We start from the raw sequence: 537,897 nt of genomic DNA on the forward strand, positions 1-537,897 counted from the left end.
GGGGATACACACAACCACATTTAACGTTGGGTCTGGTCACAGAAGCTGTGTCTGCCTCCCATGGAGATGTATTTTGACAAAGGCCCCTTTGTCCACTTCAGCTTGGCATCATGAGATTTCATCATGAGGATGCTTCCATGTCCCCTTTTCTTGCTGCTCTTGCCCATTTTAATCTTTTCCATCCTCAGTGCATTCTGCTCCTGTCCTTTCATGTGTCCCCCACAAACCCAAATGCAGGCTGACAAGGTTTCCCACTATTTGACATGCTGAAGGGAAGGGATGCCATGCAGAGGGACCCGGACAGGCTGGAGAGGTGGGACTGTGCAAACCTCATGGAGTCCAACAAGGCCAAGACCAAGGTCCTACCCCTGGGTCAGGGCAATCCCCAGCACAAACACAGGCTGGGGGAGATTGGATGGAGCAGCCTGAGGAAGACTTGGGGGTGTTGGGTGATGAGAAGCTCCCCATGACCTGGCTTCAGTGTGCGCTTGAGCCCAGACCCCCCCCCCCCCCCGTGTGCTGGGCTGCACCCCCAAAGCATGAGCAGCAGCTCAGGGAGGGGATCCTGCCCCTCTGCTTCCATCTGGGGAGACCCCCCTGCAATCCTGGTCCAGCTCTGGGGCAGCAGCACAAGAGGGACGTGGAGCTGTTGGAGCGAGTCCAGAGGAGGCCACGGAGATGCTGTGAGGGCTGGAGCAGCTCTGCTCTGGAGCCAGGCTGAGAGAGCTGGGCTGGGGCAGCCTGGAGAAGAGAAGGCTCCTGAAGGGGAGACCTGAGAGCAGCTCCAGTGCCTGAAGGGGCTGCAGGGAACCTGGAGAGGGGCTTGGGACAAGGGCCTGTAGGGACAGGCCAAGGGGAATGGCTTGAACCTGCCCCAGGGGAGACTGAGATGAGCTCTTAGGCAGAAGCTCTTCCCTGGGAGGGTTCTGAGGCGCTGGCACAGGGTGCCCAGAGAAGCTGTGGCTGCCCCATCCCTGGCAGTGCTCAAGGCCAGGTTGGACACAGGGGCTTTGAGCAAGCTGCTCCAGTGGAAGGGGTCTCTGCCGAGGCTTGAAAGCCCCTTCCAACCTAAACCAGTCTGTGTCTGATTTGCTTGTCTGGCAGAACTTTCACTGGGGGCACTGGGACATCTGCTCTCCGTGCACATCCTCTTCTAAATCTTCCTGTGTTCTCTGAAGGAGTCAAGTTGTGACCTTCCGCAAACCCTTTTCTCCCAGCCCTTATCTTATCCCAGTATCTTATTCCTGACTCTTAGCCTACACCCATATACTTGGTATCCCATCAATCACCTATGTTGCTTTGTGGTTAAGGCGCTGTGCTAACACTGACTCTTATCAAGTCCTTGGTTTATAGAGACAAAATGCTCTTAACCCTAAGCAATGTGGCACTGCCGTTCCTTTTGAAACTGCCCTGTGGTTAACTACCCTGAGAACAAAAACATTGGAACAAGTGGATGAAGGGTAAACAGATGAGCCTCTTAGCCTGAAGCCTCACCCCTGAAGCCACTCCAAAGATAGAGAGAATTTAGCCTTGATCAAACAGAGCTATGAACACACTGCTTACGCTGCATTGGGGTATTGTTTTTGGACAAGTTCCAGCTAGCAGCAATGATGGACAGATCCGATTAGGAGGAGGAGGCGGAGGAGGAGAAGGAGGAGGAGGAAGAGGAGGAGGGAGCATCCGAGAGCCAGCTGGAGGGAGCACTGTTTATGCTCCTCTTTGCTCACTTTGCTCACTTTGCCTCAGAGACATCAAAAAGCCAGGAAAACAAATCACAAGCTGCCGAAGGAGTCCTGGAGAACACAGTAAGCATGGCAACAGCAAGCTGAGTTCTCCATAGAGGGATGTAAATATGCTCTATCTGCACGGATCTACAACACGTGGGCATTTCTGCTACCCCTGTTTTATTCTAGGGACCAGTGATGAGGAGATGGAGGCTCAAAGCTGCTCAGATAAGAGGGATGTTGTATGGTTAAGTAGCTCCACAGCGAAAACCTCTCTCATTGATTAGAAATTAGTTAAGAGATTAAAAAAAATACCAATCCAAAATGTAGAATTTAGAGACAAACTTTCAGCAAGGGAAGAGATTATCAGCTCTATATCGTAATGATTTCTACAAGACACAGGATTGCTGCCTCTATTTGGTGAACAATGGATATAAAAAAATCATGGCTTAAAGAAAATTATTTAGATGTGAGAGAATTGTGAATTGCCCCACATAGGAAAGGAGAGGAAAAAAGATCAGCTGGGCAATGGGATGGTAGATTAAGGCCCCTGAAATATTATGCATATGGGAAGAAAGAGTCTGAAGTATTCCTGGTCTTCATGCATTGTAAATCAACCAAGAGGCCTTGATGCTGCTTTAAAAAGCTCATTAAGAAGCACATGCTCAGCAAAGTGTTCTAACCAGAAAAGCAGTAAGACGTTAGGCTATTTAAATGTAGGTTTTATGTAATGATGAAAATATTATAGTGTCATATATTGCATTAGTGATGATGCCTCCTCATCCTTAACAGTGTGTTCAATCCAGTTTTGTTCCCCTCATGTGGAAAATATAAATCAAGTTCATACAGTGCCAGAAGAAATGCTAAAAACTTGGTAGATTTCCATATGAAAAGAGACTGCTTGGACTACTCCAACTTCAAATAAGTAATTAGTAATGGAAAAAATTGAATTTCATTCACTAACGAATGATATGGGAAAAGCAAAAAGAATGATTTTCCAAAATACTTTGTGTTGTGCTGCTACTGGAATAAGAACAAAGCAATGCTATAAATTCAAGTAACCCTTTTATGTCAAGCACCATTAAAACTCAGATAAAGTACTTTTGACCTGGAAACTCCTTAATACAATACAGTAATTTGTGTCCAAGAATTTAGTGAGATTCCAAAAGTTACCCCCTCTTCCCACAAACACTTGCAAGCAGACAATGCCAATTCTCACCAATCCTTACTCAATTATCAGTCCTCTGGGTGACTCCAAGATAATATCTTAAGTCGGGCTTTCTTTGCCTTGGGTTTTTAGCTTTGCTTTTCTGTTTGCAGGATGCCCACTCGCTTTCAGACACTGAACACACATCTCAACAATGCAGTTTTGGTATTTCAGTTTAAAGCAAGAGGATCGTCCTGGAAAAGCTCACCATGTGATGCCCTGAGTGCCTGTAGGAGGCTGAAGCATGGTGTTCCTACTGACCTTATATCTGCAGCGTGGCTGTAGAGATGAAATCTTGTGTCTCCTCCAGCTTTGACTCCCCGACAAAGGTTCCTAGAGACAGTAAAACAAACTGTGAAACATTTAGAAACCTTTACAGACCTTTCATGCTGCAATATTGTGAGTGGATATGATGTCCATGTATTTATGCATTTTTAGAAATGTAGGGAAGAAGCCATCTTCTGTTACTAATAGGAAAAGAAACTATCATGAAGGATTAAAATGCAAATTAGAGTCTTTGTAGGCAAGCCTGCAGGGCAATACTGGTTAGGAATGTATGGCAGGAAGGACAAGAAGAGCAGAAGGAAAGAAAGGACAGATGCCAACCAGGCTGTACTGCTCTGCCCACCTCTATCTTCAATACGGTAAATGTTTCCCCCTGACCATTACAGAGCTCAGACATTTTGGGCATCACCATCTCTGACCTCTGCTTTCTCCCAGCACAGGAAGCAGCACAAGGAAAAAAAGGGTGTCGAGAAGATGCTGGCCAAATGCCCTGGAGATATCAGGGAGAACAGAACTGTGTCACGCACCGAGCTGGCTGAGCTTGACATCGCACTGCTTCTGGCTGGGCATTACTGGAAACAGATCTTGAACAGGAGGCACTCCCTTTGCCTTTTACTAAAGCAGTGTGGCAACACTAATGCGCCTTGCTTTTAACAGATGAAGTCATGAGTTTAGATCTTATCTGAGCTTGAATACTTTGAACTAAAGGTTCGCACCAAGTGAAACTGAGTTTCACTGCCAGATCTGCAGGGAGTACAGGAAAGGAAACCAATAATCTCAGACGAGAACTGTCCTTGGGGACTTGAAACACTTCTGCCATAAAATCACATTGCATAAAGTTTTCAAAGCTTTAAAAACAACACTGATGAAATGTCTGTGTAACATCTCTACCCTATCTCTATCCATGATACCTTGCAGATTTCAGAAATCAGTTTTGAGTACTTGGCACTACCCAATCAAAGACTGGGGTTTGAAATGTTTAGTGCATTAAGACCGCACCTATGTGGAAACTGAAATGTCTGTTTCCTTGGAAGTTCTGTAATTTCAAACCCAATTTTCCTTGCAGTGTGGAGTGAAATGTCGTATTTAGAAATGAGATGTTTAAAAAGGTTTTAAAAGTCACTTGAAACACTCTGTTGTCATTTTGACAGGCTCCTTTCATATTCTTATTGCAATTTATTACATCAAGTACTAATTTTCATAGCAAAAATTATTTTGAAAGGGAAAATGGAAATGTGAAGTTCTTGTCATTTTAAAATGGAATATTTCAGCTTTATTTGCATGTTTGACTTTGCATTCAGACTATAATGGGCAAAATGCAGCACTATTCTGGTAAAAGCTTAGATTTCAATAAAGCCTCATTTTCTAAAGGGAATATGCATGAGAATGATGGTTTTGACCACCTCAGAGAAGCTTTGAGCTGGGTAGAGCTGAGGAATGAAACATCTCTTTTGCATAGATGAATAGTTTGAGATGCCCTGAGCACTGGGGTGGAGGATTTGAATCTGCTTATATTAGGGCTGGTTTGCACTTGGGTGAATCCTTGCTAGGAGAAAACCTAAAAAGACGGCTTTAATGTTATACATTTCTACTACCAGCTATTCTTTTTTTCTCATTTAGACATCTTGGATGTGATAGAAGGCTGTTTCTTCAAGCTTGCTCTAGTTAGATCAAGTTCTCTTTTTAAGAACGACAACCCATCCTATCACAATTAAACAGGTAGTAAATAGATGTGCATGACAAGAAGATCCTTCGAATTATTGACATTTTTACCTTACTTTAGTCAATGAAAGGTGCTGTCAGTGTTACAGCTTCACTGGACCATGCTGTTTGAAACTCATACCTGTTTGCGTTATGATGGCAAACCAGCCACACAGCTTACTTCTATATATGCTGCACATGTTGACATTGCAGGCTTCAAACCTCACATGAGTTTTGAGTTCATTCCCACAAGTATCTGCCTGCAGCATTCCCTCAAAGGATGCCTTCTGCTCCTGCTGCTAAACAAGCAAGGTCACAGGGAAGGAAAATGACTTGAGTCCTCTCCAGATGAGGTCTCCCAGCACCAAAGCATCTATCAGCAGAGAACCACAGCTCTTCTATGTGCAGCTCCTTGCAGGGGAAGAAATTCATGGCCCAGGTGACAAGTTTGGTGAAGAGGAAGGTAAGCAACTCACCCATGATCTTTTAGCCAGGGAAGTAAGAGGTGAACAGCAGATGCTAAGTGAGAACTCCCAAGCTCCCTCTCCACAGCATGTTTTTGCCACCTGTGTTGTCCTGAAAAAGATATTTTTCCCTTTCGATTCTTCTACATCTGGAAGAAAAAAAGAGAAAGAAAAAAAGTTAATTTTTTAACTTTTCCAGGAATTTGGGTTGATGATTTATATTAACATTACATCACATGCAGGGTCATTTAGGCAGGAATTTCTGTACTGGAGAGAGAGAAGTGGATACCACAGTGATCAGACTGCTCTGGGGATGTCTTCAAGGAGATGCAAGAGCCTAAAGCCAGGCCATAAACTGTATAGAGCATAAACTATGAGGGCAGTGACACAGTGATGTTAATACTGTTACTTCCCCACTGTTTGGAGCATCTCCAGTGAAATCTGGAGCCATTCCTGCTGACGGGGAGCAAAAGGGATGACAGGTTTTCCTCTCCCCTGCTGCAGTGGGTAAGAGCTGGGTGCAGGAAGGGGAATCTGATCTGCCTAGTTTTTTAAGCTGAGGCAGGATGGCTGCACCTTCATTCCAAGCAGCTGCAGCCTCCCTGTGTGCATTGAATAAGCCAGGCACCTGCAAAGCAGCAGGGCCTGCTAGCACACTTCCACTTTAGGTAAAGGTGTGTTAATGGGTCCCTGTACTGCTTTAAAGGAGGTCCCAACAAGGGGAATCCCTCAGGTTCCTATAACGATAAGAAAGCACACCTACCTGGCTGCAGAAAACCCAGATCAGGACACGTTATCAAAAAAGAAAAGACCTTCTAAAGTATGCGATGCTAAAAATGCAGATATACAGGATCCACACATATCCTTGAACACTTGACCTTCACATTAATGCTTCTCACCACACCCCAAATGTATAGGCATCCAGTATAACTTCATGCCACACGTGCTATTCTTTCCCCTGTGCAACGAACCAGAATGCCTCTCCATTTACCTCTTTCTTATGCTGGCATTTGTCCACCCAGCCATCTCCCTTCTTTATTTCCCTCTTAACCATTTAATTACTGAGGAGCGTAAAGCATCATGGCCCAATCCAGATCAGGCCTTGAATTTCAGTGTCTGTAAAACACAAAGGTGCTTTGGTCTGGGTTTCAGTGTGGTCCAGCAGAGAAAGAGGGGACACTTAGAAAACTGAGACACCTAATTGGGGTTATGAGACATGGTATTCAGTGATTGCTCAGGATCTGTCTTCAAGACCTCCACTACTACATGGTACTAACGCATCCAGCTGCATGGTACAGCATACTTTTGCCTGGGGTAAGAGTAGCCCTTTCTGCAAAGAGGGTTTTGAAATGCATCTGTAAAAGAGTTAATCTCACCTGTGGGATTAGGATCTGACAGGATTCCAGGCATTTGTACCATTTTCTTGGTACAAACAAAAGTCCTTTGGACATTTAATCAGTTACAGGATTTAGTCGTATTATTTACAGTCTGAAAGGAGGAAAAAGGACCACCCAGCAGGTCCTTGGGGAGATAATGCAAAGCCCCTCCTCACATTGACCAAACTGCGTCAATGCTAACCTCCCACTGCAGGGGTATGACACCCAGATATACATGGTTTTGATAGTCAGGGGCTCAGAAGCTCAACTGAGCAAATTAACACCATTATGAAATAGTTCTTGGGGCTTCTGCTAAGTTTACATATATTTTCTTGTAAAGGAAGGGTGGGCATGAGTGATGGCAACACATTCTAGATCCTCACTTTCAAATCAAGCAACTCTTCCACCAAGCAATGACTATGATGAAAAGAGCTGGAGCTGTGACCAGTAACACTGGGAGCATCTCCACTGCCCTGTAGCTCACACCCTTGCTTTGTCCCAAGGCAGAGAGAGGTAGGTTGCCCAGTGAGGCTCCTGTGGAGACCTGGTCCAGTCTGTTCTACTCCATTCGAAGTGCAGGCCAGCTGACCCATGGTTCCCCAGTCTGTTCCCAGCTGATGCCATCCCACACTGCCAGGCATGCAATTCCATCATATGGCAAAACACCGCATCAACTGGCCTCCAGTGCATCTCTTGCTCCACAACAAACACAGCAAACATGGAATGGAAGAGAAAACTTTTGTCAATATCCTAAATATTCTTTTTCAAAGATCAACTGAGAATAAAACGTTTACTGTGTATCCCAAATGTGCATGTCCTCAGTTCATTGAATGTGTCTTAAGGAACCTCTGGACAGGTCACATCACAGCTTCACCCTTCCAAGCTGCAGTTCTAAGAACTCAATGAGATTATCTTTGCTCTGCAAATGCAAATTTGATATCCTTTTGTGCTACAGGGGTAGGTACTGTTGAACTAATCCTACCAGAGATTTCTGCAATCTCCCATGTACAGCAGCAATATCATTATTATCCTTTGAATGGCTCAGAGCAAACAAGATCTCAGGAGCCATTTATGGCTGCTGGTGCTGCTAGTTCAAATGAAGTTTCAAATAAAAGGTAAGAAATGGATTTATCTCAATAATTTCTTTTAAACCATGAGCTAGTCAGTCTGTGAATTTACAGTCAAATTATTTTTCTTTTACTAAAACCTTCCTGCATAATAATTTTATTTAAGTGTTTGTCCATATGCAATAAAAATATCAGCCATTAAGTGGCCAGAGAACAGTAACATTGCACACGATGCTGTGGGAAAGGCTTCAGGGTTTTATGATGGGCTGATCCTTGTATGAATTAATACTTCTGATTTACCAAAAAAAAGCAGGAAAGAGTGTTTAAATATTTTAATCAAGGAACAATTTAAAGAAATTAAACCTTCCAACCTTGAACAATATTCCCATTTCTAATTCCTCCTAGGTACTTAGTAGTAAACTTTTGAAAGTTTGGCATTTAGACTGATTGCATAGATATTGAGTGATAAGATTAAATAACTATTTCAATTTTGATCAGACATGTTAGTTAAAAAGTTTCATGGAAATATCTAGAAGCAGAAGTTTTCAAATCACTACTTGGAGCAAGTGTTGCTAATGGCAATTTCAGGGTTGCCATCAGCATCTTGTAGAGTACCAAATTATCAAAATCATTATTTTTGTGTAATTAAATCTGAAATAAAGGCTACAAAGACTCTTAAAGGAAATGTATTTTACACCTTGGTGCCCCGGTAATGTACCGACACATGACACTACCAGTGTCTTCCTACTTAATGTAAGAGCATTGTCTGACTGTTGTCCTACTGTAGTTAATGTAAATCTTTACCATCTTTATCTGAAACTAAACTTCTCAAAGACAAAAATAAGAAGCTTTCTGCCTTAAAACTTCAGTCCTTCCAGTACAACATCAATAGACATGGAAATATGCTTTCGGGAAGCTTTTGCATAATTGTCAGAGGTGTTTGGAAAATATGAGAACCTCAACAATGGAGTTATTTCATTAGGCTTTATGTCAAAATGATCCTCTGTGAACAAACAACTCTGATGATAGTTTTTGTTCTCTGGTCAAACGAATGCAGAAACCTGAGCCACTCTCAGTGAACAGGTCTCACTGCAGCCTTTGCTATTTGAGATACTTCACTGAAAGGTCTTTTCACCTGCCTCCTAAGACACAGCATGAATGTAGACCCAGAGAGTTCCCTAGAGCCATTCTGCTGTCCTTGACAGCATTTCTACAACCTGAGGCAGAACTAAAGGAGCCTTGAAGGTCCATTGCCTTCAGTCATGTTTCCAAGAAGGTCTCTCTGACATACCTCTGCTCCTTAGATCTAAAGGAGTATCTTCCAGATGCCAAACCCAATGTCTTTGTGGGCTTTTGCTGTCACAGTCATGGGGCACGGGGTGATCAGGAATTGGAGTTAAGGATTTTTTCTCCCCAAAGCTCTCACACTGAGGGAACCAAGATATTCTAGTTGGAGATATTAGGTTAGAAAAGAAACCAAAGGGATTTTCAATTTATTTCTTAAAATAGTCTATCCCTACAGGCAAAAGAAATCATCCTATGACAAGCAGAAAAGACAATCCCCAGCCAGCACAAGCCTACTGATCTTTGGCTTGCTTTTCCCAGAGTTGTTCTGCCCTGAAATGAGTTCACCTAAGCCCAGGAACAGCCACAGAACCAGAGCTGAATAAGGAAGCCAGAAAACAAAAGATTCCTAATCCTTCTGTTGCCTCCTCTGCTATTAAATCTCTTAGTAATTGGTCAGTGAATTGGTCACATAACTCCCCTGGCATCAAGGTGGTCACTGGAGCATTAAGGAAAAACCCTCCTCACTCCTGGGACTGTGCCAAATCCTCCACACCTAAGAAAAGCAACGAGCCCTTCTCAAGGGTTGTACTGCAAACACTGCTGCGTTCCCAGCAGAGGCTCTGAAAATGGAATTTACACAGGATTTAGACACTGAAATCCTGTCCTGTTTACTGACAGCCCCTTCTCTGCTGCATCTATTACCCTTCCCTTCGGTGACAGTCCAATGATCAGAGCATTTACCCCCAAGCTAAGAGACGTGGGTTCATTTACTTCGAGAAGAATCAAAGCTGGTTTCCTCCTCTCCGAGGTATCCCAAACTCTGTAAGAGAACTTGGACCTTCTCCCAGGAGAGAAGAGCAGCAGATGCATTACTTGTATCTGCAGGACTGCTGTAACGATCATTCATGGCAGCTCCGTTTGCAATAATTCTATATTTATGTAAGAATTTCACACAGTAGTGAGTTTTTAAATACTTCTCACTGCAGAGCATATAACAGCACTAAATGTACTGGGAAAGGGAAATGAGTACAGTCAGAAGCACGTACGTAAGGGTGTACATCTATCTGTGCAAAGCCATGGCCCAAAGGAATTCAGGGAACATTTTTTGCCTCCTGCTTTGGTCCTTACTGGGTCTAAACATGCTCTGGTAAAATATCCTCATTTATTTGTTCACTTGGCTGATGACACCAGCAAAATTCATTGCAACTTTGGATTCTTTCCCTGCTGCTCAAGCATTTGGAAAGGTCTATGCACCATTTTTGTAGACCTGCATTTCACAGCACTATTGTTGAGTCTCTCCTGAGCTGGCCCTCGGCTAGGGGAAGAAAAGTCTTGAACAATTTGTTAACAGCAGCATGGAGATGGATTATTTCTCATTTATTCCAAAATCTGTAGAAGCAGCTTCTTTCCTGGGGTCTCATGAACCTTAGATCTTAGCCAAAACAAAGGCGTAATGACAAGTTTAAACGGAAGCTTAACGCAAGACAAATACATGAATTTATATTGCAGTTTTATGATAGTTACTTTTTTTTTTCTCCTGAGGGGAAAAACTGGGCCCACATATATTTTTCCTTGTAGAAATTAACTGAAAAATAGTTTTCAGATGACATTTATATTAATAGCAACCAATACATGAACAAATTTCCTTAAAACTACTAAAAAGAGAATTAATCTAATGCTTCCACTCCAGATACAAAGAAAAAAACTTCTAGGTGTATTAAGTCAAAGAATCTAACATGAGAATTGTCTTCCTTTCAGTATTTGTTCTGTTCTTTTTCAGTCAGCCTGACCAATACAGAGCATTGTGTTCTGGCCTTGTCATGACTAATTTCAAAGTAAATACATAAAACTAGCCAAAACAAAGGATGATACAGAACCTGAATGTTTTATCTCCATTGTTTTCCAAGCCTGTGGTCTGCAACAGAAGAAACATAGTCACTGACTCTGGGGGAAGAGATTTGCTTGGACTAATTTCTGTTTCTATGAGTCTAAGAGTAATGTGGTATAAGCCAGATTGCTGTTCAATCAGAGAGGAACAAACATCCTTCGATACAGCTTTTATCCCCTAAGTAAATAGTACTAAGAAACGGCAGAGAAGCCTTTAGTGCATTTCCTGCTTTTTTCTTGCATCATTCCCACATTATGAACACTCTTCTTTGAACTGAATTTATATTTCATTTGCTGAGGTTAAAAAGCCCCACACTTTTGAAATCTGCAAATGCAGAATTAGAGATGAAAATGGTACTAAACAGGTAGATTGACTAATTGGTTTTCTTATACTTTTAAAGCCTGTAATTGATGAACTATTGTATTATAAGACTTGCAAGAGGCAACAATTTCAAAAGAGGCATGGCTAGTAGAATTTCTTTGATGCTGTCTGAGCAGAACCCTTACAGTTGGAGAATGCATTGTTTTCTGTATTCATTCTCAGACTTACACCAGCTGAACTATATGGTCAACACATATACAAGACAAGCCTTAGAATGGCATGAGAAGAACATGGAGAAGCAGCATAAAAAACTGAAACAGATTCCAAGAGGTGGTATAGATAAGGATAAATGGGCCTGCATGGTGGTCTACACTACCTGGTTTTGCTACTTTCATTATCAACAGTTTTTTACTTAAATGCCCCAAATGCACCCTGCAATGTACACTCACTTTGTGAGCCTTTGTTACAGATCATCAGTGCTCAGTATCAACTGAGGGCAGGGCTGATACTCCAACGTGCTTCTCACTCCATTGCAACACATTTATCAGATCCACTTAGAGCTGAACCAGACCTTGAAACAGTCATGTTCGCGTTGAAGGAGTTCTAGTTTTAGCCCACCGAGAGTTAAAAATAGGCAGAGGAACTAGGAAGGGATGCAGAAACCAAAGCCAAACTACAACATGAAGCTTCTGTGCGACTGAGTTCTGTGCATATGTCCCATCCATCGCCAGGCAGGCGGCAGAGCTCTGCGTGGTGCGGAGGTGCGAGTGTGGGCCCAGCACAACCATACGCAGGCTGGCTCTTTGACTTACGGTTCCTCCTAGGAGATGAGAGAAAAGATGGGAAGAACGGTGCAGGGAAGTTCCCACTGTCTGCATTCTGAGATTAGTAGCATTTTGGCCACAAAATCTCCCCTCTCTTTTCAGATGAGAGGTAATGAAAGAGCTGGAAGACTAAAATAATAGGTCAAGTTCACAACCAGCCTTAGTAAAGAATATCTTCTGTCTCAGTAATGCCAGTTTTAAGCTTCTCAAAGCTTAAAGAAATTATATTCTTTGGATTTACAATTAGGTCAAAGATATCAAACCCCAAAAAACCCAAGACAGCAGGGAGTCAGAGTAGAGAAAATACATGTGTTATCTCAGTGAGTGCTATCAGTATGAGAAAGCAAGTCAAAGCTCAGCTAAGAATCGTTATCAAATACTCAAGGATGGGGGGAAATAGATCCATAACCAAAAAGCACAGGGGTATAGAACAAAGCAGGACACTGTCTCAGACATTTGGTAGTGACACAGCTCCATCTGCAATTAAACTCTCAGAACTGAAGCAACAATCCCTTGGTTAACGACCATGATGGAAAGCAGACACTTCCTTTATGAACACAGCCACTGTTGAGCTGGACACACTTGCAATGCCTGCAGACAGAGCAGACCACTTTTGCCATCACAACAGGACAATGAGGTGGTGCTGAGCATTCCCATTCCCACTCAATAGAAGAGCTCAGCTCTGCAGCAAGAACTGGACTTTCATAGGAGGACAAAACACAAATAGATGTTGCAACAGATTATCCTTATGAGCTGGACATTTGTCTTGATGTTTATTAATTCAATTCTGTTAAAGGCAGATGTTAAGGCAGGTAATTCTTGCCTCTGTAGTCCTAAAGCTGCCCTCTTCCAAGTGTATTATCCCTTACGTACAATGATGCTGTTGTGTTTTTGGGTTAATGCTATTATTCCCTTTGCAAAAGCTGTAGAAAACACAAATATTTTAGTCTAAGCATGTTTGTATGGGAAAACACGAAAGAAATCACCTCCAGAAACTCCCTAAGAAGCTAAAAGCCTAACTGAGAGGAGATGGGGCTGTCTTTAGACCTATTCCTAATGACAGCATTACTGTACAAAGGAGATAGCTTGCTGATTCCCTGAATCTCAGAGTACCCCAGCCTTCTTTTAAGCTCTATTGCAGAATAGAACTGAATTTTCTATTGTGTTCTTGTCATGTAATCACTAATCCTGGAATCACTAGTGCATCAGTTCTTACAACCTGGTATTTTATGTTTCATTGCAACAGACTGGAAGGATCCAGCTAATGTAATGATGCCACAGATGAAAGACTGCATTTTGAACTGTGCTGTTATAGCTCATTAGACAAGGTGTTCTTACATTAATTATTCCAGATAATGGCCAAAAAAAAAAGAAAAAAATTAATTTAATATTCTATCCAAAAGATGTCAAGTTTATGGATTCAATCAGGAGAAAAACTGCCAGTGGAACAAAACCTCCAGATGATAGAACTTTTGTTATTAAATGAATAAAAACAGTTAAAGAGTTTAGAATTGAGGAACTGAAGATGGCAACTACAAAACCCCAACCTCCTCCGGCTGTACAATAATAAGGCTGTATTCGATATTGATGTTTTTCAAGTAAACGAACCTTTGCTCTTCCACGTTATATTTTCTCCAAACAAATTTACCAAGACCTACATTCATACCCCAGAATTCTTGAAAAAAACCCCTTCAAACATGAAGCTTATTCCAGGGGGTGGTGTGAAAATCAGCCTGTTCAACGCCAGCATGCTTGTCACCCAATCTGTACCTTGGCAATCTGCCTTTAGGCACTGTGAGAAGAGCCAGGCATAGGTTGATATTTAAAGCTATAATTCATCCCACCATCCCCGTACTATAGGACTGGCATGTTGAGTATAAAGAAGACATCAAATTTCTATCAAATCTGAGCATCTGTTTTGCCATGAGCTAAGGAATCACCATGTTAAAACACTGAAGGAACACCCCCCAACAAATTGTGTCTTCTCTGTAAGTCTAAGTTTCTCACTTTTACTTAATATTATTATTTGTAAAATCATCAGTATGATCCTAATTTAAAATGGATTCCTTTACTAGAGCACCTGAAGGGTGTTTGGATGTGTAATTAAGGAGGCATTGAAGCCTCACTGAAGTAAAACACTGGCATGCTCAAGATGGAGCTTTGGCACAGGGACGCTCACAGAGCAGTGCTTTGCCTCGTCCCCAGCCTACCTGCATCTGCCACTACCCCAGCCATGCATTAGGGGAAACAAGAACCATGCACGGGTTTCAAAAGGGAACATGGGGTTTGCAAAGCTCCTTGAATTTTTAGTCAAGCCTGTAAAAACTGGATGTAAAATGCTACCAGAAGTCCTTATAAAGTTGAGTTAATTGAGCTTTTGTTCCTTGTTGCTTTTTTCTCATGGTAAATGTTTGTCCCTTTCATTCTGAATTGCTCCAACAAAGCCCAAGCACCCTGTGTTTTATTGCTGCGTGGTGACAAGGGCTGAGCTCTCCCTCCACTCCTACTACAAAGGCTTTTGTGTTTTACATGTTGCTAGGAGGGAAGACATGGAAGGACTGTACCTTGTTAGCTTTTCCTTTGCCCCTTTCATGCCCCGAGGTGCTCTGTATGATTTTAGTCTTTACCCTTTGGCAGCCCCTACAAGAAGGGATAGATTCAATGTAGGATTTAATCTGTAGTTAAACAGAAAGGCAGAATGGTGTGGTCAGACAGGAAAGATTTTAAACACTCTCCTATGAAACTAAACCAGTACCAGCTGTAACTAAAAGACCATTGAATTTACACTGCTAATGGGAGCAGAGTCTAGGGCAGTGCAGCAACTTGGCTGCTTCAGCAGCAAATACTTCAGGAAAAAAAGCACACCAAAATCATAAGGGTGCAAGTAAAGAACAGCTTCTCCCCAAACAAGCTGCTTGGTTTGCTGGGAAGGTATCTAGACTTTAATTAATCTTTTATGATTCCTTTCTGTTGGCCCTTATTCCCGTATGCTTTGCTGCTTTAGTTTATGAGGTATAGGATGGCCTCTAGTGGCCCACATGTTGTGCAAGGAGAGACCCTGCTTTGATTGATTCAGCAGGGCACACACACAGTGAGGGTGCAAAGACAAACACAGCCCTTGAGCAGAGACCGTTACCGAGCAATCTCCAGACAGCAACACCTTCCCCATGTCAAACAGTAAATTTAATACTAACTGAGGTGGTTTTCATCCTGGAAACAGACACAAAGTATTTTCCAGATTATGATTTCATACAAGAAACCTGGAGAGGGGCTTTGGCCAAGGGCCTGTAGCAACAGGCCAAGGGGAATGGCTTGAACCTGCCCGAGGGGAGACTGAGATGAGCTCTTAGGCAGAAGCTCTTCCCTGGGAGGGTGCTGAGGCGCTGGCACAGGGCGCCCAGAGAAGCTGTGGCTGCCCCATCCCTGGCAGTGTTCAAGGGCAGGTTGGACACGGGCTTGGAGCAAGCTGCTCCAGTGGAAGGGGTCCCTGCCCGTGGCAGGGGTTGGAACTGGAGGAGCTTTAAGGTCCCTTCCAACCCAAACCAGGCTGGGATTCTATGACTGATCCTATGATTCAGCTCTCTGGGTAGCTGAACTTCACCTGAAGAAACGGCGGAAGGATAGTTCCAGTACATTAGGTTCAGTGCAACAGCACCGGAAACCAGGAGGCAGAGTGGTTCACTCCTGTGAAACCATAATCTCAATTCATCCCTCTGTTGCCAGCATAGAAGCAGAAGAGGCAGGGATGTGCATCTCATCTCTTCTAGTATCGTGGGTTTAGCACATTTCTGCCTGAAGTATAAGAACTGTTCGAGGTTGATTGGAGAATCTCAAAACTACACAGGAGGGATTTTTTAAATTGCCTATTTCCTGAGTAACCTTCAGCCTACCAAACCCTCTTCCCTTCCTTTCCACTTCCTTCCCTTCCCTCCATTGCAAATGCTTTTTTTTTACAAATCCATTTTTGCATGCCCAGACTTAGCTGGGCAATATGGATCCTCAGGGAAGTTTCCAAAGGATGCACAAACGTGACTGCGTTTTTCTAAGTATAAATCAACACGTTGGGTCCACAACCTTCTTATCCAGATAACAACAGTTTCTTCAACTAAGCAGGGCTTTAAGGTGTGTCAGCAGCTCAGCTAACAGAGCAACATGCTTGCATTGCCTGAGCGACTTCCATAACATTTGGAATTTGCTTGCAGAGGTAGCAGAGTTGCGAGGAGCCTGAAGCAATCCCTCCTTTGGACAAGTAGTTTCAAGGCAACAAAATGACTTGGAAGCATTGCTCTATGCAGTATTTCATACAAAATATGCTCATAGTCTTGGCATTGTATTTCAACATATGCGCAACAGGTAGGGTGCACCTTGTGTTAATTATTTCATAGAATGCTCCAGGGAAAATGTTAAGCTTTTATAAGGAAGGGGGAAGTTTTCTTAAAGGGAATTGTGAATGTGTATCTGTATGTCAAATCTACACGTCTATGTCTAACTATATTTAAGCTAGGATTAATAGTAGCAGAGATTATTAAAAGCTTTCCTGGAAAGCATTTGTACCTAATACGTGCATACAGTGCAAAGGTATGAATTCAAGGTAGAACATAACTGAGATGCTTTCTTGTAATTGTGTATTATTCTGCGAATGAAGAAGAGGGAGAAAATGAGTCCAAAATAGGCTTGAGCAGCCTGTGGCATATGCCCTGTGATGAGAGGTTAGGTTTACTGCATGTTGTTAACCTCCTTTAGAGAGGGCAACTATGAAGGCGTTTGAACAAATAGTGACTGATACAGTCATGTACGCACTCAGTCAAAGCTGCACTTTTTACAATTTGAAGTTCTCCTTACTATCTTTCCCTCTGGGTACCAAAAGGAAGAACACCTGAATCCATTTGGTTTGGGTAGCAGTAAGGTCCAAGTTCTAGGAATAATTCTGTGAGAGATTTTTTTTAACCCTTGATGGGATTGTGCCAAATTCCATTATTTGGATAAACAGGGAAAAGCCAGGTCCATCATCGTCACTGACTGTTTTACCCCAGACTGCAAATACCCTGTATCTTAAAGTTCAGCACAAGAAAGACAATGTGTGTGCAATTTCAGCTCACCTAACCCATCCTGAGCCAGTTCAGCACAGTGCAAGCACTAAAAGGGAAAATTGCAATTGAGTCTAAGTGTGCAAACCTAAGTTGTGGTGTAAGAAGAAACTTACAGCAAAGAGGCTTTCAATATCCATTGCATCATCTACAGAGGCTGCTTGTCTGCATCTGTAAAGCTGCTGCAGAAGTGCAGAGAGTTCCTTATTAAAATTGGTACATATCCATTGACCGTTCAAGGCAATCTTAAAGCCAAATACCTCCAAATAAATGTTTTACCAATATCTGACATCTTAAATTGCTAGAATTAGGTGAAATTCAGACTGGGTGGGGGAAAGGAGGGAAGCAAAACTCTTTATATGAATTTTAAAGCATAGAAAGCTAGAATACTGCAATTATTGCAGAGAAACCCTCTGCCTCCTGTTGAGTGCAGGGGAAATGTTCCCTCCAGTATGCTGCCCACTCTACATCCTGGAGGACTGCCTGAGGAAAGAAGGATTTTAGGTTCCTGGCTGGAAAAGCCTTGGCTTTACTACACACAGTAGTTCTGTTTGGAGCAGACAGATCCAGAGCATTGGTTCAGAAAGTGGAAAAGATAACAAAAGAATAAGAAACATGATAAATGGCATGGAAATAAAGGATGTAAAATTAAAACATTATAAAAATCTTATCCTCAGATGCATGTCTTAATTTTTGATAAGTATTGAGACCCATTTACTCCACCAGCAGGTACAAGCAGTGTGGTGCACAGCAGAAATGAACCGACAGCGACAGGGGAAACGATGCAAGAGGCTGAACCCACAGTTCTGGGACTAGTAACAGCTTCAGAGAAGAACCATGGCCTGCGAACAAGCACAAAGACAGCCCTGGAAGACAAAGGTTTGACCAAGCCACCTCTCCTTAGGCAAAGTGCTTCAGATGAAGGGGGCCACCAAACCCCCAACACCACAGCAATGCCCGTGGACCTCTTGACCCACTCCCCAAAGCCCACCATGACACAAACGGCTGCTGTGTCACTGTCCTCCATCTATGAGGGGGAAGGCATGAGCTCACCACAGATTTCTCCCCAGCCGGCCTCAGACAGCTCCTCAAGTGCCACAGCCTTGGGTCTCCACCACACAGCTGATCCTGCTGTGCCTCTGGTTGACAGCAGCAGCACATGGGACCCCTCCACAGCCAGCATTTTGTCTTGGGCAGATGTCATGGTGCCCAGTGTGGGGATCACAAGGGGTTCTGGAGGGAGCCCCTCAGTGCTTGGCCCCATAGCGCTGCCCAGCCTCATTCGCTCCATGAGGACACTGACCTCCATGGCCACCACAGGGACGGATGGCGTGGCATGGCTGGGCACCATCACTGCAGGTAAGAGGCTTTACAGATTTATTGAGTAAGAGTGATCATCTGTTTCTTTTCTGTCATTTAGTAGTTTGAAACCGTTCATTTTGAGTCAGATCATCTTCTTTCGGAGATGCTTTTTTTTTCCCCTGGTGTCATCTGAAATGTGGTAACATTCCTTCAGCTAGGGAGATTTTGGGATGATTTTATGGAAACTTTTCCTGTGTGACACATTAATCCTTAGAAACTCTTTGTGCTGTGGAAATATGTTTGTTTGCTATTACAGATTCAGAGTATTCCCTCTGTGCAGATGTCAAGGAATGCTCCAGTCACTCAGGCTTCAGGGCAGGGGTAGCAACTTGACTGCAGATTCCTACCCTTCAACAGCTGAGGGATCTTGTCTGAGTATGCACTCACAGGAAACATTGCCCAAATTCTCTATTTAATTTGTCCTTTTCCCTTGATAGTCCATCTATGTTGCACCGTGCTCTCTTATGACCCCTAGGCAGTTAACCTGCGTCAGAGGTACTTTCTGGATGTAGGATAAGCTTGGCAAAGGAGGTGTTGAGAGGATCTCTGCTTAAACAGTGCCCTGATCCACAAGTAAATGGAAATAAATTAGTACGGAAATAGGAGAAATCCCTTTCTTCCACAGCCCTTACCTGGTTTGTGTTCAAAATGCAGTTCTTTGTCAATACCACCAGAAGGAAGTATTCAGTTACAAAACAGACTGGTCAAACCTGATTAATCAATCATAGCTTCGTGAGTATTCATTAATACAGAACAGTCAAAGAATGAAATTTATGACAAATTGCTTTTCAAGCTATTTAGAAAAGTACTCAGGATTACCCTCTAAGGTTTGCATTGCTGCACCAGCAGAAGTGCAAGAATTATCCCTCTTTCAGAACTGAAGTCCTCTTAGGAAAGTTCATTCCTGGTTAAAACGGCAGGCTTAAAAAGGAAGTTACCAACAGCCTTTGTGAAGCTGCTGCATTCTTTCCAAGCTAGTCAGGCCTTTCCCTTCACTTTCATTTACATGTGCAGAAATAGGAGTGTACACAACTAGGTGTTGCTACCAGGGAGGTACAAACACTTGAGTTCTGCTTCAAAGGAAATTACCCTGGCTTATGCAAACGATACTAGAGACTTCATGAAAATAACATGGATTTCATGTCATCCCATGTAGCAACCATTGCCTTTATATCACACAGAGTTTCTGATAGCACCTTATTCCATGTGTACATTTTGAAGCAAATTCTATTACCTTTCAGTAGTATCAGGACCGCCTCTTGGCGTACCTGTCTGTGTAGCTCTCCCATCTAGGGTTTTGATACTCAGTGGACTGAAACAATAAGCAGCCTCCACTGGCTATTTGTACTTAAAATTCAAAATGGAAGCAAGGGGGTTATGTCTTTTTGCATACACCTCAGAATTATTCCCCAAACTCCTTTGTTGCAACTTGATTTACCTTCATGGTTTTTGCAACTGCTCTCCAAGTGACTCTACAGCATGCTGGGATTATTCCCCTCCCCTCTGATTTTTTAACTCTTTTCTGCATAGAGATAAGCAAAAGAAAGACCATGCTAATGACAGCGGCTAACCAAGAAGAAATGAATTGTGAATCACAAATTCTTTCTCCCTTACTAACTTGATGAAAGGTCAAGGACTGCTCAACTTACCTAACAGCTTGCACAACCAGGCAGGAACACACACACGTCAGTCCCTCAGACTATGACATAGGTGTTTGCTGTAATTTCAGAAACTTTGGAAGGAACTTTTAATCTCTATGTGTTATCCAGCCAGTGCAAACCAAGCAATTAATAGTGTCCTTATATCATATCAACAAATGAAAACTGCGTTTTACAGAGAAATAATGTTGATGTGAATGAATCCAGGCCTTATAAGAACCATTCAGTTATTCAAGCAGGAAAACTGAATTTACTTCAGCTTTGTTAGAAATATATTAGCCAGTGCTTACTAGTTCTTTACCTGTGAAAAGGACATTTTTCATGTGAATTATCTCAAGCATTCACAAAAAAATTTGGACATTCAAGGCACACCTGCACCCTACAAGTTCTATAGCACAGCAAATATAATGTGATTTTTCAATCCAATCAAAGTATTTCACTAATACTCATACACCAGCTGATTGAAATATAATCGTATGCTAGAGACTTTTGTGGTCATACAGACAAACATCCACCTCTAAACCTAGCACTGTATTGGCAACCAAGCCTCTCCATCAGGAAGCAGGTATTAAAAAGATGTTGGCTCTTTCCCTAAACAAAACACATGGGTTAATGAGAACTGTTAACTAGAATCTAACAGAAAACACACATAAGATTTCTTTTTTTCCATGGGTTCACCCTGAACAAGAAATTTCAGGTTTGGAAGAAGTGTGAGAGGAAAAGGAATCAGGATTCTGGAAAGAGAACAAGAAGAGGAGTTCAGCCATGAGGGAACACAAAGTCAAGCAGAGTCTGTCTACCTGTCTATTTTCATACTCTGTGCCAACTGAAAATCATGATTTCATGGTGCACAAAATGTCAATTTCATTCAATATTGATGATGGTCTAAACTAGTTGAAAAGCATTCCTGGATGTGGCAATCCTTCTTTAAACCTCACTGTTATTTACTACTTCAGTTACCTACTGACAACAGCACATGAATTCACTGCATTTTGCCACTTTATCCACCTCTTTACTTTTGTGCATTCCCTCAAAGATGTTCTCCTGAATCCTTCTGCCCATTCTCTCATTCAACCACAATGGAAGAAATTCCAGGAGACCACTGAGATGAAGCAAAATTGTCCATCTGCAATTACAACAGTGGATATAATCTTGGCTCCTTATGCTAGGAAGTATGTGACCAATGATGTGACAATTAAATTGGGCCTTTCCTAGTATACAGCAATTCACAAAATAGCATCAGGAGATGTTTTCTCATTATCTGTAAAAAAAAAATTGTGATATTGAAATGTAATACTCAACAAACCCGCTGTCTTCCTTTCTGTTACGTGCCCACCCTGACCTTAAATATCTAAGAGATGAATGTGCTTGTGGCCTTCTTAAGGGTGTAGACTAGTCCCCATTCCTGATCATTTCATGCTCAGATTAACACACACTGACCTTTTCAAGCAGCAAGTTTCTTATTTACCTTACCAAAAGGGAAAGTACCATATTCTAATTTTAAAATCCCTGGGCTGTAAGGTACAAGCAGGTGTGTCCCTCACCAAACCCTCAACAAGGTGCTGGCATTATGCAAGGTGCTTTAGTTTAAGAACGTTTCACTTTGACCATCAGACTCATCTTCTTCACCTGGTGCTGAGAGTTATTTCCTTGCTACTGAGAGCTCAGCAGATACTGAAGGGAGTTTGGACTTATCTGGTAAAACTATAATCTTGCAAGAAAAAAAGATGGATTGGACAACAAATTTATTTCGATATAAGCAGAAGCTTATATGTATTATCATAGCAGTATGCTGCTTTTCAGGTGAGTTTCTTTTATTTGCTACTTTAACAGAAAGACTCCTTTCAATATATTCTCTAAAGGTTTACCTATTTTTCTGATGAAATTACTCCCACTACAAAGAATAACCAAAGAGAACGTGTTTTATTTGTATCTGTGTAAGTTCTTCAAACAATACAGTTAATTAAATCTATTCAGATTTTACCTTGTGGTAGAAGTGAAAACTCCTCTGCCATATACTTTTGATTGGCATGATTACATTGCTCATTGCCTTGTCATTTTCTAGCACGCACAATTACTCAATCCTTCATCAGTTAGAAGGAAAAAATAACAGAGAGGAAGACATATGGTGAATATAAATGAGGATATAGCACTTAGCAAAAGACAGAACATAAACTGTCATATTTGTTTTCAGCAACTAAAGTTCATTTCTTATGTTTTATTAAAAGAATGAGTGAGATGTTAATATTTACGTTATAAACTGCTTGTATACAATTCTCAGTTAAGTTTTTAACTCATAAAAACAGGAGAGTCCAAATAACAAATGTTTCGAGGGAAAAAATTGAGCTAAAAATATTTTTTTACCCATGAAAAAAAAAGATAACTGAAAATCAAGAATGACATTTTCCCCGGAAAGAAAATGACTGAGGCTCTAAGTCTGAGGCTGTGGAATGCTCAAGTCACTGAAATGGTATTTCTTATAAAATGAAAATTAGCTTTGTGGATACCTCTGAATTGAAAATCTAGAAGGCATTTAATCATCATTAAATTCAAGATTTTTTTGAAAATTCAAGCATGAATTACTTGATTTCTATACAGAAAAGCAGTTTATGGTAGTAGTTACTCAAAGGAGTATAAATCTAAGTTTCTAAAATAAATACTAGTTTTAAAGTAAAGGCAATTCAGGCTGTTTTAATTCTGAATTAGAGGGGAAATGCAGGAGTTGCTAAATATTGCTTTAAATTATACAGGCTCCAAAACACTTGCATAATATAAAAATTGTATGAATTTAGATTAATTTACTCTCTCCCAGTAGACTTTTGGCTGTTGTCATCTTAGTTGGTGTACAGAAATCATCACAAGGATTTCACAAGTATCCTAGATGGACAACATTTTGCCAGTTGAATGTGAAAGTGTTTGCCTTTTGCCACTACATCATGTCCTTGGTTCTCTAGTTTGCAACTCAGTCTCAGTAGTTTAGTGTGCGCAAAATTACTGCTTACATGTGAATATATCCAGTTACTGTTAGACAAACATGTGCTTCCAGTTTGCTGGCTAGAGGACTTGATTGCGATATAGAGGTTAGCCTCTGTGAATCACTGGACCTCTCTGCCAGAAACTGGATGCATAGCCTGAAAGCAAATCATACATCTCATTGTAAAGACAGCAAACATTGTTCTGTGTCACAGGAACATTGTGAAAATACTGATACCAAGGTACAGACTTAGCAGCTGCAACAAATGAAGATACAAGACAAAATTAATTCATTGTGCTTGGTCCCTTCCTTTGGTTTTCTGAAGAAAACCTCAATAACAAATCTATTAAACATTGCACAAATGGCTTAAACCCCTCAGATAGTACAGAGAAAAGGGCAGAATTTAACCAGTTTTTAATATTGAGTTTTATATATAAACATCACATGGTACAGGGATTCCAGCATCCCATATTTTACAAAAAACAAGGAGTATTCCTGGTATTTACACAGAACTGCATCCTTTCTTATAATAAGGACTGGACTTCACTGACTCTTGCCTCTGAACTTTGGAAGCTTCATTTTGTTGTAAGCATCAACATTATCATGCCTGTAATTTCTAATATTCCTTCCAAGCCCTCTCATGCGCAGAAATGCTAGAGTCTCATTTGAATGACTCTGGAATCTAAAAAGACCATAAAGGTGAAGTAACAGGGAAAGGGCAAGGCATTATTTTTGTGTATAAAGTATAGAGCTGTGCTTTGCTTAGCACTGGATCATAGATTACAAGTCATGATAAGGAGAAGTGTTTATTAGTTTGCTTTTCACAGCATGTTAGTTATGGAATCACAGAATGGTTGAGGTTGGAAAGGGCCACCAGTGGTCAGGTAGCCCAAGCTCCTTGCTCAGGCAGGGTCACCTAGAGCACAATGCTCTATTATGTCCAAAGAGCTCTTGAATATCTCCAGGGAAAGAGACTCCACAGCCTCTCTGGGCAACCTATTCCAATGGTATCAGTCAATCTCACAGTAAAGAAGTTCTTCCTCATGTTCAGGTGGAACTTCCTGTGCTTAAGTTTTTTGCCTTTGCCTCTTGCCCTATTGCCTGGCACCACTGAGAAGAGTCTGGCCCCATCCTCTTGACACCCTGCCTACAGATACTTATACATATAGATCAGATCCACCCTGAGCCCTTTTTTTTCTAGGCTCAACAGGCCCAGCTGCCTCGGGCTTTTTCTCACAGGAGAAGTGCTCCAGACCCTTAATCATTCTAGTAGCCTTTCACTGGACTTGCTCCAGGAGATCCATTTCTCTCTTGTAACAGGGAGCCCAAAACTGGACACCGTACTCCAGATGAGGCCTCTCAAGGGAGGATTACCTCACTTGACCCAGTGTAATGTTCTTCCTAATGCAGCCCATGATACCATTGGCCTTCTTGGATATAAGGGCACACTGCTGGCTCATGGACTACTTGTCCATCAGGACCTCGCAGTTTCCTCTCCACAAGGGAATACAGCCTCTAGACTGGAAGTGGCTCGCAACCAAGCTGCTCCAGGTGGCTGGACAGTAAGCTCAGATCCTGAAGCAGTGCAAGCTGAACATCTCCAGGAAAAAGTCCACACAAACTCTTCTCTTCGGTGGTCCATCTAGCGTAGTGTGACAACAAGGAAATTGTTTGCTACGCAGCTGGAATATGATAATGATTCCTTAAATTTTGAATAGCTTGGTCTGAGTAGCTCTTCCTTTCCCCATCTATTTTGTCTGTGACAGCACTAACAGAGGCAAAACATTAACGCTATTAGTTTCCTAGTGGGTGTCAGTCAAAGGTGTTACCTAGCAAGGCTGGTATGCATCACATACCAACCTTACAGGGCTGATCCTAACTGTGGAGGCATGGGGTGTGATTCCTGTAAAGGATTATGAGTAAAATGAACCCACCTTAGAAAAACTCAATCTGAATAATTTTGAACATTTGCAAATAGCTCAAGGGAAGAGAGTAATTCTTCTAGGCTGACAAAGACACAGGCATTGTGTTGTCAGACAATGAAGTAGATGTCAAAGACTAGCAAAATATTAAGGTGCTGCCAGTTCAGGAAAACTGAAAAAGGTATACAGTATAAAAACATACATGAGAAGCAGCTTGAAAAGTGTTGGACTTCTAAAGAGTTTTCTTATTAGCCTCATTAATGACCTGTTTGGGTATCTATTACAATTCAGAGATCTGTCCTGTAGTGAAATATAGTCAAAACCATAAAATAGCCCAAAGTGCTTAAGAAGGTGTTACAGTAATAAATAACTAGGAAGTATTACATCCTATTTTCCACAAATAACTGAGCACTCGGGAGGACAAAAAGAAATAAAGAACAAACAGGAAAATGATTACTCAATGGAAAAGAAGGAAATAGAGCTTAGGGAATTCACACCTAGCTATATTTGTTGAAAGAAGAAGAACTTTAGAACGAAATAACAAAAATTAAAAATGCCGGGTCTCCTCCTGACACTACAGCTTTTCTCTCTTTGACTCAAGCACAAACCTCTGCTTTAGAGACAACCTCCTCCCTGCTCTCCAGCAGCATGGGAACAACGAGCCCAGCACCTCAAACAACCACTGCAGTCACTCCTAGCACAGGTAGAACATCTTATGCTTTCGCTGTCACCTCCACTACTACACAGATAACAGAATCCCCCACAACCGCAGTCCTTGTAACATCATCCTCCACTGCTCCAGGCACAAGCCCAACTACAGCAACCACATCTCCTCTTCTAAGCACATCCGAGGGGATCATTTCCAAAACTTTGGCAACTTCTACACCCATTTCCTCTTTTCCAGAGACAGCCAGTGCTACCAACACTGGTGCATCCACTCTGGAGGAAAGCACTGTGATCGCCACAACCACCATGCTGGAAACCTCCACCAGTGTTTCCCAGGAAACGTCTCCTCCTGACACTACAGCTTTACTCTCTTCGACTCAAGCACAAACCTCTGCTTTAGAGACAACCTCCTTCCTGCTCTCCAGCAGCATGGGAACAAAGAGCGCAGCACCTGAAACAACCACTGCAGACTCTCCTAGTACAGGTGGAACATCTTCTACTCCCGCTGTCACCTCGACAGCTACACAGATAACAGAATCCCCCACAACCGCAGTCCTTGTAACATCATCCTCCATTGCTCCAGCAACAAGCCCAACTACAGCCACCACATCCCCTCTTCTGAGCACATCCGAGGAGATCATTTCCACAACTTTGGCAACTTCTACACCCATTTCCTCTTTTCCAGCAACCTCCAGTGCTACTGGTGCATCCACTCTAGAGGAAAGCACTGTGATCGCCACAACCACCATGCTGGAAACCTCCACCAGCGTTTCCCAGGAAACGTCTCCGCCTGACGCTACAGCTTTTCTCTCTTCGACTCAAGCACAAACCTCTGCTTTAGAGACAACCTCCTCCCTGCTCTCCAGCAGCATGGGAACAACAAGCCCAGAACCACAAACAACCACTGCAGACACTCCTAGTACAGGTGGAACATCTTCTACTTCCAATGTAGCCTCCACAACTACCCAGATAACAGAATCCCCCACAACCGCAGTCCTTGTAACATCATCCTCCACTGCTCCAGGCACAAGCCCAACTACAGCCACCACATCCCCTCTTCTGAGCACATCCGAGGAGATCATTTCCACAACTTTGGCAACTTCTACACCCATTTCCTCTTTTCCAGAGACAACCAGTGCTACCAACACTGGTGCATCCACTCTGGAGGAAAGCACTGTGATCGCCACAACCACCATGCTGGAAACCTCCACCAGTGTTTCCCAGGAAACGTCTCCGCCTGACACTACAGCTTTACTCTCTTCGACTCAAGCACAAACCTCTGCTTTAGAAACAACCTCCTCCCTGCTCTCAAGCAGCATGGGAACAACGAGCCCAGTACCACAAACAACCACTGCAGCCACTCCTAGTACAGGTGGAACATCTTCTACTTCCAATGTAGCCTCCACAACTACCCAGATAACAGAATCCCCCACAACCGCAGTCCTTGTAACATCATCCTCCACTGCTCCAGGCACAAGCCCAACTACAGCCAGCACATCCCCTCTTCTGAACACATCCGAGGAGATCATTTCCACAACTTTGGCAACTTCTACACCCATTTCCTCTTTTCCAGAGACAACCAGTGCTACCAACACTGGTGCATCCACTCTGGAGGAAAGCACTGTGATCGCCACAACCACCATGCTGGAAACCTCCACCAGTGTTTCCCAGGAAACGTCTCCGCCTGACACTACAGCTTTACTCTCTTCGACTCAAGCACAAACCTCTGCTTTAGAGACAACCTCCTCCCTGCTCTCCAGCAGCATGGGAGCAACGAGCCCAGTACCACAAACAACCACTGCAGCCACTCCTAGTACAGGTGGAATATCTTCTACTTCCAATGTAGCCTCCACAACTACCCAGATAACAGAATCCCCCACAACCGCAGTCCTTGTAACATCATCCTCCACTGCTCCAGGCACAAGCCCAACTACAGCCACCACATCCCCTCTTCTGAGCACATCCGAGGAGATCATTTCCACAACTTTGGCAACTTCTACACCCATTTCCTCTTTTCCAGCAACCTCCAGTGCTACTGGTGCATCCACTCTAGAGGAAAGCACTGTGATGCCACAACCACCATGCTGGAAACCTCCACCAGTGTTTCCCAGGAAACGTCTCCGCCTGACGCTACAGCTTTTCTCTCTTCGACTCAAGCACACACCTCTGCTTTAGAGACAACCTCCTCCCTGCTCTCCAGCAGCATGGGAACAACAAGCCCAGCAGCTCAACCAACCACTGCAGTCACTGCTAGCACAGGTAGAACATCTTCTGCTCCCGCTGTCACCTCGACAGCTACACAGATAACAGAATATCCCACAACCGAAGTCCTTGTAACATCATCCTCCACTGTTCTAGGCACAAGCCCAACTACAGCCACCAAATCCCCTTTTCTGAGCACATCCGAGGAGATCATTTCCACAACTTTGGCAACTTCTACACCCATTTCCTCTTTTCCAGAGACAGCCAGTGCTACCAACACTGGTGCATCCACTCTGGAGGAAAGCACTGTGATCGCCACAACCACCATGCTGGAAACCTCCACCAGTGTTTCCCAGGAAACGTCTCCGCCTGACACTACATCTTTACTCTCTTCGACTCAAGCACAAACCTCTGCTTTAGAAACAACCTCCTCCCTGCTCTCAAGCAGCATGGGAACAACGAGCCCTGTACCAAAAACAACCACTGCAGCCACTCCTAGTACAGGTGGAACATCTTCTACTTCCAATGTAGCCTCCACAACTACCCAGATAAAAGAATCCCCCACAACCGCAGTCCTTGTAGCATCATCCTCCACTGCTCCAGGCACAAGCCCAACTACAGCCACCACATCCCCTCTTCTGAGCACATCCGAGGAGATCATTTCCACAACTTTGGCAACTTCTACACCCATTTCCTCTTTTCCAGCAACCTCCAGTGCTACTGGTGCATCCACTCTAGAGGAAAGCACTGTGATCGCCACAACCACCATGCTGGAAACCTCCACCAGCGTTTCCCAGGAAACGTCTCCGCCTGACGCTACAGCTTTTCTCTCTTCGACTCAAGCACAAACCTCTGCTTTAGAGACAACCTCCTCCCTGCTCTCCAGCAGCATGGGAGCAAAGAGCCCAGTACCACAAACAACCACTGCAGCCACTCCTAGTACAGGTGGAATATCTTCTACTTCCAATGTAGCCTCCACAACTACCCAGATAACAGAATCCCCCACAACCGCAGTCCTTGTAACATCATCCTCCACTGCTCCAGCAACAAGCCCAACTACAGCCAGCACATCCCCTCTTCTGAACACATCTGAGGAGATCATTTCCACAACTTTGGCAACTTCTACACCCATTTCCTCTTTTCCAGAGACAACCAGTGCTACCAACACTGGTGCATCCACTCTAGAGGAAAGCACTGTGATCGCCACAACCACCATGCTGGAAATCTCCACCAGTGTTTCCCAGGAAACGTCTCCGCCTGACACTGCAGCTTTACTCTCTTCGACACAAGCACAAACCTCTGCTATAGAGAAAATGTCCACCCTGCTCTCCAGCAGCATGGGAACAACGAGCCCTGTACCAAAAACAACCACTGCAGCCACTCCTAGTACAGGTGGAACATCTTCTACTTCCAATGTAGCCTCCACAACTACCCAGATAAAAGAATCCCCCACAACCGCAGTCCTTGTAGCATCATCCTCCACTGCTCCAGGCACAAGCCCAACTACAGCCACCACATCCCCTCTTCTGAACACATCCGAGGAGATCATTTCCACAACTTTGGCAACTTCTACACCCATTTCCTCTTTTCCAGCAACCTCCAGTGCTACTGGTGCATCCACTCTGGAGGAAAGCACTGTGATCGCCACAACCACCATGCTGGAAACCTCCACCAGCGTTTCCCAGGAAACGTCTCCGCCTGACGCTACAGCTTTTCTCTCTTCGACTCAAGCACAAACCTCTGCTTTAGAGACAACCTCCTCCCTGCTCTCCAGCAGCATGGGAGCAAAGAGCCCAGTACCACAAACAACCACTGCAGCCACTCCTAGTACAGGTGGAATATCTTCTACTTCCAATGTAGCCTCCACAACTACCCAGATAACAGAATCCCCCACAACCGCAGTCCTTGTAACATCATCCTCCACTGCTCCAGCAACAAGCCCAACTACAGCCACCACATCCCCTCTTCTGAACACATCCGAGGAGATCATTTCCACAACTTTGGCAACTTCTACACCCATTTCCTCTTTTCCAGAGACAACCAGTGCTACCAACACTGGTGCATCCACTCTGGAGGAAAGCACTGTGATCGCCACAACCACCATGCTGGAAACCTCCACCAGTGTTTCCCAGGAAACGTCTCCGCCTGACACTACAGCTTTACTCTCTTCGACTCAAGCACAAACCTCTGCTTTAGAGACAACCTCCTCCCTGCTCTCCAGCAGCATGGGAGCAACGAGCCCAGTACCACAAACAACCACTGCAGCCACTCCTAGTACAGGTGGAACATCTTCTACTTCCAATGTAGCCTCCACAACTACCCAGATAACAGAATCCCCCACAACCGCAGTCCTTGTAACATCATCCTCCACTGCTCCAGGCACAAGCCCAACTACAGCCACCACATCCCCCCTTCTGAGCACATCCGAGGAGATCATTTCCACAGCTTTGGCAACTTCTACACCCATTTCCTCTTTTCCAGCAACCTCCAGTGCTACTGGTGCATCCACTCTAGAGGAAAGCACTGTGATTGCCACAACCACCATGCTGGAAACCTCCACCAGTGTTTCCCAGGAAACGTCTCCGCCTGACGCTACAGCTTTTCTCTCTTCGACTCAAGCACACACCTCTGCTTTAGAGACAACCTCCTCCCTGCTCTCCAGCAGCATGGGAACAACAAGCCCAGCAGCTCAACCAACCACTGCAGTCACTGCTAGCACAGGTAGAACATCTTCTGCTCCCGCTGTCACCTCGACAGCTACACAGATAACAGAATATCCCACAACCGAAGTCCTTGTAACATCATCCTCCACTGTTCTAGGCACAAGCCCAACTACAGCCACCAAATCCCCTTTTCTGAGCACATCCGAGGAGATCATTTCCACAACTTTGGCAACTTCTACACCCATTTCCTCTTTTCCAGAGACAGCCAGTGCTACCAACACTGGTGCATCCACTCTGGAGGAAAGCACTGTGATCGCCACAACCACCATGCTGGAAACCTCCACCAGTGTTTCCCAGGAAACGTCTCCGCCTGACACTACATCTTTACTCTCTTCGACTCAAGCACAAACCTCTGCTTTAGAAACAACCTCCTCCCTGCTCTCAAGCAGCATGGGAACAACGAGCCCTGTACCAAAAACAACCACTGCAGCCACTCCTAGTACAGGTGGAACATCTTCTACTTCCAATGTAGCCTCCACAACTACCCAGATAAAAGAATCCCCCACAACCGCAGTCCTTGTAGCATCATCCTCCACTGCTCCAGGCACAAGCCCAACTACAGCCACCACATCCCCTCTTCTGAGCACATCCGAGGAGATCATTTCCACAACTTTGGCAACTTCTACACCCATTTCCTCTTTTCCAGCAACCTCCAGTGCTACTGGTGCATCCACTCTAGAGGAAAGCACTGTGATCGCCACAACCACCATGCTGGAAACCTCCACCAGCGTTTCCCAGGAAACGTCTCCGCCTGACGCTACAGCTTTTCTCTCTTCGACTCAAGCACAAACCTCTGCTTTAGAGACAACCTCCTCCCTGCTCTCCAGCAGCATGGGAGCAAAGAGCCCAGTACCACAAACAACCACTGCAGCCACTCCTAGTACAGGTGGAATATCTTCTACTTCCAATGTAGCCTCCACAACTACCCAGATAACAGAATCCCCCACAACCGCAGTCCTTGTAACATCATCCTCCACTGCTCCAGCAACAAGCCCAACTACAGCCAGCACATCCCCTCTTCTGAACACATCTGAGGAGATCATTTCCACAACTTTGGCAACTTCTACACCCATTTCCTCTTTTCCAGAGACAACCAGTGCTACCAACACTGGTGCATCCACTCTAGAGGAAAGCACTGTGATCGCCACAACCACCATGCTGGAAATCTCCACCAGTGTTTCCCAGGAAACGTCTCCGCCTGACACTGCAGCTTTACTCTCTTCGACACAAGCACAAACCTCTGCTATAGAGAAAACGACCACCATGCTCTCAAGCAGCATGGGAACAACGAGCCCAGTACAAAAAACAACCACTGCAGCCACTCCTAGTACAGGTGGAACATCTTCTACTTCCAATGTAGCCTCCACAACTACCCAGATAAAAGAATCCCCCACAACCGCAGTCCTTGTAACATCATCCTCCACTGCTCCAGGCACAAGCCCAACTACAGCCACCACATCCCCTCTTCTGAGCACATCCGAGGAGATCATTTCCACAACTTTGGCAACTTCTACACCCATTTCCTCTTTTCCAGAGACAACCAGTGTTACCTACACTGGTGCATCCACTCTGGAGGAAAGCACTGTGATCGCCACAACCACCATGCTGGAAACCTCCACCAGTGTTTCCCAGGAAACGTCTCCGCCTGACACTACAGCTTTACTCTCTTCGACTCAAGCACAAACCTCTGCTTTAGAAACAACCTCCTCCCTGCTCTCCAGCAGCATGGGAACAACGAGCCCTGTACCAAACACAACCACTGCAGCCACTCCTAGTACAGGTGGAACATCTTCTACTTCCAATGTAGCCTCCACAACTACCCAGATAACAGAATCCCCCACAACCGCAGTCCTTGTAACATCATCCTCCACTGCTCCAGCAACAAGCCCAACTACAGCCAGCACATCCCCTCTTCTGAACACATCTGAGGAGATCATTTCCACAACTTTGGCAACTTCTACACCCATTTCCTCTTTTCCAGAGACAACCAGTGCTACCAACACTGGTGCATCCACTCTGGAGGAAAGCACTGTGATCGCCACAACCACCATGCTGGAAATCTCCACCAGTGTTTCCCAGGAAACGTCTCCGCCTGACACTGCAGCTTTACTCTCTTCGACACAAGCACAAACCTCTGCTATAGAGAAAACGTCCACCCTGCTCTCCAGCAGCATGGGAACAACGAGCCCTGTACCAAAAACAACCACTGCAGCCACTCCTAGTACAGGTGGAACATCTTCTACTTCCAATGTAGCCTCCACAACTACCCAGATAAAAGAATCCCCCACAACCGCAGTCCTTGTAACATCATCCTCCACTGCTCCAGGCACAAGCCCAACTACAGCCACCACATCCCCTCTTCTGAGCACATCCGAGGAGATCATTTCCACAACTTTGGCAACTTCTACACCCATTTCCTCTTTTCCAGCAACCTCCAGTGCTACTGGTGCATCCACTCTAGAGGAAAGCACTGTGATCGCCACAACCACCATGCTGGAAACCTCCACCAGCGTTTCCCAGGAAACGTCTCCGCCTGACGCTACAGCTTTTCTCTCTTCGACTCAAGCACAAACCTCTGCTTTAGAGACAACCTCCTCCCTGCTCTCCAGCAGCATGGGAACAACAAGCCCAGCAGCTCAACCAACCACTGCAGTCACTGCTAGCACAGGTAGAACATCTTCTGCTCCCGCTGTCACCTCGACAGCTACACAGATAACAGAATATCCCACAACCGAAGTCCTTGTAACATCATCCTCCACTGTTCTAGGCACAAGCCCAACTACAGCCACCAAATCCCCTTTTCTGAGCACATCCGAGGAGATCATTTCCACAACTTTGGCAACTTCTACACCCATTTCCTCTTTTCCAGAGACAACCAGTGCTACCAACACTGGTGCATCCACTCTGGAGGAAAGCACTGTGATCGCCACAACCACCATGCTGGAAACCTCCACCAGTGTTTCCCAGGAAACGTCTCCGCCTGACACTACAGCTTTACTCTCTTTGACTCAAGCACAAACCTCTGCTTTAGAAACAACCTCCTCCCTGCTCTCCAGCAGCATGGGAACAACGAGCCCAGTACCACAAACAACCACTGCAGCCACTCCTAGTACAGGTGGAACATCTTCTACTTCCAATGTAGCCTCCACAACTACCCAGATAACAGAATCCCCCACAACCGCAGTCCTTGTAACATCATCCTCCACTGCTCCAGCAACAAGCCCAACTACAGCCAGCACATCCCCTCTTCTGAACACATCTGAGGAGATCATTTCCACAACTTTGGCAACTTCTACACCCATTTCCTCTTTTCCAGAGACAACCAGTGCTACCAACACTGGTGCATCCACTCTAGAGGAAAGCACTGTGATCGCCACAACCACCATGCTGGAAACCTCCACCAGTGTTTCCCAGGAAACGTCTCCGCCTGACACTACAGCTTTACTCTCTTCGACTCAAGCACAATCCTCTGCTTTAGAAACAACCTCCTCCCTGCTCTCCAGCAGCATGGGAACAACGAGCCCAGTACCACAAACAACCACTGCAGCCACTCCTAGTACAGGTGGAACATCTACTTCCAATGAAGCCTCCACAACTACCCAGATAACAGAATCCCCCACAACCGCAGTCCTTGTAACATCATCCTCCACTGCTCCAGGCACAAGCCCAACTACAGCCACCACATCCCCTCTTCTGAGCACATCCGAGGAGATCATTTCCACAACTTTGGCAACTTCTACACCCATATCCTCTTTTCCAGCAACCTCCAGTGCTACTGGTGCATCCACTCTGGAGGAAAGCACTGTGATCGCCACAACCACCATGCTGGAAACCTCCACCAGCGTTTCCCAGGAAACGTCTCCGCCTGACGCTACAGCTTTTCTCTCTTCGACTCAAGCACAAACCTCTGCTTTAGAGACAACCTCCTCCCTGCTCTCCAGCAGCATGGGAACAACGAGCGCAGCACCTGAAACAACCACTGCAGCCACTCCTAGTACAGGTGGAACATCTTCTGCTCCCGCTGTCACCTCGACAGCTACACAGATAACAGAATCCCCCACAGCTGCAGTCCTTGTAACATCATCCTCCATTTCTCCAGCAACAAGCCGAACTACAGCCAGCACATCCCCTCTTCTGAACACATCTGAGGAGATCATTTCCACAACTTTGGCAACTTCTACACCCATTTCCTCTTTTCCAGAGACAACCAGTGCTACCAACACTGGTGCATCCACTCTGGAGGAAAGCACTGTGATCGCCCCAGCCACCATGCTGGAAACCTCCACCAGTGTTTCCCAGGAAACGTCTCCTGCTGACACTACAGCTTTACTCTCTTCGACACAAGCACAAACCTCGGCTATAGAGAAAACATCCACCATGCTCTCAAGCAGCATGGGAATAACGAGCCCTGTACCAAGAACAACCACTGCATCCACTCCAAGTACAAGTGGAACATCTTCTACTTCCAATATAGCCTCCACAACTACCCAGATAACAGAATCCCCCACATCCGCAGTCCTTGTAACATCATCCTCCACTGCTCCAGGCACAAGCCCAACTACAACCACCAAATCCCCTTTTCTGAGCACATCCGAGGAGATCATTTCCACAACTTTGGCAACTTCTACACCCATTTCCTCTTTTCCAGAGACAACCAGTGCTACCAACACTGGTGCATCCACTCTAGAGGAAAGCACTGTGATCGCCACAACCACCATGCTGGAAACCTCCACCAGTGTTTCCCAGGAAACGTCTCCTCCTGACACTACAGCTTTACTCTTTTCGACTCAAGCACAATCCTCTGCTTTAGAAACAACCTCCTCCCTGCTCTCCAGCAGCATGGGAACAACGAGCCCAGTACCACAAACAACCACTGCAGCCACTCCTAGTACAGGTGGAACATCTTCTACTTCCAATGTAGCCTCCACAACTACCCAGATAACAGAATCCCCCACAACCGCAGTCCTTGTAACATCATCCTCCACTGCTCCAGGCACAAGCCCAACTACAGCCACCACATCCCCTCTTCTGAACACATCCGAGGAGATCATTTCCACAACTTTGGCAACTTCTACACCCATTTCCTCTTTTCCAGAGACAACCAGTGCTACCAACACTGGTGCATCCACTCTGGAGGAAAGCACTGTGATCGCCACAACCACCATGCTGGAAACCTCCACCAGTGTTTCCCAGGAAACGTCTCCGCCTGACACTACAGCTTTACTCTCTTCGACTCAAGCACAAACCTCTGCTTTAGAAACAACCTCCTCCCTGCTCTCCAGCAGCATGGGAACAACGAGCCCAGTACCACAAACAACCACTGCAGCCACTCCTAGTACAGGTGGAACATCTTCTACTTCCAATGTAGCCTCCACAACTACCCAGATAAAAGAATCCCCCACAACCGCAGTCCTTGTAACATCATCCTCCACTGCTCCAGGCACAAGCCCAACTACAGCCACCACATCCCCTCTTCTGAACACATCCGAGGAGATCATTTCCACAACTTTGGCAACTTCTACACCCATTTCCTCTTTTCCAGCAACCTCCAGTGCTACTGGTGCATCCACTCTAGAGGAAAGCACTGTGATCGCCACAACCACCATGCTGGAAACCTCCACCAGTGTTTCCCAGGAAACGTCTCCGCCTGACGCTACAGCTTTTCTCTCTTCGACTCAAGCACAAACCTCTGCTTTAGAGACAACCTCCTCCCTGCTCTCCAGCAGCATGGGAACAACAAGCCCAGCAGCTCAACCAACCACTGCAGTCACTGCTAGCACAGGTAGAACATCTTCTGCTCCCGCTGTCACCTCGACAGCTACACAGATAACAGAATATCCCACAACCGAAGTCCTTGTAACATCATCCTCCACTGTTCTAGGCACAAGCCCAACTACAGCCACCAAATCCCCTTTTCTGAGCACATCCGAGGAGATCATTTCCACAACTTTGGCAACTTCTACACCCATTTCCTCTTTTCCAGAGACAGCCAGTGCTACCAACACTGGTGCATCCACTCTGGAGGAAAGCACTGTGATCGCCACAACCACCATGCTGGAAACCTCCACCAGTGTTTCCCAGGAAACGTCTCCGCCTGACACTACAGCTTTACTCTCTTCGACTCAAGCACAAACCTCTGCTTTAGAAACAACCTCCTCCCTGCTCTCAAGCAGCATGGGAACAACGAGCCCTGTACCAAAAACAACCACTGCAGCCACTCCTAGTACAGGTGGAACATCTTCTACTTCCAATGTAGCCTCCACAACTACCCAGATAAAAGAATCCCCCACAACCGCAGTCCTTGTAACATCATCCTCCACTGCTCCAGGCACAAGCCCAACTACAGCCACCACATCCCCTCTTCTGAGCACATCCGAGGAGATCATTTCCACAACTTTGGCAACTTCTACACCCATTTCCTCTTTTCCAGCAACCTCCAGTGCTACTGGTGCATCCACTCTAGAGGAAAGCACTGTGATCGCCACAACCACCATGCTGGAAACCTCCACCAGCGTTTCCCAGGAAACGTCTCCGCCTGACACTACAGCTTTTCTCTCTTCGACTCAAGCACAAACCTCTGCTTTAGAGACAACCTCCTCCCTGCTCTCCAGCAGCATGGGAGCAAAGAGCCCAGTACCACAAACAACCACTGCAGCCACTCCTAGTACAGGTGGAACATCTTCTACTTCCAATGTAGCCTCCACAACTACCCAGATAACAGAATCCCCCACAACCGCAGTCCTTGTAACATCATCCTCCACTGCTCCAGCAACAAGCCCAACTACAGCCAGCACATCCCCTCTTCTGAACACATCTGAGGAGATCATTTCCACAACTTTGGCAACTTCTACACCCATTTCCTCTTTTCCAGAGACAACCAGTGCTACCAACACTGGTGCATCCACTCTAGAGGAAAGCACTGTGATCGCCACAACCACCATGCTGGAAATCTCCACCAGTGTTTCCCAGGAAACGTCTCCGCCTGACACTGCAGCTTTACTCTCTTCGACACAAGCACAAACCTCTGCTATAGAGAAAATGTCCACCCTGCTCTCCAGCAGCATGGGACCAACGAGCCCAGTACCAGAAACAACCACTGCAGTCCACTCCTAGTACAGGTGGAACATCTTCTACTTCCAATGAAGCCTCCACAACTACCCAGATAAAAGAATCCCCCACAACCGCAGTCCTTGTAACATCATCCTCCACTGCTCCAGGCACAAGCCCAACTACAGCCACCACATCCCCTCTTCTGAGCACATCCGAGGAGATCATTTCCACAACTTTGGCAACTTCTACACCCATTTCCTCTTTTCCAGCAACCTCCAGTGCTACTGGTGCATCCACTCTGGAGGAAAGCACTGTGATCGCCACAACCACCATGCTGGAAACCTCCACCAGCGTTTCCCAGGAAACGTCTCCGCCTGACACTACAGCTTTTCTCTCTTCGACTCAAGCACAAACCTCTGCTTTAGAGACAACATCTCCCTGCTCTCTAGCTCATGGGAACAACGAGCGCAGCACCTGAAACAACCACTGCAGCCACTCCTAGTACAGGTGGAACATCTTCTGCTCCCGCTGTCACCTCGACAGCTACACAGATAACAGAATCTCCCACAACTGCAGTCCTTGTAACATCATCCTTTATTGCTCCAGGCACAAGCCCAACTACAGCCAGGACATCCCCTCTTCTGAACACATCCAAGGAGACCATTTCCACAACTTTGGCAACTTCTACACCCATTTCCTCTCCAGAGACAACCAGTGCTACCAACACTGGTGCATCCACTCTGGAGGAAAGCACTGTGATTGCCAAAACCACCATGCTGGAAACCTCCACCAGTGTTTCCCAGGAAACGTCTCCTGCTGACACTACAGCTTTACTCTCTTCGACACAAGCACATTCCTCTGCTATAGAGAAAACCTCCTCCCTGCTCTCAAGCAGCATGGGAACAACGAGCCCTGTACCAAAAACAACCACTGCAGCCACTCCTAGTACAGGTGGAACATCTTCTACTTCCAATGTAGCCTCCACAACTACCCAGATAACAGAATCCCCCACAACCGCAGTCCTTGTAACATCATCCTCCACTGCTCCAGCAACAAGCCCAACTACAGCCAGCACATCCCCTCTTCTGAACACATCTGAGGAGATCATTTCCACAACTTTGGCAACTTCTACACCCATTTCCTCTTTTCCAGAGACAACCAGTGCTACCAACACTGGTGCATCCACTCTAGAGGAAAGCACTGTGATCGCCACAACCACCATGCTGGAAATCTCCACCAGTGTTTCCCAGGAAACGTCTCCGCCTGACACTGCAGCTTTACTCTCTTCGACACAAGCACAAACCTCTGCTATAGAGAAAACGTCCACCCTGCTCTCCAGCAGCATGGGAACAACGAGCCCAGTACCACAAACAACCACTGCAGTCTCTCCTAGTACAGGTGGAACATATTCTACTTCCAATGTAGCCTCCACAACGACCCAGATAAAAGAATCCCCCACAACCGCTGTCCTTGTAACATCATCCTCCACTGCTCCAGGCACAAGCCCAACTACAGCCACCACATCCCCTCTTCTGAGCACATCCGAGGAGATCATTTCCACAACTTTGGCAGCTTCTACACCCAGTTCCTCTTTTCCAGCAACCTCCAGTGCTACTGGTGCATCCACTCTGGAGGAAAGCACTGTGATCGCCACAACCACCATGCTGGAAACCTCCACCAGCGTTTCCCAGGAAACGTCTCCGCCTGACACTACAGCTTTTCTCTCTTCGACTCAAGCACAAACCTCTGCTTTAGAGACAACATCATCCCTGCTCTCTAGCATCATGGGAACAACGAGCGCAGCACCTGAAACAACCACTGCAGCCACTCCTAGTACAGGTGGAACATCTTCTGCTCCCGCTGTCACCTCGACAGCTACACAGATAACAGAATCTCCCACAACTGCAGTCCTTGTAACATCATCCTTTATTGCTCCAGGCACAAGCCCAACTACAGCCAGGACATCCCCTCTTCTGAACACATCCAAGGAGACCATTTCCACAACTTTGGCAACTTCTACACCCATTTCCTCTTTTCCAGAGACAACCAGTGCTACCAACACTGGTGCATCCACTCTGGAGGAAAGCACTGTGATTGCCAAAACCACCATGCTGGAAACCTCCACCAGTGTTTCCCAGGAAACGTCTCCTGCTGACACTACAGCTTTACTCTCTTCGACACAAGCACATTCCTCTGCTATAGAGAAAACCTCCTCCCTGCTCTCAAGCAGCATGGGAACAACGAGCCCTGTACCAAAAACAACCACTGCAGCCACTCCTAGTACAGGTGGAACATCTTCTACTTCCAATGTAGCCTCCACAACTACCCAGATAACTGAATCCCCCACAACTGCAGTCCTTGTAACGTCATCCTCCACTGCTCCAGGCACAAGCCCAACTACAGCCACCACATCCCCTCTTCTGAACACATCCGAGGAGATCATTTCCACAACTTTGGCAACTTCTACACCCATTTCCTCTTTTCCAGCAACCTCCAGTGCTACCAACACTGGTGCATCCACTCTGGGGGAAAGCGCTGTGATCGCCACAACCACCATGCTGGAAACCTCCACCAGCGTTTCCCAGGAAACGTCTCCGCCTGACGCTACAGCTTTTCTCTCTTCGACTCAAGCACAAACCTCTGCTTTAGAGACAACCTCCTCCCTGCTCTCCAGCAGCATGGGAACAACAAGCCCAGCAGCTCAACCAACCACTGCAGTCACTCCTAGCACAGGTAGAACATCTTCTGCTCCCGCTGTCACCTCGAGAGCTACACAGATAACAGAATCCCCCACAACCAAAGTCCTTGTAACATCATCCTCCACTGCTCCAGGCACAAGCCCAACTACAGCCACCACATCCCCTCTTCTGAGCACATCCGAGAAGATCATTTCCACAACTTTGGCAACTTCTACACCCATTTCCTCTTTTCCAGCAACCTCCAGTGCTACTGGTGCATCCACTCTAGAGGAAAGCACTGTGATCACCACAACCACCATGCTGGAAACCTCCACCAGCGTTTCCCAGGAAACGTCTCCGCCTGACGCTACAGCTTTTCTCTCTTCGACTCAAGCACAAACCTCTGCTTTAGAGACAACCTCCTCCCTGCTCTCCAGCAGCATGGGAGCAACGAGCCCAGTACCACAAACAACCACTGCAGCAACTCCTAGCACAGGTGGAACATCTTCTACTTCCAATGTAGCCTCCACAACTACCCAGATAAAAGAATCCCCCACAACCGCAGTCCTTGTAACATCATCCTCCACTGCTCCAGGCAGAAGCCCAACTACAGCCACCACATCCCCTCTTCTGAGCACATCCGAGGAGATCATTTCCACAACTTTGGCAACTTCTACACCCATTTCCTCTTTTCCAGCAACCTCCAGTGCTACTGGTGCATCAACTCTGGAGGAAAGCACTGTGATCGCCACAACCACCATGCTGGAAACCTCCACCAGTGTTTCCCAGGAAACGTCTCCTCCTGACACTACAGCTTTTCTCTCTTCGACTCAAGCACAAACCTCTGCTTTAGAGACAACCTCCTCCCTGCTCTCCAGCAGCATGGGAACAATGAGCCCAGCAGCTCAAACAACCACTGCAGTCACTCCTACCACAGGTAGGACATCTTCCACTCCCGCTGTCACCTCGACAGCTACACCGATAAGAGAATCCCTGACCACCACAGTCCTTGTAACATCATCCTCCACTGCTCCAGGCACAAGCCCAACTACAGCCACCACATCCCCTCTTCTGAACACATCCGAGGAGATCATTTCCACAACTTTGGCAACTTCTACACCCATTTCCTCTCTGTCAGCAACCACCACTGCTACCAACACTGGTGCATCCACTCTGGAGGAAAGCACTGTGATCGCCACTACCACCATGCTGGAAACCTCCACCAGTGTTTCCCAGGAAACGTCTGCTCCTGACACTACAGCTTTACTCTCTTCGACTCAAGCACAAACCTCTGCTTTAGAGACAACCTCCTCCCTGCTCTCCAGCAGCATGGGAACAATGAGCCCAGCAGCTCAAACAACCACTGCAGTCAGTCCTACCACAGGTAGGACATCTTCCACTCCCGCTGTCACCTCGACAGCTACACCGATAAGAGAATCCCTGACCACCACAGTCCTTGTAACATCATCCTCCACTGCTCCAGGCACAAGCCCAACTACAGCCACCACATCCCCTCTTCTGAACACATCCGAGGAGATCATTTCCACAACTTTGGCAACTTCTACACCCCGTTCCACCCTGTCAACAACCTCCACTGCTGCCAACACTGGTGCATCTATCCTGGGGCAAAGCACTGTGATCTCCACAACCTCCATGCAGGAACCCTCCACCAGTGTTTCCCAGGAAACGTCTCCTCCTGATACTACAGCTTTACTCTACTCAACTCAAGCACAATCCTCTGCTTTAGAGACAACCTCCTCCCTGCTCTCCAGCAGCATGGGAACAATGAGCCCAGCACCTCAGAAAACCAATTCAGTCACTCCTAGCACAGGTGGAACATCTGCTTTCGCTGTCAGCTCCAGAACTACCCAGATAACAGAATCCCCCACAACCGCAGTCTTTGTAACATCATCCTCCACTGCTCCAGGCCCAAGCGCAACTACAGGCACCATATCCCCTCTTCTGAGCACATCCGAGGAGATCATTTCCACAACTTTGGCCACTTCTACACCCATTTCCTCCTTTCCAACAACCTCCAGTACTACCAGCACTGGTGCATCCACCCTGGAGGAAATCACTGCGATCCTCACGGCCACCATGCTGGAAACCTCCACCATCGTTTCCCAGGAAACGTCTCCTCCTGACACTAGAGCTTTACTCTCTTCAACTCAAGCACAAACCTCTGCTTTAGAGACAACCTCCTCCCTGCTCTCCAGCAGCATGGGAACAACGAGCCCAGTACCACAATCGACCACTGCAGCCACTCCTAGTACAGGTGGAATATCTTCTACTTCCAATGTAGGCTCCACAACTACACAGATAACAGAATCCCCCACAACTGCAGTCCTTGTAACATCATCCTCCACTGCTCCAGGCACAAGTCCAACTACAGCCACCACATCCCCTCTTCTGAGTACATCCAAGGAGATCATTTCTACCTCTTTGGCATTGTCTGCATCTATTTCTTCTTTTCCAACTATCTCCACGCATACCAGCACCGGCACATCCACCCTGGAGGAAAGCACTTTGATTGCCACAACCACCATGCAGGAAACCTCCACTACGGTTTCCCAGGAAACGTCTCCTCCTGACACTACAGCTTTACTCTCTTCCACTCAAGCACAAACCTCTGCTTTAGAGACAACCTCCTCCCTGCCCTCCAGCAGCATGGGAAGAACAGCTGTTAACCTGAGTACGTCTGTGGATAACTTTTCATCATCTTTGTCCACAGCTACACTCACCTCCACCATGGCTACAACCTCCAATTCTATAAGCACGGGGAAGTCAACCCTTCAGAGCTCCAGTGTGGGCACCACTGCGGGCACCACTGCTATGAAGGAAATCTCCACCTTTGCTATCACATCTACATCTCGTTCTGAAATGGTGGTTTCACACTCTTCCACTCAACCATATACATCTGTTCCTGATTCCACCTCCGCACTGCTCTCCTCCACACAAACAGTCATCACAGCTGCTGAAACGTCTGCTGCTCTCACTTCCATCCTCTCTGGACCATCCACTGCTGCGCTTGTGACCGACACAGGTACAACACAGAAGTCTTTCATTACTTTTTCTGATCTTACAAGTACTGTGTTTTCTGAAACACTGGCCAGAGTCACTGTTAGTAGTACTCCAAGAACAAGTAAGTCAAGTCACAGTAATAACTTCTTATAATTGTAAACATATCACACTGAAGCATTCTTAAGTTTCACCATTATCAATCTACCACTAATCCTATATTTCCAACATGTCAGTATATAATATATTTATAGTTATTTTTCTTTTAGAAGTACTCTGCTCCCTTAAGAAAGGATGTTAATTACAGACCCTTATTGTATTTGTATTATTTGGAAAGTACCTCTCATTTCATAGCATGATTTTGACTTCCTGCATTCTATTGGGAAATACTTAATGAATACTGAACATCAAACCAAATTTCTAAGTTGAAAGGAAAGGAAAGACTAAGCAGATAATGTGTCCTCATCGTGAATCTCAAAATTAACCATACACATTCATATAATGGAGACATTTAAAAAAACACACAGAGCAATGCTGTATAAAGACAAAACCACAATATAAAATATATAATTAAAATAGAAAATATCATATCAAACTCTGAACAAAGACCAAATGAAAAGAAATTATTTGGACAGTTTCTATAAAAACAGAAAGAACAGGGTTAAACTTTAGGTGTAATTATGAGAAACCTCTGTGTTTGCCATGAAGGCCTTGACATCCTTGCTCTTGCACCATGTTACTCCCCATCTGTGCTTCTTTCAGCTCTCGGCCAAGCATGGACACCTGCACCCCTCAAGCATTTCACCATCAACTTCACCATCACCAATCTCCCCTACAATTCTGACCTAGCCACTCCGGGATCAGCAAAGTTCAACACTACACGGAGAGTCATGACCACCTTGGTAAGCAGTGCATGCACAGCAATGGCCGTGCCCCTGGTGGCCCAATAAACTTCAATGTACTGTAAAGAAATTGCATTGTCTCAACTGTGAAACCTCTCTCTTTGGCAGCTCGACCGGCTCCTGCAGGGAAGCAGCATTGGCCCCCATTTCCTGGGATGTGAAAAGACAACTTTCAGGTTTGGAGTGTGGCTGAGTGTGCCTTTGCATGTCCCTAAATCTCATGATGGGGCCCATCAATATCTTTCCTCTTCCTGCCTCTATTTAGGAACCCAGATCTGCTCCCTGATGCTCTCCTGCTTTAGAGCAAATTCCCTGATGCTCTTCTGGTTTAGGTCGTATCCTGGCATTTGGTCCTCCCACTTCGGGGAGCGACAGTATTGTCCCAAGAAGTGTAAAGCCCTTCTTTGCTGTTTCCATCCTTAACAGCCCCAAAGAGTTAGCACAGACAGAGTGCAGTGCCTGGCTGCCATGCACACACACAGGTTATGAAGGCAGAGATCTGATTCCCTAGCAAGGATGGATGTGGAAGCCCCAAGGCCTGACCTTGCAGTGAGACAGTGGAGAGGACGGTGCTCACGTCAGTGCTGTGTTTTCCAGGCCCATGACGCAAGGGGATGGCACAAGTGTGGACGCCATCTGCAGCTATAGGAAAGAGCCCTCGGACCCGACCTTGGACAGGGTGGGCCTCTACCACCAAGTGAGCAACAAGACCAGAGGCATCACTCAGCTGGGTCCCTACAGCCTCGACAAGGACAGCCTCTACGTCAATGGTGACCTATGCTCCTCTCTGCAGCCATCCCCAGCCTGTCCCATAACCAGGCTCCAGCCACTGACCCCCTCTCAATCTCTCTCTTTTCCTCAGGTTACAATGAACAGCCCGTCCTGCCTGGTGAGTAACTTGCAGGAGGGTGCTGGCCTCAGAATCCAGGAAGTCCTTCAAAAGTCTCTTCTCCTATGCAGACGCCAACGTAGGGCAGGTCTTGTGATGACTGGGAGAAGCAGGGAGCCAGAAAGATCACCATCAAGACCAGGAAGGAGGGGTGGTGCGCCGGTGACCTCTGCATTTCCCATGCAGAGCTTTGACATCCTTGCTCTTGCATGTTGTCACTTCCTGTCTGTGCTTCTTGCAGCTCCCAGCCAAGCACCAACGACGCCTGCAGCCCTCGAGCATTTCACCATCAACTTCACCATCACCAATCTCCCCTACAATTCTGACCTAGCCACTCTGGGATCAGCAAAGTTCAACACTACACGGAGAGTCATGACCACCTTGGTGAGTGATGCATGCACAGCAATGGTCATGTCCCTGGAAGCCCCATAAACTTGAAGGGCTTGTAAGGAGATGGCGTTGTCTTAACTGTGAAACCTCTCTTTTTGGCAGCTCAACCGGCTCCTGCAGGGAACCAGCATTGGCCCCACTTTCCTTGGATGTGAAACAAAAGCTTTCAGGTTTGGAACACGACTTGGTGTCCTTTTGCCTGTCCCACAATCAGTGGATGGGTCCCATCAAGGTCCTGCTCTGTTTCTGCCTGGAACAACTGGGGAGATTCTTCTCCCAGACACCCTCATGCTTTAGGTCCCACTCTCTGATTCTATCATTTTTTATGTTATACCTGTGCATCTTCCCTTCTTGCCTCAAGGCACTGACAGTAAAGGAACAAGATGAACTAAAGCCCTACCTGTCATTGTGATTCCTCAACAGCTTCAGGACTTTAGCACAGGCAGGGAGCAGTGAATGGCCTCCATGCACACATAGGTTATGAAGGCAGTGATAGAATTTCTAAGCAAAGGCGGCTATGCAAGTCCCAAGTTCTGGCAGATATTGGGTGAGAAGGTGTAGAGGAGGGTATTCACATCAGTGCTGTGTTTTCCAGGCCCGTGACACAAGCTGATGACACAGGAGTAGACGCCGTCTGCATGTACAGGAAGGAGCCCTCAGACTTGACCCTGGACAGGGAGGGCCTCTACCACCAAGTGAGCAACAAGACCAAAGGCATCACTCAGCTGGGTCCCTACAGCCTGGACAAGGACAGCCTCTACATCAATGGTGACCTATGTTCCTCTCTGCAGCCAACCCCAGCCAGTACCATAACCAGGCTGTAGCCACTGACCCTCTCCCAATCTTTCTCTCTTTTTTCCCAGGTTACAATGAACAGCCAGTCCTGCCTGGTGAGTGCCTTGCAGGAGAGGGGTGGAATCAGAAGGCAGCAAGTGCTTCAAAGGGCTCTTATAGGGAAAGGCCAATATAGGGCAGGGGTTGTGATGACTGGGAGAAGCAGGGAGCCAGACAGATCCCCATCGAGACCATTGCTGGGCAGGAGGGGTGGTGCGCAGGTGACATCTGTGTTTCCCTTGCAGAGCTTCGACATGCTTGCTCTTGCACCTTGTCACTCCCTGCCTGTGCTTCTTTCAGTTCCTAGCCGACCACCAACGACACCTGCAGCACTCGAGCATTTCACCATCAACTTCACCATCACTAATCTCCCCTACAATTCTGACCTAGCCACTCCGGGATCAGCAAAGTTCAACACTACACGGAGAGTCATGACCACCTTGGTAAGCAGTGCATGCACAGCAATGGCCGTGCCCCTGGTGGCCCAATAAACTTGAATGTACTGTAAAGAAATTGCATTGTCTCAACTATGAAACCTCTCTCTTTGGCAGCTCGACAGGCTCCTGCAGGGAAGCAGCATTGGCCCCGATTTCCTGGGGTGTGAAAAGACAGCTTTCAGGTTTGGATTGTGGCTGAGTGTGCCTTTGCATGTCCCAAGATCTGATGATGGGGCCCATCAATATCTTTCCTCTTCCTGCCTCTATTTAGGAACCCAGGTCTGCTCCCTGATGCTCTCCTGCTTTAGAGTGCATTCATTCCCTGATGCTCTTCTGATTTAGGTCATATCCTGGCATTAGGTCCTCCCACTTCGGGGAGCTACAGTGTTGTCCCAAGAAGTGTAAAGCCCTTCTTTGCTGTCTCCATCCTTAACAGCCCCAAAGAGTTAGCACAGACAGAGAGCAGTACCTGGTCACCATGCACACATAGGTTATGAAGGCAGAAAAGTGTTTCCCGCGCAAGTATGGCTGTGGAAGCTCCAAGACCTGGCATCAATTGGGTGACTTGGTGCAAAGGAGCTTGCTCACGTTGGTGCTGTGTTTTCCAGGCCCGTGGCACAGGCTGATGGTACAAGTGTGGACGCCGTCTGCAGCTATAGGAAAGAGCCCTCGGACCCGATCTTGGACAGGGTGGGCCTCTACCACCAAGTGAGCAACAAGACCAGAGGCATCACTCAGCTGGGTCCCTACAGCCTCGACAAGGACAGCCTCTACGTCAATGGTGACCTATATTTCTCTCTGCAGCCATCCTCTTCGCGTCCCATAACTAGGCTCCAGGCACTGACCCCCTCTCAATCTCTCTCTCTCTTTTCCCAGGTTACACTGAACAGCCAGTCCTGCCTGGTGAGTGCCTTGAAGTAGAGGGGTGGGATCAGAAGGCAGCAAGTGCTTCAAAGGGCTCTTATAGGGAAAGGCCAATATAGGGCAGGGGTTGTGATGACTGGGAGAAGCAGGGAGCCAGACAGATCCCCATCGAGACCATGACTGGGATGAATGGGTGGTGGGCAGGAGACCTCTGTGTTTGCCATGCAGAGCTTTGACATGCTTGCTCTTGCACCTTGTCACTCCCTGCCTGTGCTTCTTGCAGCTCCCAGCCATGCACCAACGACACCTGCAGCCCTCGAGCATTTCACCATCAACTTCACCATCACCAATCTCCCCTACAATTCTGACCTAGCCACTCCGGGATCAGCAAAGTTCAACAGTACGCAAAGAGTTATGACCACCTTGGTGAGTGGTGAACGCACAGCAATGGCTGTGCCCCTGAAAGCCCCCTAAACTTGAAGGGACTGTAAGGAGATGGCATTGTCTTAACTGTGAAACCTCTCTTTTTGCAGCTCAACCGGCTCCTGCAGGGAAGCACCATTGGCCCCTCTTTCCTTGGATGTGAAAAGTCAACTTTCAGGTTTGGAGTGTGGCTGAGTGTGCCTTTGCATGTCCCAAGATCTGATGATGGGGCCCATCAATATCTTTACCTCTTCCTGCCTCTATTTAGGAACCCAGGTCTGCTCCCTGATGCTCTCCAGCTTTAGAGTGCATTTACCGATGCTCTTCTGGTTTAGGTCATCTCCTGGCATTTGGTCCTCTCACCTAAGAGATGTGACGGTCTTATCCCAAGAAGTGTAAAGCCCTTCTGGGGTGTCTCCATTCTTAACAGCCACAAGGAGATAGCACAGACAGAGAGCAGTGCCATGCACACACAGGTTATGAAGGCAGAGATCTGATTCCCTAGCAAGGATGGATGCGGAAGCCCCAAGGCCTGGCCTTGCAGTGAGACAGTAGAGAGGATGGTGCTCACGTCAGTGCTGTGTTTTCCAGGACCATGACGCAAGGGGATGGCACAAGAGTGGATGCTGTCTGCAGCTATAGGAAAGAGCCCTCGGACCTGATCTTGGACAGGGTGGGCCTCTACCACCAAGTGAGCAACAAGACCAGAGGCATCACTCAGCTGGGTCCCTACAGCCTCGACAAGGACAGCCTCTACGTCAATGGTGACCTATGCTCCTCTCTGCAGCCACCCCAAGCCCGTACCATAACGAGGCTCCAGCCACTGACCCCCTCTCAATCTCTCTCTCTTTTCCTCAGGTTACAATGAACAGCCAGTCCTGCCTGGTGAGTAACTTGCAGGAGGGTGCTGGGTTCAGAAGGCACCTAGTGCACCACAAGGTCCTTCAAGAGGCAGAGGCCAATATAGGACATGGCTTGTGATGACTGGGAGAAGCAGGGAGCCCAACAGATCCCCAACGAGACCATGACTGGGATGAAGGGGTGGTGGGCAGGAGAGTTCTGCATTTACCATGCCGAGCTTTGACATGCTGGCTCGTGCAACGTGTCAAAACATCTGTGCTTCTTGCAGCTCCTAGCCATGCACCAACGACACCTGCAGCCCTCGAGCATTTCACAATCAACTTCACCATCACCAATCTCCCCTACAATTCTGACCTAGCCACTCTGGGATCAGCAAAGTTCAACACTACACGGAGAGTCATGACCACCTTGGTGAGTGATGCATGCACAGCAATGGCCGTGCCCCTCGTAGTCCCATAAATTTGAAGGGGTGCAAGGCGATGACATTCTCTTAACTGTGAAACCTTACTTTTGCACAGCTCAACCGGCTCCTGCAGGGAAGCAGCATTGGCCCCGCTTTCCTGGAATGTGAAAAGACAGCTTTCAGGTTTGAAGTGTGGCTGAGTGTGCCTTTGCATGTCCCAAGATCTGATGATGGGGCCCATCAATATCTTTCCCTCTTCCTGCCTATATTTCGAATTTCAGGTCTGCTCCCTGATGCTCTCCTTCTTTAGAGCACATTCATTCGATGATGTTCTTTTGGTTTAGGTCATATCCTGGCATTTTGACCTCCCACTTCTGTGAGTGACAGTGTTGTCCCATGATATTTAATGCCCTTCTGAGGTGTCTCCATTTTTAACAGCCCCAAGGAGTTAGCACAGACAGATAGCATTGCCTGGCTGCCATGCACACATAGGTTATGAAGGCAGAGATCTGATTCCCTAGCAAGGATCGTTGCGGAAGCCCCAAGTCCTGGCCTTGCAGCGAGACAGTAGAGAGGACGGTGCTCACGTCAGTGCTGTGTTTTCCAGGCCCATGACGCAAGGGGATGGCACAAGAGTGGACGCTGTCTGCAGCTATAGGAAAGAGCCCTCGGACCCAATTTTGGATAGGGTGGGCCTCTACCACCAAGTGAGCAACAAGACCAGAGGCATCACTCAGCTGGGTCCCTACAGCCTCGACAAGGACAGCCTCTACGTCAACGGTGACCTATGCTCCTCTCTGCAGCCATCCCCAGCCTGTACCATAACCAGGCTCCAGCCACTGACCCCCTCTCATTCTCTCTCTCTTTTTTCCCAGGTTACAATGAACAGCCAGTCCTGCCTGGTGAGTAACTTGCAGGAGGGTGCTGGCCTCAGAATCCAGGAAGTCCTTCAAAGGTCTCTTCTCCTATGCAGAGGCCAATGTAGGGCAGGTCTTGTGATGATTGGGAGAAGCAGGGAGCCCGACAGATTGCCATCAAGACCAGGGCCGTGATGAATGGGTGGTGGGCAGGAGACCTCTGTGTTTGCCATGCAGAGCTTTGACATGATGGCTCTGGCACCTTGTCACTCCATGTATGGGCTTCTTGCAGATCCCAGCCAAGCACCAACGACACCTGCCGCCCTCGAGCATTTTACCATCAACTTCACCATCACCAATCTCCCCTACAATTCTGACCTAGCCACTCTGGGATCAGCAAAGTTCAACACTACGCGGAGAGTCATGACCACCTTGGTGAGTGGTTCATGCACAGGAATGGTTATGCCCCTGCTAGCCTCATAAACTTGAAGGGATTTTAAGGAGATGACGTTGTCTTAATTGTGAAACCTCTCTTCTCGGCAGCTTGACCAGCTTCTGCAGGGAACCAGCATTGGCCCCACTTTCCTTGGATGTGAAACAAAAGCTTTCAGGTTTGGAACGTGACTTGGTATCCTTTTGCCTGTCCCACAATCAGTTGATGGGGCCCATCAAGCTCCTGCTCTGTTTCTGCCTGGACTGCCTGGGAAGATTCTTCTCTCAACCACCCTCCTGCTTTAGGCAGCATTCAGTTTCCGCCCTGTCCTAACACTTTCCTATGGACCTTGCCTTCTTGCCTCAGGGCACTGAAAGTAAAGCAGCAAAACCAGCTAAAGCCCTGCCTGACCTTGTAGTACTTCAACAGCTTCAGGTCATTAGTACATGCAGGGAGCAATGAATGGCCTCCATGCACATATAGGTTATGAAGGCAGAGATAGAATTCCCAAGCAAAGAGGGCTGTGCAAGTCCCAAGTTCTGGCAGATATTGGGTGAGAAGGTGTAGAGGAGGGTATTCACGTCAGTGCTGTGTTTTCCAGGCCCGTGACACAGGGGAATGACACAGGAGTGGATGCCGTCTGCACGTACAGGAAGGAGCCCTCAGACTCGACCCTGGACAGGGAGGGCCTCTACCACCAAGTGAGCAACAGGACCAAAGGCATCACTCAGCTGGGTCCCTACAGCCTCGACAAGGACAGCCTCTATGTCAATGGTGAACTATATTTCTCTCTGCAGCCATCCTCTCCCCGTCCCATAACCAGGATCCAGCCACTGACCCCCTCCTAATCTCTCTTTTTTCCCAGGTTACAATGAACAGCCAGTCCTGCCTGGTGAGTAACTTGCAGGAGGGTGCTGGACTCAGAAGGCACCAAGTGCACCATGAGGACTTTCTAAGGCTAGAGGCCAATGTAGGGCAGAGGTTGTGATGACTGGGAGAAGCAGGAGCCAGACAGATCCCCATTGAGGCCGTTGCTGGGCAGGAGGGGTGGTGGGCTGGTGACCTCTGCATTTCCATGCAGAGCTTTGACATGCTTGCTCTCGCACCTTGTCACTCCCTGCTTGTGCTTCTTGCAGCTCCCAGCCATGCACCAACGACACCTGCAGCCCTCGAGCATTTCACCATCAACTTCACCATCACCAATCTCCCCTACAATTCTGACCTAGCCACTCCGGGATCAGCAAAGTTCAACACTACGCGGAGAGTCATGACCACCTTGGTAAGCCGTGCATGCACAGCAATGGCCGTGCCCCTGGTAGCCCCTTTAAAGTTGAATGTTGTGTAACATTGTCTTAACTGTGAAACCTCTCTTTTGCACAGCTCAACCGGCTCCTGCAGGGAAGCAGCATTGGCCCCCATTTCCTGGGATGCGAAACGACAGCTTTCAGGTTTGGAGTGTGGCTGTTTGCCTTTGCATGTCCCTAGGTCTGATGATGGGCCCATCAATATCTTTCCCTCTTCCTGCCTATACTTAGGAACCCAGGTCTGCTCCCTGATGCTCTCCTGCTTTAGAGTGCATTCCCTGATACTCTTCTGGTTTAGTTCATATCCTGGCATTTGGTCCTCTCACCTCAGAGGTGTGACAGTCTTGTCCCAAGAAGTGTAAAGCCCTTCTTTGCTGTCTCCATTCTTAACAGCCCCGAGCAGTTAGCCCAGACAGAGAGCATTGCCTGGCTGCCATGCACACATAGGTTATGAAGGCAGAGATCTGATTCCCAAGCAGTGATGGTTGGAGAAGCCCCAAGGCCTGGACTTGCAGGGAGACAGTAGAGAGGACAGTGCTCACATCAGCGCTGTGTTTTCCAGGCCCATGACACAAGCTGATGGAACAAGAGTGGACGCTGTCTGCAGCTATAGGAAAGAGCCCTCGGACCCGATCTTGGACAGGGTGGGCCTCTACCACCAAGTGAGCAATAAGACCAGAGGCATCACTCAGCTGGGTCCCTACAGCCTTGACAAGGACAGCCTCTACGTCAATGGTGACCTATGTTCCTCTCTGCAGCCACCCCAAGCCCATACCATAACGAGGCTCCAGCCACTGACCCCCTCCCAATCTCTCTCTCTTTTTTCCCAGGTTACAATGAACAGCCCGTCCTGCCTGGTGAGTAACTTGCAGGAGGGTGCTGGGCTCAGAATCCAGGAAGTCCTTCAAAGGTCTCTTCTCCTATGCAGAGACCAATGTAGGGCAGGGTTGTCATGACTGGGAGAAGCAGGAGCCCAACAGATCCCCATCGAGACCATTGCTGGGCAGGAGGGGTGGTGGGCAGGAGAGTTCGGCTTTCACCATGCAGAGCATTGATATGCTTGCTCTTGCACCTTGTCACTCTCTGCCTGTGCTTCTCGCAGCTCCTAGCCGACCACCAACGACACCTGCAGCCCTCGAGCATTTCACCATCAACTTCACCATCACCAATCTCCCCTACAATTCTGACCTAGCCACTCTGGGATCAGCAAAGTTCAACACTACGCGGAGAGTCATGACCACCTTGGTAAGCCGTGCATGCACAGCAATGGCCGTGGCCCTGGAAGCCCCATAAACTTGAATGTACTGTAAGGAGATTACATTGTCTCAACTGTGAAACCTCTCTCTTTGGCAGCTCGACAGGCTCCTGCAGGGAAGCAGCATTGGCCCCGACTTCCTGGGATGTGAAAAGACAGCTTTCAGGTTTGGAGTGTGGCTGAGTGTGCCTTTGCTTGTCCCAAGATCTGATGATGGGGCCCATCAATATCTTTCCTCTTCCTGCCTCTATTTAGGAACCCAGGTCTGCTCCCTGATGCTCTCCTGCTTTAGAGTGCATTCATTCCCTGATGCTCTTCCGGTGTAGGTCATACCCTGGCATTAGGTCCTCCCACTTCAGGGAGCGATAGTGTTGTCCCAAGAAGTGTAAAGCCCTTTGCTGTCTCCATCCCTAACAGCCCCAAAGAGTTAGTACAGACAGAGAGCAGTGCCTGGTCACCACGCACACATAGGTTATGAAGGCAGAAATGTGTTTCCCGAGCAAGGACGGCTGTGGAAGCTCCAAGACCTGGCATCAATTGGGTGACTTGGTGCAAAGGAGCTTGCTCACGTTGGTGCTGTGTTTTCCAGGCCCATGGCACAAGCTGATGGTACAAGTGTGGACGCCGTCTGCAGCTATAGGAAAGAGCCCTCGGACTCGACCTTGGATAGGGTGGGCCTCTACCACCAAGTGAGCAACAAGACCAGAGGCATCACTCAGCTGGGTCCCTACAGCCTCGACAAGGACAGCCTCTACGTCAATGGTGAACTATGCTCCTCTCTGCAGCCATCCCCAGCCCATATTATAACCAGGATCCAGCCATTGACTCCCTCTCAATCTCTCTCTCTTTTCCCAGGTTACAATGAACAGCCAGTCCTGCCTGGTGAGTGCCTTGAAGTAGAGGGGTGGGATCAGAAGGCAGCAAGTGCTTCAAAGGGCTCTTATAGGGAAAGGCCAATATAGGGCAGGGGTTGTGATGACTGGGAGAAGCAGGGAGCCAGACAGATCCCCATTGAGACCAGGGCTGGGATGAATGCGTGGTGGGCAGGAGACCTCTGTGTTTGCCATGCAGAGCTTTGACATGCTTGCTCTTGCACCTTGTCACTCCCTGTCTGTGCTTCTTGCAGCTCCTAGCCATGCACCAACGACACCTGCAGCCCTCGAGCATTTCACCATCAACTTCACCATCACCAATCTCCCCTACAATTCTGACCTAGCCACTCTGGGATCAGCAAAGTTCAACACTACGCGGAGAGTCATGACCACCTTGGTGAGTGGTGAACGCACAGCAATGACCGTGCTTCCTGTAGGGCCCTAAACTTGAAGCGATTGTTAGGAGATGGCATTGTCTTAACTGTGAAACCTCTCTTTTGCACAGCTCGACAGGCTCCTGCAGGGAAGCAGCATTGGCCCCGATTTCCTTAGATGTGAAAAGACAACTTTCAGGTTTGGAGTGTGGCTGAGTGTGCCTTTGCTTGTCCCAAGATCTGATGATGGGGCCCATCAATGTCTTTCCCTCTTCCTGCCTCTATTTAGGAACCCAGATCTGCTCCCTGATGCTCTCCTGCGTTAGAGCAAATTCCCTGTTGCTCTTCTGGTTAGGTCATAACCTGGCATTTGGTCCTCCCACTTCGGGGAGTGACAGTGTTGTCCCAAGAAGTGTAAAGCCCTTCTTTGCTGTCTCCATCCTTAACAGCCCCAGAGAGTTAGCACAGACAGAGAGCAGTACCTGGTCACCATGCACACATAGGTTATGAAGGCAGAAATGTGTTTCCCGAGCAAGTATGGCTGTGGAAGCTCCAAGACCTGGCATCAATTGGGTGACTTGGTGCAAAGGAGCTTGTTCATGTCCGTACTGTGATTTCCAGGCCCGTGGCACAAGCTGATGGCACAAGAGTGGACGCTGTCTGCAGCTATAGGAAAGAGCCCTCGGACCCGACCTTGGACAGGGTGGGCCTCTACCACCAAGTGAGCAACAAGACCAGAGGCATCACTCAGCTGGGTCCCTACAGCCTGGACAAGGACAGCCTCTTTGTCAATGGTGACCTATGTTCCTCTCTGAAGCCATCCCCAGCCCGTACCATAAGCAGGCTCCAGTCACTGACCCTCTCCCAATCTCTCTCTCATTTTTCTCAGGTTACAATGAGCAGCCAGTCCTGCCTGGTGAGTGCCTTCCACGAGGGTTCTGGGCTCAGAAGGCACCAAGTACTTTAAAGGGTTGTTTTCATAGGCAGAGGCCAATATAGGGTATGCCTTGTGATGTTTGCGATAAACAGGGAGCCCAACAGATCCCCATCAAGACTAGGGCTGGGAAGGAGATATGGTGGCCAGGAGACCTCTGTGTTTGCCATGCAGAGCTTTAACATCTTTGCTCTTGCATGTTGTCACTCCCTGTCTGTGCTTCTTGCAGCTCCCAGCCATGCACCAACGACACCTGCAGCCCTCGAGCATTTCACCATCAACTTCACCATCACCAATCTCCCCTACAATTCTGACCTAGCCACTCCGGGATCAGCAAAGTTCAACACTACACGGAGAGTCATGACCACCTTGGTGAGTGGTGAACGCACAGCAATGACCGTGCTTCCTGTCGGGCCGTAAACTTGAAGGGCTTGTAAGGAGATGGCATTGTCTTAACTGTGAAACCTCTCTTTTTGGCAGCTCAACCGGCTCCTGCAGGGAAGCAGCATTGGCCCCGCTTTCCTTGGATGTACAAAGACAGCTTTCAGGTTTGGAGTGTGGCTGAGTTTGCCTTTGCTTGTCCCAAGATCTGATGATGGGGCCCATCAATATCTTTCCCTCTTCCTGCCTCTATTTAGGAACCCAGGTCTGCTCCCTGATGCTGTCCTACTTTAGAGCACATTGCCTGATGCTCTTCTGGTTTAGTACATAGCCAGGAATTTGGTCCTTCCACCTCAGAGGTGTGACAGTCTTGTCCCAGGAAGTGTAAAGGCCTTCTTTGCTGTCTCCATACTTCACAGCCCCAAGGAGTTAGCACAGACAGAGAGCAGTGCCTGGCTGCCATGTACACAGGTTATGAAGGCAGAGATGTGATTCCCTAGCAAGGATGGATTTGGAAGCCACAAAGCCTGGACTGGATTCAAGAGGATAAACTGGAGGGTGCTCACATCAGTGCTGTGTTTTCCAGGCCCATGACGCAAGTTGATGGCACAGGTGTGGACGCTGTCTGCACGTACAAGAAGGATCCCTCAGTCCGGACCTTGGATAGGGTGGGCCTCTACCACCAAGTGAGCAACAAGACCAGAGGCATCACACAGCTGGGTCCCTACAGCCTTGACAAAGACAGCCTCTACGTCAACGGTGACCTTTGTTTCTCTCTGCAGCCATCCTCTGCCCGTCCCATAACCAGGATCCAGCCACTGACCCCCTCTCAATCTCTCTCTCTTTTTTCCCAGGTTACAATGAACAGCCAGTCCTGCCTGGTGAGTAATTTGCAGGAGGGTGCTGAGCTCAAAAGGCACCAAGTGCACCACGAGGAGCTTCAAAGGGTAGAGGCCAATGCAGGGCAGGGGTTGTGGTGACTGGGAGAAGCAGGGAGCCAGACAGATCCCCATCGAGACCATGACTGGGATGAATGGGTGGTGGGCGGGAGAGTTCTGCGTTTGCCATGCAGAGCTTTGACATGCTAGCTCGTGCAACATGTCAAACCATCTGTGCTTCTTGCAGCTCCCAGCCATGCACCAACGACACCTGCAGCCCTCGAGCATTTCACAATCAACTTCACCATCACCAATCTCCCCTACAATTCTGACCTAGCCACTCCGGGATCAGCAAAGTTCAACACTACACGGAGAGTCATGACCACCTTGGTAAGCCCTGCATGCACAGCAATGGCCGTGCCCCTGGTGGCCCAATAAACTTCAATGTACTGTAAGGAAATTACATTGTCTCAACTGTGAAACCTCTCTTTTTGGCAGCTCGACAGGCTCCTGCAGGGAAGCAGCATTGGCCCCGCTTACCTGGGATGTGAAAAGACAGCTTTCAGGTTTGGAGTGTGGCTGAGTGTGCCTTTGCATGTCCCAAGATCTGATGATGGGCCCATCAATATCTTTCCCTCTTCCTGCCTCTATTTAGGAACCCAGGTCTGCTCCCTGATGCTCTCCTACTTTAGAGTGTATTCATTCCCTGATGCTCTTCTGGTGTAGGTCATATCCTGGCATTTGGTCCTCCTACTCTGGGGACTGACAGTGTTTTCCCAAGAAGTGTAAAGCCCTTCTTTGCTGTCTCCATCCTTAACAGCCCCAAAGAGTTAGCACAGACAGAGAGCAATACCTCGTCACCATGCACACATAAGTTATGAAGGCAGAAATGTGTTTCCCGAGCAAGTATGGCTGTGGAAGCTCCAAGGCCTGGCATCGATTGGGTGAGTCAGTGTGCAAAGGAGCTTGCTCACGTTGGTGCTGTGTTTTCCAGGCCCATGGCACAAGCTGATGGTACAAGTGTGGACGCCGTCTGCAGCTATAGGAGAGAGGCCTCGGACCCGATCTTGGACAGGGTGGGCCTCTACCACCAAGTGAGCAACAAGACCAGAGGCATCACTCAGCTGGGTCCCTACAGCCTCGACAAGGACAGCCTCTACGTCAATGGTGACCTATGTTCCTCTCTGCAGCCATCCCCAGCCCATATTATAACCAGGCTCCAGCCACTGACCCCCTCCTAATCTCTCTCTCTTTTTTCCCAGGTTACAATGAACAGCCAGTCCTGCCTGGTGAGTACCTGCAGGAGCGGGCTGGGATCAAAAGGCACCGAGTGCTTTAAAGCATTTTTTTCTAAAGCAGAGGCCAATATGGGGCAGGGGTTGTAATGACTGGGAGAAGCAGGGAGCCCGACATATCCCCATCAAGACTAGAAACAGGAAGGAGAAGTGGTGGGCAGGAGAGCTCTGTGTTTGCTATGCAGAACTTTGACATCCTTGCTCTTGCACCTTGTCACTCCCAGCTTGTGCTTCTTGCAGCTCCCAGCCGTCTGCCAATGACACCTGCAGCCCTCGAGCATTTCACCATCAACTTCACCATCACCAATCTCCCCTACAATTCTGACCTAGCCACTCCGGGATCAACAAAATTCAACACTACGCGGAGAGTCATGACCACCTTGGTGAGTGATGCATGCACAGCAATGGCCGTACTCGTTTCAGCCCCATAAATTTGAACGGGTTTCAAGGCGATGACGTTCTCTAAACACTGAAACCTCTCTTTTGCACAGCTCAACCGGCTCCTGCAGGGAAGCAGCATTGGCCCCGCTTTCCTTGGATGTGAAAAGACAACTTTCAGGTTTGGAGTGTGGCTGTTTGACTTTGCTTGTCCCTAGATCTGATGATGGGGCCCATCAATACCTTTCCCTCTTCCTGCCTCTATTTAGGAGCCCAGGTCTGCTCTCTGATGCGCTCTAGAGCGCATTCATTCCCTGATGCTCTTCTGGTTTAGGTCGTATCCTGGAATTTGGTCCTCTCAGCTGAGAGGTGTGACAGTGTTGCCCCAAGAAGTGTAAAGCCCTTCTTTGCTGTCTCCATCCTTAACAGCCCCAAAGAGTTAGCACAGACAGAGAGCAATACCTCGTCACCATGCACACATAAGTTATGAAGGCAGAAATGTGTTTCCCGAGCAAGTATGGCTGTGGAAGCTCCAAGGCCTGGCATCGATTGGGTGAGTCAGTGTGCAAAGGAGCTTGCTCACGTTGGTGCTGTGTTTTCCAGGCCCATGGCACAAGCTGATGGTACAAGTGTGGACGCCGTCTGCAGCTATAGGAGAGAGGCCTCGGACCCGATCTTGGACAGGGTGGGCCTCTACCACCAAGTGAGCAACAAGACCAGAGGCATCACTCAGCTGGGTCCCTACAGCCTCGACAAGGACAGCCTCTACGTCAATGGTGACCTATGTTCCTCTCTGCAGCCATCCCCAGCCCATATTATAACCAGGCTCCAGCCACTGACCCCCTCCTAATCTCTCTCTCTATTTTCCCAGGTTACAATGAACAGCCAGTCCTGCCTGGTGAGTACCTGCAGGAGCGGGCTGGGATCAAAAGGCACCGAGTGCTTTAAAGCATTTTTTTCTAAAGCAGAGGCCAATATGGGGCAGGGGTTGTGATGACTGGGAGAAGCAGGGAGCCCGACATATCCCCATCAAGACTAGAAACAGGAAGGAGAAGTGGTGGGCAGGAGAGCTCTGTGTTTGCTATGCAGAACTTTGACATCCTTGCTCTTGCACCTTGTCACTCCCAGCTTGTGCTTCTTGCAGCTCCCAGCCGTCTGCCAACGACACCTGCAGCCCTCGAGCATTTCACCATCAACTTCACCATCACCAATCTCCCCTACAATTCTGACCTAGCCACTCTGGGATCAGCAAAATTCAACACTACGCGGAGAGTCATGACCACCTTGGTGAGTGATGCATGCACAGCAATGGCTGTACTCGTTTCAGCCCCATAAATTTGAACGGGTTTCAAGGCGATGACGTTCTCTAAACACTGAAACCTCTCTTTTGCACAGCTCAACCGGCTCCTGCAGGGAAGCAGCATTGGCCCCGCTTTCCTTGGATGTGAAAAGACAACTTTCAGGTTTGGAGTGTGGCTGTTTGACTTTGCTTGTCCCTAGATCTGATGATGGGGCCCATCAATACCTTTCCCTCTTCCTGCCTCTATTTAGGAGCCCAGGTCTGCTCTCTGATGCACTCTAGAGCGCATTCATTCCCTGATGCTCTTCTGGTTTAGGTCGTATCCTGGAATTTGGTCCTCTCAGCTGAGAGGTGTGACAGTGTTGCCCCAAGAAGTGTAAAGCCCTTCTTTGCTGTCTCCATCCTTAACAGCCCCAAGGAGTTAGCACAGACAGAGAGTAGTACCTTGCCACCATGAACACACAGGTTATGAAGGCAGAAATGTGATTCCCAAGCAAGCACGGCTATGGAAGCTCCAAGACCTGTCATCAATTAGGTGATTCGGTGCAAAGGAGCTAACGTCGGTGCTGTGTTTTCCAGGCCCATGGCACAAGCTGATGGTACAAGTGTGGACTCCATCTGCAGCTATAGGAAAGAGCCCTCGGACCCGACCTTGGACACAGTGAACCTCTACCACCAAGTCAGCAACAAGACCAGAGGCATCACTCAGCTGGGTCCCTACAGCCTCGACAAGGACAGCCTCTACGTCAATGGTGAACTATGCTCCTCTCTGCAGCTATCCCCGACCCATATTATAACCAGGATCCAGCCATTGACTGCCTCCCAATCTCTCTCTCTTTTTCCCAGGTTACAATGAACAACCAGACCTGCCTGGTGAGTGCCTTGTAGGAGAGGGGTGGAATCAGAAGGCACCAAGTGCTTCAAAGGGTTCTTTTCGTAGGTAGAGAACAATATAGGGTAGGGCTTGTGACCTCTGGGACAAGTAGAGAGCCCAACAGAACCTCATCAAGATAAGGTCTGGGAGGGAGAAGTGGTGGGCAGGAGACCTCTGTGTTTGCCATGCAGAGCTTTGATATCCTTGCTCTTGCATGTTGTCACTCCCTGTCTGTGCTTCTTGCAGCTCCCAGCCATGCACCAACGACACCTGCAGCCCTCGAGCATTTCACCATCAACTTCACCATCACCAATCTCCCCTACAATTCTGACCTAGCCACTCTGGGCTCAGCAAAGTTCAACACTACGCGGAGAGTCATGACCACCTTGGTGAGTGGTGAATGCACAGCAATGACCGTGCTTCCTGTCGGGCCCTATACTTGAAGGGCTTGTCAGGAGATGGCATTGTCTTAACTGTGAAACCTCTCTTTTGCACAGCTCAACTGGCTCCTGCAGGGAAGCAGCATTGGCCCCCATTTCCTGGGATGTGCAAAGACAACTTTCAGGTTTGGAGTGTGTCTGAGTTTGCCTTTGCTTGTCCCAAGATCTGATGATGGGGCCCATCAATATCTTTCCCTCTTCCTGCCTCTATTTAGGAACCCAGGTCTGCTCCCTGATGCTCTCCTGCTTTAGAGTGCATTCATTCCCTGGTGCTCTTCTGGTTTAGGTCATATCCGGGCATTTTGCCCTCCCACTTCGGGGAGTGACAGTGTTGTCCCAAGAAGTGTAAAGCCCTTCTTTGCTGTCTCCATCCTTAACAGCCCCAAGGAGTTAGCACAGACAGAGAGCAGTGCCTGGTCACCATGCACACATAGGTTATGAAGGCAGAAATGTGATTCCCAAGCAAGCACGGCTGTGGAAGCTCCAAGGCCTGGCATCAATTGGGTGACTTGGTGCAAAGGAGCTTGTTCATGTCCGTGCTGTTTTTTCCAGGCCCGTGGCACAAGCTGATGGTACAAGTGTGGACGCCATCTGCAGCTATAGGAAAGAGCCCTCGGACTCGGCACTGGACAGGGTGGGCCTCTACCACCAAGTGAGGAACAAGACCAGAGGCATCACACAACTGGGTCCCTACAGCCTGGACAAGGACAGCCTCTTTGTCAATGGTGACCTATGTTCCTCTCTGCAGCCTTCCTCTGCCCGTCCCATAACCAGGATCCAGCCACTGACCCCCTCTCAATCTCTCTCTCTTTTTCCCAGGTTACAATGAACAGCCAGTCCTGCCTGGTGAGTGCCTTGCAGGAGGGGGGTGGAATCAGAAGGCACCAAGTGCTTCAAAGGTCTATTTTCGTAGGCAGAGGCCAATATAGGGCAGGGCTAGTGATCTCTGGGACATGCAGGGAGCCCAACAGATCCTCATCAAGACTAGGGCCGGGAACGAGAGGTGGTAGGCAAGAGAGTTCTGCATTTCCCTTGCAGAGCTTTGACATCTTTGCTCTTGCACCTTGTCACTCCTTGCCTGTGCTTCTTGCAGCTCCCAGCCATGCACCAACGACACCTGCAGCCCTCGAGCATTTCACCCTCAACTTCACCATCACCAATCTCCCCTACAATTCTGACCTAGCCACTCTGGGATCAGCAAAGTTCAACACTACACGGAGAGTCATGACCACCTTGGTGAGTGATGCATGCACAGCAATGACCGTGGTCCTGGTAGCCCCCTAAACTTGAAGATATTGTAAGGAAATTGCATTGTCTCAACTGTGAAACCTCTCTTTTTTTGCAGCTCAACCGGCTCCTGCAGGGAAGCAGCATTGGCCCCGCTTTCCTTGGATGTGAAAAGACAGCTTTCAGGTTTGAAGTGTGGCTGAGTGTGCCTTTGCATGTCCCTAGGTCTGATGATGGGGTCTATCAATATCTTTACCTCTTCGTGGCTATATTTAGGAACCCAGGTCTGCTCCCTGATGCTCTCCTGCTTTAGAGTGCATTCATTCCCTGATGCTCTTCTGGTTTAGTTCATACCCTGGAATTTGGTCCTCCCACCTCAGAGGTGTGACAGTCTTGTCCCAAGAAGTGTAAAGGCCTTCTTTGCTGTCTCCATCCTTTACAGCCCCAAGGAGTTAGCACAGACAGAGAGCAGTGCCTGGCTGCCATGTACACAGGTTATGAAGGCAGAGATGTGATTCCCAAGCAGGAATGCCTGTGAAATCCCCAAGGCCTGGTCTTGCAGCGAGGAGTTACAGAGGAGGGTGCTCAGTTTGGTGCTGTGTTTTCCAGGCCCATGACACAAGCAGATGGCACAGCGGTGGACGCCATCTGCACCTACAGAAAGGAGCCCTCAGACCCGACCTTGGACAGGGTGGGCCTCTACCACCAAGTGAGCAACAAGACCAGAGGCATCACTCAGCTGGGTCCCTACAGCCTCGACAAGGACAGCCTCTATATCAATGGTGAACCTAGTTTGTCTTTTCTGTATTTTTCTTTTATGGTTTTGTTGGGTTTGTTTTTGGTTTTTTTTTTGCTTGGGTCAGGGGGTTTGTTTGTTTGCTTAATGTTGTTTTTTTTTGCATTTTGAGGTAATTTCTTGATATATTCAGGTATTAAGGAACTTTCCTTTTTTAAGATTTTGTGCTTTGTGTCCACAGGGTCTTGAATTCTTTTTCTCACAGCTTTTTTTAGGTTATGCCTCATACTGGCACATTATTCCTTATTCTTTTTTATGGTTTTGTATTAAAATAAGAATATTAATGTTGTTGGATTATACTTTATTTTTTTACACTTATTTTAAATATTAACTTTTTCTCCATTTTTTTGTTGTGATTTTTGGGGATTTATTTTTTCCTCTCTTATTTTTTTTATCTTTGATCTTTGCTTTTCAGAATACAATGAAGGACCTGTTTTGCCAGGTAAATCTATTAAATTCTTTATAATGTTCATAGAAACTAGTAGTATCACATGTAATTATCAGTGTCTGTCATACCTTGTCTAATGGTAATAGTGGGTTGTTTGTTCTTTTTTCCCCAAAAGTAATATATTACATCTATGTTAAGTCTCCGGATTGTTTTACCCCTTGACTGTAGAATAAAGATAACATGAAGAAATTCCATTCTGTTATGTACTTTTCCCTGGATTTTGCTTCCAGCCACAGCTGCATCTCCAAGAACTGGGAAGTTCACAGTGAATTTCACCATAACTAATCTCCAGTACTCCAGTGGTCTCAGCAATCCATATTCTGCCAAGTTTAATGCTACAGCAAGAGTCTTGATTGCTCTGGTTAGTGTGATACATTTCTATGTATTTTTTTCTTTGTGATGTTGTGCTCAACTAAATATGATTAACTTCTGACCTCATTCTTTTTCAGTTCAATCAGCTGTTCCAGAAGTGTAGTATTCATTCTGTGTATACAGGCTGCAAAATGATGGCTTTCAGGTAAGCATAATTCAGATTAAGAAAATAGATTTTTCCTTTTCATGGTCTAGTATAATACACAAATGGATCCTAATCCCTTATTTCACTTCTACACCTTTTATCACTTGATTCAAGGAATCCAAGAAATCATTACACTTTTTTTCAACTATGTCTTCATAAATTTACTTGAATGCATATCTTCAGCATCTGAAAGATCAAGTATGCTTTCACAAGGAAAAAAAAAAATACATTTTCTCTTCTTCTTGGCAATATGGTTGAATTAAATAATAATTAAAAAAACCCAGTATGTATCATGACTATTGAATTCTGGAACAGAACACTATCCATCCTTATTTCCCTAGACCTGCACCAAAAACTGAAGGCACCGGAGTAGATGCTATGTGTACCTACAAAACAGATTCTGCTGCTTCCCAGTTTGATCGAGTGACTGTTTACCGTGAAGTGAGCAACAAGACAAATGGCATCACCAACTTAGGAATCTACAGCCTTGACCAGGAAAGCCTGTATATTAATGGTAAAGAGCTGATTTCCATCTGAATGTGGGGATATTCTTTGCCTAATAGTCCATAACTGTCTTGTAGTTAAAGCAGAGTAATGACTAGTGTGCAAATGGAATAGCATTTGCAACACGTATTCTTGGACTCAACCTATGTGCTATGTAGTTCACAATGTGCCATCATTTGCACCTTCTCACACTAAGCACATTTACCTTCAGGGGTGTTGCTTTGTCAGTTGCAGGTTTGTTTTGGTTTTTTTTAATATCTGATAAATTACCAAAACATGCAAAGCAGCATATAAACCTTAAAAGAAGTAAAGGCAACTAATTTCAATATAAATTTGGAGGCTTCCTCCACCATTTACAACAGAGGTTTCTTCAAAATGACACCTCGCTGCACTACCATAAATAGTTGTAGTGACTGCTCAGAAACAGCAAATCTGTTGTCCTTCTGTGGCATCATTCCCTTATACAGATATCCAATTCAATTCACTACTTTTGTCCTTTCTCCTTTCAGATTACCATGAAGCCCATCTCTTGCCTTGTAAGTACTTTGAGTAATTAAAAAGCCACAATGCCCTATGTGTCAATATATAAAATAGAGATGAAAACATGGTACTTAGTTGCCAGCTGGGGTTAAATCATGACATCCAGATATTTTCTCTTTTTGACCTTTGAATGGAACTAGAAGTAAAAATAAGGCACAAACATCTAACAAGAGAGGAATTAACTACTAAGCACCATTGCTATTCATGTCTCATGAAGCATTTGAATTAGACCACAATTAATAGGGGGAAACTGTGTGAGGGCACCTCTTTGCAGAAACACAGAATTGCACTCTTGGAAGGCTGGAGCGTAATTGATGGTGACACGCAGTTCAGTCTTTTCCAATAGCACCACTGCAAGTGAAAAGAATCTGAGGTTGAAAAAGCTAGACATTTTCCAGTGTGATTAAAGGACATCAGGGTTTGCACACACCAGGATAAAAGGGGAGAAGGAGATTACCTCAGCTCCTCATCTGTAGCAGTCAGGTACCTGTTTACAGCCTGCTCATCTAAGACTGGTCTTCTGTAGGAATGTGGGTGAGCTGCATAGCCCTCATCTGCTCTTCAGCTATATGTTCTATGCTGTTGCTGGCATCATTCCATAGTGAGCTCTTCAGTAAGGTACCCAATTCATGCCACCTGATAGGAGCTTCTTTATCCCTGGCTTTAGCAGGTTCATGAGTATTTCTTTACTTGTTGCAAAAAATTTTGTACTTTTCTTGCAGCAGCATCTCCAGCTCCTCCTCCTGCAAGAGAAGGACATTTCACAGTGAACTTCACTGCGACCAATCTCCTCTACACATCAGCATTAGGAAATCCAAATTCCAAAAAATTCATTGCTGCCAAAAAGACTCTGACATACTTGGTGAGTGTCAGCCAGGTTCTTCTTGTGGCTACGTTCTTGCTTTTATTATTTATTCCCTGTGACTTATCAACTGGCTCTTCTTTTTTGGCAGCTTGATCGTGTGCTCAAGAACAGCAGCCTTAGCCCTGTCTATACTGGTTGTACAGTGGTAGTACTAAGGTAGGCACATCCTGGAACTCTTATAGAAGACAAGGGCAAATCAAATTTTAGCTGACAATAGGTTTATGCACAAATCTTTCCTTTACTTATAATTTCTTCCTGATTTTGTTTCCTTCTAGACCAGTAGAGACTGTTAAGTTCTAATGAGTGCCAAGTAGAATTACACTTCATTTGTGATCCCTTGTATTGGGTAGTTATTACATAATTTCCTCTAATTATGCTTGCATTGATTTCACATCAATTTCGTACTATATAAAGAGGGTAATCTGACTAATTCTAAATACATTTCAGTTAGAATTACAATTATGTAAAACAGCAAAATACTAAATTTCCAGAATTTCATAGAATCATAGAATGGTTTGGGTTGGAAAGGACCTTAAGATCATCAAGTTCCAACCCCCCTGCCATGGGCAGGGACAACACACACTAAACTGTGTCACCCAAGACTCCGTTCAGCCTGGCCTTGAACATTGCCAGGGATGGAGCATTTACCACTTCTTTGGGCAACCTATTCCAGTGCCTCACCAGCCTCACAGTAAAGAACTCCTTCCTTATATTTGAGATCATTCATTTAACAACACTGTTTTACAGTATTTTAAAGTGTGTTCCAAAACCACAGTAGTGTGCAAGCAAACTCAAGCAAACGCACAGAAGTATCCTTCAGGCCCATAAACGTGTCATTTTTCAGGTCTGTGAATAACACAGAGGGCACTGCCATGGATGCAGTCTGCACATACAGAGCCAACGCTACCACTACTGAATTTGACCGAATCAAGGTTTATCATGAGCTCAGCAAGATGACAGCCAGCTGCACTGAGCTAGGACCATATAGGCTGGATGCAGCAAGCTTTTATGTTAGTGGTAAGTGTGCGAGCTGATGTCAGGAGGGAATCATGTTCTGACTGCTGATTTAATATTAAGAGGAATAGAGATGCTACATAACTACAGAAGCAATAAAACCTGGAGAAAGAGCAAGTAGAAGGGTTAACCAAAGCAGAGGACCCACTGTCCCTCAAAGCCTTTGCACTTTGTTATTCCTTTCAACTTAGCCAAATACAATATACCATAGTACACCACAGGTCACTCTCAAGAAAATTTAAGGATTGACCTCCCAGGGTACACTATGAAATGTGCTCCTCTGCACAACAGCACTAGAACTGGACACAAGTACACCAAAGTCATACTTACATTGTCGATGTAAAAGTTAAATTGGATTTGGGGAGCAGGTAAATTCCTTCTCAACATCTCTAGGGAAGGGAAAATTCTTTGCGCTGCTAAGAAAAGCAACAGCATGAATGTCCATTTACACCGAGAAAGTCATCAATTTTCCCCAGTAAATGTTTGCACACCATCCTTCAGACAAAAACAATTGAAGTTCTCTATTCTGCTGTGTGCCAGACCTTGCAAGCTGTAAGCCAGTTTCTCAAACTCTGTGTCTTTTCTTTCCCCCACAGGTTATAATGAACTTCAGCCTGGACTGTGTAAGTACCTTTAAATAGCAATTGAAAGGGGAAGAAGATTTTGCTAGTTAGCAATAGCTGGAAAAGAAGGTTGGACTAATGAAGAGCACTACTTATAAAAGCATTAAGAGAATTTTAGAGCCTGTTAGGGAGCTGCAGCTGCTATGACCTAGTCAACTAGACTATATCTAGTCAACTAGAATATCTGAGAGTTTTATTTACAGTGTTTCCTCTAGCAATGATGATGATAAATTGTGTTCTCAAGCAATAATTTGCCTTGCTTGTTACAGCTGTTGATTCAAGTACACCACCTCTGTCACCAGCAATAAGGAATTTCACATTGAATTTCACTATAACCAACCTCCAGTTCACTGCAGATCTGGCAATGCCAAACTCTAAAAAATTCAAGTCAACAGAAAAAGTCATGTATTATTATGTAAGTCTGGCAAAATGATGGCCTGTTTGGGCACAGTTCTCTTAATAACTCTAATCTCTTACTTCTTCATGACATTTTACTTAAATATTATTCATTTTTCTAGGTTGACCCTTTACTCCAAAAAAGCAGCATTGGCCCTGCTTATATTGGCTGCAAAATAATGGCATTCAGGTAAGAGCCACGTCTGGGAAAAGACTGCATTTCCTGCTTCTTAAAAAGGTGCTTTCCATTTTTCAGCATTCAATACATCTGAGGGGTTTTTTAATATACGTGTTTGATCATATACTAAAAGTTAAGATGGACTTCTGAATAATAGCTAAAATATCCTAAACCAGTGCCTCATTTCCTAGGCCAAAGAAGAGCAAGTATGACACGGGAGTAGATGCCACCTGCAGCTACAGAGATGAGCCTTCAGATCCCGAGTTCAACAGAGTGATAGTTTACCATGAGCTGAGCAATATGACAAATGGCATCACCAAGATGGGACACTACAGCCTTAACAGCCGGAGCCTCTACATTGATGGTAATGAGATCACCTCAAGGCATTATTCCATATGTTGACACAGAGTATTTTGAAATGAGAATGAAGGTTAAATGCACCCCTCAAAACCGATAAAGTAGAGGGGAAAAAAAAAAGACCCTGCCCGAATCACTAAGTTAAAACAGTCATGAATTTAGCAACAATTCCTGATCTTCTGTGATAAAACCCCATTTGTTTAGTCCTTCTGAGATATTCTTTGAACATATACCTAATAATTGTCCGTTTGTTTTTTCAGATTACAATGAGCTGCATAGTTTGCCATGTAAGTATATTTAAAAACAGATACATGCTAAAGCTACTCAGAGGCATAAGGTGATTTTGTTTCCCTCAGTTTGGCAATGCTTATAAGATTGCAGAGTGTCTGAAGTTTGCTATCATGTTCATATGTTTTTCTGCTCTAAATTTGACGAAAGATAATGAGTATACTATGTCTTACAAAGATCCTGCTCTTATTTTATCTGTGTAATTTTTGTTCTTACAGTGGCAAAGTCAACAACCACACAAAGCCCAGGACCAATAATAGAGCAATTCACACTGAACTTCACAATAACCAACCTCAGGTTCACAACAGACCTAAGGACACCAAGTTCTGCTAAATTCAGATCTACTGAGAAAATAATGCAACATTATGTAAGCCCAAGTCACATTGTTTTTCCCTGAAATCACCCAGTATTTTGGGTTTCCCACTCTCACAAAGACCTTTCCTTGTCAGATTGATCCCCTGCTTCAGAAGAGCAGCATTGGTCCCTATTTCACTGGCTGCAAAGTAACAGGATTCAGGTAAGCAATATATCTGAAAGATTAACTTGCGACTTGAGAAAATTGATTTCCTTATGTTTGGCTAACACTTTAATAACAGTTCTTTTCCTTTGTCAAGAGCTTGGTATTCTTTGTAATACTGTATCTCAGTGATTTCTGCAGATCGTCTGAGAATCATGGACAGATTAAGAGTTTTGGGATGTTTTGTTTGGTTTTGGTTTGGTTTTGTTCTTCTGATGAAAATCAAACCAACAACAAAAAAAAAGACAAAAAACCTAAAACAAAAAAAAAAAGAACCAAACCAAAACACAAATCCCAGATTTTTTAAATGACTAACACAAGCCTCATGATATTCAATTCCTCAGGTCAATGAGGAATAGGGATAACACAGGAGTAGACACCATCTGCAGCTATGGAAATGGTTCCCAAGTGCCCAAGTTCAACCAAACTAAGGTTTACCAAGAACTAAAGAACATGACAAATGGCATCACCAAATTAGGAATCTATAACCTGGACAACAAGAGCCTCTATATCAATGGTAAGTGCTTGATTTTCTCATTCCTCCAGGCAACAGAGGAGTTTGAGACCACCTCAGGTCTTAGGGATCACTTCAAGGTAAAAAAAGTGACCTTAAGGAATAGGTAGTCTCACTGCATTCTACTGCGTAGCTTAGTTATGTACATAAGGTGAAGTGTATACTTCCAAGAGCATTTTCACATAGGTATTTTTAAAAAATTCAATATTTATATGACATTGAAGAGTTACTTTATTTTAGTCTTGACCTCAGTCATTCACCTGCATATCAACTTATAGCCCAGTTTCTCTCCTTCCAGTATTTAAACAGTGGCACATACATTTTCTCTTTGTAGCCATCACTTTTATAAAAGCACCTTGTTCTGCTTAAGCAGTGGGTTGTTTAATAGATTCACACCCTCAGGGACTGGTTCTGATGATTCATTCCCAAGTCATCCCCTCTTCTCTTGCATCCCCTTAAGTGTATAGTTCTCTTACATAGTGCTTCTTGTTCGTTTCCTTTCCAGGTTACACTGAGCCACTTGAGAGATCATGTAAGTGTTTTGCCAAACTTATTCCAGGGAAAAGTGTCTAAGGAGTGGTACACTCAGAAAATAGGAGGGGAAGGGATTCTTCAGAGTGTCTTGAGCTGGGCTAGGATTTGGAATGTCTTTGAAAGTGAAGCTAACTTTTTTTATACCATGATCATAATCCTTCTCCCCTTTGATTATAGCTCTGAGCATAACCACTGCACTGAGACCAACATCCAGGCTATTCACACTGAATTTCACCTTGACCAACCTGCAGTACACGGCAGATCTGGATGCACCAAGCTCCCCCAAATTCACTTCCACAGCAAAAGTTATCAACTATTATGTGAGTCTGGCTCTGGTTTTGCCATTTTGTGTTATGGTGATGAACTTAATCCGAATGCATTAAACTTGGGACATGCTTTCAAATTCTTAGTTGCACCTTTTGCGTTTGTTTTATTTACAGATTGACCGTCTTTTCAAAAGCAGCAGCATAAGCTCTGTTTACACAGGATGTAAAGTGATGAGATTTAGGTAAGATTCTAGTTGTTTCTAGTCATACAAATTGCACAGGGTGTTCTGTAAACATCAGCAGTGTCCTAAAGAGCATGTCTGACTTTTACTTAGGTCTGGGAGACACAGGGATGACACAGGCATAGACGCTGTCTGCAGCTACAACAACAATGCCAGTCTTGCCACGTTTGACAGAGAAAAGGTTTATCATGAGCTCAGCACCATGACAAATGGCATCACCAGGCTGGGGCACTACAGCCTGGAGAAGAACAGCCTGTACATCAACGGTGATAATCCATGAACAGTATCAAGCTACGGTTTTGGGATTACATGGAGGTCACTCTTCCACTCCACTGGGGCTTGATGTACTTCCCCTATAGTTTGCTGGTGTTCTGTAGGTTTTGACACTGACAAAACCAATACAGCATTATACTGCCATTCTAGAAGCATTTCTGTGCCTTAAATCATACAATTCCTGGAGAATTTAATTGTCATATACCTATATTACTTTTGTGATATGGATGGATCTGATGTAAAAATAAATGCACTCTACCTTTTCTATTTAGATTTCTCCCTCACAGACACAGCTATGGCCAGAAAGCCCATCTTGATTGAAGCTCCAGCCCAATCAGGCTACAGTTTGACCTTTAGAATAGTCAATGAAAACCTAACTAACCCAGACTCTCAGTCTCCAGAATACAAAGCAGCAATGGAAAGCATCAGTAACAAGGTAAGGAGCTGCAGCTCAAATACTATGATGTCTGTACTGGTCAATTTTTACAGAAGCTGCCATAGGTTTATGTCTTAATTAGAAAAATGCATCAATCAACACTTGGGAACAAAAGTTTCTAGACTCTAAAACATGAGATTGGCCTTAGAATTACTTTTGATTTGTTAGGTTACATGTGGTCTTAAAATATTTCTCCAGCCAAATATATGCGCTGCAAAATGCAAGAGGTTTAGGAGATCTGTTACATGCACTCAGCATTTCAATCCCATCTCCTGAAGTGTATACAAATCCCTGCAAGCTCAGAGGACAGCACATATATATAATTTATTGCTCAGAATCCAGCACACTCTCTTCAGCACCGATTGGCCACCATATGAACCTGATAAAGCCCTAATGGAGTAGGTTTTGCTTTTTTAGATGAAGCTGTAACATTCCATACTTCGAGTTCTGAGCCTGTGCTGTCTGTGAAATGTCGATCAAAGTGACAGCTGTCAGTCAGCAGATTGTGCTGTTTAACACTGGCAGCTTGCTTAGATAAGGCAAAAAGGCTTGCCAAGCTGGAAGTCAGACTCCATCACCAGAAGGCATAAACTGAAGTGAAAACCAACTCCCATGAAATCCAACTAGCAAAAAAATTGTGCAAAAATCTGGTGTTTCTCCAAAGTTAGAGGCCCTCCTGCTGTCCTAAAGCATTTACCATAAGGCCCAGAACTCTTTAATCTTTAACATGACATTCTTATTTTAGGTGAATCAGCTGTACCGTCAGAGCAACCTGCAAGACCAGTTCCTGAACTGCAGTATCACAAGGCTGAGGTCTGCAATACAATCTGATCTTGTTTGAAAGGTTGCCACACCCTGGCACCATTCCCCAGTAGTCAAGTGTCATTATCCCCTGCAGAATTCCTCCCTTCCATTCTCATGTTGGAAATGGTTTAGTTTATGCCTTAAGAAGTCATTTCCAGGCTTCCCAGAATGTGTCAGTTTGACTTTTTCCTGACTTGGTATGGGCTGTCATTTTTCTCAGTCTCAGTCAGGATTGCTGTAACTACTGATTGGCATCCTCTTCATGAGGACCCTGCAGCCCCTGTATTCTTCCTTTCAACTTGGATTCTGCTAGCTTTTAAATGTGAGCTTCAGGTACAGCTGTATTGTCCTACTCTACCTACTCAGGTAAAGGCTTTAAAAAGTGCCGATCTTACTGTATGCTTGCAGTATAACCCAAGTTTGCAGAGGGAAGAGGTAGTGGTATTTCATTTGCTGTTCCTGTCAAAGGGAAAAACCTCCAAATAATATGTTTCACATCTCCCAGTAGCACCACATTAGCTTAAAACACTTACAATAGCAGGAACCCTCCAGGAAACCCTTTCCCACATGAAGAAGTTTCATAATCACCAGGATATTTACCTCAGAAACTGTTTTTTTTTCTGTCTACAGGGCTGGATCCATAGTGGTCGACTGCAAGTGCTTCTTCCAGTCAGCACCCAACATCAACAGAGCTGTTGTTGAAAGGGTTTTTCAGGACAGCACTTCGAATGCAACCGGACTATGGCTGGGAAGCAGTTACCAGCTGCAAGGGTTCTCAGTAGACAGTACGTACATCTCAAATCACAGCTGCCCAATTTCCACCTAGATCACCCCCTTTTGGCATAGCATATTCACAATTCCTCAACTTCTGGTCAATCAGAAGCATGTGTGTGGGAATAAATCTGTTACCAAGTTGAGTCACTGGACTCAGGTCAGAGCCCTTTGCCTTAGGCAAGTCCTTCAGTCTGATTCAGTGTAGCCCTTTGGTCCTCAGTGGCTTAAGGTGTTACTCAAATAAGAAAAGGAAGTGGTAACTACTCACCATAACTCAGGCATTTACAGATAAAGACTTTCAGCTCTTTTCAAATGTACAACAGAAATAAATGGCCTACTACATTGATGAAGAACTGATTCAAAGGGTAGACTGGGAATTAGCTGAGATTCCTGTGCAAGTTTTCCTAGCTAGAAGCCCACAGGTCAAATGCTGCATGATACAAAAGCCTCTGTTTCTTTCTGCTAGATTTTACACTAACTTCTCCTCTTAATTTCCAGGCTTGGAACTAGCAATTGAGCCAGCAACTTATGAAACACCCCTCAAGACCAAGGAAGAAAAGTTCAGATTAAGTTTCAGAATCTCCAACCTTCCCTACTCCCCGGAACTGCAGGACTCCAGGTCACAGATGTACCAAGTGAACAAAGAGAAAATTGAGAAAGAGGTAAAACTAACAGCAATTCCTTGGTTTCCATGTCCAAATTGAGTATTAAATTTACTCAATTTTCCCCCATTGTTTTGTTTCTTCCCATCAGCTTGATGTACTCAGAACTAGCAGCCTGCAGGACTACTTTGCTGGCTGTACCCTTGAGAGCTTTGGGTAAGTCCTATTTGAGTCCCGAAAGAGCAGTTAGCGGAAGAGCCATTAGGAGCCACAGCATGGTCTTTATGCCTGGTTACTAACCTGTGTGCTCTGGATGACACAGGGGAAGCATCTTTAGTCCCTCTGTCAGTTCTTTCTTTACCACAAAAGGTTCCTGTCAAAAGAGAGGTGGTTTAGTTTCCATGTTAGCAGATCCATTGTCATGCATAAATGATTCCAAAGTAAAACAAATACATTCATTCTCGTTTAATTTATTTGAATAAGCACATTAGCAAAACAATCAGCAGAACTGACCAGCCTGAAAACGAGCTCTACTTCTGTGTGTCTTCTCCAACACCTCTTTAGAGGAAGAAAAAAAAGCAGAGCTGATGATTCACCCTCTTCAAAATGCCTTACCTGGGATTAAATCAGTGGTTGATTTCACAAGGCTGCAGGAGTCCCTGTCTCATCCAGCATAAACTGCAGAAACTAATCCCATGCTAATAAAGCACTGCTTAGACATCTGCAAACCTGAGCCTGATTCTGAATCCTTCTCCCTGCCTCTATCCTGCTCTATTTTTCTCTTCTCTCACATTGATGACTCTGGCTGTCATCCCCCAGGCCTGTCAGTGGGAAGACTTACACAAGTGTTGCCTCCATCTGCACGCTCACACCCGACCCCTTCTCGAGAGGTTTGCAAAAGCAAGAGGTGTATGAGGAGCTGAAACACCTGACACATGGATTCACCAAGCTGGGCCCCAGCTATGAGCTTGAAGAGCAGAGTTTGGTTGTTGAGGGTGAGAGCTCCTGCAGTTACTCTGTGGGAATGCTTATTAGTTTTGTTTCAAACACCTCTAGAGTGTTCTGTTTCTCATCTGTCCTACCCTTAATTTCCAGGTTACTCTCCAGTCAAGACAGATGAACAGCCTGAAAGATCTGGTAAGTGCTTTTTGGGAATAGTGAATACTTAAACTACAGGAAATTAGCATCACATACCTTGAAATGGAGACTAGACCCATGCAAGAGCCCAGAAGCTTACTCCTGGTTAGGCTGGCAGCAAACAGCAAGCTACCATCAGAGCCAGCCAGCCTGAGGACAGGCAAAAGCAATACAATTTGGGAAGCTGTTTTGAAGGTCTGGCACAAAAGTTTGTTTAGAATTGCAGTATTTACAAGAGATCCAGGTGCAGTGTCACAAGCATAGCCACAGCCCCAGAGCTAACAGTAAACAGGAGAAGGAAACACAAGCTCTCAGTTGGTTTCCCATGCACCACAAACACGCTGACTAAAGTAATTTCAGCTTTTGCTGACAACCTTAGCCCTGTCCCCTTCCCAAAAAGGGTCTATCCAGCAGCTAAGAGAGAATTTTGTCTCTCTGAAACCATCTGAGGGCTCTGACACACACCGAGGTGACATTTAAAGTTGTAGATCCTTTAGGGGGCCTTATAAGGATGCTGGGGAGAGACACTTCATTAGGGACTGTAGCGGTAGGACAAGGGGTAATGGGTTAAAACTTAAACAGGGGAAGTTTAGATTGGATATAAGAAGGAAGTTCTTTAATGTGAGTGTGCTGAGTCACTAGAATGGGTTGCCCAAGAAAGCTGTGAATGCTCCATCCCTGGTGGTGTTCAAGGCCAGGTTGGACAAAGCCTTGCTGGCATGGTTTAGTGTGAGGTGTCCCTGACATGGCAGGGGGGTTGGAACTGGATGATCTTAAGGTCCCTTCCAACCATAACTATTGTATGATTCTATGATTCTATCCTTAGACCCTCACTCCATTTAATCAAAGTTTCTTTATGTCCCACCCAACCTGTCATTGCTGGGGCACATTTCCCTGCAGCCAGGGGAGACCAAACACTCTTTCAGCACTATTGCCTCACCTGTGCACTGTAGAGTACTTCTGAACTTGGCTGGGGCAAGATCTCCCTCTGTGTCCTATGTACAGTTGTGCAAAAAAACCTGATGTGCTCTTATTTTGCCTTTGCAGGGCTACAGTTCTGGGCAATTATCCTCATCTGCATTTCCATCCTGTTTGGCTTCGTTCTCCTCCTCTTGTTATGCTTCCTGGTAAGTGGTTCCTCTGCTGCCCTACCTCTAACGGCTCTGGCAGTGCCCAGCCACCTGGGGAGTTGCAGGAGGGACGTTCAGACACATCCACAGGAAGCCCAATTGGAAGCAGTACCTGACGTGCTCAGTAACAGCAAATGGCATGCCAAATCCTCCTTCCGTTCCTGCCAGCTCTTTCAAGGACTTGTGCACAGGAGGATGAGGAAGGGTATTTATAGTCAGCTAAGTAGATTTCTAGAAGGGAAGCAGTGGATCCCTATGACGAGAGAAAAATATATACTCAAAGTTAAGGCCAACAGCAAGATGACAAGCAGGTTGAATTAGGGGATCTCCTGCATTTCTTAAACCTCTTCCCTATTCAACTGTCTGAAGAATGATCTGGTTAGAGGTGAGGGAGCGTAGACAATGGTTTTAGTAACCTGCAGGGATCACAGCCTGAATTTTGTATTCAGTGCTCTTAACATACAGACTGTAGCAGCCTCGTGGGGCCGTGCTCCAGCTGCAGGGCAGATCCTCTTCTGATCTCTAGTGTTGATTTGGTGGGGAGCAGCATCTTAATAGCACCATTTCAACAGTAGCTTTGTTTGCTTTGCAACAGCTAGGAGAGAACAGCTAACCCTACACAGGACATGGATTACTGCCCTTAGAGGTTCAGGATTAAAAATGACAGCAAGATTTAGGAGAGGAAAAAACTCGGATTCAAAACTGAGGGTTGTGCTAGTGTTTGCCTAGGCAGCTTCAGACAAGTGTCTTAGTCATAGAGTCCCTCCATCACCACCTGGCAACGTGGTCTGGGGGCATCTCATGAAGGGCAAGCTTCAGACTCGCGTTTTACCATTAACATTGTTCTTTTCCCACCAGATTGTCTTTTGCCTAAGAAGAAAGTCACATCTCTACCAGGTTCAACAAGGCATGTACGGCGTGTACTTCCCACATCTGAGCACAAGAAAAGTGCATTGACATGACAGTCGGTCTGTCCTCACAGACCTGCTTGTCCATTGATGAAGGAAAAATATTTATAAGTACTAGAAAAATGTTTCTTTAATAAATTATGTTTAGCATTTTCTCTTGAGGCAATTCTTGCACTATAACCACAACTATTTTCTTACTATGGGAAACTGCCAACAATGCAGAAGTTGAGGAAAACATTTCTTTAAAGCATTGCAGTACTTCATACAAATATTACACAACCAACAGAAAATAAATACTACCAGGAACTGCAGTTTGCAGGGCCCTTCACTGATGTCAGCCTTCTAAAAAAGGCTTAAAAATCAGACTACTTCATAGATTTGGGGGGGGGATTTATTTTGTAAACTTAAAGGCTTCACCTAGATTTCAGCTTTTCTCCAATTTATCTTTTTAAATGTAAATGTTGTAAACCAAGGCCAGGTTGGATGGGGCTTGGAGCAACCTCCTCTAGTGGAAGGTGTCTCTACCCATGGCAGGGAGTTGGAACTGGATGAGTTTTAAGGTCCCTTCCAACCCAAACCATTCCATGATTCTATGATTTCATACATTTAAAATTATGTCAAGAGATTACGTAAAGACATGTTGTTAAATCTGAGTGATACAGTCACCTCTGTCTTTTGAGACTGATACTGATTCCAAGTGAATAAATGCCAGTCATTGCCGTGAAGCTGTAGCTGCTTGTATTTCCCCTGTGGCAACGCTTTTCATCCCAAATCAAAAACTATGTTTACTGAAATCTATGAACTTCTGGTCCTCGGTTGTTAACCCATAGTGCAGTGTCTGATGTTAGTGATGAGGACCTTCTACTGCCCCTCCAGACTACCTGAGCCAGACAGACTTGCCTGAGAATGCCTGTTGCATCCCTCAGTCTCAGAGCACTGGAGATGGTGCTGATCTCTAGGTAATTGTTTCATACTATCATTAGATGAAACTTCTGCTGAAAGTGAAAGCACTAGAGTTAGAATTAATGAAAAAAACATGATTAGTCATTAATCCTTCCACTGCAGGCAATGTTTCCACTCAATCAAACCGGCATTTTGCTTTCAAAGTAAAGCTCCTCAGTGACAGGTTGGACCAGATTGTCACCCAGGTCAGGTTCCTTAGTGCAGAGTGGAGTTACCTACACAGAGGATTAGAAATCTGGTTGCTCAATCAAACAAGGTTTTTTTCAAGCACCTATTATTATGTCAGCAGCACCAGATGAAAAGCTTTCAGACCTACTTGTGAAAGCCAAGTTTCCATGCCACCCAGTGTGCCGTGGCTGCAACAGCCATTGTATGACCAAAAGAACAGTATGGGGATGGCTGGTGCTCATGAGCCTCCTTGTGGGGCTGTTTTCCAAGAGGAAGGAGCTCTGACATGCCACAGTGCCTCTCAGCATCCTGTATGCGATGTCGCAATGCGTTGTGTGTTATGGTTGGACACCTGCCCACGTTTGCTATGGAGCTGCTGCTTCCAAAGGGGCCCTGGCAAAGCTGCTGGGACCCAGCCAGCTCAGCAGTGACGCAGGCAGCTCAGACTCTGGCCCGAGGCAGAGACTGGGGCTGGGCAACAGCAGAGCAAGAAGACAAAGAGGCTCAGCTTGACCTCAGGGATCTGCCCAGGGCCCAGTTTCATCAACGCCTGCCTTCAGCATCCCAATCTGCGGTTGCTTCCTCCCAGCACCACCTTTGGCTTCCCATTGCCCCTCCTCTCCCCTTGCACTGCAGATGCACGCGGGCTGCTCCTCAGCATTTCTGTCCTTGTACTCATCTTCATGCTGGAACTTGATGATCTTAAAGTCCTTTCCAACCCTAACTGCTCTATGTAGCTCAGCCCAGAGTCCCCACTGCTACCAGTGAGGGATCCTGACATCTGGCAGCTCCCAACCATCTCTCTTCCCAGCATGTGACTAGGTGGACTTACCCAGAACTGCCTTGGCAATTGCTGCTTAGTAAGAGACGGTTTTTCAGTCTCCTTTTCAGCTCTTTAAACATTTTGTGCTGGAAACAAGCCTGAGCTGCAGTGAGAAAAGGTTCAGCTGCTTCTCATCATTCACCTCATCAATTCCTGATCTATTTGGCTTTTAATAGAGAGAAAAGTGCTCCATCTGCTTTGGAAACAGTCATCAAAAAACCCTCTGTGCAGCATGGGCACCATTCAACAAGGGCACACATTCAGATAGCTCTTTAACCTCCTGTTCTCAGCATCAGCAGCAGAACTCAACCATTTCCACACCCCCAGCAGAGCACTACCTCCACAGTGGAGTCACAGCCCCACCACCAACCTGGGGCACGGGCTCGGAGGTGATGCTGAAACCCTGCAATAAACCACCTGGTCCTCAGTGCTATCTGTGCTCTGCTGCCTCCCTGCCACCCTCATGGCCCCAGGTGCATGTGGTCACTTCTCCATCCCCACAACCTCTTGAAGTTCCCACAGGATGAGGTGGAAGGAATGTGGGAAGAATATGGGATGCTGCAGGGATGCGGGAGGGATGCCACAGGAATGCTGCAGGCAATCTGCAGGGATGGTGCAGAAACATGGGAGGGCTGCAGGAGGGATGCCACAGGGGTGCTGCAGGGATGCAGGAGGCATCTTGCAGGGCACTTTCCCACAGGTCTCTGACAAGCAAAGGGTGTTTGGCTCTCAAATTGACTCAAAGTGGCCACTTCATTTCCCCTGAAACTTTCCAGAGAAAAGTTCATATCTCACCAGAAACCCAGGCTACGGATGCTGGGCTGCCTGGGAGGAGCAAGCCAACAGCAGCATCGCTGGCCTGGGTCAGCTGCTGGCTGCTGCTTCCCCAAGGATGCACTCAAGTATGGGGCTGTGCCATGTGCCCAGTGCAGCTGCAACCATGGTCCAGTGTCCTGCAGAGCAAAGAGCTGCACCTTTGTTTCCTGTGACCTGAAAGGGGAAACACAAGGGGGTGAGGCACAACCCAGGGCTGCTATTCTGCATCCCTCGTATCAGCTGAAAAATCAAACACCTTGCTTTCAGCCTTTACCTTTTACTCTTAAAGGCTTAACAGAGGGGCAGGACTCTGGTTAACTTTGTGGTGAGCACAGCCCTCTTGAGCAGGTATCGTTGCAGCCCACAAAACAGCTGTCACATCTGCAGTGGTTTTAGCCCAGCAAATCCCCCCATCTTCCCTTTGTTCTCAGCAAAAGGCCAGAGGAGCAGCATCTTTCTCTCCCTGCTCACCCCCAGCGCAGATCAGGGTGATGGAGCTTTTCTGCCTGCTCCATGGTATCTCCTGCAGATAGCTGGGCTCGGCCATCACTGCCACCACCTTGGTCCTGCCAGCACAGAGCGCAGCCACCGAACAGGGAAGAAGTTGCTTTGTGGTTAATAAGACACCTTCTGGTCACCCTTTTACCTTCCCAGAGGTACTTCCTGACACCCATCAACTTTTCCCATGGAGGAGGATGGGTCCTTTCATCGCCTTGTGTGTTGGGAAAGAGACTCCATGGCAGCAGTGATTGCACAGGGGCTTTTGGTGAGGATGTGAGTTAAACAACTGTCAGAGCCATCCCGGACCATGGCCACTTTTCACCCCTGCTCCTGTGTTAAAATCTGCCTTCTGCCTCCCAGTGCTGTGTGGTGGCACAGCCTGTGCGTGTCAATGGCTGATGTTTTGCAGATGTGTAAAGGTACCTGTGACTTTGGGGGGTGCCTGGGAGATTGGCACAGTCCACTAGATGTGAAGGACTGGTGCTGAGCTCCAGGGTATCCGCTGGTTGCGACTGGGGGACAACCTCATCAGGCAGTGATGGACATGGCTTCTTTGTGCCCAAGGGATGGGTGCAGCTCAGGCTGAGCCCTTTTTGGTGATATAAAGCAAATATGACATGAACAAGTCAGCCTCTGGCACATCATGGGCTCAGGGCCTGAAAGGGACAGGTCAACCCTACCTGCTCGGTGCTGGAGCCCTGCGCTCCTCAGTCGCAGCAATGTGCCAGGACTCCGTGTGTGTGATTTAGTAGGACAAGAAATCCCCTCATCTGTCTTTTCAGGAAAGTAAGGGACCAGGAAGAACGGGACAGTTTGATTCTGAGGTTAGGCAAAACACTGTGGTTATTTAGTGGAAAGTCTTTTTCTGCTGCAATCTCATTCTCATGTCATGCTGGTTTTTCTTGCTGTATTAAAGAAATGAAGTGAGCGTAGGAGGTGAGAACTAATGCTACCGCACCAGGAAGGTGATGATGGTCTGACATCTCATAATGATGTTCATCAGACTCTCTGCTCAACAGGGGTGTGAACAAGTACAGTGGAAAAAAAGGGACATAATTGGTCTTTTAAGAAAAAAAACAAACCAAATAGCTGTGAGACAACCTCATCAGCAAATGCTATTTAAGAGCACAGACATTTGCCTCTTCACTCCTGGGGCAAGTGTTAACCTTTAAATGTAACCTTTCCACTCCCTTCCCTTTCACTCATATTTTCTCCTCCATCTGTTCCCCACTTGCCAAAATCACTTGCATCTCCCCACCAAGAGCCCAGAGCTGTCGTGTGCTGCTGCACCGAGAGCTGCCCTGTCCTCACTCACCACCACCCTATACCTGCGCTGCCAGGGGCTTTGAGGCAGGAGTGGTGTTATTTGGCAAACAGCAAAACTTCCCTGTGATTTGTACACACACTTGGCTTGGATGTAAGTCTCACGTCTTGTCATTCCTGGGCCAGGGAGATGGCTAGAGCTGAACCTCCTCATGCAAGCAGAGAGCTGGCCACGAGCATCGACCTGGGTTACACGCAGATGGCTGTCCCGTTGTTATGGGCTCCTGCACACACAGAAGCTGCTTCCCTGCTTGGAAAGGTTTTTCTCAGCTGCAGCAGAGACCCATTGGCAAGGCAGTGCTGGTGCTGAGCCCGGTGGGAGGTTTCTTGAGGGAGAGCAACTCCTGTCCACACCATCACTTTCCATCCTGGCTGCAAAAGCAAGAACAAGAAGAGCAGGAGGAGGGATGTAGGGCCTTGAACAAGAGACACTGGGGGAATGCAGCTTGCTGCTTTCCAGAGAGCATCTCATGAGTGGACTTCACACCTTTTCATGCACCCTTCCGCTCCCTCTGCAGGGTCAGGCAGCTTACACCGGCTCCAGGTTTGGCCTTTGGTCTGTGCCACAGCAGATGAACAACAAACAGGAAGCGTTGCTCATTTCCTATTCATCTTCAGACGAACTATGCCCACAGAAAGTCACCTGCAGATTTAAACCCATCAGGGTCATCTCACAGTAGGTCCTGGGGGCTACGCCCCTCACTCTGAGCACCAAACCCATCACTGAACCCATCCTACATAGTATGGTGAGCTGATCTACCCCCAGCTCTGCTGCCACAGCCAGGCTGCTGCCTGCACCCCGCATCTCTTGCTGCATCCAGAAATGGCTGCAGGCACATGCACAGTGGTGAGAAAAGCTGGTCCAGCAGTGACAGGGAAGGGCAGGAGCAGGGGGGAGGCAATTTCTTCTAGAGAAATAATTTGTAAGCAGCCTTCTTCTATGGGCTGTCCCTTCCAGTTCTGAGGGGAAGAGAGGACAGAGGGAACAAGACAGGAAATCGAACCACTTGTGGTTTCTTTTCATCTGAAAGCATCACTGCATTAAGTTTCACACCTGAAGAGTGGTTGCAGCACTCTGGTTTCCCTTCATGCCAGTGAGTACAGTAGAGCTGCCCACCTCATGCTGCAGCCCAGGGAGTCTGGCCTCAGCAGCTGCCAACATGAAGATCTGCACACTTCTCTTCACTGATCGCAGTAGCAAAGTACAAGAGATGGACAGTCAGGAGGGTTTATCCCTAAGGGTTATCAGTATAAAAGGTGCTGAGCTGGAGAAAAGCACATTTATGGACAGAGGAATTGGAAAGATCCATTCCCCACAGCCTGCTGAACCTGTGCCCTTCATCGCAGCTCACTGTGCTCCTGCTGAACAGCACTTGTCTCCACGGGATGCGTTTATCACTCTGGCTGTCCCTGAGGAGGAAAGTTAGGTGCAGAATCAGTCCCAACAGACAGACAACACATTTTGCAGCTTCTAGAAACAGTTTTATTAGGCACAACATGTGGATACATCTCCACAGTTTAGATGACCCATTGTACAACTCACATTCAGGGCCCTCTTTTCCAAACCAGTTTGACAGATTATTACATCCCATGTCAGGTACTATGGTTTGTCATTTTACACAGTTTTATTACTGATGCAGTTCTTTATTAGCCATAAAATAGTTTCTAGAAAACAACTCTTGACAATTCTCTTACTGTCCAGGACATGAAATTCTAGTGGGAATAGTGCAACACAAAAAGGATCGGGGTAGTTCTGTGAGCAGCAGAACAGCAAAGAGGAGACTCCGAGGGATCTGAGCTTGAACTCCCAGTGTTATCTCTGGTTTCCAGCAGGGCTGAGCAGGCAAATGCAGCTTTCTACAAGTCTATGCATGAAAATGTATTGGGGTAGAGGAGAGCAATTTGTAGCTGCTTATTTTCTTTGAGATTAGGCTGGTTTTGTCCAACATGCCAAAAAAAATGTTTAGAGCTACCAGACAGAAACATCAGAACCACATTAGCCTCCTTTCTTTAGGAAAAAGGACAAAACACAAAAGGATCACTGAGGACAAGAAGTTACAGCTATACCTGGAATACCTCTCTGAAAACTATCTTTGGCTTGTAAAATGAGGTGACTGAGGAACAGCATGAAATAAGCTTTATTGGGGCTACTGCTCACTGAGGCTCGACTGGCTTTCAGCTCAATGAATGAAGCTACAGCTCAAGATGCCTCCTGCCTTACATAGCCCTGAGCTATGTGGTTGGCTGGGTTGATGTTCTCCAGCTGTATCACACCTCCTACACACTTACCATGGCTGCAGTGCAGGCTTTGTCAAAGGCTAAGCAGTCAAAAGGCAGGATGGACAGGGCAAGTATCCCAGCAGATACTTTGTGGTAGGGGCTTGGAACTAAATCATCCTCAAAGTCCCTTCCAACCCAAACCATTCTATGATTCTATGAGTACATACACTATGTGCAGCATGTGCTTAGGTAAAAGGGTGTAAAATGCTTTAAAAGGAGGAAGGAGATGAACCCAAATACATTAGATAAAATCAAAGTCTGGAGATCTGGAAAAGAGCAGCCTCCTTAGACAGATGGAAACCCTTGTCACCACAAATAGCTAAAACCAATGTGAAGATTATGCTAGAAATGTCTTAGCATGGACATTTCTTGAATGCTTGGGGATGGAGCAGAAGCACCATGGGTGAACCAAGTAAGAGCTTGCCCAGCCTGAAAGCAAGTTCCCACTTTGCTGAAGCTTCCCAACACATCTCAGTGTGCAAATTTGGTAGGAGGGATCATTTCCCACAGCCCAGCTGACATGAGTAAAGCCTCGGGAGGGAACCCATCTGGTAGAGTTATAACCATAAAAACATATACATATACCCCTTATATCTGTAAAGGGACACACCTGTAGAACATGTTAGACATCTCCCTTCCTGTCCTGGTCATTGCACACTCCTGTATCTCCTCCTTCTTTCACAGAAGTGAAACCATGCCCCCATGTCCCTCATGGACAGATGGAGATTAATGGTTTCCATCAATAGTTTCTCCTATCAAGCAATTAAGACTTCAAGCACATTTGTGAAGATGAAGGCGACAATGAAGCATACGTAATTAAAATGGCTGCTACCCCAAGCGGTTGTTGTGTTACATGGGTACCACTCCTGCTGTCTTAGCCTCTTTAGCTTGGCTTGTAAGCAGAGCAGCTGTGTGAAAGTCATACTTACACAACAACTGCAGGGTCTGGCAGGTCTCACCCAGCAAGATGGACATCTTGGCCAGCTCCAGTTGTGCTGTAGTGATGCAGCCCAGACCTATAAACTCCCCTACCATTTATGCAAAGCAAAGAAAATTACTTCCCTCTTTTGAAGCATAAGGTATTTTCCTCCCACACCCTCCTTCCAAACCCTTCATGTCTTTGGAAGGTCTTGGCCCCACAGTGGGCCATTCCTCTGCTACCTCAGTGGGAGTCCAGGCCACTCTCCTCCAAGCTGCTGAGGGCTTTGCTCTTAATACGGAGCTTGTGAGGTAGGGCAGTGTAGCTTCGGCCCTTCAGGTGATCTTCTGAAGGGCATGGCTGTAGAGGAAAGGTTTTGGGCACTTGTTGCTCATCATCTTCATCTGAGACAGCGGTGCTGCTTCCTTTGCTCACCTCGGCTAGACTGGGGGACGGGCACAAGAAGCAGGCGCTGCCTGAAAGAGGCAACTGGAAGGTATATTTGTCTGGGCAGTGGTAACTGGGGAATGGAGAGCAGACTGTGGATGTGAAGGATGCATCAAGCCTCATAGGCTCCTGAAGGCCAGGTGTGTCCATGGGAGCTGGCTTGGAGTCACAACCAAGGATGTTACCGGATGGGCCAAAGGTTTTGCAGGAAAGGTCTGCTGGCTCCAGCACCTTTGGCACAAAGCTCTTCGTTGTGAAGAAGCAGGGCTCGCCAGCAAAGGGCTCTGCCTCGAGGTGCGGGGAGGCTGCTCTGTGCCCTCTGAAATAAACTCCCAGGAAATCCTGGAGGGAGTGACTCTGGTAGGTGCTGGTGTCTGGGCTGATGAGCCCAAAACGCAGCTTCAGGGACAGCAGCTCTGTCCTGAGGATGGAGTTCTCCTCGCTGAGAGCAACGAGCTGGCTCTCCATGGCAAAGTCATTGAGGCGCCTCTTCTGCCGGGAGCGCTTGGCAGCCTCGTTGTTCTTGCGCCTCTTCTCCCAGTACATGGTGTCCTTCTTGTCATCCGGCATGAACTCCCGCTTGCGCCGGGAGGGACCGCTCACGCAGCCATGGAGGAGCTTGGCCTTGCTCTGCTGAAGCGCAAGCTCGCCGATGGTGCTCAGCGGGGCCAGGTTTTCCATGGTCGTGAACATAGCCGGGTTCTGCCAGAATCAGAACACAAAACCGTGACCGCTAAAGGTGCTATTAATTAATACCAATGAAAAGTTAATATAGCCATGCGATTGTTTTCTCTCTGTTGCAGTCATACCAGGAACACGGAGCACAGCACCATGCACGCACATAGCCCGAGGACAGGTTCCCTCGACTATTGCTCTCATTTTGGAGGCACGCTTTCAAAATGCTGTCAGCACATTGATGCATTCACACCTCACCAGCGTCTGCAAAGTCCATCACAGGGTACCCAAAAGATGTGTATGACCAAGTTAAAAGGACGTATTTTGTTGACTCGGTGAATGATCACAAGCACTTTGGCTAACTAACTTCAATCAGGGTAATGAAAATTGCTCTGACATAGAACTTGCCACCCACTAATCTCATTGCCCCTGTTATACAGATAGGGAAGAGTCAGGGAGAGCAACTGATTTACCTCAGTCATATATCTTATTAGCAACTGAAGCACAATTACGAAAAGCTGGGCCAGAGGGACCAGCCAGCACTGGGTCTGATAAACCACCACCTCTACAGGATTACCCTAAAATAGTAAAGGTGGTGTCCTGGTTTTGGCTGGGATTGGGTTAATTTTCCTCCTAGTAGCTGGTACAGTGCTGTGTTTTGGCTTTAGTCTGAGAGCAATGCTGGTAACACACCGATGGTTTCGCTGGTGCTCAGTAGCACTTACCCTGATCAAGGACTTCTCAATCTCATGCTCTGCCAGTGAGGAGAGGCACGAGAAGCCAGGAAGAAGCAGAGACAGGACACCTGAACTAGCCAAAGGGGTATTCCATACCACAGCACATCATGACCAGTATAGAAACTGGGGGAGTTACCTGAAAGGGGCAGATCACTGCTCGGGTTGGGGTGGGTATCAGTCGGTGGGTGGTGAGCAACTGAGCTGTGCTTCAAATTTTTCTTGGGTTTTATTCTCTCTTTTTTTATTCCTTATTATTATTAGTGATATATTGTTGTTGTTATTAATATTATAATTATATTTTACTTTATTTCAATTACTAACTGTTCTTATGTCAACCAATAGGATTTTACCCTTTCTTTTTCAGATTCTCATCCTTATCCCACTGTGCAGCAGTGAGGAGGGATGAATGAACAAGTGGCTGCGTGTTACTTATTTGCTTGCTGAGCTTAAACAATGATAGAAGGGCTAATTATTTCACTTTGATTAGCAGCTCATGCACTGAAGCTTCAGTATTTGCCATGTCTCAAGCCCCACAGACCTTGCTTCATGACCATGTGACTGTTGGGACCCACAAAGACCAACACACAAGTAATGGTCAAGATGCCACTTTGCCAGGACTGCAATGAAATCATACCTCACCATGTAGCTAGAATAATAATAGTACCTGTTTATATAACTGGAAAATGCTTTTCTGAGTCACGGGGACATCACCAAGGTTCCTGGCAGGGCTGGTCAGAGGGCTGGGGGAGCAGGTCTGGCTGACATTTTCAGCTGAAAATGTTGTTGTCCTCCCTCACCCAAATGAAAAATTGCCCAAACTCAGAGGCGATAAAATCAACATAACGTCCCAAACCCAAGCATTATTCAGTTTTTAGCCAGAAACGTGAACACTGAGCCTAAAAATGCTAATCTTCTGTAGAAATTAATGGATTAAATAATCTGCTGCTTGCAGATAAAACATCAACTATTTATTTTTATAGATTTAGCATTGGCAGGTTGTCATCATCTGTGATCTCTGCACAATGCAGATCTGCAAAACAGACAAATTTACATCTATTCACTATCCAGGTTTGCTCAGCATGACCAGAGTTTTGTTCTGCTTTAAATCACAAGATCCATGCAAGTATTCCCTGTCCAAATGAGTGTGATTTTTTTTAATTGGAATTTGGAATGCATTTATTTTAATTTAGCCAGAAGCCTTTGAGCTCTCAAACAGAAAGTAAAGATTTTGAGGGCAACTAATGACCAAAACAAAGAGCGCCCTTTAGCATAAGTTTGGGGTAATTCCTCTAGCTTTTGATCAAAATTACTTCTGACCTCAAAGCATCAAAGGGAGAATTTGAATGAGCGTACTTGTGGTTTCTGACAGTGTCAAGAGGCAGAAATACGCTATTGTCTCAGGGTTTAATCACTTACCAGGAATTTGTCAGGTTAGAATTTGACATGACTTTGTCGTTGAATGAGTCAAAGACCAACAGGTGGCTTTTCCAGTGCACAAACTCATCACCCGCACTGGGCAAAGTAGTTTTTCCTCCCTGTCCTCCTCTTGCTCCAGGTGCCTGATCCTATAAGAAGTTTTGAGATTACTGTAACTAGCATTCACTGCCCAATACAGCTGGGAAGCATGGGAAATAAAAGGAACCCAAAATAACCATTTGTGAGACAGAACAAAAAAGTGACAAAGAGCCTGAGCTCTTCCTTCCAGAAAATTCATTTCAGGACATTTGTTTAACCTTTCTCACACTTGCTGGATCGCTCACACTCTAATCCATTGTGCCAAGGTGGGAATTTCCTTCAGATCCCAACTTAAGGCTGCGTGAACTGAAGCAGATGAAGGTAAAATAGAAATGAGGGTTGGGTCCAGGACAAAAGGCAGGAGCCAAACTAGAGGGAGGGTACAGTTACACTTACTTGGAGGTGGGAAGATTAGGAAGGAGGTTGGGTGTGAAGTGGAAGGTAGGATCTAGCCTTTTAAGGGCAAGGAATGAAGATTTAGCTGGGCCAGTGTGTGAAAGCATCAAGGTTTAGGCCACAGAGTCTAACCTTTATCTGTTATTTGTATCTGCAGCCCACAAGGTCACACGTATACCCACATGACGTTTGTCTTGGGACACTTCATGAGTGCAGACTCTGGCACAAGATGACACACAACTTATCCCCAGAAGGGCGAGTGGAACCATTAATATTAGTAACAATAGTAGAACTGTTTTGGGCAAGCGCGTTATGCAACTAATATTTCTGAAGGTGCATTGGTGTCTCTTATTGCTGTGGTTATAAATGTAGATGACAATTACTAATGTCTTGCCAGAACATCAGCCACTTTCTGTGTTATCTGCAACCTGAACAGAAAAGAAAGCCCCAAACATGTTGTAAAATGGTGTTCCTTCATTTTTCGCCTCAGATTTGCACTGTATCTTCTAGTTCTGTTCAGACAGAGCATCTTTAGGAAGTCCTGCTTCCCTAGAGAGAGCAGTCTTAGAACTTTTCCAACTTCTTACATTTCTGAGTATGCAGAAAAACAGTTAAATACATGAAGATATGCAATAAAACTACCCTTATCACTTCTACAATGCATCCGATTAACTGTGAAGGGATACATGTCCTTGTTCAACGCTGATACTTAACCATTTGCACCTCTGTGAAAATGAGGGCACATCTTGAGGTTTTTGAACATGCACTCTATCTAACTGGTTGAAAGATCCTTATTTCTGGTAAAACTGCTTTCCTTCCCCTAACAGAAAACCATATTAGGGCTCAGGTTTCAGAGACAGGGTTCAGACCTATCTCCCCTTCTTTGTCTTATCTCCACTCTGAGCAGCAGATCGGAGCAGACTTTTGTACTTTCCAGCAGTTCATACAAAGCCCTCCAGGAAAAATGTATATCTAACAGGAACTGATTCATTGCAGATCTGTTAGATGATACACACTTTTCTTTAATCAGAACACATTGCATCATCAAACAGCTGATGAATCTCACTTTTCTGTGATCGTAAGTCAAGCCCTCAACTTTCACATTACTCTTTTTGCCAAGGATATAGTAAAATTAGGGTTGATGGTGCAAAGGGCAACCAGAACAGCCACAGATTTAGAACTGTTTCTGTAAACAGAAATGCTAACTCATTATTTCTCAAGAATAAAGAACATACACTGGAATTATCAGGCCATGGATTTCAAAGAAACAAAAGGAAACACATCTTTATACAACATAAAATTGAAAGTTAGTTTGTTGCCTCAGGCTAATGTAGTCATTCAAAATATAAGGCGAAAGATCAGGCCAGGAGGACCTTTAAGCCAATTCAGTCTGATAATTCTTACGTCCTAAAATATTGTGTGAATTTGACTGCTCAATACATTTCCAACCAAAACATATTTGGTTTGCATGGCCTGGTTTTGGTAGTGGGGCCTCCAAGGCTGAGGAGGAGAATTCTTAACCAAACCACAAGAATGAAAAGCTGAGCATACATCTACGGATGTTTTAATTAAATAAGAGATATCAATGTAATTAGATGTGCACAGAGGGACTTGGCTTATCTTCCCTGTGTTAGAGATTTCTTTTCTTTACTCTGAAGTGAAAATGGTTGATTTGCTGCGGTATTCCCATAACACAGAATATCTCAGGGGGGAAGTGACTTCTGAGGATCATTAAGTCAAACTCCCTTCTCATTGCATGACTACCTAAAACTAAACCATATGACATGCACAGATTTCAGCACATACTACATACTCGATTTTCAATGTAATTTTAAACAAACAAAGGGAGGAAAGCTTCCAATTATTCTTCTTAAAGCACATAATTCCATTATGAAATTAACTCCCCTACAAATGATTTTCAGATCGAACTTTTACTGCCAGCTGCCTCATCACACACAATTCATCACCCATACAGGTCAGAGCCAATCCATGGAAATATCACTGCAGTTTACCTGCCTTAATTACAGAATTTAGGATTTAAATAGTTTAAATCAGCACAAATTTGAGCAAAGCTACCCTTGCTTTATGCTAATGATAGTGGAGCTTGATAACTACCCATTTTTTCACTATTACGCTGTATCATCCTAAAGTAATACCAGAGCTCAGCTGTTAATCTCAAGTCGTTCTAGTACATCAGTATCTAACCCACAGGAGTTATTCAGAATGTACACTGATAAAATGAGATAATAAAGAGGCCCCATGGCATGTTTTTACAACAGAAACCTCTGAAAACTTTTACCAGGAGCACTGCACTGCAAGAATCTTAGTAAGTAAGTTCTGATCCTTGCTGCTGCTTCTTGACCTTAGTAATAAGAAAGAAGTTCTATCTGTGTTTTGGTAGTATCTTACTATTTAAGATGACAGGATATTGTTGTAATTACTCATAGTCCTGAGTATTTTACATTCATGCTAAAGCAGTGGTTAAAAGGTCCTACTGAGGGATACGCATTACTCACTTTTTGTACCTCAATGGGAAATCCTAGGGTCTATTGATTAAAGCATGCAAAAAAAGGACTAAGCACAGCAAATGCCCTGGAGTTCAGGCATACAGGTCAAGTACTTCTGTGGCTGCTGCTGAAGGAAAAATCACTCTTGCTGGCGAAGCTTTAAACTCAAATTCAAAGGAAGACTGACTCAGAAACAACAGTGATGTGCCAAAGGCACAATTTTGCCTGGTGTCTATTTTGAAAACACACAAATCATCGTTGGCTCAGAGTGCCAAACATTCCTGCAAGTCTGTCAATGTCTTGCAGTGCCTTTACAGACAGATTTTCAAACTCAAGCATTTCCACCATCAGGCCAGGTTTTCTAAAGTCTGGTTTCCACTGAAGCTTTGCGCTCATTTGGGCACTTGTTCGAAAATCAGGTTCCAAGACCCACTCTAGGGATCCTCTGGAATGGATCACTATCGAAACCTGGCCACAACCACAGATGCTGAATTCCTGAAAATCAAGTTTTTCTCTCAATTTCAGAGTCTAAGGAATATATTGAACTTTCTGGTGTACTAAAATTCTAGGCTCAAAGATACTAAATCACTGTCTCTGCAGCCTAATTACAACAGGTTATTTGTTAAGAGGTTAGCAGAACTAGTTCTGTCTTTCAGTCTTGAGGTATGAGACTTCAAACTGTGTAAACCTACCCAAAATTACCAAACCACCTGCAGTAGAACTGCTGGGTCTTACACCTTGTAAGCTGTATAAGCTTTCCTTGATTCCTTAGTCCCCATGGTCGAAGCCCACATGGCTAAGGCTGCACTGTTCATGGTAACTACCCTCAAAACCAGCTCAGCTATTTCTATCTGGAACAAACTGACCTCTAAATTTAACTGTGGGTCTACAACAGACCATAAGACTGGAAATGGACTACAAAACCCTTAAAACCCCAAAGCTGTTAATGGTTATTTGCAAGTAACAAAGTTTCTGGTCTGCAAATGCCTCAGTGAACGCCGCTGCTGAACAATGAAGTCTTCACCGTGTTGGCTCATTTGGCTTGCCTCTGCACCCACAAAATACTGTGGCTCAGTCTAAGATACTTCATAAAAGTTGGGGTTTTTTCCTCTGGTAAAGAACTTCAAAGAAATCCTTTTTCATCCTCTGCTTTATTTCATAGTTACTGACATTTCAGCAGATTGCACTCAGCAGCGATAGTTTAGTTGAATTCTGAAATACTGTAATTGGAAATTTAAGTGTTTCAGCTGAAAATACAAATCCATGAAGATCTCAGTCTTTTCAGATAATTTTTGTTGATTTTTTATTCTGGGTGCTACAAGATTTTTAGTAGTCTTGTTCCTTCAGTTTCAGCACTTACTTGGTGGACGCTGCTCTAGAAACATATAAAGCATGAGCAACTGAACTGTTCTTTTTCCCCTTGTTGTTGCTTCTCAATGCAGGGTGGCACAGAGATAACTGAGCTATTTCATTCAGATGCAACGATGCTGAGACACATGGGAATTCTCCCAAGCTAACTAACACCAACGAGCTCAACTTGGCAACGCTAACCATGACCAGACTACATTTACTACTGAAGCTGGCTTACTGAGAGCACAGTCATAGTGCACAGATTTGCAGGACCAGACCGTATTATACCAAACCTGTGACACATGTTTTAGAGAAAGGCAATAAATTAGCAGTAAAATAGAAGCCCACATAAAACCATTGTGATACACAGCAGCCTAGATGGCAGGTATGAACCCATTATTTCTTGCACACAGATGTTTTAAGCGTCCGCTCTGGGTCTGCTGTGTGAACAGGAACCAGCAAGATGTGGCTGCATTTACCTTGATGTAACTCAGCAGTAAGTCTTTTCCAGTCACTAGATCTTCACTCACACAACTGATGGCAGAAGAGGAGAACTAGCCCAGGTACTCACACGTCTGGCTCCAGTTGAATGAGCAGATGGATGCTCCTGCACAACGTGCCACTGGCAGTACGTGCAGCCCTGCATCCGCTCTCCACCTCCTTCTGCCCACCCAGAAGGATGGAAAATTCCACTTGGTTCATACTGAATGTGACAAAACCTGCTGTCACAACAGGGTTTTTTTAAGTGAAGATTGATTCAAAAAGATAAGGCTCAGAATTACCTGAAGGTTGCCCCAGATTGTTATAGTGATGCCTCACAGAATCATAGACTGGTTTGGGTTGGACCTTAACATCATCCAGTTCCAACCCCTGCCATGGGCAGGGACACCTCCCACTAGACCGTGTTGCCCATCATGAGGAAGAAGCAATGTGGTCTAGACCCAAAGGTAAGTCCCTTCCTCTTTGTACCACAAGAATATCATTGGAGTCTATGAAATCAATGATACCAAAGTATGTGTTTAAAATTAAGCAGAGACTGTTTTTTCTGAGGCAAGGCCAGAAATACCCTTAAGCAGTGCTGCCATTGATGTTAGCAAGTCAGTGGCTTTCTGTCTTGGAAATTAGAAGTCAAGAACCACCAGGAAAGAACTGAACACATTTCTAACCTTTCCTAGATGTAATCAGGAGCAGTTAGTAAGTCTTGAGGGCACACAAAATCCCTGTTTTAAAACCAGAGCGGAATCATTTACAAGTTACAAAATCTGTTGCTCTGTAGAAGCTGCAACCACTGTCACGAAGCAGTACAAATCCTGATAAAAACGAGGCCAGCTCCTCGTTTTTCAAAATCCACTCGCCAGCAAACACCAGGCATCAGGAAACACAGCCTTCTGCTGTATCTGATATTCCCAATTCCTTTCTTCATCTTTTCCCAGATGTGTTTCAAAATGCCCAACCCAATATATTTTGTTCTGACAGTAAAACTTACAGGACCTGCTTCATTCTTACTCTCCTGCTCATCGTGCAGTCACTTATATCAGGAGCTGCAAATTATTTCTTATTTAGAAAGCTGAGCTAAGCCCTTGCTTGTTGCTAAGCCATCCACACATCTGCAATAGACAAACCAAAGCCAAGCTCTCTCACTTTCTCCCAGTGTTTGCCTGCTCCTAGCTCCAGCACAAGCCCTTCCAGAATGCAGGACTGATCGTAGCATCCCATTTACAAGCATTTTTGCAGAACCTAAATAAAATTCATCGCTTACCCTCTCATTTCTGAATGAGAAACTAATGATCACAAAATAGACATCATTCACACTAAGGGGTGTTAAAATATATAGCAGATCAGGAGTGGAGCATATCAAGGACCACAGATTTCTGTGCATGACACCTTTCTCATCATTTTCTGGCAGGAAGACTCCCATCCTTGTGTTCTTTTGCATAAGTCCTGTCAAAGGATCCGATGCTCTCTAAGAGCTTTCCTTTTTCTTTTTAAAGGAAGTAAGCCATTGCTACTGCCTTGTTTAGGAGACTGTCAGGCCTCCTCCACTCATACGTGTGTGCAAAGGGTAGTCACTACAGAGCATGACCACATCTCTCACTTATTAATTAATATCAGGATCTTTTATCAGAGGTTTCCCTTTCACTCTACTATCACAGGAAATCAATGAAGCTTTTGAAGATTTTTGCAAGGCAGAATCATGCATTGATTGCTTCTGAGTTTCTATAACACACAGAACTGGTGACAACCCACTTGTACTAAAGATGAAACTCCCAATTTCAGTTCCAGATCATAGAGTTCCTCTGTGCTCAAAGCAACAGGGTGCTTATAAGTGCTTTATCAGATTCAAAATACTTCTGGGTAACTAAAGCGAAATGTTAATATAAATTCACACGGTCCAGTCCTAGATTTCTCCAGATTCAAATTGATTACTGCAGTTTCCTTTTTGAATCATCAGAAAAGAAGATAAGGCTTGAAATTAGGATTTGGGGTTTTGCCTGAAACTACATTAGAGTCAAATATGGACTGCCTCCACTAATGCCATACAACTTATTCCAGGTTTCTGCTAAAGCAGCAGAAATCACCAGCTTGATTGCAGCTCTTTAGAGCAGTGAAGACAATGAACTATTCCTTCCATCCCTTAGGTTATTTCTTGCAATATGAGCACTCACAGTATACTTTTACTAGATGGAGGCAGTGGGAATTGCTGCCTAGACTGCTTGACATCCCCCCCAAAAAATGGACACTCTTCTGAAAACACAAATTCTGCTCTTAACTGCATCTCAGCTGACGTACTTCATAGGCTTGGAAAAGGAGGGAACTGTGACCTCTGCACAGATTTCAGTTAGACACATGTCAGATTGCTCATCAAACGGTTTTCACCTGGCAGAACTCTTAGGTCAGATAGATCTCCAGGAGCACGAGACCAGTCCTGGACTCCCTGAAGACCAAAGCTGCTTCATGGTAGCATAGTAAGGGAACACATCAAACCAACACTACACAATAACCTAGCCAGGAAGCAGAGAACAACACTGCAGCCGGGGGAAACTGTGAGACCAGTTACCAGGAATGAGACTGGCTGAACAGCAAAAACTCCCTTGTGCTCTAGAGGTTTGTGTTTCAGTGATAAAGTCAGGGCAGGACTCACAGGGATGAGGTCCTTGGGTCACCTCTTGCAAGTGGACAGATGTTTCAGGGTCACCAAGGCAAAAAGGCCTGAAGCTTAATAAGGCTTTCCTAATACCTGCTGTTCCAAAATCCTCTGCTAGATGAAGTTACCTCATTAGGCAGGTGCCTCAGCTTTTGCTTAGAGAAAAGTGCGTTCTGCTCTTGTGGCTGCAAAGGATTATCAAAACCAAGACAAACAGAAACCTTCCTTTCAACAACAACAGCAAACCAGCGCCGCAAACCAGACAAAACACGCTTCACATTTTGATTTTACCACTCAGCATCACTTGAATGTAACTTGTAAAAACTTGCTGCAAAGAAGACATCTTTTAAAGGCGGAACTGGAAAAAGGAATGATTTTGAGTCTTATTAAAGGACATCTTAAAGGATCCCTGAATTTTAAAAGTGGTCTTTTTAAATGAAGCCCATTACAGTTGGCAATCAGAAATATCAGACCCTGGAGCCATTAGTCTTTTCTGAAATACTGCCTGATGTCTGCAGATCATTGCACTGATGCTGGCATGGAAGTCAGCCTATAGTTATTGCAATAATTATTTCTGATAAGCAGAGATGCTACATATGAGATAATTGGCATGTAGTACAATGATGAACTGCATTTTCCTCCTCCCAACTTATCTTTGAATGCTCCCAAGAAATTTAATGTGTCATAAGCCCCAGCACAGCAAAGTTCAAATTTAGAGCAGTAAAAAGTATGCCATACCTAGAGACTTGAAAAATATAAAGTCTTGTATTCTGTAAGATGCAGTAAGTGCATTTGTTGCTTGTAGAAACAGGAGGTTCCAACCTTTTGTGTGGTCTCTAAGTGCTTGCTTCTTGGTCTGGGATGCCCCAAGAAACATCCTCACAAGTTTTTTTAATCAAAATAGTTACTTACTGTAACACTGTCTTTAAATCAAAAGCAAACTGGCTACTAATTGTTTTCAATATTATACATGGAAGGGATTTGAAAACAATGATCTTGTTTAAGATGTCCATACCTCATATATAAGTAGTTCTGAGGAGCAGCTACTTGAGTGTTTCAGCTACACCGATATGACAAGACCAGCATCCTTTGTTCAACGCTTCATCCTCTCACACCCAACTAGAAGGAATGCAACAAACTGGAATTTCACATTTCACACTGCTCAGGCCTCTCTACTCGTTATGTACTAGATTTTGCATGTGAGGTGCAAAATCTGCTCTCAGGCATCATTAATTTTCAATTGGAGAAGCAAATCTACTGCCTATGTCCAAATTCTGTTACATGGGAATTAGTTATACAGAGCAAAGAAACAGTCTTTTTTTCTGGAAATGTAAAAAATGCACAAAATTTTGTTGCTCTCTTTTGGGCTCATTATACTGTCTGCATGACTCCTGTTCCAATATGTGTACCTGAATTCCCTCTTCAGGTGCAAAGTGCAGCTTGTGCTGGCATGCCCTACTCTTACTATGTGTCTGCTAGTAATAAGATTCTGCAGCTGGAAATGCTTTTTAATGTTGCTTATATAAATAACCAAGTGATGCTGAAGAGCAGATTGAGGTTTGGCAGATTTGCACCATCGAGATAGATACACATCTCTGTCATATGAGGCTCACTAGCTTTTTCAACAAATGTACACTCTTTCATTAATGCAATTTATATCTACAATCTTGACACTTACGCAGAAGGGGAAATTTGGTTCATTCCACAGAATTCAGGGTTGCAGTTTCATTTTCTTTCATGTATCAGCTTTACTCTCTCTACTTTCCTGCATATTACTTGCAATGACTATAAAGAATATGGTGTTTAACATTAGACAAAGCACACAGAAAGGGTCATTGCTCCTCCAGCGATCTGAAAGGGTTAGAATGTACCACGATTTTTGTGTGGTAAGGGGTGCACAGTGTGCCCAGGGGAAATTCAATCACTGAAAGGCAGCAGGACCTCTTTTCAGTAGTTCTCTAGGCCTACTGACAGCACATTCCCAACTTTCCTGCATCTTAATTAAAGGCTAATGAGAAACTCTGAGGATACCACGTCTGGCCAGAGGGGAGGAAATGCTTTGTTTTGGAGGTCACTGACAGCAAGTAGGAAAAGTGGCTTCAAGGTACAGCCTCTGGTTTTATCCTTCCAGACCACGCAGTAGTGTTCAGCCCTGGCTGCAGTTTTCCCTACCATTTTAAAGTGCTTCTAACACCAAAGACTGCCTTGGAAGTGGAAGTTAATGAATGCTCTAAGTTCATGACTGTGACGTTCAGCACCCTCTTCAATTTATATAATTAAGCTATTTAACATGTTATTTTCTTCACTTTAAATTTAATTGTTTTGCTGAAACAAAATAAGGATGGCAGAAAAAGGGGGGTTAAATACACCTTTTCCTCATACAAAAATTTCATGGCAGCTGTCAGCACTACAGCTTGAACTACAGTTCAAAACAAGACCTATTTCACCCTCAGCTTTGCAAATAACACACAACAAACTGACACCTTCATCTAAGGATAATAATGTCTCACCTGCCTTTTTATACAAATCCTGCATACCTTTAGAATAGTTTTGTCTGTCCTTATCAAACTTGCTACAGAAGAGAAAGTCAGAGAGGGGGAGTGGGAGATGACAACGAGCCCTCTCCATCTTTGAAATGAGATGCAGAGAACTTTGTGAACTGAAGAAACCACGTTACAAGCCCAGCAATGCTAGAAACAATCAGTCCCATGGTGTTAATAACTTCTTGCTCTTGGCCTAGGCAGCCATTCACTCCATAATAACAACCGGTATCACTAAGGCCGATTGCCTTTCCTGTTCTCTGCACAAAGCTTTGCTTGGGGAGGTGATGAGACATGCAAAGGGCTGCATCCTTGAGAGTTGGGTCCTTCTGCAAGTGTGGTAGCTGCTGGGGGAAAGTCCTCCCCCAAGGGTGCCACCTTTCTACTGTGGCTTCTCCACAGAGATGGTGCTCATCCCTCCCTTCAGGGCTGCGAACCCAGCACCTGACGTTCACTGTGTTATTATCAAGCTCTAGTGCTGTGCTGGCTGCCATAGAGACACTAGGTGATGCTCTACAACGAACAGAAGTTGGCTCAATAGAGGAAAGAAATTCTTCCTTGGTCTCACAGCTAGGCATGTACAAGTGAACAAATGCTGGTGTTTCTGATATGAAGAGGAGATTGAACCAAAATAAGCTCATAGGAAAGAACAGGAGACAAAATTGTCCAACTTTGACAACTAGGCCAATACAATAGAAACATACAATAGAAACTACAAACATAACCACCTCCACCGCTCCCTCTGAGGATGGGAAGAGAAACTAGAGGGGAAGATACCAGGCACTGCAATATGGTTAGCGTGTGTGCATCCCTGTGTGTGTGTGTGCGTGCACACAGGGGTTGGTGTGTTGGCAGGTGTGGCAGGGAGGAGTGCTGAATGTCAGAAGTTTAGAGAAAGATGAATTCAGTGACAGATGGGAAAGCATAGAGATAACATAGGAAAGAGAGAGGAGGAGGAAAAAGAAAAAAGGAAAAGAGAAAAGAGGAGAACAAAGTAAAAATATGAAAAAAGGGGAAAATATCAAAAAAGGAGAAAGATTAAAAAAGAAGAAAATAGATTTTCAAAGATTAAAAACTAAAAAAATAAAAAATAGAAAAAAGATAAGAAAGAAGAAAGAGAGAGAGAAGAGAGAGAAAAGAGAAGAGAAAATATTTTTTAAAGTATTAAAAAACATAGAAAAAACCAACAACAACAAAAAGGAAAAAAAGATAAAAAAATATGAACAAGAGACAAAAGCAAGTAATTTCCATACCTCAAGCCATCCACTTTTCAGGAACAGTAGCAGCGGTCTAGGGACAAGCACAGAAGTGTTTTTCTGGTAGGGTATTGCTGCCTTCTTTGCCCCACAACCCCCAATACTTAAACTCCCTCCCACCACCCTGGCCAGGACTTACCTTCTGGTTGGGACGCAACACCCAGAGTCATCCAGCACCAGCTCCTCACCCAAGAGCCACCCAGTCAGTGCGAGAGGGCAATGATGAGCTCTTCTTCTACTAACTGCTGCCTTACCTCACTGGCTTGCGGCAGCCCTGCACTGGGATGTGTCAGAGGGGGCCAGCCAGGGCTCTTTTTCTTTTTGTCCTTTTTGGTGTTTTTTTTTTGTTGCTTTTTTGCATACCCGTGTCCCAGGGTCATGCAGTGATCACACAAGAAGCGGTGACACACGGTGGCAGAGCAGGCAGCATCACCGGGGTTCAGGTGGCTCCTGCCACCAACACGGCTGCTTCTGACCTTACCGTTAGCATTTACATCAATGAAAGAGCCTCAGCCACAGCAGTGGCAGCGAGGGGGATGATCTCCCTCCCCAGCTGGAAGCTTAAAAAGCTGTTGTAGGTGTGGAGTCACTCAGGAAGCCAGGCGAGGAGTGAGGGTGGCACAGGGGGGCCCCAGGGGGCAATAGGGGCAGGGAGAGGAGGAGGATGGCTCTATGGGTGCAGCCAGATAAATCTCACTTTAATAAGCAGCAGGGCAAGTCGCTAAGGTACAGATAAATAGCGAGATGAGAGAATAGCTTGGGTTGGAAAGGATGTTAAGATCATCTAATGCAGGGCTGCACCCCCACTGCCTCAAAGCAGAGCCCTTCTCCCTGCCAGGTCCCCAAACCCAGGAGCTACCCACTCCCACCATCTCCCCGATTCCTCCATCCTCTCCCATCTCCAAGGTCTGCCCACCCAGCTCACGGTGACATCGAGCTCTGAAGAAGGCACCCTCCTCAGCTCCAGCCCTACCTTACTTTGCCTTGCCTGCCACCTTAAGCCTCTACAGAGACCTCAGCAAGGTGCCTTCCCTCAGAGCATGGTGGAGCAACAACCATGAACAAGGCAGCCCCAACACCTGGCCCCTTCTTACTGCTTCCTGGCAGGAGGCAAGGGCGGGATTTGCCCTTAAATCCCCATGGGCTGATAAAATTAGCTGTGCTGGGACCTACCCCCCTGTGGTCTGCACTCATCTGCTGCCAGTTCTGTTAGGTGGCCCAGGGGAAGAGAGGCTCCCTTGCTGAGGTGGCTGCATCTCAAGGTATGTGAAAGGTTTCAATACGCCTTGTATAGAACATGTTGGAGCATGAGAACATTGGGGCTGGTCAGCCTGGAGAAGAGAAGCTGCGTGGAGACCTCGGAGCAGCTTCCAGTGTCTGAAGGGGGCTGCAAGGATGCTGGAGAGGGGCTCTGCTTCAGGGACTGCAGCGATAGGACAAGGGGTGATGGGTTCAGACTGGAACAGGGGAAGTTCAGGTTGGAGATAAGGAAGAAGTTCTTCCCTGTGAAGGTGGTGAGGTTCTGTCACAGAGAAGCTGTGGCTGCCCCATCCCTGGCAGTGTTCAAGGCCAGGCTGGAGGAGGATGATCATCGCTTAGAAGACTTCATGGTGTGCATAAGGTACACGCAGCACCTGCCTCGGCAGCCCCAGAATCTCATTTGTGCTCTTGCGTTTCCTTGTAAAACGCACCCATGAAACTGCTTGTACAGGTGTAAAACCTCCCGTGCTCACCCTGAGGGCAGCCGGGGCAAGGAACGTGTTGGGGCAGCTCCGCAATGACCCCCCCCTCGCCGCCTGCTGCCCTGCGTGCGCCTGGCAGGAGCGTGCGCCACCTGGTGGACAGCAAGGGGAAAACACCGAGCTGCGCCGGGGGGAAACAGGCGTGCGCTGAAAGCGCTCATGCTGCTCGGGGCCCCAGTCCCACCCAGCCTGCTCTGATCCCTTGAGAATGAGCATAGGAGGAGTGAGTACGTGACAATGAGTATAGGGGCTGACATTCAATGAGTATAGGAGCATTCAGTGATTCAATAAGAGCTGATATTCCCAGCTTGGAGGGGCACGAATGGGTTGGAGACATGATGGTATGAGCTTTTGAAAGTAGCAGCATGGAGGAGGTGGCCCTGTATGCTGTCAGGGGGAGCTGTTTGTAGCAGCAATTTAATGTGTCTCTTCCCAGGCAAACGTGCCTGGCTGTACACACAGGTCCGTGATGCTCACTCGGACATGTTTGTGTGTGCAGTGCCTTAGCTACAGAAGTCCTCCAAGTCCAGGAGGGGACAGGAATCTTACCAGAACTCCTGTATTTTATGATTGGGTTGGAACCATCATTTCCTTGAGCTTTCAGCAGTCAAATTCCAGCCTCAGTGATGCAGACAGTTTATGTCCAGATATCCAAAACGACTGCAACAAGTTTGGTTGGTTTTTTTCACTGTTTCTGGCAGGATTAATGTGAGCAAGGGAGAAAGCAAATCCTTCGCAGGACAGCGGGCCTGGGAAGAGGTTGAGCTGTAGGGGTCACTCTTTTCCTTATTGCTCCTGAAAGTGGGAGTCTGATTAGTAGTGGTTGCATTTAACTGGAGGTATCTGCAAAAGCAGGGTTTCTACATGTGGCCCTATCCTCTAAGGTTCCCCTTACAGTAAATGGAGAGGAACAGATGTTTTTAGTGTGTGAGTGATCTGATCTGGTTTAGATTATTATCTTGAGAAGAAAAACAATTACACCGTAGCATCTTCCTCTGCATTGGGCGTAAAGGCAGTGTACAGTGAGCAGTCTGGAGGAGAGTTACAGTGCTGCCAGTCACAGTGTCCCTGCTGTGCCAGTCACAGACCACATCAAGCCTTTAGCGAGCAGGCTGTTGGGGAGATGAAGCCCCTCAGCCTGCCCCAGAACAGGAAAAGAAACCCAGGACTCTCAGTGATTGTGAAGAAGTAAATTGTAGGGGCTGAAGATGCAGAAGATGCGTTATTGTTCTCAAAACTCCTTTAGCTCAGACCCTCTAAATCCTGGGGAACCTTCAACACCAGAATAGCGTGCTTTGAGAGTATGCGTTCTTGTGAGGAGACCATGAATCTGATCAAAGATCAGTGATCACCTCCAGTTATCTTTATGTGCTGATGCAATACCATACCAGCATTGCCTCACCTCATTGGTTGTATGCATCAGCCACAAGCGTTCTACTCGAGTGTGAACCAGTTCGGGTGCTGAATGCTCCACTGGGCACTGCTGAGTATGTAAGATGCATCGTGTCACCTCTTTTGAACGCAGAATCCCAGATTATGGAAGGGACCTTAAAGCTCATCCAGCTCCAACCGCTGCCACAGGCAGAGACCCCTTCCACTGGAGCAGCTTGCTCCAAGCCCCTGTGTCCAACCTGGCCTTGAACACTGCCAGGGATGGGGCAGCCACAGCTTCTCTGGGCACTCTGTGCCAGCGCCTCAGCACCCTCATAGAGAAGAACTTATTCTCAATATAAATCAGAACTAAAACAACTATTGCATATTAATCTTACTGTGCTGTTCCCAAAGCTAGATCCCATTCACAAGTGGGTTTTCCTGAAAAAGCCTCTGGCATGGGAATCTTGTGCCCTCGCATCCCTGCTCCCCTCTGTGGGCTGGGATCCCCAGCAGGCTTTGCTCTGTGCTGTGCAATGTGATGTGGTGTGGTGGTTCAGCCAGAACACACCACAGGGACAGGACTGCCAGCCCCTGGGGGCTGTGCCAAAAGGGGGACAAGGGCACGAGGCATCAGCATCCGGACTTAATAATGGTCACTGCATGTGGATGCAGTTCAAGGCAGACGAGAACTGCAAATTAATACTTGAGTTGGGCTTGACAGGCCAAACAATAGTAAGTTTAAGCATGCTGAGAATAATGTGTTTTGCTAATTTTTTTTTTTTTCCACTAGGAAATAATGCTGTAAAGTTTGGGTTTTTTTGTCTGGCAAGATGGACATTTTCCCTCAAAATATTTAATTTTTACAAGAGCTGGGTTTTCTTCTGTAAAGAAATAAGATTCTGATATCAAGTTCCCTACTGCCTCTTGAATTTAGAGTCAAAACACTGCATGTCAAAATGGACTGTTAGTTATGGAAAGAGAGGAATCAAAAGCCTTTATAAGGACGAGCGTAGTGAACAGGGATTAGCCCATTACACCAGGCTGTAAAAGCAAGCAGCGTTTCTCTAGCTGGTTGCCTGCATTTCAGACTTTCAGAGCTTGGGTGATCGCATCCCCTGTTGGGCACTGAGAGCTTTTCCACAGAAATGTGTGTTTCCATCAAGAAGTTTTCCCACAGCAGATATCAATTTTCCAATTAAAATCGAATTTTCAGAGTAGAAATTTTAAAGCATCTCTCATTGCTTCTCCCTCTCCCCAGTGCTTTTCAGCTTGGACGAGCAAAAGCTCGCAGCCAGATTACTTTTCAGCCATGGAGTTTTAAGAACCCCTTCCAAAGGCTGCAAAGCCAAACTTCTCCAAAAGCCAAACCCTTTTCCTGTTTTCTGTTGTCAAAATCATTGCCAGGAGCAGGAAAACTTAGAAACGGCTCTAACTACATAGCCATGGGACCGCTTGCTTTTTGCTGCAAGGACAACATCTGCCCAGCTTCCCCCGGGGGCTCTTTTGTGCCTCCCAGGCATGTGGTCCCTCTCTGTTTCTCTTTCTAACTCAAGGTAGAGCTGAGCACACTTAGTGCTGTTACCAGAAGAGCAGGAAACCTGCAAACGTCACGTTAAGTCTCACCTTTCCTGGTGAGATGCTGTATCTGAACCTCATCTTCAAAACCTCACCTCACCCATGTACCCACACAAGCAACCACAGGGTGTTTCTCCTTTGCATTCAAAGGCTTACATCCCTTTTGGCTTCTTCGCGCTGTTCTCCTGAGCCCCAGTGAACAAATCACTGCTCACTTTCATTCCAGCTGAGCTGGGCTTTACCTGCAAGGACATTTTACTTGACTTCAAGAGGAATTGCTTGCACACTGGTAGCAGAGAGGGAGAGGGAATAGAAAGCGCCACAACAGCATCTTTAGGGGATAGCTGCCTTCAGTGGTCATTTACCCCAGCTACCAAGAAGAATAGACCCTGTCTACAGCTCCTCATGCCATTCTGCCAATCGCTGCAGGGAATTAATAACAAGACACTGCACATTTTAGCCTAATTGAAGTAAAAACCTTCACAGAACAGTAAGCTCTGCAACTTGCTGCCACCGAGAATCCCAGACTGGTTCGGGTTGGAAGGGACCATAAGGCTCATCCAGTTCCACCCCTCTGCCACAGGCAGGGACACCTTCCACTAAACCAGGTTGCCCAAAGTCCCATCCAGCCTGGCTGGAGATAAGAAAACTCAGACAGAACTAGAGAAGGATGGATGGTGATTCAGGTTTGGACTGCAAGGATGGTTAACACTTAACTGGATTCTCACTGCTCTGGTCTTGGAGGCTTTCGGAATTGGGTTGACTTTTGTTTCTATCACTGCAGTCCTGCGCATTCAGGCAAACATTTTGGCAGGATTTATCCCAGGGAAGCAGTTGGCCTGAGGGGCTGGAAAGCTCCTTGGTCCCTTCTGTCACGCCTGAGCATTGTTTAAGAGTTGGCAGCAGCTCCTGGTATTAGAACACTGACATCCCTAGTGTCAGCACTGCCACTCTGGGGCCAGGGTGTGCCAGCACTTCACCGTTCCATTGCTAGGCTAAAGGATGCTATTCAAGCAACTTGAGATGAAATGGGGTCAGCACAAGAGGCCTGTAGTTTTCTGACTGCCTCAGGCAGCAGCTGAGGCAGGGCAGAGGGAGGGTTTTTCACTGGATCCTTCATTCCTCCACGAGTCCCCTTTGCTGCTTCCCAGCAGAGAGGTTTTTGTGGACTCGGTGAGACAAGGATGAAGGTGCTGCAGGAAGCTTGGGAATTACAGGGAGAGGGACTGAAGCTGCTTCACATGGGGGCTGTGTGTCAAACCCAGGCATAGTCAGAACAATTGTGCTCTTCTTCCTCTCTTGGGGCACTCTTCTTCCTCTCTTGGGGCGCTCTTCTTCCATCCCCTCTGTACCTGTCCTCCCCTTCTTGGTTTTTACAGATGCAGACCACACTTCCTGATGAGCAGAAATGTACTTGTTGTAATCTATACTCCAGTAATGACCTGAGGCTGAATGGAGAAGCTACTCCTTTCATGTGCAGGTCTTTACTAAATGGGAATCACATTCTCAGAAACCTACTTACGAGATGTTTAAAGGAACAGATCCTTTAAGAACCTCTTAATGTGGAAGCTGAGGCCTGAAGTTTCATTTACGATTCTACAATTCCCCCCTTGAAGTCAAAGCACAAAATTCTAGCATCCCATCTAAATAAGTTAGCATTTCTGGGCCATTACTGAAGTTTGTATGTGTACATAGGCACACACACTAAACCTCACCTACGCATGCCAGGGCATAAACATGCCTGACAATTTCTGCACAGAGATGTTGTTCTGCAGTATAAATGGGGCAAAAACAGGATGCAGAAAGGAAAAGTGAAGGTTACTTTTTCTGACTGTAAGTCATATTGTCCTCTGGAAAGTGTTCAAAAGGAACATTTACATCCTCCTTCCATTGACTAGGTGGGAAGAATGACCTCCACAAATCCCCATCACTTAATTCCCTCTTCATCTGAACTCTTCTGATTAGATCTATTTTCCTTTGCATTGGTCCTCTACAGTCTGTGACTTGCAAAGGTATTGTGATCCCAGAGACAGATAAAGAACTATGGAAGCTGTGTCCTTTTCTCCATCAGTTTGAGCTCCTGTTTCCAGCTTGTCAAGCTGGCTTTATCTATCCTCTTCTGGGCTCTGACCCCTGCACAAAGGAGAGCAAAACCGGTTGGGTATGGGAAGCAAATGAGGCTCCTTTCAGGAGTGTGCCCTTTGCCTTGCTCTACTGCCAATATACAGAGAAGCAAGGTTGAAAGCATAGTGAAAAGAGCAGGAGTTCTTGGTTAGGGGAAGCTACAATCAAGCAGGGTCATTGATTTAGAAAAGCTACTTAGAAATGAACAAAAATCTCTCCTCTAGGTTTTCTTACAGTCACATTAATGGAGACAAACCAGACGATTTCACACGAAATAGAGGACTAAACATGACAAAGTGGATTTAATATTACCTTTAAAATAAGTTTTCGTTAGTTGACACTTGCCTCAGAATATAATCTGAAGTCTTCACTGTGCCAATGTCTTCACTGCCATCTGCTAAATTCCAGGCCCTCTCTGAGAGTAGATTGTTCTGAGTGGTTTATATCCCCAAAATACTTCTTTATCTTCCCCCTTTCTGTGTCTAAGCCCACATGGCTATTTCTGCTCCTACTTAGTAACTTCTCTGGCCCTCCTCCACCTTTGCTTTATCTTTGCAGCTCCTCCCAGTGTAAGTTTATCTGTGATTTTTCTGAATACGCCAAAGCAGCACCAGGGGTGTTGAACAGGCTGCCCTAAATAGCAAGTCTTAGGCTTCCACACAGCTTCTTTCCCATTGCTGCTTTACATTTGGGAAAATGAATGCTGTGCTAGGTGAACTTCTAGCATGATTCAGGATCTGTCATCCTGTGTGTGGTTTTTAACCCATTTATGGTCCATAAAACTTTTCCCATCCTTGTTTCTCTTCATAGCAGTTAAAGCACAAGCGCACAATACATACTGCATTCCCTTTTCCCACTGATTATATGGTATTAGGGACTGTAGTGGTAGGACGAGGGGCAATGGGTTAAAACTTAAACAGGGGAAGTTTAGATTGGATCTAAGGAGGAAGTTCTTTACAGTGAGGGTGCTGAGGCACTGGAATGGGTTGCCCAGGGAGGTTGTGAATGCTCCATCCCTGGCAGTGTTCAAGGCCAGGTTGGACAAGGCCTTGGGTGAGATGGTTTAGTGTGGGGTGTCCCTGCCCATGGCAGGGGGTTAGAACTGGATGATCTGAAGGTCCTTTCCAACCCTAACTATTCTATGATTCTATGATATGTTTTATCTTTTATTAATCACAGGTGTATTTTTTTCTGTATCAGTACTTTTATTCTGCTTTATTAAAGTCTTCTACTAGTTATTCTACTAGAATTTTGTATTAAAATAGTTGGAGCAAGAAAGTATGTTTTGTGATTCTCTTCTTTTTATTGCCACAAAGGTCTTGAATTCTTTTTTGAAGTTACGGCTTGTTTAGCTGTAAAAAATGATGATGGGAAAGAGCTAGAATCTCCCACATAGGTTCCTGCTGTGCTTCTTAACTGCAATTAAAACCATTAAAATCTTAGAGAAACGTAAGATTTGCTACAGTAGAACATATTGTGTTACACCTGCAAACGAGTGGGACATTGCCATGGAACAACAAAGAGAACTTACAAAGGTGAACAGTGTATGTCTGGAGACAAAAATGGCAGGGAGATAGCTCAGAGCAAAGATGGAAATCCACATCTCCATGCCTCAACAGGATTTCCTATTCACTTGAAGTCCAGGGCTCTTTGTCATTTCAACCCATTTCCCAAAATTCACTCATGGGTGGGCAAAACCCATTTCTTAAGTTTGGCCAGGAAGACATGGTACCCTGATGCTGTAGGTCTGGGGAGGAAGCTGGTTCTCCATCGCCTGTTACACCACATCCCTGGTTACATCACGCCAAAGGATGTGGCAACTGCTACATCTGACATGACTGTGACACCCACGTTATACTCATTTCCCCCGGGAGTTAATGACTTGAGTTGGATGGAAATTTTCCTACAGAAGAGTTTTCCACCTGAAAATGCTGATCAGACTGAATTGAAGTGCTCTGTGGAAAGGTTTCGATTCCGTCAAAGCTTTCGGTGGAAACAAAGCAAGCCTCGGCCAGGATGTCCCATGGGCAGCCTGCCTTGAACCTGCCAGCTCAGCCTTCTGCCTACACTGCCTTGGACTTTCTGGCCTTGTGGCTACAAGATTTCCCAGCTGACTGGCTCATGGAGGCCGAGACACCAGTTAGGTACCAGCTTTCCCAGCTTTCTCCCTGCGTGACCGTCATTCTCTGACTCCCACAGTTGGATGTTCGGTTTTTACAACCTCTTTTGATTCCTTTGTCACGAGTTTTCATCCCACTGAAATTGTCCACGTTTTATTTTTGCTGTTTACAATGCAGAGTTGCTGTTGTTGTAGTGCATGGTTTATGCAGCAGAAGGTGGTATCTGCAGTTGCTGTGTTGGTAACACGATTTCCAGCTCCAGAAGCAAGCTCTGAAAGCAAAGCAGGAGGAGGTGGGTTTTCCCCCCCATTAGTCATGTAGCTGCTGTGCTGCTGAACAAAACTTAAGTGCCTGAATAGCTGAAGAAGTAAAGAGGCCACTATGTCCTGTGATATGTGCAGGTGATAAATAGGCGAGTACTGGTGATAAGATAGGTTGGAGTGAGATAAATCAGCGTTGGCAATAGGATGGAGTCTTACATAGTGTTGATCAGATATGACTACCAATACTTTATCACATCTGACATTATTCCTGTTGTGCTTAGTTAGCAGATGATGTTCCAGCCCTCGCAATGGGGAGAGGGCAAGAATCAGAAGAGCTTTAACGATTCAGGTAAACCAGTGTCTCACCCCCTGTTTGTGTCACCCCCTTTTCCCCTCCATAGCAGCTCCTGACATCTTGTGATAGCTTTGGAACAGCCAGAGCAACATCCACAGCCCAGATGGCTTTCCAAGGGGAGACACCTTACCCTTACTCTTCTGGCATAATCCCAAGGGATTTTGTCCTGCCTATTGGGCTGTGGGTTGAAATTGTCTCCAACTAAACCAGAAGCTCCTCTGGGAATATGACTTCTCTGGTGCTTTCCTTCCCCATTTGAAAAAAATACCAGCAGCCAGGTAACTGGGAATTGAATGGGATAAATCCATTCAAACAAAAAAAAAAAGGGGATTTGTTTGGAAAAGTCCAAACAAAATATTTTGGCAGTGGTTTCAAGTAGAAAGCACACTGAGCCTTCTCTTTTCCAGCAAAACAGATGGTTTCTCTTGGAGGAAAACATGACATAGGGGACCATTTTTTTCCTGTCTGCCTCTGAGTGACTGAATAAACAGGAAGAAGCCACTTTCTCCTCTGATGCCTCTGTTTTCCCCTCTACTGGAAGGGATAATATGCCCATAGTTCTCAAGCATCCAGGACAAGCTAATGGGATTGAGAGAGAAAATGTTTTGGCACATAAATACTTGGAGGCTGTAGCCTAAGCAAGGAGGGGGAACAGCCGTGGGTTTAATCAGACCTAAGCTCTCTGGCTGCTTAAACAGGCTATACCCAGAGGTTAACTTAGGCCTCATACCTGAATGCTCCTCTGCTGTCTTCAGATCAAATCCACCTCCCGTTAAGGTTTTAGATAAGGGCTGTGCCCTGGCCTGGACTGTAGCTGTTAATTTTACCTCTGGGACAAGATACTCAGTGTGGCTTTCAGGTACCAGAAGATGGTGGGAGATAAGCCTTTCTAGCCACTGCCTCTCAGGGCTCTAATCTTCAGTTTCCCCTGCTTCCCCAGCCTTCACAACCACTCTGCTCTCTGCAGCAGTGCAGACCACAGTGCCCTCAACATGGGTAATCCACTGCATCCGGAGCGGAGGTAGACCTCTACAAGCCTTCATAGGTGGGTTTCCATGAAGAAGCTGAATATCTACTGTTGGCTGCAAGAAAGCTCCAGCTCTGCACTTTAGCCAGCCCAAGGGTGACCATGTAGTGACTCTGCAGGGTTATGGAGAGCATCAAGAAGGGAAACCCTGGCTTAGTGGAGAGAAATTAGAAGTTGTTTTTTTTTTTTATCAGCTTGAAGCCATTGCAAACATTTATGACAGTTCAATAGTCTGAGCTGTAGGTATGTTAAAAATATAGAGTTTATTTACAAAATGACTAATTTTCAGGCTTGAAAAGCAAGATGCTTATTTCATCAGCACAGAGGGGCCAGATGGGATCCAGGAGGTGAGTAATGGGCCTAGGGAGGACAAAGCAGTAGCACCATGCAGCTCTGTTCCCCTGCTCCTCCCCATCACTCCTGGGAGCGAACCTACTTCTTGCCCTAAGCCAAGGGGAAAGGGACTTGATGGCTCCCTTGTGTCATACCCCAGGCAAACCTCACCAGAAATTTAGGTGGTTTCCCTGCAAAGAATTGTTTAAGGGATTTGGAAAAATCCAGGTCTGCTGGAGCCAACACAGTTCATCCTTAGTGAGCCTGGTAGGCATTAAGCTCTGAGGTCCTGGGATAGTTTTGGAAGTGAGTGAGAAGGAGCTATAATACTGTCTGTTCTGTCCTGTGCTGGGTCAGGCTGAATGTGTACATCACAGCTGGCTCTTTGGAGACACAAGGCACAACTGAGTGCCCCTGTCTGCTGTGACTGCATCATCTCCCAGGTTCCTAGTTCAGCAACTACTGGAGAAACAAAACCAGCATTTGAGAGATTAAAGCAAAAATTCACAAAGAGCCTTTCCAGGTCCCATGCGGGAAGGGAGCGTGTTGAGGAGCAGGGAAGGAAACTCAAGGAAGAGTTTCTTTTGACTTGTCCTCTGTCTCTGAGCCATTTTCTGTCTTGTTCGCAATACTGTAGTAGTAGGAGCGGATTATGTTTTCCACAGTAATAAATCCTGGACGTTCTTCCCATCTGCAAAGGCAGAAAGGAACAAACAGAGTCAACAGAAAGGACTAAAGTGGACTGAAGCAATGAGAAGATGCCAAGCATAAAAGAACCTGGGGGAGAACAGCAGCCCAGTTGTACAATGGCTTAGGAGGATGAATGGGACTTTTCTGGGTTAGAGAGGGTCAAAGGCACAGGCATTCTGACATCTTCCAGGATTGGTACAGGCAAATGGAGGGGTATGAGAATAAAGAAATAGGTGCATCATTCATCATGGACCAGGGAATGAGATCAAGGCAGGAGACATCATTTGCTTTGTGGTGTTGCCATCTAGACATTGTGTGCTGTTCTTATGCCCAGCAAACAGCTGCACTAAGTGAAAGCCTTACCTGTAGGTCCAGCATTGCTGCATGAGGGTGTACATCTCTGCTGGGCAGTCCGTGGGGCATTCCATGCGCTTCCCTTGCTCTATGAAGCTGATAACCTCTGGACCTTTCATTTTCTAGGATAAGATCGAGTAGGAAATGCTTAATGATTTTGGAGCTGGCAACAGGATTAGAGGGGACAGATTAGAGCAGGGTCCGGGGCAATGCTTTGGGCCCATGCACCACACACCCATACAGTCACTGTTTTCAGCCCAGCACCCAGCAGCAGCGTCTGGTGTTGTGCCCAGCCTGCAGGACCCATCCCAAGCATGGGAAGAGCAGTGGCTGAGCAACTGATTTTTCATCTCTGCAAGTGAGCAGAAGGATCAAAGGGAAGCTCTGCTTTGATTCAAACCCAAATCATTTTGTTTTCTGTTTCTTCTCCCTTAAATGAACACAAAGTTGCAGGATCCAAACAATCTAATTTGTGCTTTCTGTAAAGTGGAAGTAAGCCTGCCTCCTTTCCATTCTGACAGTGGGAAGAGAACCCACACAAGGAAACAGAAATGATAGTTTTAATGCATGTCAGCTTGATATAGAGCGGGAGACTAAACTGTGGCATTCCTCTGCGATGGACCTGGCTCTGACTCACCTTGTATGGTTTCTGCCCGTAGGTGAAGGCCTCCCACATGGTAACACCATAGCTCCACACATCACTCTTGCTGGAGAACTTGTGGTAGAGGACACACTCTGGGGCATACCATTTCAAAGGCCACTTTCCTGCTGTCCTGGCCTGTAGCAAAGCAAAGGGGAATATTTCCACCCTGAGACACAGACTGCTATGAACTGAACCTGAACTCTGCTTTGCTAAATGTTTGTCTCAACCCTGATGAAAATATCCCCTTGCCCTAGGCTGGGAGCTCAAGATCCCAAGCCCTGAATCCCAAACGGAACCCAAGCCCTGCTGTCTTGCTGGCCCTGCTCACCTTTGCTGTTACTTACCTTGTAGTAGCTGTCATTGGCACCAAGAGCCTTGGAGAGTCCAAAGTCACTGATCTTGGCATAGTGCTGGTTAACCAGCAGGACATTTCTGGCTGCCAGGTCCCTGTGGACAAAGTTTTTTTCCTCCAAGTACTTCATCCCCATGGATACTTGGTGCATCAGCTCCACAATATTGCTGACTGTAATCTCGTCTCTGGGGAAGATGAAAGGATGACACAGTAATAAGGGACCTGCCATTGCTCTGTACACCATGGTCCCCTCCAAGATTTCTAGCTTTCTTCTTGCCTATCAGGGCAGGATGAACATGGACATCTCTGCTCCGGAAGCATCAGTCCCAGTTACCTCACATGAAAAGACATCTCTTTGTTCTGTTATCAGCTTCCTACAAAGCTAGGCTCCCCTGGCAGCAAAGAGTTTGATGAGAAGTGCAGACAATCAGCCAGCCACATCTTATTCAGTACTCACTTCTTGGAAGCCAAGAACTTGTTGAGTGGCCCTCCAGAAGCCATCTCCATCACGAGCATCAGGGACTCCGCCTCGCAGACCCCAATCATGCGGACAATGTAGGGGTTGTCCAGCTGATGCATGATCTGGGCTTCCTTCATCATTTCATCTTTCACTGTTTTCTCATTGTTGCTCTTCAGCACCTTTACGGCCACATCGATCTGCTTCCTTCATAGAGCGCAAGAGGAACACACATGGGATGAACTAAACAGCAGCTGGACTCAGGTATCACAGCCAGGAATGTAACCTGCTTCTCACATGATACTGTTTGATCTCTCAACAGCAATCACAGTGGCTTTTTTTTGACAGATCCCTACACAATACTGGAAGGCTAAAGAGAAAAGGACCACCTCGCCCCTGTAGTAGTAGCCCAGTATTTGCCATCTGGAGGTGCATCATCTCACACACAGAGATCTGCACTGCCACTGTCATTTTTCTAGGGGGAAACTCAGGCACACAGTGGGCAAAGGCCATCTTTGTGGACTCATAGACAACACAGATGGCATATCTCCTCAGTCTCACCTCTTTGCCCTGACGTGGACCAAGATGACCTCAGAAGCATGGACTTGCTCCTCTGAGCCCAGAAAATGCCTTCAGAAGTGGCAGTCTTATGCCTGGGAGTGTGCAATCACACTCTTGGGCAATGAGGCTGCCACTGAAAGTCAGTGGAAAGTCATCACTGACATTCCAGGATATCTCATACCTCCACCCCATTATCACCTAGGTCCATCTACCCAGAAACAGGCTAACCCTCCTCCAGCTTCCTCAGCATCCTTCAGGGCAGCACTCACTTTCTCATTTTGTAAACTCCTTTCTTGACGCAGCCAAAGTTTCCTGCCCCCAGTTCCACTTCATCGATCATCAGATGGTCCCTCTTCAGGAAGAGTTTCTTATCCTTCAGTTCCTCGGGGTCACTGTACGGGCTCTCGTAGACACTGGTGTCCATGGGTAGCAGGCGCGACTTTCCTGCACCTTCCCAAGGGATACAGTTGTTTGTAACAGCAAATGATGCACCCTTCCCATGCCTCCTTCCCTCACTGACTGGGACGGTTTTCTCTAGTCTCTTGACCAATTCTTCCCCAAGCTCCAGCACGCAAACCTCCCTCCTGGGCACATCCCTTCCTTTCACACCCCATGGCCTCTCACAGTTACAGCCGCTGAAGGAGCTAGGATGGGGAGAGGTCTCTGACCCACATATCAGACCCTGCAAGACCTGGGTATGTGCATGACTTCACCCCATTGAAACAGAACTGAATACACTTGAGTATTTAGCAGGCAGGATGGAAGATGGGGAATAAGACTGGAATTGTTTCCCTGGGTATGATGGGGAATGGGATAGGGCTTGGTTCACTGGTGCAGTTTGGCAATATTCTTCTCTCAGGACCCTGAAATGACTGGGTACTCCTGGGTGCCTTTATAAGAAAGGAGCTTTGTAACAGCTCTTTGCCCAGAAAGTGGTGTAGATGTGTCAGGTAACCCTGTGGCTCCTGTGACATCCCCAGGTCCTCTCTCCTGTTAAGACAAGAGGGCTTTCAAAGATGCTCACCTACAGGCTCTGGCGTGTATCCGTCTGCATTTAGAGGCCCCAGGTGTCTCTGGAAAATAAATGGGGATAAAGTGCATAAAGAAGCCAGAAACTGCTTCAGTTTGTAATGGGAGAGGAGAGGGACGGGGGCTCTGCGACCCAGCAGTGCCCAGCTGGTGGTTCCATCTAAAAACCCTGGGGTGGGTACAAGAGATTGCAGCGGTATCCGGCTGACTTTTCTCTTCCAATCCTGGCTGGAAGTACCCCAAAGGGACAAGTCTCCTGCAGTAGGATGGCTCATCCAAGTCTCTGCTGCTTGCTTTGTGACAGGAAGCCTGAAGGCAGCCCAGCACACCTACCTGCCCAGAGAGCGGTCCCTGTGAGCAGGGACACCACGTGCCACCATCCCAAAAGCAGACAGTGACAAAGCAGCATGGGACACCTTTGTCCAGCACAGCTTTGAATGCCAGCGCTGCTTGCAGCAGGGTCGCCGTGACATGGGATCCCACCGCAGATTGCGAAAGCTCTCTGGGAATGATGGGTGAATGCTCAGGCCTTTATTTAGCCTCTGCTGGGCCCTGGGATGGGCTCAGGGAGCCCGAAGTGGCTGGTTTCAACATTGAGAGCGGTGGCTGAGTTCAGCCATACCCCGAGGCCAGGACACAAAGACCGGGCCAGTGGCCAGCGGCCAGCAGCAAGGCTGAGTGTTCCCAGCATCCCACCACGTCTTCCTTGCTCCTGCCTGGCAAGGAGGGCAGTGGGGAGAGGGCTCCCCAGGGACAGCCCCACATGTTGCAAGGAGCCCAGTATGAATGGAAACCATTTTCAGCTCTAACGGTAGCTGTGTCCAGCTATTCCTCATCCCCATCCAAGCTGGAAAGGGGACAACGTTGTGGCTGGGCTTAATATATTCCATTTGAGTTACTGAGTTTTAGAGCAGAGTTTGAAGAGCAAGCAGAGGTTGAGCAGCAAGCTTGAAGTGCAATAACGTTAAACCACTGAGGGACCAATAGAACAGACCCTCCCCAAAACTTACGCTCACAGAGGGATGGGTTGGTGGAACTGGTGCTGCAGATGCTGCGAATCAGGAAAGAGAAGTCGTTATTAAGAGTCTGCCTATGTCCTAAGCAGGATCACAGCATCAGTCCTTGAAGGACTGTGTGGCTGCCTCTGTCTCATCCCCCTTTTCCCCTTTTAGCCAACAAAGGTCTAGAAATATGCCTGGATGTGGGTGTTATTCCTAGACCAGCCCTCAGGGGTTGCAGGCCCACTGGAGAACCCTACAGTCTCCAAAGCAGGCTGAGCTGTTCCCCAGAGCCCCCCATCCAAGAGACTGAAGGTCCCATGGTGACATTTGTGACACTTGGAGCAGGACAGTGACCCATGGTTTTGAGTCTTCAGCTGAAGAGACTCACGAGGAGCCAGACTGGCAGGACATGTTTCCTGCTGCCTAAAGAGCACGTCATTCTTTAGAAGCTGCCTTTGTGGCTCCAGAAGTCTCTAACCTATTTGGAGCACTGATTTCCTGACTTTGGGCCACCCTAGGCCGGGCCACTCTTAGCAAACACGACATGAGACTTGCCCAGTTTGCCAGAGGACCTCATCATTCCCTCACTAGCAGAGTGTGAGCAAGGTTGGACATGGTAAAGGACACTTGGGTTGGTGCTGCTCAAACTGGTTCCTCTTGGTGGTAAGCCAAGGCGAGGGATGGCACTGGGAGATGTCAGCTCACCTGGCATGTTGGGGTTGGGGCAGGTTTCCCTCAGGTAGAAAATCAGCCCGTCCGGTTTGAGTTTCAGGTACTCCACCAACTGGGAAAGGAATTGGAGGGAGAAGAGATGGTTGTGAGGAGAAAATCAACTCTTTCTCTGCAGCAACTCATGTGGGAATGATTTCTCTCTGATTTATGGCAGAAGGAATACTTTATTCCTTTCTCTCCTCTATCTATGCACTCCGGTATCTCCTAGTGTTGCATACCTGAATACCTGCCAGAGCTGGGAAGAACTTGGGAAGTTAGATAAGGGCTGATGAAAGACAAGAGGAAAATCTCCAGGAGGAGAGCTGGGTAGGGCATTCTCACTGTAATGCTGTTGTTGTCCCAGCCAGAAAGGTTTTTCAGTTGTCTTGTGCTTGATAAAGCCTGAAAGAAATCCTCTGCTTTCCACAGGACCCCCAGGGTGAGCTCTCTGCATCCTGGCTAGGTTTTCACTGCAGATTTTTAACCTCCTGTTTAAAACTGGGTAGTTTCTTTACCATCAGTTCAAGCACAGTGAGGACTTGACTGGCTGGAGACAGCCAGCCCAGCCCCTGGCCACCGGACCGCAGAGGAGACGAATCTGTCTCTTCCCCTCCTGCCCAGTTCAGATTTCATCTGCAACTGGGAGCTTGGCATGGTTCCGTTGCCATAAAAATGCCCCAAAGCCTTTGTTTTCCATCAAATTCAGAGTGAAAACAGTCCTGGGAATTTGGAAAACCCAGCAAAACAAAGTCACTGTCCCACAGACAGCCCTGCCCAGGAGGAAACATTGGATATCCCTTCCCCGGAGCAGGGGCTGGGCTCCAGGGGTGCGTGTGACTCCCCAGCAGTGCCAAGAGGTGCTGGACCATGTGTTACATTCCCTAAACCCCTGCTCCATCCTCATGAGGACTGCTGGGGCACTACAGCCATCACCACTTCCCAAAGCCCCCGACTCTCAGGGGTGATAGGATGTTAGGATATTAGGATGATTGGATATTAGGAAAACATCCTTCCTCAGAGGGTGCTCAGGCATTGGAACAGGCTGCCCAGGGCAGGGCTGCAGGCACCGTCCCTGCAAGTGTTCACACCCCATGGAGACAAGGCCTCAGTGCCATGGGTCAGTGGTGGCCTTGGCACTGCTGGGAACGGTTGGACTGGATGATCTTAAAGGTCTTTCCCAAGCACATTGGTTCTATGATTCCATGTGTCCCTGGCACTCGGATCTTCAGTCCTGTAAAGACTGTGGCAGCTGGCTCAGGGCTTCTGCCCCCCCCCCTGCTTTTTGCCCTTGGAACATAAAGTGCCAATCAGCACACATCAGTTTTGCTGGTCCAGGAGCAGTGAGGGACGAGTGGGAGGGACAGCCTGGGATGAGCAATCTCATCAGGGCTTGCTGCACGCAGAGATCCAGGGTGCACACTGTGGCTGAATGTGTGATGGTTGCTGATGGGGTGCAAGTATAATGAATACAGCCATCCCAGGTACCCTGGCTTGATGCTAGACATGAAAAGCACTGATCCTCTTGTTTGTTTGGAGAGGCACTGGGCTGGCATAAGGCGTGAAGGCAGTGGTAAAGCCAGCACTGTTTCAGAGCTGCTGTGAGATCCTAGACTTGGATCCACTCGGCTAGGAGTGCATAGAAATGAGGTGATCTGATAGACACCCAGCCCCAGGGAATGTGAGTGTTTTCTGGAAGGGACTACAACCACCCATCTGTGGTCTTAAAGCCTTTAGAGCTCCACATGGCCTGGCCTGGCCCTCGAGACTAACAGGGGAAAAGTGCCTTCCCTTTATTAGGACCAATGGTCAGCATCCCACAGTGCAGTACCTGCCAGAGCGTGTCGAACTTGGTCCCCTCGGGGATGGAGTACTTGCCGGACTTGTCGTGGTCTATCCGATAGTGATACACGGTTTTGCCATAGACAAGGGAGAGGGCATAGGTGCCGTTTTCCTTCCTTTCTCTCAGCCTGGTAGGGAAGAGAACTGTTAAAAACAACCCTAGGTTTTGCCCTACAAATTATCATGGCTGCAGCGGTGGTGGGCACATGATAAGGTGTTCCTGCATCCTGCTGTTGGAATTGCCACATTCCTGACACCCTCTGCAGAGGCTGAGAAGGGACCCTTCACCTTCTGTCTCTTGCCCTTCTCCTCCACCCTGTCCAGTTAATTCTTTCTTTCCCTAACTCATTCAGGAGATAATTTAACTAAGGTCTGTCTCACCTTGGCAGAGATACAGAGCCAATGCTTTCTCCTGTATTTTATTGGCCATGCATTGTCAGTGTTAAACGTCTTCATCCCTGAACTCTGCATCTCATATCATCTGGTGCATTAACACACATAATTCATAGAGCTACCTAAACACGAGAGACAAATGATGCTCCAGATTGGCTCTTCATGGAGATCAAGCACTGTCTTGAGAGATCTGTAACCACAGTCTGACAGTATTCAGCTAAATCTCTTCTCAGGAACCATCATGTGAAACAAGTAACTTGAGGGTAGTGGAGAGGGGGAAATGGTAAAGAGGACAGTTCACAACATCTGCCAGGGTTTTCCATACTCACAAGAACTTCCCATCAGGTTGTGCCCCTGAGTAGAGCCTCCGTTCAGCTTCGTCCCGGGTGATGCTGCCATGGTACCAGGGCATCCTCTCATGGGCTGTGGTGGCAATGAGCTTCTCTACCTGTGGAGCCTGACTTATGATGGCCTGTTCGAGTGCATCCCCCTGGAAAAGAGTGAGAAATGAGGCTTTCTGCCACTCTGCTGCCTTCTTGCGTGGCTTCAGCACAGTTTATTTTGCACCCTTTTGGGTACATGACCCAGGAAACGAGACCTTCCATCTCGTAATGGCCTTAATCATGACTATCATAATAGTGGGTTGAATTCTGTTCTGCTGCAGAGCAGAATTCCTTGCTTATCTAAATTGGTCCCATCCCTTGAATCCACCAAGTCCATTGACTTGCTGCTGAGGGAACAGAGAAGTTATCGCATTTGTACAGAGCATCTTGAGGTCAGGATCTTGGGTGTCTTTCAACCTCACATTCCTGGAAGACCAGGACCTCTTTCTGGTGCTTCAGCCTGGCTGCTCACTGCCCCCAGCCACAACTTGTTAAAGGAGTGGAAATCGTGGGGGACCCTAAATTGAGTTTATTGGCCCCCCATGCTTTACGAACAACTGTAGTTTTTCGTTTGCCAGTAGGTGGCAATGTCCTTTGAGTTATCTGCCAGCATCCACCCTGCAGGCTCCTGGAGAAGCCCTATAGAACACCTCCTTCTGCCAAACACCTTTGGTCTAAACCAGACCAGATTTCGAGATCTATCCAAGAAAGGCTCCATAGGGAGAATGCACAAGCTGTCTTTCTGGGAGAACAGTCTGAGTAGCCACTGTCAAGGTGACAGCAAGGAGAAGGAGATAATTTTGTGGCTGCCAGTGTGACCATTCACAGTTTTGCCTTATACATGCATTGTGTATTCCAGTCTATAATAAAATCCATGAACTTGCCTGTATTTACATCACAGAGAGACATGATGCAGTGCCCAGTACCTCAGTCTCACAGGCAAAACTTCCCCTGACTTTAAAGAGCAAGGAAAGCCTGAGCAAGGATTTAAACCTGGTTTTCTTACATCTTCAGCACAATGTTACGGAGGCACAGACAGCTCATGCGGAGAACATTGGCCTGACTGAAGTGAGCATCCCGTGTGCCCCAGAGGAGCAAATGGCACGTGGGGAAATGCTTGCAAGGTGGGCAGTGAGCTCCAATGTGGCACCACACAGAGGAAGAGTGAAGGTGTGGGAAGATGTCGAGACCTGTCTCTGAGGAAGAAACTGGAAGAGAGAGATTTAAGCCTGCTTTTAGTGCCAGCAGCCTCTGAGGAGAAGAGCCTGGTTTTACCATGCTGTAAGAGGAGGGATGACAGCGGCAAGAGGAGGTCAGAGTGACAAGCGGCAGTAAGCCCCAGGGAGCATCCCCAGTCCCACCCCACCTTTGGCAGCAGCCGGTACCTCGAGTTTCCACGTCTGCCGGACGTATTCCCGCACCATATTATCCCTCATGCTGTCGAAAACACCGGGCTGGGGCTCCACACCACTGGGGCGGTTGCAGGGCTTGCGCAGGGTGCAGCAGAGCCCGTCAGCATCCTTGGAGTAAAACTCACAGAGCTCCTCCGGCCCACAGTGCGCTTTGCCCCCCACGATGGCGTAGGTACCGTTCATCTGGCGCTCGATGGCGTAGTGGTAAAACTGGAGGTTGCAGACCATGGAGAGGACGTAGCCCCCCAGGCTGCGCAGGCACTGCCGCAGCAGGAACAGCCCATCCGACATCCCCGCCAGCTTGAGGTACTCCTCGGCTTCTGCCCTGGCAATGCTGCCGTAGTAAAAGGGCAGGTGAGCTGCAGCATCTGGCATCTCCGTGTGCTCACCGGGACGGCCTGGGCTGGCTCACGTGCTGCTGGTGCTCGGGCTGGAAGAGAGAAGCAGAACTCTTCACCAACACGTCAGTTTGCAGACAGGTTTAGGTGGAATCCAGCCTGGTCTGCCTGCAGGTTCCTCAGCCCGCAGCTGACTCCCTCTAGGGTCGTTTCATCGCATGGTGTAGCAATGGGTGCGTTCATACCCCACAGTGAATCCTGCCCTGACGAAAGTGTAAGTAAAAATCCATCTAACCTCGATTTAAAAATCTTGAGCAACAGAGAATGCACCAAATCCTACAGTGAATGGTTCCAGCAGTTAAATATCTTCACTATTAAATATGTGCTTCTTAATCCATCCAAAGTTTTTAGCTTTGACTTCCTACCATTTTCTCCCCAGCTCTGTTCACAATAAAAGGAAATTCTTTTGCCTCTCTGAATAAATCAGCTTTGCCATGAGGGTCTAAAATGCCAAAATCTTAAATGTAATTTGATTCCAACACAAGATGGGCATTAAGTGTCTAAACCCATTTAGGTACACAATTACACCAAACATAGCAAAAGGACATAAACCTAAACCTGAGTGCTTCTGGGCAGATATTGACCATCAGATGACAGCAACAAGCTGAAACCTTCCTCTAATTGTCTCTTGAATACTTTATGGATGTTTTCCCACAATACCTGACGCTGGCTGCTTTCTGTATTTGGCTGGAGCTCACACGCGGCCACTGTCACTGCAACGGGAGCTTAATCCCACTGTCTCTGCCAAGCTGCAATGTGCAAGTGTTACCAGAGCCCCCTGTTCAGAACAGCATAAACCCCCAAATGAATGTGCTGCTGTAGCATCAGCTCCAGTGGGAACCAGCAAGAAAGAGCACTTTGTGACTGAGTCACTGCAGACCCCCTTTGCCAAAGAGCTATAGGTTTGGTATCAAATCATCTAAAATCCCACCCACAAACACAAGCCAATTTCCAGCAATTAATAGAAACATTATCATATTCATTCGTTCCCTGGAGCCTGATCTTTGATTTTGTCACTGTGTGAATGCTGACACCTAAAAGATCAGAGTGTTTTTCTCCCTCCACATGTCCCATAAATGCATCACCCGCTTTCAGAGTAGAAAAAAAAACACTGTTTCTTTGGCCAGCACACCAGCTATGTGCCTTGTATGCTTCCCAAGGTAACTCTCATTTCTGGACATGATGGGAGAAGTCACTGCCCAACGTGCTGGCCCCACTGCACTACGCCTGAAGTGTCCTCTGCTCCCAGGCAGTGGCTGGAGCTGTGCCTGGGCTGGTGCTCAGCCCTGCTCCATCTACTCTGCCTGCTCCAGCCCACTCAGCAGCATAGTGACAGGGCCGCATCCTGCCAGTCTCTGGGATGGCTGGAGCTGGGAAGGGGTTTGTGTCAGCAGGAACGGGGTAGGGATCAGGAGGAAACCATTCTGCTGTGTGCAGCCACCCTGCTCTGCTCAAGCTACAACAGCAAAGACCCACGGGGGGGCTGGATTTGTGGCAACCAGCCTCTTCTCTACCTATTTGTTGTCTTCATTAAGACCAGAAATGGCCCGGATGAGAACAGGAAGGGAGAGCAGGCTCTGCGGAGGAGGAGGCAGGAAACCACAACAGGAAGCCGTCAGTGGCGTTTGCAGTTGGGTGCGGGACTAGCGTAAACCGTACCCAGTGCAGCACAAATAAGCGTGAGCTGTGAAGCCCCTTTCATCAAACGAAGCAAAGTGGGGTCTTGGCAGACCTGCCAGTCTGGGGCACGGAAAGCAAAGGGAAACACCCCGCAGGCAAACCTTAACTGGAGTCAGTGCTTAGAACCAAGGCAACGTCCTGATTCCTTGAGGTCTCCAGGCATCAAAGCAGCCCAGGCACTGGACAGGTATAATCCCTGGGTTCAGCTCCTGAGACAAGACAACTGCCAGGTCTTCCTAGCCTTAGCCTGGTCCCAGGGGAAGGCAGGTCCCAGGAAGGAAGGATGTGAGAAGTGAGGATTGCAGCTCTTGGTTTTAACTGTAGTCAGGCTCATGAGTCATGTTCACAAGTCCGGGAAGAAGAAGTGCTGAGTGGGCAGTGGAAGGTTGATGTTCTTCATGTGCTACTAATTTCCACTAATTACCTGGGATAAGCAATGACTAGGTACCCAAATGTGCCCCTTCCCTCTTCTGGCAAGTCCAGGAGCAGAGCATCACAGCAAATGGAACATGTCTGGCAATTGTTCAGAGAGGTGAAAATGAGAGGGCAGAAGCCCTTGATGACCACCGAGCTCCCACAGAGTTTCCAGCTGCCTACACAAGGGGTTTTGCTATAAACAGGCTGCTTTTCCTCTCCAAGCACAGGGCTGTGAGTCAAGAGAGACTCATAGAGATATGAGAGTGAACCCAGGGATCAGAGGTTGGTTCAGGTGATGCCACCCATTTCGTACAAGCCTTGTGCCACAAGTGAAACCTGTTAGAAAATTACCCTAATTAGAAAAAACTCCCAAGTCCCCAGGCTTGAAGGAAGGTCACATCCTGCAAGTCTGAGGGCAGATTTGGACAGGATGATTCCTAGCCCCTCGGAAGCTCTTGCTTTAAAAAGGTTTATTCTACCATCCTGGCTCTTCCTATTGCTCATCCACCTGCACAGGGTCTTCTGGGCATAGATAAGCTCCTCTTCCCAACTACAGCACTGCTCCTAACACTACCTCTGCAACCTGAGCAGCCCTGATACAAGCTCAACAGACCCGCACAAACCTCACACAGATTTTGTTTTCTGACACTGTGAAATGCAGATGAAAATGAGAACTGATTTCATGGATTGCTTTTATGAACGTAACAAACCAATGCCTGGAAGAAGCTGTGCAAGGGACTCTCCACCACTCTTAATTTCAAGTAAAAGGACCTGATTGTTCCAGCACCTGCTGAATCTCCTGTCCTTTGGGATGCAGTGACCCAGATCCCGGGTGTTGCTGTTGGCTTCAGGAGCACCACCACCCCCAGGCTGGAAATAGCATTTAGAGAGAATGGCCTTAAGACCAGGGCTCCCGTGGTAATGGCCACAAGTTGGTGTTGACATGAAGATGCACTTTAAAAAGCAACAGCATATAAAAAGTATTCGAATCTGTGCACCACAACACACAGGAAAGGCAAGCAGGAAGCTTTCGAGATGTCGATCAGATCTATATATATCACTGGCCACTTGGTTTTACTTAGATCAGACAAGAGCCATCAGGAGCTGGTTGGATTTTGTCATTTCTCAGAACAGCAGAACCACTTTGTGTAAACCCAGAGCCAGTCCCTGTGAGCAGCAGGGTGCCCTGGTGAAACCGGAGGAGGCACTGGCGTGCTTCAGCATCCTGTTAGGGCCATATTTTCTGTACCATTGTCCTACCAGCAATAATTTCTTGTCTAACACAGCCCTGGCTGGCTGTGCTGTCTCTTTAAAGTGGTGGGGTCAGCCTGGGGTAGAGGAGGGACCTGCCCAGGGGAGACCTGGGAGGATGGGAGCCATGCAATGGGGAATCAGCCTTGGAGAAGCTTTAAGGGGCTCGGGAAGTGGTGGTAGAGCTGCTGCTAAGGTTTGTGTTGGCAATGTGGGGAGGGGGCTCTTTAGCACCAAGGTGTTTAATTGAGGAGGGAGGGGGCTCTTTAACACCTTATCAAGGGTGTTTAACTGGGGAGGGAGGGGAGATAGCGGAGGGTCCGATGTGCGCGGGGAGCTGCGCCTGTGGCATGGGCGAGAGGTGAGGTCAGCCTGAAGGATTGGGCGGGGGTCGCTGTTGCGCATCAGCTCCGTCCTGAGCTCCCAAACGGCCTGCGCTGCCTCTTTGTCTTCCTGCTGGTGTGAACTGGCCTCTTTGAACACCTCCTGGGTAAGGAAGATGCTTCTCGCGGCGCCTTGCCTACACCCGCCTGCAGTTAATGCGCGAGTAAATGCGCTTTCTTAAGGCGCTCTTTACAGCCCCTTCTTTCCAGCCCTTTAGCGGAGCGGGGCTGAGCAGAGGCTGCAGGCAGGATTTAGGGGTGGGAGCAGGGTGAGAGGTGCACAGAGGGGTGGCAGAAAGCACAGTGGGACTCGAGCAGCAGGTACAGAGGGAAGAGCTGCTGTACCTGCAGGGGTGCTGGCCATGTACAGGGGCCTGGCTTCCCCCAGGCTGCACAGGAGCTGCTGCCCCCCATCCCTTCCCCTGGATTCCTTTTGCTTATCTGAGCACTAGGTTTACAGTGAAGAGCCTGGTTGAAGGTGTGAAGGGCTGAGAAATGTCTGTCTGCAGTGTACAAATTCCCTTTCCAGGCCATCCTCCCCAGGAGGAGCTGGCACCGTGCGAGAGGATGAGCTGAAGAGCTCGTTCCTGGAGCTCAGGCACATGGGGTGGTTTTGAGTTATGTAACAAAAGGCTTGAAATCGCTTTGATTCAACTTGAAATGCTTCTTAGTTCAAAGAAAAACCTGAAAAACTGAACTTTGGATTGGCCTGGCTGCATCCTAATTGTTCCTGATGAACGTTTTATTTTATTTATGTGCTCCATGGCAGCTCTTCCCAAGATTTCCTCATGAGCACTCACATTCCTGGCTGTAACTGCTTTCCTACCCTCCCTGCTGACTCTTCATTAAAACCTCAGCTCCTCAAGCATTTATTCACACTTGAACTCCGTGTGAGTGGGAGTTCATGAAAGTGTGAGCCCATTTGTGTCTGTGCTCAGGAACAGTGAGCCTTCTGCCTGCATGGCAAGATAAGCATCTGGGCGAGTATCACTGACTCAGTCCTGCCTGACAGGGTTGTGTTTACTCCACAGAAAAACCTGCTTCATGTCCACTGAGGACCTTGCCTGCTCTTGCTGCCCTTGAAGCAAGCAGGTAAGTCCACTGCCTGTGCATCCCACACCAGGTACAGAGATGCTTCCTATTCCTCCTCCCTCTTTGAAGTGGAACATGGGAACCCCTTGGCCCCAGCGACAGTCCACAGGCCTTTTTGGGTGGAAAAATGTTAACATTGCGCAGCAACACTTGCAAGGGCCACAGAGGGACCTGGTGCTCCTGGGATGCGCTTGGTGTGAAGGCTCCCAACAGTGACAGGACTGCACCAGACACAGGCTTTGAGAAATGCTGGTGGTGGGAAGATCAGTACCCATCTTCCCCTTTCTAAATCCTTGGCCAGAGACCTCATGCCACCCTGTCCCAGTATTACTGGTGATCAAATATAAATAGAGGGCATGGTTCCGCTCAAATGCTTCTGACCTTAACTGTAGTGCATCTATGCTAGAAGCAGCCAGTGCTGACCCAGTGATAGAGGTAATGGGTGACTGGTTTTCTGTGCCTCCTTTCAGCCAGGATGTGACCTAGGCAGGCTGCTTTGGGTCCCCTCAGCTCTGTTAAAACACTTCTAGTTTGAAGGGTTGATACACGAACCCTTCCTGCAGAGCCTCCTGACACTCATACCTGTGCCCAGAGGCTCAGAAGATGCCATGTGCCACCTCTGCTCCCATCTCATGGCTCTCAGATCACACCTCTGTGCTGCTCTGTTTCAACTTGGCCACTCTGAACCCTGCCTGAGCAGACAAGGGTGCTCATCCTTCCCCAGAAAGGGAGAAATGGTGCAATAGAGCATGGAAAATTGATGACATGCTTGTTTGGTGCAGTCAGATGGCAATAAAGGCCTGAGCTCATTCATATCCTGCTGGGGACTTGTTTTCCTTCTGTGGTTATTTGTCAAATGCTAATGAGCGGAAGCAATTTGCTCCTCCAAGCTTCGAGAGCAGGAGACAAGGAGGGGGCTGGGGAGGGGGAAGGCCACCTGCATGGGGGCTGGTGGGTAGAACGGGCTCCCTTTTTTGTTCAAGCTGTTGTTCTAACGGCCGGGATTGCCTGGTTCCCAGAAAGCAGTGTTCTGGGGTTACCCTGCTTCCTCTGGGCTCCTCACTGATGCTCATGAGCGTGCACTGCTGCTGCCCAGGAGACTGGGGCAGGTATTGCTGCAGTGCCATAGCGAGGAAGTCAAAGAGGCAAAGCGCAGTGAGAGTATTGCAGTAGGGTGGTCCAGTGGGTCTCTGGGTCATGCAGATGGTGTGTTACTACCTCAGCATTAACACAGGTAAATTGCTGTATGCACAGACTTGTTTGCTGTTTACATGTGGTCATGCCTGTGGTGTATCTGTCTCTTACTAAAACCTTGCTGTCTGGTTGTCCTGTCCTTGGGGAGTATGGATGGAAAGACAGAACCAAGCACTTGGATCTCTGTGTGCTCCTCAGCACCCAAGGATCGCAGCAAAGAGCAGTGCAAGTGGCTGCTCTTAGTTTGCTTTGCACTGGGTGGTCACTGGCCACAGAGCTGACTCAAGTTCTGCCACCAGCTGGAGGAGTTTGGGCTAAATACTTGGCCCTTCCCTTAAAGAAAAGGGTATTGGTTCTTTATCTAGTGCTTATCTTCCATTGAAAGATCCCTGAGCAAGTGTTTATCCTGGAAGTGTTCACAAACCATGTAGGTGAGGCCCTTGGTGAGATGCTTTAGTGGTAGCCTTGGTAGTGCTGAGGGAATGGTTGGACTTGATGATCTTAAAGGTCTTTCCAACCTGGCTGATTCTATGATTCTGGGTAGGAGCCTCGCAGATCCTGGTAAATCAGAGTGCAAAGAACCATATTTTCCCTAAAATGCTGTAATGAGAAGCACAGAAAATTTAACTGAAGGTGGTTCTTTGTTTGAACTCAAGCTGACGTTAACGTTTCATGAACATCCAGTGATGTAGCCTGGCACAAGTACCCAGACCCCTGCATCCTCCACAGAGCAGAGCTTTGCTTTAGGCTTCAGTGACTGGGTTAGTACAGGAATAGAAACCTGGGTTTTGGTGACTTTGGAGCAAGCCAAGCATCCCAGGTGAGCACTTTCCCTCTAAGGGCAGCTCTGGAATAGGTGGGAGCTGGGGTCCATGAGCACACTGCTGTGTGACAGGGTAAAGCAGTCATTGTGTGGTCCTAAGGCAGCTTGTGCTGATCTGTTGCATGTGGATTTACTTTGGAAGGCTGTGAAAACACCCTGCTGATCCTTTGTAGAGCCACTGAAAACACTCCTGGCTCCAGACCCATTGATCCTGAACAGCTTTTAATTAGGGTCTAAGGTACGTAGTTAAACACAGTACATGCAGTTTCCTGCCTCCTATCCAAGTGCTCCTGGGGTCTGATAACTCAGCTGTGGGTCATGGCATCTAAAGAAATGATGTCAAGATGTTTGTCTTGGGGATGAGTGAGCACAGAGCTTGCCCTTGCCACCAAGGTGGAGCTGGTGTTGACAACTAACCAGAGAAGAGTCAGTGTTCCAGCAGGATGCTGTGGGGTTTGGGGCTAGTAAATGGTTCCATGGAGCACTGACAGAAATCTGCAGTAGCTCATGAATAAGTCAGAGGAGAAGGGCTCTGCTCTTCTGCTTGTTTCTACCTGGCCTCCCTGTAGGACCTTGTGAAGGGCTTTGGCTGAGCTAAACAACTTAGCACACACCATTCGTGGGCCTAGCCATTGACTCCTGCCAGTACAGAGCATGTGGGCAGTGGCCAGCAGCACAAGGATTAACTGAGATATTCACATGAGGAATTGATGCTGAGCCTGGCGCAGTAAAGCTGACATAGAAAGCTTTGAGCCAAAGTAAGCACTGGCTGTGATGCATCTTACTGGACATAAACTCAGTGTCCTGCACTGGTTTGAGTCCTTCTGTTGGTGATAAGTGCGTCCTTTCCATGGAAGGGCTGAAACCTGCTAAGCAGGCTGGATGCTGAGCAATGTGCCTTTCTCACCTCTCCCCCTGCCTGCACCAGGTGGTGAAGTGGCTGACAACTCTATTTCCAGCCACCAAGTGACAGTGGTTTTGTTACATAAACATCTGCATTTATGCTTATCACTATAAGTAATAGCTGAGCTTACATTTTAGCAGTATTTATGTTTTGTGATGCCTGTGATCTGTGGAAGATCACAACCACCATAGGAGCGCACAGGCTGTGCCCTGGAAAGCCCAGGGGGAAGGAAAGACAGGGAGGAGGAAGAGATAGAAGCAAATTGAAGAGATGAGGACTGTTGTGTGTGCAGTTGCAATCAGGTCAGGTGCAGAGCTCCAAAACCTTCTTTGCTTCTGGTGCTCAGGGCTCTCTGGCCACTGGGCTGTGATGCCTTCCTGATGGGATGCTGAGTTTTTGTACTACACTTGGTAGGATGCTGAGTTATCAGTTCTACTGGGGCACGGCAGCTTTTGTGCTGCCCATAACAGGGAGACAGCCTTCTCCAGCACTGCTAGAGGGGATTTGGGCAGGCAGAGCGTAAAGATCCAACTCAGAAGTTGGTTGAGACACAAAGCAAAGCTCTGTGCTTGCAGTAAGCACCATGGGCTCTAATGGTTGTGAGTCACAGGGTTTCTCAGTCTCACTTGGGAAGCCCAGGAGAAGGGAGTTCAGCAGTGGATCCAAACATGACCAAATGGATGTGTTGGGCACTGCTCGCCGCCGGTGCTGCAGCCATAGCACTGGCTTTTAGGAGCAGACTTTTACTGTAAGTAGAGCAGGGGGAAGCTGCTGCCAGGTGTGGAAGAGGCTGGCAGAGCACTGGGTGCACTCTCAGACATGCAGAGATGAGTTTTGTTGGCATGGAGCAGACCAGAATAGTTCCTTCAGTTTAAGAAATAAACACCACCAGTGTGGTTCAGTACCAGTGGCCAGCATAATCCCAGCACCTTGATGCTATTGAGATTACTTATTCCAGTAGGTGAATTGATAGTAGAAGTGTTGGAAACGTCACAGGTTCAGGAGAGAGCAATGAAGGGCCTGACTGGACTGATTAATGAGTACAGCTCTTAGGGATGGAGCACATGCATTAGTTGTTGACCAAGAGTGATGGGAAATTTGAGAGCAAGGTATCTAAGGAGCATGATCCTCTTTCAGAGAGGAAAAGCTGGTTTGAATGTGCCAATAAGATGATACGGGGTAAAGGAGAACGTATTCATCAGTGGAAAGTAAGTCTGGTTATCAAGAAACATTTCCTAATAAGATTTATCAGGATATGGAACAGGAGAAATAGTGGAAGTCCCATTGCTGGTCACTTAACATGAGATCAGAAAATGTACTGTAGGGAACAATCCTCCCTAGCAGGAAGAAACTGGGATGAGCTAACAGGACTTTCCCATATCTAATTTCTGCAATTCCATTAGGGAAAATAATACTTTCAATTTCTTTCTCTGGCCAATGTAATCTCCAGTTTGGCCAATGTTCCGTGGAAAACCGAAAACCACTGAATGCAGAAGCATTTTGCATCCACTGTTGACATTTTTGGTGGTCTTTTGGTGAGCACCAGTGTCTGAAATCAGACTGGAGTCCTCTCCTTGCTTGTGGACCAGGGTTGCATGCAGAAAATACTCTCCAGAGCATTTCTATAATGTGAATCAGTGACCAGCTTACATGGTGACTGAGGTGAAAAAACAGCTCATTCTCCGCAGCCTGGTACATTATTGGCTTCTGTCCTTCCTATGCTGTCAATGGGATGTTGTATTAATCCAAGTCTACCTGTCCTCAATCTGTTCTTACACGGGCAAAATGCACCATCTGCCTTAAGTTTTCCACCAAGGAAAACCAACTTTGAACTAACCTTGTACCCAACCACCCCATTGCAAGCACCCATCCTCTTTTCCCTCTTGGACGCAAGACACTAGAACAAGCAGCAGAGGGTTCACAGGAAACTTTCTGGTCACTCATCTTCTGCTTCACCCTCCTGCAGCCTCCTCCCCTTGCCAGCTGGCCATGTGGGATGCCAATAACCCAGATTCTCCAAGGAGAACATTGTGGTCCATGAGCTTTGTCCTGCAGAGCGCTCTAGGCTGTGGGACTGCATCCAGCCATGGAGGGACAGGCTGGATGTTCCTGGCAGTTGTTGGGGCACTGCTCACACAATTGTAGTTGCTTTCACAGCTCATTGCATAGTGGGTGTGCCTCAGCAGCAACAGTCAGTTGTAAATAGGCTTTTCTTTAGCACTCTTAGCAGAGAGTCCTCTTAGCAGGGCAAGTCCTGCCTTGTGTGGGCCCAGCTGAATTCCCAGGAGTGCCCGGTGCTGTTTAACCCTGCCCTTGGAGCAGGGTTTTGGAGGGATGCAGGCACCACTGGAAACCCTACCCGTGCTTCTGGCAGCTATTGCCACACTTTGCTGTGGCTGTAGGGCTCTTCTCTGTTGTTGGCTCCTGTATCAGAATCATGTTCCCTAGGGCAGTGTTTGCTGGCTTCTTTCCCAGCTCAGCCACAGCACTGGAGTCTGTGCCGAGTACCCGTCTGCACAGTTTGAGTCTGGCAGGACCCTCACTGATATTCCTCTGTCCTGGGTTCAAACTTAAACAGGGGAGAGTTAGGTTAAATACAAGGCAGAAGCTCTTCCCTGTGAGGGTGCTGAGGCGCTGGCACAGGGTGCCCAGAGAAGCTGTGGCTGCCCCATCGCTGGCAGCGTTCAAGGGCAGGTTGGACACAGGGGCTAGGAGCAAGCTGCTCCAGTGGAAGGGGTCCCTGCCGATGGCAGGGGTTGGGACTGGATGGGCTTTAAGGTCCCTTCCTGCCCAAACCAGTCTGGGATTGCATGACAATGGCTACAGGTCCTTGAATTTCAGATGCAGGATGTAGGGAGGATGCTTCTTCCACTGGTTTGTAGAAATGTGCGTAGTCTCACACTCCTCCCTAGAGCTGTATTAACTTAATAAAATAAGGCTCTAGTCGTCATATCATATCTATGCTGGGTACTGCTACCTCTGCTTTCTTAGCTCTGGGCATGAAAGATTATAATCTCGAATAGGTAAGGAGGGGCAAACCGTACGTGTACAATATCACAAGTAATCTCTGGGATCTGCACAAGCATCTGATGGAAAGAAAGTCATGATTTTCACTTTAAAAAAAAAAATTAATAAGATTAAATGAAACCTTGTGAACTTTCCACCTGCAGATCCCAGCAACTTTATAGATCCCAGTGTGATGTGGTCCAGAGCTGCATGCTGGGAGTTTTCTAATGCGATGGAGAAGAGGCAGGTAGGAGCAGGATAGCAGATGGGCAAGGGAAAAAGTGAATAATCTGTTCTTCACTGGACCAACCCATCGCCTGTCCCTGCTAAAGTAATTCTGCATCATCTGAGAGAAGAGCACAAACCCTCCTGCCATCCCTTTCAGTCCAGATTAGCCATGCAGTTGCTAATGACTTCAGTCCTATGAGGGTTTTTTGCATGCTCAGGAGTAGTGTCCAAGTACAAGTACAGGGTTGCTGCGTAGGATCCTTATGTTGTGATGCACCTGCAGAAGGTCCTGTGTGAACTGGCTGCTCAGCTCATGCAGGGTCTGCCCAATGGTATGCAGAAGCGTTTAGCGGCTGTGGCTGCCTTTAACCCCTCTTGCCCACAAAGATCCTGCGCTAGCATTGCATGGGGTGACCACAGCCAGATGTTCCCAGTCCCAAAGCCAGCTCAGGTAGCTGTGAACATAGCGCAGAGGCAGGCACTGAGTAGCAGCAAATCAGGCACCCCAATCCTGCTGGAAGCCAAAGGCTGTTACTGGCTTAAGAGGCTTCTGTGACTTAGGAAACGATGTCTTTGGCTAATCTGCCCTGGTATGAACTGAGAGACGATGGCAATCAGCAGGCAGAAGCAGTTTGAGGTCATGCTTCACAAGGGGCTTCTGAAAATGGTCCACTGGGTGATGAATTTAAGATCTCCGTGCTTCTCTTTGGCACGTGCTACTCACCAAAGTAGCCACGGAGAAGTGGGAGATGGTTCTTGTATGCCAAGGGCGTGTTTAACATCCCAGGGAATATTTTCCCAGGTTTGTAGGAAGGGCCAGAGCAGTGATGGAGCTACACTGGGATTGACTGGAGCCTGAGCACTGCACTGGCAGATCTGGAGCTTTAAGATTATAAACTAGGCAAATAAAGTAGAAACTCAGCCCAGAGCCTAGCATCTGCAGCTCGACAGCAAAGGTTATTGAGCATCAGTTGTTCTGCTTGGAGTTTTAGAAGACAAAAGATGAATCTGAGCTTGAAATCTAATCTGTAAGAAGGAGGGGAATTCTGCAGCATCCGGCTGAACTTCCAGAACTGCATGTGTAAAACACTGTCCTGATGGTTAGTGACAGTCTTGGGGTAGGTCTTCATCAACATGGAAGCACAAACTTTGCCTCATTGCTGTTGTTCAGGATTTCTTTGAGCACTATTTCAAAGCAGAATGAGGCTATATTTGCTGGTGTGTGTTATGAGGATTAAACTTCAGACTGTGCAGGATTACAGGGCGGTCATAGGGAGTTCCTGAAGAGGAAAATGAATACAACTGGAGGCAGGGCAAGCTATAGGCTTGGACTTGACCAGCTCTGCTCTTCTTGCAAAGGCTTATTAGCTCTGAAGGGTAAGGATGTGTTTGTGTGTGACCAGCATGTTTTTGGGCAAAGCGTGTGACTTGCAAGTGGGAGTGGAAGTTTGTGTTCACCATCAGTCATTTCCTATATGAAAAGGTGTGTTCTGAGTGTTGAAATGTTCCACTTACAGGCAGTTTGCTATCTCTATTTCCAAGTATATAACAGAGGCATGGAGAAATAATGGGCTAGATCTGCACAGGGTTTTTGGTTTATTCTAAATAATAATGGCAAAGGCTTTTTTACAGTTATTTGAACAGAATTTAGGGAAGCAGAGTTATCTAAGACCTTAGTTCATGCTTTAGCCATTCTGCCTCCCTTACAGTGGCTATAACTTTGCTGGCTCTGCATGGAGTTTGTAGAAAGCTGCCCCGTGTCCTCCATGGCCTCTGGAATCTGTTCAGGGCTCTCTCCAGCCTGGCTCTGATCTCTGCTCTGCCCATGCAATTCCATGGGGGGCCTTTCCTGGCACCTCTGGGGTTATTACAAGACTAAGGAAGCACATTGAGTGATGAAAACTGTGTTTAAAGCGCATATTCCTGCACCAGTGAGGAAAGGACTATGCAAGTATTATACTTCAGTTCCTAACCTAGTCTGTTTGATGTTGCTCACCTGATGCTACCATATGAGTTAGCAGAGATCCCTGGGAAAGCAAGTGATAAACAAAATGGGGGGGGCTTTAAGTTATTTGATAACAGCTCTCTGTACTTGTGTGTGTTTCTAACACTCTAGATTAATTTTCTCATTGCCCCGTGGTAACAACTGCTCCCTGCATCTTCCTGTTCCCAGTCACATCACTCAACTCAGACCAACACAGCAGTTAGAAATGAAAGAACCATCATCTCAGTGGCATCCTTTGCCATTGGCATCTCAGCTTTTGTGCTGCTTGGGGTTTGAGTGAGTCAAAGCTTGGCTTAACTGACACATCTGTTGTCCTTTCTGACCACACTGGACCTTTCAGACTTGGGCTGCTCAAGCCAAGTTTTACGTAGCCGGTTGAGTGAGCTTGGATCATGTACAGAGCCTGGTGCCTCTGAGGTTTTCTGCTTTCTGTGAAGCCAGTTGCTTCACAGGGCTCTACAGAGATTGTGGCATAATCCTTCCTGTCTGAGAGTTCTGAGGAAACCCTCTTTCTGGTTAAGGTCTTCATGGGAATTAACTTTTAAAGTCATTGAACACGCTCATGTGTATACGTGTGGATTCTAACCACTGCTGTGGCATCATCCATGTTTCTTTAGGAGATCCCATTCCCAGGAACTTCAGCAAGCTTTTCAGAGACTTGGACCCTTTCTCTTCCCCAGAGGAAAAAGGATGATGAAAGGTTGAAAATACAGATATCATAAATACCTCAGAAAGCATAACCATGTAGATCAGTTCGTTCATCCCTTCTCTGGTCCCCTCTCCAGTTCTGCTCATGTGATGGGTTTCCCTTGCGTCCTTGTGGTGTTTATTCCACAGTCTAATAGATCTGCCCATTAGGAAATGTTTTCTGAGGTTTAATCTCAACTTTCCTTCGTTCTGGTTTATTCCATAACCTTGAACTGATGGGACTTGGAACTGTTTTTCACATCAAGTGCAGAGCAAAACAGACGAGATGACAAAGAAATAGAAGGAAGTAAATGTGAGTTTGACAGAGGCCTCTGGTTTGGGGTATATTCGCTGGTGCATTTGTCAGTAGGAAATCCCTGAAGTCCTTCTCAAGTATTTGGAGCATCATTCAGCAGGTGCCAGGTATCCTAAATGTTCCCACATTGCCACTAAAGCCGGTAGGCAGTTTAAAGAGGAACTTCCAGAGGAGACAAGTTTTGATGTTATGTCCGGGGGTTAAAAAGAGAACATCTGGCCTGAATATTGGGCTACAGGCTGTTGTTTCAGCATCTTCTGACCTAAATCCACCCCTGACTTCAAAGAGAAGACAATGGTCCCTAAACTTACACCCGTTTTCTGAACCAATGCAGTAATCAGTAGACAAGGCAGAGCAGCCGCACGGTGAATAAATCTGGGCCTGTTGACACCAACGTTGCACAGGATCTCCCCTCCTGCCACCAAACCCCCAGTGCTCCAGGGTGCGCAGAAAGGTACGAGACAAAGAAGCAGCAGCCGTGGCGTGTTAAGAGCTATTAAAGGTACCAACAGCAAAAAGTGCCTCTTACCTGGCTTGCAGATGGGTGGGATGTCTTGTCAGGGCTTGGCCACAGCGATTTTGAAGACAGAAAGGAAAAAAGAGGGAAAGTTTTCTTTGGCGAGTGAGAAATACGTTGCTTTTTGGAAGATGGGAGGGGACCGGGCCACAGCATCCAGTGCGCTGCCTAGCATTCGCTAACCTCTGTTTGCTGGTTTCTTTGAAATGTGACCTATTTCCTTGCTGCACAGGAAAGGAAAGAAGAGAAAATAAAAGCTGTGTAGCACGGAAGGGTGAAAGAGCTCAGAGAGCTTCTCAGTGCCAGGGCATGGGTCTTCTATGGAAGAAAACAGATCTGAGGAAGGAGGTGAAGAGCTGTCTCTGAGTAGGGCTCCTTTGGAGTTGTGGTTTGTGATGGTCAAGACCTAGGCTCAGCAGCTCAAGAAGCCTCTCCCAGCCTATGTTTCCTGCCCTGCTTTCTGTTTAGTTCTTGTTGTGCTAAAATGGCCATATAACACAACCAGCTGGGCTAGGAACCATCCAAAATCAGTCCCACCAAATGGTGCTTGGTTTTGGCAGGGTTTTCAGCTGCTCCTCAGGGACATGTCTCCCTCTCCAGAAGGGAAAAGCTTCTGTGTTTCATCATTAGCCGTGGCAAACAGCTCACCATCACCTCATTTCCTGAAAGAGATGGGTAGAGGGTCAGTGTTCAGGGCCAGCTCCTGGTGAATGGGAAGAAAGGCTCCAGCACTGTGACTTCTGTCTGCTGAATGCAAAGAGGTGCCCCAATGAGGTGGATGGAGAATCCCAAAGAGACTCATTGCAGGCAGAAGACTCTACTGTAAAAGAAGCTGGGACAAGGATCCTGTTCTTGTCAGTTGAGCTTACTCATGTTCAGGACTGATTGGAATACCACCATGTGGTAATACGGTTAGATATGCAAAATGCAAGTTATCTTTCAGCATTACTCAACTGAATGGCATTTCATTGCCAAATCCCCCTTGAGGACCCCTTTGTTTACACTTGGAGGAGGGGCTGTACACAGACATCCATAGTAAAGATTTTTCCAAGGACAAGGTGAGATCCTGAGATAGAAGGGATGAGTCACTTGGGCAGTTTACAACGATGAAAACGCAGCATCCCAACACAGCCCCTTTGCAGTGATAGCAGAGAGCTCTGTCCTGACCCCTCAGCAAGGCGTCCTTCCCCTAAATCCCCACAAGGTGATGTACAATGATCTTGATAAAGGCTTTTCGATGGCTGTGCTTCCAAAGCTTCAAGCTGGATTTACAGGTTTGGGAGATGCCAACCCCATTTTATGGAACACCTGGGACTGTTGAGGCTGAGTTTTACTGGTGGGCAGTTAGTTTGCACGTGTCTGAACTAGTGGCAAACCGAACCCACTTGGTTACAGCTGGTTTCACTTGCAGGTTCTCAACCTGCAGTGTTTGGGCTACAGACAGAGCAGAGTGATTTGTTTATTACAGCAGTAGCTAAAAGGCTGAATGGGCTGTTGTGTTAGGTGCTGTACAACCATAAAAAGGGTTAGGCTGTGGCCAAGTAGCGAGTCCCAACACGGACTTGGGGCCAGGCTGTGATGTAGAGCCAGAGCTGGGAACTTTGCCCAGGCCGTGCAGTTTAGACATAGCAAAAGAGAGAATATTTTATTTCACGTACAAAATGGTTTTACAAAATTACCCCATCAGGCCTCAGCATCATTCCTTATGTGTTTTAATGGCACCCAGGATAGAGTTTGCTGCCTTTCGAGCCCTAAAATGAGCACTGGCCTTAGTGTTGTGCAAGCTGGTGCTGCAGCTGGGCACACTGGGTGTTTGTGAGCATTGCCCAGCAGCACTGAGAAGCTACAGCACAAAGCCTGCCTGGAATCGTTGCTCTTCGTGCTTCCCCAGGGCTCAGTGCATCATCCCTGCAGGGTTTGTACCAGCCTGGACCTCGCAGGACCCGAGCACGCGGTTTCTGCCACGTGTAGCCACAGGAGGGTGCAGTGTCACCAGGCTGCTGAGCATCGGGGACAGGGTGCTGGTGCTGTGCTCATCCCAGGGGTGAGTGAGGATGCAGGGTTGCCACAGGGAGAGGATTTCAAGTGTCTTCTCATCTCTTCATCCTAGAAAGAGGAAGCAGCTCCTTGGCACTGTTTGATGTTGGAGATGAATTGCAGTGACCGTCAGTTGCCTGTGAAACCCTTTTTTCAGGTAGAGTCCAATACCCTCTGCTTCTTTTTTTTGTGAGTATCCTGTCCCTTTACCTCTCCCTATTTTCGAGGTTTTTGTGCAGGTTTGGGAAGGTGTGCACAGCTCTGCGGTGGCTCCATCACCCCTTCAGAGACAGGTTGAGACTGGAGTAAGACCCAGGCCTGGTACAAGTTTAAGAGGGTCCTCAGAGCAGGACTGGTCTTGGGTACCAGGCTGCAGGGTTGGCCCAAGGCACACGGATTGTGTACCCTTGTATGCCAGGAGTCTCTAACACTGTATTTAGCATCCAGGAGGGACTGGAGACCCTGCACATCGGGGAAAAGCAAGTTTCTTTGGGAAGGGAAAGGGACAGGTAGCAATGAACTGCTCCCTGCTGAGCAGGGAAGGTGGACACCTGCACCTCAGTCCCTCTTCATTATGCCCTGAGTGTGTTTGGAGACAAGCATCAGCAGATGCTTGTATGCATGTATCATCAGCTGCCCCTGGTACGGCTCTGGGCCATGCTTTGAGCAATTAGCTTTTCCCTGGCCAGAAGCAGCAGCATTCAGTTAACCCCCAAATACTTTGTTTAGTTGCTCTTGTATGTGTGTGCTTTGGGGGCTCAGACAATGGCCAGCAGGGCTGGGGGAGGAAGGAAACCGCTCTTTCCACCCAGCCAGGGAATCAGCCAAAACTCCAGCCCAGCAATTCCAGCCCCTTTGAACTCGGTTTTCAAATGGAGAGCCAGGCCTTTCCAGTCTGAACGCCTGTAAGGGAGAGTGGCTCTTGTGTGCGTGTTGGGATGCTCCAAGGGACGGGGGCTGTGAACTCCCACCATTGGCATCTCCTTCTGGGAGCAAAGGATGTTTTCCCTTGTTTTTTCAGGGCTATTAGGATGAGCACATCTACCAGGCAATACCAGATACTTTGAGATCGTCAAAGGCTCAGGAGGTCCCTCCTGGGCATCTCCTGCTCAGGTCACTCTGCTACTTCATCCAGGGAGCAGAGTTCAAAGGGCTTCAATAAGGGTTTACACAGATTTATGAAAGCAAATGAATTATGGCTGTTAAATGCAAAGACAGAGCTTCTGGCTTGGGTTCAGCCGTGCACTTAGTCTCTTGATAGCAGTGGATGTAAGAGGATATACCACAAAAAGCACCACAGCTTCATGCTTTGTTCTTAATCACTTTTCTGAGGCATGCCATGGCCAGCATTGGGGTAGGATGTTGGGCTGGAACAAAAAGCCTTTGTGGCTTTTTCTTTCTCCATTCCCATCTAATGGTCAGATGGTTACAGACCAGTGCTGGGTCAGCCTGGGCGGCACCCAGGACCATTACCAAGAGCCCCGGCTGTCCGGCCTGCCCAAGGGCTGAATGTTGTGGATTTGGCAACGTGCTGACCTGGAAGGGCCAGGGCAGGACACGGAGTCTGGAGGAGCTGCTTGTCCTGCAGACGTGGCACCCGCACCACAGGGCTACAAGCCCCCTGCCCGCCTCACAGAGCCCCTTCTTGCCGTCTGCTCCCGGGCAGAGGGGTCTCATGGTCAAGGAGTTTGGTCTCAGACTCAGCTTACCTCTCACCCAGGAGCTTTTCACTTCTTTACTCTTCATTCAGATCTTTTCAAAGGCTCCTTGAACGCGGTTTTGGGGTCCTTCTGTCCCCAGAGATGGGCTCAAGCTGGAGGACCACTGCCCGGTCCTGCCATCCTTTCCCTGTGTCCTGCCCCAGGGCCCCTCTCTGTATCCAGGGAAAAGTTGGGCAGTGCTTGGCACTGTGGAAAGGCCTGTTTTTATAACATTTGCTGAATTTCCAGGTAATTCTCTCTTTAGCAAGGCTTCAGCTTTCTAATCTCAAAAGATGACTTCAGAAGGGAGAAGGAAATGAGCTCTTGCCCTTTACTGTTGCTTATTGTTTTATGTGTCCTGAGAGGGCTTTGTGTTGAAACAAGGAGCATTTTAATGTATTTGCAATGTTTATTCTTTACTTTGTATTGTCCTCTGTGGGACACTCCATGGTGGCAGCAGAACAAGAGAAATTATGGCAGGGCCGGAGCCAGCAGGGCACAAATGATGTAACTGGGGAGGGAAGGGAGTTCTTAAAACATGAGCAAGTTAATGAGGGCTTTTTTAACCTTAAAGCCAATACCTAACCCCACTGGAGGGCACAGAGGCTTTTGGTAAGGCCATTTCATCAGACAGGCACTGGTGTCTTACAAGCAGTTTGAAAGCTACTGTTAAAAGGAAGGATGGGAGCTGTTGGAGGAGGGGGAACACCCAAACCCTGGCTTGTTTTATGTGCTTTGTGTGCTGTGTGCCACCATCAGTGACCTCTTTGCCTTATCGCTTTCATGTTGGGGTGTCGGATCGGCCTGTGAGCCGGGAACGATCCCTGCCTGCTCCTATGGAGTAAGGCTAAGCCGATTAGTTTTATAGTGCTGCAGGCAAGACCTGCCTTCTGCACTGATGTCAGCAGCCAGGGCGGGACTTTTACAGCCCTCTGGCTTTGGGGATTTTTTTTTCCCCCTTTTTTTTTTTTTTTGGGATAATCCTGGCAAAATTCCTGAGCAAAGTTTTTTTCCCCTTTTTTTTTTTTTTCTTTATTTGAGCAGCCCCTCTCCATGCTGCCTGTGAGCTGCTCTCTTATTACTGCTCACTTCCTGAAAGGAGACTTCTTAGCAAAGGCTCTTGCTCCAGCGCTGCCTGGGTCTGACAGAAGAAGGTTATTGAGGAAGGCGACATAAACCCTCAGCCTGGAAACTTTCTGACACGCGCAGGACCGAGGGGGAGAGAGGAGCTTTTGGCTGCTGCTGCGAAAAAGAAGAAGAAAAAAGCTCAAAGAATTCAAAAGGGGGGAAAGAAGAAAGAAGGGAAAACACTCAAAAAGGTAAAACACTCTTAAAAATGATTCTTTCCAGAGAAGCCTCTTTGAGGTTGGAGTGGGGTGGTCTGGGGCGGAGGGAGCGCGAATGGTCTTTGAAATCAGAACCGTCTCCCTGGAGAAGGAATGAGCCCGAAGAGCATTGCACGCTGGAAAAACATTTATGAGAATGAAAACCATGTTCACCCTTCTCCAACATTCAGAGTTTCCATAAAAACGCAGGGTTGTGTTTCAAAGCGTCTGCAGGCAGCAGGAGTCAGGCATCCGCGCTCGCGGCTCCCTCGCCTCCCCCTGTCCCCACGCCACTCCGCTCGCTTGATTGCGTTAAGCCATCCGATCGTGTTTGCTGCTCTCAAATGCGATCCTCTGCTCCAGAGCTGCCGCGGGCAAAGCTCTCAATTACAGACAGCAACAGCTCTAATCCCTGCGGCAGAATGAGACGTTCCTCGCTGTCTTCATTCCCGGGAATACACACATCCTGCGCTCCCTCTTTTGCTGTCTCTCTCCATCTTCAGGAGCTGCCAATGCCTCTTCCCCTCCTGTACAATGTGGTCAGAGGATTAGAAACTGTCTGCCCTGAAATAGTTGCAATGTCATTAACTTCGGGGGCATCACCAGGCGTTTGGCCCCGTTGCACCAGTCGGGTATTTCTTTGCTTTGATTATGTTTTAAAGGGTTTTTTTCTTTTTTTCAGAAGATCAATCCCTCAGAACATGTTATTTTAAACATCAAAGTAAATATTAGTGATGGGGAGATGCCAGAAGATTATCTCATTAGAGCTGAAGGAGCTGTGCTATAAATAGAAAGGAGTTTATAAAATAACCTTGGCAAATAGCTTCCAGAGGGGAAGAATCAACCAAGGAGGAAGCGTTGGGCCGTGCTGGTCGGAGCTGCGCTCCAGGGCAGGTACCTGGGGCTGTTTCTGGTCAAGCATATGCAGGGATGTAACCTCGGGGGGGGGGGTTGTTTTCCTGTTTCAGTGCATGCCAAGACCCATGTTGGCTGGAGAGAGCCACACCAGAGATCTGTTTCTTATTGTGGCCGTTAATGTTGCTGTTAGCAGAGCTCACGTGGTGACAGTGTGCAATCTAGTGCATGATGGGTGAGAGCAAGAAGTATTTGAAGTCTTTGTTCGTTTCTGGTCCTCCCTGCCCCGTGCTGTAGATGGTAGAAGGGGAAATGCTCTGCTGGGGGCCCAGGCAATTCCCCAGCCAATGCAGGGGTGATCCCTCTGCTTTGCTTGCCAGAGCCTTGCCTGGGCTAGCCTGGAATGTCTCCATCAGCGAGGCTTCCTCCAGTTCTTGGGAGGTTGTTCCAGTGTCACAGGGTTTCTCCACATATGGAGCACACCGAGTGCTCCAGTTGCTCCATCCTCAGCTTCCCGTTGTTCCTGCTTCGCCCCGCAGCCGCTCCCTCTCCTTCCCTTCTCCTCCTTAGATCCCTAAACCCCTCCAGCGCTCATTGGTGCGTCTCCATTTGCATTCCCCAAGCAGCTGCTTGTTGGGTGGAATGGGAAAGGTCCTGTCATCTCCCGTAAATCATGCTTTTCCCAGATAAGGCTCAGGGGCTGAACTGTTTCCTTTGGCAGAGGAAGACCCCAATAAGCTGGGACTGGGTGAGCAGTCGATGGGGTATGAAGTGCAGCCCTAAGGGAAGGTATTGCCTGCTCAACATAGTGTCTGCTCCTTAGGGGAGAGGCCTTTTGAACACCAACATGCAAACCTGTAACATAAGAGTCTGTTATCACTGATGGCTCAAGGCCACCCAGAGGCTGTTACAGGGAGGAGTAAGTGTGCTTATCATCACATGAAGCCCTGGTCCAGAGACAGCATGGGCTCAGCTGCCCAGAGGAGCAGCTCCATGGAGGGCTTTTCAGCACAGGTTGCATCAGGCCCACCCAGGGGATGGTTCTGTTCAAGCACTTATCTAAAGCTTATCTGAAACCCCCAACTCCAAAACCCACTTTTCTTGCCAAGTTTCCAGCAATTAGTTCATTCGAAGCCAGAAACACCGCAGGATGTGTTTGTCACGTCCTGTCCTGCCTAGATCTCAAGTTAACACAAATGAACTTAAAACAAACAGAATTCGGACCAAATTTGCCAAAGGTTCAGGAACAATCCACTAGTGATTTGGATGAGGTCAGCTCAGATGTGCTGAAGACAAGCAAGTCAAAAAGGTCTTCGCTTGACCCCACCACCATAGGAAATGTTTGCAGGGCGAGTGGTTACAAACATTTCCTGGGAATCAGCAAGCAGGTCGGATCTCATGCCGTGATTGGAGAATGTGAAACATGGAAAACCAGGGGTTGGGATACAGCCTCCTTTTTCAACACAGAAGGAGGTTTTAAAGGGACACCAACAAAGCACATTTTCCAGTCTTGGTTACTGCGAGTGCCTTCAACTGAATCTGCAACCGATTCAAGACCTGGGAGATTCACCACTGAGAAACACTGCCAAAACATTTGAGCTCCATCTGACTTCAGTGGAGTAATGTCAGAGGCACGTGTTGAGCGCAGGGTCTCCACCTGGCTGCTCCATTGCTGCTACCATCTACCTTCTGCTTTCTTCCAGGCTGGGAAAGGAATGCTCGGGGTATGCCGTGTCTGACCGTTCAGCATCTTCATGTATCTGTTTTTCATCCCAACCCACTGGCATTGCTGTTGTTTCCTACTCTTCCATCATAGCTTAATTTTCAGAAGGAAAATGAGTTCAATTATATCTATTCCTGTGCAATTCTGCAAATCTTTCTGGATTCCAACTTTCGTAAATGTTGGTTCCAGCTGAGCTGAACTTCTGGGTGAAATACTGGCTTCCCACTGTGGATTTGTCCTGCTGACCTTAACAGGACTAAGACCTCACCCCAAAGTGGCTCTGGTCAAAGCCACAGTGCAAAAGATGAGCTAAGTCCTGTCGGGGTTAGCAGCTCCTCATTCCCTGGCCATGGATGAAGGCAGCTCCTCCATAGCCAGGCACAAAGAAATGTACTCGGCATCCTTTGGGCTGCAGCTTCCTCGCTGGGAAGCCACACGTGCTGTTTCACCCTGCCGTACGCCATCAAATCCAAACCAGCAGGGCCATATGTTTCCCTGAACAGAGAACCTGCAGGGAGGGCAAAAGGGCCCATAAACTCTCTGCACAGCAGATTTCTCAGAGCTCGCTGAAGGGAGCCAGAGCCTGGATGATCTGCAGATCTGTGAGAGCAGGATGGGATCTGCATCATGCAGCCCAATGGGATCTGCAAGACTTCACCCCACTGCAGAGCTCCCTTGGCAAGTTCCTCTGGGGTAAAATGTGTTGGGGTCTTTGGTGCTCACGCTGCCTTGCACGAAGGGTGCCCCAGGGTGGTTGCATGGTGGGGTCCCCATGCTCTTGCACACGCTTCCTGCTCTGCTGTCACCAAATCACTTCTCTGCTTGCCTTAGTTTTGCCTTGCTGTGAAATGGAGCCGGGAGCACTTGCCTGCTGGCAGGGAGATGCTGGAGGGAGGTGAGGCTGTGGGGATGGTGGCAGGATTTGTGTTACTGTGCTCTCGGTGCCCTGGGAGGCTGGGTGCTTCCTGCACCTCTGCAGCAGGGAGTCCTGGTCCCGATGTGCTGGAAGCACGCAGCCAAGCAGGCAGAGCAGATCAGGATGAGCCACCCCTTTGGCCAGCCAGGGTTCCTCTCCCTTTCTCTGTGTCCCCATGATGCAGCCACTTCCCTGAAAGGACGTGTTTCTGATTTACTGGGAGGACAGCGTGGTCCAAACTGACTTTGCTGCTGTAGGGTCCTGCTCACAGCTCACTGTGCTTCCTCCAAGGCACTTCTGTGTGTAAACCCCTGAGATAATCTGGGGTTTGTGATCCAGATCTCACCTCATGTCAAGGTTAGTGCTGTTCTGAGAGTGGGGTGGGACCAGAGGTCCCCTTGAGTCCCTTTTATCCTCAATTATACTTTGACTCAGCCTGGCAGGACCAAATCAGCAATGGGTGTGGAGCCAGTCAATGCTGTGGATCCCATCCCCTGTGCAGCTCTGTGCTGTTGCTGGATGCAGCATTAAACACTGCTATGCCTGGGGATGCTGTGCTGTGGTGGTGCTAGAAGGAGCTGCTGATCTCTGTGCTCACTGCAGGCCCCATGGTGCTTCTCACAGCCCTTGTGGGTAACAGGAGTCCCCCGAGATGCTCTTCCTGTAAGGCTCAGTGGGGTTCTCTTACAACTCCAGCTTCAGCATAAGACCCTGTGTTGTACCATGGATGCAGGTGGTGTGGCAGGCGATGAGGGCTTTAGTGGGGCTCTGCTCTGCATCATAGCCCTTCCAGTGTAATGATCAGACACGTCTTTGTTGGATGGTCCCAGCATGGATACAGCACTACAGATGAATGGGGTATGGCCCTGCTTGGAGGCCAGGTTGAGGAAGGAGTCAAATTTAGGGTGCCACAGTTGGTGTGGGAGCTGTGGCAGGTCCCTGTAAGCCGTTAACTGTGTAAAACGGGGCACTGCCTGAGCTGGAACAAAAAGCACATCCCTTTGGCAGCCCGGATCCCTGCCGGAGAACACCGGTGGCGGCTCTGCAGGTGAGCGGAGCTCAGTGCTGGCGCAGGACGGTGTTTGTCTTTAGGCAGCCCCGGGGCTGGGCGCCTTGTGTTGCTGTGTTGTGTAAGCACAAAGACTGCTGGAGGGCTGGCGCTGGAGCCAGCTCCCCCGGGATGCAGATGGCAGCGCCTGCTTCCCGCCTGCACCGAGGTGTGAGATGTGAGTGCTCCGGGCCTTTCCCAGCGCCTGGGGCAGTTTCCTGGCATCCAGAGCACTGCAGAGCAATGGGGCTTGCTCTGTGCTGGTGCAGAGACCCAGGAGATGGGGATTCTCTGCTGGCTGCACTGAACCCGGCAGAGAGAAGGGGTAGTCTTATGAAGGCAGAAGGCAGCTAGGCAGACATGGAATACACATTCCAGATACAAACCCAGCCTTTGTGCATGCCATATCCACAGGTATCAGTGGTGTGTGGTGGCACGCAGTGGGCAGCGAACGCAGGTGTGCTGTAGGTAGTATGCACCCTCATACAGATAACCTCTATCCTCATACAGGTAGCGTGTATCCACGTGCACAGCCGTGATCTGCATGCGTGTGGTTGACATGTGCATAGTTCCATGCACTGTGCATGCGTGTGGTTGGCGGGGACGCTGCATGGTAGGAGATGCCCTTTCTGTCAATGACTTCTCGGTTGTCTTTTTGACTCTGCTGGTTTGTGCATGGCTGGAGCCAGCAAGGAGCGTGGTGGCTGGGGGCCAGCAAGTCTGGGTCACGTGGAGCGGCTCCAAACTATTGCATAAGTCCTGTCTGAAAGTGGACCTGCTTGGTGGAGTCATCTCCTTAAAGCAAAAGAAGTCCAAGGCTGGGAGCTGTTGGGTTCTCAGTAGCCACTTTCCATCTGGCTGATGCTGGCTGGTCCAGCAGCTGGATTTGGGCTCAGCCCTGGGGCTCGCAGTGCCCCGTGCAGAACACCCCTCCCTGATGATGAGATGAGCTGGCACTTCTCTCTGGCTTTCCTGTTGAGGACCTCCGAGCATTTTACCACACGTGGGGAAATGCAGTGACCCCCAGATAGGGCCAGATCCTTATGTAACGGACAGATAGGATTTCCAGAAAGCAAAGCAGTCAGGGAGAGGTCAGTGCTCCCAGCTCTCCATTCGCATGCCATGGGTTGCTTTTGCCCCTTTTGCTGGTGAAATGAAAGCTCCTGCTGGAGTCTGGGGAGGAGCAAGGGGGTAATTCGGTCCTTTCCTCACCGTGATTGCACTGAATAGACTTGACTGTAAAACAGTTCTCGTGTTTTAAAAAGAAAAGCTACTCCCACACAGTACTGGAGCGAGCCCAAACCCCTGGGAAGCTTTGCTTGTACAAAGGGATGGAGGGTGTGCCCGGCTGCAGCACAGCAGGGCCCATGTGGAGTGCGGCAGCAAGCAGGGAACACAGAGCCGGGGGTCCGAAGGCAACGAGGGTGTTCTCTGCTCACCCCGGGGCACCAGGCAGGGGGATGGAGACCCAGGACCAGACCCTTCACCTCTGGGGTTCAGACCGGCAGCATCAGTCTGGATTTCCCACGTTGCCTTTGGCTAGGGTTGGATCTTGTTTTAACAGTGCAAAAGCCTCATCTGTCCTCCAGGCAAACACTGAGTTTCACCCTGGAGTCGCTGGAATGGGTGTCTGTAAAGAGCTGCTCTTGGGATGAGATGAAACAGCCCTTACAAGAGAGGGGCTGCAGCGAGTATTGAAGGCCCCCTCGCAGCCAGTGAGTAAGGAAAAGGCAAAAGCCCTTGTCTGTGCTCCAACGTGGGCTTGATAACGGGAGCAGCCAGAGGGATGGCGAGAGGATCCTAAAGGGTTGCTGTAGAGCAGTGTAGGCAGGAACCATCCCATGGCTGGAGGCTGCTGTTTTCTGGTGAACAGTGATAACTACGTGTTTCTAATTCCTTGCTTGCTGTGCCCCCAGAGAGGCCAGGCTTGGAGCAGCAAAGCAGACTCAGTTCAAGCTCTTGTTTTCAGTTCTGCAGACCTGTGGCTTTAACCCGTTTTTTGCGCGCTGCAGCCAATGCTCCTCGCAGTGAGCTGCTGCTGAGTTAAGGCTGATTTGTCTGGGTTTAACCCTTAATGCTACCCCAGAGCTGAGAAATGACTTCCCAGTGGAAGTCCTGGCAGGATGGCTGCAAAGAGGCTTCTGCCATCTGCACCTCAGCGTGTTTTCAGCTTAGCAGTCCAGCGGAATACTTTGTCGGGAATATCAGGATTCAGGTCTCAGGAAGCAGGAGGTGCAGCGTGGCGGGGGAGCAGCGCTGTTTGCTCTGTCCTCAGGAAGGTGCAGGAACCTGCCATGGTGGTGACTGTGCAGGCATGGAGCACCCATCACCCAAGGGGAGCGCATCAGGCCAGCACCCCCCTCTGCACTGGGAATGCAGTGCTCACAGGGAGAGACCTGCCTATTGCCCTACCCTGGTGTGCACAGTCCAGGTGGTGAGAAGGAGGGATGTAGAAGTGGTGAGAAGTGATTTGGGGGAAGTGTCAAGGAGGTCAGAGTGTCAGAATCACAGAGTGGTTTGGGTGGGAAGGGACCTTAAAGCCCATCCGGTGCCAGCCCCCTGCCATGGAGCTCCCAGGGCCTTTGCTTTTAAGATCTTCCAGCCCCTGATAAAGCAATTTCCCCCATGCTTTTGTGAGCTCTCGCAGGGAGGTGGAGATGGAGCTGGTGGTCCAAAGGTGTCTCCTTGCTCTGCAGTCCAGGTACATGATGGTTTTCTGAGTGTTGCCTGAGTGCAGCACCAGGAGCTGAAACCAGGGCAGTCCCTGGAGGCCATGCAGAGGAGTTATGCTTACAGCAGGATTTGGGACATAAATTTCAGCCAAGGGTTTACAGTCAAAACTTGTGGTCCTCCATGAAGCAGCAGCAGCAAGAAGGAGGCTGTTCTCCCAGGAAACATGGTGACTTTAGGCTGAGCATCCATGAGCTACAGGCACTGTGAGGTCTGCAGTGTGGATGTGGTGGGCAGCTGTGAGAACAGGAGGTAGGTAAGAGCCAGCTGTGCAGAGCAGGGGTTCCATGAGGGTGGTGGTGATGCTGCTGCCAAGTGCCTCTCTGTAACACTGGCATGAGCCATAGATCCCAGCACCCTGCAGTGCTCCCCCTATTTAGCAAAGATCGTGATGCTCATGGGGCAAGCTGTGTGCTTGCAGCTCTTCCCCCAGTGATAACTTCAGAACTGGTGGGACACTTTCGTACTGCAGTGGATGAAGAGCAAAACTCCCTTTGTTGTTGTGTGTACAATGGCCATGTAGCTGCGGGGTCTGAAGTGCTGCTCAGCCCATTGGCAGGGTGATGAGGGAGCCAGCACCAATGCTGGCTAAGCTGTGGGCCGTGGCATGGTGATAACCCCAATGTGGTTATGAAGAGCTATGGCCCCTTTTACAGAGGAACAAGAAGTAACCATGGGGGCTGCTGGCTTTCATCCATTCATTAATGCCGTAGCCAACAGCACAGCCCAGAAATGCTGTTGAGGGTGAAGCAGTGAGGCCATGGGATGCTCTGCTCTGCTCCCTCTGCTTTGCTCTCGCTGCTCACAGGCACTGCATGTCAGGAAGGTGTCAGTGGAAGGGCCGGGGGCTGCAGGGGGGATGCTGCAAGTATTTCCTCCCACTGGGGCAAGCTGGAAGCAGAAATCTGTGTTTGTATTTATTTCTCCCTCTCAAAGAAGGGAAAAGGACACCTGAGCTCGTAATTTGCAAAAGTTGGATGAGAAACCTGGAAGCTGCCGGGCCCTGCATCTTTAAAAGCAGTTAAATTCCTTTTCTCTGCACTAGGAGGCACCTTGAACCTTCCTCTTGGCCCCGAGCAGAGCCCATCTGCTTCCTATTACCTTCCCATAAAGCTGCCTCCCCGGCCAAAAAGCCGGGCTTTCAGGGAATTCTGTCTGCAGCCCCGATGTTGAAATTAGTAACAGTTGTCATCTGTTTTTCTTTTTTTCTCTTCTCTTTTTGCTTTATTCCAGCTTGAATCCTAGCCCCCAGCCCCATCTTTTCCCCGTGTTTTTTCTTGGTGCGGGAAGAGGTGACCTCGAAGCCGCCATCGGCTCCGGTGCCACCGGCCCCATTCCCCTCATCCCGCCGCCTCTTCCCGGCCCACGGGTTCACGCGGCGAAAGCCACCTTGGCGCGGGGAGCGGGAGCGTCAGCGGGGCGCCTGCCAAGGACAACGAATTCCTCGGGAAGGAGCAAATCGGAAGCAGCCCAAAGCGAGGGAGGCACGAGACCGGAGAGGTCACCCCACGGCCCGGACCTCCCCGCAGCCCCTCTTCCGTCCCCACCGGCGGCATCCCGGTGTCCCGCTGGCTCCGACGCGGGACGGGGCTCCTTAGGCTTGTCCGGTTGCTGCTGCTCCGAGAGCAAAGTCTGACAAATGAGGTGGTGGAAAAGTTTCTCTGTGTTGAAGCCGCAGAGCCCGTGCTCCTCCGTGGCAGAGAGGAGGGAGCCGGCTCCTTCTCCTGCGGGACATGAGCTCGTTGGGGTCTCGGAAGTGAAGTGCTGCTGGAAGGGGCCGTGTTTTCCTGGAGGCCCTTCCCCCAGCCTGGCTTATGGGAATTCCGCAGCTGTAATTCCTGCTCCTGCCCCCAGGCTGGGGGCTCCGGGGTCCTGGCGCCTGCAGCTCCCCCCCTGGCCCCTGTTCCGGGGGATGCTGAGGAGCCAGGACCGAAGGGGAAGGGCAGAGGGGACACGGGGGCACCGCTCACGGCTGCTGCAGCTCAGGGGCGCGGAGAGGCAGAGGAAGGACAGGGAATAACGACAGCCTTGAGGAAGCAGGTTCGACAGCTGGAAAACAAGAGAAATCAGTCGTGTGAAGCCCAGGAGGGAATACACTTCAGCTGAGCAGCTTTCTGTCCACAGACCTTGGAGCCGTGACAGGATTTAAAAGCTGGAATCTCAAGCTTTAATAGATGCTGAAAAATGCTGACTTAGGGCCGCAGCATTCCCGGCTTTTGCTTTGCCTTCTCCCTTTTCCAGTTCACTTCCCACAACCCAGCAGGGAGCAGGCACAGAGCAGCCTGCAGCATCCCCAGCACTTGGCCGTGCGTTGCCATAGCCCTGCCTTTGCCCTCTCGATGCTGCATCTGGTGGGTGATGCTCCAAAGGATGCTGCCACCAGGTGAACATGGTCTCATGGACCAACCCTCGGCATCCTTCTGTTGTGGTGGAAGAAGGCAGAATTCCTGCCCATCCCTCTTGTCTCCACTGCCTGCTTCCCTTTACCTGTTGTGGGTGACTGGAGCAGCCCAAGATGAGCTATAGACAGCTTTTCACCCATCAGGCAGTTTATCCTCACAGTCTTTGAGGCCACTATCATGGGTGCTGTGTCTGTGCTTTGCGCAAAAATTACCTGGCAAGTGGCACCAGAAGTGACTGGGGAGACCAGCCCCAGGCCTCACTGGGTCTTTGGCCGTTTTTAGTTGTAAATAAGCAGTTAAAAATCTTAACATTTAAAATGCAGAGCTCCAGATTGTGATTTAAGGGTGCGTGGTTGGTCCTCTCAGCATCTTTACATTTTACAAAAGGACTTTGGACAAGGGCCTGTAGGGACAGGCCAAGGGGAATGGCTTTAACCTGCCAGAGGGGAAACTGAGGTGAGCTCTTAGGCAGAAGCTCTTCCCTGGGAGGGTGCTGAGGCGCTGGCACAGGGTGCCCAGAGAAGCTGTGGCTGCCCCATCCCTGGCAGTGTTCAAGGGCAGGTTGGACACAGGGGCTTGGAGCAAGCTGCTCCGGTGGAAGGGGTCCCTGCCCGTGGCAGGGGTTGGAGCTGGATGGGCTTTAAGGTCCCTTCCAACCCAAAGCATTCCATGGTTCAGTGATTCTTCTTTTACCTCACCTATGTAGTCTCATGCTGGAATGGGTGTTATTCCAAACCCCCGCAGCACAAATAACATTAACTGCATAATATAGATGGGAAAACAGAAGTTGAAGTAAACTGCAGACTCCCAATAGGACACGAGGCGACCAGAGAAGGAACCATGCTCTCCTGCCCTGTGTTCTAGCCAGTAGTCTTTGCTATTTAAAACACAGAAGAGCAGAGAGAAGCAAGGGTTAACAGCGTTATTCCAAGTGCTTCCTTACTGGGACGAGGACCACACACATGCCATAGCTATTGACACCTTTGCAAAGAGCATTGTCCTCCTGTCTCCGGCCGAGCAGCTCAGGAGCTTCTGTCCCGCTGTTCCTCACCCTGTTCTGGACCATCTGTGAGTTGTAGCTGTGTCTCTGGCCTGATGTCAGGCTTTGGTATCTGTGGCCTTTGCAAGAACACTTGCATTTTGCTGCCGAGCTGCTCTGGAGCAGAGCATCACTGCTCAGATATTTGGGATTCTCTGGGTGGTGGTTAGGTATGCGCCGTATTCATTGCAGACGTCATCGAGTCGCTGGATGGAAACAAAACCCACGGGCTTTATGCAGCTCTCCAGCGCTATGTGAATTTTGTGTAATTGCCTCAGACTGGGTGGAAGTTATCTGGGAGCCAAAAATCTTTCACTGAAGCAATTAGCGAATCATTTTAAATCACAAATACAATTGGGATCTCACGATCCATTTGTGGATAGGGCTGAGGGTAAGGGTGAGTTCACTGAATGGGTCCTTTGTTTTCAACCACTTTCTTAGGTTTAGCCAACGCATTCTGAGAGCAAGTGCTCTTCTTTCAGGGCAGTGACAGTCATTAAAGTGTATTTTGAAGCCAGGGGAACTGGAGGAGAGAGGATCTCTAGATTGCTGCTCGCTACCACCCTGCTAATGCTTTTCTTTCATGCTCTCCTTTAAGAGATCAGGTAACTGAGACCACCTCACTCTTTGGTTTGCACTTCCTCGGGGGTGTTGACAAAGGATGCCCATCTATTCGATGCTGTTTTCCTCAGGAATAAGGTGTATACCAGCCCTTTAGTGCCGCTGCCAGAGCAGTGCAGGGGCTGTGCTGGGAGCAGGGTTCTCCCCGGGGAAGCACCCGGGTGTGCAGTGTCCCTGTAGCAGGATACCGTGACGTTCCAGTGCTGCGAACTGTTAATAGCAGTTGCGTTCACTTCCCTCTTTCTCTCCCCTTTCTTTCTTTCTTTCCATCTCACTCTTCCCTTCTCCAAGACCTAAGGCTTTCCTCATTCCCTCTGCTCACCATTTTCTTCTTTGTGTCTTTCTCCTCCATCCTTTGTTGCTCCTCTGCCCGTTTCCTGCTCACTCATCCCCACTCTCTGCTTCACAGGGGCAATGCCACCGAGAACCTGGGGCTCACACTAGCCCATGCTGACCCCGCACAGCACACGGCAAAGACACCGTTGGCTTCGCTGCTTTGGGAGAGCACGGAGCGGCCGAGGATGCCTGCGGAGGGACCGAGGACTCCTGTCTCTACATAAGCAGTGGCCGAGGGAGAGACATGTTGGGACAGCGCCCTTTCAGCTGGCACAATACTCCCTGCACTGAGACAAGCATCGCTAACCATGGCAATAGCTTGGAGGCTTCTCACGTGGACTGTCATCTTCACTGCGGCTCTGCGCAACTTTCCCGGTGACACGTTCCAGTCACAAGGTAGGAATTGCATGGGAATGGGAGCTGGAGCCACTCACCTCTGCTGGCAGGAGCCCTAAAGCCGGCCCCGGGGAGGTACTGGGGTAATGTTGTGCTGAGGACGAGGTGGAGACACCTCGAGCTCTGCTCTGCTCCCTGCACTGCAGCAGAGCTCCTGCTGCTGAATGTGCAGGTGTTTTCCCTTGTCCTGGAGGAAGGGATGTGTTTTGCTCTCGGATGTTGTGCTGAGTTCCGAGCAATAAGGTCTGTGCAAGATGAGAGCCACGTACAGGCTTAGCAATAGAGGAAGCTCCTCTTCCACTCGGGTGGAGCGGCGCATCCTCGGATGAATAGAGGCTTTGTTCCGAGGAGGGCCTGAGTCCTCTGCACGTGCAGGGATGGAGGTGGCTGATGGAGCATTACAGATACTCCAGCTGAGTCTGGTCAGACGTGTGCTGCTGGAGGAGGTTTAGTTTGCACACACCTTCCTGGAGGCGCTACCATTAGTAAATGCTCAAACCTGCTCAGGTGTAAGCACTTTGTACCTGTCCTATATGACTCTGCTTCTGATGGCCTTGTGTTTAAATACAGAGCCCTATATGCAAGTGATTGCAAGGAAAGCAGAATGTGGGTCTCTTATACATAGATTTGTGCCTTTGTAGATGATTTTATTCCAGGTTAGGAAGGGACTGGAAGGTGAGAACTGCCTTGTGCCCAGCCTGGAGTACAAATACAGCACGGGCAGGTAACACAGTGTAGTTAAATTGCTTAATACTAGTTTGCTTTCGTGACCTTTTCTTCAGAGGCAGTATGAGCACTGCCATCAGGCACCAGGGGTTAGAAGAAAGAGCTCTGAAGTTAGACATTTATCTGTGCAAGGTGTTAAAGCCTCAGCAGTGTGCTTACACAGCCGTAGTTGTGACAGAGTACATGTGCCCAGACTAATTGCAGCGGGGCCAAGGTCAGCAGCGTAGCAGGCTCCTGCTTAGTGCAACGCCATCAGGCTGTAGTTACTATGGCTGTGGGTTGTCTTGTGAAGCAGAACTGGAAAGAGGAACAAAGGCAACCAAAAGCCATGCAGTGTCCTGGGTCTGAGCTGCGTCTCCTTGCTAAAGGTGGGATGCTGCCCAGCTCATGCTGGCTGAAACAAGAGGCATTCCGACCCAGAGCTGCATGCTGTGCCGGCGCTGTGCAGCATGCAAGGTTATACAGGCAGATTTCCTTGAATCTGAAACAAGCCCTGGTTTTGGTCCTTTTTGCCAAAGCCTCTGGCAGTGCCTAGGGTGGCTGTTCTGGGCCTCCCATGCCCGTCAGATCACACCTCCCTCCATGTGCCCTGCGTTCGCCATGCAGCGATGCTCTGATGAGGACACCGCTGCCAGATCACCTCCACCCTGCAGCTCGGATCCTCCCTCATGAGTCCCCGTGCTGTTTGTGAATGCACCTTGCTCTAAGCCCCAGGGCTCATCACATTTACAGGTCATGTCTTTGTGCTCTCCCAGAGGCAGTCTGGGGGATGAATCTCAGCCCACGGTGTTGCTGGGATCATGGTGCTTTGGCAGCATCAGGCTGGGGATTGCAGCCTGTCCCCTCCCCAGTCCCTGTCCAGTCCCAAGGGTCACGCTGCCCCATGGGCCCCTCTTGCTGTCAGAGCACTTTTTTAGGCTCCCTGCATGCGGAACGGCTGGCGTCAGGCTGTTGATGTTACTCAACACTTCACCACGCTGCTGAGATAGCAAGTGCCTAATCCTCACAACACCCTTTCAAGAGGGTCAGACACTTATCTCCTCTTAGCAGTTGGAGGCACGGAGGGTAAAGGCTGGTGTTTTCAACAAGGCACTGATTTGGACCAAGTGCCTTGCTCCAGTTAGCAGTGGAGCAGGTTTCACATGCCCCATGTGCACAACTCCAGATCAGTGTATTTGTTTTATGCAGGAAAAAGATTAAGGTATCACAGTCATAAGCTGTAATTATCTTGGTGGGAAATAGCATCCCAGTGTTGAAGGCCTCTTCAGGCCAGCGGAGATGTAATGAGATTCAGATGTAACGTGTACACTCAGGCTGCAGGCTTTAACAGTGCAGGGAACAGCAGCTGAACGTGCTGCTGAATGGGCTTTGAGCAAAAAGAAGTTTTGTGCTTGCACCTTAGTTTAATTCTAGTGACTGACAGATGAGACGTTTCCCCATTTCATAGGGCATCAGGATGAGGCTGATCCCCCTGTTCCCGATTCACATGTAAGCCAATGGACCCTCGGAGGATGTAGTGATGTTGCCATAATGCCAGGGCAGCCTGAAGCCGTGCAATCCCATAGTGCTTTCCACGGCCATCCCTTAGGAACTGTGTCTGGACTGCAGCTGAGGCTCCTCTTTGCTCTGGTGAGAAGACCGGAGCAAACATCTGCTTCCTTTTCATCTTTAAATGAGTAATGAGTAAATGAGTAAATGTAAATGAGAGGCAGTGGTGAGGATACGAGGAGAGAACAAAATCCCTCCCCCTCCAACTTTCACCTTCCCTCTCTTCTTTTTGTTCAGCTTGCTCCTCTGTGTCCCCTGTGCCCTTTCTGTTCCTGTACCAGCCCTGTCCCTATAGACGCGTGCTCCCTTTCCACCAGAACCAGGCAGCTCGGTACTTCTCCCCGCACCCCATTCCCTCCCGCTTCCCAGCTTTCTCCCTTGCCCTCTCCGGGGACATTTGTGGTCCAAGCGTGCTCAGTCCCACACAGCCACGGGCAGGTTTTCCTGGAGAAAGGCTTTTTATAGCATCTCTTCCACAGCAGTGTGACAGCGCTCTGGGAACACCAGGCTGCTTATCACCAGTGCAGACCCTCCTGATACGGTGGGTGCAGTACTGCGCATTTCAGGCCAAGAGCTATTAATACAGCATGAAGTGGCTGAGGGGTCACAGGGCACATGGTGGCTTTTCTGAACCGAAGGAAGGCAGGCAGGCCAAAGAGTGCTGCTCTTGCTGTTGGGAGCTCCTGTAATACAGGGAGCATGACCAAGGGAGGGATGAGCAAATGAGGGAATTAGGGAACATCTGTGATGTTGGGTGGGGTGCAGGGGGTTAGGGAGTAAAAGATCCTAATATCCTAGCACCTAATCTAATCTTTCACGTGTTTAGAGGAGGGGAAGGAGCTGGCTGTAACACTGGATGAGGACACTGGCTTCTTCCTTGTGTTGAAAGTCTCTCTTCATTATTGTGTCTGTTTGTGGCATCCCCACTTTAAAGAATCACTTCCTAAAACATTCATGTAATGCAAGGAACTGCTTTTTGATCTTTCTTCCTCTGCCTCAGTTTCCATCCCTGAGAGGATGCACAGTGATGCTACAACAAAAACAGGGTCTCACACCCAACCCCATCCCTCAGGCTTTAATCTCCTGGATGTACCCCATGGGTCAGGAGCCGGGGCTGCAGCCCTGCCCCAAGCCCTTTGTAACCACTGCATGCACAAACCTCCTTCCCATTCACTGTTTTGCAAGACTGCAGAGAGGGAAGAAGACAAACAAGACGCTTCCGATAGCAAATATTTCCAAGCCTGAGGTCATTGCTTAGATGCAGTCACTCTTGTTTGCCCGGCTGCATCACACGCGAGGCGCTGAGATGCAGGAGAAGCTGGAGCACAGGAAGTTAAAAGGCTAATAATTATTTCTGGCTTGTGGAGACAAGGGATGGGTGCCAGAAGTGCTTATGGTTTGGAAGGATGGGAGCTAACCCCTAAACCCAGCTGGTGGGAAGGACTGTCCCATTACCGGTGGCCAAGGAAACCGCTCTGTCAGGCTCCCACGTTGGAAAACGCACTAGGGGAAAAGGAAACTTTCCAGTGCTGCCATGTGGTAAGAGTGTAATTTGGAGTCCAAGTTTGTGATGGCTGGGAAGGCTTTGAAGATGGGTGCTGTGTGGAGCCAGGCGAAATGCAGCCACCCTGGAGCAGCCTGGCCTCTCCTGTTTGCTTAGGAAACAACTACAAATAGGATGCGGAAAGCACAGTAAGAATCTTCCAGAGTCAAAAGAGGACAAATCCTCTCCTGCTCCATGAGCAAACCTCCAGTGACGAGGGGCTCAGGAGAACACACTGAGATCAGAGGAGCTAGCCTGCCCAGTGCCTGATTTTATGCATCTTCTGCTGAAGCCCATGGTACTGAGGGCTGTCAGAGACATCTAGACCTCCGCTCAGCTCCAGTCTGGCAGTCCCTGTGACATTTTGCTTGGAAAATGAGACATTTCTGTCGAGTGCCAATTTCTTTGACAGCCAAAAGTGTTGCTTTAGCTTGTGAGGGCAGGCAGACATTTTCAACAGGGACCTTGTCAGAGCACATTTCCTAAGTGGGACGAGACAGGCTCAAATACTCAAGTGCCCCAAGAGAAGGTGCTAAGCCAGGCTGATACAATAAAGAACACCATCCTGGTGAGCTGGGCAGGGATGATGGTGTCATAGATAGAGACCTGGCTGGGGAGTCAGGATGTCTGAGTTCTTTTCTCACTGCCTTTTCAGCTGGGGAATTCTGGTTACCCTCTTTCTTACTTTGGTTGCAAGGCTGGCATTGCAAGGACATTGCCTTTGTGCCTCTTGGGAGGATGCTCAGTACCTAATGCCCTAATGCAGCTGTGATTGGGAAGGCTGTGCTGTTATGCAGGTTATCAAAGCAGAGATAGCAGGTCCATGTGGCAGCTGTAGATGTGCTGAAGAACACCACCATTCCTTAGCAAGACTGTCTTCTCCTGAGCTATTTTTGCCCCAAGGCTCATTCTAGCTTGTTTTGAAGAGACCTTATTGCTAGCTTTGTTACTGAAAGGATCCAGGTTAAAATAACCCTCCTACTGTGACTGCACAACCTCGAGTCCCTCTGCCCAGTGGAGATGGAGAGATGAGGGACAGTTCAGGATCAGAGCCAGGATTCGGACTGAGTGGTCCCTTGGACCGGTCCATTTCTCTCCATCACCTGCAGAGGAGAAAATAATGCTCCATAGGCTCAAGGCCTATTGGTAGGACAGGGAAAGGCTTAAGGCCTTTGGGAATACCCCAAGGATCCAGCAGTCTGGACAGAGCATAAGGAAGAAGTTGTTCCCTGTGAGGGTGCTGAGGTGCTGGCACAGGGTGCCCAGAGAAGCTGTGGCTGCCCCATCCCTGGCAGTGTTCAAGGCCAGGTTGGACACAGGGTCTTGGAGCAAGCTGCTCCAGTGGAAGGGGTCCCTGCCTGTGGCAGGGGTTGGAGCTGGATGGGCTTTAAAGTCCCTTCCAACCCAAACCAGTCTGGGATTCTATGACCCTCTGTGTCAGGACTCCATCCCACTGCTTTGTGGTGCTTGCGGCTCAGTTGTGCTGCAGTCACTGTGTTTTACTCTGCCTCCCTCTGCAGATTGCCATTCCTGCTCTGTTTGCTTTCCCTCCCCAGAGGAGTTCCTCTCCAGCCTGGATCACTATGAAATTGCCTTCCCCATCCAAGTGGACCAAAACGGGGACTTCCTCACCTTTGACGTGAGAAGCCAGTTGAAGCAACGCCCTCGGCGCAGCCTGGGCTCCTTGCCCTACGAGCCATCTGAGCAGCAGGTCTTCTACAAAGTCTCTGCCCACCGAACCCAGTTCCTCCTCAACCTGACCCTGCACTCCAACCTGCTGGCTGAGCATTTCACTGTGGAATACTGGAAGCGAGATGGTGTGGACTGGCAGCATGATTTCCATGAAGACTGCCACTACGCAGGACACTTGCAGGATCAGTACCTGAACTCAAAGGTCGCCATCAGCAACTGCAATGGACTGGTGAGTCTGGATTTTGCCCAGTCAAGGGCACTGGTAACAACTAGAGATGCCCATAAAGCAGAGCTGATGGTAGCCTCTTTGGTCATCGCTATTGAAGTGCAAGCCTGGTTTGGGTTCCATGGTGGTGGGAAAGGCATGGGGCTGGTGTCAAGCTAGAATGTGGCATCAAAAGTCAGCTGAGAGTGAAGAAGGCCACAACCCTGTAGGAGCTCCTGATCTGTATTTCGTTTGTAGTCCAGTTTCTGCCAAAGTCAGTGGGCATTTTTCCATTTATTTTAATTGGAATGTCTTAACATCTTTTAATCTGCGTGTCTGAACAGACTGGACATCATGGTTTTAAATATCAAGAAAACTTAATGGTAGACATTAGTGGTAGGGATAGCTGAGCTGTAGGTTGCTTAGAGAGTATGTGACTCCTACATCATGGGAGATCTTTAAGAATAGGTCAGATGAATGCCTCTCAGAAATACTCCAGGTATGAGCAATTCCAGCACTGGGAATACACTAAGGATTTCCATCCTTATTTTTCTGTGATTTTTCTGGCTCCCAAGGCTCATTTCATGACCTGCCAGATGGAGGGATGGAGCAAACATACCCTTTTAGTGAATCCCAGGGATGATGGCTCCCTTGGAGGGGTAACGGGTACAAAAAGACTCTGTAGGCCAGATTCATATTTATGCTACAGCCCCACCTCACAGCAGTATTCTGGCAGTGTGGAAGAGCTTCCAAATGGGAATGAATTCACATTTGATTTATTGCTAAATCGCAGTGCCAGAACAGTGCTGTGGGTTATTAACAGAAATGAGAATCTGACTCATTATATCGTGGAGTCTAATGTTTCTATCTCACAGCCAAAAGTCAGAGCTGCATAAACTCTTGGTTCCCTGGTTAGCTCTTTGTTCAGATATGGAAACTCTGAAGTCCCACACTTGTTGGTGTTCACAACAGCACTGAAGGGGGAGCTGGATGCTGCTGGCTCGGAAGGGATCTGGCGTTAGCCTGCCTTCCCACTTCAGAAAGCAGCAAGTCCAGGGCAAGCAATGGCCCAGCAGCACTTGTGCTGGGATAATTCAGTCCACAGGCTGTGCTTAGCTCTGGACGGGGCTTGGAGCAAGCTGCTCTAGTGGAAGGTGACCCTGCCCGTGGCGGGGGTTGGAACTGGATGAGCTTTAAGGTCCCTTCCAACCCAAACCAGGCTGGGATTCTACCTCCCATGGAGGGTGCACCATGCTGTGCTTCAGGCTGAGCAGGGGGAAAGTCACCCAGGTTTAAGGTGTTGGAAGCAAAGGACAAAGTGGTCCGTTTTCCAAAACACCCGTTACTGTGAGCAGCCAGCGGGGCCACTTTAGGACAGAAATGCCACTTTCTTACCTCTTATGTCAGAGCTCATCAAAGGACAGTTCAAAGGGTTTTCAACCCTTAGTGACCATGTGTTCACCTGAAAAGCCCTCCTGAAGGTCAGCATGAGCATTAAAGCTTGGAGCAAGCCACATGGCCCTGCTGCTGAGGCTGATGCTGAGCTGCTCGTGTGTATATATGAGGACATAGAAGAGCTGAATTGCAGTATGCGGCCACGCTTTTGACTGTGGTCATAAGCTAATAGCACAAACCATCCTTGCTCTGCAGATGACCTGGGTGAATCACAGACAGGATATCCAGTTTAGCTCCCCCACAAACCACAGGGATCCCTCCAAGGGCTTCTCGCCGCCCCCTTTCAACAGGCTTGTGTCACGTCCAGCGCCTGGACCTCGGAGCTCGCTCTTTGGGGTCAGTGATGGGGCAGTTTTCAGGCTGCTGTGATGGCCGAGCTCCGCTGCTGAAGGATGCGAGGCCGGCACTGGAGCCTCCTGCCTCTTGCGCTCTGCAGATGCTCTGGGTTTAAGCGCAAGCGGCCCTTTTCTAGCAGGACATGGGTTTGGGGCAGGACGCGCTCTCCCCTCCCGCTGCTCTGCCCCAAGGCGGTGGTGACCTCCTTCTCCCCATCCCACAAAGCCGGCAGCCAGCTGGCTTCTCCGGCCGACACTCGGCTTTCCGCCACAGCCCTCGCCAGGCTAACCTCACAGTACCTCGCTTGTGCTGGAGGAGGTGGAGCCCAGCCAAGAGCAACAGAGCCCGGTGCAGGAGGAAATCCCCCGGCACTCTGGAGATGGGGACTTCGCTGTGCGCACACTGCCCCGATTCAGCTCCCATGGCAGGGAGGGACAGGACGAGAGACCTATGGCGGTGGCAGCATCCACCCCGGAGGGGCTCTCCCGCATGAGCACCCAGCAATGATGCTGTCATGCAGGTGGTGTCTTCCGTGCGAGGATGTCAAGATGTTTTAGAGACCTGCTTCCCCACTCCCTGTCCTGGCAGACAGGCCTCCTGTCCCCCTTGCATAGAGGAGAGATGGAAAAGTGCTGTGACATCTAAAGGACGGCACTACTGCAGAGCTGATGGCAGGACGTGGGTGTTGCTGCACCTAGAGCTATGCTTGTGCACAGGTAATGTGGGTCTCAGGCTTTTGGGATACTGCTTGAGAGATGTCAGGCGTGTTTCTGTGCCTCGGTTGCTGGTTGGTGAAGTTCAGCTGGTAGCACCCCCACATTTCTTGGAGTTAGGTGAGATCCAGTGCCAGGAGTTCTTAAAGCAATGGAGCTTCTACTTGTACCCTGTTGGGCTGCCAAAAACTCTTCAGGTTGCTCAGACTTTTTAGGCAGAAGGAAAACTTGCCATGAGGATGGGACCAGCCGCAGAGGAGAGATTCTGCAGGCACCCGGTGGGTTTGGCTGCTCATCCCACTGGGATGCCCGGTCATCACTGTGGGTCCATTTGCAGGGAGCAAAGTCTGGGCTTGCAGCTGAGATTCATTCAGTTGAATAATAAAATCAGGAGAACAAGAAACAAATGGGGCAAACCCAAGATCATCTGCCTGACGTGGTGTGAAAAGGGCAGTGCCTATAGGGCAACAAACCAGGTTTAGGCTGTAGAGAAAGACTGTGACCTTAGTGGGTTGCTCACTGCTAAACAGACTTCAGGTTTTCCAGATTCAGTGTTTCTCAACAGCCTCTGCAGTGCTGTGCCTGAGTTTCCCAGCTGGTGGTAATGATCCTGAGCTACTTCCAAGGCTCTTTGGTGAGGTTGAACAGTACAGAAGGGAGATCCCACTGCTGAGTTGTGCTGTTATGCGAAGGGATTTAGGATCCCACAGACAGCTCTTGATTGGACTGAGGGGGTGGAATAGGAAACGACTCATTCATAATTTTGCAAGGAAGGGCTCTGATTTCCAGAAGACCTCAGTGAACAAAGATGTCCCAGGGCATCCACGAGCATCTGGCTCCGTTTCCTCTGGTCTGTAGCTTCACGTAGTTCAGTGTTCGTGCGTAAATGAAGGATTCCATCACATTCTCCAAAGTAATCGTCAGTCCCCAGAAGCTCAGTGGTTAATCAACAGAAAGCTCCTTCCAAGAAGCAATATCTCACCCAGTTCTCTCTCTACCTCTTTCAGTGCCTTTTGTCTCTTTCCTTCTGCAGCATGGGGTGATCGTCGCAGATGAGGAGGAGTATTTCATTGAGCCATTGAGCCCGGGAGCCAACGTCAGCACAGGGAGTGAGGGCAAGGGCAGCCCCCACGTCGTGTACAAACGGTCGTCTCTGCAGTACCCACACATGGATGCGGCCTGTGGCGTGCTAGGTACCCATCAACCCATCCTCGATCCATCCCAGTGCAGTCCTGGTAGAGCAGGCTTTGAAGGTCCACACTATGGCAAAGAACCAAATTTATCTCCTGCATTCAAGACCGTTTTCTCTATTTGCTTTTACTCGTGTTAAGCATTTCTGGTGGCCTGGTCTTTGGTAAGCTCTTGTGCTCTCTTCACAGCAGGGCTTTTAAATTTGTAAGTAGAGCATGGAATAGAAGAGAAAAAACTGCCTCTTATTGTTCTTAAGAAAAATCTTTCCAGATTTGGCCAATTGACAAGGTATTGAGAAATCCGAGCTTCCACATGCTCAGCAGAGACTTCTCTTTGGGTTTCAGTCTCTGAAGATTGTGTCCATGTTGAGATAACATCTGCTGCTGTTAGAGACCAGGTGGAAAGATGCCTTGTAGGGTGGGATGTGGGAGCTGGTTAGTCACAGTGGGCTCTGGGGGACGTTTATAGAGGGTGGCAATTGCACATTTACCCCCTTTCTATGCTTTTACAGGCCCATGAATTCCTAAAGGACTCACCCAGGGCTGCCCTGGCCTCTCCCTATTGCTTGTGTCCTCATCCTTGCTAGCAGGGTCCCAGAGCTTGGCTGAAATTGCCAGCCCTTATGAATGTGCAGGGTTTCTCCATCTACCCAAAATGTTGCACGCACGCAGGATGCTGCTCCCTCAGTTTACAGAGGCTCCCCTGGCTCTGTAAGGATGAGAGGAGATGCCATCCCTGCAGAGGGGCCAGCTCGCATGTTATGGATTAGAGTTTGTGGATGCAGGAGCAAGGCTGTTCCCCGTTGCTCCTGGAGGTTTTGTGTCACTTCAGGCTGTTCATCCAGCGACACTCACCTAGATGGGGAGTCCCTGCTGGAAGGGATGGAACGTGTGGAGACACCAGGGCACTGCCAGACTGCTCTGAGCAGGCTCTGAGTGTCCCCAGACCTGGGGGACAACCTGTGCTTCCCTGCCCCCTCTCCTCCTCTCCCAGCTCCCAAAGTCACAATGGACAAAGTGCCAACAGGCTCCCCTTCTGCTGACCCTTTCCCACGTTCCACGGCTTCCAGACAAAAGTTAGCCTGTTCCTAATTGCTTCTTGGAAAGCAAAGGCCGTGCAGTGAGAGCCATGGGCCAAATGCAGTTCAGAACAACCACAATGCAACTGGTCCCATCAAAGCTGCCCAGTTCCATTGCCCCGAAGGCCGGACCTGTGCTGACCTGCCCAGCATAGCTGGCCCCTGAGCACCCTGTGAGCTCCCTCTGAGCAGCTGTAGGGGCTGGAGCTGGTAGGTTGTGGGGCTGCCTGTGATCTGCCCATCTTCCCGGGATTGCTGGATGATTGATGTTCCAGCATCAGGGCAGAGGAGGGGGATTCAGCCGGCTCTCCTGATGGAGCAGGAGAGTGGTTGTAATCAGCTGTAATCAGCTCTCCTGCCCTGTGCCAGTCTCCAGGCCATGGGTTTGGGGCTGATGGCCCTGCTGTGGGCATCCCTACGGTCAGGTCAGTAGCACTTGAAGCCTGGAGCAAAGTCCTACAAACCTGCTGCTGCTGCTTTGGAGGCTGCAGCCATTGCTGTGGAGGAAGAGCCAAGTCCTAAATTCAAGCCCTGGCAGGAAAAGGAAAGAGGAAATGATCTGCAATGGCTTTATTTTCAGATTATGTCTGTGTAGTTTCTAAACCTACACTGCTCTTGCCTGCGACAGAGGGGAGGGCAGGGCCTTGTAGCATGCACTGAAGTGCATGGGGCTGCTGCAGAAGGATGGGTGCACACCTCTGCATGCAGTGCCTGGGCAGGAGGGCAGGCAGGAGGCAGGTAGGATGCAGGGAGGACACTGGCAGGATGCAGGCAGGGCAGGAGCACAGCCCTGGGCTGCAGTAGGAAGAGATCAGCAGATCCAGCCCACGGCAGTGGGGGCATTTGCTGGGTTCACACATGTATAAAGAGCCTTGCAACGACCTTTCCTTCCCTGAAACCAAGCTGCCAGAGGGCAACAGAAACATCTCCTTCCCTTTGCAGATGAGAAGCCCTGGAAAGGGAGGCACTGGTGGCTGCGGACGCTGAAGCCCTCCCCGCTGAAGCCCTCGGGCAACCACAGCCAGCGCGGCCAACTGCCCCTGAAGAGATCCGTGAGCACGGAGCGCTACGTGGAGACCCTGGTGGTGGCTGACAAGATGATGGTGGGGTACCACGGGCGGCGGGACATCGAGCAGTACATCCTGGCCATCATGAATATTGTAAGTGTTATAACCACATCATGAGCTTTGGGGACACACACACACACCCCCAGCAGCAGAGAGCAAGCAGGAGCAGCTCCTGTTCATCGCCCTGGATGTCTGAGTTTGGCAAAGGGTGCAAGGAGCCAAGTGGGATGGGAACGCATTGGGTGACTCAGATCTGTCTCAGTATGGCAATGGCTTCTCCCCACTTCCAGAGCAAGATGTTTGGGTCAAAAAGTGATTCTCTGGAGCCTGCAGGGACTCTCTGGTGTATAGGGGAGCACTGTAGGAGAGGTAAACTGGCCTGTCTGACCATGCTACAGATCTGGACCGGGAGAACAAAGCCCTTTCTTTGAACTGCATCTCTCATCTCCAATTAGCATTGCAAATAGGGCCAGGCAAGCAGGGAAACACATGGGAAAGCATAAGGATAGTGAGCTCTCACGCTTGGGGGCTGAGCAGTGTGAGGGGTAGGGAGAAATACCCTCGTTCTTCCACAGCACACTGCCCATGTCTCTGGGTTACTGCAGAGGAGCTTCCTCTGCAGCATCAGATCTGGGTCATTGCTGGCGGCAGGATACCAGGCTGGATGCATAGAGAGCCTGAATTGGCCATGCTGAATCCTCCTGTGAGGTGAGATAGGTTTGGAAGTTATCCATCACGCTGCTGAAAGCCCCTCTGTGCTGGTTCTTTGTCCTGTCCTCTGCAGGCTCTCTTTTCATGGTTGGCTCTGTTTGCATTTCTGAAGCAGATGCCAGGTTTTCAGACAATGTTGTGTGTAACTGTTTCATCTGCTGTGAAACACCCATCGTGCGGCAGCAGATCTCTGAGGGATGCTGTGTCATTCGCTGCCCGTGGGCGGTCACCAAAGCTTCATCCTGTGGCTGGGTAATGCCAGGACCATGGAGCTTCCCCACCTGAGCTCCAGGCCAGGAGAAGCTGCTGTGGGATGTTGGCTTCACTGCTTGAATCAGACAGAAGGAGACACCGAGGTCTGAACGTGGGTTGGGAGGCTTTGCAGTCCAAGTGGTAACGTGGAGTCCCATACCTGTATCTGCTCTCTAAACCACTGTGTTCAGACCCTGCAGCCCGTGCTGATGAAGCCACCCTGGTTCTCTCCATGCCAGCTCACCGGGGAGCTCATTTTTAAGACTCGTCTTTTCTTGTTTCTTGGAGGTCAGGTTGCCAAACTTTTCCAGGACTCGAGTCTGGGCAATATTGTCAATATCCTGGTGACCCGGCTGATTCTCCTCACCGAGGATCAGGTAAGGTGGGCTCTGCTGAGCCACTTCTGTCGCACATCTGCACTTCCTCTGTGGGTCTGCTGGGTGCACCGCAGAGAATCCCAGCCTGGTTTGGGTTGGAAGGGACCTTAAAGCTCATCCAGTTCCAATCCCCCGCCATGGGCCAACACCTTCCACTAGAGCAGCTTGCTCAAGGCCCTGTCCAAACTGGCCTCTCAACCCTCTCAATAGCAGCTGGGGACTGCATCCAGGCCATGGGCTAAGAGCACCTTTAGAACTCTGAACACTGTTTCTATGCCAAGGTGGTTTTAAGGAGGTTTAAGTAGCTTTAATCCTCCCAAAGTCTTGCTTTCCTGTGGCCTCCATGAAAACATGGGGGCATCTGAATGGGTGTCAGTGCTCTGCTGGCATGGGAATAGGCAGTGCTTTTGCATCAGAGCTTTCCTGGGAACACACTGTCATATTGCTTCCATTTCAGCCCACACTAGAGATTAATCACCACGCTGGGAAATCCTTAGACAGCTTCTGCAAGTGGCAGAAATCCATTGTGAACAGGAATGGCAATGGGAATGCTATCCCCGAGAATGGCATAGCCAACCATGACACCGCAGTGCTGATCACCAGGTAAGGCTGAGCCCGCCCTGGCAGTGCTGTCAATGGGGGGGTGTTCTCTGTACAGCTGTCCTTTATCCCTGTCCAAGTGGTTCATCCAAAGCTTCCTCCCCATGCAATCCCCCACAAGCTGCTTGGCCGCTGCTGTCCCTCAGCCCTGTTGTCCCTTATTGCAGCTCAGATCATTCTCATCCTCCAGTGTCTTCTCCCAGTCTTTGGTATGCTCTCAAGGAGCTTAGTTTGCAGCCATGGGGATCTGTGTACCCAAGTGAATGGCATCATGTGTACAACGCTGTTGGGCATGTGTGGGAACCGCCCCGGAGTCATGGAGCATCAGGCATCCTACTGAAATGGAAAGCCCCATCTGCTCTGCTGTGAAAGATGGAAAAGAGGATACAAATGGGATCTGAGCATCATGACAGTGACAGAGGGCCTCCAGCCAGTAGGGGGTTTGGTTCACCTCGTTTTAGGTGCCTGCGTATAGGGCTGAACTCTCTTCTTGGTAGCTGATAGACATCCTTGAAGCAGTGATTTCATCTTGACTCCCTGAGGTCCTGCCCTGCCTGTCTCTGTGCTTCTGTAACAACAGTCTGGATCAGCAGCTGAATTAGACCTTCAGAGCTGGGTGAAGGGGGCTGAACATGCAGGACACATAATCCCTGTCAGAATAGGTGGGTGCTTGAGCCTGGAGCAGCAGAGGGTACAGGAGGGATGTCTGGAAGGACATACGGATGGTTGGAAGGAAGGAATAGAACAGAATGCTTTGGGTTGGAAGATCATCCAGTTCCTACCCCTTCCTATAGGCAGCCACAGCTTCTCCGGGCACCCTGTGCCAGCACCTCAGCACCCTCCCAGGGAAGAGCTTCTGCCTCAGAGCTCATCTCAGTCTCCCCTGGGGCAGGTTCAAGCCATTCCCCTTGGCCTGTCCCTACAGACCCTTGTCCCAAGCCCCTCTCCAGGATTCCTGCAGCCCCTTCAGGCACTGGAGCTGCTCTCAGGTCTCCCCTTCAGGAGCCTTCTCTTCTCCAGGCTGCCCCAGCCCAGCTCTCTCAGCCTGGCTCCAGAGCAGAGCTGCTCCAGCATCTCCATGGCCTCCTCTGGACTCGCTCCAGCAGCTTCAAGTCCCTTTGTGCTGAGGTCTCATGAAAGCAGAAGATGCAGAGAAGACAACAGGGACAGTGGAAGGAACAGAGGCGTGCGAGGACAGAGGATGACAAAGGGAGAGCTGGAAGGACAGAGGGGATGAGGGCAGCTCTCTGGTGCTGCCAGCTGCATCCCGGACGCCAGCTCCCCGCTGCCTGCCCAGACCCCGCTCAAGCAGAGGGGCAGGAGCCTGGGGAGAAGCCAAAGGCAAACCCAGGATTTGTTTGTGCATTTTTTTCCTCCCTCCCTCTTGTGGAGTGGACGAAAGTCATCAAATGGAAGTGGTGGAGATGGGGGCCTCCAAGCGGGAGCCAGTTTTCCTGGCTCTGTTTTCCTGCTCCAGTTCCCGGTGGTGGCCAGAGCCATGGGCATCGTGGTGCATCCCCCATGAGCGAGCGAAAGGCCCCTCAGCCCCAGGTTTTCACCCTCCCGGGGTTGCAGCATCTGCTTTTCCTTCCCTCCCACCACACGTGTGGGACACAAACGCCAGCTCCTCTTCTGCCTCTCAGATGTCTGAGCTAACCCGAAGTGACTCACTGGCCACACCAGGCTTGGACAGCACCAACGCATCCGGCCCATCTCTATAAATTCCCTGTGTCCCAATAAGATCTTGCTGAGCTGCGGGGTTTTTCTCTTGCAGGGACATGTCAAACCAGCGCCTCCAAAGGCTTTCACAGCATTCATCACAACAAAGCAACAAATGGTTTTCACTGGTTTCCTGCTGGGGGTGAGAGGTTTGGACACTTCCAGAGAATGGCAGGGGACAAAGGGACAGGAGCCATCACCAGGAGCACGTTATGCTTAACTCATCGTGTGCCATCAGGATGCTTCCTCCCTGTTCTCATCCCCATGGGGCCGCTGGGATGAGGGGTGCTCGATGGTCCTGCTCACCACGCGGGTGTCCCCCAAACCCACTCCCTGCTCAGCATCCTTCATGCTCTGAGCCCAGCTCACACACACTGGTTTAGATGCATGTCAGGAGTAAGGAGCAACCCCAAGCAGCTCTGGGGCATCCACTGGTCCCCTTCTACCTACCCACCCTATGTGGATTTCAGTGTTAGCCTTTCAGCCTGGGTTTTGCAAAGACCCAAGTGTTTGGGGAGTCTCACCTTCTGGAGAAGGTATTTGAACAGAGGAAGGTTCACCTCTGCAGTTAAATGATGATATTCACCCTAAGGCTCAAGCTGCTCTCTTCTGGAGCTGCTGCTGCATCCCATTGTGAGGGATATGGAGGAATTTTTACTTTTGCTGTCCATGGTTTAGCTTTTCCTTGTGAGTGGCTAATGATGTACAAACAGATGATTCCTTGATGCAATGGCTGGGAGCCGAGGCCAGGAATCAAGGCAAGGATCACCTTGAATTAACCCATATTGAATTTTTTGGAAAATTCTTGGTAAAGAACTAAACTGAAAAGAAAACAATATCAAAAAGACTTTGAATGAAGCCACGGTGAGTTTGGAATTGGGGCACCTTTTCCAGCTGAAATGTCTTATGTTTTAAATGAAGAATCAGAAGGATATATATGATGGACACAATTTGCTGCAAGGGACCTCAGGTCCTTTTCCCCCCTGTTCTGCTGAGGCAGAGCCCTGGGGCAGAGAATTGGCAGCTCGCAGGGGTGCAGTGGGTGCTGGTGAGCAGAGCTGGACCAGCCTTCCCAACCCAAAGAGCTTCAAGGCTGGGATGGCATCGTCCCTGCTCATTTACCACATCTCATCGAAATCCAGTCTCTGCCCCTGCTCAGCACTGCCCCAGAGGGAAGGGACTGGAGTCGGCGTTAAACATCCGCAGCGAGTCTCAGCCTGGGAAAAGTGAGTGTTGGCCGATACGGATCAGAGGCATCTTACCCCTTGCAGTCAGTACTTTCTATTCCAGAAGTGTTGCATGAGCCATGGGCTGGTTTGAAGTGTTTTGGAGGTGAACACACCACTAAAACGGAGATAGCTATCCCGGAGCCACTGGAATCCTTAGTGTTCTTATTGCTGCTTTCTCTCCTTTGCAGGTATGACATTTGCATCTACAAGAACAAGCCATGCGGCACGCTGGGTAGGTAGGATTTTGCTGCCCCTTTGGAAGCACTTCCCACCAGTGCACACGTCTTTGGGAGCATGATGAGGCCAGGCTGGGCTGTCCCCCTTTCCTACTGAGCAAGCTGAGGGAAGCATTTGCCCAACGCTACTGCAAGCACTGGAAGCAGAGCCAGGAACAGGCCAGTGGTTTCCAGCCCTCTCCACTGCAGCCTCCTTGCTTCTGTAAACACTAAAAGCAGCAACCCAGAGGATGGATGGGCTCCGGAATGCTTCTCCATTATATCCCTGGGTCAGGTCCAGCCTGATGATTAAAAACCTCTTGCATCTAGGGCTGGTCGATAGCCTAGTGGAGGATTCCTGGCTTAGCAGAGAGAAATCAGACTTTTTTGTGATGACTATAAAGGGAGTTCTTTATTTAAACTGTGAGACGCAGACAGAGCCTGCAGCTCTCTCTGGCTGTACCTCCTAATTTGTCTTGCTCTGGTCTAGACGAAGCAGGCAGGGAGGGATTACTGCTCTGAATCACTGCAATGACAGAGGAGAAGTTGGTAGATCTCTGCCCCGATGTGGCTGCAGACAGGGTGCCTGGGAGGGAGGTTGAGGCTGGAGGTGCTGTGATGGCTCAAGTCTTTCCTTTAACAGATGTTGCTCCTTCCCTAGCCCGGTGCAGCAGGCACAGCCAGCAGTGGTGGGGCAATGTATGGGCAGAGGGTTGGGAGAATCTGCTGCCACGATTCAAGGGGGCTTTCTGCATGATCCAGCCATCCAGGTGGAGTCAGGCTGGATTCCTGGTCATGGGAATGACACCTGGTGGGGGTCAGCCAGAGCCAAGCACACATGGTCAGGCTGGATCCTGATTTAGTTGTCCAGGCTGCCCTGGCTGAGTTTGGATGCCCAAGTACTGGTGCAGCTGATCTCGGGTTCCCCCACCAGTATGCCGGTGTTGTGACAAGGACTGCTCCCTGCACACGGCCTGGGGGTTGGCTATGAAATTCACAGGATTTTGACCCATTATTTCATTTCCAAACCTGCCATTGCTAACTCCGTTGACAGTGCTGACGTGTGCCCACAGCCTATAGGAGCCATGGGTCCATCCCGAAGCCCAGTGCAACCAGTGGGAAGAAACTTGTTGTTGAGAGTAGGCTATGCTCAGTGTTAGTGAGCACGAAGCACATTATTTAGTTCCCAGATAGCACCCATGTCCCCTCCAGATGATTTGTGCTGACCCTATGTGACAGCTGTCTCTGTTCCCCAGGCTTGGCCCCCGTTGGTGGGATGTGTGAACGAGAACGAAGCTGCAGCATCAATGAGGACATTGGCCTGGCCACAGCTTTCACCATTGCCCATGAGATTGGCCACACGTGAGTGCTGTGCTACAGGAATCCCTGGGAGTCACAGGGAAGGGTCCCTGTTGGTTTGTTCCTGCCAACAGGAGCTGGAAAAATCTTTCCTATGGATAATCCAGCTGTGTTAACGCAGCTGATCATCTCTCTGCTGCCTTGATGGTGCTTTCAGGTTTGGCATGAATCACGATGGGGTCGGCAACAGCTGTGGCTCCCGTGGGCAAGAAACAGCCAAGCTCATGGCTGCTCACATCACCATGAAGACCAACCCGTTTGTATGGTCCACATGCAGCAGGGATTACATCACCAGCTTCCTGGAGTAAGGAATCCACCCCACCTTGCCCTTCCTTCTTCCCTGTAGCCAGTACACACCTCCAGCCTCTCACTAGTGAGGAGTGGGTAAAGCCCCCAAAGCACAGCCCATGCACCGTCTGTCTTGTCTGCCAGCACCTCATCCTATCCCAAGCAGCATGGGATTTCCTTCTTTCCTTTAGAGACTTCTCCATGCTTTGCTTGCCTGCGGGAGACACCAACCCCATTTACCTTGCCGCTGTGAGACCTTTATTTAGGTTCCCCATTTCCAGACATTTCACAGGTAAATCAATAGCTTCTGGAGGCATTGGGATGTTTTGGAAGTGCAGGCAGGAATTGCAGAGGAGAGTTGGTGTGATGGGGAAGGAGGATCTGGAGACAGGACTGGGTCTGCACAGTGTAGGCAGCCACTGAGGAGGAGTTTTCAGGTGTGATTGAGCTCCACAGGAGAAAGGTTTTGGTTGTGTTATCCAAACCACCTTTAGGGTTCAGGAGAAGGGATTTAGGCTCCTATGTCCCAAAGTTCTGCTGTTACCACCTTGCCTGAGTCATGTTCTCTGCAACCTGAAAGCGCTTCTCATCCAGGGTTCAGGCAGTTCAGGTTTCTCTCACCAAACGAGCAGTCGGGATTTATTCTGCTGAGGTTTTGGGTAGGACGCAGGCACTACCTAATAGGATTGGGTGATGATTAAAAGAAGCAAGTATGTGGGGTCACTGTGGAGGAGAGTCCCCAGGGAACAAATACCAGCCCTCTACCAGCAATGCTGCTGTTGTAACAGCCCCCGAGGAGCTGCCACCTACCCCGTGGTCCCACAGAGCTTGTCCCAAACCGCGTGGCTCGTCCCCAAACATCTGCAGCTCACGTCTGGCAGCAGCAGAACCTGCCCCCCTTAGCTCCTGACCCCTGGACGTGCACCGCAGCGAGGCACGTTGCATGGACAGCACTGGGAAAGCTGCCTCGTCCTCAGGTGACCCTGAAGCCTTGGCAGGGCTGGTGGAGTTTCATGCTCGGGTCAGCCCTCTCCACAGTTTGTGCTGGCCACCCCTGCCTGAGCACGGCCCCGGGAGCCTCTGCTGGGATGAGGAGTGCAAGACCCCGGGACTGGGGGAGTGGTGACAGGGGCCTTGATTTAGGGAGAGCTCAGAGAGCAGCGGGGAAGGAGGAGGGAAACGCGTGCGCCTGCAGAGCTTGGATGCTCCTACAAAGCTCTGGCGTGCGGAAGGACAGGCTTGGAGAGCAGGGGCTGCCTGAGCTCCGTACCTCTGGCTGCTCTCTGCTGGGGCTCTGCAGCCATGGGGTGGGAGGGCAGACCCTGTGCATCCCTGCTGCCGCGTGAGCACGCGTTGGGACAGCCAGGGCCTGGCGAGAGCCTGCAAAAGCCTCAGATTAAAGCATCCAGAGTTACCTTGGAACCGGCCTGTGCTTCCCAGCCTGAGGGAACAACAGAAAGACTCCAGAGCACTTTCCCAGCCGTGGTTTTACCCGGTTAAGCAGCCCCGTGCGGAGCAGGGAGCGCCTGCTGCTGGTCCTCCACCGCGATGCTCTCCTACAAGACTTCCTGAGCTCTGATTCTCCTCTCTTGTTTCCAGCTCCGGGATGGGATTATGCCTGAACAACGCTCCTCCCAAGCAAGACTTTATCTACCCAACGGTGGCTCCAGGACAAGCCTATGATGCAGACGAGCAGTGCCGTTTCCAGTACGGAGTTAAATCTCGCCAGTGTAAATACGGGGTAGAGAGCCTTCCTGCTTTACTATCGGTTCCCAGGGGGTGGAGGACGGGGGTACAAGGGCAAAGGGCCCCGTGGGCCGTTCCTCTGCTGCCCACATCGCTTTGCTGTCCTGCTTCAAAGGAAGAGCACTGGCATGTTCCCTGTGAGCTTTTTGCCTTGCTTCCCTTGGGAGAGGCTGGAGGAGGTTGTTTCCCCCCAACAAGGGTTGACCCCAGCTCTGTTTCAGTCAGATTAGTCCCACCTTGGCTGCTGCTGGTCCCCAGGGGTTGCAGCTGGAAGGCAGGCTGCAGTCCCTTCATCCAGACTCCCCTCTCAGCAGGGCTTTGCACACAGATGTGTTTTTCCTCCTCCTCACTAGAAGTCATTCTGCTGCTCACACAAACTTAGGAGGAGAAATGTCTTTCTTCCAGGTGAGGTGGGTCGATGGGCAGCTCAGACATGTCTACAACACACCTAAGCCACTCCTGCCATCATGCTGCCATTCCCATATCTTTGAATCCAAGAAACTACTGAAAGGGAAGGTTGTTTTGGGAGAAAAGAGTCTTCTTGGATCTTAGCCTGGCGTTTTGCTGTTCTTAATGTACTGGGCATTGCCAACCAGCTGGGCATAGTGATATGGGGAGATGCATGAGGAGCTCTGTTGTCTGATGGACATGCATGTATGTGTACCCACGTCAGTCAGGCCCTGTGAAGGAGGAAACATCTCATACCAGGGTTTAGTTTCTCTTGCAACCATGTAAATGCCAGCCCAGTGCTGCCATTGCATTGACCAGATGTGAACACTCTGAACGTTCATCTCTTTAGTGCAGTTAATCCCTGAACCACCTCCTGGTGGTCTCCCCAGCTCATCTTGGTTGACAAAGGGCACAGTTTGGCTCTCCCTGGTCCAGTGCTGTCTTTTAGCATGGCCGAAGGGCCCAGAGCCCGCTGGGCATGGGGATGTCCAGAGCAGCAGCAAACTGGGTCTGAATAACATGGTCGTGGTAGCTGACGTCAGGTGCTCCTGCCTGCAGCCCCTGCTCCTCCTCAGCTGAGCCAGAGGCTGTGGAACAGAAACTTGCCACGTTTACATGCCTGCTTCCCAGCTAATTTTTAACTCGGGCAGGCTCTTCCTGTATATACACAAGGATGACAAAAGCACAAGGTGTCCTTGTGATGACCCTTCGTGCTTGTCTGCGGGAAGCCCAAAGGGTGGAAGGGCTCAAGGGCACGCAGATAGATCTGGGTGAATGTGCAAGTCCACCCATCCTGTGCCCGTATAAACAAACTCCAGGGGCATGGCACAAACAGGGCAGCATCCCAGAGTAGATGATTAATAGACACAGCGAGGACAGAGCAAACAGATGTCACTGATTGAAGCTGGGAAGTCCTTTCCCTTGGTGACACAAAGCGACTACACAGGAACTCCTGCATCCCAATTGACTGGTTTGGGTTGGAAAGGGCCTTAAAGCTCACCCAGTTCCAAAACCCTGCCACAGGCAGGGACATCTTCCACTAGAGCAGCTTGCTCCAAGCCCCGGTGTCCAACCTGGCCTTGAGCACTGCCAGGGATGGGGCACAGCTCAGGAGACCAAGTGCAGGAGGGTGTTGAAGTGTTTGCATGTGTTGAAGTCCAGCCTGGTTGATTCAGTGGCAGAGAAGGTTCACAGCACCTGGACTTTCTGCTTTAGCAGCTGTGACTATGGCAGAGTCTCTGCCATGGACCTAACTTCTGGGTAGCTTCTGGAAACAGAGGAAATGGTCAAGGGAAGCTTTTTGTTTGCTGGTGCTCTGAGGCTGAAGCTCAGGATCTGGGACTCAAGAAGCCTCCTGGAAAGAAGCGTAGAGTCCTCAGCCCAGCATCACTCAGTGGACCTGGCTGCACCAAGCAGAAACAGAGAGAAGTGCCCACTTCTGGAGCTCCTTGAGGGCTAGCTCAGGATCTGACATTATTGTGATTGTCCTGAAGACAGCTCTGAATCTTCCAGAGGCCTCTTCCCTTTAGCACTGTTCTGCTGCCTGGAGATTGCCAGTACTAAGGTAGTCACACTGTGACCTGCCGTGCATTCCTGTAGCAGGAGATGGCAGATGTGCCATGCTGATGCTCCCGGGGAGCCCCAGCTTCCCACAGAGGCAGATCCAGATCCGTGTGGCAGATCTGGAGCCACGTGGCGAAGGGATGCTCGTGGCAGGTGGTAGGAATGGGTCCTTGAGCTCAGCATCCACCGCGCAGTGCCACAAAAGAGAACATCCCTCAGCCCTGGGGAGAGGGCTCAGGTGGAGCACAGCAGGATTAGCTGGGGCCTCGCTGGGGTGCCCAAGGAGATGTGTCCTCTGTGGCACAAAGCCCAGGTTGGTGGGGGCTGTCTGGGGTGCCAGCTCTGGCATCTGAATGCTGCGGAACCCCCAAATCCCAAGAGGTTGGAGGTCTCCCAGCCCAGGCTTAGTCCAGAGAAGGGGAATGAGCTGTCAGTGGCCTTGGGGTGACTGCAGCTGACAACACCTCACAAGACTTGATCTCATTTACCCCCCACCATGCTGGAACTGCTCCTGTCCCTGTGTCCCAGCCCAGCACCAGTGTGCTGCTGCCCCGGCCTCACAGCCCCCAGCACCAGTGAATCCTGATCTCAGCTTTGTTTCTTTGTCTCTTTCTTCCTCCCTCCCACTCTTTCCCCCAATTTCTCTCTCTTTCCAGGAAGTCTGCAGTGAGTTATGGTGTCTGAGCAAAAGCAACCGCTGCATAACCAACAGCATCCCTGCTGCTGAGGGGACCATATGCCAAACCAACACCATTGAAAAGGGGGTAAGGAAGCCTGGGGCACCTTAGTGAGATGACAGTGAGTGGCTGAATCGCTCTTCCAGTGATAACAGGGATTATTGTTTGCATTGGTGAGCACAGAGTTGATTTAAGAGCACCCACCAGCCTGTCCTTCCCTGCATCCCAGAGCCTGGAGCCACCCCACCATCCCCATTGGCACGGAGAGAGGCAGGGATGTGCCTGCAGAGCATGGGATCCTGCCTTTGGAAAGGCACTGGTGTGCTGGGAGGTGGCTCTAGGAGTGTCCTGGGAGGCCATGGATCATTTTCCCTGCTGGTTGTGCTCAGAAGGAGCCAGGAGAGGCCGTGCCAGCAGCTCCAGGCTGGGTTATCAGCTCCTGGAAGGAGCACACAGCGGTTCCTTCCTTCCTGGGATTATCTCAGTCCCCGAGGCGTGGTGTCCGGCACAGTGCCCGGAGAACGGCAGCCAGGCTGGCACTGTCCCACTCCTTGCATCACTGGTGGCTCCACGGGGTGCAGGATGCTTTCCAGCTCCAAGGGAAATAGTTCATAGGCAAGTTTCTCTGAGCATCTTTAAGGCAGAACAGTGACACAACCATGATTTTATTGCAATCAAAACTTGATGTTAACCTGGGCCCTTTGCAGAGCAGCATGTTTTAATTCACTACCCACAACTTCAGCTCCCAGTACACGTACAAAACTCACTCCATGCTGGGAGGGAGGAGATGTCCGTACTCCCGAGGGATCCTGGCCCTGCTGCCCAGGTCCAAGTCCCATGGGACTTGCTGCCACGTACTATTGCAGGCAGCAAATTGTGTGCTCTTACTTGTCTGTTAACAACCTGTGGCACCCCGGTGCCTGGGACCCCTTCAGAGCAGAAGTGGGGATGTGACCCCCTTTGCCATGGCTCCCTGCCGCACAGGATGGTGCCCAGGGGCGTTGGAGAGGGGGCGCTGGTCCCAGCATCCCTGTGAACCCCAAGTCTGCGGCACGTGCAAATGGTGACAGTGTGCCTCGGAGGAGAGGGTGCCTGCAGAGAGACAAATGCGCCCTGCAATGGGGTTCAACCCTGATCCCAGCCCTGAACTGGCTGCTGCGTCTGGTGGAGGCTGTGGGAGGAGATGACTGCGCTCAGGGGGAGTTAAGGCTCTGTCTTCCTCCAGTGGTGCTACAAGAGGGAGTGCGTGCCTTTCGGCACCCGGCCGGAGGGCGTGGATGGTGCCTGGGGAGCCTGGTCCTCCTGGGGGGAGTGCAGCAGGACATGCGGTGGAGGTGTCTCGTCATCCGTTCGCCACTGTGACAGCCCCCGGTAGGTGTGCGTGCGTGTGGCCATGGCTGCCGGGTCAGTGGCAGAGGCAGCAGGCAGGTTCCTGCTTCCCCAGCAGTTCGTTGCTCTTGCTTTGCTGTTGGTCTGCAGCCGCAGGGTTGTACAACTCCAGTGTGCGCTTGCAGCTGAGCCCGTGAGGTCTGCTCAGGACCTGCACTTCGGCAACAGCCCCTCCGTGCAGGATGCGTCCTTGCAGAGGGGCAGGGCTGGGCAAAGGCAGGGTGCTCCAGCAAACTCAAAGAGCTGCTGCCACAAAACCAGCTCCGTTCCCTAAGCTTCCGTCTCATTCCCGGTTTGCCAGGCCCACGATCGGGGGAAAGTACTGCCTGGGGGAGAGGAAGCGGTACCGGTCCTGCAACACCGATGTGAGTACTGCCAGGTTCGAGTTGAGAGGGAGCAGGGCTTTGCTGGTGGGGCAGGATGAGCCCTTTCCACATGGATGCGGGGCATTATGGAACCCGTGGGAGGAGGCAGCCGATGGGGTGAGCCGCGCGGTGCCGGCAGCAACCCCGCAGTGGGGAAATCCAAGCAGGACCATGCACGCCTTCGCCAGGCTCAGAGGGAGGCTGGGTCAGGATGTACCTGCAGGGCTGCGGCATTGAGAAGGGGCCCAAAGAGATACCAAGGGAAAGGAGAGATCAGAGGCTTCCAGCACTGACATGACAGCGATTGCTCTCGCAGTGCAGGCGTGGTCAGGTGAGAGCAGCTCACAAAACCCAGTGTAGTGCCCTGCTCCCAGGGCTGAGGGTGAAACCGTAATGGGAGCAAGGAAATAACTGCTGCAGGGAAGCTCAATGCAGCTTTGAGCCTGGGAAACAACAGCTTTAACATCCACAGACCGGTGGTGAAGAAAAGAGATGGCTTCCCACTGCTTATCCTGGGTTTTGCACCCGGCTTTCAAAGGAGCCTTGGGTGACGTGGTCTAATGTGAGGTGTCCTTGCCCATGGCAAGGGGGTTGGAACTAAATGATCTTAAGGTCCTTTCCAAGCCTAACTATTCTGATTCTGACCGCTCACAAGAGTGCGGAAAGTGCTCGTGCCGTTAGTCTTTATACAGTGTCTTTGCATGAGGGATGCTCCTGCCGTACTGTATCAGCGTCCAGCTGTCAGGGTTGGTGTCCACCTCCTCGAAGGGCTGGTGCTACCCGCAGCCCCTGCCCTCTCAGGGGCTCACGCAGGGCACTGATGGCCGGTTGTGTGGCTGCAGGACTGCCCGCCGGGCTCCCAGGACTTCCGAGAGCTCCAGTGTGCCGAGTTCGACAACGTCCCCTTCCGAGGGAAGTACTACACCTGGAAGACGTACCGCGGAGGTGAGTGCCGCGCCGTGCTCTCCTCCACCCTCTGCAGGGACAGGTCTCGTGCTCCGGGTGGGCTGGTGGGCAGTCACCCCCTCTGCCAGCCCAGTCACCCCCTCTGTGTGCCTGGGTGTGCTGCTTCCCCCTCACACAACTATGGCTCGATGAGCATCCCTCCGCATGGCTGGCCCTGCTGCTTGCCCGTAACCATCTTGCTGTGCCCCATGGCCTGGGTCACTTAGCTCTTGTACAGTTCCCTGCCAGAAACAATTCCAGCAGCACCAGAGCTGTTCAGCTGCTTGGATAGAATCATAGAATCAGCAAGGTGGCAGTGGGGGTTGGAACTGAAGGATCTTTAAGGTCCCTTCCAGCCCAAACCATTCTATGATTCTAAGGTTGGAAAAGACCTTCAAGAGCATCCAGTCCAACCATTCCCAGCACTGCCAAAGCTACCACTAACCCCTGGCACTGAGGCCTCGTCTCCACGGTGTGTGAGCACTTGCAGGGACGGTGACTGCAGGCCTGCCCTGGGCAGCCTGTTCCAGTGCCTGAGCACCCTCTGGGGAAGGAATTGTTCCTAATATCCTCAGGTCTGTTTCCTTAAATGCAGAGGGAGCAGAGGGAGACAGACAAGAGAAGGGAGCTGTTAGTGTCTGGTACCCAATGGGGAGAAGAAGGCAGAAGGGATGGGAAGTGATGGATGCTCCAAAGAGCAGCGCTCCCTTCTTCCTGAGGTCAGCCCTCCTGTGTCCTGCAGAAGTGTCTAGCGAGGAGAAGGGGCAGGAGGAGGCCTCTGTGACAGAACTCTCTTCATAATGAGAAAGAGCAGTGCATCTCCTTCGTGTAGTTAATGAACTTGACTGGGGAAATCCTTCTCAGCTGTGTAAATAAGCTCGGCTCCCAGCGGGGCTCCTGCAGCTGGAGCAGATGTGCTGAGGCTGCAGGGGATGGATCAATAGAAATGTAATAAAAGTGCAAAGCAGTCACACACACAGAGCCCAATGGATGCCAAGGTGGAATACAACCCCCAGGCTGGAGCTGCCCTTGCTTAGACCTCTCTCTTCCCCAAGCGTGTCTCAGTGCTTTGAGGCCAGGGAACAGTTGCCCGGTTGAGCATTGACGTGGCTCTGACATGGATTTTTGCTTTGCCTTTCGAAAAGCACCTTCCTCCCTCTGCTTCAGCTTTCTCTTCCATGAAATAAGATGATGAAACCTGTCTGCTTCCCAGGGGGCTGTGAGCATTGACACAGCTGTGTCTCGAAGGGATTTGGCAGCTCTCTGGCTCAGCTTTGCAGCTTGGCGGTGGGTATTGGTCAGGAGGAGCTGTGTTGCTCAGCAGTTCTGGTTTGGTTATTCAGCATCAAAGGGTATCACTGTCCTGTGCAGTGATCCAGGCAGGGAAACTGAGGCACACTCACACAAGTAGAGAGGTGCTGGAGGCTGCAGCTCCTCGGCCTGGCCAAGGGAATGCTCTGGAGAAATCCCAGCACCACCAGCCAGGATTAGCAGGGTCAGCTCTTCATGGCATGGGCTCTCTACACTGGACCCAGTTGGGAATGTGGAGGTGGGAAGGTGTCAGCACTGCTCCCCTCCACTTATGAGCTTCTTTGTCCAAGCCTGGGCACTCAGTCAGGGTTAGGGACACCCGGTTGCAGCCGTTCAATACATAAAGGGGGCTTATGGGAAAGATGGAGAGACTTTTTACCAAGGCCTTTAGCAGCAGGGCAAGGGTTGACAATGCTGAGAGCAAAGAGGGTGGGTTTAGAGTGGACATAAGGAAGAAACAGTGAGGGTACTTGAGGCCCTGGTACAGGGTGCCCACAGAAGCTGTGGCTGCCCCATCCCTGGCACAAGCAGCTCCCCAGAATCCATCCCTGTTGTGTTCTAACCCTCCAGCTGGTGGCACACCTGCTCTTCAGGTTCCTTTGGGGCACATGTCTGTGCTTTGGGAGTCATTCACCATCCTGGCTCTCTGCTGAGCCTCTTACCCTGCTCAGCTCAGCCGCTGCCTTCAGCACAGCACCTTTGAGCCCCCCTTGCAGGAAGGTGCTCATGTATGTCATTTGCCCATCAGATGCTGGCCCCACACCACACCACACCAGGGAACTGGCCTGGGCATGGAGCACCCCCAGCCTGAAGGCAAGGAGTACCCCACTAGCCTGGATGGGGGGGGACACTGATCCTGCAAGGAGTTTGGGAAGGGAAGGAGCCACCCACTGAAAGTCTGACACCAGCTGCCAGGTCACCGGCAAGTCTACAGCTACCTGAGAGGAGGATGGAGCCAGGAGGGGCTGGGCTCTGCTCCCAAGGAACAAGGGATGGGACAAGAGGAAACGGCCTCAAGCTGCCCCAGGGCAGGTTTAGATGGAGCTGAGGAACAATTCCTGCCCCAGAGGGTGCTCAGGCATTGGAACAGGCTGCCCAGGGCTGCAGGCACCGTCCATGCAAGTGCTCACACCCCATGGAGAAAAGGCCTCAGTGCCATGGGGCAGGGGTGGCCTTGGCAGTGCTGGGAATGGTTGGACTTGATGCTCTTGAAGGTCTTTCCCAACCCGGTTCACTCTGTGATCCTAAGTCGAGGTGGGTTTTGCATGGGGCTTGTAGGTCGTGTTTTGCTGGTGGTGTTTTATAATGGACACGGCCCCAGCCCGAAGCGCTGAGCTCAGCAGGCAGCAGATACCTCGTGGAATGCAGCTTGAGCTGTTTGTTTAGTTTGCTCTATTCAATTAGTTATTCATTTTGCTCTTGGCAGGTGCCAGAGCCAAGGGAGAGCGGAGCAGCTCGTGGGGCTGGGAGAGGGCTGGGAAGGAGCAGGGGCTTGCAGCAAACAGGAGATTGCTCCTCATAAATCATTGTGTGCTTTAAGTCCTCTATGGGACAGGGCAGGCAGGAGAAACAAACCAGCCTCTGAGGCCCTGTGCAGCCAGCTGAAAATCAGTCTGTGCTGCTCTGCTCCTGGCCATTTCCCTTTCCTTCTTTCCCCTTCCCTTCCCTAATGGAAGCAGGGCTGGGAGAGAGCAGAAGCGGGCTGTTAGCTGCCCACCAGCAAGGCATTTGAGGTGCGCCTGGCTTTGCCTTGTAGTGGAGACAAGGAAGAGAACAGGGAGCGCACTTGGATAGCTCAGCAAGCCCATCTCAGAGCCCTGCAATGAAAGCCCAGAGGGTGGCTGGCTGGAGCTGGGGCCGGGGCTGTTCTCAGGGTCATGCCTGCACTGTCCCCCTTGGTGGCCCTGAAGAGCCCAGGGTGCTGCACTTGGTGCTGGCTCTCCAGAAGGAGGTTTGATATCCAACTCCTTCTTTGGGGGCTTGCCCAGGCATCCAGCTCCACAGCATGCCTCCAGGCTGCCGAATTCCCCTCTCCCGTCTCCTCCTGTTCTTCCTGCTTTGCTCTTTCTTCTTTTGGTGCTCGCAGGCACATCGGGGCCGTCCCTCCCTCCATCTGCCCCTTCCACGCGCTCTGTTGAGTCACAAGCCTTGCAGACGTCTGTTGCTCCCAATTTAGGTGCTGCCCAGCTCTGGCACACCGCTCACAACTGCTGCTGGTGCCTGCAGGAGTGAGCTGCCACGGCTGAGGCGTGAGACCCTCTGCCAGGGTCATGCAGACCCTTGGGTCTCCAAGGGATGCTCAGGAAAGGCAGCAAATGCCATGATCTGCACCAGCATTTGATGAAATCCAATGACAGGAGGCAGGAGACTGCTCTGCTCAGGTGTCTCCTTCCATAACCAGTCCCACGTCCTGCTCCCAGGCACCATAAGCCAATATCCAGATCAACAACCTCTGTTCCTTGTACGGTACTTTGGCAAGGGCTGTTGGGAAGCAGGTATTTTAGCTATAACTTGAGCATCCTTCTTCTTTGTCCTCATGCTGCTGTCATCACCTTTGCTGTGAGTGACTCAGTGAAGCACCAGCCTGGAACAGAAGGAAGTGGTTGCTCTGGTCTAGTAGCTCAAAAACCTTGGAGAAGTTGCCTAAGAGCTGCTGCCTCCGTTTCCCTGTCTGTAAAATGGGCACAAGGGTGTCAACAGCCCTTGTAAAGTGCCAGGGGGGTCAGGAGTGGCCAGCACCACATAAAACCAAGTCAGTTTGTTTCCTTCCCGTGTTCCCCAGGCTGTGCAGAAGGATCAGGTTCAAGGATCTTGGTGCTGATCAATAAGGAGGGTTCCTGCATCCCTCTGTGGGTCCCTCCACTCAGCAGGGCCTCCCTCCTGGGCACCTGGAGCTGTGCAGTGCACCAGGCGCAGGATGGAGACCTGGAGAAGCCCAAGGATAAGGCAGCCCTCATCCAGCTCTGCCTCCCCTCATCTTTCCTCTCTGCCCTTGGGGGCACCCTTTGAACCTCTGCTTCTTTCCCAGGGGGTGTTAAAGCCTGTTCCCTCAACTGCCTGGCCGAGGGCTTCAACTTCTACACGGAGCGAGCGGCGGCCGTGGTGGACGGGACCCCGTGCCGGCAGGACTCCAACGACATCTGCGTCAATGGGGAGTGCAAGGTGCTGGGCCACGCTCGGCATGGGGATGCAAAGGCAGACCCTGGGGCAGGGGAGTGCTGCCCTCCCCCTGCCTGCACAGCCCTGGGCACCCCTCTGCCCCAGCACCCGGTTCACCCATGGGAGCAGGAGCACGTCCACCTCTGCGCTTGAGCCCATCCCTTCTCCATGCACCGGGTGTCACGCTGCCCTGTATTAATGATGGGTCCCTGCATTTACAGCCCGTGTAGACCCAGGCACTTGATATTTCCCTTGAAATGGGATCTGGAAGGCTATAAAAGTTTAATTATAAGGAAGCGCTGTGGGAGTGGTGAATGTTGCCCAGCAGGCAAGCAGACAGGCTCCCTCCCTGGCTCTGTCTGTCTCCCTTCCTGTGTCTCTGGGATCTTTCGGCCTCTATGGGGCTGAATCTACTGTGGAAATAAAGGGGGATTGCGCCAGAGGCAGCCACAGCCGTGCTGGTGACGCATCCTAACCCATGTGCTGTGGCAATGGGGCAGAGCTGGAGGCTTCCCATGGGCTCACTACCACAATGCTGGTGCTGCGTGGACACGGCTCTCCTTGGGCAGCTCCATCAGCTCAACGCAGGCACCCTCACCTGTGCCTTATCCCACAGCCATGGGTCTCCTGCTTGTTCCCCCACCCCAGCCTTGGAGAGAGACCCCCTGGGCTGTCCCTGGAGAGTGGGAACAGAAAGATGGGCTTGGGCAGAGGGGATGCTCCTGTACCTGGTGTACGGTGCACTGGAGGGGATTGAGATGGAGCCCAGGGATGGGCTCCCTGGGATGCTGCAGGCCAGCTCTGGGGAGGACAAGCCCCCCCACCACCACCATAATGGCTAATTCCTTGCTGCTCCTCCCTCCAGCACGTGGGCTGCGACCGTGTCCTGGGCTCTGACTCAAAGGAGGACAAGTGTCGGGTGTGTGGTGGCGACGGCAGCTCCTGTGAGACCATCGAGGGTGTCTTCAACCAGTCCCTGCCGGAGGGAGGTAGGGAGCAAGCAGTCGGTGTCACTCACCCTTGAGTCCCTCCTCAGCTTCCCCCGCTCCTGGGGACGTGCGGGACAGGGCACAGGGGCAACACCCCAAAGGATAGGACCAGGCTGCAAGCAGGGAGCAAATCACCAACCGAGCCGTGGCACCCAGGTTCCTAACACAGAGCACCAGGTTCCTTCCCTCCTCCCCAGCTCGCGCTGTCCTCAAGCCAGGCTGTGGAGATGCCCACGGAGATCCCAGCCCCACAGCACCTCCCCAGCAAGGCCGGTCCCATCACAACAGCTTGCACTGCAAAGCGAGAAAGCCACTGTCCTGGTGGGCCATGGTGCTTTTTGTTTTCAGCTGCAGTAGGTGGCTGAACAAACCCCTTTGCACTGCCAGCACCTCGGTTTAACCCATGGGTCACAGGGGGGCTTCACCCTCTCATCCATCCAGGGCAGGGTTGGCTCCGGGCTCGGAGGCTGAGCATCACTGCTCACTGGGCTGTCTCACAGGTTACGAGGAGGTGATCCAGATTCCCAAAGGCTCTGTCCACATCGACATCCGGGAGCTGAACCTCTCCATCAACTACCTAGGTGAGCTGGGGCTGGGGGATGCTGAAATCCCAGCCGGACATCCCTTGGTCCTGCCATTTGCCTGTGCTTAATAAGGGGTGGGAAAGGCCCAGCAAGGGAAAATTCCCATTGCAGCAGGGGATGGGGCTGCGGGTCCCAGCTTGGGGTTTGGGACAGAGGAAGGCAGCAGGACCTGCTTGCAGGGCACCATGTCCCAGCATGTCCCAGGCCCTCGCAGTCTTGCTGTGGCCGTGGCTCCATCCTGCACTTGATGTCCAGCAGCGTAACCCTGAGCAAACCCCACACCCCGTGTTCCTGGTGCTGGCTGTGGCTCCCTGGCACCCCCCCTCCGCCAGCATGTTGGGCTGGGGATTGAAAATAGACCTGCTCACATTTTCCTTGGGCTTAACTTTCCAGCCGGACTCTGGCTCGTTTTCACAACGGGCTCTTTTCTTTCCCCACGTCTTCCCTTTGCATCCTCCAGGTGATGGGCAGTGCTCGCGGAGGGGTGGGCAGGGTGCTCACTGCTGGCTTGATGCCGGGTGCCTCCGCAGCAGCTCTTCAGGAGCAGGAGCCTGCCTGGATGTGGGAGGTCACAGCGGGGCTCTCCTGGCGGCATCCCTCCAGGCCAGCTCCCTTTGCTGTGTTTGGAGATGCCCACATCCCTCCCTGCCCAGTCCATGCCTACTGGGGACTCCTTATGTCCATCCACACTGGATCTGGGTGCACTGGAGGCACAGCCCGAGCTCGTAGCACTGCCACCTCTGGGATCTATCCCTGCGCACCAGTGGGAGCAGAGGGAGCATCCTCCATCCTCACCGCTGCGAAGCCTCCTCCCCGCCCCACAGCATCACGGCAGCGGGGTCGTTGCCAGCAGGCAGGGCAGGAGTGACACAGAGCCGGTGTGGACAGCAGCGGGTGTGGGTGGCAGGGAGCAAAACCGGGAGAGCGTCCGAATGCGAGCGGGAAGCCGGAACGCGCCGATCCCCCTCTAGCGACTCGCTTGGGCAAGCGCAGGCGGGCTCCTGGGGACCGGGCTCCTGGGGACCGGGCTCTGCGGCAGCCCCGGCTGCACACGGGCATTGGGTTCATGATGGGCGGCCGTGTGTCCCCATCACCACCCCGGGCAGCTGACTGAGCCCCCCATAACATCACCCTTCCACAAGGATGGACAAGCTGAGACAAGGTGATGGGGACATGAGTCCCACTCCTGCAAGTGACTTCCTGGGCGACCCTGATCCGGGCACATCCTTTATTTGCCTCACCTATTCCCTCCGTGTAAAATGGGGCTGATGATATTCACCCTCTGCTGCAGCAGTGCCCTGGGCCTGATTAAGCTGGGTAGGTTCAGTCCTTCTGCCAACCCTTGCTCCCCTTGTCCTCGCAGCACTGAGAGGGGAGAACGGCGACTATTACATCAATGGGAAGCTCTCCATCGACCCACCACGGCGCTTTGACATCGCAGGCACAACATTCCACTACAGGAGATCCCCAGATGAGCCTGAGTCCCTGGAGGCCTTGGGACCCACCAACGTCACCCTCTTTGTCATGGTTGGTAACGTGGTTCCCTCGTACCCCCACCTGGTATGGGCCTTGCTATGACTACATGGGATTGGAGCTAATCAATGTGCTTCCTATTTGGAGTAAAGGGACACAGAAATCAGAGGTAAATAGGGCTAACTTCTCAGGTCTCCCTGAGAAAGCCAGGCTTTGGAATGATACAGTCTTCAAGTGCATGGGAAGTTGTTCTCTGGTCAGGTCACCATCACTGGTGGCTGCTGTGTCAATGCTGGAAAGGGAAGGAGGGGAAATTTCAGCTGCACTGGATTTTAGAGAGGGTGCTGAGGTTGTGGGACACTATCAGGATGCTCATAATCATGCTGGGCTTCGGTGGCACTGATGCCTTGGTGATGACTTTCTCTACAGGTCCTCGTACGGACAGAGCTGCAGGGGATCCGGTACAAGTTCAACGCGCCCATCGGCAGGGATGCCTCCAACCAGTATTCCTGGCACTACACCCCATGGACAAAATGCTCAGTGCTGTGTGCTGGGGGTGAGGTTTGACCCCGTGTCAGCTTGGGGGGGCTTGGGTGCAGTGACGAGTGGCTGCTCTGTCACACTGCCCCTATGGGAGCAGAGCGCTGCAGCCTGCCTCATCTCTGGCCTCAGGACCCTCCTCTCTTTTCCCCTTACCTCTTTGTCTTGACAGGCAGCCAGATCCAGTCTGTGGTGTGCAGGAAGCTTTCCGATGGCTCAACTGTCTCCAACCACTTCTGTAGCCCTGAAGCCAAAATGCCCGAGCGGCAGCGGCTGTGCAATGTGGAACCGTGCCCTCCAGTGTGAGTACCACGGCTTGGAGGGATGCTGGGGGGAAAAGCCAGTGTTGGAGGAGAGTGAAATTCCCCCCTTGCTGCTATCCTCAAGTCAGAGTCCCCAGCAGTGATACTGGCTGGAGCAGCTCTGTTGGGGAGGGGGAGGGCAGTTTTCTCCTCTGTGCCCCATCACGGGCACAATACCTGCACATCCCAACTGCGTCACTGCAGGGAAGGGGCAGTGGACATACAAGGAGCAGAAACCTGTGTCCGTCTCGGTGCTCTGTGCACGAGGGTACCCCCTGCACGAGGCTACACCGTGCCTTGCTGGGTGAAAGATGCCCTGAGCGCATGGTGTGATGGCTGTGGATGGTCTCTGTGGGTGAGCTCCTCCCTGTGCTGCTGGGCTACTTGCAGGAAGGAGCCCTCCCCATCTGGTCCTTTGGTGCAAAGCAGATGCTCTGTGCGCTCCTTCCGAAGTTGTCCCAGCCCCAGCTTGGCCGGTTCTTGCCCCTCTCTTTGAAGGGGAAAGGGAGATGTGAGAACCGTGGTTCACCCAGAGCTGCCCGGGAGGCTGGAGGAGGAGCAGGGCTGTGTACAGGAGTACGGGGACAAGCATGTCCCCAGTGTGCCCCTCACAAGGTTCTCTGTTGTACCCGTCCCCAGCTGGGTGATTGGGAACTGGTCTGAATGCAGCCGAAGCTGCAACGAGGGCGTCCGCACACGCAGCGTCTTCTGCAAGCGTAAGATCTCTGCCGCTGAGGAGAAGACCTTGGATGATGCTTCCTGCACCCATGCACGGCCAAAGATGCTGGAGCCTTGCAATAACCAGACGTGCCCTCCAGAGTGGGTTGCCCTGGACTGGTCTGAGGTGAGTGCAGAGTGTCAGCCCTCACCTCGCTGGTGCCGCTGGTCCTTCGGAAGACAGCATCAGTCACTAGGTCAGAGCATTGGTGACAGCTGCAGCAGGGAGAGTGCAGTGTGGGAAACCATCTTGTAGGTCAGGAGAGAGGCAAGGTGGGAGCACTGGGAGGGAAGGCCAGTGCAGTGCTGCCTCTCTTGGCTCTTTGCTGCATGTGCTGTTGAAGCAAGTCCAGAGGAGACCATGGAGATGCTGCGAGGGCTGGAGCAGCTCTGCTCTGGAGCCAGGCTGAGAGAGCTGGGCTGGGGCAGCCTGGAGAAGAGAAGGCTCCTGAAGGGGAGACCTGAGAGCAGCTCCAGTGCCTGAAGGGGCTGCAGGAAACCTGGAGAGGGGCTTGGGACAAGGGATGTAGGGACAGGCCAAGGGGAATGGCTTGAACCTGCCAGAGGGGAGACTGAGATGAGCTCTTAGGCAGAAGCTCTTCCCTGTGAGGGTGCTGAGGCGCTGGCACAGGGTGCCCAGAGAAGCTGTGGCTGCCCCATCCCTGGCAGTGTTCAAGGCCAGGTTGGACACAGGGGCTTGGAGCAAGCTGCTCCAGTGGAAGGGGTCCCTGCCCGTGGCAGGGGTTGGAGCTGGAGGAGCTTTAAGGTCCCTTCCAACCCAACCCAGGCTGGGACCCGATGGTTCTGCGATCCTGACCCCGTGTGTCCTCTCCTTGCAGTGCACCCCAAGCTGCGGGCCCGGTTTCCGCCACCGCATCGTCCTCTGCAAGAGCGGTGACCACAGCACAACTCTGCCCCCGTCCCAGTGCCACGAAGGCTCCAAGCCCCCGAGCAGCATGAGGTGCAACCTGCGGCGCTGCCCGCCTCCGCGCTGGGTCACCGGCGAGTGGGGAGAGGTAGGGACAAGCCTTCCATGGGGCTCTGCCTCCCCAGCCATTCCCATCCTAGTGCTCATGAGGCTTTTATCCCATCAGAACCCAGTGCGGCCACCACAGCTGTCCGGGGGCCAGCAGACTCCATGGTGGTGTTCTTTGCTCCTCCTTAGCTCAGGAAGGCCACTGTGATGGTGACCCAAGTGCCACCCATCAAGAGTCTCCCTGGGAGACTCCCAGGCCTGGCAGGGGACCCACAGAAATCATTGGGGGGACCCCACAGGTATCTGGGGGGCAGCAGGGCAATGAGGATGGGAGCGATGGGCTGCAGAGGTGAGGCTGCTGCTGCTCCAGCCCAGCCCGGTGGCACTGACAGTGCCCCCTTCCCCTAACACCCCTCAAACCTGGGGGTGGCATCAGGGTGCAGGTGGTTTAGGGCTGGAGGGATTGATCCTTGCTGAGTCCTGGAGGATAGAGCCAAGCTTTTCGGGACGCGGGGCCACTGCTCCGCTGTGCTGGTGTGGGAAGGGATGGCTGCATCCAGCACCCTTTGCACCTCTAAGACCTGGCAGTGCTCTCTCCCCCCGGGCTAGCAGAGCCGTGGTGGCTGCTGCAGCTCCGTGCTGTGCTGTTCCCCGCAGTGCTCTGCACAGTGTGGCCTTGGCCAGCAAAGAAGATCCGTCCAGTGCCTGGCTCATACTGGGCAGCCGTCCAGCGACTGCGTGGAGACCCTGCAGCCTCCCGGCATGCAGCAGTGTGAGACCAAGTGTGAATCGGGACCTACAGACAACCCTGAAGGTGAGGGACATGGGGCTGGCCTCGGGGGTGACGTGGTCAAGGACATGGGAGTCAACACAGCCCACGATGGGCTCTTGGTGCTGGGGGCTGTGGGTACGGCTCTCCATGGGGAGACCTGACGCTATCCCTTCTGGTCCCTGGCCAAACTGGCATGCTGTGACCCTGCTTAATGGAGTGGCTGCACCTTGGCAAGGGGAGGTGTTCAGTAGTGGGGTCCTTCAGCTTGTGCCTTCCTGGCAAAAAGCCCCCAGGAACCGGGCTTTGGGGTGCAAAACCTTGCTTAGCACTGGGTATGTCTCCCCCGGCGGCTCCTCACCCCCAAGGCAGTTGTAACCCTTCTTCCCTCTGTCACCCATCCAGAATGCAAGGATGTGAACAAGGTGGCCTACTGCCCGCTCGTCCTGAAGTTCAAGTTCTGCAGCCGGACCTACTTCCGACAGATGTGCTGTAAAACGTGCCAGGGGCACTAGGGAGCCAGCGTGACCCCCGTGGGATAACTGGAAGGCAAAAGCTCTGCCAAAGGGCCACCAAGCCGTGCCCTTCCTTCTCCGTCCCGGCAACCTCCCCTGGGCCCAACACAGACGCTGCTCGTGCTTCCAGCGGGAGCCGGCGTCACCCAAACCCGTCCCCCAAAGACACGCACCCTTGGCCCCTGAGCTTCCCAAGGGCAGGCTCCCAGTTAAATCACACCAGTGCGACAGGAGCCGGCCGATGGGCGCTGGGAGAAGCTGGGCGCAGCGCAGCAGCGAGGACGTTACTTGAACTTCTGACTTGTTATTTATTAGTAGCAGACCCAGGTCCTGCAGCCAGCCAAGAGGCACCGCTCACCCCGCTCCTGCCTCGTCCTGCTCCGTGCCCGTGTCCCCACGGCGTCTGGTCTGCAGCGGAGCATCCCCGGGGAGGGCGCTGCCTGTCCCTTGGGCATCCCAGGGCAGACAAGGAGGAGGTTTGAGGTGCCGCAGGTGACGAGCGTGGCTTGTGGCTGCTGGGTGATGGATGAAGATGAGCTGCGGTGGGGAATGGGGTTGGAGCGCTTTGGTTGCCTTGGTTTGCCTCCTGTCACCTTGGGGCATGCAGGAGGGGACAGAGAGCAGTGAGCAGAGTGGTGACAGGAGGGGCAGGGTTATTCAGATGTCCCCCTTTAAAGCCCTTGTCTCTATTATGACCATTTTGTATTGCAGAAACGCCTCTGAGCATGAGCTGAGGTGAGGGCCAAGGCGTGCTTGGGGTTGCAGTCACTTAATGGCATTGAGGACACTCTGGCCTGCGGGAAGCGAAGCAAAGGAGGATGCAGGACAAGAACTGTCTTGGTCACAGTGTCCCCATTGCTGAGCCGTGACTCAGGACCAGTCTGCCTGGTCCTGGCAGGTCTCTGCCCTGTGAACGCCGCAGCCTCCGTGGCTGCTTTGCCTCCAGAGGTGCTTTACTTCCAAAGGTGCTTTGCCTCCAAAAGGTGCTTTGCCTCTAAAGGCAGCCTCGCCACATGCTGCTGTGGCCTTGGGGTGCTGGTCCCAGTGCCACCAGCTCCTCTGCCCTCAGGAGACCTCCAGTGATGGGAAAAGAGCAGGCTTGCAATTCCTTCAGGTCATCTCCTGGCCTGTGTCTTCTCCATGGGCCACCACAGCCTGTGGAGGACCCCTGAGTTTCAAACTGACAAAACATATACTTTTTGTTATCATTATTATTATTCTCAGGCCTTTCTGCATCACAAAGAGGGGGAAGGCTCATCCAAAGCCATGTTCTGTTCCCCTGGGGCGTCATCCATCCGCTGTGGGGAGGTGGACAACCCTTCTTCCCCAGGGCAAACCTCTCCAGCCGCCCAGTCCCCATGTGTTATCTACCATCTGTATCTTCACCCGCTCGTCAGCCTCTCTGGTGCTCAGCAAAACCCTGTTTGGCTGCCGAGCGGGCCTTCATTTGTCTTCCTTCCTGGTGCCATGCTCCGTTCTGACGTCTGGGGAGGGGAGGGGGTGTTTTCACCTTTTTATATAGATATATATATAATGAAAAATGTTTAACATACTAACTCTGAGGAGGAGCGACGTAACGGCATGATTTATAATAAAGGAGTAGCTACGATCCCGGGCGCAGCTTCTGGTCCCAGTCTTGTTTCTCGAGTGCTGAGCCTGGGCACTGGGCAGCCCCACATCACGATGCTCCTTATGCTGATGGAGGGGTTCGGGCATCAGAGGAGGGTTTTCCCTGCATCTCAAGTGACCGGAGCAGGTAGGAGAGGTGGAGATTGGCCCAGAGCTGCTGTGTGGCACATAGGAACAGGCTTCTGCTTGGCAGAGCTCTCATGGGTTGCCTGTGTGCTCCTGGAGTGCATAATACCCCTATTGGTAATGCTGGTTTGGGCCTTTAGGGCTGGGTTGTTTGAAGAACTGCATGTCTGAAACACCACTGATGCTTCCCTGCATCCCTTGGGAATCCCAAAGGTTTGTGCCATGTCTCGTGGCTCTGGAGAACCAGAGAACAGAATTTAACAGGGTCTGTAGCAATAGGACAAAGGGGAATGGCTTGAACCTGCCAGAGGGGAGACTGAGATGAGCTCTTAGGCAGAAGCTCTTCCCTGTGAGGGTGCTGAGGCGCTGGCACAGGGTGCCCAGAGAAGCTGTGGCTGCCCCATCCCTGGCAGTGTTCAAGGCCAGGTTGGACACAGGGGCTTGGAGCAAGCTGCTCCAGTGGAAGGGGTCCCTGCCTGTGGCAGGGATTGGAGCTGGGTGAACTTTAAGGTCCCTTCCAACCCAGTCTGGGATTCTAGAATTCATTTTGGCAGCTGTTTTCCTTTGAAAATCTGCCCTTTGCTGTTAGACAGGAAAGGAAACCAAAGACTCGTTTACTCCCCCTTTTTTGTGGTACTGACACTTGAATAACTGCTTCCTCTGTGAGGTTCAAGCCTCACAGCCTCCAAGCGGAGCATCCACCAGCGCTGCCTGGCTGCCCCTGGAGGGGGGGCACACCAAAGTGCCACCTCGGAAGGGGGTGGAGGTTGTCATAGAATCACGGACTCATGGAATGGTTTGGGCTGGGAGGGACCTTCAAGGCTCATGCAGTCCCAAACCCTGCAATGAGCAGGGACACCTTCCACTGGATCAGGTCGCCCAGAGCCACATCCAGCCTGGCCTGGAATGTCTCCAGGGATGGTGACCTCTCTGTGCAGCCTGTGCCAGTGTTTTACCACCCTCGCCATAAACAATTTCTTCCTCACATCCTGAATCCCCTTTTAGTTTAAAACCATCACCCCTCATCCTGTCCCTACAGGCCCTTGTCCCAAGCCCCTCTCCAGGTTCCCTGCAACCCCTTCAGGCACTGGAGCTGCTCTCAGGTCTCCCCTTCAGGAGCCTTCTCTTCTCCAGGCTGCCCCAGCCCAGCTCTCTCAGCCTGGCTGCAGAGCAGAGCTGCTCCAGCCCTCGCAGCATCTCTATGGCCCTAATGGGGGGGGGGGGGGGGGGCAGAGGTTTTAAACCTCTGAGCATCCCTGCTGGACACAATACAGCACTCCCCCCCCGCAGCACAGAGCCACCCTCATCCTCCCCACCCCCTGCATCAAATGAGGAAGTGGGAGGAGGAAAAAGAAAATCAAATGAGTTGCAGTTTGTAGCTGCAGCAGAAACACAGAAGCAAAGTGTGTCGGGGTGGCCATCGGACCCCGGTGACAGCAGCCCCCAGCACCCCGGCCCTGGGGGCACGGCTCACAGGCACCATGGTGAGTGCAAGCCCTCGCTGGGCATCCCCCACGCTGTCTCCCTCGGGCACCCTTGGGGATGTCACCCTCCCTTCCTGCCACCTCTGTGCTGCCCATCCCTCCTGCTCCCATTGTGGTCCTTCGAGCTGGGGAGGGGATGGTGCTGCCCGGGCTTGGGGACATGGAGCTAGGGCTGGGTGAGGCTCTGGCACAGGGCACGGTGCTGGGCAGCAGCTGGGGATGGTGCTGGGTGCTGATGGCAGGGCCGGTGCCTGCAGGATGGAGGACACCGGGCAGCGAGGCTGGGCTGACACAAAGTGGGTTTGATTTTGCTGTCCCAGTGTGGTACCCACAGGAGAACCTTTGTGTTCCTCTTGGCCCAACTTCCCCCCAGTGCTTCTGGTTTCAGCGCTCACGGTGCAGGCAGAGTGCAGGGGGGCGATGGGGGCAGCCAGCTCACGCCAGGAAGGACCCTCTGGGTACCACTGGCCTTGCACATGCAGGGACCAGGGGCTGTGAGTAGGACATGGGGCTCCTGAAAGAGCAGCGGGCAGAGCTAGAAGGTGATCTGGAGGCAGAAGGGGAAGATGAAAGGACACGGTGCTGGGACATCTTGTCTAGGTCATGCCTTGGTTGGACCAGATGATCCCTGCCATCCCTTCCACTGGGATTCTGTGAAAGCTTTCAAAATCAGAGTGATGCTCAGGTGTGGAGTAAGGGTCTGCACAGTGTGCCCATGGCCGTGTCCTTCAGCCCTGCTCCCTTTGTGAACCCAGAGGTTTCTGCCCAGCCAGGATGGGGACGTGGCCATGCTCAGAGAGAGCTTTCTTTCACCCACAGCTGTGGTTGCCACCTCTGAGAGGCTGCTCAGATGCTGTCCCGCACAAGGTGCAAACACTGCCCACCCCCTACAACCACCCAAGACCTGAAGGTGCTTTGTGGCTTGGTGAAGGGCTGCACAATCACAGCCCCATCCCCTGACAGGGCCCAGCTCGGGGGCCAGCCCCATCCCCAGACCCTGGTGTCTCTGTGTACTGAGGGTTGTGACACCGATGCAGCATCCTGAGCTGCTCTTCTCAAGGCTTCCGGTGGTTTTTAAGGTGTTGGCTGTATCTGGGCTTGGGCTATCATCAAGAGACCAAAGATGCCACCTTGGGATGCATCCGCTCCCCACGTGGGGCTCATGGGGTGTTTCTGATGGCTCAGACCTAAGCTTTGAAGGAAAAAACAGATGATGTTTTGCAATTGCTGCTGCAGGGCTGCTCCCCTTCCTGTCCTGAGCCACTGGCAGTGGCTGTGATGGTGACAGTCCCCATCCTCAGCTGGGGATCCTGATGGGGATCATGTACCCATCATGCATGGGACCAGTGGCAAAGCAAAGTCCCTTGTGTAACGTGGCTGCAAACTGTACCTGAAAGCACAGATGAAGGGTTGAGCAAAGCTGCTCCCTGCGTGGATTGAGGCTGAAATGGCTTCATGGAGGTGTCTGGGGACACCCCCAGAGCGGTGGCTGTTGAGCTGCTGCTCCCTGGCTCATCCCTCGCTTTAGCCTAGGACAGAGAAGGGGAAGTGAGGAACTGCCCCAAACTTCTGAAGGCAAATCCAGTCGGTTCCCCTGCTCCCCACAGGGATGCTGCCCCCATCCTGCGAGGGCTCACTGGGTGCTGGGCTTGGAGGGATGAGCAGGGTTTTGAGGGAGCATCATTCCTCTGCATCCCCCCCACAACAGGAGCAGGATGAGCCCTGACCCCACAAAACCCCCTGTGCAACCTCTCCAGGCCTGCCAAGGAAAGCCAGGGTGATGCTGGGCAGAAACAGCCCTGGCCCTGCAGACATCAGCCTTCATTTAAAGTGATCTGCAGTGGGGCTGCATCAGGTGCCCCAGCAGAGCCAGAAAAGCACCTACCCTGTGCTGGGAGGAAGAGGAGGTGTCACGAAGGGCAGTGGCAGCTCCGAGCAGCCATTTGACTGCAGGAGGAGAAGCTCCAGGCGTCAGCTCAAAAGCCCCAGGCTGCAATACAGGAGATGCTCAAATTTGCCTGAATTTGGTGCCGTAACCAGCGGTGGGATCCCCATGGGGTGCCTGTGCCAGACATCTCGGGGTCATGGCGACAGGGGATGGGGAACTGAGGTGTGGGGCTCCCTGCGGGCTCTTCCTGAGCCGCTCCTCTCCTCCTGAAGCACAAGGTTTGGGCCAGGTTGGTTTGAAGCTGGGCAGCTCCTGGGGTCACCAACAGCTCCTGCGGGACAGCGTGGTGATGTGGGGCGGGTGCTGAGCCCCCCTGCACTTTCCTGGGTGGTTTTTCTAAGGGTTTATTAGGATGGAGGGTGGAAGAGGAGGGGAAGGCAAAAAACAGGCCTATAAGCACCAAACACGAGGAAGAGAAGAAGCTCCCCACATGGTTTCAGGCTCCCTGAGTTGACCCAGGTCCATGCATCCCAAGGGAAGGTGGTGGGACAATGAAGCCAAAAGCCCCTCTGCAGGCTACGAGGCTTGAGCTGCGCTTGGGGTTTTGGGGGGCATGGATGGCATTTTGGGTTGCAAAACCCAGCAGGGAGGGAGGTACCGAGGGGAGCAGAACGATGCTGCCGAGCTCTGCAGTGCTCCATGGTGGTCCCATCGCGATGGTGCACTGAGGGTGCAAAAGCATCATGGTTGGAGGCCAGAAATCTTGAAGCAAAAGGGGAAGAGAAGAAAAGGGAAATGGAAAGAGCAAGAGGTCTGGGGCGACGGCGGGGAGGAGAAGTGAAATCGGTGCCAGGAGCGCTGGGGTGAAAGCGGAACCATGGGGGGCACGGGCAGGTCCAGATGGGGCATCCCCTCCTGGGCACTGCAGCCGTGTTCAGCAGGCTCCTCTGCAGCGTGCAGGACAAGGGGCCCTTCAGTCATTTTCCCTTTGCATGGCAAAATCTTCCCCTCCCCTCCCAGCCCAGGGCTGTGCTCAGCCCCACAAGGGCTCAAATCACAGCGCAGTTTTCCTGCTGTCCCATGGCCCCCAAGGGCAGAGCTGGGGGGCAGCTGGGCAGGGAGCAGAGCGTGATGGGGACACAGTCTCTCCTCTGCCCTGGTGCAAAGGGTGCAGAGGATGTGAGGACGCATTCACCACGCTATTTTTGCCCTTCCTCTGGGTTATTTCTGCTGTCCCGTTGACCCATCAGCAGTTGCTTGTTAGCCCTTTGTCACCCCCATTACAGCAGGGTGACGTTGCAAACACCCCCTCAGTGCCCCAGTCTGCTCCTGAGGGATTTACAGGTTCCCTTTTGCACCACCCGGAGGTGCCTGGGGGAGCTGGGGCTGGACCCGGCTCTGGAGCCCCATTCCCAGCAGCGGTGGCCCCGGTGCAGCCGCTGTGACCCCCTTCCCGCAGGGCAGCAAGGAGCGCTTCCACTGGCAGAGCCACAACGTGAAGCAGAGCGGCGTGGACGACATGGTGCTGCTCTCCAAGATCTCCGAGGAGGCCATCGTGGAGAACCTCAAGAAGCGTTTTATGGACGATTACATCTTCGTATCCTTCCCAGGCCAGTGGGACAGGGAGCAGCAGGGATACGCTCCAAGGCTTTGCCAGGGCATGGGATTACCCCGGTGTATCCTATCCCACACTGTGCTGGGGCAAGATTGGGATCAGCTGGGGGAACGCCACCATTCCCAAGCTGAGCTGCACTCGGCAGAGACACTGCAACCGTGATCCCCACCCTGCTTTGCCCTGGGACCCTCTTTGGTCCTTCCTTTGTGGCCACAGGGCCTTAAGCAAGAGCATGGAGCAAAAACCCTCTGGAGACCTTCCTGCCTCTGCCAAGGGCACTTGTGGCCATCATCTCTGTTGCTGTCACCCAGCCCTGCTGATGCCCACAGCACATCCCGGCTGCTCTGCACCCACCACAAACCCCAGCACACCCTGGATGGGTTGGGAGCATCCTTGTAGACACAGGGTGAAGGTGCCAACCCTCACTCTCCACCAGTGTCAGGCCATAGGGGACACCATCAAGCTCCCACCTTGCCCAGTGTTGCCCCACTGAGCCATTCCCCAGCCCAGAGGCTTTGGCAGTCGCTGGGTCCCATCCTGGAGCTGACAATGCTGAGCCCCACGCACGATGCTCTTTGGTCCATGGCGCAGATGGGGAGGTGTCAGAACCACAGACTCATGTTTGGGTTGGAAGAGGTCGCAACCCCACGTTGTGATCCGAGGCGCTGAGCCTTTGCCTTGCTCATCCCGTGCTGCTTGGGGCTGCAGCCCCTGCTCCGATAGGGAAGAGGACGAGATCCTGCTGCAGGGAGCAGGGCACAGCGGGGCTGAGCTACACCGCTGCGAGCAGCTGTGGTTTCCCTAAAGATGTGGCCAAGTCCTTACAAGGTGATGCTGTCCCATCCTGTGCTGACGCAGCCCCTTGAGCTGCACTGGGGCTTTCACTGTGCCTCAGGGCTGGCTTTGGGGTCAGTGCAGCCTCTTTCTTCCTTTTTCTCTGTGCTGCTGCGTGCAGGGAGCCCTGACTCAACGCCGGTGCTTCTGCATCCCCCATCTCTTCCTGCCTTTTGGCTGCTCTTCCCTGCCCCGCTGTCAGCTGGGATGAAAACAGGACATGGAGGGCTCGGGGCAACCCCACTGGCACCCTCTGTCCCCAGCCTCAGCCTCCCCCTCCTGCTGCTGCGTCATTTCCAGGAGCGATTCCCAGCTTTTCCATTCCCCTGCCCACACCCCAGCGACTGGGGGAAGCTGCAGGCCAGGGGAAAGCAGGAGCCATCAGCTTCTTTCTTCTCCGTGCCTCAGTTTCCCTGGGTGGAAAATGGAGGCAGCCTCCAGCTGCAAAAGCCACAGATGGAGCACGAGCAGAGGGGGAACTGCGGGATGTCGCAGGATGCTGGAACTGCCGCTTATGGGGCTGATCCTCAGCCAGACACCATGGAGCTGAGGGGATGCTCCTGCTGCATCCTGTGCCCATCATACTGCAGGGGACACCCAGGGCCCTGTGGCCAGGAGAACCCCGAGTCATGGCAGCCTGCACCCCAGCTGAAAGCCCTCGTGTGGTATTCCTGGGGCATCTTCCAGGATGAGGAACCCCATCAGCACCTTCCTGCTTTCGGTGCCGCTGCCTCCAGGGCAGGAAGGGGGGACATGGGAAAGGATGTAGAGACCTTAACCTGCCTCCCAGACCTACATCGGGCCGGTGCTCATCTCCGTCAACCCCTTCAAGCAGATGCCGTACTTCACAGAGCGGGAGGTGGAGCTGTACCAGGGCGCGGTGAGGCGGCTCCGTGCCATGGGGGGGGTTCATTGGGTTTAATTTGGTGCCCCATAAGCGTCCCTGTGGGTGGCAAGGGAGTAATTCCCCATCCCTGCTGTGTGCCACTGCCCTGTGCAGTGCATGGGCAGAGCTGAGGAGCTGATGGTTCTGTGCCGCTGTCCTTGTGTCCCCCTTTTAGGCTCAGTATGAAAATCCCCCCCACATCTATGCCCTGACGGACAACATGTACCGCAACATGCTCATCGATGGCGAGAACCAGTGCGTCATCATCAGGTAGGGGATGTGTGGGGCACAACCAGGGACGCTGTGGGTGTCCGTGCCTGTGGCAGGGGGTTGGGACTGGATGAGCTTTAACATCCCTTCAAGACAAACCAATCTGGGATTCCATGGCCATGAACACCAGCCAGGGCTGTGACCGGGTTGTCCCAGGCAGGGACCAAGCCTTGTGCAATGCTCCTTTCCGGCTGAGTGTTGCAAGGGAAATATCAGGATGTGGGGCAAGGCAAGAGACTTCCCCTTGAGGCTTCCAAGTCCCGCTTCTCCCCTCCAAAATCCAGCAACAAGAAATCCCACATCTCCCCCAGGAGCAGCTCCTCACCCAGCCTTGCTCCGGCCCTGCTTGTATCCCAGAGCACCCGGGCAGCCCCATCCCCAGCACTGGCACTGCCACACGCTCAGAGTATGGGGCAGGAGGAAGGACACAGCCCCTGTCACCACCATCACCCGCCCAGCCCTGCTCCAGCACCCCTGCCCCAGGCACCCCAGGATGGGCTCATTCACGTCTCCTCTGCTTTGCCATTGACACAGTGGAGAAAGCGGGGCTGGCAAGACAGTGGCAGCGAAATACATCATGGGCTACATCTCCAAAGTGTCCGGGGGTGGTGAGAAAGTGCAGGTAACTCTGCCCAACCCACAGTGTCCTGCATCCCCTCACCTCCCGACTGCTCCCCACCATCCGATGGTGGCACATGGAGCAGCCCCGGCTCAGTCCTCTGCCCCTCAGCATGTGAAGGACATCATCCTGCAGTCCAACCCGCTGCTGGAAGCCTTTGGAAACGCCAAAACCGTCCGGAACAACAACTCCAGCCGCTTTGTAAGTCACCAGGGCAGGGGCAGTGCCACGGCCAGCATCCATCCCAGCAATGCTCTGGGAGAAGGAGGAATGAAGCTGGAGCTGGGGGGGATTGGCCATGGCTCTGAGCAGGAGCTGTGCTGGGCAGGGGAAGTACTTTGAGATCCAGTTCAGCCGGGGCGGAGAGCCCGACGGGGGGAAGATCTCCAACTTCCTGCTGGAGAAGTCCCGGGTGGTGAGCCAGAACGAGTGCGAGAGGAATTTCCACATCTACTACCAGGTACGGGGCTCACGGAGCAGCCGGGATGCAGCAGAGCCAGGGGCTGGGTAACTGCAACTCCCATTTCCCACTCAGCTCATTGAAGGGGCATCCCAAGAGCAGCGGCAGAACCTGGGTATCATGAGCCCGGATTATTACTACTACCTGAGCCAGTCGGACACGTACCAGGTGGAGGGCACGGACGACCGCAGCGACTTCCATGAGACCATGGTGAGGGGCCGGGATGGGGAGACCCCAAAGCTGCCCGCGACTGGGCAGGGGCTGATGGGGTCCCCATGTCCCCAGAACGCCATGCAGGTCATCGGCATCCGTGGTGAGGACCAGCAGCTGGTGCTGCAGATCGTGGCCGGGATCCTCCACCTGGGAAACATCAGCTTTCGGGAGGAAGGCAACTATGCTAGGGTGGAAAACGCTGACTGTGAGTAGCCAACTGCTCCTGGGGGCAATGGGGATGCTCACAGAGACCCTTGGCAAAGAATTGCAAACTCTTCATAGCATAAAGCCCCTGGCAGAGGAGAGAGGCACCATCAGCATCTTCCCCACGTTAGACATGGGGAAACTGAGGCAGTGAGCAAATAGCACACCAGAGCTTAATTAATAAGGGGAAGGAGTAGCTTGCTGTGATTTAGCACAGGGACGACCACGACCCACATCCCTGGTAGCCGCATCACTGGTGTCCTTTGCACTCGGATGGGGCCGAGGGGTCCAGCAGTGGCTGCGGCAGCGTGCCAGGGTTATATGGGGAACAGGCAGCCCTGAGTCCCCTCCCCACCCTGCCCAGCCCTGGCCTTCCCTGCCTACCTGCTGGGGATCGACCAGAACCGCCTCAACGAGAAGGTCACCAGCAGGAAAATGGACAGCAAGTGGGGCGGCCGCTCCGAGTCCATCACCGTCACCCTCAACGTGGAGCAGGCGGCTTACACCCGGGATGCCCTGGCCAAGGGGCTCTACGCACGTGTCTTTGACTTCCTCGTGGAGGTGCGTGGTGCCAGCAGGATGGGCACGGAGGGATGCTCAGCACCCGCTTCTGTGTGCGACCGGCCCCAGTGAAGGTGGCTCGTTCTGTCTCTCCCTGCAGTCCATCAACCGCGCTATGCAGAAGCCGTATGAGGAGTACAGCATCGGGGTGCTGGACATCTATGGCTTTGAAATATTCCAGGTATGCGCTGCTTTGCTGCAGGAGCCCAGCTGGGGAATGGCCTTCCCTGGTTCCGCAGCAAGGAGAGCGGCTGGAGCAGGGGGCTGGTAGCAGTCGATGGCCACAGGAAGCAGCATCCAAAAGGCTCTGCTGTCTGAGGTCCCCCAAGCGTGGTGATAGGAGCAGAAGCCAACTCAGCCCCATCTTATTTCATCTTTAATCCCTTCGCAGAAAAATGGCTTTGAGCAATTCTGCATTAACTTTGTGAACGAGAAGCTGCAGCAGATCTTCATAGAGCTGACCCTGAAGGCAGAGCAGGTACCGGGGGCTGCATTAGCACCCCAATTTCTGCACCCCACCACTGTCATGGTCCTAGCACCATGGGCGGAGCAGGGAACTGCAGCTTATCCCATGGGTCGGGGGCCACCCGGCTCTCCCAGGAGGAGTACGTGCAGGAGGGGATCAAGTGGACCCAGATCCAGTACTTCAACAACAAGGTGGTGTGTGACCTGATAGAGAACAAGCTGGTGAGTGCGGTCCCCTCCTCCCACAGAGGTTTTCTCATGGATCTGAGGCACCAGGGAATGTGGTGCTGGATGGGCTGGGTCCTGAGGATGAGTGGCAGAAGCTGGTCCTGCCAGGAGCATCCTTGGGAGACCAGCAGCTCTGCATCCTTAACCTAAGCTGCTGTTCAGTGTGAAGCAGCATTAAACACTGCGGGGCACTTGAGCACAGCTCGATGCAGGACTGGGCCCTGCCTGCAGCCTCTGGACACCCATGGCTTCATTCTCCCTCTCCCAGAACCCCCCTGGGATCATGAGTGTCCTGGATGACGTCTGTGCCACCATGCACGCCACCGGCGAGGGCGCGGACCAGACCCTGCTGCAGAAGCTGCAGGCAGCCGTAGGCACCCATGAGCACTTCAACAGCTGGAGCTCAGGCTTCATCATCCACCACTATGCTGGCAAGGTACAGGCCCCACACCTCACACCCCATTCACATCCCACAGTCCCGGCGTGGGGCTGAGCTCCCCTCCTGCTCCCAGGTCTCCTACGACGTGAACAGCTTCTGTGAGCGCAACCGGGATGTGCTCTTCACCGACTTGATCGAGCTCATGCAGAGCAGTGAATTGTGAGTCCTGGCAGTGCTGTGCTCCTGGGGACCACCCCAAAAGGGCTGGGGCAGAGGGCAGCATCCTCAACATCCAGACCATAAAGCTTTGCTGGAACCAAAGCTTGGGGTGCTCAGCATCCTGCATGGCTCTGTGGGTACCAGTGGCGTTCACAGAATCATAGAATCACGGACTGGTTTGGGTCGGAAAGGACCTTAAGATCATCTAGTTCCAACCCTCTATCTAGTTCCAGCTCCCCATGGAGCACAGCAGCACCAGTGGCTGCAGGGCTGGGCAGAAGGATGCTCGTGCACTGGTACCCATCCCACCCAGCCAACGAGCACGCAGTGGGAATGGGCTCAGCCAGGTGCAGGATTACCCAGAGGTGGAGCTGGTTCCAGCTCAGCTCATGCTGGACCCATGCTGAGCTTGAGGAGCCTGGCGGCTCTCACCTGGGGCCTGTCACCTCCTGCCTTGCAGTGGTTTCATTCGGATGCTATTCCCAGAAAAGCTTGACTCTGATAAAAAGGGACGACCGACCACAGCGGGCTCCAAAATCAAGGTATGCCCCAGAGGCTGCAGGGCAGTAGCTGCTTCTGGGACAGCACCAGGGTGACGGGCTCCCACCAATGCCTTTAATGGTCCAGAGGTCAATCCTTGCAACAGAAACAGGCTAATGACCTGGTGAACACGCTCATGAAGTGCACACCACACTACATCCGCTGCATCAAGCCCAACGAGACCAAGAAACCCCGGGACTGGGAGGAAAGCAGGTAACAGAGCCCCTCATGGTGTATCAGGGAGCTCAGGGAAAGGGACCCAGCCACGGAGATGTGGCCAAGAACAGGTTTCCCTCAAAACCTGCACCCCCGAGATGGTCGCTCTGTGCTGCCCACAGACCCAGGGGAGCACAAGGTGGGTGCTGAGGAGCATGTGGGGACACACAGACCCCTCCACATGCAACACCCAGAGGCTCCATCCAAGCCCCACGATGCTCTCGCACGTGCACAGCCACGGGTATCCCTGTGCAAAGCAGTGGCCCAAGCAGGTTCCCGTTGCCACCCCTGCCACCCCATTCCAAACCCATTCCCCCCGGCTCCACAGGGTGAAGCACCAAGTCGAGTACCTGGGGCTGAAGGAGAACATCCGGGTGCGCCGGGCAGGATTCGCCTACCGCCGCCTCTTCCACAAGTTCCTGCAGCGGTGAGCGCCCAGCGGGATGCGGGTGGCACGTCCTGCCCGTCCCTGCAACCCAGCCGGGACCCACATCCCTTCTCCCCACAGCTACGCCATCCTGACCCCCGAGACGTGGCCGTCCTGGCGCGGGGACGAGCGGCAAGGGGTGCAGCACTTGCTGCGCTCCGTCAACATGGACCCGGACCAGTACCAGATGGGTCGGAGCAAGGTGTTTGTCAAGAACCCCGAGTCGGTAGGTGACCCTGCATCCCTTGGGAACGCTGCACAGAGCTGAGCATCGCTTTGAGCAACGCTGGGGAGGGTTTGGGTGCTGATGTGCAGGGGAAGTGATGCTGCTGGGGCCGTGCTCAGCACCCCGTGGTCCCTCCCAGCTCTTCCTCCTCGAAGAGATGCGGGAGAGGAAATTCGATGGCTTCGCCAGGGTGATCCAGAAGGCCTGGCGCCGGCACGTTGCCATCCGGAAGTACGAGCAGATGCGAGAGGAGGGTAAGGCCGGGCAAAGACGGGGACCAGACCCTGCCTTCACTCTGCATTTCGTTGCCTGCAAAGGGATGGAGAGGAGTAGCTGGGAGTCAGTGTTTGCAGAGTAAACGCCAGTGGTCACCACCCAATCCCACTGTGGGAGCGTTCCCACCCTCCCAAGCGTGCAGTGAAAAATCAAGGGGAAAACCCAGAAAGCAGTGGGGTCCCTCCCTGCCTCACACAGCACGAGGGCTTTTGAAGGCACTGAATGGGTTTCAAGCTCAAGCGCTTGCATTCCTCCTATGGCACAAAATGAGCCCCATTTCTTGCTGCCACGATCCATGTGGCAGCTCCCACAGCGCCTACAGGCAGTTTGGGAGGGCAGGCACTGGCCGAGCAGGCAGACAGGGGCTGAGGGCTGAGCCCTGTCTGACCAGCATCACCTCGGGGCTCCCCACAGCCTCCAACATCCTCTACAACTTCAAAGAGCGGAGGAGGAACAGCATCAACAGGAACTTCGTGGGTGATTACCTGGGCATGGAGGAGCGGCCGGAGCTGCGCCAGTTCCTGGCCAAGCGGGAGCGGGTGGACTTTGCCGACTCCATCACTAAGTACGACCGGAGGTTCAAGGTACACGGACCCACCAGGGGCATGGGACAGGCCAGGCTGTGGCTTGTGGTGCCTGGCCAAGGTGGGATGTGTGTGTGGGACTTGTGCCCCCGTGCAGACACCTTCTCACCCCCTGCTTCTGCCCTTTCCCAGCCCATCAAGAGGGACTTCATCCTCACCCCAAAGTACTTCTACCTGATCGGGAGGGAGAAGGTGAAGAAAGGTGCCGAGAAGGGGCAGATCAAGGAGGTGCTCAAGAAGAAGGTGGAGCTGCAGGCAGTGAGTGGTGTCTCGCTGAGGTGCGTCCCTTAGCATGGGGTCTGCGTGGGAGGTCCACAGAATCATAGAAACACGGAATGGTTTGGGTTGGAAAGGACTTTAAGGTCTTTCAGTTCCGACCCGGTTGCCCAAGGCTGGGTCCAGCCTGGCCTTGAACACTGCCAGGGATGGAACACTCACCACTTCTTTGGGCACCCTGTGCCAGCGCCTCACCACCCTCATAGGGAAGAACTTCTTCCTTACATCTCACCTATAACTTCCTTGTATCTAACCATGTGCTCAGGCTTCACCCATCAGCTCCACCATCCTCCCCATGCCCCGGTGCCCACAGCCAGGCCCCAACCCCTTGCCCATGGAGCCATAGGGATGATGCTCCCACAGAGTGCTTTGCATTCGGGGCTTTGGAGCCTAGGAAGGTTTCCAGCACAAATCACCAGCCTTGCCCCCCCCGCTGACACCCCACACCGGGGTTGCTCCCCCAGCACCAGGCAGGATGATTTCTTCATCCTGCACGAGAACGATGCCGACAATTTCTTGGAGTCCATCTTCAAGACGGAGCTGATCAGCCTGCTGTGCAAGCGCTACGAGGAGCTCACCCGCAGCAAGCTGCGCCTCTCCTTCAAGGACACGTAAGGATGGAGGCCGGGAGAGGTGGCAAAGCAGGACAGGGTCCTGTCACCGTGCTCTCACGGCCTCTCCGTCCCCCAGACTACAGTTTCGGGTGAAGAAGGAGGGCTGGGGAGGTGGCGGCACCCGCAACATCACCTTCGTCAGAGGACAGGGCGATGTGGCCACCCTCAAAGCTGGAGGCAAAACCCTGACGGTCAGCATCGGGGATGGGCTCCCCAGGAATGCCAGTGAGTGCCAGGGTGTCTGGGTGATGGTGGGAGAAAGGGAGGGTACCAGAGCACTGCTGGAGGCCTGGGAACACCGGGATGAGCCATCACGTGCCCCAGCCCTGGGGGTTTGTGGCTCACCCAGGAGGGACCCGCTTCTGCTCGGGCGGATGGGGCAGCATGGGGAGAAAGGCAGCTGGGTACAAAGGGTGGGGGCAGCCCGGTGTCACCTAACGGGGGGCTCGCATCCCCCCAGAGCCCACGAGGAAGGCAGCGAAACAGAGCAGAGGTGGCAGCAGGTGCCCAGCACCCTCCAGAAGCGCCCCCCCAGCACCCAGAGGTGAGCAGGGCAGTGCTGGAGGTACCGGAGCGGGGCCATCCCTGGGTCCAGCCAGCGCTGCGCTCCCGGGGGTGCAGGCTGAGCATGGGCCCCTGTGATGCACCATCCCGGGGGGGGGGTTCTCCCAGGTGCCTGCAGGAATGGGGCACCCCAATTCCCACGCGGAGGTGGCCGGGCTCAGCAGGACACATGCAAGGCAGCCCAGAAGCAGGCGCGGGGGCCACCGGCTGCAGTGTTACCCCCTCGGAATGCTGGCCACCAGCCGAAGACACGGCCCCCATCTGAGTACAACATGGATTTCCTCAATGTGCCTGACCAGGGGGTGGCCGGGTAGGTCCTGTACCAGCACGTGCATCCTCCTTCCTGCTCCATCCCACTGCTGCCAGCCCCAGGAGATGTTCGTTCCCCTCTGGCTTCCCACCCAACAGCCCACCCAGGTCCCGGCAAGCTGGTTTTGCTGCACCAACCATGCTCATGCACACCCCAGTTCTCCCAGTCACTGCACTGGGAGGACCAAGCTGAGCCACAGGCAGGCACCGAGCAGCGGGTTGGGTTGGTGGGGGGGAGCAGGGTGGGAAGGAAGGATGGGGCCTGCCTGCCCTCGTGATGTGAACGTGGTTCCTCCTGGCCCCACAGCATGCAGCGCCGGCGCAGCCTGAGCCAGCGGCCACCTCCAGCCAGGCGTCCCAAGCCGCAGCCCAAGGCGGCCGTGCCACGCTGCCGGGCGCTCTACCAGTACATTGGGCAGGACATGGATGAGCTCAGCTTCAACGTGGGGGACATCATCGACATCCTCCTGGAAGGTGCCACCAAACCCCTGCCCTGCCCAGCTTATAAATCATGGGATGGTTTGGGTTCAATGGACCTTAAAGCTCATCCAGTCCCAACCCCCTGCCATGGGCAGGGACCCCTTCCACCAGAGCAGCTTGCTCCAAGCCCCTGTGTCCAACCTGCCCTTGAACACTGCCAGGGATGGGGCAGCCACAGCTTCTCTGGGCACCCTGTGCCAGCGCCTCAGCACCCTCACAGGGAAGAGCTTCTGCCTTATCTCCAACCTGAACTTCCCCTGTTCCAGTCTGAACCCATCACCCCCTGTCCTATCACCACAGTCCCTGATGCAGAGCCCCTCTCCAGCATCCTTGTAGCCCCCTTCAGACCCTGGAAGCTGCTCTGAGGTCTCCATGCAGCTTCTCTTCTCCAGGCTGAACAGCCCCAGTGTTCTCAGCCTGGCTCCATCAGGAAGGTGCCCCAGCCCCTGAGCATCCTCAAGGCCTCCTCTGCACTTGCTCCAACGGTTCCATGTCCTTGTGCTGAGGACACCAGCACTGCACACAGCGCTGCAAGCAGGGTCTCAAGAGTTTTCCTCTCCGTGCCCCATGGCAGCACCTTGCCTGACCCAGCTCTTCTTTTCCCCATTCCCAGATATCTCCGGCTGGTGGAAGGGCCGGCTGGACGGCAAGGAAGGGCTTTTCCCTGGGAACTACGTGCAGAAGATCTGAGCCGAGCGCAGTGGCCACATGGAGGCAGGGAGGGGGTCACCGTCCTCACACCCCACCTCTGCCAGGGCTTTGCCAAAGGGGCCAGTGGTGGCTCTGTGGTGGTCCTCCATGGACACAGGCCTTGAGCTGTGGTGGCTGCCGGGATGTGCCGATGCCAGCCATGGAATGCTGTAGATGGCAGCCTCCCTGCAGCAAGGACCGGCTCTTTGCTGCTTGTTCGTACCCTAGGACTGGAGCTGCTCCAGTGATTCCAGGGTCTAAATAGGATTGTCGTTAATAATTATGGTAAATACTCAGAAACTGAGCCCCTGCAGTTTGTATTTCACCCTGGTGCCAGCCCGTGGCTCCCTCTGGCCCCCTGACAAGAGCTCTGCACCCACGTGTCCCAAAGTGGAACATGTGTTGAACCCTCCAGAAGATGCTGAATACAGAACCCAGTCCCACCAGGATCCCGGCTCCACATCCCAGCATGACTCTGGACCATCCGGCACGGCTGGGAACTGCCAGGGCAAAGCAGCACAACAGGGAGCAGCAGGACTGGGACACCATCACCATTCCGATTTCTCATAGGAAAAGCTGTGAGAACCAGGTAGCTAAAGCCCATGGAGCTGTAGCAGCTTTGTCTGATGATGGTCACAAGGCTGAGCATCATGAGGAGGGGTGTTTCATCCGTCGGGGGCCAGGGTCAATACGTGGGGTGGAAACTGGGCTGCTCCAAAGGGCTCCGGGTGCTCAGAGGGGCTCCGAGGGGGGTCCTGGCGGGCTCCAAGGCGTTCTTAGGGGCCACAATAGGCTTGGGGATCCCAGGAGTCCAGGATGCTCCAAGGATCTTGGGTGCTCAGAGAGCCCTGGGATGCTTTAACGGGTCCAGGGTGCCAAGGAGAGCTCCAAAAGGCTTTAAGGTGCTTCCCAAGGGGTGCTCAGAGAACCCCTTGGCTGCACAGGCTCTGTGGTTCAGGAGACCCCCAAAGCAGGGGCACAGACGGGGCTTAAGGGGGGTCTTGGATGGGGGCTGAGTCTGAGCCAGGGTTGTTCCAGGCAGTCTGCAGCAGGGAGAGGGATGAACGGGGCCCAAACGTCGGGGCTCATCCTGCCTGTGCCCCGCACCCCGGCCGAGCCCTGCGCTGGAGGAAGTGACGACAGCCTCAGCCCCACATCCTGCCCTCCTCTTCCTCCCTCCCGCAGCCCCCAGCGTAGGGGCTACCCCTGCCCCAGACAGGGACTGCAGAGGGGTGCAGGGGACCCTGCTTCCTCCAGGGTGGGGATGGCACAAGGCAGGAGGCTGCGGGGATGTGGAGTCCCCCATGGCCCCACGCTGCAACCCACGGCTTGGCCTCCCCACCATGGGGTTTACAGCGCCTGTGCTCTTTGGGGGCACTTTTCCTGCAAATCCCAGGTTTTCGGGAGTCCTTGCACTGTAGAGCTTGCATGGGGCAGTGGGAAGCAGAGACTGAATTGATTTTAATTAAAAAGGGGGGAAAAAAGGCTTTGGAAAACCCATTGATTTCAATAGCTCCTCCCTGCACCCTTCAGCCTTTCCCTGGGGCTGGGGGGCAGCACCCGGCTGTGGGTGCTGTCTGTGTGGGGTGCTCCCACTCAGCTCAGGCACCCACTGGGCTGCTCCAAAGGGCTCCGGGTGCTCCGAGGGGGGTCTCTGGGAGACTCCAAGGGGCTACAATAGGCTTGGTGGTCCCCGGAGTTCAGGGTGCTTCAAAGAACTTGGGTGCTCAAAGGGCGCTGGGGTGCTCTTAAGGGGTCCAAGGTGGTCTGAGAGCGTTTCAAAAGGCTTGGAGGGATGCTCTAAGGGGTCTGGGGCTTCCCAAGGGATTCAGGGTGCTCTGAGGACGCTCCAGGGACCTGGGATGCTCCGAGCCCGCAGGGATGCTCCGGCCGCCCGCAGGCACCGGGGTGCGGAGGGGGGGGGGTGCAAACGCACCCCGTTAAGGCAGGCGGGGGTCCAGGGGCGGGGCCAAGCCCCCCCGCTGCCCCCGCCCCCCCTTCCGCACCGCTCCTTCCTCCCCCCCCTCCTCCTCCTCCTCCTCCTCCTCCCCCCCCCGCTCTCGCGACAGCTCCGCTCAGAAAATGGCCCCGCGGCCGCGCCGCCGCTGATGCGCGCTCCCGGCCCCGGTACGTGCGGGCGGGAGGCACCGGGAAGGGGCGGGACCGGCCCCGGGAAGGGAGCAATGGAACGGGGGGGACCGGCCCCGGGAGGGGGGTACGGAAATGGGGGCGGGGGGGGGAACCGGTACCGGCGGCTGTACGGGAGAACGGGGCGGGGGGGGGGGTACGGGAACGGGAACGGGGTTGTCCGGCACCGGGGTGTAACGGGCCCGTTACCGGGCTCTGCAGGGAGCTGGACGTGCACCAGGGGCTGCCGGGGGCTGGCTCCGGGTAAAGCCGTTTTGCCCGGGGGAGATGTGGGGGGGACATCGGCATAGGGCTGCTGTGCACGGTTGGGGGGGGTCTGTGTTACAGGGGTGCCTTGCCATGGGGGTGCGAGCCATGGCCGTGTTGCTGCCCACAGGAGTAGCCATGGGTGTATAACCATAGGGACCCGCTAGGTGCAGAAACCACTTGCCATGGGGGTGCCACCCATGGGGGGCTGCTAGCTAAGGGGGGGGTCTCTCCTATGGGGCTGATAGCACAGGGACAGCTAGCCACGGGAGGTGTTGGCCCCCGGGTCTTTGCAGGCATGTGTGGTCTGTGGGAGCACCGAGACCCGCTTCACCACCTCGAGCATCCTCGGGCTGCTCCCACCGGGGTCTCCCCACGGTCTCTCCATCTCCTTGCACACGTGGGAGCTGCTTTGTTGCTGTCAGGGGCTTGGGGATGCTGCTGCTCATCTGCTGCGGGGCCGAAGGGGCTCCTGAGCCTTGGCCGTGGCGTGAACTTGACGGTGGTCAGGGCTGCTGCTCCAGGAGCAGCGTTGGCCGGGCTCAGGCGGAAGGTCTGTCCTCCGCAGATGGCTCCTGAAGGGGAGCAGGGGTTTTTCTGGCTGAAGAGCCCAGTGGATCAGCTGGCTGTGGGCAGGCTGGTGAAGGCGGGCACCAGGATGGTGCAGGGATGGGGGGAAATGGCTCTCCCGTGTTCACACGCTGCCCGGGTCACTGACGGCTTGGAGCAAGCTCAGGGGATGGCAGGGGGGCTCTGCAGGAAAGGCTGAAAGATGCTTTCAAAGGAACCACTGATGGGCCTTGGATGAGCTCCCTCCATGTCCGCTGTGGGGACATGGCACAGGGAAGCCCTTGGATGCCCACGCTGCCTCCAGCAGCAGGTGTGGTGAGGTTCCAGGCTGGGCTCCGTGGGCCTCTCTGGGCAGATTTTCTGAGTTGGAGAGCAGGGAGCGTGCCCTCGGGGTGAGGTGCAAGGCAGAACATCAAGGCAGCGGCTTTGCTCCAGCCCAGGTTGGGATTAGGGTACCTTGCTTGTGGTGGGCATCAGGGGCAGAGATGCCCGGAGCATCATCCCCCCCAACACCAGCTCCGGTGTTAAGGCCACAGGAGAATTCAGGACGTGGGTTTAATTTAGGGCCCGTTTGCACCCTGTGTGCGGCGGCCGGAGCACAGCACCGGCAGCATCCGTGCTGCTGTCAGCCTCCGCGTCCTCCCTCCGCGCTCCCCGGCTGAGCGATCACATGAGCCCCTTGTTCAGAGCCTTTGTTTCTCATCTCCTGCGCCGAGGAGCTGCCTTTTGGGAAGCTTCTGCAACCCCAGGCCAGAAACCACGCCGAGATGCTCCAGTAGGATTATTTGTCCCGTTTATCCATCCCGGGGTGTGTGTGTGTGTAAAAGGCTCCTGTGCTTGGTGATCTGTATAACCCCCTGGTTCGTTTGTGGGAGATGAGCTGTATTCATTATTAACTGAGTCAGCAGCAGAGGCTGCTCTGGGTGAACAGTAGCTGCAAACCCTCCTCGTTGCCGTCAGCTTCCCAGAAGGATTTTTCCAGGGTTCCTGTTCACCGCAGGGGCTGCAATGAGGGAGTTTGGTGCCGGCAGGTTTTCAGGGAGACTGAACCTGCAGCAGGAAAACCCTGGGAATACTGACGCCGACTTCAGGTTTGGGTTTGCAGGGCAGGGTTTGCATTGGCATTGGGGGATTCACATCTCACCGGTGACAGTTCAGCAGCAGAATGGTGTCAGGGTGGCAGAACGGACGGTCCTGGGGAACTAAAGGTGTTACAGTGCCCTGCAGGAGGTGATCAGTGACAGCAAAGTGACACAGGCACCACCAGCTCCCCAAAACCAGGGCCTGGGCTGAGTATAACGGGATGCTGTGGGGCTGCCACCCTGTCCACTGCCAAAGGCACACCCTTATTGAGCAGCTTTGCTCCAGCTGGATGTTGATGGGGCCACAAGGCATGTGTCAGGCATGTACAGGCGTGTGCTGGCTGCAGCAAGGGGTGCCTGTATCCATCCCACCTGCCCTCACTGACCTGTCCAGTTGTATCTCCCTCCCCAAGAGGCCTTCTCCCAGCTTTTCCATAGGGAAAAATCAGCTCAAAATGCATCTCTTGGGTACCCCTGGGAAACGGCAAGTGGCAGCAGGCAGCCAGGAGGGAGAGGAGGGAAGGTTTGACCCAGGAGCGCTGGGAGGTCCCTGCAGAGGAAGCAGAAAGGTGCCCGTGATCCAGCTGAGCTCTTGGTGGGGTGGGTACCAGCATCCTGCTGCCTTCAGCCTCATCTGGAAGCCATTGGAGACCATCGCTCCCGGGGTCCGTCCGCAAGTCCTGGGACAAGCACTGAGGACTGAGCCGGAATGAGCGTTTCCAGCAGGGAAGAGGGAACCTGGGGGAGGTTCACTATAGCCTCAAGGACTCATGAAATGCTTCAGCAGCACCCAAGGCTGGAAGCTACGGTGATGGTCACCAAAACGTGATGGCGCTGCATGGACGCTGCACAAGGGGCTGAGCAGACAGATGTAGCCCTGCCTCGATCCTTTGAATGCTTTCTCCATCAAAGGAAGATTCCCAAGATGGTTTTGCCCCCCCAAACCTGCTTTATCTCTGATAAAACAAAGCTCCCTCAAAGCCTCTCTGAACTTTATGTGCCCAAACCACTTTGTGCAGATGGAGCAACCCAACCCCTCCAGCCAGGGCTGAATTTCCCCTCCTGGGACGCAACCAGCCTGGCCCTGGCCCAAATCCCCCCACTCTGTGGCTGATCCCCCTTCCAGCCTCAGTCCCAGGTTGCATCCCGCAGCGGCAGCAGAAGCTGAGACAAAAAAAAACCCAGTGCAACCCCTGAACAAAGCCACAAGCCTGGGGGCAGCCTGAGGTATAATCCCGCACGGATTCCATGCTCCATGCTCTGATTTATTGCTGGTGGGTTGCAGTTCTGAACTCTGTGTGCCAGGGTAAAACCCATCTCCTGCAACCCACCGGGATCCTGGCTGGAGTGGAAAAATGCCTCTGGAATAGATGCAAACGGGCAGGTCAGCAAGGCCAGGAGGGATGGGGTGGATGCAGATGCACCTCCTTGTACCCACAAGGCTGATCCCCAAGGAGATTCCCCAGGGACATTTGGTTTGGGAGTCATTGAGCTCTTGGGGAAATATTAACCCTCTACCCAAGTGCAGATGTGGGAGTTGCAGCCCCTCTGCAGCCCCAGCACTGCTGTGATGGGCGTGTAGGGACAGAGCAAGGGGAATGGCTTGAACCTGCCAGAGGGGAGACTGAGATGAGCTCTTAGGCAGAAGCTCTTCCCTGGGAGGGTGCTGAGGCGCTGGCACAGGGTGCCCAGAGAAGCTGTGGCTGCCCCATCCCTGGCAGTGTTCAAGGCCAGGTTGGACACAGGGGCTTGGAGCAAGCTCCTCCAGTGGAAGGGGTCCCTGCCTGTGGCAGGGGTTGGAGCTGGATGGGCTTTAAGGTCCCTTCCAACCCAAACCATTCTATTATTCAAATTATTATTGCTATTATTAACTTTGACATTAAGACACTATTGAGGACGCTCCTGAAGTGAGGGACTTTTCAGATGCTTTATACTAGGACTTAGTGTTTGCCTTCTGCATGTCAGAGCCTGGCGCCTGGTGAAGCCAGTTTAATCTGGGGGACCGCCTGATGTAGGCTGTGTGAAGGAGCCATCCCCACGTGCCCATCAGCATCCGGCTTCACTGCCAGTGCTCCCAGTCGTGCAATGGGACCTGCTGCTCCTCTTGGCTGGAAAACCCTTTGAAACCATGGGTAGGGTGGATGGGGGGATTACCCTGGAAGTGTTGCCTTTGGTGGCGGGTCCTCCCTAGCAGAGAACACAGCAAAGCCCCTCAGAAGCCAGGATCTCCTGCCCTGGGGGTCCCCCGGTGGGAGGCTCCCGTGGGACATAAAGGAGGAGGCAGTCAACATCATGCCAGGCTTTAACCTCTCGCCCTTGCACTCGGTGCAGCATCGCCAGGAGAAGACTCCATCCGCACGTGCATCACCCTGTGCCCACCCCTGGCCAGGCCATGAAGACGGAGAAGGAAGAGGCTGTGCCCACCTTCTCCCTGCGGGGTAAATACACTGGAGAGGGGGCAGGTGAGTCCCTTGTGCCTGCTGAGAGGGGCTGGGGCAGGAGGAAGGGGAGGAACTTTTGCTCCTGTTGCTGTGAGGTCCCTTTGGCCCAACCCCAGAGGTGGACTGGGGAGCACCCTGAGGCTGGGCATGGCAGTACACATGTCACCACCCAGTGTGTTGGAGACACCAGCAGCCTTTGCCTTCATACCAGCAGCTTTTTCTAGGGCAAAGAGCATCCTGTCTCCAACCACCCTGGAGGGCTCCAGCCCCTTCCAAGCCAGATCCCCCGCAACTGCATGCACCCCTCTTTGTAAAGGGTAGGAATCACAGAATCATTAGAGTTGGAAGGGACCTTAAAGCTCATCCAACTCCAACCCCTGCCACGGGCAGGGACCCCTTCCACTGGAGCAGCTTGCTTCAAGCCCTGTGTCCAACCTTGAACACCGCCAGGGATGGGGCAGCCACAGCTTCTCTGGGCACCCTCTGCCAGCGCCTCAGCACCCTCACACGGAAGAACTTCTGCCTTATCTCCAACCTGAACTTCCCCTGTGTCAGTCTGAACCCATCACCCCTTGTCCTGTCCCTGATGCAGAGCCCCTCTCCAGCATCCTTGCAGCCCCCTTCAGACACTGGAAGCTGCTCTGAGGTCTCCACGCAGCTTCTCCTCTCCAGGCTGAACATCCCCAATGTTCTCAGCCTGGCTCCATGCAGCCCCCAGCCTGTGCTGGTTCCTGAGGCTCTTCCTCCCCAGGGGCACTTCCTCCCCTCGCCCTTGTTGAGCCTCAGGAGGTTTCTCCCCAGCCCGTGGAGGTCCCCGTGCCCAGCGGCACCGGCCCGGGCTGCGCGCGGTCCCTGACAGCCTCTCCCCGCAGGCAGCAGCGAGGCGCCGGGGAGCGTGGGGACCCCAGCGCAGGAGCTGCGGCCGCTGAAGCGCAGACCTGTCCCAGGTGAGCCCCATGCCTGCCCCATGGGGATGGCAGCAGCGGGGTCAGGGGTGAATGAGGCCAACGCATCTGTGTCCTTGCAGGGAAGCACTACCAGTGCTCGAGCTACGGCTGCAGACTGGCCTTCCCCAGCATGCAGGAGCTGATGGACCACCACAAGGTCCACTACAGACCCACGCAGTCGCTTGAGGGTAAGGCTGGGACACCCGGCATCGCTCCAGGGTGAGCTTTCTTTTGGCTGGGAGGTGGCAAAGTGGGGCTTGAAGCTGAGGTGGAGCCTGGACCTCCAGGAGATGCTGTGCAGCATCAGATAGGAGGTGCCGGAGACCCACTGTGGGGCTGGGGCAGCACAGCTGCATTGTTGCTGAGTCTCTGCCCTATTTCTTTGCCCAGGTAAAACGTTCCAGTGCCCCACGCTGGGCTGCACAGAGACCTTCCCCAGCATGCAGGACCTCATGGCCCACATGAAGGTGCACTACAAGCCAAACCGTTACTTCAAGTGAGTCCCGCTGGTCCCCATCCCATCAGAGAATCATGGAATGGTTTGGGTTGGAAAGGACCTTAAGATCATCCAGTTCCACCCCCCTGTCATGGGCAGGGACACCTCGCACTACACCATACTGCCCAAGGCTCTGTCCAGACTGGCCTTGAACAGTGCCAGAGGTGGAGCATTTGCCACTTCCCTGGGCACCCTGTGCCAGTGCCTCACCACCCTCATAGTAAAGAACTTCTTCCTTATCTCCAACCTTAACTTCCCCTGTTTTAAATTAAACCCATTTCCCCTTGTCCTATTGCTACAGGCCCTGATAAGCAGACCTGCCATCTCCCTGCAGACCCCTCCCATAGCATGTCCTATGTGTGGGCACCCAGCAGCTCCCAAACAGCCCCAGGCACACAAGATCCTACATTTGCAGACCCTGGGGCTAGGGCTGGGGGGTGATGTGGAGGGGAACACTGTCACTGATGCTCTCAGGGTGACGTGGAGGGGACGCTGTCAGTGATGCTCTCGGGGTGATGTGGAGGGGAACACTGTCACTGATGCTCTCAGGGTGACGTGGAGGGGACGCTGTCAGTGATGCTCTCAGGGTGATGTGGAGGGGAACACTGTCACTGATGCTCTCAGGGTGACGTGGAGGGGACGCTGTCAGTGATGCTCTCGGGGTGATGTGGAGGGGACGCTGTCAGTGATGCTCTCGGGGTGATGTGGAGGGGACGCTGTCAGTGATGCTCTCGGGGTGATGTGGAGGGGTCCCCATCCCTGACACTGACCGCTGGCCCTGCAGGTGTGAGAACTGCCTGCTGCGCTTCCGGACACACCGCTCGCTCTTCAAGCACCTTCACGTCTGCTCTGACAGCGCCAGCAGCCCCACGCCACCCCCCAAAGCCGACAAGCCCATCCCGCCCGCTACCTCTGCCCTGGAGAAGGACCCCCCGGCCAAGCCACCCGAGGGGCTTCCCAAGCTCCCGAGCGTTATCCGGCCGCTGGAGAAAGAAGCCATCGTGCCCGGTGCGGACACTGCCCCGGTGCCCAGCAGCCTCCCCGAGCTGCCGGGCTCACTGGAGGCGCTGCCGCTGGTGTCGCCGGCCCCGCACCCCTTCCCGCTGCTGGAGCCCGGCCTTTTCGGGCCATCGTCCTTGACTCGGTTCTCGGGGCCACCCCCGTCCTCGGTGCCGGGGCCGTTCCTGTCCTACGTGCCCCCTTCGCCCTACAGCTTGCCCCAGCCCGCGGCGCAGCATCGCCTCCGGCCCTACGTGCCGGGCCACGGCCCCCCCGTCTCCAACGCCGTCTGGAAGAAAAGCCAAGGTGAGCGCGTGGCGCCGTCCGGGCAAAGCTTCTTCTGCTCCCACCTTCACCAGCAGCTCCCGGAGGAGAACCCAGCATCGGCCAGCCCAGGATCCCCCTCCCAGCCCCGCGTGGGGCCGCTCTGCGCCCCCCCAGCCCCATCCCACCTCCGGTGCCCTCCGCATCCCGTCCACAGGGATGCTCTATTGGACAAAGCGCCAGCAAACACCAAAATCGAGCCTCCAAATTTTGCCAGCCCCGCTGCTCCCCGGCGTGCTGGGGGTGCGAGGCAGGGGGCCGGGCCAGGCCTGCCCCCCCACGTGTCCCCCCTGAGGGAGGGGAAGCCCTAATGCTTGTCTTGCCCCTCGATTCCCTCCGCAGGTGTGAGTGTCAGCCCACTCCTCCCATGCTTTGGCTCAGGAGTGACTCCAGGTTAGTTTGGCACCTACTGGTTGGGGGCTGCTTTCTGTCACTCGGGGGGGCGGCGGGCGGTGGTGGGGGCTGCAGGGGATGGGAGAGGCCCCATGGGGCACCGTGATGCTCCCCAGAGAGTAGAGGGGAGCACAGGGGGAGGGCAGGCTCCTTCCATTGTGGGAGCCACATGGAGAGGGGATGCTGCCCAGGTAGGCTCGGAGTCAGGGGGGGTCACTGGCTGTGTGCCCCCAGGAAGCACCCAGCCTGGTTCTGAGGGCAGAAGCAGCGGGAGAAGGAGCTGCTGGAGCTGCTTGGGCTCAAGTCCTCCCCAGTCCCCCCAGCTCCAAGGCAGGGTTGGAAACTGCTGTCCTTAGCTCCATGCGGAGAGGCGACGGGCAAAGGGATGTCAGGGCCGGGGGGGGCACAGCCTCGCTCCCTGCTCCCAGATTTTGGCGTTCTTCCACTGGGAAGGGAACCTCCAGTGGATGTGGGGCTCGGAGTGTGGGGTCTCCTGCCCCCATTGCACCGGCTGATGCGAGCCCCGTGACACCCATCACGAGCCATGGCACCGAGCACCCTGCACCCAGCGCTGCGCTTGGCACGGCTCCCATGGCACCCGGGGCTTGGGGCTGGGGAGGCGGGAGGGGGGGCGAGCGCTGTGCTTCCCTCCTCGCCCGTCCTTGCAGGGCACTCCTCCAACAGCCGCATCGTGTGGGAGCACACGCGGGGCCGCTACACCTGCATGCAGTGCCCCTACTCCAGCGCCTCGCGTGAGGAGATGACCCTGCACATCGAGGACCACCGCAAGAACCCCCCGGCGCCCGGCCGCATGGACACCGAGATGGGTACGGCACCATGGCGGGGGGGCGGCAGTGGGGAGGGATCCTGGCTGCTGGGATACCGGTGCGGAGGAAGGGGATGCTGATGGGGAGCGGGCTCAGCGTGCCCTGCACGGTGTGCACCCCGTGCCTCCGGTGGGGAAGGGACAGAGCTGCTGGGGTGAGCATCGGGCTCCAGCCCCTGGTTCCTCGCCCTGTGGTGATGCCCCGGGGGGTGTCCGTGTGTCCTCCCCGTGCCCCTACATCAGGGTGGGAGGGGTTTGGCCGCGGTGCTGACTGCTCTTAAGTGCCATGGGTTAGTGGTGGCCTTAGTGCTGGGGAACGGTTGGGCTTGATGCTCTTAAAGGTCTTTTCCAACCACGCGGATTCTGTGATTTGCTTCGTTCCAGATTTCGGGGTGGGTCTCTCCTCCTTCCACACCAAGCTGACGCCGGAGATGGAGAACTCCCTGTACTCGCAGCTCTGATGCCCCTGGCTCCCGTGGGACTGCTCCTGCACCTCTCCATCCCTCCCTGCAGCCAGGCAGGGGGGCACCGCACAGCCCCCTGCCACCAACTGGGACAGGGACCCCTTCCTGGGTACCGGGAGCATCCCCAGCTCGGGGCGGCGGAGGGGACGATGGACGATTCATTTCTACCCTCCCTTTGCTCTTTGGAAACTCTCAAGCACTTGGAACCCCACGTCTCCCTCCCCTCAAGGCTCCGTTGTTCAGCCCCAGGGGCTCGGGGGGAGCCTGGTTGGGTTGCTCAGGAGTTCGTGGACTTCTCTGGAATGAGGTCTTGGAATAATAAATAGGAATTGTACAGGAGCAGTGGCCGGGAGCGCCTCTGTCAGTGCCAGCGGTGGCAATGGGGGCAATGGGGAAGCGGTGCCACCCTTAAGGTTGTCCCCACCTGAAGAAGGGATAGGTGCGTATGTGAGAAGCAGAGATGGAGCCTTTGCTTCCAACCCCTCGGAGGTGTGAGGAGCCCATGGGGAACACGGTGGCTGCTGCACCCCAACAGCTCATCCATGGCCTGGTCCCCATCCCTGGGAGCTGTGCAACCTCCTGCACCCCACGAGGGAGCCGGGCAGTGAGTCCTGGCCCCACTTTGCTGTGCTGGTGCTGAGCCCGGCCCTGCAAGGGGAGAGGGTTGAGCCAGGCAGGGTGCTGCGGAATGGGGCCCAGTGCTGCCTATGGCAAACACGGGATGGGAGCACCAGCACCACTGCTCAACACCCATTGCTCAGCATCTGCTGTTCTGTGCCCACTGCTCTGCACCCAGTGTTCATCCCTGGCTGCTGCCCATGGGGCTGCCCCTTTCCCAGCCACACTCCCCTCAGCACACAGATCCCATGGGATCGGAGGCTTCCCCTTCCCACCTGCACCCACCCTGGGGTGCACCTCGCAGGGGGCACAGGGTGAGCCCCGGTCCCTGCAGCGCTGCCCTGGGACGGGGGCTGAGGAGGGGTCTGGGTGCAGCCTTCATCCTGCTGTGACCCCTGCACAGGGGCGAGCAGCACCCCTCGGCTCACTCCTGCCTGCACCCCAGTGCTGGGCCTCCTTCCCCAGCCCCAGGGGACACAAGAGCAAGGATGGAGAGAAACCAGGGGACACAGAGCCCAGGCTGGACGGACAGAGTGGGGCAGATGCATGGGGCTGCAGCAGGGCAGCCCCCCAGTCCCCACTGCCCCACATCTGGGTGCGGAGGGGACAGAGGCTGTGTTTGAAATAGGGGGGGGACTGCAGGAGAACCCTGAGCCTCCCAGCTCTGGTCCACACACGGCCTGGATCTGCCCCCTGCCCCAGTGCAGAACAGACCCCCCCTCACAGGGGACACATGCACTGAATGAGATGCTGGTGCTGAAGCCCCCAGCTGCTGAGACCTCATGCAGTGAGCTCCATACAGAGCAGGGCACAGAGCCCCAGGGCATCCTGCACCATCCTTGGGCAACCTGGTCTAGTGTGAGGTGTTCCAGGCTTGGAACTGGATGAGCTTAAGCTCCTTCCCAACCCGTTCTATGAGTCTATTTGGAGTCTCGGCTCCCAGAAGAAACTCAAAAGCAGAGGAGGCCAAGACAAGGCTCGTTGCGATGGGTTTGTAAAAACTGAAGTCTTTATTAAAAGTTTTATCCAAATTTTGGTAACAAAAGATACAAAAGGGGCTGGAGATCCTTATTCCTGGGACTAATCTGACCAATCGCAACCTGACAGTCACTAGGCTAATATAAAATCCATACAATCTGCTAAAAATGCAGGGAAAAAAAAATTAATGAGAAGTAACTGCTGCTCTGAAATTTCCTTTTTTTTTCTTTTTTCCTTAAAAAAATTCCTTTAACATTTATAAGTTACTCAGTTTGCATTTTACAGGACTAATTCTGCTCCGAATGGTTACAGCTACTGTACAACACGAGACGACAGCAAGACCAGACCAAAGCAACAGGAACTGGGATGTGCTGCAACGCACTCCACTCCTCTGCAGGAACCGCTGCCGAGCCTCCCCTCTGGGTGCCTGCAGGTTGCCCACCGGGAATGCCACAAAGTGCCAGTGCATCCATGAGGAGCAGCTCAGCGGCACCCAGTTACCATCCCTTGGGTGCCACGGGGCCGGGGAAGCTCATGGATGGGGACACCTCCAGGCAGAGGAAGGGTGGGCAAAGGGTGAGGAACCCTCCGTAGTGGAGCTACACGTGGCTCATCCCTGCTTCCTCCTTGCAGCCATCACGGGGTGCGGGGACACGTTGCTCTGCGGCACCGTCAGAGCACCAACACGAGTGGGAGAGAGCTGGGTTCTGATCAATGCACTTCTCTTCATGCTAAGAAAGAAAAGAGGAGGAGGAAGAGGAGGATGCGTAGACCAGGCTAGCGCTGAGGCAAGTGTCCAGAGCTGGTACTGGCTAGCAGAAGGACCCTGAGAATATCGAGGCTAACACGGTCTCCCGGGGAACGCCGAGTTAGGTGCATCACAGTGATACTGGTTGAACGTGTTCTGTACAGTGCGAAATGGAGGTTGACACAAGTGCAGTATCCCTTCACCAGCTATTTCCTATCTCTTCCTAAAGGCAGAGGCTGCTAAGGGGTGACAAGAGGCCTCATCACACAGCAATGACACGGAAATGAGGCTTATTTGGACATCCAAGTGGAAGTTATTGGGTGGCCACTGGGAAAAAGATTCCAGTTTATAAGAAACCAATAGGAAAGCAAGTGCAGGGCTACTGCAAGGTGCATCGTCAGAGGTACCAGGTCTTGCAAGCAGCCACCCCCCCTCTCCCAAGACCCCAAGCACCCCCCGTCCCCAGCACTAAAGCATCTTCAAGCATCTCCAGAGATCACATCATCACCACTATTTCTGACCAGAGAGACCTCAGGGAGCGTTGGAGTCCATTGAACCAGATCTGCACCCACTGCTCGAGGTGGCTCAAGCGTCTTCAGAAAGCTGCTCTGAGGGCATGTGGATAAGCAAATGCCTTGTTGCTGTCGGGCAGGGTGGGAGCTGGAGCTCTGGGTCCAGTGTGGCAAAGCTGATTTCAGACACAAAAGATACCCGAGGAGGAGGAAATACATTTTTCTGGGTTTTTTTTTTTGTATGTGTTTTCTTTCTTTTTTTGTGTGTGTGTTTTTTTTGGTGGGGTTTTGGGGGTTTTTTGGGTTTTTTTTTTGTTTCTGCAAACTGCTGCACAAACCACAGAACGGAGAAAGCCTTTGGTCATGGGTACCTGTGAGAAGTGAGCCTTGGGTGGAAGATTCCCCTGAATGCCTACAGGATTCTACATCTTAAAAAAATATATTGTGGACGCTGCAGCCATACAAAGGGGGAGGAGCGGGAGATGGGGATTTACAGTCTCACATAGACACAACGGGGAGGTTAAGACAAGCACAGTCAGAGTCTGTAAAACTGATTGGGTTGCTGGGATCAGTCATCCTCGTCGTCCTCTTCATCTTCTGGATCTTCCTCTCCTTCATCCTCTAGATTTCGTTTTCTCTTTTCCCCTCGTGGCAGGTCTGCAAAGAGAGGCCAAGCGTGAAGCTCAGTTCAGTCTTGTGTAAACAGCATTTGAACTGGGGCTTCGAGCTGCTGGTGAACAAGCACAGGCTAGGACTGGCACCATTCCAGAGCAGAGATCCACCCTGACCAGCTCCTCGTGGCACCCAGGAAAGCCAAGACTGGCACGAGGCATTAACTGTGTCCTATTGCCCTCCAAACACCCCATGTTTCAATGGGCTTTGCTTTGGTGAGCACCTCCAGAAATGTCTTTGCAGAATTCAGTCCCTTCGGACCAGGCTCATACAAGGTGATGTGAAGTCACACCAGGCACTGTATCCTGTCAAACATTCATTCAGGTCTCCACAGATCATTATAGCCAGAGGAGTCTGCACTCGAGTCAAGAAGGGTCTACCCTGCCCTGCAGCTGAAGGGAGAGGAACGTGTGTCTCCAAGAGCATCTCCTCACACACAGTGCCACCATGAGCTTCTGTGACAGAAGTACTCCTCCAGCACAAGACTACCAGGTCAAGCAACTGAAAACTGGGTTTCTAGTTGATTTGCCTCTTTAGTATTTAGCACTTACCCAGCGTGGCTGGTATTAGGAGGCACTGAAACCTGCGCCCCCATCACCACTGTATGACCCTTTGGTTATAACCACTATCCAACAGGCAGCTTAGGCAGAAGCAGTGGCTTTAGTGGTGCCCATAGCCAAAAAGCTGCACTTTTTATCAGGGAAGATCTGCAGGCAACAACAGCACGGCACTGCAGCCTGGGAAGCTCTACAGAACCAGCGGATGTGAGAATGCTGAGGCAGCTTTGCAAGCACTTAAGTTTGTTAGGATTCAACTCACCATCATCGGCTTCATCTTCTTCATCATCCTCACCATCTTCCTCCTCATCTTCCTCCTGGAGTCAAAACAAGAAGCTTTGTTGCAAGAATCACAGTCCCACCAGCAAGGTGTAATTCCACAGCACCATCTTCCTTCTGCTCTGCTCCAGCCCTGCTCGAGCCTCAGGGGGTCAGGTACAAGACAAGCAGTGAGGAGCTATCGGTGCCTGACCAGCTTCCAGCACCCCTACAAAGGGGCTGTACAGCTCTGTCCCTGGAGGCCATGGAAGTACCTGGCTGAGCAACAAACGGGTCTGACCTGACACACTCTGTACACGACGAGCCAAAAGGGCTATGGGAAAAGGGAGCACGCAGCAGCACTCCCAGATCCACCCACAGGCACCCAAAGTGCCTGGTCAGATGGGTCAGGTTAAGGGACAAACACAGTCAAACACAAACCAAAGACAGAAAGCCTCACCTCATCATCTACTCCATCCTCCTCCTCTTCACCTTCCAGATCATCATCTTCATCTTCTTCATCATCGATGACTTCTTCATCCAAATCATCTTCCTCATCAGCATCCTCCTCTTCCTCACCCTCACCTTCTAACAAAAGGAGAGGAAGTAAGTGTTATGGCTCCCAAACACTCCCACCCCCAACCCGAGTGCTACGTGAGCAGCGGGCAGGAAATCACAGCAAGAATGCACGAGGAGTGCCAGCAACAAGCCCTGTCAGCCTGCAGCAAGTCTCACATCTTCCCCAGCCTGCCCAAGGAGGGAGGGGGGTTACCCAGACAGCCCCCACTTTAGTGGCAAGTTAGAATCACCATTTATTTAGCAACGTAACCATGGCTAAATGGGGTTGTTACCCCAGCAAGGAAACCAAGAGAAAACCCTCACCTTCCCCATTCTCATACTCATCTTCCAGTGCATCCCCATCTGCTTCGGGGTCTGAGTCAGGGGCTTCCTGGTCATCAGCATCATACCCATCTAGGTAGGTGAGCTGGGGCAGGAGGGTGAACACGCTCTCCCGGTAGTTGATGAGCATCGTCACCTCACAGTTGAAGAGGTCCAGACTATGGAGGTTTGGCAACTTTTTCTGCAAAGACCAATTCATTCCATTATTGATGGGTTGACACCGCTTGAAGATCAGGCAGCCACCATGGGACAGCTGGTTTGCTACCCACATCTAGTACAGAAGTGCCTCTGCACGCTTAATTTGCACCATGTGCTGCTCAGATGGAGAGGAGTTACTGCTCTTGCTAACTGTGGGCAAAGAAGACTTCTTCTCAGCTCCTCTGTCCTAGTTTCCCCACCTTGGAGACAGCTCCCTGTGAAACCACATTCAAATCATACTCTCTTCTGAACAGGGTGGGCAACAAGCCCAGCTCCCCAGCAGGAGGAATCACTGAGCTGAACTCATCCTGCCCAAAACATGAGGCAAACCCAAAAGGACCATGCAGAAAGTGTCTATGAGCCTTGCAGCACAGCCACAGCAGCTCCCCTGCTCCGGTCCTCACACTGTGCAGCAGGTCAAGCAAAGGAGGACTAAAATGGCTTCAAGCTTCTTCTGGAGGGACCAAAGGCAACAATGAGACCTTTCAGCTGCAGAGTCAGGATCACAAGGCAAGAGCCTTCTCTGGGGCAGCGCAGAGGCAATGGGAACCCAAGCAGCTCATCTCCATGACACCTCAGGTGCCACCTACCTCCAACTGCACCCAACCCATTAAAGGTCCTTTCTCACATGGACACTGAGCACCGCATCCACAGTTTTACTCATCAAGCCCAATTTCATGCTTCTTTTAGCAACTGCCTGCTGGTTTTGCAGACAGAGGAACCATTAACTATTAGGCCAGCCTCAAATGGGACCCACTCATCTGTTCCCATGAGAACCACAAAGTGCTGCCAAGATGCTGGACTTCTGCACAGATACTCCCCAAAGGAAACAACATCTTCCCTCAGATCCCAGCACAGCCTTTCACTCACCAAGGGCTCCAGGGTATTGATGTCTTTGATCTTGTTGCCACTTAGATTCAAGTGTGTCAGGTTAGGAGTTCTCTCTGCTAGAACTTCAAGGCCACCAGAAATCCTGTTATCACTCAGCTCCAGCTGCCAGGAGGGAATATCACATAGTCACAAAGGGCTTCAGTTTGCAGCAAGGGGAACGCAACTGCCCTGAGAACCGGACTACAATGAGCACTCAAGCTCCAGACCCTCTCCCTTGAACTGCAGCTCTATGGTGTGGTCTGAGTGTTCACCTGAAGCCCCTTGGCCACAGCACCCCCAGCCACCTCCGTGCTGCACAACACAGGGGCACATGCTCTGAAATCCCAAATATTTATGGTCTTTTGAACATAATCATTTGCTATTTGGGGAACAGGGTGCCCAGAGAAGCTGTGGCTGCCCCATCCCTGGCAGTGTTCAAGGCCGGGTTGGACACAGGGGCTTTGGTGGAAGGTGTCCCTGCCCGTGGCAGCGGGTTGGAACTGAATGAGCTTTAAGGTCCCTTCCAACCCAAACCATTCCATGATTCTATATCACTGAAGCTCCTGACAGTAGCGCAACAGCAAAAGCAACAGAGAAAGGATGCCAAACATAAAATGAGCTCAAAAGCATTTTGTTGCTAAAAAACCACCTCTGTCGCTCGCTCCAAGCGTAAGCTACAGAGGAAAGAGCAAAATCAAATGGCTTTTTTTCTGGGAAATACAGGAAAAACACCCAGGGACAGGAGAGCTGAAGCATCAGAGCAAGGACTGCTGGGGATGGGAGCACGGGGCTGGCTCACCTTCCGGAGCTTGTTGAGTTTGGGGAGGTTGGAGACGGACAGCAGGTTGATGTTGATCATGCTGAGGAACTCCAGGTTCTCAAAGTCTGAGGAGAGCCCCACGATCTTCCCATCGTCCGAACGGCAGTTATCAAGGACCAGCTCCTTCACCTGCCAACGCAGACACCAGCAGCGGTGAGCACACACGGCCAAGCCTCGCCTCCAGCCTGTCCCACACCTCCAAGCAGCAGCTCCTCCTTACCCACATCAAGGGACACACGAGGTCTTAAAGCTAAAGGACTTGTGTGAGGGCACAAGGGGTGAATCCCTCGTGGTGGTCAGGACTTCACCCTTTAAGCGTGAGCCACACAACGTGCATCCACTGCCCCAACCAAGAACCTTCTCCATCAAGAAGCATGAGGGGGTCCAACCATGAGCTTGCAGCAAAACGTTTCACACACAAAGCATCAAAAAGCTCTCAGGGTCAACATTTAAAGCTTCACCAACAGGAGACCAAACGGGGTCATCTGATTTTGGTCCTTTAACTTCTCCCCATGCCTTGGGGTGCTGGAAAGGCTGCCTCCAGAGGCTTTGTTTCCCTGTGAGGGTCCATGCAGAGGTGACACAGCTGCCCAGGCAGCTCTCTGAAGCAGATGATGATGCTCAGGCTCACGATGCAGCACCACCGATGGCATCAGTTTGCCCAGCGTAGGCTACGCACACAGAAGCCATCACTAGCTGGGAACCCAGCACAGAAACCACCCCTCCTGTAGCATCAGGACCAGCACAATCTGCTCCCCGCCAAGCACCAGCAGGGTAAACCCACCCAGCACCCCCTTCTCCCCCACCTAAGCTCAAGCCCCAGCTCTCAAAGGCCCCTTCCAAAACTCACTTTCACCCCACATGTTCTCCACAGCAAGATGCAAACTCAGCCTTGGCCAGAAGGCTCGTGATGCTCTCCAAATCCCTCCTTCGCAGCACTCCCATTTTACCTCTCTTGCTCACACCAGCCAACTATCAGGGAGTCATTTTAACATCCCTTTGCATTTAACACCCCTTCTGGGGGCTCCGGGGCCATCCCTGCAGCACCAGCTCCCACTGAATCAACGCTTGAAGACTCTGGAAGCGGCAGCACCGGTCCGGAGCTCCGCAGCGGAGCCCGTTTTGCCCCCAGCACCCAGGCAAGCCTCCAACCAACCCGGTGGGTGCGAAGGAGGCCGAGGCCAAGGCTCCGCTGCTGTCGGACTGCTGGGGGGAGCCTGCACGCTACCAGGTTATGGGGTTCCCCCGGCCAGGAGCAGCTTTAACCCAGCGCAGGCCGTGTCCCGGGGCGCTGCACCAGGGCAGCATCACCCAACAGCAACGCTCCGGCCCCAGCGCACGCTCGCACCCCGCTCACCCCCAAACCGGAGCCCTCACAGGGACCCTCCGCCGCCTCGGTTCATTTCGGGCCCGAAAACCCCTTTTTCCACCCATAAACCGGCTTCAACCTTTACCGAAGCCTCCACTCCCAGGCGCCCCACGCCACGGCGCGCAGGGTGACAGCCACCGGCTATCGCGGCTGCCCGGCGCCGGCCCGGCACCGATAAGGCCCGAGGGCGAACCGGAACGCCCGGGGAGGGAGCGGCGGCCTGGGCCTGGCGCGGAGCGGAGCGGGCGGGACCCCAAGGCGAGGTCCCCCCCTCAGCGCCCCGGGGAGGCCGCGCTCAGCCCCGCGCTGACAGCCGGGGAGGGCCCGAGCAGGCCCCGCGGAGCCCCGACGGGGCAGGCCCGGGCGGCCGCTAAACATGGCCGAGCCGCCATGGCTGCGCGGGCCCGCACCGGCCTTGCTCGGCTGCTCCGGGGCGGCGGAACCCGGCCTGGCCCGGCACCAACCGCTCACCGGGAGGGACGGGACCGGACGGGACCCGACGGGACGGGACCGGCCGCCGGCGCCCGGGCCCCGCCGCGCACGTGCACGCCGCCATGCCGGGGGACGGGGGGGGGTGAGGAGGAGGAGGAGGAAGAGGAGGAGGAAGGGGACTCTCAGCCCCCGAAGCGGCACCCCCAGCACCGCGCTCCCGGTGCGGGACCCCCGCGGGGCGCTCCCCGTTACCGTTACCCCCCCCCCCCCCAACACCAACACGTGCAGACCGGTGCTCCCCCCCCCCGCCCCACCGGTACCTCGCCCGGTTTCTTGTTGCGCAGCTCCAGCGTCAGCCGCTTCTTCATCTCCATCCTCGAGCCGAGCCGAGCCGAGCCGAGCCGAGCCGAGCCCCCCGCGCGCCGCTCCCGCCGCCCCGCCCCGCTCCGCTCCCGCGCGCGCCGCCGCCGCCGCCGCCGCCTTGGCCGAGGGACGGCGCCAACGGCAACAAAGGCGGCGGCCGCCGCGCCCCCTGCCGGCCGCGCCCAGCGCTGCGCAGCGCCCCCTGCCGGCCCCGCCCCGCAGCGCCCCCTGCCGGCCCCGCCCCGCAGCGCTCGGCAGCGGGGGGCCAAGGTGGGGGGGGGGAACGGCCCGAGCCGCGTGTTCCCTTCTCCGGCACCGTATTCCTGTCCCCAGGAACCGTGTGCCCACTCCCAGCGCCATGTTCCCATTCCCAGCACCATTTGCCCTTTCCCAGCGCCGTGTTCCCTTTCCCAGCACCATTTGCCCATTCCCAGTGCCATGTGCCCATTCCCAGCACCATTTGCCCATTCCCAGCACCATTTGCCCACTCCCAGCGCCATGTTCCCATTCCCAGCACCATGTTCCCATTCCCAGCGCCATGTTCCCATTCTCAGCGCCGTGTTCCCATTCCCAGCGCCGTGTTCCCATTCCCAGCGCCGTGTTCCCACTCCCAGCGCCGTGTTCCCATTCCCAGCGCCGTGTTCCCATTCCCAGCGCCATTTGCCCATTCCCAGCGCCCTGTTCCCATTCCCAGCACCGTGTGCCCATTCCCAGCGCCATGTTCCCATTCCCAGTGCTGTGTGCCCATTCCCAGCGCCATGTTCCCATTCCCAGCACCATGTTCCCATTCCCAGCACCATGTTCCCATTTCCAGTGCCATTTGCCCATTCCCAGTGCTACCGTCCCATCGCCAGGCACCACATTCTTATCCTCACGTGCGATGTTCCCATCCCCAGCGCCAAATTCCCATCCTCAGGCACCACATTCCCATTCCCAGGTGCCACGTTCCCATTCCCAAGCTCCATCCTCAGGAGCCATGTTCCCTACTCCAGTGCCATGTTCCCACCCCAGCACCACGTTCTCATCCTCAGCATCACATCCCCATCTCGGTTCCTATCCCCAGCTCCATGTTCCTGTCCCCAGCTCCATGTTCCTGTCCCGAGCACCACGTTCCCATCCCCAGCCTCCTGTTTTGGCCACTGCTGAGGCTGTGCCTGCCAGCGGTGCCGGGACCGGGGCAGCTGATAAAGCCAGGGTGGGTGTTGGTCAGGCTTTCTGCTGCAGGAAGGATGAGATAACAGCCACCGTGGGGGTTACCGTGGTGTTTTTCCCTTCTCTCATCTGATGGGCAGCCCACGGCTGTGCTCGGGGTACAAACATGGCGAGCCGGGAATCCTGCAGCCCATGGGATCCATGGCTGTGGGACCGCCAGGCCCAGGCAGTGCCATCGCACCCAGCCACGCTTCGGCAGAGCCATGGAGCTGGTGGGACTCTCTGCACACAGCTCGGGGAGGTCCAAGCACTGCCACCATTCCCAGGACCCCGCGCAGGAGCAGGATTCCTGCAGGATGTGGGCACTGCTGCCAATGGCTCCGTTAAAATCAGCTTCAAAAACACCCAGAGAAATCTCTCTGATCAAGGACCAAGCCTCCAAGTAAACAGGAACACGAGGGCTCGCAGGACCAGCCTCAGAGTCCCCCATTGTCCCCTTTGGCAGGAGGCCACTGGCTTGCCTTGTATGGGAGGAAATGGCTTTCTGGTACGTTGCAGATGATTTTTGCCAGTTGGCTCTAACAGGAGCCTGATTTTATTAGGAGCAGCAAAATGAAATGGGGACATTCAGCAGAGGGGTTTAAGCTCCAAAGGGGCCAAACCCAGTCAGTTCATTTTGAAGAGCAAATAAGGGACATCTCCATAAGGAAATCCCTTCAGTGCTGGTGCATTCCTGCATCTTTGTGATCTCCCTTCTTCTGATGGCGGCTCTATTTGAGCTCCCGCTGCTCTGCCATGGGGTGAGCAGTCCATGGGGCACCACACCAGTCACCCCTCTCCTCCGCGTGCCCCTAAGCACCGAGGCTGGGTGGAAGGGGGCAGATGCTGTGGAGGATGAGATGTGTGGTGGTGGCACCGAAGGAGCAGCCCATGGTTGGGATGGGTCCAGCTGCAAGCCTTAGAGCATCCTCTTATTGGCCTGGCTGGGTTAATCCCATCCTCACGGGTGAAGTAGTAAGGGAGGTATGGGATCATCACATTATTTAGGTTGGAAAAGACCTTTAAGATCACTTAAGTCCAACCATAACATCGTTGTGTCCAACCGTATTATCACTGAGCCCAGTACAAGATCACTGAGCTCAACCATAACCGGGTCCCTTCTCCGCACGGTGAACCCAGGTCTTTTTGGCTTCACCGAGACCTACTCGGGAGGGACAATCGGGTCCTGGCACCCCAAGGGTCCCTCATCTTCCCCGCAGGCCAGAGCAGCAGCTTGAGGGGCTGCCCTGAGCAGGCAGCTGGGAGCTGGGCTTGCAGGTCCCCCCTTTGCTGATCTGCATTTGTTTTAAGGTCTCTTTCATGTACTCTTTGAGGCTCGTTTCCTGTTCTTTGTAGAAAACAATGCTTCCCCCCCCTCTCCGCCCATCCTAGGGCGGCTTTATCTCCCGTCCGTCCCGTGGGCTGCAAAGCTCCCTCGGGAGCTGAGCTCTCTGTTTGTCCTCAAACACAAAACCCTGCTCTGCTTTTAAGCGAATCGCTTTTAAAGCTGCGCCTGGGTACTCGGTGTCTGGTGGATGCATTCAAACGGCTCCCAGAGTTTCGATGTTCAGGCAGATTAACACGAAGCCGGTCATTTGCTGCGTTAAGTGACAGCAACGGGAAGACTGGGCTGTAAATGCTGACACGGGTTGAAATTCAGGTCTGGAGCTTTTCGCCCAGGCTGGAGCACAGATGCTGGGGATAACGTGTTATCTGTCTGTTATACAACACAACACGAGCTGCTTGTGCGCTGCGTGGCTTTAACTACTTCGTTCCTAGCGCAGAGCATCCCGAGAGTGAATCCTGTGCAATAAACGGGCCATTACTGCTCTCTGCACCGCAAGGACCTTCTCATCACTTCGCACTTCCCTGTCCTCAAAACACGGAGTTCCCCCCCCCTGCAGTTCTGCATCCAGCTCTGGGGCAACAGCACAAGAGGGACCTGGAGCTGTTGGAATGAGGACAGAGGATGCGATGGAGATGTTGCGAGGGCTGGAGCAGCTCTGCGCTGGAGCCAGGCTGAGAGAGCTGGGCTGGGGCAGCCTGGAGAAGAGAAGGCTCCTGAAGGGGAGACCTGAGAGCAGCTCCAGTGCCTGAAGGGGCTGCAGGAGCCCTGGAGAGGGGCTTGGGACAAGGGCCTGTAGGGACAGACCAAGGCTTTAACCTGCCAGAGGGGAGACTGAGATGAGCTCTTAGGCAGAAGCTCTTCCCTGTGCGGAAGGCACCAGCAAGCCAGTCTGGGATTCTAGGATTCTGTGGCTGAACTGTTTCAATAAGACAACTTGCTCCAGAGACCTTCAGTGAAGTGTGGAGATGTCCAGTGATGGATATGATCAGGCGAATTCACTGAAGATTTACAAGTCCATAAGGCATCTACTGGGAGACCAAAAAATCCAGTGTCCACATGCACCCCAGTAACCGCCCCAAAGGAGCAGGCAAATCAGGTTAATGGAGTCATGGAATCCCAGACTGGTTTGAGCTGGAAGCCACCTTAAAGCTCCTCCAGCTCCAACCCCTGCCACGGGCAGGGACACCTTCCACTAGAGCAGCTTGCTCCAAGCCCCTGTGTCCAACCTGGCCTTGAACACTGCCAGGGATGGGGCAGCCACAGCTTCTCTGGGCACCCTGTGCCAGCGCCTCAGCACCCTCCCAGGGAAGAGCTTCTGCCTGAGAGCTCATCTCAACCAAACCCTCAGGTCCCATGTGCCGGCCCCGGCACCCCCCGACCACCACCTCCCTGCAGCGCTGCGCTGGTGACGCCAGAGGGCAGCATCGTCCCGCCGGGCCCGGGGGTACCGGGGTGGAGGAGCGGGGCTGGAGCCCCGAGGCTGCTGCAAGGTGATGGGGTGATGCTGCTGCTCCCGGCCGGCTCTGCGGCCCTTGTCTTCCTCCAGGCAGCTTCTTCTATTTAGAGACAAGACGGAGGTGCCCAGACGGACTGGATACCACCAGCCTCCGTCCAGGTACCTGGGAGAATGGCCTGGAACAGCAGCTCCAGTTGTTTGGGGGCTCCCAGCAAGCAGCAGGGAGATGGAGGCACTTCCAGAGCCATCCCTGTGTTTTCTGCTCTCCTGAGCACTGTATATACGGATTAGTACCTAAGCAGAGCAAGGCACGAGGCTGGCACTCCAGTTCACACACAGTATTCCCTCAGTGTAAGATGAACTCACAATCCTCTCGTATTCCCACTGTTTCTCCTTTATCCATGATTCTCTTAAAGCTGCAGAGGGGACACTGGCCTCTCCCTCCAGCTTTCTGCACTACAACAGCCTTGCAAGCTGTTGCTTTGCACCTTAACAGCTCATCAGCCAGTCAGGGACTGAGAAGGAAATTTCAACCAACCTCCCTGGAATTTCCCTGTCGCATCCCATCCCTCACAACAGCCTGTGCCCGGTCTGAAACCCCCAGGCAGGAGGCAGGCTCCTTTGCACCCTGAAAATGGAGTTCATAATCCCAGTGTGGGAGCTCCTCAGGATGGCTCCTCTCTGCCCTGCCGTAATTAGCTGTGGGTAGTGGCATCTTTATGCAGCATAACCAGATAACAACACCCAGCTCCTATCTCAAAGCAGATCTAGAGGCATCTTCCAGATCCCTGTTCGACCTTGCCGATAGGGAAGCTGAGCCGTGTAGTGGGAAAGGTGTTTATCCACCACCACCCTGGTGAAAGCCAGTGCCCTTCAGCCCAGCTTCTCCCAGCAAACACCCTCAGCATCATTTCCATTGCAATCAGTGCCTTGGGAACAAAGGGTTGAATGGGTCCGGCTATAGGGAGAGCAGAAGGAGGCAGCAGGGTTGTACCTGGGGTGTGTTTGTGCTCATATTCTGGTTACTTGCAGGAGTAACATCACAACAAGAGCATCCCGGGATAAACTGGGGCTCCTCCTCATCCCCCCCCCCACCATGCCAGAGCACGAGGGGGCCGCTGTGCTCCTCTCAGTGCCTGCAGGGAGATTTCAGGCCAGGAAAGCAGGATTGGGGAAACTCCATTCTTTGGGAAACGGTCCCACAGGTGTCACAGGGAGAGGCGCGCTGCAGGTGGGATGGCTCCATCTCCCAGTTCCCATCCCAGTTTCCAGTCTCAACAAGGGAGCTGCGCTGGGGAGATAAGCAAGGACTTACCCTGGAGGCTGTGTTCCCAGAGCAGCCTCCTCCATCACCAGCCCTTGTGCAACCCTCTCGCCCTCCTGCAAGGGTGTGGGCAGGAATCCTCGCAGGGGTGGGCTTGGGAAAGAGCTTGGCACTGGGAAAGCTCCCTCCTGCATCACGCACCATCCCTGCCACTGCATCGTGCACCATCCCTACCGCTGCATCGTGCATCATCCCTGCCACTGCATCGTGCACCATCCCTACCGCTGCATCGTGCACCATCCCTACCGCTGCATCGTGCATCATCCCTGCCACTGCATCGTGCACCATCCCTACCGCTGCATCGTGCACCATCCCTACCGCTGCATCGAGCACCATCCCTGCCACTGCATCGTGCATCATCCCTGCCACTGCATCGTGCACCATCCCTACCGCTGCATCGAGCACCATCCCTACCGCTGCATCGTGCACCATCCCTACCGCTGCATCGTGCACCATCCCTGCCACTGCATCGTGCACCATCCCTACCGCTGCATCGAGCACCATCCCTACCGCTGCATCGTGCACCATCCCTGCCACTACATCGTGCACCATCCCTGCCACTGCATCATGCACCATCCCTAGCACTGCATCGTGCACCATCCCTAGCACTGCATCGTGCACCATCCCTACCACTGCATCGTGCACCATCCCTACCGCTGCATCGTGCACCATCCCTACCGCTGCATCGTGCACCATCCCTACCGCTGCATCGTGCACCATCCCTACCGCTGCATCGTGCACCATCCCTACCACTGCATCCTCCCCTTGCACGTGCCTTTGGAGCTGGGATGGAGCCCCAGGACAGGTCAGAGGCAGGCAGGGTTGATCCCACACCTCGGAGCTATTTCACAGCCAAACTCAGTCCTGATGCAAGCAGGAAGCCAAGTGAATTGCACCAGCCTGGGGCTATTTTGGGCCCTTGGGATTTCTCTCCCTGTTGCCCGCAGACTCCTGAGCCCTCAGGACCAGTTGGGTTTCTTATTTAGAGATGGGGTTTAGTCCCTCTAGGAAAAGGAAAGCTGGATATGTAAGAAGTGAACAATACAGTGAAGAAACAGGGAGTTATTCAGTGAATAAAGGAAAAGGTCTATGCTGGAAAGGGCCAGTGGGGGAAGGAATGGATCTTCCATGGAAGGCATGTTCCCAACCAGCTTCTTCCTAGATTTTGGCCTACTGGTTGCCCATCAAGTTGCACCAGGGGAGGTTTAGATTGGATGTTAGCAATGATTTCTTCTCCAGAAGGAAGGGCTGTCAAGCACTGGAACAGGCTGCCCAGGGAAGTGGTGGAGACACCAGCCCTGGAGGTACTTACAAGACATGGAGGTGTGGTGCTCAGGGACACGGGTTAGTGGTGGACTTGGCAGCACCAGGTTAATGTCTGGACTTGATGATCTTAAAGATCTTTAAGCAAAGGGCATCAGGAGCTTCCTATGGAGTGTGCAGAGAGGACAAGACGTCTTCAGGGATGCATCCAGCTCTGTTAAGGCCACCAAGATCAGGATCTGCAGGAGAGTGGCATGCTCTTGACATGAACGTGTTTCACTGTGCAGGCATGGGCACACAGGCAGGGGCTGGTACATGGCTCACAGGAGGACACGAGCATTGCTTGTATCTGTCGGGGCTGAGTTTGAATCACAAAGGATGCTCTCTGCTAGGAAGGGATCTCCATTTCTTCTTGTAGGCAGACAGAGGTTTCAAAGCATCTGGGATGGGATGTGCTCCTCTGAATAGAGATAGGAAACTAAGCAAGGCACAGGGATGTGCGCTGGGAATGACCCATATGGGATGAGGAGGTTGCAGGGAAACGCAGTGAAGGGTCTGGCGGATGGGAGCAGGGAATATGATTTCTCACTCCAGAACTGACCCACATGGAGGGCACGAATGCAGCCAGCATGCAGCAGATAGGCAAAAGGAGGTACTTTTTCATCCAGCACCTATTTAAGCTGAATGTCACTTCCACAGGATATGACCTCAAAAAAATCACCTTTAAAAGCTTGAGATAAACATAGACAGGATTGCTGTGTTCTGACTGGTTAAACATGATGGTCCAGGACCTCTGGCTAAGGAAGTATTAAGTCACTGACCACTAGAAGATAGGGCAGAGTTATTTCCTGCTTGGCTTCTTTCTTATACCCCTTCCAACAGACCAACTCTGCCACTGGTGAAGAAACCTCTGGTTCCCAAGGCCTGTTGCAGGCTCTGCTCTTAAGTCTCTCACAGAACATGCCCAAACCATTGCTGTCTCCTGCCAGAGCTTTGCACCACTCTGTGAAAGGATTGCCACCTTAGATAAAGCCATCTCCCTGCGTGCAGAGCACTGCCAAGCTCCTGACAGCCGGATGCAAAGCTGCAGGCTCAGCCCAAGCGAGAAGGGACTTTATCTCCTTCCATTTACACGTCTCTTCAGAGTCCACAGTCCTGCAAGCAAGGAAGGCTGAGAAGCTGCTGGATGCAGGGCTTTGGTTTGGCAAGAGCTGCCTCCCTGCTCTGGGTCTGCTCAGCCAGCAATCTGATGGGACTCCAGGCAGCCCTCGCTGTGTTTGAGAGCCCTGGCTGGGCTGGTTCAGCACTGCCAAGAACAAGGGGAGTTTTCTCTCTCCTGACTTAGGTACTTCCTATTTTCATCTACAAGAAGGGTGCCCAGAGAAGCTGTGGCTGCCCCATCCCTGGCAGTGTTCAAGGCCAGGTTGGACACAGGGGCTTGGAGCAAGCTGCTCCAGTGGAAGGGGTCCCTGCCCATGGCAGGGGTTGGAGCTGGAGGAGCTTTAAGGTCCCTTCCAACCCAAACCAGGCTGGGATTCTATGTCTCTGCTTAGCCCTGTGTATCCAGCAGGCAACTCCTGCTGAGTTATCAAATCCCTGTGGCACAACACAACCGCACTGCGAAGCGCATGTGACAGATGACAGCGTTGTGAGAACTTCCTCTAATTATTGCTCTTATTGCTGTTACTATTAGCAATTAAGGCATTCGATTTAAACCTGTCTGCATTTCCAAACAAGCCCAGGGTGGTCAGACTGACAGAGACTGCTGGGTTAGCTGGTATGGCATCCTGCCTGGAGTAAAGATAATAGAGCGGTTGCTCAATGGTGATGGATTGATGGGGAATTCCTCCTGGACCTTGAGACCTCAGACCCTGGAGCCTGACAAGGCTTGAGCTCTGCTCCTGATCTGCACAAGCACCAGGGCTGTGATGTTGTAAAGAGGGGGTATTTCAGGCATTTGAGACTTCAAAGCCACACCTGGCGTGGGGAGCAGTCCGCCTTTGCTGTTGCTCGCGATGCGTTTTGGTTGCCTGGAGCTCCTGCCCTACCTGGTGAAGAAACAGAGATATTTACAGCTCTGCAGAGGTGAAGGAGAGTGGGTACATTGCTCCCGGTAGGCTTTACAGCAGCAATGGAGACAAATGCTTTCATTTGGCTGTGTAAAGCACATCCAGTTTTAGCACGTCTCCTGCTGCTGTTATTATTTCTTCCAGACCGCAATTTGCTAAACAGCCTCCAAACCAAGCAGAGGACACGATTCCTGCCCTGTGGAGTCATGAGTGACAGGGATTATCAAAGCGTTCAGCATTAGCAAGGCTCCCAGGTCACCTGCCTGTGTTTTTATGTGTGGAAGAATGAAATTGCAGCCCTGGAGCTAAAGGCATGTACCAAAAGCAAAAGAGCTGGCAGCAGAATGGAGCCTGTCCAGGCTGCTCCAGGGCCTTCCTGTGCCCAGGCAGAGCAATGGGGAGGCAGAATTCCCTGGGTACCCTTCCCGACTCACCCTCGCTGTGAGAATGGGGCGAAGTCATCCCATTTCCTTCCACCGCAGGGCTCTGACTCACACGTGCTGAGCCAACAGCAGCAGGGATGCAGGATGCCAGCACTCCCACCTCACCCTCCCTGCCCCAGCTCTTGGTTTCTGCCCCTCTGCCAACAGTCACAGCCCCACACCAGCCAAGGCAATAAACAGACACGTGCCTCTGAGCCACAGCTTCTCCACCTGGGCTTCTCAGAAACATACCCCGTGTCATCAGCATCCATCCGAGGTGCCACAGGACAAGGCAGGGAGGACCAGCCTCAAGTTCAGCAACTGGATCCTCTCAAACACGCCCTGCAGATTCCCCATGTCCCTGTTTTGGTGGCACCAGCAGCAGAACTGCTTCCTCACCACAGCTTATAAAGGTTATAACACACTTGCAGTTGGGCCCCAAGGATGCAGGCTCAGTTTCTGAGACAGCCCCTGCCCCTCTCACTGCCCCTCTCAGCAATCTCAGTGCAATACCCCCAGACCCCACTGCCTGCCCAAGGGAGGGCAGACAGGCAGAGGAGCTGGGAAGAGGCTCTCCAGATTGAAGCATGTCCCATATCACAAAGCCTGGGTCATTGCCCGGGATGTGGGATCTTGCAAGATGGTATCAGTTCCAGGGAGCGAGGAGGGAGCAGCTAAGGGGACGGGATGAGGTTTGGGTCGGAAGGGACCTTAAAACTCATCCAGCTCCACCCCCTGCCATGGGCAGGGACCCCTTCCACTGGAGCAGCTTGCTCCAAGCCCCTGTGTCCAACCTGCCCTTGAACACTGCCAGGGATGGGGCAGCCACAGCTTCTCTGGGCACCCTGTGCCAGCGCCTCAGCACCCTCACAGGGAAGAACTTGTGCCTAAGAGCTCATCTCAGTCTCCACCAGCCCCTGAGGGACACCACTCATCACTGATCTCCACAAAGAGAAGAGGAGACACATTTGCCTGAGCTGAGATGTCACATATTAGGAGAAAGGTGGAGAGGAAGCAGCAAGTCTTTGCAAGAAGTTGAGAACTTGGGTGGAGCTTTAGGAGAAAGAAGACACACACAGAGATCTCTCTGTATAAGTCCCACACGAGGCCCAGAAAGCTTCACCCCTGTGCTTCCTGGGCTCCCCATCTCCCAGCCGACTTCCATGTCAGCATCCTGAGCATCCCAGGCCTTCTGACCACAGGCAGGAGATTGTAGCCATTAGGATGAGCTGGGAAGGAGGACTCACCAGGAAATCAGCCTCTCTTTGTGGCCTCCTTATTGATGAATCAGGGAAGATGTGGATCTGTGACATCCTTCCCAGTTTTATTCATTGTGTGGTACAGGATGTCCCAGTGCTGCTTGGGTGCTTTGCTCATGCCAAGGATGCCATAGGTTTTGGCGTGGGAAAACTTGTTCTTTTCAAGGATGTTCATAGGGGCCAGCATCTGTCTTAGTTTCAAATCCAACTCTGCCACCTTCCCTGCCTGACACTGTGCCTCACCTGCCTGCCTTCGCATTGGGATGGGCAAGTCACCACTTGCTTCCCACTGAGATTCCCTGGGGAACTGAACAGCTTCTTTCACCATGTGAGCTCCATCTCCTACTCACACAGTCCATCCAGGACTTCTAAGTGAGTAAGAAGCAGATTCCCCCCAGACTCCCACAACTGTTGCTAGCAGGGGGTAAGAGCATCTCGCTGGGGATTGCCTTTGGTCTTCTGATTCAAGCTGCACTGTCTGTCCTAGCAAGACACCCAGCCTTGACTTAGTTGCATGCAACAGAGGCTCCACCGTGCTGTAACAGAAGCTGCTTCAGTGGTTCATTACCCTCTCATGCCACATCGCCATGGATCTGGGAGGCTTTTGTAAGCCCTGGCACCTTTGGGAGGTGTTGCACAGCTCGGGGCTCCCAGGCACGCTCCTCTTCATGGAAGTAACACAATAAATGGTTCAAATTCCCAAAGAGCCAGTCCCTGGAGCAGATCCGGTATCACAGCAATGTGATCCCTACTCTTCAGGGACATCTTGGATCTTGGTCTGACCCTGCCTTGCGATGATGCTCAATGTGTTGTCTCCCTTGTTTCAACAGGAACAACTGATGAAATAATAAGCTGTTACGTTTCAGAAAGCACCATATTTCGTCTTTTCCCAACTCTAAATTTAGGGGAAAAGGATTGATTTGGGGGAAATGTTTTACTGCTGCCAATTTTCTTGACATCCTGAATGGGATTCAGGAGGAAAATGCTTGTAAAGCAGTCACCCAAAAGTGTCCTATTCATGCAACGCTTGAACTCAGTAGCAAACTAAACTCACTAGAAGAGGTGTGACTTGAGAATAAAATCCTTTTGGATAATAAGAGGGGAACTGGGGCGAAGCTGAAGAGCGGCTTCAATCGAAACCCCGAGAAACGGAGGCAGCAGCATCTTGCCCCGTGCTTTTTGGTAAAAATAGGGGTTTAGCCAGCTCTGCGAGGGCTGTACGGATCAGTCCCTCCCCTGGGAAAAACAGGGTTGGGATTGGGGTGTGTGCGCGTGCGCCGGGAACCTGCCTAGGGGCACACGGATGATTTCAGGCTGCATTGCTACCCGCTCTTCCAGCTCACGCTTCCCTGCCCTCCCTCTCTGCCCCTGCCCATTTGGGTGCACAGATATAAACCCTCCAGCCAATATGTTTCCTTTGGGGGACCGGCAGGTTTGCCTGGAGGGTGCGCATGGCTCTTGTCTCATCCCAAGGCTTTCCTTAGGGACGGAGCGAGGGTATATTCCGGTGGCTGCTCCGGGTGAGCTCACACCGTGGGCACTCCTTCAGTGCTAGAGCGGCAGGGCAGGTTGCTGCTCCAGCTTTGCTAGAGACCTTGGAGCTCCCGACGCTTTGCCTCACCGTGTGGAAGCAGTGCTGGTCCACCCCAAGGGAACACAGGTAAGCCAGGCTGGGAAGAGAGGTGAGCAGCAAGCCAGCAGCCGCTGGGCACTCTGGTTGCTGCTTTGGTTTGTCTGTTCCTTTTTACTTCTTCTGTCTCAAATTCCTCTATCCTTCACCATCTCTTGGCTGACACCTGCTCAGCCAGGAGATGGGATCTACCAGCTTCACTCGGATTCTTCTTTTCCCCTATGCAACCGCTTCCATCGCTGTAAAATCTTAACGCAGAGCACTAGGGATCAGGAGAGTCACTGTGGTGTGGATGAGCATGTGGAAACCCAAGATCATGAAGAGTCAAACCTCAAACCAATCTGCCTGCCATCTATTTTATTGTCTTCTTTCCGTATCTGTGATCTCCCCTGCTCTGGGGAACCAGCCAGCCTGGATTAAAGAGAGGGCACCATTAACTTGCAATTGTAAAAGAACAGGGGAGGTTTATCCACAAGTCAGTTTATCTGGTTGGGGCAGGAGGTTACAGAAGAGCTTGCTTGTATTAGCGTTACACTCCCGTGTGTTCTCCCTTTGAACTTCTTCTTCTTGGGAAGAGAAGCAGAGGAAGCTGTGGTAGCTTCACATCATTGCACAGCTATGGCAACCGCTGAACTTGGTGGTGTGACTCAGCTGACACCAGTGCAAACAGGGACTTGACTGCTGCTCCTCAAGAACGTCTCAACTGATGAGTGGTTTTAAGATTAACCTCCCTTCCCTGCATTAGACTCAAAGCCAAAATGATTTTCAAGGAGCAGAAAGTTCTGTTTCCCACCAGAGCCTCGGGAGCTCAGAGATGCTATTGGAGTGGCTCGTGTCACCCTGCTACCCGCTCATTCTGCATGGGTGGGCTCAGCACAGTCCAGGCAGGGACTTAACCCCTCAGCTCCAGGGAGTTTCTGTGGCTCTTGTGTACCAAATACGCAGCTGTTAGGGTTTGGATGGTGCTTCCGAAGGTGCAACCCATCTATCAGCTTCTAAAACAGCTCCAAAGTCTCAAGGATCTGAAACAAAATATGCCAAACAGGAAACTTGACCAGAACTTCTACTAGAAGAGAGCTTAGAAATGATGCTTACACTGAGGGTAGGAAAGTCTTTAGCATGGGGAAGAAAACCAGGCAAAAGTTTAGATTATTATAGAATCCCACTTGGAGCTGCAGCTTCTGCCACTATCAGGGGCCAGGCAGGGGGACCTGGCACTGGACACCCCATTTGAGGTGTGAAGCTCTGATGCTTTCACTGGAAAACCAGGGTGGATCTTGCATGGGAGTGCATTCAACAGGAAATCACTGCCACTGAAGAGACACCTTCCAACGCTCTGTGCCCCCAGGACTCCGGTAATACCCAGGGTCTGTGCTGGTGCTCCAGGGCTTGAGCTTTCCTGCCCTCAGGAAGATGCTGAGAAACGACTAAGGAGAACAGAGCCAATGAGAAATGAACCCTATAGAGTTGTCCACTCCCAAAAGGTAGTTCACAGCCTACAAAGTACAGGGAAGTCCTCTTGGAAGGAAGACCTGAGTCATACAGAAAGTGAAGAGAAGGGAGAAGACAGGGTGACAAGGACAGGGCTGAAACGGGGAAGCATCTCATGGCCACAAAAGCTCCTGATAAGTGCTGTTAGTGCCGTGGATGGGGCTGTGGTGACCACTCACCGGCTCAGAGCTCAAGAACATTTCCTAGAGTGGTTTGCATTGTGGGGCCAGAGCAGGACATTGTCTGCAGTGCGATGGGTGTTGGGAAGAGGATGAGTCTTCCGTAGCAGGGTAAGATGCTGTGCTTGAGCAAGTCTGGCTTGAAGCGAGCGTGTGTGCAAGAGGCAGCGCGTGCCTCCACGTTCCCTTTGGGTTCAAACTAACAAAACTAACCTGCTCCTCTCTCTTCTGCAAAGGTGGCCCAATGATGCCGAGCATATTCTCCTACCAGAGTGCTGAAGTCGACTGGTGTGAAGGCAACTTTGAGCGCTCGCAGATCATTGCCGAGTACTACAACACCGTGAGTGCGGGCGCATGCCAAAGGCAGGCTGGGGCGCGGGCACCCACGAGCTGCTTCTGGGAGATGAGATGGGATGGGACAACCTTGTTTTCTTCCCTCTGCTCGCTGCTTTGGACTTCCTGGTGTTGGAGGCTGCCAGTATGGGGAAGGTTTTCTGAGCTTCAGGTCAATCATGGGACTTTTCTTGCTCACAACAGCCAGTTGCTCCCAAAATGAGCTGGGGTCAGGGATGCTTGTGGCATGTGTAGGGCTGAAAATCCCAGTGAGAACACTCTGGCAGTGCTCCTTAGCCCAGATTTGTGAGATCCTGTTATACCAGTCCTGCAGCTCTCCTGCCAACTGGGGTAAATCCCACGCAGGGCTCAGATATTCCAGCTAAATGTACAGGAGTGGCAAAATGAGAGACAGCTCTTGCATGAACCGTGTCAGGCAGGTTGGGAATCCGGAACTCAAGACCAAGGAAAGCTGATGCATGAGCTGATTTCACCTCCTATAATCCTTTATAATTCAGGCTCCATCCAGTGCCAGTGCCTTGAATAAAGCTTTCTGGCTTAAGCATGGCTGGAAGCATCTGCATCTGTCTGCAGAGGACTCGGTGGATAACCAGTCTCTGCAAGCATGTCCTCCTACCTCAGTGCAATTACAGGCTAGCAGGGGTGTGAGGCATGTGGATTTACAACCTTCCAAAGGCCTTGTTTACAACTTTTAGCAATTACTGTCTAACACTAGAAGGTCTTGTTCTCATGGAAATGTCTCTTCCTCTTTTCTTTAAAGCATTTCCTGCTTTTAATAAATTGCCTATAATAACAATAATTCCTTTACCCGCATCCCGCAGCTCCCCAGCTCTAATTGCGCAGTCAGGCTCTCACAGGAGGGATGCTCGGGCTGTATATAGTCACTTCTCTTTGAGACAGCTAACAACTAAAGATCTGCCAGTGCAGCCCAAATCCTGCATCCCCCCAGCATCCCGCTGAACGTGTTGTGCTGCTGCCCGGTCCAACTGCATCCCTGCTGGATGGGCTCAGAGGTGCAAAGCAAGGAGGTACAGAAAGCCTTTATGCTCGCACCAGCATTTCCTGTGTAGCTGGAGGTGCAAAGGCCGCTGTGTTTTGGGGTGCCACTGGCAGCATTGGAGAGGGGCTGATTCCCACACAGAGCAGGAAGTCTGGAAGTTTTGGTTTGAATCAGAGTTCATTGTGGGAGATAAACGTGCCTCATCTCCTCCCTTAGTACATAGGCAGCATACTTCAAATGTGTCTTTGGAGCTGAGACACCAGTTTCATAAGGAACCTGATTTACACAGAGTGGTCAGGATCCTGAGCACACCAAGAAGCATCTCAGGAGCTCTCCATAATGCACGTAACTTGTAGGCATCAGTTGGTGTGGCCAGATGCATAACTACCTTTCTTAGGGCCTGCAGCCCTCTCATTCCCATAAAGCATTAACTCATAGCTGCCTAGGTCGTTTTGTGGCCCAGGTTTCTATATTATACAGCTGAAAATCCTACCCAGGTGCCTACTGTGGACTGAGGTCCCTGCTAGCCACAGCCATCTCCCATGTTTCCATACCACACCATCTTCGAGGCAGTGGGCTTGTCAGGGGGGCTTTTGAGTTGGTAGGACTCAGTCACAGCTTTCCTTCAGGAGAGGAAAACTTCCCCAATGCATGTTACCATACAAACTAGTGCAATATCCAGGAACACAGAGACACTGGGACAGAGCAAACCCTGCAGGATGTTTTACAGGAATTAAACTAGCTCTTGTTCCTCTCTATATATGAGCACAGGACACCTCTTTCCCAGCAGAGAAAGAGCTTGTTTTGGTCTCTGCACTTACCTCCTTCTTGCCGGGCTGCTTTAACCAGTCCATGCTGCTCAGCAGAGCGCTCTTCTGCAGCTTCTGTCGTAACATGCAATTTCTGTGTAGAGAAAGCAGCAGCAGGGGAACTGTCTTCATGCTCTGGGCTCTCTCACAGGATTAGGCTCCTTGTGATGTGCCCTAAAGAGGGGAAGCACAGAAACTGGACCAAACTGAGATCCCCAGCTACCCTTGCTGCCAGCAGCATGTTGCAGATCCAGGGCTCTATCTCAGATATGATCCTCCCAGCATAGATTTCCTCTTCTCTCTTCATTTGTTTCCTATATTCAGATTGCTTCCTCCCTGTGGCAAGCTTTATGGGCCTTATCTCACTGGCCTGCCCTGAGATAATTATATCAATATTGACTTCAGCATCAGTTAACCAGAGCTTTAGACTGGCTGGGAATCCAGCCAGCTCCTACCCAAGACTCCTGCACCACTAAATCAGCAGGGTTTCCTAACGGAGCATCCTCTGCAACATCTTCTTCTTCCCAGGGCTCAAGCAGGGCAGCTTTGTGCTGCTGAGATTTGCTCTGTGCCAGCCGCAGTCTCTCTTAGGTCTGCTTGGGTTGGATGATTTTTATTAGACATAAGCACTGAGGGTATGAGCAAAGAATGTAAACAGTGTCTTTAAGTACCTAATAATACACAGTGGCTCATGACTGGGTGCAGTTCAGCAACAAAGCACTAACTATTTATAGTGACTCAGTGACCCAGAAATGTATTGTCTTCTGGCTGCCCGTAGGAGAACCGTATTGTGCTCCACGAGGGTCATCAGTCTGGGAACTGTCTTTCTACCCTCATTTCTTTCTGAAATGACTGATCCAGGGTGCTGGTAATGACACCCGAATCCTCAGCATCGCTCTCAGTCTGCCTAGGAAGCCACGTGCAGGAGTATGGTAGCTCCTTGCCTGGCACTCTGCAGACACTACACAACTGCTGCTTCCTGCCCAAAGCACCAGCATGACACGCAGCTTCATCTTCTGCTACGCAGGTCTGGCTATTAGGAACTTGCTATACAGGTCTGGAGAGCCTCTGAGGTATTCACTTTGGCCCTGTGGGCTCTTCTGCCAGCTGAAGCTGGTTGGCTGGCCTGTAAGTGAATGAATGCACTGCAGTGAGTCTTGCAGAAATCTCCTTTCACTGCAGAAAATGCCTGTCTTGTGGCAGGACCAGCACATGCCTTGGCTGCTGTTGCACTGCTGCCATGCTCACAGCGCCAGGCAGAGCCCTGCAAACCAGCAGCTCCTCTCCCAGTCCTTACTGGAGGCTTGTTCTCACCCTGGCATGGGTAGAGATGCAAACAGGTTATCTGCAGGTCTCTCCCTCCAGCTTAGGCTGCAAAGTGCTGAGTTGCAGAAACCCCGGGGCCTTTCCAATGATTCTACTAAATGCAGCAGGATAGGAGGCATGTCACTGATCCCAGGCTCCCTTTTCTCCTAGTGAAAGAAGCAAATGCCAGTAGAGGCAGGCTCGGCTTAGGGATCTGGAGCAATAAATCACGCTTGTTAGGAAGTGGGACATCACTGTGAGCTCACACTGTGGAAAACCACAGAGCTGGGTGACTCTCACAGGTCAGATCGCACCTTGGCTCCATCACCACTCTCTTATCCCCCTGGCATCCCAGGCAGAGGGAGCCAGTGCCTCCTGGCTGGTATGATCAGGTATAAGAAGAAGCTGTGCTGGGGGACTCAGAGTGAGCAGAGACCCTGCAAAAACTTCCTAAAGGGAGAACAAGGAGCAACCCCCTCCCAACCACATTTGACTGGGAAGGTATACGACAGCACTTAAATCAAGGCTTGGATTCGATGAGGGATGAAGGCTTTGTGTCCTCCACAGATGTGGTTTTGCAGGGCTCTCGCCTATGCTCTGAGTTTGGCTGCTCTCCAAGGAACCACTTCATCTTTTTGACCCTATTGGTGCAATTCCCCTGATCATCCCTCCCCTCTGATATCTGATCTTGCACATCTCGTACTGAATTAATGAAGTGATAACATTGCTGTCATGTAATTAATGTCCCTGTTGCAATGCCTGCTGCAGCAGGGATCCAGAGCTCTCAATACGCAACCTCAGACTGCCGCATTTCCTCACGCTGATGTGCATGCTGGCACTTGCACACTGCTGCCTCTTCTGCAGGCCTTTGTTCTCTTCCTGCTATCCCTGCTTGTTCTCCAAAGGCCTCTTTAACCATTTCCCAGGAAAAGAAGTGTTTGCAGCACAGTTGTTACTTTAGCACATCGTTTGGTTTCTCCATCATTTCTGAATGGGTTGAACTCAAGTGTGCAAGGGGGAGCAGCACTTCCCTTTTCATAGCTGGAATGGGAATAGGCCTGGATTTGCCTCTAAGAACTTATGGAAAACCAATGGATTTAGCTTGAGAATTGCTGTTAATGGGAGCATCAGCTTGTTTCAAGAAAGCCTTAGTGAAATTCAAGATTAATCACCAGGTGTTAAAGGGAATAGAGACCTTACATTAAGCATTTTTCCCTCTGGAATATGAGAGGGAGTGTTTCATATACACAACAACACCCCAGTGACTTGCAGCCCTGTTACCAGGAACTTGGATCCCACGGGACATCATAACCCAAGCGTCAGTTTTGCAGTGTACCTGGTGCATGCAAGGGCTGCTGAGGGGTGAGACTCCAGCTGGGAATGTCAGGCTCGGGGTCTGGGTCAGCATCTAGCTGGAAGATGAAAGGAAAAGGCTTGTCAGGGTGACATAAAAGCCACCTTGATGGCTTGCCACCAAGCAGATGGCTCTGCCCTGCTGTCTGGCAGGCAAATAGTAGCACCACAGCCCCAGCCCTTCATAAGCAAGACCAGTTTCCCTTGAGGAGGCTGTGCTTCCCTGTGATATCCCTCCACTGAGTTTGCAAAACCAGGTGAAAAAGTCAGGGTCAGACCCCATCAAGGGTGAGGATGTTTCAAACCGCATTCCCTCCTCAGCTGCAGAGCCTGATCTGATCCAGCAGACAGCTCCTGGCTTCGGGCACTCTCTGCTCCTCCCCAGCTCCCACATTCTGCCCATCAGCATCTGCTGCTCCCCAGAGCAGCAGTGCCCAGTGCCATCCCCTCCTCCCCAGGCATATCCACGTCTGTCAGCAAAACCCTTTTGCAGAGCTGGAAGTCAGGGCACAATAACTTCACTGCAGGGATGTTTCAAGGAGGTTTATGACTTCATGTAATGACTAGTGTTCAGCATACCTCCCCCCTCCAGGCCAGATGGCTTTGCACATCACACTACAGGCCATCACCTCAGTCCTGCCACTTCCCACCTATGATGTGCTGCTTGTCCTGCTGCTCTCCATCGGCAGGGAATGGTGGACTTCCTGACTGGAAACTCATCCTCACACCCACCCAGCCCCTCGCAGGCTGAGAGGGTCAGGAGCAATCCAGGGGACTTCTGGCAGGTGTGGGTTGAGAGGAGAGGGAGATGGCTGCAAACAGAAGAGCTTTGGGAGCTTGCTTGAGGACACTGGGCAGCTAAAGCTAAACCATCAGCCAAAAGAGGTGCCTGCACGGGGAGCACAGATGTCTGCAGCCATTCCTGTCACAGCAAGAGCTGTCCTTCCAGTTCCAGCCTGGCTTCTTGAGAAACGCCTCTGCTCTCTCCCTGTGCCAAGAGTGATACCTGCTTCCATGCAATGCTTTCCACTAGTATCCTATTCACACATGGAGATCCCGAGGCACGGGGTGGGATGGAACTTGCCCAAGAGCATGCAATAAGCTGAATGTGCCTCTTGTTTTTCAGATCAGCAATGTAAGCTTCTTCATCCTTTCTCCTGTCCTGCTCTACCTGAACCGGCAGTACCGTCAGCAGCGTGCCTTGCCCTTGTATTTCGTCTCTGGCCTGCTCTTGTGTGTAGGTGGGTGCCAAGGTTGTGAGAAGACCAGACAGGTTGCCAGAGTACCTGACTGTTCATTCATGACACCTCTGGAGGCTGGTTCTTAGTGGCCAAAGGACAGGGGCGAGATGGAGTAGGGAACCGAACTGCTTGAAGCCCTGCAGCTCGTGGGTCCTGCTGTGGGTGCACAGCTTCCAGCACAGTAAACCCCCGTGGCGCTGTGTGCACTGACTCACTCAGGCCTCCATTAACACCAAGGTCCATGCCCTGCTCTTCAGGAAAGGTGTGTCTTTAGGAATGGCCCCCAAGAGCTTCCCAGGCCAGACAGGCTCACGCGAGGATGGAGCTTTGCTGACACAAGCTGTCCTTTGCTCTTGCAGGAGTCTTCTCCACGTACTTTCACATGACCCTGAGCTACGTGGGACAACTCTTGGATGAGCTCTCCATCCTCTGGACGCTGGCTGTGTCATATGCCATTTGGTACCCGAGGGTTTACTTCCCCAGGTGCATCAAGAGCAGGTATGACTCTGAGGGATGAAGGCTTGCAGGCTCTGAGGGATAGAGCATTGACATTGATGCCTGTGACCCACAGCCAGCTCCCCTGCAAGGGGTCAGCACTGAGGCTACCGCAGTTGCTTTGGGATCAGACCCTCCATCACGCAGCGGTGGATGTGCTGACAGGGGGAGAGTAAGAAACCCTCCCCTGGGGAAGGGCTGTGCTGAGCTCCTGTTGACTGGAGCTGTTCGTCTTTGCGAAGCTGCAGAGGAAGCTTTGCATGGAGAATTTCAACATTCATTAGGAATTTCTGAGCACTTCCAGTCAGTGCTGTCCAACTGTTACAGCACCCCTGCCATCCACAGAGAGCTTTCCCTGAGGGCTGAAGGGGTTTCCCATAGGACAAGCTGGTGCAAGTTAACACCCCACGTGTCACAGGTTGTTTGCAGGAGGGCTGGCTAGGCAAGGGGAGCCCAGCAGGAAGGATGGGGACACTGGGTGAGCACAGATCAGCAGGACACAACCCAGCCTTGCAAAGACGTGCTCCAGCCTGCTCTTCCCATGCCAAAGAGGAGGTCACCAGGAGTTCACGGTGGAGACATGGTTGGGGGAGAAGGGAAGGAACTTGGGAAGGGATTTGCATGTGAAAGGCCCCTCTGAGTCCTATTGTTGCTCAGCCAGCCCAGTTCTGCATGTTTCCAGCTCAGGCCCCTGCCCAGCACTGCTGGGGCTCCTACCTCACTGCCCGTCCCTGGGCGAAGCTCCCGGTGCCTTGGCCTCTCAATGGTTATCTCTGGCATCACCATGGAAGTGCACAAGTTACCTTCAGGGCCATGTTGCCCACTCTGTCATGGACTAACTGGGGCGGTTTGGGCAAAGCACAGCTACAGACAACTCAGCCTTCCTGCCAGGACTACCGCAGAGGCTGGGGTCAGCCATGTGCAAACAGATTGGAGGTGCTGGAGAAGGTTTCCTCTCTCAGGCTATAAGCAGGACCTCTCGTGTCCTTATCCTTCCACACTGGGAAGCCTGGGGACACTGACACTCCATCCCAACTTCCCCACTCTCTTTAGGAAGCATTTCTTCTGGTTGAGTGGCATCACCACCGTGATCAGTACCTTCATGTCCTTCATCAAACCAGCCTTCAATGCCTATGCACTCAACTGCATCGCCTTCCACCTGCTGTACCTGACACGGCGTGAGCTGAAAAAGTAAGGAGTGGGCTGGGGTAGGTTATCTGCAGGCCCATCACATCTCCTGCCAGGCTCACATGAGGCAGTGACTCTGTGCACAGTGCTGAATCCAGCCCAAGATTTCATCACATGCTCAAGCATCAAGCACATGTGCTATCAGCAAAGAACTGGGGCAGCCTGGGTGGGACCAGGACAAGGCACAAGTGGGGCTGTGGGCAGTGGGATACCAGAAAGCCATCTGGTCTGGGTACTACACAGAATGGGGACAGTCTATGGGATGAGTGCATCTTCTCCCCAGCTGCCATCTCTGCAGCTTTTTCCCCTTTGTGGAGCATTTGGGAAGCAGTGGGGTTGCTAGAACCTGCCAGGATGAGGAGGAAGATAGGAGTGGCATCTCCCAGCATCATCCTCACCCACAGAAAGTCAGAATCCCTCTCAACAGAGCCACGCTTCTTGTGGTCTGATGAATATTCTCCCAGACAAACTCCCTGGGGTTTGCCCTGACACATCAGCATGTGCAGGCAGGAACCAGTCCTCTTTAAGACTCTCTTTCCTTCCACCATGATACTCTGCTTCCCCTCCCTCCCTGTGTCTTCCAGGTGCAATGACAAAAGGGTTCACCAGATGGCCAAGGTCATGGTCATGTGGTGGGTACTGGCCATCGGCAGCTGGATCAGCGACCGGTGGCTCTGTGGGCTCTGGCAGGCCATCAACTTCCCCTACTTCCACAGCTTCTGGTAAGGGCTCCAGTGCAGAGGCAAGAACCCCAGGCCAAACATTTCATGGGCTGAAGGGCCATTGCTAAGGGGAAAGAGCAGCAGGGATGAGATACTGGATCAGAGAGCAGCCTCTGCCCAACCTTCTCCCCCTTTCCTTTGTCACTACTGATGCTGCTCCTCACCCTGGCCCCAGCCCAAGGATTTGGTCCTAATTACTGCTTGCCATCCCTTTCCTCCTCCACACCAGCCAAACGGGGTTTTGCAAGTGTAATTGTTCTGCAAGTCCCTCCAGGTAAACAGCTTGCATCTGCTCCCTGGAAGCTGCATGAGGTGCAGTGTTCTTGGAGTTATTTTAATAGCCAAACTGAAAGACACTGATTTGTTTGGGCAAGACACTTCAGCGCCTGGCCAAGTGTGGCTCTAAGTGCTGCACACAGTGTATGTTCTCAGATTCATCCTCACAGAGCATTGGGATGACAGGGGCAGATACCTAGCACTGGTGGTACCCACAAGCAAGGTGGGATGGGTGCTTTGGGTTGGGGCTTAAGTCCCCTGTATCACCCATTCACTCTGCACAAGGACCCGCCCCCACCAAAGCTCAAAGAGCTCTTCTAGGACCCACTTTCCCTGCAGCCTACATGCATCACAGGGCTGGGGCCTTTACCTGCCATTGCCATACCCCTTGGCTCTAGCCTCATGGTGCCAATGCCAGCCACACCCTGGTGCAAGGTACAGGAGGAGCAGATGAAGTTGCCACCACCCAACAAATATCTTTCTTGTTTCCTTTCCAGGCATGTGCTGATAGCCATGTCCCTCCTATACTGCTGCCCGCTGGTCATCTATTTTGACGTCAACTACGAGATGCCAAAGTTCAAGCCAAAGATAGGATATTGGCCCAGCGACTCTTCGCCTGTCGTGGTGCCTTACATTATCCTGGAGGAAGCCCACAAGCAGTGCTAGAGCTTGTGGCATCCCTCAGGCATTCCTCGGGCATGGGGTGAGTGATGCACACATGTGCATCTGCATGGGGAACACCTCGGCTCTGTGCCTGCTCCTCGGCCAAGGGCAATGTGGCTAACGATGGGGCAGGGAGCTGCTGAGACCTCGTGGTGCCAGGCGTGGAGCAGGAGGGGAGCCCATGGATGCCTTGGAAGACTCTGCCCAGGCTGGCTCCAGGGAACCAGAGATCTCCTCCTCCAACAGATCCCCACTGAGAAGGGGAGGGAGATGGTGCTTCTGTGTCTTCTGCATTAGTCAAGCGGTGGCACCCTTTGCTGACAAGGGCAGAGTGGAGAACACAGAAGCCAAACTGGTGACAGCTGGGTTTGTTGGGGCTGCTCTCATTATTATTATTAATTCTATTTATTGATGTATGTGGTCTTGCTCAGGAGAGCTGTGCATTAAAGCTATGGACACGGACTTGCACGGAGCCCCTTTCTTCCCCCTGACTGCACCACATCCCCTGTTAGCAGCCAGTCCTCCCCAAAACAGGGTGGACAAAGCTCTCTCTGACCCACGCAGAGACATTCATAGAGAAATCCTCCTGTGTGACAGCCCAAAAGAAGCTCTGCTGGCCCAGGTCCTGCGGTGTTCTACCCCGTCTTCCACCTGCAGTGTTCCTACCCAGCTCTGCTCCAATGGCCATGTGCAACCTGGAGCCTCCTCTGCTTGCTGAAAGGCTGGTGGCAGAGACACACTCTTGCTCTCCAGGCCTTGCTGCATGACATGTCATGGGGCTGGGTCCTCTGAAGTGGCTGGCAGAGTGGCTGTGGTTTCCTCCCTGCGATGCAGCCAGAACAAGGTAACATCACTCCAGGGCCCACAGGCTTTTTGGGTCCCCGTGAGTAAAGTTACTGTGTTCAGTTTTGGTCCTCACTATACAGAAAAGGACGTGGATAGCCTGGAAAGGGTCCACAGAAGGGCCATAAAGATGATCCAAGGGCTGGGAAGCCATGAGAGGAAAGGCTGAAAGAGCTGGGACTGTTCAGCCTGGAGAAAAAAAAGGCTGAAACCTTCTCACCATGTTTGGTATTTAAAGGGTGGTTACAAAAAAGATGGAGGCTCCCTTTTTACAAGGAGTCCCACGTTAAAGATGAGGGGTGACAGGCACAAGTTACTCCTGGGGAGATTGCCCACAAGAGAAAAGCTTTCCACCATGAGAATAATGAGCCACTGGAATAATCTCCCCAGGGAAGTGGTGGATTCCCCAACACCGGACACTGTTAAGATTCAGCTGGACAGGGTGCTGGGACATCCAGGTTTAGTCATGGAAAGCTTGGACCAGATGATCCTCGAGGTCTCTTCCAACCTGGTATTCTATGATTCTATGAGTAAAGTAAAACCAGAAGCACTCTGGGCTTAACCTCTGAGGCACAAGATGCTGTGCAGGTGCCACACAGCACCCATGCAGTGGCCCTGCTGCCTCGTGGGTCCCTCTGCAATGGTCCCCAGAGCCACTAGATGGCAAATTTGGCTCATGAACCCCATCTTGGGGAAAGGGATGCCTTGTGCAAGGACTGAACCCCCAGGTCCCTCTGCTTTCTCCAGCCTCCAGCACCGGGGTCCGACACCTTTACTCCAGCATGGCCACTGATGAGACACCTCAGAAGGTGCAGGAAAAGGGGGAACTCGGACCTCCAGCCTTTTTCTGCCACTGCCACCCATGCTGGTGCCCATCTCTCCACCTCTTTGTCTGCCCTGCGCGCTGTCACTCTTGCCTCTCCCCTCATCACCCCGTCTTCCTTTCGCTGTTTCACTCCCTCTCGCTCTCCCCCCTCCTCACCCCTTCCCCAGCCCATCACATTCTTCTACAGCCTATTAATAACTTCTGGGCAATTGCACCGGGTCCCCGCTGGGCTCAGCCCCTCGCTCGGCTCCGTCCCGCACAGCCACTGAGCGCGCCGGCAGCAAGTTCAAAAGTGCAGAGGGGCTTTCACAGCCCCTCTCCCCGTCAGGGGGTGGAGGAGGCCGCTCGCAAAGAAAGGCTGCGTTGCCAGGGAGCCTGGCACAGGAAAAGGGGGTCACCTTCACCTCCGACAGCACCGCTGGCGATGGACAGGAGCCAGCAGCCCCGCCGGATGGGGATGCTGAGAGAGTCACGCAGGGATGGCGGATGAGGCATGGGCGAGAAGGGCTAATTGGCTGCCTCTGGCCATGGAACTGGTGGGATGCTCGGTACAGAAAGCCCAGCAGCACAATCCCCTGTGCACTATGGTAATAAGGGAGGTGTCCCCGGCGCCGCCGCCTTGAGAACAATGTTGCTGCTGTTGAGTGACTGTAACAGGCCCCGATGACAGCCGGGGCCGTGTTAAAAATGCCTATTCAAGCAGATCAAGACATTGAGAGGCCTCGTGGGGATTTGAAACCCTCAGGGATTTCTGGATGAAGCCAGAAGCTGAATCCCAGCCCTGGGAACCTGGGGTGGGGGGGTGGGGGGGAGTGGGAAAGAAAGAAAAAAAGAAAGAAAAGAAAGAAAAGAAAAAAGAAAGAGAAAAGAAACCCACAAAGCAGCTTTAAAAGGACTGCAGTGCCCGAGGCAGGGCCTCCTGCTCCAAGCAGGGCTCTAGCCTGAAAACGCGAAGCAGCCCTCACACCAGCATGTGGCTGCGGTGTGGGTGCCCCCAGCACTGCAAAGATGTTATCCAAGGCTGGGGTTGAACCTCCAAAAGGTCCCTGAGCTTCTGGGGATGCTCTGTCCTTCCTGCCAGGGAGCCACAGCTCCAGCACTGCAGAGCTGACAAACACCCCCCAAAACCCAGTGGTGCTGTCATAGAGTCACAGAATGATTTGGGTTGGAAGGGCCCTTAAAGCTTACCCAGTTCCATGGGCAGGGACACCTTCCACTAGACCAGGTTGCTCCAAGCCCCATCCAACCTGTCCTGGATGTCCTGCCAAAGGGACGAGTCGAGGCATTTTGCCTTGAGCTGAGAGGGCTCCTGCAGGGATGACCAGCGCATTGGATGGGTAAAGCTGGGAGCCCTCAGGGGATGAAAGGCAACACTGGCCCCTTCTCGACCCCTCCAGACCATGAGGAGCTCTGACAGTACCTTCTGCACCGGGCCCCTTGGCCTATGGGTGCCTCTCCTCTGCGGGGGTAACTGCTGGCTGGCTCGCTCAGCAGAGCGACACAGGAGAACAGGCAGGGCAGGATAAAGCAGCAAACCCGTGTGCTCTGGGATCTGAGCTAGGACTGGTCAGCGTGAAACCTTTCCTTATTTTTGCCAGATGAACCCGGATTGTTTCCCTGATTTGGTTCCCCCTGTGGCTGCCTAAACCACAAAAAAAAAAGAGGCAAGAGAACGAGGAAGAGGATAGAGGCTGCTCCTTTCAACTGATGCCAGATTAAAGAGGTTGTGAAACAACGGCATCAGTTGAGTCTATTTGGTGCCATTGCAACACAAATGAAATAACACTGTTGATAACACACCAGTCCTGCAGCATCAAGGATTAACACTTACCTGTTCTGCTGTGCCGAGTTGCCTCCTGCTGTTACAGATTTACATTGCAGGGCTTGGCTCGCAGGCTGGAAACTTTTCAAGGCGGAGTGATTTATCTGGAAAAGACATTGCATATTCATGGACCTGCATAAATAATGCAAAAGTAATTAATAATAACCCAGTCCCTGCTCTTAACAATGCCAGGAGAAGAAATTGCTTCACTGGAGTGTCTCTTATGCCTTTTGCAAAAGGCCTTTAGTCGTTAACTGTCTCAAAGAGAAAGAAGATAATAGTTTTGAAACACGGAATGGATGTTGCTAGGTCCTGGGATCTTATTGCCAGCCTGGCAATCTTTATGATTGATTGAAAGAACCCTCTGCTGGAGTCATGTTAAACCAATGCCGATTCAGCTTTTGATTTTAGTTCTAATCTCCCAAGCCTGCAGTCAAAAGTCTGAATGCAAATGGTTCAGAAACCCAGGAAGGAAACAGATAAGCTCCAAGAATTACTATCTCTAAATGCCTTGTCCTTTCAACTCGAAGTGTTGGTTTTGAGGCTTGATGCAGGATTTCCAGCTCAGGGGCTGGTATTTTTGTTACACCAACCTCACAACTGCTAGGAAAGAGGTCTCTTGTTCGTTTTCCCTGCATTACCTACATCCTTGCTATCCACTCTTCATATCAGGCCAAATTAAGACATTAGGACATAAACAGATGCCAGGATTTTCCAGATACTGGTGCTTGCTCTGGACAGATGAAACGCATCAGGTCCTGATCAGCTGCGAGTTGTACTTCAGTGGATACACTGTCACTGTGATTGCAGCAGTCAGGCTCTTGAGGTCCCCTGCCTGTGTCGTTCTGTATTAGCTCACACGGTGGCTGCACACACAGTCAGGGCCGGTTTTGAGCCATGGGCATAGAGGAGATGGGGGTAAAAGTTGCTTCTCGGCAAGGAGAAGCACAGCCATTAAATGGCCAAATAAACAAGGTGACAAAAAAAAGAGCTTTTAATCAAAAGCTCAAATGATCTCTATTTCTCTAAACCCCCCCACGATTCGGTTCCACTGAGTAGGACATTCTCATTGCTGTTCTCAGAGGAAAACCAAGCAGCTCCTATTTGTCTGACAAAGAGGTTGAAATAACTTCAATTCTCTAGTAATGGCTGCTATCAAAATACCTAAAATGGAAGGATTAATTTTTCTGTGCCTTCCCATTACAGCTCAAAATGTGGTTCCAATTAGGACTGCTCTCTACTTTTTATTATTCATTTTCTATGAACATTCAGTCACTCGGGTCCCAGGTCACGAGCTCGCTTAAGCACATGGGATTTTATAACCACGTTTAAACTTAAAACTGAATCGGGTTGGTCTGCAATGGCACACTTGGTTTCAGCCTTGCAAATATCTCACAAAAGGCAAAGATTTAGCTCAACTGCTCAAGTATTCACCAAAAGCAACACTCAGTTGTGCATTGAGTTAGAAAACTCACAGTCTGCAATCGATGCTGCTTTTATTTTGATAGGCCTTCCATAGGAGCCCAGCTGTCTCAGTTCACTACAATGTTTAAGCATATGTTTAATTTTAAGAATAGGAATAATTCCATTGATATCAATGGCATTTGCTTACACTTAGGAATATATTTTGCTGGGCTGGAGCCACGAGTAGTGCCATGTAATGCCAATAAAGTGCAAACTGCAATATTTTCCTAAGTGCTTTATGAAACCCATTTAAAAAGTAATCAATGAAGAATTGTTGCATGGAAATGGACAGATTAATATACGTGAGATTTTGCTGCTTTCTATCCTAATACTGCCAGGAATTAACATCCACTGGAGTAATGCCAAGTGAAATCAAAAGCAAATCTGTGAAATGGAGCAAAGATGGCAACAAGTTGAATTTATTGAGCAGGAATCATCCTACTTCAAGACTGAATTGTGTACTATTGAATAACATCTACCGTCCTTACCAAAAGACACACATATGGATTAAAAGCCACTAGAACTCAAGTTCAAGTTGGGTTCAAACTTAAACAGAGGAGATTTAGGTTGGATATAAGGAAGAAATTCTTTACTGTGAGAATGGTGAGGCACTGGATCAGGCTGCCTAAGAAAGCAGTGAGTGCTGCATCCCTGGCAGTGTTCAAGGCCAGGTTGGACAGAGCCTTTATGCCACAAAACCAAGCTCCAAAGCGTGTGAGAAGTTCCACACTGCTAAGATGTGACTCTGCTGCAATCAGGTGCACTATTGTCTCACAGGGAGTGATAGCAGCGATAATGATTTAGGTTTCAGTGGGATAAGTTTCAGCATGGATAGGGCCAGCCAAAGTCCCTGAGTCACAGGCAAATCTGCATAGCCCATACATGGGGGATTATCTGAACTGCTATCGTACCTGGGTTACCAAGATCAGGGGTGGTTTGCATACATTTACATATGTGGCAACCCCACCTCCAGTTGCTGTGTAGACAGGTGAAAGCTCATTTTGTAACATTCCAACAGAACAGTTTAGTTTTGATGGAATATGTCAAGAGAGCAGCTGACCCCAAATGCACAAAAATCAGCAAAGGCCTGTAGGGACAGGCCAAGGGGAATGGCTTGAACCTGCCAGAGGGGAGACTGAGATGAGCTCTTAGGCAGAAGCTCTTCCCTGTGAGGGTGCTGAGGCGCTGGCACAGGGTGCCCAGAGAAGCTGTGGCTGCCCCATCCCTGGCAGTGTTCAAGGCCAGGTTGGACACAGGGGCTTGGAGCAAGCTGCTCTAGTGGAAGGTGTCCCTGCCCGTGGCAGGGGTTGGAGCTGGATGAGCTTTAAGGTGCCTTCCAACCCAAACCACTCTGGGATTCTATGATATCTGACAGTATATTTATCCTCTATTTCTACTTGCTTTTGGACTCTTCAGTCCAGAAAACAATTCCAAACAGGATTTTTTTGGTGCTGGTCAGACTCGCCTCCTGATCTCCTGTCGTGTCCTATATGTCAGGCTATTTTTATCCTCATCTGATATTTTTCAGTGGCCTAAAGTTGTCCTGTCTAGGGCGGCATTCACCAGACAGAAGGTGGCCTCTGTCTGAGCATGAAGATGAACAACTTTCAGTGACTCTGACACCAATCTAAAGGAGCCCCATGTGAAGCAGACACAAATTTCAGCAGTGAATCGCCTTCCCTCCTATTGTACAGTGATTGTTTGCTCCAGCGAGCACATAAGATGCCTGGGCCCATCTTCTCCAGCCTGCACTTGTGCCAGCAGCTCGTATTCAGTGTGGGACAAATCCAGCTTGTGCAATGCTCTTCGTGGCAGGTCCAGCCTGCCTTGGCACGACACAGACCGTTACATCACTTGGCCAACCCTGACCTCTGTCTATAGAGTACAAGAGAAAGGTACCGTCACCAGACAGCTGCTCAATAGCCAGGCGAAATGAATTGATAGGTGCCGATTCAGCCTGCAGTGGACCAGTAGCTACATTATAATGGCAACCTCACCTTTGGTGTTAATGAGGCCCCTTCATTAAGAGCCTTGAGCAGAGGGGTCGGGGGCTGAATAGAGACAGCCTTCGTTCTCACCCGGAAAGCTGGTCCTCCTCATTCAGAATTGAAGCACGTTGGCAGGGCAGTTTGAGGACGCTTGTGCTGCCCATGTTGCATCTGCAAGGGACATGACGTATTTGTGACTATTCATCTGGCTCTTTTCACCAGCACTAAATACACAGAAAGAATAAAATAAATTTGCATTGTGTTCCCACATACGAAGAGAATTTTCCCTCTTCCTTCTGGTTTGGAGGGTTATTGCACATTAAAAGCCTTTTGCATTTTTCAGTAGCTATAATACGCTATAATTTCAATTTTCCTCAGGCACAAAAGAACTTAGTTAAGCTAAACTGTATTAGTGTGGGGCTTTTTTTTCTACCAAGTCCTTCATTAATAAGGGAACTAAAGAATTTCTGAGCTGTCTGTAATTTTTCCCAGATGCAGCTAGTAGTTGCTAGGAGTATCTTTTTGGCAATCGGAGTCTTTGGCTATTAACAATCTGGACTTTCGCTATACTGCCCTGGTGTTAAATATGTGCTGTGAATACCGTAGTGTGGAGGGTGGGCTGGAGAAGGAGGGGAAGGCAGAAAATGGGCAAAATGACATAATTTTTAGAAGAATGAATATTTTTAGGATGAAGAGCTGATTCGAAGGAACACGCTTCCCTGCAAGGATCCCAATTAGCAAACCAGGAGCTTTGCTGCACCAGAGCATTGCTGCAGAACACACTCACTCCTCAATCACAGCTTCTCTCTCCATCACAATCTCGGTTCTCTCCCAAGCCCAGCATTGAGTCTCTGCCATGAACTGAAGACAACGAAGGCTCCTGCTGTCATACACATGCTTCATGGGAGTCGGTGAAGACCACAGTAATCATTGTGCAGGTAGCAAGAGAAAGTGGTGATGGACATCCAGGAGAGATCTTGGGGTCCTTCTATTCTGTCATATTGCACATTGACGAAGAGTGGAGGCACTTGTTTCATCAGATAAATTGCCTCAAAACAAGGTTTGTGTGTTAATCTTTAAGTCTGCAGGACTATTATCTTGGGGTTCCCAACACAAGAAGGACATGGAGATGTTGGAGCGAGCCCAGAGGAGGCCACGGAGATGCTGCGAGGGCTGGAGCAGCTCTGCTCTGGAGCCAGGCTGAGAGAGCTGGGCTGGGTCAGCCTGGAGAAGAGAAGGCTCCTGAAGGGGAGACCTGAGAGCAGCTCCAGTGCCTAAAGGGGCTCCAGGAAAGCTGGAGAGGGGCACACTGAGTCAGTCGTTGGCACATTCCCCTACTGTGGGCCAAGCCAGATTAAACACATGCCTTTGAGTCCAAGACAAGGATCTTTGACGCAAGACTCTGGAAAGAGAAATAAAAACCCTCACAACAAAAATTAGGGAGAGCTGTCATGTTTCATTTGCATATTTGAATATGCAAATAAGAGCTGGTTCTTATCCATTGGCACTGGCCCTACTGTAGATGGCAGCAACACGGCGGATCTCTGCCAGCATAGAGTGCCACAAAGACAGGCACTAATTGGATTTGCAGACGCTCTTTGCAAACCCCCGAAGTTGCTGGAATAGGTATAAAGAAGCCGGAGCTCAGCCCCCGCTGCCTGGGGTGCGAAGGACTCAGCTGACAGCTCCTCAGCTTGAGGTGGCCCTGCAAAATCAGACCTTTGGAGGAGCCTGGGTGGCTGCTGGCTCCCCCAGCACTACCTGAACCCCCCAAGACACTCCTCAGCGCTGGGCAAGGTTCTGCTCTTCGCTGTGATTTGTCTTGGGGCAGGGGGGGGAGGTTGATCAGTTACTGGGCTGGAAACCATTCAGAACTGGGAGTTGCTTGTGGAGCAAAGGCTGTTCAAAGGAATTTCACTCCTCCAGTGTTTTCTAGGTTGAATGTAAAGAGCTACCTGAGCACATCTTCAATTACCCCAACTGGCACTACTTGTCCCAGCACAGAGCACTGGGGCGCTGGGTCGGAGCAGGCATCAGTATAACAATGCCCTTATGTCAAATGTCTTCTTTGGCACAGTTTTAGTGCCCACATATTGGACTGTGCACCTGAGGTGCCACAGAAGCCGAGGCACCTGCCTCTGGGTTTCCAATTCCTGACTTGGAAGTGTCCAAGTTCTTGCTTGCATCCCACCTCAGCTGGAGGAGCAACTTGTGTCGGAACCAGCAGAGGTAACTATGGATGCTGGAGTGGAAGGGCAGTCTGGGTGAGCACCAAAACAACCGTCGGCACCAGGCTGGGCAAAACTAAAGGCATAGAAAAAGTGCTGCTGATAGGAATTAAATTAAACCCCCAAATCTAATGATGTTTCAGCCCATGTTTAGGAAAGGGAGAAATTCAGGGTCTTGTGTGTTTGAGCAACATCTCCTGCACAAGGAGAAGATTCAATGGAGCAAGAGCGGAGTCAAATCTGGGAAAGACAGACCTTCCCAGGCCTGGGAGCATTTAACCACCAAGGGCTGTGATAAGAGTGAATGGGTAGGACTGGGAGGTAGAAAATAGAAGATTTAGACCTAAGAGTGGCTTGTGTGGGAATAACGTCCACAATTAAAGATCTCAATGAGAAAGAGGCCCTGGCTCAAGGGAGAAGAAAAGAAACTGTCTGAGGAGATGGCTCTTGGGACCGCATCAGACAGAAACACGGAAAATTAAACCTGGAGCACTTAAAAGAACCCCAAAACAGGCTCTTATTTTTTTTGCTGCTGTTGTTGTTGTTAACTGAAGCGGTGAAGCGTTTTGCTTTCCTAGCATCCTCTCTCAGGTTGATGAGGTAAACCGGCTCTTTAGAACGACTGGGCAACCGGTTAATCCTCGCCTGTGGCGATCAGCCCGCGGCACACAGGGCGCTAGCGGCTCACCCGCGGCTTTCTGACAGGGATCAACAAACTATTCCAAACAGGAACGGTCCACGAAGGGAAGAATTCCTCCTCGCGTCGCTTTCAAAGGAAAACCCCCTCAGGAACAGCGGCAAAACGGCCCTCGGAAGGACGGTGCCACCGTCGTTTAAGGCTCCCAAACTTGTCCTGCAGAGCTCTAAGCGAGGATAAAACAAACCCCACTTTTCAGATGCAAATTCCCCCGCTCGGAGCCGCCGGCGGGGCCGAGAACCGCGGCACAGAGCGGGCGGGTGTTAACGAGGCCTCCGCCGGCAGCTACTCTCTGGCCGGGCCGGTGGCCTCCGGGCCTGGCCAGCGGCTGACGGCTACCGCGGCACTGAAGGAATGCCCGGGGCCATTTGCATTGCAAATAGCCCCGCTCCAGCCCAGCCACCGCGATATGGGTCCATGGCGGAGAACGCCGAGCTCCGCCGCGGCGGGGATGGCGGCGGCTGGAGGGCAGCGGGGGACGGGCCCAAGAGCGGCCTGGGGGGATGAGAGGGAACGTGAGAGAAACGGAGGGAAAGGGAGGGACAAAGAGGAGAAATGGGAGAAACTAGGGGAAAGGATGGAGACTGGGGGGGAGAAGGATAGAGACCGGGGGAGGAAAGGATACAGACTGATGGGGAAAAGGATAGAGACTGGGGGGGAAAGGGATAGAGACCAGGGGGGGGAAAAGGATGGAGACTGGGGGGGAAAGGATACAGACTGGCCGTGAGGGGCCGCGACCGAGGAGGCGGCGGCGGCCGAGGCGGCGGGGAGGGGGGTGGGGGGGGACGGACGGAGGAGCGGCCTCGCTCGGAGACGAGGTTGGAGACGGGGGAAAGAGACCCCCCTCCGCCGACCGGCCAGCGTAGATCGCCGCGGCGGGAGCGAGCGAGCGAGCGGGGCCCGCGGTGCTGCGCCCAGCCATGGACAATCAGGTGAGGGAGCGGCCCCGCCGTGCCGCTGCCAGCGGGAGGCCCCTCGGCGCCGCCCCTACCCCCGGGTGGGGGGGGAGTCGGGGGGGGGGCACGAATGGGGAGGGGCCGGGCTCACCATGCACCGGGGAGGGAACCCCAGTCGTCAGGGGGGAATGGAGGGGTGATTCCCCCGGTGGTGCTGGGGGGCATCGCCCCGCTTTGGGGAGGCACCCCCGTCCTCACACCCCATCCTCACACCCCCTTATAGAGGGGGGGGTTGTTCAGCCCTCGCCCCTTCCTGGGCGGCCGCGCTGCAGCCTCGCCCGCGGCGGGGGGTGGCAGCAGCATTTCCCGCAAATTCCTGCCCGGGCTTCTTTAACGGGAGGGGTGGTGCCGGCCTCGGGTCGTCTTCCCCCCCCCCCCCCCGCACACACACACCGCGGTGCAAAGTGTTAATGCCACCGGCGGAGTCCTCGCCGCCCTGCGGGGAGCCGCCCGGTAGCTGGCGGGTGGCCGCGGTGCCGCAGCGGGCGGGGATGGAGGCTGGAAGTTTACCTGAGGTGATGCCGAGCGGGCGGGCTCCGGTCCTTTTGTGTGCGGGAGCAGGTTACCTGCGAGCGGGGCGCGGGAGGGGAGCCCCGGCGGCCGCGGCATCAGCCCCTCGGCAGGGCGATGGGGGGAGCTGGTTACGGCTTTCAGGCAATTAGCACATCAAACAAAAAACCGGCGCAGCCTTCCGAGTGTTTGTTGCGAAGTTGAGGAGCAGACGCCTTTGTATTATTACAAATTGTTTGAATAGGAGCCTGATTTCCCTTTGTTGAGAGACACGCTTGGAAAAGAAAACCTCCATTTTCAGCGGAGCAGCTTTGGGTGTTTGTTATGTTGAGAGATCTTCTTTTCAAATGTGTTTCAACTTCTGGCTTAATTCATTGCGATTGTTAATGGGACCGATATGTGAGGAGTGTGGCGAGTACAACTTTCACTCTCAGTTAAACACTTCTCTTTTATCTTTAATTTTGTTCCCTTCCACACAGCCCCATCTGTTTCTCAGCTAAAATTTCTCAGCCGTTTCAGCTAGAAAGGCAGATTTTGTAGCCTGACAGTCATTTGCACCTCTCTGGAGAGGGGTAGTAACTGGCAACGGTAGCAGGATTTAAAGGGTAATTATGGAATCGATAACATGAAGCTGCAGAACAGCCTGGCTCCGTTATGTGAACGCTTGCGTGAACGCTGTGGGAAGTATCCCAGATAAAACAGGCCTGCAAGCCCCCTCCTCCGTGAGCTTAGGATTTAGGCAGGCTGTCTTCACATAATGCTCTTCCACCAGAGGAGAGGTTGCTGTGCTTGGAGGGAAACACACCTTGCCTCTTTTCTCATTCCTTAATACACCATGAGAGACCAGACGGCCTCATACCTTCATTTTTAGGCGAGATGGGGAGCCAGCGTAGATAAGCCCTAAAGCAGAGAATGAGGAAAAATGGCCTTCCAAGAGAACTTGCAGAGGAAGGTAACCTAAAGAAATGTGGTGGTAACACCAGTGAAGCAATTAGATGAGCTTGTCCCTGAGACTTAGAATTGATGTGTTGGATGGCAGCTGAAGGTATTTTGCTATAAATATAACTGCCTGAAAGAGCGCGTTAAGGCTTATGGTTGAAATTAGAACTGGACTGCAATTTGGGAGGTCGAGCTTTGATGCCTGGTAGTCTGTAGACCTCCTGTGTGATCTTTTTACAAAGGAAAGAATACGGCAATTGAGGCGCTTTTTCAGAAGGTATTAACCATGCTCTGAAAAATCACATTTCCAGCCAGTGTCAGGTGGGAGATGCAAAAGAATTTCTGAGCGTTAATTGTAGCCATACTCCTTGTTGCAGTTCCTCAATGGGAAAATGAGGGTAATACTTATCCTAAATGGCTGTGTAGAGCTCGAGAAGCTTTCTCTTTCCCTCTGCATTGTCTAACATCATGCCCTTGGCTTGGCTCAGTGTCCACCTGTAATGTAGGTAATGACAAATAACATTGTCTCTCCCACTGGTAATTTGAACTGCTGGAAAGAACAAAACACTTATTTTCAAGTCTTAGGTGAAGAAGGAGGGGAAGGACTAAAAACTACCAGCTTTTTTTTATAAGCTTCCAGTTGCTGAAGCTGGATTTTGCTGAGTTTAGTTTGCAATCACTGAGCTCCTGGTTTACTTTGTACAACATGTTCCTAAGTGTTCGGATACCTTTGGTGTTATTCCCTGTCTCTGCAAATCTTGCCCTAAGATTTGCTTGCTTTAACTTGTGTCTGAATCACGTTTGCCTTTCCTCTGTTACATATGTTTAATCCGTTTGCTTTCTTCTGACTGTGCAGTCTGCAGTAATACAGGGATCTTCACAATTAATTTAATCTGGGTTTTAAGACATTTAATGTGATTCTTGTGCTTTGAATGAGACACTGAATACACCTTCTCTGTTATTCAGTGATTAGAGGAGGATTTGTGAGCCCAAATCAGAATTAGGTTATTTTAGTGCTGGGTAGTGTGCAGACATGCTACATGGTAGCTTCGTCTTTGAGAGTGTGTTAATAAAATACATTTAAAAGACTAGAAGGAGCATCATAGTTTTATTCTAATGGATTACATATTCTAGAGAATATTATAAACCACCAATTCAGGATCCAATTTTTCATGTTTTAACATTAATTTTCTGTCAGTGCTGTGAATTTTATAAGCTGTGAACATCAAGTTCTGTCTCTGACACTTTCCAGAAATAAAGATTCTGCAATTAGGACTTAGCTGACAATTTCAGTAAGTGAGGCAGATAAACCTATCCCTCTCCTAAAGCTGTTTTCCCTGCAATGCTAATATTAGGAAGAAAATAGGTATGAAATGGTGGTAGGAGCTATTTTTATGATACTGTTTCTGTTGACAGCCCTGTAGTTTTGAGTATGAGATTAATCTCTCCATGCAGGCTGTTGTATTCCTCCCCTGCAGTGATATTGTTGGGGCTCAGCATTATGCAGAACATGTAAAGTATTTCATTTTGCTGATGGTTTTACCTCTGTTCTAAACCAGTGCACGGTTCAAGTAAAACTGGAGCTGGGGCACCGAGCCCAACTGCGGAAGAAGCCCACCACCGAGGGCTTCACTCATGACTGGATGGTGTTTGTCCGTGGCCCAGAGCAGTGCGACATCCAGCACTTTGTGGAACGCGTGGTCTTTCGGCTCCATGAGAGCTTCCCCAAACCCAAACGAGGTGAGTGTGTTTCTGAAAGTGAGTTATTTGGGCTCCTCTGTCTGAAAGAGCATTGTGCAAGTCAAGGTTGTCTCATACTGACACCTCTCTGTAAAATATCCTCTGCGAGAGGAGCAAAATGTGCATTGTGTACTCTTCAGCTGTAACCTTTACTGTCTTTGTTTGAGGAAGGTCAGGGCAAATGGGACCTTTCTTCAGATGAAAGGGCTGCGGGTGAGGTGCTTTCTCTTATTTAAGCATTAGAACATGCAGATTCTCAAGGCACTTAGTGACAGCAGAAGATAATTCATGTTACAGAATGGGAAAGATGTGTTTCATTTATTAATATTAGCTAACAAAAGCTGGAAGTGTGCGACAGGCGAGAGATTCTTAAATATTGGGCTTGTATACATAGAAACTTAGAATTACAGAGTGGTTTGGATTGGAAGGGACCTTAAAGCTCACCCAGTTCCAACCTCCTGCCATGGGCAGGGACACCTTCCACTAGAGCAGCTTGCTTCAAGCCCCATCCAACCTGGCCTTGAACACTGCCAGGGATGGGGCAGCCCCAGCTTCTCTGGGCACCCTGTGCCAGCGCCTCAGCACTTTCCCAGGGAAGAGCTTCTGCCTAAGAGCTCATCTCAGTCTCCCCTCAGGCAGGTTCAAGCCATTCCCCTTGGCCTGTCCTTACAGACCCTTGTCCAAAGTCCCTCTCCAGGTTTCCTGCAGCCCCTTTAGGCACCGGAAGCTGCTCTAAGGTCTCCCCTTAAGGGGCCTTCTCTTCTGCAGGCTGAACCAGCCCGTGTCTCTCAGCCTGGCTCCAGAGCAGAGCTGCTCCAGCCTTCACAGCATCTCCGTGGTCTCCTCTGGCCTTGCTCCAGCAGCAACACATCCCTCTTGTGCTGTTGCCCCAGAGCTGGATCAGGACTGCTGGGGGGTTCTCCCCAGAGCACAGCAGAGGAGGAAAGTCCCCTGCCTGAGCTGCTGCTTGTGCTCTGGTGGTGTAGCCCAAGATACATGCTGGAGCGTGTTGACTTCTGTGTTGCTCTTTAAGTAGCTTTCAGGATTCTTGCAGTTTCTAATTGTAGAAACTGAACAGGCAATCTTCTGCCTGTTCAGGTAGCATTAAACCCAGCAGAAATCAGTGATGCCAAAGGGGTGATGTTCTCTTTTCCAGTGGTATGGATGTGTGCAGGCACCATGCAGTTAGTGTGGTTGGGAAGAGCATACAAACTATAGTGTTAACTTTCTGCTGATCCATTCTTTGCTCTTTCTGACTGTGCAGCAGTGTGAACCTTATTCTTGGCACGGGGCAGCAGAAGCACATGGTTGAGGTGGAAGAGCAGGAATTGCCCTTTTCAGCAACAGCACAGAGTTAGATCTGCTTAAGATTGTCTAACTCCGTCTGCAGTGTTCTGTAGTGTTAGGAGGAGTGCTGGCTGCCCCAGAGAGTTGCTGTACACATCACTTACAGCGTGCAGTCTTTGAAATATTTCACTGGAAGACTGTTTACACAGGATGTCTTAGGGCTTCATACTGTGTTGGTACCTGTGAGAGCCCACAGTGGAAAGGAGCTCAGACGTTTTCAGCTCGTAAGGATGTGAATCTAGGCTGTGTGTTGTTAGTGTATTCTTCAAATGGAGGTAGTAAAACTGATGTATGATCAGCAAATGCAATGCAGAGTTGAAAGCTAATTTATAGAACAAAAGTTAGAAGCTGCTGTGCTGCAATTTTTGTCATCTGCTATAATTACTTTATTACAAACGACTGTCTTGAGATAGTACCTGGTCTTTGCTCAGTCAGTTGCCATATCATTTACCTTTAAAGACAAGTTTTTTCCCCATCTCTCTGCTGTGATTTCTTAAGCTTGCTCCTAGTGCCAGCTTGCTTTTGACCAAAGCGTGTCTGGATTGTACAGAAATGCTATGGCAGATGCACACTATTTCTAGATCTATTTGAATGGTTTCTTCAGATGGTTTGCTCTTACTTGGAGCAGAATCTACTGGGGAAGGTAGGCTTGTGCTGCGAGCAGATTGCCTATGTAGTAGTTTTAACTCCTTTGAATAGAGCAGCAAAGGAACAAAGGCTGCTTGGCTGACAGTCTGAAGTTTCCTGCTGCCATATTGGCACTGTTCTTTGGGGCTTTCCCCCCTAAATGATAGGCTTCTTATATGAAATTCAAGTTAAAGCAAGTCTAGAGATACTAATTATTTTTAGATGCACTCTTTTTTTCACACTAGAATTTTGAGTGCTGCTTCCTAGCACCTTAGTGATGGTAGAAGTGCTTCGAGCTGGGATAATGTAGCTACATCAAAGGGTGATAATTTGTGTGCTTTTCAGGTTTGAGGTAGTGTTTCCTAATCATATTAATTACTTGGGATTCTTTAGAGAAAGTAAAAAGATTTGCACTGAATTCCTCTAATTACTTAATTGACTTTATTTACATATATTGTAGTGCATAAATTACGTGCAAGTGCATCTGGTTCTTGAGGGGGAGAATCTCTCTCTTGGTCTCCTGTTTCTTCTGGCAGATAAATGCTAATAAGTGGTCCCAGAGTCCTTCATGTGGGCTGTCGCTGTGCTGAAATGCGGTGGTAGGTGATGGGAAGGGATCAGTAGCACGAGGAGACAACAGGTAGCAGCAGGACAGGGGGAACTGAGGCAGGAAGCAGCTTAGTTTCTTAGAAGAGATTAACTTTTGTAATGGATGTTTCTGCCGTAAGCGGCACCGTGACCTTAGCAGCAAAGCGTTTAACCTCTCCCTGCTTCCTTGTGTGTGGAATAAATAGCAGTTCCAACCTGCCCTTCAGGTTTGGTGCAGAGGTTGTGAATGCTCCATCCCTGGCAGTGTTCAAGACCAGGTTGGACGAGGCCTTGGGTGATATGATTTAGTGTGAGGTGTCCCTGCCTATGGCAGGGGGGTTGGAACTAGATGATCTTAAGGTCCTTTCCAACCCTAATTATTCTGTGATTCTATGATTCTATGAGGCAGCTTGTGCTGTGGCCGTTAGGTAATTATGGAGATTGAGCATTGCAGGAGAGCATTTCAAGGGAAAAAAAAATTCCGCTTGCGTGGTGTCGTGTTTTTATTAAGAAATATGGCCATAAAGTACATTTTACCTTTCTGTGGTGTTCCAATTCCCACCTTTTGGGTCTTTGCCTTATTTTTTTTTTTATGCAAGATGGCTTTAAGTGGCAGTTTGCATTGTTGTGAACCAGCACAGCAGTGTAATTGTATCTCCCTGCAAAAGGGGGGGAAGACTCTCACCCAGGCTCTGGCATGGAGTGTTTTATGTTTCCTTTCCATGGGAGGAGCTAAGAACAGATTTTCATGTTCCTAACTAAGCCTGTGCCCACCATCTTATTTTGTTGGGATTTTTTTCACAAAAGTCACTGTTTTAATGTATCCTGAGTTGTCAGAGCCACATTTCTCATCTTGCAACTTCTTTTTGGCTCATAGTAAGTTGCATTATATTCAAAGCTAACAGTTGTTTGTTCTCTTTTCAGTGTGCAAGGAGCCCCCTTACAAAGTGGAGGAGTCTGGCTACGCAGGCTTCATTATGCCTATTGAAGTGTACTTCAAAAATAAGGTAGAATCTGATTTCTGGTCTTCTAATTGTTTTGAGCTGTGCCAGAGCCTGAAACTGCCTGACAGAAAGACTCTAAATTATGTGACTGTTTTATGTGTGTGTTTTTTATTAGTCTAATAAATAGAATTTAACTGGGAGTTGGAAGCTCCTGCCAAGCTTCAAAAGAAAGCTTTTGGCAGAAATGGAATTGTATAGAAAGGTAATATCAGGACATTGTGGTGGTCCTAGAGATCCTGAACACCCTGGACCACGTGCAAGAAGCTTCTCTAGCGTGGATAATGCTAAAGCAGTTGAAAATATTTTATGCAAATAAACATAAACCATAGATTTTACAAACATTTGTAAATCCTGTTGGCAGTCAATATATTAAAAAATCAGGGGTTTTATTTGCAGTCTTATGAAATTAACTGTACAGGTATAAAATTTGTATAGGCCCAAGACAAACATTTGCATGTACAGGACAAGTATTTACAGCTATGTTAAAAATATTGTTGTTCTGATTCAGTTCTCTTCCAAAAAGAAAACACTGAATAGTTTAAATCTTAAGATGCATTGCCAACAAGTATATGCAAGTTAAAATTTGGGGTTTATTGCTTGCTTTGAGTCTTGCCACAGAGGTCACACGCTACACGCCTTGGAAAAGGTTATAAAAATATAGATTTGGGTGCTTGTGTTCATATTAACTTGGTTTGGGTTTATTTGTTGTGTTGAACATGAATACTGAATATCTCTGGTTTTGATTAAATATTCTGCTGCTTATCCCAGAGAGGCAACTGAGATAAAGAATTTGCCCATTAAGCCACATCACCACACTGTATGACCTCCCCCCCTGCCCCTCAACCCTCCAAGCACAAGCCATTCCCCTGCTTTTGTTGACAGCAGACCACATAGAACAGCATAATTCTATTTAACTTCCTGGAATCTTTTCCCTTGCAGCTCCCACAAACACATCTATCGTTTCCTTCTCGCCTCACTCCTAGTATAGAATATTCTCCTGGCCATGGTGTTTTGTGAATTATTCACGTTTTAGTTTGGGTTTTGGCAAACCACATTCCTTTACCCCCGGTTTATGAGTCTGAGTAATAAACCAAGTAACACAACTGAACCACAAGAAGACTTGTAAACCTGGGAACGCTTTGCCCTCAGCTTTCTTTTGGGGGGTGTGTGTGAGATAAGCCAAAAGGAGGTGAAGGCAGTTAGGGGGTAGGGATTGGAAGTTGATAGAAGCAGCTTTTTGGCAAACACTGAAAACTATGACTTGAGTGAAAAAAAAAAAAACTTAAAAAGCTTAAAAGTAGTTTGACTTCTGGTGGCTTTTCTGAGGTTTCATATGGAAATCGGGAAACTCTTCATCTGCACTGTGTGTTGGCTTAATTCAGGTTCAAAATCTGCCTTTTCATTCCTGATCAGAAACTGTGAACTTCTCCATGGTGATGTCTTGTAAGGGGAATCTCTGATGGCTGTGGTGGCTGAACTATGTTTTATTTCTACTCTTACCTTTTATTTGCCCTTCCTTTCTTCACTCAGTCTTCTCTCACACTTGCCCTTTCTCTGCAGGAATCCAATGCCTTTGTCTTTCACAGGTCCTCAAATCTTCCTTTCTCATTTCTGCCTCTCCTGTATTTTGTTGTAGGTGCACTTGTTCACATTGACAGTTACCTGATTTGTGTTTCCTTTCTCTGAGCCCCTTGTATTCCTGTGCTCCTCACAGAACATGGAGCCAGCAGCTTTTCTGAATCTCACTCGATTTCGCACCCACCAGGATCATCACTTCTCATTGTTCCCATACACATGTGACTGTGCAGTTGCTCTTTCTAGTCTTAGGGGTAGGATGGCTTGTATAAATAAGGGAAATAGGTGGTCTCTCTTCTTGGTGGAAACAATGGGAGTAGCTGTTCATTTAGGAGAGGGTGGTTTGGTTTTGGCATTTTGGTCTTCAGAAACATGGAAAATGAATAGAATGCAGCAGGTTCAGCTGCAGACTTGTTTTCAAAGCTGCAGATCTTCAAAACACCCTCTTTACCCTCTTTTTGACATGCCTGCATTATGGAGTTCTCTCCCGTTTCTAAGCTGATGGGCAAATTGATTAATTCAGGAGTTTGAGTGCACCTCCCATTATTAACTTGAGGCAAGAGGGGGCTGAGGAAAAACATGATAGAGTCTGTCTTCCAGCATGTCGTTTGAACAGACACATTTCCAGGTTCAACCATGAACTTTAAATACATAATCTGTGCTGAAGTTGCTTGAAATTTCTTTTGCTGCTTAAAAAAAAGTATTTTTTCCGTCCTGATGTCAGCAAATGTTGTGTTCTCTGCACATTTGGAAGCCAAGTGTGGTACTTAGGATTGCTGGAAGCTTAGACGCTGCCTGAGGATGTGAAGAATTTGGCTCCTCTGACCACGACTGCCTGGTGCTAATGCCATCTTGAAATATTAAGAGCTATTAATTCTTTTCAGTAAGTGCAGTCGCAGGAAATGTAAATACTTCTGCAAAGATAGGAGCACAAAGACAAAAGATAAGCAAAGGCTGAGATATTGCGGATATGAAAAAGAATCAGGAGGAAGAGGAATGGCAAAGGCTTTGAATACAGCCTGTGTTTTCCCTTGCATTAAAGAAAGTGACATTAAAGCACCAGATAAATAAAACTCTTTACTACTTTGAGACCATATGTTCGCTCTGATCTCTGTAAACCTGTTGACACTGGTGAGGATCAGCTGTTGTGCATGGAGTATATATTGTTCTGAATTGATTACAGCATTTGGGACTCATCCCTGAGTAACTCTTTTCAAGTAGCTGTTATGTACGGGCTGGTTCTGGGGTCGAGGAGAACATGCTGTGTGGTGGGTGGCTGGGCAGGAGGAGCCGGGGGGTCTTTCTGGCCATATGCTCCCCACATTCTAGCACGTTTTTGTTGATGTGTGTCCTCTCACTTGAAATGAGAGTCCTAAAGGCTTTGGGCTTTGTTTATCAAAGCATTTTAGCTTTGTAAAGGTGAGAAGAGAAAGGATTTAAAGAGGCAGTGAGCTAATCTGTGGAGGCTGATCTTTGCCATGGTTGGCTGGAAGTGTTTTTCCACAGTTTAATCCTTCTTTCTTAGCTGTTTCCTTTCCCTGTTCTGTTACTAGGATGATAAATAGTGGTTGTCAGAGCCCGTGTACGCTTTGCTTTGCCTAAAGAAACATGGGCCTGTTCACTGCAAAGGAACATTTTTACTAAGAGTGGCTTAAGAATGGTTTTAATGAACTTCATCAGGCAACTTTGCATAATACTGCCCATTAACTCTTTGTGTTGGAGTAGTCTCTTGGTGTTGCCGGTTGGGAATAGGAGTCTCCTGGCCCCACTGAAGCTTTCGGTGCTTTTCTGTTCGACAGGGAAGTGTCAGCAGAGTATTAGAGGAGGTGCAAGAGCCTGTTTTTATCCTTTACAGACATAGCTGTGCCTTGTGGGCATGTGTTTGTCCTTCCTGTGCTGTAATTCAGCTCCTCAATAAGTAGGTGTTTTCTCAGTCTTGTCATTTGAATTACAGAACATGTATTTTGAATACTGCTGTGAACCCGGGCAGTTTGCGTGTCTGAGCTCTCTGGAGAGGCACAGTGGTCTGCTAGAACCTAGCCTGCTAGAAGAAATGGCCGAGTCTCAGCAGGTTGGATGTTAAAGCACGGCTGACTAATGGCAGCAGATCATTTGGGATTGTGGGAATGAAAATGTTCCTGTGCTGTTTCGGTGTTTAAATCCTTTGTGCTCCTATAATGAGGGCTGCTGTTAGTGGCTTCTGGTGCTTGAATCAATACAAACTGGGTACAATAAATGCATTGCTGTTCCTCTACTGCTCTTCCTCTTCCCTCTCCCCCACTCAATTGCAGCAGTCTGGAGGCCTTTTTTCATGGCCTCATTGTTGTCTCCAAACACATCTCTTGTTGTGGCATGTGTTGTAATCTGGAGGCTGCAATACAGGTATGACTTTGGTATTCATCCCGTTACGTTTCCTTGCATCCTAATCAGATTAGACCAGTCCCCCCTCCCAACAGAAGCTAAAAGGTCCAGTGTATTTTAATGCTGTTCTGATACAAGGCAGATGATACTGATTGTGCTAAAACCTCTCTAAAAATGCTACCTCCCAGTTCCAGTGCTGGAGGTAAAAGGCTTCCAGTATTTACATAATGAATACCTGGAACGCGGGCTTTTCCTATTAGTGAAAAGGGAGGTAGGTAAAGAAAGCAGAGAAATCTGTTTGCTTCTTCCAGATAGGTTCAAAATAAAAGCATGAATGTTTCACCCCTTCTGCAGCACTTATATCTGTGATACAGAAAATACATAGAAAAGTAGGGGAGAAGGCAAAATTATTTGTGTTTTGAAGTAGGAACTTGGTGGAGATGTTGTAGGTGGGTTGTACAGGGGGTCAGTCAGAACCAACCTGTGCCCTTGGGAAGGTGTTGGCTATGAAGTACTCTAAGGAAGGTGGTTGAAGAGCATCTTTTTGCAAGAGACATTTGATTTTCCCTAACCAGTTGCGGTGTTATCAGGGGAGGGGTCTGCACAGGTTGGAGGAAGGGGGGAATAACTTTAGGCTGTTAGGATTTATTGATAAATATAGGAAGTAGTAAACCGTGTTGTTTTGTCAGTGGAAGCATGATTTGCTCACATTTTTTTGGTCTGTATTGGTTTACCAAACCTGCAGCACTTCCTTTGTGCTGCTTAGGAGCGGGGAATCTCTTTTTTACCTTTTTGTGTCCTAAGCTAGTACACATTTATCAGTTTATCCATTTTTCTGTCGGAGCAGACTCTTCTCAGCATGGCACATCCATAGGCATCTGCAGATGCTGAATAGATCCCAGTGCCTGGTGAGGAAGTGTTGTCAAACATAGCAGCTTCACAGCTGGCCATGCCAGCATCATATCATCTATTTGTGAGAGCTAGTGGTTTCCTAAATGCTTGCCTTTGAACCGTGAGTATATTTGCCTAATTTTCAACCAAAGTCATGAGCTTCAGAGGGGGGGAACGTTCCAAAATGCTTGTACACAGCCCTGTAGGATCTCAAAAAGAGATACAGGTGTTTCATAAGTGCAACATAAGGCTGTTTGCTTCAGAAAATGGCTATTGGGCTCTTCACTTTTAACTGTCCTGTCTGAAAGCAGGTGGTGGACCAGTCAAACAGGTTGTACGAGCCTGCAAAGGGGGTTTCATTTCTACAGGCGGATAAATGGCTCTGTCAGGCTGGATCTATGGCAAAAGGGAAGTAGTGCTGGATGTTGTAGTTATTGAATAACCATGAGCCTGCTTCCTTGGTGTGCTAGGTTTTTGTAGATAATTTTGTTTTATGGCTTTCTAAAAGTGATTTACGAGCTTTATGCGCACGCTACCAGTGAAATGCTTTTGATTTGTGTCAAGTGGCAAAGGGCACACCCTGCCTTCAAAACAGGACAAGGAAATTTTAACAAAAGGCTTCTCAAAATTCCTCCTCTTATGAAAAGTGCCAAAAGAACTTTAACCCATTACTTCAGAACAAAAAGAAAACAGCTTCAGCGTTCCTACCAGTGCAGTGGCCTCGCTGCAGACAGGAAGCTGGAGAACAGTAAAAATAAAGCTTAATGTGCTCAGCTTTGGGGCTAGGAGTTAGAGGGGGGGTGTCACTGGATGGAAGGAAGTTTACAGCGGCTGCAAATCAAAGCATAGCCAGAGCTTTGTGGTCCACACTTGCAGTTTACTTCTCTGGCACCAGGAGATTTAAGGGGCAGATTCAGACTGAGCCTCTGAGGTGACTTGCTGAGAGGTCCTGGACCAGGTTAACCATTTCATGCCCAGAGTCACTACTGAATTTTAATCTGTGTAACTACAGTATCTACCAGTTGGAATGGATGTGATCCATCCTTTCTACAGCCTTTATTGGAAGCGAGGCCCTTTAGAGAAGCTTATGGTCTCAGAGAGCAACAAAATATTCACAGACCTTTTCAGTTTTGGTGTTGACATCAAGGGTTTAGTATCAGAAGATGGAATCAGCTAAGAGTAAAGCTTGGCTTGTGCATATAATTGCTGCTCAAGCAGGAGGATGTAAAGTGCTGTTGCAGTATGAAAACACACTGCCTGGACCTATTGCACCTCCAAGCAGCAGGATGTGCAGATCCCAACATGTTATTTGGAAAGGCTTTGAAGTGCAGTGCTGTGGATTCAGTGTGGCTTTCCACTGAAAGTTAGAGGATGTGTAGGTTCAGGTCAATGGAGAGAGATTTTCCTTGGGTTTCTTTTTTTCTTTTCCTCCTTTCTCCCCCCTTCTTTCCCCCTCCTTGATGGTTGTTTGTAGGGAAGAACCTTTTAGTGAGGACCGGATGGATTAAGCTTTGGAGTGTCTTGAGCTGTAATCATTAGCTGAGCAGTGAAGGCAGTAAAGGAAAGAATGTTTATTTGCAGCTTTTTGCTTTGAGACTTTTGTACTGGTTCTTTTAGGAGTGCTGTAATCTTAACTGTTCTCTTGGGGGGGGCTTCTGATGGCCTGAGGCGATACAAAGGGTATTTTAATGATCATGGTACTTGGCCAGGGCTCAGTTCCCAGGGCGGTTGTGATCTCTGACTTGGAGAAAAATCACATTGAAAAATTGTCTTAATTTCACAAAAAGTGGGAACTTTTCAACAGAGGTGCAATAAATATTTGGGAGGGTTTCTGCTTTTAAATCTTTATTAAAAAAAAAAAGGCATCTCTAAGATAAAAGGGAAAGGAATCTGCTGCCCTTCTCCTGCTCTGCAAGCAAACAGGGAAATGCCGAAGCAGAGCTCTGATAATGGGATGCTATAACAGCTTCTGACTAAAGCCTGCTTCTGCTAATATATCCAAGATCAATTTACTCTGTTGCAAATTAGGAAAACCATTTTAGAAACCATTCTTAGGCCACATTTGGATTTCTGTTCATCCTTCATTTAAGTTTATTAGACTTCGAGGGACCCTCTGCAGCTGCTGTTTGAACTTCAGTGTAAGTGCGCACATGCAGAGCTCACTAATGATTCAATTAATGAGAACGGTCATAGAGAAGGGAAAACGACCAGGCAATGGATTTGGCAAGTATTTTTCTTTATCTTCCCATCATCTCAGTAGACACTGAACCCTTTGAAATATGTGGGAATTCTGCAGGATTTCTCCAAGGGGGTTTGAAGACCCTCATGTTGGTAGCATGTTCTTGCTGGTTAATGTGAGTTGGTGTGTATGTGCCTGTGTTTGGCAGCGAGGAGCCAAGACCTTGGCTCCCAGGTGAGCTCAGGGTACTGATTTTGATGTGAACCAGGTGTGCTTACCACAGTTATTATTAGAGGTATAGTTTGTACAAGAAATGGCTTCTTTAGGGCCTTTAGTATCCACCAAGCAGCCAGCAGGAATCAGTGTGGTCTGAAGCTGTTTGACGCTTCAACCTATTTTCAGCTAATCTAATGGCCTGGGCTGGGAGCCTGCAGGGCCTGTTCCCACACAACAATGCAACTACACCAGGAAATCAAGCTGCTGGATATGAATTCTGGAAAAGACTGCTGAGCAGCTGCTTGATGTTGCGCATTGAATGAGGCATGTGGGATGCATTCATGTAAATACTGAGCGTACTGTAAGGCTCTGCGTGGTTCGCAGGAGAGTCTCGTTTGCCACATACTGAGTTTTCATCTTGAAATGCAGAATACAAGCTAATCCCAGGAAATAGCATCTCGGTGTTTGTAATACACCAGTAATACTCAATATTTGCAATGTTGGGAGGGGGGGGAAAAAGGGAAAAGCTTTCTTCCATTCTGCACTGCGAATGCAGAGTGTTGCTGTGGCAGGTGGAGCAAAACCAGTGAGGCGCAGATGATCGCCAACATGCATACAAACTCCAGTGAAAGTGCCCTTGGAAAGTTCAAAAGCCCAGGATATCTTCCCATTCAGCCCCTGCAATATGCATATTGAAAGGGTTTTACAAAACAAGTCATCCTTTTACTGTTGCTTTTAATCTTTCCTCGGTACCCACAGAGTTCCTGTGAGTTCAGAAGTTGTTCCTTCTCTAAATAAGGGATTATGCTTTTCTTAATATTTATTCTTATAGTTCAGTTGCTTCCCAAAGGAGACAGGACCTGGATTTCGGTGGAAACAGAGCAGTGGATATGGCTCGTGAACTTTCTTTCTTAGGAAGACTGGGATGGTTTTAAACAGACAGCTGTCAGTATCCTTGTCCATGTGTTGCTCTTGCAGTGAAAAGCCATGTCTGAGTTTCTGATGAACAATATGTTAACTTCAGGGACTTAGGGTGCTTGCCAAACTTCTTCCCTTTTCCCAAAGTCTGTCTTGTTTTTAGGAGGAGCCGAAAAAGGTGTGTTTCACATACGACCTGTTCTTAAATTTGGAGGGAAATCCACCTGTGAACCACCTTCGCTGTGAGAAGCTGACTTTCAACAACCCCACCAAGGAGTTCAGACGCAAACTCATTAGGGCTGGAGGGGTAAGTGCCAAAGGGACTGGAGGTCTGAGAGGTTCTGCTAAACTGAAAAGAGGGAGACTGAGATGAGCTCTTAGGCAGAAGGTTTTCCCTGTGAGGGTGCTGAGGCGCTCTCACAGGGTGCCCAGAGAAGCTGTGGCTGCCCCATCCCTGGCAGTGTTCAAGGCCAGGTTGGACACAGGGGCTTGGAGCAAGCTGCTCCAGTGGAAGGGGTCCCTGCCCGTGGCAGGGGTTGGAGCTGGATGAGCTTTAAGGTCCCTTCTAACCCAAACCATTCCATGATGCCATGGAATCATGTAGTGATCTTGTTCTGCTCTGGGGTTTCTCTGTAGCTGCAGCCCATCAAGCGACAGTGTTACTCCTGGTTATATGACTACGGCCCTTGAAGGAGAACTCTAAACCATTGCTGGTGTGATTGGTGGCACTTCATGCTTCAATTGAAATGTGACCATTAATATCAAAGCACTAAAACCTCTCCTGGAAATGGAGATCTGTGGATGTTGCACACTGTCCATCAATTACACAGTTATCTGTGACCTTCCTGAGCTGTATCAGTATAGAAAAGCTCAAGTCTTCCTGTCTATTCCTCACTTGATTTTTTTACCACAGGAAAGCTTAATACTAACTGCTTGCTGATCAGTAAATGCCCTCTAAAGCTGAGGTTGGCTGCCTGTGGCTAACAAAGTAAAAATATAAAGAAAAATGTTTGAATATAGATTAGAAATAGGTGTGGAAGGAAAAAAAATAGCTATGCTCTTGAATGCACAATAAGATACAGATTGCTACAGTGGATGAGCTCTGCTTCCAGGAAAGTAATATTCTAAAGAGATGGTACCTAAATAACTACAAGACCTATGCAAATTAGTACAAGCCACAAAGTGCATGAAGGTTTTAAGCAGGCAGGGGATGACATGACTGTGTTCTGGGACTCCCCCATTTATCACAGAGTCATAGAATGGGTTAAGTTTTGTTCAAGGACTTTATTAAAGTTGCAATTCTGGCAGAATTCTCTTCTGGGGAAAACAAAACCAACATGTTTTGGGCTTGGAAAAGTTTGTTGATAGTAATCAGGAATGGCAAGTATTCCAAGCTGATCTGCCTAGCTCTTTCTCAGTGTGCCAGTGCTTTTCTGTCCTGAGCACAAAGAGGAGGGTGGTTATTTTAGCTGTAGCATGGCTAAAACATCACTTGCTTTCTATGGTTTTCATAGTACTAGGGTTTTCATACTTATTATATTCCTTACACATTGAGGTGTTCCATGTGTGATTCACTTTGGATGCCATTCATCTAGTGGGAATTTTGGACAGGATTATTCTGATAGAGTGTAGGGGAGGTAAGAAGGGAAGTTTCATGAGCTGGGTGCTTGGTGCTCAGATCTTGTCAAGGGGGGAGACCCCAAGGCCTGCTTTTTATTTCTGAATGAGTGAAGTCTTGCTCATTCCTTCAGATTTTTCTTGCTACCCTTTTGCAGGATAAGAGCATTTACAGCAGAACACACAGTTCTTGCCCAGAGCTTTATTGCCTGCTTGTGCTCAGAATATTGGCATTCCCTTTGGGAAAGATACTTGATATTACATGTTGCTTTTCTTTTTTCTGTGATTTTAGTGTTCTGTATTTGAGGAGTTGCCTTGAAACCGAACATTACCTAGACAATATCTTTTTATGGCCTTTAAGTAGGGAAAAAAACATTCAAAAGATGAATAATAGTGTGTTAATTGAGCAAGTGACTTAACATCATCCCGTGTTAATAGTCCATGTGACTTCACTCATACATCATTTTTCTTCTCTTTATTACTAGGTAATGGTGATGCCAGAAGGAGCAGAAACTGTTTCAAGGCCAAGTCCTGATTATCCGATGTTACCCACGATACCACTCTCTGCCTTCTCTGATCCCAAGAAGACCAAACCATCCCATGGGTCAAAAGTGAGTGAAGTGTGCTTTTTGTCCTCCTGAGGTGAAGAAGTCTTTCAGGACTGGCTGCTAAGAGCTTGTTTAGCAGCTGTTTCTGGCTACTTCTAATTCTGAAACCTTCCTTGTACTCCATAGGCCACTAGCTAATGGTCTGGAACTTAGCCTCAGTTAGGAGGCCTTTGTATGATTTGCTAGAGTTCTCGCCAGGGAAAACTCAAAAAGAAAATGAAATGTCCAAGGATGGGAATTTTTGAACCATATCTTCCTTCTGATCTGCTCTAGCAGATAAAGTTGAGTAAAGTCCTCTCCGATCATTCTGACTTGCAGCCCTGATGCTGAGGGTGGATTACGGGATCTTTCACTGTCTTGTCAGGAAAAGCTGTACTCCTAAGTCCTTGCATCTCTTAGGACGAAGGCTGAGTAGAGATTTGACGCTTTGTCTGTCATTAGAACTGCTTAGGGTAGTGGTGCAAAGAACATAAAACAGGCTGCACTTGGTTGCACTAGTGATTTGAAGACTTGATGTTTGCATCCAGCAGTATCTAGATCTTGAGACTTCAGAAGAACCTTAAGTTTTCTTTTTTCCACTTATGATGAAGCTATTTTTATATAATTCTACAGGGAAGAAGCAATCCATCAGCAGTGTTTTCATGTGGATTATATACACTTTATCTGCCTGAACAGTCAGATATTAGTTGCAGTTCATTTTGTAGCGTAATTCAGTTATGATAGCCATTTTGTTCAGGGCTCTAAACACTTCTGGTTCTTCAGTCGTGCTTTCTGATGTTGATGTTATGCAAAGGAATAGAGATGACTCACCTGTCAGTGGCCAACTTAATTTTGGTTGGGAATTAAGCGTTAGAAAACACAAAAGACAGAAGAGAAATCGGAGGCTGTGACACAAGCTCTGGTGAAAATTGCCAGTAGCTGAAGAGACAAGAGGCTCCTGGTTCTCTTCCTCCAGGTTGCCCCCAGAGGTGCAGTTGTGTTTGCATCTCAGCACATCCAGTTCATACACCAGTATCTCCCCACAAGACCCACTTCTACAAGTGTGCATGTCGAGTTCACATGCAATTCACAACGGGAAGTACTCCTGTCCCTTCGTGGGTACCTGTGTCTTAGAATGGGTAGGGGCCTGCCTATTGTCTTAAAGCACTTATTAAAGGTGATAAAATGCTGATATCAGAGACTTTGCGCCTCTGATGGTTGTGAGGACATTAAGTATTTTTGCCAGTTGCAGGGAGATTGATGCAGTGAGCTGGGGGCTGTCAACCTAACTTGTATTTGCTGTGAATGGGATTTAACCTTAAAGTATCTCTTTAGTTGCTGTTTTTTTTTCTCTAAAATATGATGTGAAATACAACTTTGGGTAGCACAGCTAGAGTGAGCTTCCTCTTATCTGGGTTCAGATGTTAACCCTGCAGATTAAATCTGAACTAAACATCTGTAAATGTTTATAGACCTCCTTTTACAGGCCATGGGAAGGAACAGGCTTTTGTGAAGCATGTTTCGTCCTGTCCTAGTGTAGATGTTCAAGTGCCTGCTGTCAGTCTCGCCTTTAGGGAAATCTAGATGTTTAGCTCCGGGGTAGATAAGTACGTTGGGCATCTGCTGAGTGGATGTCTTATGTGAAACAAATGCTTCCATGTGATTTATGAGAATGTGTTTGATGCTGTGCTTTATGATGAGCTTCAGTTTCATACCTGGCTTGCATGTTTCTGTTGCTGAATTTTAGGATGCAAACAAGGAAAGTAGCAAGGCATCCAAGCCACACAAAGTAACCAAGGAGCACAGAGAGAGGCCAAGAAAAGACTCTGAAAGCAAAAACTCCTCCAAAGACCTTGAAAGAGAGCAAAACAAGCCTTTGAAGGACTCCTCGAGAAAACCAACTGAGAACAAACTGCCTAAGGAGGAGAAGGTGCCTCCAAAAGCTGCTTTCAAGGAACCAAAACTGGCCGTGAAGGAGACCAAACTGGAGAACACTTCTCCAAAGGGTGGGCCACAGCCGGAATTAAAGTCTTCCAGCAAGAGGCCCTCTAATGTGGAGTCACCAAAGCCTAGTGCCAAAAAACAGAAAAAGAGTAGCTCCAAAGGGGTAAAGAATATCCTAGGGACGTCTCCCAGAACCTCGTCTTCCTCGTATCCAGAGAAGAAACAAACCAAGGAGAAGATAAATGCCAAAGTGGAAAAGGTAAAACCTGAAAGCGAGGCCAAGGAGATCAAAAAGCCTGTGGAAATGGAGGAGTCGAATTCGGAGGATGAAACTTCATTTAAGTCAGAGGTGAGTAGGGATTTGTCCTCTACCAGAGTTCTTAAGCACACTGCTTCAGTCCCTGCATGAGAAAGCGATTCAAAACTACTCCTTCACATGAGGTAGAGAACCTGACTGGCAAATGCGGAGACTGGGTTGTACCTCAGAGCTCCTCTTTGAAAACCTCCTCAGTGTTAATCATTACTACTACCTGCTTTGCCTCCTGTTTCGGATGTGCAGCTCTGTTTAGCTTTATCTGCAGGCAGAGTTATCTAAAAGTCAGAGTTTAAGGTTATGGCCTCTCGTTCATCCCGTGCGGTGACATTTATAGAGGTCGAGTAAGCACAGATACACTTCTGCCTGCTCATGGTGGTTTTGAACATGATCTTAATTCAGAAGAGGAGGAAATAATTTCAGTTTTGTTTCTGAGAAACAAACCAATATGAAAATATAAATAAACCCCCTACTCCTGACATGGCCCATGAGAAATGTGCGACTGGCTGAAGCTCCGAGTCCAGCCACATGCCATGAAACTGAAGTTGTGCTGTAAAACCTAAACCAATTTATGTTATTGTGCTGCTATTTTTAAAAGCTGTCTAAATATTTTTTCCTTTTTCCAGCTAAGGACATTCCTCATCCTCTGTCTTCTAAAAATCATTTCCCAAAAGAAGGCAAAAAGGAAAAAAGTAGGAGGGGAAAGACACAGCTTAAATCCAAACTGTCACTACTTTTTGCTCGCGTGTTTTGTATTTGTGACACAGCCATCTATCTTCTAATAGGATTCACAGGATAATGGCACAGGAATTTTTGAACTGCTTTCTCCTGACTGCTTTTAGAAAGATTCCTTTAACTTGGATAAATCTTTTAGGGACACTTTGTGCTAGGATTTACTCAGCACCATGATACAGTAAGAATTGATGTCTTTATTTCAGAAAGGAGTTTTTGGCAGAAGAGCTTATTGGGGAAGTGTTAATTGAAGTTACTCTGCAAAGAGGTTTTTTCCAGCTTGATTAAACGTGTGGCTTTTGCCTTAAAGACAGTCAGCAGCTCCTCTCCGCTTTCACCCTTATACCTGGAATGTGTCAGTGTGTAGCAAGCCCGTTGTTTCTGTACCAGATCCATGGCCCTCACTGTGAGCTTGTGCTCTGCTGAGCTATGTCAAGCCCCAGGTGTCTTGTACTTCATTATTTCTTAGGTGTTACCCATCCCCTTGGGAGCTGCCAGGCAGCTGTAAGCTGATAGCAGCATTTAGACTGTTCTGTGAAACCACAAACTGGAGGAGTGGGTCCACAGCGGCTGCTGCAGCCCTGTCCTACCCCCACCAAGCTTTTATGCTTCTGTGTCCTCTCCTGCACCAGCTCTTACTGGATGCTTGACAAGAGGTATTTGAGTGCTGGCCCAGAGGAGGGTAGGAATATTCAGTGTGATGGAGAGGGAACGTGGCAGCTGCCAGTCAGATCGGCTTAGGTTTCTGTGGAACTTGAAGCTTAAGGGTATAACTGCATAATGCATTGGCGTCAGCAGGGAAGACTGAGTTCCTTTTCCACCCTGGGGGGTTCTTTTTGCTCCCAGTGCTGCAGTTTGCTGCTCCAGTGACTGCACTGTACAGCTGGTGGAGGATCTGTGTGGTAAAGCCACATCACTAAAGCGAAGGAGCAGCTGGAGGTGGACCGGAGCCCGGAAACTCTTAAATCAGCTTTGCTGCTGCAGCCAGCGTATTGTGCAACATGCTCTGAGGCTGCAGCTCCACGTTCAAAGTTGACATCTTTGCAGGCTGCTGTTGAAAGGAACAGTCTTGCTCTCATTTGTGCTGCTGGCACGAGAGCTTGTGTGACTTTGCAGTGGGCTGGAGGAGTTTCTCCTTCCATTTCAGCTCCTGCTGGAAGTTAGTTGTCCTTTTTTTTTCCCCCTCCTTCCCCCCATCAAGTCCAGTTCCCTGAGCTGGCCTCATGCTTGGCTGCCTAAATGCTGGTGCTGACAAAAGGGAGAGGCTGAGATGTGAGGATGGGGCTGCTTTTTTCCATTGTCGGCTTGTGCTTTTGTCATAGCCCGGTGACAGTAACTGCAGCCTGAGCAGCAGAGTGTGTCCAGCTGGAATAGCTGGTAGGGTTAATGGCAAAAGGAGAGATGAGGGTCTGTACAGTCATTTTAAGGGAATACCTGCGAGATGATCAGGAGTGGAGGATGTTTGGGTTAAATCTGGGGGTAAGACACAAGAGCTGTTCTCCCTTACCTTGAAAATACAGCTCTACTTTTCATGTTGTAACTTCTCTAAACAGACAGGGCTGCTGCAACGTGTCGATGGATCAGATTTTGGAACTGCTGAATTATTTTCCTTGGCTACTGAGTAATTCCCCTTTGTAATACCCCTTTTTGACATGTTTCCCCAGCTGCTTACAGTGGAATAAATGAAACTCTCCGCAATCTTTACAGTTAGGAAAGGGTAGTATTGGCATGAAAGTCCTGCTGCCACTTCCACTTAATGCCCAAAGCTGCTGATGTGCCTCTGTCTCTCAGTTTATGTTTTTATAGTATTAACACTTTCTGTAGTAAAGTTCACTGCTCAACAGGAATGTGTGATTTTTGTAGCATCAGGATTTGATAGGTGGATACCCAGGAATGGTGCAATGAAATCGAAATGCCACATTTTGAGGGAATTACTTGGAAAAAAGGCAGGGTAATTTTACAGTACTTTGAGAAGCTTCAAACCAGATCCTACTGAGTAACAACAAAACCTTCTTAAGGTTATTGTAATAGGCACTGCTGTTGAGGATGAAATAGTTGCCTGAGCCTTCGCTGCCACCTCGTGGCCCATCAGGCTGAAGCAGTGATTGCTGGATGGTATGTGGGCTTATGTTAAAACCTTATAAAGTGCTAAAGCTTTGTTTTGGATGCTGCTGTTAACTGTAGCTGATGATGTCTTTTCACCCATTCCGACTGCACAGTGTGCTCCTGGCATTGCTGGTGAGCACTGAGCATCCACAGAGTTGGTTCCACTGGAGGTCAGCAGGTTTCTGTTATGTTTGCACACTAAACTGGGACTACCACAGTGGATCCCTCAGATTGGTGTAGAAACAGCTGTTTTGAGGGTATAGTAATGCATTAGAACTCATTTTGGAGCCAAGTGAGCTAGTTAGGATAGGTGTCCTTTGTGTTTTCATGATCAGTACAGGGTGTTCAGAGGGAATGTTGGTGGGTTGTAGCAAACACACTTTTTAAGAGGGCTGTAGTAATTGTTCTAGGCTCTATGCTGGGCACCTTTACATTGGAAAGTGAGCTGTGTTTCCCCATTTGGTGGGACCTGTTGATGCTGCTGAGCTACACTGTGCTGAAGTTTCCATAACTGCTGTTTTTATTCATCTTGTGTTTTGTGTGTTTTCTGTAATTCCAAGGGCTGCATTCAGTGATGTACGATGTAGACCACGTGCTTCAGTCTCACTGTGTTTTGTGTCATGCACTGCTTTTCTGGATTAGAAAGGTTAAGATTCTTTCTCTTTTGTTTCCCTTCTATGGGGGGTTAAGTCTGTCCAGTCCAGCCCTTCCAACTCCAGCTCCAGCTCCGACTCCAGCTCTGACTCTGATTTCGAGCCATCTCAGAACCACAGTCAAGGTATGTTGCAAGAAATCAAGTTTGTTAAACTCTTCCTTGCGTAACCTTAAAAGGCTCATGAGAATTTAAACCATTTTCTTAGCACTTTATGTGTAAGACTAATATGGTTTCTTGTGTGGAACCATGTGTTGAAGCTGTGATGTTTCACCCGGAACAGGCGATAACGTCCTGGCGTAATCATGAACAAGGATTTTTCTTCTTTTGGCAGTTAGTTTATGAGGAGGGTGTCTCTCTGGATTTGGTTCTTTCCCTGTTGACTTTGGCTTCTGCCTCAGTTTATAAATGTGTTGGCTGCTGCTTGATCTATAGTGCCACCAGAATAGTTCTCCTCCAGTCTCTCATATGGTTTATTAAAAATTAGAAATGTGACATGCATCACTTTGCCAATACATTACAAAACCCTCCACTGAGAGTCCCAAGAGATACGCTGTGGTACCAGTAAATGTTCTAACCTTAGCAAATGCTGTGTTGCTGCAAATGCTGTCTCCTGAGTGACTTTTACAATAGCCCCCAAGCACATGAAAAATGCGTCCTTTTGTTCTCATTTCAGAGAGAGGATTTGGGGGAGGTTGGGGTGGCTTCACAGCAGTAGTAAAGTTTGTCAACTTTGTTTTAGTTTTGAGACTGGAATATAGTCTCTTAGCAGTGTTTTTGTGCAAAATGGGAATACCAGTGACACCTTACTGGGAAATCTTGATGTATCTTCATAACAACTAATGCAGTTGAGATCAGCTCAGATGAAGTTCGCTCTGTGTGTCCTCATGAATTGCTTTCTCCCCTCTGATCCCAGGCCCATTGCGCTCCATGGTGGAAGATCTGCAGTCAGAGGAGTCAGATGATGATGACAGCTCCTCCGGAGAAGAGGCAGCAGTCAAAGCAAATCCAGTCAGCCGGGATTCCAGGTGGTAACAACTCAGGAAGAAAAAGATGCTTGTTTGTCTTCTTTCCCCTCCGTGTTTGGTATTTTTGTGTGCCCTCCATTTGGAGGGAGGAATCAAAGTGATGTGTTAAAGTGGGAGAGGAGGAGAGAAGGGGCAGATGTGTGGAGGACTTGGCACGGGGTGGGGACAGAGAGCGGATGAAAACAGCAGGGTGAGGACAGAATTGGATGAGGAGGGATCACTGGGACTCAAAGAGAGGAAGGCCCTGGGAAGGGATCTGTGAGCTGGCAGGTGTTAGCAACTGAGCCCCTTAAAACAGTCACCTAATTGTCATCTTCAGATCTCTGCAGAGCGGGATGGTGTGTGCCACCTTTGATCTGCAGAGCTGAGAGGAGTGGTGTGGAGGCTGTCAGCATGTGAGCTCTGCTCACTGCACAGGGCTGGTACGAAACGGAGACATTCTGGTCTTTGCTGATGGTTGGTTACTTGACTCCTACAGGACTTGGTTTACAGCCATTTCCTGCTTTAGGCAATGGAAATAGTTGAATTTCATCTTTTTCCCCCCAGGAAACACTGTTGTAGACAAAACCCAGAGTGTCAAGCTGGATATTTGAAACCAAATGCTTGTCCCAGGCAGCAACTGCAAATTTCAAGTGATGCTTTCGTTCACCAGCTCCCCCCTCCAAAATCCATTGTTGCACTCTTGTTATCAACTGAACAGGAGAGACTTTGGAGGATGTTTTTAGGTACCAAGCAGCTTGTCAGGCTCACTAGAAGTTAGGATACCTGCTATAATCCAGCTGTAAGGGCACGAGAAGAATGAGAATAAATAGGGGATCTCAAAGGTCACACCAGAAACAGTAAATGTGTTGTTTGCCCGTGGTTTCAGTGGAGGTGTTGGCAGGGTCTGCCCAGGGAATGGAAGATGGCAAAGGTGGTATCAGCTGGGGGAAAAAGGGGTTCTTGGAAATCAGACTGACCATTTATCCTAGAGAATTTGCTATTCTAATAAAGAGAATTTCACTAAACTCTGTGGTTTAGCTGACAGCTGAGTTAGATCCCCACTCCCTGGTGATGCTGATTCTCTGCTGCTTGTCTTTCAGACTGAGCCTTAGTGACAGCGACAGTGATAACAGTGCAGATTCCTGCCTGCCGAGTCGAGAGCCACCTCCTGGTCAGAAACTGCCCCCTGCAAATAATAAGGTACAGCAGCATCCTGGGTTGCCATACAGGGCTGCTTCCCACCACTTTGGGTTCCTGCATTGTGTTCAGTCCGTGGTGGCACCAAATCTATTTCACTCTTTATCAGACCCATAGTTCCTGTCTCTGTAGTGCTGTGTGCCCGAACCATTAACCCACTTGTCAGCACTAATTTTCGTCCCTAATGTTGATTTCTTTTGCCTTTAGGCATCTGGAAGAAAAAGCCCAGAGTCTTGTAACAAGCCAGAGAAGATCCTGAAGAAGGGCACATACGATAAGGTATGTTTGAGGGTTTGTGTCTTGTGGAGCTGTTGGATGCTTGCTCACATTTGTGTGTAGAGAACAGTTTGTGTCAGCTGAGCCTGTTCACGTGGTTCTGTCTGGGCAGGTTGAAAGTTTGAGTATAATGAAAAGCAGTTGTTGAAAAGCCAGGCTTTGGAGAGTGATGCTGCTGAGGTTGTGTATGTTAAATAGATGTACCCCCAGAGTGTTTCCATATGCAAATGTTTGAATTGCTTTAGTGGTTTGCCCGTTGTCTGAACCAGTGGTCTGGCCACTGTTGCAGTGGTGAGGCCTCTTCATTCAAAGTCCGTGTTCATCTGTCTTTGATCTGACAAATGAAAGGTTGTTTGATGCTCTGCTTTGCTGGTTGAGTTGAAACCTTGTTTGTTCAGTGCAATGCCCTTCTTTGTAGCCTCTGAGGGAAGCAGAGCAGTGTGTGTGCTCCCAAAGCATGGCTGAGTGGCAGGCAAATCACCAGCCCACAAGCTGTCCAGAGGCTTCTTCCACTGTGTTCTTTCTCATAAAGAAATCAATCAAATGGGAGCTTAATACTTTTCCTTAGTCTGAACATTGAGATCCTTGCAGTAACCAGGGGATCAGACTGTAGCTCTTGTGTGTGTTAACACTTTGAACAGGGGAACACGGCACAAGTTCATCGCTTAATTTAAGGTGTAAGTTGGGATCCTAAAGATACTTGCACCCGAGTCTCCTGCCAGCCACAAAACCTGATGTTACCCACAGCGTGGGTGGCTTATCTAGGGCAAGGTCTGTAGGTGATAGTGTCTTTTATTAGATTGCTTAATGCACATGGTAGAGGACACCCTTGAGACACACTGAAGAAAGTGCCTGAAACACCATCCGCTTGTCCAGAGGTTTCACAGAAGGCAGTAGCTGTCCCAGCAGCATGGCGTTCAGTGAGGGTGTTTGGTGCTTTTTTCTGTGTCAGTGTGCTGGGGAGGGGGATGGTTCACACATTTTTGGGGGGAGGGAAGCGAGTTTGGGATTACTGTACTTTTTTCCCGTGGTACAATTACTTAAATGAGTTCAGTTTTGCTGATACAGACATGAACAACTCTGAGGCAGCTTTACAGATTAAGGCTCCATCCCCTGTGAGCAATAGTGCACTGGCAGAAACGTGCCTGGTTGGCTGCCTAAATTAAAATAAATAAGAACACCCCAATACCCTTATATGAGAGCAGTTACTGTGCTGAGCTTGTAACCAGCCCTGCAGTTCCCCCTGTGCAAGGAAAACTACCCATGAGTACGGCACACTCAGAGTCTTTCCTTCCCTAAACACAACTCATTGCTCAGCAGGTTGCTGGGAACTGATGCAGGTATTTTCAGGTAATGAGTAATTTATTAGTGCAACCTGCTGAGGAGGAACTTGCACTGAAGTTCACCAGGGTGAACTTCACCTCGCTGAGGTTCTCTGAGCTCAAAGGTTCTAACCACTTCTTAAAGCTGGTTATAAGCATTTGGTTAATGGTGACATTGAATACTCTTTCTGGTGGTCTTCAGACCATCTGTATTTCATAGAATCCCAGCCTGGTTTGGGTTGGAAGAGGCCTTAAAGCTCATCCAGCTCCAACCCCTGCCACAGGCAGGGACCCCTTCCACTGGAGCAGCTTGCTCCAAGCCCCTGTGTCCAACCTGGCCTTGAGCACTGCCAGGGATGGGGCAGCCACAGCTTCTCTGGGCACCCTGTGCGAATGTCCCACCACCCTCAGTGAAGAACTTCTTCCTAATGTCTAATCTGAATCTGCCCTCAGCTTGTGAAGTCTTTATGGGAGTTTATGTGAAACCCTCCAGTACTTGATAAGGATGGAGGAGGCAGTAAAAAATGTGGGAAAAAATTGGGAATAGGAGCATGTATGAAAGGGCCTCGAGTTTTTCTGCTCCTCACTAGAAGAGTCACTTTGGCAGTCACTCAAACATACCACATATGTCACTGTTTCTGTTCCTGCCTCCTTTACAGGCCTACACTGATGAATTAGTGGAGCTTCACAGGCGACTAATGGCACTACGAGAGCGCAATGTGCTACAGCAGGTAGAGATCATTTGTCAGCTCTGGCAGGCTGTTGTACTCTAACCTTTGTGTCCAAGGGTCTCAGCTGGACCCCTGTGATGCTTGACCTTTCACTTGCCTCTCCTTCAGGAGAGGGTCTGCTTCTTATTGAAAGCAAAGATACGTAGAAAAAAACCCACTACATCAGATGTGCATGCCATGGTTTTGTTGGAGAAGATGCGCAAGTGTGGTTTGTGCATCTCTGCCATCCCAGGAGCAGTCCCAAAGCTGGGTTCTCTCTGCCTAATTTAAAAGGGAAGAAGCGTGCCCATGTCCCTTCCTGGACTGAGCTAGTGCAGGAGGCTTGCTTTGCTGGGAGAGGATTCCCTTCATGTTGTGAGACTTTCTCCTCTCTGAGGCTGTTCTAGAGGGGTGAGGGAAAGATGGGGCGGATTGCTCCGTGTCTGCTCTAAGTAATCTTCATAGCTCCCTGTCTACATCCTTGCTTGTCTCCTTTGTGCACAGATTGTAAATCTCATTGAAGAAACCGGGCATTTTAACGTTACCAACACAACCTTTGACTTTGACCTCTTCTCCTTGGATGAGACGACCGTCCGCAAGCTGCAGAGCTACTTGGAAGCGGTAGCGACATGACGCTTGGCCTTGGCAGCAGCTGCTTTTGAAACCAGAGATCCCCTTGATTGGTACCAGGAAACGAACCCATGGAACTAGGCCTTCTTATTCTCCTGATTCACCCGAAGCACTGCCTTAGAGAACAGCCATGCTCTATGAATGCACAGCCAGCTGCACTTTCTTGTAGGCTTCAAACAAGCACCCGTATTGCTGAGTCTGTCCTCCCTGGCTTCCTACGTACGCTTGGGCGCAGATCCTGAGTAGAGCAGAAGATGTGCTGCACTTAACCTCCCGGCGCGACGTTTCTCGTTCTGCTTCAAGCACCTGTGTTTGAAGAGCACGTTTTCAGGCGTCTCTGAGGTCTGAAGAAGTGCGGATGATGTTTTCTTCACCAAATCTAGGGACCATCTGCCTGCGGAGAGCTCCAGCGAGTCCCGTTGCCCGCAGCTCTGCGAGGAAGCGTTGATGCTGTGTAAGTAAGATTGGCTTTTACAAAGCTTAACCCGAGAGCCTGACGCCAGAGGTGGGTCCCGCTGCTCTGCTGCAGAGGAGATGGACAGATCCCAGTTGTGATCACTTACAAGCTCGTTCTGGCGCGGCTCGGTGCAGAGCACTGCTGTAACGTGGCTCCTGATCTCTCCAGGGCATCGTGCCACGGGCAGGACCTTCAGCTTCCTGCAGAGACAGTTCGTGCTCTTTGAAGAGGCCTCTAGAATCTGCTGTCTCCCGCTGGGGTTTGGAGGTGTCTTGTTTTGTTGATCTGAGCTCCTAAAACAAAGTCTCACTCCTTTCAGTCTGCTTTAACTGTAATAGGACTACAAAACTGTAAGCTGTATATTTTATATATATATTATATATATGTATGTACTGTATGTATAAGAAGGGCCTAGTTGGGTCTTATGATCTTAAGGGTGTGTTTTTCTGTTCTCTTTTCTAAAGGCTCTGGCAGGGGAAGGGCGCTTAAGAACCTTTGACTTGTTTGTTAAAATGCCTCTTGTGGACAATTTCTAGTGTGTGGAAGCCCAGCAGCGATCTTGGAAGCGTTCAGTGCTTCGGAAGGGGCTCACCTCTCGTCTCCTCACTTGTCAGTGTTGATGCTAACTTTGCCAAAAGACGTGATTGGTTTTGTTCTTATGTTCTCAAAGAGGAATCTCCTACAGTGGCCCCTATAGTAGTGGCTGTACTTTGGGAAAACCAAAACAAGGGAGAGTTTTATCTTTGGACACAGCTGGAAAACGCTGACGTAGGAAATGGGTGAAGTTGGGTTTGTTTCCTCCTCCCTCTCCCGCCCTGCTGCCTGTTCAAGAACCAGTAAACACTAATCCCAGCCCTCTCCTATGTTTCTAGTTAAACTAGTGTTGGCTTCCAAGTGTTGTCTAGGTGGGTGTGTGGAAAGTCCTGGAGCTCTCATTGAACCTCTGCTGCATTCCTGCTCCCAAAACTCAGTATTTTCTTGAAGAATTGCTCAGTTTTCCCCATCAGTGTCAAAGCTGTTGCCAAATGTGAGCTGGGCTGCGGGTGTGAGGAGGAGCGCGGCGTTCCCAAGCATCCCTCTGCTCTGAGGGGTCCCCCCAGCTCTGTGACAGCCCCACTTGGGAGCTGGGGGGGGGGGGGGGGGCTGGCTGCATCATGCCGGGGTCTGCTGTGTCCCTTCTCCACTCTAAAATCCAGTCCCTTGTTTTGGGTTCCCCCTTTCTTTATCATGGAAATGTTGCAACTAATCAACTGAAGTGGCAATATGATGATAAGCTTGTTTGAGTTGGGTCATGTTGACCCGATTCCCATTAATTTTGTCCTTGTACCATCTTTCATGTGTTGTGTGTGTGTGTGTGTGTATATATATATATGCATATATATATATATATATATATATAAAAGAATCAAGCTCATGCCAGGCGCAAACCCTGTCACGACAGTGATCTCAGCTGTTTCCTTTCCTGATGGACAATGCCAAGCCTGGAGCGAGCCCCTGCGTGCCAGCTGGGAAGGCAGGAGGAGGAGCTGCGGTCCCGGCTCGGTGGCACCGGGACGCGCCGCGGTGCAGGACGGCAGAGGGTCCCCGCTCACCAGGGGCTGTGTTCGGTGCCATGGGGATGTGTGAACCGCTCCCATAGGGTCTGTGGTGTGGAGGAGGCGAGCCCTCGGCGGTCGCTATGGACCCAGCAGGGCCTCCTGCCCGCTGCCCCTGGGGAAGGGGACAGCGGCATCACCCCTGTCCCCGAGGTGCAGCGGTGGTGGCCGGCCTGAGCCTGAGCTCCCGAGGTCTTTCCCTTGCTCTCTGTGCCCAGGGACCGTGCCCTGTGGCTCCTGGCAGCACTTCTGGGCCTCTCGGTGGCCTCTGGGGTTACCCGTGCGGGTGTGGAGGTGCTCCCAGCCCGTCCATGAACACGCATGGGAGGGTGTTCCTGAACGGGGCTGGAAGCGCCCGGGGCTCCTGCTCTGGCATCGTCCTGCCCTGGAAGCGACTTTAGTTGTGAAGTCCGATGAGCGGCGATAGGAATCCTGTTTGGTTTTTATAAGAAGTATTTTACACATGGATTTTTTTAGACTGTTTATAATCTCCTTGAAAACCTGAAATAGGTTTGTTCCCCCCCCCCCCCCCCCCAGCAATAGTTCTTTTCCATTGTGTGCACATGCTGATTTGTTACTAAAAAGGTTTCTTGCAAGTACTTAGTTGTTCTACAGAGTTGTTGTTTTTTGGGGTATGTGGTAGCGTCGGGGACCACAGGAGGAAATGACTCTGCAGCCAAGGATCGGTCACATTCGGGCCTCATCTTGTGTCCCCTTCTAGTTGGGTCTGAGCGAGTTCCCTGTGTAGGTTCTCTGTAGGCTGGCTGGCCGCTGTTCTGAACATGCCGTGTACAGGTATTTGTGGATAAAGTGTTTGTTCTTGTGTCACTCTTGAGAGCATGGATGGAGTATTGTACTATAGGAAGGAGGTGGCGGTGCTGCCCTCAGCATTGCTTCAGGTCTTCGAGGATGTTGTAGTAGCGTTGTTAAAATGGGGAAAAAAAAAAAAAAGGCAAAAAAAAAGAAAAAAGAGGAAAAAAAAAAAAAGGACAAAAATAGCCAAAATTGACTTGTAGCCATAATGGTTTTCCAAGGAAAATGAACTCTGTTACTTCCCGGTGCCCTTCGTCTCGGTACTGACGGCACGAGCTGGTGCCGGTTGGCTGAAGGCTTTCAGAGGAGTGTGAGTGGTGGTGGAGCTGAGGTCAGGATGCGGCTCTTCAGCTCTCCCTTGGTGTTGAAGGGGCAGAAGAGGGGGTCAGGGCATGTTCCTGGTGTCTTGCTGTGTCTTGAGCCGCGAAGCTTTGCTTACTGACGTGATGGATTGCAGCGGTGCCCATGGATCCATGGAAGTGCAATCAGTGCTTTGGCCACCAGTTCTTCCGTTGCTGCTCGCGGTGGTAGCATCAGGACCAGCCCAAGCGATGGATGCAACGATCCCGAAGCGGTTTTCGGCCCATCTTGAACGGATTTGATGGCAGGAGAGGTTTAAACTTCCCTTTTGGAGCTTGCCACCAGCAGAGAGCCAGGTCGCTGGTTCCGTGTTACTTCTAAAGCCTGGGATCAGTGGGGTCCTGGTGTGCTGGGGCATGGAATAGCCATCAAAACCTGCCGAGACGAGTTTGCACTCCTAAAGCAAATGTAAGTACTTCACCTTCTAGATGACTTTTAATTGTATTTCTGCCTAGAGCCGAGGTATTAAATACCTTGTCACTTGAGGACAGTCAAGGTTGCATTGGGAACGGGAATTCTTCACTCGGCTGTAAGAAATGCAGCTGGCCCAAGACTAACTTCAAGATTAAAAAGAAAATCATGTTTGTAATAACGGTCCAGGATTGTTCGTCCTGAATTTTAAACTTTTTGTTAAATTTGTGGAACTATGGAGGAATTTTCTAGAAAAAGTGAAATAAAGTAAGATGGAAAAGTAAAACTTGGGGTGGTTTTGGTTTGTTGGGTTGCTTCTCCATGGGCAGCAATGATGGAGTTACATAGGAATCCCAGCCTGGTTTGGGTTGGAAATGACCTTGAAGCTCATCCAGTTCCAACCCCTGCCATGGGCAGGGACCCCTTCCACTGGAGCAGCTTGCTCCAAGCCCCTGTGTCCAACCTGGCCTTGAACACTGCCAGGGATGGGGCAGCCACAGCTTCTAGGGCAGCCCCTGGTGATGAACAGCACAGGAAGGGAAACTCCTTTAAGCCCTGATGCTTGTTAACCTCAGTTTTAAATCCTGCAGCTTTGGGTTGGGGCTCCCTGTACTTCCAAGGCTCTGCAGCAGCAGAGGGGCTTTGCTGCTCCCCATTCCCCTTGGCCCCTGACCCACGCCAGGGCTGAGCATCACTTCAGTGCAGGGTTAAGGACACAAACAGCAGCGTTTATTGCGTGTTGCTCTGGACAACAGAGCCCGGTTGGGTTCAGACAGGGGAACGAACACCCAGTTACAGTCATGGCACCTGCCTGTCGCAGAGCCCAGACCACACACGGTTCCAGGCACTGCCCCACAGCATCTCTGTGGTAGCAGCAGTGCTGCAGCTCCAGAGCTGTTCCCGGTGCTCCTCCGCCTGCTCCTGCTGCTCCTCCTTTGCCAACAGGAAACACAACTTGGAATCGGTGTTTGTGTTCAGGAATGGTTTCTAATCTGAAGTAAGGCGTTTTCCAAGGGATCCTTCATTCCTGGTGGGAGCAGCAGTCCTGCCAGGCGCTGGGCAGGCTCCAGTCAGCCTTGTAGAACCAGTTAGAAGAGAGCTCCTGGTCCTGGGTGCTTCCCCCAGCTCTGAAGCTGCTCTCATGTGTCCTAACCTCTGGATTCAGTGCAAATGCCTCTGCCAGGACCTTGGGAAGAGCAAAACCTCTGGAGCTGTGCCCACTCCAGGCACCATTTCTACAACTGTAAGACCACAGCCTTCACACGTAGTAGTCCCCAGCCTTATGAGCAGTCCCTGGTGTAAAGCACTCCCCAGGCTGCTCATTTAACACCACAACTTACAGCTTCAGGGTAACTCGGGAAGATAAAAGTATTGCACAGACAAAGCCAGGAAGCACGAGGTTCCACGTGGTCCTTCACCAGCAGCCACCCAGCATCCATCCTCTGTGATGGAGGATGTGCTATGGGTAAAGGGATTGGGAACAACTCGGGTGCCACCAGCATGCACAGGGAGGGAGGGGGGACAAGGAAATAGGAAGGAAAACGGCGGCTCCCGATTGGTTTACATTCGGCTCAGGAAGAGAAAACTTTGGTTAAAACACAACATGGGTGGAAGGTAAAGGTTGGATCTGCCCTTGTAAAAATGGAAGGGCAAGGACTGGGGAAGAGAGTCAGGGATGTCTGAGCACGACGCCAGCCACAGGGAAGCACAGGGCATGAACGCGCTCACCGCGCTGTGCTGCAGGGGCAGGACCTGTAGAGGGATGTGAATGGGAAGGGGCTGCGTGTGCCTGAGCCTCCTTTATTTCAGGGGACCCCAGGGAATCCTTCCCAGCCCCTTCCAGTCCACAGCCGCAGCCGTTCCCCTACTGCCGGAGGCTGCTCCGCACCGGGCCCGGCCCGTCCAAGTCCGCATAGAACTGAGTGATTTGGTCCTTGTACTTCTCCAGCACCACCGCTCGCTTCAGCTTCATCGTTGGGCCTGGGGGAAACAGCACGGGGTGAGGGAGACACAGACCTTGAGGAACCCCAGCCTGGGTTGGGATGGAAGGGACCTTAAACCCCCTCCAGCTCCAACCCCTGCCACGGGCAGGGACCCCTTCCACTGGAGCAGCTTGCTTCAAGCCCCTGTGTCCAACCTGGCCTTGAACACTGCCAGAGATGGGGCAGCCACAGCTTCTCTGGGCACCCTGTGCCAGCGCCTCAGCACCCTCCCAGGGAAGAGCTTCTGCCTTATCTCCAACCTGAACTTCCCCTGTTCCAGTCTGAACCCATCACCCCGTGTCCTATCGCTGCAGTCCCTGATGCAGAGCCCCCTCCCCAGCATCCTTGTAGCCCCCTTCAGACCCTGGAAGCTGCTCTGAGGTCTCCATCCAGCTTCTCTTCTCCAGGCTGAACAGCCCCAGTGTTCTCAGCCTGGCTCCATGCAAGGAGCTGCTCCAGCCCCTGAGCATCCTCGTGGCCCCCTCTGGACTTGCTCCAACAAAGGAACACTCGAAACACGTGTGCAGACACTGACTTCAACTGCCTCTGTGCTTAATGCAATCTCTCTCCCGTCCCCAGGGAACAGGAGCAGCAGAACCAGCCTCAAGGGGCAGCCCAGAACCCCGGTTAAATGCTGCCGTGCTTCCTCCTGCTGGTGGAAGCAGGGATTCATCCCACCCTCCCCAAACCACGCCACGGGCAACTCCATGGACCCAGAAGGGGTTTCAGGACCCAAGAAGGGGTGATGCGGTGACCCCCAGTGCCCACCCACCACGCACCAAGCTCTCCACTGAAGACAGAGAAGTCCTTCTCCAGCAGGGTCCATTTCTGGATCCTCTGGGCGTTGGAGATTGCGTTCTCGTTGACTGCTGCAATCCCCTTCTGGATGGCAGCGTAGACGTCCTTGTCCTTGCTGCGGATGATCTCGGAGGCCTTGGTGGCCTTGCTGCCCAGCCTCTGACAGTATTCAAGGGCTTCTGGAGTGAGATCATCTCTTGGCTCACCGGTGTCTGCGTTTACATTGCACTGCAGGACAACACACAGGTAACGTGACCGCTGCTGCAGGCCCAGGAGGTGGGGCAGAGGGGTAAGGAAAGCAGCAGGGTTTGGTTTCTCAGCCTCACTTTTAGGTCTTTTACTTCTGTTACAGAAGCACCGATCCCAGACAGGACCAGGTGCCTGTCTGCAGCTCGGCTGTAACAAGTCATCCCCCACAAGGCCTCCCATCGCTACAGGAGGCTGTAAAACGTGGCACAATTCTCTTCCTCACTGGAACGAAACCCATTCAGCGACACAGGTGGATTCCCATTACCTTTAGTGTCAGAAGCATAGCGACGAACTTGGCTTTGTCTCCAACCAACATTGCGTTGCTGATGATGGGCACGGCCGCTTTCACAGCATCCTCGATTGGAACGGGAGGGATGTTCTCACCCCCTGCAGTGATGATGAGCTCTGGAAAAGAGGCAAATCTTCATCAGTGCTCAGAGCTTTCCCCCTTCCTCCACAACCTGAAGTGATTTCATTGCTCCTTTGTGCCTCTCAGACCAAAGAGTGAGCCTGTGTCCCACCATCTGGAGAAGGGAGCAAGCCAGGAGCGCTCCAGTCAGGCCGAGGGCTGAGGCCGGGGTGTGCACACAGCATTGCAAGAGCTGCTTTAATGCTGCAGAGATGGTTGTGGTTTGGGCATAGTGGTGCAGTGTAAGAGCACCTCAGCACCCTGCCAACATCACCTTAAACCCTGAGGCGTGGATGTTGGTACCAAAGCTGTTCAGAAACTGAAGTGAAACATTCACTGAGGCAATGCAGGGGGAGGGAGGGCAGAGCCTGCCCTTCTCAGCTGCCTTTATTGCCTAAAGCAGCCCCTTTGCACAACCATTATCTCTTTCTGCCAACTGAAGTCTTGCATGAAATTGGATTTCATGCTGGGTGCGGGTCAAAGTGGTGGCCCAAGAGCTACGCTGCTGCTCACCACTTTCACAACCCCACTAAGCTCTTGTTTTCTCTTGGAGTTAACCAGCAAAACCAGCTGGAACAGGAGGGAGCTGATGGCACAGTGAGGTCCAGGCAGGTCCAGCACCATGAAACAAGACAACAAGCATTAACTGCTGCTTCTGATCTGAAATCAGCGCCTCAGCACCCTCACAGGGCAGAACTCCTTCCTTATCTCCAAGCTGAACTTCCCCTGTTCCAGTCTGAACCCATCACCCCTTGTCCTGTCACTCCAGTCCCTGATGCAGAGCCCCTCTCCAGCATCCTTGTAGCCCCCTTCAGACACTGGAAGCTGCTCTGAGGTCTCCATGCAGCCACCTTCTGCCCACGCCACACCACTAGCAGGGCTGAGCACAGCTTATCATGGTACTGCGTAACCTCGAGACGGCCACACCAGGGGACGTCACCTTTAATTCTGCCAGTGATGTAGAGGAAGCCATGTGCATCCAGCTTGCCAAGGTCGCCTGAATGCAGCCAGCCTTCTTCATCAATTGCCTCTTTGGTTTTGTCCTCCATGTTCAGGTAGCCCATGAAGACGTGTCTGCCTGAGAAGCACACCTCCCCGACGCCGTGTTGATCTGCGTTATGGATCCGTGTCTCGCAGCCCAAGATGCTCTTTCCACAGCTAAAAGAGAACACAAACACAGACCCAGGGCTTGGCTTGGGTTTAGCCCAGTAGCTGAGCAGCAGGGGGAGATCAGAGCAGGCCCCTCTCAAGCTGAAGGGTTTGAACAAAGCCAGGCATTCTTCAGCAAGAGGCATTGAACTTAAAAGGCATCTGCTTGTGTAAGGGGAACTGCAGAGAAAGCTGCTATTGCAGAGATGGGTGCTCACACACCTGGTGGCTTCCACTCATTGCTTTGAGCTAGAAGGTCCGTGGCCTTGGCAGCAAAGTTATACCAAGGTGGTGTTCACTTGGCAACGTGGGGAGGAGCCATTCAGAGCAGCAGCACAGTCCCACTGCCTTTATGCATTGGACACTGTGGGCTCGAGTTCCTAATTCCTTCTCCCCATCAATCCCTTGCTTCCTAGAGGGTGCAGGCCAAGTTAAACTCAAGTAACACCACTGCTGCCCTCGGCAGATCCCCTCATCTGCAAGATGCAGCCAAAGGAACCGGCTCCCTGGTGACTTTTTCCCAGCAGCAAGGCTCTGGGGATGAGCTGCATCAGGCGAGATGCACACGGCAAGATGCAGGAGAAACCTTAAAGCAGCTCCTCCTCACAGGCAGCAGTGCTCTGCCCACAGAAAGGTCTTTACCTGGAAAGCCTGAACATGTGAGGTGCAGAGACTGTGTGAGGCCCAGTGCTCTCACTCATGCCATACAGCTCAAGCACAGGGATGTCCAGGCTTAAGAAGAATTCCAGTGTCTCTCTGGAGATGGGAGCAGCCCCTGTGAAGCACTTTGTGCACCGGTCCAGCCCGATGGCCTTCTGCACTTTCTTGTACACCAAGTGCTTGGCTATGTGGAAGTTCATTGGGATATTGTAATACCTGCAGGAAAAGAATGGTTACAAGATCTCAGTCACAAGTAGAACTTAGAATCACACAACAGTTAGGGTTGGAAGGGACCTTAAGATGATCCCGTTCCAACCCCTCTGCCACGGGCAGGGACACCTCATCCTCCTTTCATCTTCATCCTATTTTAGTTTACTCAGTAGAAAAGTTGCTTCCCCCCCTCCAACCCTTCCTGCTCACCCTCTGCTCCAAGCACAACCAGTAGAAGCCAAATGGAGTTAGTCTGGCCTGTTCCATGGCACAGAATCCCTGACCTGATGGTGAAGCTTTCCCAGTGTCCCCGACACCCCTTCCTGTAGCTCAGCATTACCCATTCATCCGGTCCAGGTTTGTCTGCAGCCCGATTTCCTTGGCCCACGCGGCCACTTTTCTTTGGAATGCTGAGGATTTTGCCCCGATGGATTTCATTCTTTCCTCCATTTTTTCCCAGACACGAGGAACTCCCAGGAAAGACGTTGGCCTCACTTCCCGCAGCGTCTCCACCAAAGTGCCCTGGGCAAAGCAGAATCCAAAGCAGCTTTCAGAAGTGCTTCAGCACAGGAAGCCGGGCAGCTCTTCACAAAGCTCACGACTCTACCCTCAGTATTGAGGGATTTCTCCTTTTCAACTGCAGTGCCACCATGGAAAAGGAGCCCCAGCATCATTCAGATGCCACAGTGGCCTTGAGAAGACAGCAAGGGTCAATGCTTTCAGCTGCCAGCGCTGACACAGCCCCAAGACTCATTCTCTTCTCAGGACAGATTTAACTCGGGGGGCATTTTGCAATGTGGACACAGCAAATACAAAGCCATTGCTCAACCAAAGAAGTGCAGTCAGGTGAGACGCCAAGAAGCTCCCAGTTGTGAAGAGCTGGCTCAGCTTATCCCAGTTTGGAATAGAGTCAAAAGGCAAAGGTCAGTGGCTGCATGTGTCAACACAACAGACCCTTAAAGAGGAGCACTTGGTCACTATGCAAACAAATAGAGTTAGCACAGCTTCCAGAATCATGAGATAAGTCAAGCTATGTTGGTTTTAAGTCAAGCTATGTTGGTGTTAAAGCACACACCCCCCCAGCTACAAGCAGGTGGATGGAGATAGGCTTTTAACTATGGTTTTTACCTTTAATGCATCTGGTTGAGCAAAGAAGATCTGTGCTCCGTGTCTCATTGGCAACCAAATATCTGTCATCTGCGCAGCAATGTGACTGAGGGGCAGGTAGCTGACCAGCAGCTCCTGCTTTGTGTCAGCATCTGTCAGCAGCAGGCTGCATCCCGCTGCCCTTGCTGTCCAGGTCAGCTGCAACAAGAAGCCATATGAGTGAGGAGCGGCAGCTCTTAAAAGCAGGCTCAGCTCCCAGAACAAGTCTACAACGTCCCCCAGTTCTAACAGCAGGGCTGGTTTTCAGCCCATCTCTACCCTCCCTCAGCACACACCCGAGGTCACAGCTCTTCAAGTGGGCAGATACACAGAGACTTACGTTGTCATGGCTGAGCATCACCCCCTTTGGCTGTCCGGTGGTCCCCGAGGTGTAGATCAGTGTACAGCACTGGTTTGGCTTCTGGGACTTGATGATTTCATGGAGCTGAGTGTCTGGAACATCTCTGCCAAGCTCCATGAACTCACTCCACTGCATGCAGAAGAGCAGAGCTCCATCACTTTGCAGGCTATCGTTCACATGCAAAATGAAACCCCTTGCTACACATGAAGAGAAGGACACTATTTTCTAAGTCCAAACCTCTGGCACAAACTGGAAGAGGTTGTAAATAGGCACTGTCAGGCCCACAGTGTTTTCTGGCTGCCACAGCAAGAAGCAGAGAGGGGAAACTGCTGCACCCACCGCTAGTGCTGTAGCAACCCTGGTATTAACTGGGAGTGCCAAGTGCCACCGAGGGCCCTGAGGCTGCCTTGCACACTGACAACCTCCCACATAACGTGGATTATGGAGGTTTGAACTACAGCAGACACCCACCGCTCCAGCGAGGCAAGCCATCGCCCACTAGAGCCAGCACAAGCTCATCTGATGCCAGTCCTATGGAAGGCAATGGCTACTCATCACAAGCCATCAGCTCAAGAGCCAGTATTTGCAAGCCACCAAAATGCCCAGTACTTACAAAGTACAGATTCGGTCTCTTCTCTTTTAGTGCTTCCCCATACTGGACAATAGCTTTCAGATCAGGCAGTTTATGCTGAATCTGTGTTAAGAAGTGAGATTCATGAGGAGGAAATCCTGTTTGTCCATTTCAAGCCTGAGTAACCCTTCACTTAACACACTACTGCTACTTGCTATTTTACATTAAGCTAAGAGAACCTCATCTGCTTTACAGAAAGAGAATGGGCAAGCCTCACTAAAGACAGCCATTTTGACTGGGATGTTGCCAGACAACCAGGGGATGCTCAATTGTTCTTTCAGGCTTCTCATATTTTAAGCTCAAGGCTTCGTTGTGAAACCACCATTTAAGCTCTCCTAAGAGTGACTATTCACGTGGCTTGAACAGGGAGCACAGCAAGCAGGCTCCATCAGTCCACCTCTGCTTTCAGACCCAGCATTTCCCTTGGGTACCACTCTCCTCCCATGTCTGTCAATAGGCAGCTGGAGCCCCCAGCCATTTAGGAAGTGTATTTACTTCTAAGATCTTCTGCAGCTGTTTATGGTTTTCCACAACCACCACGTTAGCATTACAGTTCTCTGCTACATAACAACAGGCCTCAGGAGAGTTTGTAGCGTAGATACCAACAGCAAATCCACTAGAAAAGAAAAGGAAAGAACAGGAAACAGGAAAGCAGAACGTGATTAGAGGATTACCAGAGTTGATGGCAAACTTCACATCATTTCCAACTTTGAAGAGAGGAAAAACCTTAGGAAGAATATCCCATAAAACAACAATAAAAAGCAGAGGGCTTAACTCCAAGAGCAAAGGCTCTGTTCTGGGGTATGGGGCATGTCAGAGTGGTATAAGGGACCAAAGTGATTCAGGTGGAAGGCAGCTACCAAAGTCCAGTGCTGTGATTCTCTGGCATTTCCCATCATATTTTTAATCACAGTGCAAATAAGCCTGCTTCTGGATTAACCTTTTGTTCAGGTCTTCTTTTGAGAGAAGTACCTGGCTAAAAAACATCATTAATTTTTGTCTCATTAACTCATAATGAAGCAAAGAGAGAGTCAGGTTCTAAGCTATCTTCAGGACGTTCAAATAGAAGCAGTTGGGTTTGTTGTGGGACTATTCACTGCTCAGTATCCTCACAGGAATACCGAGGTTCCTAGCTGAATGCTAAAGGGAAGATGCACGTCAAGAGAACGCTCACTCTTACCCGGCAAGGATAGCTGCAATATCAGCAATAATCCACTCAGCAGCATTAAATCCCAAGATGCACACTCCATGGAAACGCTCTAGTCCCAGCTGCAAACAAGAGAGGAGATTACAGCAATCCTGGTTTTCCTTCTAAGAGTGCTAGGAGTTAATTCATGGATCTCTGCTGCGAGCACACCCAGGGAAAAGGTCAGTGATTCACACAGAAGAACTACCCAAGACCTAGTGTGGCACCAGTTATGTTTCACATCAGACACTGTCCCAACTTTATCAGTAGGCAGGAGAAAACAAAAGGATTATCCTTAGGGTGCACTCGGTGTGAGGAGCTCACTGATGCTAATGGTGTTGTAACAGCTGCAAAGCAGGCAGTTAATCAGCCCTTTGGGCTGGGAAGAAGGTAAGAGGTGAAGTTAGACAACATCTTTTGAGACATTCAGTCCTTTAGTAAGGTTAGCTATGCCAGAGGTCAACAATGACAAGAGCAACAAGCTCCAGTGACAGTCGCAGATGCTTCGCTATGAAATCCCAGCTGTTGAAGTCCTTTTAAAGCTCCTTCAGCCCTTCTCTGGTTTTATACCCAACGATCCAACCACAGGAGTGAGAACAGAGTGGCCTTAACTTCAAGTAATAAGACCTCATAATGATAGCAGTTAGTAGATGTAATGTTGTTTCTCTCTCCAAGTGTCTTAACTCCCAACAGTACAGGCAAAAGGCTCAGCCAGTTTGGACATTTAAGTCTGATTCATAATTACCCCTTCAAGTTTTCTTCTGTGGAAGATTAAAATGTACGCATCTCGTGAGGGGCAATGGCCAGGTTTGCCATGCACCTCAAACACTTCACTTGCAATGCTTCCTTACCTACATTTGTAAGTTGGATGTGGAAGCAACCTGCAAGAAATCCAAGCAAAACCACTGTGGTAATTCCCAAGCTGTCCCTGGCATGTTCAGGTCTTTCCCTGACACTTTAAGGCTCTCCTACACTCCAGAATCAATAAGCTGACTACAGCCATTTCAGCAGTTAAACCAACTGACCATTAACCAGGAGAATTCAACACAAGCTTACCTTCAGGAAGCTTTTTGCTGCTTTCCAGCACTCATTATAGTACATCTGATACGTTAGTTTTACCCATTTGCCATTCTTTTTGGATGCAAGGGCATAGTAATTGGAGTATTTCTTCACTGTTTCCTGGAATAGCTCGTGCACAGTCTCTGGTGCCTTGCTGCCTAGGCCCTTCTCAGTTATCCTCAGCTTGACTTCTCCATCTCGCTGTGTTGTCCACAAACCAGAGGTAGGTGAAGAGGCTGGTTTGAAAGAGAAGTGGTCAGCATCTTATATTTAGCAATTGCTTGCTGCCATAAGAGAAATACAAGTATCAAACATAAGAAAGGAAATGCTGTTATACCCCCTCCCACACCCCTTGGACTTCTTATCCTTGGCACGTTTGCCATAAAACTCCCAGTACTTTAGATCAGGACTAACAGAGGAAGCCTCTAAAGCACTTTGGAACCTGCCTTAAACAGTTCCCATTTACATCCCCCTCTGACCTGCCTTGCTGCCCTAAAGCTCTTGCACCAGTAAAGTGGCAGCTTCCCACAACAGTCATATACACTCTGCTTTTGCTTTCCTTTTAAGGAGGACTGGAAGCAGCACATTACTATGTGGCAGATGAGCATTAGGCATTGACACTACCTCTTTTACTCCTTGAAGTCCAAGTTCAAGACGCTTCTGGACAGAGCATCTGGCAATTTCAGTTTCTTCTTCCATTGCAGACAAATTCCTCTTCCCATTTCAGTAATAAGTTTATGGACATCACAGTAACTGAAAACTCTTTCCACTTACCTTTGTAACTAACCTGAGATCTCTCCATCTTAGGATCTTCAACTGTCTTGATGCTTTGGACCTCAACAGCTCTGCAAGGCAAAAGCAATGAGCCCTGGAGAGGCTTTAGCACCCTGGCTGAAGAAGGCTCGCTCCATCACAGCACTGTATTAGTCCTTGGGTATGTGTCAGAGTGGCTCCTGATGTTCTGCAGGGGACTTTACTGATTTTACTAGCCTGCATGGCTCTGGCAACACCCCAGTTCCCTCTCGGAGGGCACGCACGCTCTGCCTGCACTGCTTTTAAACACGTGTATGTTATCTGAACCGTGGCTGTCGTTCCAGATAAGCTGCAGAGGAACCCATAAACACATGAGCCAGAAACCAGCGCTCATTTCATACCAGGGCTCTGCTCTGGGTGCCTGAAACTGAGAGGCTGCAGCAGTGAGGAAGCAGGGGGCAGGAAGGGGCCACGATCTCCTGTCTGCAACACATGCAGCACACGAAGGGGAGGCCCCAGCAGCCTCTCTCCCGAGCCCTGCACGAGCCTCCAGCCTGCAGGGAAACCCACAGGGATTTCCTGCAGAAGCCAGGCCAGCTGAGGAGCAGGAAACTGATCTCACAGGAAAGCTCGGCCTTACGTATTCCTAACGAACCCGGGGCATCAGGCTCCTGCCAGATGTGCCTGTTCCTACCCCAGTCACGCTCCTCCCCAGGAGCTTGTCCTCAGGTGCCAGCTGGAAGCTGCCCCTTTTACTTTCAACCTTGCAAGATCTGGTGAAGTGCCCCCCGCCTGCGGCTGTAGAACTGTGTTTGTCCCCTTCCAAGACAGACTCTCACAGCTGTGAATGATGAGGGTAAAGAATAATCAAGCCCACGTCCCACTTCAGACCACACACTGAAAGCCAGACCCTGTGGGATTTGGTGTTCGAGGCCCTAGAAGGGCATCCCACCCTCCAACTTATAGGCAGACGTTCCACTACCCTGGCCAATACCCCTCAAGGACCACGGCACTGCAGTAACATCCAAGCTTTAGATATTCCAGAGAACCAAAGGTTCCATCTTGCCTTCCCAAACAGCCCTCCTGGGGCCCTTTGCTCCTGGCAATCACAAAGGTCTTTCTTTCTTCACGCCAGTGCTAGGTGTTCACTGTGCCCCATGGCAACGTTTGGTGCAAGGCTGCTCTCTAGCACCCCGGTGTTCTAGAAAGGCTCCTGAGATCACAACAGTGCCAGCCCTTTGCAGGGGCAGCTTTGGGGCAGGAGAAGCCCTGACGTCTCTGCCTGTCATGCTCCTCAGTCCCATGCACACTCCTCAGCCTACCCCAGTCAGGGTCCCCACTGAGCCCCACATCTTCCCTTTCTGCTAGGCCAAAGAGAGGACAAGTCAGCACAAGGCTCTGTGTGAATTTTAGTGTAAATCCCTTCCCTTTGGTTAAAGTTTGCTCTGAATGTCTAGGGGATAATCAACCATTATTGCTTTGCACCTTATGAGAGGGTTTGACGAAGCTACTTCCGTGCAGTGTCCAAAGTGGAATTGCTTCTCCTAATGGATCTGCAAGCCAGAAACCCAAGGGAAGTAAATGTTTTTGTCTTGATTTCCCCAAAGGGATGATGAGATGTTCCCTACCATACATTTCCTCCTTGACACAGAGAACGTTTTTCAGTGCACATCGACCCTCAGCTGCAATAGTTCTGCACCATTTCTCCATCAGCTTTTATGATCAAAACATGCAAATGACCCAGTAATACAGGGCAAGAAACCCCCCTCAATTATTTCCCTTACAGTGACTCAAGTCACCTTTTTCTCCCCCTTAACATGTAATGCAAATGCAGCCTGTAAATAAATAGGTAAAGAGGTTTTTTGTGAGCTACTTCCCACTACCCTGTGTTGAGATACAGACCCTTACACACTGACCTGCTCTTTAGTAAGAGGCTGCTTAGATTTATAGAGAGACTAATAGGAGTCTGATGAAAATCAGCTCAGGTACTGAACACGGGCTATCCCCTACCACTGAGACAGCAACACTTCACAACGTACTCACTGGGTATTTGATTTGATCAGTGCCCTCCCAACTACATAGAACTAAAACTTCCACAAGGTTCCTTTAGAAGACGTGGTCTTTCTGACAGTGCAGGATATTTTACCATTGCTGTGCTTTAAGCTGATACTGAATGCACGCTGCTCTAAGCTCCAGGCTCTGTATGGTAGCTGTGTACAGCAAACTTGATTCTGTTCCTCTTCTTTTGAGAGGGTGATGCTGTAGATTCAGCTTTTGGAATTGGGAAGAAACGTTTGAAACACCTTCCAAAATCTAATGGGAATTAAATGGATGCAAACGTGATCAAATACAAACTGTTTCTTATGCAGACAGGTCACCACAGAGAAAACCTGAGCTAAGACAAACCTAGCTGATGAGTTGAGCAGTACATCATCCAGTGACACCTCAGCGCTCCCTTGAGGATCCGAATGAGAGCAAGCCACAGGGACTGGTTCTGCAACTGCCACGGGCGCATTTGCCTCACACAGCATCGTCCCTGCAAAAACAGGTTTGAAGATTAAAATACAATCAAAGGCGGCAGTAAAATCAGCTGCCATGGATGGAGCTGTGTGAGCAGGGCGATCCCAGCGCAGGCGTGACTCCAGTGCTGGATTGGCATGGAATACAGTGGGTTCTAACAGCAGACGCAGCACACTCCGCACCCAGCGCATTCAAAACCCCATCAGTGGTAGGGGATACACCCGCCCCACATCCCAACACGAGTGTGACAACCACACCTTTGACCATAAGAGCACCACGAGCCTGACAGCTCAAGTTTTACACCCCCTTGCCCCCAACCATTCCCACCCGGCTCTCAGAGCCCCCCCAAACCCACCTCCCAGGGCACCGGCTCCAGCCTCACAACGCATGGTCTTTGTGCAGCCTCAGCCTCTTCCTCCCTCGAGCTCCAGCCCAGCGCTGAGGAGCAGGATGTGCAATAGCCTTGAGTTTTAAACTAGCGCCCAGGAGGCAGGTCTGGAGCATCTTATGTCATGTGCTGCCTGCCTCGCAATTGGAGGCGGCTCCTCACCCCACACCGCTGCCTCTTAAGGAAGCTCTGGCTCCGTGCCTGCCTGCCAGCCGCTGCACAGGGGGGCTCTGGGAGGGGGCACAGCCCCAGAACAGCGCAGAGATTGAACCTGTTCTCATACCAATCCTCCTCTTTGCAGCGTGTGCCTTCAGTACTTTGTCATGAGGGGTTTTAGTCACCCAAACAAAGGGGTTTAGGACGTTGGTTTTACTTTAGGTTTACATTCATCACAAGCTTCTGAAGCTCGCGCTTGACAGGCTGAGCTTTAATTGTTTCAAGGGATTTCTAATTGACTGGAGAGGAATCTTGTTATCCTTGATCTTTGCACAAAGTGGATGTTAGCGGGCTATTTTGTACTTGCAGCAGACAGACGCAGTTTCAAGCGGGCAATGTGAAGAGCATCTTTGTCTCGACAATAAGAGGCAGGAGCAAAACGAGAAAGCTATTTTATCTTCTGTATCTGACACAGCCAGGCTGCAGCCTTCAGCCCCTGGTGGGTGAGGAAAGCCATCCCCATGGGCAGGCACAATTCCCAGCAGGCAGAACTGCCTTCCCCCCTGGAAAGCGGATCCCACCCCTTCCCCTTGCTCATCTACACAAGGACACGTTGCTGCTCACACCACATTCTGTCATGGGCTGCAACTGACAACACAAAAAGTAGTTTCATTCAGCAGCAGCTGAGAAAGAGATGTCTCCAAACCTCCCATCTCTGAAGCTCTGATAAAGGGCAGACATCACCCAGCACCCATTCCAGGCTGGAACACCACAGCAGTTTATTCTCTTGGGGTTTCATGTAGTAAGACAGCTATGAGAAAAGGGGCTCTGTCTCTACAGAGGAAACCCTGAGACCCAGGTTTAGCCTCCTCCCCACCCTGGAAGAGCTCACTCCCACATCAACAGGAGCATCCTGGTTACCAGCCAGCTCTGTGCCTGCTGGAGGTGTCACCATCACCTCTCTTGCTCAAAGAGAGCCCAAGGCACAAGGCGAGGAGGAACATACTGCAGAAGCTGGCATCAGCCTCTTTCCCAGCGCTGCACCCACATTCCTTCCCAGCACCCCACAGCAAGGGGTTTAAGCTCCCCTGCATCCCTGCAGGAAGATTTTCTCCCTCCGCTAATTGCAGCATCTCTCTTGCCGTCTGCTCTTCAGTACAGCAAGAAAGTCTGCAGGGAAAGCGTGGCTGTGTCCTCACACCAGCAACGTTGCAGCACAGCCCGGTGGAGGTTGGTTAGAAACCTGTTGGGCAAAGAAAGGGAGAAGCCTCTCCTCCCACAGAGGTGTTTCTGCATCACCCACAGTCACTTGAGAGGGAAAAGTGCTCCACAGTGGAGACTGCTGCTGTGCTCTGCCCTTGCTGCACATGTGCCCTTCACTGAGACACCCTATACAGGGCATAGCCCTCACAGGAGGGTCTTATTCTGATGGGGGCTCACGAGGTACAGCACAACTTGAAAGTCTGGGGAGATACAGCAGGACATCGCTGTCTTATCACATCCGGTGGGATGGGATCTTCAGGGAGAACCTAGACGTTAAAGCCCCATGGTCCCCAGCACCTGGAGAGCAGCAGCATTCGCCCTGCGCAAACAGCAGCAGAACTTCTGGAGCACCCAGCTCCATTCACACTGCAAAACAAAGCTGAAAGGCTTCCTGGTTGCGCAAGGTGCCTTGTGAACACAGGCCACTGGAATGCCAAGGCAGCCAGCACTCTGTATAACAGATTTGGGTTAGAAACAAGTATTTGCCAATATAAATGCTCTGAGTGGCTCTGCTAAGCACTGCCACCAGCCCCTTCCTTCTCTGAGGCTTAGTTATGCCACTGGAAAACAGCTCACTGGGGTGAATGTGATCACAAATGGGATCTGGAATGACCCCATCCTGCCCCACGCTGTTTGCACAGGAGCTAACACACAGATGGTGAGGAACACGAAGAACACACCCGAACAAAAGCCTGCTGAAAGAAACCTCCCTTTTAATTACCCTGCATGGCAACTGAAGCCATTTCAATGCAAAGCATCCTCTGCTTTGAGGGAATGCCGTGTCCAAGAAGACCTGGAAGTTGGTGAAAGAGCTCATTGGAGCTTCACCAACAAAACAGAACGAAGGTGCAAACCCATGACAGTCAATGGGACAGGAGTGCCAGTTTCCTTTATAAGTGGTCAGAGGTTATTAAGGCACACACAGAGCTTCCAGAAGGTCAGCTCAGACTCAGACTGCTGCAGATGTGCATTGGTCATGTTGACATTTTCCAGCACAGCCCACTTGGCTTCCTGTTAATGACCGAGTTTCTTTCTTCTGGTAAATACACGTCCAGATCAGCTTTAGGAGCTGCTGTTATCTCGCTGCCTTTCCACACTTCCACCAAAACCGAAACTTGGCCTTTTTGCTTGTTTCCCTCACAGATTTTATTGAGGAGAGAGCAGCTGAACAACCTCCTCATCCTCTTTTAGATAAATCCCAGTTTTTAAGAGGGCAGCGCTAAAAACTTAAGCACTGAAGGTTTTCTCCTCGGCAGTAGCGCTGACCACAGGCTGGCATACGGCTGTGCTGGGAAATGATCTGATGCTGGAGCTAAGAGAGCACAAAGAAAAGCAGCTCCAACCTCCATAAGGATGATACCAGACCAAAGACCCTGCGTGAAGGACTGCAGACAGACACTTGACTCCATCACAACGCTGAACGTTCACTGAACACAGATGCTGCACAGCATCACTTTGTCACCTAAAACCAGGTGGGGTGACAGCGAGGGGTGGAGGCATCAGCCCCGTGTGGCTCCCCAGCCACTGCAGAGCTCATTTCACGCTGTGTGCTGATTGCTTCCCCAGGACACCGGGAGATTTTAGGTGAATTCCCCAGCGCCGTGACTCACCAAGAGGCTTTTTTAAGTTCCCGTTTCCTAAACTGCTCTTTGCTTTACTCCACCATCTGCGCTTGCCTGCGGGTGGGAAACCCCCTTGCGCAGAGTGAGAAAGCACTGGGGCATGTGCTCAGAGACACGGTACCCGTGTTTCTGCCAGCAGCCACGCACCCAAGGCTTCATCTTAGCTCAGAGCCGGCAGTGTCAGAGCAGCCACGCACCCAAGGCTTCATCTTAGCTCAGAGCCGGCAGTGTCAGAGCAGCCACGCACCCAAGGCTTCATCTTAGCTCAGAGCCGGCAGTGTCAGAGCATCCCCAGACAACCAAGTCCCTCCATGCTCCTTTACGGACAGGAACGGCAGCGGCCTCCCCGGGAGGGCATGGGCCTCGTGGAGAAACTGAGGCAGCACCGCAGAAACGTTCCCTTCACACTGACAGAGACAGGCACGACCCGGCCCCAACACCCACACCGGCCCCACAGCCTCCCACCCGGAACACGGCGGGGACCCCCGCAGCGCCTCCTCACAGCGGTCAGGGCGGGACGAGCCCCGTCACGGCTGTGCCAAGAGAACGGGGACGGGACGGGGACGGGAACGGGGACGGGCCCCGTTACCTCGGGAACGGGGACGGGAACGGGGACGGGACGGGGACGGGCCGGGCCCCGTTACCTCGGGAACGGGAACGGGGACGGGGACGGGCCGGGCCCCGTTACCTCAGGAGCCGCCACGCGAGCCCCGCGCACGGTCGTTGCCCTGAGCCGCTGCCGAGCCCAGGCTGCCGGGACCGGGCTGGCTCCGCGGCCCTGGCAGCGCCTCCCGGGGCCTGGCCTTGCCGGGGGGGGTGCGTTGGATCCGAGGCCGCTGTACTGGGTGGGGGGAGCGGTGTGGGGGCTGCTGGAGCGCGGCCCCGAACAAACCGGGCCCGTGGTGGTGTTTTGTGAGCACAACGTAAGGACACGGAGCTGTTGGAGCGAGTGGAGCAGCTCCCGGATGGAGCCAGGCTGAGAACATCGGGGCTGTTCAGCCTGGAGAGGAGAAGCTGCGTGGAGACCTCAGAGCAGCTTCCAGTGTCTGAAGGGGGCTGCAAGGATGCTGGAGAGGGGCTCTGCATCAGGGACTGGAGGGGTAGGACATGGGGTGAGGGGATCAAACTGAAACGGGAAGTTCAGGTTGGAGATAAGGAAGAAGCTCTTCCCTGTGAGGGTGCTGAGGCGCTGGCACAGGGTGCCCAGGGTAGCTGTGGCTGCCCCATCCCTGGCAGTGTTCAGGGTGATTCAGTGGTTTGTGTTGGGAGAGACCTCAAAGCTCCTCCAGTTCCAACCCCTGCCACGGGCAGGGACCCCTTCCACTGGAGCAGCTTGCTCCAAGCCCCTATGTCCAACCTGGCCTTGAACACTGCCAAGGATGGGGTATGCCATGAGAGAAGCTCCTGCCGGAGGACACAGCAGCACTGAGGATACTGCAGCTGCAATGACTCGATGTACTTAAAGGTCTTTTCAAGCCTAAATGATTCTGATGCCTTCATGTTTCTATTCTGCCATGACAACGGCAGCTATTCAACCTGCTGCAGCATAAGACTAAGGTGGAGGAAGATGCCATCAAGGACAGGGATGCCCCTCAGAGGGTAAGAGTGGAAAGGTAAATGCCCTGACAAGGGTTGGGATAAATGCAGATTGGGGCCATGCATCATGCATGTTAAATCACCCAAGTGTGGTTAGAAACGCTGGTGTGCAGACACTTCTTCCGGTCAGGGGTTATTTTATTGGTGAGGCAGAGGCCGGCTGCTGCCATGAGCTGCATTCTTTTTGGCCACAGGTTTCCTGTGACCTCCGGAACATCACCCCACTTTCTGGTGACACAAAAAGAATTCCATTGGCAAGTTCTTTCTTACCTCGAGCAAAGAATCATCCACAGCTGTGGCACAGAAAGAGTGGAAATAAGCTCCTTCTTCAGCTTAATCGTTCCCCATATGGAACAAGTCATATCTGCCCACAGAAATGACACAGGACAGTTACACAACTTTTATCAGCCTTCCCATCAAGCCTGGGCACTGGGTCTGTGAGCTATTCTGGGCTAGCTTTCGTCTGATAACACTCACAAGCTTCCAATTCCAGAGTCACTGGTAGCAAGTGTAACTGCACCTCAGGACATTGACTTGAAAGATAATGGAGAGTGGAGGCAATACACTATATCAGTAATTTCCATGTGAAGCTCAACAAGAGGAGGGTAAATGCACTGAGAAAATACGGTGCTAAGCACGTGGTCCCAGGGAAGGAAGGGAGGCAGAAGAGTCTTGTTTGTTGCCTAATAATGTCTAAACTCCAACAAGTCATGTTATCTTTTGCACCAAGGACTTGCAACACCCTTCTGGTCACGTGAAAGGGTTTACAGCAAATAGGTGTAGGTCTCTCTGGAAAAAAAAAGCCAACAAAGCAAACCCCAAACTGTGCTCACACCATTACCACCACCACCGAGAAAGAGACAGACTAAAATCCCCCATTAAATGAAGTCCTGGGTTCACATCCAACTCTCAGCTGTCACAGATCACAGAATTAGAATCTCTAGTCTATATCATAATTTAGTTTGATATTAGATATCACCTCTTTTTGGAGGTCTTGCTTAGATCCTCTGAACGTTGAAGCTAAAACCAAATTGCAAGGCTATTTAGGCTCACAGGTAACTTCACTTTCAACAAAGAATTGGATGGAAAGCCATTTGCTCCAAAATAAGATGCATGCAGAAGTTACATAGAATCATAGAATGGTTTGGGTTGGAAAGGACCTTAAGATCATCCAGTTCCAACCCTGCCATGGGCAGGAACACCTTCCACTGGAGCAGCTTGCTCCAAGCCCCTGTGTCCAACCTGGCCTTGAACACTGCCAGGGATGGGGCAGCCACAGCTTCTCTGGGCACCCTGTGCCAGCGCCTCAGCACCCTCACAGGGAAGAGCTTCTGCCTTATCTCTAACCTGAACTTCCCCTGTTTCAGTCTGAACCCATCACCCCTTGTCCTGTCACTACAGTCCCTGATGCAGAGCCCCTCTCCAGCATCCTTGTAGCCCCCTTCAGACACTGGAAGCTGCTCTGAGGTCTCCACGCAGCTTCTCCTCTCCAGGCTGAACAGCCCCAACTTTCTTAGCCTGTCTTCATATGAAAGAGTTCCTTCCGGCAGGTCAGAAAAAAACCAGTTGCATTTCTGGCACTTCAATAGCAAAAGAATTGTGGTTTTCCTTTTGCTGCTGTAGGATGAGAGCAGTGGGTTTGCTTCCCCATTCCCAAGCCGAGGGACTTTGGTCACAGTGTTTACCAGGCAGGTTTACCAAAGCAGAATAAGGCTGTTGCCTGTTTGTCCTCCCTGTTTAAGTTGTGTTATAACCAGGAAAGGGATGGATTTGCAAACAGAATAGCAGATAATAACACAGAAACATGCGCTATTGCTTGGTTGCACAGAGTCCAGATACTATTGTGTGCTGGTGACAACACAAGCAGAGGAGTTGCTGCTGGTTGACTGTGGTTGGGGTATGGAGCATGACCTATGCACCTGTAATTCAGACAGAAATGTTAATAATCCACAGGGCTACTTAATATTTTCCTGTGTTTTTTAAACATAAACTCGTTCTAGTAAAAAAGTGCTGGAATTAAAAATCCTCACAGTCAGGAGCGTGTTGAACTTCCATAGGAACAAGCTGAACCTTTCTGTTTAATAGCCAGGTTCCAAATTTCTGTAAGACTTCATATTTTGTCCCTGATCAGGGTGCAAGTGACCTGAACCACTGCAAACACTCACAAAGAGGGGTTGTGTCCTCCCACAGGCTGGTTTTCAAAGGAATTCTGCCCCAGCTTACCTGGTCAGCACATGAGTTTCCCTGTATTCCTTTCAACGGGATGAGGAACGCTCAGTTAAAGTCACTGCACCAGGGAAGACATTCTGCAGTGGACAGCAGTTCCACTAAACCCTTATGTTTTAGTCAGTGATTGGGAGCTGAATTACACAGAAGTTGCCTCCATACAGAAGTTGTGTGGACAAAAGCTGCATTGATTTAGTTATATCGATATGTCTATCTTTGACTATATCCGAGTTGGGGATACATCCTCCTCTAGCTTCTGTGAGCCGAGGAGGCTGCAGCTCCCTGCAGGGAGTGGCACACAGAAACCCACAAACTCCAGTTTTTCCATGACTGTGCCCAATGGTTTTTACAGAATTTCCAGGCAGCTACAGCCAAAGCAAACACATAATGCGTCAGATCAATGCTTAGTCCTTTAATTCTACTGAAAGGAAAGAGAGCATTTGGGTTTCTAGCTGTGCTAAAAAGATGTTGGGGGAAGACACAAGGTTGGGAAGAGTCGTAACCTCTTTGAAAGTCCACGTCATCGAAACATCGAGCCAGGCAGCCTGTGCCAGAGACTGTTGTCATACCTCCTGCCACCCAAGGGAGATGGAAGAAAGAGCAAGGGAAGGGAAGGGCTGAACTCCCCTTCTTCTTTATCCTGCCTTCAGCACTTCAGCCCTGGGTGCTTTCAGGCTGGGTAAGGCTGGAAGGACAGCACAGAGCATCCTGTAACTGAGCAGTGGCAGCTTGGATTTCAGTTTCCTGCTGAAGACATGTGTGCAAAGGATGATGTGCTCTGATGCCACTGGGAAATTACAGCATGGCCTTGGCACAACCACACAGCAGATTTATCCTCTAAAGCCCAGGCTAAAGAACTGAGGGGGATTGTTGTCTGACCAGCAGCAGTTTATGATGCAGAAGACAGCACTCCTGGGGCTGTGGTTGGAGCAGGTTCTCACCCAGTGTTGTCAATACACTGTGGTGCTCGAAGGATGTGCAGCTCCGTGCAGGAAAAGCCATTGCTTCAGTTTGCTTCAGTCCCTCTGAAGATGTTGGTACAAAACCAGAACCTATCCCACCTCCCATCTAAAATGATTGTGAAGTTAAATTTTATCACTGATAATATGGAAAGAAAATCCTTTATGGTAGTTTAGACAATCTTCTTGGCTTGCTTGGGATGATGCTGTTTATACTGTGGTAGAGCAGACTCCAAGAGCCACAGGTCCAGGCTCCTGATGTTTTTTTTTGCACCCAATGCACTGAGGTCACTCAAAGACAGCACGGATGGGGGAACCCGACACAGAAAGCATTCAGGTAGAACAATACCTGTGCCAAAAAGGGGATTCTCCCCAGTAAAACTGGCTGAACACAAGCACACTTTTACTTAAGCAAGAAAACCCCCAAAGGCAATGTTTTGGTCTGTTTTGGTTTTAATTATTGGGAACTTTTTCATTTCTTCAGTAAAACAATTCAAGGGAACAGCTTCATTGAAGGTTTCATCACCAGCAACTGAAACAACAGCATTTTTCACAGATAAACATGAGATTTTAAAGGACCCTACCATCTGTACAGAGCATTTTCTTCCATCAAAAGATGAGATTTTGTCAAAACCTCCCTTTAGTGAAATCAAGTTGCACAGAGCCTTTGAGCGGGGATGGATTTGAGCTGAATTCCAGTTTGCTTTGAGGAATGTGCCCTCCTGTGGGTATGTGTTACAGCTGCAGCAAACGTGCCTTCCAACAGGCTCAGTTCCTTCTCTTTCCATACCACCAGATTCTTTCAGGAAGGTTCCTTCCCCAAGAAGGGGATTCTTTCAGGATTCTTTTAGGAAGGTTCCTTCCCCAAGACCCAGCCCGATATTGCACTGAGAGGGATGAGGTCTGGCTTATGCAGACGAGGAAACAAGGGAAAAATAATTCCAGTGATCAGCCTGACAGAAGAGGTGACAGACAGGTCCCTGTGATCACTCCCCAAGTTCCCAGGACTGAACTGGTGAACTTTCAAGGTTTGTAGGGCTTAATCAAAACTTGTGTGCTGGGTATTTCAGGGTATTGCAGGGTATCATCCAACTGATAGAGTCATGGAATGGTTTGGGTTGGAAGGGAACTTAAGGCTCACCCAGTTCCAACCCCCTACCACAGGCAGGGACCCCTTCCACTGGAGCAGCTTACTCCAAGCCCCTGTGTCCAACCTGGCCTTGGACACTGCCAGGGATGGGGCAGCCACAGCTTCTCTGGGCACCCTGTGCCAGCGCCTCAGCACCCTCACAGGGAAGAGCTTCTGCCTAAGAGCTCATCTCAGTCTCCCCTCTGGCAGGTTCAAGCCATTCCCCTTGGCCTGTCCCTACAGGCCCTTGTCCCAAGCCCCTCTCCAGGGCTCCTGCAGCCCCTTCAGGCACTGGAGCTGCTCTCAGGTCTCCCCTTCAGGAGCCTTCTCTTCTCCAGGCTGCCCCAGCCCAGCTCTCTCAGCCTGGCTCCAGAGCAGAGCTGCTCCAGCCCTCGCAGCATCTCCATGGCCTTCTCTGGCCTCACTCCAACAGCTCCACGTCCCTCTTGTGCTGTTGTCCCAGAGCTGGACACGGGTTTTTTTTTTGCAGAGGTACAGATGCTGTGCAGTGGAGAATGTGCTCTAAAACCTGAAGTGATAACAGACCTGCAGCAACACATTGCAGGCAATCAGCTAAACTGGGCAGGACTGCAGGCACTTCTGGAGGATTTCTTTAAGCTCTCAGTAAATTTGAGTAATGACTCAAAATGAACGTGTTGCAATTCAGTATGGGCAAATGCAATAATGGTGCTGAAGCAGGCATAAGTGACCACAGTATTGCAGGATTGAAAATAACTGTTTACACAGCACTTGTGTGGGAAAGGCCTGGATTTTCCTTACGGTAAAAACAGAGGGTTGTTCAATTTAAAAGGGAAGAAATAAGAACTGCCTTCAAACACATTAGAAGGTGCTGTTAAGAGAAAGATTAATCTGGTCTCTATTTCCCATGGTAAAGGTGGATGTTTATGTGCATTAGATGACTTCTTAAAAACCATTCCATCTCTGCTTTCTATTTTACTGCTTGGTGAGCATTGACACCCTCACCTAAAAGCTGATCTCTCTAAATATCCTTGGCTTAAGGGCCTACAGCCCATTGAGAGACTTTGCAACTTCTTAAAACCTCACCTGACACGTCCTGGGTGCTCAGACACACACTCTGTGGATGCTTCCAGCGTAAGTCTCCTAGTGAACTTCCAAAAGCAGATATACCAACCCCAAATCTGCAGACAGACCAAGTGCTACCTAACCAGCAAGACCAGTCTCTCTAATTTGCATCTCTTCACTCCTCACTCAGGGATTTTCTCTCTGTCCCTCTCTTTTCCACTTACTCCTTTCCTGGTATGTTAGGTAAGAAAACTAATGATCCTGCGGCGATTGGAGCTGGCTGTGTTATTGGAGTCTCCATGGGTACAAATTCCACACACTTCCTTGGCTTAGGCAGGGACATACTTTTCAGAAAACGTTAGAGAAAAATACATCCTCAAGGCTTTTTATTGCATGTCAGTAAGGTGATCCTTGACATCCTGGAGTGGCTGATGGGGAGTTTTGAAAGCATCTGAAAAGCATGTGGTGATGGGGAGAAGGGGGGTGTCCTGGGTTCAGCTGTAACGGTCATGTTTTACCTCCTTAGTAGCTGGTGCAGTGCTGTGTTTTCGACTTTAGCCTGAGAACAACGTTGATAACACACTGATGTTTTTAGTTATTGTTCAGTAGCACTTACCCTGATCAAGGACTTTTCGGTCCCATGCTCTGCCAGTGAGGAGGGGCACAAGAAGCTGGGAGGAAGCAGAGCCAGGGGAAACAACAAAACCACCACAAACAGAAGTATTCCATAAAGCTTGATAAAAAACACTGCTTTCCTTGGCAGCACCTGCCTTCAAAAACCATGGGGAAGAGCTGAGGCCAACCCAGAGCGCAGATTGGTTTCATTACGCAGTAACGGCTGAATTAAATGAAACTGGAGTGGATGTGGGAGCAAAGCACCTCTCTCCCCAGTAGTTAAAGCAAGTGTCTTGGCCACTGCACACCTATCAGTCACTTCAACTTCAGGGAAATGCCCTGGACGTAGGACTGGTTTTAATCTGCATGGCTCAGGCCAGCTCCGAAGCAGCAAGGTTGATTGATGTGTGTTGGTGAGAGTGGAAGAAGGACAAATCCCCCCTGCTTTCTAAAGCTCTCCTCCATTCATAATTAATTCTTTAGGAGCAAAACTTAACCACGAAGCCATGGCCAGGCTCATCATCACCATAATACTATTAAGACCTGTTGATTGCAAAAAGAATTTGACCGACAGAAACATCTTAATTTTCAAGTATGTTTAAAGTTGCAAATGAAAGGTGAAAAAGAGAAAAATCACATTAATAGCATCAGTGTTTCCTTCACGGGCTCTTTCTTAGGGGCAGATGTAAAACTCAGCCTGTGTTACTGCCAGAAAACAAGAGGATTTGGCTGTTCTTTGCAAAAAGACCAGGACAAGTTCCTCATCACACTTGTGCTCCAGACACTGCACCAGCTTCGCTGCCCTTCTCTGGCCCCACTCCAGCACCTCAATGTCTCTCTTGCAGTGAGGGCCCCAGAACCAAACACAGGATTCAAGGTGCAGCCTCACCAGTGCCCACTGCAGGGGCACAATCCCTGCCCTGGCCCTGCTGCCGCACTGGTGCTGATCCAGGCCAGGATGCTGGTGGCTTCCTGGGCACAAGCTGCTCATGTTCAGCTCCATCAACCAGCACCCCCAGCTCCTTTCCCATGAACAGTTTCCAGCCGCTCTCCCCCAAGCCTGGAGCCTTGTGTGGGGTTGCTGTGGCCCAAGTGCAGGACGCAGCACTTTGCCTTCCTGAACCTCATCCCATTGGCCACACAAGCCCTAACCCAGGATCCTGCTCCCTGCTTCTCCATCAGCTCCATCCGCCCCCCCCCCCCCCCCCGGTTTTGATGGCTGTGACGTCACAGCCGGTCGCTATGGAAACGGTTTGATGTCACGGGGAGCTTGGAGCTCCGATCACCCCCCCCGCGTTCCGGCCGTTTCTCGGGATCCAACGGGAGCGTCCGAACACCGAACGCGGGGGAGAAACGAACTTTTCCCGTCGGCGCGGGACGCCGCGCGCCCGCCCCGCCCCGCGCCGGAGCGCCAAAGCGCGCGCCAACTCTCCGCCACGCCCCTCCTCCCCATCCCCATTGGCCCAACCCGCTCCTAATCCCTCCCCTCTCGTGACAGACAGCCACAGAGCCAATGGGCTGCGGCGCCTCTCCGGACACGCCCACCCTCCCCAGGCCGCGGATTGGGCGGGGCCGGGCGGTGACGTGCGAGGGAGAGGGTAGCAACAGTTGCCTCGAGACCCGGCGGCAGGCGCCATAGTGACCGTAGCCCTGGAGACTGTTACTTGCCAACGGGAGCAACGCGCGGCCCCGGCGGCCGGAGCCCAGCGCAGCCCGCGGCGCCCGGCGGGGAGGGCAGGTGAGCGGGGGCGATGCGCGCCCCGCCGGGCTCGGATGGGGTGGCGGGGTTGGGGGGGGGGGAAGCGGATCCCACCCGCGGCGGTGAGTGTTGGGGGGGGGCCGGGTCGCTTCATGGCCGCCCCCGGGGTCGGTGAGGCGGGGGGGGGACCCTCTCCCCTGCTCCATCTCCCTACTCCGCCCCCCCCCCCCCCCCCGGCCCTCGGTGTCCCCGGGAAAGTTGGGAGCGGCGGAGCGCCCCCCCCCCCCTTCCCTCCCGCGGTGCTGTGAGCGCTGCCCGGGACCGGAGGGCGCGCACGCACCCCGCACACACCCCGCCTCCGGCTTCATCGCGCCTCGTCCCTTCCCGTAACTCCGGGTGTCCGGTTGAGCGGTCGGAGGGAGCCGGGGCAAGCTGCGAGGGGACGCGGCCGGCAGCCGCGCTGCCTGCGCTCGCTTTCCCTCCGCTGCCCCCGCGCACTCCTCCCATCCCCGCTGGGGGCTCATTCCGACTCCAGCACATCCCTGTAGTTCGCCAGAGCTCGCGGATCCCAGCGCTTGCTTCGTCGTTAGTCTTAGAAACGAGCGAAAATTGCACTAAGTCCTATTTTTAAGCCTCTGCCGTCTATTCCTGACTTGGTTTCTCCTGTTTGTTTTGAATAAAGTGCGTTGTGAAACGAGACTCACCTCCTGTTAAAGCAGGATTTTGTGTATGTGCCTATTTCAAGAGTGAGTTCCTGCAGTCTGATTAAATCTTTCCATTCTTTTCGCTTAGATAACTGCTCTAAAGTCTTTATTTTGGGGTTTGCTATTGAAAGAAGCAAAACTTACTAATGAAAGAGCAAGGTGGAGTAAACAGTAATTTTATTAAATCTCCTTCATGGGGTTTTTTGCACTTGGAATACCCTTAAACCGATCATCCTCAGCTTGAAATCCATTTGCGAGTCAGGGATTTATTCATCTGCTTCTGGCCAAACTTTTCAACTCAATCTCGGTACAAATCATTGGAGAGCAGAGAGTAATTGCTGGCTAAGAAAAAAGATCAGTCTCAAAGCATAAACTTGAAGCTCCCAAAGCCTGGGGATCCTTCTCTGCCTCTGCTGTTTGCAGGCTGAGTTCGCCTCAGTCCCTTTAAGATGCATTCAGTCGTATCTTAGGCTTTATTTTCAAGTTACATGTCCGGTGGAAGGCGTTTTGGGAGGCTCTCTCATGGTTACGACGTGGTTCAGGATGGGTTAGATCAGCGGCTGAGGTTTCTGTTTCACTTCTGGATGTCTGAATTCAGGTGAGGGAAAACCACACTTGCAGGACCATTGGTGCACACCCATGTGCTGGGTTTTGGAGGTGCCTATGTTCTCAAAGCTGTTGCCGTAATGGTGAGGCTTGGAAATGCCTTTTAAAGCAGAATCTGGGTTCTCAGGTAGCTGCAGGATCTCAGCCTTAGGGGTGAAGGTGTGCACAAAATCAGGTGAGGGGTTGATAAGTGGAATTTCTTTGTCCCTGCTGGCTTTCTGCAGAACAGGAATGATCCCAGTGCGTTCGTGGTTGTGAGAGCATCCTTTGGCACAGAGGAATGTGAGGACCAGGTCCCTCAGACTTCACAGGGGACTCCCCCAGACAGTGCCTGCTTTGCATTTCCCTGCTGTGTCATTTGCATCTCATGAATTCCTCTCATAGCACCGTGTCCCTGTCCTGGGGCCCAGCTGCCAGCTCCGCTTGCTCCGGAAGGCTCTGCGCAAGCGTGAAATCCCAGCGCTGTGCTACGGCAACCAGAGAGGGGGCAAGACACTGGGGGCCATAGCCCAGTGCAGCAAATCCTCCCTTAACATCAGATCTGCCCTCTCAGAGAGCAGTTTGGAGGCTTTGTATGTAAGTTTAGAGGTTTGGTGTACAGACGGAGGCCTGTCTTCATCGAGGGACTTGGCATCATGCGTCCTGTTGAGTCCCGCGCAGCAGGGAGGGAGGGACAGGGTCACCTATCTCAAGGCTTGAGGCTGTGCATGATCTAGTGAGAGTCACTGTTAAATCACGTGTGAAGGACCTGAAGGTACCTTAAAAAACCACTTCCTCCAGACTTTTGCACGTGGAAATCTGTTCTGGTAATTTGAGGCCATAATCACTGAAGCTGTGAGCAGCCTCCGATGACATTGACTGGCCTCGTGTGTCCTGGCTCTCTGTTTGGGTAAATTCTCCACTTGGGAGTTCTCATTGCCACTAAAAGTCACCTCTGTACTTGCTACCCTCTCCGTCACAAAGCCTCTTCAGGGCTGCTGTGCGCGGAAAGCCTCAGTCAGTGGTTGATAACTGTGCCTTTTCCTTGCTCGAGCGCAGTGGAATAGATGGCGCCAGTCATTGTCTTTAAATAGTCTCACGCTTGTAACACCTCGGCGCACTGACAGCTGTTCTGTTTAATCACAACGTGTTTTCACTTTAATAGCGGCCGGTAAACAGAGCTGCTCTCACGCGTTCATTCCAGCAGATTTTCCTTGCTCGCTTTTAGCACTCCCGAGCTAAAAGCATCTTGCGGAGTCACAGCGCGGGGAGGGCTCTGCTGATTCAACAGGCGGATCTCACCCGCTCCGCTTCGCAGCCAAAGTTGCTGCTGGAGGCTGCCGAGTTATATTTAAACCGAGTTTTCCCTCTTTCCCTCCCTCGGAACAAATGCCAGAGCCGTTCCCGCCGGGCACCCGCCAGCTGGAGCACAGGGCTTGCCGTGGGTGCCAGGGCTTGCCGTGGGTGCTGTGAGAGGAGCACCCAACGCCCGTGCCTGCAGCTCCCTGATCCCGGGGTATGTTTCTGCTGTTGGAAGCATATGCAAAGCTTCTGTCTGCAGTCTGCACTTTGAGATGTGGGGTTTTTGTCTTATTTGGCCTGGCAGTTCCTTATTGCTTTGTTCAAACACAAATCCACCTTATTGTCTAAGAATGTGCTGGCTTTCTCACGTCAGGCTATCTCTGTCTAAGCAGTGTATGAACTAATTATGCCATAAATACATAGGCAACAAAAGGTTTCTTTGACACAAGCTACAGACCCCTTAATACACTGAACAAAAAGAAATCCTTCCGTATGGGGCCCTACCTCCAGACAGTCACCTTTCTTAAGACAGAAAGCACAGAGGAAATTATTTCAATGCACAAACCGTTTGCACTTAGGGGAGGGAGTTAAAAAACCAAACCCACCTTCGGCTTTGGGTGGTGTTTCTCTGATGTCTCTGTTTCCCCCAGCTAAACCAGAAGGACTAGAAAAGTTTAAATGTCCTTAATTCAGGGGACTTGTTCTGGCAATATGTAGTTATGTGTAGACGTGTGATTTCATGTCAATGAATGCAAAGATCTTCCTCTTCCAGGGATGCTCCTCTCGCTTACAACACTCTGGGGATAGGCAGTACCGTCAAGCATTCGATTGACAAGGAGTATGTGAAATTACAACAGAAACCAGAGAACCAGAGTCTTCCCAACCAGAACTTTCTAAACAGCTTTGGTGTGTTGATCTGGTGTTATGTAGGAGTTAAGGAGTCTAGCGAAGGGGTTTGAAAAGTCACATGAAGATGATTGAGAAGTTGCTTTTTTCCTACAGGAGGTTTCTGTTAGGAATTTATTTTCCTGAGCTTATTAAAGTCTCAGCTTAGAGACACAGACAAATATATTGTAGCGATGAAGCTTTGACAAGAGATTAGCAACTGAACATTGCAGCTGCTTTCAAGGAAACAGAGGTCACCTCGTGCCATGCCAGTGATGACTTTGATAATGGAAATGGAATAAACCAAGCCACAGATTCTTTCTTTTCTTTTCACAAATCAATATTGCACTGAAGGAAATCCTCAGTGCCTGTAAGCAAGAAGCTGACAGAGGTAATAATCGCATTGGGTGCAGCGATGCTCCTCACTGATGGGTCATTTAGTTCCTTGGTGCATATTGCGACCGTCCGGTTCCAGTAATGGCTTTGTTCTGTTTGAGGTGGTTCCTCTCTGGCTTTATGGGGAGAATGTTTGAATGTGCCCGAGGACAAACCACAGCAGGTACCTGCTGTGATGAAGGAATGGCTCCGGTGAAGACCAGCAGCTTGAGACACATCCCTGTCTTCTGTGGCAGAGAGACTTCATCAGAGTACCTGCTCTCCAGGAGCTGGCCTGTGCCTTGGGGCAGCCCGTGCTGGGCTTTAGGGTCCCTTCCAACCCAAATCAGTCTGGGATTGTGTGATTATGTGGCTGCTGGTTCTTCGAGGTTAATGCAGAGCGAAGAGCCCCACTGAACTGAGCCTGTAGTTAAGAATGCTCCTTCTTTTAGAGATGTCACCAGTTAAGACTGACAAGAAACATCAGGGGAAGAAGAAAGAAAGGAAAGGGCCCGAGTGGAATGATGATAAGCAAACAACCTCAGCATAATAAAGCAATTTCCTTAGCTGCCACCAGTCAGTCATTGTGAGACTATTCTTTAGTATCAGCCTAAGATCCCACTGCCACCATGACAACCCTGGAACTACCCTGGATAATTTCTGGCTTAACACACAGCTGATCAAACATTCACCTTGGCTGGGGAATTAGCTCAGTTATTCTGTTCCTCCTCATCTCTGGTGGGGGGTATTCAGCAGGTTTTAGGTAAAGGAACCTCATGCTGCAGGGTAAAACCCCCAGACTGGCTCTGTGTAACTGAGCAGGGAGACGCTGGGCCACAAGGACTTGTGGTTTTTTGTGCCTAGAACTATAATGATGAGAGAAATCAGGGCACTGAGCATGTAATTTTTATTATGGTCATGTATAGGCATCCAGCAGCCCTCCACTGGGATGCAGCAGCGATGGCCTCACTGCAACGCTGGTTGAAGTTATTCACCAGGTAGGAGGCACTTATCCAGGAAGCACTTAGATGAGAGAACTGCTGCTTGCCTTGTGAATAAATGGACTGGCTTAGATTTCAGAGTATTACCTTGTATGCAACCATTAGAGACAGCTGTGGAAGGTGAGGGGTTGTGAGCCACGTAATTCACGTGTCAAATTATACTGGAGCACAAAAGTGCTTTTTGGTCCTTACCACTGCTGTTTTCCACATTTTCATTCTTCCCAATTGAGATGCTGCTCAGGAGTTAAAAAACAGTTAAAGCCAACCAAAAAGCCCATCAAAACCCCTCAACGTGTTTGTGGGTTAAGAAGTGCAGTCAGCATTTCTGTGCCACTAAACTCTGTGTTCCCAGGGGTTTACCTGGCTATGGCAGTTCTGAGTCAGTTCATTACTTAATCTTTCTTGAGTTAAACCCTGTGAATGCTGGAGCTGCTCCAGTGCTGGGATGCCCCAATGTACCCTGGCACCCCGTTGTCCTGGTGAAGTACAGCAGAACACTGGGGCTGGTCTCTGTCCCAGAGTGCTCACAGGGCAGGGGCAGAGCAAAGGTTGTCTTACAGCAAAGACGGGGATTAATGACTTTGTGCTGGCAGAGGGGTTTTATCCGTCACAGAAACCTCCTCTGCACTCTCCATCCAAGACATTCCAGTGCGATGCCTCATCGGCTGCTGCTGCGTCATCCCTGTACTGTTGGGAAGCGCCGTCGCCACAGCCTTTGGTTACTAGGGAAGAGCCAAGGGAAGAGCCAGCTCCAGGTAGAGGATCATTAGGCAGTTTAAGATAGAGAACTCCCTTAGAGATCACCTCCGCTGAGAGCAAACACCCCCGATGCTGTCATGGAGGGAATGTGTGACGCACAAGCTGCTGTGCTGGTGCTCAACCTACAAACACCTGGGTTTTAGAGGTGCCTTTGGGAGTCAGCGTTTTGATTCCTAACAGGGTGTGATGACAGAGGGACACAAGTATAGGCCAGGCAGTGCCTTTCTGTTTATCCCATGGTATCCATTGTCACGGTGGATTACATGAGCTGGGGTAGTGGATTGCAGTGTAAGTCTCTCCTAAATACAAACTGTGGACTGGCTACTTTTCTGCATCTTTTTCATGGATGCAATCACTCAAAACCATGATTCACCGTATTATAATGCTCAGGAATTAAGTCCCCTACTGCTGTCCTGGGGGAAAATGTGCTTTGTCTGTAGCTCCACAGGTACCCTGCAAGCTCTGGTTTCGTATCTCATCTGTAAGAAGCACTAATCCTCGCTTCCTTGATGGGGACTGAAAAGAGAAAGTTTGGTATCAAAACATCTGAGGGTGTGTTTGTCACAATAAGATCTGTATGCTTATGCAGGCCCTGGGGCTATATCTGTGTATACACAGATGTGTGTGCGCACACACACACACACACATATATATATATATATATATACGCATCATGATCGAGTGTAGTATATATATATATATATATACACATCATGATCGAGTGTAGTTCCAAGAGCACACCACACTGAAGGATGTTTATTCCACACTTCCAGTGCACCTCCTTGCCTTCAGGCCCAGTCCTCACTGGGATTTCTGTGCCACCTTAGACTCTCCGATGGGATTGTGCTCTCACTGACTAAATCCCATCTTCTTCTGACCCAGAATCCACATCTATTGATACTTCCGGATCCGTTTGGGAAATGTGGCTTTATTTGCTCAGTGCTTTCTCATCCATTTCCCATTAAGGAAAAATCCAATTTCCAGGAGCCAGAAAGTTGAGCTGGGGAGACCTGTAAAGATTCGTACTTATAAAGTGCTTTGAAATCCTCAAGCGATGGCTGCTTTACTGATCAAAACCATTGCATTGTTGTGGCTGGTGTCATTCTTGCTTGCCTTCGTGCCCTGTCACAACCCGTTGTGCAGATGCCCTTGCCTTTTTCCCCTCCTGGACACTGAGATTTTAGCCTCCCTTCTTCAAAGGGCTACAGGGGAAGATGTGGAGATGGGCTCAGAGCTATGTTTTGGTCCTGAGGACTTGAAAGATGACAACCAAGCAAGCAACCAACCCCTGGACTTGTTAGAGCAATTCCTTGGGGGAAGTAAAGGGATTGGGGGTTTTCTTGCTGAAGTGGGGTCATTCTTCAGGCTGTTTTACAGTCCCAATGAACACACATGTAGAGTGCTCTCAGGAAGTGAAATCTACTGGGGAAGATGAACTGTAGCTGAGCTAAACTCCACTGTTCTTCTTGCTCTGTTTGCAGTACCTGATGAGAAACACAGGCTCGTTTCAGTGACACTCCCTCTCTTTGCACATATCCAGAGACAGTTTATGGCTTGGATTGAATTTTTGCAGCTGTATGCTAACCTCATGGCCTTAAAACTCCAGCTTTTTTCATAAATGCCACCAAATAGCTGAAGTAATAGCTCATACATTGCAATGCGTATTCATGTTCCCCAAAGAATTTCCAATACTTTGGTGATGTGTCTCTTATTAGTCTATCATTAAGGAATTTTTGTGATAGCTTTCATTTTGGCTGCTCTTTGGATGCATTTACATTATGATGTTGGACAACAAAATGTTCCACAGTGAACATTTTGAATGCGTCTCCTGATTTCTAACTGCTCTCTTCATATATCAGGATTGAATTACAGGACATTAAGCAGTTATTTCTGCTGGAGAAAAGCAAATTGGCTCTGGATGAGTTCTGCACTGCTGGCTTATGGCCATCCTAGGCTAGTAGGGAATTGGAAGTTGGACCTGTAACCTCTTTAAACCTCAGCTGGGTACAGCAGGTTGGCTGTGTTATTCCTTGGAGATAAGAGTGCGTTGAAGAGCTGTTTGGAAGGTGAAATCCCTGTCCTGATGCCTTGTGCTGGGTTTATAACATCAGTGGGTGTTTTCCCACTGCAGGAGCATAAGCACCGTTCCCCTGTGGACACACGGGAGCACACACACGTGGAACTGGAGGGCAAGGCTGTAAAGACAGTTTTCCTAAATTCCATTCTGTTTCTCTTTGCCAGTGGCTTCTGGCGCCATTGCTGGACCTGCCTCTTTCCTAGAGAAGCCAGTGTCTCTTGTGAACTCCGTAGAAACTCCTTGTGGTGCTCCTTTGAGTCCATGTCTTGAAGGTCCCCCCATAGCTTCATGTCCGTGTTGAGGATGAGCTGACTTTTGGAGGTCCCCCCATAGCTTCATGTCCGTGTTGAGGATGAGCTGACTTTTGGAGGTCCCCCCATAGCTTCATGTCCGTGTTGAGGATGAGCTGACTTTTGGAGGTCCCCCCATAGCTTCATGTCCGTGTTGAGGATGAGCTGACTTTTGGAGGTCCCCCCATAGCTTCATGTCCGTGTTGAGGATGAGCTGACTTTTGGAGGTCCCCCCATAGCTTCATGTCCATGTTGAGGATGAGCTGACTTTCGGCATATAGTGGTGATGGGAGGAAAACCACGCTGATGTGGATGCTCAGCTGAACAATGTGCATTATTGCTGCCGGAGTGCTTTTTCTGTCTGAGCAGCTGAAGTGCAGATGCAGAGGAGATGGTGTTTTCTTTTCCCTTTCCATCTGCAGAAAATGAATGTCATACTTGCTTTTTAAAAGCTGCTGTTAATGGCTCGATTGCATGGACTCCCCTGACCTATACCACTGAACTAAACCCATTTGCTTTTGATTTACAACATGCTAAATAAGAACAGAGACTGACCCTTCTGTTTTGGAAGACTCAACTGGAAATTCAGGAGTAACAAAATCCCCCTTTTTTTTTGCCTGTGAAACAGGCAGATGGGACCATTCAACATCTCATTTGCTATAGGTTATTTTTACTGACGTCTGGTGTCAACTAGCATCACAAGCAAATATTTAAGAATAAAATACCATATCGCTGACTTACAACTCTGTTGCTGTTGGTTTACACTTACTATGGTTATAAAATCACTGGTATTGGCAAAGGTTCTGTTGGCAGCACTGGAATTGTTTGTCTATAGCATTTTAAAGCGGTTGTGTTTGCTGCTATTGCGTTAATGGAAAGCGTGTTTTGACATCTTCCCCTTAGCTCCCTGACTAAACTTGGGATTTGGAATTCCATCTGGCTGCACTGAAGAAACTCGTTCCTCGGTTCCTCCCCCAAACCTCTCCTTGGTAACTAAAGGAGCCACTGAGAAGGTTCAAGTGGTTTTTAAGAGAACAAATCATTCTGCTTTGAAAACTGGCAGAGCAATGGTCTCTGCTGGCTACCTGCTGAAGGAGGCTCTTCAGAGGTACTGGAAGCCTTTTCTAAGATGCTTCAAGTTGTTTGAAGCACGTTTGGCTCATAAATGCCTTCAAATCATAGCCCAGGAGAGGGTGTAAGGAGGGAAGTAGAAAAGGGTCAAGTGTGGATGTGGTAGAAACCTCAGTCCCACTACTTTAAGTTACAGAATAAACGGATGTTTCATTTGACAGTGCCATAAACCATCTGTAATTAATGCTCCTTGACCTGTCCTTTCCCTTATTATGTCTCCTTATTTTCCTTCTCTGTCTATGTGGGGAAAGATGCTGCAAGCAGGGGGATGGCCTTGTGGAATGTCGGGTTTAGCAGCAGCTTGCATCTTCTGGCTTGGTTTTTTAAAGGCAGGTTTATGCAATTCAGTCAATGAAAGGAAAATGAAGAGAGAGCAGTCGTGGGTCGAGAGCTAAACAGCTCCTCATTTAAAAAGAGCAACAGTGAAGTGAATCCCCAGCAGCAGTGGAAGATGGGGATGCTGGCTGGTTCCTCTGCTGCTTTTGAAGCTGCACAGCTCCGGGGAATCAGGCTGAGGTGGTTTAATCGACCACTCGTGCAATGTCTGTCATGGGAACAATCCATTGAAAGCTCACACAGAGGAGCAGGGTCTTGGCTCTTAAATGTCTCGCCCTGATCTCCCTCTGCTTCACATCATGACAAATCTTCATTGCTCTTTGCAGGAGAACGAGGAGGAGAAGCTGCTGCTGATGGCTCAGAGCCATTCAGACCAGGTCGATGCTTCAGGTGGCTCTGGGGGATGTTTAAGGCCGTGGTGTTCAGTGGTGCTCCTGGATGCAGTCATGGAGCTACAGCTCCAACAGCATCCTCACACCTCCGTAGCTGTTCCAGAGAGCAAATATCTGCTCCTGGGTCTTGCAGCTTTGCTGCAGGAGTCCTTTAAGGCAGCTGTGGTGTCCCTGCAAGGGAGGCTGACCTTGCTTAGAACCATAACAGCTTTAGTGCGTAGAACAGTCGCAGCTCGTTTTTGCTCTGTTTAGGCTCTCTGTGTGAATTTGCAAACATCTGGATGGCCCAGAGATCTCCACCTCCTTCCTGGGGCCTGGCAGAAGAGCCCTGATTTCTCCCCCATCACCACCATTGCATTCATATGCTTTAAGAATTACAATGTGCAGCTGATGGTGAGGAGGAGCTGGAACACGCAGAGATGAACACAGGGGCACAGCGGGGCCAGTTTGGTGATGGAGTGGCACAGGAGGCACCCTCCACCCTGTCCAGGGTGCTCTCACCATTTAAACTCAGCCTGACCAAATAGGCCTGACAGACTGTTGCCATATGAAATATCCATGGGAAAAAGCAGATGTCCCAAGCACTGATCCTTGTGGTGTCTGGCTTTGTCAGGTTGATCCATTCTCCTGTGCAGTAAGGAATCATGGAATGGTTTGGGTTGGAAGGGACTTCAGAGCTCCTCCAGCTCCAACCCCTGCCACGGGCAGGGACCCCTTCCACTGGAGCAGCTTGCTCCAAGCCCCTGTGTCCAACCTGCCCTTGAGCACTGCCAGGGATGGGGCAGCCACAGCTTCTCTGGGCACCCTGTGCCAGCGCCTCAGCACCCTCACAGGGAAGAGCTTCTGCCTGAGAGCTCATCTCAGTCTCCCCTCGAGCAGGTTAAAGCCATTCCCCTTGGCCTGCCTTCACCCTTGAGAACATGGTGATGCTCAGGGTATTGCTTCTCACTCTGCCTGTTTAAATGCTGTATCATTTAAAGTGGGCTTCATTACAACACACTTTTGGACTGGAATATTCCTAGAAAACTTTTCTTTTCGCTAATGGTGCTGCATCTTTCTACTAGTATTTGCTTTGCTGATTGTTTGGCCTTAGGAGAATAGCTGTGTTGTTCTTAGCACTGATGGTTTTCTTTCTAGAGGAGATGCATTTGTTTTTTTCCATCCTTGAATAATTTAGCTGCTGTTGATAGCTTAAAATGCTATTTTTCAGAGTAACTGGGTACTTGAGTTAGGCTGCAAATGAATGCTCTTCTGGATTTCCACCTGCAAATTACAAAGCTGCTACATGAAGTTGGCTATTACAGAGCTTTAGGGAATCTAATTTAGTTTGCATTTAATCAATTTGTTTTGTGGGGGAAAATTGATATCAAATCTGGCAGTGATTTTAGCAGTTATGTTTCAGAAATGAAATGATGCCTGATTCTGGTTCCGCATGTGCTGGGACATTAGTGTTAGGAAAAAACCAACAAAAAACCCAACCCAAACCCCACAATTATTGCTTCTCTTACTTGTGAAATGGGCAGAGGCACTGTGTGTAAAGAGATTTGTTTCCAGTTGAAAACGTTTGTCATCCTCAGCTGTAGCGCACTGTTGTTGCTCACCAGTGCAGCCCTAACCCAGGAAACGTCTCATAACTTGAAAAACAAACATTTTCTGGCTGGCCTCTGTTAGAGACAGCATTTAGCCTGAACACTTGAATTAGATGGTGACATGAATTATAGCAGCCTGGAATGGTTCGGGTTGGAAGGGACCTTAAAGCTCTTCCAGCTCCAACCCCTGCCACGGGCAGGGACCCCTTCCACTGGAGCAGCTTGCTCCAAGCCCCTGTGTCCAACCTGGCCTTGAACACTGCCAGGGATGGGGCAGCCACAGCTTCTCAGGGCAGGAATCCAGAGGATGCTCTCACTTGAGGCAAACACTGATTTCTTTGCTGGAACACGGCAGTGAGATGTGATACTGGGGGGTACCCTTCTCGTCCCTGACCTGAGGCATGCAGAAAGGAGGAGTGTGTGAAGATGTAAAGCAAAGCCCAACCTTCTCACTGCTTGCTAGTGGCACCTGAGCTGAGCTGGCATTGCTTGGCAGCTCGTGTTTGGGATGCAATGGGACATCTGAAGAGGGGGATCTGACACCAGGACCTGCTCCATTTCCCAGGCTCCAGAGGTGTGTGGATGCTCTTCTGTGCTCCAACTCCTGCTCTTCCCACTGTTGCTCAGCTTGCAAGTGGAGGGATTCTTAGCATTCCTTCCAGTCTGCATCTTAGCTACACAACGTCTAATTACACTGCTCCACAACAGCTAGCCAGCAAATTAACATTAGAATGGATCTCAAGGTTTGTAATTACTCACAAATGTCACTAAGCTGGAGGAACCTGGTCTCTGCCTATCACCAGTCTCTCCTCCCAGGGCAGGGCTGTGCAGCCACCTTCTTCTCCTGCTTCTGGAGTCTTCCTATAGGTGCAAAATTCCTTGTCCTGAGGCCTTATTGTCCTTAGCAGCACCTTCCTCCTCTGTTGTTGTGGTAATTACTTTGGATACAGAAGTGTCACCAGAGTTAGGTGAGACCAGGCTCATAAGGGGAGCTGAATATGTGTCTTGGTTAAACCACGACTGAATTTCTTCACTGGGCTGAAGTTTCCCAGCCATTTCTACACCCTGGCAGCTGCTGCTTTCTCCTCTCTTCTCCCAGATCTGATTTTTGTTCCTTCAGGCAAAATATCTGCTGTAACTGTTGGAAGAGTTGCCTGTGGCAGTGATGGGGATGCTGCTTAGAAACCTGGCTCTCCTGACAGAGGGGAGTAGGAAACCTCACACATTGTGTAGTCTACCTTAGTGCTTGTCCTTGGGCAGGGCAGTGGCCTCAGCATCCTTTCTGCTGCTCATCTGCCCTGCTTTACAGCAAAAGCAGGGGTTATCGTCACAGGAGCCACCACCTCCAAAGGGATAGCTCTCACTGTTCAGGGGCTGGAAGCAGCAGGAGCAGTGGGGATGTTTGCATTGTTTCCTTCTGGGCTCCAAACTTAAAGCAGGATCTTGGGCTCCCTGCATAGACAGCACAGAGGCAATTACCTCCAGAATTTGCCTCAGGGTAGCTGCATCTCCTGGTACACCAAAACCGAGCTTTTCAGCCTCTAACAAGAGTATTTGGGGGTAGGTGGCTGGTGCTGGGTGCTGGAAACCCTCTACATCTCATAGCACCTGCATCAAGAGCATCCTCTAACTAAACAGGGTCTGTCCAACCCTTACCTGGTTTTCACTCTGTTTTCCAGCTTAGTTTAACCAACATTTGCTTTTGGGAAAAGAACTGTGTGCTGTGAATTGAGGTTTGCTGCCTTTTTGTGGAGAAGGGGGGAAGGAATGAAATAATAGTTAATACTTAATGCATATGAGCAGCAATGCTGCTGGGGTTGCCTAGCAGCCACTTAGACAAGCAAGGGAATAAAAAGGGCTGTCTGAATGTGGCTGGAGCTGCTTTCTGGGTTTGTGGGTGGAATCTGACCCATGCAGTCCAGGTTGGGTTGGTTTTGGGAGGGGGAGGAGATGGTGGAATTTACAACTAATGGATATTTTAGCTCTGCCGGATCATCTCCATCCGCTCCCTCACCCCCATCTGGTTTTCCTTTTCACTTTTTCAAGTGCAACTTGGAAAGCTTGAGCCGAAGGGAGGTGTTAGAAGTTTTGTATGATTTCTGGAGCTGGAATGGGCAGAAAAACCTCCTTCAGAGAGACTTCTTCCTTCTCTTTAGGACTGCATCTCGCAGTCTGGAGAGCATTAGCATTTCACGGCCTCTTCAATGTGCCGCTCAGCACAGGCAGTAGATGCTGTGTAGCCTGGAAATAGCTCCTGCAGTCACACTTGACGCTTCTACCATTGCTCTCACGCTTGCAAGGAGTGGATGTACGTTTAATTTTCTGCAAAGCAAAAGCTGAAAGGGCTAAAAAGGAAAAAGGGAGGAGGGAGTTGCTGTATGATGGTGACTAAATGCTCCCCCTCATGGGACCAGAAAATCCCCAAAGGATAAGGTTGGATTAAACCCCATTAGGAGATAAAACGAAGGAAGGCTGTTTAAAAAGTGACTTTTTGAAACTGGGTTCTTCTTTTTACTTGCTCACTAAAGGTTGGAAAGCTGGAAACCCTTTCTCTTGTCAGGCATAGCTCAGTGGGAGCAACAGGACTCCAGCAGCTGAAATGCTAAACCCCTGCCAGCATCCACACTCCAGAGGAGAGGTGTCAGCTCTCCATTTCAATGTGTTTGCCTTATCTCAGCGGTAACTTTTTAGCATATTAAAGCAGGAATGATGGCCCTTAGCACAAAGAAATGGGATCTTGGACTAAATGTGCCCATCTTAATAAGATATGAGCATCAGGGCAGCCAAACTCCTTTACACCTTGAAATGAGTTGATTGGACTTGGGTCAATGCCAGCAAAGAGATCACTTTAGTAATTTTGGTGGAAGGAGCAAGGTCGAGTTGTGGCTGCTCTCATAGAATCCCAGCCTGGTTTGGGTTGGAAGGGACCTTAAAGCTCATCCAGTTCCAACCCCTGCCATGGGCAGGGACCCCTTCCACTGGAGCAGCTTGCTCCAAGCCCCTGTGTCCAACCTGGCCTTGAGCACTGCCAGGGATGGGGCACCCACAGCTTCTCTGTGCAACCACATTTCACACAGCATCAAGACTTCAGTGCTGGAGTTTGCCATAAGGCAATAGGCAGGGTGGGAAAAGGTATCATTAATCAAAGGAGCTTGTTTTGAGTTTCATTTTCTCTGCAGTGAATGCAAATGCTCCTGCATCACCTCAACCAGCTGCTCATGGTGTGGGTTTTTCCCTTTGCAGGGGAGATTCTTCAAGTTATGCCATTTCTTAATTCTCAGTTGTCACTTTTACATTGCCAAGCTCTGCCCCTCTCCTGCCTGTCTTGCACGAGTATCAGCTCTCTGATGAATGTGCCCAGTGCTATGAGTCCTTCACCCAGTGGGTGAGTGATGTCTGCTTTCCATGGCGTGTGCCTCAGAGAAGCAAATACCTTGCTGCAATTTGTGCTGTGCCCTGGGCATCTGTGCTATTGGTTAGAGAAACACCCGAAACCCATGGCAAAGGCAGTGCTAAAAGCACATCCACATCTGGAAACCAGCAACCCCTGTCGGTAATCACTGTGTGGGTGAACTGATGGGGTGCCGATTCCTAAGCTTGGATTTAAAAGTTGGAGGGATAAAATTCTGCCCAAATTCGGCTCCTATTGAATTGGGGAACCTGTGACAGCAGCATGTGGCCTTAATGGTGATTAGCAAACACAGCAGAACTTTTCTGTTTCAGATCATAGCACTGAGCCCAGGACAATGATGTGTTTCCACCAGCCCAGCAAAAGCCTGTCTCTAAGCTTGATTTCCACCTTAACATGCTCTACGTGTTTGTAAGTTTTTGCTTATGATTAATTGCCTCAAATTTTAATGTAAAAAAAAGCAAGGTAGAGAATTTAAATGAGTTTCCTACGTTCATGGAATTAGAAGAAAACATCTTTTTGGTGAGGTCCTCCTCTTTATCAAATCAGAAGGCGCTCACAAACCACACACGCCCTCTCCCAACAGCTCATTTCCCAGCCTACCTTCCTCAGGCTCACACATACCACTAAGGAAAGCAAACCTGGTTTATGTAAGCCAAATCCTGCTTTAAAGGGATCTAAATTGGGTCATGGAATGGTTTGGGTTGGAAGGGACCTTAAAGCTCATCCAGCTCCAACCCCTGCCACGGGCAGGGACCCCTTCCACTGGAGCAGCTTGCTCCAAGCCCCTGTGTCCAACCTGGCCTTGAACACTGCCAGGGATGGGGCAGCCACAGCTTCTCTGGGCACCCTGTGCCAGCGCCTCAGCACCCTCCCAGGGCAGAGCTTCTGCCTAAGAGCTCATCTCCATCTGCTGGGAAACCTCTAGGAATCTACACATAGGTGGTGGTGGGGGGGAAATAAAGTTGCAAGAGGACTTGCTCAGGGACTCGCGTTTGCAGGGAGTTGCTGCTGGTGCCTCCCCGGGGCAGCAAACTGCAGACCCAGCCTGGGGGGGGGGGTAGCGTGTGCGTGCGTTTGCCTGATGACCAGTTACAGCCAGAAGAGGTGAACTCCTTCAGAATGTTTGTAAAACCAACCCAACCCAAGACGGTTCCTTTCCTGGGCATCTGCTTTGGAGCACAGCGAACTGCCCAGCCTGCTAACCCGTTTATTCTGAAATAACAATTAAATAAAGCCCAAACAAAGCCCCGGAGCCCTCGGTCCCGTTCCGCCCCCCCCCTCCCCGCGCAGTTACTATAGCAAAGAAATTATTTGTCAGTCCTCCCGGGCTGCTCAAAATACCCGCTGACATATTTAGTGAGCGCTCGCGGCGGGGAGGGCGGGCGGGGATGGGGATGGGGATGTTTGGTTTGGGAAGCGCTCCCCGCGTTGCCGAGCAACGCGCCCTGGACACGGGAGGGGACCGCGTCGCCCTTGGCAACCGCTGTTGCTCCCCAAACAGCGCTGCCTGCGCATCCTCCCCATGGATCGGCGGCTTCCTCCGCCCGCGCCGCGCGTCCGAGGGGCTGGGAAGGGTCCCTGGGTCCCCCCAAGGTAATGTCAGGGTCGGGGTTCAAGTCAGCTTCCCCCTCCGTGAGTTTATGGCTCGAAAGGGCTTAAATCTTCCCTGTCGGTGTCACGGCCTCCGAGCACAATGAGCGCAGCACTGGAGGATGTTAAACCGCAGCTTTGCCTTGCCTGCTCAGTGGATGGAGACGACCAAGCGGTTTGTGGGTGTCGTCTGAGCCCCTCCCTAGCCAGGCTGAGGACAGAAGGGGCAGTGGCCTGAGAGGCTGCTCAGAAGGAGCCACCCCCCCTCTTTATGTCTCCAGGCCAAACCCACTGCCCTCAGGAATTTATTGCCTGGATAAAAGGCATAATTCACTTCATTCTAGTTCAGGAACAGTCAATTCTCTTTCTTTGGGCTATCAGAGCAGTTGTTGCAAGCTCTTCTCCCATTCGTCTAGAGTACGCTCTGTCCTATTGCTGTCCTCACCTAAAATACAGCAGGGCTTTTCTCCAAGAGCAGAATATTCAAATACCTATACCCCAAACTGCGTTTCTAGGGCATCTGAAGCAGCCTTCTCGTTTCTTGCCTTTCCAGGAAGAATTGTGTGTTTCTAGATAGTTGTGTCTTCTGTCTGGGGTGGTGTTAATGCTGGAGTCTGCAGTACCCATCACTAAGTGCTGTATGAACCCTCAGTTTCTGCAGGGAAATACCCAGCACCTTGGCCCTCTTCTCTGTGCACTCTTACCAGTGCACTGGAAAGCAATTGCTCCTGTCCCATTGCTCATGCCGATGTTTGAAAGAGACAACGAAGTGTCAGGAGAAGGAAACCATCTTCCTCCTCCTCCTTGTGCCTGCCCAGGCACTACCTCCCTCTCAGAGGGGAACAGTGACCACTTCTTGTTTCTCTCCTTGCTCCTTTCAGGCTTCTCAAGCTCCCAAATACAAACCCACAGCATCACCAATGCTCGTGACCACTTGCTCATCCCCTTGAGCCATCTTTCAGCCCATGAGCAGCCTCCAGAGCCCTCAAGCTCAGGCTGTAAAATCCAAGACGAAGTTGTCTCTCCTCTGAATGGCCACAGTTGATGTTTGTGGCTTGTTCTGCTTAACCTTGTTAAGCCCCACACTGCTTTTGAATGGTGCTGTATAAATAAATAACAACATACAAGGCTGTGCTGGCAGCGGTTGCTTCTGTATTTGTTGGTCACTGGAGAGGCATGATGGAAACAGCCACATCTAAATGAAATCCTGCAGCAGATCTCCTGCTTCACACTTACAGTGGCATATTCCACACTTTTCTGCCACAGGACAAGCTAGAAAAGCTGGTATTGCAAAACCACAGTCGAATACCAAGGTTTGCAGTTCCTGGTCCCAAAATAAGTCCAGTTCCCTGTGTGTGGGGGGTGGGAATTAGCTGTACCCAGGTACCTGGGATCATCCTGAGAGCACACAGAAGCAGGGCTACAGACCTCAGGGCTCAAATAACCAGATGTTCTGATTTGGGTGACTAAGCTTTGGCGTAGACAGGAACTTTTGGAATGCTTTTGTGCCAGATTTTCACTTGATGTGCTGTATTTCCCCTGGTGAATCAGAGCCTGGGAAACCCCTGCAGTGCACCTATTAAACATGTGAGAAAATGATTAATTTGAACCCAGAAGTTGGGCTTGGTTTTGCCAGGTAGCACCAAGGCTTATGTTGGAGCCGGTATCTGAAGGGCCTTGGTATGGAGTACAGTGTGGTGTGTGACTTGTAATTCCTCCTTCCGGAAGCTTCCTTACTGCTCACCAGACATCAGGGTGTTGTTTCGTGGGTACCATTATTTGCCACCATTATAGCAAACCCTTCCTGAAGTCAAAACTGGGCTAGTGAAGAGGAAGGCAACAACTCTTCCATCCCTGGCAGTGCTCAAGGCCAGGTTGGACGTGGGGGCTTGGAGCAAGCTGCTCCAGGGGAAGGGGTCCCTGCCCGTGGCAGGGGTTGGAGCTGGAGGGGGTTTAAGGTCCCTTCCAACCCAACCCAGGCTGGGATTCTGAGTTTCAAGCACTCATTGGACTTTGAGAACAAACAGGGGCTCCCAGGTGATTCTATTGGGAGTCTGAGGGTGAAATGCAGAGGCAGTGAATAGGCTGCAGGCTGGCCCCTGCGGTTCTGAGCACCCAAAGGGATGCGTTCAGATCTGAAGGAATCCAGTCCTGGCTTTGACACTTGGAGAGTATTCCTCTTATTAACCCAGAAAGCAAACAGGACGGGGTTTTGGGGGGGGAGGTTCACAGCGTTACATTGCCCGTGGTCAGGTCTGAGATCCATGCACATGGGATTTGTGCACACATTAAACCATCACAGCATCTGCTCTTCAGTCTCCGCTGGCTCTTAAGGAAACTCCACATTACACAGCCAGCACGGACACATTCCTCCCTCTCTTCTGCCTCTCTGAAAGTTACTTTTAAAGCCACAGCAAAGATGAGTGAGCTGCTGTTACACAACAGTTCCGTGTGTGTGTGTGTATCTGTATGACTTGACTTGAGTCCATGAAATCTAATTAAAGACCGAGTGTCTATTTGTATTTTGGTGTATTATTAACTTGCTAATAAAAGCTGTTTCCAAACTTGTATTTTTCCATGAGGACCAGGTTGCTGAAAACAGAAAACCAACCAACTAACAGAGCCCCTAAGCAGCTCTACACTGCCTGCTGCCCTTGAGATGTGTGCTTTGGGTTTATCTGTGTTTCCAGGGAACTGGAGCTCTTGGACAAGCAGCCTTTGCTTCTGGTTTAAATTCATTTAACCTCATCAGTGGAAGGGTCTGGTGCCTTCTCTGTTTATAACATTTCACAGCAATATAACAAGCAGCCTCTCCAAAATCAGGTTCTTATCAGGTTCCTTGTCGTGTTTGTCTCCCCCTTCCATCCCCTTCACTTCCTGCCGCTTACTAAAAGGCTAAAGGTTGTGACATGAGGGTCAGGATGCCCTTCTGATGATCACCCTTCAAGTGCCAGCCCCTGCTCATCTGACAGGGCTTGCTTTCAGCTGCAATGGCCATAAGGGCACCTTCCCCCTGCCCAGAGCCCAGAGCTGGCCCAAACCTCTCCCCTCTCCTCTGCAGGAAGGGGATGCTGGTTTAGGAGGGGCTGGTTGTGAAAGGTGAAAGCTGCTGCAGCCCTTGGGATGCAGATGGTACCCGAGTGCTTGTGTCTGCTGCTGGGGATGCCCAGCACCATCCTTGGTGTTGGTGCAGGCATTCTGGGCTGTCCTTGGTGTGTGATGAGGGGTTTGGATGGAGGTCAAGGCTTTGATGAGCTGAGATTTGTCCTGTCTTAACCTGCTCCAGCGTTTCCTGGCTCCCTCTGAAAGCCAGAACAGCAGGTTCTTCTTCCAGGGCTTTTAGAGCCACTTTAAACCCAGGAAATACTGCAGCTCTCCTAAGTCCAGCTGGGATTGTGACTGTGCCAATTGTAGAACATGCTGGACAAGGATTAAGTTCGGGTGCTAACCAGCCAGACTTCCAGATGCACCCATCCCTAACAGGGCATCCCCTCTATCTTCTGAAGGAAGAGGGAACTCCTAAACATGGGTGCTGATAGGGCAGGTTCTCTTTGGTTCAGCCACCCAAAAGTGAAGAGTTTCATGGATGGGTGAGCTGGAATCATGTTCCAGGGGAACACCTGATATTTCTTCTAGATGGCAGGCTTTGGAGACACATGCAGCAGGGAATAAAGGATGTGTGTGCACACAGAGGCAAGCTGGGGCTGATGCAAGTGTTTGCCTCAGTTCTGCTCTGAGGTGGTGTGATTCACTTGGTCTCATTTGCATTCACATCCAATAGATCTCATAGAATGATAGACTCATGGAATGGTTTGGGTTGAAGAGACCTTAAAGCTCATCCGGTTCCAACCCCATGTCACAGGCAGGGACACCTTCCACTAGGCCAGGTTGCATTTCCTTTTCCAAGGTATTAAACACTTCCTTTCTATGCCCTGGTTAAAACAGAGCCGATGCCTTTTCAGGGCAAATTCCTAAATAGAGACTAAGCCAAAAATGTTGAACCAACTGGAAAATAGCGAAGTTTTTCTTTAGTAAAAAAATGGGGCATAGAGGGTGGTGGATAAACTGATGGATAGTGTGCATCTGCTGGAAAAGAAGGTCAAAATCTGCTCTTCCCGGCACTCCTCTTATTTTCAGTCGCTTTTGAGAGCACTGAGGATTCTCAGGAGTGAATCTATGCAATGTCAAACCCCTCATTCCTCTTTTAGAGCCCATATAAGAACGTGATGCTCAAATAGCATTTTTATTCCTTCTGAATTCCCTTACTCCTGTTCTGGTTTTCCTATTTATGCAAGCTCCAGGCCAACTAAGCCTGAATAAAAGTGCCAGAAACCAAAGAACCCTTTTAAAATGTAAAAAACCCTTCTTTTGAAGCATGCAAAAAACGCACAAAACCAAGCAAAAAGAAAGCAAGCAAACCCCTGGCTTTGGATTTTGATCCCAGCAGTGTTCTGGATGAGAAGTAACCATTAGGGGGGTTGAAATTCAACTGCAGCATCCCCAGTATTTGCAGTAAAATGCCAGCTATCAGGAGGTTTCTATAAAGGGATGGCTGTATGCTGAACTTGCAGATGGAAACGGGACCATATGTGATTCCCTGGTTATTTCACCCCCTGCTCAGCCCAAGAGCCATTTGACAGGAAGAATCCATGGAGCCCAAACTGTGCACAGCTGAGCGCCCGGTGCTGGGTCTCCTACATGGCATTAGCTCCTGCTAATATTAAAGATGTCCAAAGGTTACCTCCTGCATTGATTCAGGGTAAAGCTTCCTATAAAATGCCATTAGCAATAACATCCAGCTCTTGAGGTTTCCTGCAACCCTGGTGCATCCACCCTTTTTAGTCCTGTGTCTGCATGGAATGAAGCTTCTGTCTGTCCCCGTGACAGATTTATCTTGGATTCCTTCTATGGGATGCGGCTGACAACATGTGCAGGTGATGATTAAAAGTTCAGGATAGCTCCTTTTAGCAGGAGAGCTAGTGCACTAGGAGTGGGCTTCCTGTGTGAACAAACCCATCAGAAATAAAACAAGCAAGTGTAATTAGAGCAAGTTCACCTGGAAAAAGACACTTTCCCCACCTTTTTATAGAAAAATAATGTAGTAGAATAATTGATAGTTCTTGAACAAGAAACTCATCAAAGATATTTTCCTTTCCCTCACTTCTGTTCCAGTATTACATAGCAGCCTCCCAGTATCTGAAGAGAAGGCTCCAGGGAGACCTCAGAGCAGCCTGAGGTCTTGTAGCCCTAAAGGGGCTACAGGAAACATGGAGAGGGGCTTTGGACAAGGGTGACCAAGTAAGCTTTGAAAAGCAAATTAAATATAATCCTTTATGATACTTGTCTTCAAATAGGTCTTCAAATACTCGTCTTCAACTAAGCAAGTGATTCACTGGAACAGTGACAGTGTTGGTGCTTCGAAAGCAGCACTAGTATGGATGTAGGATCAGTCTGGATGCTGGTGTAGGCTAGCTCATGCATTTTACATTTCTGCCTTCAGAAAAGAAAGAGATATAAATACGAGACCTAAATACCCCATGAGAGCCAAGACTGTGCCAGTCCCACCCCTGCTTTCTGTGAGGCTGCTCCTCAAATAGAAACGTGAGGCAGGGGAGGATTGTATTCACTTCAGCTGGTGACATCTCCCAGTATGAAACCACCGAGGAGCTGGGCTGCAGTTCCAACAGAAGCAACCCTGGGCCTGAGGAAGTCAAGGACTTAAACCCTCTTTTATTTGAAGGCTCAGGGCTGCCTGGGGTGCTGCTGGTCCTTATATGTCCCATGGAGCATGGACCAGAGCACCAAAGGAAAGCAGCCCAAATACCTCCCTGTGGCAGGCTCCTGCTCTGGCTCTGCTCAGCAGCAGGTACTGGATGCTTGCGTGTTGGCATTTAGCTCTGAAATGGTTTTGTTTGAGTGCTCAGGAGCTCGTAGTTTATATGAAACCATTCCTTGGAAAAACACTTGCAGTTCCTCATCTCTTGGCAGCACAGCCCCAGCACCCTTCCAGCTCCTTCCTCTCCTGAGCTCTTTTGGGGACCTTGGGAACCGCTGCAGAGGATGCTGCTGCTTTCCCTTCTCGGCACTTGGAAGCTGTGGGCTGTTCTCCTGCTGTCCCCTCTTTCCCTCCCCGTTCTGGCTGCGAATTGCTCCTCTTATCTCTGCTTTCCCAGCCTTTGGCAGCTGGTTTAGGCAGGGGAGATTAACAAAGGCAAGGCCATTTACATGAAGGCAATGTGGTTTATGAATGGAACGGTGAGAAGTGGAGTTTTTATCAGCCCCCAAGGCTAGTGATAGTACTACTTGTCTTTCTCAAATGCATTCAGACTTTGAGGCCAGTGCTCAACAAATCCCTTACCTGGGGGAGTATTGTGGCTTTTTTAGGAGTGTGAAACTTGAAGCCTGGGGAAGGGGAAGCATCTGTTCAAGGTCATGGAGCAAATCGGTGGCAGAACCAGAAACAGCACCCAGAAATTCTTAGTTGTTTTCTGTCTTTTCTTTCCTGTTTGCTTGGATACCGAGATAGCTGTGAGTAAACAGGAGCTTTGTTATCTGCCTGATTCATTCAGGGATGATGCAAGCTGGAATCCAGATTTCTGCAGCGCCTTCCACAGTCCTGATGCTGCCCCTGGCATCACCAGCCCCATTGAGCAACCAGAGTTTTGAACTTGTCTCTACCTGAATCGCTGATGTCTTGAGCGATTTCATTCCTGATGCACGGTCAGGTCCCATCTGCTCTTTTCCCTGGCATAACAACTGACTTGTCTCTTTGCTCTTCTTAGCCCAGCAAGGAGCCCTGGATGGGGATGCTGCTCCTCTCTGTGACCCACCAGCAGCTCTCTTGACTACTAATAAGCTTCTCAGTTCGTGCCAGCCCCCCAGTGCAGGGGCTGCCAAGCTGCCAGGCTTTCACCCGCTGCCAAACGCCACGAGACACCTTCTAATAGCTTCTGTTGGTCACTCCTGCTGTGAGAGAGCTACAGCATCCTTCCCCAGGCGGCAGAGGAAGCAAGCATGGCTGGGGTGAGCCTCTCTCTCTTAGACCAGATCTATGAGGAAGGCAGCAAATCTGAGATCTTTGGGAAACAGGAGGGCTCGCTTTTGAGCTAAGTAAGGAATCATGGAATGGTTTGGGTTGAAGGAACCTTAAAGCTCATCCAGCTCCAACCCCAACACCTTCCACTGGAGCAGCTTGCTCCAAGCCCCTGTGTCCAACCTGGCCTTGGACACTGCCAGGGATGGGGCAGCCACAGCTTCTCTGGGCACCCTGTGCCAGCGCCTCAGCACCCTCCCAGGGAAGAGCTTCTGCCTAAGAGCTCATCTCAGTCTCCCCTCTGGCAGGTTCAAGCCGTTCCCCTTGGCCTGTCCCTACAGGCCCTTGTCCCAAGCCCCTCTCCAGGTTCCCTGCAGCCCCTTCAGGCACTGGAGCTGCTCTCAGGTCTCCCCTTCAGGAGCCTTCTCTTCTCCAGGCTGCCCCAGCCCAGCTCTCTCAGCCTGGCTCCAGAGCAGAGTTGCTCCAGCCCTTGCAGCATCTTCTCTGATTCATCTGCATCTCTGTTAGGAGAGGCTGATCAGAAACACTGTAAAACTTCCTTCCCTGTGGGAGGCGATAAATGAGATGGAAGCAGAGAAGCGGGGCCTTTCATGGGCATTTGCTTTAGGGATGTGGCAGAACTGCCAAAGAGCTGCTCAAGCAGACGGCCGAGCTCCAGCAGCCGATGTCCATACAGGAGCCACAAGGGTGTTCCTTACACCGCACACATAGCACCCAAGAAGAGGGAAGAGCAAGACTTCGGATGCCACATTCCCTCTCCTGGAAAGCTGCTGTTTTATCCATCTTCTGGAGCCCTGTGCCTGCTCACTCAGGAGCTGTGCTCCAGGGACATCAGCAAAGCTCTGGAGCACCTTGCAGTGGTTTCTCAGAGCATAGGAATTCTGTTTCTGTTGTCAGCTTCTCATCACTGTGGATTAACGTTAGCAGTGTGTGTGTCTCCAGTCCTCAGGAAGCACAGGATGGCTTTAATGGGAAATGAATTATTCTTTATCCAGGATGTTGCACTGATAAACAAGATCATAAGAAGTCTTGTACATGTGCCTTGGTGGCCCCGGTGCTTCTGTGTCTGTCTACCTTGTCTGGAAGGACCAGATTTCATCGGTCCCTGTGTCTGGCTTGGTTGTCATCGGTAGCAGAGCCTGTGTTTTGTAACAAAACTGAGTAGTACATTGGTGATTTATTTTGGCAGCTGACAGTTCAGCTTCCACCCTGCCCCTCCTTGGGTCACCGAGGGAAACCAGAAGGTGAAATTCATCAGCAGGGAGGAACAGGCGGTAATTTGGAGACAGCATCTCTTCTGAGCATCCTTTTCGTGTTAGAAGTACGCTTGAAAAGAGAGCTTTCTGTGGACTTGAAATGCCAAGATCTGACCCCACCAGACCCATTCTCAAACAGATCATTAAAATATATTGGGCAATTCACCTTTCTTCTCTAACCTCTCCTTGTTAGAGTCTTCCACTTGCAAAACCCTCAAAAGCTGTGAACCAGAGCCCTTTACCTCCCCATTGCATTGCCTTTTACCACAAAGAGCTATCAGATGATAGGCCAGCATCCCTCCCTTTCTCATTTTCCCTTTTGCCTCTTAACATGCGCAAAGTCGAGGAAGAAGTTTAAATATTGGATGCAGAAAGGAAACAAAATGGAAAAGGTTTCCTGCTGTTATTTGGAGGCTCTATTATGCTCAGCAGTGAGGCTGAGAGAGGAGAGATGCTGCTGCTCCAAATCGGGATGTTTCTGAAGGGTTTGGTTTTGAAGTGGCAGCAAGAAAGCTCTTAAAATAGTTTTTTAAACAGGAACTTTCACAAGCAACTGAGAAATAAAAGGTCCCCCCCTCCATATTACATCAAAACCCCCCATATGACACTGTTTGTACTCGGGAAGCAGCAGGTTTGGTGTCCCTTGGGTGGCGATGGACACAGGGAGCCAGGGCAGTGCCGTGTGGGAGCAAGGAGTCCCAAGGGATAAAGAACCCTGCCCTCCTGCCATCTCTCCATCCCCAGGATGTTCCCATGTGGCCCTTGGGATGCTTCCCAAGGTGGCTGAGCAGTGCTGGCCGGGATGGGGGGAGCTGGGTAACTTGAAGATGCTGAGGGCATCACCTCCATAGGGTTGCAGTATGGGAGCAGGCCTGGAGGATGATGTGGGGACCTGAGTGAGGCTCAGGTGGGGTTCTGGAGCAATGGGTGGGAGCGGGGAGGTGTTTCTTTGTGGGGGTGATTTGGGGGTGTTAAAAAGATGCTCTTCATGTTTGATTCTTGGTTATTGTAACCCAAACTGGCCACCCTGCTTTTCTGACAGCATCAGCTAAGCTCCAGGCACATATTTATTCAGGGTTAGTTAAAGATGAGAAGGAATAAAACTGATTTTAGAAGCGTGCTTTTACTCTTCCAGATCTGGAGCTGTCCTCACTGTGACACACTAATTTTCCAGCGCTACTTTTTGGTTATATTTAGAAATGCATTTTCTGTTCCTTCCCTCTCCTTTCGGTGGAACAATTGTGCAACTTTCTTTTTTTCTCAATAGAATCCTCTATTCAAATTAGCTCCAAGACTAAAAAGAGGCCTCTGTGTAGGAAGGTAGCACCTTCCTTCCTAGCACTTCCCTTGCATCTTCCAGTGGGATTTTGTGCCGTTGGGCCGCGGGTTCCTGGGGTGTAGCTGTGCTTTCCCTGCCTGACCTCCCCTCTGCTCTCCCCAGCAGTGAGCATGCAGAGTTCCGAGGGTGGATCAGACTCATCAGCTTCCGTGGCACTTCACACCTCAGCGTCAGCCCAAGCTCCGGTGGTGCAGCTGGTGCCATCGTCGCAGCAGGTAAGGGATGCACAGCAGGGATTAGGGTTTCCATGCGGAAGAGCCTGGGTTTGCTCACAGATGTATTTTAATCCAGGGGGTTTATATAGGTTGGATGGGGCTTGGAGCAACCTGGTCTAGTGGAAGGTGTCCTTGCCTGTAGCAGGGATGCCAGTCTGGGGTTTTAGGTTTGTTAATCAGCAACTTGAAGTAGTGGAGAGAACCTGTTGCTGGACTTTTAAAGGCCCCAGAGATTTCCTGTGTTAGCCCTACAAACGTGCAAGCTGTAAACCATGGGATTGAGATCTTGACTACCTGAGGAGGCCACTTCATGCAGTCTGGTGTTTGCTTTAGTGTAAGATCCTGTTGTTATCTGGTGTGTCAATAAAAGCAGGAGAAAACGAAACAGTCCTTAAAGGCATCTCTGCAAATGAGGTACTGAGCTCAACAAAGAGGTGAAGGAAGTGCTAAGGCAGGGAGAGGGTGGAGAAGCCACATGCTGGTCTCTTCGTTTGGTAGGTGGGGAGGAGGTGTCCATGATTCTGATATATTAATATGATGCTCCTGGGAGGTCTGATGGGAGAGAAATGATAGCTTCAGCTGATGAATGAATCTGCCTCGTTGGAAATGGGAAGGGTTAAGTAAAACTGGTTCCTTTTTGTGCCTTTTGGGGAACTATCACAAGAAGTTTTTGTCGCAGGAAACCGGAGGGATAAGAGGATGGGTGGGTGTAACTTAGCTACACCCTTCCCAGCTCCCAAGTGAACAGAAGCAGCTGCCATTGGATGCTGATGGAAAGGAATAATTAGAAGTTAGGAACTGATAGGAGCATCTCCCCAGCAGACCTGAACATTCACCTCACTGCCCAGCTCGCTGTCACCTCTCAAACCTCCCACCCTGGATTGCTCTGGGCAGCGTATCTTGTTCCCGTTGGAATGATGCGGATACCACTGAGCAATAGTGTATTTGAGGCATTGTCAGTCATTTGACTGTGACAACTTGTTAAAGAAGTTTAGAAAGCCCCTTGGCTTTGGATTATGAAATTACCCATCCAGCCTGTGCCGGTGCTGTCGTCGTGACACGGAGTATGGAGTGGAACTGCATGGATTAAGGAAGACCCAGAGGATCATGGAAGATTGCTGAAGAGGAGAAGCATCCAGCGCCTTCCCTTCTCACCAGCAGGACAAAGAAAACACTAGGGATGAGCTGCTGGCAGCGAGACTGGTGTGAGGCTGAAGCCTTTGGTGGTGTTGATCACTGGGCTACCTTTCAGTGCGAGCAAAGGCTGTACGAACAGGACGGCCTCATCTTACAGGTTGGGGGTGAATAATTACAGCTAGAGGGCTAAAAATCAGAAGCATATGTGTGTAAGGTAGCCAGTAATGGTCAAGGTCTCTTTAGGATTCATGTGGCAGCTTTTTGTTCTGTTGGCCCAATCTGCTGGGTATTGTTAAAGCCTCAGCCCACAGAAGATGACTGTCTCCTTGGGGAAGGTCCTCACTGGTTTAAAAGACCATACTGATACTTGGCTTTGGGCCCCACTGAATCGTTTCCATCCCCCACATCCCCATGCTTGTTTTGTTGGCTCTGCAAGGTGCTGAGCACTCTCTGAAGTGTGTGTCCAACCTCAAACTGAATGCCAGCACAGAGAGCAGGAGGACGATGGAAATGACAGTGCAGAGGTAGAGGACAGTGACCACCGCAAGGCAAGGCAAAGCAGTTTTGTGCTCTTGGTGGCACTGAAGATGGAGATGCTTCATGGGAGCTTTGGTGCTGGTAGAACGTGGAAGGGCTGTGCTTGGAGAATGGGATTTCTTGTTGCAGGAGGCAGAGGGTGGTTTGGAATAGAATCAGAATAGTTAGGGTTGGAAAGGACCTTAAGATCATCCAGCTCCAACGAGATACAGTTGATATATACTAGTTATGTACTAGAACAGCAGCCCTAAGAGAAGAAACTTTGCAATAGGAGGAGGATGTGAGTGTGTGAGGGGTGGTTCTTGTTTAGCTGTGGCTGAACCTCATGTTGGGGTGGTGTTATTTCTTCATGTGGAGACAAGATGATCCATGTCAGAAAATGTGGATCCAGCTTTTCCCAAGTTTGGGGTGTGGGGTTCAGGGGGGTGTCTGGTGCAGATTGCATCGGAAGGATGGGAACCGCAGGGATGCCAAGTAAGGGACTAGTGCTACTGAAGTAGGAGGCAAGCTTTCCTTGAGAGATTGAAAGGGAATACCTAACTTACCTGTGTAACACACCCAGAGTAAGTGTCTGTTGCTCTATCTTCTCCTTTCAGAGGGTTTTGGTCCAAGCCACGGGCTCTGCTCCCAAAGGAGCGCAGATGCAGCAAATCTCTGTTCCCAGAGTCCATCAGGCTGCACAACAGGTAATAATACCTCTGGGGTGAGGCACCACCCCTGTGTCACCCACATGATGTCTAAACATCGCCAGATAGTTGCTTAGGAAAGTCCATGCTCTTGATGAGAGAGCCCTGGAGATCACTATGAGAGTAGCTTTCACCATCTCTCTTCCTTTCTTAGACTGATGGCAAAAGAGCCTCTCAAGATACCTAAAGTTTAGAAAGAGCCTTCAGCATCCCAGGTGTCTTCTGTATATCTGAAGATTTGATGGATGCTTTTCATTGCTGTTTAAAAGCAGTCCTCCTCTGGAAAGACTTTTTTAGAGGCAGAGTGTTTGGGATTCTTTTTTAATGCCACAGATAAATGCACTGACTGCGTGTGGCTTCGTAGCAAGGTGAGGTGACAGAGAGCCATGCAAGTGTTCTTATTTATCTGAACTCTGCCTTTTGCAGCCCTTGTTTCCTAAGAAACCAGGCACGTATGATGCTGCTTCATGTGGGCAGTGAGTCGGACTCTCTTGACTTTAGCCTTTAGCAAGTCTTTGGTTGCTCAGTTTCAGCTAAGGAAACCCCAGCTTGACTGAGGACAACTGTGTCCCTCCCAGATGGACACGGCAAGCTCTTCTCTGAAGGAAAGGCTGCAGCATGATCTCACCCTTATTAGTCAGCAAAGAACCAGCCCTGAGACGTGTGTGCAGAGGAAACCCTGCTCCATTGTTTCCACTGCTCATGGAGCAAGGACTTATTTATTCATTTTAATTTGACCTTTAAAAATAAATATGTCCTTTGGGATTCTTAAGGGGGGTTGTGTGTGTGTGGTTTTGTTTGGTTTTCCTTCTCTTTTAAAAGGAAAACCTAAATGTCAAGGTAAAGTTGATAACTTTCAAGGTAGAGGGTTGTTTAAGGCTGTGATATGCAATTTCTCCCGCTGTTCCCAGGCAATCCCTAACTCAAGTCTCTGATGCTCGTTTCAGGTGCAAGCCGTGCAGCATGTATATCCATCCCAGGTCCAGTATGTGGAAGGAGGAGAAGTTGTTTATACCAATGGAACCATGTAAGAGTCCCTTGTTGGCAGTAGCAGAGCCCTGTTCCCCTCAAAGCTGGGTTGAGCCCTTTGGTCCCCTCAGGCTCTTTCCACTGCTGGCACGGTAAAAGGAGGAAGAGGAGGGACAGTTGTTTCTCGTGCCATGTTACATGCATAGGGGTAGTTTCAGGCAGACTCTGGCCTTGGAAGAGGTGTTCTCATCGGATTCCAGGGAATCCTGCCACATTGAAGTGTCAGGTATTTTCCTCTGCCCAGCCCATTGTGTGATGATATGGGAACCAGAGCAGAACTGCTATGGAAAGAAGGGGGGTTTGTAAGGTTTCCTCTTCCTCCTACTGTCCTTGGGGATGCTCTCAGCCTTCCTCACTGACGTTACCTACACTGGCTGCAGAGCTACTCCTGGGCTCTGCTCTCACTGTTGCCACGGGCCTTTGCTCCAGGGCAGCCAGAGGACTGATCACCATTGCCAGGACCGACTCCTCCAGCCCAGGTTTCACATTCAACGGAGCAAATCCATCCTTCCTCCAAAGGTGTTCCCGATTTCAGAAGCTGCTGTCCATGAGGTTAGATGGAGGAGCTCCTCGCCACCTCCTGACCCTATTGTTCCTTTGACAGACGAGCTGCCTACTCCTACAACACGGAAGCTCAGATTTACGCCCCCAGCAGCGCAGCATCCTACTTCGAACCGCAGGGAGGTGGAGCTCAGGTGACTACAGCGGCATCCTCCTCTCCTACAGCCATTCCCTCTCACAACATGGTGGGCATCACCATGGACATTGGGGGAAGTCAGATCCTCTCCGGCTCGGGAGCCTATCTCATTCATGGGGGGATGGAAAACACTAGACATTCTCTGTCACATACTTCACGCTCCTCTCCAGCAACGGTATGTAGCCCTGCAGATATTGCAGCTCAGGGGCCAGGAATTAGTCCAAGGGAAGTGAAAAGCCTTCAGAGAGTAAAACTTCCACTTGGTAGTTAGCACTGTGTATATGTCTGTGTAACATGCCATGCAAATGCAAGGGGGAGAATAGACACTGGTGTACCACAAGCAAGGGGAGCTTGCAATGTCTCTTGTGGTGGTGGGCAGAGGCTTGGCAAACTCCCCGTGGATCACTGAAATGATGCAGCATGGAAGTAAGGATAAATTCCTGGGGATTCTGTGTTTCCCCCTTTCTACATCCAAGCAAAATGTTTTGGCTTTCCAATTCCAAGGAATTGTCTGTATTAACATTTTCTAATAACAACCAAACGTGGGGCTTGGCTGACCCAAAACAAAGAAATAGATGGTTTTAATTAAGAAAAGACCTGAATAATCCATTATTATCACAGTGGATAACTAGCATGAAAGGGGTGTCGAGCTGATCATGCCAAAAGCACAGTGATCAAAAAGTCTTTGTATGTATCTCCTACACCATTGTGTATTCTGCCCATGCCACGTTGCAGAAAATGTATTTTAGGGATAATCCTGATCAAACAGAAATGTTTTAAAGCTCTCATTTGCTTTAATGGTGTCAGTCGAGGTGCCAGGATGCTGGAAGCACATCTGCGCAGCTGCGTGGGACTCAGGGGGATGCAATTAGTAACCCAAACCAGCCTTTCTGCACCTAGAACCTACCAGGGCTTTTACCTGGGATCTGCCAGGAAGGGCTGGAGCTCATTCCTGGACCAGTGCTCACCCTCCCTTCCTGAGCTCTGTGTGTTTCTACACGTGAATGCAAACAGAATCACAAACGGGGGTGTAATTCAGGCTTTAAAACGTGAACAGCACCACCCAGGGAGAGAAGCAGGAGCTGGTTGCTACTGAGCTCTCCTGAAAATCTGGTTGTGCTTCCTCCTCCTACTGAGTTTTCATAGAGACCACATGGGGTTTGAGTCTTTGTGCTTTGAAAGGTTGTCTTTGATGCTGGAGAACTGTGCTCTGCCTTAGGGAGGAGTAGGGGTAACGTCCGTAGCTTTGGGTGGAAGAGAAAATGCCAGCTCGGGGTTAGCTGGGGCTTATTTCTTGTGTGAGTGTTGTGTCTGTGTGTATTTTAACTGGTCAGAGTTAAAAACTAGCCCTGGATTTACTGCTCAAGGGAGCTGGGAGCTGCTGATCTCAGAGCTGCACAGCACCACGCGTGGCTTTGGGGCTTTTGGGTTTGGGGGTTTTGTCTTTTGTCGTCATCTTTCATTCCCATGGTGATGGGCACAATGGAAAGAGCCCGAGCAGAATGAAGCAGTAGAAGTGCCCCATCAACAGCTGTAGTTTGGAGCTATTGCACCAGGTAAAGCTGTTCCTCAAAACAAAAGCATTCAGGAAGTGACCTTTATGAATAAATCCACTCGGCTGCAGGTGGGAATGGGCTTTCTGAAGGAATTGTAACACGGAATGGCTTTGGGTCTTGTGGAGGGGCTCAAATAGGGCATGGAAGCCAACCGGGGATGTGTCTGTGGGAGGCTTTCAGTTCCTCCAGCACAGACCTGAGTCGGAGGGGAACAGAGCAGAGCCGTGATAACTGCTTTGAATTTCACATCCTAATGGCAGGAGAGACAGTGGGAGGCTTAAGGAGAGCAATGACTGCACCAAATCAGTGGGGAGGAGCAGTAGTTTTCATTGCAGTGTCTTGCTTAACCAGAGGGTAGGAAAGGCTGGTGTTAAAGAGGATGGGGAGGCTGCAGTCCTGGAAACGTGTACTTTGGGCAGGATTAAGAGCTTTGTGGAGAGAAAGCAAATGTGCTTGGCTCCTGCAGCTGTAGCATGTACTGTCTGCATGTGGCCTGGGGTGTAGTGCAAAGGGGATGGATATCAAAGTGGGCAGCAATGTGAGGGCTTAGCTATTTGAGAGGCAGCTGCAAGGAATGGGGAAGCGAGAGGGCTTCCATATCTGCTGGAATAATGATGTCCTGCTCCATCCAACGGGCTGAAGCAGCACATGAAACAGTTCTATTCAGGCTTTGCCAACAGGGCACTGTTAATCTTCATTTAAATTAGGCTTTAGCATCTTCCAGACCTCCCATAAGCGGGTCCTCGAAGCTCCTCACCTTCGTGCAGGGCTGTTTAAGAGCTTTTTAGTCTTTCCCCTGTAATATTGCTTCTTGCAGATGCAAAGTGCCCATTCTTATGGGGCACTTACTGAAGTGCCAAGAGGACGGGCAGCATCGCTGTGCTTGCGTAAGAGGTGTTGCTCAACTGGCAGCATGCTGTGAACAGAGGAAGGAAATGGTGTTTCCCTTTAACACTGACTCATTTCCTGAAGGCTGCATCAGCAATCAGGCCTTGGTTCCTCACGGTACACCAGGGTGTGATGGGCAACCCACTGAAACATAGTCTTAGACTAAACTCAATGATAACTGCTTGAGAAGTGCTACAATGGTGGCTCTTTTGGATGGAAACCAAGGAAGCTGTGCTGGAAGTGCTTGAGCAGAGGATCACGTTCAGAGGTGGATATGGCCCAGACTGTGTCTTTGGGTGTCGAATGGGGTTTTGTTGGAATGCTTGGGTGTTCTTCAGAAGTGAGATGTGGTTTGTTGTGTCCTCCCACCTTTCTGACAGAGCTTGGGTTTGTAAATGGCTGGTTTTAGCTCAACCTTTATCTTCACCCTGCTATGAATTAGTGCAAAGGGGGTGCAGGACCTGGCTACTACGTGAGGCAGGCCATTGTGGAGATGCTTTGTGCCTACAGAAGAATGCATGTTAAATGAGGACTAGAGATAGCTGCTGACTGCAAGCTGTACTGGTGGATGGGTTGCATTGTCCTGCCTGCACTAACAGATCACAGATAACAGGGGGTTGAGAACATTTCCTGGCAGGAGCAGGCAGTCCCTTCTGTGGGTTTTTTTTTATTGGTTTGGGTTTTTTTCTTTCCTTCCTTACCTGCAAAAAGCTTGTGCTCAGCAGCACTGGAGCTCTGGGACCTCAGTCTCGTTGGCTAGAGATTGATAGAGATTGGGACCAGAGTCCCACCAGCAGAAAGGAGAAGACAAGAAGGGTCCAGGAGAGGCTTTGGGCCCAAAGGCAGCAGCCAAGGCCAGGCTGAGCATAGAAGAGAAGCCAGGCAAAGGCAACAAGGAGACTCAGGGACTCTTCAGGAGCCAGAGTGCCCCACCAGGGCTCTGCTTGGTGAAGCTCTGAGGTAATGGACACGAGCACAAGTAGCACCAAGATGTGCCGGCCGGTCTTCATTGGAAGAGGAAATCTGTCTTCTTCCTCCAGAGTCCCTTTGCAGTTCTCTTCAGCAGCAAAAAGAGCTTTAATGCATCCCATTCTGTGGTCAACACCCCTTGTGCCCCTACCTCAGTTAGGTGCCATTAGTTTTTTGTCAGAATATTAAGAAGTAATAACTGAAGTCATTGCTTCCAGTTCTCCTTGGAAGGGCCGGCTAAAATGCACCTTCTCCATAGCACATCCCCACTGACCTGCTGCAGCATTATCTGTCTGGTGAGGTTTTGGTCTAGGCATGAAGGGGAAAGGAGAAGGAAAACGCCTGCTCTTTTATAAGTGGGCAATAGTGGGAGATCAGCCCCCCTGGTCTGCTCCTTCACCCTCATAGGGGTCCTTGCTGGTTGCATGCCGTACAGGAATGTCTCTGCAGCTTCATCCCATAAAGACTGTGCCTCATCTGCCTCTTTTTCACAAGCCTGTTGATATAAAGCATTAATCATGCAAGTATTAATAACGAGATAATAATCTGGCTGTTGCTAACTATCTGATTTCCTTTCTTTTTCTTTTTTTTCCCTATGTTTTTTTTTTCCCTGTGCACATTTTCTTTAGCTTGAAATGGCGATTGAAAACCTACAAAAAAATGAAGGGATTACATCACACAAAAGCAGTTTGCTCAACAGCCATGTAAGTTACAATCAGAATTTACAACCTTTTCCCTGCTTTGGTAGGAGCATTATTTGTAGCTCTTTGGTATATTCAGGGGCAACGAGCCACTCAGAGCAAGCAGCCTGTGATGCAGCTGCGCTGCCCATACCCAAGAACTGAGAACCTGCCCCAAGTGCTGTGATGTTCATGTTTGTTGGTGAGATGCTCTGGGTTCTGGTAACTGCCTCTACCCTGTGGTTGTTGATTTCATCTGCCTGGCAATGGAAATTGCTGGCCATTAAATAAGCACATTTGAGGAAGTTCTTTCTTTTCACTGGAATTGAAAGATGGCTGGAAAATCACTTGTAATTCTACAGCAATAACTCAGTGGGGATCAGCACAGATATCCCTTAGATAGCTCCTACCAAAAGCCTACTCCTGTGAATGCCTTTATTGCCTCTTACTGTGCCTCAGAAAGACCGTTACTGTTACAATGCTCTGCTAAATCCATTTGCTAGACCTCTCTCTTCTCACTACGCCAACGATTCCTCTGCTTTGTGTGAAGTTCCCACTATTCTGCTGGTCCTCTGCATCGTGGTTTATGGCTCCCCTGCAGTAATGCTTACCAGTGAGCACATGCTTGTGTGAGATTCGAAGGGTCTAATTCAAGTCCCGTTGAAGTCACTGGGTTTGCCTTGACTTCATTGTGCTTTGGTTAGGCTCAAGCATGTTCTGCACTGAGAAATCACAGCGTACAAGGTGATGCTCCTTTATTCTATCAGATTTCTCTTTGCTTTGCATTTGGGGGCGTAGCTGTTGTCATTCGTAGGGCCTGCAAAAACCCCTGCCCTTTTCACCCCGAGGAAATAAAAGGAACATTAAACTCAATGGGCTGATTCTCTTAAGCTGACATTGAGCTCCAAGCCAGGCCTCCTGTCAGCAGATTTGGCCAAGGATAATGCTGCTCTGCAGAGTTCTTGTTCATCCCAGTGCAGAGCAGGATGCAGTGGGTCATGGTGTGCTGTTGAAGGAGGTTTGAAAAGGAGCAGGAAAAGGATAGAGGAAAGAAAGTGAAGATAGAAAAGAGATTTCATCTGACCACAGTCTGTACAGGATGGTGTTGGGGCCTGATCCAGCCTCTGATCAGATCTTCCCCACCTTTGTCTTGAAGATTAAAGAACCTAATATGTCTCTTCTCAGGTCATGGTTCATAGTTTGGCACAAGGCAAATCCCAAAGCAAATAAACTGCTTCCTGAGCATCCAACTCCCAGCCACAGTGTGTGGAATGGCCCCAGTGAGCCTGCAGCTCTTTTCACGTGTTCCTTTGCATGTGCTGTGCCTGAAGGTTTTCTGCTCTCTGGGGTGGTTCGATTTCCATCTCTTTATGTTAAGAAACCAAGACAAAACCCAGGCAGAGCATTACCTGTTCCAAACACTTGTGTGGCCAACACAAGATATTGTCAGGATCACACATAAAAACCCGATTTGCCAAAGCTGAAAGCAAAATGTGAGCTTGACAAAAGCTACCAGCTGAGGAAGTTGTGAGATGATGCTAATGTGCTGTTGGTGTGACTGGATTGCTCTTAGTCTTCAGGTTGCAGAGTTTTTCATTCAGTGTTCATAGAATCATAGCATCATAGAATGGCCTGGGTTGGAAAGGACCTTAAGATCATCCAGTTCCAACCCCCTGCCATGGGCAGGGATGCATCACACTAGACCCCGATGAAGAGTCCCTCCCCAGCATCCTTGTAGGCCCCATCCTTGCAGTGTTCTCTCCCTCGTTTGAAATGTCACAGTTTGCACACGTGAACATTGGTGAGATCCTGGTTTATTTTGTGCCTGTCAGCAGATGGCTCGTGCCAGGAATCTTTGTTTCAAGCGCAACAAGGAAAACGAAAGGTATCTCAGTCAAGAGGGGTGTGCTTTTTACATAATGCTGTTTAACCACAGCGATTGTGAAGTGGAGCCACACTTGATGGCTTAATTTAGCTTCAAAAACTCTCCGAGAAGGTTATTTAAGTGCACTTGAAATACCGAATTTGGAAGCTTAAGCTAATGTTAATACCCCAGTGACACATGATGGTTCTAATGAAATCGTGTCGATCTATTAGTCTTGCTGAAAGGGCTCTGCTCACAAGTGGGCTCTGGAGTCGCTGGGTCAGAGGATTATTTCTTTGCCAATTATGAGCTTGGAGATGATGCAAAGAAATGTGAGAGAAATGACAGCAATTTTTGTGCTCGAGTGCCTCAAGCTCGGCACAGAGGGAAGCTGTTGGATGCTGTCACCGAACTGAGGCCCTGCAGCTCCTCCATAGCCATGGCACTCATAGGAGGAAAGGGAAAAAGGTGTTTTTTCCTCACTTCCTATAAAAGAAAAGACCCCAAAACACCAAAATAAACCCCCATCAAACTATTGGTCTTCTGAATGGTTCTTAAGTAGTGCTGAGGACAAGAGCTTACCCCCAAATAGTATTTAAGTGGAAAAGGAGAATCATAGAATAGTTAGGGTTGGAAAGGACCTTAAGATCATCCAGTTCCAACTAGGAAAACTGTTAAAGAGGATAATTGTCCCTTGGCTGGAGGAGGAATGTAATGGGCTCATGAAAGGTGAATCTCCTTGCTTGGGGAATGGCAGGTGATGCTAGAGCTTGTGCTCATGTACGTGGGTGGCTCGGGAGCAGAGCTGACAGGCACCTGGTCTAGGAAAGAGACTGCTCTAGAAAATACATAGGTTTTGATGGAACTTTAATTGCAGAAGACTGGGGGGAAAACACTTCTCCCCATCGCTGAGCTCAGGATGCTCGGCAGCCACAGCGGGTGGCCCAGGGTCAGAGAATCATAGAATCCCAGCCTGGTTTGGATTGAAGGGACCTTAAAACTCATCCAACTCCAACCCCTGCCACGGGCAGGGACCCCTTCCACTAGAACAGCTTGCTCCAAGCGCCTGTGTCCAACCTGGCCTTGAGCACTGCCAGGCTCCCTCTTAAGGAGCCAGACTGAGCCAGGACTTCAGAACCTGGTCCTTTTAGTCTCAGATAAAACCACCTCAAATACGAACCACAAATGTGTGTCTTCATTGGCTTCTTTTTTCATAGAAGTGCCCATAAGAAAACCTCTCCAAAACTGGACCTGCAGAAAACAAAGGGGTTTTGTTTTCTCAGATAGGCCCGTGTACCACTTTTTCCATCCTTAGGAGCCATCCTTGAATCAAAGACAAATTGTTTGCTAAAGATATTTATTTTATTTCTAAATCAAACCAAACGATAGAAATAAAGTTAGAGCAGACATGAACTGGGGATGTGCCCCTGCAGTGCCTGTAACAAACACAGCAGCACACGGCTGCACAGTGATTTGCTTGGAGCCTGCTCATAGTATGCACAGCAATGAAAGCGTAGAATATCTTCGGCGTTGTCACAACTGAGCAAGAAGAAGGGATACAAATGGCAAAGAATCTTTAATGCTCTCATTTTAAGTGCTTGCTCTGTTCTTACTAATGCAGGAAGAGCAAAAATCATGGTTTTGTGCATTGTTTGTATTCTGACAGATTTCTTTTTTAAGCTTTTCTGTGCGTTTCATAAGAGATTTCTAATTCCATCGTGGGAGTTCATATAGTGAAACCCTGAGATGTTTAAAGGACTATAAAGCAAAAGAAGGTTGTAAGATGAAGGGAATATTCTAGAAATATCTGGGATTAGACCAAAAATGGCCAGGATCAAATTGAAATGAGAAGGTTTTACCTGTGTCTGAATTCCCCATCGTAACCTGCAACTTTTCTATCTTTTTTTAAAGCTTGGAATTAGAACAGGGTTAGAAAAGAAACGTGTGATGCACATTTAGTGTGTTCCATGGGATAAAGTAGAGAATCACAGAATGCTTTGGGTTGGAAGGGACCTTAAAGCTCCTTCAGCTCCAACCCCTGCCACGGGCAGGGACCCCTTCCACTGGAGCAGCTTGCTTCAAGCCCCTGTGGCCAATCTGGCCTTGAACACTGCCAGGGATGGGACAGCCACAGCTTCTCAGGGCACCCTGTGCCAGCGCCTCAGCACCCTCACAGGGAAGAGCTTCTGCCTTATCTCCAACCTGAACTTCCCCTGTTCCAGTCTGAACCCATCACCCCTTGTCCTATCACTACAGTCCCTGATGCAGAGCCCCTCTCCAGCATCCTTGTAGCCCCCTTCAGACCCTGGAAGCTGCTCTGAGGTCTCCACACAGCTTCTCTTCTCCAGGCTGAACAGCCCCAATGTTCTCAGCCTGGCTCCACAGGGGAGCTGCTCCAGCCCCTGCTCATCCTCATGGCCCCCTCTGGACTTGCTCCAACAGCTCCATAAATGGTTAAAAAAAAAGGAGAAAAGAACCTTCTTCATCATGAATCTTTTGCGTACAGGGGATGGGCTGAAGTTAGCTCAGATGTGGACCACCTAAAACTGAGCTCCTGCTGATCTTCCATGTCACAAACACCAGGGTCCACTTTTGTTAGTGCTGGCTGAAAGGATGGGGGAAGCTCAAGGCTAGAGAACAGCTTTTGGGAGCCTCACAGTGATGGCTCTTAGCACATGGTCATTAGGAAACACAACCCCTTAGGACCATAGGGTTTGGAGGTCAGAAAGCTCTTTGCCTGTGGAATAACACACCAAAGAGTGACTTAGGTGATGAGTAAGTGAAGGAAGGTGGCAAGGTGACAAGTAGCTCTCTGAAAAGCAGGCCAGAGGGAAATGGCCAAGAGGCTTTTCTTACAGCTCTGGCAGCCCCTGCTCTGCTCTATGGCCACCAACACTGATGGAGCCAGTCTTTTGAACTTGTGGTTGCTTTGGATCAAACCCAACCAATGAATGGAATCGTTTGAACTATACAGTTTGGGCTTCAGCTCGTTTTCTGTAGCAGAGGTTTAGATTTGGGGACGTGAATGAGAACCACAGAACATACATTCCTAAGTGCTGAAAAGGCTTTTTGGGAGAGCAGTGTTGGATATGAGATACCTAAACTGAAAATAACTCAATGGAGTGAGGTGTCTGAGATGCCCCTCACATTTCAGGTGGTATTTTCAGAGCTGTGGATGTAAAACACAAGTGGAGTGATGGATTGGTTTCACCAGGAGAAAATGATAGAAAAGATCCAGATGCTGGAGTAGGAGTAGAGACAACTTAAGTACAAAGCAACTTACACATCCCTGTGCATGGTTAAATCCTGCTGCTTTCTCGATTTGGGTTGTTCTTAATTACACCACGTGTTAAACTGCTTGTTGCAAGGAACTGATGTGACCGATGTTCTGGCATCCACAACCCAAGTCTGTTTTGCCACTGATGGGGGAACGCAGCTGTGTCTGGTGAGCCGTGCCTCCTGTGCAGGCAGGGCTGGAGGTTTGCATTCAGCTTCATTGCACTCTTTCATCAGCACAACTGTCAGGAGAAGTTCAGACAGTGAATTCTGAAAACTGGATGGACCCCCTCAGGTGTTGGAGCTTGCTTTGGTAACTGTTGATGTTATTGGTAAGGGAACACTTGCAGAGGCATGCCAGTCTTCACACTGATAAAGACTTTGCAGCATATTTGGTTCCTTTATTCCTCCGAGGCAGTGTCTTAACATCATTATTCATGTAAAACAGGAGGTTTTACAGCTTGATTTTGGCTCTGCAGGAATCCATCTGAAGCCAAGGTGGACACTTTGCTGGCAGGTGGACTGGGTTGTGATGCTCTTGCAAAGCCTGTTTGGGTGATGAGCTTTGGGCTGGGGGTCCTTTGTCAAAATGCAACTGGCATATCAGTTATACAAATGAACTTAGAGAAACGAGGTGCCCAGCATGAAGCTCTCTCGAAAGGGCAGATGGGCTGTCCTGACATTTAGGCATCGCCACTGTTTGACGAGGCCCGTTCCAGCTCTCTTTAGACTTTCATGTGTTCTTTCTTTATGTTTCCCACACATAAAGCTCCAGTGGTTGTTGGACAACTACGAGACAGCGGAAGGTGTCAGCCTTCCCAGGAGCTCCCTCTACAACCATTACCTGAGGCACTGCCAGGAGCACAAACTGGATCCGGTGAACGCTGCTTCCTTTGGGAAGCTCATCCGCTCAGTGTTCATGGGGCTGAGGACCCGTCGCCTGGGAACCAGGTTGGTACGAATCCACATTAAATACAAACCTCAACCCTCCCACACCACCTCTCATGCAGATTGAGGACCTGCCAAGCATCACTGAGCAGGCATAGGTCTTCTGAGATCTACAGAAACAACCAACCATCGTCTTGTAGGGAAAAAAGCTGCTATTGTGAGGCATGGCAGTGATTTCCTGTGAGGCAAAGCTGCTTCCTCACCAGGAATCAGCAGTGTGAGAGGCTTGGCAATACAGTGAATGGCAGACACACTCCAGGTCTCCGGTGACAGTGCCTTGTCCAGCCACCCAGTGGAATTTGGTCTAAGTCCCTATCCTAAGGAGTTGAAAGAATGTGTTATTTGAACCTAGGCTGCCTTCTCATTCCCTTACTGTCTCAACAAGATGAAGTAGCTCAGCTGGGATAGGGTTAATTTTCTTCCTAGCAGCTGGTGCAGTGCTGTGTTTTGGCTTTAGCCTGAGAACAACGTTGATAACACAGGGATGGTTTCGCTGGTGCTCAGCAGCACTTAACCCTGATCAAGGACTTTTCAGTCTCATGCTCTGCCAGTGAGGAGGGGCATGGGAAACTGGGAGGAAGCAGGGACAGGACAGCTGAACTAGCCAAAGGGCTATTCCAGCTGTACTGGGCATCACTTACATTTCTTGTTTAGTTTTCCTTTCCCCTTTTAGTTTTATATTCTCTCCCTCATTATTTCCCTTACCATTAGTAGCAGTAACAGTATATTTTGCTTTAGTTATTAAACTTTTTATCCCAACCCATGGGGTTTACATTCTCTCCATTCTCCTCCCCATCCCACCTGGGGAAGGGAAGGGGGGGGTGAGTGAGGGGCTGCATGGTGCTGAGTAGCTGGCTGGGTTTAACCCATGACAATCAGCTGCAGAGCCCCAAGTTCTGGTGCTGTGCAATGGTTTCTCCCTTTGGGTCCACCTCTGGATGCAGACAAGCTGTACAGATGGAAATGGATTGTTTCTTGCATACCCAAAGCTGAACTTGTGACTGAGGTTTTTCTTTTAAAGCATCAAAGATCCATAGGATGTTACAACAAAAGCATAGGATAAGAAACTATACTTGCTCTGAGTTACATGTGTCCTACCAAGGCGCATCCAAAGAACCTGCATGGCTTGCAGAACTGAGTGTGCATTTATCCCAGCTTTGAATTTATACAAGTAGCTCATACATTGGAGAAATACAGATTGCTCTGATTGTGCAAGATTTTATAACCAAACTCAAGCTTAGATATTTGGGCTTCTAAAGAAGAACAAAACCAGATGTGTCCAGGGCATTCCACAGCTGGAATGTGGAGGCAGCAGTCAGAAGAAGAGTCTGGATTTCTTTAGATTGGTTCAAGTGCAAGAGATCTGAAATCATTTCTCTAGAGGAGAGAAAATCTTTAATGTCATCAAGGATTAAAGGAAAATAACAAGCAAAACCCCACTTAAAACTGCAAGCGTGCAGGCTGGGATGGATACCTTAGCAAATATGGAAATAGCTGCCCGCCATGATTTGCTTATTCATTAATTGAAATAATGAATGCAGCAGTCATTTAATTTACAGGCACTTAAAATCACTTAAGATGTGGCCAAGGTGTACTTCATGCCTGAGCACTCAGTGTGTGCAACCCCCTTTGGTACGGTGCCAAAGAGCAGACAAGTCAGCAAGGAAGAAAGGGTTAATTCTGTCAGATTTCTCTATCTGATTTTCCAATGGGAAGCATCATTGGATTTAAGGTGCCTCCAGACCATGTCATGGTGACGCAGCAAATGAATTTGAAGCATCCCCAATAGGGGCTCTGGAGACCTTCCTGCTGCTCCCCTGCTCCTACTCAGCTCAGCTGTTATTAGGGACAGATTGGCTAACGCCAAGTTGGACACGCTGCCGTCATGTATCCATGGCTGCATAATTGCCCTTCTCCCTCCCAAAAGCAGATGCTTGGGGAGTGCAAAATTCCAGTTGGATGGAAAAACTGGAGCTGACACATCTGTCTGATGTGATGGAAAGATGCTCTCCCGAGATGCACGGCAGCAGCTTCCCTGGCCAGCCCGGGGAGAAGAATTACAGCCTCTTTCGCTTGCAAAAAGCTTTTAGTTTCCACAAAACCTCCCCAAATGAGCAACTCCAAGAACAAAGCCACATCAAAGCCTCTTGCTGTCGCTGTCAAAGGGCTGGCAGCAGAAAGACGTTTTTCCTATCGTAGTTGGCTGTTCAGTCAGGCTCGTTTTCTCCAAGCCTTGATAAAGATGGAAGGTTATTTTGATGGGACAAAAAAAATCCTTAAATCCTAATGAAATAGCAGCGTCCCCTGAGGTCTTTCTGTCATTCCATTAAATAACACTTTGTATTGTAACACGTGGCTCTTCTTCTCCGGTTACCACGGGTTCCTTGCAAGAAGCCTGCCTGGGTTTTGCGTGTGGCTGTCACTGAACTTTGTGACTCGTGGTTTGAGATTTTGTAGGGGATGATGGCATCCCTTAGTTCCTCAGTTCAGGAGTTCTCGTAGTGCTCGGCAGCAAAGCAAGGCGTGCTACAAGAAGCAGGGTGTATTGTCAAAGCAAGCTGAAGAGTAAACAGCAGGGCTGTGATGTCCCTTCCATTAACTTGCTTTACACTGAGCAATTTCAACACTTCCAGGGGAAACTCCAAATATCACTATTATGGGATCCGCCTAAAGCCGGAGTCTCCGCTGAACCGTTTGCAGGAGGATACGCAGTACATGGCAATGAGGCAGCAGCCCATCCACCAGAAGCAAAGGTAGGTGCTGCAGCAGCTTGGAGCTCACAAGCTGTGGCCCCAACACTGCTAAAGGCAAGGGTCCTTTCCCAAAGGATGCAGCAGGCCACATCCTGGGACTTGGCTTTGCCTGGGAGCAGAGGGAGCCTGTTGGGACAGGTCAAACCCAAGTGTTGCTGAAGTGGGGGCTGCAAGTCCCGGGCTGCACTGAGGAATGGAAGGGTCCAACAATGATTCTGGGAGATGCTCCATCCCTGCAAGCGTTCAAGGCCAGGTTGGATGGGGCTGTGAGCAACCTGATGTAGGGGAAGATGTCCCTGCCCATTGCAGGGGGTCTGCACTAGGTGGCCTTTAAAGGTCCCTTCTCACCCAAACCATTCCATGATTCTATTATCTCCCTGTGCTGTTTGTAGCAGCCCCCTGCTACAGAGAATGCCACCATATGTGCCCCTTTTCATGGTGTCCCTGTGACCAAACTGTTTTAGGACCTCAGCTTTGGAGTTACTTGTCCCAAATCAGTGTAAGGGACTTGGAGGCTTCTGTTGTGTTTGGGTAGATTTTGGGTTTTGTTTGGTTGTTGGGGGTTTTTTGGTGCAAAAGTGCAAGTTAAATGGTGCTGTGGTTAGTTTTGGTGTCACCTTGGGCTAACTTCTTAGCCCCTTTAATTCCACCTTTGGAGGGCTTTTCAAAAGGAGGTTCTCATTTCCCTTCCTCTGCTTGAATGTAAGCTCAGGTATTACATGATGAAGGCAGAAGTCTTCGTGCCTGTGTTGCAAATAACGTGTGTGCTTGCTCCTGCCTGTGTGAATCCCAAACCATGCTCTACATTCAGGTATAGACCAGCTCAGAAGATGGATGGAATGTCAGAGAGTGGCTCCAACAGTAACTCACACACTACGCCAGAGCAATCGGTTGCCGCTCAAAGTCAGCATCACCAGCAGTTCATAGGTGAGGAGACTTCTTAATGTCTGCTTGTACCCAAATTGAATGGAAGGAGTGGAGGTCCTGAAGAGCCTGGCTAAGACAGGCAGCTGCAGGGAGTGACTCTTCATTCCAATGGCTGCAATAACCTACCTGAGGGCAGATGATCCATGTGGACCGCCTCCTTGTGAGACGCGCTCTCTGGCTTTGCTGGGTCTGGATCTGTGTGTCTCCATCACCTCCAGCAGACAGCAAATCCCAGCCAGCTCTGAAACACAATTGCTCCTGATCCATCTTTTGTGTTCCATTGTACTCTCAAAATACCAAAGAGGCATTTTGCAGGCTTGGGAGAAAATCTAATGGGAAGCATGGTAGAGAGGACAGTGTATTCTTTCTTATACTACAAAGAGAAAGAAAACATTTCCCTTTCTACACTGAAAGAAGGGGCTGTGCTTGTTCTCTTTTTGCCCCCTGTACCAACATGAATCAGGGAGAATACTGAATCATCAGTCTTATTTCTCCTATTTCATCCCAACTGAAACATGAAAGATTATCACCCACAACAGCAGCACCCAGTGCTCATCTGAGTGCTGAGTAACTGAGTGCTCCTAACTCTCACCATCTTTCCCAATCTTTTCTTTTCCCTAGATGTAACCCATGTCTTTCCTGAGTTCCCAGCCCCTGATGTAGGCAGCATCCTCTTACAAGAAGGGGTGACCATGAATGATGTGAAAACTCTGCAGCTTCTTTACAGGCAACACTGCGAGGTGATGACTTGGAATGTTTTAAATGGATTTATTAATCAATGTGGGAAATAATTTGTGTGCTCATCTCATGTCCTGCTCTTAGGAAAAGCCAGAATATGATAGGGAATGCTTGATTTGCTAGGTAATACAACTTAAATATTGTGCTTTCTGTTCCTTTTTCATTCTGTGACAAGTTTTATGCTGTGTTGATTGCTAAACCCATGCATTTCCTGTTCTTTTCCTTGTAAATTATTTAACCTCAATGGCAGCACATGAGATTTATGCTCGTGACAAGATGCAGGCAGAGCGGCTAATGACTTCTGTTCTTTGTTGTTGTTAGGTGACTTTGGATGTTGTCATGAATCTTCAGTTTCATTACATTGAGAAACTGTGGCAATCCTTCTGGAGTCCTAAAACACCATCTAGTGATGGCTCTACTGCTCTGCCGTCCAGGTACACGCTTCCATTCATTCAGAGCGCTCCGTTTCTTGGGGTGGTATTTATCCATTTAAAAATGCCTGCAGTATTTTCAGCTTCGTGAGGCATTTGGAGTGCTTGGTAGGACTCGAAAGTATTTGGTTCCCAGCAGAATCATTGCAAAGGCCGTCAGGAGTATTTCTTACAACAAGCACATGAAGTTCAGACCCCTGAGGAAGGCATCTGCTCTGATCATGTACATCTCTGTGCCTTAAACCTCCTGTAACACGTGCTCATCCAAAATGCAGGATGGATGAGAATGTGAATGGTCACTAAGAGCAGACAGTAAGGATTCTGTGCCATTAGGTATCCATCTGGAGTGATGTCTCAGGCTCTGAGGTTTCAGTGCCACTGAGACTGACTCGCTTCATTGGCTGGCTATCCAGATCTCGATGGGCCTTAAAGTTTAAGTAATGAGCAAATACCCCATGCTAATCTGTACAATTGTCCTCAGTAGATGTTACCCAGTGGATCTGCTCCTGCAAAGAATCCCTGTAGCTGTGTTTGATGGTTTCCAAATCTCCTTTACTTCAGGCTGTATCTCCCAGGCACAGTGCAGCACCCAGAGAGCTGTGCTAGGTACAGACAGGCTCACTCGGATGCTGGAGGCAGCATTTCCACAGGGCTCTGTCTAAACCAGCCTGTCTTGCTAAGGCTGTGTGCTCTAGTACCTCTCCATACCACTGCTATAGGTAAATCACTCCCTCCCCCTGCTTCACAGATACACAAATATAAATCCAAAATATTATCAAAGTGGCAAATTGGAAGCACAATAAAATGCAGATCATGGTTCCACTTAACAGAAAGTTCGGGTACCTGATGGCCAGTTCCTCCATGGGGCTGTTCTAGCCTGTGGAGTTCATTTAAAACTGCTCAGGCAGAGGCTCCAAGTGCCTTTATAGTATGTCCAAGGCTTGGCTTTCATGCTTTTAATGTAACATGTGGGGAAAGTCCCTTCCAAATTCCCAGCTCCCAACATAACATCTGAGCATCTCTTCTTTGAAGTGCTGGCAGTGCATTAAGGCTTTGGTTTTCTCTGCTTGCTGTTTAACCAAGTATCTTATGCATTAATCATGCGAAAAAAGTGTCCCTACATCTATAAAGTGAAAATAATGCAACTTGGTTGACCTCATTCAGCAAGAGACAATACACTCTGTTCTCATCAAACATCAGTTCTTTTTCCCTCTGAAAACATTCAGCTTTCAAAGGTGTTAAACACTGAAACCATTTGTAGTAGCTGTCAGTACTGGCTGAGCTGCTCAAACAACATTTGCTGCCACTGCTACAGCTGAGGAGGTTTAGAGCAGAGAGGAGAGGTGTAAAGGTTTTAGAAATGGAGAAGAGAAACTGCATGGAGACCTCAGAGCAGCTTCCAGTGTCTGAAGGGGGCTACAAGGATGCTGGAGAGGGAACCTTCATCAGGGACTGGAGCGATAGGACAAGGGGTGATGGGTTCAGACTGAAACAGGGGAAGCTCAGGTTGGAGATAAGGCAGAAGCTCTTCCCTGGGAGGGTGCTGAGGTGCTGGCACAGGGTGCCCAGAGAAGCTGTGGCTGCCCCATCCCTGGCAGTGTTCAAGGCCAGGTTGGACACAGGGGCTTGGAGCAAGCTGCTCTGGTGGAAGGGGTCCCTGCCCGTGGCAGGGGTTGGAACTGGAGGAGCTTTAAGGTCCCTTCCAACCCAACCCATTCTGTGGTTCTATGATTCTATGATTGAAATAGCTGGGTCTGTAGGGAGGAGTCAGCTAAGCCTTTGCTTGCTGAAATGTCTGTACTGAAGTGCAATTCCCATGGACACAAGACATACGCATGTGAAAGGCAATGGAGACAGCAGCAAAGGCAGGCAGGGCAAGCACCAGGAGATGTGGCTTTGAGGGAAAACTGTGCTCAGAGCCCATGGACAGAGAGGTGCTTGCAGAGTCAGACAAGACTTGTACAAGCAATCAGAGGTTTCCTTTTGAACAAAACATGAACGGCTTCTGCCTTTTCTTCTGCTGAAAATGGGTTAGAACTCAAGCAGAGTGAACACACTGAGCGCAAACCTGCTGCTAACACTGCCTCCCTCCTCCTCCTCCCGCAGTGAGGAGCATGAAGCAACCCTCTCGAAAGAGAAGCTGATCAGTCTGTGCAAATACGAGCCCATCCTCAAGTGGATGAGAAGCTGTGATCACATCTTGTACCAGGCCCTGGTGGAGATTCTCATCCCAGACGTGCTCAGACCAGTGCCCAGTGAGTATCCTGCAGCGGGATCATGGGATGTTGGGTCTGACAAACAGCCATCAGCCTGGCTACAGCTTGTCACAAAGATTTCCATTATAAAAGCAGATTTAGAGGGGTTTGTTTTGAATGCAAGCTGAAATATTATGGCGACAGCAATACTCATCCTGCAGCATCGCTCTGTGTCGATGGTACTTTGCGGCCCCTGGAAATTCCCGTGCCTTTTAAAACTTGGTTTATGGCATATCCCATCTCCTGAGTTTGGCTTGGAGTCAGGGTAAAAGCATAGCCTCAATGCACAAGAGCTAATCCTTGTGAGATGCTTCCTTTGAGATAGTATCTTTGGGTAGGACAGTCCTGTCCCCTGCTGCACCTCCTGGGAATTTGAGGTCAACTTCCATATGGGAGATCAGTGATGGGCTGGGCAGTACTGGAAAGCCACATCCCTCTGAGCTGCTGTTGCCAGTCTGTGTGCTGGGGCACATGGGTGTCTGTAAAGAGCAGATTTCAACATCTGCAGAATGCTCAGAAGGACTATCAATGAGAAAAGAATGAGATAGAATAAGAGAAAAGAAGTAAAGCTGGAGCAACAACATTAGAGAATAAGAAAACTTTGGGTGCATCCAGGACTCAGCTGATTTCCTTGGTGCTAATGGAGATCACAGCTAACCAGATTAGAGGCTGTGCTTTCCCCGGCAGTCCTAAGGTAGAAAGTGGTGTCCAGAGATGCTGTGGAGCATCCTTTCTAACTGTGCAGTTTCCTTTGCAGGCACACTCACCCAGGCGATCCGTAATTTTGCCAAGAGTTTGGAAGGGTGGCTGATGAATGCCATGAGTGATTTCCCCCCCGAGATTGTCCAGACCAAGGTAAGCAGAAGGAGCATGATACAGGTCAGAGATAGGAGCTGAGTGTCTGTGTGTTGCAGTTTTCCAGTGACTGGAAATCACTGCTTGGGTTTGGCCATGTGTGCTCCAGGTTAACACGGTGTAATGGATGGTTATGAACCAAAATAATTATGCCTCATCCCTGGCAGTGTTCAAGGCCAGGTTGGACACAGGGGCTTGGAGCAAGCTGCTCCAGTGGAAGGTGTCCCTGCCCGTGGCAGGGGTTGGAACTGGGTGAGCTTTAAGGTCCCTTCCCACCCAAACCATTCTATGACATGTAGGGAAATTCCTTTGTACCAGCAGGTGATGATGCTCTGTCCATTGAACCATTCCTTTATCCTAAGATAAAGGCTCTGTGGAAGAAAATCCCTGCTCTGGAATGAGGTTTGTCCTGCTAAAAACCACAGGACACCTCATGGACTGAATGGCATTGCAGAGACTTGAACCCAAGGCTCCTACTTCCCCTCTCCTTAAAGCCATGTATTCCTGTAGCCTCTTCTCACCTTGCTGGTCTCTGCTGGAGGCAGAGTGTGAAAACCCGTTAGCTTAAAGAAGCACAGAGGCCGGTTTGCGGGACGCTGCCAAAGAGCTCGGGCATGCTTGGGACAGCAGCACAAGTGGGGCTATGCAGGGTACCCCAGCTGCTGTGCGCTGCGTGCCTGAGCTGAGCACAGAGCCCTCCTCCTCACGGAGCCCTGTGGCTGTGCTGCAGGTCGGGGTGGTGAGTGCCTTCGCGCAGACCTTACGGAGATACACGTCCCTGAACCACCTGGCCCAGGCTGCCCGGGCTGTGCTGCAGAACACCTCGCAGATAAACCAGATGCTCAGTGACCTCAACCGGGTCGACTTTGCCAACGTGCAGGTAAGGTGTGGTGCCTTTGCCTGTGTCATACTGTCTAGGACTGGGACTCTAAGGAGGTTCCCTGCTGGTAGCCAGCATCTTTCCAATACTAAAAAGCAATTAAATGACCGATTTCATGGTTTAATGTTACTTTTCCAGGTAAGTTTGCCACTGCGCTGTGAAGAGGGGAGCAGGCATTAAGGAATTTCTGTAAGAAGTGGTGGTACCAACCATTATGTACTTCTAACAGTAATATTGTGCTGTAGTCTGGATGAATCGGAGGAGACAGGGTTCTGAACTCGTGCACAGTTCTTGTCTGCTAAGAAATGAAGTTGAATTCCTGGGATGGGGTGCAGCAACCATTCAGGCTTGGCATGAGTAACTCAACCCTTCTTTCTGAGCAGGAGCAAGCGTCATGGGTGTGCCAGTGCAAGGAAGGCATGGTACAGAAGCTGGAGCAGGATTTCAAGCTCACCCTGCAGCAGCAGAGCTCTCTGGACCAGTGGGCAAGTTGGCTGGATAACGTTGTTACTCAAGTCCTGAAGCACCATGAGGGCAGTCCCAGCTTCCCCAAGGCAGCCAGGCAGTTCCTGTTGAAATGGTCTTTCTATAGGTACATTTCCTTTCTCATTTTGGAGACATTCCTGCATGGGGCTTAGGGCATGTCAGCAGCTCCTTGAAAAGCCAAGGCCAATTTCTTTACTTCCATGCAACTCTGGTTAACTGTTGCTCTGCCCTGGTACAGAAGGGTACAGTTCTACCTCCTGTATCCTTTCAGGATGGGGCTAGGATGCTCCATCAACTCAGTTCTTATAAAGTGCTTTGCTACTCTTGGGCTAGAGGTAGAAACAGAGCATTGTCAGGGTCAAGAACTCACATCAGCTGTGATGCAAGAGTAAACCACAACCCAAATATTTTGTTTCGTGGCCCTTTTCCAGCTCCATGGTGATCCGGGACCTCACCCTGCGCAGTGCTGCCAGCTTTGGCTCCTTCCACCTCATTCGCCTGCTCTATGATGAGTACATGTTTTATCTGGTAGAGCATCGTGTTGCCCAGGCAACGGGGGAGATGCCAATTGCCGTCATGGGAGAGGTGAGAATTGTTTATTCCCTAGAAACAGACCCAAATTTACCAGCGCTCAAAGAGAAGCGGTTGCTTCACAAACCACACTGTGTCCTCACCACGTTCTTAGAACCAGCTTTGCTGAATGATTTACCGACTTGTTTGGAGTGCCTGGCACAAGGCTTCAGCTCCTTGAGCATCCTTCATCCTGGCTGGCTAATACCTGAGCTGTGAGGGGGTTTGGGGCAGTTGAGCATCAGCTGGGTTTTGGAGGAAAAGGATCTCCCCACCTCTCTCCATAACCTGGGGGTACCAACCCCGACTTTGGGGTTGCTGCCAGAGCAAACACAAGAGCTAAACCAAGCAAAGAAAGGTCCAGAAGTAACCTTCCCTGCAACTTTCAGCCCATTTCAGCTGTTTTCTTCCTTCCATGGAGCTCCTGTGAGCCACACAGATGAGCTGTGTGTGCCTTTTGCTTCCCCTTCCCCTCCTATTAGAGCCACGCTGTTGCACCAGGTCAGCAGTGCTGCGAGGTCCCACTCTTCCCAACAAAAGCCCTCTCTTTACTGATACTAAAGGAACGTGAAAGGCAGAGAGTGGCTCCCAGGAAAAGCTGCCTGTGGGAATCTTTCATCCTGCACTCTTTGCCTTGCCTTTGTTAAACTCTTGCACTATTCCTATTCTCCAGGAGGGGGCTGAGTCTTCCCACCGAAAGAGAATGGATCTCATCCTTCCGTTTCCATTGCTCCCTTTGGAGCCCCTGCGCTCCTCAGTTCCTTCTGCTGCCCTACTTTGCAGGACCTTTCAGCGTTATTGTCAGAGCAATTTAGTGTTTCAGAGGGAGACAGCGCATCTTCAGAGCCAATATATCCCCAGCTCTCGTTGCACAATGGCCTGGCAAGCCAGAGCACTCTCCTGACATGAATGCAAAGGCTTCACAGAGAGTTGTAGAGAGGTGAAGTGATGGTAGAGCCCCAGGAGTGGTGACGAGCTGGGATGGTTTGGGTGAGCAGTTGGCCAACAGATGGAGAGGGCTGGAGAAAAGGCACCATCACTCGCATGTGACTCGGGAGATGGAACAATTCCTTCCTTCATTCCAGAGCTCAGCCCTGCCCTGGGTTGTTGGGGGGGGGGTGTTTGCCCCGAGGTTTAAATGGTAGCTACAGGCTTTTCCCCAGCACACGTGGTTGGTTTTGCTGTTCTTCACCACTGCTGCTGGTTGTGGCTTCTCCTGAGCGCTCCAGCTGCTCGTTGGAATTGCTTGGGCATAGGGGCCAGCCTGCAGGTCTGGTGCCTTGGGTCTCCAGCGAGCCTCACTTACCTTGCACCTCCTTTTCCTTTCAGTTTGGTGACCTCACATCCCTGTCCCCAACGCTGCTGGACAAAGGTACCTCCTGTCCCTCAGGGGAAGTCCTGCTACCCGGGGCTGAGTTGCTGTGGGAGGGGGAGGCTGGTGCAGGCTCTTCCACCCTGCTCTCTCGGGAAGAAGAACCTCTTCCCCTCGGAGTGCCAACCTCATGCTGAGCCCTGTCCTTTGCAGATGACGTTGGTGACCTGGGCAGCGAGGTGGACACCGACTCCCGGAGCATGGGGGAGCCGCTGGTGAAGCGGGAGCGCAGCGACCCTGGCTACTCCCTGCAGGAGATCTGAAACGGGGACTCGGCTTTTCTCCAGCTGGGGGAAGACGTCCGGAGCCAGGTTTGGTGCTCACAAGCCTGAGTCTCCTGTGTCTGCGTTATTAGTGCCTCTTAGTTTCTCTTTATGTTTACTTGTGTTTGAGGAGGGCTGCGGGGTAAGCCCAGGACGGAGCTGGTTTGGCCGCCTGCTTTCCTCCGGCATCACTGTTGGCTGGAGGGTGATGGTCCAAAGTCTGCTACCGAGCGATGGAAGCCCCGTGGTCAGCAGTGGATCCCATGTGCCTGGCTGGGTGAGCCTCTCCTCTCCAGCCTGAGCCAGGCAGGCAAATGAGGCTTCCTCTTTCAGGGAAGGTGGTTTGGGTTTCTTCCCCACTTGTCAGACTTCACTGTGATACAGACTTGAACCACTCAGTGCCCAAGAAGAAAGGAAAATGCCTGACCCTTCTCCTCCAGCCTTTCAAGACAAGTCCTGGCTCTGACTTTGCCAAATCGTTTGCACCAGGGAGTGCAGGACAGTACATCCCTCTTGTACCCACCTGGGCAGAGGGCTCCAGGCTGCACATCCATCTGGTCCCGGCGGAGTGGTGCACACGTGTGCTCTGGGATTGACACACACATGCTCTGGGATTGACGCACACATGCTCTGGGACAGGATTCCCAGCTGCTCCCATGTCTTCCCAGCTCAGCGTTTCATTGCTGATCTGCAAATGCTCCTGGGCCACTGTCAGGCCAACTCAAGATACCAAAGGACTGAGGAAGCAGCAGCTGGTTGCAAAGCATGTCCATTGCCCCCTGGGCTCTGATGCCTGTGGGCAATCCCCATCCTCCCCAGGGTCCCCAGGCAGAAGGGAACTGCTCCCACGTCCTGGGCTTTGTCAGACTCATTGATGTCCTGCTAAGGTGTTGAAGGTGGGTGCAGCTGCCTGTAGGGCTGCGTGTGGATGGGGTGAGGGTGTGTGACTGCAGTGCCTTAGGCTGGGCTGGCAGGCCCGTTTCCCCCTGTGCTGGCTGAGCCCATCCCACGGAGCAGCGAGGGGCTGGCACAGCCCCGACTGTGCTCATCACTCCACCAGCATTCCCCTGGGCTGTATGGCTGCTGCAGCATTGTGGTGGTGGCTCCAATGGGGCTGAGCTGGGGGAGCTTCTGCCCCAGCAGGGTTTTATTCTCCCTTTCCATGCCCTGTGAGGTCTGGGCTGATGTGGATTACACAGGGCAGAGGAAGGGGGTGGAATCTGCCATCCAGTCAAACAGCAAAAACAACCACCCCCCCCCCCCCGGGGCAGATCTGTCTGTGAATAAAGGCTGTGTCATAAATAGCTTTTATTATTATTATTATTTCTAATGATGCAGTATTTGATGTGAGCTTTTCCAGGGGTCTCGTGTACATCTGCATATCAGAGTATATTCTATCCAAACATATTACTTACTCACTCCCAATGGTACTAAGGTAGCTGTGACACTTGGAAAACTAGTGCTAATGGAAAGTAAAAAGAGCGTGTGTTTAGTGGCACATCTTTCCCTCCCACTGTCCCGTGCTGTTGTCTGTCAGGGTGATGTTTGTCTGTAAATGTCTCGTATCAAAGGAGCGGGAGACAAGTGAGAAAGCTGGATTTGGCTGTAAATAACTCCCTGGGTCAGAGGCTGCACTTCAGATCCTGCTGATACAAGGGTCTAAAACACCAACTGAGCAACCAGGTCTCAAACTCCCCTGCTCCCACCCAGTGTGGCCTGAACCAGTGCTGGTGCATTGGCTCTTTGCAGCCGCTACCGACCGACCTCAGCCACTGTCTGCTTCCCATGGACGGGCAAAGGGGATGCTCTGGAGCTCTGCAGCACTGTGCAAGGAGTCTGGATAACACCTAAACCCCATCTGCACCAAATTCCCAGCTAAACCTGAATAGCAATAAACATATATCAAATGCTCAGGCCTGTACAATAAATGTTGTGGTGCCATTTCTTCTTTAGTCGTTGAAAGGAGGTGTCAGGGAGGTGATGCAGCCTTGCAGCGTTGAGGGGAGATGCAGGATCTGCCCAGTGTGGTCTGAACAAAGCAATTCTGGCCAGGGACCTGGTGGCTGCAGGGAGGAGGACACCCTCTGCTTCCCACCACCTATTCCTTGTCACCCACCACCCAGTGCCACCACCTTCCAGTGGCTGTTGCCAGTTCCTGTGCCACCTCCTGCATCCCAGGACTGTCTCTTGCACTCAGCATCACCACCACACAGAAAGCCAGGTCATGACAGGGAAGTTTGAAGTGGTGCTGATGGGGGACACACACCAATTGTGCCAACCCCAGGGAAACCAGGGGCTTGCAACATCCCAGAGGCCGTTTGGCATTGCCAGTCCTTGGAAGGATGAGCTTCAAGCAGGGCAGTGTGGCACAGCTAGGGGGTGCAGCAGCAGGAGCCCCACATGGCTGGGGCAAGGCATTGGGGCAGGGGACCAGGCTGCCCCTGGGAGGGAGGGAGGGAGGGAGGGAGGGATGCTGCCAGGGATGCTGCCAGGGATGCACCCGACAGTGCTCAGGGTGGATGTGTGATGGGCCCCCCACTGTGGTGCCCTCCCGCTGGTCCCAGCGAGGACTCAAGCAAAGGGATGAGTTTCATCCCAACCCTTCCCCACCTCGTACTGAGTCATGGGATCATACAGCAGTTTGGGTTGGGAGGGAGCTTCAGAGCTCATCCCTGCATTGAGCAGGGAGGTTTTCAACTAGAAGGATCTTCAACTGAAGCTATGGGCTGTCCTGCCCGACAGCATCACCCCCTCCCAGGGCACCCTGGGCTTCACCCCTGGGGCTCTCCTGCTCCCTCCCCTGGGACTGGGGGGATTTCTGCAGGAAGAAGGACTTTGCCATCACCCCGGCAGCACCAAGAACCCAAGCGATGCCCTGGGCTGAATGAGCCCTCCCTGCACCTCCCTGTGCCTGCAGCTGTCCCTGCAGAAGAAAGAGAAACCGAGGCACAGAAAGAGCTGCTTCACGGCAGCAGTTCACTGCCCCGCTGGGTACCACGGGGTGCCGGTACTGGTACCAGTGCTGCTACTGGTGCCTCCGTGCTGCTCTGCTGCCTGGCCTGGCTCAGCAGTGGATGCAGGGGCTGCCCCCAGGGCTCAGCTGGGGCTGTTTAACCTGCAGAGAGGTTTCACCTGGGGTCTGGTGGGTCCATAACCCATCACTGGGGCTCCCTCAGGGTGGCTGCTCTTATAAACCAGCAGCCTGGGGGCTCTAAGGGCTTTTTCTTCCTTTCTTTTCCTTTCTTTCCTCTTTCAGGAGCCTTTGTTCGGAGGTGGGGAGGGTTTGGGGTCTCTGCCTGCAGGTCTCTAGGATGTAGTGCCCGGACTTTCTACCCTTCCCAGTACTGCCAAGCAGGTAAGGGCACAGCCACAAGCTCCCTCTGCTCCCCCATCCCTGGGCTGGTTGTGGTTGGGAAGCAGCCTGGTGTTCCTCTTCTCCTGTGTAAGGTTCCAGACGAAGGATGATCTCATCGTACAGCTCTGGGGTGGCCTTAGGGCCCTGTTCCCAGCCCAGCTGCAGCACCCCAATGCCAGGACTGAGGAATCCCATCCCAACACAGCATCTTCGTCCACAACAGAGCTGCTCACTCGAGCTCCTCAGGCAGGAGGACTTCTTTGAGAGCTTCAGTGGGTATGTGGCTGCTGGGATGGGGGGGGGGGGGGGCTGAGCATTATGTTTATCCCCAAGGGAATATGTCTGGAATGGGCTTGGGCTCACTGTCGAGCACTGGTGCTCACAGAGTGCGGGCTGGCATCACTCCCCCATAGGTGGGGCAAAGCTCTGGGTCTCTGCTGTCTGCACCATTGTGGCTGTGACTGGGCACTGTTGCACATCCCAAAGGCCACCAGCTCATCCCTGTGCCCCTGCTGCCCTGCCAGGACCTTCTGCAATGTGAGTGATGCTTCAGGGGCCAATCTGCTGGACTGCACCCACTCCATCCCCGACCAGCAGCTGATCCAGAGGATCGTGTCCCAGGTGGAGTTCTACTTCTCTGATGAGAACCTGGCCAAGGACGCTTTCCTCCTGAAACACGTCCAGAAGAACAAGATGGGCTTTGTCAGCATCAAGCTCCTGACGTCCTTCAAGAAGGTGGGCAGCCCCGGTGGGATGGTGTCTGGGTGTGCTCTGGGGGTCTCTGCTGGGGTGTATGGGGAGGTTCAGGCTCTGTGTCCTGGGGAAGTGCTGGTGGTGCAGGGCCAGGCTCTGCTCTTTGCCTTTGATGTGCTGCAGCAGTCCTCCAACCACCCCGGGGGCTCATTCACCTCCTCTGCCCGTGGTTCCTCTGGGCTGCTTTGGGAAAGGCCATCCCAGAACCAAAACCCTGCAGGGAAGTGCTGGTGCTGTGATGTGTGGGGAGCCAAGGGGGCACTGGAGACCTTCCCTTGCAGGCCTGAAGGTGCTCCTGTGAGAGGGGGATATTGTCTTGCTGTGACTTCAAGTTGGTGGGGTTGAAGCCTGCCTGGAGGGTGGGGTTAGGGGGATTTAGACTCATGGGGATGCCGTGTCCCCCTCTGTCCCATAGGTGAGATACCTGACGCGTGACTGGCGGCTCACGCTCTATGCCCTGCAGTTCTCCAGGCTGCTGGAGGTGAACAAGGAGGGGACCAAAGTGAGGAGGAAGATCCCCATCCCCGAGTCCCTCCTGACCGTGCCTCCCAGCAAACTGCTGCTGGCCTGGGAGCTGCAGCCCCAGGAGCAGGACGTGCCTCTGCTGCGCCAGAACTGCTTCCTGGACACCATCACAAGGTTGTTCAGCCCCTTTGGAGCCATCGCCGCCATCCGCATCCTGCGTCCAGGCTGCAAACTGCCCTCGGATGTGCAGAAATACGCATCCCGCTTCCCGGAGCTGCTGAGCAAGTGCTGCGCCACGGTGGAGTACGAGAGCCTGGAGAGCGCCTGCAGGGCCTTTGAGGACCTCAGCAGCAGGAGCTGCCGGGGCAGGGAGCGCATCAAAGTGGTCCGGCTCTGGATGAGGGACTCCAAGAAGAAACCTGGTGCTGAGAGGAAGGCGGAGGAGCTGGACCAGATGGGATGGAGGCTGCAGGCGGCAGCTTCTGTGTTCCCCCGTAGCCTCGGGGACTCCGGGCTCTGCAGCTCTCTAGGGTCAGATGGTGCCAGGGTCTCGCCACCCCTCCTCCAGAGCAGGGACCCCTCCGCACCCACCTCATTTGATGGCAACTTGAAGCTCAGCAACTTCAGCAACAGCATCACTGGCTCTCTCCTCGGCAGCAAAGTCTTCCCCCCGCCCAGCTGGGACCCCAAGAGCTGCTCCGGCCCCTGCTGCAGCCCCGAGCGCCGCTGCGGATGGAGCCCCTGGCACAGCAGCCCCGCTCCCGATGCCAAACCCTGTCCTGGCTCTGCCCCACCAGCCCAGGGGATGCTGAGCGACCGCCTCGGCCTGCGGGATGTGCTGCTGCGCCTGCGCCACGGCTCCGATGGCACCAAGGGCTTCGGGAGCGGAGAGCTCGTCCTCCGGCGCTGAGGCTCCTTCACGGTTTGGTTTCGGGCTCCGTCTGTTCTCTTGGGTTCCTCCTCCTCTCGAGCAGACTGGAGAGGCGAGGCCGCTTCCCGCAGGGGCTGTTCCTGGCCCAGGTTGTGGAGCTCCCATGGGAAATGGGCAATAAAGAGGGAGGAATTCTCCAGGCACTTCCTGGCTGCTGCAGTGATTTATTTTGGTCCTTCTCTCTTTGCCCCTTCTTGGTCTTGGGGCTGCCCAAGGTGCAGATGGAGAAGGCTGGGGAGGGTCCGTGCCTGGGCTGCAGCTCCCCCCCTGGCATTCTCGGGGTGCTGTGGGGTTCTGTTGCTGTGCAGGGAGCTGGAGCTGTTCAGGATGAGGCCTTGCAGCCTGTCCTGTTGCAAGCGTCCATCCCCACCCTGGCCTCAAGGTCCTTATCCCAGGGTCCTGGTGCTGCCTTCAGCGTGGGGCTGTGCCCATGAGTCCTCCAGGAACTCATCTGTGCTGGCTCCAAGGAGGCTGTGGGGTATGGCCAGAACATGGGGAGCCTCAGCATTGTGCTGGGGAGACACCAAACAGCCAACCTGTGCCAGGAGCTGCCCTTCCCCACGGCCCCAGCCCCACCAGCAACTCTGGCACAGGGCACCTTCCGGACCCCCAGCATCCCTGACCCCATGGGTCTGCTGCAGGGACCTCTGGGTATGGACCTGCAAGTGAAAGAGCAGCCTTGGCCCAAGTGTGGCAGCAGCGGTTGTTGGGGATGCTCGGATGGAGCAGTGTGCCCCAGCCCTGCATCCCAGGAAGAGCATCCCCATCCTGCTGCAGCTGACCTCGAGTATCCAGTGAGTTCGTGGTTCCTCCTGTGGGTATCTACAGCTGAGCTCTTGGGTGACCTGCTCTAGTAGAAGGTGTCCCTGCCTGTGGCAGGCACTGGAACTGGATGGGCTTTAAGGTCCCTTCCAACCCGCTCTGTGGTTCTGTTGTAGATGTTTGGGCGCTGGTTAGAAAAGGAGAGACCAAAGCCACTGTGGAGGATGCTGGCTTTGAAGCTGGTACATCCTGGGGAGCTCTACGGGGTGGGTGCTCCTGAGCAGGCTGCTGCTGGCCATGGTATCAGTGCCTTGCCCTCACCTCCTTCCTGTCTTCAGGACGGTTTGAAGCTGCATTGGTGGCATCACCCCTTTCACCCCTGGCAACAGCTCGGTGTCTACCACAGCCAGGCACCACGGAGCATTGGCCAGGACATGGTGTGTCCTGCTGCGTGCTCATGTGAACAGGGTGTGCTCTGCCTTGTAGCAGCAGGAGATGGATGGGGACCAGCCCCAAGCAATGACACGGATCCGTTAATGGGCAGAGGGAGCACCAGCGCTGTGGTGACAAATGCAGTGTGTGCAGAGAAGTCTGAGGCAGCATCACCTGGGGCCAGAACGGGGCTGCCTGGTGACAGATCAGGTCTCGTGTCACTTGAAGGGGAAGTCTTGGCCTTGAGGGCAATTCCCTCCTGCACCAAACTCCAGTTAGCAGAGCCACTCATCCTCCTGCCAGGCTCCCGGGCTGGAAGCGCAAATCACAGTCCCCATGATTATAGACACAGTCGATTGCTAATTGTGGGCAATTTGCAGCAGGGAATGTGCCTGGCTCTGGGATGTGTGTGTGTATTTACAGTGCTGGGTACAGCAATACAGTCATTATGTGGTATTAATAACATGGCCTGCTTTATAAATAAAAGGGAATCTCTCTCTGGCTCTGCTGCTTTGCAGTGTGGCTCAAGGCACGGAGCTCTCGGCCTGCTGATAGCAGGGATGTCGGGGGCTTTCCTGGTTCCCTCTGACTCCCTCAGTGGGGTAAATGGAGCCAAGCACCACGTGCAGGGTGGGTAAACGGCATCGGGGGCTGATGTGGGATGCGCTGGCTGTGGAAGCGTCCAACCTCCCAGCTCCTCACCTGAGCCCTTCCTTGGGTTGCTGCCTCCTCAGCTCACCTGCAAGTGATGCTGATCCCTGGGGAAAGCCATCCAGGGCAGCTCCTCCTGCCAAAGCCCTCCCTTGCATCCCAGCCCTCTCCAGAAGGTGCTGGGCCTGGGGGCAGGATGTGGCAGGCCTCCAGGGCCAGCCCCACGCACATCGCTCTCAGCTCCATACATCCCAAGGAAACCATCCCCAGCCTTTTTATGACACTGGTGTTTCCTTCCTCCCCGGGGCAGGATCTCCATTGGAGCTGTTTCCCTTTACCGGGATGGGTAAAGCTGACGATGCTCCTTGGGCACACAGAGTGCTGAAGGCGTTGGGGGCTTCCAGCATCCTGGAGTTCCAAGCAAAGGAGGGTTGTGACCTGCTGCAGGGGGAAGCCCCGGCTGTGCTCGGGAGCAGCTCGTTTCCATGCTAATGAGCAGGAAAGACGTGGCAGTGATGGATGATGCTCTGCTCCCAACCTCCCCCCACAACTGCTGCAGGGCAGCCTTGCCTCCCGCATCCCAGTCACAGAGGGAGCCCGGGCCTGGGTCCCTCTGAGGATGCAGCCACCGGGGATCCCTTCCCACCATCAGAAGACAATTTGGGTTTTTTTTTTCCCATAGGGAATTCTTTGCCAGCCCCCTGGCAGGGATCAGCCCGTGAGCACTATTGCTTCTGCACTTTGTCATGCTTTGCCTTTTCCTGTATTGCCTCTTTCAAGTAGACCAGCCTCGGAACAGCTTTTACTTTCCCAAGGCTTTATTTCATCTTCCCATCTAATTCATCTATGCACAGGATCCCAGGATATTAGTTAAGGCTTAGTTGGAAGAGCTCCATGTGGCTGTATTTTCTCCCCAGCTTTCATATCCTAACATCAGACAGGCCATTAACTCGAGCAGCGAACCTAATGAGAGGAATTGGTCTGATTTTGTGAGAATGATTTCGTTTTGATTCAGTGTGATTGCCCCCGAGCACAGACAGCTCTCCACCAACTCCAGCTACTAAATCTTGCGAGGTCCTGCTGCTGCCGTGCCTCTCTGCGTGTTTTACAGGTGTATTAAACCCTCTCTGATTGATTTCTTTGTATGTACCATCTGTTCTCAGGACCAGCAGGGTATGGATGCTCTATAGATGCTCACTGGAAATCTACCCGGGCTGGTGAAGAGGCAGGGCACTTCTTACATCCAAGTTGCTTCCCCACTTCATGCGCTCTTTGATTCCTGCAGTGTTATTCCGTTTGCCTTCATAGTCTCATTTGGGTTTCTCCTCCCAGCCCTGCTTTTGCAGTCCTGGTTCAGTGCCTTGTACTGACCGCCCAGACTTGTGTGGCTCAGCTTCACATGACTCCTTCTCTGCTTAACTCTGTAATTCCCCTCGTTATTCCCCACGGAGGGAGGGCTCTTGCTCTGCGTTATGGTGTTGCCTTGCGGGTGAGGCTCCACGAGCCGTCTGAAATCAGGTCTTTAATCTCATGTCCGTTATGAACACTTTCTTTCTAGGAGCATGGTGTTCTCCCTTCCGAAGGCAGGTAACCAGGGCTTGTGTTCGTCACCTCATCTCCTGCTCAGCCCATCTCATGGCCCCGTTCAGGGAGCTGATGCGCTTTCACATCCGTTCATTAGCAGACCTTGAGAGAAAACCCATCTCGTGCCCCTCGCTGGTGCTCGTGTCGCTGAACTCGCTTTCCCCCAGCGGCAAACCCTTCCTTTGACTCTTCCCTGCTCAGCAGCTGCGCTCTTGGAGACCTCTCCTTGCAGCACGGGTCCCGGTGGCATCTCCGTGTGCTTGTGCTGCTTCAGACACTGCCCGTTTCTGAACGCGAGCCGTGGTCTCTTTGAGCCTGTGGATAGCGTCAAGACTCTGCTGTGCTCAGAGGTAAGGTGAATGCATGGCAGGAAGCTGGGTGGAGGCATGGAGAAGGGAGCAGAAACAGGGATGGATGAAGCTCCTGGGGCAAGCACAGGCCAGCCTGGACGCCTGCCTGGAAGCAGGAGCGGGGCAGGGCAATGCAGGGAGGCAGCAGCTGGGGAGGGAGAGATTTTCTCTGTGTTCCCTTTGCCTTTCCCAGTGTTATAAATTCAGGTCCTGTCTGGACCCGGAGACTGTCTGGAGGCCAGAGGGCACTGTGGCTGCCAGCAGACGTGAGGTGAAGCGGGGCGAGATGGATCCGCCGTGGTGAGCCAGGCACAGAAGGCTCTGGAAGGTCAAATGGGCCCCAGGCTGGGGTCCCACCATGTGCTCACCCTTAACACAGGCAGGGGCAGCTTTGGAAGGGCAGAACCCCCTGGGAAGGGTGGATGGGCAAGCAGAGGGCTCAAGGCTGCACAGAGAAGCGTCTGCCTCGCTAATGGAATGAGCCTCCAGCTTAATGCATGGCAAATCCCCACATAACTGAAATAAACCATGGCCAAGTGGAACTTCTTCCCAATTACAATTCATTAGCGAGCCCTGAGCCGCGGGCCTGACCGCAATCAATACTCAGCTGGGGGAGAAGCAATCTGCATCCCTCCCTGGGGACCGCAGGAGGAGGCAGGTCCATCCCATCCCAGCATGGCTGGAGCAGAGCCTGCCTCCAGAGTGGGGTCCCCTATGGGTCCCATCTGGCTTGGAGCCCTGTGTATGGCACAGGGGTGAGGACAGGGTCCTCCTTCCCTCACCTTGCCCCTCCCTGCTGCAAGAACACAGCGGCTGTTGGGGTCTCGGTGTGATTTGAGGTGGGTTGGCCATAGAGGACACGAGCCCCTGAGAGCTCCCCACGTACCCTCTTTTTGGAGGAGCTGTTGTAGAACCGCAGAACGGGTTGGAAGGGACTTTCAAGGCTCATCCAGTCCAACCCCAACATCTTCAACTGGGTCAGGTTGCCTGAGGAGCTGGTGCCAGGCGCTGCCCACCCAGGTTTTTGTCATCCCTTATCCACTGCCTTCCTGGAAAGCTTTGGGAAGGCTTCGGGCCATTCTTCATTGCCATGGCCACTGGATGAGGAGGAGGCAGTGGGGCCGTTGTCTACAGTGGCTGGGACATGGACTTCTCCTCTACCCAGGTTATTTGGGGGCTTTGGAGGTCAGCGATGGGGCCAGAGGACTCAGTGCAGCTCTGGCCAGGAGCTACTTTTTGCCAGTGAGCGGGGAAGTGTCTTCTTCTTGGAAAGCCAAGGTCACTCTGTGGAGCACAGCAGGCCAAGGGGGGGGCTTGTGGACATGTAACTGCTGCCTGCTCCTCCACAAGCACTGTCCCCGCAGACCAAGAGCCACTGCAACCTGGGTAATGCTGGATCCAGCTGAGGGCATTGGGCCAGCTGGGTCTCCAAATGCTCCCATTGAATTCATGGACAAAGTCCTTCAGAAGTGGTGGTATCTCTATTAAGGAGGGCTTCAGGCTGGGGTTAGATGGCTTTTGGCAGCAGACATCTTGGCCGGTCATGAGATAAGTCTTGGGCAACATGGTCTAGTGTGAGGCATGCGTGTCCATGGCAGGGGGTTGGAACTGGATGAGCTTTAGGGTCCTCTTCAACCCAGACCATTCTATGATCCTATAGGTAGGTACCTGGCCTGCGTCATATAGGAGGTCTGACTAAATGATCTGCTTGTCCCTTCTAGCATCTCCACCATCAACATGTAAGAGTGGTTTTGACACCCTGAGGAGCAATGGGATAGATTGCTGTCTCAGACCTTCTCCTGCTGTTCTCTCCAGGCACTGAGGGCTTTGCCCTGCTGTTCCCGTTGCGTTTGAGCTCACAGTGTGTGTTTGCAGACCAAACACTTCTCATGGAAGATTTTGTTCAGCCATTTCCACATTTTATGCTTGATTTTGATCAAATGGGGCACCAGGGATAGTTCTTGAACATGTCCCGCGGTTGTCTGTTCCTCCACCAAATGGCACAGATTAGGGATGCAGCCCGTGCTGCCAGATGCAATTGTCCTCTTTGGACTCTCTGGCACAGGCTTGTTCCTTTTCAGACCTCAGCATACAGAATGTTCGCTGCCAAATTACAGCTCCGAGGTAAGTGCTGTGCCAAGAACAATGCCTCAACCTCATTTAAGAGCAGCTCATTCGAGGTGGAAGTTTTGGGCATGGGGTGTATTTCATCTCAGGAACGTACCTGCCTGGCCCAGGTACAGGTCTATGGAACAGAAGAGTTCTGTGCTGCCTCTCGAGATGCTCATCTGCCAAAGCCTCTGAGATGGGTTCATTTTGGTGGCGAATGGCTCCAGAATGATTCTGGAGAATCATGGAATGGTTTGGGTTGGAAAGGACCTGAAGATCATCCAGTTCCGACCCCCTGCCACGGGCAGGGATGCCTCACACTAGACCACATCACCCAAGCCCCATCCAACCTGGCCTCGAACACTGCCAGGGATGGAGCATTCACCACTCTTTGGGCAGCCTGTTCCAGCCTCCCAGCATCCATTTACACATGGATAAGCTCTCTGAGCACGGGGAGGTGGCTCCTAGCGCTCGAGATGGGTTTGAAGGTGCACGTGTGAAATGTGCCTGCTCTCGAAGTGCGGAGTCACCACGGAGACGTGGAACATGACCAAAGGAACGGCCACCCTCCACTTGTCAGCTCCGCATTCCGATCTGGGCAGCAGCTGCAGATGCCATCAGCAATTTGCTTTCCAGAGGGAAAGCGCTCAGCGCTTCCAAACGTCACATCCACGTTGAAGTGCCGAGAGGCAGATGCCCAGACTGAAAAGCATCCTCGCAGGATGGAGCATGTGGCCAAACACGCCGCAGCCAGGAGCTGTCAGCAACGAGACACAAAAAGCTTGCAGACACCTATGGGAAAACTCCCAAGGATGTTCTGGGAGCAGAGAAAAGGGCTGGAAGGGCCTTGGAAATCCCACGGAGATGCAGCGCATCTTGTGTTCCCCTTTAAAAGCCATCCCACTTCCATGTAATATTTGTACTGCTTGTTTGCAGAACAGCTCTTAATAGACAAATGACTGCAGATTAAAAGATGAATACATTAGTTTTCTTTTGTCCTTGATCTAAATCGTGTATTTCCCTGGTATGCTTTCAAGTGAGCTGTTTTATACAACAGCTTTCCTTCATCTTCACTCTGCTGCTGCAGTACTACTAATTGGTAACTGGAGCTATTTGATGGCATTTACGTGTTATTTTGAAGGAGAAAAACATCCCCAAAATACCACATTTTAAAAATACAAATGCAGCAGACACTGAAGGAAACCATTTCCTTACAAGACACCGAAAACACGCCATGGGTTCGGAGCGTTAGCTCTTGGGTAGGATGCGAGGCTGAATCCGAGCCTCCTGACAAGCTCTCATTGCAGCGAGGTCTGTAACCACGCTCTGACTGCCCAGGCCCTCAGCACACACTGGAAGCTGCCTGGGAACATGTGCCAAGCGGGTGGAACGCGTTTCCCTGCCAGGCCCACCTCATCCCTGTGTGTGTGGGATGGTTGCTTCTCCCGATCCGCTTGGCATTTGGGTTTCATCCCCGGCGGTTGCTGTGTGGGTCTGCGCGGAGCACCTGCCCTGATGGAGACGAGCTCCCGCAGTCTCTATTGACACCATCAAGTCTGATTTCCCCGGTAACGTCTTTGCATCCTCTGACACGCTCTGCTGTAACCATAGAGACACAGCAACACTTTGCCACGGTTGGGTTGGGGTTTTTTCCCCCCCTCTCAGATGCTGTCGGCCTCCTCGGGTATGTGATGACTCGGGCTGTTCCCTGCGCTCAGCCTTTGAAGCTAATACACACGAAAGCTTGTCTTTGCCCTGAGCACCCCACTGCTGGGAGCCAAAGGTCTCTGCCTCACCAAGGCCACCTCTTCCCATTTAATGAGAAGCCAGCAATGAACTTCTGTCCCGGGAGTTGCATTGACGCAGCCCAGCAGCTTCTCTGCTCCTGGGAAGCCAGGAGACAGCCTCAGGGCAGGATGGAAAAGGGGAAAAGCTGGAGAGGGGCTTGGGACAAGGGATGTAGGGACAGGCCAAGGGGAATGGCTTGAACCTGCCAGAGGGGAGACTGAGATGAGCTCTTAGGCAGAAGCTCTTCCCTGGGAGGGTGCTGAGGCGCTGGCACAGGGTGCCCAGAGAAGCTGTGGCTGCCCCATCCCTGGCAGTGTTCAAGGCCAGGTTGGACACAGGGCTTGGAGCAAGCTGCTCCAGTGGAAGGGGTCCCTGCCCGTGGCAGGGGTTGGAGCTGGAGGAGCTTTAAGGTCCCTCCTAACTCAAACCAGGCTGGGATTCTCTGATTCTCTGATCCCTGCACCTTCTCCTGAAGGCTGTGCAGCCCCTGCAATGCCTGGGAGATGCAAGAGGAGCCATTGGAGGGGAGCAGGATGTGATTTGCTCTGAACACTCAGTGGTCACTCCTGCCTTGGCTTCAGTGCCAGCCCCAGCCTCCAGACCAGCCATGGGAGCTCCTTTGCAGCATCACAGCATGTTCTTACCCTCTGCGGCACAGATGCAGCTGCATTACTCTTTGATCACCTCTTTTCAAAGCACATCCAGGAGCTGCATCCACGTCCTCTGCACCCGGGCAGGGGGAGGCACAGCCTGTCTGTCCTCCCAAAACCAGGTGTGCCCCCTTTGCTGAGTGCCCAGAGCATCCTCGGAGGGACAGTCCCCTGCCAACGCGGCTCTGGCTTCTTCCAGGCGCTGGTCTGGGAGGGTTTCACATCCCTCCTTGTCCCAGTTCATCTGGGCATACCCTCCAGCTCCCGTTGGCCAGAGCAGGGGTAACACTGGGCCCCATGGGCAGTGCTGGAGCTGCTCTGCAGGAGCAAAGAGCTCAGGCAGAGAAAAAGGACTTAGCAGAAGGTGTCTGTGCTCCCGTGACACAAAGAGCAGGGCACAGGCCACTGCAGTGACCTTGCCTGGGCACAGCTCAGGCTGCCAGCACCCAGTGTCACAGCATAACCCCCAGTGGTCCCCAGAGCCAGCATCCCCCAGGAGAGGAGCTGGAGGGAAGGAGGAGCATCCATTGCTGTCAGCGGTGGGTCCAGCACTGCTGAGCACTGGGCTGGGTCCCACTGTAGGAACATTCGAGTATCTGTGTGTGGGACACGGGCCCAGAAGCACAGAGTGGGCATCAGCAGGGCTATCAGCAGGACCCGTCCTCCCCACCAGCAGTAGCCATGGCTTTGAATGCTCCTCTAACACCTTCATTGCTCTGTGCATGCATTCTGTACCATTGCAGGGGACAGGAGTCCAGGTGACACAATGCTGCCTGAGAAGATGCTGGGACAGGACACAGGAACATGGGAGGCTGGGGAGCTTGAAGCCTCTTTAGGCTGAAACAGAGGAAAGGGGTCATGGCCATTCTCACTGTGTGCAGGAAGCCAGCTCTGGTGCATTGCTCAGGAGAGCAGGAGGGATGGATTCAGGCAGGGGATGGCTGCGGTGCAGCAGCAGCAACTGTGCTTGGCTGCAGGGATGGTCTGAGGGTGCGGTGGTAGCACCTCGCTAGGGAGGACCTGCAGCTCCATCACTGCTCCTGTCCCTGCTGTCACCCCATGCTGGCTCTGCAGGTCCCCTGGAGATGCCCCAGCAGGACAGGGGAGCTCTGCTAATCTTTGATAGCAAAGTGTGCTCCCAGCTGTGAGCTGGTGCTGAGCACAAACAGCAGCAATGCTGTAACAGGAATGCATTAGGCAGGGATCTTTTCCTGACTGGAGAATCCTGGATCCCTCCTGCAAATTGTCTGCTTCAAGGCTGTGGTCCCCTCCCCAGCATCCCTTGACTGCAGCTCCTCCCTTGCCCCTCTGCTGCCCACAACCTCCTCTGGCTGACCTCTGGCAGCATCATCACCCCTTTGGTCCCACAAGCACTGGGGCACTCCTCATGCACTGTCCACTTTACACAGCCACCCCTCTTCATGGCACCCTCCCTCAGGGCCACCATCCTCCCCACAGCACCACTCCTTGTGCCCCCCCAGCACCCTCAAAGCAGACCCACAAACCCCCTCACTTCTCCCTGCTCCACAAGCCCCGAACCTCCCGTGTCCCCACAGCAACCCACCAGCCCTGCATCCCTGCTCCTGCGCATCCCTGGTGCTGCACCCCTGTCACCCCAAGGCCATACCCGTCCCCTGCATCCCCACATGGGACTGCCATCCCCCTGATCACCCTCCACGCCCCTGCAGCTACTTCACCCCCCCTTAACCTCCCTGCGATTGCTCAGCAGCCCCATGGCACTACTCCTCCCTGCAGTGGCCCCCCACTGCGTCCCCAAGGTTCTCCCACCAGCACACACCCACTGCAGCCCCCAGCCACCCGGGTGGCCTCCCCAGGGACCCCATAGCATCACATTCCCCTGCATCCACATGCCACCCCCCCCCCCCCCCCCGCATGATAGCACATCCCTTGTGTGCCCCACACTCCCTGCAACCCCAGGGTACCACACCCCCCTGCAGCCCCCCACATCCCCCTGCATCACCCCAACATCCCCAGGGTACCACACCCCCCTGCATCACCCCAAAATCCCCAGGGTACCACATGCCCCTGCATCCCCCCACATCCCCCTGCATCACCCCAACATCCCCAGGGTACCACATCCCCCTGCAGCCCCCCACATCCCCCTGCATCACCCCAACATGCGCAGGGTACCACATCCCCCTGCATCCCCCCACATCCCCCTGTATCACCCCAACATGCGCAGGGTACCACACCTCCCTGCATCCCCCCACATCCCCCTGCATCACCCCAACATGCCCAGGGTACCACATGCCGCCGCATCCTCAACATCCCCAACTCCCCCCCACTCCTCCCCTGCATCCCCAGTGTCCCCCCCCCGCCCCCGATCACTCCATCCTCCCCTCCTTCCTGCATCCCCACGTTATCCCACCCCCCTGCCAACCCCAACCCCCCCCATCCCCATCCCCACCTCCCCCTCCCCTCCTCCCAGCCGCTGCATCCCCACGTTCCCACCCCCCCGCATCCCTCCACCCCCCCCCCTCCCAATCCCGGGCCCCACCCCGGTGCCCCCCCCTCTCCTCCCGCAGCCCAATCACGGCGGGTCGGATGAATTCAAACCCCGGCCCCGCAAGCGCCGGCGGCGGTTCCGTTCCGGGAAGCGGCCGGGGACGGGGCTGGGGCTGGTCCGGATGGGCTCGGGGAGCCGCGGGGCGGGCGCGGAGCGCAGGTGAGCGGGGAGGAACCGGGGATGGAGGGGGGATGCTCCCGGTACCGGTTTGTGTGTGTGTATGTATATGTATGTGTATGTGTGTGTGCCCCCCCACCCCACCCCATTCCCGGTGTGTGTGGGGTTCCCATGGGCCCTGGGGTGTGCCGGGGATGTGTTTGTGCTCCCGAGGGTCCGTTTGAGGCTGGGAAGCGGGGTTTGGGCAGGAATAACCGCTCCTAGATGGGGAAATCGGGTGGGGCATTGTGGGGAAGAAGTCGGAAACAGGGAATTTCTGCAGCTGCTGCAAACGCGCTGGTTTCGGAGTTCTTACAGCAGGAAGCGATGGGGGGGTCTGTGGAGGACCTCTTGCGCTGAGGGGCCTGGAGGATGCTCGGGTGTGGGGAGCCAGCAGGGATCTGTGAAACTTTTGACTTAAATCGGGCTGATTTCTCCCTTGTGGGGCTGTGCGGGAGCAGGGCAGAGCTGCACCGAGACTGGGGCAAAGGAACCAGCGCAGGCAGCCCCACGGAGGAGCTGGGGTCATCAAAACCTCAGCCCCCTTGAGAAGAGTTGGAGCTGCCTGAGGAGCCCGTGTGGTGCTGGGAGCGCCGCTGAGCCCTGCCCGTGGCAGAGGGAATTGGGCTCCCCTGAGCCTTGGGAAGGCTGGGCACGCTGGAGGCAGGTTTTGGTGCAGAGCCTCATGTTAACCATGAGGATACAAGCTGTTCGTAGTGCCAAGTGGGGCTGTGACAATGGCTGGGGGCTCCGCAGCGCTTTACTCCCATCCTCACCTTCCTGCCATTCCCAGGGATGTGCTGCTTAATCCCAGCTGCTGTGATTTTTTTCCCCCAAAACCAGAGGAAGAAAACCCTTAGGCTGGCAGGGCAGACCTGTTTGCAGTGAGCCGGGATGCACTGTCTGCTAGACAAGGCTCCCCTGTCTGAAGGCACAGCAAGTGCCTCATCACCCCAGGCTTCTCTGTGATGTGTTAACACAATGCTCAAGGCCTCCAGCCACTTTAATACCTTGCCTGGGGCTTGGTTCTTGAGCTGGATGGAACCACCCCACCCAGCAGGAGCCTGTTGTCCCAGTAAAGCACAGTTTGGGGCCAGGTGGGCAAGGTCCGTGCAAGGTAAAACCCAAGGGATGTGGTGGTGTTCCTTGCTGTCAGTGTCACTGGGAGCGTGCTGGTCCTTGGGTCTGCAGCTGGGAGGTGACAGAGTTGGAAGCATCCTTTGGTTTTGCTGCGAGTGTTTTTTGGTAGGGCTGGTCCATGGGATGGGAGGTGGGGAAGGGTGTCCTGGGTTCTGTTTCATGGCTCCCCTGCTCTTGCCTTCAGCAGCACAGCCCCAGCCTGCTCCTAGCAAAGCTTTGGGTGAGGCTATGCTCTTCCCTAAGCTCCAGGGAGCCCCTGAGGATGCACTGTGGGATGAGTGCTCAGGATGCTCCCCATGGCACTGGGAAGGGAGAGATCCAGCATCACCCTTGCAGGCTGCATGCACGTTGCACGGGTGAAATGCCCAACCTGCAGATCCCCCTGGAGACCCTTCGGATCGGGGATGCACCCCCTTGCTGCGTGCTGCCAGCCTGCTCCATAGCCTGGTTCTGTCCTCCCCGTGCTGCTCACTTGTTGCAGGTGGCACAGGCTGGGCCATGGAGACAAGTCCTGCTGCTTCCCCCCGTGCTTCTGCCAGAGAACCTGCTCTTTTGTCCCTAGCAGTTGGCGGCTCCGCTGCTCTGTCTGCAGCGTGGCCAGGGCAGCATTCCCAGTCCTCAGTGGGGATGAGGTGGGCTGCACATCGGTGACCGGTGCTCCCTCGGTGAGGCCAATGGCTCGCAATGGGAGGATGCTGGCTTATAGCAGCAGACCTGTTCTACTGCCTCGGGTGGCATCCTCTGCCTGGTGGCTCCGAGCTACCTCCTATTGCCAAGTAAACCCTGAGCTGATGGGGTTTCTGAAGCTGCTCCCAGGAAGAAACCCCTGTTGGGCTGTCGGGAGCTTGCTCGGATTTTACTGCAAATCTTCTCTACAGAGTAAAATTGATGGATCTAAATGTAATATTCTGGAGGGGAACTTAATGGCCATTAGGCTGTTTCTTTCCAGCTTTGAGTGCAGAGCTGCGCCATTTAACTGAAGGATTAAAGGCATAAAGATAAATGGAGAGGCTGCCAGATGGGTGGAGGGTGGCAGGGGGTGGCTGCGCCGGAGCATGAGGCCAGGTGATGGGGAACAAGGACCTAGAGGCTGCTGCAGGGTCTGTGGTAGCAGCACTTGTGTAAGGAGGAGCTGGTGCCTGCCAGGGCAGAGCTGTAGGGACCCATACCTGACCGGTAATGTGCGCAGGCAGTGGGTGCCAGGGCAGCCAAGGAGCAACAGCATCCTGGTCTGTATCGGCACCAGTGCAGCAGCAGGGCCAGGGCAGGGATTGTGCCCCTGCACTGGTGAGGATGAACCTTGAATCTTGTGTTCAGCTCTGGGCCCCTCACTGCAAGAGAGACATTGAGGTGCTGGAGGGGGCCAGAGAAGGGCACTGGAGCTGGTGCGGGGCCTGGAGCCCAAGTGTGATGGGGAAGGGCTGAGGGACCTGGGGGGTTCAGATGGAGAAGGCTCAGGGGGGACCTGATGGCTCCCTGAGAGGAGGATGGAGCCAGGAGGGGCTGGGCTCTGCTCCCAAGGACCAAGGGATGGGACAAGAGGAAACGGCCTCAAGCTGCCCCAGGGCAGGTTTAGATGGAGCTGAGGAACAATTCCTGCCCCAGAGGGTGCTCAGGCATTGGAACAGGCTGCCCAGGGCAGGGCTGCAGGCACCGTCCCTGCAAGTGTTCACAGTGTGGAGACGAGGCCTCAGTGCCATGGGTCAGTGGTGGCCTTGGCAGAGCTGGGAATGGTTGGACTGGATGGGCTTAAAGGGCTTTTCCAACCTGGCTGATTCTGTGTGGGTCTGAAGTGGCCAAGCCTCCATGGGTTGGCATCCTCAAAGCCCCCAGTGCTGGCTCTGCTCTCAGCAGTGTTCTGCTTGTGGCTCTCAAGCCTGTGGTCCCTTCTGGGGACAGGATTCAGCCCCTGACCTGCTGCCCAGCATTGTCCTGGTGTCCTTTTGGTTGCACCGAGACAAGCAGGGCAATCCCTTGGGCTCTGCATGTGGCAGCAGAACCAGTGTAACCTTCGTCCTGGCCTGTCCTTGGCCCCCTCCAGGCTCTGCTGTGGCTCCCGGAGCTGCTGAATGGTGTCTTCCCTCCTTAGCTGGTTGCCATTTCACTGGCTTTGAAGCAGAGCTTAGCCCAGGTTCAGGCACGGTTTGATCATTCCCTGCTTGCTGCTGTCAGGCCAGTTCTTGTTTGTGCTTCCCCAGTAAAACTGGAAGATGCTGCCCCGTGGATGTGCTGGCATCCATACGAGTGTAAATCAGGGCTCCCGCCTCCCCTTCTCTCTACAGCATCCTGCAGCCAGGCGCAGACCAGCAGCACCCCACGTACCCCTGGGGGTCACGGCCAGCCCTTCCCTGCACATCTCCATCCCTCTGGGCTCGCTGCAGCAAGCGTCCTTCCTGCAGGGCTGCAGAGCTGAGCTTGTGCCATTCCCCTTCTATTGAACGGGGAAGGGGCAGTGGCCCCTTTGCTGCCCAGCGAGGTGCTCACAGCATCCCTGTGGTCCATCAAGGGTGTGCTTGTCTGGGGCTGAAGCTGGCGGGGAAGCTCTGGGGGTCCCTGGCTGGTTGCTGCTGCTGTTGGCTCTCATTAGGCAAGAGCAACCCCAACCCAAAGCCCCTCTGTGGGCTGGGGCTGGCCTTGATGGAAGGGCATTTCCCCAGCGCTCCCGGTTGGGAAGCTCAGGTCCGTGCTGATTCACAGAGGTGCTGCAGGGTGGTCTTGGAGACCTGGATTGGGCCACTCGCACCCTGCACTGATGTCTCGGTGCAGTTGCTCAGCACCCAGCAGCGATCGGTCCCTTCCGGGTGACTCCTCCAGTTTCTATCCTGGACACGATGTGCTATGGGATGGAATAGCCCTCGGGCTGGTTTGGATCAGGTGTCCTGTCTCTGTTTCCTCCCACCTTCCTCATTCACAGAGCATGAGACTCCATCACATCCAGGACCACTCCGCATCTGTCCTCCAGCATAGGCAGGTTTCTGTTGTGTGGGGAAGCAGGATGCTGCGTTGAAGCTGGGATGTAGCTGAGGTGTGGATCTGGAGCCTGGGCCAGGATCCAGTAATACAGACATAGCTGTGGATATTAATGGCCTCTCAAGCCCTTAGTTGCCATTCTCTTCCTATGCTGGCAGGGCTTAGTGCCTACCGGATCTCTACATCCCAGACACTGAGGAAGAACCTCCTTTGGGGAGGGTTTAGTACTCTAAAGCACTGTATTTGGAAGCACACTTAGCTGCTGCTTGAATTACCCAGTTAATGGAAGCATTTAGGAGCAGAAGGGGTTTGAGCAGGGATCATTGTGCCCACAAGAGAGCGATCACTTGAGTCCATGGAAAGGAACAAACAGCTCCTGGGAGCTCCAAATTAGGCAGAACATCGTTCACTGAGCTCTGCTTCCAGCCCTGGCTGGGCTCTGGAGCACTGAATGCCTCTGAGCTGTGTTCGTAGGCTGTAGACCAAAAGCAAGCTCGCTTCTCCTCCCACGTTCCAGGGGTGTCACAAGTCACATGCAGGGTCTCTGGGAGAAGGGAGGATGCTGTTGGATCTGGCTCGGCAGTGTGCTGGTGCTGGGCTTGGTGTGCCTGCCCAGCCTTGCTGCTCAACGGGAGGTGCAGTGACGTGAGGGCAGTGAGTTTGCTGCCCCGCTGGGTGGGATCTGAGGGTTAAACTGCATCAGGCCTGGGGCTGAGGAGTCACCTTTGGGTGTGATGGGCTTTGCAAGGAACTTGGCCATGTCCAGCCTTGCATTAACCCTCCTGTTCCCTGCTGCAGGGGCTCTGCAAGGTGACTACATCCATCGACCCAGCAACGGATGTAGTGCCAGCAGGATGGGGACCCCTTCAGCTCAGGGAGCCATGGGGCAGTGCTGCTCACCACTGACAGGGCTCAAGGCTGTGGGGAAGGGATTCATCCCACAGCTCTGTGAGCTGATGGTCGCCTTCAGACTCCTTAATAAATGCCATGGGCTGGAGCAGCCTCATAGAAACCTACAATGGGTTGGGTTGGAAGGGACCATAGTGGGGTGGTGCTGCAGTGGAGGTATGGAGGATGCTTTGGAACAGAAGGTGTTTAAGTGCTGGTGCACCGCAGATTTGGGGCAGCACATGTTCTCCTGCCCTTCCTTCAGCAGTGTGGGCTTTGAGAGCAAGGACTTGGGGTTGCTCAGCCCCATTCCTAATGTGGACTCCTTAGTGGTGTCCCACTCTTTGAGGTCCAGGTCATGACTTGCCTCTTCTCTGCCTGCTCATCCCCATCTGCTAACGGTGTTGTCCCGGAGCATCACTGGTCAGTTAGCACTGGGGCAGTGGTTGAGGGGTAAGGGGATGATGCTGGCCATGGGAATGGATTCCTAGCTGTTGTTTCTCTCAGGGTTGGAGCTGTGTCTCGATGGCTTTGGGGACCAGGGCAGCCCTGTGGGACCAGGAGCTGGTGGTGGGAGGAGTCTGTCCTGCCTGCAGGAGACTTGGAGATGTTGCCCACAGGAGTAGGGGCTGGTGCAGCACACCTCAGTGCCAGTTTTGCAAGGGAGGAGGGCATGAACAACCAGATCTCCCCATCTGGCCTCCAGCACGGAGATGCTGGAGATGCCAACGCTCCTGTCACACTCATCCTAGGTGTGGGCTGTGCTGATCTCATCTTCAGGCTCTTTGGTGAGATCCAGGAGCAGCCTCCAGTCCATGCAGTGCTTGGGGAGGAGCAAACTGGTTTCAGGCTGGTGTGGAGCTCCCAGGGAGGATTGCAGGGGATGGTGGTCAGCAGCCCCTTCCAGAGCCTGATGCTGAACTCCTGAGCTATAGAGCGGGCTCTAGCCCTATCCCTTGCTCTGTGCTAGGGCTAGACCATTGGGATAGTGTGAGCATAGCACCCGGATCTCACCATGGGCCTCACTTCATGTGTCTTGGCTGAACCCTGTCAGCAGCATCTCTTGGCCAGGCGGACCAGGTACCGCAGACACGGGCTTGTGAGCGGTGCTCACCGCTGGCAGCATCACATGGATGTCATGGATTCCATGTCCTTTCTCCCTGTCATGACGTGGTTTCCAATGTGTGGCTCCACGCAGTCTAAAAAGAGCTCTTGCTTCTGGTCTGTGGGGAATGCACTAAGATAGATGGGGGCTGGACACATGGAGGGGCAGAGCTGTCACCCCTGGGTTGTCCATGCCAGCTTCAGGGGAGCTGGGTGGGTTAAGGGAGGGAAGATGCTGCTGGATCTGCTAGGATGGGCAGAGAAATGCTATGGGATCACAGGGGATGTGGGTACTGAAGAGAGATGGGGGTTAAGATGCAGCCAGTGCCAGGGTTCAAACGTCATGAGTTCAGGTCCCAAAATCTTGGCATGGGCTTACATAGCCCTTTTCCCTGCAGAAACGACCCAAACAGGGTCTGTTGCCTTTTGTAATGATAGCTGTAATGATATCCTGAGTACCAGGAGCCCATGTGGATAATAAAGCATCAGCTCAAGTCCTGGGAGCTGTTGGAAGCGGCAGGCTCGTTGCTTGTGTGGAGATGCATGGGCTGAGGCAGCCCATTCCTCCTGCCTTACAGTCCTGCAGTTGCCCTGAAGGGATGAGTGCTGCCCCATGCCTCGGATTCCCACATTAGTCTGGGCTCAGCAGCGTGCTCGGAGCATCCTGTGGGAGCTGCCCCACTGCACAGAGTGGGGAGGCATCCCTTGGCATGACTTTGCATGGCCAGGCTTCCCTCCAGGCAACTCCTTTTTGCTGTGCTGTGCTTTCCATGCCCCACGAGGAGCTGTATTTCTTCCTCAGGCCTGTCCTTTCCCTTCAGCACGGGCTGCTGCTTCCCTGGGAAGGCAGGAGGGATGGGAGGGGATGCAGGGAGTGAAGCCGCAGAAGCAAGGACCTCTCTGGGGACGCATGAAGACACGGGGCTTAATGCCATAAGGCGTCTTGAGCAGCCTTATTTCCTTCTTCTGTAGATCCTGTGGGGCCCGTTTCCTTGATTCATTTATTTATTTACCTATTTATCCCTCCCAAGATGTGCAGCGATAGCAGCTTTGGTTTGTTAGCTCAGGCTAAGTGTTTCTGCTTCACCTCCAAGCTTCTCACAGGCTGTTTCTCCAAGCAAGGACACTGGAGGTGTTTCTCCCCATAAGTTCTATCCCTCACAGTCCTCGTATCTGTGCTGTTTGCCTCCAAACCAGGCATCATCCCTGCTTGTGTTATGGGTGGGCAGTGCTGCTTCTGATGGCAGTGGCCATCTGTCCCCACCACACAGCTCTGCTACCCCAGCAGCAACAGCAACCTGGCCCTGTGCTGCAGCCTGCACAAGCCTCTGGCAAGGTGGCTGTGGAGGCAGCTCGAGGCACTGATGCTCCCAGCATATCAATTCTTCCATGTATTAAACAAAAGAGAGAAATAAATCTAAGGCAATAATAGCCCAGGAAGTGATAGGCCAAGATCAGCAACAAGGAACGGATAAAAACCCAGCCTCTGGGGAGAAGCAGAGCTGTTTGATGCTCTTCAGTGCACACCTGAGCAGGGGCACACGGGCAGATGTGTGTACCCGTACAGATGTGTGTGCCCACACGTCCATGTGTCTTTGTGCCATACAAACCATATACATGCGTGATCACAAGCTTCCTCTGCTTTGCTTTCTCTCATTGTCCTAAATTTCCCTGTGGCATTGAGCTCCTGGATGGCCCAGGTTTGGGGGATGTGGGGTGAAGGCTCTGCTTGTGGGGTGTGAGAGGTTGGTGTGGTGCCAGCTCCAGCTGGGCTTGTGGAGTTAAGGTTAAAAATCACTGGGAGCCCACAGTGCTCTCCCTTGGTGGCCAGCAAGGAGGGATGGGGAGGTTGCATGGGTCAGCCAGGGCTAAAGGCTGTTGGTGTTTTCTATGGAGTGTGGAGGTGATGGAGATGTTGGAGTTGCTTAAGGTACCGTGAGATGTGCCTGCTGAACGTGTGATGCTTGGGTAACGGGGACCACGGACCCATCTCCCCCCTTCTGGTAGGGCCTGTAGGAAGATACTGAGGCAGGATGCGAGGGCTTCAGGTGGAGATAAACCTGCCAGCAAGTTGTTCTGGATCTTGTAGGGTTGCAGGTTCTTGAGGCCACATGGAGCTTGTCTGGATCTAGAACGGGGAGACCTACAGGGAGAGGTGCAGAGCCCCAGTGACAAGAAAACCTGGTCACACCTTCCCCATTCATTGCCTTTGCCATTGCTCCCGCTGGTTGTGTGTCACCAGCTCCAGCCCCACTTGCCCCAGAGATCTCCTCTGGCTGGACCAGTCTGTCCCCATCCCTCCTCAATACCTGGGGCTCCTCCACAGCTGGACTTGGGGGCCAACCCCACAGAACTGGATGATATGGGAAATGCTCCTTGGCTTGGGAGATACCAGTTAATGCAGAGATGAGTTCAGAGGCCCCTTTGCTGGTGCAGATGGTCTGCATTGCACATTTGGGCCTTTGTCTTTAATTGCATTGGGCATGTGTGCTAATGAAGGGATTAAGGCCTGGAAGGGTGAACAGTGCAGGCCAGATTTCCCTTGCCTATTTCAAGGTCTTGCTTTTATAATACCCTCCCTCCCTCCTCCCTGTTCTTTGCCTGGAGCAGCCTCCTGCTTTGTCCTGCCTTGGGATCTGGTGATGCAGATCCACACGCTGGGTATGGACCACTCGCCCCACACCTCCTTCTCCCACCGGCTGGCCAAGCCTTGCCCATTGACAGGGGGCCACAGGGACCCTTTGCATGCATCTGGGCACGGAGATGATGGAGGAGGAGCAGGGCACAACCTCCGTGTGCAGCACATGGGCTGCAAACAAGGCTTGGGGGAAGCGTCAGCTCCAGTGAACCCAGTGGGGAGGTGGATGGGGACTGAGACCTGTGCCATGGGTCCCATCACACCAGTAGACCTGGTCTTTGTTTGGTGGGGTTGACATGAATGACAATGGAGAGTGGAGCTGGGGCAAGAACAGAGCAAAGCTCAGCGGATGGAAAGGGAGAGAGCATCATCTCCATCAGCCAAAGGAGTTCTTGTTCTGGAGGTGCCAGGGTTTGGGTAGAGACCGCGTGTCTTTGGGTTGTGATTCTCTTTTCCAGTAAGAGCAGCCTTGGAGGAGTCAGCAGGACTGGGACCAGGCACGCATCCCGGTGTGCCAACATGCTTCCAGGAATGAGCATGGGGCTGCATTTCTCGGTTGTTATGTGGCAGGGAAGCAAATCAAGAAGCGATGACAAGTGCTTGGCATCGTCATGGCACACAGTGTCCTGGCACAAGGGGCCTTGTGCACTTAGCAAGGGGAGTACAGACAAGACCAGCACTGCCCTCTGAGTTTAGATACCTGGCGCCTTGCCGGAGCTTAGCTCAGTGGCGGCTGCCCTCGCTGCAGCCCAAAGGATGGGACGCAGGTCTCCATGGAGCGCGGTCCCACCTCCTGGTGTTCCATAGCTGCAGGCAGGCAGTCCTGTCGCTCCTGCTTGTCCCTGCTCCGCACACACAGCATGAGGCTGGCACAGCGGATGTGGGGAGGGGGAAGTGTTTCAGCAGTGGGCTGAAGGAAGAGGCTGTCTTTGTTGCCGGTGGCTCTAGTTCTGGAGATGCTCTTGCCTCCCACTGCACCTCGTGCTCTGCTTCCCAGGCTCACAGATACAGGTCTGACTCTTCCAGAATGGGGCTGATCCTGAATTTCACCTCCCCAGTGGGGAACGGCAGCAGTCACAGGACTTGGGGTAAAAAGCATCACGACCCTCAGCAAAGCTCTAACAGCGAGTGCTGGGCTTCAGGTGATAAACCCCCCACAGAAGGAGCCATCCCACAGCAGCCAAGTGCCTTTGGTTGCTCTGAACACACTGGCTCCATGGCAGGGTGCCCCACGGCTCTGGGCTCCTGATGTGGGCAGCCTTGCATGGGGGTCCATGGTTGTGCCCCACGGAAGAGAGAGCTTCAGCCACCCCTGTGCTGAGCTGCAGGGGTGATGCTGCTGCTCTGGTCCCCCAGTTCAGGGTCCCTACCCCTGAGAGGAGAGCAGGGTCGCTTTGTTTCCCCCTGGTTTTATATGGTGGAATCCAGAGCTGCAGAGTCCAGCTGTGAGAGCTGCAGTGGCATGCAGAGCTAGCAACCCTTTCCAGGTCTGAAGGTGATCTTCTGATGCATCCAAAAGATCCCCAGGGTTCATTAGCACCAAAATATCTGCAGATGAATATAGCAGGCAGCATCAAACACCAGGGCTATCTTTTGTACTGCTGAATGAGCTCACAGTAGGGATTAGAGAGCCTTGCCCTGTGCTCCTGAATGTCTGAGCTGTTTATAGGGGCTGGTTTACAGAAGCAAAGCCCTGGGCCTCCATTAACACTAAAAAGCCATCAGGGCAGCCCTGTTTGTGTCACTCATCCCCCCCATTCCCTCATGGAGGCATCCTTGGCCATGGTGTCACACTGGGGAAGCTGGGGGCAGATCTGGCTGTAGCTGGGGTAAGTAGATGACAACGGGTCAGAGGGGTCTGCTTGAGCCCTTGCTGTGATCCAGGGCAGTGCTGTGGCAGTGGTGGGTTCAGGGTTGCTCAAGTACACGTCGGGCTAAGGGAGAGCTTCAGATGCTGGGAACTGTGGCCAAAGTGAGAGTTGATGAGCACCTTCCCTAAGGGAAGCAGAAATGGGATACCCTGGCTCCCTGCAGCCTTGCGTCTCTTGCTGCTGATGGTAGATAACATCACTTGAGTTAGTAGCAATCTGCTCCAGTCACGAGAACAGCATCGATTTACACAGGCTGGAGACCTGGAATCGATCTGCATCTTTATCAGCTCATCTCAGCTGACAGGAGCTGCAGAGAAGCTCTGTCCTGGGGATGCTGTTGTTGGTTGCTTCAGCCCCTCGGGTCTTTGCTTGGTCCTGCAATGTCATGCTCCTGCCTGCAGACTGGAGGGATGTTCTCCAAGTGAAAGCTCTTGCAGGGATTGCAGTTTCCCCACACTAACCCTGCAGGCTGCTAACAGTCAGGGTGCTGTGTGGAAGATGCAGGCCAATTCCAGCAAGGCTTTGCCTTCACTTTTCTCCCTCCCTCTCCTGCTTCCATTTGCCTCTGAGCTGGAGGGGTGGAAGGGATGAATCCCAGAGCGTTCAGACGCCAGGAGCAGGGTGATGGCTCTTTTTGCCTTTGACATTCCTTAATGAGAACAATTGGCCCATGCTGGCTTCTGAAAACTTCATTCTCCCTTTGGGTTTATCATTGCGTGGGGATGCTCTGCTGGAAAACGCTTGCCGGGCCCTTCGCAGGGGAAGCTCTTTAAGGCTCTTTCATCAACTCAGCTCTTCGTGGGGCTCTGGCTGTGCAGTTTGCTGTGCCCTTCCTGGCTGCTGCTTTCTGAGCTTGGCAGGAGCCACTTGGAGCTGGGTCAAAGCCTTTGCTGTCTGTTGGAACGGCTGGGATAGTCCTCTCCAGTGAAGCAGCCCGAGCAGGGCTGGACTTCTCATTTGGAAAGCAGGAGCTCCTGAACTGAACACCAGGAATCCTTTCCAGTTTGAAGGGACCCTCCCTCTCCCTGCTTTCATGAGTGCTCCCCTCTGCTCAGCAGTTGCCTCCCTTTAACTCCTGGCTATGCCCTTTCTAATGCAGCCCAGGAGCTGGAGCCAGGTTATGGGTGAGTTCCCCAGCCCTATGGCTTGGCCATCTGAAGATGCCAGCAGCGTGGAGCAGGCTGCAGCCACCTGTACCCGAGCTGTGCATGTTCATGTCCCCACCACAGCCAAGATTACTCTGGAAGGATTTGACTGCACCAGACCAGGCTGGCTCCTGGGTCCCTTCCAGTCCTTGGGTTCCTTGTCACTGAGCAGAAGAGTGACAAAAGCTCCCCAGGAGCTTGTTCTTGGTTTCGCTGTTAACCTCAGGCTGAGCTATGGGGCGAGAAGGCGCAGTCCTTGCTAGGAAAAGCATCCTGTGCAATTCCTCCTACTTCCTTCTCCTCCATGCTCTCGCCTGCCAGCAGACAGGAAGCTCAGAGCAGCAAAGGGGGTTGGTTTCACAGGTTGCCATTGCTGGAATGGAGAAATAGAGCAGCTTTGGGCGAAGCTGGAGTTCTCTTGCCAAAAGTGGCATGAATAATTCAAGTCCTCAAGGAGGTGTTTGCTGATTTGGAAGCATTTTTGATGCACCTGAGCAGGGCGATGCATTCGTTTAATGCTCTCTCTCTTAATGTTATACCTCTTTCTATGATCCTGTGATTCTCTTTGCCACTGAAGCTGCAGCTGAACACGCTGCCTGGCAAGTGCTGGGCTTTGGTGGTGATACCACTGTCTGAGCAGGAGGCTCGTCCAGAAATGACCCCGTTTCAGCCCAAGAGCAGAGAGCACCAGGCTCCAGCTCATCCCCTCTGACCCTAGAAGGACTCATCCCTTAGGCACAATGTGGTGCAATCCAGCCCTGCCTTTGTCCCAGGCGAAGCACAGTCAGCAACCCATAGCAAGCAGGCTCGGGATGGGATGGGATGGGATGGGATGCTCCTCTTGCAATTGTTATCTTCTTGGGTTTTCCCATATTCCACCAGACATTAGAAAGATGCTCAGAAACTGGGAAGTGATGTAGAAGTGTGGGAGCAGGGAACCTTGGCAGTGTTTTTCCTGGGTGGCCTGGTTCCCTGCCGGAGCTGCATCCTTCCACAGAGCCCTGCGTGTTCCAAACATCACTCCCACACAGCTGGAGGAAGCAGCAGGACTTGAGAGAGTTAAGAAGGACCAGGGGGGCTGGCAGAACGAGCTGGATTTGATTAGCAAAGAAAGGCAGCGAACTCTTCCCAACGCATCAAGCCCTTATAAAGTGATCAATTGTTTTTTGTGTCTGCTGGGACAAGATGAGAAGTGATCAGCTTAATCTGGAGCTAATGAGATTTAGGTTAGAGATGAGTGAGATGCAGATGGGCGATGGAGTTCTGGGACAATCCACTCCAGCTGAATTTTAACAAAGCTCCGTGCTCTTCTCAGCATCCTTGGACTCCTTTCAGTGCTGGGGGCAGGTGGGTTTTGGAGATGCTCATGCTTTCATCAGTTCCTTGTTTAAAACCCTCCTCTAGGGTAGCTTGTTGGTGCCAGCTCTACATGTGCAGACTTGCTGGGCAGCCTGGGGTGGGCAATCCAGCTCCTGCATGCTTGCAGCCATCATGATGGAATTGAGCTCCATCACCTACAGGAACCACAGAACAGTTTGGCTTGGAAGGGATCTTAAAGCTTATCCAGTTCCAACCCCCTGCCACGGGCAGGGACACCATACCCAGGCACCAGGCTGCATGTTGCTGCACATGAATGGTGGCAAGCAGGACAGCAAGCCAAAGAAACAACTTGAAATCACTTAATTGCAGCAATGGATTTCTTTGCAGTAGCTTATTTGCCCACTTGCTAAATAATTAATGTGAGAGCCTGGTAATTAAATGCTGAAGCCCCGATTCGCTTTGCATTGTTTAAAGTTCTATTACTATTTAAATCCAAGAAATTACCGAGTGATTTAATTGCTAATTAGCAGTAATACAGTTACTTCCCATCTCACAAGCATTAGTCAGCATTTACGTGCGTTGTTTGCACAGGGCATAAACACTCGTGCTCTTTTTTTCGGCAGCTATCTTGTAAGCTTATCAAGCATTTGTGCTGATGGAAGGCCTGTGGCACATTTGCTTTTAATGGCTATTCAAAACATGAGTTAAAATGCAGATCCAAGTGGAACGTGCCCAGCTTTGCTCCCCATCTTCCTCCTTCCTTTCCCTGCTGAAGGTCCCATGGATACCAGCCCCTGCTGCATGTAACCCACACTTACAAGCTCTTTTGCTGTATATAGCCTTGGGTGCACTGGTATTGAAGGTCCTAGAGCTAGAGAACAGGTCTGAGCATCCAAGATGTTGTTTTTAGGTTAAGAGTGACAAATAGGCTAAAAAGGCATTTTCTAATCCCCGAGAGCTGAGCTTGTTGGGAAAGGCCCTGCAGGAGGCAATGGGATGTGCTGGGATGCTCTGAATTGTGCAGAGGCGTCAGGAGGAGGGTGGATAAGATCTGAGATGCAGGGACTGAGGAGGCCACGGGGATGCTGCGAGGGCTGGAGCAGCTCTGCTCTGGAGCCAGGCTGAGAGAGCTGGGATGGGGCAGCCTGGAGAAGAGAAAGCTCCTGAAGGGGAGACCTGAGAGCAGCTCCAGTGCCTGAAGGGGCTGCAGGAAAGCTGGAGAGGGACTTGGGACAAGGGATGTAGGGACAGGCCAAGGGGAATGGCTTGAACCTGCCAGAGGGGAGACTGAGATGAGCTCTTAGGCAGAAGCTCTTCCCTGGGAGGGTGCTGAGGCGCTGGCACAGGGTGCCCAGAGAAGCTGTGGCTGCCCCATCCCTGGCAGTGTTCAAGGCCAGGTTGGACACAGGGGCTTGGAGCAAGCTGCTCCAGTGGAAGGGGTCCCTGCCCGTGGCAGGGGTTGGAGCTGGATGAGCTTTAAGGCCCTTTCCAGCCCAAATCAATCTGGGATTTAATAAGTGGAGCCCCCAGTCTTATGGAAGGCTCTCAGGAAGTAAAACCCAAGCAGGTCTGCTGGATCAGATGAGGGATTTGGGTGCAGATCAGTGGTGCATCGCTCTGGGCTGTGTAGGCATGCTGAAGACTGCGCTCACTGCAGGTGGGTGGGAAGGAGGGGATGTATGTGGCTGTATGCAGAGATGGGGGATGCACGCATACGTGTTGCATGCCTGCATGCGTATGCAGGCTGTGTGCATGTGTGGTGTATACAGCGTGTGCTGGGAGAGTGTGTTGGGGGGGTACCAGGGGTGTTTGGGTAAGGGGCTGTGTCTGCGTTTGTACACGATCCCCAAGAAATAGTGACTGCTTCTCAGCTCTTCTGAAGGGAGCTTGAGGGATGTGCTGAGGTCTTGCTCCCATGAACTCATCATTAAACATTTGTAGTGAGTCACACGCTCCCAATCAGGAATACTTACTCAATGTCAGCTCATCACCCAGCTTCTTCCAAGGCTTTACTCCTAGCTTTTGCTACGGGAGCAGGACAGGCCACATTCACAATGCCAAAGCAAGGCTGGGTCCCTGTAAGGCAAAGTCTCTGTGGGCCCTTTCTAAGGGCTTCCATGCTAGGGTGGCCTCTGCTAACTTCATCTCTTCCTAACCTGGGCTGCTGTGTCTGACCCACTTATGGGTGCCTGCCTCCAGGGCGTCTTCCCCACATCTGGTGGACCCGAGCCTGACCTAAGTTGGGTCCTCCAGCCTATGAGTGGTAGTGCTGGGTGAGGGCTTGCATTCCCTTGGTTCCCTATGGGGGAAAATTTCCTGGCAATCTTTCATCAGCATCTTAATGTTTTGGTCAATATTTTCCATAGGGAAAACGTTAACTTTGAGAGAAAACCAAAATGCTGTTCTGAAGGAAAAGCTTCAGGTCCAAATGCTAACTCAGGTGAGAGGATCCTGCTTTGTACGTTTTATCACAGTGCCCAGTGCTGGAGTGGGGACCAGTTTTGTTCCTGTTAACGATGGGAATGCTTCATTCTGGGAATCTCCATGTGGAGATGTTTACCTCCCATTGGGATGATTTCACTGGGATCAATGAGGACCTCAGCCCTGTCCCTGGATGTATTCTTGTCCCGTCCTTACACTTCTATTGCATTCAGAGCTGTCTAGAGCAGAGAATGGGAGTATGCGTAGCCTAAAGAGGAGTCTGGATGTGGCTCTGAGCTATCCAATGCTCCAGTTTACTGAAGGAATCAAGTGATCACTAATAATAGTCTGCCAGTTTCCATTAGCCTGGGTCATTTCCTTCTCTGAAGCGATAATCAGAAATGGGAGATGATTCCTTTTAGCTGCTGAGTGCAAGCAGCTCTGGCAAAAGCCACTTTGCTTTCCATCCTCCTGGAACCTGAGCAGCAATGAAGTGACTGGGGCTTCTGGGGGAGACAGGAGAATTGCTCCTGACCAATTGCTGCAGGGTGGTGGCATTGCTGAAGGCTTTAACTGGTTCTCCAAGCGCTTGGAGATGAGTCCCTTGGCTCTGGCACCTCTGTCCTTTCTGCTGCTCCCTCATTTCCCTCTCCAGTGGAGCTCTGCTCTCACCTGTGTTTTGGTTGATGGGTTCAGCTAACTCCTTCCCTACATGATGCAACAGTTAGCTGTACACCCTGGAGGACATGAAGGCTCGCTCGTGGCCAATGTGTCCACCAAGATCTCCATGTCCTCTGTTGCAGATCTTCTCTCCAGCCGTTTGGTCCTGGTGTAGAGCATTATTTTGCCTCCATGAACCACAAAATCAGCCAGGTTAGAGAAGACCTTTAAGATCAAGTCCAAACCTTTACCCCAGGACTGCAAGTCCACCACCAGACCAACTCACTTTGTATCTGCTGAGGTTTCTGTTAGTTCTTTCCTCCAGCTTTCTGAGGTTTTGAGATTGCATCTGGACCAGTGTTGCCCTGTGAGAAGCATCACTGGTCATCAAGTCCCTGTTCCACTTAACCACCAACCTTTGGGTCCGCAGCCCATGGAGGTTTTCACCTTCCTGCCATCCAACATTCAGCCTCGGTTTGTTTTCCAGGACACAGTGGGAGGCCGGAACCCTTCCTGTTTGTGTTTTAGCTAAGTGTGAGATGTAGCCCAGTTGGTGATGGCATCCTACCACAGGTATCCCATGTGGTGCTGCCTGGCTGCCATAAGAACCTGTGTCGGATGCAGTGAGGGTTGGTCAGGCTCTTTCACAGCTGGAGGACTTTGGGGACCATGAGCTGACTGCAAAGAGAGCTGATGGACTCCGTGGCGCTGGGGTGATGCTCTCCTGGAAGGGCAGTAAAGCAGGGGGTGGATGGGTTGTTACTCCGGGCTGCACACTTGTGCAGTGTATTAATACAGGCTCTGAGAGGTACCCACCACGGATGGAAGCTGGGCTCTGCAGGGCTGCTTCTCCTCGGTGACCAACGGCTGGGAGAAAACCAAACTGTGCTCTCTGAAGATCTATGTGGGGGCTGTAAAGACCCAAGGGGAGGTGTCTATATGCGACTGAGGAGGCAGCTGATGGTAGAGGTGGGTCGCTCCTTCAACAGGCTCACCCAGCCAACAGTGTGTGTGCTGTTGAAATGCAAGAGGCTTGGGGAAGCTGGGTGAATGGTGAATGGGATCTGGGCTTCCAGCATGGGGCTGTGACTAACACGCCAGTGAGATCCTTGGCTGGGGAGTTGCAGTCTGGAGCAAGAGTGCCATTACTCACCAGGGCTCATCAGAAGGATATGAATAAGTTGGAGAAAAGTCAGTGAAGAAAGGGACTCATGAGTGAAGATGAGAGACGGAGGCTTTACATCAGCAGCTTGGCTGATCAGAGGGATCTTCATCACAGGGTACTAATGCCTGGCTGGGGAACCACCCCGTTCTACCAGCAGAGATGTACCTAAGCCCAGCAGCTGAAAGGAAAAGCTGAGTAAGCTCAGGCTAAGTACAGGTGCAGGGTTTAAGGATATTATTCAGTTACCAACAGCACAGGCAGCTGTCAAAGCATAAAGCAGTTCTTGGGTATCTGCTGTGAAGAGGAATCACCTCAGGGCAGGTGAAGTGCTTCAGCTTCCTGACATGCACTTGGAAATAAGCATCTAAGGAAAACAATCTATTGAGTGCTTATCTGTGGTCTAGTTAAGATTTGATTCCTATTTTTAGCTGGAATATGACAGCTGGTGCTGGTTAAAAACAACCCCCAAAAACCTAAACCCAATACATCCTCCTCCGACACCAGAGGCCTGGCAGAGGACTTCTGGCATCGTAAGAGGTAGGAGGAAATGGTAAGGACTGGTGATTCTGAGCTTTTGGAGAGCCCTGGCTTTGTGTTTGCTTCCTCTTTCAGTGGGATTCCTTCTGTCTTGCCAAGCTCTAGACACTGGTTCTGTTCCTGCCTTTGGATCCATTGCCCCTAAGCTCTCTGGGTCTGGCTCCATCAGCTCAGAGAGGGAGACCTGCAGAACATATTCTTAGTGGTGTTGTGATGTCCTCATACTGCCCTGACCACCTATTCCCGTTATGGTCAGGGTGCTCCCTTGACATGGAGCCATTTCTCCCTCTCTTAAAGCTGTCACTGCTGTCGGACATTTGGGGTTGTAGCCTCAAAGACCAACTCCTGTACTTCAACCCTGTGTTTTGGGGGTGGAAGGGAAGACCTGAGCTAGGCATCCCTCTAGAGAGCTCCTGGGGGCTTGGGAAGCGCAGTTTGGCTCTCCTTATGGCAAGCCTGGGTCCTGAGGAGCGGACACTGCACCGGTTCCTGAGTGCAGTGGCAGAGACGCTTGTAAGGGTGTTTTAATTATTGAGCCACTCATTCTAATTGTGTCCCCTGGTTCCTGTTCTGCTGAGATTACATCTGCTCCTCATTCTCTCTATGCTGGCTCTTCTCCAAGCTGCTCTGCTGCGCATATGGAGCGTGCACAGGGGAAACTCGCCCAACAGACCAGAGAGTGGGATGCTCGCTGCCCTCTTCCACCTACTGCTAAGGTAGGGAGGAGACCTGGAACACTGAGGATGGTCCCAGTGCAGCCTCAGGGCTTGGTGATAACTCCCATGTCCCCATGATGGCCGTGCAGACCAACCCCATGGTGTGGTCGCAGTAGAGATGCAGGCATCCTTCAGTGCAATGCTGCTGTGGTACTAGCAGACCCTCAGGGAGATGCAGCTTCTTCTGGCCAAGGAGACTTTGCAGGTGCTTTGTATACCCAGCCCTAGAACAAAACTGAGGTTGTTGCTTTTCCCTCTGTGACCATCTCTATCTCCATTTCTACTGCTGCAGTACTGTCAGCCAAGTTGGTAGCATCTGTTTTATGCTCCCGAGTGCCTTAGCTTTGCTGGAAAGGGTTTGGAGTGCAGACTGCTCTCAGACACTGAAAGTGGTTAATGGGGAAACATCTCAATGGAGGAACATCCAAACCTGCTCTGGTTTTAGTGGGTTGGTTCAGGATGTTCTGGGTAGCAGCCATCATCTGCATCTCCGAGGCATCCAAAGCCTTGGGAGGTACCTAGAGGGACAAGCAGCTGTATGCAACCATCACTGCCACACCAGCAAATCTTCTGGTGAGCAGATGGGGGTTCCTGTGCCCAGGTCAGGATGTTCTCAGGGTGAGGATGAGTAGTGCCTGAATCCAGCCAAAACGTTTTCCTGCTGGCCTTGGACACTGTGCTTGAGCCACTCTTGGCCTTTATATTTAACAGCACTTCACCCTCTCTGCTCTTTATTCACTTGTGGATTTTATTGGACAGCAGCCATTGCCTCTCTGCAGGTTTTTCACTAGGCTGAGCTCTTCTGGTCTCTTACCATAGAACTTCCCATGCCACTGATGAGCTGCACAGCTTTCACTGCATCCAGCCCTGTTTGAGACCATGTTTGGGAGCTGCACACACTTCCAGATGAGGGCTTGTAAAGCCTTACCCTTATTACGTGCCTTGTTTCCTTCCTATCCCCTCTTCTTTATGGCTTAGGCTCCTTGTGAGTGCTCCATTCCTGGCGGTGTTTAAGGCCAGGTTGGATGGAGTCTTGGCTGACATCATTTAGTGTGAGGTGTCCCTGCCCATGGCAGGGGGTAGGAATTGGATGACCTTAAAGTCCTTTCCAACCCAAACTATCCTATGATTGTATGACCCTATGGTCTTTCCAGTGATGTCCAAGTCTTCCATGAGCTCAGTGATGCCTCTCCGACTCCCATATTCCATTTTCCCCCTTACTCTGTTGTGTCTGGCCAGTTAACAGCACCTAAATGCAGTCGATCTTCAGGAGCAGGCTGCAAGAACTCCATCAGGAGCAGCTCTGCGCACTCCCTTCTCAGCAACCCCCCTCGCATCTTCCTCTGTGGCTGACAGCTCATCCTATTTCCTCCACCATCACCCCCAGCCTAACTACAGATTTCTCAGCGCACCAAGTACTTTGCTGAAATCGGGGGAGATGACAGTAATTGGGATTTATTTCTATAAACAGGGATCTTGTGAAGAAGAGCCATCAGCTTGCCTGGCGTGGTCACGCTGTTAAGGCTGCGGCGTTTTATCTTGCGTATATGTCTGCTTTGTTCCCAGTTTACTTTGAACCACGAGTGCTGTTGTAGCTGGACTCTATGGAGTCTGTCGTTGCTTGTGTATCTATTTATATCATTGTGTATTGTTCTTTCTTCAGCTCAGGAACTATATTTGTTGCTCTCCAGAAAGAAGAGAGTATCAATAGCCTATAATCCCATATCCTGTCTTAACATAGTTATTAGCATTCCCAACTAAATATTCCTGACTTTGAGCACTGTTTTTCCATGGGAGACACGACATAGGTTATCTGGTCCTGCTGATTAAAACGTGGTACATCTCAGACTGATGCTCAGCTTAACCAAGCTGTTCCCACTGGCCCAATGCCTGTCTTTCTCTCTGAATTGGCACCCTGTTCCTGTGCCCTGGCAGCAGCTCAGCTTCCCAGAGCAGTTAAGGTGAGCACAAGAGCCCTTTGCTCTGACACCCAGCAAAGCCAGGACATCTGTGCCTGCCGTGCCCCAGCCGGTCCCCTTGCGCTGAGGTGATTTCTAGGTAATCTGAAGCAAAACAAGGCCCCAGGTTCCCTTCCCTTCGTCAAACAGCTTGTCACTGGGAGCCAAACTCCTCCATGGGTATTGCTGGTTTTCTGGGAGAAGGAATAGAGCCTGTAGAGTGGTTCCTGGAATGCACAGGGCGTCGTAAACAGAGGGTGAGTGGGTCTGTTGGAACCTGAGTTTTGCCATGGGTGATGCAGAGGAACCCCACAGGAGCAGAACCATCACTGCTGGGACACCTGGAGAACACTGGGGTTCTTTCTTAGCTCCTTGAGCATGTTGCTTTACAGATCAAGGCCCTTTTGCACTGTGATGCTTTGATAGGCAACCGGCCCTCACTGTAACGATGGCTGCACCTCTGGGTGCAGGGGCAGTCCCTCCAATATCTTTATATTGGGCACCCTCCTGCTCTGGGAATAGATTTCCAGACAAAACTGGGTTATGATGCAATTAAGACTGAGAAGATGAATCAGTGATTTTTAAGGGGTAGGGGGGTGAGGAAAAACACCTAGCAAGGGAGGTGGCAGTGATCCCACATCGAGCTCTGCTCACTGTGAAGGCAGAGCAAACCAGATAGAGACAGTGGTTGGATGCGAGCACCTTAACTGCCTGGGAGCTGTGCCAGGCACTGAGGGCCCCCGAGCTAGAGCAGCGTGATTAGATGGTTAATGTCAATGCAGTTAAAGAACATTGTGGGTACCATGGCAACTGCACTGGCCACCGGGTTGCTCTTGGAGTCGGGATGCTGCGGGAGCCTTAGAGGTAAATGAGCTGGGAGAGAAACCGCACTGGTGAAGCATCAGGAGGGTGCAACAGGCAGCGTGACTGGTTTGATCCCCACTGGGGATGGTTTTGTGTCCTCACTGATGTGGCTGCGCTTCTCATCCGTGCGTGGATGTTGAGTGTTTGAGGTTAAATAGCTCAGAGCCCTGGATTGGATGAGCCCTAAATCAATAGACAAGATGACGGGAGACTGGCAATAAATACCCTGGCAATTTTCCCCATGACATTAGGAGAGGTTGTGAGGTCTTCGGGGTGGTGGCAATGTCTCTGGTATGCCTGAAGGAAGATGCTGAGGTCTCTGGCTGTATCGGGGTACAGACAGAAGGAGCACAAGTGCTGAAGATGAGCAATGAGCTTGTGGTGCTCACACTCTTCCAGACTGTCAGCACAGCCCCAAGGAGCCAGCTCAGCACTCAGAGTCCAGACCTGCAGAAGCAGTGACTGTGCATCTTGGGTTCACCACTGAGTTTAATGAGGCTGAATGCACACATCCAGGGCTGGAGCTCCTGTCCCCTGGGGCTGAGCCATCCTCTGGTCCCCCTTGGCCTAAGATCTCTTGTTCCTGGTCAGGGCACAGCAAACAACATCTTAGCATCTGCAAAGGCTGCTCCTGCTCCTGGGGAGCTTGCTAATGAGATGGTGAAGGGCTGTTGCTCTTCAGAGCAGATGTTCACTGGGAGCTTTTTTCAGCCGAGGAATTGCTGAAGTTGTTTTACACAGCTCTGCTCAGGGATGTGGAAGTTAAACACGGGAAGGTCCCTGTAGGCAATTCACCTGCTGTTGTCAGCCAGCACATGGTGGAGATGAGCTGGTTTTGTACAGAACGATGCCAGATCTGTTCCTTCTCACTTATGGGGTATTTCCATGCTTATCCAAGGCTCATTAAACTGTGCACAGACTGATCAGGTGCCTGGCAAACTATCCCGAAGGGCTGGAGACGGCTGTTGTCCTATGTTGTTTGTTTCAGTGAAGCCTCACAGTTGTTGCCCTGACCTTGGAGCAGGGACTTTAAATCAGAGAGCTGAGGAGAGTGAACCACGTTTCTGTAGTGTTGGCTGAAAGGCCCCTGGGGAACTCTGGAGATGGGTTATCTCGATGGGGTCAGAGCCATAGGCATGGAAAGGAACACAAGTGATGTGCAAGACGCCGATAACATTTGCTTATTCCTAGCTTGAAGTTACACTGAGCTGGTTTTTTTTTGCAGCCTGAGCCCTTCCATCTGCCCTTTCTTCCTTTCATTCCCAAATAACAGACTCTAGAGGCATCTCGGTTCCTTCACGTCAGAGCCAGAATCTGAATTAATAATGTGCTAAGAAAATAAAGGCAGTTCCACAGACTTTAAATCAAGGAGAGAGCAGCATGTTAAAGAGTTTGAGCAAATCAAATTACTTTGGGTGCAGTTTTAAGGCTGGCAGAAATAAATCTCCCAGCACATTATTGATGGTGACACGTTCTTTCAGAAAGAGCCCGCTCAAGGGATGCTCCTCTTTATCATTAGGCTCTCAGTGTGAAGGACCAGATTAATGTGTCCCAGTGAAGGTGTCAACGCGATTTGTGTCCCAGAGCCTCCATGTCACCTGGGCTGCCACATCTGGTGAAATCCATCTTGCTTTTGTGGATGCTTCTCCCTTTGCCATTGTGTTTGGCAGAACCATTCCCAAAGCCGGGCAGAAGATGGGTCTTCCCAAGGGGAGGAGGATGGGTCAAGAGCCTGGCTCTGGGGGTCTCAAGCACTGTGAGCCTGCCCAAACACCTCTCTTTACTCAGCAGCTACATTCCAGCTTAACAAGGAGGAAGGCAGAGAAGTTAATTTATTGCTGCAAATGACTTTGAAGTAATTAATTGATCTTGTCAAAGGCAAGGGATAATTTCATGGCTGTGTAATCCCAGCAGAAAGATACTTCTTGTCCCCTGACAAGGCAGCTTTGATAGAGCTATTTCACTAGCACATGCTGGAGTCAGGAAGGAGACGTCTTATTTAATGCTTCACACTAATTAGAGTGAAGCAATCGTGTTCCCTCTCTGCCCCAGGGAGGGCTCAGCATGTGCCACACAGGCAGGGGAGGTCCCTGGTGACCAGCAGGTCTCAGCATCCATGTATGGCCCTGGCTGGGACAAAACGGAGCTGGAAGTGAGAAGATTCCTGACAGCTGGATGAGGGAAAGGGGGATGAAAGCAACCTCCCATCTCCGGTGGAGCAGAGCTCCTGTTTCGAGGACTTCCAGCAGATCCATTCTGCAAGGTGGCAGCTCCTGCAGCGCTGTCTTCCTCAGTGGTCCTGTGCGCTGGGTTTGGGGTGGAAAGTGCAGGTTTCCCCTCATTTTCTTGTCTCTTTGTAGCACCAGGGCTGCCCAGTGGCTTCTGTTGTAAAATCCCATATTGATTGCTTGTCACCGTGCCCAGCCCTGCCTGCTTACAAGAGCTTGCTGCGCATCCACCGCCAGGCACGGTGGGTTGTTGAAGGAAAACCTTGGCTCAAATGAAAGCAGAAGGAACTCGAGTTTCCTTCTTGTTGCAAATAAAAACCCGGGTCGTTTAGGACCAAACCACAGCAGCGAATTCCTCTTCGTTGGCCCATCTTTGTCCATGGGAAGAAAACATCCGTTCACTCATCTGTGAGAGGAGACTGAAACCAGCAACAAATTCCTTCCCAACCCTTTGTGCTTAGGGATGTGAATCTTCAGCGCTCCTGGAGCTTGGCTCCACCATAGCAGTAGTGAAGGGGTTTTGCATTCCAGGCAGGGATGGATGCAGCACATGGACCAGCAAGGCCAAACAGTGAAAAAGGAGAATAAACAGAGACGTTGAACAGCTGCCCAGGCATAGGAAGGAAGAGTGAGTGATTCTGTCATTGATTGCTGTATCATAATGCTGTTACAGAAGGGGCTTAATTGGAGTGGCTGAGGAAACCTTCTGTCTGGCAAATCCCGGCTTTCAAGTGGCTTGAGTTTGTAACATCAACAGCATTCCTTAGCTGTGGATTTGGGGACTTAATCCAGCAGCTGCCAATGACCTGGCCAGCTCCTTGGCATTTTGGGGCTGTTCATCCTGGAGAAGAGAAGCTGCGTGGAGACCTCAGAGCAGCTTCCAGTGTCTGAAGGGTCGACAAGGATGCTGGAGAGGGGCTCTGCATCAGGGACCGTAGCGATCTGCTGCAAAAGACAGCACACATTTGTTTGAAGCCTGGTCTTTGGTGATGGCTCCAAATTTGCATCCCAGCCTTGGGTCAGCCCCATGAACCTCTTCCCCTTGGTCACTGGCAGTGGAGCAGTTTATCTTCAGGAGAATTATATGGACTGAGCTGGACAAAGTTAGTTGGTTAAGTAGGAGATCTCAATAGTCCATTATCAACGGTCTGCTGACCAATGCCAGCCATCAAAGCCAGAGCAACTGGTGCCGCATCCATCCTGGATTTCCTGGAGAGTGTCTCTTAGGTGGAAGATGTGATGGCAGCTGCTGGGAGCAAGGAGGAATGACCTCTGAGGTGCTCCTGCCTTACCTGATGCAAGCAGACATGGAACGTGCAGGTTTGGGGGCCACGGCAGCTGATGTTACCCCCTCTGCGCTTGTTCACCCACCAGACATGGCCTAGGAGCTGTACCCCAGTGCCCTTTCATAGAACCATAGAATCAGAGACTGGCTTGGCTTGGAAGGGACCTTAAAGGGCATCCAGCTCCAACCCAAGGCAGGGACACCTTCCACTGAACTTCCCTGGTCCTCTCCAGGGCTGATGGTGCCTGTGGCAGTCCCAAGCTGCAGAGGACTTGGAGATGATGCTGTCATGAACTCTACAGGTGCTGGAGTATCTAAAGGACCATAATGGTTAAGGGAAGCACTTGGTAGCTACTGAGCCAGGAGGCTACACAGGGAGAGGGGTTCAATACTGAGAGATATCAAAGAACAGGTCAACCCTAAAGCATCATTCATGTTATCCATAATAGCTTTGAGAACTGGACTTGGCTCGCAGGCAGAGCAATGAGGTGCAATTCTCTGCTTGATCAGCTGCCATTGCAGAGGAGCCAGCGGCTCCCAAGTGCTCCGGGTGAGCCTGGGGAAGGACACTCTTCCCTCATGGTCATCCAAGTGACAACGTGGCACTGGGGTGTCCTCAGCCCTTGGAAGGAAGGCTCAGGTCAGGACTTGCAAGGAAAGGGGATGGGAATGTGCCACCAGCCCTGCATCTCCATGGCGATGATGAAAGGGAATCAGAGCATCCTGGCCCCATCCTCACTCCTTGGCCATGTGCAGCAGCTCAGGACATACATTGCCTTCAGGCCAAGAAGCTTTCCGGGGCTGTCCAGCCGTCCGGAGGCAGCACTTGCTGCAGTCCAGCCTCACCATAAGTCAGAAGAGATCTTTTTGTGAATCGCTATTGGCAGCTACATTAGAACCTTTACTAGGTGAAACCGGCCTGAAGAAAGAATGGCTTTCACTGAGCCGTGGGCAACTCGTTTGGCTTTGAACTGGAACATCCAAGTGTGCGCTTGCAGTCGCTGTCCTCAAAGACAAAACCGGTCATGGCATGCCACGGGCTTCTACCCAGTGTAAGCAGTGCAGTATTTCACAATATCACTTTGTCAGCACTAAAAATAAGAAGTGCTTAGGTCCCTTTCTCAAAGGTATTGCATTTCATAGGTGAATGGATTTTTGATTAGAGAAACACTCTGCTTTTTCCTCTCAAAAGTGCTTGGCTGAGATAATGCAAAGGCTGAACCTCATTTAATTACCAAGCCCTGGAAGTCCAGGCAGAGCAAACTCTCTTGTTGTCTTCATGGTGCAATTAGTTAATCCAAAGCCTGGACCGGCCCTCCTGATGCTTTGCTGGGATGGCGACTGTGGCGCAGTGTTAAATCCATGCTCTGAAGTGCACTCAGAGTTGATAGTTCTGATTGCCAGTCTTCCACGTGCCTTGGGGAACTTGTGTCCTGCGTTTCCCTAAGGCTCATCCAGCTTTTCTTGTCCTAAGAGGTGAAATCCATTCCCTGGCTCTGCTGCTGCTGCCCCGTACTCTATTCCCTGTGCTGTTGGGATGGTGCAGGCTGCCCGCCTGCGTGCTCAGCGCTCTTCCTGCTCCTCTTGGCTCTCCCTCAGTGCGAAGCGCCCAGTCGGTGTCACCGATGCAGCCTGCTCTGCTGGAGACAATCCCAGCAAGGGAAATCCTGTCCGCCCCACACCATGGCTCAGCTCCTGGAGAGCTCTCAGCCGGAGTAATTGTGTTTGCACAAACAGCCCTCCTCAGTCTAAAGAGGATGAAATCAGCAGGAGCTCATTGAAATGCAGCCCCGCTCTCTGCTGTGAGCAGAGATGCTGCCACGGTCTGACACGGGAGCAGCTGGACCAGAGGATGCCCTGGGGGCATGGTCCTTCCTGGGCTGGGGCAGGGTGCTGGCTGCAGCCTGGGTGTCCAGAGCATCTGTGTGCATTGCACCCAGCTGCCTTCTGAGAGAGGAGAAAGGCTGGAGGAGGCATTGAGGACCCCTCTGAATAGACTGGGCTTAGAAATGGTAGCAAAGGCTGGAGCAGACTTCTTCATAGGAAGCAAAGGGACATGGAGAAGGGTTGGTTTGCACTCTCTTGTCCTCACAGCCCAACAGCCTGGGGAAAAGAGTGATGGGGAAAGACCCGATCACTCTGAGAGATGTGATGGGCAAATGAAGCACCATGAGGAAGCCCACAGCAACATCTGGAAGTGGTGGCCACTGATGCCATCATCTCAGGGACCGGCTGCTATCCTGAGACTGGGCACCGTGTCACACTCATCCTCTCGTGCAGGGATCTTGTGCAGGGCTGCTGGGCAGCAAGGGCTGTGCTGGGGTCCTGCTCCAGGGCCAGGCTTGTAGTCAGGCTCCTGCAGAACCTGGCCACGTTTCCCTGTGAGCTGGGTGTGACTCCCTGCAAGCTCTGTGCATCCCAGGATGCTGATTGCTGCTTCAGCCTGGGGTGGGAAGGAGCTCGTGGGGCTGCAGTGGGGTTCTGCAGTACCTTGAACATAGAATCACAGAATCAACCGGGTTGGAAAAGCCCTTTAAGCCCATCCAGTCCAACCATTCCCAGCCCTGCCAAGGCCACCCCTGACCCACAGCACTGAGGCCTCGTATCCACACTCTGAACACTTGCAGGGCCGGTGACTGCAGCCCTGCCCTGGGCAGCCTGTTCCAATGCCTGAGCACCCTCTGGGGCAGGAATTGTTCCTCAGCTCCATCTAAACCTGCCCTGGGGCAGCTTGAGGCCCGTTCCTCTTGTCCCATCCCTTGTTCCTTGGGAGAGGAGACATCTCCATGGTCAGCTGTGTCCCCAGCATCTCTTTGATGCACAGCCCCTTGTCCTGGGTGCAGAAGGCACCGGAGATGCTGTGCTTGCTCCAGCGCATCCCAGGCTTCAAGGACTTGGGCTGTTGGTCTGGGGTAGGCACACTGGGGACAGACAGAGGTTTTGGATGCAGTGCCCTGGGGATTAAAGGGTCTTTCACAGGGGTAACAGAGGGATTCAGGAGCTTAAGGCCAGGCTCAGCCCCCCGCCCTGTGCTCTCCCATGGTCTGGCATTCCCAGGCAGGCAGCTCAGGAAACTTCTCTCTGTCTCCAATTGCTGTGCTCCACCTTTTATTCTAATTGATTCTGCATCGCCATAGGAACCCGCTCCAGCGTGAGTGAGGAGCAGCTGCCTTCCCTTCCCTTCCCTTCCTTCCTTCCCTTCCCTTCCCTGGGCGCTCCGGGAGAGAGGCGGCTGCTCCTTCCCTCGAGATGGCAAGTGATGGAGCCGGGATCCCGCCCCAGCCAGGTACCACCCGTGCCCCATCCATCCCCTCTGGAGCGCTCATGGGGAGTGGGGGGGGGGTTGTTCCCTCTGTGCTTGGCTGCCAGGGACCCCCCGTACCCCTCACAGTGGTGGGTGCAGGAGATGGGGCTGGTGCTGTTTGCTGGTGCTGGGGTCCAGTGGAGCTTCTGATGGATGGAGAGGGCAGGAGGCTGGGTTTTGGGGTGGGATGGGTGGGAGGAAGCTTTTGGGAGGGGGGGGGGGGTATCTTCTTCCTGGGTGGCTTGGCTTGGCAGCAGTGGGTTTTCCATGTGTGCTGGGATAAGCATGGAGAGGAGGCATGTGAGGGTGTGCTGCAGAGCCCTGCACTTGGCTGGGCTTCCCATGCCCTCCAGGGAGAGCAGGGACCACGGAGCCTGGCATTTGGAGGCAAGGCTGAAGGGTCACCCCTTTCCCTTGCAAAGGAGTGGATGGGATACCCCTCACACTCAGTGTCTCATGCTCCTGCCCTGGCCTGATCCACTTGGTTCTCTCCTCCATGCCTGTGGTCCTGTGGTAGGGTATCTCCTGGACCCCTCACCCATCCGCATGCTGAGCCCTCGCAGGGCCAGGTGATGGAGAGGGGCTCATGAAGGATCCCCCTGGATCCTTCTGTAGGTAACAAGCATGAGCAGACAAGGAGCTCTGGTGCCTTGGCAGAGACTGACACTGCCTGCCCTGGGCATCTGCCCTGTGGTTGCCTGTGCAACCCACCCATAGGTGGGTCAGACACAGACAGGCTGATGGAGGGGGATCTCAGCATCCCTCCTGGACCACAGGGTTGTCTGTATGCATACATAACCCACCCTGATGGCAACAGGGGGGTGTCTCCCTGCCAGGGATGGTCAGTGAAGGGTGCTGGGGTTAAGGCTCGGGTGCAATAAGAGGGAAGCTGGGAAGGAGAGGTTGCACACACTGGGTTCCTGAAATGGGAAACAACTTTGCTCCTGCTGGGCCTGGCTGTGTGCTGAGGAAGGGCAGAAAACACAGCCCCCGTGTGAGTCCTGCATCAACAGCTGGTGGCAAAGACGGGAGCAGATTCCCAGGGATAACGCAGCACCTTGGCTTTGGGATGCACAGGACGGGAGGACAGAAAAACATGTGGATAACCGCAGCCCTGTTTGCTCACAGGGCCAGGGTGCATCCCATCGAGATGGGAGGTTCACAACGTGCTTTGCTATGGGGCAGAAACACTTCTGAGGGCACAGTGCAGCTCTTTGCTCCAGAGGTCTGCATCCCATTGGAAGCGCATCTTCCCTGGCTGTGCTCACGCCGGCAGCCGTGCGGCGAGCGCACCCATTCCGGTGGGATGCATTCTCTTGACCCAGCAGCAGCATTTACTGGAAAAGGCAAGGAATTCATGCGCAGCATGGGATAGTGCCAAGCACAAGGGTGCACTTCCCACAAAGGCATCCAGCTGCCTCCATCCCAGCGGCGAGCGGATCCACCTTGGGCTTTGGGATACGGCAGTGGCAGGAGTTGGGGAGCACCGCAGCCCTGCTGCACCCGCAGTCAAAGCCTTTCCCCATCCCTAAGGAGCTTCGGCCCTAGAAATCCTCCTGCTTGGCAGATCCTGTTTGCCTGCAGCCCTGGCGAGGGCGTTTGCTGTTGGATCTCCCTGGTGATCACATTTGCTGTCTGGTGGCAACAGGCGGTTGAGCACCATGTGCAGCGCTGCAAGGGATATTTACCAAGGGGAGCACACGGGGCCTGTGAGCTCGCTGGCTCCCAGGGAGCAGCAGATGCGCTCAGAGCCCTTTGCCAGAGCCCTGTGTTAGTGCTTGTGCCACGTTGCCCCCCCCCTGCCCTGCTCGTTTTGGCCGCAGAACCAGCTCCGTTTCGCATCCTGAGGGTGCTGGACGCAGCGTTTTGACTTTTACTCCTCCACATCTCAGATGTGGGGAGCGAGAACAGGGTTGTCCTTTCCAAAGCAGGGTTATTTTAGCACTGGCCTGATGGATTCGCTCCAGTTCTTCTTCTGTGTGCAGTCATTTTAGTCTGGTCTCCATAAAACCTTCATTTGAATTGGAGCATTTTAGCCCCTCCTGGCTCTCCTCCATGAAAACTGGCTCCACTTTCTCCTTTGAAGCCTGAAGTCGCATTTCTCATTGTTATATAATTGTCAATGTCTATTTTGGGGTATAAAAGCATAAAGTTGAGTTTATTTCCAAGCGTGCAAATTGGATAATTCCCTAGTTGCCGGACTGCATTCCTGACACCTCGTAATGAAACCCTGCCCATCATCTTCCAGTGTCATTCTTTGAGCAGATCAAGCCTTTCTGAGGCAGCTCTGCTTCACTGTGCACATCACGGGGGTCTTTTTGAATCCCTGCTTAGAAAACACACATCTTGCTCCCAGAGCTGGGCTCCCTGCTCACCATCCCCTCTACAGCATGCATGGAGCATGGGCTGTGCACTAATGCAGAGCAAAGCGCGGCTGCGCCAAGAGTCCAGGCTTCGCCTTTTATTTGGTGGTGGGTGTAAAGTGTTTGGAGGAGGAACAGATTTGTTTGAGCGAGGTTACTCTGCTGTACATTGGAAGTAAGCAATACCCAAAATGTTAGCATCCAGAAATTGCTTTCTGGCTGACACAGGAGACTTTCTGCAGCTGCTTTTCCTAATCAGGCTCTGGTTCTGCTGTGGACACTTCCATTCCCAGCCTGGGACCATCCAGCTCCAATCCCTGCCACGGGCAGAGACCCCTTCCACTGGAGCAGCTTGCTCCAAGCCCCTGTGTCCAACCTGCCCTTGAACGCTGCCAGCGATGGGGCAGCCACAGCTTCTCTGGGCACCCTGTGCCAGCGCCTCAGCACCCTCCCAGGGAAGAGCTTCTGCCTCAGAGCTCATCTCAGTCTCCCCTGGGGCAGGTTCAAGCCATTCCCCTTGGCCTCGCCCATCGCCTCCCTTCTGTGCCCACTCAGCTTCTCAGCCTGGAGGTGCGTGCAGTGGGAAGGGTGAGCCCCACATCCCAGATGGCATCCTGCACCCTGCATCGCATTCCGTGCTCGCCATTCCCAAATTAACATTTGCGACGTGTTCCATACCCAGGAGGATCTCGGCCCGGCGCTGCTGGATTGTTGACAATGATCCTCTTCCTTTGTGAGTTCTGTCCCTATTAAGCAATTTCCTTGCTCATAGATTCTTTTTAGTTACTAAGGGAACATGAATCTTAATAAAACTCAATCAGATGTTCCTTAAATAACAGCTGCCTTCGTTTAACTGCCTCATCAGCGGGTTTTTTCCTCCAGGAAATGAAGATCTGCTTCTTTACACAGTAATGAAAAAGCAACAGATCCCAAATGTGAGGGAAATCCTGGATACGACACGGTATAATACTAGGAACAGCATTTAACAGCAAATCCTCTATTTTGTCCTGAACGTGCCGTTTCCTCCCTGTACTTTTGATGTGAATTAGTTGGGCACCTCCAGGTACATGACTTGTGCTCGGGTAGCTCCTCTTGCAGCAGTGCCCGTCCTGCTCATCTCTGGCACTGAGAACCACAGAGAACCATGGAGAGGGGATTTCTCAACCCAGATGTGCCCATGGGAAGCATGAATCCCTGAGCACAGGGAACTGCAGCCAAGCGGAATGCGATGCTTCCAAAGCCCAAGGGGTACCTGAGGAGATGGAGGCTGTAGAGAGCTGTGATTGTCCCCAAAGACCTCAGTGGAGAGGAGCAGGACGTGCACTTCCGAGGTGCCTTGTGCTGTTTTGCTGTGTCTCTGTGTGTCTGTCGGTCCTTTTTAACCTCTTTTGCTCTCTTTGTCCTTTGCTTTGCTTCCCTAGCCCAAGAAAGCTGGACCCCGGAGATCTTCCCTCAGTGACGTGGCTGTTCAGACACAGCCTTCTCCTCCTCCTGCTGCAGTAGCGATGCTAGTGTCCCCACGCAGCTGCAGTGAGGTACGTGCCCTCCTCCTCCATCGGGACTCAGCTTCTTCTATGCCTGCTTCAAAACCCCCTCAATAGGAGCGAGCAAACTCTAAGCTCGTGTCCACCTTAGAGAACATCAAGTCCAGAGCAGCTGAAGCCCTCAACTCCACTGTGAGGTCCTTTGCATTGTGAATGTTCCTTGGTCCAAATGGGGTCCTGCAGCATTGGCTTTGGTGGGCCCCCCTCTCCAGAGCACTGCTGGGGATCTGTGACCAGAGAGTCAAGCTCTGCACCACTGCCCATCCATCCCATGCCCTCATCCCCTTGTGAGTGGCTCCTTGAGGAAAACCTGGGATCCACTTGGGAACTTCCCTGCTCCTGGTTACTTGGCAGCGTTGCTGTAGCCCGTGCCCGGTTCCTCCTCCCTCACCATCTCTGCTTTCTCCTCCAGGAGCTCTTGGCTTGGTCAGGAGTGAATCCCGAGCTTGGCATAGCAGCGCCGGTGGCTATGGAGTGACCTGCGCTCCGGGTGCATGCCTGAAGCCACTGCCCGGGCACCGAATGCGCCCGGCCCACGTGCTCCTCGCCTCTGCCATGAATGATGCATCGACGATGGATTATGAACTGCTGTCCCCCTCCTTGGTTGAGCACCCAGCCGGCGCTGCGGGTATGGATGCTGAGCAGAAAACCGTCTTTGCCTTTGTCATCTTCCTTCTGGTCTTCTTAGTGATGCTGATGGTGCGCTGCTTCCGCATCCTGCTGGACCCCTACAGCCGCATGCCCGCCTCCTCCTGGACTGACCACAAGGAGGGGTTGGAGAGGGGCCAGTTTGACTACGCCTTGGTGTAGAGGGCGGGGATGGGGCGAGCCTGGGTGCTCCGTGTGCCTCCCACCCCGGCTGGCCCCGGCCCCGGCCCCCCCTTCCTCTGTGGTGTTGCCCTGGGCCAGCAAGGATGCTCTGGGCAGGGAGGGGAGGTCCGGCTCTCGCCCGGGGTGGGTTTTGTAGGGGTTTCTCTCTTTTCTAAGCACTTTTCAGTTCTCTTTGCAGTCTGCAGGACTCTTGGAGAGATGTGTTGGAGGGGGGGATGTGGCTCTGCATGGTCCCTGCTGCCCACCGTGGGACAGGGGCAGGAGGTGATGGGGCAGGGCATGGCGGGACCTGCCCTTGGCCACAGCCCACGGGGCTCCTGCTCTGGGTGGCTCTGCCTGGTGCCAGGCCAGAGCTTTGACCCCCACCTCCTCCTGCCCCCCCCCCAGATGTCACCCTTGTCTGTGTCCTCCGGGGAGTGCTGACCGTGGTCCAGTGCGTGTGTGTGTGTGTGTGTCCCTGTAGCTGAGCTGTGTCTGTCAGGGGGTTTATAGGCACCAGACCCAAGTGCTGGCTTTGTTCTTCTCTGTGTGGCAGCCCCAAGTGCCCCCAACCCCTGGTCCGCAAGTGATGGGGAGATGCAGACCCCCCATGTGCAGCCCCCTTTGGGCATCCAGCCCTGCAGCCTGCTCTGCTTTACACCGCAGTGACCTGTCCCTGCCCAGCTGATGGAGATGGGCTGAGCAGGGTGCAGGCAAGCAGCTTCCTGCATTCCTGCTGGGGGGACCCTGCTGGGACCCCAGAAGGGATCCGTGATCCCACACAACACTTGGGAGATGCTTCTCAGCCAGCCCAAGCCTGGCAGCCTCCCACCATTATCCCACTATGGCCAATCCCTGCTCCATCAGGATTGGGGTGGCCTCCCCATGGCTGAGGGCTGCTGGAAGGGGCAGGGGTTGGCCCTTCCCTGGCCATCCTGCATCTGGGTATCAATGTGTGTGTAAGTGGCTGAGGGGAAAGCCAGGCTGTCCTCCTGCTGCTCTGCTGGACCGTGCCTGGTGAGTAGGGATGCTGCAGCTAGCCCAGGGCTAGCAAAAGCCGTGGTGGGTTATGGCTGTGGGCTGGTGAGAAGGTTTGTACTAAGGGATGTGAGCACATGGGGGAGAACCTCTTCCTCCACCATGGAAATAAAGCTGCACTGTGCTAACCCCACACAGCTCTTCCTCTGCTCTTTGATGCATCCCATCAGGTCTCAATGGAGAACCGGCTGCTCCCCGGGCACTGCTGGCCTGCCCCATGTCTCTGTCTGAGCCAAGGCCCCACATCTCCCAGCACAAGCTCCATGGGGATGGGTGATGCGGGACAGGAGCACCAGCGCTGGGTGCTCCATACCTGAGCACGTGTTCTCTCAGGGATGTGCTCCTTGGCCACAGCGTGTCCCCTCAGCCAGTGCTGCCGGGAAGGGATAGTCCCAGCCTGGCCATGCCTGCAGCAGGACCCATGGGCCATGCTTGGATGTGTCTTCGACATCAGTCCAGGTCTCAAGTGCCCCCAGGGTTGCATGAGCAGGGGCATGGAGGGAGAGGCAAGGAGTCACCGCAGAGAAGTGACTGTGGCCCATGTGCCACAAGCCTACCACCACTCACCTACTGCCGAGCGCGGGCAGCTCTCTGAGGGACGGTTTCCAGCTGTGAGCTCCATGGGATCGTGCTTTCCTCTGCTCTGGTTCCATGGCTCCACTGTCCCCTGGCCCGGGAAAGCAGCAGCTCCCTCACTGTCGCAGGGATGCTGCAGCTCTGCAGCCCTCTTGTGGCACTCGGCTGCGTCCGGAAGGGGAGGTCAAGAGGGGATGCTCAAAATGAGACCAGCAGCCGGACCCTGACCCCCTTGATTGCGCGGCACAAGCTGTGGGCAAGTGCCCGTACCCCTGCACACACCATTCACTGCACAGGCTACACAAACCCTGCCCTCTGCATTGCAAGCAGTGAGTGGTGCTGCTCCCCAAAGGGGGACGAGCCAGGAGCCAAGGGTGAGCACAGCGCAGGCAGGGGGAGCAGGGCAGGAGCTGGAGGAGCAGCAGCTCTGTCCCCACTCTCCTGCATCTCCCCTGTCTCCTCTTTGCCAGCCTGGAGCTGCTCCTCAGCCCAGCAGCACTGAGGGATGGGGTTCAGACACCCATCCGGATCTGCTGTCAATCACTTTCCTTCCACTCGCTTTGCTGGGAGAGAACAACAGAGCAGAAGAGACTTTGCTGATGGGTCCATCCCTCCTCTGCCTATTGATTGCTTTGGGAGGGACCCCAAAGCCCCTCCGGGTGCTGAGGCACGGAGGGGTGGGCGAGCTGGGTGATGCTGTAAGACCCATTCCGTATCCACAAGGAGAGCAGAGCAGAACCCAGCTTGGGCTCCAGCTCGGATGGATCCTGCCACATCCCCAGGCTGCCCGGGAACGAGGAGGAAGAAACAGCCCCGCTTAACCCAAAATAATTTTATTGTTGCTGTTGCTTCTGATACAAAAAAAAGGGATTCCACAAGGAGCCGCCTCCGTGTGCGGGACAAGGGGGAGCAGGGGCTGGGATCCAACACTTCCCCCCCCCCCCCCAAAATCAAACCAACCAGCAAGAAATGTCAATACAATAAAAAACACCACAACAACCAAAAACCAACCCGGCACCAGAGAGGAAGGAAGGGCCCTTGAGCTTTGTCACGCACACACAAACCAGCTCTGCTCATTATTATTATTATTAATAATAGGTTTTGATTCTTAAAAATAAAAATTCAAAAAAAAAAAAAAAAAAAAGCACCTGTTGGAAAAAAAAAATAAAAATCAAATAAAATAAAAAAAAAAACCAAAATAATACTAAACCCAACCCCCAGCCACGAACCCCCCCCCCCCAGGCACAGCCCTGGGGCTCTTGCAGAACCCAGAGCCCAGAGCTGCGCTATGGAAAAGCTTCTTCAAGTTTGCCATTAGCCCCAATCCAGCACCCACTGACTGCCCCCAGCCCATGGGGTGGCAGCGCACGGGGGACAAACCAACCCCCCCTCCCCACGTACCAACCCAAGACTGCAGGAATCTGCCCTCCCCAGAGCCCCCGGCACCCCCCCTGTGGTGGTTATCCATCCCTATGGAAGGGGCGATGGCGACAGTGCACTGATGCTGACCATTCGATCCCAGCTTCGCAGAGCTGGAAGCACCTTAGGGTTGGTGATAAGGTAGTTCTGTGTGTCACCGGAGTGAATTAGCACCTTTCTGTCCTGTGATGAGGCACAGGGTTGATGCAGGACTGAAAAGAGGGTCATGCAAAACTAGAGGGATGGCATTGCAGAGACGAGCTGGGTGAGGAACACTCATGAAGGAGGAAGAAAAGCCAGGACAGAACAGTCTGGACAGGCTGCTTGAGGCAGCAGGGGGACCCCAGTTCACTTCATTCCTATTCCCCAGACTCTTTTTAGTGCATTTCACTTGTCTGCATTAACCAGAGACCGCCCACCCCGGCTGTCACCTTGGCCTGACCAAGATGTAGGTGACAACCAGAGGGGAAGCACCTGCAGCACCAGAAGTGCTCCTGACCGGAGCTGGAGGGGGGAATCTGGCCCATAAGCACCACCACTCACACAGATGGGGTGGCTCAGAGCTGAGGGCTGTTTGCAGAGTGAAGCTCTGGCTGTCCCTGCCTCTTCCTTCCTGCCAGGCTGCAGAGGCGCCCCCCCTCCCACTCCATCCCCAACTTGTTCCTGCTGGTGGGAAGCTTTTCCCAGGCTTTTCAAGCTCTCCATCAGTGCCGGCCAGGAAATGTGCCCTGCAGCATCCACACATGTCCGGCCAAGCCCCCCATCCCTGCCGGCATGGGAAGCAGCCAGATGCTCTTTACCAGACTCATGGCTTTTTTCCTGCCCGTTTAGTTTGTCCAAAACACATTCAGCAATGCAATGATGTCACATTAAGGACACCCTAACCCCTGGACTTGCTGGAAAAGCCCTTCCAGCTCCAATCTTTGGTGTCCGTGCGTGCGTGTTCAGCATCCTGCATGTGAAAACCCTGGCTTCCCTTCAGGAGCTTATGGTCCTGTAGCCTGGCTGCTTCGTGATGTGAGGTTCACAACGTGAGCTGCCCCTTCACTCAGAGGGGACCATTTCTGCTTGACAGAGGAGCCCGAAAGGACCAGAGAAAGGCACGGAGAGGACAGAGAAAGCCAGAGCACGGGCAGCGTGGGGATGGGATGGTTTCTGCACAAGCGAAGGAGGAACAAGAGCTGTTGGGAAATGCACTAATACCACACCGTGCCATAGCTCCTTCCAAAGCTGCCCCCAGGCCCCCCTCACATTTCCTGGCCTGTGCCCATGTAGGACAGGCAGCTTCCCCGTGGTACCACCCTTGCCAGCTCAGACTAACACAGTGCCTTGGTTAAAGGAGACAGGCAAGAGCTGAGCAGAGGACTGGGGGCCCCGCTGCCAAGGTCTGAGCCTTTGGCGCAGGTTGCCCGAGCTCGTGTGTGGCATGGCTTGGTTTGGACTCAAGTCACTTGGTTTGGACTCAAGCGGAGTTATCCCTGCATGGCCAAGGTGAGTGCTGAGCCCAGAGGGACGTTTCCCATCAGTTGCACAGTGCAGTGGGGGGAGACGGTGGCAGGGGGTGCAGTGAGAGAGGAGGCAGTTGTTTCCAGAGGTGGATGGCAAGGCGAAGGACTGGACTGTCGGTTGGGCGGGTGGATCTCATGGATGTTAGTAGAGCTGGAGCTGAAGCTTCATCCTCAGTGCCTGGCCCAGCTCCCCTGCTAAGTAGTTGAGGTGGTTCTTGGCCTCTAGTTTCTGCAGTTCCCTCTTGCGGTACAGGGGCACGCTCACGATCTCCAGCAGGTAGGTGCCCGGCAGGATCTTCTTGCGGCCGAGGTGCAGGAAGCTGAGCCCCTCCTTTTGGTGGATGCGGAAATAGCCATCCTCATTCCCGTGGGAGATGAGGTACCGCACGCGGTTCTCCAGCGGCTCCACAGCCGGCAGGAGCTCCAGGATGTGCTCCTTGTGAGCCAGGTCAGAGAGGTTCAGCATCATGGACAGAGGAGCATCCACGTCCATGCTGGCCAAGTTCACAGTGTGATCCTTCGGGAGGAACCAGGCATGTTACTTACAGATACCAAGAAAGGCTCCTGGCCAGGTGAAGGAGGACTTGATTTAGAGGAGTTCTGCCTCATAGAATCAGACTGGATTGGGCTGAAGGGCCCATAATGACCTCCCGATCCAATCCATCCTGCCCAGGCCTGTGAATTCCTTAGGGGAGCCTTAGACAGAACTTCCCTCTAAGGACTAACCTGTTATTTATAGTGATGGGTCCAGTCTGGAGTGAGTAAGTGCTCGACACTCCTCTACAGCCCTATGGGAACTTCTCCCCTGTTCCCTTGCAAGAAAGCACGTGTGTTTTGTTCCTTGGTTGCATTCATCTCCAGACATTTGTGGTCAAACCACACAAGTGCATCTCACTTAAGAGTGCCCTGACCTTCGCTAATGCGTTGTGAAGGACCTTGTGTTTCTGCAGGGCTTCTGGACTCAGTGGCACTCACAACCACCCAAGCACCCAGCACAGGCAGATGTAGAGCTCCATAGGAGCTCCATAGGAACGGGTACAAATGCACAGGACCTACCCCAGGCAGTTATCCCCCTGAGTGCCCCAGCTCTTCCCTTGCTCCACCCCATGCAGGATGCCATGGATTTCTCACCTGGTGCTTCTCAGTGCCATTGACACTGCGTCGCTGCCGACCCCTCTTGGGGTAGCCATTTATCTTGCACTCATAGCAGGTTTCAGGGGAGAGCAGGTTGTCCTCATCCTCTTCTTGGGGGGCAGGAAGGTAGGAACCCTTCCCAAAACCCAATCCAGAAATGCAGTGTCTGGTGGCAGAAGAGCAGAGAGCCCCATCTCAGATTCATGCTTTAAGAAGGAAATCTTACCATTGCTCCCACAGGTTCTCCATGTGGCACCCAGAAACCCTTGAAGGATAGGATATAGGGTATAAGACACGGCTTGGACAGAATGACTTGAAATTGGATTGGTGGCAGAGAACAGAATTGTGGTGACTGAGCATGTCTGGGGGTACCATGCACTTGGCAGCCTGCAGTATCCCCCAGGACCATACGGGGACTACATCCTGACTGCCCTCTTACCCTTGTCCTGCTCGGAAGTAGCCTCCAGGACATCCACAGAGGTAACCTCCATCAGTGTTGGAGCAGCCGTAACTGCAGGGGCTGCCGCCTGCTGAGCATTCATCCACGTCCTGGCACCCGCCAAAGGCTTGGTCAAAATCAAAGCCCGATGGACAGACGCACTTGAAGCTTCCCAGAGTGTTGTAGCAGGAGGCAGAGCCGCAGGCAGTGGGGCTGGAGCACTCGTTTTCATCTGTACCCACAGACAGAATGAGTCAGAAACTCACTGCGCTGCTGGTGCTTCCCCACCCCATACGGCCAAGGACGTGTGCCCATGGCCATTGCTGAGCTGACAGTGAGCTCCCTTATGAAGAGAACAGCATCATAGAATGGCTTGGGTTGGAAAGGACCTTCAAAGCTCATCCAGTCCAACCCCTCTGCAATGAGCAGGGGCATCTTCAACTGGACCACGTTGCCCAGAACCACATTGTCCAAGGGTGGCTGGAGAGGGACTTGGGGTTTCAGTGCCCTCTATCCCCCATCCCACAGCTACGGGCCACAAGAGCCCCCATCTCTCACTCACCTACACACTGGTTCCACTGGTAGTGCTGCACGTAGCCCTGTGGGCAGCCGCAGCGGTACCCCCCGAGCACGTTCTGGCACCCATGCTGGCACCGGTGGTTTCCATCACACTCGTCCACATCTGCAGCAACGGAACCCAGACGGGGGTGAGACAAACTCTGCCTGACTCATGGGCAGCACTGGGGGCACAGGGACCATGTGCACATGGCATGGGCCTGGCAGCCAGTGCCCCTGAGGGTGCGCAGGTGGGTTCTTCTGCCTAATTCTGCCTCTGCAGCTTGCAATCGAATGATACCCACAGCCCCCAGGCCCACATCCATCCCCTTGCAGCCCCTGCTTAGATGTTCTGGCCTTAAGATTCTGTTAACTTTGATTCTGTTACCAGATCTACTCTGCATCATCCTGCCTGTGCTGGTTTGTGCAGGCTTTTCTTTAGCATAGCACATAGTGGGGTTTGGCCAGCATGAGATCTCCCCTGACGAGCTACAGGACCATTCATTTCCCAGCTTTGGCTGCTATGGCTGCAGCACTGAGACCTTCCTCTACTTGTCCTCCAAGCAGGTCAGACACTGACCTCTTATTTGCACCAAGAAGCATTCCTTTTGCAAATCCCATGTGGATTTCTGGTGCCCCACAGTAAGGAGCAGTCCCTCCTGGCTGGACTGCGCTGCCTTAGAGAGTGTGAATGAACAAGGGGTTCTTCCACATGGACCATGCCTGTCAGAGACACAGACCCACCTTCGCAGTTGACTCCAGAGCTGTCCAGGGAGAATCCTTTCTGGCACTCGCAGTTGTAGCTGCCTGGCGTGTTCAGGCACTGGCCCTTGGCTCCACACAGAGAGGGCTGAGCCGTGCACTCGTTATTGTCTGCAAAACACAGGGGACCACTTGTAAGCCCGTCCCCAGGGCTGGGGCTGTGCACAGCTCTGCAGGCAGCCACCTCCCATCATGGAGCTTAGCAAGGGCTGAGCAGCAGCAGATGCACATCCCCAAGGCCAGCTGGAGAGGGGCAGTGCTCTGGAGCTGCGGGGCTGGAAAGGCTCCCCTGTGTTTAAAGCTACCCAACTCACCGATGCAGGATGAGTGGTGCTGAGTGAAGCCTGGGGGGCATTTGCAGTTGAATCCTCCGATAACGTTCACACAGAGGAACTGGCAGTTGTGCTGCTTGGTGGAACATTCATCCAAGTCTGAAGCAACAAGGGCAAGAGCACGCGTCTCAATTTATCTTAGTGAGAAAGCTTCGTGCTCTGAGTCTGTGACGCCTGCATGGACATGGTGATGCCCTGTGGGCCTGGGCAGACCATGACCTGACCTGGACCAGCCTCAGCAACAACACCCACAAGGTTCTTACATGCAAAGCACAGCGAGCCTCTCCCCACCTCATACACAGACATGTTTAGAAGATGCAGAGATTCATCTCTGCTTATCCTGTAATCCCCAGATCCCAGGGCCTCCTGCATTCTTAGGGCACCCTCCTCCTCACAGCCTGGCTGCCAGCACCAGGAGGAGCCCTGACAGCGACAGGCACAGCCCACGGTGATGACACAGGTCTGTGGAAGGATGAAACCCTAATGCATCCATCCACAAGGTCCAGCAAGGCAGCTTTTCCCATATCCAGCCTTGTCCTGTGGCTGAACAGCAGGACCTGACTGGTCTGTTAACCAGCTCTTGCCACCCCCCTCAGCTGCCATCTTGCCTTCTCCTGGATGAATACCTTTGCAGATCTTCCCATCTTCTTGCAGAATGTACCCTCGAGGGCAGGAGCACTGGTAGCTGCCTTCTGTGTTCTTGCAAATGAAATTACACGGCTTAGGGGACTGGTTGCACTCATCCAAATCTAGACTCGGGAGACAAGATACATCAGCATCCACGGGTTGTGTTGCTGGACTCTGCCCCCACCACCCCTTGGACCATTCAGTCTACCAACAGGCTCCTGGACACATGGCAATCCCAGGTTTCATGGCCCCACATAACCAAGTGGTCAGATGTCCCTATGATTCTGGCATTTCCTGCCCCAGATAAATGCAGAGTGATTGCATAGGTATGCAGGTGATATGCATGGATAAAGCAGGTGAGCAGAGACAAGGGCTTGGAGGGAAGACTTCAGTTTGAGCCAGCACAACAAATCTAGGAGATTTCCTGCAGGAAAAGAGCTGGATCAGCTCCCTGCTCAGACATGGGGTGCTGTGTGACCTGGTGGATCTGAGTGACACCTTTCCCAGGCTGAAGAGATGGGGAGATGCTCCTTTTGAGTACTGGGAACATCAGGGATAGGGCCAGCCCTCTAAGTCTGCAGCTTTGTCACCTCTGCTCATCAGAGTTAAGGAGTTAAACAGCACACAAAGACAGGCTGAGAACACTGGGGCTGTTCAGCCTGGAGAGGAGAAGCTGCGTGGAGTCCTCAGAGCAGCTTCCAGGGTCTGAAGGGGGCTACAAGGATGCTGGAGAGGGGCTCTGCATCAGGGACTGTAGGCATAGAACAAGGGGTGATGGGTTCAGACTGAAACAGGGGAAGTTCAGGTTGGAGATAAGGAAGGAGTTCTGCCCTGTGAGGGTGCTGAGGTCCTGGAATAGGTTGCCAAAGGAGTGGTGGATGCTCCATCCCCAGCAGTGAGAGCCGGTCCTGGGCAGGGGATGTGTGTGTGTGTGTGTCTGCTTCAGGACCCTCTGTCTGCATGCTGAAAGTAGGGGTGGAAGCCGCCTAAGGCCAAGGGCTGTCCGGAGACTTGGGTTTCCCTCTCCCAGCTCACCCACACAGGCGGTGCCGGTGATGTCGGCGGTGTAGCCCAGCCTGCAGTGGCAGCGGAAGGAGCCGATGCTGTTGATGCACTGTCCATTCCTGCAGAGGTTGGGCAGCACCTTGCACTCATCGATGTCTGCAGAAGGGAGGAAAGGACCTCTTAGTGATGGCGCTGCCTCTGCCACCGTGCTCCTGTGCCAGGGGAGATCAGACTCTCCCAGGGAGCCAGAGAATATGGTCAGGGGGATGAAGGGCCTGGAGCCCAAGTGTGATGGGGCACGGCTGAGGGACCTGGGGGGGTCCAATGGAGAAGAGAAGGCTCAGGGGGGACCTGATGGCTCCCTACAAGTGCCTGACAGGAGGATGGAGCCAGGAGGGGCTGGGCTCTGCTCCCAGGGAACAAGGGATGGGACAAGAGGAACCGGCCTCAAGCTGCCCCAGGGCAGGTTTAGATGGAGCTGAGGAACAATTCCTGCCCCAGAGGGTGCTCAGGCATTGGAACAGGCTGCCCAGGGCAGGGCTGCAGGCACCGGCCCTGCAAGTGTTCACAGTGTGGAGACGAGGCCTCAGTGCCATGGGGCAGGGGTGGCCTTGGCAGGGCTGGGAATGGTTGGACTGGATGGGCTTTAAGGTCTGTTCCAACCTGGCTGATTCTATGATTCCATGTAGGATAATGTCACAGAGGTTTCTTATCTGCTGCGGGCACTGTGTAGGTCTATCCCAGGGGAAGGCTGCCTGTACCCACATCTTTGCTTTTGCCCCAGCTCACCTCTGCCATCAGTGGAGTACCCTGGCCCATGAGGACACATTTTCTTGTACTGGGCAGTTCCGGGAAGGGGGCAGAGCTCGCACTGGGGGCCCCAGCTGCGCCCACTGTTGCAGCAGCACTCAGATTTGGTGACCAGGTTGCGGTTGGTGGAAGACATCTGGCACATGGTTTGCAGTACTTCAGTGAAGCAGAATCCTTGGCGGGTGTCTGGGTAGAAAGAGTGAGGATACAAGGTCAGGATGTGAGTCAGGGTCACCTCCAGGGATAACCGAGCAGCTGGTCCAGCCTGTGCCAGCCCCAGCACAGAGGGTAGCGTGGTTTGGGTACTGCTAAAGGCAAACCTCAACAACTTTCTGCTCAGAAACACATGAAAAGCATCATTTGCTACTACAGAGAGGCTGCTCAAGCCCCACCAGGACCTGGTAATTACCAATACACTCTGTGCCAGAGGGGCTGACTTCAAAACCTTCGTTGCAGTCACAGCGGTAGCTTCCCACCGTGTTGATGCAGCGGCCGTTGGGGCAGATCCCAGGCTTGGTGCGACACTCGTTCTCATCTGGGAAGGAAGGAGCCACAAAGAGGTGAGGCACAGGGCAAATTCCAGATTCCCAGGAGCCCCGTGCTTGGAACACCCTCCCATAGACCTGGAGGCCAAGTTCTACATCCTTGGGGAGCTGAGGAACACGTCCACCTGCTCTGGACCTCTCCCAGAGCAGTGTGGCTTTGGGTGAGAACCCAGCATCCCTGCTTTGCATGTTCTCCACCTGCAAGTGGCCAAGCTGCTGGGCTAGGAGTGGAGCTGGGCTCGCTTTGCATTCCTGCTCTGCCTAACACTGTGCAGGTCTGGGCTGTCCAGTGCTGGCCCCTCCAAAACCTTGACACAGACCTGGAGAGACTCAATAGAAAGGCCACGTGGCACAATGTGCTGGAAGTGTATAGACCATAGGTCCAGGGGTGAACAGAGGCTTTGTGTGTGTAGGCATCTAATAGGACACCCAGGAAGTTCTGACACATGGGCAGCCCTGGGGAGGGGCTGTTTGACAGAAGGACATAAGATAAAGCTGCATGGGCAATGCCTAGAAGAAGACGGTCTCCAGCCTCACTGGGAATCCCTCCCATCCTGGTCCTCGGTACCTGTGCATCCCTCTCCATCGGGCCTGCGCTGCATCCCTGGCGGGCAGATGCACATGAAGGTGCCAATGAGGTTCTTGCACAGCATCCCTCGGGACTCGCAGTCGTGCAGTCCCTCTGCGCACTCATCCAGATCTGCAAGCGAGAACCTCGTGAGCCCGCGTTCAACCCGCCAGCGCAGGCAACTGGGAACTGAGTCCTTGCATCTGCACCGCTCCAGCAATCCCTTCTGCCTTGGTCCAGGCTGGCTGGCGCACAGCATGGGCAGCAAGGGAGGTGGGAGCACAAGCCCAGAGATGCCAGCTCAGAAATCCTCTGCACAGCACCAGAGCCCAACGAAGTGCAGGAGCTGGGGAGGGTGTGGGAGCCCCCCCGATGGGTGCAGAAGGGGATTTTACCTCTGCACATTCTTCTGTCTTCTCGCAGGGCGTATCCGGACGGGCACGTGCACTCATAGGAGCCAAAGGTGTTGATGCAGCGGAAGGCGCAGAGCAGAGGGTTCAGCGAGCACTCATTGATATCTGGGAGGCAGGAGAGAGGAGAGAGCTCCACTCTGTGCTCTCAGCAGTCAGCTGGGCAGGAACAGTGCAGGGGCTCCCCCCTCCCTGTGCATTCATCTCATGAGGACTCTGTGCCACCAAGGCTTCCTGCCATGGCCTTCAGCACTGACGGACACCTGGGGTCAGCAGCTTTGACAGGGTCCTTGCTGAGGCAGCTCCTGCATTTCAGCAGGTCCCCAGACCCCCTCTTGGGCTCCAGCCTCAGAGGAAGCTGAAGGGGACCAGTGCTGATGTGCACGCTGACGTGGAGATGAGCCCCAGCCATTGGAGGCTGACCTGCTGCTCGCCCAGGCAAGTGACCCAGTGTGCAATGGGGGCGAAGGGATTGCCCCACAGCAGCATTACCTTCACATGTCATCATAGGACCTGGCTCAAAGCCCTCGTCACAGGCGCACTCGAAGCCTCCCACCACGTTGGTGCAGGTGCCATTCCCACAGGGATTGCCAATGGAGCACTCATCAGTATCTGGAGGAAGGCAGGACCACGTTAGGTAGATGAGTTAGGAAAGATGCAGGCTGATCTCGTAACCAGAGCACTCAAACAAGCCCAGCAAGCTTTAAGGCTTAAGGTCCTTTCCAACCCATTCCATGATTCTATGATAGAAGCAAGAGGAAGCAGGTGCTCCCCATGCACTTACCCACACAGTTGACTCCTGTGTAGTCCAGGTTGTACCCAAAGGGGCACTCACAGCGGAAGGACCCATCAGTGTTGATGCAGGCCCCATTTATGCAGACACCCAGGTTCTCTGAGCACTCATTGACATCTAGAAGGAAAAGCAAGGCAATGAAGCCTCATGTGAGCACGTAGCAAGAAACATCCCTGTCCTCTCAGCACTGACCCTGCAATCCCAGATGCTTCCTCTCCAGAGCTTCAGTGAGCAGCCAGAGACCATGAGCCTGGGAGAGCACCCGGTCCTGTGTCCCTCCAACCACTGACATTCCACCCTTGCTCTCCAGACAGCCTCTGGTTGCTTCCAGGCAGCCTCCCCATCCCTAGATCAGACCTTACCTTCTCGGGTGTCACCTGGGCCTGGGATAGCTCCATGGCCATATGGACACAGCTCCTGAAAGGCAACTGGAAGAAAGCAAGCAGAAAAGAGAGGTATCTTTGCAATTGAAATGTCATGTTGCTGGGCACCACTGAGAAGAGTCTGGCACCATCCTGCTGGCACCACCTTTGAGCTATTGATCTGCATCGATGAGATCCCCTCTCAGTCTGCTCTTCTTCAACCAACCAGGCCCATCTCCCACAACCTCTCCTCATCAGAGATGCTCCAGACCCCTGAGCATCCCTGTAGCCTCCACTGGACCCACTCCACTATGTCCAGAACTGGACATAGTCCCGTAAGGGCTCCTAGGTTGGAAGACAGTGTTCTCCAGATGGAGGAGCCCACTGTGCTCGTTGGCTTGCCCTTGCACACCTTCCCCACGCTCTGCACGTGTCAGAGCCACGCAGAGCCACGTCTGCCATGGAGCTGGCTCCCAGCACACCTACCATTCCCTTCCTGCGGGCACAGCTCACAAGGGTCTCCCCAGCCTTCTCCTGGCATCTTGCTGCAGCAACAGCGAGCCTTGGTGGTGTTGAAGGCCTTGGGGACAGAGCACTTCCCGTTGTCAAAGCGAGTGAAGCAGAAGCTCTGGCGGGTATCTGTGAGAGGATGGGTTATGCACAGCCCGTTGCAGACATCCGTTGCCCTCCCTTCCCACTGCACTCACCAAAGCACCGCCGGCCGTTGTCGGACAGCACGAAGCCTGGAGGACACACGCACTGGAAGCTGCCAGGGGTATTGGTGCACGTGCCAAAAAGGCAGATGTTGGGCTCCTCTTCACACTCGTTGATATCTGGGAGTATCAGGGACACACAGAGCAGCCAAAGGTGACTCCTTTCATCACTGCATTAAAGCCAGCTGTGAATCTGTGATGCGAAGCTTTGATGCCTGCAGGACATCATCCCAGCCCTGACCCCTAACCCTCCCTCAGGGCATATGGGGCAATGAAGAGGCCAGGGCACAGCAAAACCCCCAAGCCTCCTCTGTCATGGGAGCAGGCCTTGCCTTGCTCTGGGTCCAATTGTTTTCAGGAAGATAGCAGCCTTCCAGTATCGGAAGGGGGCCTAAAGGGATGCTGGGGAGGGACTCTTCATTAGGGACTGCAGTGATAGGACAAGGGGTAACGGGTTAAAACTGAAACAGGGGAAGTTTAGATTGGATATAAGGAGGAAATTCTTTCTTGTTAGGGAATGGGTTGCCCAGGGAGGTTGTGAATGCTCCATCCCTGGCAGTGTACAAGACCAGGTTGGACGAGGCCTTGGGTGAGATGGTTTAGTGTGAGGTGTCCCTGGCCATGGCAGGGGGTTGGAACTGGATGATCTTAAGGTCCTTTCCAACCCTAACTATTCTATGATTCTATGATTAAGATATTTGGGGGTGGTGATGCCCCAGCCCGCTCAGGAAGAACAAGGTTGTTGTGGGAATAGTCCAAGGTCACTCCTCAGTGCCATGGGTTAGTGGTGGACTTGGCAGTCCTGGGGTCGAGGTTGGACTTGATGACCTTAAAGGGCTTTTCCAGCCTGGTGGTTTCCATGGCTCTATGAAGCAGAGGAGCACAAGCTGTGCTGCAAAGGGAGGAGGCACAGAGCCAACATTACCGATGCAGTTGTCGTTCTGCACCTCGTAGCCGGGGGGGCAGATACAGCGGAAGGAGCCCTCCAGGTTCTGGCAGGTACCTGGGGAGCAGGTCCCAGGCAGGCTCACACACTCGTTGATATCTGGAAAGGAGAGGAAACCACCAGGGATAGCATCTGACTAGCCCTGACTTCCCTCCAACCATCACCCCAACAGAGAATGATTGCTACTGCTGAGCCCAGGACACTCAGCATGGAGGGCTTGGTCTTGCCCTACATGCAGCTGCACCCTTCTCTTCCCAAAACATGGAGAGGAAGCAGATAAGACATTTTCCAGGGTGCTCCACCTTGTGTACCCTGGGAACATGGACTGAGCCCTGCAGGACCTGGTGTTGCAGGAGGCAGAGTGGTGGGCACAGAGTGCAACGTGCCTGTCTGTCCCCACAGCCCCTGGCTGCAGGGTAGCTCCCAAGGCATCCCTTGGTGCAGGGGCATGGATAGGACAACATTTCTCCTCACTGCCCACAAGTCTCAGGACATGGAAAGGGACTGCCTTGACTCTTCCCTGCATTGCTGGAAGGGAGATGCAAGCACAGTGAGGCTCAGTCCAGCTTTCCATGGGCAGTCAAATGACCAGGCTTTGGTTCTGGAGGACTTGAAGCCTTGCGAGTGGAGTTCTCAGCTGCCTCTAATGGGACCATCTTGGGGACCACATCTCGCAGCACTGCTCAGTGCTAGCCACACCAGCATGCAGCAAAACCCCCAGAGGAGGGCCAGCCTGCTGCCTGGACACTCACCTACACAGTTCTTCCCATCAGGGGTCCGGTCATACCCCTCTTGGCAGAGGCACTGGAAGGAGCCGATGCTGTTGATGCACTGGCCGTTCCGACACACCTGCCCCACCAGGGATGAACACTCATCAATGTCTGTGGGAGGGAAATGAGAAGCACAATGGGAAGAGGGATGCGCATCGTGTGTCAGTCCTACACCTCTGACACATCCAACTACCCCTACAGCCACAGCCAGCTGACACCCAGAGCCGTTCCCTGTATGCCACTGTGCGACACCTCAGCTCCCCCCAGCCGCTGCCACGTTGACCCCAGTCAGCAATCCATGCAGCCAAGGTTTCATGCAGCTCACCCATGCAGTCGTTGTTGTGTGTTAGCTCGAAGCCAGGGAAGCAGAGGCAGTTGTAGGAGCCAACCGTGTTCTTGCAGGTCCCATTTCCACAGGGCTGCCGGTCACACTCATCAATATCTGCAGAGAGAAGGTCACAGCTCATTCAGGGGCTGGGTGAGCTGGGAGCCACTGCTCTGGGTGTGCAGATGGGGTCCAGGCAGCTACACAGCACCCCTGTGCTTTCAGGGGCAGGCTGGGAGCCATGGGACAGCGTGGTCCTTGGCACTACCCAGTGGGTGCTGGATGGAGCTCACATCCACCCTGATCGGTGATTGCCAGCAGGGCTCTGGCAGCCCCACTGACCCATGCACATGGTCTGCTCCCCCGTGGCCTTGAAGCCGTTGTGGCAGATGCAGACGTAGCTGCCCTCGGTGTCCACGCAGTCCCCGTGGCTGCAGACGTTGGGGATCTCCTGGCATTCGTTGCGACCTAAAACAAAGCCAAACGGGCACCAGTGAGCAGAAGGGATGGAGCAGATGGGAAGAGCTGACACGCTGGTGGGCAGTGTGTCTGTGAGGAGCAGCACAGCATAGCGGGGTCTCTGTGTCCTGAGAGGTGGCTTCACAGGAAACAAGATTTATGCACCGTGATCTCTAACAGAACAAGTATACATTGAGCTGGAGCAAATGGCCTCAACAGCCAGTTCCCAGAGACCTTTCCTCGCCCCTCAGCAGCCCACAATCCCTGGGGGGGTTCCAGAAATAAAGGTATGCCATAATCTTTACTGCTCTTTACTGGGAGGGTGGTGAGACACTGGGACGGGCTGTCCAAAGAAGTGGTGAAAGCTCCATCCATGGCAGTGTTCAAGGCCAGGTTGGACAGAGCCTTGGGCGACATGGGCTAGGGTGACGTGTCCCTGCCTATGGCAGGGGGGTTGGAACTGAATGATCTTAAGGTCCTCTCCAACCCAAACCATTCTATGAGTCTATGATAATCACAGCACAGTCAGGCCATAGCCCAGAGGCTTGACAAAAGACAAGGAACCCACACATGGCACTGGCACATCCTTCATCCTGTCCATAGGACATGGCACATCCTTCATCCTGTCCTTCCTCTGGTCCCCACATGGGGCTCTGTAAAGCCACCCGAAGAGCCTAGGCAGGGGTGTCAGCACCTCACACACGTGTCTCTGGATGGAATAGGTACCAAAGAGCTCCCATCTTACCCACGCAGGCTCCGCTAGGCGACAGCTTGTATCCGGTTGAGCATTCGCACCTGTAACTGCCCGGGATGTTGATGCAGTCGGCGTTGCGCTGGCAGAGGTTCTCCCCACTGCTGCACTCATCGATGTCTGCGGAGGAGAGCAGTGCAAACCCGGGCTGTGCACAGGGCCAAGCGCCAGCCACCGGCAGCCTGGCAGGGCTGGAGTGGCCCGGAGGAGTCAAGTGAGGGTTAAGCCTTGGTTTGGGCAAAGCAGGGGCAAGTTTCGAGCTTTCACTATTGCTCTGCAGGAAAATAATGGGAATTGCAGCTCTCTCTCAAAAGTTGGGAACACGTTTGCAAAGAACCCCCAGAAATGGAGAAAGGGAAATGCAGGCAGGAAAATGAATGGAAATCAGCACGTTTTGCCCAACCATTGATGTGGAAAACGACGACTTCAAGAAGGCTGAGAGCATGGAGACTCCTGTCCATGTCTGCCCACAGCCCTCACCCTGGTGCCCCATGGGCTGGGGAGATGCTAGTGCCCCACTGAGACCCCCCCTCTTGGGCGTCCTTGGCTGCCCCGTTACCTTCACAGATGAGCAGGATGTTGTTGTAGCTGAATCCAATGGGACACTCGCACCTGAAGCTGCCAATCTGGTTGATGCAGACACCGTTGGTGCAGATAGCAGGGATCTCACTGCACTCATCAATATCTGCACACAGACAACACCTCTCAGCATCCCAGGGAGGAAAGCAGCCCCCAGAGCTGCTCTGTTTCCTTGTCTTGCCTCTGCTAAGGACTTCATTTACCAGGGGATGGGAAGGGAATAGACTCACAACCACTGTAGGAAGGAAGCAGAGGGGCAAAGGGCAGACCTGGCTCCCAGGGGCTCTACTCACCAATGGGCTTTCCTGTGTGGATGTCGATGATAAACCCAGGAGCCTGGTTCCCACACAGGATCTGGTACTCAGCTGGAAGAGGAACATCAAGGTCATGGCCATGCCTGGTGGGCAGAGCAGGGTGAGGCAAGGGACGAGACAGATAAGGGCCAACTAAGGCTGGAGTGATCAGAGAGGGGTCTGACAGGCAGGCGGCACACATCCTGTGCTCAGCTCTGGGCCCCTCACTACAAGAGAGACATTGAGGTGCTGGATGGGGGCAGAGAAGGGCACTGGAGCTGGTGCAGGGCCTGGAGCCCAAGTGTGATGGGGAACAGCTGAGGGACCTGGGGGGGTCCAATGGAGAAGAGAAGGCTCAGGGGGAACCTGATGGCTCCCTACAAGTGCCTGAGAGGAGGATGGAGCCAGGAGGGGCTGGGTTCTGCTCCCAAGGAACAAGGGATGGGACAAGAGGAACCGGCCTCAAGCTGCCCCAGGGCAGGTTTAGATGGAGCTGAGGAACAATTCCTGCCCCAGAGGGTGCTCAGGCATTGGAACAGGCTGCCCAGGGCAGGGCTGCAGGCACCGTCCCTGCAAGTGTTCACACAGTGTGGAGATGAGGCCTCAGTGCCATGGGTCAGGGGTGGCCTTGGCTCCACAGATACTGGCCCAGTCCCCTGTGTCCTTCTAGTGCAATGCTTCTCCCCACAGCACTCACCCACAGGCACCCCCCCTGCCAGACAGGATGCTCTCCCTTCTCCTCCTGTTTGGTCAGTGCCTGCGCCTCACAGTGCAGGGGATGGCTGGAAAAGCAAGGGGCAGCCACGGTGCCAGGGTGACTTACGGCTGGCTGGCGTGGGGCAGGGCTCGCATGGCTTGTTCCAGGCTTTGCCAATGTTGTAGGAGCAGCAGCACATCTTCTTGGTCATGTTGAAGGAGAGCTCGTTCTCACACGTGTCGTTGTAGTTGCGGTAGCACACGCTCTTCCTCATGTCTGCAAAGGCAGCCCAGTGTCTTGTGCCAGCCACACCACTGCTGCTCCGTGTGCTCAGGCAAGGTGCCCACACTGCGCTGCCCACAGCACAACCCAGGGGTTGCACGCAGGCAGGGCACTGCCAGACCCCTGCCCACAGGCTCAGACCATGCCATACCCATGCAGTTATTTCCTCCGTTGACTTGCATGTACTCAGGGGGGCACACGCAGGTGTAGTTGCCAAGGGTGTTGTAGCAGGTCCCGGGGCCACAGATCCCAATGTGAGCAGAGCACTCATCAATATCTGCCAAGGAAAGGAGATTGGAGGTCAAAGCACTGGGAGAAAACCTGACATGGGAGTGGGGGTAGGCTTGGCACAAGGTTTGGATGCGCCTGATACAGGGACAGGCTTTGTGATGAGGATGGGAAGTCTGGAAGAGGAAGGGGAAGTGATTCTGCCAACCACTCCTCGGGCAGCCCAGATACACACACAAGCCTGATGCACACACACGCATGCACACACGTGCGTGCTGTACACGCCAGGCCCGCAGCCAAGCCCAGGCACCACGCTGCAGCTACCTTCACAGATGCGCGTGTCCTCATTGAGGTAGTAGCCAAGGGGGCACTCGCACTGGAAGCTGCCAAAGGTGTTCACACAGTTGCCACCCTGGCAGAGGCCCGGCAGCTCCTGGCACTCGTCGATATCTGAGGAGGGAGAGCAGGCAGGAGGTGGTCATCGCCTGCCCGCGCAGCGCAGGCAGTGCCTTCACGCTGGCATCCATCGCGGGTCCATCCCACCACCTCCAGCCCCTGCTGGTGCCCAGGAGCACGTCCGAGGAGGGCACACACTTGCTGTTTGTCATTTGGTGGTCAGGGGCTCAGCGTGCACCCAGCCAGCCCAGTGCCACAGCAGAGAGTGCCCACACAAGACTGGGTGGGCTCGCCCAGCATCCAAGCCCCTGGTAAGGCGCATGGGGTCCGTGTCAGCTTACCTTCCAGGATGACAGTGATGGGGTTGGGCCGGAAACCTTCCCCTCCAGGGCACAAGGTCTTGTATTCAGCTGCAGAAAAAGTCAGTCAAGGGGGTCCTGGGCTTAGTGGGCTCTCATGAAACAGGAGGGGTAGGGAGAACCAAGAGAAACCCAGGAGACATAGGCCATGAGGATGGTGGCTGTGGTCCAGATGGAGCATCCCGACTCCCACTGCATGCCAAGCCAACTTAGCCACCCTGTCTCTGCCTGCCTGCCCTTGAGTGGTGTTACTCCACATACACATGCCCTCCCCTAGCCCACTGGACTGGAAAGAGGGATCCCAACCTGTATTCCCCAGGCACAACCAGCCTGGTATCCCGCACCCCATCTCACCACTCCCACTGCACTCACACAACAGGGTTACTGCCTTCTCCCTCAGCTCCCCTTGCTCCACATGATGATAGCATATCCTGGACCCAGGACCCGCAGCCTCAGTTGAAAAGCCACAGGGCAGTGGCCCCATTTCTCTTCTCAGCTCTATGCTGCCCATCCAGCCCATGCCCAAGTTCACCCCAGGTATGTTCCCAACTCACTTGTGTTGGCTGGAGGACAAAGCTCACAAGGGTTGCCCCATGCACGCCCCAGCGAGCAGCAGCAGGATGCCCGGGTGACCCCGACTCCAATCTCTGCGCTGCAGGAGATCCCCCCATCTCCTCGATCCTGGGTGTCGAGGAAGCAGTTCCCAACACGGGTATCTGCACAAAGACAGCAGTGGGTGAGCAAAGCCCCTCCAGTAAAGACTTGTGTGCATAGGGGGAAATAACACTAGCACTATTGCCTCAAGAAGCAGGGAGCAGGATAAGACCCCAGTCCTGTCCCAGATGCCCACACTGTCAGCTACCTGTGTTGTCTGCGCTGTACTGCCCTTGCAGCTCATGACATTGAGAACCCTTCAAGAATAAAGCATGTCCAGCTTTGTCTGCCATCAGTATGGCTGGAGAGCATGAGCCAAATAATGCCCCCAGTAAGCCAGGGGCTTTCAAGAAACAAATACTGAAGAATAACTCCAGAGCTGCCCAGGAATAACATTACTTCAACCAGGAGAGCACCCACACTGGTGACACAAGGTGGGCCAGGCTTAACAGGAGGTAGGTGCTCTTGTGCTGCTGCAGCGCTAAGCCCAGCATGGACAGCCAGGCCTGGGATGTGGGACCAGCAAGGACGGGCAAGGTCGTGGATGGAAGGTGTCCTCTCCACTCACCCACACAGCCCACACCAGTGGGGTTCAGCTCAAAGTCCTGAGGGCAGTTGCAGAGGTAGCTGCCAGGGGTGTTGACACACAGGCCGTTGATGCAGTTCACAGGGTCTGCACATTCGTTGATGTCTGCAAGGATGGAAAGACGAAGACTGAAAAATGAACAGATGAAGAAAGCACAGAAACCACAGCTCTAAGCTCTGCACCGTATGTTCAGGGTGTATCCTCACGACCACAGTGTTTCTAAGGCTCTTCATGTGATGGCAGGCAAAGCCCTTCTAGGAACAGATCTTGCTTTGTCCTGTTTCACACCACTATGCCCAGGGTCAGAAGCAAGGAGCAGAGCCACCGCTTTCCCTCCCATCCACTGAAGGCCCACCTCCCACCAAGAGCAAAGACACATCACCACATCACACAGGGATGCTTAAACGGCTTTAAGCTGCTAGTGCCACTCCCAGTGCCATGGCTGGGGCAAGGTCCCACCAGCAGATCACAGAGCAGTGATCCTCATCCGAGAGCCCTGTGCAAGTCCTATACCTGTGCAGTTGCCTCCACTCCTGTCCAGTTCGTAGCCTTCATCACAGGCGCAGCGGAACATCCCAGGCAGGTTCTGGCAGGTCCCAAAGACACAGATGTTCTGGAAGGTGCATTCATCAATGTCTGCAAAACAGGGAGAGCTGGGCGTTCAGGATCTGGCATCCCACCTGAAAGCAAAGCCTTGCACCACCAGGGGATGGTTGGGCTTGCTTAGGAATAGATCAGGTGGTGACAGTGCAGTGGAGAGACCAAGACCAGCAAGGAGGTGGACACTGGACCTCCTAGAGCAGCAGCGAGAGCCCTGGGCACTCACCCTGGCAGGCCTTGCTGTCCTCTGTGGGGTTGAAGCCCATCTCGCACTCGCAGCGGTAACCCCCGGGTGCATTGAGGCACTGGCCGTTCTCACACAGGTTCACGTTGTCCGCACACTCGTCCACGTCTGGAGGGAGTCAGGCAGGAGACTGAGCTGGTGTCCACCCCATGAGCTTCCCTCAGCTTGCCCAGGAGACTCCCACGAGCTGCTTCCCACCCCACTGCTGGGAGGCTGAGGAGGGGGCTGCAATGCTCCGCATCGCCTTGACCCTCCCCAAGCACATGCTGAGAAGAGGGGGATCTCTGCTGCAGGCATCTGAGCAGGCTGTGGCTCAGGGCAGGCTGCAGCGGCTTTTGGGGGACACCTGCATTGGGGAACCCCAGACACAAGCATCTGGGCGCTGAAGCAGGCTGGTGGTTCCGAGGGGATGGCTCCATGTCCCAGCAGGATGCCCATTGAGTCCTTGGGCCTCACCAGAGCAGGAGAAGCCGTCCCCATTGAAGCCCTCTCGGCAGGCGCAGCGGTAGGAGCCTGGCGTGTTGACACAGTTGGCGTTCAGGTTGCACTTGTGCTCTTCGGTGGCACACTCATCCAGGTCTGGGAAGGGAGAACACCCCGGTCAGTGCTTTGCCTCTGGCCTTCCCTCTAAGCCCAGGCAGGTAGCGCAGGGCGCAGAGGACAAGCCAATGGCCCAGGAGAACGCAGCCTCCAGGTACCTGGAGCGCTCATGAGGCTCCAACGCATCTCTGTGAGCCCCGATGGCCATGAGGCACTCCCATGGCAGTGCTGGCACACATAGTATGGCAGTGAGACACTTCCACACACATACCCACGCTCCCAGTACCTCCCCAGTGCAGACACACGTACCCTTGCCTCCATAGAGCACCTGGAGATGCAAAGACCCTCTCCTGGGATGAGGAACTCACCGTTGCACTTCAGCCCATCTCCAAGCCAGCCTGTACGACACTTGCATTTGAAGCTCCCGGGCACGTTGATGCAGGAGGCGTGCATGTCGCAGTTGTGAGCCCCAATCTCACACTCATCAATGTCTGCAGGAAGGAAGGACATCAGAGCTGACACAGCTCAGCTCCCCTCAGAGAGGAGGGGGTAAAATCCTGCTAATGGGTCTGGGTACCAACAGCTCCTGGGATTCTGAACCCCAAGGGATGGGAGCAAGGTGTTTTGGGGAAGAGGCTGCCCTGGATTGTACCCATGAGCTGAAGTGCTCAAAGGTACAACTCTCACCCTGCTCAGCCCTGGAAGATGAAGACAAAAGGAAAGGCAGGCGCCTGGCTTGGCTGTCAGCTAGGAGAGTGCCAGTTCCTGCCTGCAGCCTGCCTCCTTGGCAATCTGCCTGCCCAGGAGGGGCTCCCAGCACACAGCCACATCCCTAGGTGTGCCCAGCATCCTGCAGTGCACGGCTGGTTTCTCTCCTTGGCAGCTGCAGAAGGTGTTTGTGAGGGCTCCCACCAGCACCCTCCCAGCCTGGTGTGTTCCTACCTGTGCAGCCTGTGGTTCCCTTCTTGACAAAGTAACCCAGCTGGCAGTGACAGATGAAGGAGCCCTTCGTGTTCTCACACTCGCCATGCAGGCAGATGTTAGGGTTGAGATCACACTCATTCACGTCTGCAGGAGAGAAAGGACTTGTTTGGAACAGCACAAGAACCATGACACGACTCTGGGGTAACCCTTCCTCCATCCAAGAGCAGCCTTGTGATGCAGTGCTGGCCACAGCCTTGTCCTCACCGATACAGGTCTTCATATCCAGGGATGCCATGAAGCCATCGAAGCAGAGGCAGCGGTACTCCCCGGGGATGTTAGTGCACTGCCCCCCATCACAGATGTCTGGATTATCCTCACATTCATCAATATCTAGAGAGGAGACCGGAATAAAGTTGTTAGAGCCAGTGAAAGGGTATTGTGGGAGCAGGAGGGGGTCACAGGGGGGACTTTGCTCCAAATCATGTATAACTACAGGACTCTGGAGCCTTTAATGAGGGGCTGCACATTGCAGTGCAAAGCAAAAACATCTGTCCAGGGAAATCACCTCTGGGAAGTGACTTAAAGCCAACCCTAAGGCTGACTGGCCACGGACACAGAGGTCCCTGAGGCAGCACCTGTGAGAGCCAAGCTGACTGCTCACCTGCACATGATCTCTTGTCTGGCATCAGAGCATAGCCTTCACTGCAGCTGCATTCGTAGCTGCCCTCCGAGTTGGAGCAGTGGGTGTCACAGCCGCCGTTGGTTATGGTGCACTCATCAATGTCTGGAAGAGAAGGGAGAGGTCAGGAAGCTGCTTGGGTCACAGGCCCATATGTGCCTTGCAACAGAGCTGCTCACAGTGCCCGTAACAGAGACAAGGTGGGAGAGGTGTTGAAGAGGAAACAAACCCCCCTCAGCCACAAGAAAGCATCTCCTGCTTTCCATGGTGACCACTTGCAGCTCACACTAGTTTCACAGCTGATGACCAGCCTGGCTGTAGCTCATCCAGGAGGTCCCCCCCTTGCCTTACCCTCGGACAGCCCCCCAAGCATTTTAAGAGGCATGAGGCCAGGAGGGTTCTGGATATACACTGCGGTCTTGGCACAACTATTGGGCGAAGAGAAGCACTCACCAACACAGCCCTGCCTGTCCAGGGTGGCCTGGAAACCCGAATCACAGGCGCACTGGTAGGTACCAATGACGTTGACGCAGCGTCCATTGCGACAGAGGTTGTCACTGAGGGAGCATTCGTTGATGTCTGCAGCAGGAAGAACAGTTTGAGCAGCCAGCCATGCTGACATCATGACGAGCATCATCTGGCCCCCTCCCTGGGTACCCCCCACCTACTTCTCTCCCCAGGCTGAATGTCATTGCCCCACTGGTCAGTCTTCAGTGAAGAGCAGGCAGAAAACAGACACCATAAGTGCAATGAAACCCTGGGAGCGACCTCAGTCCCTCCAGGATGAGTGCGTTCTACCCCCATCCAAGTCTCCCTGGACCATCACCCTTGAACACACTCTGATCCTAACATCATCTCACCTATGCAAGTGTTCCCTTCAGACGTCAGCTCATGTCCAGGGGGGCAGATGCATTCGAAGCTGCCATCTGTGTTCATGCAGATCCCCCCTCTGCACAGGAGTGGGTCCCGCTCGCACTCATTGATATCTACAGAGAAGGACATGAAATCATAGAATCATAGATGTGGTGGACTGTCCCCTTCAGCTTGGCTTTCCAGATGACGGGGTGGAGCTGGTGCCATGCCCCACAGTCCCATCACCACAGGGGGACATCGCAAAAGCAACAGGGCAGCGAATGCAGGGCTTGGGTGGATTGATGGCTGAAGTATGCACTTAGGAAATCACAGCTCTTGTCTTGAGCTCAGTGTATGGAAAGTGTAACACGAGGAGGAAAGAAGTCATTAGCCTTGCACAGATTAGCCAGGAAGGACTAGGAAGATAGTTCCTAGCTCCCATTCACCTACCCCAGGACATCGTCCTAGGATAACAATGTGAACATCCTTGTTACCAGCCTCCAAGTAGTGCCAGCATAACACACAGCGCTAGGAAATAGGCTGTGCATGGCTGAAAAAGAATCACATATGGACAAAGAGATGAAATTTACTGGGAACTGGAGGAATTCCTGAAATAGATGTAACTGCTGGGAGAGGGAGGTGATCCAGGCTGCTGAAAGGAGTGATAGAGAAGTTTAGAAATGCCAGAATCAAAAAATAAACCCAAGCAAGGGGAACTACTGGAACGGTGAACTGGAATGGTGATGGTTGGAACCAGAAACCCACGGGAGGAGGAGATGAAGAACTGCAAGCACGGAAACCGGGAAGCCTTGTTATTGATTCCTGATCTGTGGCCCCTGGAGAAAGCTCTTTATGATCTCCTGTGATATTGTACAGGTCTTTGTGCTACTTGTGGTGCTTCCCATAGCAAGTGCTGGGTGAAACTCATCCTCTAACTCTGGAAACAGGAACCTGAGAATGAGCTTCTCGATTTTGGTCCCAGAATAGATTCCAAAGATTTTACATTCTTGCTCGCCCCTAGCATTGGCTTGAGACGGTTTGCACTGACAGTAGGAGAGGGGGACTAAAGGGAAGCCTTCCTGGAACTGCTCAGAGGATCCATCTGCCCACAGCTGCACTCTGAGACGCGGGCATTCAGAATACAAAGCCATGGGGTGCAAGGTGAATGAGCTGAGTGAGCTAAAACAAATGCCCTTTAGTGCCAGGAGGTTGTCTCCTGCCAGAGGCTGGCAAGAATTCCTCCCTCATGAGGCTGAAGCCAAGTTCTTTTGGCGGACACAGGCAGGAAGAAGTTAATCCTTGACCATGGGAAAAACCACAGTTGTCACAACACACTTTGGGGTGAAATGAGTCAGGCTCCTGTCACCTGGAAGAAAGGATAAGGTGGAATGGGCATCAAAGAACCCCAAACAACCCAACCCACCGATGAAATACATCCTTGTATAAAGAGATCAGAAATCTCATTACTGAAAGAACTCAGCAGGGCATCAGGGGGGCTGTGAATCTCAGTATCCCAGAAATGGAGACGGAAAGGGAGGAGAAGCATCAGTGTGAGCTGTGGGAACCCACGCTACAAATCGTGTGGAAAGACACAAACCCACGCCAGTGGCAGGGATGTATTACAAAAAACTCCAAGAATCAAATATGAAAAAGGAATCCATGGTATTGAATCAAGCCACAGACTGAAGTGGTTTGAAAGTCCAAGCCAGAGCAGAAAGAGCAGAATATGAAGCCTGTCACTCAGACAAGTTATCCTGGCTAGACAGACGAGGAGAGGAACGTGGTATGCCAGGAATTAGAGCTCTGACAGCAACAGTCTGGTTGACTTGTTGGAGACAAACTGAGGTACTGAGGTCATTGAGGGTTTTTTTTTAAGCTACAAACAAGAATTAGTCAATTGAAAGCAGATGAGACGCTGACAGAATAAACCCAAGCATTGGCCAGATGGGAGGAGCTGTAAAGAATGATCTGGGGAGAAAGGCTGATTAAATGGGCAGGTGAAAGGGAGCCCTTACAACCCTGACTGGAAATAGAGTGGGGTGGAAGAATGCAGATGGTCTACCAGAACTCCTCGTGAAGGACTTGATCTGTGCCATGGGTCTGGGGAACTGGACAGGGGCTTGATTAATGGTCGAGGCTATTGATTCATGGCTGAGGTACGAAAATGCTGCGCATCCCAAGGAACAGGGCAGAAACAGCAGCGCTTGATGAGCTCTCACCCAGAAGTGAGGCCAGGTTGAGAGTCATTTTAGCAAAGATTGGGTGGAAAGCAGGCCAAGGAAAACTGGTTGAATCAGCAAGCTTCAAGCTGGCAGAGACGCAAGCTATCAAATGGTGAACCTCTTGCTGAGCAAGGGATTTCTCCATGTGGAGGCATTTGATTTAATGGCACGTGGCTGTGGGATGTGCAATGACAGCAGTGCTATAAAGACCAAAGCTTAATGTGTCTTCTAATAGAGGAGTAGAAATAATAGGTCTACTAATCTCAGTAGTGATCTAATCATGATATAACTGACAGCTCCTTGCAAGGAACACACATTACCTAAGAAAGGGACCAAGCTACATGTAACTGGATTTAAATGACCGATGTAGCCTGTGAGACATCATTTAGGGCAGGTAGATGAACCAAGTTAGGAAGACACCTGTGGTGGCATGGAGACATCTACAGAAACATCTACAAGTTGAGAAACATTCTGCAATGCTGTTGGAAAAGCCATGGTTCAATGTAAGGGTTGAACATACGGTACGAATCACGTCTGGAGATGGGTGTACATTTAGAGTGTGGATATGTAAAGAATCAGTGGCAGAATAAAGAGTAGATGGGTAACACAAGGCTGAAAATAAGTAGAAGGAGATGAGACATCACCCAAAGGACGGAGCCAAGCGTGCATGAGAACTGGAGCTCACAGCCAATGAGTTCAAGCTGCTGGCCTGGCAGAGCTCCACTGGGCAGTAGCCAACCTCCAGCATAGAGGTTGCCGTCTCCCTACGGAGCAGGAATGAAAATACCAGGCATGGTTCCTGTCCCAGCTCAGTGGCAATGCCAAGCTCAAGCTCCAGTTGCTGGTGGCTGAAACAAGAGGAAAGGTTAGTGGCCAAGGTTTGGTGCAAGGGGAATGAGCATTGTGCACGAACAAGTACGAGATGGGAAAGGAAACACGGGGCCTTAGTCTAATGTAAAATAAGGGAGGCAACATCACACTGGGATTGCAGGGAAATGCCCTTTGGGTACAGCAAGCAGGAAAGGGATGGGAAAGAACTGGAGGAAAGCTGGTTGGTGGCACCTGGGCTCCCCTGTGGCCTCCCACAGCTGAGGTAAGGGTGGCCAGGAGGTGGCAGGGCAGGACCAATGATATCCCATGAATGCTGCACAGGAAGAGCCCAAGATGCACTATACTACATATATATATATGTATATATATATATATATACATATAGAGTCCTCCCTGATGCTGGTCTGGGCTGCCAGTCTCCTTCTCTGGCTCATGGGGCACCACCAGCCCTGGTGCCAGGCACAGGCTCTGGCCTCTGGACCAGGAGGTCAATGTAAATAGAGGTCTCTGAGGGAAGAATCCCAGTTTTGGGCTCCAAGTCTCACAACCTTTTCACTGCCTCTGCATGGGGCAGAGCCTTGGGGCACTGCTAGCAGAGATAGCGTGGAGCCCTTCACTGCTGGGCCCAGGTAGAGCACAGCAGTCCCAGGATTACATCTGCGGTGCCCTCAGCTCCAGGCACAGCATCCCTCTCTCTACACGTGCTGCCCTTCAGCCCAGCTCCACCTCTGCAATGAAAGCAAGGCAAAAGACTCACTACCCTGGACTCCCACTGCTCCCCCAGAGGGCAATGAAGAGATCTGGCTTAATACCAAGGAGCAGACAGACAGGATGCTAGAGAGCCAGACACACAGGGAGCAGCTTGGCACAGTGGCGCCAGCTCCTTTCTTCCCTGTTGCAAACGAGTAAGGTGCAGCCCTGCCCTGGAGACACGTCCTTACCCATGCAGTTCTTCATCATCATGAAGCCACTCTCGTAGCCTTCGAAGCACTCGCACTCGAAGCTGCCCGGCGTGTTGACACAGGTGCCATGGCCACACAGGTCTGGTGAGATGCGGCACTCGTCGATGTCTGTGGGGATGAAGAGCAGCTAGTGGAGGCAGAACAGACTACGGGCACCGCTACAGCTGCCTGTACTGCACAGCAAATTCAATGAACAGGGACTGGCAAGGACTTCTCTTCCTGAAGGGAGAGACAGCAGTTAAACTTGCTCTCTGGTGCAGGATTCATCTTTCATCCCGTGAGCAGAAGGAGCCTTCAGCTCATGGACCTGCCTTTGGCTTCTCAGTATGTCCCTAAGATAAAAGCTGTGGCTCCGCTGGGTTCCACCATCATGCTAAGAATTCCACGAGGTGGACAAGGCTGCAAGATGGGCAAGTGTTCCCAAGGAAGCTGCTCTTCCCTTACCTGTGCAGTTCCTTTCTTCAGCATCCAAAGCAAAGCCGTTGCCGCAGATACACCTGAAGCTGCCAATGGTGTTTCGACAGGTCCCATGAGTGCACAGGCCGGAGAAGACCTTGCATTCATTCACATCTGTGGGTGAAGACAGAACAGCAACGTTTCAGGGAGGGGATGTCTGCAGTGAAGCTTAGAGTCCCCAGGCAAGCAGCAGCGTCCTTGGGCTGAGCACAGCAGCTCCTCTTTCTTCTCACCTTTGTAGAAAGGCCTTCCTGAAAGCACGTCTCCTCGGTTGGCGAAGCCGGGTCCCCTTGGGCAGATGGCCTTGTACTCACTGGAGCCAACCTTGGGACACTCTTCACAGTCGATGCCCCACGCTGAGCCCACGGAGCAGCAGCACATGTCGATGCGGTACTTGCCTGGCAGGGGCTCCGTGCACTCATCCTCATCCCATTTCATGTAGCACTGTTCCACACGCACATCTGGGGAGAGAGCAGAGCTGAGCCCTTGACTGCAGCACCCAACCTCTGGGGAAACCAGAGGTATCAGTGCCTGTGACAGAGTTGGCAAGGTTTCTGGAACAGCTTTGGCTGGAGCATCCTCCAAGCAATGCCCATGTAGGGGCCATGTGGATGAGGCCACCTTCTTTGCGATGCTACAAGAGATTGAATAGCATGGCCATGGCCAGCCTGTGACTGCAACAGGACCAGAGAAAGGAACCTCCACAGTGTAGTAGTGCAGATGGCCCATATGAAGGGCAGAGTTTTGTCATGGTGTGCCCAGAAAGCAGCCAGGAGTTGGTTTAGGGCTGCTGGGCCATGTCATTAACCAGTTAGGTTAATTGCATGTCTACCCCTGAAGTCCACCCAAGGAGAATGATTGCTTTACTAGCTGAACCTGCAGACACAAAGCTATGGCAGCCTTGCAGGTATGATGTGCCATCACTCGGTTCTCAAGACTGTTGCACGTGGTGGGTAGGGGATGGTTGGAGCACTGTAGATAGGGCTGAACAGTGACCAGGATGTGGCTGAGAGGAGGTTTCCTTACCCACACATGTCCTAGCAGTGCCATCAAGGGTCAGTCCTTCTGGACACTCGCACCGAAAGGAGCCAGCAGTGTTCACACAGCGCCCGTTTGGGCAGACACCAGGGAAGACCTCGCACTCATTCACATCTGTTGGCACAAAAGCAAGAGGCAGGCATGAGAGCAGCACATGGACAAGCCCAGTGTGGCCTTGAGGAGCTCTTGGAGGAGATGGAAGGAGTCCAAAAGACTAAAACCGGCATCCTGTCACAGAGCCACAGCCATGCCCAGGCACTTCTGCAAGGGCATTCCAAAGCCTGTCAGAGGTAGCGTGGTCCTGTTGGCTGGCATAGCACTGATAGAGTGACAGCAGGACTCACAAACAGGAGTACTGCTGATGGAGCAGCTACACTTGGAACCCCATCTCCAGGTACATGAATGACAAGAAAATCATCATCAGGAGTCAGCATGGATGGAGCAGGGGGAGTCATGACTGATGAGCTGGATCTAATTCTATGATAAAGTGGCTGGCCCAGTAGGCAAGGGAGTAGCGGTGGACATTGGCCACCTAACCCTGAGCGCTGCTTCCCGTAAGGGCCTCCTACAGAAGCTGCTGATGTATGGGCTGGTTGAGCAGATAGTGAGATAGATTGAAAGCTGGGCCCAGAGCGTGCTGTTCAGTGGCCTCAGCACCGGGTCTGATCCTGTTTCACATGGTCATTAGTTATCAGGATGATGGGGTAAAGCGTATCCTCAGCAAAGCTGCTGCTGGCACAGAACTGGGAGGAGCGGCTGACACACCAGAAGGTCACGCTGCCATCCAGAGGGACCTTGGCAAGCTGGAGAAATGGGCTGCCAGGAACACTCATAAATGCTGGAGGTCACCCAGCTGGAAGGCAGCTTGGCAGGAAAGGGCCTGGGGTCTTGGTAGACACCAAGTTGAACACGAGGCAGCAACGTGCCCTTGCTGCAAAGGCCAGTGGTATCCTGGGCTGCATTAGGAGTGTTGCCAGCAGGTTGAGGGAAGTGATGCTTCCCCTCTACTCAGCATGCATGAGGGCACAACTGGAGTTCAGTTCTGGCCATCACAGTATGAGACAGAGATGGACACAGTGGAGACAGTCCGACAAAGGGCCACGAAGCGTAGATCCCCCACCAAAGACCCAGAGTCGCAGGACAGCAATAAGGAGTGACCATGCTCCCAGTCAAAACCCTCATCTTCTGGGTCCTGCAGCAGTTTACCTTCACATGTGACCCCCTTCATCCTAGCATATCCCCGGGGACAGGCAGTATCTGCAAGGAAACAGGGGAAATGTCAGCCAAGAAATGGGCTTCCCCCTGCCTTCCCGAGGGTGGTGCCTGCAGAGCCTTACCAATCTCACAGCGCTCACAGGGGCTGCCCCACGCTGCCCCCAGCGTGGCACAGCACTCGGATTTCAGGGTGGCCCCGTTGATGTTCACCTCACAGCGTCCGTCCTGGATGTTCAACCAGCACGTCCCTTTCATGCTGTCTGGAGAGGCAAAGACAAGACACGAGTGAAGAGCTGCTCCTTGGTGGACGTTCCCAGCTCCATGGAAGCCAGGCTGCCAAGAGAAGCAGCTAGGAAGAAACTATCGTGGAGCTGCAGTGGGACTATTGCTCCCTGGTGTCACTTTATCCTTCATGCTGTGGAGTCAAGTGCATGGACACAAACTCTGTTGGTCTCCTGAGCACTGCTGTGCTGTGGAGCAGCATTTCTGTGCTCTCTGATACACCTATTGCATCACTTCTGTGTCCTGCCCTTCCCCTAGTTCCAGCCTGCTCCTCTTCTGGGTAGAAACAGTCCTTTCCTCCAGCTGCCCCTCACCACCTAGGAGTGGGAAGTGGGTACCTTACCGTCTTGATGAGAAGGGATCTACTTCATCCTGATGTGCCTTAATGTCAGCACACTACAAACCCATCTGCTGAGTGAGAACCCACCATCCTGGTGCCCTGAGGATCCCCTGGGACCCCATGGCTGTGGCACACTGCTCAAAGCACTGCCTGAGGTTGCAGCTTCTCAGGCTCTCTGGATGCATGAGTAAGATGGTAATTGTTATCAACAGCCAAAGAAACACTGGATGAGAAAGAGAGGGGTCAAAAGATCCCCGTCCCCAAGCCATGAATACAAGGCTTGCTTCAGATGAACAGCAAGGGGTGATGATGGGCACTGCTGATACCAGCCACCGTCCCAGAGCTGCCTGTCACATCCTTACCCACGCAGATGGTGCCGCTGGGGTCCAGCTTGCTGCCAGGGGAGCACTCGCAGGCAAAGGAGCCAGCATTGTTCCTGCAGACACCGTTCACACAGGGGTTAGAGGTGCACTCATTGATATCTGTGGGAAGAAAGGGACTGTCACTGCAGTGAGTGCCATGGGACCCGGTTTTCTGGGCCAGAGACGGGAGGGAGATGATAAAGAACATGAAGAAAAGAGGTTTTCAACTGTCCAGAGGACCCTCAGTCCAGGCCATTTTTCACCTTCTTTACAGAAAATCTCTTTTTTTTCCCCCTCTAAGCAGACATTTATGCACAAAGGGCCAATTCTCAAACATTTGAGGACTTTGTGGTCAGCAAATCGTTTCCCCCACTCCAAAGTGTAAGCTTGCAGTCAACTCGCCAAAACTTGCAATTTTGGTCAGGTTTTAGCTAAAATTTGGGAGCCCTAGAGGAAATTGTTGTGGTTTTCTGTCACTGAACAGCCCAGATGTTCTGGGTTTGGATGTCTGCTCTTTGAGATGAAGTGTGAAACTTGCCCCTTGCAGGAAAAGAAACCACAAACCCAAAGGCTGGATCTGCTCCAGTTCAAACCACTGTGGTTAGACCCTGAGCTCCCTTTCAGGCATGAAGATGCTCTCAGGTCCCTTCAAGTCACGTTACCTTCACAGGTATCTGTCTCTGTCCTGAAGACAAAGCCCTTGGGGCAGGTGCAGGTGTAGCTGCCGGGTGTGTTGCGGCACAGTCCATTGTCACACAGCAGGCGATTGACAGTGCATTCATCAACATCTGTGGGCAGAGAGATGGGGTTGATGAGCTACAGCATCCTCAGAGCTCTGGCAGCCTGACAGGCACAGAAATGCATCACCACCCTCAGAGCAATGCCATGTGGAAGGTATGTTACCTTGCTACACGTATATGCGATGTACATACATGTAGCTTGCCTGGTACAAGGTGCCATGCAAACACAAAGCACCTTGTGCTCTTCTATGTGGACAACGCATCCCTGAACGGGAACAGAGCTTGAGGGCATCAGCTCTATCCCCGCAGGCTCCTGGGCAGTCAGAGGCCTGCCCCTGGCTCCCAGCCCCACACCGAGTGCGTGCCACCCTCTCCCCAGCACCCCTGAGCTCCTGGGTGCCCGCCACAGGGAGCTGGGGCTGCCCTGAACTCACCCACACAGTTCTTGCCCGTGGGATCCGACTCGTAGCCCAGGTTGCAGATGCAGCGGTAGCTCCCGCGCAGGTTCTCACACATGCCGTTGGGGCAGATGTCAGGGTTGAGGGCACATTCATTGATGTCTGCACAGGGAAAGAAGGCAAATCAGATGGGTCCCGGCAAACACAAATACAGAAATCTTCCCCCCAAGAATTCTGCATTGTTCCTTACAGTGAGCACCCCACTGCAGAAATCCTTCCTTCCTGTCCCACTGGTTTGACCCAGTAGGTCCTGGAGACCCCTTTTCCTCCCTTCCTGGGGCTATGGCACTGGGCATCTTGTCCTGGGGATACACAGGTGTGATCTAGCATAGGGCTCTGGGCTCAGAAGGGGAGAACTGGATAAGGGGTTGAGATAAACCCCGACTCAGTTCCATATCAAGGGCTCTCAGGTCTTTCTGTTACGTTCCTGGCTCTCCTTACAGTATCTTTATCTCAAGTACTCAGGGCACACCATTTAATTATCCCTCCTACTGGTAAAGCTGGGAGGAAGAACTGTTCATAAGATGCTATGAGCAGAATGCTGGGTCCAGCTGGGGCAAGGGCAGAGCATGATGGACAACCTGCTGTGGTACCCGGGCAAAGAGATTTTACCCTGGCAAGAGCCAGGCTCCCCACAGCACAGGGCAGGTTTGTGTTTGTACAGCAGCGTCCTCACAGTGCCATAGAGCCAGATGGCAAGAAGCCCAGGCCAGGGCTTCCCAGACACTGCTGGCCTTTGTCTCCACGCCGTTGGATTTTGGTTACATCCCCTGGGAAATGCAACCCTGGAGAGCACTGAGTGCATCCAGCCCTGGCTGCAGGCAGCAATGGGCTGACCAGAGCACGTCTGACGTTAGCTTCTTGCTAGAAAGCATCTTATCGTTAGGCTGAAACTGGCTTTGGCCAAGCGACGGTGCCCTGGAGGGAAGCCCAAGAAGTCACCAGGGCTTTGCCGCTGGCTCATTCCCATTTGGAAAGTTCTGAAAGGCCGGAGCTCGCTGGCTGCTTTGTGCTCTTCCTGCTGATCCAAGCACTGCCCGGGGCTGGCAGCGCAGCCGCCTGCCTGACCTCTTGCTGTCTAATTCAAAGCAGCCCATTGGCAACACATCCCAACACACGCTTATCACCTCCCTCTCCCTGAGCCCTCTTCCCCCCCCTGTGACCATGGAGCTGGAGGGCAGGGGATGGAAACAGGCAAGAGGATGCAATTGGTCATGCTCTTCATTCCCACCAGAGCAGGGAGTAAAGCCGGACTCTGTGTGTACATCCCCAGCAATGGAGTTCCCACAGGGTGCCAGGAATCAACTCCTTGGTTCAACACACAGTCCCTGGGGATGCTTGCTCAACATTAACTCATGGAGGGAGCAGACAAGACACACAGCACTCCTCTCTCCCTGTGCCCAAGCTCGCATCCCACCCACTGACACTCACTAACACAGAGATAGGTTCTTGCATGCACTTACACCCACCCAGGCTATGCAAACTACCCTGTGCTTACTCACAAACAGCTCTTACATACACGGGTGTCATGGACTAGCTCTCCAGCACACCCTCCGCAGTGCCAAGCCTCCCATGGCACACACACCTACAGATGCATGCACGCTGCATTAAAAGCAGCTGAAAGAAAGAGCTGAGAGTGATGTTGGAGGTGCTTGTCTGGACTCTGGCCCATGGGATGCACGTACCTCTGCCATCAGCTGTTATCCCAATGCCACTGCTGCAGAGCGCCTGGAATTCAGCTGTGTGGAAAGCGCAACAGAGCTGTTAGCTTTTCTAGACAGTTCACACCCAGCCACATCAACTCTTGGTAATGCTGGATTTATTGAATGTCACCTATGGGCTTCCAAGCAGTGTCAGTTTACACTCATACACTGTGTATTTTAGAGCTGACACTCAATAGTCCAACACTGCGAGAAGCCCTGCAGAGAGATCAGCATCAGATTTGTGGATCCAGCCTCAATCTGTAACCGCATGGCATTCCTTTCCCACTGCCTATGGCTTTCCCATGTCCCTGCCAAGCTGTCAAGGCCATCTCCAGGACCTGGGGTGTCTCTAAGCACCTCGCAGGCTCTCTGCAAACTGAGATGGAAGAGGAGCTCACCAGAGTTCTTGGCTGGACAGGGCTGGCAGGGCTCTCCAAAGCCGTGGTCTGGGTTAGCGCAGCAGCACTCAGACTTGGTGACTGCCCCTGGGAAGGGACGAGCACATGTGCCCTTTTTAATGCCTCCGTAACACGTGCTGCGCATGTGGGTGTCCACGCAGACCCGGCCATCCACGCCGATGGCCAGGCCCCCCAGGCACTCGCAGCGGAAGGAGCCCTCTGTGTTGATGCACCAGCCGTTCATACAGATCCCTGGTGTCTCACACTCGTCGATGTCTGAAAGAGGAAGGAGAAAGTGGCTGTTACTCAAACACAGGCAGAAGGAGGCACCGACAGGAGCTTTGCGCTCTTTTCTGGGGTGACTTGGATGCTAAGAGGGTGCAGTTCGAGCATCACATCCCTTGTGTGCTCTGCTGACTCTTCCTGATGGTTCAAAGGAAGCAACAGGGATCTTTGGTGTCCTCAGACCCAGCCCATTCTCCGTTTACAGCTCAGTGACCCAGAGAATTCACCCCATGTCACAGCAGCATATCAAAGAAGTGCTGTGCTCTCCTCCTCCTCCTTTCTCCACTCTGCCTTCCCATTCTAACCTGCCTGGCTTTGGGAGGTGGCCCACAAAGCGCGCTGGAATGTGCTGCAGGGGCTGAGGAAGCTGTGGAGATGAGTGCTGCCAGCTCACACCGGTAACACGAAGCTTCAGAGCCCTGCTTTACCTCCCCCAGAAAGAGGATTGAAGCTCCAATTTGTGCTGTAGTGGAGGTGCAAGAACATTTCCCCCTGTGCCCGTTTTGCTGTGAGGGGGCCATTTCTGAAGGCAGAACAGGAGAGGTCTGGCAACAGCCTTGGTTTTCCTCAGCTCCTCTTGTCTCAGACACATCACAAGTCCCCAGGAATGTGGGCAGCAGGCTGGGAAGAGGACAAGGGCCAAGGCTGGGGACCTACGCACCGACACAGTACCGCCCATTGGGAGCCAGCACAAAACCAGGCTTGCAGATGCACTTGAAGCTGCCATCCTCATTGATACACATCCCATTGAGGCACATGTTGGTCGTGGCACATTCATCATGATCTGGGGAGGACAAACAGAAACCATGAGTTGAGCCTGAGAGCTTCAGCAAGACTCTCCTGTGCTCAAAAACATTCTGACTCCCATCTCCTGGTCAGATTGGTTCTTATGGCAGTGGGTGCTAATCCTCAAGGCAGAGATCCCACTGCTGCTCCTGGGTGAGAGCTGTCCTGCTGCATCCCTGCTGCTCTCAGTACCATGGTCACCAGTGCAGCTCACAGCAGGACTCAGACACTGGCTGCTGGAGAATGTCCTCCTTCCAGACCCAGCCCTGCTCATGCTCCTGGACCCCAAAACCTACAGGCAGCACTCCGGCAGCACTAGCACCCTTAGAAAACACCTTCCCATTTCAGTCCTCTCATTTTAAGATGCACTCAGCCCTGGAGATGAAGGGAATACAGCAGAGATTAAAGTAATCACCAAACGCTATGAAGGACATAGTCTCAGTCCCAAGTGCATGGGGAGGTAGCTTACCAACACAGTTCTTGCCATCAGGGGTGATTTCAAAGCCCGCATTGCAGATACACTGGAAGCTTCCATCAGTATTAACACAGCGGCCGTTCCTACACATCACCCCATTCATGATGCACTCATCGATATCTGCCAGGGAAACAAGCACAAGAAAGTAGCAGCAGGTGGAGTGAGAAGCAATCCAGTTTAGGATCAGATCCAGTTTAGGATTATAGAATCATGGAATGGTTTGGGTTGGAAGGGACCATAAGGTCATCCAGTTCCAACCCCCTGTCATGGGCAGGGATGCTTCACACAAAGACCATGTCACCCAAGGCTCTGTCAATCACCCTCACAGGGAAGAGCTTCTTCCTTATCTCTAACCTGAACTTCCCCTGTTCCAGTCTGAACCCATCACCCCTTGTCCTATCACTCCAGCCCCTCTCCAGCATCCTTATAGCCCCCTTCAGACACTGGAAGCTGCTCTGAGGTCTCCATGCAGCTTCCCTTTTTCAGGCTGAACAGCCCCAAAATGCCACATGTAACAGGTGTTGTGAAGAAGTGAGGACCTGATTTCCACCACCAGAAAGAGAACCACAAGAAGGATTCAGCTTAAACGTTTTGGTGTCTCTTCCAACCCAAACCATTCCATGATTCTATGACTCTTCACTCCCCTTCCCCTTTACAATCATTTTCCTTTGGTACCTTGGTCTCATAACCCACTGACACTCTTACAGCACACTGTGTCCTCCCCAAAAGAGAAACAGAGCACGCTTACCAATGCAAGCCTGCTTTGTGGGGGTGCTCTGGAAGCCCTCGTGGCACTTGCAGTGGTAGGAGCCCGGTGTGTTCACGCAGTCACCATGCACGCAGGGGCTGCTGGAGCACTCATCCACATCTGCAAGAAGAAAAGCCCGAACCCATGAGTCACCATGATACACAGCTGCTGTGTACAGCAGCAAAGGCTGCCTTGATCCTGTCCTTTCAACCCCAGCACTCAGCATCCTGACATCACAGCCAGCAGTGGATGCATCCCTTCCCTCAAGAGAACCAACTGCAACACTCAGCTTGGTGTCATCTGCAGGCTTGCTGAGGATGCCCTCAGTACCACTATGGCATTGATGAAGACATTAAAGAGCATTGGCTCCAGAATGGACCCTTGAGGGACACCACTCGTTACTGGTGTTCACTTGGACTTTGAGACATTGTCTGTTAGCCTTTGAACACAGCCCTCCAGCCAATTCCTTATCCATCCAGCAGTCTCTCTGCCAAACCCACATCACTCCAATGCAGAGGTAAGAATGCTATGGGGAACTCTATCAAAGACCTTACAGAAGTCCACACAGATGACAGCCACAGCTCTTTCCTGTCCACGGATGCAGTCACATCAAAGGCCACTAGATTGGTCAGGCACAACTTGCCCCTGGTGAACCCCAACAGACCCAGCTTCTCAAAGGCAGACCCATGATCATAGAAGCCAAAACCCTGAGTATGCTGTGCAGCCAGGCATTCACCCTGTTTGATTCTGCTCCTCCCTCCTGAGCCCTTTCCTCTGATGGGAGGATAGAATAACACCATCTGCTCTCAGTGACATAGAGCCTCTGGGTGGTTCTAAGTTGCCTTGTTGCAGTATCATCAGACCCTCCATGGATCTAGGCTGCATGATTGGCTCTTCCTGGATCTCCTCTACTCACATACCCTTCATTCTCCAAACCTAGTGTTGTATCTCTTCTGTAGAGGCACTTCAGAGGAAGGTTCTTCCTTCTGCCCTGAGCAGAAACAAGGGTCCAATCTCTCCATCTTGAGACTCACTTATATCAGTCAGCTCGAGGCTGAATTCAGGCTTACCTCCCCCTTGCACAGCCTTAACGCAGGGCTGTCACTCAGCCTGGGCCAGCACACAACGCCATGCAGTCACGTTCCTGGCTACTGCACTGCTTATGGCAATGCTGTGGCTACCACAGGAGTGGTCACCCTCGCAGGGCACACACCCCCTTTCTGCCACGCTGCTTTCTAACCTGACATGAGCCCTCTATCTCCAGCGTCTTGTGTGGGTCTCTGAGTGCAATGGGGGCTATGGGGCAGCAGCTACTCACCGATGCACTCCCCGCGCACGTCCTGCTTGTACCCCATGTTGCACTCGCAGCGGTAGCTGGATGGGGTGGGGATGCAGCGTCCGTTCAGGCAGAGGTTAGTGAAATGCTTGCAGATGTCAATGGTCTGATTCAAAGTGGCAGTTCCTGGAAAGCACAAGAGACAGCATCAGGCAGACGATTACAGCTCTCTTGACTGTGCCCAGGAAGCACAAGGGTCCTGAAGTCCAAACCCTGTGACAATGATGCTCCTGACCAACCATGGGGCTGCAGACACAAACTCAGCTGCCTCTGCAGGGTGCTGCAGTACCTGGCTGACATGCACAAGATGCCTCAGCCTCTTGGAAGAAAGGTGGGAATCGATATTTATCAACATCCAGGGCATCTTCACAGGCTTCAGCCCTTAGCACGGAGCTATACAGGGATGCCCATGAGAGAGGCATCCAAAGTGGTAGGAAAACCAGTTTTGTAGGGGGGAGGCAGAGAGGGAGGTGCTAAAGTGAAAGCTTCATTCCTATTTGGTCATTAGGAAGGTATGCTGCACTGGAGCCAGGCTCAGCCCTTGCCCTGCCAGCAGATGCTGTTTGATCTGCTTCTGGGCTCAGCACCCTGCACAGAATTAGCGTCACATCCCATCGCTCGCCTTGTGTCAAAATAAACCCCGCTGCTGTCCGAGAGCACGGCCGTGTGCAGGGACCAGCCCGCAGGAGGAGGCGCTGCCTGTGTCCTGCGACGAGCAGCCCCAGTGGGTCAGCGCAGTAAGAAAGTCAGTTTAATTACCAATGCTTGAGCTTCCTGCGCCCATTCCGGGCAGACCCGGGATCCCGCCTTGTCCGTTTGCCCCGTTTGGTCCAATGCCTCCAGGCCCATTGAGTCCTGGCCCAACACCGTTGGGCCCGAAGCCAGGAATTGCTGGAAAGTTCCCAGGGAAGCCTGGCACGACTGGGAGTCCTTCGATGCAAAGCCTGCGGTACTCATCTGAAACAAAGCAGCTGCCTCAGTGCTTTTCCAAGAGGGCCAGAACCCTCCTCCTGCCTCTGCCGGAGTGCAGGGAACAGAGGGATGGAGGGGGACTGGCAGGGAGCAAAGAGGATGGGTGCTGATGGGAACAGGGCAGATGGGTGAGGAGAGCTTTAGCACTCCGGAGCAGACGGTGAGACACAGCTTGCCAGGGTGTTTGGCAACAGCTTCTTGGGGTGCATGGCACCATGGGCGCCCTTCATGCAGGAAAGGACAGGACATGGGAAGGTTCCAGACACTGTAAAGCTCTACCCTGCTCAGAGGTGGTGTTGGAAGAAGAGAGGCAGAGAGCTACATCTACAGTGCTGTGCCTCCCCAAGGCCTCCTGCTGTCTGGGCTCACCCTCATTTAGCCCCACGGTTCAATTATGGTGGGAGCCAAAGGGAGCTGAAGGGGCAGGAGGAAAGGGATAACTTCTTGCCTTGGCTGAACTCATCTGGCTCAGCATCAGATGAGACCCAGGCAGGAGAGCCAGCATCCCCGTGTGACCCTTCCCTGCATTGTACGGTGATGAATCTCCCCGTCAAACCCTGGGTACCACTATGGCCATCAGAGCCAGGACGTGGCCAAGGATGGAGGCTCTTTGTGCTGCACTTACCAGAGCCCCGGACAGGGCACATCTCTGGGGTCTGAGCGATGGCCCAGCAGCGCCCGGAGTCACAGCAGCACTGCATCTTGGTGTACTGGCCAGGAAGGTCCCCGGCACAGCGGCCCCCGATCAGCGCAGAGAAACACGCCCCGATCCGCTGGTCTGCAGAGGGAGAGGACAAGGAGCCACGTTCACAACCTCTCATCACCACGCTCCTGGTGAGTGCCCGTTCCCAGTGGTGCCTTTTCCGGCTGCCCGATGTCCCAGCCTGACCTCCTGCTCTGCCTCATCCTCCCCAGATGATGAGGTTCTCCAGCCCCTCCATCTGGAGCACATCAAGGCTGTAGGGCCAGGCCTCATTTCCCAGTATTACATCTCATGTCCCCATTTAGGCTTCTAAATACTATAAGCAGGTTGAACAAGAACCAGAAACAGGCAGTAGGTGAGCAGTCCCTCTCCACTGGGAGCTGGACAAAATGACCGAGCAGATTCTGGCTGAGTTCACAGATGAGATCCCCCACCTCATCCCATGCTTCCTCACCTTCCCAGGGAAATGGGGTTATTTACAGGTGTCTGTCCTCTCAGCAGAGCTTCTGCACTTACAAAACATCTCAGGGATGGGTTCCCCCATTGACCTAATGCTCCAGCTAGGACAGGGAACAGGCTGAGATGAGGTGTTCTGCAGGAGACCACTGCAAACACTGACACAATGGACACCTGGACCTATCCCCTCGCTGGGGACAGGTAAACTGCTATGGACTAAATCCTATTATTCAACAAAATAGCATCCTGGGGCTGAGATGACCGTTCTTCAGGTTCCTCCTCTGACGTTAGCATCTGTCTTGCTTAGTTGTACTTGTGAGCAAGGGTTGGCCATCAATGCCAGCACTGAAGTCCAACAGGCCCTGAACTTGGCTACATGGAGTCTTCTCCTCTCTTGGGCCACTGGACCCAGTGTGATAGATTTCCCTCTAAACTTCTGCCACTGAAAACACTTCCCTGTGATAGAAACAACCCAGTGCTGCCTGCTGCTGTTTTGAGGGCTCCCAGGCTGAGCGGGCACTCCCCAGCACTCCTGCTCCAGGCAGCGGTCCTGGGGCACGGCAGGGCTGGCAGACCACGGTGGGCAGAGTTTCCTGCACCACTTTGGCCAGGCTGGGGATCCAGGCGCTTCCTGCATCAGTGATCCCTGCTGCCGAGCTAAGGAAGGACCTTCCCACAGCCACCGCTGCCCAGTGTGGTCCTGCACAGCTCAGGCCTGGCAAGGACTGGAATCTCATTCCCACAATTGATTTAATGGCAAATGTCCCAGGCTTCCCACGAGGACGCATTCCCTGCCAGGTCCCAGTGGCCCCGGCATCTCTCACTGAACAAATGGACCTGTTCCTAATTCCACATCCCTCCAGCCTACCCACTCCCATTCCCAGCGGATGCCCGCTTCAGGTCATGGGTCAGTTCCCACAGCCTGGACTGAGCTGGGAGGAGAACAAGTCCTGGATGGTGGTCACAGTGCATGAGCCTGGCCAAAGCCACAGGCACTGAGGCTGGCACCAGTGTTTGGTGTGTGTGGAATCTGGACCAGGCCCAGGAGACTGAGGGTCCTTCACACGTCTAGCAGGCTCCGTCTGGCACCAAGTCCTCCAGGAAAACCTGGAATCTTCCATTCATTCATCTCCTGTCCTTATTTCTCAAGTGAATTAATGAGGGGGAAAGTCTGGTGTGATTTCTCAGCTGTGCCTCTAGCCAGCGGGCTGACACTTCCCTGAAGCACCATTGGCATCGATTGCATGGAGCTGTTTGATCGCTGGGCTGTGGTTACATTTCTTCTCTCATCACAGCTCAACGACTTCCAGAGGACAGTGACCCCATTTAAAGCCAGGGGCACTAAACCCACAGGTCTTTTCCTCAGATATAGCCTTTCCTGGGATTCATGGGTTCAGCCCCTTCTGGGAAACTTCATCCACCAAGGAAACTCGAGCGAGGGGATTGAATGCAACGCTGGATTAGCTCCTACTTGTAGTGAAGGGCAGTACGAGGACAGGGGTGTTTGGGTCATCCCAAGCCCTTGATCTCTGGCAGGTGGCAAGAGTGCAAGAGCAATTCTCATGTCTTGGAGGTTTCGGCAGGTGCTGGAGGCAGGAGATGGCACCTTGACAGGTTGATGCTCCTCAGCATCCTCTCAATGCAGAAAGAAGCTGCTTTCTGAACAAGCCAGGGCAGGATAGTGGGGCCATCTGGGAAAGCTGCACCTCCAACCCTTAACGGGGGTTTAACTCAATCAGGACTTAGGGCTGAGCTAAAATGAACCTCGAGATCTGAGGGTGGTAGTTTGGAATAAGCCCTTTGGCCATTAGAGAGGATAGATCCCACCCGGCTCCTGCTGCTCTGCTGTGGGATGCTTGCTGTCCTGAAGCTGTGATACATGGTGACAGCCAGGCAGTTAATGGGTAAGGAGGGATTTGGAGAAGGCAGCCTCCTTCCCCCCAGACAGACATGTGCTGACAAGTTTGACAAGGCAGGGAGGTCACAGCAGTTTGTGCAACGGAGGGAATGGTCCAGCCCTTACTCATCTGGACGCCGTTATTAACTTCAGCTGCCTTTGCTGCAGTTTGCAATCGTCTCTCTCAGAAATAAAGGTCAGAGCTAATTGAAAACTCATCTGGAGCTGCCTTTGGGCAGAGAGAGGGGTGGATGGAAAGAACAGCGGGTCTCTGCAGTCCCCCCGTGACCTCCTGCAGGACCACCCACACCAGCGCAAAGCCATGGTGGGTTTGTTCTGCCTTCCCCTGCAGCTGTAAAGGGAACAGGTTTGCACAATAACCTCTGTAAATCAGATAATGCTGCAGGCAAGAAAGGAGGTAAAATTCCACATGAGATTAGACAGTGCACAGAGGAGGGGGATAGAGCCACAGGTCTGCCAGAGGTCTCTGATTCCCCTGTTTCAGTCTGAACCCATCACCCCTTGTCCTGTCGCTCCAGTCCCTGATGCAGAGCCCCTCTCCAGCATCCTTGTAGCCCCCTTCAGACACTGGAAGCTGCTCTGAGGTCTCCACGCAGCTTCTCCTCTCCAGGCTGAACAGCCCCAATGTTCTCAGCCTGACTCCACACGGAAGCTCCTCCAGCTCCTGAGCATACTCATGGCCTCCTCTGGACTTGCTCCAGCAGCTCCATGTCCTTATGCTGGGGACACCAGAACTGCAGGTCGTCTGTGCACAAGGTGTCTAAGACCAGTTGTGCACCTGCAAAGGACTTTGCAGTGTTCATCCCTGTTTCTTTGCTTGGTGGTGGGGTAGGGACAGGGGGAGATGGAGGAATGGAAAGTCCTGGTACTGCTTCCCAGGAGAGCCCTTCAAAGGGTGGGTATTTCTCTCACTCTGTGTCTTGTCATGTACAGAAACTGAGAAGCCCAAGTGACCAAGCCCAAACCAGTGGTTGCAAAAGGCAGTTGGCTTTGTCTACAAAGGACTTGAGGGCTATTAGCTCAGAATGGAGCTGCAACACAGCAGCGTGTAGCCAAAGGTCTCCCACCCAAGATGTCCAATGGTGCTTGGTTTTCAAGGAGGAAGGGTGCAAAAAGGAGCCTCATACTGCGGTGAGGACAGTCAGTCTAGACCGATGATGCCGACGATGGAAAACTCACCAATTCCCTTCTTGTCTGGGTAAGGTTAGATGGTGGTGTCTGTCTCAGTGAAGAGTCACACCAGAACCAAGGCACAAAGCACAAAGCATCCCTCTGTGCACAGCTCCTGCATCCCTCAATGCCTTGGTTGCTGCTGAGGAGCTCTGCTCAGGGCCCCAGCTCCTTTTCAACCTGTTTTGAGCCTGTGACCCTCATCCCATTTCCCTTTGTCATTTCTTGCCCTCACATTTCCTTATTCCTCTTGCTCTTTCCTTCCCTGGATAATGACCAAGGTGGGTAAAAAGGTGTCCCCAGGCAGGTGAACTCCTCAGTGACACCCTCCCAACCTTCTCTGAGCCCAGGACGTTGCAACTATAAGCAAGATCTGGCCCTACCCAGAACTTTAGGCAATAAATCTGCTGCTGCTGCCCAAGCAAAGCAAGACCCAAATCCTTCAGAGCATTTGCTGCACTAGCAGGGGAGAAGAGCAAAGAAAGCGATGCGCAGAAGTGCTGACTTGCCACAGACAGGGGAACACCACGCGCGTGTCTGGAAATGCATCTGCAAGGCCGTTTTCTTAAGCTGCTCTTGGAAAGCAACACATTGTCCTGGAAAGGGAAAACCCAGCTCCCAGCCTGCTGGAGCTTCTGCAGGACCTTGAGCCTGCCTTTGACAAGCCTGACTGAAGGAAGCTGCTCTGAACATGCGTTGAACTGGATTCCCTGTGTCAAGCACAAGTGGTTGAATCATTCAATAAATCACAGCGTAGCACAGAATCATAGCATCAAGTAGGTTGGAAAAGACCATTAAGATCATCAAGTCCAACTGTTATCCCAGGACTGCCAAGCTCCCACTAAACCCTATCACTGAGGGCCTCGTCTACACGGTTTGTGAACACTTCCATGCTCATTTCAAGCTCTGACAGCCTTTCTCCAGCTTTGCTGCTGTTCCCATTTCACACTGAAAGCACCTAATGAGGGTTGGGCTCAACCCAAGCTCGGGGCCTTGCTGTTTCAGCTGCAGAAACTACAGGAGATTGTGCAAATGCAATAAAAAGGTGTTTACTTTACTCAAAAGGGAGGGGAAAGGGATGGGAATATATGAAGGCTGCCACCATAAAGTCACCACTTAGCCAGTGCTGGTGCCCCATGATATATGAGGCACCGTGGTCACGTCCAGTCTAAACATCTGGAGGTGGCAGTGTGACAATCTCTTCAGCTCTCTCCTGACGCCCTTTATCCACATTATTTATTCATTTCCAGTTTTACAAACTATTCCTGTGATTTATATCAATCAGGGACTATCATAAACCCCCCAAACAAAGCACTAACACCCCCCCCCCCCCCCCCCCAAATGCTAGAAACAAATCAGGGTTTGCAAAATATGGATCCCAGGGCAACGACACCCCAAAAGTAATTGTGTCTTGTGCCAGAATAAATACTGTCTGTCCCAAAATGTGGCAGCACAGCAGCAGCATGTATGAGCTGAGGGAAATGGCTGGAGCATGATGTATTGAGTTCAGCTGCAGTCATAGTCCACTGCAGCGAAACAAGCTTCGGTCCTTTCCAAACCCCCAACTACTCCCTGATTCTTCTCTGGCTATTTTTAAATCTGGGCTTTCTAATTTTACTTCGTTTTCATTTCTCAAAGCTCTTGGTTTCAAGGGAAGTGGGAAATGTCCATATGACTCATCCAGCCCTCCAGGCGGATGGCAGGGTCTGGGAACCAAGGGAGGAAAAGCAGTTCATTCTCATTAAACTCTATCAGAGGTGATTCTTGTGTTAGACTCAACACCAGTTTTCTTTCCACCCCTAGAACATGATCATTTTGTACTCCAGTTGCTGTGGATAGAACAGAATCTGGAAGGGATTTTTTCCCCTGTTATTCATTTCCAGGACTCAACAGAAAGCGGTACCTGACGTTTGCCATTGCACTAACATTGCTCTTGTACCAGTTTCTCACCACAAATCCCTGCATCCTTGCCTTTCAAAAGGCAAATGAACCTCCTGAACAGCGAGACAAACACTGGGATTCATTTTGACTAAAGTGCCCCCGCTGAGAGCAAGTAAACAGAGCGCTGGTCTACTTATCATAGAAGCTGCTGTCTGTTACAGAGAGAAATGGACCATCAAATAGTGACAAGGCTTGGAAGGGCGTTTTGATGTGTTAAACAAGCAAGATTCACTGCAGGCTCAGCAGGCTGGAGGCAGGACGGCTTGTCACTGCGCGGAAGGCTTGGGCTGGGAAGCTTGGAAAGCCAGACCCCTTGAGCCAAATGGGAGCAGCACACACCAGCCCCAGCGAGGCCATCCAGCACCTGAGTGCTGTCGTGTGCAAGAGCTGAATGGTGGCCCTGTAAACAGGTTGAACACGGGTGCAGGACTAGGTGTCAGCGGTGCCCTGAGCTGTCCTTGGGAAGCATCTCTTTCTCTCCACTGGGTACAGAGGGGATCCAGACCAGCAGCTCAGTGCAAAGCAGCTCACTCCCCACAGGCTGAGTTCACTGAGATGAACCCAATTGAGTCCACAGCCCTGTTGATTATTAGCTTGGGGCAATTGGGATTTATGAGCCATTACCTGTGGTCTAAGCAGGAAAGAGGACGAGATGCTAGAAGTCACTGTTTGTTTGCACTGGTTATGCAAACACTTGGAGTAAACCTTTCCCCACTTCACCTCTGCAAGGCAAGGGGGTGAATGTGCAGTTGTGGGATGACACCTGGTGAAAAGGGGTAGCATCTGGGATTCTCCCACTAGCTGATGCAGTTCTGTGAGTAGGAGCACAAGGAGCCTTCTTCAACCAGACACCTTCCCCCCAGCCCTCCTCCTCAGTGTCTTCAGCAACCCCTTTTCAAACACCTCAAACATTGAGGCTCCTGCAGTCCAAATTATGGAGAGGGAGAAAGAGCACCAAAACCTGTGACCAGAACAGGCACACGCAGGGACAGCACAAGGAAAAGAGCATTTTCCAGCTATTGCAGGAGCAATGTGCCCTCTGATCTGCAAAGACAGTGATTTGCAAATCCTCCCCTCTGGGGCTCAGAGCGTGACATCTCCCCATACCTGCGGTCCTCAGATGTATTTAGCATCTTACCAATGCAGCGCGATCCATCAGGGCTGGTCATGAAGCCACGTGGACACGTGCACACGTAGCTGCCTGCGGTGTTGGTGCACTCCCCACCATCGCACACGCCAGAGATTGCACCACACTCGTCCACATCTAGAACAGAACAAGCCAACAGTGATTAGGATTCCCTGCAAATCACCTCCTTGCCTGGAGTGCAGAGCCAGGACCAGCGCTGGGATCGCAGAGGAAAGCAGCTGCTGTTAATGGGTTGTCATGGGATGCTTGAGACCGGCTCATGCATTATCTGCTGAGTTTCTCCATACAGGAGGGGTTTGGATCAATTTTAAGTGCATTCAGGCATCTAAATCCAGGTGGAAAGGCCTCTGTACTACCAGTTAGGCAAGGAGGGCCCAGACATGTCACGCTGTGGGTTCAGCTCCTCCATCAGCAGTCCTATTTTAATGTGATTTGCATAACAGTGCTATGAACACGCCAGAGTTGGAACTGTTTTATCTCCTCACAGGGAAAACCAGAGAGATAGAGAGTCCTTGGAGAGATCCCACCCATAGCAACCCAAGAAACACCATTCCTGTTAGCAAGTCCTGCCCCACACTGCTTCTGCTCCTCCAGCAGCCCACTGCTGTGTGTGTGACTGTAACACACCAGGGATGTGCACCTCTCTGGATTTAGAGCACGGAAAAGAAGGACATTGCCACGAGGTTTTGGGAGGTGGAACAGCCAGACCCAGGCAACAGAAGGGCCAGGCAGCCCTGGTGCCCAGGCAGGTGGTAACAGTCATGGGAAGGCTACAGGAGCACCAAACCTCAGAGGAAGTCACCCCAGTCATGTAGCTTCTGAATGTACAAAGTGCTCTACAAGCATCTCTCTAGTGTGAGAGCTGAAAGTGAGCAAGGCTCCACCACCACAAGCTCACCATGGAGATGTGCCCATTGCCAAGATCCTGGATGCCTGGCTCTGCAACCTAAGAGAGTTTCTGGGGATGAAATCTTGCTCAGAGTTAGATTTTAATCCGCATTGCAAGAACTGAGGCGCAAAGATGAGACCCTACAGGGTTTGCTTGAGAACTGCAGGATGCTCCAGCCTTTTCAGGCCATTTCTATTACAACCTTGACAAAATTCTTGAGCAGAAAGTTCAACAAGTACCAGTACGATGATACCCAGAGAGCCAGACTATAACTTATAGAATAGAACAGTTAGGGCTGGAAAGGATCATCTAGTTCCAACCCACCTGCCACGGGCAGGCACACCTCCCACTAAAACTTGTGTGCAGTTATCACCTGGGACCTAAAGCTTTGAAAAATCAATGGGAACAAAGGGGTAAATCAGTTCTTTTAAAAAGGGCAATCTATTTTCCACTAATTAATATAATTAGTAGATATTAATATTAATATCTAATGGTAATAGCATTAAATGCAGAGGTTCCAGACGTGCTTGTGGGGCACTTGACTCAAGGACTTCTCTGGGAGCAGGGTTATCGATATTTCTATTGCCAACTGAAATCTGATTCAGAAACTGAGATGGAATTAGAGCCAACCTCTACTTAATCCACCCAAAGCCATTGCCTGGGGGTTATGGCCCAGCTGGTGGTAAAAGACAGAAGCAATATTTGCCCAATAGTTTTTACAGGGGCAAAATAAAAGAAACACGAGAAAACCTGCCTTGGCAATTGGCAAAATGAATCATTTCTGCCGAGCAACTTGATTTATTGGAGTTTAAATCTACAGTGCTGCTGTGAATGGCTAAGGGGGGGGGGGGTTATATGCAATTCAGATGCTGCCTGGGGCTGGCAGGAAAGTAATGAAAAGGAACTGGTCAAAGCCTGCTCCTTTGAGGGGGGTTTTGCTGCCGTGAACAGCCCAGCCACCTTGCAGAGCCTGATGGCATTAGCATGTATGAGGTTAGAGCTGCTGCAGGGCAAAGGCAGAACAGTAAAGACCTTTCACATGGGAATGGGGATGGAGAATGTCTTTGGAAGAGCTCATCCAGCAGACTTCAGTGATGAAGGGATAATGGGAAGGTTACCTGAACCCAACCCATCAGGGCAAGGGAGGGACCAGAGAAAACTGTGCTAGGAGCTGGAAGAGCTGGCTCTGGTTGATGGGTGGATGAGCCTCAGTGTCAGAGCTGAGAAAGAGGCTTGAAATCTGTGTAAGAAATAGGTGTGAGTTACCCAGAGGGGTGCTGAGCTGTGCCCTGTCCAGTGGAAAACCAGGAAAACGACTTGGGAAGGAAAAGTCCGACTCCAATCTCACAGTGCCATGCAGTGGCTAGCGATGCTAGTGCAGCCCTGAGCAGGAGCAGGTAGGTGATGGTACCTCCGAACAAGGTTAATTCCTGGATACCAGAGCTCTGTGTGGTGCCAGCTCTCACAAGAGGGTGATCACAGAAAGGAGGGGTCAGACAAAGTGAGACACAATGAAATGCATCCCGCCCAGCTCAGCAAGAGACGGTGGCAATGCGTGTGTTCAAGATGATCTGAGCTGCCCTTTGAAGTGAGACCTACGGTACAGAGACCCCCCCGTGGGTGCTTCATGTGGTCAGAGCAATCCCCTTCAATCCCTCCTCCTTGCTCACACAACCTCTTACAACCACAATTGGCTTCTTTTTCCCTCTGGCTGCAGCCCTGAATCCTGCGGGACTGAGTGAAACCCCGATTTCAACACACACAACGTGAAGCCCAAGTGCATAGGGCACGTTGTACACCCACACATCAAGGTGCATTCCTGTTTGGCTTCTTAGGAACCCTGGAACTCAACCAGTCAAAGGTTCCAACCAGGTTGTGCAAGCAGCAGAGGCATGGCCTCTGTCCTTGCAGTGCTCCTTTAGCTCTTTGATGCTCAGAGCCCTCCCAACCCACAGACACAACTCGAAACCTCCAAAGGCAGCAATGCAAATCCTCAGAAAACACTTCCCCCACCTGGGCCCCTGCAGTGAAAGAGATTTTATCACCACAGCCTGCCCTGTCATTTAATTACAGGCCTGTGTTTGGTTACAGTCTGCAGAGCACTGGAAGGGAAAGAGCTTTATGAAGCAAAAGCTGGTTGTGCTATTCGAAACAGCAGCTTAAAAACCCCTGCAGAGCCCGCCTGAAGCTTGTTGTATCAGAGATCTGGAGGCCAGCTGACGGGCAGGCATCTTACTGCATCGGGACTCATGACATAGCATCAGTCATCCAAAGAGAAGTGTCGTGGGGGGAAGCAACGGCATTCCATTCGTAAGGAAAACCAGAGGCAATTCAAAAGGTTAAATCAAACTGCAGCGTTCTTTTCCCCCTTGACAATCCCAGCTCACGAGGGCAGTGCTAGCAAGACGGAGGGAGGAAGCCCGGTTCTCAAGGCTCCTCGCACATCCTGTACTTTGAGAAACTGAGCTCTGGGCTTCGTTACTGTTTTAGCTCTTCCCCACCACATTTTGCCTTCTTTATTTGCTCTTCGTAAAGCGTCTCCTAGTTTTTGATTCATTCAGAGCTGAAGCCTGTGGGGAGCTTGACACAGTGGGAGCGGGTACGTAGAGCTCTCATTAACACCCAGCTCCGGGCAGGGAACCCTTCCAGCTCCAACCTGGCTACTCCAGGACTTTTCCAACCCTCTGTTAAAACTTAAGGCAATATCCCACGTGCTCTGCTCGTCAGACAACGGCAGCATTCAGTGCAAACGTTGACTTTGGATCTGCTCTCCAAGGCGCTGGCTTGGAGTTGGCCTCATCATGAAGGCTGAAAGTGCTGGAAGCCAAAGGCTACAGAGCTTCAGAAGGAGAGCTGCAGCCTGCGAAGCCCATCCACCACGGGTGCCCATAGACATGGTGAAACCCCAACCCTTCCATCCGCTGGGAAAACAGGGCTTGATGGGGAAAACATCCCTGTGTCACGTATAGCAGAGGTCATGCCTCATCAGCCCTCTCTCGTGCAGCACATGGGACTCTCAGACCCTTCCCTTCCAGAAAGCACAAAGAAACCACAGAGGAGGGTAATGGAAGGCTCCAAACCACACCAAACCCATGGAAAGGAGCTTTGAATGGATCCAAACAATGAGCTCTTCTGTGGACGCTTTGTAAGCAAATTGAAAACTCGCTAATAAAATGGCTATCATGTTCCAGTTGTGAGGAGAGGGGGCCAGCCTCCCCTCTGCTCGTGGAAAAGCAGGAAGGCTCCCTCCAATTCAGAGCCGTGACTGCGATTCAACAGGCTGAAAAACACAGAGCCTTGTTTTCACTAGGGAGCTGGGGATTTGGGGTGGTGGTGACGAAAGAGAAGCCTGTGGGGACATTAAGTAGCATCTATTTTGTCACCCTATTGATGCTAAATGGAAAGGGGTGAGCAGAGGAGAGATTTGTGATTGAAGGATTTGGCCTTCCTCGACAGAATCTGGCTTCTGGAGATGCCAAAGATGGTCCAGAAGGCTCAAGCCTGGCTGGATTTGGACAGCTTGCACTGAGCATGCAGTGCCTCCCACTCCCTGGCCTGGTGTTTCCCCATGTACTTATTTGTACCTTGTATTTTATCATCCTGGAACAATTTTGGATGCGAGACACTCATTCCTTTTGGGGTATTGGGAAGCGTGCTGGGTGAGGTGCTGGCATTCCACACTTGCCTGATAACAGAGCTGGCTTAGCATTTTGTATACAGTAGAGGAAGGGCTATTGAGAAAAGAAGCTAAATTCTCAGCAGAGAGCCATTAGAATGATGGAAGGAAAAAGCTTTATTCAGTGATTCCACCCCTAACTCCATGCCATGGAAATGTTCCCTTCAGTGTCATTTTGACAGCTACTGCCAGGTTAACTTCAAACCGTCGCCCTGTGTAACAGCCCCTCACTTCCCTATGGCTGCTTGATAAAGGTCTTTGTATCAGAGGATGTGTCTGATTTCAGCTTTGATGATTCCTCTCCCCATTTTGCAGTTAGTGCCAGAAGGGCTTTGTGTCCTTAACAATTCCATTCTTCCAGCAGCGTTATCCATTGGATATAAGCATGCCCTTCTCTCAGTGCTCACACACTTCCCATTCCCCTGCAAGCCTCAAGATCCTGCTCTTTTCCAGTTTCCCCATAAACCAGGCACAGGATCTGTCAATTCAACCCTGAGCTCGCAACATCCTCCCTCCTTGCTCATCTTTCCATGCCAACACAGCACAAAATGCAGCCCTTTGGCACTTGCAAAGCTGGCTTTGTGTCCAGGGGTGGCGAAGAGAGATCCTTCCCCTTCCACCCCACTGCTCTCCCTGCCAGCAATGTCTCATTATACATTGCACAGCCCCAAACTCAGGAGCTCTGGATCCCTCGAGCTGCCTCGGAATACAATGAACAAAGGCACAAAATGAGCCACTATTTGGAAGTGTCCCATTCATCAGGGATGCGCTACGGAACTAACCCTGGAACTGAGCGGCCCTGAACATGGAGGATATTTAGGGTCAAATCCAAACTTGATGCTGTGCACACGTTCTCATGTGCTGCAGACAGCAAAAGGACATCATCTGCCTGCTGGGGTTGACCAAAATTCATCCAGGGCCTCCAGCTGCAGCCCCCTTACGTGCCTGGGAGATGGGGCCTGAGCTGGCCTCTTATCAGCGTAGAAGATCCTGCATAAGAAAAGCATCTTTATACTTGAGGGATTCAAACGGAGCCTTAATTCCAGGTGCCGTTTGTGTGAAGAGATAAGTATCACCATGGGAAAGCAACAACATTATCTCTACTCCTGCCTTTTCCCACCAATAAACAGCCCCAAAGAAGATTAGTGGCACATGCTGCTGCCTGAATAAGGGAGCCATCATTCATCAGCAGAGCCAGTGACATGGGCTCTGACCTTTGGCTCAAATGCAATCCCATCTGCTGACCTCACTCCCCAGCAGGAATCTTCTAAGCAGAAAAGACAAGCTCCTGGGAACTAGGGAAGAATTTGCCATAGACATTTCATCTAGTTTTAATACTTCCTGGATGCTAGGCTCGGATAAGGAGTCTCAAAACAAGAGGAAACCATCTCCTCTTCCTGAAGCAGGATGGTCTCAGCGCAAGCTGAGACATCCCTCCTTTCACCAGCTATAAATTCAGTGCAAACAGGCTCAACAAGGGAACTCCTGCAGCTTTGAGGGTTTAGGCTTGGAGCATACCTGGGTAAAGAAAATATCCTCTTATGCTATTCTGATGCACACCCTTGGCTCAGTGAGGAGGTTACTTGGATGGATGCAGCTACTTTGGCAGTACAATCTCAGTAGGGCAGGAATTCAGTGCTCTATCCACTGTACCAAACAGTGCTCCCGATGCATCAAAAGCACACAGCAAACACCAAGACAGGGTCCAGATTTTCCTGTCTTTATAAAGTGTTAGCATCAGAGGAAGCCCTTACAAGATGCTGGCTCTCTATTCTGCTCTTCAGTGACTTACAGGGGGTGTATGTCCTACAGGGAAACAGGGATAACCCAAATAACCTCTTCCCCTTCTGGCTGCCTGGTGGGGACGTGCTGGTGATTTGTGTCTCTAAAACAACCTCAACCCTGTCAGTTTAGAGCAGCCTTTATGCTTATCCCATTTGCAGAGAGGGACCTCTGGGTCAGTAAAAAGCATCCTCTTTTGGTGGTCTCCTTAGCAATTGAGCTAAGATAAGTGATGGAACAGACACCATAGACGCTGAAGATGTCTCTTTTTATGGCTATCCAGGAAGGAGAGTGAAAGGAAGCTGTTTATGGCCACATCATGCTGCTTTTGCAGGCGTTCTGGGAAGTGGGGACCCACGCAGAGGCCCCTCGCATCTGGATGACAGATTCAGACAATGGATTGGTTTTAATCTTGCCATATAGGAGATTCCAGCTAAACTGATCTCATATGTGCTTTGCCTGGTCCCCAGCCAGCACGGGTGAGGCAGAGCAAGGCAAGAGTGATTTTCTGTGTCCTGAGGTTCTAGTGCAGTCCAGCCTTCGCCCATCAAGCAGCCAAATTGCATGGGACATCCCTGAATTTGGGGAGCAGGCTCTTCACCTGAGACGCACGTAAAATGCTTTGGATTCCACGAGTTCCAAGTCCTTGGATGCTGGAGCATTGAAACTCTTCTGTTAACTTGAGAAAGTCTCGTGGCATCCTGCCAAGGAAGATCCACAGACACAGATGTCTGCTCGACATGAAAGAGCATCCGTCCCCCACTGAAGGATTAACCTCTGTAGGTTGGGTCTCACTATGGAAAAGCTTTTCGGAAGGACTGAATCCAGGTCACACGGAATGCACTGACACAGAGACTACTACAGTTATCCTAGCCAGGAAAGGTCTGGAGCACAGGAAAGTGAGGCTATGGGAACAGTCACCTGGAAGCAGTGATGCTCCTTTCCCTGAGAACTGACTGTTGGGAAAAGAAAACATAGAATCCCAGATTGGTTTGGATTGGAAGGGACCTTAAACACACACACACACACACACACACACACACACACACAACCTGGTCTGAAGCACTTCCAGGGATGGAGCATTCACAGCTTCCTTGGGCAACCATGAGACAATGGATGCTGTCAAACCCACAGTGCCACAGGGGTGGGGTGCTGTGATGCTGACTGCTTCAAATGTTCTCTAGTGCATTTGTCACCCCATGTCTTGGTTACAACAGAGCCTGGGAGGGGAATGCTAGGGAAGTGGAGCTCCTGAAGCCCAGCTAGGTGGGATGCAGTCACACCAGCGCAATGAACACGTTTTATCCCTAAAACGCCAAACACAGGCAGCAGGGTTTCATTAGGGTATGTGGGAAAGAGCTTTAACAACCAAGGCAGGAAAAGTTTAATGCTGGTTTCCTTTTCATTTGCCAGATGTTTGGAAAACACAACAAATGTTTACTCCCCTGTTTCTGAGAGGTGCAGCCTGCATGGCAAGGTCCTGCTGTGGAAGGCTTGGGGAGAGCGTGTCCTTCCCATCACACACCTCTGAGACACGCCAAGCAGTGACAAAGGAGATGTTGAGACTGCACCTTAGGGAACTAGAGGCAGACCCTCATGAAGAGGGCTCAGATTGGTGGCACTATGAATGTTCAGCATTCCGACTGCGCCTCATCCTGCCTGTGCTCCACACTTTACCACAGCAGCATGTGCCTTATGGCATGGACCAAGACAGTGGTCTCACCGTGTGAGTCCTGAATTTAACTGAGTAACACAGTGGACCAACTTATCCTGAGTCCAAGAGCAGTTCCAGGGCTTCCAGAACCAGAGATCCCCCTTAACTGCCACGACTAGTCTTAACATCGTTAAATCTTCACCCCCCAAAGCACTTTGAAGCACTGTATCGTTTCCAAGAGACGCTGAGGCTGGAAAGGTCACCCCTATTTACACCACCATTGGAGATGGGCGAGGTGCATCCTACAGAGTAACCAGAAAGCCAGGCAAGCCAGGCAGGCTGTCTGCAGATAACCTTGACCTAGCAAGGAGGAGTGCTTCCCCAATGGGACCGGGACAGTACCAGGCCACTGGCTCACAGGATCAATGCTCAGAGGATGCTGACTGGCATTTCGTTTGCCCTTGCTTTGTACTGAAGGACAAGGCTCAGGTTCTGTCCAACTTGTCAGTTTGGAAGGATGTCACCAGTTCAGTGAAGCATCTCTGCACTGACTTGCTCCATACCCTCATCTCATGGAATCAGACCTTCTGCAGCACACTGAGGGCCACGATTTCATTTCTGCTTGCCTTATACCATCACCATCCCAGTTAGTCAGACTCCACCTGCTTTGCCTTCCTTCCAGTCCCTCTATTGAATCAGAGGCAACAAGCTGCAAGCTGCTAAAGGATGAATATCCGGTGGATAAGGAAAATATTCCTTACCAGGAGAGTGGTGCAACCCTGGGACAAGAGCCTCAAAAGGAAAGGCTCAGGCTGAGCTTTGATAGAGCTTTGAAGCCAGTCCTGATCTAAGTCAAGATCTAAAGCCCTCCAGAGGTCCCGTCTCTTCAATGAGCCTGCGCTGCCATTAAAAGATCTTTCAGAAAACACCTACATGAATAAAGCCCTCTTCCTAGTCCAAGAGATCAGGCAAGCTCCATTCCTCACTGCCTTGGGCTCTGGGAAGCAGGCAAAGAGATCAGAAATGCATTTTGCAGGACGTTTTCTATCATGCCTTCATGCCTGCCGTACTCCCTCCTAATTGGAAGCTAACACCAAGGCTGGCATGGGAGCTCTTTCACTTCTCTACTTTGCCAGGCCAGGAGATGCCCTGGGAGCAGAGAGGCTCAGTTTTGAATGGCCCTCGTGCTCCCAGCATGTATCCTGAGCCCTGTGCTGAGCAGGCTGCTGAAGCTGTGCAGGGGGTTGCGGTCCTACCTTCACATCTGTGGTTGGTCTCGCTCTGCTTGTGACCCGCTGGGCATTTGCACTCGTAAGAGCCCACTGTGTTGATGCAGTTTCCACCTTGGCAGAGGCCAGGAATGGCTTGGCATTCGTCCACATCTACAGGAAGAAGAGCAAAGGTCTTAGGAAGTGAAGCCATTGCAACACATGAATTTTCAATCCCATCGTGGTGAGAACCCTATGAGGAAGAAGCAGCTTTGCTCAAAGTACATGGATTTACGTTTCATAACACAATTGCCCATCAGATCACATTAGAAATAAGGTGAAGGGCAGAAAATGGGCATAAATATATTGCTGCCTTATCTACTTAAGCAAGAGGGGAACAAGAGTATAGTAAAGTATCCCAAAGCAAACATCCATGTGTCTACCCCCTCGTGGTTCAGTTCCAGGCTGGTAGCTGGGTTGAGAAGTGGCTTGATGGGATGTCCTCCTGCAGCCTTCAGAGAGCAACATCTGCCACAGGGCAGAGGGGGGAACCTATGCACTTGGGTTTTGCTCTTCAGCTCTGTCCCAGGCTCATCCTGCAGCCATGGTGTCCACGTCAGTGAGGGGACACCATGCTTTCCAAAGCATCTCAGGAAGACCTCAGTACTTGCTGCTCAGAACCACGCTGCCTGTGTGATCTGATCTAGACTCCAGTTCTGCTTGCACTAACAGTGAGTGACAAATCTACTAAATAGGCCAAGCCTTCCTGAAGATACTGGGGCCATAAAACACAGATTACAATAGACAGCGAGAAAGTTCTCCTCTTCAGCCTTCCCAGTTTTGTCCTGTGGGATTTGGATGGTAATTTTGGCTTTTGACCATAGCAGGTAAAGGCTGAAGTTAGTTGCAGATGCAGAAAGGAATTCATGCAACTCTGAACGGAGACCCCTGCAACCCCTTAGAGAGGCTGCCAATGGTATCTATTGATGGGAGCTCCATGGACCATTCTGCTACTTGCTACTGCCTGGTTGCCCTGGACCCTGGATGCAACCTCTAAGCGATTTATATATATTGTAGTTGCCTGTGTGATCTTGAAGGAGTCACAGCTTCCATTTTGAACCAATACAATTTACAGAGCACTAGACACCCAATACGAGTGCTGATCATGCTCCAGTGTTGGGACAGAAGCAGCACCACAAAAAGAGGCCATATGGAAGGCTGCAACTTAGGTTTAAACTGGGAGAAACACTAGCCTGATTATCTACATCTTGTGGGATGGAGGATGTCACCTGAGAACCACAGCATGGTGAGACTCTTTAACTGGGCTGTGATAATCTTAGATGATCCCATGAGACACCCAAGGTCCATGGGGATGCTCTGTGACATCTCATGATGGATTTAGAGAAGCTTACAGAGAGAACTGTTCTCTGAACTGGGGCTCCTGGCAGGCATTCATCACTCACCCTGTCAGTGCCCACCAGGAAGGGTAAGGGAACATCCTCTACACGTTCATGGCATTTACCTTGGCAGGCTCCAGTCCGAATGTTGGGAATGAAACCTCGGCGGCAGGGGTGCGGTTGAGCAGGGCACATCTCACACGGGTGACCCCAGGCCCTTCCAATGGTGGCACAACACATGGTCTTGGTGCAGACGATCCCACTGAGCTGGCCCTGGCACATCTGGTTATTCACTTGGCTAAAGCAGGGACCAGTGCGATAGTCTGAGGGAGAGCAACAACATCCACAGGTTAGATCGAGACACAAAAAGGCTTGTATCCAACACAGGGTGTCTCTTCCCCTGCCTAGCAGCACAGCCTCACAGGTGCTAGGGCCCAGTACTGGAGGTGGTGACCTTCTTTCTGCTGTACGTTTCATGTCATCACCAAGAGGTTCTCCAAGCCAGCTCTTCCTGATCTCCCTCAGCCTTTTCCCATGAGCTATACTTATTCAATGCCTTGAGACACTCCTTTTAAGTACTGGCCTTCGAATGAACCCAAGATATGAAGTCAGACAAAGAAGCAACTGCTGGGGATAGCAAAGCAATGACTCTTCATTACAGTTAGGGGCCAAGATGCCTATGGAGATGACATGGTACAAGCATCTCTCATGGACAGCCTTAGGGCCTGACAGCCTGTATACCATAAACATGAGGATGATGGAGGTGTCTTGCTGTCAGACCACTTCTGCTTGGCTTGCAGAGTAAGACTCCCAGTTCTCACCCATTAAACATTCTGGGAAAGGATTCCCAAACCTTTCCCCATGATGTCTACTGTAAATGCCACAAAAGGATTTCTACACTCTCTGACAGCCTGTGTAAAGTCAGCCTCCTGCTGTTATACATGTCACTGTGATTAATCTCTTTGGTTTAACTCTTAAAGGTCCCCTGGCAATTTTCATTACATCTTTGAAACCCAGATGCTGCCTGTTTCCCATTCCCAACAAGGATCCTCCTACCCCTTAAAGCCAAGAATATTTTGAAGGGCTTGTTTGCACTAAGGAATGTGGCTTTGCCACTGTCTGGGCTCTCATGACCCTTGATTAGGGATATTAGCACAGCAGGCATTCATCAGGAAAGAAGATTCTGAAACAAGAGGGATTTTCCTTCGCCTGGGAATAGACGATTGCATGCAAGTGTTTGATCTGCGGCTGGAAAAAGGACCTTTAACCACGTTATTGTCAGACCAGAAAATTCCCCATTAACTGCCTAAGGATGTTCGGTGTTGGTCAAAGAGCTGCTATTTCACATAGTCTGGCTGAGCTTTGCAAAGTTGCTTAGGGAATCTTGATGTTGAAGTGCCCAGTAACTGGCTGTGAACCCAAATCAGTCCCCAAATTAACCCACGGCTCTCTTTGCAGTGGAACATTTGGGTTTGACATGTGAAGCAACAAAAGACTTGTGTGGAGGGTGGTTATACCTCAGCCACGAGCCCTGGGCAGCATGAGCATCACATGTAAAGATGAATAGTTCTGCTTCCAGAAATGTCCTGGTGTAATATAGACACTGCCCAAAAGCAAGCTCCATTTCTTGGCCTGCAAATTCTCAGCTATAAGTCTTTCCACGCATGATCTTTGCAATCAGCTCCTTCTAGTTAAACCCTTACACACACGTGCAAAGAATAAAAAGCAAGAAAAAACATAATCTTGATGGTTTGAAACAGAAAGCTTTCTCCCATAGGGTATGTTTGCATGACAGCCACACTGGAGAACCTACATTTGCATGAAACCAGGAGAGAGTGGCTTAATGCTGGGCTTTAAAAGATCACCTGGAAATCACTGCAGGCTTTAGACTGCCAGTGCCAGTGCTGATGTGCCTTCCTCAGTCCTGTGGCAGCGCTGAGTAAAAACTGTGTGAGGTTCATCTGGGTTATCATTATCCCACCTGGCATCAGGCTAAGCATAAGCTATACGAGAAATCCTCCTCTGTCTCTGGGCAAGAATCAATGAGTGCAATAATTGCTTATTCCCAGCTTAATGCTCCTCTGAACTGTATTCCTTGAGCAGTGGGAAGCACAGCCATACTTTGAAACTAAAATGAGAGTGTCAAAAGAAGTCTGGTTGTGGATGGCACCGAGGTGTAAAGAGCAAGTAGGATCTGAGAAGAAAAAGGGTAATGATTGTGCCATTACGTGGGTATAAAAGGGATTTGAAAGTCAGACCAGAAATGCGGGCTGTGTCTGCACTAAGGAGTTACCAAATAATCCTCTTCTTTGTCCGACCCAAATTTTCACAAGGTACCAAAGCACATGGTCCTCATTAGGGTCTCCTTGCCACACCAAGTTTAACGCTTTAATTTGTTCTACTTTATTCCTAGGAAAGAAAGCAACAACATTTGAGTTGTTTTGTCTCTTATGTATAAAACTGAAAGGCTCTTGCTCAAAACGTCAACCTTGAGGCTGGATCAGAAAGCAGCAGAATTGGGAAGGCTCAGGAGGGCAACAAGGGCAACAACATCCCCAGCCTGCAAAGGAACTGCTGGAGGAAGTGGAAATCATGAGGAGGAACAGGCAGGTTGCAGATGGACTCACTTGCAGAGCCAGAAGCAGGAGGTGTCACAGGCAGAGAAGTGATGCTGGCTCAAAAGAAATAGAGGAAAGTGGTTCTCCATGAGAGGAACTCTCCTAACAGAGGATGTGATTGCCATAGATCGTGAGCTGCAGGTGCCTGGTGCCCAGGGAAGCCATACAGAGGAGGCTCATAAAGGGCTGCTCTGCTCCTATGCTGTCCCCAGCTATCAGCATAGGGGAACTGACAGCTTTGAGGCACAAACTCAGCTCAGCTCTGCTTGAACGTGGCAGTACCCATGTGCTTACTTGTGAACGTCATCTGAGCTGCTTTGAAGCCTTGTTAACCCCTTCCTTTCCCCCTTTCCAAGTCAAAGGCAGCATGGAGAACACGTGGCTGATGTCGTTGTGGTGTCTACCTACAGAGGGCTCCTAGAAACTCACATCCCATAACTGTATAACCCAAAACTCAGTCGTACAGAGAGGAAAAGGGTAAACTCGCACCTCCCACGTCACCCCGCCGAGGCTGGACGCGCTGCAGCAAGCATTCCTCCAGATTGATAACGAAAGCACAGGGAGAACACCCCCTTTTTAAACAAATAATTGACAAAAATAGAGTTTCATATGTAGATTACTTCTTCGGAGGGAAGGAAGCCAAGGAAATTGCAGTCTGGAATGCAGAAAGCCTGGCTGCATTCCACCGCCCATCTGTTGCTAATTTTAATGGTGAAATGATTAAATTTTTAATGGGGCACCAATCAGATTTTATTAAGGAAATATGCACGCTTGGGTGTCTAAAGCCCATTTACAGTCAATGCTTGGGATCCCCCTTTCCAGGAACCCTGTCACAGGTAGTTCTCCTTTAGAAACTTGGTCTTTGCTGGTACACTTCTTAGAGGAGCAGAGACAAGGTGGCTTCCTCGCTGAAAGCTGAGAGTTCTTCCTGTTTCCTCAGCCTTCCAATAACAGTGCCCAGTGTTAGGGTATGGATGAGTTCCACCTTTCCATCTGCAGGTAAAGTTCTCACTAAAGAGCTTGTAAGAAATACCGGACCAGGCTTTATTTTGGGCATCAGAATCTTTTCACCTCTATGGAGGAGACTTTTAACACGTACCTGGGCCTTTAGAATCACTTGTAGCTGCAAAAATCAATCACTGCCTGACTTAACCTCTCCAAGTACAGTTAGAATCATAGATTTCTTGTCACCATCAGGTTAGATTAGGTTACTCTTCATGCCTACTCATCCTGAGCAGCCAGCAAGAAGAGAAAGCCCTCACATGGCAAAAGGCACCACAGAATCAGAGCTGAAGCATTAACATGTTTGCATTAACCATGAGAAATCTGACTCTTTGCTATGCTCTTTGTGGTCAAACCCCAGCCTCCCTCCACATATGGCTTTGAAGCATCACCTCCCCTATCCTAGCGACTTCTGCAGATGCTGCAGAGCAATGGTGGGGCCATTGTGAACCTTATCTACCCAACCCTGCAGCCAACGCAGGCCCCAGATGTGCTCAGAAGAGGAAGCTTAACGGGAATAGACCTCATTCCCAGTTCCCATGTTTGGCGGGTTGTCATGGAGATCGTTAGGCACCCCTATAGCTAATGAATCCCTGACAGTTCCAAGCCGCAAAGCCTTGGGGAGTTAATGGGTGGGATCCTTGCCATTACACATGCTCTTACACTGAGCCACGCTATTCCACTTGCGAGCAGCTTCCTGAAAATATCCCTGTAGACATTTTGAACTCTCCTAATGAGCGTCTAGGATGTAAGTGGAGGAACACTGTATGGTTGCTGAGGACATCTGCCTTCACCCACGTGCTGCATGGAGTCCTGCTGGAAGGGCTGGGACATTAAAGTGCATTAAGGATCAGCCAAACCAGTATCCAGAACCTCACAGCTTCCCCATGTCCACCACTTGAGGACCATGGATGCTGCCCTGGCTTTGCCTACCCTACTTAACCCAAGTTCACCTTGCCAGAGCCTGCCCAAGCTCCTCCAAGAGGTGATAAAGAATGATGCACTTCTCTTTATAGCCAGCTATGGCTATAATTCAGAGAAGAAATGCAGCTTGGAGTCATTAGAAAAGAATAATCAGTTGCAGACACTTTAAAATCACCACTCTGAGGCTATCAAACATTTATGGACAACACTTGGAAGGCACCTCCTCTATTGCTCAGTTTGCCCAGTGCTAAATGAAAACAAGGGCTGTCTTTGGTAGGGAATGGCTCCCTAGGATATTCAGTGCCATTAGTTTGCATGGAAATGTTAAATCCAGGCTGATTCCTTTGAAGGAGGCCCCAAGCTGAAGACTTCCCTAAACAAGGGTGTTGTGTACCACCTGAATTGAAACAGCGCCTGAACCCGAACCATTTACAACTTTATTTCATATCCAATTCAAATTACTGCTTTGCTGGAGGGAGGAAGCATTGAAAATTAACATTCCTCCCCCTGTTAACTGGTTCTTCTTTTTCCCTTTGTGGAAATCTGTAGGTTTTGACCAAGAACTTGTGAAAAGAAGCGTTTTGTTGGACACCTTTCACAAGAGAAAGGATTCCTCCACTTCTCTAACATCCAGCGGGGTGTCACCAGCTAAACGAGCGCTTGCAGTGGGAATTCAGATCCCAGGGTAAAGATGGAAAAGCAGGAACAACCCCTTGCTGTTTAAAACACAGTCCTAGAGGCACGAATATGCCTGACCCAGCCGCGCAAGCAGAGTCCAGAGGTGAAGGGACTGAAGAGCTCTCCTCTGCACCCCCAACCCCATCCTGCAGCCTCCCGTTTCTCCAGCACCGTTTGGCTGGAATCCCCTCCCGAGCGCGGCCGTGGGCTGGGTGAATTCCTTCTGCACAACACAAATAAATAGAGCGGCGAGGAAGGGGAGATTTTTCTTTGCTAAAAATCCAATTCCTTCCCATAATAAACAACGCCGCTGCTGAAGGCTTTCTCTCCAAGCACTCAGGACAAACGCTGCCTGTAAGCAATCCCCAGGGAGCCACAGACCTCGCTGGGATGAGGTCACTCCAACATATGCCCCAGGCTTTGGCAGGCTTCCACGTTGCTTTCTAAAAGCTCCAGCAGAGGAGAGCAAGGGCAGGGGATATCCAGGCTGATATCTAGTTTGGCTGGGTTAATGAATTATTTCCATCAGCACAAGGCTGGTCCCCCAGGCCATGGCAGCACAGCCTGGCACCTCCTCCTGTCTGCATCCTTCCAGACTTCTGGAGCAAGGCAAACGGCTCTGGGAAAGGGCAAGACGCAATCAAGGCAAGGCACTGACCTGGCACATCCCTCTGCAAGCTTCTACCCAAAGAGATTCCCACACAAACTGGCTGCTTGTGGCGGGGCCATTCCCTAGGGAGCCCATGGAGAACCTGCTGGGAGAGCCGATAGCTTCCAAATTAAAAGCTTAACGGAGCAATCCATGTCCTGCCCATAGAGACACCACAAATGTATGGGGAAAGACAGCATCCAAAAGCCACCAACCAACTGAGGAGCCAACAGAAAGTCCTGTGCCTGTTCCTGTTGCCCTAACTGTGACTGCAGGGCTTTTACATGGCTATAACTACGAGCGAATGCTGATCCTAAGTCACACAGCACAGCTCCAAGTGTCTGCTCAGGCTCTCAGCCTGCCTCCTACGTGACAGCTTTGCTGGGAGGGGGAGCGGTGGACGCAGGGAGAACAGCACGAGGGTCTCCGTCAAGGGCTCCTTTCTCATGGAATACTTTCTCCACCTAGTCATTTCCTTACCTCATGCAAACACAGCCACATTCCTCACGTTTAACTGTTTGGGCTTTTGCAGAGAAGGAAAAGCTGGCCGGGGCGGTTTCTGAGGCCAGACATTCCGAGTGCTGAAATAACATCTTCGAAGGAAATAGTAAAGGGAGAACTTTTTTAAGTTTTCCTGTCCTATTTTTACAGTTTCCTGTCAAAGTCTTAGCCTGATGAAACCTGAGATAGAGCTCCCTGCACAGCCCTCCTCTGAGGGCTCTCCACTGCGAGCAGCATCTGAGGCACAAAGCACACACTGCAACATGGGGCTGGTAGTCCCAGCACTTAGAGAATCACAGAATCAACCGGGTTGGAAAAGCCCTTTAAGCCCATCCAGTCCAACCATTCCCAGCACCGCCAAGGCCACCACTGACCCATGGCACTGAGGCCTCGTCTCCACGCTGTGTGAACACTTGCAGGGATGGTGACTGCAGCCCTGCCCTGGGCAGCCTGTTCCAATGCCTGAGCACCCTCTGGGGCAGGAATTGTTCCTCAGCTCCATCCAAATTTAAGCTGTGAAAATGCCTGGAAGTGTTGGAGCATGCTGTGTGCTCCAGCCTGGAAGAGACCATGGGCTCGGAACACTGTTGAATCACTGCCTGGTCAGCTAGGGCAGAGATGAATGCGCAGGAGTGGAGGTGCTCGGCGTGGCAAAGGGGTTTGAGAGCTCCAGACTCTTCCTCATGGGGCACACGGACCCTGCTTAGTTGGCCAGGCCTGGAGCTGCTGTGCCACCATGAGCTGAATGCCTTCAGTAGATGTGGACCAAGCAATGCTTCTCCTGCCAGTCTGCATTCCTCCTCATCCATCTTCACGGGCTTGCAGAAAACAGAGTTGATGCAGAGCCTTGGGTTGGTGTCAGTGCACAGGAACTGCAGCCGTTCACGGGTCTACCTCCAAATGTGCTCAACTGAGCCTCTGCGACGTGATGCTCCACTGCACCCCTCACAGTCACCTGCAGAGCGCTGCTTCCAGACCTTGCAGAGCCTTCAGATTCATGTGAAATGTGAAAAGAAGCATTTCTCTTCGTGCCACTTTCCTTCCACAGGGATCGGCAGGTTCCACAGCAGCAGGATACGCTTGCTCATGGACACTCCTCCAGGCAGTGGGAATGTCACTGCATCCAAGAGTGATGGAGAGTCAGAAGATGAGGCAGTCTCCTTCCTGCCCAACCCAGAGCAGGCAATGAGGTGTCAGCTGCAGACAAGGAGGTCCAACCCATGATGGTCCAGCCTCCTCAGCTCATTCAGCTACAGCTGATTCAAACACTCCCATGTTTCTCAGTGCAATGCAAGTAGCTTGGTTTTGGACAAGGTTGACTCGAGCATCTCATTGCAAAGACCCTCTTTGCTATTAATTGTACCTTTGCTAAATTTTACCTGTTTCACCTTGAAACAGGTTTGTACCCAGGATAAGCAGTTTTGGGAAACTCCCATTAAAACATTCCTGTCATCTTTAAAGGTAAATCTTGGGAATGCTGTTTCCATGCAGGGCTCTGGAGGCAATTCATTCTGATTCCAGAGGCTGCTTCCCATTGTCCACAGCAAACTGGCCCCTGAGCCACATGCTGAGCACCAAGCCACAAACCAAGGTATCAAGAAGCTGTGCATTGGGAGTGCTGCCCACATGGGCTGGGAAAAGTAGTGATTGTCTCATTAAGGATTGGACCATAAAGCCCATGGGCACGCAGGAAAATTACATGTGCAGGATGTGGCTCCATCCACCAGCATTCCCAGCAGCCTCCGACTGGTTTTCTGCAGAGGTCAGAGGGAAATGTGGTTTTACAGAACTACAATTACTGCATCAAGGAAACCTGTCTGCAGGAGGAAAACGGCAACTTACAGCTGAGAAAAGACTTGAAACCCACTCCTTGGGCAGTTTATGCCAGACCTTTCCACATAGGTGCAGGTGATGTAGAGCAGGAGATGCCAGAGCTCTTTGGACCACAGTTCTCAAAATGCTTTTTCTACCACAGTGTAGAGAAATGGGAGGTTTTCCCCCATCTTTGCAGGCAGGCTGAGGAGAAGGAGCTCCACCACATATCTACATCATATATTCTATATCCCAGCTACGTGCTCTGCTTTATGTCTTAACATCTGTATTAGCAGAGGACTAGGAAAGATCAGCTGAACACCCGGTTTCTAACAGGGATGAGAAATGTCTTTGTAAGCACAAGCCTTTTATTACAAAGCTCATCTGGGGGGTGGGAGATGCCAAGAGCATTCCTGCAGGAGAGGTTTGACTGAAGGAATATCAAGGTTAATCTGGAATTCATAGGATGAAGGGCTTGCTGAATGTCCAGCAAGTGGCCCGATGGCTTTGAGTGGGTATGGCAGAAGGACCCAGCACAGCCAGTGCTGTCCCTACCTTTTCCCTATCCCAGAGAACTGAAATCCAAGGAATGAGTAAGAATTCACGGCTCCCTGGGGCAGCCTTGCAGCTCAGGGGATGCATGGGGAGAGTCAGGCAAAGGGCACTCAAGGAGCCGCATCTCAATCCATGGGTTTGGGATCTCTCCATTCCTCTGGGACTGTGTGTTGCTCTTCCTTCAGAAGAAGAGCTGGGTTTGGGCTGTTTCACAACGGACGTGGACCTCAGGCACCGCCTGTTGTATGGAAGAGAGATTGTTGACGTATCTTCATTTGCAATGCAAAGGCTGAGATTAAAATCCTCTCTGGGTTATCCCAGAGAGCACTGAATTCCCATGAACTATTTGTGGTCCCTTTCTCGCCAGCATGATGTATGCCTGTGTGTGCCTGGGCTCCGGGGGAGCTTCCAGCTGAAGGTATGAAATCCATAAAGCCCTCCTGATTACTTCACTAGGAGCAGCATTTTGGAGTTCAAGTCTGTGACCTGAGTTAAGAGAGGAGTGAGCAAAGGGACCACATTACTGCTGCCTGCTTCCTGCTATGGCTTTTGCATGCACCCAGGGGGCTCAGACACATCCTGTGGGGCTGTTTCCTTTCTCCTAAGCCTCCAAATTAGACTGAATATTTTAAGGGGGGGGGAGAGAAGAAATCATTATGAAGAGGAAACAGAAAAGCTGAGACAAAGCCACTCTTCAGTCTCCTCAGGAGGGGGGTTGGAGATGCTTCACAAGCAAGAATAATGGGGTATTCTGCAATATTCCCACCATCTGGAAATCCGAGCGGATTAAAATGCAGTTTATGCTCAGCCACTCATGAGCATCCATCTGTATGTTACAAGACGGGGTTTTGGATCGTGCATTCTGTTTATACATGGCAGGGGATGTCTGTCAGTGGACAAGCTACGGCTGGAGGGAGCAGTAGAGATCACTGTGGATCTGTCTTGCCTTTAGACATGGCTGCCAGAGTTAGACCTAACCATGATTCATGTAAGTTTTCACTTCAAACCAACCCAGTCCTGGCCATGGGTTTGGAAAGAGAACAGCCCTGCAGTGAGGACTGTGGAAGAACAGGAGAAGCTCACTGCCTTTTCCATGGATGTTGCACATCTAGGGTCTTCTGCGGCTCCCATCCTTGCTTTTGTCCATGTGTTTGGAGCTCTGTGTTCAGTGATGGGGCTTTGTTTTCTTGCGCCGGCCGATGAAGAGCCAGAACTCAGGCACTGGATGCCAGGTGAAAGTTTGCTGTTATCTCTACATGGACACAACCCCTTCCAAGGCTCTCATGGGATATGGGACTTGGGAACAACCATGCAAGGCTTCAGGAGCACAGCTGGCTTTCAGCTCAGTGTTTGTATTGAAGAGCATCACCCCAGGAGTCTGTTGGTTAACCTTGCACCATTAAGAGGAGGAGAACATGCAGACATAGCCAGAGCCCTTTGAACCAGACAAACCGGAGGAACTACAGGCAATCTCCACAAAGATCAAGGATGTTACTCTAAAAACCTCTTTTTCCAAAGGAAAAGATTTCCTTCCATGAGAGGTAGCAACTGGCATCCACAGTGAAGACCTCGGCACTTGGACAGGAAGAAAGCCCAGTTCAACCTCATCCTTGGAACACAGGAGGAGCCTCCCCACCTTCACCTGAGACAAACATTGTCCCTTTTCACAACCCTTTTCTTCCTGCTTGAAGGAGGGTGAGATCAGAGACATGACATCCAAATGTCTCCTTTTTCTGTAAAACCATTGAAAACAGAATGGGGCCTCTTTCCCCACAGATTCATGTTTTCTGTACTGCAGCTTTTTCCTCCCACACTGATGTAATGGGAGTTCGTGTTACCAAAGGCTGCTGGGGTTATACAATATATTCTCCACTTCTTCATCCCTGAAGATGTCAAGTAGAGAGAGGAAATGATGCTAAGATTCTCTGAGTACCCAGCTATTAAGGTATTTACCTCTGAAGTGGAGTATTTCCTGAATGAAGTGTGAAGTTGGTCAGATTGCTTCTATTACAAAGCAGCCTCTTACTGGAGCCCTGAACTGTTGAACATGAGGCTTGTTGAGTGCAGGGCAGCAGAAGCTGTTGCTTAGCCTTCAGGAATGTAGTTTATTACTGTTTCAAAGGAAAATTATCTCCTTTTAGGGTTATAGCAAAATAAAGGGCAATTAAAACCCTGAATTAATCTGCAATCGGATTATTTGGGGGGTTTGAATCCCTTCTTTTCATCAACACAGATGACTGGCACGTTCTCCAGTGCTTGCCACTGCAGATAGCTCCATAGTCCACATGTCTGAGGCAGAACAGATCACTCCTCTGTACACACTCATCCTAAAGTCAATGCCTGCACATTACCCATCAGTGATGCAAAGCAATTGCCCCATTTCAGTAGGAGAGGTGGATTCTACAATACATCCTCTCCTCCACAGGCTAAGTGTGGTCTGATCTCCCACCCCAGCTGGTTCCTACCAGTAGACATCTCACAGCAAAGTACTAAGGGAAATGACTGTACATACCACGTTATCCCTGCTTTCTTTCCAGCTTAAACTACCTGTAGAGAGGGCCTTAGGTGAAATGGTCTAGGGTGAGGAGTCTCTGCCAGTGGCAAGGGAGGTGGAACTGGATGAGCTTTAAGGCCCCTTCCAACCCAAAACCATTCCATGATTCACAAAAGCTCTCTGCTCACTGAGATGCAGGCAGGAATCCAAGGAATTTCCAGAGTACTCAGCCACGTTCCCAGCCATGCATGGATGATGTGGTGGTGCTCCCATAGCATAACTGTTCTTCCTCCATATGAAGCCAGTGGCTTTCAAACTCTGCTTCGAATTAATCTTTCTTGGGGAAAAATCTTCAGGTGCGAGACTCAGAGCTATAGATGGAGCTATAGATGATCCATGTCCCTTCCAAGCCTGCCGCTTGAGCCTCCTGTTACTGGAGACTCCCAAGGATGCTTGTAACCATGTCCAATACCACGGCTGCTTGAAATGGAGAAACTGAACAGAAAGCCAACAGTGGTCCTGTCTCCAGTGAGCCTGGGACTTCATCGTGACAGGCCTGGAGATGAGTGTGCTCCTTGGAAGGGTTAAGTCCTTCGCTGTCCCACATGGGGCAGTCACAACCGCCTCACCTGGCTGCCAACTCCCCAGCTGCCCAGCCAGGAGCCTCTTAGAGAAGTGTAACTTTTAACATCTCTTAGCAAAGCAAGCGCGCTGTTTGTCTTGGCAGGGAAGAGCCGTGTATACACAGCTGGAGAGCTTGTTTTGTCTCTTTGTACAAGTCTGGACTAACCCAAATCTCTAAAGGCTTTGTAAAAATGCTCTCTTTATGTAAAGCTTTTTATACATTACAAGATGTCTCCAAAGTCTGGCCCTGCTCAGCCCCTTCCACTCTCGCTGCTAACCCCTCCACTACCACGCATGCAAAGTCGGGACAGTTGGGATCTTTCAGTCCCTCCTGGCATGGCCGTATCCAGAGGTTTCCTTCAGAAATTCCCAGCTTTCTTCTCAAACCCAGCCAACGTCTGTGTGGATTTACAAACCTCAATGCTTCAGACCCCCGGGAGCAAGGCAAAAAGAAAGCAGCTCTGCAGACACAGGGCTGGAGCCTGGGTTCAGGGGATGGAATGGAACCCTGCAAGGCAAAGCCTTGGAAAGAGAAAGGCTGTTATCATAATACCCTTCCATAACTAAAGCAGCGCATATCTGCACGTGCACGTGCGTGTGTGCTAGGAAAAGGCAAGGAGAGGGCTTAACGAATATGGACCTGCAGTGCTCAACCGATATCTGTGTTTGCAGGAGAGCACAAAGAAGGAGGCTGGAACAATGAAAGGTTGCTTCAGTAAATGCGTGTGGAGGCTTTTAAAGAGCTTTCCCTTCTCTGCAGCCAATAAATGTGAGGCTCAAACCACAGCAGAGGCCTTTTATGGGGCACCTGCACCGTTAGGTTCAGTCGATAACTTCTGCAACCCAAGGAACATTGCACAGCTCCGTTGAGCTCTGCCTGTTTCTGCTGGCTGCGATTCAAGCAGGGCTGACTGATGCTTGGGCTACCAGAAACCAACTGTTATTCCTATCTCACCCTCTAAATCATGTTGCCAAGAATCCCCAGCTTGGAAAAAGAAACATTAAAGGCAGGAAGAGCCCAATCCTTGGAGGCAAAGTTAAACAGAATTCACCCAACCTCGGGAAAGCGAGAGGCTAGAGCAAACAGAGCATTTCCAGGGTGCTTTGATCTTAATTCTGGGAGTCTGCACGTTGGCTTCGTGTTTCAGTTTCATTTCTGCTCTGTGCCACTCTGCCCCTTGCCAACAATCATATCGGCGCGGCGTCGTGAGATGTCCATCTGAGCCAACAGGAAAGGGAGAAATCGCACGTCTCAGCCAAACCCTCAGTCATACCCGCACCGCCCAAGTGTAAACCCGATCGACTCAAGCACACACGGGCTGGATGAGCTACAGCAAAGCCACATGTCACTAAGAGCCGTCCTCTTAGCTGGTGAAAACTGCGTTTCTCAGTGGAGCTGTTTCATAGTGGAGGAGCAGCTGGCATCGAACCGCATGAGGTTTATAATAAACCAGAGCTGGCTTAGGGTTCCCTTCAAAACAGTTTTACTAAAATAAGGTTCTGTCATGGAAAAAACTTCACTTCTGGCCATAATTCTCAATGTTTTTCAAGTAAATATAGCACTAAACCATAAAACCCATTTTGCAAAGGGTAGAACGGAACGCAGCCCTGAGGAGAAGGACTTGGGGGTGTTGATCAATGGGAAGATCCCCATAACCCAGCTTCAGTGTGCCCTTGAGCCCAGGCCCCCTCCGTGTGCTGGGCTGCACCCCCAGAGCGTGAGCAGCAGCTCAGGGAGGGGATCCTGCCCCTCTGCTGCGCTCTGGGGAGACCCCCCCTGCAGCCCTGATCCAGCTCTGGGGCAGCAGCACAAGAGGGACGTGGAGCTGTTTCTTTCCCCTTCTCTCTTAGTTTTTAGGAAGTTAGTGATGGTGCCACCTTCCCTCCATGAGGATGCTGCGGTAAGAGGCTTCCTGGCATTTCTAAGCCATTCCCAGGTTATCAAGATAGGAAAGAGGGAAATGCCCAAGAGAAAAATAGCCTTTTTGTAGCCAGCATGGGGGTTTATTGACGTTTAGAAGTAGCTACAAGGGCCACATATGGAGAGGAGGATCCAGAGACACATAACCAGGGATCTCAGGGAGCGCTTCGGGCATGAGGGTGTCATTAGAGGCTGTGCAATCAGGCAAACGAATAGAGCAGAAATTCACATTGAATTGAGGATCTTTAACACTTAAATCTCCAACCCCCCATCCTTTGCCCATGACAGTATCCTGAAAACGTGCTCCTTACCTCTCTCGCACTGGGGACCGGTGAATCCATAGACACAAGCACAGCGGTTCGGCCCAATGCATCGACCTCCATTCTGACAGCCGTTTTCACAGACAGCTGTTTTGAAAGGGAAAGAGAAATCAGGGATTCGTGGGCTTAGTGAGACCCCAGTGTGAGACGTGTGGTGCTGGCAGCACTTGGAACGTCGCCTGCTTTGTGTTGCTCACCCATCGAGAGGCTCCTCCATGCAGGGAACATATAGAGAGAAGCCTGATCTTTTTCTTCCCTGGAAAATTACTTCCTGTTTCTGAATGAACCCATTTATAAAAAGGCTATAAAGTCTCATTTCACTTGAGAGGATTTCCTGCGCACTGGAATCTCAGTTCATTCGGGTCAGCACTGGGATTTGAGTGTCAAGGTCAAGATGAACTGATACAAATGAGAAACTGCACAAAGGCAAATGTTTCACGTGTGACAGCAGTGAATTGTGAGGAGAGGCGGCTTGTCAATCCCACAGACCCAGAGCAAGGAGGAGCGAGTCTGATCTGCACACAAAGTATTCACTGACTTCAAATCAGACCTGCTTCCCTTAGCTGGGAAACCGCAGTTAACTGAAGGCAAAGGAGGAGGTTGCTGATTAGGTCCTGGGCTGGGGCTAAGCCCATTGAGCAGGATGTAGGAACACTCCTGCACATGCCACGAGCAACTGATGGCTGTGACAGATGCCGTTGACCTATTGAAACCTCAGAAGCTGTAATGACTAATGAGAGGAGGAGCATCATGACACCTCCTAAAGTTCCTACGGAGAGCTTCACTACTCAGTTGCCCGACACCACCATTAGCACATTGTAGAGGAGCAGAATAGACCCTCAAGAAAGTTGAGGTCCACAGCACCTCAGTGTGGCCCTCCCTGGTTTAGGGCCAAGCTCTGAGCTGCAGAGGCCAGGTACTGCTGCATTTCCAAGCCTTCCAAGACTCCACTCATCTTAGAGCCGAGGAAGACAAAATCTGCTCTCTGGGATGTTGCCAGTGGGACTCTCCATTGTTCCCCACCCTGTCAGTGATGTCTTGCCAATATCTGAACCATTATGAAAACTCTACTGAGGATATTATAGGTGGAGCTGGTAGCAGCACATAATTAAGGTTGCCTAGCACGTTCCATTCTAAGCCCAGGGTTGCTGTTACTTATAATTTTCCCAAGCTTGAGCTGCTCGGAATGAGATTTTCCATATGGTGTGTCTGCTTGGAGTGGAACCGTTTGGAAAGCTGCAGCAGAAAAGGAATCAGTCATAGCCGAGGAGTTTAGGGGGAAACATGGTGTTTTGCCCAGCTTTTACTTGCAGACCTTACTGGGAATCTCAGCGATTGATTCTCACAGGGAGGCAGGGATTTGAAATTGCCCTGGAAAACTCCATTTGCTCAGAGGTTCTTCCAGAACTATTGTGCACACTTGCTTACTAGACACTTACTAAAGATGGCACCCAAGTTGTTTGGTTGCTACTTCCACAATGTACATGAGCAGTGATTTAAAATTGCCAAATATGGGACACTGGGGGGGGGGGGAAATTCGATTTCTCCCTATGAAAGGCAGAAGTGATTTGACAAAGCAGAGAACCAAGTCATAGAACACTGCAAAATGGCTTTCAGTTACAGTATGGAGGTTCCTCTGTAGGAAATCAGTGTTGTCAAATGACAACTAAGAAATCAACCTCCCAAACGTAGCCAGGAGCAATTTATAATCAAAAAGTACTGGGTTTTTTGTGGTTTTGTTGTTCTTCTAATTGAAAGCATTGAGGATATGCTGTTTATCTAAAACAATTTGCAGAGAAATTATATCTAATGTACATATATATTTGTTACATTTATTTATTTACATATATGTTTCTATATATTTACAATTAAGTTACATCCAGTAAGTCTATATCTGTATCTGTACCCCCTAAGGAGAGTGGGCTGAGATTCCAATGGAGAGGAGGATATAGTGATGCCATCAAAGAGCCCATCAGCGTGTGCAAGGTGACCTCCCTGGTCAGGAGGCTGCATGGATCCAGCCTTGCCCTCCCTCCCCAGCAGGACCTGCAGGTACTTACGTTGGCCACAGTAGGTTCCAGTGTAGCCCTTCTGGCAGAGGCAGGACTCCTCATTGCAGCTCCCACCATTCATGCACCTCACGTTGCAGGTTTGGACTATGGGGAAGAGCAGGGAAATATCACACAACGATGCAACAGCTTGTGATGGGAGGTGAGCACCTCACACGTAGGGATGGTCAAAGCTTTCTGGTCTTGGTGCAGAGCCTAAGGGTGATGGTAAGTGGCCAGCTCCTTCAAGTGAAGCAGAGATTGTTGACCTCCCATGGTAGGATATGAGCCCATAGTGTGGTTAAAGGCTTACGCTTTTACTGAGGTACAATTACAAAAGTAAATAGAGAGCTGCTTCTTCATTCCCTAGATGTAAGATGTTTGATTCTTCCTGTACCTGATACTGTTCAGACAGGAAAAACCCATGAGCACTATGGGCAGTGGGGAACTAGGAGCAATTCAGGGGTGTACTTCACGTTCATCCCATACGGTATAAGGTATATATAAGGATATATAAGGTATACGTAAGGATAAGGTATCACTGTCCTCTTACAGCAAACAGCTTTCAGAGTCATACAAACAGAGCTCATTCCACAGACACCCATCATTTTGCTCTGCTAAGGAATCTACCCCAGTTAAACATCTGCAGCTTTGTCCTTTCTACAGGACACTGGAGCTCGTGTAACTGTGAGTAAGGGCATAGCTCCTGGTACCTGCCCTTCTTTCTTAACTCTGCCATTCTAAACAAGCCTTTCTTTCAGGATGCTACTCTTTTCAAGTATTTTCATACCCTTTTTATTATCCTTTTGGATCATTGCCCCATTTTAGAAACACACTTTTCACATTCTGGGCTGTCTAATCTTTAAAATGTCATTGTATTAAAAGACCTATGAGATGCTTGGGGGAATAGGATTCCTTTGGTGGAGAAAAAGCATCAACTTTTAAGATATTCTCTTCTTTTCATGTGGCCTATTACTATGGTGCAATTCATTTAATACAAGGGGTTTTCAAGAAATCTGAAAAGAAAAGCACATATCATCTATTGATTTTGCTGTGTTAGAGTTCAGCTTCCACACTGGATTATGCCACACTCATATATGACTAATGCACTGTAGGAAAACAATAGCAGTAAATAAATTGGGAAGTTTTATACTGATGTAAACACAAAGCCAGTATTGGCTTAACCATTTCACCACTATTCAACGTTTAAGTAATGTGGTATTTAAGCAGAAGAGCCCCAGAATGGGGCTTAACTGCTAAACATTGAGTTACAAATACAGGTCAAAGAGCTTTCCATCTTCCCTGAATGGCCTGGAACAATGCATTCATCCTTTGTAAGATGTGACAAACTGCAAGCACCTGAGGTTATAGCAAGTTATGTGAGAAGTGGTTTTCAGCATGAACCACCTCATGTCTGCAGGGATAGAAGGGGCCCTGATTTAGCAACTCGAAGGAGAGTGGATGCTCATCTATGGCTTGTGTCTTCTCTGTTCCAAGCAGGGAAGAGCTGGGGCCAGTGCAAGTGAAACGTCTGTCCAAAAGGGAGTAGGACAAGTGTCCAACAGGGATAATATATGGTTGATGCCTTGTTCATAGGAAGCCTGAAAGGAAGGAGGAGTGGAATGGGAAGTCTCGGAGCTCGGCGTTTGGGATGCTCAGCACATGTGCTGTACATTTAATCCATGCACTGCTGGTGTGGTTTGAATTAGTCATGATGTCTACTGCTCTTCCTATTGCTCTATGGCCAGAGATCAGGCCAAATTTAGATGAAAGCTTAACGATTAAGGAAACTAAGCTGGAGGCTTCAAAGCATTGCCCGGATCGTCAGACATGAGCCCAGTCTCCCTGGGAAAAGGCAGTTTCCAGCACATGCTTCCCCTGCACTGCTCCCTACAATTCATCAACCCTGGGAAAACAATTGCATAGAGCAAAGCTGGGAGGGTGCCCAGAGATGGAGGCAGCTCAGACCTGTCTGTCAGAGCTGTCCATCCATCAGGAACCAGCATCCTGAGCCTCACATTCAGCGCACGCAGCAAGGGGAAAGACTCAGCGACGTTGAGACCTTTTGGGACTTCAGGGTCCGACACAAGAAGAACCCTGATGCTCATCCAGAAACCTCCCCACGAAGTGGCAAAGACTCCTCCTGGAGCTGCACAAAGCAGGTCCCTTTCTTGTGCCATGACCCCCAAAGCCCTGAGGTCCCGTCACCGTCTCGCCTATCCCCCAGGCTGGCACTGTTAGAACCCCTTGCAGAAGAGCATCTTCCAACTGGGAATTTAAAGGCCTGTTCTGCTTTGTCAGGGCTTGCCAGGGTAGCCCTAGGAATAAAGGGAATGATGGCTCGCCCAGGTTAACTTTTCCCAGGCCTGGATTGGATCAGTTCTACAAGTGATCATAAAGGACCGGTGGCTGCCACCACCAGCACCACTTTCCAGGCTGACCGACTCCTGCCATCTGCACAGTCACTTGCAAACGACTCCTGAAACATCCTTACTCCCCAGAGCAGGAAACCAAGCCTTTTGTTATGACAGAGAGAGGCAGAGTGGCTTTTATTGCCTCTGGAATGCACAATCTGTCTGCTTTACCTCCCTGAAGCATTCATGGTAAAGACAGCTCCAAGCATCCCCGCAATGAATGCCAGATTTGATGAAGCCCCTGCAGAGGAACCTACCCCCACGTCGAGCGCATGCTGCAATCCAGCCCAGGCTCAGGGGAATGCCAGGGCTGTGCCCAAATGTATATACAGCTTACAGCATTCCTTGCATTCCTCCGTGATTGCTAACATATGGACCCTCACTCCAGAAACTCGGGTGTCTTCAGCACCTTCCTCTCAGCTAAGACCTGGCGAAGGAAGGTCTGCAGGAGCAGCACACGCCTGTGGGTGCTGGTGCTGAGCGCTTGCTGGGGGCATCTGCAGGGCTGGAGCACAACGTGGCACTTTGGAAGCAGCTCCTGGGAATTCCCTTCGTTGAGTTGCATGCTGAATGTGGGCTTGGGGGGGGGGGGTCTGATCTTCAATCAGACGCCTGCGGGTCACTTTGGTAACAATAGCTTGCCCACATGGGGCAATAATGGGAACTAAATCTGGGGGTGTCTCTAGGAACAGCCATCTGAGACCTCAGAAGGCTCTAAAATCCTCTGGATTCCTACCTTTCACACAGGGCACAGGCAAAACCCGTTCTTAAACCCATTCTGTGCCACAGCTCTGTCTCTTTGCTTGCTCTTTGGCTGGTGGTGTGTGAGTAGAGGCATCACGTATGGGTGAAGTGCTTCTATAGTCAAGCGCACAAGGTCACACAGGATTTGGTCACCCCCATTTGGGGATCTGGAGGGCCAGCCTCCATCCACACATTGCTGTCACTTTAGGAACAACTGAAGCCCTTTTGAGCTGCCTGTAGCCTGCATTGACCCAGGTGGGTCTCTGTGCTGGCTCATAGGAGCTTGGGTGGAAGGGCTTGCACGTCGGGCTGGCTATGGCTTTGTCTCTCTAAGCCTAAGGAGGGTGATCCCCACCCCAGCTCTGGTTACTCTTCCCAGCACTGCACCACCCTCCAAGAAAGTCATCTTCGTGCCTGAAGATCCCAAGCTTGAACATCTCAAGCAGCAGCTTGTGGCCATCACCCTCCATTACGTGACCATTGACTCATATCCAGCCTGGGCTCTACATAATTCCCAGGTCCCTTCAGCAATACAATGGAAAAAGGGGCCCAAAGGAGCAATAATTCCCTTCCACAAAGTACACAAGATCATTAGCCATCAGGATTTAGCCTCGAGCAGGAGTGTTTTCCGTGCAGAATCATGCGCTGCAGCATAACAGAGTGGTTGCAAGCAGGGTCTGGTATTGAATGGGCAGGGATTACCAGAGGGATATGGGAATTGCTGTCTGGATATGTGCCTGTCGCCCTGAGTTGCCCACAGACCTAAGCCAGTCCTCTTCCCAGGTCCAAGCTGGGGGAAGAAAGCAGAAAAAGGGGCAATGCAGTTCCTGCATTCCCAACTCTGCCGGTAGGGAAGCTCATCGAGTCACAGCAGTTGGTTAAAACCCCGAGCAGTTCTCCCTGACATCCAAATCCCAGCCCAGGAAAAGCTGCATCATTCTTCCATTGGGAAAAACAGATTATTTATTCGGGTCCCCAAAGCAGTGACAGATTGCATCCCACTGCAAAGAGCAGCCAGGGATGGATGCATGGACTCTACGGCAGCAGCATCGCTCTTTGCTGCCGAGATGCGGTTTCGGAGCTGCATCCTGCAGGATCCCTCATACAGGAGCTGCAAGCGGTTTGCTCCAGGTATCAGGGGCAGTGAGGACCCTTAGGTAAAACAGCCACGAGAAATGAGACTTTTGGACCGCTCCCCAGTTCACATTAGAACCTGGCTGCCAAAACAGGAACCGTTTCAGGGATACACACACATTTCCTTTCATTGTGATGGGGCGATTAAGAGAGCACAGAAGGGCTCCAGAGGGAGGAGCAGCACCAGCGATGTTCTTACCTCCAGCTGAGCCGCAGTTGGGAGAAAGCTGTCCATTGGAGCACGTACACATGTTTGGCCGTGAGCAAAAGCCATCACCACAAGAATTCCTGCAAATTGCTGGAGGAAGAGAAGGACACAGCGATGAGCAGAGGGCTGGCGTGCGAAGCTGCTCACAGGCATGGCTTCGGCTGCTAAAGGGCTGTGAATTCACCTCTTGTAAGAATAAGAACCTGGGGCACCTCTCGAGGACCCAGGGCAGACCAGCAATGGGAAGGACCCACTTGTTCACAGGGAGTTCTTGGAGACATCTTCCTTTTACCATAGCCAGTGGTTGGTCCTGCTGCCACACTGCTTTTAGAGCCAGCAGAGGACAGGGAAGACATATTTCACTTTTATATTTGTTCCATTATAACATATGTTATATTTGTTATTATATGTTATAATACAACAAATAAATTTGTTTTGCCTGTTAACAAAGCTTCTCAGCAGAGACAAGGGACATTCATGCTAATCCAGGTTGTTCTTTTCCTTACACTGTATGTGTCTCCACAAAGCATTTTGCACTCTGGGGTCTGGCATTGAGGGAACTGTGCATCTCCTGTGGAATGAGGGGCTGAGCCTGAGTCAGCCAGAGATGCATCAGCAGGATGCCTTCATATCAATCCCCATCCTTTCTTGCCTGGGACCCCTGCTAATCTCTTCCCTTTCCTGTGCCATGGGAGCCAAGAGCATAGCTGGCAGTATTGTTCCACCTGTGTAAGCACAACTTTTATGAGAGGCCCATGAAAGTATCTCATCTCTGCGTGTTTTATAAATACAATTAGAAGCCAGAGTCCCCTGAGGACCTGCAGCCCAGATGGCATGGTTTAGTTATGAGAAAAGTCAGCAGCCAGCCCTGAGTGTCGCTAACCCCACATGCCACAGAGCAGCTCTTTGCCTGGGAGTTCCTTAACCCTTCGCTGCAGCCAGCATCCAACTCAAGCCCTGTATCCCTGTCAGGGCATCCCGTATCCCAAGGATGCTGAGGAGGATTATGTGAGTTTCTCTTAGGAGAAAGGAAAACTTCGATTCTTACCATCACCTGGGGTGAAGTTGGATGCATTTAATGCATCCCATATCCTGAGATATGAGGCCTCTTCATTGCCTTTCTGTTTTGAGTTCATAAAATGCCATTCTCTGGGACTGGCTAATGACTGTGTGCAAGGATACATCAACAGTCCCTATGCCAGGCCATGCTGGATGGAGCTTTGAGCAACTTGGTCTAGTGGAAGATATCCCTGCCTGTGGGACATCGAGGTTGGAACTGGTTGAGCTTTAAGGCCCCTTCCAAACCAAACCATTCTATGATCACTCCTAACACAACAGACATCATTTCCATTGAGAGGAGAGTATTTGCAGCTCTGGGCTCAGTTTTGTACATCTTGCTCCAGACTGCTCTCTATTAGGAAGCACAAGGTGTTTCTCTCCCAAAGTAACTGAGTTTTTGACTCTGAAGATGGAATTGCTTCTGAAATATGGGACCTGTATGAGGTGGGAGATCCCACTAGAGGAGCATCTTGTTTTCCTCCCACTGTCAACTCCTTTTAGGAAGTTTTGGATAAGGGCATTCAATACAATTCCAGGTGTGCTCCAGTGCAGAAGGTTTCTTCAGGAAGCTAAAATACTGGGAGATACCAACATCCCATAGTGCTATCAGCTATTTTGTATGCCCAGGTTATTGTTAGTACCTCCAGGACGTCATGTATTTACTGTGTTTCAGTAGGAAGCACGACCAACTGCAGGTAAAACCACCCCTATGGTCTCCACTGAGAATCCCATTTATTGACTCCTGAGCTGACCTGCACTTCCCATCCAAAGGGCAGGCTCCTTCATCTCCCTATCGAGCAACAAGGAACACCGTGGCAATGGGGCAGCGGATAAAAGGCCAGGCACTAAATGGCACCAGTTGCAACCACCCCAATATAATCAAGCCTCCTGTCCCAGTGGGTTATGAAATGTGTTATCTGCTCAGCTGTGAGACGTGCAGCCCTTCCCACATGGAATTTAGCTCCCTTGGGGCCCTTAACAGGAAGGCGGATACTCACGGACGATGCACTGGTTCCCTCCAGGCAGCGTTTTCCAGCCGGGGCAGCAGTAGGAATGGAACCTCGAGCCACAGACATTGGGTCTGAAAATGAAAAACAATCCTTGTTCTCCTCTGTTTCTGTGCAGTGCATTGGATGAATCCAGCATGGATCATCAGGGATCATCGCTGCGGGAGAGCGGCGGAACAGCTTCTGGTGGGACATTTCTCTGCCAAACCCCATTCCCTCGCTGTGAGCTTGAGCAAGGCATGTTTCATCCCCACCAAAGGAGCCACCATACATTATGTCAGGAACTGACTTCTGAGCTCCCTGTGCAGAATGCTCTGGGGTTGTGAGCTCACAGTGACTCTCTCAGGGCTATATGGAGGGTGAAGAACTCAAGGAAAGGCAGGTCTACCCTGACATGAGGCGGCAGCATGGGACCATAGCCACAACGTTAAACATCATCAGTCTAAAACCAGCCCATATTCAGTCTGTCAATGACCTGAGCAACCTGGTCTAGTGGAAAGTGTCCCTGCCTGTGGCAGGGGGTTGGAACTGGATGATCTTTAAGGTCCCCTCCAACCCAAACCATTCCATGAGTCTATAATCAGCTGGAGACCTGCATTTCCCTGTTGTGGGAACTGTACCTTTGGTCAGTTTTCCTGCCCTTGCTTTTGTTTCTGCCTGGAAATCTGAGTGGTGGGGAGGCTTTCCAGGTTTTCTTGCATTGAATGCCATTCTCAAGCTCCTGCAGGAAGCCAGGAGTGGGAAGGCAGAGGGTGCTGGGGTGGCTGTGCACCCTGCACACAACAACCAGTCTCGGCAGCATCCTGTGGGGCTCAACTACCAGATTGGCTGGGAGAGGGTAGTGGATCCCAGAACACCCTCAATCCATTACCCAGCCACAGACAAGTCTTCCACCTTCAGCATGACTGCAGTAGATGCATAGGAGACACACAGAAGACATGCAGCCAGGATGAAGCATCCATACAATACATATGCAGAAAGCATGGCAACCAAAGCAGAGATGCAGCAGATCCACGAGGGATGCACAGCACATGTAGCATGAACACAGTCACACGGACAGGGCACAGCAGAATCATAGAACCATAGAACGGTTTGGGTTGGAAAGGACCTTAAGATCATCCAGTTCCAACCCCCCTGCCTTGGGCAGGGACACCTCACACTAAATCATATCACCCAAGGCCTCGTCCAACCTGGTCTTGAACACTGCCAGGGATGGAGCATTCACAACCTCCCTGGGTAACCCATTCAAGTGACTCAGCACCCTCACAGGAAAGAATTTCCTCCTTAGATCCAATCTAAACTTCCCCTGTTTAAGTTTGAACCCATTACCCCTTGTCCTGTCACTACAGTCCCTAATGAAGAGTCCCTCCCCAGCATCCCTATAGGCCCCCTTCAGATACTGGAAGCTGCTCTGAGGGCTCCACGCAGCTTCTCTTCTCCAGGCTGAACAGCCCCAACTTCCTCAGCCTGTCAAAGAAGTGCAGCACGTGTGCAGATGTGCAGCAGACACAGCAGCTGTGCAGCAGATACCCTGCAGGAACGTGGAAGAAGCACAATGCTTTCCAATGGAAGCAGGAACAGGGCAGTGCTTGCATTAATGACAAAAACACTGAGCTGGACTGAGAGCAAACCCTGAGGAGCCCTCTCCTGAGCAATGAGTGATGCTCCCGTGTAAAAGCCATCCCTACTCTGCATGGCTGATGGAGATCCCCGAGCAGCACGGACCAGGTGGGATGACTTGCTGTGCTGCTCTGCTTCCCAGTCCTGATGTTCCCAGAGCACCCAGTGCCCTGTATAGAAACTGGGGCAACTCTTTTCCCATCTGACCTGCTTTTGCCCAGTGCCACGTGGCTTCCTTCACCAGTCTCACTAACACAGAACCAAGGGCTGTGTTACAATAACTCAGTGCTGTGGTTGGAATTGGAGGGTGACTCTAGATTTTGGTCCTAAAACCACCTGTATTTTCTAAGAGCCTGGGCATCTGCTGCTTTCCTGTGCTTAGAAATCAAAAGGAGACCTTGAATGCAGAGCTGCTTCTGCTGGTATGGATTAAGGTTCCCTTCAGATAGGGGTTGCAGCTCCTGGTTTCATTAGGTTGGATACAGCACAGCTAATGCTGCCACTGGTATTCAGGTGTAAATCTTCGGGTAGAAGCAGACACATGTCTGTGGTTGACATGAACTGGGAAGAGAAGCTGGCTGAGCAGAGAGGTGCAGAGATCCTGTTAAGCCCAAGTTTCATCCCTCAAGTTCCCAGGATGCGGGATGGATGGATGGATGGATGGATGGATGGATGGATGGATGGATGGATGAGCTTCTTTTGGTACAGGACTCCCCATGTAATGTATAGGCAGCCCAGAGACCTCAGCCAGGCACCAAAGAATGCAGTTTAACTTCCACCTGAAGCTGTTTGCTCGTCCCCCCTTCCAACACATGGATGTGAGCAGCCACGCAAGGAAGGTACCGTTAACCTTCGTACACTGTTATATACCCATTTTATCAGGCTTTTTTGTCAAAGTCCTTGAAGGAAGATGTATCTTCATCAATCCCATAGACTACAACAGATGAAAGTGGAAGCTGAATGAAACTGATACTGAAGTGGGTATTTTGAACTGCGGTGGCAAGTACCACCTTTTCCTATGAGACAGGCAGCCAAGGATTTCATCAGGCTCTGTGCAGGGATGCTGGGAGAGGCCCTGGGCACCCTGTTACACAGCAAGCTAAAGCACCAGCTCACCATTGTTCCTCCAGAACTGAACCTTTACAAGCATATGCTAAAAATTAGCCGAGTTGCAAAACAAAACATGGGGAGAACCCATTTTGAATGGGTTGAAATTAATGGTGTCACAGAAATGACCTAGAGGGAGAATGAAATCAGGTTTCAAAGCAATAACTCAGTGAGGAGAACACTGCTTTGTGAGAAAAAAAAAACATAACATTTAACCAAATTGTGTCAAAATTGCTTTTGGAAATTAAGAGCAGTCGTCTCGATCCTGGGAACAACAAGTTGGAAGGCCACATTGCCATCAGCAAGAAGGTGTGGATAAAAGGCACGGCATTCAGCTGTTAAACAGCAAACTGCAAGCAGTGTGTGGTGAAGCGCTCCTCGGATATGGGGATGCCAGGGTTAGAGGAAAAATAATCCCAATTCCATAAACTTGCCCTTCACTTGGGTTATTGCTGGTAATCAAGATCCACAGACGTTCCAGAAGCAGCAAGAAACTTCATACCAGGCCTAAACCGAAAACCAAGAGGGTTTTTCTACTCCACTGCTTCGCAGCTTTGCCTCCTCGCTAGCCAGACTAGCAAGGGGGTCTCATCCAGACACAATGCAGTCCTGGAGAGACACAGTTGTACTGCTGAGATGCTGCTAGCGCCCGGATGGCTTCTATTTTGGGTGTTAGAGCCAGGGAGATGAGAGCAGCACTGCTGGTGCAGCCCCACGGTTTGGCTGGTGCAAAAATAGAGCTGCAAGACGAGGCAGATCTTCCCTTATCACCTTCTGGGCCACGAAGGAAAAGGCTGGAAGAGCTCAGCTGCTCAAGAGAACTATTTTCATGGGTGTGAATATGGCTCCAAGGGTGATGCTAAAAAAGGACGGAGGGAAGAGCAATGTTGGCCATAGCATCTTCTTTGTCCTCTTTAAATAAGTAGGATTCTAGAGATAAGCAGGGACAAAGTAAGCATGAATTTCAATTGATGGCACCAAATGCTGCCTGTGGCTCCATCCAAGAACGGGGAGATGCCAAGAAAAAAACCCACTGGAGCAGAGCAAAGTTGTGGCCATGTGATGTGAAAAGGCATGGCTGTTAGCAAGAGAAGCCTTTCTCCCACATCCACAATGGGGTTGGAGGCATGAGCAAGGACTGGGAGGCAATCCATACCACAGGGCTGCTTCAGGCTCAGGGTGCCAGCCCGCCTGTGGGGCCAGAACACAAGCAGCATCTGGCTGTTGCTGTTCGCAGCCTGGGAAAGGCAGCCTGGAGCACTGAGCTGTTGCTCTCTGGCTGAGCAAGCAGCCAAAAAGGACTCGGTCCTGCCAGTTATTGTCAGATGCCCACTGTGACCCCAGAAGAATTCATTGTTAAAGGTAGGAAAGGGCAGACAGCGCAGAGTCAGGAGTCCAGGCTGAGAACACTTTGCAGACACAGATGGAAGCCAAAAACTAAGTTGTAGGATCACAGAATCAACCAGGTTGGAAAAGCCCTTTAAGCCCATCCAGTCCAACCCTTACCCCAGCCCTGCCAAGGCCACCCCTGACCCATGGCACTGAGGCCTCATCTCCACGCTGTGTGAACACTTGCAGGGACGGTGACTGCAGCCCTGCCCTGGGCAGCCTGTTCCAATGCCTGAGCACCCTCTGGGGCAGGAATTGTTCCTCAGCTCCATCTAAACCTGCCCTGGTGCAGCTTGAGGCCGTTTCCTCTTGTCCCATCCCTTGGTCCTTGGGAGCAGAGCCCAGCCCCTCCTGGCTCCATCCTCCTGTCAGGCACTTGTAGGGAGCCATCAGGTCCCCCCTGAGCCTTCTCTTCTCCATCTGAACCCCCCAGGTCCCTCAGCCGTTCCCCATCACACTTGGGCTCCAGGCCCTGCACCAGCTCCAGTGCCCTTCTCTGGCCCCATCCAGCACCTCAATGTCTCTCTTGGACTGAGAAGCCCAGATTCAAGGTGCAGCCTCACCAGCACCAAGTCACCCTGAGCTTCCCATTCACCCACAGCTACACCCTCAACATCAGTGCACACACACAGGCTTTTGCCCGCTCCTCCAGCCATGGGCAAAAGGATACCCAGCCAGGCTGAACTCTCCAACCCTTCAGAAAGCTCTGTTTTGAGTAGTAACTGCAATGTCCACCCAGCAAGACACAAAGCTAATGAACCCTTGGCTGCACGCAGTGTGTGCTTTCCAGACAGCAGGCTCAGCAGCCCAGGGTTTGCCTCCCCTGTCGTGAGCAATCAGTGCACCTCAGTTGTCACCGGCCATCAAAAGTGGTATTTTCATTCCTTAAATTAGAGGAAGAGAGATGGGGATGGAAATTGGTGGCTTGCCAGGGCTGGGGTAATTCTCAGAGATGCTCTGATTGGCACAGGGATTGCTCCCATAGCTGGTCATGTTCTCCTTATAGGCCTCACTGGGGGCAATGGAACACATTAATTCAGGGGGCAAAAAAAAACCACTATAATTCATCACTTTGGGCCAATTTCCTGTTCTCACTCTCAGCCAGTGACTGAGGGTACCCTGGTCCATGAGCCTGCTCTGCCTTGGTGCATGCTCAGTGGTCCAGCAAATGTCCTCCCAGCTCATTGCTTTCTTTGTGCCCACCTAGGTCTGGGTACCCTGTGCCAGTGCACGGGGACCCTTTCCCTTGGTTATCACAGATACTCAGGATTTCCCTCCTTGGTACAGCCTGAAACATCTTCCTGCTGGGTGAAAACAGGTCCTGAGCGCTGTGGCTCTCCCTCCTGAGCACTGCTTTCCAAGATAGCCTCTGTTCAATGGGAAAAAGACTCTGAGCTAAGGGGGTCCATAGGCCCTAAGCCACGGCTCCCTGGACCAGTCTGAGTTACTTGGTAAGGGCAGAGATGCCAACACTCGACATCTCTTCTCTGCTGCCTTGATGAGGACAAGTCAAAGTTACAGAATAGGTATTTGTTGTATTCAAACTGCTGCTTTTCTGTAAGCGAAGACTCTAAGGAAAGCACTTGCACCAGGTCCCAGATGTACATCGGGCAAGTGGCCAAGCACAAATTCCTTTCTCTTTAAGTGTTTCAAGCAAAACACTCACTTAAAAACTACCCTCCTGCCCTGCCAAAGTACAACTGTGCAGGGCTGGAGCCCCGTGTTGTATGGAAGAGCGTGCAGCAACTTCCCCACCAGCACATGGGATCAGTGCCTGGTGGTTTCAGGATGAGAAGCGCCTCAGATCAACCATCCCACCACAGACCTAACGGGCAAGAGACTTCACCCATGATGCTGGGCCTCAAAATAGGTGGGACAGATTCATCAGAGGAGAAATCCCAACAGCAGCAGACCACATCCTAGACTAGATTAGGAGGATCATGGCCACCGGGTCCAGGGGAGTTATCCCCCCCCTTTCACAACCTCCTAATGTTAGGAACCCATGAAGCTTACTCAGCCTTCTCAATCTTTCTTCTGTCCTCTCTTTGTGTCCTCTGGGTATCCTGAGAAACAGGGAAATCCCTCTTCTACTCTGCAAGCACATCCAGTTTGGGTGCAGCAGTTCGGAGAACTCGCATGGGGTGAACGGCAACCCCTTGGCACGTTTACAGTCACCACCTCCCCTGTCCCTTACCTCATTTGCAGGGTTTTTTCTGCCCTCAGGCTTCAGCTTTGAAATATTTATGGGGAAATCAAACCATCCAGGCACAGATTTAGCCGGTTCTCGATGCACTTCTACTTGTTCAGCTTTAGGAGCAACCATCAGCCCAAACACTGCTTCAGATTGCCCCGAGTCCTTCAGATTTTGCTATAAATTCACCAGCTGAGTGACAATGGAGCTAACACCAGGCTAGAGAGGATCCCTGGTTTGACACTGCAAAAAGGAGCACTGGCTGCTACCCACAGGGCTGCTATTTTAGGGAAGAGACATAGGAGTTTCTTTTTAGGTTACTTGTCACCTCTCCCCAGCCCTCCTCTTACCATGAAATCCAGTTACCATGAAATCACAGAGTGTGATAAGTTATTTGCTAATGGGAAAGCAGAGTAATTCCACTAGAGAAGCCAGCTGTTCCTATCCTGTTCCCTGTTTAATGTAAGGATATTAACTCAGCCCTGCAAAGGAGGTGCTTAATTCCTCCCACTTGAAACATCACCCTCTTGTTGTGCAGAGCAGCCCAGCATCTGTTTAGCTTTCAGGAATGAGTTCAGATCCCAGTGATTCCAATTAGTTTTGGTCCTAAGAGCTTGATTTTCAAGGTGCAGAGATGCCAACTTCCTGTTACCACCAGTAAAAGCCACAGCCCTTAAGGCTGCCAACAGCTATTTTGCTGGGTAACATCGCAAACCCAAAGGTATTCAGAGCTGAGCACATCCCAAAGCCATTTGCTGAGCTATGGATCACTTCCCTAGGACTGCAGTACCTGCAATACTCAGCTCAACCTGTGGCAACACAAACCTCTCACCAAAGCCCCACATTAATGGTGGCTCTCACATTCCCTTTACATTCCCTGGCCTCTGGAGCACCAGGGATGGAGGTGATGGGAACTGGTGCACAGCTCCCTGCTGGTTGCATCACTGAGCACTTCTCACCTCTGCTGCCCTGGTCTCTGCTTCACCCTCGACAAAGGAACTGGGACTCAGAAGACCTTGATATAGGGTGCTCAAAGAAAGCTGAGCCCTTCAAGCATCTGAATTCAGCTGTTGATCCTCCACTGTGGCTCTCCTTAAGGAAACTAGGAAGAGGTGGAAGAGCACAGCACTGCCTGCTCCTCCTGCCAGAGCCCAGAAGGGGCTCTACACAAGAGAGATTGGTTTAAGTGAACAGAGGTTATTTTTCCTTGGCTATTTAACAGGAAAGGAAGCCTTGATTTAAGCAGTTATTCTCATCTCAGGTTTTATGTTTTAGCAATTTTATCCCAGAAAATGGAGGATCTGAAGCTAAAGAGAGTCACCCCATAGACACCTACTTCACCCCTTTCTTTAGTTAACCAGGACAGTGCATGGTACCAAAATAGATGCCTTTTAACTGAGCAATTATAGTTTCAAATGAAGTCGCTCAGGTGCTTACTGGCTTCAGTTCTGTATTATTAGAAAATGGGGAGAAATTCAATTATGCTTTCCAGATGGTTATTACATTTCTACTTCTAATACATATTAAATTCTCTTTGTCTTGAATTGAAACAGCATCATCCGGGCCTTTTTAATGTTTGATGGTGCTTCTCCCATCTCTGTGGCCAGGGTTGAATTTCCTGCCATAAATCAGAGCAGAAAGCAGATTTCCAGGAACAGGTTAACTCTTCCCTTTGGGAAGCAGCATTACCAACTCTCCCATCTTTTCCCCTCCCCCTTAAATTCGGAAATCAATCAAAACTCCAAGTACAATCCTTAAAGCTTCCAACAAAACCCGTTCACTTCTCCACCAGATAACCCCTGGCCATGCCAAAGTCGCCTTCATGCTCCCTGCCAAGAGCAAGAGAAACCAGCCTAGGCCAGAGGTCCAAGATCAACCCTTTCACAACCTAAATCAAAGCACAAGGAAAACTTAGGAACAAGAGTCTTCAGTCAGAAGTTCCCATCTGCTGCCTTCATTTTGTTGCTTCTATTTCAGCTCTAGCTTCATGAATAAAGGTTTACCCACCTGGAGTGGGTGGACCTGGAAGCAACCAGAGAGATAACTCAAGAGATGCTCAAGAGACAACTGGATCACAGCGCTGGAAGCTCCAGGTGCACCTTTAGTGAATGATGCACACTCGCTCTAAACTTGGCTTTAGCAAGCCTCAGAGCACAGAGCTCCACATCCTGCCCAGGGCAGGAATGTGATGGGGCAAGGCAAGAAGGATCTGCCACAGTTGAACCATGCTCTTCCTCAGAGCTTCTAAGTGGAGATGCCCAAAGCTTTTCCCTTGCAGATGGAGTCTGCAACATGCATTTCACTGTCTTGTAAGAAAACCCAGGATTTAGAATGAAATAGAAGAGGATATTTCAGTTGGAAAGGCCCTACAGTCATCACCTAATCCAACTGCAATGACATGTGGGCAACCACAAGCAGCACGGTCCATTTCAGATCGTTCTCCTAAGTACTGGAGGGATGCTGTTACTCTTTGGCTACACATGGTTGCTGTTTCAGTTGTAGTTAGTGACGTACCCCATAGATTTGCTTTTTTAAGCATTTAAATCACCATAGTTACTGGCTCTTTTTCACAAGCAACCCACACAGTCAGTCTGAGAGTGTCTGGTAGCCTAAACCATAGCATTACGTTAAGCAATGGGACATTTTAGCTCCTACTGCCTCTTAGTAGCACCTTGGTTCTTATTCTAAACTGGATTTCACATTCAAGCAAGTTCCCTACAAGTTTGAGGTCAAGAAATCAACTTTTTCCTAAGGATTAAAGGACTTTACTTCGAGACGTTGAAGAAATCAGTACCTCTCCCTAGACTCACAGCAGCAGCAGAGATGGAACACTGCAGGGAAGATTCACTGACTCCCTCTTAGGGCTTTTTCCTTTCAACAAAGTCAACTAAAACACTGATCTTAAACTTGGCAGAGGCAAAATCGGGGCCTGAATCACGAAACATCTGACACCACAGGTTGTGCTTTGGGCATCAGCTCTTTTTAAAGGCACATGTTTCCAATAAACCTAAAGCAAGTGTGAAGAAAATTACAGCTGCTGCTGGACGCCCGTTTGTAATCCCTGCACCAAGATCCCTGTGGAACTGCAGTGTCAGGGATGGAGTCGGGTTAAACCACTGCTGGGAGTCATCTGCTCCTTGTGCACATCTTGGAGTAAACTATTAAAGGGATGAAGCTCATCTCTATGTGCAGCCTCCCCTTGACATTGAATAGCATGCCCCATCCCTGGCAGGGCTCAAGGCCAGGTTGGACACAGGGGCTTGGAGCAAGCTGCTCCAGTGGAAGGGGTCCCTGCCCGTGGCAGGGGTTGGAGCTGGAGGAGCTTTAAGGTCCTTTCCAATACAAACCATTCTATGAGCACCCCAGCATAAGCTCCAGTTTAGCTTGGTGCCATGTGGCCCAGAATCACAGCCTATGGCTCTCCATCTCTACTGATCTACGCTCCCAAGCCTAGGGTGGTGGATGAAGAGCTCATTTACCTCCCAGCAACTCCTCTTCTCTTGCTGTTGCACGGTTGCAACGTGCTTTTGCTCTCCAGTGCCCAGTGTCAAGCTGCAAACTAAGGAGGTGTCAAAAATCTACAGGAGGGCAGCTTAGAAACTGCTTTTATTCCCCATTCCCCACACTTCATTTAGACATCTCTGTCTTTTTGTGCAAGTCAGAGCAACGCAAGAGGTAGAGCCAATGCCCCCCCCAGCAGCCTCTCTTCATCCATCTTCTCAATTGCAGTGGCCATTCCATAATTAATGGGCCTGACATAATTAGTTGTGTTTAAAGTCAGGCTGTAGCTGAGCCTTTCTTCTGACTTGAAAGAACAGGCAGCCATGAACTTACAGGAAATCATTCTGCCAGCAAACAGCTCAGCTGGCTGCAGACTAATCATCTTTTCTTTCCCCTTTGTTAAACACATTCTTGCTCTTGGAAACTGTTCAATAGTTCATTAAACTAATAATCCCATTCAAATCTTGCCTCAGAAATGGATTTGTCAGTGCTGGGCCTTTCAGGAGACGGTCATTTTCAATTGCCTTTACTTTAATGGGTTTAAGGATAGATTAAATCACGGCTTTGGCTGTGATTTATTGCTCCACGGTACTGTTATTTGTAAAAGCATTGTTTGAATAACAGCCTTGTTTATTTTGCATTTATTTCATATTTTTCCCTTTAGAAAAGGAGACTGGGATGGGAACAGAGCCCCAGATAAATGGTTCCAGCAGGAATCCATACAATCTTTCCTCTGCACTGCTGAAGCCTCATTTACCAGTAAGGCATCCACAGGTTCCTAGTGCACAGCCAGTTCCCTCTAGCAAGGAGACCCTGTGCTGGTCACAGGTACCAGACAGCAGTTTCTCACTACAAGCTTTATGACATGAAAAGGCCCATGTGATGCAGCTAAGCTTTGCTGTAGTTTAATTCCAGTTCTACTTCAATTCCTTCCATGCAACCCTCGGAACTAAAGAAAGCCTCAGAACTGAAGCCATTTCAGATGAACCTTTGGATTGAAATTAATCTCTCTATAACAAGAGAAACTTGCACAGAGCAAATGCCAAAGCAAATACATGACACGATGTCGAACTACTCAAACAAAACCACAGATAAACACTTTTAAGAGGTTCAGGTGGGTGTTTGGAGGTGTGGTATCAGAATAGATGGGTCCACAAATCACATAAGCCACCTGCATGCCTCCACTGTAAAAGAACACCAGATATCTATAAGCAACCCTACCTTCCTTCATACTCAAAGCTGCACTAAGAAAACTCACTGTCCGTTCATTTCTCTTGCTGCCTCACTGCTAGTCTGTGAATGAAGCAAACCTTCAACGCTGGCTCCTCTCATTTCCCCCAAAGTGTATCAAACTCTCTTAAATTCCACAGCAGCAAAGAACCCTGATGCCTTAAGGCAGCAAAACCCAGGTCAGGGGAGGTGCTGATCCAAAGCTGCAACTCTCCAGCATTGTTTCAAGCCAGAGCATCAGGACAAGGGACTGGTGCTGTTTGGGGAATCTGGGTCTGTGGCTCTGCAGGAGATGGCTTGCACTGGCTGCCAGACCCATCTACAGCATTGTGGCTGGTGACATCTGTAGCTGCTTTCTACGCCAAGCAGAACATTACTTAGACCATCACTCTTCAATAGGTTTCTCATCTCAAGCGGTGTCGTCTGCCCGTAAAATAGAGATTTTGGAGAGAGATTGCTGAAGGGCTGGAAATCCTGATGCAGAGACTGGAACACAAAGCCTAGCAGACTGTCAGGGCCGCTTGACACAGAGCATGGGAAGCCCCTGGGGCAGAAGCTGCAGCCACGCTGCCTTCTGCCAGCTTCCACTGCGATTCCCTCCCTCGAATCCCTGCTCTCCTAAGGGCCAAGAAACAATGGCTCTTCAGTTGCCTCACATTCGAGCTGCACACATCTCCTCAAGCAGACCCTGCGCTTACCCCAGTGGGGTTTTTGTTTCTTTTCCTACAGCAATTGCTTCAGAGGGCATGAGGGAAGTAGAAGAGAACATGAAGGAGGCAGCAGTGTGGTCCTCAGCTCTCTGCAGGGCACCGGGAGCCAGACACTTCGGGTCCTGCCTCGAACTTACTGTGTGGCCACTAAAGAACTTACACAACCAATAACTGGGTATTGCTTTCCTTCAATGCTGCTCCATGTCTGAGGCTTTAAAGTACAGAAGGGATTTCAGGAGTCATTTCTAACTTGGGAAACTGGGCTTCAGTTTTAAAATGCACTCGGGAGTTGGACCTTTAGAGTCACCAAGAGTCAAAGGGATTGAAGCAGTAAATCAGTGCTTGAAAACAGGATTTGGTCAGCTAAGACACCGAGTGCTGGAAGACCACTGGACACCAGTGACCTCCTTCCTGGTCCCATAGGGAATGGAAAAAGTCATTTCCTTGCTCTGCCCTTCTTTTCTTTCCATGGGGCTGTCTGAGACACCATTACCCATGCACACAACTCCTTCCAATGCTTTCTAACCCCACTACGAGCACAGTAACCACTCACACACAGCCCCAGGCGGCCAGGCTGAGCAAGAATCTCTGGATCTGGTACACTGCCATCCCATCCTTCTCAAGGAAAAGCCTCATCCCACTTAGCCATAAAGGTCTGGGAGGTTTCAGCTGATGGACTCCAAGAGAAGAGCACGGCGCAAGCACTCACAGGTCATACTGGGGGAGACACAGGCTGTCCCTACCCTGCGGGGGAGCTTTGGGTAGCCACATTTGAGAGGAGCAAACCCTCAGGACCCCCCTTGCTCCCGAAGGCAGCGCGGCAGGAGGCAATGGACACGCGCGTTGGGATTGCAGGAGCAGATGCCGCCAGCCCTGCCCCGGCAGCTCAACGGCCGGGCTCCGGGTTGCGGCTCCAGCCCAAGCCCAGCGCTTTGGGCTGTCCGGGCTCCAGCCCATTCAAGAAGCATTCCCCAGCAAGCGCCGGAGCAGTCTGGCGCGGGCCAGGCTTCGCGCGTGTATCACGTTCTGCTCCCATCCTGCCCACTGACACAGGAACACTTTCCAAGAACCGCAGCCAGGAGGACTTAAAATAACCCAGAATCGGCGCCGGGGCCAGGAACCATCTTGAGAGCCTGCACACGCTGCTCGGCTCCAGCACGAGCCTTTCCACTTGAGCCCTGTCTCCCTCCTCAGGTGGGAAACGCTGCTCCTGGGTCCAGCTCCGGTGAGACCACAAGCCACAGCCATGCCGGGCATCAAGGCACCGAGTGTGAGACCTTCCCATTTCAACAGCCATGAGAAAGCAGTTATCGGAGGTGACAACCTCTCGCTACAGCCCAGAGCATTGACTGGAAGCAGAGAGCCGAGGGCAACTCCAGGGTCAAAACCTGGGTTGACAGAATCCCCCCCCAGCCCCAGCCATCACCGCCCCAGACAGGCAGGTTGTGGACGGCTCTTCATAGCCAGAACCTCACTTGAGCCCTGAGGCGCTGCGATCCCCAAAACAAAGCAGCAGAGCTCAGCACCCAGCTCTGCTCATATGGGAGTCAGCCTGGTTGTCCCCTGTGGCATGAGCTCTCCTCCTACCACAGGCCTGCAGAGCAGACTCCTTCCTGAGCTCAAGGAAAGCCAATTCTGTACACGTCTCCAGATGCTGCTTTGTAAAATAGAGAACATGAAACTTACCCTCGTAAAGTGTCTTGGCCTCTTCTTCGCACTCTGTTTGCTGGCTGCCTTTCCTCGTAGCCTGCGAATCTGTCTGTCTGCAAGTCCCCTTCATATTGACCCTGGGCTTGTTCCACATAGAGAACTGCTGTACATCCCAGCATGAACCTGGCCAGCCATAATACCCCCATGATGGCACAGACTCCTCGATTCCCCCGGCCGCCCCGAATGCTTGTTCCAGCTGGAGGGTCCCTGCTGCCTTGGTAGAGGATGGGTTTTGGCAGCAGCCCCCAAGTGCCAAGCTGCCGTCCTGCTGCTCCCTTTCTAGAAGCAAAAACAGAGGAAAGAGAAAGACACAAGAGCTCTTAAGGGCCTTCATAGCTTCAAAATGAACAATCACCCCCAGCAGTCCCTCCCCAGAGTTAATACAGTGGGACCATGCAGTCCCCATCAAGTCTGGCTCCTTGTACCTGCAGCCAACCCGTTCACATCATTCCCTATCACAGCATCACTAAACCTTTCTTTCCCAAAGAGGAAACCAAGAGAAGATCTCCAAGACCCATGGTTCTGCCCTTGCAGAACCTCTATTCTCCTGCCTTTCTGATGGAGAAGTGAAGAGTGACAAAAGCACACCCGCCCTCTGCCTGCCCATGGTGGTGGGTTATGGCACTGAGCTCAGCATAGTGCCTTGGTTCAGAGGAGCAACAGGAGATGCTATGAAGAAGCAAGAGAACTTTGAGAAAGAGCAGATCCTATCTATGGACCACCTTCCCTGGTCCCAGAGCAAGGTTTTACTGCATTGTACCCCAGACAGGCCGTGGCATGGAGATTGGTTGCTGGAATACCTGGTTATTGTGGCTGGCTGAGGGGAGGGATCTGCTTGCAGACCCATGAGAGGGACATGTACACCAAGGAGGTGAAAGGATCATCATGGGCTGCAGTGGGATGGAAGAGCATGACCTGGGGCCAACACATGAAGACACAGTGCATTGAGCTAAGCTTGGTTTCCATGGAGGATGAAGGGCCAGAGGAGGGTTGGGCGCGCTGGAGGGATGCAGAGCTGCTGAGCTGCGACAGGCACTAGAAGCCATGAGGAGGAGGAGGATGCAGGCTTCAAAGCCTCTGTGGAGGGGATGGAGTAGAGCAATAGGGGCAGGAAGGAGACTCCCAACACCTCTTGCTGCGCACACACCTTGGGGAAAGCACAGCACGGTTGAGATGGCCATAACTGGGCAGGGCCCAGACCCAGAGCTTGGCCCTGAATCACTCCAGGGCACGTCCTGAGCCCCCAGAGCCCCTCTGCCCTGAGCAGAACAAGGCCCCTTCCTGGGGGGAAAGGCTTGAGCCCTGCTCCCCTGAGGGCAATTGCATGGCTTCGGGGGGGGGGTCCATGGGGACAAGGAGCCCACAGTGGTCCCTTTAGTTCAGTCCTTACAGCAGCCATGAGAGGCTCTGGGGGGCAAAGGGAAACAGCCCTGGGAAGGGGCACAGACCCTGGCACAACACAGACACCCCCCCCAAATTGTCACACTCCTTGTGACAAGGCAGTGGCTGCTTCGTGCTGCAGGGCTGTATGGGCAGGCTCAGGGTGGGAGCCCGGGGGGGCTGTAAGGAAGCTGGTTAAAAAGGCTCCGTAAAAAGGATTACAGAGGAATGCACCCCACAAACCGGCCCCCTTCCTCCCCAAACCTCCCAGCTCTGCCTGTGCAAATGGGGCTGGGGAGCCCTTCCTTCCATCCTTCCTCCTCAGCAGCAGGAAGCATCTCTCACCTCGAGACCCCCAAGAGTTTGTTCCTTCAGGGAGGAATCCTCACGGGTCGTCCCCCCCCCCCAAAAGAGTGGAAAAGCATCTGGTGCTCCTGTGGAGCTCCGAGCCCGCTCCGGCGGGGAGGGACAGGGCCCCCGAGCCTCCCCTAACTGTCCCCCTTGCTTTCCCACTGCAGCGCTTTCCCGTTCCAGCCCGGCCCCACAGCAGGCAACAGGGAAAAAAAAACAGCCTAGAAAAGGCAGAAAAAGTGCCCGAAAGAGACAAAATAAATAAAGCAATTGTAAGAATATTAAAGATTTCAGAACTAAACCCTCATTGCTCCCGGGGAACCGCGCTGCTCTCGAGGGCAGGCGTTTTTCAAGGTCTAGTGTTTCAATGAGAAAGAGTGGGAAGGGAAAAGGCAGGGCTGGGAGCAAAGGCAGAGACAAAGAAACTGCCCTTCCTGCAGCCCTAAGAGCTCTGCTTGCTTCCCTACACGCGCCTGTCTGCTGAAGGCTGGGATAGGAATATCCCCAGTGAGACAAAAGGGAGAGCTTCCCTCTGCTCCCGAGGTGGGGAACAGATGGAAAAAGGAGGTCATAAAAAGCAGCACGAAGTTGTGCTCTTCAGGACATTCCCAGCCTTTGTGCTGAGGTTTAAACTGCAGAGAGTCCAAGCGCATCCATTTCCTCCCGGAGCAACGAGAAGCGTGACAAATGATCGATACACAGGCACGTACCCCGAGAGCGTTCACACAAGGCTTGCTAAGAGAGTATGGAAAAGCCATTCACACCCCCAAAAGACAGCTTAAAAAAGAAGGCTCGAAAAGGATTTTCAGCTCAAACACCCCCCTGTAAGAAATAGCAAAGAGAATCAATCACTGAATCGGAGCTGAAACTGAGTTTGGAGGGAACCAGGAGAGAAGTTTCCAACCCATGCTTTTGAGTGTGCAAATGAAACCAATCCATTAAAATAACAATGTGCAAATCACAGTTAACACGCAATTAGGCAGGCAAACAATCAGGCAGATAAAGAGAAAGAAATCAGCTCTTAGCTATGCAGCTCCGGATTTAAGTCTGTTTAAATACCTTTACGTCCTGGAACTGGTGATGTGCCCAGAGCTCCTTTGTTTAGTGGAGATCTGGGCAGAAAAGAAGGGACTAAAGCCCTCACTCTTGAAGGAGAGAAGAAAAGGTACAGCCTCATCCAAATTGGACAGGGGGAGGGCCTTGCGCCGGGGAAAGGGGTGCAGGAGGAGTGGGAGTAGCAGAGGACAACCCTACCGCATTCTTCAGCCAAAAGTCTTTCACTTCAAGGAGGGGCTGGGGGAGAGGTTGGGTTTAGCAGGAGCCGTCTGAATGCAGACGTGATTATCACCTAAGCATTCCTCCTTTGGGCCGCTTCATTAGGGAGCGCTGGCAGCTCCAGCTTGTCCCAAATTTCGGCTGGAGCTGCAGGAGGCAGGAGGGCATTAGTAACAGTGACTTCACATCAAAAGGGTTGGGGGAAAATAATTCATTTCCAATTTGGGACTTACATTCTTCTTTTTTTCCCTCCCTTTTTTTTTTTTAGTGGTATGTTAAAAGTAGCAAAAAAAACCCCAACTGATTTCAAGTAAAAGGCACTTTTCTTGCTGATTATTTTCCTATCATTAGTACAACCATAATGAAACAACGAAGGACTTGAAGGATAAGCGACCCAGCTCAAAACCTTCACACTCAAAAGATACCTCAGCTCCAAAGGACAAAATCTCTGCAGCTAAAAACACTTCCTCCCAATACCTATATTTAAAGGAAAAAGAAAAAGTATTTGGTGATAAAAAGTCTAAACTCTATATCTTTATAAAAATACTTTATAAGTATTTGGTGATATAAAGAAAGAACTTTGCCTGAATGGCAGCTCCCAGTCTCATTCCGCTCTTTTCCTCCATGCAAAAATATCCTCCCTCTGCCTCTTGCTTTCGGAATCGTTACCGATGGCTCTGCTTTAAATACTATATAATAAAACACACATGGCCTCCTCCTCCTCCTCCCTGAGCTCCCTCTGCTCTGGGCCACTGCACGCCCACAGCCTTGCCAGGAGGTGGAAGTCCCCCAGCTCACCAGAAGGCTCCTAAAAGCCCAAACCCAGCTGCTTTTCAGGTCAAAGAGGTTCAGAGAGGTCTCTGCACCAAACGGGCTGTGCACACCCCAGCCGGGGAGCCAGGATGCCTCCTCGTTAGCCCACCATCTGGCTCGGAGCTCCGTTACCTCTTTACACCCAGCAGATGAGGGTTCAAATGCAGCTATCGGCTCAATTCCCAGAGGTGCAGAAATTCCAGGGCAAGCCCCAAGCTGACGGGGATCCTGTCATCTCTTCTGCTCCTTTGAAATGTCCTCGCTGCCTTTCTTTGTTCTTTGGGCTCTTCCTCATCAACCCCCTACAAGCTTTATGGAAGTCAGAATGATGCTCAGCCTAATTAGCAGCAAACTTGTGGGGACTGACAGGGAAAAGGCAGAGCTCGTTTGCATGGGCAGCCAATAATGGAGCATTGCAAGGAATGCAGCGCTGTCAACACATCTGCAGAGCTCCACAAGATACAGAAACCAGCTCCCTGGCCTGATCCTGCAATACCCGTTTCAGCTGGAGTAAGTGTGGGCTTTACCTGGTTGAGAATGGCAGGACTGGGAGCAGAGGAGCAATGAGAGCACAACCACAAACTACCTTTTCCTCCCTCTCAAGGGCACAGCAAGCTGGTGACAACTGCTGGGCCAAACAGTTGGCATTGCAGTCCAGTCTAGCTTCATCCTCGCTAACACCTACGTTGTGTTTATCGCATTTATGTGGGCACCACATAGGCAAAAGCATTCGGACACCTGAAAATGTCCACAGGATCTCTTGGATTTGCCCAGAAATCTGTGACTTTTGGCCACCAAATATTGTAAAACCCAGCCCAAAGCAGGTGATATTACACAAAGGGACATTACACAAAGGGACAAGTTGTATTGCTTCTTCTGCAGGTACTAAATCAATCACAGAGCTTCACTTTTGGAAAGCATTTGCAATGCCAGTTAGATTTCATTTGGGTCTAGGTTATCTGGGCTTAGAATAGATGCTATCCCGTGTCTCACCTCTGGCATGATCCTGCTCAGCCCACTTCCTCTGTTAATTCACACATAAATGATCTCAGAGAACACATTTAAGGAACATTTCCTGGGTACATTTGCTCTCCTCTCTCTCTGAGGGCTGCAGTGGGGCACAGCCCTACAAGTGACTGGCACATAAGTGAAATATGCCTCCCCCCTTGCCCTGCCTTCCACCACAGAGGGTTAAGAAGGGGTTTAAACCTCTGTGAACACGATGCTGTTCGCTCCATCCCTGATTTTCTAGAGCAGGGCTTTGCAGCGCAGCTGCATGTGATTAGGGCATAGCAAGCCCCAGGATTCAGGCAGCCCAGCAAGATCTCATTCAAAGTCTCATTCAAGCCTCCAACCGGTTCTTTATTTCCCTGCCATCGAATGCTTGTTGCCGGCCACAGGGAGTTACAAACACTTGTATGTGTTTGTCTAGCTCCCCCATCTGTTTTCCCCCTGGGTGGCTGGGTGGTTTGGCATTGCTTTTGTGCGTGATAACATCCATCCCAATCATTCCTGCCTCTACCTGGTCCCAAGCAGCATGGAGAAGGCAAAGTGAATACCTAAAGCATCTTACCTACCTCTGCTATGGGCATCCAATATAGCTCCTTAGCTCAAGCTAGGGATGGAAGAGGAAGTTGGAAGGAAATTCTTCTTTCTTTCAGGGAACGGCGGGGTGCACATCAGCCCCCTGAGAAACAAGAAGCAGTGGGACAGACACTGCTTCACAGCTCCACAAAACCCCACAAACTAAGAGCCCTGAAGCGTAAGGAGCAGTAGGATGGTTAAATAGCCTACATGCAATTACCCTCAATAAAAAGCAACTGTCCTGCTGCAGGCTTTAGGAGTCAAATGGAGAATCCCTGTCTTAGTATTCCCTGAAAGAAAGAAGTATTTCCTTCCAACTCCCTCTCAATCACACAACAGATCTCTCTGTAGCAGCAATTGCTCCAGGAGAGCAACACCAACCGCTCTTCTAGCTACGGCTGCCTCACTGATAAATGTAAGTGAGAGAAATTCTCTTACTTTGGCCCCTGCAGCTTCCAAATCGTACCCAAAGAAAACTCCAAGAGCCCAAACGGTTTGGAACGCACGTGAGGTGCAGTACATCGAGTATCCCACTAAAAACCCCTGCTTGCCAGCCTCTGCAAATGAGCACATGTGGTTTCATGCCAACCGCAGTGTTTGAGATCGCCGCCTGCAAAGCAGAACGCCTTGCCTTAGTTCACAGGGCTGCCACGAAGATAAACTGCTTGTGAAGTGGTTCAGTTTTAATATGGGATTCACAGTGGGGGAAATGCTCCTAGTTAATTATTGCTATTAATGATGTGCTTACAATAGAGCTGTACAAGGAACTGATATTTTTTGCTGCGCTGGACGCGCTGAAAAATAAAGAGCAAGGAAGACTCGTTCTGGGGTGATGTGATGAGCATTTTAGCTTGACATGAACATATAATTTGACTTTAAACAACGAGCTTTTGGGTTTGGAGGGGGCTTTAATTCATCTTAAATGCTGATCTTTGTTCAAGCTCCTGAAATGTTGTTTTGAGAGGAAAAAGACAGCACGTCGTTTTACCTTTAGTGAAAGGCAAGATTCGCCCGTCATGGATTTCCTGTCAAAAGCATTTGACAAACTGGGTAGAGATTTACAAGTTTTTCACAGGATGAGGCCAGGAATTCCTGCCCTGTCTCCTGTGTGCCTGGACTGAACAGTGGGAATAAATAATGGATCTGATCATGATCCAGGTAGGGAAAAAGATGCCATCACTTCACTTTGATGCACTTGCATGTGGCAACCCTATAGGAGAATAGTCTGCAATATTCATTAATTAACATCATTATAATGATGCAAATGCATGGGGAGAGGGTTTGAAGCTGCTTAGGAAGCTAACTTCAACGTTTGCTTCTCAATGCTTGGCTCTTCCAGGCTGTGCATGGCATCAGGACCTTATGAATACACCGTGATGGGAATCTGGCACATCAGCTCTGTTACACGTTATTACACCTCTCTCTTGTGTTCCTGTACTGAAGTGCAGCAGGCGATGTCTTCAGTCCTATCAGTGACTGACAAACCCCTAGAGCAAAGCTGAGTGAAAGTAGCTTCAGCTTTTCCATGTCTGACTTCATTGAGTGTAATGTAAAAAATGCACTTGCTAAAATTAGCCCCTGTTGCTTCTTGCAAGATGACACAATTGGGCTCAGGACAGCAACAGCTCTCAATCGTGATGTCATCTGAAGAAAAGAAATCAAGATCAGGCTCTTGTGCTGAGAACTGAGGTCAGGGAATGTGGGATTTTGCTGCTGCTCCAAGCTCCCCACAAGGCTGTGTCCTGGCAAGCCCAGGGCTTCTCGCTTTAGCTTTGAAACAGAGAAATGAAGAGATCTGATTTAAAGGGAATGGTGTGGATGGTCTGAGGAGGATGCACAGCGTGGCTGACCTGAGAGCCTTACGGTGCTGGGGTGAGGGATGCTGCCAGAGGGCAGAGAGGTGGTCACTGGGACCAGCTACATGGATGACGGTGATGGAGAAGGATCCTAGGAAGCCAGGAAGCTGTGGGTACGGGCTCCTCCTCGGTAGGGAGCTCCTGGATGGAGCTGTGACCCCATGGGTTGCCCCCATAGGCCCAGCACAACCTGCAGATCATCCCTTCCTCCTGCAGCCACTCCAGCGTGTGGCCAGAGTCCTGTCCCCAGGGTGCTTTAGAACACTGCTCCCGGGTGTTCTACAGCATCCCCTGGGTTTTGTGAGATGAAAACAGAGCCCAAGAGACAAGTCCCATCTTCCTTCAGGGACGATCACCCCATCTCTCTGTACTTCAGCTTCTACCCCCCTGCAATGGGGGCCTGATGCCGTCTTCCTTTGAAAGGTTTCTGCAGTGAATAGGAGTCAAGAACAGACGCCGGGAATTTCCAGAAACTTCTCATCAGATTTCATAACATATCTGAGATCAAAAGTGGAACCTGTCAGCGCCACAGGAAGCATTTAAAGGCAGTCACGAACAAACTCAGACAAAGGTTTCCTCAGGGAAATGCTTCCACATTAACTGTTTCACTTGCTTTCCAGTTTCGCACACAGCCTAGCATGATCAACAGGGTTTTAACATCAAACCAGACTGGTTTAGCATCTTATCTGACACCCTAAATAAAGCAGCCCCGATCAGTCTTGCTGCCTCACCTTTTGCCAGTCTGATCACTTTTGTTTCATGGAATCACAGAGTGGTTTGGGTTGGAAGGGACCTTAAAGCTCCTGCAGCTCCAACCCCTGCCATGGGCAGGGACCCGTTCCACTGGAGCAGCTTGCTCCAAGCCCCTGTGTCCAGCCTGGCCTTGAGCACTGCCAGGGATGGGGCAGCCACATCTTCACCTGAATTCAGTGTGGATTAACCTGGCTGAGAGTCCCAGGTTACCCACCCTGAGACCTCAGGCTTCAGGCAGGGCCGTTTAGACAGGACCGGCTCAGATCCAGATCCCGATGGTTTTCCCTCTGGAAGATCTGCATTGACCTCAGGGTGGAGGGCAAGGAGCCAATGGAGATGATCAGGTCTTTCCAGAAACATCCCCTCACTCCACACACACATCTGAGGCACTGGGATGCGGACGGAACCACACAGACCCATCCGCTTCGCCACACAGCAAGGATGGACCCCGAGGTACCACTCCTGATAAGCTGCTCTCAGTGTCCCGCTCAGGCCGAGGCTCCCTCCTGTGTGTGAGCTTTGCAGTCTTAGAGCCTGTGACCACGGTTGCAACATTCCTTTTGTTTTCTAGGAATTCGACTCCACCAAGGAGGGAAACCACAGGGAAATTGTTTCAGTGTGCGCTCGGGATAGGGAGCGCAGGGATGGGGCCGAGGCGTGATGTCTAACCCCCAGCTCCACGGCCAAGATGCTTAAAACAACACAGGTTTATTTCAACCTAAGGAAAGGAACGTTCTTCCTTCTCTTTAGCTTGGCAGGCAGCGGCGGGCGGGCTGAGCCCAGGCAAGTGCAGATCAAAGCCAGGCCAGGCTGCTGCGAGAACTCAAGCCCTGGACATTTATTAAGCTTTGATTCATAAAAAGCCGCGCAGTGAGTGCAGTGGGATTGCACTGTGGAACTTCTGACAGGGGAGCTGCCTTCCTTAGCAGGAAAATTGCCTCTTTCTCCCGCCAGCAGTAAGGTGATCCCTCCTTTTCCTGTGACATTCCAACCAGGGATACAAACACCTCTTCTTGTTGCCCTCAGGTGGGCTGGATGGAGCCTGCATCCAGCCCTTGCTTGAGGTGGTGGGAGTCTCGCAGCCGTGGCGTGGTCATCGCCAGGCAGATGTGAAGTCTCCCCTCCACAGCCCCAAAGAGGCCCCCGGTACCCTCATTTCCCTTGGCTGAATGCAAAGTCCCCCATTTTCAAACCTTCTTTTTCATCTGTAGCTCTTTTCTCCCCTTTGTGCAATCTGCAGCACAGAAGTTTAACTTGGCAACGGTGTTGGAACAGATGGAGAACACTGGACCAACTCCCCAGATCCCAGGAACTTCTGCTCAATGCTGCATGCAGGATTTCCAGCCACTTACTGCTTGCATCTGCCAAGGCAAAGCCTAGAAACAGTTTTCAGATAGAGAAGTTGGAATTTGCTTTAGGACATCAGAAACGCACAAGTCACCACATGAGCGTATTCCCCAGTGGAAGATCCAAAGTCCTCAGATTCCATGGGAACTAATTTCTAAGTGAAAACAAGAGGAGAACTTTAGGGTTAAGCCTAGAACCATAGAATCCAGCCTGGTTTGGGTTGAAGGGACCTTAAAGCTCCTCCAGCTCCAACCCCTGCCACTGGAGCAGCTTGCTCCAAGCCCCTGTGTCCAACCTGCCCTTGAGCACTGCCAGGGATGGGGCAGCCACAGCTTCTCTGGGCACCCTGTGCCAGCACCTCAGCACCCTCCCAGGGAAGAGCTTCTGCCTAAGAGCTCAGCTCAGTCTCCCCTCTGGCAGCTTCAAGCCATTCCCCTTGGCCTGTCCCTACAGGCCTTGGCCAAAGCCCCTCTCAAGCTTTCTTATTGGCCCCTTTAGGTACTGGAAGACTGCTATGATATAATATCCCTTCCTACAAGTCACTTGGTACAAGTATCAGTGTGGTTAAACCCAGAGCCAGCTTATCTCAAAGACAAAGATCAGGCAGAGCCTTAAGAGCACATCCACCCGCTCCCAAGCCCAGCTGTGAGCAGAGCCCAGGTTGGGTCATTCCTCAGGGGAGAGAACATCCCTCTTTTTCCTCTCAGTGCAAACGGATGAGTGAAAAACATGTTGGTGCTCATGAAGGCTGTGCACAATCCAAGGCCAGAGCAGTCAGTTGACATAAGGAGACAGGGCAAAGGAATGATCCCACAGGGACTGGAGAGGTTCAGGAGGGGAGCAGAGGGCAAAAGCTCCCTCTTTTCCATCGTAAGGTGGTTACTGGTCTCTTTACAACGTGCAGTAAAGGACAGGCTGGTTAAAATTACAACAAGCTCAACTCCATAAGGTTTACAGAGAGCTCTGGAATGGTGATGGGTAGAAGTCTCCCGTGTAAAGCAGATTTTTCTAACAGGAATGTTGTTTGAAGGTCTGGAATCATCTCCAGATTCTTCCAGTCAAAACAAAGCAGCACGTATAATAAGTGGCAAGTGAGAAGTTCAAGATTTGGTATTTCTTAGCCTTCTTTTTACTTTCACACCAAAAAATTTGCAGGGGACCAGATGGGATACATCGGAAGGTGCTGATGGCGCCGGCCAAAGTCATCGTGAGGCTGCTCTCCATCATCTTTGAAAGACCAACCACATCCTGGGCTGCATCAGGCAGAGTGCAGCCAGCAGGTCACAGGCAGTGATTGTTCCTCACTGTTCGGCACTTGGGAGACCACATCTGGACACTGTCTCCAGTTCCTGCCTCCCCAGTACAAGGAAGACACTGGCGAACTGGAGGATGTCCAGCAGGCGCCACTGAGATGGACAGGGCTTGGAGTGCGTGGTGTGTGAGGAGAGGCTGTGGAAAATGAGTTTGTTTAGTGAGACGGCAAAGGGAGGAGGATCTTGGTACTGTCTGCACCCACCTAACAAGAGGGTACAGAGAAGACGGACACAGGTTTGCCTAGAGGTGTGCAATGAAAGGCCAAGATGCAATGGACACCAGCTGGAGAGAGGGAAATTCCACTTAGATTTAAAACCTTTCTTGCACAAAACTGGTCAAACCCTGTGAAGAGGCACAGAGGGATGATGGAGTCTCCATTCCTGTGGTAACTCCCACTCGACATGGGCTGGAGGTGTGCTCAAATCGGACTCGCTTTGGGCAGGGGAACATCTCTGGAGGTCCCTTCCAACCTGCACAAGGCCATGGTTTTAAGATTAAAATGACAGCTCCGTCTCAAAGTTTGCCTTGTTTAGGGTTGATAAAATACGATGTGAGGCCAAATGCACAATTTCATTTTAGGTCAAAGGACAGATTTCAGGTGGACCGAACTTACCTCCTTATGGATTGCAGAAAGGCAAATGAAAGCGTCCCATTCCCTAAAGGTGAAAGCAGCTGGGGCAGTTACCTATTTATTTGGAGAATAAAAGCTGTCCTGCGTATAATTTTCCTCTTTTTACATATGGAAAAGACCTGTGAGGTCACCTCTTGTGTTCTCTGCCAATGCATGATGTTCTATTTCATTTTGTTTTCCTTGCTCAGTAGACAAAACAACTCAGGTTAGTTGGGAGCACTGAGCTTTGGTTTAGTTCTTCGGAACATGCCTACGTTTGGCACTGCCCCGTTCAAATGATTGAGTGGTTCCTCAGGACTCCCGAACACAGGAGCAGAGCATGAACCATGTGATGTGAACGATGAAGAGGAGGCTCAGGGGGGACCTTCTTGCTCTCTACAACTACCAAGGCCAGGTTGGATGGGGCTCGGAGCAAGCTGCTCTAGTGGAAGATGTCCAGTTGGAACTGGATGAGATTCAAGGTCTCTTCCAACCCAAACCAGGCTGGGACTCTATGATACACCAGGCAGCTCGACTGAGGCAGCATGCAGTGCTTCACATGGCTGCATTGCCCTGGATGGAACCTCTTTAATTCTTCTCCAGTGATATGTCATCTGTAATATGTCCCTTGGCTTGTGCTGTTCAAAGGAGGCCCACAGATTTTGATTTGCCTGTGCAGAATCAGTTGGTAAATGCAAACTTACCTCAGGTTTCATTCTGCCCAGGCATTCTTCACTTCTTGTCCTAGGTTTTGCCTCCACAGAAGGTGCTGCGCAGAACTGCATCTGTATTGTGAACATTGCCAGACCACACAGGCAACTCTGGAGCTGGAACAGTACAGCGTGTGCTGGAACACTCTAACCGTCCCACAACTGCAGCCCAGTGCCACGGACAACAAACCAGCCCAAGCAGCAAACCCAGCCCTGTGTCCCTGCAGGAACCTGCAATACTTGGAATGCTTGAGGAAAGCCCAGTTCTGCCACCGTGAAGTCAGGTTATACCAAAAGCAGGGGAAAGAAGCTCCACTCCAATTAGTATAAGGAGGACAGTTCTCCTGCCCTGAAAACCAGCATCACATCATGGGTCATGTCCAGATCTTTAAACTCTCTTCCTGCTCCAGGACAAGGCAGTGACATCTAAACTGGATCTTGACCTCACTCATCCCCTGAACTGGCTGGAAGACTCTTCATTGCCTTGCTCCAAATCTGGGTACTAGCACTTTATCAGCTTGGACTATCCCAGAGCGATGCCAGCCCCATGCAAGGGTCTGTTTGGTTCCTGCTCCGACCCTGTTGTCTAACAACACAAAATAGGTTTGGAATTCATTCCTGAAAACCACCGAAAGGCCAAAAGTGATGAGAAGACACCTGTGTCCACCAGGCACTCAGTTACAGCGGCCATGTGCAACAGCTAAGAGCACAAGGATGCAAGATCCCTGTCCTCAGTCATGCGCAGCCTTCAGCATCCTCACAAGGAACGCGCACAGCAGAGGTCTTTGTGTCTCGGGCTGTCTGGCAGAAGACCTTTCTGTGTGTCTTGGGACTTGCATCATTATTCTGTCGTCCTGCAAACATTATTAATATTTCAAGGTCTGGGGAAACAGATTTTCCCTTTTATTCTTTTGGCTCATGAACAGATTCTGCTTGTCAGGGTCGTGTGTGAGTCACCAGCACCCTCTGGTATGAGTTAGTCTATCAGCTGATGTCATTGTTTGGCCATAGTAACCTGAATGTCTTTAGTCCATCGCCTGCAGGGTCTCTTTTCCAGTTCAGTGTAATGACAGAATAAACCAAGAGCCAGCAGCAAATCTGTTTCCTTTTAACATACATAGATCCGAGCTAATAGTTTAGCTCTTACTTCTTTGCCTTCCCTGGGAGGTGCAAAACACCCTCTTTCGTCTCGGCTCTCTCCGCATGGCTCCAGCTGTGAACTAAGAGCAGAAGCAAAGTTTCCTCAGTGCCAGCACCTCCATGACTCAGTCACTTGAAAAGGCAGCTCAGGGCTGACGGCTGACACGGCGCAGGCGGTGGACGTTGGCCCCAGAGGGCTGAGGTGGAGGCACCGGGAGCTCTGCCAGGAAAGGTGCTGCCGTGGGCTCACACCACTTCCGTGGCTCTTTCTGTTTGGTGCGTGGTCAAGGCTTCCACTGAGCTGGGGAATGAAAAGCCTGAAGGAACAGACTGACAATCAAACTTGACTGCCTGAAGAACACGTGTGTATGGCCTGTGATGCTCCCCATGCTCTCTGTGATAAAAAAGCTAGGAGAGAAACTTAATGACACGTTAAAGAGTGGTGGTTCAGCTCCTATCGGTGAATACAATTGAAGCTTGCTGGACTAGGAAGGCTTCATTCAGAGTTTGGTTCAAGGATAGTGTGGAGGTACCAGGGGAAACAGCAATGGGGCGAACACCACATGAATGGCATCGGTCGGGTGTGTGTGCAACAGGTTAGGAGCTGTTTAAGACAGTTATCGATAGGGATCATGAGTGTGCAGTAACAGTTCTGGCTCTGTGATCTGTCAGGCTTCCATCAGAGGCACAGGGAGAAAACGTAAAAGTACTGGCGGGGACATCTGCAGGCCCCAAACTGGACAAGCTTTCAACAAGGATAAGGACAAGGCCATCAAAGGGAGCGAGCTGAGCCACAGCGGCTGTAAAACACAGCTCCAAAGCTGATCAAAGGCCTGGAGAAGGTCCCTGGCCACAGGGCTGGCACGGCTGATCCTGGCTTATCAAACAGGAGGAAGTCTGAGGGATGAACTGATTGCCAGGCATGGATATCACTGGGGGAAGGCGGAATGTGGGATAGGAAAGAGCTCTTTCCCACTGGGGAAAACACAGAATCAGCTGGATGCCAAAGCCAGAGGATGAAAATTAGAACTAAGGAAAGCACTTCTAACACCAGGGATTTGGCAGTGCAACTGGCTGCCAAGGAATGATGGGCTCCCCTGTTCCCCAGTGCCTCCGATCAAGTCTGGATGCCTTGCAGGAGGAAATGCTCTGGTCAAACTGAGTGAATTAGCTCAGTACCAGGATAAATGGGTGAAATTCAGTAATCTCCGATATGTATGAGGTCACTCGAGATGGTCCCATGTCCCTTCTGGCCTCTGGCTCTGTGAAACTGTATCACCATGCAGATGTCATTACACCAGCTCACTCAGTGTGTGACGAATTCCTGGTCCTTCCCCAGGCTGCTCATCCCTATAAAAATGACAACTGGGGTATTCACAGTTTCAACTAAAAAGATCTGAAAACCCTTTTTCCCAGGGTTTCCTCCTCTGAACCTATTTCTCTGGGAGTTCCTGACTTTCCTGGTGTGCCTGTATTTTTAATATAAGACTAGGACCAGACTCCCCAAAGCTTCTCTTCTATCTACAACACCCCAGCTCGGGCCAGTGAGTGTCCTGCAGGTGCAGTGGAGCCCATCAGTGCTTGGGAGCAAGAAGCTAAGGGCAGATTACCAGCAAGTTACCCACAAACACTGGTGGCCACATCTTGTGCTGATGCCCCAATAGCTTCAGACAGACTGGAGGTCTCTGTCGAAGGCTGCTCTTCTTTGCTTGCCCTGCTGAAGAGTCCGCAGTGAGCACCACTGTCTATCCAAGGGTCAGCCTCCCCGTTTAAGAAACAATATCCCATGTGTGTGCAGTTCAGCACAGAGCTCGGAGATGTTTCCAAAGCTGCCACCTACGTGGTCCATCACCCGTGACCTCAACAGAAGGCTGAAGTCTGAACCTCCCTGATGCAGCTTCGAGCCATTCCCAGGCGTCCCGTCCCTGGATCCCAGGGAGAAGAGCTCAGCATTTCACATCTCCTCCTCAGGATCAACAAGATCTCGGCTCTCTTTTCTCCACAGAATACATATCCAGAATTCTCCTTCTCAGAGGACATCCCTTCCAGCCCTGTCACCAGTTGTGTTGCCCTCCTCTGGATGGCTAAGGGGTGGTGGAGACCCCAGAGACCTGCTGACTTCCCAGTGCTTGCAGCAGAAGGTGAGGGTGATGTGTTTAAGCCATAAATGTGGCCCAAGCCATCCCCCCGCCTCCCTAGACAGGTTTGCTCCAGATTCACACGAGCCTTCAGGGACATCTCAGAGCCTGAATTCACACTTTCTGCAATGAGTCAGAGGATAATTTCCTCCTCTTTTTTCACCCTGGAATCTCGTCTTTCCCCATGTCCTTTCAGCCCCATCTCTCCCGTTTCCTTGGCTCTTTCTGCAGGGACACAAGCAAGGCCATCCTGCAGGAAGTTTGTGTCTTTCCTGCAGCTGCATATCACCCAGGGTGTGCAGGGTTTCCTGGTCCCACTCACTGGAGACATGAGTTCATTCAGGCTCCCTCCAGCTAATCACTAACAGGCATGGAAAAAACCCCTCACACACCAGAGGAGAACATAAACATCACTGTGATGTGCACAGGCTTATGAAGACAGGGCTATGTGAAACACATGGTTCCATTTTAAAAAATACTCTTACATTTCCAGAGCCTCTTTTTTTTTTTTTTTCCTATTTTTTTGGCTTTTTTTTCCCCCTATTTTTTGGCCTTTTTTCTGGCTGCTTTCTGGGCTGTGAATAGCAGGGCTTGTTTTGTTGTGATTGTTGTGTTTTACGAGGACAATACCACGGCCATAGCTGCAGACATCAGATATGTCGGTGGGGAAGATAAGCTTCCTGCAAGAGCTCTTGGCTCCTGCCCAGCTCTCCATTAACTCCTTCTGGGATTGCTCCAGGTCTGAGAGCCAGGGCTGAGCAACAATGGAGTGGTCAAGAAGCCCCATATGCTCCGAAATATTTTATCTAATCTTCCTTCTTAAACACTTTCAGCCCCTACAGTTGGATTCTTCAAAGTCCTTCTTTGTGCTCACAAGCCATTTCCTGACAGCCTTGGGTGTGCAGGGAAGAAAGAGGCTTCTCTGCCTGGCTGAGACAGAAGGCAGTGAATGTGGGGAGCGTAACAGGCAGTGCAGCTCCGAGGGCTCTGTGAGCACCTAGAATCAACTAGGCTGGAAAAGGCCGCTCAGGTCATCAAGTCCAATGAGCCTGAGCCATCAAGTCTGCCTCCTTCAATGATCAATTGTGTGGATGGGTGAAAGCGATGGGGAGAAGAGAAGCTTTTCTCCTTACACACATACCTGCAGCTCCATTAACACCCTCTGCAGCTACAGGGGTGAAGTTTGGAAGGGCAAACTGACACTAGGCAGGGCCAGATGTGTCGGATGGATGCAACCTGCCCAAGCTTCCTCACGGGGGACGTGGTGTCTCCAGGTGTGACAGTGGTTCTGCTCTCTTGTCCAACACATCCCTCCTCCCACTGCAGGCATGGGCTAGGAGGAGGTTCCTCTGAGTCCACTCCTGGATCCCTCGAGGCAATGATGGAAAGGGAAGATGACCAGAGGCCAGCTCGGTGAGCTCGGATGAGAACTAAGCCCCCAGCAGGGCAGCGAGAGCCAGCCCTGCTTGGTCTGTCCCAGTAAAACCTGATCACAAGGTCCACGGCGCTCAGCCCCTTCTCCAGAGAGGTGACACGGCTCATAGCTGCCTCTGTCACAGAGCCCCGGCACTCCATCTTCGGGTCATTGTCAGGATGGGAACTCCAGAGGACACAGATCCTGGGGGGGGGGTGGGGGATGGAACTCAGCACACTGATGTCCAGGATGGCTGTTTGGGTACAGAGTCCTGGGACTGGCCCGTTCCTCCTCCTCCCATGGGTCTGACCATTCTGGTTGCCAACCTTCTCATCACGGCAGCGTTGTTTCCACTTCAAAAGCACCCCCAGACACAACCCAGCCTGCATGGGCCCTGCTCTACAGCAGAGTGTAAACAGGCAGACCCCCTTCCAGGCAGGGCCAGGAGGCCACTTTGGGAAGACATCCCAGGAATCCGGCCCGAGGGCTAAAGCAACCCTGGCTTGGAGGGGTGGAACCCCAGGAAAGTCACGTTCTCTGAAATGCTTTATTCATTCTTGTTGCTTTTAACACTGGGGCAGGAAAAATTGTCTTGTTGCATTGAGATGAGATGAGGGTTTGCCCATAAAGACCCAAAGGAGAGCACGGTTATACTTAGTGGGACAGCAGCTTCACAGAGGTAAAAAAGCAATCAGATAGAAGAGGGCATGTGCAGGGTGCAGAGAGCCTCTCATAAGCCTGATTGCAGATTCCTCCATCTCCCTCCTTGCCATTGCTGCCTTAACCTCCTACTTGGAGGCTGCTTGGGATTCCAGCTGCTTGGTGAAGTGAATGAGCATGGGCATTCAGCAGAAAGGAAGGAGTAAAATGCAAGCTAACTAATCCAATTCAAGTTAACCAGATCTAATCCCATTGCATCGGGACCGTCTGAATCGGCTCAGCCAGGGGGCTGTGGAGGGTCCTGGGTTACTTCTTCATAGGAATCAAATTGGGCAAAAAGTAACTGCAACAGCAGGATTTTAATCTTTCCCAGTGGGTGGATGAAACCTGGAATAAGACAGAGAGAATATCCAGGTGCCTTCCTGGAGACTTCTACACTCTGCCATTCCACTGCAAGCATCTCTGCAAGACCTTTCACCCCCTCTCCTGCATCCTGTTTCAGTCCTGTTACACTGTCTTGTTTGTAAGTAGGGAAATGAATCTGCTGTAATTGCTTATGTTTTGCCCATCCTTACAAAGAAGTGCCCTGGAACAAGCTCCAAATGCTCAGCACTGATCTTAGAGCATCTGTGCCCAAGTAAAAGGCAAAGAAATCCCTCAATAATACTCCTAAGCTGTAGGAGCTAGAAAAGGACTCGGGTCCCATCCCAGCTCTGCTGACTCCTTTGCTATTGTACTGTGCTGCATCACCCCTAGGCTGGGATATACAACTCCTCTCCTACTACACTCCTTCTACAACTGAGGCCCATGCTCTCCCCCTTCTCCCTCCCCTCCCATGTTGGACAGTGCCGTGTTTATTTTGGTGTTAACTAAGAAAGCCTCTTTTCTGCTGGCTGCTTGCTTGAATGAGACAGAAAGAGATGAAGAGAGGAGAGCACCCGGGTTAAAGAGGGGGCAGTGGGGCTCCTAGCCCTAAACATCACCCAGACATCACGGGCTGCTGTGCCCCCCCGGCGTCTTGGGAGATCTGGGGCGATCTCAAGGGGAAATCAGGCTTCTCCAGCTTTCACCCAAAGCAGTAGGATTCTGCCCACTTCCTAGAACATTCCTGGAACTGAGCATTGCAGAGGTGCAGCTCTCCAAAGCCGTCACGTTCCATGTGGAAAGCTGCCACGGCGCTGAGCTCAGGCTGCGCTCCACTCAGAGCCCAGGGCTGCTGCTTCCAAGCTCTTGGCACCTTCCCCGCTCCACTCGTTTGAATCTGCTGGAGTCAGCCGAAGCTCCTCTCCCTCAGTGCCGGGGAGGAAACACCGAACTCCTGCTCTCTTTATTCCACTGGGCCACTGCAACACGGAAAACCAGCTGCAAGGGGTGCGCAGCGCTGTGAAGCTCAGGGGGAGAGGGGCCGGTTGTGGGCTCAAGCCACAAGTAGTGCCACCGCTGCACAAGCTCTGCAGAGGTGCACACCGTGCCCGGGTGCTCCTGATCCCTCCCGACTTCAGGTTCAGACAGCCCCGTCTGTCATCGGGCGCAAGAGGAGACCGCGCACACTGGGAATTGTGACAGATGTAAATCTCAGCCTGACCCGAGGAGATGGGCTCTGCTCTTCAGCTGCTCCATCAAACGGGCTTGTGGATACGCAAGTGGTAGGGAACGGGCAGATAGGAAATGGGTTCTGCGCCAGGCTGGGCTGCAGAAGGGCTCGTTGCATGTATCCAGTGTTAAAAGCCACTGAAGAAATACTCCAGGGTCAACCTGTCACTTCCTTTGCCACTTCCGCATCCCTTGTATCACTGCACTGGATTCCAGCTTCCCTGGCAAGCGGTTCACGCTCAGCCACAGCACGGTCTCCTTGCCTTTCCTCAAGCAGCTGATGGGAAAGTTCCAGCTCTGGCCCTAGGTACTGCTGCCAGCCCTGCCTCTAAGGCAGCAAGAAGATGTACTTCTGCCTCTTATTACTGCCTCTAAGCCAGTGATAACAGAAGCACAGCCCTGGGCAGGAGCAGAGCATGCAACATAACCTGACAAGCGCAGCTACCCTTCGAGCAAAGGAGGCTTTAGAAGAACGTGGAGGAATAGGGGCCCATGAAAACCACCCTGAGGAAGCAGTTTAATTGCCTTCATTCACAGAGTAAAAGCTTAGAAGAGACAAAACACACTGGGGTTCATATCTCTACACTTTACTAGAGTGTTTGATATGGTCCATAGCCTCAGAGGGAAACCAGAGACCTATCGAGCTACTGTAAGATGGATGCTGAAGAAATGAAGAGTGAACACAGAGCAGTTGTGAACGGGTCAGTGTGGTGCCAGGAGAGGGAGTGGGGACAATCAGCCTGCTGGAGGGATCAGAGGCTCTCCAGAGTTTCAGGTTTATGTGTGATAGAACAAGCAAAATCCAGGTGGGTTTAGTGCCTGCCTTGGAAGTGCCCCAGGAATCTCTGGTTTCCTGCAGGCTGCAGACCAAACAAACCACTCGCAGGGTATTTAGCCTCTGCCTTCAGGCAGAACCAAGCAGCAAGGGAGCTTGAATTGGCAGAGGGTTTCCACAGCCCAAGAAGCTGCATTTCAGCTCAAAGCTTAGCCCACCTTTGGGGCTATTCATTCCGATGGGGATTCTCTATTCCTGCTGACAGACTCAGTGAGTCCCTAGAAGGAAGGGCTGGAATCAGACTCAGACTGACCCGTGGAGGCGGCACTAAGAGCACAAGAAAAACACAACCTCCCCCTGCATCCAGTTCATGCCAGAGAAATGGATGATGCTGGAGTCCAGGAAAACCGGGTAAGTCATGCCCCCTGACCAGGAATACCCCTAGGAAAATGAAATGTGGAATCTTCCTCCTATAGAAGGAGCAGCCGTGAGCACTGCTTGGCTCTTCATTTACCCTGGCATCTCTAAAACACCGAATGTGTTAGAGTTTGCACTTCTAATCTCTGAACAGGACTGGTATTTGAAGTGGTATGATTTGGGGAACGGGGACAAGATTGTCTCTGTCAGGCTGGATTTCACTTGGTTATTCTGTGACTGTGGCCCTTCTAACATCCCAGGTTCTGAGGTCAGCTGGCTCACAACACAGTGAGCAGGCGCTGGCTTTGCTCTCAAGCTGATGGTCCCTGCAGCTCCCCATGTTACGTTTTCCTTAAGAGAAGCCACTCTTCCAAACCTCTCCTGCCTGTGATCCGAGCTGTGCACATCTGCACATCCCAAAGGTATTTGAGCCCCGTCACATTGCACATCTGCAAATGCACTCTGTCTGGCACTGTCAGCCACAGCACGACCCATCTGCTATTGGCTTTGAGGTTTGGTGTCGCACCCCATGAGACTGGTGTTACCCATCATGTAAACCAGAGTGCTGTCCACCCTTCTGAATTCTTGATGTCCACTGGAGAGTTTCCTTTGCATCACCTCTAATGGCTTCATTAAACACAGAGTCATAGAGGGGTTAGGGTTGGAAAGGACCTTAAGATCACCCTCCAGCAGTCACCGTGTCTAAGGTTCAAGCCATCACTTCCATTTCCTGCCATCATCCGTTAGAGTCTCCAGGCTGCAGCTCTGGCCACTCTTCCATCCATTGCCTCTCCTGACCTCGAGCACTGCTCTATGCTGTTTCTAATTGAGCGGAGTTGTGTTTAATTCAGCGGTCTCTCAGTTCCTGCCAGGGCTGCTGCAGTCAGTACCCAGGCTACAGCTCATCTTCATCACGTTACACGGGTCGCTTCACCCCCTAACGACCTGTTTCCAGCCAGAAAGCATCCACCCAGCTCCAAGCCAGCTGCAGGGGGGGGAGAGGCTGCAGGGTACCTTGTCCAGCCAGGCCTACGTGATGAGGAAACGGTGCTCCCAAGAGGCTCGCCTGAGACACACCTTCAGGAATGTATGAGCAAGGCTCAGTCATGGTGCATTATCCACCTTAGCAAAGGGCTCACGAAGGACATTCTTGGCTCACACTTAAGGCACTTTTCCAAAGCCTTTGTCACTGGCACTCCCATCAGCACATATTCAGAGTGGAAAATCTGCCCAACGCATAAACCACCGCTGCATCCCCTCTCTGTGCTGCTTGTTCTGTTGTTCTGCTTTGGTCTAACCCTTAAATAACCTCCTGCAGTGAGAGAAGCTTTTATTCAGCTTCTCCTACACATGGAGACCCCCCCCTGGGATGCAGCTCTTTCAGGAGGGATAACTCACACTGGACAAACTTGTCTGGGAAAGAAAGGAAAAGCTCGACCAGGAAACTCGGAGAGGCAATTGCAACCCACACACAGGTGGGGACGCACTCTGAACCTGGCTGGGGCGAGATGAAGCCATTCGGGGAGCAGCACCGGCCCTTCCCTTGGTGTCTTCAGTGAAAGCACAATTTTGTTGGAACCTAGTAAAAAGAAGGAGGGGGGGGGAACCCAAAACCAACCCAAAAAGAGCTGAAAACCCAAGAGTCACAGGGACACAAAAATGAGCACACTGAAATCCAAGATCCTCCTATTGAGAGTGACTAGATGCCCCAGAGAAGGGGCAATGAGGGGCATGGAATGGGATGTCTCCTCAGTGCCTCACCCACTATAGCTCTAGAAAGAGTTAACTCCTCGCCCACTATAGCTCTAGAAAGAATTAAAACCATTCCTGACGCTTGGAATCTGTAGGTTACACTATTTCCTTAGCGAAATGAGAAACAGCCACATCCCATGCCCCAGTCATGTTTTCAGAGCAGTCACCTCGGAATTCACTAACAGATGCCATCAAAAACTGCTCAGAAACTCTTCTCCAAGGTCTCTGCTAAGGGATGGTTACTAACGGTGAAGAGGAACTCAACACAAATTCATCACGGGCACCACTCCGAATCCAACCAGATCCCCACTCACATATAGAAGGGTGCAGCAGCTTGTAACCACAAAGAACCACCCCATCTCCAGACACTCTAAACTAAGGAGATTGAACGATGCCTCGTGCAGGTCCCCACTGCAAGAAACACGTCTGGTTCCTATGCAGTGGGAGATATCCTCCAGTCTGATGGGCTTTGGAAGATGAGAAGGGTAATAGAAGACATTTGCAGTTTGGGATTTTCCTGAAACTTCACAGTTTAGTTCCACAAAGCCCAAAAGGAAGGGGTTGGATGGAAGTATGAATGTGTGCTGCATGCAAGACAATTGGGCTGAGTAAAGAGCACGAAGGAAGCACAGAAAAGCAGGAATAACTGCCGTATCCCTTATCAGCCGGGCAACACTGCGTAGTCTGGACCTTTCTGGCACAGCCATCAGCTTTGTCCAAGGTTTCTGCACAACGAGAGCTGAGCTCAACTGTCCCCCATGTCTTGGAAATGGGAAGAGTTCATGAAACATGAAGTGAAGCATCAAAGGCTGGAGGCTTGCCACCCATCTGTGCAAGCTGTCCGTCCCTAACCCCAGCCTCCTGCAGGAAACACGCAGCCTCTGTTTGGAGAGGTCCTGGCAACCTCCACCCCGCTCATTCCCCAGCTGACTCCTGAGCACCCACATCCCACATCTCCTGTCCTCCCAGATGTGATCACAGCAATCAGACCTAAGGAAACACGGCTCCCTTTCTGAGAACTCTAGAAAGGGCTCCCTGGGGAACCACTGTCTCACTAACTACAAGGCATGGTCACTCCAGATCCCAGCCCAAACCACAGGCTGGAGGGGGACACAGCTCACTGGATCCCTGGATTGCAGTGATCCCACAGACCTGCAGTGTTTGTGGACAGCCAAAACTTGCCTATAAGGGTTTCCAGCTCTCTTTGGAAGAGGGGTGATGGCATGCAGAGAGAAGACCCTTAGATCCTTAGGGTTCTTTGGACTCTTTGTGCATCTCAACCATCTTAAGGGTCTTTTCCAACCTAAATGATTCTGTGACTCTCCTCATCTTAGAAGAGAAAGAAGCAGGACTAGAGGAGATACCAGTGAAGTGGTAGGTGGTGAAGAGAGAGCAGATCATGGACAGGAACACTAGAGCAGACAAAGGCCGGTTCTGAGGCCAGGCCACCCATATCTGGACCTGGCTGGACTGAGCTGACACACGGAGCCACATGAGAGGAGCAGAGCCAGTCCTGCAGCCATGCCCAGGTGGGGATGCACTAGAGAAGGGATCATACTTCAGCTCAAAGTATGTCCAGACTGAAGCCAACTGTTCCTCTCTGAACCGCTTTCCAGTGACATCCGTGCAGGTGAAGTGGGTCCTAAAAAGCCTTGCTTATTCTCTGCTGGAACATTCCGTGTCCTTCCCATCCATTTTCCCTACTTTTCTGCCTTTTAATGAGCAGATGAGCTAATTTCTGCACAGGAAGGAAAAGCCTGGGTGGAAACCCTGCACCAGAGGCTGCTGAACAGAGCAGTGGCGTCATTCTCCTGGTGCCGGACACCAGTCTGACTTCATGGAGCTGTCCATGTGTTGGAGAAGACGCTGGCAGTGCGCTCGTAATTCCTCTTTAAGTATCAAAACCAGATTAAACAAGCCAAGTCTCATGGCATCCATAAACTTAACCTTGGGAAGGCTGCAGCGTTCTCCCAGTGCCCCCGGCCAGGGGCTCTGGGTCTGAGGAGCCCAGTCTACAACCCCAAATGACCACAGAAGGAGCTGAGCCCCAGGACATCCATCCCCCCTCGAGTCTGGGGCAATGGGGCCTTCTGTTTCCATGTGCTGGGTTCAATTCCGAGAGGAAAGTATGCTCCTGAAGCCACACAGCCCTTCTGCTCCTTTTGGGCCCGAACCAAAAACGCACCTCCCTTCCCCCTGCATTTCCCCCCGACACACCTTTCCTTCCAGTGGAACATAACCCCAAATAAGATGTTGGCCTGACATGAAAGGCAGATGTATAAATATTTCTAAAAAGAGCCGAATTCCTGCCTCTCTCCCCGTTTGCTCCAGCTAAT

General features: G+C 51.0%; 12 protein-coding genes across 26 annotated transcripts; 7 read left to right on the forward strand and 5 right to left on the reverse strand.

Moving 5' to 3' along the window:
- Positions 1-84,988: 84,988 nt before the first annotated feature.
- On the reverse strand, positions 84,989-86,784 carry NFILZ (NFIL3 like basic leucine zipper). Its single transcript, XM_057421196.1, has one exon. The coding sequence runs from the start codon at positions 85,883-85,885 to the stop codon at positions 84,989-84,991; it is 897 nt and encodes a 298-aa protein (XP_057277179.1). The 5' UTR covers positions 85,886-86,784.
- Positions 86,785-110,708: 23,924 nt separating this feature from the next.
- Positions 110,709-135,327, reverse strand: LOC130605601 (tyrosine-protein kinase ZAP-70). Its single transcript, XM_057421209.1, has 13 exons — positions 134,965-135,327; positions 120,025-120,481; positions 118,586-118,746; positions 117,853-117,991; positions 116,019-116,097; positions 115,323-115,363; positions 114,308-114,356; positions 113,553-113,733; positions 112,723-112,929; positions 112,258-112,450; positions 111,908-112,048; positions 111,280-111,392; positions 110,709-110,917 (listed from the first exon to the last, which is right to left on the reverse strand). The coding sequence occupies exons 2-13, from the start codon at positions 120,424-120,426 to the stop codon at positions 110,794-110,796; spliced, it is 1,830 nt and encodes a 609-aa protein (XP_057277192.1). The 5' UTR covers positions 120,427-120,481; positions 134,965-135,327; the 3' UTR covers positions 110,709-110,793.
- A 4,608-nt stretch (positions 135,328-139,935) lies between these two features.
- ADAMTS10 (ADAM metallopeptidase with thrombospondin type 1 motif 10) lies at positions 139,936-189,066 on the forward strand. 3 transcript variants are annotated; one of them, XM_057421207.1, is made up of 25 exons: positions 139,936-140,008; positions 151,758-152,080; positions 157,454-157,818; positions 161,332-161,491; positions 163,510-163,727; positions 164,891-164,974; positions 165,432-165,577; positions 168,711-168,754; positions 169,994-170,099; positions 170,254-170,400; positions 171,984-172,125; positions 174,800-174,907; positions 176,046-176,191; positions 176,511-176,574; positions 177,417-177,519; positions 181,859-181,992; positions 182,855-182,978; positions 183,479-183,559; positions 184,926-185,089; positions 185,465-185,591; positions 185,748-185,877; positions 186,517-186,721; positions 187,434-187,610; positions 188,228-188,384; positions 188,745-189,066. In XM_057421207.1, exons 2-25 carry the CDS (start codon positions 151,993-151,995, stop codon positions 188,852-188,854), a joined length of 3,330 nt encoding a protein of 1,109 aa, XP_057277190.1. In that variant the 5' UTR covers positions 139,936-140,008; positions 151,758-151,992; the 3' UTR covers positions 188,855-189,066. The 3 variants fall into 3 exon arrangements, with proteins under 3 accessions (XP_057277190.1, XP_057277189.1, XP_057277191.1); XM_057421206.1 differs by lacking the exon at positions 139,936-140,008 and adding an exon at positions 140,830-140,908; XM_057421208.1 differs by lacking the exon at positions 139,936-140,008 and adding an exon at positions 151,210-151,332.
- A 2,934-nt stretch (positions 189,067-192,000) lies between these two features.
- Positions 192,001-206,262, forward strand: MYO1F (myosin IF). Its single transcript, XM_057421230.1, has 28 exons — positions 192,001-192,093; positions 195,441-195,578; positions 197,221-197,310; positions 197,492-197,586; positions 198,121-198,208; positions 198,317-198,406; positions 198,534-198,665; positions 198,741-198,875; positions 198,951-199,083; positions 199,447-199,643; positions 199,744-199,824; positions 200,035-200,121; positions 200,244-200,330; positions 200,605-200,772; positions 200,849-200,934; positions 201,395-201,476; positions 201,581-201,687; positions 202,019-202,117; positions 202,199-202,343; positions 202,483-202,597; positions 203,034-203,203; positions 203,336-203,481; positions 203,944-204,090; positions 204,170-204,318; positions 204,554-204,637; positions 204,766-204,967; positions 205,274-205,440; positions 206,060-206,262. The coding sequence occupies exons 1-28, from the start codon at positions 192,091-192,093 to the stop codon at positions 206,134-206,136; spliced, it is 3,300 nt and encodes a 1,099-aa protein (XP_057277213.1). The 5' UTR covers positions 192,001-192,090; the 3' UTR covers positions 206,137-206,262.
- A 6,224-nt stretch (positions 206,263-212,486) lies between these two features.
- Positions 212,487-217,411, forward strand: ZNF414 (zinc finger protein 414). Of its 2 annotated transcripts, XM_057421231.1 has the most exons (8): positions 212,487-212,644; positions 213,496-213,570; positions 213,651-213,758; positions 213,961-214,066; positions 214,851-215,371; positions 215,732-215,782; positions 216,451-216,609; positions 216,993-217,411. In XM_057421231.1, the coding sequence occupies exons 1-8, from the start codon at positions 212,575-212,577 to the stop codon at positions 217,067-217,069; spliced, it is 1,167 nt and encodes a 388-aa protein (XP_057277214.1). In that variant the 5' UTR covers positions 212,487-212,574; the 3' UTR covers positions 217,070-217,411. The 2 variants fall into 2 exon arrangements, with proteins under 2 accessions (XP_057277214.1, XP_057277215.1); XM_057421232.1 differs by lacking the exon at positions 215,732-215,782.
- A 2,937-nt stretch (positions 217,412-220,348) lies between these two features.
- On the reverse strand, positions 220,349-317,350 carry LOC130605615 (acidic leucine-rich nuclear phosphoprotein 32 family member B). Of its 5 annotated transcripts, XM_057421239.1 has the most exons (8): positions 317,346-317,350; positions 226,325-226,407; positions 224,183-224,332; positions 223,384-223,506; positions 222,298-222,496; positions 221,876-222,003; positions 221,420-221,474; positions 220,832-220,992 (listed from the first exon to the last, which is right to left on the reverse strand). In XM_057421239.1, exons 2-8 carry the CDS (start codon positions 226,376-226,378, stop codon positions 220,847-220,849), a joined length of 855 nt encoding a protein of 284 aa, XP_057277222.1. In that variant the 5' UTR covers positions 226,379-226,407; positions 317,346-317,350; the 3' UTR covers positions 220,832-220,846. The 5 variants fall into 5 exon arrangements, with proteins under 5 accessions (XP_057277225.1, XP_057277224.1, XP_057277222.1 ...); XM_057421242.1 differs by lacking the exons at positions 220,832-220,992; positions 317,346-317,350 and adding an exon at positions 220,349-220,585 and having other exon boundaries at positions 221,876-222,000; positions 226,325-226,467; XM_057421241.1 differs by lacking the exons at positions 220,832-220,992; positions 317,346-317,350 and adding an exon at positions 220,349-220,585 and having other exon boundaries at positions 226,325-226,467.
- Positions 237,897-250,284, forward strand: ACER1 (alkaline ceramidase 1). The gene is made up of 7 exons (XM_057421243.1): positions 237,897-238,359; positions 240,236-240,339; positions 245,947-246,061; positions 246,421-246,559; positions 247,610-247,747; positions 248,329-248,466; positions 249,240-250,284. The coding sequence occupies exons 2-7, from the start codon at positions 240,244-240,246 to the stop codon at positions 249,406-249,408; spliced, it is 795 nt and encodes a 264-aa protein (XP_057277226.1). The 5' UTR covers positions 237,897-238,359; positions 240,236-240,243; the 3' UTR covers positions 249,409-250,284.
- MLLT1 (MLLT1 super elongation complex subunit) lies at positions 260,050-289,111 on the forward strand. 2 transcript variants are annotated; one of them, XM_057421235.1, is made up of 12 exons: positions 260,050-260,205; positions 263,238-263,418; positions 266,905-266,987; positions 275,288-275,431; positions 277,227-277,352; positions 279,076-279,621; positions 283,114-283,201; positions 283,992-284,103; positions 285,186-285,285; positions 285,490-285,561; positions 287,540-287,611; positions 288,095-289,111. In XM_057421235.1, the coding sequence occupies exons 1-12, from the start codon at positions 260,194-260,196 to the stop codon at positions 288,221-288,223; spliced, it is 1,665 nt and encodes a 554-aa protein (XP_057277218.1). In that variant the 5' UTR covers positions 260,050-260,193; the 3' UTR covers positions 288,224-289,111. The 2 variants fall into 2 exon arrangements, with proteins under 2 accessions (XP_057277218.1, XP_057277219.1); XM_057421236.1 differs by lacking the exon at positions 287,540-287,611.
- On the reverse strand, positions 293,641-305,462 carry ACSBG2 (acyl-CoA synthetase bubblegum family member 2). 2 transcript variants are annotated; one of them, XM_057421233.1, is made up of 15 exons: positions 305,325-305,462; positions 304,856-304,985; positions 302,471-302,541; positions 301,694-301,932; positions 300,632-300,720; positions 299,947-300,067; positions 299,434-299,514; positions 298,800-298,949; positions 298,442-298,618; positions 297,654-297,835; positions 297,086-297,319; positions 296,235-296,452; positions 295,151-295,290; positions 294,618-294,864; positions 293,641-293,836 (listed from the first exon to the last, which is right to left on the reverse strand). In XM_057421233.1, exons 1-15 carry the CDS (start codon positions 305,356-305,358, stop codon positions 293,721-293,723), a joined length of 2,229 nt encoding a protein of 742 aa, XP_057277216.1. In that variant the 5' UTR covers positions 305,359-305,462; the 3' UTR covers positions 293,641-293,720. The 2 variants fall into 2 exon arrangements, with proteins under 2 accessions (XP_057277216.1, XP_057277217.1); XM_057421234.1 differs by lacking the exon at positions 298,442-298,618.
- A 140-nt stretch (positions 317,351-317,490) lies between the features above and the next one.
- Positions 317,491-369,843, forward strand: RFX2 (regulatory factor X2). 6 transcript variants are annotated; one of them, XM_057421211.1, is made up of 18 exons: positions 317,491-317,705; positions 343,846-343,958; positions 346,229-346,318; positions 347,266-347,345; positions 347,952-348,219; positions 352,087-352,161; positions 358,047-358,228; positions 360,859-360,978; positions 361,790-361,905; positions 362,527-362,645; positions 362,965-363,077; positions 365,181-365,329; positions 366,087-366,184; positions 366,915-367,064; positions 367,448-367,656; positions 367,982-368,135; positions 369,450-369,492; positions 369,646-369,843. In XM_057421211.1, exons 2-18 carry the CDS (start codon positions 343,854-343,856, stop codon positions 369,753-369,755), a joined length of 2,181 nt encoding a protein of 726 aa, XP_057277194.1. In that variant the 5' UTR covers positions 317,491-317,705; positions 343,846-343,853; the 3' UTR covers positions 369,756-369,843. The 6 variants fall into 6 exon arrangements, with proteins under 6 accessions (XP_057277194.1, XP_057277195.1, XP_057277197.1 ...); XM_057421212.1 differs by having other exon boundaries at positions 343,849-343,958; XM_057421214.1 differs by having other exon boundaries at positions 317,492-317,705; positions 347,952-348,042.
- A 2,785-nt stretch (positions 369,844-372,628) lies between these two features.
- On the forward strand, positions 372,629-375,245 carry LOC130605606 (la-related protein 6-like). The gene is made up of 4 exons (XM_057421219.1): positions 372,629-373,110; positions 373,210-373,386; positions 373,635-373,845; positions 374,279-375,245. The coding sequence occupies exons 2-4, from the start codon at positions 373,217-373,219 to the stop codon at positions 375,236-375,238; spliced, it is 1,341 nt and encodes a 446-aa protein (XP_057277202.1). The 5' UTR covers positions 372,629-373,110; positions 373,210-373,216; the 3' UTR covers positions 375,239-375,245.
- Positions 375,246-423,778: 48,533 nt separating this feature from the next.
- LOC130605605 (fibrillin-2-like) lies at positions 423,779-519,210 on the reverse strand. Its single transcript, XM_057421218.1, has 66 exons — positions 519,076-519,210; positions 517,631-517,807; positions 513,656-513,958; positions 500,213-500,295; positions 498,147-498,245; positions 493,668-493,763; positions 491,599-491,694; positions 477,635-477,832; positions 476,161-476,286; positions 466,895-467,020; positions 460,194-460,346; positions 459,356-459,553; positions 458,579-458,722; positions 457,261-457,380; positions 456,507-456,632; positions 455,913-456,035; positions 454,967-455,242; positions 454,551-454,604; positions 452,842-452,967; positions 452,330-452,455; positions 451,668-451,787; positions 450,806-450,943; positions 450,675-450,725; positions 449,457-449,582; positions 448,664-448,891; positions 448,419-448,544; positions 447,954-448,082; positions 443,968-444,093; positions 443,561-443,686; positions 443,090-443,212; positions 442,693-442,818; positions 442,447-442,572; positions 441,873-441,995; positions 441,421-441,543; positions 440,947-441,072; positions 440,634-440,756; positions 440,103-440,225; positions 439,435-439,596; positions 438,863-438,931; positions 438,450-438,575; positions 438,049-438,174; positions 437,742-437,891; positions 436,919-436,990; positions 436,606-436,731; positions 436,041-436,166; positions 435,179-435,304; positions 434,837-434,953; positions 434,494-434,622; positions 433,721-433,840; positions 432,790-432,915; positions 432,569-432,721; positions 432,083-432,148; positions 431,712-431,837; positions 431,420-431,539; positions 430,913-431,035; positions 430,518-430,649; positions 429,814-429,939; positions 429,384-429,590; positions 428,625-428,750; positions 427,589-427,711; positions 426,945-427,061; positions 426,613-426,741; positions 425,876-425,995; positions 425,314-425,545; positions 424,872-425,040; positions 423,779-424,257 (listed from the first exon to the last, which is right to left on the reverse strand). Exons 3-66 carry the CDS (start codon positions 513,823-513,825, stop codon positions 423,883-423,885), a joined length of 8,622 nt encoding a protein of 2,873 aa, XP_057277201.1. The 5' UTR covers positions 513,826-513,958; positions 517,631-517,807; positions 519,076-519,210; the 3' UTR covers positions 423,779-423,882.
- Between the last annotated feature and the right edge of the window lie 18,687 nt (positions 519,211-537,897).

The sequence above is a fragment of the Pezoporus wallicus genome, unplaced genomic scaffold (assembly GCF_028554395.1).
Source record: "Pezoporus wallicus isolate ANWC-B61680 ecotype Strahan unplaced genomic scaffold, APGP_CSIRO_Pwel_v1 scaffold_14062, whole genome shotgun sequence".
Classification (NCBI taxonomy): Eukaryota; Metazoa; Chordata; class Aves; order Psittaciformes; family Psittacidae; genus Pezoporus; species Pezoporus wallicus.

Coding starts and splice junctions, on each gene's coding strand:
- NFILZ (XM_057421196.1), bottom strand. CDS start 85,885: ATGTTCACGACCATGGAAAACCTGGCCCCGCTGAGCACCATCGGCGAG.
- LOC130605601 (XM_057421209.1), bottom strand. CDS start 120,426: ATGCCAGATGCTGCAGCTCACCTGCCCTTTTACTACGGCAGCATTGCC. Junction 112,049..112,257: donor CCAATGACAGCTACTACAAG/GTAAGTAACAGC, acceptor GCTTTGCTACAG/GCCAGGACAGCAGGAAAGTG. Junction 110,918..111,279: donor CAGCAATGCTGGACCTACAG/GTAAGGCTTTCA, acceptor CTGCCTTTGCAG/ATGGGAAGAACGTCCAGGAT.
- ADAMTS10 (XM_057421207.1), top strand. CDS start 151,993: ATGGCAATAGCTTGGAGGCTTCTCACGTGGACTGTCATCTTCACTGCG. Junction 157,819..161,331: donor TCAGCAACTGCAATGGACTG/GTGAGTCTGGAT, acceptor TTCCTTCTGCAG/CATGGGGTGATCGTCGCAGA. Junction 161,492..163,509: donor TGCGGCCTGTGGCGTGCTAG/GTACCCATCAAC, acceptor TTCCCTTTGCAG/ATGAGAAGCCCTGGAAAGGG.
- MYO1F (XM_057421230.1), top strand. Junction 197,587..198,120: donor AACCAGTGCGTCATCATCAG/GTAGGGGATGTG, acceptor CCATTGACACAG/TGGAGAAAGCGGGGCTGGCA. Junction 203,482..203,943: donor GTGAGTGGTGTCTCGCTGAG/GTGCGTCCCTTA, acceptor TTGCTCCCCCAG/CACCAGGCAGGATGATTTCT.
- ZNF414 (XM_057421231.1), top strand. CDS start 212,575: ATGAAGACGGAGAAGGAAGAGGCTGTGCCCACCTTCTCCCTGCGGGGT. Junction 215,783..216,450: donor TGGCTCAGGAGTGACTCCAG/GTTAGTTTGGCA, acceptor CCGTCCTTGCAG/GGCACTCCTCCAACAGCCGC. Junction 216,610..216,992: donor CCGCATGGACACCGAGATGG/GTACGGCACCAT, acceptor GCTTCGTTCCAG/ATTTCGGGGTGGGTCTCTCC.
- LOC130605615 (XM_057421239.1), bottom strand. CDS start 226,378: ATGGAGATGAAGAAGCGGCTGACGCTGGAGCTGCGCAACAAGAAACCG. Junction 221,475..221,875: donor AGGATGGAGTAGATGATGAG/GTGAGGCTTTCT, acceptor TTTTGACTCCAG/GAGGAAGATGAGGAGGAAGA. Junction 220,993..221,419: donor AGAAGATGAAGCCGATGATG/GTGAGTTGAATC, acceptor CTCTCCCTTCAG/CTGCAGGGCAGGGTAGACCC.
- ACER1 (XM_057421243.1), top strand. CDS start 240,244: ATGATGCCGAGCATATTCTCCTACCAGAGTGCTGAAGTCGACTGGTGT. Junction 240,340..245,946: donor TTGCCGAGTACTACAACACC/GTGAGTGCGGGC, acceptor CTTGTTTTTCAG/ATCAGCAATGTAAGCTTCTT. Junction 248,467..249,239: donor CCCTACTTCCACAGCTTCTG/GTAAGGGCTCCA, acceptor TTTCCTTTCCAG/GCATGTGCTGATAGCCATGT.
- MLLT1 (XM_057421235.1), top strand. Junction 284,104..285,185: donor CCAGTCAGCCGGGATTCCAG/GTGGTAACAACT, acceptor CTTGTCTTTCAG/ACTGAGCCTTAGTGACAGCG. Junction 287,612..288,094: donor AGCGCAATGTGCTACAGCAG/GTAGAGATCATT, acceptor CTTTGTGCACAG/ATTGTAAATCTCATTGAAGA.
- ACSBG2 (XM_057421233.1), bottom strand. CDS start 305,358: ATGCGTTGTGAGGCTGGAGCCGGTGCCCTGGGAG. Junction 301,933..302,470: donor ATCTCAGGTTAGTTACAAAG/GTAAGTGGAAAG, acceptor CTTTCAAACCAG/CCTCTTCACCTACCTCTGGT. Junction 295,291..296,234: donor CATCACTGGCAGAATTAAAG/GTGACGTCCCCT, acceptor CCTCTTTTCCAG/AGCTCATCATCACTGCAGGG.
- RFX2 (XM_057421216.1), top strand. CDS start 345,139: ATGAGCTGCTGGCAGCGAGACTGGTGTGAGGCTGAAGCCTTTGGTGGT. Junction 348,220..352,086: donor CACGCTCCTCTCCAGCAACG/GTATGTAGCCCT, acceptor CATTTTCTTTAG/CTTGAAATGGCGATTGAAAA. Junction 363,078..365,180: donor TCTACTGCTCTGCCGTCCAG/GTACACGCTTCC, acceptor CTCCTCCCGCAG/TGAGGAGCATGAAGCAACCC.
- LOC130605606 (XM_057421219.1), top strand. CDS start 373,217: ATGATCTCATCGTACAGCTCTGGGGTGGCCTTAGGGCCCTGTTCCCAG. Junction 373,387..373,634: donor TTCTTTGAGAGCTTCAGTGG/GTATGTGGCTGC, acceptor CTGCCCTGCCAG/GACCTTCTGCAATGTGAGTG. Junction 373,846..374,278: donor TCCTGACGTCCTTCAAGAAG/GTGGGCAGCCCC, acceptor TCTGTCCCATAG/GTGAGATACCTGACGCGTGA.
- LOC130605605 (XM_057421218.1), bottom strand. CDS start 513,825: ATGGGGGTATTATGGCTGGCCAGGTTCATGCTGGGATGTACAGCAGTT. Junction 459,554..460,193: donor GTGCCCTGTCCGGGGCTCTG/GTAAGTGCAGCA, acceptor GCTTTGTTTCAG/ATGAGTACCGCAGGCTTTGC. Junction 456,633..457,260: donor CACAAAGCAGGCTTGCATTG/GTAAGCGTGCTC, acceptor TTTCCCTGGCAG/ATATCGATGAGTGCATCATG.